The 576,716-nt window shown below is 41.4% G+C and overlaps 1 protein-coding gene across 2 annotated transcripts; it reads left to right on the top strand.

Annotated features, from left to right (window-relative positions):
- The first annotated feature begins 139,297 nt into the window (after positions 1-139,297).
- Positions 139,298-411,730, top strand: LOC124615574 (ATP-binding cassette sub-family C member 5-like). Of its 2 annotated transcripts, XM_047143562.1 has the most exons (26): positions 139,298-139,738; positions 157,527-157,598; positions 165,202-165,328; positions 188,439-188,615; positions 217,401-217,548; positions 242,850-243,005; positions 243,094-243,197; positions 243,284-243,431; positions 245,006-245,123; positions 277,231-277,369; positions 281,919-282,045; positions 282,216-282,427; positions 289,027-289,250; positions 289,523-289,700; positions 302,720-302,906; positions 313,755-313,963; positions 314,800-314,974; positions 315,068-315,184; positions 321,367-321,489; positions 322,399-322,558; positions 354,711-354,897; positions 363,585-363,674; positions 375,801-375,990; positions 393,048-393,286; positions 399,729-400,007; positions 409,485-411,730. In XM_047143562.1, exons 1-26 carry the CDS (start codon positions 139,653-139,655, stop codon positions 409,590-409,592), a joined length of 4,080 nt encoding a protein of 1,359 aa, XP_046999518.1. In that variant the 5' UTR covers positions 139,298-139,652; the 3' UTR covers positions 409,593-411,730. The 2 variants fall into 2 exon arrangements, with proteins under 2 accessions (XP_046999518.1, XP_046999525.1); XM_047143569.1 differs by lacking the exons at positions 139,298-139,738; positions 157,527-157,598 and adding an exon at positions 176,006-176,071 and having other exon boundaries at positions 165,268-165,328.
- The last annotated feature ends 164,986 nt before the right edge of the window (positions 411,731-576,716 follow it).

The raw sequence follows: 576,716 nt of genomic DNA, 5'->3' as shown, positions 1-576,716 counted from the left end.
TAGGTTTTGATGACTGCGTTTTGCCTGTATCAAAAGATGTGACGTAAATTGTGGTATCTTTTGACTGCATTGACTTAAGAGCTCGAGTGTTTTACACCACCGAGGGATCGTAGACCTTAAAATGTGACCCAAATGTCAAACTGATACATCAACACCTTCCTGAGGAAAAGATTTCTTAACAGCTGGACAGACAGACAGACAGACGGAAGCAAAGTGATCCCGTCGTTCTGCCCTGTAGACAGATACAAGCTCCTCATCTTGAGTTAAATCCTGCTATAAATAAACGCAATGCTCTGCCATTGGGCAGCGGCTGCGCTGATCACGCTTCTGGTTTCTTAAGCACTGGAAATGGTTGTTCATGATGCATTTCGTTGTTAGTCTAGTGCAAATAAAACTCAGACACGTTCTAAAGCATCGAAAGTCTTACTTTCTTTTCTAGTCGCTGTGCTGAAAGTTTAACCTACCGAAGAGTGAGTTTGACTGTGTTTCATTTGTGTTAAACTCCCTTGCAAAATTATAAAATTTATTACATCTGAATTCGCGTAGAACAAAACTACAGGGTGGTAGTTTTACGGGGGACACTTCGGTACGGATCTGCTGGAAGAAGAGCCATCCGCTGCATGTTTCCTATATATAACTGCTCTCAGCTCGTTCGCTATAGTTGAGTGTTTCATTAGTAGAGCTTTCGCAGTGAAGCTCCCCTTGTACTTCAATAACACAGGGCCTTATGAAGGAGAGTGGTGTTACGCGAGCCGTCACGGAGCCGAGGTCACCAGCACGCCATTGTCCGTGGGTTCTCATGCATGCTGGCTTACTGGCACGCCAAGTGGGAGGGGCGCACCGCGCCGCTCTGAGCGTCTATTTCTGACGGCCGGCGCGCCGTACCAAGGCAGCCGCCGCCGCTGCCGCTGCCGCCACGTCGAGCGTGCGCGGGGCCTTTGTGGAACGCCGTCGCTCACAACAAGTGTCGCAGCCTGTCTTTCTGCCGCAGTCACTTACAGTGTATTACAAGCTGCGGCATAGTCTTCTTCTCCTTCCTCTTGGTCGGAATTTTTGGTGTTTCCACCTTTCTTCAATCTTCCTGAAGCTCTTCTGCCCACTGGCTAGTAATTCATCATTAATTTTCATACTATGTCGTCATCTATTATTGTGGCATGATCCTTCTAGATATTTCCGTTTTCCTTAATCTGCTAAAAAAATGGCTCTAAGCACTATGGGACTTAACATCTGACGTCATCAGTCCCCTAGACTTAGTTAAACCTAACTAACCTAAGAACATCACTCACATCCATGCCCGAGGCAGGATTCGAACCTGCAACCGTCGCAGCAACGCGCTTCCAGACTAAAGCGCCTAGAACCGGTCGGCCACAGCGGTTAATCTGCTCATTTGAGCTTTTCATTCCCGTTTCTTCCCTGATGAAAGTACCGTTCTTCCTGCCGGATAGTGTGTGCTCTACTATTCTTCTTACAAGGGAACCTCCCCATCGCATCCACCTCAGATTTAGTTATAAGTTGGCACAGGGATAGGCCTTGAAAAACTGAACACAGATCAATCGAGAAAACAGGAAGAAGTTGTGTGGAACTATGAAAAAAATAAGCAAAGTATACAAACTGAGTAGTCCATGCGCAAGGTAGGCAACAACAAGATGAATGTGAGACTACGAGCGCCGTGGTCCCGTGGTTAGAGTGAGCAGCTGCGGAACGAGAGGTCCTTGGTTCAAGTCTTCCCTCGAGTGAAAAGTTTAATTTTTTATTTTCAGAGAATTATCAAAGTTCAGGCACTCACAGATAATCAACTTCATTCTCCAAAATTCCAGGACGTGTTCAGATATGCTTCGACTTATGCAGGATTTGACAGTCTACACAAGGAAACATTTGAAAACGTAAAAAAACATATGTTTTGACAGAGCACAGGGAAAACCGTGCGACTGTGAAACTGTTGCATTCATTTGTTGCAGTTTATGTGACAAACTCTTATGTTTTCATCACTTTTTTGGGAGTGATTATCACATCCACAAGAAAACCTAAATCGTGCAAGGTAGAAGAATCTTTTTACCCATTCGCCAGGTGTGCAAGTTAGGTGGGTCGACAACATATCCTGTCATGTGACGCACATGCCGTCACCAGTGTCGTATAGAATATATCAGACATGTTTTCCTGTGGAGGAATCGGTTGACATATGACTTTGCGACCAAATGTTTTCGGTTCCTATTGGAGAGGCACGTCCTTTCGTCTACTAATCGCACGGTTTTGCGGTGCGGTCGCAAGACACAGACACTAAACTTATTACAATGAACAGAGACGTCAATGAATGAACGGACAGATAGTAAGTTTGCGAAAATAAAGAAAGTAAAATTTTCACTCAAGGGAAGACTCGAACCGAGGACCTCTCGTTCTGCAGCTGCTCACTTTAACCACATGACCACGGCGCTCCTCAGCTTATTTTATCCTTGATGTTGTCTATCTTGCACATGACCTACTCAGTTTGCATATTTTGCCTATTTTTTCATAGTTCCACACAACTTCTTCCTGTTTTCTCGATTTATCTGTGTTCAGTTTTTCAAGGCCTATCCACTGTGTCAATTTATAACTAAATCTGAGGGGGTGCGTTGGGGAGGTTCCCTTGTTAGTAGTCGCATCTCCGATGCTTGTTTTCTTTGTTCGTTTCTTATTATTGCAGAACACGACTCACATCCATGGTTGGTAGTTAACATCGTATTGTAGAACTCATGCAGAGTTTCCTTTCTTGCTTTAGCTCTGATGGCTCCATAAAGTGTTCCGTTAATGTAATTAAATCTTTCTACTTGTTTTGTATTTCTGTGTCTGTCACGAGTGAGATAGTACCTCCTACGGAGTTGAACTAGTTTACTGTTTCTGTTTTCTGATCACTTATTATTGTTTTTCTAGGAATTGGCTCCTGGCCGCTGCAAACGATTGCTGTTTTTTTAAAGGTACTAATAACTTATAGAGGGTGATAACGTGATGATACAAACTTGGGGGATGATGGAGAATGGTAACTGTATCAGCTTGAAGTAAGGAGTTAAGCGCCGGCCGGTCTGGCCGAGCGGTTCTAGGCGCTTCAGTCTGGAACCGCGCGACCTCTATGGTCGCAGGTTCGAATCCTGCCTCGGAAATGGATGTGTTTGATGTCCTAATAAATTATAGAGGGTGATAACGTGATGATACAAACTCGGGGGATGATGGAGAATGGTAACTGTGTCAGCTTGAAGTAAGGAATCCTGAGTCGAAAGTTAAGCGCCGGCCGGTCTGGCAGAGCGGTTCTAGGCGCTTCAGTCTGGAACCGCGCGACCTCTATAGTCGCAGGTTCGAATCCTGCCTCGGGCATGGATGTGTTTGATGTCCTTAGGTTAGTTAGGTTTAAGTAGTTCTAAGTTCTAGGGGACTGATGACCTCAGATGGTAAGTCCCATAGTGCCCAGAGCCATTTGAACCATTTTTCGAAAGTTAAGCGAAAATCGTTCTGATATCTCTGACAGTGGAATACATGTACCGGTACCATTGTTCTCAAGATTGTAGGGTAGAAAAATTTTTGTAGTAGTAGAAGAATCGCGTTTTACACCACCGAAGACGAACATATGCTCATAGCTCTTAAGTCTGAATTTTAGAGTCCTTGTTTGCAAGACATTTTTTCCTTGTTTTGGTCCATACTTTCATCTGTGAATGTTGCCTATGCTACACTCTTACCAATAACAGTAACGGTACATGTATTCCACTGTGAGACGTATCCGAAAGATTTTCGCCAATAACTTTCGGAAATTCATCAATACAAATACCAAGGAGAATCGGTGAGAAACTACCTCCTTATCTTTCAAAATTGACCAGGTCTTAGATTTCCATTTCCTATAATGGTTATTTCTGAAGGTTGATACATGCTTTCTACTATCTTTATTGTGCCCAGAAGTATTCCTCTTTTGTTCATTATTTCTATTAGCTTCTCTCCATTTACTTTATCGATACCTTTCACATAGTCTATAAATACCAAAAGTATCTCTCTACTAAACTCTCCGTGTTTCTCAATGATTTGTCTGTGCACAGCGACGACATAATCAGGAATAAAAACAGTGATCAGGGAAGTTTAGAATTCGTTTCTTTAACTTCGGTCTATGATCACAAAAAACTGTTGGCAGACTACTGACTTCGTTCCATAATGACCATTTTCAGAGCTGTCAGAAGTGGCGACACCGACATTGGACTGCTGATGACTGGAAACAAGTTGCCTGTTCGGACGCACTCCGTCTTCAGCCACGAGTGGCCTACCAGGACATCCGACCGCCGTGTCTTCCTCATGGAGGATGCGTATAGGAGGGGCGTGGGAACAGCACACCGCTCTCCCGGTCGTTATGATGGTATTCTTGACCGAAGCCGCTACTCTTCGGTCGAGTAGCTCCTCAACTGGCATCACGAGGCTGAGTGCACCACGAGAAATGGCAACAGTGCATGGCGGCTGGATGGTCACCCATCCTAGCGCCGACCACGCCCGACAGCGCTTAACTTCGGTGATCTAACGGGAACCGGTGTATCCACTGCGGCAAGGCCGTTGCCCTGGCCGGACGAGTCTCCTTTCAAATTGTATCAGGCGGATAGACGTGTACGGGTATGGAGACAACCTCATGACTCCATGGACCCTGCCTGTCAGCAGAGGACTGTTCAAGGTGGTGGAGGCTCTGTAATGGTGTAAGACGTGTGGAGTTGGAGTGATATGCGACCCCTGATACGTCTGATACGACTCCGACGGGTGACACGTACGTAAACAACCGTCTGATCACATGAATCCATTCATGTCTATTTGCGTACCGACGGACTTGGGCAATTCCTGCAGTACAATGCGACACCTCACATGTCCAGAATTGCCACAGAGTGGCTCCAGGAACGCTCCTCAGAGTTTAAACACCTCCACTGATCACCAAACCCCCGAGATATGAACATTATTGAGCATATCTGAGATGCCTTGCAACGTGCTGTTCAGAAGAGATCTTCACCCTCTCGTGCTCCTACCGATTTATGGACAGCTCTGCAGGTTCAGGGTGTCAGTTCCCTGCAGTACTACTTCAGACATTAGTCGAATGTCCGCCCCCGGTAGCTGAATGGTCAGCGTAACGAATTGTCAATCCTCTGGGCCCGGGTTCGATTTCTCTGCCTCGTGATGGCTGGGTGTTGTGTGCTGTCCTTAGGTTAGTTAGGTTTAAGTAGTTCTAAGTTCTAGGGGACTGATGACCATCGATGTTAAGTCCCATAGTGCTCGTAGAACTAATAACAGAGTGCGAAATAACCCACACTGCCGACAAAGCCCTAATTTGAACGGCGCTTCTGTTCACAGCAAACTGCCGTGTTGTTGTGACGCAAAAGGCATGTTTGTGAAGTAAATTCGTCAGGTGCCGCTTACTGTAAATACATTTGTCAAATATGCAATTAAATAAAATCTCACAATTACGTAAAAATACTATTCTGGAATTACAATGTAATAAGTTACACTTATAGTGTCGCTGATCGGCTTTTCACGTTTCCCTTTTTGTTACGCTTGGAAGTTCAATAGATCAATTTAAATTGAGTGCCCTCACTCTTATGATCATTGTAGGTCATTCTATGAAATCAATCACAGATATAATCTCTTATCACCTTACGACTATTGTAACATAATAAAAAAAACAAATACATAGTCTTCATGCTTGACTCTTTTTGCTTTTAGAGATTCGTATATGAAGTGACTTTCGCAAATATTTATAATAAAATATTGGCGGCGCGGTGGCCGAGCGGTTCTCGGCACTCACTCCGGAATCGCGCGACTGCTACGGCCGCAGGTTCGAATCCTGCCTCGGGCATGGATGTGTGTGATGTCCTTAGGTTTGTTAGGTTTAAGTAATTCTAAGTCTAGGAGACTGATGACCACAGATGTTAAGTCCCATAGTGCTCAGAGCCATTTGAACCATATTTAATAAAATATTCGTATTGTGTACGTTAAAGTAACTTGTGCTGACTTACAGTTTATAATACAGATGTTGTTTAGATGAGCACAGGTGGATGCATCACTGGAGCGTTGGACGGACGTGAGGCAACGAATGAGCCAGTTGAACATGTAGGGCATAACTTTTAGGCAATGGACATGAACAGTAAAGTGGATATTCGAGAATAGCATCATAATTACTGACCTGCGGAGTCGTAGAATTTTTTCCGAGTTAGAGGCAAACACGACACGTGGTCAGCTCCATTAATGCAGAGGTAATGGTAATACGTATGCTTTACAGAACAAAATACCGCACTAACTTTCTGTACTACGATAAAGACTAATCATACTGACTGTCTTATTGCAAAATCCCTTCAGCACAAATCTGTCCTAATTCCGTAACGTAGCGTTCCATTTTTGTTAACGAAATTAATGGCCTCATAATTGTATGATAGACATTTCTAATCATAGAGAATATTACGTACGATATGAAACAAATGCCACGTGTCTCCGTCATCTAAAGAAAAGTGCCGTTCTTGGAGCTAGACGAGTATGAATAAAATTTTCTCATTATTTCGCAACGCAGAAATCCTCATTCGAGAGTGAATCTTTCAAAAGCTTACCAGGAAAAAAAGAAAAGAGACGGAATGAAACAGAATAATGTCACAAACGGTGCACTACTCGGCTCTATCACCAAAACGGTTGAAGTACTGCACAAAGTGAATGGTTAGGTCTCTATTGCACTATTTCCAGAAAATGTTTTGATAACATCACTGGCCGGCCGGGTGGGCCGAGTGGTTCTAGACGCTTCAGTCTGGAACCGCGCGACCGCTACGGTCGCAGGTTCGAATCCTGCCTCGAGCATGGATGTGTGTGTGATGTCCTTAGGTTAGTTAGGTTTAAGTAGTTCTAAGTTCTAGGGGACTGATGACCTCAGCTGCTAAGTCCCATAGTGCTCAGAGCCATCTGAACCATTTTTGATAACGTCACTGGTATAACTAAATTTGTGCGTGTGGGAACACTACTTAGTTCTTAGCGGCGTACACCATTCGTGAGTCATTCTAAGACTTTAGCGCTCTGATTTCTTCAGTGTGTCTTAACTTTCAAGGACGGTCACAATTTTTAAAGAACGTAAGAATGTATTAGCATAGGGCAGTAAAATGAAAACGAGACACATGGCAAAAAAACTAAGTAACATGGTTATTATTTCAAAAGTGATCACCATAATAGTTAATACGTTTATTCCATTGTGAGACGAGACGATGAATGCCTTCATGGTAAAATGTTTGCAGTTGCCTACGGAAAATTACAAATTCGCATTAATATCACATACGTCTTTCATTCCTAAAAATAAAAACACATTATTAGTGGTACACCCCCTGGTACATTTTCATCAGCCTTGACTCTTGGGCCTGCATGTCATACTTGTCCACAAACATAATCTTTTTTACATCATTTCTCTTTGTCCTTTTGACAGGCAACACATTATTCAGTGCTTTAATAGGCGTCCATTTATTTTAGGCTTTAGCCTGCAACTGAAACGACAAGTCTAAGTTCAACCGAAGTTACAAATTACACTCATCTCTCTGAAACTAATTACTATTTACAACACGAAATATAGACAAATATTAACATAATACGAGCACTGTTGGTAATACTTTAGTGTGGCATCACTACTGCTGATTTTAAATGGAAAAGGCAAAAGTATTTCTTATATTAATTATTCATGATTACTTACAATCAGCATAAACGTTCACTTTTTCTGCTCTGATACATTTACAGATCTTCAACGTCTCGCACACCTTTCTACTTGCTTGAGGGTATGGGAATGGTTCGTTCATGTGAAAGAGTACAAGTTGTACTGTGGTTCGCGGTCTACGCTAAACTGCGGGCCTCCTATAACTGACAGGGTAAGACAGTTCAAGAGTTAGAGGGAGTTAAGTGCATACGCTTCCAGTACGACCAACTGTAGTGCTCAAATCCCCTCTCGGGTTGAGGAAGCTATTCCTTTATATTCGTATGATGAAACGTTCTTTACTTTACAAATGTCCGAAGAAAGTAGTCTAAAGAGAACTGTACAAAACTTAAGGTGATAATGCCGTAAAAACATAAATAAATTCAGTGGAAAACAATTTAAACTACTTTGCCTAAAAAGAGTTAGTACACCCTTTTAGCAGTTTCTAATTGAATCAAGATTTACTGTTGCAACAGTGCGTATGGAGTACATGAAATAATTACATTTACAAATCAATAGAACTAGCGGTTCTGAGATACCAGGTACCGACCGTTGCTGAAACACCCATATTAGTACGCGGCCTCAATGGGCTGTAATGCGACTTTTCGCGGATGATGCTGTAGTATACAGAGAAGTTGCAGCATTAGAAAATTGTAGCGAAATGCAGGAAGATCTGCAGCGGATAGGCACTTGGTGCAGGGAGTGGCAACTGTCCCTTAACATAGACAAATGTAATGTATTGCGAATACATAGAAAGAAGGATCCTTTATTGTATGATTATATGATAGCGGAACAAACACTGGTAGCAGTTACTTCTGTAAAATATCTGGGGGTATGCGTGCGGAACGATTTGAAGTGGAATGATCATATAAAATTAATTGTTGGTAAGGCGGGTACCAGGTTGAGATTCATTGGGAGAGTGCTTAGAAAATGCAGTCCATCAACAAAGGAGGTGGCTTACAAAACTCTCGTTCGACCTATATTTCAGTATTGCTCATCAGTGTGGGATCCGTACCAGATCGGTTTGACGGAGGAGATAGAGAAGATCCAAAGAAGAGCGGCGCGTTTCGTCACAGGGTTATTTGATAACCGTGATAGCGTTACGGAGATGTTTAATAAACTCTACAAGAGAGGTGCTCTGCATCGCGGTGTAGATTGCTCGCCAGGTTTCGAGAGGGTGCGTTTCTGGATGAGGTATCGAATATATTGCTTCCCCCTACTTATACCTCCCGAGGAGATCACGAATGTAAAATTAGAGAGATTAGAGCGCGCACGTAGGCTTTCAGACAGTCGTTCTTCCCGCGAACCATACGCGACTGGAACAGGAAAGGGAGGTAATGACAGTGGCACGTAAAATGCCCTCCGTCACACACCTTTGGGTGGCTTGCGGAGTATAAATGTAGATGTAGATGTAGGCGCTGACTCCGGCATCCATTCAGCAGTACAGATGGCGAGTATTTTCCTGGGATACGTTACGCTAAGCCTGCTCGACCTGTTCACGTAGTTTCGTAAGAGCTGCTGGCTGACATGTCGAAAGAGTGACTTCTCGTCGCACCATATCCCACATGTGCTCGACGGGGGGCGAGTCCGGGGATCGTGCTGGCCAAGGATGTTGCTGCACATCTTACAAAGCACTTTGAGTTTCACGGGCAGTGTATGGGCGAGCATTATCAACAACACATCTCCTTTCTGTGACAAGAACGACAAAAGAACGGGTAAAACAACATTCTGTGCTTACCGAGTGCTGGTTAGCGTTCCTTCAGAAACACCGAAGGCGAAATAGAGTTGTATCTTATCGCACCATAGACTATAAGGCTGGGGAGGGGCTAGTGTGTCTTGGACGAATGCAATTTGCGAGACAGCGCTCATCAGGTCTACGCCATACGTCCAAACGACAATCACTTGCGTGCAGGCAAAATCTGCTTTCATCTGTTTAAACCAGAGGCTGAGACGACTCTGCGAAGGTATCGGATGCGAATTTCTCGACCTCCGCTATCGGGTGGAGGATTGTAGGTTTCCCCTCAATAGGTCAGGCGTGCACTACACACAGGAAGCGGCTACTAGGGTAGCGGAGTAAGTGTGGCGTGCACATGGGGCTTTTTTAGGTTAGAGAACCTCTGCCTTGGGATCAAAGAGGATTTGCATGTTAAATCAGCCACAGTGACTTCGCAGATCAGAGATTAATATGATTTTAGTAAACTGCAGGAGCATCCAAGTAAAGGTCCCAGAATTAGTGTCGCTTACTGAAGGTTATAATGCAGAGATAGTATTGCCAACATAAAGCTGGTTGAATCAAACCTCAGTGACAACAAAATGCTAAGTTCAGATTGGAATGTTTATCGAAGGATAGATTTGTTGCTAATGGAGGCGGCGTGTTTCTTGCAGTAAAAAAATTCGATAAACTCTAGCGAGGTTATTACGGATTCCGAACGTGAATTAATCTGGGTGAAATTGAGTATCAAAAAACAGTCAAAAATGGTGTGAAATCAGTGTAATGAGAGCAATGAGAGAAGCGTTCAATGATTTTGAAAGTAAGACGTTGTCAACTGATCTGAGTAAAAGCCCCAAGAGATTTTGGTCGTATTTAACAATCAGTAAGGGGGTCAAAATCATACATTCATTCTCTCAGTGACCACACCGGCTAACAGAGAGAGAGAAGGCCGAAATAATGAATTCGGTTTTCCGAAGTTGTTTCACCGCGGACGATCGTAACACTGTCCCTCCTTTCAATCTTCGTACGAATGTTGAAATGGCAGATATTGAGATAACCGATCGCGGAATTGAAAAGCAGCTACAATCGCTTAGTATTTGAAATGCATCAGAAGCAGATGATATACCTATAAGATTGTATAAAAATAATGCGAACGGCTTGCTTCTCTTCTAGCAACAATTTGTCGTAGATCGCTTGAGCGTGGTACCTAACGACTGGAAAAAAGCGCAGGTCATTCCCGTTTTTATGAAAGGCGGTAAAACAGATCCACACAATTATAGATCTATATCGATGAAGTCAAGCTGTTGTAGATTTATGGAACATGTTTTATGCTAAATAATTATGACGTTTTTGGAAAATTAACTTGTCCTCTATAAAAATCAACATGGATTCCGGAAACAGAGATCCTGCGAGACTCAGCTCGCTCTGTTCCTCCATGAGATCCTCGGCGCAGTGGACAACGACGCTCAGGCTGATGCCGTGTTCCTTGATTGCAGTAAGGCATTTGACACCGTCCTGCATTGCCGTTTAATGAAACAAAATACGAGCTTACTGAGTATCGGAGCAGACTTGCAGTTGGATTCAAGACTTTCTTGTAGACAGACCTCAAAACGTTGCTCTTAACGGAACTAAATCGACAGATGTAAAGATAATATCCGGATTACCACAGGGAAGTGTGATAGGACCGTTGCTGTTTACAATATATGTAAATGATCTAGTAGAAAGCGTCAGATTATCTGTAAGGGTATTCGCAGACGATGCAGTTCTGTATACCAAAGTAGCAACGCCAGAAGATAGTAAGAATTTGCAGAACGACCTGCAGAGAATTGATGAATGGCGCAGGCTCTGGCAGTTGACCCTGAATGTAAATAAATGTAACATATTGGGCATACATAGGGAAAGAAATCCACTACTGTACAACTACACTATTGATGACAAACAGCTGGAGACAGCGTCTGCCGTCTAATATCTAGGCGTAACTATCCAGAGCGACCTTAACTGGAATGACCACATAAAACAGATAGTGAGTAAAGTAGACACCAGACTCAGATTGATCGAAATAATCTTAAGGAAATGTAATTCATCCACGAAAGAAGTGGCTTATAAGGCTCTTGTTCGCCCGATTCTTGAGTATTGTTCATCTATCTGGGACCCCAACCAGGTAGGACTGATAGAGGAGATCCAACGAAGAGCGGCATGTTTCGTGACGTGATCGTTTAGCTGGCGAGAGAGCGTTACGCAGATGCTAAACAAACTCCACTGGCAGACGTTACAAGAGAGGCGATGTGAATCACAGAGGGATTTACTATTGAAATTTCGGGACAGCACACTTCAAGAAGACTTAATAATTTTTGTGTGGGATCTAACATTTAAAAACCTCTCACACACCGGCCTGATTTAGCTTCACTGATCAGGATAGTAAAAACATGCGTATGTTAAGGGAATTTTCATTCACAAAGCAGGCTTATCACATTCACACAGTTCAATACTGTTCTATCCTGATTAAATTGAGCTTAACTTAAATTCCATAAGGCAGTGAAGCAATTTCGAAGTCTCCGTGCGACGAAAATTGTCAGTCGATCTCCTGGAAACATTTGTAATAATTATTAACTTTCGGTGATCACATGGGGAAGACCGGAGATCTGCTGGGAAGACCGTGTTAGCCTATTTATTTGAAGTAACTGGATATCTTGAGCACACAAAACGGCAGGTTCGTCCAGTGTAAATCAGACGTTCCCCACTGATCCCGTGCAACACAGCGTAGTAAGCAGACACTGTCAATAATAATCAGTTAAATAATACGCGAACGCACTTACTTTAGTTAAGTTCATATATTAAATTCCTTCTCATACAGAATCTCATCAAGATGGCGACTAGCTCAACAATACATACATATACATCCTCCTTCTTTCACGACTAATCGGCAAGAAGTCCCTCATTCTTTTCATAAGAGAAAACATAGATAGCAGAGAAGCTATTCCATGGAGTAAATGGACGCTCCAAGGAATAATTGGGCTTGAAACTACTTTGCATTGATAATCGGTAAGATAAGAAGCGATCTTTCGAGATATGTACTGAGTTATATAATTTATAAAATTTCTGAAAATATCGCGGAGAGACCGCTGCAAGAGACATTACAAAGAGTCGGTCAACTTTCCTCCACATACATCTCGCGTATTGACCAGGAGGAGAAAATTCGAGAAATTAGAGCCAATACAATCATTCTTCCCATGCGCTATTCGCGAGTGGAACAGGGTTGGAGGGATCAGTTAGTGGTACCGAAAGTACTCTCTGCCGCACAGCATTAGATGGCTTGCGAAGTATGATGTAGATGTAGATCGCTGAAGAGCATGGCGCGCCATTACATCTTCCGAGTGATCCTCTGGTGCCTCCAGTCAAACCACGCATGTCAACGCTGTGGCTTGAGTGAAAGACGGACTATAGGGGTGGATACCCTTAGTCCCACTACTAATATCTTGTTGGCGAACGACGTTGAAATCTTTATCACTACATTTACTATCCCCCAGGTGGCATATGCCGTCATAGAACTAAAATTGACCTCATCATTCCAGGTGTACAATTTTTTTTTTCTTTTTTTGCAGTTTATGTAACTCGATAGTATCTCCAACTACGTATAAAGCGTCTGCATCTTAAACCGGCAGGAGTGTTACATTTTTGCCACGCCGTTGTGACTACGGATGTTTCGAAGCGTAGAACATTGAGTCCAGAGGAAATAAATGATGAAATAAGAAAATATTATATGTGTATGAGTAACAAGCTATTGCAAATACTGTGCCCTTGTGAGAGTATTTATACACGCTGTCTCTATGCATTGCACATTACTTCAAAGGGACGTTAAACTCTCTGACATTAACGTAGCGCTACAACAGCACTACACATTTCGCTTTGCGGCTGCGATAATACTCGTACTACTGCATATTATGCCACAGCACACTGAGTGTGGAGCCCATTTCCCGTGTCAGCGGAAGGAGACAATGGCTCTCGTAAATTGCTTTAGTATTACACTACTGTCTCTCCGTTTAATTCCACGAACCCAGTTGTTGTAAACTCTAAACAATGCCAAATTTTGCTCGGTAATGAGTTTCGGCTTCTCCGTTGAGTGTTATAGTCACGTCCGGAGCTGCTGGATGTTGAAATCTCGAATAAAAGGCAATCTTACAGCTTCAGAAGCTGCCACATGTATGACATGCACTGACGATGATTTGTGTTAAAGCGTTGGAAGAAAAAATAATTGCAAGAAAATGTAAATGAATATCAACAAAAGCAAAGAAGGGTATTGGAATATAATCGAATTAAATCAGGTGCTGCTGACAGAGTTAGATGAGGGAATAAGACACTAAAATTAGTCTATGAGTATTTTTATTTTGGCAACAAAATAACTGATGATGGTCTAAGTAAATGGGAAATAAAATGCAGATTGGCAATAGCAAGAAAAGGGTTTCTGAAAAAAAAGAAAGTTGTAAACACCCTACAAAAATTTCATCGTTAAGGATTATTTTCTGAAGTTATTTGTATGGAATGTAGCCTTGTACAGAATTGAAATGCAGACTACAAGCATTTCAGAGAAATAGTGAATAGTACCTTTGAAATGTGGTACTGCAGAAGCATGCTGAAGATTAGATGGGTAGCTTGAATACGATGAATCGAAATGGAAATTTGCGGCACAGCTTTACTGAAAGAAGGAATCGATTGATAGCACATATTCTGAGGCATCAAGGAATCGTCATTTTGGTAATGGAAGGTAGTGTGTGGGATGGGAAATGTAGGGATGAGACCAAGGCTAGAATACAGTAAATAGGTTCAAATACATGCAAAGTGGAGTAGTTATTTAGAGATGAAGAGCTTTGTACAGGATAGACTAGCGTGGGAAGCTGCATCACACCAGTCTTCGAACTGAAGACCACAACAATAAGACCAAAATGTATTCTTAAACTTTGTCGTGTAGTACGATAGGTAATTAAAGTAGCTCCAGTCAAACAGATCTGCCACGCAAAGCATCGCTTCGATACACTTCGACTGTCTTGGTTTTATAATTACAGGAAATATCTGAATAACGTCAAGGAATCGCTCATTTCCCGCTGAAAGCTGACTTTTCTTTCGGCAGTTTTTTAATATTTGCTTTTATTTTTTATGTCCTTTATACAGACAGAGTTACGAAACACTCCATGCGTAACAGATATTCTTAAAACTGGTCGTAACTCAGATCTGCCACCAAATGGTCATATTGACGCCTATGGTGAAACTGCGAATAAACTCTTGAACGAGTTGTGCGCAGAGTTTATGTAATATCGCCAGCTTTGCTATGTTTACGGAGGTGACCAGAGGTCCGACTGCATTAACCGACGAACATGTTGACGAGCTGGACGTCCTTGCAGCTTTTCCTTGGCAGTTTTCCACGTGCATTTATAAGAATGTTTCATTTGCACCTCCAATAAAGCCCACACCAATGAACATGGAAAAAGCAAAACACGCATAAAGTGAACATCTATGACAGAGAGCGCATTATCTTCATATCTTTTCGAACATACATCTCATTGCAGCCAAAATATTTCTTATGATTAAAGTTCTCCTCTTTTTGAAGACTTGGGAGTGTCATGTGGAGAAACATGCAACAACACAGTTATTACAATGTCTTTTCATTGGTGGCTGAAGGTTGCTGTACGCAGCACCTGCAACTAGTATGAACTAACGACGTCGTGTGCTTGAGTGGACTCGGTTATCAATACAAATTATGCACCATTGTAAGTCAATAAAAGATATTTTCAAGTTTTCCCTACTTAGTTATTTTCTACATTACACTGAAGTGTTGTCTAGTTTATAGTAGCAGAGCGTGGAAATGATTATACAAATATCAAATTTTATCCACCACCAAGTATACCAAATACAAAACAAATTGATTGGCATGTAACCTAATTCAAAAAATTTTAAAATAAAATATGAAATCTCATTACCATGAACTATAAATATAGTTAGATCCGATTGATATGTCGGAAGACTATGCAAATTTATTGCTTGTCTACGGTTCTTATATGTGTAGGGGAGTCTTTAGTTTGTGTGTGAAGTTTGTGTCACAGCACATTAGCACTCAATATGTCAGCCATTGCGGATGCAGCGTGAACCGTGCGTGGCTCGTGCTCCCACCATCATATATTTTACACCCTGTTTTTAAAGTACTTCCACCTCACTACGTTAATTTAAATTACTACTGTCACAGAGTTGCTGCTTTGCCTGACCGTGACTGGCCCTAGCAGCGCGTATCGATGTATTCCCTTTTGTAGTATCTTTGCTTGACTGCTATTACTTCCCATTCGTTGTCTGTCGTAAGCCAGTTCGGGTTGCGAGTTCGGGTCTGCCAGTCAGTTGGAACGTGTCTGGAGTGCAGTCCAGACCTGCCATTTGGGGAGTTGGTATGCGGCACTAGTGCAATCGGGTTGGAGCAGCAGTGAGGTCTGCGTCGACATGGCTCGCCCACCATTGCCGCCACGCATCACTTGAGCTGGACCACACTCTTGATAGATCGTCGGTCGGTCGTCCTACCGGAGGACGCGTTTTGGCTCGCCGATCGTCCATGAGTCGGCTGTGTGTGTGCATCGACTCCCAGTTTGTCCTAATGTGTGTTTAGTTAGTGTTGGGTATTGTTCAGGTCTTCATGCAAGTGTTTGTCAGGTTGTGTGTGTAGTTGGCGTTATTTCCACTGATGACTTTTAGATGTTGTCGGCATTCTGCGGGCAGTCGGTCGGTTGCTGCAGACCAGGGAAGATATCTCCGCGCGGTGCAGTCTGCTGGGTCCGCTGGCGGTCCCTGCACAGTGTCGGAGCGTGTGTGGAGCTGTCCGATCGCTACGAGCTTCGTGGCTCATCGACCCAGGACGTCAAAGTTGAGTGGTGTTTTAAGTACCCAAGCCACATCCCTTTATGTTGTGTGGTTCGTTTCGGTGGTTCGCTGTTGGGGAGGTTTTCCTGTGAGCAACACAGAGTGTTTGTATTGCTGAAATCTAGCCGCCATGCGGTGAAATTATCTATATTGGTTGACTACAATTCAAGTGCATCAGCGGAATTTTCTGGCTTGTGGCCGTTAGTGTTCCGGTTACCTGTTCTGGCCACTATGGTAATATCAGGCAGCGTCCTTTCCTCACCTGTTGTCGCTGTCCAACATGGTGTATAGTTTTGACAGCTTAATACATATTTCGTTGTGGATAATCACGTTCGTAACATTTAGTGTTTGAATTCTCATGTACCGATTGGTGGCAAGCAAGTCGATTTGTCGGTCGGTCAGTGGCTGTCCCTTGGTTGGGTTACCGACGTATCAAGTGTAGTTGGGCTCATTACCTATCTCACCTAAGTGAAAGAGTGCAGACTTAATTGTCTGTTTATAATTTATCATAGCCAATGATTTAAAATATTCTTGGTTTTGCTTTATTTTATGTAAATTAAAGGCCTTCAGCCACGCAAGAGTAAGTTCGAATTCCAGCAAGTAGATATTTCCTGAAAGGTTATTGTCGTTGTGTTGTCTTCTCTTTTAGTGCGTTTCAGCCACCTAAAACTTAACTTACGGTTATAGTTTTTTTTAACTTGGAAAAATTAATTGTGGGCCTTCAGTCGCTTGGAACCTTATTCTTAAAATTACCTTTCAAGCTTAAATAGTGCGGCCTTCTGCTCTAAAAGGTTTATGTTATTTTTGAATTTTGGAAAATTGTGGGCCTTCAGCCGTTTGTATTGCATCTGGTTTATGTTTGTCTATCTACCCTTGCCTTGAGGCTGTGAGATATATATATTAATTGTAATTGTAACTGCGTGTTTTCAGTCACTTGAAATTTACTTTGTTGATTTTTAAGATTTCTTCCTTGGTGGCCTTGTAAGGTGTCAGGCAAATCCAACACCTTCCATGAAAACCCTGACATGATAAGCAAATCCAGTAGTATGTCACATGGCTCCGAATAAATCGTGACATTAAATTAACCAAAGTAATTCGAGTAACGAGTAAGCAAATGGAATACCACAGACTAACACAAGAATGCCTAAATGCATGTCATACTTTCCCACCGTGAGACAGACGCAGTTCCGAGGGGAGAAACGAGAACAGAAGCCGAGAGCAGAACCGTGTTAAGCGAGAAGGCCCTACGATAAGGGACGGACACCCACGTCGCCACCAGCTAACCGCTACGACGACACCACCCGCAAGTTTTTAGCGTGAGACTTTTTCGCCTCTCTGTTAAGTTAGGACCACCCCCCAGCCAATGTTAAAAGCTAGAGCCATCCAGAACAGTATAGATCTTACGATAACACAAAAAGGGATACACCACCCGCAAGTTTTTAGCGTGAGACTTTTTCGCGTCTCTCTTACGTTAGGACCACCCCCAGCCAATGTTAAAAGCTAGAGACCCCCAGAAGAACAGTATAGATCTTGCGATAACACAAAAAGGGCTACACCACCTGCAAGTTTTAGCGTGAGACTTTTTCACGTCTCTGTTACGTCAAGACCACTCCACAGCCCTTGTTAAAAGCTAGAGCCCTCCAGAAGAACAGTGTAGATCTTACGATAACGCTAAAAGGACCACACCAGCGGCAAGTTTTAGCGTGAGACTTTTTCGCGTCTCTGTTACGTTGCAAACTTTAAAAAATTGCCCCACCACGAAAAGTATAACGTTTCTCATTGGATAGACAGAATTTTTGTAGGCGGAGCTTAAGATTAACATTGAGACCCTGATTGGTCAGATGAAAACACAGCCAGATAGTTTTTTTTTTAACCAACTTCGAAAAATTGTAGTAAGGAGAAGTTAGGGGAGAGTTGCTTCCGAGAGGGCGAGCTGGACGGAGTTCTGCTGCCCGCCGCACCCTGACGAACACCGACAAGGTAATGAACGCACGCGATGCCGCATAACAGCGCATAAAGCTTCACTCAGAACTGCAGAAGTCTCATCTGTTACATCCCCTTTACGTAATACTAGTGTCGATCGTCAATTAAAGCTCATGGTGTTCACATTTGCCACGTGAAGTAAAAATCTGAAACTCGATGATTTTTCTGTTATATAGTTATTGAGAAGCCACATCAGCCACTATAATTTACGACAAGTTAGATAAGTAATTAAAGATAATTGAGGGTCACTGTAGACCATTTTGATAGTTTTCTTTCTTGTGAAACTTAATTTAAACCTAGATTATAGATGTGATATGGCATAGGTCATCCTTCGATCCATTGTAGAACTTGGAAACCCATTCAGGGAATATTCGTTCACATTTTTGTTGAACGCAGTTGGTTTTTACCATCCTGTATTAAAACATTTCCTTTTATCAATAGTGCACTTTATAAACAATTTTTTGTGAGTAGAATAAAATTTCCAATGGTAAACTTAACTGCTTTTTCGACGTTATTTTACCAGCTAACTAAAAATAGAAAAGCCTTTAACCCCTTCCACTAAATTTAGTTAGTATTAAGATTCTTTTACAGGGAGTGCAGTGGAGCTGACGCTGAAATCATTAAGTATTTGGTTATATCATCGCTAGTCTCACTGAACTCTTCTGAATTCTACATGTCATGTGTGGTCTGGCGTCTCCTTACCAGCAGCAGGTCCCAGGTTCAAACTAGTCAATTCCCTAAAAAACACGCTCAGAGCGTCGTCGCGCGAAAGTGGTAGGGAGACACGATATAGAACAGACAGACACCTCGCAGAATGTTTAGAGCCTTCATCCGTGAAAGATTTGGAGTTTGAAACTCATAGTTGTAAATGTTCGGCTATGTGCCGCTTTGGTTGTAAATGTGTTATTAAATTACAATAAAATTTTAAGGTGAAACCGAAGCCAACCTTATTTGGCCCTTTCCACAATCCTAATCACCTGTTCTGCCCAGCTGGTTTAGCGGGCGTATCACGGCGCATGTTGCTCCAAGCGACGCGCTCCATTTTTGAGGTGATTTGTTGAGGCCGCTGTAATATGTCTCTGTAGGTCGGCCAGACTCTGTGGTCTTTGTGCATAGCGGTCGATTTGACGCAGCCCCACACAAAAAAATCTGTAGGAGTTACGTCGGTGCTATTAGGAGGCTGCAGGACAGGTCCAACGCGGCCGCGCCAGCGCTCGTTGAATATCCGCTTTAATTGTTCCCACACTATAAGAGCCCAGTGAGGTGAAGCACCGTCCTGTTGTTGGATAATGGAGCCCAGTAATCCTTCTTGCTGTAATTCATGGACCACATACTGCTCGAGTATTTCAATCGGTACAATGGGTTTCTCACATCTGTTGTTTGTGCTGTGAACTAAGCGCTGTTGGCTTGCCTCCTGGAGCACTGTCAGTCATTGTTAACTTCCACCAGTTTCGCAGAAAATTGTTCAGAGATATGTACATTAAAATATAAATATAACTTTATGCTTTTCTGACATGTCAAACGGATCATCGTGCTATACTCCTACAAACAAGGGGCAGTCTTGGAATCACTCGAGTCTCATACTCCTAAGGCTACACTACAAACTATGCTTAAACTACTACATCAGACCCGCATTATCAAATATTACTTTGTAGTGCTCAAGTGTAGCAGACTCAATTAAGTCTGGTACTATTCTGCATACAATATACCAGTACTGAAATACCATTTTCTATTACTAGGCTCCACAAAAAATACAATTAAGTGTGATAAATGAGATTTTTGCATAGAGAGAATTACTGATTGCAGGTTCATAGTAGTTACATATATTATCTTCTATAATTTCAGGGCCCTCAGATGAGTGTTCTTCGCTGCATTCGTCGTTCACGTGTAGTGTAGGATCTGCATCTTATAAATGCCTGCAGCTGTGGATCAAGGCCTCCTCCCGAGTGATACCCAAAGAAATCGGCGGCTGCCATCGACAAGTTCTCAGTCATGCACACGCCGACGCTGTAACGAAATCCACGTTTGTGTGTCTGCCTCTCGTGCTGATAGTGCGATGAGTGAAACTATGGGCATTTGTCCTTCAATCTGCTGCCCAATCCGTTGGATGATGCCCCGAAAACGTCACCTTGTACTTTAAAAATGTCTTACCTCGTGTCATGCAGTCCGATTTTCATGATACCTTCTCAACTTCATCATTGAAATTCAGTTTCTTAACCTATCAACCTTATGCCGCCTTCTTCATTGTGAACTATACTGTTCAAATTGTTGTTGATCCCTGCCCTGCCAAAATCGTAAGTGAGGCTTTGCACGACTACTAGTACCAGGTTACATTGTACACCAAAGTCACATACGTTTGTGTTGTGTCTCTCAATCCTCTGGAGGTACATTAGGTACACGCCGTGTCCCGTTAGAAATTAAATCGTTCCACGACTGATGTTGAAGTAATCTATCGTCATTCTTTCCCTGGTAGTCGGGAAAATTTCACACACCCTAAGACCCGTATCTGGTGCGTCCCAGGCACGTTGCCATTCGTCTAATCTCCACTCCTGCAATTAGACGCTATTATATGCTTGGTTTCCAACCAGCAAACAGTAGCTTGCTGCCGTCTATCTAGCCATGATATCCACAGGAAAGGTGACTAATATAACAGAGCCACGGAGGGAGGTGTAGCGAAGGCTCCGATCAACCACAGGAGCACACCCCTGTGCGCCCGCCATAGTATGGTTCTATACCGCTGGTAACACAACCGGTGCGCCTTCGCGCTTTCCTCAAAGACAAATATAGAGGAGAAAATGGCATTGTGGTGTAGTCTCACGGCCTGCAGGATAAATTTTCACAGAGTCCAGTCACACTGATGTGACCACAGCGTATGTTCGACATCATTGAGCAATAACCACTCACAGAGGGTAGGTGGCAGCATTAGCAGCGTAATGTATATAAAGTGTGTCGGGGAGACGTAGAAAACAGTGCAGGTGTTGTCGTAACGCAGAAATGTCAAGTGTGGGTTTGTCTGACGTTACAGGAACCAGGCATGGACTGTGTGACGGGGACAAGGAGAGCAGTGAGATACTTTGTCAGCAGCTCTGTCAAGTCTGAACTTGTGTGACAGTGCAGAAATTATTTTAGGTGCCATTAAAGCAGAACAGCCAGTCATAATGTAGCCCCATCTTGGCTGTACTCAAAAATATCTGAATGACTTGAATATTTATCAAAAACTTACATTTGTGGTATTTCCACATCTAAAATAAGTCGTCAAAACAAGCACAAAAAACGCGCAATTGTGTAGGTAAGAAACAAGGGTTGCTATACTTTGGAAGACTTCTGTTAATAAAACTAAATCGTCACCAGTGGAAGCTATATGACATTTCGATGAAGTAGCATACTGAGTAGTTGGTAGTGCTGCCGTTACCACCAAACAGTGGCTACCAGTATTAAAAATGGTTCAAATGGCTCTGAGCACTATGGGACTTAACATCTGAGGTCATCAGTCCCCTAGAACTTAGAACTACTTAATCCTAACTAACCTAAGGACATCACACACATCCATATCCGAGACAGGATTCGAACCTACGACCCCCCTGCGGGTTCGGGGGTAAGAATAGGCCCGCGGTATTCCTGCCTGTCGTAAGAGGCGACTAAAAGGAGTCTCAAATGTTTTGGCCTTAATGTGATGGTCCCCCTTGGGGTTTGACCTCCATTTTTCAAAATTCTACAGAAGTACGAGCCTTTTGGGGAAGGACACCTTACATGGTGTACCACTGGTCCTAAGTGCACTAAGACCTTGGCACTCAGCATTGCACCGGCGTTGTCACCATACCCATTATTCCTCAAATTGGGCCTAAACACCTGATGGGTTGTCCAAGTTACGCCCATAGTGCATCTCCATCTGCACCAGCGATCATGATGGACTTTCCATGGCACCAGAAATCCAGCACGGTAGCCAGCCCGTTGTGGTGGGGTCGTCATGTACCCTCTAGGTTGTAGCCCCCTGACAACACAGGGATCGTACTGCCGATACCTGAGCTGCACCCTCCCCACGTTGGCCAAGGAGTAGATGCCCGTCTCCTTGGGGCATCAGGACTCCCGGCAATGGTCATCCTGCCAGGTGGCCCTTGCTGCGGCTGGGTGGCGCCCGTGGGGAGAGCCCCTGGTCGGAGTGGGTGGTATCGGGGCGGACGTTTCGCACATGAAACGTCAACACATATCAGGTCGCTCTGCGGCCGAGTCTTCCAAAAGAAAAGGTACCGTTTCTAGTTCTGGTTCTCCTGCCCTTTCCCCCTTGGCCACTCCATGGGAGGAGGGACAGGCCCGCCGGCTTGGGGCGAAGTACTTCCCCCGCTATTTGGTCTGTTCTCGAACAGATGGGGGGACGTTCGCCACCTCCAAGCCCATGTTCTTTGTTCAGCACATTGAGGACGTCTTCGGGGAAATCGAGGCTCTCAGCAAGATGCGATCAGGGTCCGTTCTTATCAAGACCACCTCTGCCACACAATCGGCGGCACTCCAGGCGTGCGACCGCCTAGGGGACATCCCAGTCTCCATTGTCCCACATCTGGCACTAAATAGGATGCAGGGGGTTATTTTTCATCGTGACCTCCTGCTACAATCTGATGAGGAGCTCAGGGCCAACCTGGAGCGCCGCGGCGTGCATTTCGTCCGGCGAGTCCAGCGCGGCCCCAAAGACCGTCGCATCGACACCGGGGCCTTTATCCTCGCCTTCGAGGGGGACGTTCTCCCGGAGAAGGTAAAGGTGATGTGCTACCGGTGCGACGTGCGACCTTACGACCCGCCTCCTATGCGCTGTTTTAGGTGTTTGCGCTTTGGGCACATGTCGTCCCGGTGTGAGGCTGAGCCCCTTTGTGGCGACTGTGGACGTCCTCTTCGTGAGGAACATACTTGCACCCCACCACCTCTGTGCCCTAATTGTCCTGGCGTCCACTCGCCTAGGTCCCCAGACTCCCCCACCTATCAGAAGGAGAAAAAGATACAAGAAATCAAAACTTTGGATCGGCTCTCTTATTCTGAGGCCAGGAAGAAGTATGACCGCCTTCATCCCGTGTCACTGGCCACTTCGTTTGCCTCAGTTGTGTCCACTCCTTCCGCTGTATCCTCACCTCTATCCTGTCCCCCCTCCGCCTCCTCTGCCCATCAGGGGGCTCTGCCTCCGCCTCCCAAATCCCTCCCTTCCAACTCCTCCTCCCCTGCGGCCCCCACCCCCCCTGCCGCAGGGGCCACCCTTCCTCCTCCTCCTCCCCCCACGCCACCTGAGAAGCGATCCTCTTCTCAGGCGTCCATCGGGGAAACGTTCCGGACCCCAGCTTCCGAGGTCCGGCGTTCCAAAACGGACCCCGCGCGTGAGGACCTTCTTTGGGTCCAGCCCACCATCCCTGTGCCTCCTCGGCCTTCCAAGAAGGCCTCCAAGAAGAAGTCTCTATCCCCCTCTCCACCCCGGCGCGTTTCATCTGACGCTTCATCCGTGAGTCGCTGCTCCCGGCCGTCCTCAGTTTCGCCGGGACGCTCTGCTGCCAGGCGTTCCGCCGGCCTTTTGTCGGCAAATGATGCGGCCCCTCCTACACAATCAGGGACAGCGGCCGCAGCTGGCGACGAGTCGATGGAACCGGATCCGCCTGCCGTCAGTTGTAGCGTTGTTGCCTCGCAACCTGGCCCTCCGCGGCCATCGAGGTGACCAGCTCTTCCCCGTCTCGTTCCCCCAACTTTTTGACTAGCAATGGCGTTGTTTCATTGGAACATAAGAGGTATTCGATCTAATTGGGAGGAATTACAACTGCTCCTCCGCCTGCACTGTCCGCTCGTCCTTGGTCTCCAGGAAACCAAGTTGCGCCCGACTGACCGTATTGCCTTTTCCCACTATACCTCGGAGCGGTATGACCTCACCCCTGTGGACGGTATCCCAGCTCATGGTGGGGTCATGTTGCTCGTTCGGGACGATGTCTATTACCATCCCATCCCATTGACCACCCCACTCCAAGCAATGGCTATCCGCATTACTCTTTCTGCTTTTACTTTTTCAGTTTGTACCGTCTACACTCCACCGTCATCTGCTGTTAGTCGGGCTGACATGATGCACCTGATCGATCAGCTTCCCCCGCTGTTCTTATTGTTTGGCGACTTCAATGCCCATCATCCCCTTTGGGGCTCTCCTGCATCCTGTCAAAGAGGCTCACTCTTGGCGGATGTCTTCAACCATGTCAATCTTGTCTGCCTCAATACCGGCGCCCCGACTTTCCTCTCGGACTCTACTCATACCTACTCCCACTTGGACCTCTCGATCTGTTCTACCACTCTTGCCCGTCGGTTCGAGTGGTATGTCCTTTCTGACACCTATTCGAGCGACCACTTCCCCTGTGTCGTTCGTCTCCTGCACCACACCCCATCCCCACGTCCTTCGCGCTGGAACATACTGAAAGCTGACTGGGGACTTTACTCCTCCCTGGCGACCTTTCCGGACCGCGATTTTTCCAGTTGTGACAGTCAGGTCGAATACCTCACGGCTGTTATTATCCATGCTGCCGAACGTTCCATACCTCGTACTACTACTTCTTCTTCACGTCGCGTTTCCGTCCCCTGGTGGAACGAGGCTTGTAGGGACGCTATCCGTGCTCGACGACGTGCTTTACGCACCTTTCGCCGCCATCCTACGTTGGCGAATTGTATTGAATACAAACGACTCCGAGCGCAATGCCGTAGAGTCATCAAAGACAGCAAAAAAGCTTGCTGGGCCTCTTTCACGAGCTCCTTTACCAGTTTTACTCCCTCTTCCGTTGTTTGGGGTAGCCTGCGCCGGCTGTCGGGCATTAAGGCCCACTCCTCAGTACCTGGCCTGACCTCAGGTAATGAGGTCCTTGTTGATCCTGTGGCTGTCTCCAACGCCTTTGGCCGCTTTTTCGCGGAGGTTTCAAGCTCCGCCCATTACCATCCTGCCTTCCTTCCCAGGAAAGAGGCAGACGAGGCTCGGCGACCTTCCTTCCACTCGCTGAATCTGGAAACTTACAATGCCCCCTTTACTATGCGGGAACTCGAACGTGCGCTTGCACTGTCCCGGTCCTCTGCTCCGGGGCCAGATGCCATTCACGTTCAGATGCTGGCACACCTTTCTCCGGCGGGCAAAAGCTTCCTTCTTCGTACCTACAATCGCGTCTGGACCGAAGGTCAGGTCCCCATGCGTTGGCGTGACGCCGTTGTTGTTCCTATACCCAAACCCGGGAAGGATAGACACCTTCCTTCTAGTTACCGCCCCATTTCTCTTACAAGCTGTGTCTGTAAGGTGATGGAGCGCATGGTTAATGCTCGGTTAGTTTGGATTCTTGAATCTCGACGACTACTTACTAATGTCCAATGCGGCTTTCGTCGCCGCCGCTCCGCTGTTGACCACCTTGTGACCTTGTCGACATTCATCATGAACAACTTTTTGCGAAGGCGCCAAACGGTAGCCGTGTTCTTCGACTTGGAGAAGGCTTATGATACCTGTTGGAGAGGAGGTATCCTCCGCACTATGCACAAGTGGGGCCTACGCGGTCGTCTGCCCCTTTTTATTGATTCCTTTTTAACGGATCGAAAGTTTAGGGTACGTGTGGGTTCCGTATTGTCCGACGTCTTCCTCCAGGAGACCGGAGTGCCTCAGGGCTCCGTCTTGAGCGTAGCCCTTTTTGCCATCGCGATCAATCCAATTATGGATTGCATTCCACCTAATGTCTCAGGCTCTCTCTTTGTCGATGACTTCGCGATCTACTGCAGTGCCCAGAGAACATGCCTCCTGGAGCGCTGCCTCCAGCGTTGTCTAGACAGCCTCTACTCATGGAGCGTGGCAAATGGCTTCCGGTTCTCTGAAGAGAAGACGGTTTGTATCAACTTTTGGCGATATAAAGCGTTCCTTCCGCCATCCTTACATCTCGGTCCCGTTGTTCTCCCATTCGTGGACACAACTAAGTTTCTAGGGCTCACGTTGGACCGGAAACTGTGTTGGTCTCCACATGTCTCTTATTTGGCGGCCCGTTGTACACGTTCCCTTAATGTCCTCAGAGTTCTTAGCGGTTCATCTTGGGGAGCGGATCGCACTGTCCTGCTTCGCTTGTATCGGTCCATAGTCCGATCGAAGCTGGATTATGGGAGCTTCGTCTACTCGTCCGCTCGGCCATCCCTCTTACGCCGGCTCAACTCCATCCACCATCGGGGGATACGTCTTGCGACCGGAGCCTTCTACACTAGTCCTGTCGAGAGTCTTTACGCTGAAGCTGCCGAGTTACCATTGACCTACCGGCGCGACATACTGCTGTGTCGGTACGCCTGCCGGCTGTTGTCTATGCCCGAACACCCCTCTTACAAGTCCTTCTTCGCCGATTCTCTCGACCGTCAGTACGGGTTGTATGTGTCTGCCCTGCTGCCCCCCGGAGTCCGCTTTCGTCGCCTGCTTCGACAATTGGATTTTGCCCTCCCTACCACCTTCAGAGAGGGTGAGAGCCCGACACCACCTTGGCTCCAGGCTCCGGTTCGTATTTATCTCGACCTCAGCTCACTCCCGAAGGAGGGTACTCCGGCTGCAGTGTATTGCTCACGGTTTGTCGAACTTCGTGCTCGACTTGCTGGTCACACCTTTATTTACACCGATGGCTCCAAAACTGACGATGGTGTCGGCTGTGCCTTTGTCGTCGGGACCGCCACCTTTAAATACCGGCTCCTTGACCAATGTTCCAGCTTTACGGCCGAGCTTTTTGCTCTCCATCAGGCCATTCAGTATGCCCGCCGCCACCGCCATTCATCGTATGTACTCTGCACTGACTCACTCAGTGCTCTTCAGAGCCTTGGGGCTCCCTATCCGGTCCATCCCTTGATTCAACGAATACAGCAGTCCCTCCATTCTTTCGCTGATAATGGCGGTTCTGTCAGCTTTCTGTGGGTCCCCGGACATGTAGGAGTGCCTGGGAATGAGGCTGCGGATGCTGCAGCCAAGGCTGCAGTCCTCCAGCCTCGGCCAGCCTCCCATTGTGTCCCGTCATCTGACGTTTGTGGGGATGTATGTAAGAGGCTTGTGTCCTTGTGGTGGGATGCTTGGTCATCCCTCCAAGGAAACAAGCTCCAGGCAGTAAAACCGCTCCCAACTGCTTGGACAACTTCCTCCCGACCATCTTGGCGCGAGGAGGTCCTTCTGACCAGGTTGCGGATTGGGCATTGCCGGTTTAGCCACCGCTACCTGCTCTCTGGTGACCCAGCCCCGCAGTGCCCTTGTGGTCAGGCATTAACGGTGCGCCATGTTTTATTGTCGTGTCCCCGTTTTAGTCAATTTCGTGTTGTCCTGTCCCTGCCATCTACCTTACCGGATGTTTTAGCTGATGACGCTCGAGCAGCTGCTCGTCTTCTGCGTTTTATAACTTTAACTGGCTTGACCAAAGACATTTAACCTTTTTACTTATTTCATCTGCATCTTTGTCAGGTCCTTTTGATGTCCCCCCCTCCCCTTGAGTTTTAGCAGGTTCCTTGTGCTCTAACACCAGTGACTGGGCGCTAATGACCTCAGCAGTTGAGCGCCCTTAAACCCTACCAAAAAAAAAAAAAAAAAAAAAAAAAACGAACCTACGACAGTAGCAATCGCACGGTTCCGGACTGAAGCGCCTAGAACCGCTCGGCCAAATCGACCGGCCCGACTACCAGTATCCCGAATGGTAATTACCACATCATCAGCTGTAACTACCATTAACGTAAACGGTGGTTCCTCTAAAAGTTACAGTTAGATTTTGCAATATATTGTTGTAGATCTTTACTTTCGTGGCTGTTTTCCGAAGACGATGCTGGAATATAAGTAACCTATCCAAGGTGACGCCCAGATTGCTGCTTCATTGTGCAACGTCGTTAGTAGTACTATACACTGATCAGCCAGAATATTATGACCACAGACCCATTATCGATATAAGCCCGTCCAGGCGATAGCAGCGTTACCTGGCGAGGAATGACTCCTAATCAGACATACCCACGGTGCATGTAGAATCAGTGAGCGTGCTGTCCGTGTGTAGACTGGGAAAAGCGCGCAAGCTGTCCCAGTTTCACCGAGGGCAGATTGTAATGGCCCGGAGGCTCGTCACGAGTATTTCGGAAATTGCACAACTTACCAGATGTTCGAGGACTGCTGTGGTGAGTGTCTTAAACACGTGCTAAGCCGAGGTGAAACCACGTCCAGACTTCGTTGGGTTGGGCGGCCACTCCTCCTTACAGATGTAGAAGTCTTAGGCTCGGTAGGCTGGTAAAACTGAGCAGGCGTGGAACAGTGGCGGAACTGACATTAGACTTTAATGCTGGACAGAGTACAAGTGTGTCTGAAGACACAGAGCACGGGACTCAGCAGTCGACCACCCATGCATGTGCCAATGCTAACACCACAGAAACGGCAACTGCGACTGAAATGGTCACGTGAACATCAGCACTGGACGTTTTCGCAGTGGCAGTGCGTTTCATGATCTGATAAATCCCGGTACCTTTTTCATCGTGCCGATGGGAGGGCGCGAATCCTTCGTCAGGGGAACAGCTCTACATCTACATCCATACTCCGCAAGCCACCTGGCGGTGTGTGGCGGAGGGTACTTTGAGTACCTCTACCGGTTCTCCCTTCCATTCCAGTCTCGTTCTGTTCGTGGAAAGAAAGATTGTCGGTATGCCTCTGTGTGGGCTCTAATCTCTCTGATTTTATCCTCATGGTCTCTTCGCGAGATATACGTAGGAAGGAGCAATATACTGCTTGACTCCTCGGTGAAGGTATGTTCTCGAAACTTCAACAAAAGTCCGTACCGAGCTACTGAGCGTCTCTCCTGCAAAGTCTTCCACTGGAGTTTATCTATCATCTCCGTAACGCTTTCGCGATTACCAAATGATCCTGTAACGAAGCACGCTGCTCTCCGTTGGATCTTCTCTATCTCCTCTATCAACCCTATCTGGTACGGATCTCACACTGGTGAGCTATATTCAAGCAGGGGACGAACAAGTGTACTGTAACCTACTTCCTTTGTTTTCGGATTGCATTTCCTTAGGACTCTTCCAATTAATCTCAGTCTGGCATCTGCTTTACAGACGATAAACTTTATATGATCATTCCATTTTAAATCACTCCTAATGCCTACTCCCAGATAATTTATGGAATTAACTGCTTCCAGTTGCTGACCTGCTATATTGTAACTAAATGATAAAGGATCTTTCTTTCTTTGTATTCGCAGCACATTACACTTATCTACATCGAGATTCAATTGCCATTCCCTGCACCATGCGTGAATTCGTTGCAGATCCTACTGTATTTCAGTACAATTATCCTTTGTTGACGCCTGTACTGCGGGACGGAGGCAAGCTGGTGGCGGCTCCATTATGCTCTGGTAAATATTCACGTGGGCATCCACAGGTTCATTGGAGCTCGTGCAAGGCATTATGACGGCCCTTGCAGACCACATACTTCATGACGATCATGTTTCCCGACAGAAGTGGCATTTTTCACCAACGTAATACTCCAAGTCACGATGCCAGGAGTGTGGTTCGAGAAACACAGTGGCAAGTTCCAGTTGATGTGCTGGCGCCAGGTCTGAACCCGATAGAACACATCTCGGATGTGACTGAAGATGGCGTCACAGCTCTTAGCTCCCCTCCCAGGAATTTACGGGAATAAGGAGACTTACGTGTGCAGATTTCGTGCCATTTCTCTCCAGCAACATACCAAGGCCTCATTGCTTCCATGTCACGATACGTCGTCGCTGTTATTAGTGTCAAATATGGACTTACCGGCTAATATGTAGGTCTCATAATTTTCTGGCTGATCAATTTATATCCGACATGCCTCTATTTTGGAGAGATGATGATCTGTTCTAAGAATAAGAAAACATTGAAACACCAGTTAGGATGGTTCAGCATCAATAATTCGCCACGAGTGGCTGCTCCCAGTTTTGTAACTCCCTTCCAACTCAGTCAGCCAACCAGTTCCAAGCCTTACTGCTGAATCAACAAGTACAAACCAGTTCAAGCTGTTTCAAAATTGCCGATGTCAGGAAGGCAAGACTTGTGAGAACAAGAAAAATATTCATATAGGTACGAAATGAGGGTTACTATACTTTCACATAGATACGAAATGAGGATTTATGTACATTCAGCAACCTTGTTTCGACTACTTTTCAAGGTCATCCAACTCCTGACGACACAAACATGTGCTGAGTAGGAACTTCTAGGTTGATAAACGACCTGAACAATTCTACAGTCAAAACCATTGCTGTACCTGCACTCAATACCATATATCAGTTCTACATGCCGGCCGCGGTGGTCTAGCGGTTCTAGGCGCTCAGTCCGGAACCGCGGGACTGCTACGGTCGCAGGTTCGAATCCTGCCTCGGGCATGGATTTGTGTGATGTCCTTAGGTTAGTTAGGTTTAAGTAGTTCTAAGTTCTAGGGGACTGATGACCACAGATGTTAAGTCCCATAGTGCTCAGAACCAGTTCTACATGGATCAGCTTCAGAACATTTAAGTTTTCATTATGTAGGATCTATCCATATGGTCATTACAAGAGCGGTTTAAACAGCGCGGATAAGTTCAGTTAACACAGTTTTAGCGCTATGAAAATCCTGATTAACAGTTCTGAAATTTGGTATCATCCTTTAAACACGCGAATAACAGTTCTAGAAAAGGGATAATTTAAAGAACTGCATATTTTCTCAACATACACTTTGGATGCTTCACTTTAAAACGAAATCATAAATCATCCTACTATTTCGTATTCTCGTTTCGATAGTATTTGATGATAAGCTCTATGTGTAATTTAATGAAACATTTTGTGAGTAGGCATCTCAACAGACGATTGAAATTCGATGAATTGTACCTGTCGTTTAGCACCACCGCTAAAATAGTTGTAAACGTTGCATTTCATATCTTCACAAAGTCTTAGGAGATATTTGGACGCCTCGCTAACACAATGATGAAATGAATGGCACGTCCATTTAACCAACACTACGACTCACATTTTATCAAAATGAGCAACCAAAGATCTGTACAACCCACTCTCTAGACCTTCTTCAGCTTCGTGGTGTGGTCCTAGATCCAAAATTTTCCTCAGATCATAAAATCTGCTCGTTGTTCTATTAAAGTAATAATCTAACTACCTATCCACGTCGCAAGATATTTTATGCCTCCTGCATTCCTGAATGCATCAATTAAGATAACAAATTTTAATGAACGCGCACTTGTTTAAATAATATTGTTCATAATGGCGACACTTTTACTCCATTCTGTTTGTTTTCCTTGTGATAACAAAATCAAGAAATATATGCCACTTCGGCTAGCAGCTTTCATGTTTTTATTTGCTTTTGGATTTTCTCGTTCATTTTCACAATGCTTGGTTCAAATGAGACATCAGGGAGTTGACGTTCAGCATTAGACGTACCATAACGTAAATAATCTCTGCAGTCTGCAATACATCCTACGATCACCTCGCCAATCTACATCGCAGTTTCCTCCTGGTAATTTTGGTGTATCTTTCCGTATTTGAAGATCCTACTCCGATATTAGAAGTACTATGAAAGTCCATTATTATGTCAAACTAACAAAAGGGTCACGGAAACTGAACTAGCAGCTTATAAGTAGCATCCACAATTATTCAGTTTCATCTGGAACTGGTCACTTTGAACCATATGTACGCACCGTATTTTAGGCGTTACTTCCATGTTCAAAAGTTGCCTTTGTTGCTGATGTAAGGCAACAAACAACCAAAGGAAATTACCAGAACAGCAATCTTGTTAAATAAACCTTAGAAGAATATAAGTACATTCACGAAAATAGAGTACTTTACCTAATAATCTAAAGTATCTTGAAGTTATTAAAAATTACCATGAGAACCATATTCAGATTGTACAATGTTAACTTTGAACTACACAGAGCGCAAGCTGGAAACGGAACCGTTGGCAACAAAATTCCAGCTCTCGCTCAACACAAAATTTTAATTACTTGGATTTAGCCACGTAAAATATTTTTCTTAGGCTCCATTTGGGAGCTCATGCATACAGTAGGCCTACTCGCGAAAGTGCAAAACTGTGTCTCAAGATGGCATCAGGGATTTCCGAGGGCAACTACCAAGCTTACAACTATCAGAGAGACAAAACTTCATTAAATAAAATAAAATACAACGAGAAACCGAACTCCGTCGACAAAATTCAGAAGGTTGTTCAGGAATATTTACTGAGTATTTTAGTGTAAGTAACCCGTGGTCTCCGGTGGCTGGTTACAGAGAAATGTGATTTCGTTTGATTTCTTCCTACGTTTACTGTTTAGAAAATCACTTCTTCCAGCCACCCACGGTACTTGCAGCTGACAACAGCAATCCTTACTTTTCTATTCGTTCTCAGCTCCTATTCACTACTGCTTCGTTCTGTCTCGGGTTGTTCGCTGTACGTTAACAGCAATACACGCCGGTGTGGATAGGTTTGTCAGGTTTGTCACATAATGCAACTGAAGAGGGGCGAAATACTACGATGCTGAGATGCACTCTTAGCGACGGCAACCACACCACAGTGCTTTTGAATCTGTAAATAGGAGCCAAAAAATATAGGACTCTTCCACCTTATACGTTTTGCTGACTCTCTATTACAGGATTTTTCAGTCTTACGAATGAATGTTGAGAGAAGCAGTGGTAACTAGGGTAACAAATCGAATAAATCATGCTTACATTATTACTCTTGAAAGGAGTCTACTGGGACACACTTGTGTGTGGACCCGAATATGATAGTAATATTAATGTAAACTAAAATGAAACTATGATATTACAAACGATGTGTCTCTGACAGGCTTTATAATGTGGATCGCTGACTGTGCTCTACCGCAGAGCCAAAGCTACTGCTTCTGGTCTGAGACGTTGTGTTAAAGTGAGAGAGCGCTTGGCGCACACTTGCCGGTAGTTGTCTGTGAGTGAAAAGGGATGGTGTAGGCAGTTTTTGTGGTGTGCTCTGTGAAGCCACCAACTGTTAGATTAATACAGGAATCACGAGAACATGGAAGCAGAAGTCTTCTGAAAAGCAAGGTAAAGATGCTAAATAATTATGATTTTAGTTTTGCCAGTGCGTTAGTATAGATGAGTTGGCTGATAATTTGTAGTTGTTGAGTAACCCCAGAATGTGCGTAAACTGATTTGATGAAAAGGATAGTTAGATATTTCACTTTTGTAATGTTTCTAAGATTTGTTAACAGACCCATACGTAATCTGATGATTTGCATTTATGCTGGTTTGGGGAGGTTGGATAATACTGGCTGTAAAAAATCTCATTGTTTGTGGATCAATTAGTAAATATATCATTCTAACCAATGTAACTTCAGTTGTCAAATGTTTTGAAAAGAAAAACTTGACTTGTAGTATAATTTTGCTAAGAAAACTCAGTATTCGTAATTCACCATAATCAGTACCGCCTCCCTGTCCAGGTCATACGTTTTTCAGAGAAGTTAGCCAAAAGAATTTCATGAGCATTTCAAATTATTATAGCCAGCATTGCACAGTGCTGAGTCTGTAGCTATCATATTTTATTTTTATTATGAGACACCAGAATATATGGTATTCCACCGTTGCTGCTTTAGAGGTAAGACAATTTAACTTAGCCCGCATCTCGTGGTCGTGCGGTAGCGTTCTCGCTTCCCACGCCCGGGTTCCCGGGTTCGATTCCCGGCGGGGTCAGGAATTTTCTCTGCCTCGTGATGGCTGGGTGTTGTGTGCTGTCCTTAGGTTAGTTAGGTTTAAGTAGTTCTAAGTTCTAGGGGACTGATGACCATAGATGTTTAGTCCCATAGTACTCAGAGCCATTTGAACAATTTAACTTATTTGTTATGTGCACAGGGCCCATCGTTATCAGATTTCAACAGGGCCAGAGGATTCAACGCCTAAGGGGCTGAATGTATTTTGCAGTGACTCTATTTCTTTATTGGTATTGGGAATTGCATTTCCCAACTCGTGCGTATAAAGTTTTGCTAACAATAACACAGAGTAAGCACACCACTTGCAGTCACAACACTCCACACGATAATTCAAGTTTAGTATCCATTCCATAGTTCAGCTTTTTTTATTTTGAAAAAAGAACGTTACACTCTTTAACGAGCCACAGGAGTTCATGGGATTCCCTTACACAAAAAATACTCAGATAATATTCCCGAACAACTTCGGAAATTTTATCGGTAGAGTTCATTAGTGCCCAAATTGACTTTTTGTTAATTTTTTTACATTTATTATTTTTACCTTTTTCGTGTATTGAAAAAGAAGTATTTAAAGTGAAAAAACAGCTTTATCTTCATATATTTAATATAAAATACCGTACCGTGTACGTTACGCTAAGCAGTGCTGAGAGCTTTCCAGAAATTTATATGAAAAAGTTATAAACTTTTGCAGTGAATGAAATGAATTAAACATGAGTACAAATTACAAATCAAAAATAAAAATATCTAGTTAAACGGTATGATAAACAGTAAAACATTCAACGCACAGTCCCACATAACATTTCTTCACCGGACACGTGTTGGTGTCATACAGTTTATTCCAACAAATCGTGTGTTCTTTTGAGTCGGTGTCTTTTAGTAATCAGGCGGTTCACACATCAATATGGAGTTCATCTGCTACAGTACTAGAGTGTGAAGTCCGTCCAGGTCCTTTCGGCGGTGTCGAATACATTTTCATGTACACCTGCACAATTTCCTTTTGAAAATTTACAAAAGAGTTTGTATTTCCATTTTTGTTCAAAATGGCTCAAATGGCTCTGAGCACTATGGGACTTAACTTCTGAGGTCATCAGTCCCCTATAACTTAGAACTACTTAAACCTAACTAACCTAAGGACATCAGATACATCCATGCCCGAGGCAGGATTCGAACCTGCGACCGTAGCGGTCGCGCGGGTTTAGACTGAAGCGCCTAGAATCGCTCGGCCACACCGACCGGCTTCGTGTTTGTGCTAGACTATCCAGGCATTATTTACAGTGACGTCCAATAAACAACTGAAAAGTTCCCAGCATGAGTTATGACATTTATCTCTGCTGATTCAAAGTTTGATCCATTCGGTCAGTCGCACCCACGTGCGTATACTCTGTCAGGATAGAGGGTCGAGGAACTTAATAGATGTCTTTCCTTGACCGCCGACAATAACATTTAACATTAAATACTGCAGAAACGGTGGAACTGTCAACCATTTTCACAGCAGCAAACCATTATTCTTTTGTATATACAGAATGAGTAGTACGTCTTTCATCTGTCTCTACATCAGCTTCTTTGGAAGGGGGTAGTTTTGGGGGATGTGATTTCTCTCACAATCCCAGTGCCCCAAAACCTTATTTTCTACAAAAAAAACTATCAAATTAAAACCTGTTAATGAGTTACCAAAACGAAAGTAAAAATTAACAAAGTGCTCTCGTTGGCGCTGAAAATGTAGCACAAATCCTGCGATGTAAAAATTTATAAAATTCAGTCAATGACATGTGACTGTTGACTTAGTAAGGAATTACCTACAGATTTTGAACCTGTATAATTAAATATTTTAATTGTGTGGTGAGACTCATGTAATAAAAAAAGAAAAAAAACAAAGTTTAAATTCGATTGCCACTTGTTCCCATTAGTGGACCGCTTCTCACTACTACTAAAACAAAAACTGAAAGAACAGATGTTCAACAAACCCTAAATAAGCGTAACAAGAAAATAGTAATTCATTACTCCCCAAGAATATCACTCCTGTTGTGTCATGTGCACCGTTAATGAATGTTGGCCAGTAAGTGATTAGGACGCAATATGTGGCATTTCCGCCGCCGGAGTGGCCGAGCGGTTCTAGGCGCTTCAGTCTGGAACCGCGCGACCGCTACGGTCGCAGGTTCGAATCCTGCCTTGGGGATGGATGTGTGTGATGTCCTTAGGTTAGCTAGGTTTAATTAGTTCTAAGTTCTAGGCGACTGATGACCTCAGAAGTTAAGTCGCATAGTGCTCAGAGCCATTTTTTTTTTTAGTCCCGGAAGGTAACGCAAATAAATTTGCAAATTATTTTGATTGAATGTTTCTAAATTTAAAAAATGGTTGTGGGGCATACTAGTGCAAAATCAGTCACCCAGTCGAATTCAGCCATTTTTTCTTTGTTTCTCTCACATTAGGAGTGTTCACCAACATACTGCTGCTTGTGGCTATATTTCACACGGTTCCTGCTGTAGGAAAAGGCTGTTTCCGTACTTACGAAAATTTTCGGCAAACAGAATGGTTTCCACTCATTATGTGACGCCAGCTGTGTTCAGGCTGTAGCATGTGTGACGTCATCCGTGACAGGCACACGCACGAGCGCGTGACTGCCGATAGCCTCATGCGTTGTTTAGCGTCGTAATAAAACTATTCGTGAGCCTCTCTGAGGACAGCGTAAGCTTCAAAACATCCTTCCTTTCCGAAACGAAACGCCTAACATTACACACAGTCCTAATTACTACGCGCTGGCCTATAATTATGACTGAGTTGTAGCCATGTCCTCGTGCGGGCAGCCTTGACCGCCACGCATCTAGCGAGCAGCAGCAGCCTTGGTAGGCCGTGTTCCGTCTTCTGCAGACGCGTGGTCCGCGCAGCCGAACATGTCTCCATACTAGCGCTCGTTTTACTCAAATAACATAACGGAACTGAGCTCCAGTTAATAATCATTCAACAGAGATTATTATCTGGTCGTTTGAATCGCCGAAGCATTACGACATACCTACGCTGACGTCGACATTCCAGCATTGGTCCTATTCAATAATAAAGATTGCTCCTGCTTAGTTGGCAGTCAGTCTGGTATATCACGCGTGCAAACTGCTGGCATGAATAAAACGCAGAAGAATATAAAGCAAAATTCAAGTGATGCTTCACGAAGATCATTCTGATTTCAGAAAAGAAAAAGTTTACACTTTAGCGACTCTGTCTCTACACTTTGCGATGGAAAGAATAACGAGAACTTGCTATTAGAATCTGTGGACCTAAGACAGGAACGTCTAAAGCATATATTGGAATAAGATGTCCGCAGTCCCGGAAGGAATGAACCTAATGGAAATGAGCGTTCAGCATTGTGGGCCGGGTGTCCCCCATTCGGAGAAGTTCTGCCAACTAGGACAAGTATTTATTGCATTCAACGCCACATTTGACGACTTGCGCGTCGGAAATGAGGATGAAATGATGATGACATCCAATCCCTGAGCGTAGAAAATCTCCTGCCCCAGCCGGGAATCGAACCCGGGCCCCTTGGCGTGGCATTCCGCCGCGCTGACCACTTTTTTTTTCTTTAAATCTCATTTGTTCGTTTTCGTTCGTTGTATCTGCTCTGGGCGGACGTCGAAAGACACCCGTTTCAGTTCGTTGTTGATCCAGACCGAACACACTGAGCTACCGTGCTGGCTACCCCCTCAGCTAACGGGAGCGGACTGAATGAGCCTAAAGTAGAGGGACAGACGATTACGTACGAGTCTCGTTCAGAACGTAAAGAACGTAATGGCATAACTAAATAAACATGAAAGATAGTAACACGAAACGTTATTTACAAAGTTACAGTACCTTATTCCAGTTTTCAATATAGACGCCTTAGATGTCAAGGCACTTATTGTAACGTGAGACCAATTTTTCTATTTGCCAAAGATTTGAGCCAAGATATCACAGCTTGTTTGAGGTCTTCATCGTTTGCAAACTGTTTTCCACCGAAAGATTTCTTCAGGTTCGACAATAAGTGAAAATCACTCCGTGTCAAATCAGGGATTTAAGGAGGATGTCGCAAAATTTCCCACTTAAGACGCGGAAGTTCTTCCTGTGTTCTGCTCATAAGGCCGCGCATTGTCGTGAATCTAAAATGCATTTGCCGACAACATTTCACGTATCCTACTCGTAAGAGATATAGAGTGATGTCAGCAAATGTATTTTCGATTCATCACAATGCACTAACACAGCAAGACTTTCCGCGTCTTAAGTGGGACATTTATGGACGTTTTCCTTACAGCCCTGACTTGACACCAAGCGGTTTTCACTTACTCCAGAACTTTCACTTGGAAGCAATTCGCAAACGATGAAGACCTCGAACAACCAGTGGTCCAATCTTTGGCGGCAGAGGAGTACAAAATGGGAATGAAAAAATTGGTCTCACGCTATATTAAATGCCGTGACAGCTACGGCGACTACATTGAAAAATAGAGTAAAGTACTGTAACTTTGTAAACAAAGTTTCTTATTGATATCTTTCGTCTTTGTTTAGTTATGCCAAAAACTTCTTTACTTTCTGGACGACCCTCCTACGACTTCTGTAAATACTACGTGACATTAATAAAAATTAAACAAGTTCACTGGGATAAATAGGAAAAGTGTAAAGAAAAATTATGGATATAAAATTTTAGTTTCCAGAGAAGATTACAAAGAAATGTGACAGAAATATCACATGTTCACCGTTTCCCCACTAAAGGCCATCAAGCTTTTGACGCTAGGGATGTTTAGTGACGTTGTTCAAACTAACGTGTGATGAATATTGTTTTAGAAATGTTACTGAAAAGTCACCAGTTTTCATTGACGCACAATTGGCATCTGCGTGCTAATGACTAACACACTCCAGAAGAGCTGATTGCCCGTTTAGTTGAAGCTGTAGCCATTATTGATGAAACACCTGGCTGTTTTGAGCGTCTTCCGCATACACTACCCAAACAGGCAACCAACTTTACTGCAGTGTGTTATACTATCATTAGCATTCAGAAGCCAGTTGTGCACTAAAGTAAACGGACTACATTTTCAATAATAACTCTAAAACAACATTCACCACACGGCAGTTTGAACACCGTCTCTGATCATCGTTAACGTCGAACCCTTAATGGTGCACCTGTGATATTTGTGTCCTCTAAACCCAAGTTTTGTACATCTTGTATAAACCAGGATTGTACTTTATCACTGTTATTTAACTTGTGCGCTACAGAAGCAGTGAACAAAATGACAGAAAATTTTGTAAAAGGAGCGAATGGGCAAGGGGAAGTGACGCCGATCGCACACAGCCCTCGTGGTCGAAAAACTTGTACTATAGTTTTCAGGATCTGAATATCAATAACAAGTTTGCTACCTTTAATTTTTTATAGGCTCAAGCTTCAAATCTAAATTTTCACATAGTAAAATATGGCTTTGTTTAATTTAAGTTACACTCTAGTCAGAAACATCCCCCATCAATCCAAAAAATTTCGAGATTGGATCAATAAAGAAATAGAGAAATGTTAACATGGTGGTTTTAATGTTTCAGGTGCTCTACATAGTCTCCCTACTTGAGTACCATGCGCAGAACGTTCCTACAGCCATTTGAAACTGTCAGGAATGTCCTTCTGTGGGATTTTGTTGGGGTGTTGTTCGACTCATGTGTCACATTGACTTGATTATCTGCTACGCAGTCTAGGCGTTGTCCCTTTATGTGAGTTTACACAATAGGGCTTTTTCTGGTAGGTTCGTATTGGTAACAAGTCTCGTCATCAGTGACAATTTTTTCCAGAAAAGAATTGTGATATACTTGAAAACGATGAACTTATATGCTTGAAAACGATGGAGGAAAAATCTTATGCTGTTACTAAAACGTTAGAAACGCTTTTCTTGGATTATTTGGTAAGTTTACACTATTCATATTTTCCACTATTTCGCACATATTTTCCGCGTCTGACTTAACGAAATTCGTAACCTAACATCAAACATTTTCGTGACAGGAATATGCATTTCATCTCATCCAAGAGAACAAATAAAGCATGTATTAAGACGAATTACACCTGAAGATGGACCCACAGGGTCCGATATGCGTCGTGTACTGAATAAAACACGAAAAATTGTGACTGAAGGCGTTTTTTTTAATTCATACATCGAGAAAAGAAATGTCTGCGTTTGCATTTTAATTCAGTCATCGCAGTTGCCCTTGCTTCTTTGGTTTTTTTATTTTTTTTTCTGGAGTCAAGGTGTTCACGACAAACTTTGCTCACACTTTCCTCTTCTTCAAAACATTTTGGAGAATGTTTTGGACACTTGTTTTAGAGCTGTTACTCCACTGTGATTTGTAACATAACAATTTTGACACACTATGGCTGCATGTTCACTACTTAACACCGTCTGCTGACAACTGCCTGGGCGAATGCACAACTGTTGTTTACAGTTATTAGTATAGCTGCCACCTTACCTACTGCGTTACTGCGCAGATTTTGACTTCGCTTATTACGCCAAGGGTAAAATCAGTCTCGGAACTTTTCGCACTGATGGTGTAAATAAACTGACCAATAGTGAAAAATAGTAAATAATCTTATTATTTGGTCATGTAAGGAAACATCAAAACTGAGGGGAACATGAGGACCTAAAGCACTTAACGACAGTACGATGCTAAATAGCAAAACATAAGTGTTCTGTTCATGAAAGTCGTGTTCATGATCTACTTCTTTTCGTTCATGGGATCCCGTACAACTGTTAAAGGAATTGCCACATGACCGTTGAACTTAGGCAGTACTTAGATGCATATCTGGAAGAACAGACGCCGTTGACGAACGGCAGCTGTACGAAATAGTTCGAAATTAATTCGCTGAATGTGAATTTCTTCACATCTGCTGTATAGGGTACAGATCTACTATCTGAGTGACATATTGATATTTGTGCCAGACTGGGACTCCAACCCGGATTTCCCGCTTATCGCGAGCGGTCCCCTTAATCACTTCGGCTATCCGGACACACTCGCCAGGCCGACCCAAATTTCAGTGGATTACGATATAGGGATGTAGACAGTGCGACATCACCAAGTTCGGAACGGTCCAGGGAGCGGGCACGGATAGTTGAAGTGGTAAGGCGACCGCTCACCGTAAGCAGGAAATCTGCGTTCGAGTCGTGGTCCAGCACGTATTTTCTTGTATCACCTGAACGATAGTTGAGAAGGCGCTGTTCGTTGGTTCACAATGGCGCTCAGTTGCTGAAGAGTTGCACGACTATTCGCCTGACCTACCCCGCAGCTATGTTCACACTAATCGTCTATTGCTGTCTCGGCACTGGTTTTGGATAGCGCCATTTTTCTATGGACGGCATACATTAATCACGAGGACATGCGTACAGTTTTCAAACTTAGCCATTTCGAAAGAGTTTGTACTCTTGGCCCCAAAACCATGCCCTTTTGAACGTCAGATAAATTGCTCCGTTTCAGCATTGATGACCTTAGCAGTTAAGTCCCATAAGATTTCACACACTTTTTTTTCTTGCCACCTGCCGTCTGTGAGTGGTTATTGCACGTTGATATCGAACTGAGGTGGACCATGTGGAAATAAACTAAAATTTTTAGAGGCGATTTCATGGTTATTTACTTCTAATTTTGGTTCTGTCAGGGTAATCGCCCCTATACCCAACTAACAGGAGTACCGCATTAAAATATGTTCCCCGATTTACTTCCCATTTATTCGCACCGTTTTCAGGTCATAGAGTCCATTCAAACACCAGAAGTCGCTTGAGGACCAGCTTCGATAAAAGGAAAATCTAGTAATTCAGGCGTTTTCAGTAATGACTCTATGGAAACATCTTGTCGTTTATGTGCCATCACTGAAACGCCTTGAGGCAGCTCCACTGTTTCAGGAAGTGGGTAGTAACAAGCAGGATTGTTTCTGAGGCTTCATTGTAAATCTGAAACACCTGTGCATACAAGCTCTTCAGCGTATATTTAAAAGCGATCGCCGAAATACGCGTCTTCGTCTTTGAGAAATTGTTTCTTCCAAGTGCATCTAGTCAGAATAGTCAACCGATTCCTAACAGCTTTTTTGATAAATACGCTGTTCCTCTTTGCGTATAGTGTGACACCGAAACTTCCGTTCGTAATCGTTGAACCTAAGGTTGAAGATGCTCTTAAAATGCTCATTTCCTACTTGGATATTACTAGTGACCGTCCCAGGTTTCGCACTAACAGGGGAGTATTCCGAAGTGTAAATAAACCATCTTGAGGAATGTTTCATAGAATTTCTGGCGTGCAGCCGCATAAATTTCACTTCTTCTTCGAATATTTGCACTTTATACCGTCCAGCCATCTTCAGAGAGACTTGCTCGGTCCTTTTAAACCTGCGGACAGCACCACTGCGCTTGCGGCCATAGAGACACAAGGCGCCGCAGACGTTTATTGGCGGCAAAGAGATATGACATATGCATGGAATTAGACCTATGGCTGCGCGGTCGATCCACTCGGTGACATTGATTTATCACTGCGAGCTGCACCACCGCGACGTCTTTGTGAGTTTATTACAGATTCCATGATTTATCCAAGCTGAAGCCGCTATCTCCATTAATTAAATTGCGCCGCAAAAATATGAAGATTCAGTATGTAGAGGGGTCAAAATAATGCGATACATATTTTTTCGTTTTTGGCCATTTTCAGTTTTAAGGGGTAAAACGTATTGCGACAGGTAATCTGGAATATTAGGTTTAGAGGGAATATCTTCGTAACCATGATACACTAAAATGTGCTACATACAAAAGTTGAAATATAAGTGACGTTTTTGAAAATTAATAATATTAATAATTTGAAGTTTTGCAAAATATCCCACCATTATTAATTAATTTTGAAAAACGAAAACTTATGTTACAACTAAATTAAAGAAACTTCCACGCCACATACAATCATGTGTAATAAAGCTGATTTCTGAAATACCGTATTTGGAAAATTATGTATAGGCCTACACAATGTGCTATCTCGGAGTATTTTCACTATTACTCTAATTATTTATTTCACTTCTTTTTGTTTGAGTTTCAACTTTCTGTTTTACATTTTACTTTTGTGTTTTTTTGCTTTGTTTTATAGTTCATCGTTCCAGATACGTGAATTTTGTTAACTGAAAATAATATATAACTCATTATTATGAGAAAAAAAACATAACAATAATGCCGATACGTAAAGAAACCGCATTCTGGAGGACGACGGTTCAATCCCGCGTCCGGCCATTCTGATTTAGGTTTTCCGTGATTTCCCTAAATCACTCCAGGCAAATGCCGGGATGGTTCCTCTGAAAGGGCACGGCCGAATTCCTTCCCCATCCTTCCCAAATCCGATGAGACCGATGACCTCACTGTCTGGTCTCCTTCCCCGAAACCAACCAACGTAAAGAAACGTTTAAAACATAACTTTTTTGAAACCAAGCACATAAAATGAACAAAATTTCTTCACATACTACTCAGCACGGACAACTCAGTTTAAAATAAAATTCAGCAGGTTTCTCAAATTGTAGCGGGCGATCCTGTGAATATCGTGATTTGTGCCACGCATCTTTCAGTACACTGGAAAACCTTGGCGAAGGAAACAGATTTTTTACTAGTGACTGCAGCTTAATTATACTGTTTCTCAAGTGATGATTGACATCATAATCATTCAACAGTACTGGAGTTCGAAATCTTTTCACAAAGTTCTTCCAACATCGCACGCCGTTTACATTCAATGGATGTACCTGTCCCGTTGAGCCTCTTGGGATCCCACATGAACAAGTTTCTTCTTTTCGGGTATGATCTTCGGCAAGGTTTTCCAATGTATTGAAATATGCCTGATAACAAATCAGAATATTTGGGGGATCACCCGCCACAATTTGAAATCCTGCTGAATTTTGTTTTACATTGTGTTCCCCAATGTTTGTAGAATGTGAAGAAACCTCGTTCATTTTATGTTCTAAGCATTTCCTTATTTATTAGCAGCACTGCAATGATTTTTTATCTTAATTATGAGTTACACATTACTTACAGTTAATAAAATACAGGTATCTTAAATGGTAAACTAAATAACAAAAATAAATAAATGTAAATAACGACTTAAATCACAAACGAAAAATAAGGAAAACACGTAATTACAACAGTAATGAACGTTTATCTGTTTTACCTAGGTATGCTGAAAGTACTCCAACAGCACGCTGTGTAGGCCTACAGACTATTTTCTAAAAATGGTATATCAGAACCAGCTTCATTGCACGTGGATGTATGTGGTGTAAAGTTTCCTCAATTTCTGTTGTAACAAAAATTTTGACTTTTCAAAATTGATGAATAGTGATGGAGTAGTTTGCAGAATTTCAAATTATTACAAAATCTACTTATACAGCTATCAGTAATTTTAGTTAAATTTCAACTGTTATATGAAACACATTTGTTATATGTCATGGTTTCGAAAATATGCCCTCTAAACTTAATACTCTAAATTATCTTTCGGGATGTGTTTTACCCCTTAAAAGTGAAATTGGAGAGAAACGAAAAATAATTATTGCATTATTTTGAACTCTCTGCATACCCACCAAGTTTATCAAGATCGTTTGTTTACATCTGGGAATATTCCCTTGTAAGTATCTAGGGCCGGACGACTTATCCGCTGGAGCGGTTATAAATTATACACACAAAAATTCCTCATTGATCAGTGTACATCTAGTGAAAACCGTATCAAAATCTCTACAGTAGCTCCTGAGATTAGTCTTCACATACATACAGAAAAACGCCTTGAAGAACATTCATTTACATAATATGTATAGATGCATAAGGCAGCGAAACTTTAATTTTTGAATTATTACAGATTATAATCACAATTAAGCAATGTGTAGCCTCTTTACATTTCATAGCTGCTCCCATGAAAAAAGCACAGGTCTTTTTCTCTAAGGAACTAGCTGTCTCCGAGAAGTTAAATCCCAAGAAGGCGTAGAAAGAATTTGGAATTCAAGCTCACTATCTGCTGATATGTATGCACGTTTCAGTGTGTTCTTCATGTAACAACGATATCCGGCCCGGGAAATAATGGATCCTTTCTGACATCTATCACTACACGTCATACGAGTACAGCAAATGGGACAGGTTCACACGCATGGTTCCCCACTTAACGATAATCACTTAGATGCAGAAAAGTGTTTCGCTATCTGTCAATACTGAAATGTGATCCACCGAAATATGTCCCATGAAGGAGAATCAGTTAGCCGGTAGGCATAGAAGTGCGTGTACCCTTAACGCTGCTGCGAAGATGCGTTCGAAGATGGTAGGCGCAGTGCCAAAGGTCAGCAGCAGTCGATATCGTCGGCGACAACCCGGCACCAACTTCCCAGCAAGTCTTGTACGGAAAGGTCTGGAGACAATGTAAAGGGCCATGAATGCACTGGTTCCCTAAGAACAGACGGAATGGAGGACTTTCTACACACACAGTAGTAGATTGCATCAATCCCACACCAGTAAAAGCTTTAACATTCGGCAACAGCCATTTGCTGCTATGCTCATAAGGACTACAGTGCTTTCTATTGTACAGTGTCGCTAGTCATCAGTTTTCGGCACACTCGGTACGCATTTTCTTTAATTACGATGGCTACTGCGGCATTAGGATACATATACGAAAACAAACTAAAGACATAGGATGTAGCTAGAATCCTGGCTAGTCAAGAGGTACAAGAGGTACCTCTTAGTTTTAAATTTACTGAAATGCGAGGAGACCAAACTACAGGATACATTTTTGTTTTCATGTCTACTGTACAGTTATAGCAGCCATACTTTGTATCTTATTTGGAGTTTCCATTGTTTTTGCAAATAATTCCACGCATATGATAAGATGATTATTAACAGTGGAACATGGTCGAAAACTTCACTTTTCTTCTTTCATTATTGAGCTTTCTAAATTATGTTCATTATCAATATTGTTATTGTTTTTATTATTACTTCTAACTTTAACATACCATAGTTCAACGTTTTATGATTCTGATTTTATCCATTTAATAAACTATGAGTATGCATTGAGGTATTTTACGTTCACATTTTATTGACACAGAGGTTTATCAGAATAAAAATAAATCAAGGCACAGTTAATTATAAGTAGGGGAGAAATCAGTTGATGAATTTTGGTATTCAGAGCAACTGAAGAAAGTAACAGCATGGACACCAATGTCAGTAAAAAGGGATTAAAAATACCTTAAGTGAGCTAAACAGAGATTTCAAAACCACGTTTACCATCGGTATGATGCGGAAAATCTACAGTAAGTATGCTACCTGTGTAGGTTTACGATAGAAAGACATGGACATTCACACGGAGAATAATTAAGAGAATGTTCTTTTCTCAGCTATAAAAAGAGAGAAACGTTATGTAAATTACTACGAGAGAAAGTCGTCGACATTAGAGAATATGTAGGACCAATATATAATATATATATATATATATATATATATATAATGTCCATATGAATATTATAATGCGTAAGAAAGTCTGGAGGAGTCCTTTGTCCCAGCAGCCGACGTTGTGTCACTCCAAAAAAGAAAAAATATTCTTGAGCATGTCACGGGTTTATGAGCCGCACTTTCTTACGTACATATTGAAGAATGATACAATGTGAGTACTTGCTTTATTGTATTGTACATTTTTTAGTAACTGTATGTCAATGTGAGGGAGGATTGGCGTCGCCTTCGTTGTCGTGCGGAATTCCTGCGACGTGCTGAAAAGAGTACGGTATATTCAGCACTCGAGTCCACAGAGAGGCGGTTCTGGTCTCGGAATAAGGAGGAAGTGGTTTTATTGTTATTGTCATTTGTACAATATCGTTACAGAACAATGGAAGCGCTATTTATTTTGCAAGCAATGGGGCGTTAACTAGTTGATGTTGAGACCTAGTATGGTGAAGTAACCGCTTTCATCGGAGAAGTTTGTACTGCCATTAAGCAGGTAAGGATCGGAGGACTTATACCAGATATTTTTACAGTTTCAGTGGGCTTCGGGACTGTGAGAAGGTCGTATTGACGTAATTTGATTCAGAATTTTGAAATGGTGTAATGATCTTCATTCATAGACAAGCTATTAACGATCTATTGGTTCCATAGCTCAAAACAGAACGTGATTATTGGTTGATGGAAAACAGTTCACAACTTATAACTGAGGGAAAGGGTGCTTTCACCAACCTTATTTACTGACTTGCGTATAATGTAAATTGGGAAACTGTGTAACGAGAAAGCTAACGCCTGAGGCAGTGTAGTATTTTTTAGTAACATAATATGGCGGCAGCATTTATCTACACTCCTGGAAATTGAAATAAGAACACCGTGAATTCATTGTCCCAGGAAGGGGAAACTTTATTGACACATTCCTGGGGTCAGATACATCACATGATCACACTGACAGAACCACAGGCACATAGACTCAGGCAACAGAGCATGCACAATCTCGGCACTAGTACAGTGTATATCCACCTTTCGCAGCAATGCAGGCTGCTATTCTCCCATGGAGACGATCGTAGAGATGCTGGATGTAGTCCTGTGGAACGGCTTGCCATGCCATTTCCACCTGGCGCCTCAGTTGGACCAGCGTTCGTGCTGGACGTGCAGACCGCGTGAGACGACGCTTCATCCAGTCTCAAACATGCTCAATGGGGGACAGATCCGGAGATCTTGCTGGCCAAGGTAGTTGACTTACACCTTCTAGAGCACGTTGGGTGGCACGGGATACATGCGGACGTGCATTGTCCTGTTGGAACAGCATGTTCCCTTGCCGGTCTAGGAATGGTAGAACGATGGGTTCGATGACGGTTTGGATGTACCGTGCACTATTCAGTGTCCCCTCGACGATCACCAGTGGTGTACGGCCAGTGTAGGAGATCGCTCCCCACACCATGATGCCGGGTGTTGGCCCTGTGTGCCTAGGTCGTATGCAGTCCTGATTGTGGCGCTCACCTGCACGGCGCCAAACACGCATACGACCATCATTGGCACCAAGGCAGAAGCGACTCTTATCGCTGAAGACGACAAGTCTCCATTCGTCCCTCCATTCACGCCTGTCGCGACACCACTGGAGGCGGGCTGCACGATGTTGGGGCGTGAGCGGAAGACGGCCTAACGGTGTGCGGGACCGTAGCCCAGCTTCATGGAGACGGTTGCGAATGGTCCTCGCCGATACCCCAGGAGCAACAGTGTCCCTAATTTGCTGGGAAGTGGCGGTGCGGTCCCCTACGGCACTGCGTAGGATCCTACGGTCTTGGCGTGCATCCGTGCGTCGCTGCGGTCCGGTCCCAGGTCGACGGGCACGTGCACCTTCCGCCGACCACTGGCAACAACATCGATGTACTGTGGAGACCTCACGCCCCACGTCTTGAGCAATTCGGCGGTACGTCCACCCGGCCTCCCGCATGCCCACTATACGCCCTCGCTCAAAGTCCGTCAACTGCACATACGGTTCACGTCCACGCTGTCGCGGCATGCTACCAGTGTTAAAGACTGCGATGGAGCTCCGTATACCACGGCAAACTGGCTGACACTGACGGCGGCGGTGCACAAATGCTGCGCAGCTAGCGCCATTCGACGGCCAACACCGCGGTTCCTGGTGTGTCCGCTGTGCCGTGCGTGTGATCATTGCTTGTACAGCCCTCTCGCAGTGTCCGGAGCAAGTATGGTGGGTCTGACACACCGGTGTCAATGTGTTCTTTTTTCCATTTCCAGGAGTGTAATTTGTTTCGTGTATTCATGAGCAAGCCGCTATTACAGGAAAGGGTATTATAATCCATGGTTTACATGCGCAGGTGCTGTATATAATATAAAAAATAATTTTCTTGTTACAGTATAAAAAATAGAACACACACCGATTTAATTTACTTAGTACCCCATACCGAGTATAAAACATATTATTTAATTTAAAAATAAATAAAGTAATCAAATATATATATAAAAGGCACTACAGTAAAAAATGGATGAGAAAGAAAAAGCTAGTCTGGACACCAAAATTACGAAATGATAGGTGGAGTAGGACCTATGGAGTATGGTCTCAGTTGTGCGACTGGATTCGTTACTTCTCGTCAGACGAGTTCGTAGTAACTGACGAGAAGTTATCTGGGATTCCCCAAGAAAGTATTACAACCCCTCTGCTTTTCCTAATCTGTATAAACGATTTAGGAGACAACCGGTAACTCCCCAAAGCTTGACTCTTTAAAGATTTTAACTGCCATGTATAGAACAGCTTCAATAGCTCTGCTTTAAGAAAAGCCAGTCTTTCTCGCCTATCAGTGTAATGACGTCATATCTTCTGAATTGTGTATCGTACAATGATACAATTTTTCAGGTAAATTCAGTGGCACTTGTGGATTTTATGTGCAAAATTTGTTGCAAATTGAATTAGTAGTAAAGAAGTAATAAATTAAAATGTCATATCTGTTGCAGGAGTTTTACTGCATCAACAGAGAAAATATATTAAGCTATAAACCGTTTTCCTTTTTTTAATTTTGTGTGTGTGTGTGGGTGGGGGGGAGGGGGGAGGTGCGGGTGGAGAGGAGGTTAGCTATAAAAACTTTCGAAATGTTTTGAAATTATGTGTAAAGCTTGTTGTAAGGCGCTAAGTGCTCTCATTCTCAAACATTGGATGAATACAGGTGTGGCTGATTTGCACGTCATGAGTTACGCTGCCTCAAGACATACAAACAATTTCTAACTATAATACTTGGGTTAATGCGTTAAACCTTTCACGGAAGATTATACCTCTTATTGAATAGATCATGACAACGCTTTAAATCGCTAAATTTGGTATGTAAATACACTACTGGCCATTAAAATTGCTACACCAAGAAGAAATTCAGATGATAAACGCATATTCATTGGACAAATATATTATACTAGAACTCACAAGTGATTACATTTCCACGCAATTTGGGTGCATAGATCCTGAGAAATCAGTACCCAGAATAACCACCTCTGGACGTAATAACGGCCTTGATACGCCTGGGCATTGAGTCAAACACAGCTTGGATGGCGTGTACAGGTACAGCTGCCCATGCAGCTTCAACACGATACCACAGTTCATCAAGAGTAGTGACAAGCGTATTGTGACGAGCCAGTTGCTCGGCCGCCATTGACCAGACGTTTTCAATTGGTAAGAGATCTGGAGAATGTGCTAGCCAGGGCAGCAGTCGAACATTTCCTGTATCCAGAAAGGCGCGTACAGGACCTGCAACATGCGGTCATGCATTATCCTGCTGAAATGCAGGGTTTCGCAGGGTTCGAATGAAGGGAAGAGTCACGGGTCGTAACACATCTGAAATGTAACGTCCACTATTCAAATTGCCGTCAATGCGAACAAGAGGTGACCGAAACGTGTAACCAATGGCACCCCATACCATCACGCCGGGTGATACGCCAGTATGGCGATGATGAATACATGCTTTCAATGTGCGTTCACCGTGATGACGCCAAACACGGATGCGACCATCATGATGCTGTAAACAGAACCTGGATTCATCCGAAAAAATGACGTTCTGCATTCGTGCACCCAGGTTCGTCGTTGAGTACACCATCGCAGGCGCTCCTGTCTGTGATGCGGCGTCAAGGGTACCGCAGCCATGGTCTCCGAGCTGATAGTCCATGCTGCTGCAAACGTCGTTGTCTTGCATACGTCCCCATCTGTTGACTCAGGGATCGAGACGTGGCTGCACGATCCGTTACAGCCATGCGGATAAGATGCCTGTCATCTCGTCTGCTAGTGATACGAGGCCGTTGGGATCCAGAACGGCGTTCCGTATTATTCTCCTGAAGCGACCGATTCCATATTCTGCTAACAGTCACTGGACCTCGACCAACGCGAGCAGCAATGTCGCGATACGATAAACCGCAATCGCGATAGGCTACAATCCGACGTTTATCAAAGTCGGAAACGTGATGGTACGCATTTACCCTCCTTACACGAGGCATCACAACAACGTTTCACCAGGCAACGCCGATCTACTGCTGTTTGTGTGTAGAAAATGGTTCAAATGTCTCTGAGCACTATGGGACTTTTCTCAGGTCATCAGTCCCCTAGAACTTAGAACTACTTAAACCTAACTACAACACACACATCCATGTCCGAAGCAGGATTCGAACCTGCGACCGTAGAGGTCGCGCGGTTCCAGACTGTTGCGCCTAGAACCGTTCGGCCACTCTGTATGAGAAATCAAATGGAAACTATCCTCATGTCAGCACGTTGTAGGAGTCGCCACCGGCGCCAACCTTGTTTGAATGCTCTGAAAAGCTAATCATTTGCATATCGCAGCATCTTCTTCCTGTCGGTTAAATTTCGCGTCTGTAGCACGTCATCTTCGTGGTGTAGGAATTTTAATGGCCAGTAGTGTACTTGGGTTACAGTGTTGAACCTTTCACTAAAGATTATACCTCTCATTGAATAGATCATGACCACACTTTAAATTGCTTAATTTGGTATGTAAATATGAGAAAGTCCGGAAAAAGATTTTCGAGCGAAAAGTCTTAAGGAAGATCTATCACCCGGTATCAGATTAGGTTGCTGGAGAATTGTGGATCCGACATAATTGTGAGATGGATGAAATCTGAAACAGAGTAAACTTTGTAGGCCTGATGAGAAGCAAGCGGCTTGTGTGGCCAAGATATGGCTCTCGGATGGATAAACACCGATGGCCTTTGAAATCCAGACCGGCTTAGAAGGTGATCGGTGAGAAAAGGCAGAAGACTGAATCTAATATAAGAGGAACCTTTTACCTGTGCGCGGTCCTCTGGATCTGATCGTGTAAAGTAAGTAAAGTAAATACATGAGAGATTGAAAATAGCATTTTTGTTGCCCTAGAAGCCGTTTGATAGGCAACATGCAACTGGACCGTGCAGCATGTACTGTATTAGCTATTTAGTACTGTAGATCAGAGCAGCCCTCTTAGACGGCTTACAGATGATGCTATGGTTCACTGTCTAGAAAAGTCGTCCGAAGATCAAAACGAATTGCGCAATGATCTAAAAAAGATATCTGTATCGTGCAAAAGGGACGTTGACCTGCAAATAAAAAGTGTCAGTTCTTCCACGTGATTACTAAAAAAATTCCGTTAAATTTCCGTTACACGATAAATCATACAAATTTAAAGATTTTCGATTTAACTAAATCTTAGGGACTACAATCACAAACAACTTAACCTGAAATCATCACATAGCAAACGTAGGGGGTAAAGCGAAGCAAAGCCTGCATTTTATTGGCAGAACACTTAGGAGATGCAACAAACTAGACAGATTCCCTGCGCTGCGCTTGACCGTCCTCTTCTGGAGTATTGCAACGCGGTATGGGATCCTTGTCAGACAGGACTGATGGAGTGTGTCGAGAAAGTTCGAAGGAGAAACGAGGATAGCTCGTTTTATATTATCACGTTATCACAGAACAGAGGAGCAACTGTCATGTATACGATAATCAAGCTACTTGGGCGGAGCGGGGGGTCGCAGTGACCAACTTTCTTCTCCGAGTGCAAAAATATTTTGTTGACCCTCACCTACTTAGGGAGAAATGTCCATCTTGATAAAATAAGATAAACTGGGGTTCCCAAGGAAAGATTTAGGTGTTCATTTTTCCCATGTGCTGTTCGAGAGTGAGACGATCGAAAATAGTCTGAAAGTGGTACTGTGAACCCGCAGCCAAGCACTTAAATGTGAATTGCAGAGTTCTGATATAGACGGAAATCGTCAACAGCAACGGTCCTATAATGCTTACTTGGGGAACGTCCGTTGCTACGTTCACATCTGGCAGTTTCTTCTCTCTGACAACAACTTGCTGTGTTCTGTGAGCGTGAAAGTCTTCATCCGAATCACAATGCTGGGTAGGTGTATGTAGTGTGGATTCAGTATGAAACTGTATCGAATATCTTCCGAAAGTCAAAGAGAACAACGTAACTTTGGGTTCTGCGTTCTGTTGGTATCTACTTAAATTGATGCAGAAATTCATAAGATCGCTACTCGAGGAATCCATATTGGTTACTAAAGAATGGGTATTTGATCTTCTAGAACATCATAATTTGCGTCTGCAAACTGTGCTACATTCTTTTACAATAATTTGACATCATCGGTATAGGCTTCTAGAGATGCTCATCAGTGCGACCATATTTCTTGAAAACTGTAATTACCTCTACCGATCTTCCTTTGGTTTGGGATGGTTAGTTTCCCCAGCGATATGACAACCTGTTGCCAAGAGGTAAGTACGTTATTTGATAGGTACAGTTCTCTCGTTAAGTCCAGTGCCCTGATGATCAATCCTGGTTAAATTTCTATTTGCGGTTAGTTATCTAAACATCTGTCGTTCAGAGAGTCATGCAGCTATTGAAGGAATGGTATACGAGCTTCCTCACTCAAGAAATTTCAGTATTCGTCTATCTCTGTATTATTCTCCTTTTCTATGCTAGCAAGAACACTGAGCGACCGGAAAGATAAACTGTGGTATATTTACTGACCAATATTTCTTAGCATTTTTCTTCAGATCGGTAGATAGAATATCGCTTTCGAATTCACTGAACTCTTCTCGAATAGCTTTCCCTTCGCTCACAAAGGTTTCGTTCTGGTTCTCTTGACAGAGTTTCAGGTTCTTTTAAAATTGTGAGGAAGAGCTAGTTGCTCTTTTAGCAACTTTATAAAATGGCTATTGAACCACGGCAGGTCTTTCCTATTCTTTACAACTCTGCTCATCACATATTTGAATGAAGCGTATTGTACAGTATTACCGAATTTTATCCATTGACATTTTACACTTTCAGCTCAAGGGTTTGTATTTGAAGATAGTTCTAGTACAAGGCGTTTATTAACGCATCTCGTGAATCCTTTTCATAGATCAAGACAAACATGTGGATGCAGTATTTCTTGACTTCCCAAAAGCTTCTGACTCACTGTCACACCAACGCTTATAACAAAAGCATAATTATATATCAAACGAAATTTTTGCGTGGATTGATCACTTATAGTAAGGAGGACACACTACGTTATTTTGGATGGAGAGTCAGAGATGTATGTGTGTGGGTCCTTACTGTTCATACTGCAAATAAACTGAATAACATCTCCAGCTTCAGAAGAAACTTAATGACCCATCTACTAAAGCAACAATAAGGATTACCATTGTCCCTGTACGCACTCGTTGCCCTTGTACAGCCTTCTTTCCACACAGATCTTCTTTTCCCTGTATTCTTATTGGTGCAGTCTCCTTAAATTTCCTTTTCCCAGGCCGGCCAGTGTGGCCGAGCGGTTCTACGCGCTTCAGTCTGGAACCGCGCGACCGCTGCGGTCGCAGGTTCGAATCCTAAGTTCTAGGGGACTGATGACCCCAGATGTTAAGTTCCATTGTGCTCAGATCCATTTGAACCATTTGAACCTTTTCCCAGAACTTGCTGTATCAGAAAACATCTATCTTGTGCACCTGTAATTCGTTTTATATCTTCACTATCATTGTTATTATTATTATTATTGCTATTATCACCATCAGTGGCAGCAGCTGCAGCAGTAGAAGTACTGCTAATGTTAACTTTATTAGTTCATTGTCAGTATTATTAATACACATTGTCACTTCAGACATTCAAATCATCTTAATACTGTTTGTCAAATTAAAACTGTTATTTCTGATGAAAGTAAGAGGTTAAAAAAGTAGAGCGTCTAATGGTCCAAATCTTATCATGTTAAATAAATAAAATGTAGAAAAATTAATGAGTGACCTGGCAGACAATAGTAACTGTAGAAATGTGAATATGGTGCAGGTATTTGTAATGGAGTAGATCTGCAAAAATATCCAATCAGGTCTTGATAAGCTTTCAAAGTGGGCTACAGATTCGCAACTTGTTTTAAGCGTCCATACATTAATTGTGCACTTCACAAAATGCATCCAGTGACTCACAACTCTAGTCAGTCAACTCGTGCAAGTAACAATACTGCACCCCCGTATGTACTGCTTGTAGGAACCGCGTTTACATTAATTAAGATTAAACTAAAAATTGTGTGCTCGTTAAGTGAATGTACTGGGAAGTCTTGTCAAAATGTCGTCTAACTCGGAGCTAACAGTACGGCCTTGGGGCCGGCCGGTGTGGCCGTGCGGTTCTAGGCGCTTCAGTCTGGAACCGCATGACCGCTACGGTTGCAGGTTCGAATCCTGCCTCGGGCACGGATGTGTGTGATGTCCTTAGGTTAGTTAGGTTTAAGTTGTTCTAAGTTCTAGGGGACTGATGACCTCAGATGTTGAGTCCCATAGTGCTCAGAGCCATTTGAAGTACAGCCTTGGAGAAGATTTCTTTTTTTAGTAGAGGGCACTTTTTGTGCTATAATTACTGAAAGTAACCTACAGTTTGCTTCAGTGCAATAAGGAAATTTCTCTAATAGGAACGGGACTAAGACTAGAAAATCCCTCTACTCTGACCTACATCCAATTCTTAAATCTAGAAGCTTGCCCGCACAATCAAAACACAACTGACGAAAGCAATGGTGGCTGCATCTCTAGAAGATGAAGCCCATTACGCTTTTGGCAAATTGGTATGCAACTTTACCTTAATGTTGATAAGCTTTCAAAGTGGGCTATAGATTGGCAACTTGTTTTAAGCGTCCATAAATTAATTGTGCACTTCACAAAATGCATCCAGTGACTCACAACTCAAGGTTGTCAAAATCTTTCCATACTTTAACTGCATCGTCTGTGACCACCAGCAGTGGCTCCGTATCGGGGACCACTTGTATACTCAACAACCCATGTTTGCTAACGTATGTGGATTCCGGCCCAGCCTATTGAGAAGCAGGTTGAGCGATATTTTTAGTCACGGCTGGAGGCAGGTGGCTGACCTGCAGCCGCGACCAGCTACGGCCCTAACAGCCAGGCAGTCCGCATCATTACAGCAATCGATTCCAGTGGAACATGCCGACCATGACTGGAACTGAACACTCGTGAATTCATCAGGGTTTTCTGCACCTCTGCTGCCTCCACCATCAGCAGTTCCTGTAGCCGAGATGGACTTTACAAGCACAGAGGCATTCCCGCAGCACGTCACAGAACCGGATACAGTCCTCAGCATCTAGCGCGCAGCAGAACTTGGTGGTAAAGGTGTCTCGACGGAAATAATATATTCCTCGATTCCTCGACTGATATTTTGCGAACATTTTCGTGAGTCTCAACTTGTTAAGCGTCCACTGGCGGATTTTACTAAAGATATCTTCGACACCAACGCTTTAACTCAATAAAAAAGAAACCATACTCCTTGTTTCGCGCTGCTTTCACAACAGACATTGCGGAATGAGAAAGAGTTGAAATAGAGGATGGAACAATGCACAGTATCGAACGGGACAAATTATTATAGTGTAGATTTCACAAAATAGCCGAGAAAGTATCGAAGAGAGAGTTGGAGATTCGCCTTAAGGGAAAAGGGAGGAGACTATCGGAGTCACCAGAAATAACTAACCGTCCGGGGCGGTATGTCGTGGGGTGATACGCGTTCGGGAGTTCCGGGAGTTACAACTTCTGTGAACGCCAGGGCTGTATTCCGCGACATGCTGCAGTACAGCAGAGCGACAAAGGACACAAGAAGAAGACTGGACGCTCGTCGTTGTGTTTTTGGAGTCATAGAGGTAACCTCCTTGCCGAAGGAAATACGAAGCTAATGACGGTGCTGTTAGAACGTAAAACAAGTGTAAAACCTTTGATGATTAGTGGGTATTTTTAAGGAAATGTTGAAATCGCGGCGTTTGGTCTGTTTAGCCTGGTCAAGGTTCAAATGGCTCTGAGCACTATGGGACTCAAGTCCTGAGGTCATTAGTCCCCTAGAACTTAGAACTAGTTAAACCTAACTAACCTAAGGACATCACAAACATCCATGCCCGAGGCAGGATTCGAACCTGCGACCGTAGAGGTCTTGCGGTTCCAGACTGCAGCGCCTTTAACCGCACGGCCACTTCGGCCGGCCCTGGTCAAGGACTCCCGGATTGCGGAAACGCTATGCTCATGCCGGGGACCCAAATCTGGGGGAATATGTTTTGAATTCAAAAATTTCAAACTGGTTCTGAAGGTGATAATTATTATTATTATTACTGTTAGCACATGCTGTAGTCTGAAACCTAGGATGTAAGTAGAACAAAAAGATCGATGTTTAGTAATTACTTGAGGTAGTATGTCGTTAAATTTTGTAAATAGTGTTATAATAGTCATTAAAAAATTAGCTGACAAATGTAATTTCCCTGAAAACCACCATTAAATAAAATTACGGGTTAATGTTTATGATAAACAATGAAAATATGCAGCCTGCTTTAGTTTCTAAGTAGCAGAGCTGTATGTGTAACAATGTAACAACATTTCGCATATGAAATGCGAAATAATATACGGTATTGTCGTCCATTTACTTGCATTACATTTCCTTATTTTGTGAGACAACTGCAAAGCTTTTTTAAATCTGCTAGCTTTTTTGCACGTTTTTCTGCCAACGACACGTCTCTGTACAAAAGAATATCGTTAGCGAATATTCTGATTCATATCATCCATTGTGTCATTGAGGTATCGTGACTAGCAGCGCTCCTATCACACTTCATTGCGCTACCTCTAGCTACAACCTGCAGTCGTATTTAACGCTTTCCAATCTTGCAGATCCGACAGAGTTCCCTAGTCCTCAAAAATGTAATAAAAAAATAGAACAGACGACCAGTAATTTGCTAACGAATGAAAGTCAATGAAACAGGTTTTTAGTTTTCTACGTGTGACCTGCGATATTTCTTAAAAACTGGAACTACCAGTAACTTTTTCCAGTCGCATTGACCTTCGGTAAACAGCTACTAGAAGAGAAACCAGTTTTATTGCGTAATCAGAATAGATTTCAATGGGTACAACACAAGGGCCCGTAACTTGGTGCTATCGAGTGGCTAATTTCTCTGGAGCTTCACAATCACTAATCTCTGCGTCGCCATTTTCTTTTAGGTCCTATGAACAGCGAAACCAGATACCGTGGTACAGTCTTCTTCTCCCTTTTTCTGTGCAGGTTACATTCGCGAGGTGTTCCATAACCTTCATCCCTTTTTAGCCATCAGTCTTCTGACCTGTTTGATACGGCCCGTCATGAATTCCTGTCCTCTGTCAACCTTTTCATCTCAGAGTAGCACTTGTAACCTACGCCCTCAAATGTTTTCTACATTTATTCCGATCTCTGTCTTCATCTATCGCCTTTATCCTCTACAGCTCCTTATCGTACATGGAAGTTATTCCCTGATTTCTTACCAGATGTCCTATCATCCGATCCCTTCTTCTTGTCAGTGTTTTCCATATATTCCTTTCCTCGCCATTTCTGCTGAGAACCTCCTCATTCCTTATCTTACCAGTCCCCCTAATTTTCAACATTCGTCTGTAACATGCTTCGATATTCTTCTGTTCCGGTTTACCCACAGTCCATGTTTCACTACCATACAATGGTGTGCTCCAAACGTATATTCTTAGAAATTTCTTTTTCAAATTAAGGCCTCTCTAGGCACTAACAGACTTCTTTTGACCAGGCATGCCCTTTTTGCCACTACTAATCTGCTTTTTATATCCACCTTGCTCCGTCCATCATTGGTTATTTTGCTCCCTCGATAGCAGAATTCTTTAACTTCGTCTACTTCGTGATCCCCAAATCTGATATTAAGTTTCTCGCTGTTCTCATTTCTGCTACTTCTCATTACTACCGTCTTTCATCGATATATTCTCAATCGATATATTGTACTCATTAGACTATTCATTCCACTCAACAGATCCTGTAATTCTTCTTCACTGAGGATAGCAATGTCATTAGTGAATCGTATCATTGACATCTTTTCACCTTGAATTTTAATTCCGCTCTTGAACGTTTCTTTTATTTCTGTCATGGCTTCTTCGATGTGTAGACTGAACAGTAGGACGGGAAGATTGCATCTCTCTCTGACACCCTCCTTAACCCGAGCATTTCGTTCCTGGCCTTCCAGTCATGCTGTTCCCTGTTGATTCTTGTACATGTTTGCATATCACCCGTCTTTCTGTTCAGCTTACTCTCATTTATCTCAGAATTTCGAATATCTTGTTGCTCCATTTGACACTGTCGAACACTTTTTGCAGGTCGAAAGTGTCTTGCTTCCATTATCAACAGCAACGTCAGAACTGCCTCTCGAGTGCCTTTACTTTTCCGAAAGCCAAAACGATCGTCATCTAACTATATAACTTATAGTAACTAATGGCTTAAATAATAGCCTATTTTGGTCTGATGACAGCAACACTTATTGTGAGATGGTGTCCAGAAGACAAATAAACGTCTGAGATCCACCAAAGTCCATGACCCAACAATACCTCGCTTAATTCGAGCAGAATTGTCGTTGAAGGTTATAAGGCACACGTATACCTAATGGCAGCATCTCATATCTTACTCATGAGAACTAAACTTCCGTGATTTTGAACGCTAGGCAAATATCTGTGGAGTATTCATTGAAACATGCTAAGACAATATGCATTACCACAATTACTTTACAAATCAGTTAATCTATTAAATATTTAACTTTAAGCATGTAAGCAAGGAAGAGTTTAGAAAAAGTATGAAATAATGTATAAAGTTTGTTCCAAGTGATGATGAACTGGAAGAATGTAATCTTGGTATGCTGCGACAATACATATATACAGTTTCTTACTGTAATAATCGTCTTACTATGTTATACCTTTAACACAAGATCATACTTTTTAATGAGTAGATTATGACAGCATTATAATTTTTTTTTTAAATTCGGCCAGCAGTTATATGAAATATGAAAACAAAATGTTTGTTGCCTCTAGAAGGCGTTAGATAGGCAACCTGCGACTGCACTCGTGCACCGTGAACCATCTGGTAATAGAGGTACAGTCGCGTAATCTAAAATTAGCAGTCACATCCAACGGAGACGAATTAGATATGAACAGGATGCAGTCAACATTACGCTAGTGGCAACTACAGCAATGTAAACCAGCTATTACTTGACCGTTTCATACATTATACATCACTTCACAGACTGCGGCCTGCCTCCCCTAAATTAAAAACACACTAGTAAATATTAGCAGCTACGAGTGAAGAAAATCATCCGAGTACTTTGCAAGGAAAAGGACTGTGAATTTGTTACCGTATAAGTTCTTAGAGATCTGATGAAAAAGTGAGCCTATAATACGTGACAGAGTGGGAGAGTAATGTTTTGCAGGCTTTGGCTGACTAACATGGTTTTCAATAAAGAAGTAACGGTGTTTCGTTACAACATCAAAATTGTGGACTTGTGGAACAAGTGTTGATAAAGAAATGGACCTTCAAATTAGATAACGAAACTAGGTGATATTCGCCGACTGACAGAGCTAACAACGTGACAATGAGACACGTTGGGAAACAAATGGAAAAAGAAGTTTCATCTTTAGAAATAAACTAAAGTAAAATTGACAGTCTTGGAGGCATTATTATTGAAACGATAACCCTCCAAAGCTTTCGCTGTAGAACTTAGGACAAAGCCGAGACCGTTGAGTTCAGCTTTTAAAAGGCGCAATTTTTGACGTGTGAGGAGGGATTAATTCAGCGCAGAAATATATTGTTGTTCAAAAAGATTAAGCACACTCAGCAGAATGTGAGGAGAGGGGCGGGGTCACAGAATCAGCTAAAGCTTAATCACCTGCTAACATGTAACTGTCCCCAAAACGTATGCTACAAAATATGTGAAACCAAAGGTAGATGTTCTACCAAATAAGTGCACCAGAAAATATCTCCTTCACTGTAATAGAACTGTTAACAGCGTATGTGGTTACCGCAGCTGCTTCATACGAATGGCTGCTCTCTATGAGGCGATTATACACTTTATCAACAGTAAATCCTCTCCCTTAGAAAAATCTTTGCAGAGATCTGGAAGAGTCCTAGACGATAAGAGTCTGAAATTTGCCCCCTCCTCTACAGAATTTTGATCGTGAGACTCGTTGGGCAGTTTATGAGGTGGATACCTTAATGCATAAGAAATTAATCTAGCAGAGCAGCTCACTCCAGGGAGCCGTATCACCCAAGAAGAGATCGCCCTGGACGAGTCGCACACTTGAAAATTCCCACATGTGGGCAGAGTAATTCATCTTCTTGACTATTATTTTTTACAGAATTTTTCCCACCACCAACAAAGACGTGAGGCTCTGTACATCCATCCAACACGCCTCCCCACCTACAGGCCCCACTCTCACCTACCTTGTTCCTTTCCACTGTAATTTTATTCGCTAGTGTTTCCCTCCAGAGAATGCGCAAAGAAACTCATCCTAAAAACACGAATAAAATTTACCCTGTGACTACATTCAGCCATTAATTCAAGGCTCACTTACCGTATAGCTGATTACACAATCAATCAGCCGGTATATGCGGTAACCTGACATATCGAAAGCAGATGTACTGCTTGGAACATCAGACGCACAGTTTGTCTTGAAACTGCAGCATTGCAGGAATCTGACGAGCGTTTAAGCTCAGACAGGCCCTCTTCTGAAGTTGCTACCCTTGTTTGACTTTGTACAGGGAGGGAGGTGGGGGGGTGCAAATGGCGTATTTGTGTCATTGCTCTGTAAACGTCACTAAAATCTCACATTTTGTTCACACTTAAATTATACCCATGACTGAGGCATGGTGGATTTAATGCAATACTCATAGATACCTATAAATTACGTGACTATAACGGAAAAACAGCCAAAGTTGCAAATTTCACATTTATCTACTTGATAATTAGTTTTGGGTCGGGACCCATTTTCAGACCATACAGAGAGTCAAAATAGTATTTCCCAAAATATATGTCAAGATAACAAACATATAACAGAGTGCAAATGAACAGTTACAGAGTATGTCTATATGCTCTGTAACTGTTCATTTACAGTTTGTTATAAGTATATGATTATTACCTTGACATATATTTTGGGAAATACCATTTTGACTTTGTAGATGATTTGAAAATGGGTCGCGACGCAAGAAAACAAAAATGAAATTTTAAACTTTGGCTGTTTTTCCATTGTGTTGATTAACACAAGTTACTGCCCTGCAATTACTCCACAATGCTCGAATTTCGTTTTAAATCACCTGCTCATTCTGAACAGGGACTCCAGCTTTCCCATACAAAGTGCATATTCCAGTTTGCTGGTAAAGCTCCCAATGACTGCCCAACTTTTCACGTTCCGTTTTCCTGTTTCTGGACTAAGCTTAAATCTTAGTCACTAGAAAAGGATAAACATTCTGCAGAAGACGAAAGGCGAGTGACAAATCGTACCAATGATAATACGTTCGGGGAAGGTTTTCCAGAGTTAAGAAATCTGCTCTCGTGTACCGTAGGTCAAATCAGCCACTGCCAAGTCCCTGTATAACGCGCACAAAATTGGGTAACATCAACTGATAAGTGCGACTGCCACGTGCCAGGGCGATAGAATCCCCGAGCAAAGAGCTTGCCAGAAGTCAGAGGCTATGTGATGTGCTTAGAGTTGCTTCGAAGACTTCTTCTAGATCTACTAGTGTCATTTTTAGTACTAGTCAAAGTACGTTTTCCAGATTATAATTGACGTGCTGAGTTTTCTATATTTATTTTAAGTAGCTACTTTTATCGTAACAGTAATTTATTTTAAGCACGTACGATGAAAATCTGACAGCCTATGTTTCCCACCACAACTTCATATTCGAAGTTAAATATCTGCCAAACGTGCTGCATATTATTAAGAATTGTGAGCTTACGATTTGGTCTAAGATATTGCGTGTAGCTGAAGACGGGAGAAGCTACGCCTGCACTGTTTTACGTAGCTCAAATGCAGAAAGCAGTATATCGTTCTCTATGATACACTTCAGCTTGATCTTTCTACGAAATTTTTAGGTTTATAAGTGTCGAACTTTTACAGCCAGTAACTTTCTTTGTTTCTTTTCACCCTACAAGTGCATGCAACAACAGAAACAATCATTTGTTGTTGAGATAATTTACCACCAGACAGAAGAAATTACTAACAGATTTGAAACTCTACACCTGAAACTGAAAAAGAGTTTTCTACGCTATGGTGTGGATAGACTTTTTGTTTTGTGTATGTAACACGTGAAGAAGGCAAAGTGCAGCTTCTGTCTTTGCATCAATGAACTCAATGACACTCGTACTACGGCACAAACAATGGAATGATGAGCGACCATGCCGCAGGGAAAGGCGAGTTCACGGCCTGCTGACGAAGCAGTAGCACGTGTCAGGGCCGGGGGTCCTTCAGTCGTGTGTAAGCGAGTGAAGGGCAGTCGTCTTATTCCTTCTTTTTTCCTTTATCTCCTTAATGTGGTGCCACGACATTTCTCCAGCTATTCCCGTGACTGGCAGCTCCGCCCATCATACTGAACGTCTTAAAGCAAACAAAACTCGATCGCCATGAAGGAGGGTATGTAACATATTTAGAATCTAAGTGGCGACATCTTTTTCACAATAGTCAAGAGTCTGAATCTAACACGCACCAAGGAAAACAAATGACGGAAATTGAGAGACTGGAATGTTGCGAAGATGCTGAATGTGAATCGCGCGTGATTACTTTAAGGTACCTTTTTCCTTAGGGCAATAGAAAGGCAATCGAATATGGGTACATGTATGGCACCTTACATACGCAACAATAACGACACAAATTTTCTTTCAGAACTCTACCAGCACTGAATATACTAGTGACCGTTGTTTAACTATCATAATAAATAAGTGTGCGAGGCATTATTTAAACATATGTTGCTGTACGACATGTAGCAGTTCCATCAAAAGAGAAGTGTTGCACACAAATAAAATGTTACTTTAGTACTTCAGATGGACCACTATCATTATTGGCGCTTTGGGATACCATAAAAAATTTTGTGAATCATACAAAAGATATGATTAAATTATGTCATAAAATAAATTATAGTAAGCAGTCATAACATCAACTACTTGTACACAGTATATCGTACTTGTTTATACAGTGAATGGCTATCTTAGAGGTTAAAATATCCGCGAGAAAAATTAGATAAGCGAGAAACTGAAACGATACTCTCTGAAAGATGTGATGCATAATTTCAGGTTCTTAAATAAAGTTAATGAAATCAGCAAAGCGCAAATAATTGAGTCACGATCGGGTTTAGACAGAGTAATATACTTGAAAGATGGATCATAATTTTCGTTGCTGAGCCCTTGGCAATTAATTTCTGAAAGATACGGAAAAATAGTAACCTTGAAAGGAAAGGAAGACAAATAAAGAGAATATTTTCAAATACCGCTCACTCCAGTGGCGTAGTTTTATTCAGCCAACAGAATAAACAAGGTGATTATAATTAAAATTAAACTCTCAAAACGCTGTAGAAATAACACCACTGGTCAGAATGACGCCAAATTGCAACGGAAAATTATCGGAGAAGGGGAAAAACGTATGGCAGAAGAAGAAAATAGTGTGAAAACTGATCAATAGATGGCGCTGTATGTGTCAGAATACGTAAATGAGAATACCTGTCATGCGCGCCACCCATTGAAGTTGATATAAACGGGCCGCGTACACGGCTTTTCCTCTCGGCCCTATTGGCAGTGACCATCTCCCTGTCCTCCTCACCGTATCAGACGGTCGTTGACCCCGTCCTGACCCTCGCATCGACCCTCTCCCGAAAAATGTCCATGACTATTCCCGTGCCAACTGGAATGCTTACTGGGATACCCTCACAACCCAGATCGATAGCCACCCCCTCGCCTACTACCGCCCCGATGACGTTACCCATGCCACCTGCTTTCTCCAGCAGACCTTGTCTGAGGCCGTGGAGGCCCACATCCCTACCGTCGCCATCCACCAGCATCGTTCCACTTTACCCCCACAGGCCGTCCTCCTCCGTGAATTCCGCCGTCTATACAGTGTCTTCCTTCACACACGTGACTGGGACATACTACGATGCCCCCGGCAACTCCAACGACACGTCCGAAACTTACTCGCGGCTAAGAAACGCCGTGACTGGCGACAGACATGCACCCGTCTTAGTGCTACCCTACCTATCAACTCGTCTAAGTACTGGTCAGCCTTCCGCCGCCTTACCGGATCTAAGCCCCCCCCCCCCTACTACCCTCTCCTTCATGATGACCACCCCTTTCCTGATAACCTTAGTAAGGCCAACCAATTTGCTTCTTAACTCTCCAATATCTTTACCCTCCCTGACGATCTCCAGTTCGCAATCGAACTGACACCTCTGCCCCTCCACTCGCTCCTGGCTTCCATTTCCTGGACTACATTACACACACCAAACTCAATGCCCTGATCACTACTCAACATACCATATCTACACTCCGCAAGAAACACAACACCGCTCCCGGTCATGACCGTGTTACCTATTGTCAGCTCCGTGAAGCTCCCGCCACCTTCCTCTCCACTCTGGCCAGACTTTATAATGTGGTCTTGTCCAACGGCTTCTACCCTAACCTGTGGAAAACCTCCCAGATCCTGATGTTCCTCAAACCCGACAAACCGCCATCTGCTGTCTCCTCCTACCGTCCATCAGCCTTACATCAGTCCTCAGCAAGGTCCTGGAATCCGTCCTCACCCAACGCATCCACTAGCATCTCCACCAGCACCGCCTCCTTCCCACTACCCAATGCGGCTTTCGGTCGTCCTCTTCTGCCGATGACCTTCTCCTTCACTTCACCCATTTCCTCTCCAAACAACTCAACTCCCGTTGCTCCGCCATCTTCCTCTCCCTCGACCTTGAACGTGCCTACGACCATGTATGGCATTCCAGTCTCCTCTTCAAGCTTCAAACCTTTGCCCTTCCCATTAACTACGTCCGTCAGGTCGCCTCCTTTCTTTCCCACCGTCCTTCCTATGTCACCATCCATAACACGGATTCCTACACCTTCTACCCCTCTGCTGGTGAGCCCCAAGGTTCCACCATCTCCCCTCTTCTCTACCTTCTTTACACAGTGGACATGCCGCCGCCTTCATTCCCCTTATACCTTGTCCAGTACGCCAATGACACCGCCTTCCTTGCCCTCGGTCCCACCCTGCAACGCTCCCAGCACCTTCTCCAATCCCATCTTGACCGGTTCACAACTTGGTGTAACCAGTGGCTGCTCAAAGTCAATCCTTCCAAGACCCAGGCGATCATTGTAGGCAAAACGTCCCCTTCCTTCCGTCTCCTCGATTTCTATCTCACTATCTATGGCCGTCCTATCAACCACACCCCCACCCTCAAGTACCTTGGCGCCACCCTTGACTATCGCCTCTCCTGGACCCCCATTTCTGGACGATCCAAGCTAAGGCACGCTCCCGACTCCACCACCACAAGCTCCTATCTGGCTGCAAATGTGGTCTGGACCTCTCCACCGTCGTCTACACCTATAAGTCCTTCACCTGCCCTATCCTCTGTTATGCCCATCCCACCTGGATCGCTGCCCCTCCTACCTTCTACAAATCCCTTCAAATCCTGAAACGCCATGCACTCGGCCTTGCCTATCGCATCCGCCTCCCCTCCCCCATGCTGATCCTCTACGACTTAATTCCGTTCCCACACCTCCTCCTTTTCCTCAAACGGATACACCTCCCACAAACTTGATCCCCCTCACCCCCTTGTCTCTCCCATCCTTCCCCCCCCCCCCCTCCCATCTGCTGCAGCGCCTGTACTCCCACATCCCACCCGCTCTCCAACTCTCCAAACTCCATACCCTTGCCCAAGGTGGCTTCCACCAACTCTCCCTTCCTGATGATGCCCTCATCCCCTCCATCTATCCCTCATACCAACTTTGGTCCTCCGCTTCCTCCCCCTGTGGTTTTCCTCCAGGGCACCCTCTTTCCCTTCCCTTCCTCCCTTCTTCTCTCCCACTGGCATCAACCTCCTCCCCCTCTCTCTCCTACACTCACCTGTTCCCTCTGGCAGGCCCCCGGCTTTTTTGTGTGAACTGTGCGTCTTCGTGCGCCAGAGATCGTCGCCGCAGTGCTCGTGTTTGTCGTCCTGTCGGTACATCAGTGTCTCTCCGTCCGATATGTCAGTGAACGACTTCGCTTGTTTTTGCTATGTTTGTATCCCGTTTTTGTCCTCCATGTATGTTTGTTTTTCTGTATTCCTGCTGTACTGTATGTCTTTCCTATGGCCAAGGAGCGGCTTAAATAGGTCGCTGCCGGCCTACCTTGTTTGTAAGGTATCAAAATGTCAATAAAGAAAAAAAAGGCTTTCCCTCATTTCGCGTCTGCGACATTCACCATGACTGTCTCAATGCAGCATAGCGCTCTGCTTGTAAAGCTGTATTACAAGAATCATGACCGTGACCCGTCGCTCTGCAGAAGTTCTGGACACTGAAGGGTTTGAAAAAAGGGGTTGATCCGATGACAGCCGTGGTTCTGACGAAAATGATTCGGAAATTCGAGAAGATGGGTGCTTTTGGTGTGCAACCTGGTAGAGGGAGGAAACGAATTGATTCGTCGTCAGTGGAAGTAGTGGCCACAGCAATGCAGGAGGAGACGAGTGGTGGTGTGCAAACGTGTAGTGCATGGAGAATTGCCTGGACATTGGACATACCCGTGAGCACAGTGCGTAAAATCCTACGAAACATCCTTCTATGCTATCCATTCAGAATTACTCATGTGCACGAGTTGCTTCCTGTTGACCTGCCAGCAAGAGAGACCTTTGCTTTAAAATTTCTTACTCGCATGGAAGCGGACAATGATTGGCCGTGGAAGATTTTGTGGACAGGCGAAGCCCATTTCCATCTGACAGGATATGTCAATACACAGAATTGTCGAATATGGGCGACAGAAAATCCACACGCAAATCAAGCAGTACCACTTCATCCCTGAAAGGGTCACTGTGTGGTGCGGATTTACGACATCATTTAACACAGGGTCATATTTTTTCGAAGAGACAGGTGCTTCCGGTCCCGCAACCTCAATAAGTGGACCACACCCGAACCACGAAAAATCCACCTTACCGTAACATTACTTCATCCGTATTTCGCTGTTGCCGCCGCACTTCTCGGTAATTAACGTTTTCCAGATTTAGAAGCCTTCAAATGTTACATCAATGACTAGTCCACCCCCGTGTTAAAATGGACCGCTTACCAATTGCGGAAAAGGTCGATATCGTGTTGCTGTATGACTATTGTGATCAAAATGCCCAACAGGCGTGTGTTATGTATACTGCTCGGTATCCTGGACGACATCATCCAAGTGTCCGGAGCGTTCGCTGAATAGTTGCGTTATTTAAGGAAACAGGAAGTGTTCAGCCACATGTGAAACGTCAACCACGACCTGCAACAAATGATGATGCCCAATTAGGTGTTTTAGCTGCTGTCGCGGCTAATCCGCACATCAGTAGCAGACAAATTGCGCAAGAATCGGGAATCTCAAAAACGTCGGTGTTGAGAATGTTACATCAACATCGATTGTAACCGTACCATATTTCTATGCACCAGAAATTGCATGGCGACGACTTTGAACGTCGTGTACAGTTCTGCCACTGGGCACGAGAGAAATTACGGGACGATGACAGATTTTTTGCACGCGTTCTATTTAGCGAAGAAGCGTCATTCACCAACTGCGGTAACGTAAACCGGCATAATATGCACTATTGGGCAACGGAAAATCCACGATGGCTGCGACAAGCGGAACATCAGCGACCTTGGCAGGTTAATGTATGGTGTGGCATTATGGGAGGAAGGATAATTGGCCCCAATTTTATCGATGGCAACCTAAATGGTGCAATGTATCCTGATTTCCTACGTAATGTCCTACCGATGTTACTACAAGATGTTTCACTAGATGACAGAATGGCGATATACTTCCAACATGATGGACGTGCGGCACATAGCTCGCGTGCGGTTGAAGTGGTATTAAATAGCATACTTCATGAGAGGTGGATTGGTCGTCGAAGCACCATACCATGGCCCGCACGTTCACCGGATCAGGCGTCACCGGATTTCTTTCTGTGGGGAAAGTTGAAGGATATTTGCTATCGTGAATCACCGACAACGCCTGACAACATGCATCAGTGCATTGTCAATGCATGTGCGAACATTACGGAAGGCGAACTACTCGCTGTTGAGAGGAATGTCGTTACACGTATTTCCAAATGCATTGAGGTTGACGGACATCATTTTGAGCATTTATTTCATTAATGTGGTATTTACAGGTGATCACGCTATAACAGCATGCGTTCTCAGATATGATAAGTTCACAAAGGTACATGTATCACCTTGGAACAACCGAAATAAAATGTTCAAACGTACGTACGAACTGTATTTTAGTTTAAAAAACCTACCTGATACCAAGTTTTCGTCTAAAATTGTGAGCCATATGTGACTATTACAGCGCTATCTATCACAAAGCGAAAAACGTGGTCCAACTAAAACATTCATATTTCTTTACGTACTACACGAATATGTAATAAACAATGGGGGTTCCTATATAAAAAAAAACACGGTTGATATCCGTTTGACCTGTGGCAGCACCATCTAACGGGCCAACCACAGCGCCATCTGGTTTCCCTCTTCAAGCTAGACAGGTTTCGTTCTTTGTAGTTTTTTCGTTTGACGCTTATTTCGTGAGATATTTGGCCGGGTCACGATCAATGGACCACCCTGTATAGGGCGCCAGTATCATTTTCCACATTTTCTACGCAAAAAAAGAGTAACTGTTGGTAAGCCACAATAGATTGCGGAATATACACTGTCTGATCACTATCATTTTACAAATTTTCTGTGCGCAAGAAGAATGACTGTTGGTAAGCCTCAATGACGCCAGAGATGTTTTTTTGTGACACGTGTAAGTGGAAATGATATGTTAATTGAAACATACATTGTCCGATTTTTAACTGTGTACTTCTCCGTGAAACACAGCTATACATCTCCAGTCACTACGCTGAAGTTGATCTGAAACATCTTCATGGTCCCACAGGGTTACGAAAGAACCCATCACGAAACGAGCTCCACTTTTTTTCCTATATTAGTTCTGTTACGCCCCAGGATAGTTTGCGTGGCGGACACAAAAAATTCGTCCAAGTTCTACCTAGGCAGTCCCCGTAAGAAGAACCACCTGTGTCAATGACCAGTAAACTGCCAGCTAAGGAAACTACTGCAGCATAGAGGAACGACCGAACAACAAGTCTTCAAACGAAGCATTGTGACAATTGAAGATGAGATATACTGTTATACTACTGACAAAGCAAAGTTTCGTAAGGGTGGCTAATACAATGCAACAATAAGTTTTCAGGTGCCAAGCCAGCAGAAAAGTCTCTGAAAGGTGAAGCTGCGGAAGTCTGAAGTCACTAGGAGAGGTGACAGCAAAGGAAAACCAAGACACATGATGTCATAGCCATCCCCACAGCCGCAGAAGGCATGGAACACGCCAACATAAATACTCCCCCCCCCCCTTCCCTTCTTAACAAACGTCTGATTGCTGAGTGCTGATTGCCAACTGCCCAGTGCCCAGTCTCAGCCCTTGTGTGAGTAGCAACCATGCTGTGAGAAGAGAAGCTATGGAGGTCGACCCTCGGCACGGCTAGCTGTCTGCGATCATCTATGGAACCACGAGTCTGCCTGGAAAGACGCTGTTGCTACCAGGCCTGCTGCAGGCTGGACGCTCTTGGCATTGTCTCACGGAGTGAGGGCATATGGCACTTTTGGTGGTGAGCGATCCGTCTGTCGGACGGTGACGTTAAGCTCAGCAGCACCCTTGGTGTTGATCGAGAGGAGTCCTCTCATCATACAACGCAAACATGACACTACACTATACTACACAGCCATTATAGTCGTATACATGTATGAGATACCCTTAATGCGAAACATTCTCGCGAATGAAGATGCGAGTGTGGGCAAAGGCTAGAAAAAACTTTCTACGAGGGCATGTTGATAAGTAATGCCTGCGAATTTTTTACGTCAAAACTCTTCAAGCTTTTTAAATAAAACAAATGTTATTAACATTCTATATCTTTATCCATTATGTTTACATATTTATTTCTCAACATAGCCACCCTGGCGACAAACACGTTTCTGCCAACGGGAGGGAGAATGTTTGACTTTGTTGACGGAATCACAACCTTAGTTCTGCTTGCATCGCATCATGAAGTCGTAGAAGCAGTTCTTTAAGTTTTGGAAACAGATGAAAATCGGATGAGGTCAAATCGTGATTGTATGGAGGTTGATCGATGACAGTCAGCCCAAAGAGTCGGACTGTTGCAGATGTCGTTCCTGTGTGGCCGGCATTGTCATGCTCAAGGAGAAGGTACACCATGTGTGGACGAACCCTTCGGATTGGAAACGCGATTACAGCAAACTGTGTCTCACGCACCGGCATAATTACGTTACCCATCGGCGTGTTACGCACTACAGTTTGGAGTCCTCTACTGTCGTAGAGACTTGAAGAATAAAGATGTAGAACGTTAGAAAGTTTGTTTTATTTAAAAAGCTTTGAGAGCTTTCATATAAAAAATTCGGAGGCATTACTTTTCAGCGCGCCGTCGTAACTGGGCGGCTGAACCTGCCCCTCGGAGTCTCCCAACTAATCACAGCATATGACGTTACTTTTTACGCGCGTGTTTTAGATTTCCTGACTGTTCTTTTATTGAGCCTCAATTTGGATTTTTTTTCTGTGACTAGTTTACCGTGGTCATTCCATTTTAGATCACCCTGGCAACATACTTTTAGATTTTTAATGATTGTGGTTGTTTCCAGTGATTGATCGAAAATCGTCTAGTCGAACAGTAAATGACTTTTCCGTCTATTTATGCCCAATACGTTACATTTCTTTGATCAACTACCAGCCCCTGAGGAAAGAATCGATTAAGTTTGATGATAACTGGGTCCACAGTCTTTATGGAATTTTTAAAATAAATCATTTCCGCTTTTGCCTGTTGGAACAATACTTATTGCGATTGCAACTTTGCCATGTTGTCATTTTCAAGCATTCTGTAAACAGTCAGTCGTCAAATATGCGACACGTAATAATGAAACTGACAAACACTGGAAGAGAAAATTTTAGGGAAACTTACGTGAGATGCTTTAAACCACTCAATATTACAAAGCTGTTCCATGCTGTGGTAAGGCCATATGCGTGAGGTGTTGTTGATTTATTAGTTGTTTTGTATACCATATACGTTCCTTAATTTCGTGTATTACATTTGACGGCTGATTGTTTTCAGAATGCTTGAAAATGACAACATGTCCAAATAGCAATCACAGTAAATAATGTTTCAACAGCCAAAAGCGGAAATGGTTTCATTTAAAAGCAATCAATTGTCCGCAGGTCTTCCTCCATCTTGCTGCAATATTATGGTACGACGACTTTGCTATGTGGTTTGGGGACACAGAGGTAATGGACTATGTTTCGATTACCGACGTATTCTAGGATATTTATCGCTTCTTTCACTTCTGTCAATGTTTGTTGACGTGAAAAATGCTCAGATGAATCTTGTTGTGCAGTCAAGTTAAACTCTAGGCCCACCTGTAACAATCTGGGTAACTCAGTTCAAAGATCGGAAGAAGGCAACAGCATACTGACTCCAACGAGACCACTCCTAATCCAACACTGTGGTCTTCACATCAGTCTTCGGAATGATGACACCTTTACTTGTTAATATACAACCGAACAGCATAATCCAGTTCGAATCCTGGTTGTGGAAAAAAATTTTCCACTGCCAGGGGAGGAGAGGTGGTGGCGTAAAGTTCCTGATTACCAGACTTTGTGCCAACCCCTCTGCAGTGTCTCACGAGATGAGGGCGTGTGACACCTCTGATTGTGATTCGTCTGTCGCACGGCGCGCTAAGCTTGGCGTGCACCTTGGTGCTATTCGCGAGGAGTACGCTATGTGCTGGTATCATGTTTCATCCTCTCCCTTCTCTCATAATCATTATCATCATCGTCATCATCATCATCATCATCATCATCATACTACACAAACATTACAGCCCGCATCTCGTGGTCGTGTGGTAGCGTTTTCGCTTCCCACGCCCGGGTTCCCGGGTTCGATTCCCGGCGGGGTCAGGGATTTTCTCTGCCTCGTGATGGCTGGGTGTTGTGTGCTGTCCTTAGGTTAGTTAGGTTTAAGTAGTTCTAAGTTCTAGGGGACTTATGACCACAGCAGTTGAGTCCCATAGTGCTCAGAGCCATTTGAACCATTCTGAACAAACATTACATTATACTCCCCACAAAAACACACTCACACACACACACACACACACTACATACATTTAGCATTACAAATATTGTTATGGAGCATATTGTAAACAAATAAACAGAAAAATAAAAAACAGAAAAGCGTCACAAACAAACAAGAACATGTAGTTGCCAACTGAAGGAGCGTATTTATTGAGATTTTAGCCTTTCCTAAAACGTTTCAGAAAAGGTGGTCATTAAATATGAAGTCCTTTGGATACAATCAAAGTGTATTTCCAAATAAATAATTTCTGTGATTCAATACAGTGGAACAGATATGGGCGTTCTGGGTCATAGGAGGAGGGCAAGCTTATTCTGTGTCACGAGAGGAATTCAGTGGGCAGTCACTAGGCATGATTGTTCAACAGATCAAGAAGTGGAAGTGCTCGTTCAATTTCTTCCTACTTCAAAGAACGGAAGGAGTCTTATCCTCGGTTAAGGAGCAATACCATAAGATAACTTGAAATCTTACAAGTCAGAGGAGAAATGTAGTCTCTCAATTAACTCAGAGCTGTTGAATAGAATGGCAATGGGCATTTTGGGTCATGGTAAGAATGCAGTGGCTATTCTGAATCAGATAAGACCTTTGACCATCGGGTTGCCTACATACAGCTGCAAACAAAAGACGTCATCATGACCCCCCTCCCCCCTGGTCCTCCTCCCATATCCCTCTAGCTATGGCTAGTATTAGGTAACAGTGAATAAATTGTCCACCAGGTATGTCCTTTGCTTGTCTGCACACAGTCATATCCCTACACATGCACTCTCTGAAAATTATCACATGATACAATGTAAGCAATTGTAGAAACACAATTCTGTCTGTAACGTAGATTCAAACGGACATGATATGTGTAGATCACAAGAAAAATCACTGAGATACGTAGCTCATAATATATTATGAAAATGTTTCATTACATTATTCGGGTTCCCGGGTTCGATTCCCGGCGGGGTCAGGGATTTTCTCTACCTCGTGATGGCTGGGTGTTGTGTGCTGTCCTTAGGTTAGTTAGGTTTAAGTAGTTCTAAGTTCTAGGGGACTTATGACCACAGCAGTTGAGTCCCATAGTGCTCAGAGCCATTTGAACCATTACATTATCATAATACACACATTATTACAATACACCAGTTACATCCTTTCTACATCTACAACTTCTGTATCATAATTACATTTTCATAATACATCTACAACCAGTGCATTAAAATCATAATAGGCAGACCACGGCCTCACCATACCTCTTCGGTCGAAGGACTACCGCGTAAACACTGCTTTATCAACAACACAGGCACAACACAGCCCCACTGCACTTTGACAAATCAATCCTTGTCGACACTAACGCAAGCACACATGCAGTAATCTGCACACATAGCGGCACAAGTCACTCTTATGCCCCACTTTAGAATCTTCATAACAGAAACTCTCTCCTGCAGTTCTTCCCTGGTTCCCAGCTGCCCATCTCTTGGACATACGGAAAAAACGCCGTCTGCTGCCCACAGCCAAAAAATGGTCGTGTGACAGGTGGCTTCGTACCGTTTCAGTTTTTCCTACTCTCCTGCCTCCCACCATGTCTCTGACTCTACAGCACTGTCTACTTCTCCAAGGTTCGTCTCGTTTCACCGGCATAAACTCTAAATCCTCTTCCACTGCAGCGCTCTCAGCTGACCACTACATTCCACTCCTTAGCCAGTCGTACTCTACATCTACATCTACGTGATTGCTCTGCTATTCACAATAAAGTGCCTGGAAGAGGGTTCAATCAACCACCTTCATGCTGACTCTCTACCGTTCCACTCTCGAACGGCACGCGGAAAAAACGAGCACTTAATTTTTTTCTGTGCGAGCCCTAATTTCTCTTATTTTATCATGATGATCATTTCTACCTATGTAGGTGGGTGCCAACAGAATGTTTTCGCAATCGGAGGAGAAAACTGGTGATTGAAATTTCATGAGAAGATCCCGTCGCAACGAAAAACGCCTTTGTTTTAATTGTTGTCACCCCAATACACGTATCATGTCTGTGAGACTATCTCCCCTATTTCGCGATAATACAAAACGAGCTGCCCTTCTTTGTATTTTTTCGATGTCATCCGTCAGTCCCACCTGATGCGGATCCCACATCGCACAGCAATACTCCAGAACAGGGCTAAGACAAGCACAGCCGACGACCCATGACAAGCCGGCACTGAATCAAGAATTATCCACTGCTACCCATCGGTGCTGGCTTAAGTAGATACGACCACTTCTGCCTCGTACTACCAACACCAGGTCCAGCTGATATCGCCTTCCCACAACCAACCTTCAGCCGTCAGACCAGGCTTCGAAACTTTATGACTAACTCTTATTAGAGGCAGAGGCTCAGGGAGGTAAATAGGACTCCGCAGCACAGCCTGCGTGACCCAGCACTGCACACAAGATTCTGTCCGCTGCTGCTGCCCACGGAACCCACAGCTGGCTTCAGGATGTTGCTGCTTTCACGTCGTACCGCCAGGCTGTCAACCGCTGTGTCGTGGCAACACAGTCAGGCTCAGCGTGACGCTGCCTCCGCCAAGACGCCAACACCAGAACCCGTTGGCGATACTTGAGCGCCGACCCCTTGCTGAAACGATCACCCGAGGACGTGGAATACAACGTGTCGTGAAATTTCAATTTCAGAGCACAGCATCATCAAAAATTTTTGATCATTTGCTCAAAAACATGCAGTTCGGACAGACAGTAACGCAAGTTTTAAATCTAGCCTAAAATCATTTCTTCTAGGCAACGCTTCTATCACGCAGACAAATTTTAATTTAAGAACTGGTAACTTGAAAGAAATTAGTTATTAAGTGTAGTTGCATGAGTTGGATTGAAATGTAGTACGTTCATTAATGTTAAATTTAGGCCAGTGTGCCACTTAGGAGCTTGTAAATGCAAAGCATGTAGCCTACCACTGGAATGAATCATGTATAACTAACATGTGAACTGAGTAATTCCGCATCACGTCGATAAAAAAAATCAAGTGAACTAAGGGACATGCAGCTAACTAACTAGTTAAAGATATTCAACATCTTAGCTTTCTAGAATGTGACATTACTAATGAATAGGATAGAGCAACAGGAAAGAAACTAGCAGAATTCCAAATATTTATGGAAAAATCAATAGGTGTCTGAAAAATAAAACATAAAGAGAGAAATAATTCAATTTCTTCAAGTCCGTGGCTCCTCCTACTGTTCCATATGAGAATTAAAGGTCATACACGTATAAACAACAAGAATGTAGAATTCAGGCAGGGGAAATGAGATATTTCAGAGCAGTAAACGTTTGTAGTAGTTAAGACAGAATTAAGAATGATGACATTAGCAATGGATTGAAGATATGTAAAATAAAACTCCATGAAAACATAACAAAATGGAACGAACACTTTAACAGGATGAGTGTCTGTCAAAATCATCGGATACAAACATAAAGGAGAAGAAGCCAAGGAAGAACACGGGAAAGATGGTTACAGAAACATCCAAATGCCTAATGCTGGAAGTGGAGAAGAAGAAGACGGGGAGGAAGAAGGAATATAGGTGAAATGACAAGAGGAATAGAAGCGCGACATTGCATTACAAAATGAGTTCTGTCAGAAAGAGACAGAGGGATCAAGGGGAATATTACTTTGAATGGAGAACCCCTCAAAGTGGTAAATACTTCCACTTATTTATGGAGTGAAACATCTAGTGATGGAAGAATAACCAACGAAATTAATAGGAGGTTTCAGAAGGGAGGCCATTTTTATCAAACAATAAAACACCTGATTTGGAATAACGAAGTTTCAGAGAAAGTAGAACTCCTTATGTATAAGAGTTATTACTTCCCTGCTGTCACCTATGGAGGAGAAACATGGACAATGACAGAAAGGGACTGGAGCAGACTGCAAGCAGGGGAAATTAAATTTCTCAGCGCAGTTAAGGGAAAAACAAGAATGGACAGAGTAAGGCATGTAGATATTAGAAAGGACCTTAAACAAGAAAGCATGTGAGAAGAAACCGAAAAAAGAGATTATGATGGTACGGGCATGTCAAGAGGACGCGTGGGCAGAGACTCCCCAAAATTATGGAAGAAGTAAGATGGTTCAAATGGCTCTGAGCACTGTGGGACTTAACATCTGTGGTCATCAGTTCCCTAGAACTTAGAACTACTTAAACCTGACTAACCTAAGAACATCACACGCATCCATGCCCGAGGCAGGATTCGAACCTGCGACCGTAGCGGTCACGCGGTTCCAGACTAAAGCGCCTAGAACCGCACGGCCAACCGAAGAACTAAAGATGTGTGGAAAAAGACCTAGAGTGCGCCCAAGAACACGGTGGGAAACGGGAGTGAGAATATCTATGGAAAGCAGAGGTGTGACCTGGCAGCAGGTGGAGGAAGAAAACTGGTGGGAGGACCGAGCCAAATGGAGAGAACACGCCAGCACCCTGACCCGGCAGTAGCTGGAGCGGGATCCGGATATAGATAGATCAGAAAGGGGCTTCTTAATTTTCTAATACTGATTAATAAGAAAGCATCTAGAGACAACTCATCAATAAATCGAATGTCAGGAGGACCCATTAAAATAACAAGAAGTGCTGACACGGATGCAGAAGATTCCAAAACCAATGCAAACCGGAACAGTGACTCGTCGACGATATATTCTGCTATTTTTGTTCCTAAATAACGTGGTATTATAGGTTTGGCATTTACGCTTGGTTACTTACGAAATTATGGACAAGAGCTGACAAGTATCTTGCTATTCTATTGGGAATTTCGAATACATCAACCTGGCAATAAGATATAAGCCAGGGAATACTTGTGTGCCTGCTCCAATTTGCTGAGAACCCTTGACTCATGAAATAGCTTCTCAATCTTCATTTGTTTCTGATGTAATTGTTTCTACTTCTTTCTCCGGTAATCCGGTAAACGCGTCGTGCTCTCATGTAATTAGTCCTTGCAGCGAGCAGTCTTGTAGATGAGTTTAACAAGGCAAGCCCCACTGTTTATTAGTGCTGGAACGCGACACGGCCTACAGGTCAATCGGGGCAAGCACCGTCAATTGATCGTGGCACACAGCTGCGGAATCATCTCATTCTTCCGCGCCTTCTCATCGTCTAGATGCACTTACTATCACTTCTCAAGATTAAAGTCTGATAACGTTCATACGATAATTTCATCTGTACCGGCATCTACATTTAAATTTGTAAATGACTAATAAATGTACAGCAGGATGTAATTCAAAGTTATTGTTTAGACAGAGTGTGCAGGGAGAAATCCAACTATTCTGGGAGATGACACCGCAGATCATTCTGAACAATAAATTTATCAACGTGCAGTCTATTCCTTCCTGTCAAGATTTAATTACTTGAACGCAAACGGTTTCCTGTTCATGTTCAAATAATAGACATTTAAAAGCGCACAAAAGGGCGCTTGTTGTGAATTGTATTACAGCGGTACTGTGACCTACTACGCTGATCGTGTTTAATAATGTCGTGGATAAGACGATATACAGCCACACTGGTCGAGAGTATGTAGATGTGGTAATAGAGCTTGGCTTTCATGATTGCTGTTCCACAGCTGTTGTTTTTTTTTATATATATATATATAGCAACAACGATTGCCCACAAGTGGAATTTCTGATTCAGGGGTGTCATCTAGAACCTGTCGTTCATTGGAAGGCGCTACTTTGCTTCCAGTAGTGCAGTAGTTACGTTAATGAGAATGTTAATCCTGTTAGGAGGAAGAAGAGAAAACTGCTTGAATGGAAACATCAGCAATAATGAAGTTCTAGTTGAAACCCAGTCATTTCACTTTATGTATCCTAGTAGCCATGGCGAGTGCTTCCTTCACAACCTAATAATTCCCTGCAGTTTCGATATTTCTGGTCCGTTCTCCTTTGCATCTTCATTGATTTCACCCCCACCATCAATTAATTTCAGTTAGCTAAATCGAATTCAGCTGAGCTGACATTCAGCTTGGTAGACAGGCGTGGAACCATCCCTCCTAAAACAAAACCAGATGGTTCAACGGATTTTAAAGTCAATTAGTATGAGATGGGAAGGGAGGAAACATCTGAGACTATTTCACCAACATGGCGGTTATTTTGCAAGCCGCCATCTTGGAGGCACCTTATGGAAAGGGAGTCATGTGACATATCAGATAGAGAATTACACGCCAAAAACAATGGCGCCTTTCAGTCGAATGTTCCCTCGTCGGAGGTTCGAGTCCTCCCTCGGGCACGGGTGTGTGTGTTGTCCGTAGCGTAAGTTAATTTAAGTTAGGTTAAGTAGTGTGTAGGCTTAGGGACCGATGACCTCAGCAGTGTGGTCCCATATGATCTTACCACAAATTTCCAATTTCAGTAGAATGACACATTTTGTACAGAACAAAGCAAATACTCGTGATAACATACACAGCCTACAAGATGTGTTCGACATATGGTCCAGAATGTTGTAACATTCTTTTTAATCGCTTCACCTATTCCTCATGGACTTTAACCGACACATGTACCGGAATCAGGGCACAAATCTCACCAGTCAGCTCCCCGTGGTATTTAAAGTTTCTGATTTTCATCAGATGCACAGTTGCCTCCACATGTCGCTTCAGTTAAGAGTCTAATGGACTTAAATCCAGGAAAAGTGGTGGCCACTCAAACGGATCTCTATGACCTATCCGTCTCCAGGGAAACTGAATGTCCACATATCCCCGGACAGCAAATGTGCGTGTGTGCTCCTAGTCGTTTGGTCTTATGCCTTCTGAAATTAGTTTTAGCTCGCTTGCGAGTATCTCCGCAATGACATATGGTTGTGATTAGGGACATTTATCTTTTCTTTTCTTATGCAAACCTCGAGAAGGATTACTTATTAAGTTGTCGGCCTGATGTTTTGCAACAGTGAACGCGTGTTTCCCTGGTCGATTTAGGCACCATGGTTAGGCAATGGGTTCTGTTCGCTTGGCGAGAGTTTCCACAGTGGCGTTAGTTTCCTAGTTTGGAACATTTACGTTTCCCTTGTGTGCGAGATTCTGAAACCAATAATTTGTTTGTCAGATGCTTTGTGTCTGTTGAGATAACTGAGTTGTGACATTGATTGAATTCTTGTACTTATTTCCTATGTCAGTCACTGCATCATCTGCGTAGTGAGTTTAGTGATGTAGAATGAATTGTGTACGTCATTCGGAAGGGAACGATGAGTCAGTCTGGCTTATTGAACTGTTTGCAATAGTGCTCGTCAAACGTTTTACGCTTTTGCTAAAGAGCCAATACTGACATTTTGTGGCAGCATCTCGCGCCCATATATCCCGCTCTTATTATTAGTTGGTAACCTACATAAATAAGTAGGCTGGAAACCTCAAATAGACTGGCTAAAGACCGTCAAAGTCGGAACACTTCATGTTAACTGTTCTGTTTCGCATTCTGTCAGCCTTGACGACACTGTGAGTTGAACATTGTGATTGACTGACGAAGTATTGTTATGTTGTCTACGTGAGCGGATGATTAAATGATTAATAACAGTAACTACACTTATATTTAAATTAATTATACAGCATGAGACATTATCAAAGATTCTTACTAAATGTTTTGAATGCCGTTCTTCTTCTACTCACTGCGTTGTATTACAACAGCCTTAGTTTAATGCAATAATCCTTGTCACAAGTATATACCACATTTTAAAACCACCGTCTCTGTAATGTAAATTCAGGAATCAGTGTTACTTCCATTTGAAATTTACAACGTAGCAGCTGACCGATACGGGTCGCGCACGCCCGTGGGTTCTCAGTACTGAAAGAGAAAAAATAAAAACATTACCCCTCTCACGTCCCTTAAAACCGCTGTGACTGCGCTACTTACACTTCTGCCCGTGAGGAAAGCGCAAGGCGGTTTAAGGCCTAAGCGACACAAGCCTCTGCTAGGACCAAGGTGATCTGATGGGGACGTCAACTACTCATGCAGTACTCAAGAATGGGTCGCACTGGTCTTCTGCGCTCCGTCTGCTTTATTCACTACTGGCCATTAAAATTGCTACACCACGAAGATGACGTGCTACAGACGCGAAATTTAACCGACACGAAGAAGATGCTGTGATATGCAAATGATTAGCTTTTAAGAGCATTCACACAAGGTTGGGGCCGGTGGCGACACCTACAACGTGCTGACATGAGGAAAGTTTCCAACCGATTTCTCATACACAAACAGCAGTTGACCGGCGTTGCCTGGTGAAATGCTGTTGTGATGCCTCGTGTAAGAATCAGAAATGCGTACCATGACGTTTCCGACTTTGATAAAAGTTGGATTGTAGCCTATCGCAATTGCGGTTTATCGTATGGCGACATTGCTGCTCGTGTTGGTCGAGATCAAATGACTGTTAGCAGAATATGGGATCGGTGGGTTCAGGAGGGTAATACGGCACGCCGTGCTGGATCCCAGCGGCCTTATAGCACTAGCAGTTGAGATGAAGGGCATCTTATGTCGATCCCTGATGGGGACGCTTGCAAGACAACAACCATCTGCACGAACAGTTCGACGACGTTTGAAGCAGCATGGACTATAAGCTCGGAGACTATGGCTGCGGTTACCCTCGACGCTGCATCACAGACAGGAGCGCCTGCGATGGTGTACTCAACGACGAACCTGGGTGCACGAATGGCAAAACGTCATTTTTTCGGGTGAATCCAGGTTCTGTATACAGTATCATGATGGTCGCATCCGTGCTTGGCGACATCGCGGTGAACGCACATTGGAAGCGTGTATTCATCATCGCCATACTGGCGTATCACCCGGCGTGATGGTATGGTGTGCCATTGGTTACACGTCTCGGTCACCTCTTGTTCGCATTGACGGCACTTTGAACAGTGGACGTTACATTTCAGATGTGTTACGACCCGTGGCTCTACCCTGCATTCGATCCCTGCAAAACCCTAAATTTCAGCAGGATAATGCACGACCGCATGTTGCAGATCCTGTACGGGCCTTTCTGGCTACAGAAAATGTTCGACTGCTGCCCTGGCGAGCACATTCTCCAGATCTCTCACCAATTGAAAACGTCTGGTCAAAGGTGGCCGAGCAACTGGCTCGTCACAATATCCCAGTCACTACTCTTGATGAACTGTGGCATCGTGTTGAAGCTGCATTGGCAGCTGTACCTGTACACGCCATCCACGCTCTGTTTGACTCAATGCCCAGGCGTATCAAGGCCGTTTTTACGGCCAGAGGTGGTTGTTCTGGGTATTGATTTCTCAGGATCTATGCACTAAAATTGCGTGAAAATGTAATCACATGTCAGTTCTAGTATAATATATGTGTCCAATGAATATCCGTTTATCATCTGCATTTATTGTTGGTGTAGCAATTTTAATGGCCAGTAGTGTAGATGAGCTACGGTTCCTAAAATTCTCGCAATAAACCTAAGTCTACCATTCATCGTCCCTACTATCATCTTTAAGTGCTTGTTCAATTTAAAATCGCCTTGCAACGTTACACCCAGATATTTAATCGCCTTGACCGTGTCACGCAGCACACTAATAACACTGTATTCAAACATAAGTGATTGTCTTTCTTTCTCACCTGCATTTAGTTAAGGTTTTCCACATTTAGAGCAAACTGTCATTCATCACACCAACTAGAAATGTTATCTAAGTTATCTAGCATCCTCCTACAGTCACTCAATGACGACACCTTCTCGTATACTATACCACGATCAGCAAACAGCCTCGACTGCTGCTCAGCCTGTCTGTCAGATCATTTTTGTACATAGAGAATAAGAGTGGTCCTACCACACGTCCGTGGTGCACTCCTGACTGTACCGTTGTCTCTGATGAACACTTGCCGCTCAGGACAGCTTACTGGGTTCTATTAGCTGAGAAGTCTTCGAGCCACTCACATAACTGGGACCTAATTACGTATTGCCGTACATTTGTGTGTATGGCAATTAGTGCGAAAACTAACACCATTGAAAGTGTACAAGTGAAAGGGAAGGAGGAGGGAGCGCCAAACGATAAGTCGGTTATGTGGAAAAATATTCTCCCACTGGTCCTGAGTAAGCGGCCAACTTTAGTTAGCTCACTGCCGAATTGGCCAATGTCAATTAAAATTAAGCACGGTTAAATTATTACTGATTCTGTAAGTATTTTTGTTGTAACTGACGAGCAAGCAAAACTACGCTTTTAAGTAGCTCTTATCGTTAGCTGAGATTTTTGTGTTCCGGCTAGAACTGTAAAATGTGGCTAAATACTGCAGGTAGCATGAGTGCTTGATTCGGGCCGCATTTTTGACGATCACTAGTTTAGAATCTAAGGCGACGGTGATAGACTCTAACTAAGACTGGTTGGATCGATGTGGTTTAAATTGTCACTCGGTCGGATGTGTCCTTGTTGGAGTTGTCCGAGGACTTGTGGTTTGCGAGAGCGAGCGACCGAGTATTGCGTTTTGGCGGGCAGTGTTTTCTCAACTTTATTGTTTTGCATGTATTTCGTTTAAATTACTTCCTAGCGCCGGTAAGAAGCACGTATCGTGCGTTTTCGTGGTTCAGCCAATTGCTCAGCGAGTATCTTGTTAACTGAAAATCAGCGTTGGTGCACTGATTGCCAGCTTCTACACTCTATGGGAGAAAAACCGATGCACCACGAAGGATTTATCCGAAGGGTACGGGTGTGTTGTACACGTGCGGACGAACAAATTATTACATTTTCAGAAAAATTGGATGATTTATTCAAGAAAAAGAGCTTCACGAATTTACCAAGTCAATAATGCGTCTGTCCATCTCTGTCCTTAATGCAAGCAGTTATTCGTCTTGGCAGTCATTGATAGAGTAATTGGATATCCTCTTGAGGGTTATCGCGCCAAATTAAGTCCAATTGACGCGTTAGATCGTGAATATTCCGAGCTGGTTGCAGGACCCAGCCAATAATGCCACAAAAATTCTCAATTGGGGAGAGATCTGGCGATCTTGTAGCCCAAGACGGGGTTAGACAAGCACGAAGACAAGTAGTAGGAGCTCTCACCATGTGTAGGTGGGGATTATAGTGCTGAAATGAGAGCCGAGAATGGCTTGCCAGGAAGGGCAACAAAACGGAGCGTAGAATATGGTCGTACTGCTGTGCTGTAAGGCTGCCGCGACTGATAACCATAGGGGTCTTGCATTTTTATTTCACGTGTCTCGTTCCGCAGTACCAAATGGTGGAGTAAATCTCGATGGTCAGTGAACGTATCAGTACACGAAATTACAACTGGAAACTAATAATAGATAAAATGAAATGTTTATGAATCCTAAAATGACGACAACCTATAAGTTTGTATAAACGCAGTCAACAATGTAACACAGGAGTAAGCTTAATGTTTCAAGGAACTGCTCGACGAAATAGAAGGCGTGACCCATGAGGGAACTCTTCAGTTTAGATTAGAAAGCGCATGTATTACTGCTAAGATTTTTGAATCCTAGTGGTGACTTGCTGAATATGGATGCAGGGGAATACTGCACGCCTTTCTGTACAAGAGTCAAGGAGGTGCGATTCAAAAGCAGATTGTATTTCTGCCTAGTATTAACGCCGGCCGGTGTGGCCGAGCGGTTCTAGGCGCTTCAGTCTGGAACCCGGCGACCGCAACGGTCGCAGGTTCGAATCCTGCCTCGGGCATGGATGTGTGTGATGTCCTTAGGTTAGTTAGGTTTAAGTAGTTCTAAGTTCTAGGGGACTGATGACCTCAGCAGTTAAGTCCCATAGTGCTCAGAGTCATTTAAACCATTTAAACCTAGTATTAACTCAATGAAAGCAGTTAATTATTGGGAGTAAGCTGATTCTGTTAATGAGAAAACGACATTAAAGAATACATGTATTGAGAGGCCAATGTCAGAATATCCAACCTAAAGAACAGGTTAACAATAGGTTCGTGAACTTATACTGCTTATTGTCCAAATCGCCCGTTTCTGAGCTAGAAATACCCTTTTAGAATGGGAAGAGTTACCCCGAAATATAATACCATCTGTCATAAGTCAATGAAATAGGTCTATATTGTTTACGTTATCCCTTTTTCTCTTTTTATAAAGCGGCTTTACTACTGAATACTATGTTCAGGAAACTGACCGTTCCTGAAGGAAAAATTATAAAATATTGCTAAGTACAGGGCTAACATGTGCAGCACAGTACTTAAGTATTCTGCTAGATGCTCCATCATATCAATGAGAATCCTTAGTCTTCAGTGATTTAACTATAGACTCAATCTCCCCCTGTCAGTATCAAGAACGGTGTATTTCAGATATCAGTCTCGGAGAGCCATTTTCCAAGACAGTTATATGATTCCTTGTAGAAAGTAAGTTGTTATTTAATTCACTAGCTATGTTCAGAAAATGATTGTTGACTTACCAGTAACAGAACATTTTTGCTATGTACTGACTTTACATCCTCGACCTTATGCTTCTGACCAGACACTTCCTTGACGACTGGCCATATGGTTTTAATTCTATCGTGCGAATCAGCTATTCTATTTGGGTACCACATACTCTTTGCCTTCCTAATAACATTTTTAGGCATCTAATGGGTTACTGTAGTTCGATTGTGACTAATTCTAACATTTTGATATAATTCCCACTTTGTTCTACATGATATCCTTATCCCACTACTCAGCCATCCAGGCTGCCTTTTACTGCTAGTGCCCTGTTTCGTACGTACTAATGGAAAGCAACTTCAAAAGGGCAAGAGAAATGTGTAAAGAAAGCATTTTATTTGTCATCTATGTTATCAGCACTACGAACATCTTGCCACTCTTTTTCCTTACTAAGGTTTAAAAATACTGTGTAATACAGATGGGTTAGCTTTTCTAGATAGTTTGTAATTATATACAACATTTGCTTGAGTATAAAACCTTTTAATGTTAAAATTTGTGTTGCATGGTCTGTAAGGCCATTCACTCTTTTACTAACAGAATGTCCATTTAATAATGAGGGGGTTGAATAAAAATATTGCCTATGGTTGAGCTACTGTTCCGTGTACCATGATTGCAAAAAATACAGTCTGCATAATGAACGTAGGAGATCTTCTAACATCCTTTTTCTTGCACAATCACACAGAAAATTAATATTCAAGTTACCTTATATAACTAATTTTTGGTACTTTCTATAAAGTGAACCAGAAACCCTCCCTAGATTGAACAAAAATGCTCTGAAATCAGAGTTAGGAGACCTATAAATAACTAAAATTAAAAGTATTGGCGTATCACTCGACATTTGAATAGGAGCGATGTCGGCAGGAATGGGTGTACCGCGGCGGAACACAGTGTGAACAAGGAAGCGGTCGACCTAGAGAGACAACAAAACATGAGGACCGTGCAATCTTCAGAGAGGCACTCAGAGCCCATGATTCATTACCATCTATACGACGCGCAAATGGTGTGACATTGACCACATGGTCCATTAATAAGCTCTCACAGAAAGGGGGCTGAGTTCACGCCGTCTGTTGCGCCAACTACCATTGACACCAACAGGCCCGTTTGCAGTGGTGTCGGGCACATTCGGCCTGGAATCTCATCGGCTAGAATAAACATGTCCTCAGTGATGACTGATCAGTGAAAATGTGTCTGGAGACGCCCCGTACTGTGGCGGGATACCAACCTGAATGCCACCCGCCGTATGGCCCGGCAACCAAGAATGATGGCCTGCGGCACCATTTCATTTCACAGCAGTTCTGGCTGTATCGTTTCTAAGGCTATTCACTGACAAAGTTATTCGTGCACTGTATACGGCTATTAAATATAGCAGTTTCCAAATAGCAGTATTCTTACATTTCGCGGCGTGCAGTTGCGGCTGTAGCGGTTCTAAAGTTAAGTGCCGACAAAGTTGTTTGCGCACTGTATTCAGTTATTAAATCTGATAGTTTTCAACGGTGTCTCGTTCTGTTTCTGGTGAAATAATCGTTGAACCAATTTTCGGAAACTTCATCGCATTGTGTTTAATTAAGTTGTTTCTCCATTGTAGTCATTTTTTAAATATAGTACGGTAGTTCTCAGCCGATGTTTCTTGCTGTTTCTAATTAAATATTCCAGTTAAAACTTTCGCTCACTCTGTTTAGTTTCGTCGAGTGTTCCAGTGCAAGCTTGAATTTTTTGTTTTAAATAAGAAATTGTGTGATGTTTTTGTGGAATTGATTCTAGTTAACGTCGGAAATGCAGAATTTGTAGCAGAAATAAGTTAACGGCAGAGCAGGAGGGTAAGATTTGTGTTCTTCAGATGCAGTTACCAAACGCAAAGGAGGAACTGGATAGAATGAGCAGGGAGAAGGGAGCTGGGAATGGAAATTGTCGGTTGGTAAGAAGGCTGCTAGAAGGAGAAGATATTCAGACAGTTGTACTTTGCCTATTTGACTAAATGTCAGAGTTTAGTGGAGGAGAACCTCTTGTAGCTGTAGGTGTAGAAAAATGCAGCAGACCTCAGTAGTTAAGGACCCTAAGGCAGTTGCAGTTTCGAACAGGAAGAAGAAGGTATTGCTATTAGGTAGCCCACATGGCAGAGCTCTAGGCCAGCAGTTGCAGGAAGTGTTGGTGAGTGAGTACCAGGTCACCTGCATTGTAAAGCCTAGTGCAGGGTTGGCTGGGAATAGTTTTGATAGGTAAAATAGTTCAAATGGCTCTGAGCACTATGAGACTTAACATCTGAGGTCGTCAGTCCCCTAGACTTAGAACTACTTAAACCTAACTAACCTAAGGACATCACGTCCTTGCCCGAGGCAGGATTCGAACCTGCGACCGTAGCGGTCGCGCGGTTGCAGACTGAAGCACCTGGAACCGCTCGGTCACAGCGGCCGGATTTTGATAGGGACAGGGAGTAGGAAAAGATAGTTACTTAAACTGATAGCACAAGTATACACTTCGTGCAACAGTTTCTGCGTCATGATCGCCCGTATCTTAATGCTGCCGTCTGACGTGTTAACATGGGGCTAGAGAAAGCACTAATGGCGGGGGCCATGATTACATTGCAATGGCCCCAGCTGAGACTCTCAGTATACCAGGTTTCACTAGGAATAGCCTTCACCTCATTAGGCATGGGAAGGGGAGGTTAGCAAAGCTTAGTGTAGTGGGCGGTGATGGGATCACACGTTGGAAAATTCCTGTAGTAGGTAGCGTTAGAGCTTCACCGTTTTTAGACGGAAGTCAGCTGATACGTATCCCTGCCCAAAGGAAGTCCCTCTAACAAAGGAACCACCTAAAAAAGGTCATGCATGCAAGTTGCTCCGTACTGAACTGTCAAAAGTTGCAACTTATTTTAAACACACTACAGTGCATAGCAACCATGACTACTAACCGAGTACACGTTAATATGAGTTATGTAGGTAATTAACTCTACAATGGATGTGCTTAGATAATGGTAACCGGTGGCGACCATTTAGTCTGTGTGCTAAACAGTACCGTATGTGATTGTGTCTATGTAAAGCCGCATACACAGATTATCAGCACATTAGTTATTGAAAGCTGTTGAGTGCTTTGTTATCTTGACATATAACATTTACCTTACTGAAGAGTTTAATCGTGACCAGCGATTGCATTTCTGAATTGGTATCCAAATTACTTCACAACTGTATGTTGTTTGGTGTCTTGTAAATATGAAAGTGGCTAGCCAGTCTTGATATTACCACGAGGGAGAAGGAATTTAGAACGTTTACGTTGGAAGGTCGAAATTCTGGACACATTCCGAAGACTGAAAATTGTGTACCCTAAATCTTGAAAGTTTAAATAAAACAGACTTTTAGAACAACCTAATGTCACAAAAACCCAGTAATCCACTACCCATGCACATTGCTCTGGTACACTTCTTAAAGCGTTGTAAATATTGAATAAGTCTCGATTTTTCAGTATACTGACAATAATTAAAAATCGTAATAATTGTCTCGTAAGTATAAAGACTCCGTAAATTGGCACGCACTTTTAGAACTAATATAACCAGTGATGTCCAACGTAATGGATAATGGAGAATTTATTTAATGTGAAGTGAACAGTAATTGCATAGGACCACTAATAAAGAATGTGTAATACTTTGTCTGCAGTGGTTCTCATTCGTTCCAGTTTGCGACGTACCACGGGGTAACTTCCTACGGCTACCTATTCACCAGCGGCCGAGTGTACAACCCAAGAAAACCGTTAAATCGTTCGTCCATAAAGGTGTTCGCTTGTACACTGTTGCATTATGCCCGTATGCAAGTGTGTAAAGATAATCAGAGGGCTTATGGAAACAGTCACTGAATGATATACAGTATGTATATAACATGAATAAATATAAATAATAGGGAATTAAGGCAATAATCCGTCAGGATAACAATTTTGCTGTTGATTTATTCACAGGAGAGAAATTGATTTTCAGTGATAGCCCTACACAGCATAATACTATTAATAATAGTACAGATGAAATTAGAAATAGTTGTTCTAGCAGAGCAGTTGCGGGCAGTGTCTGTCATGAACCAAAAGCGTTGTGCAGTCCACCCAAATTCAATCAGACTGCACAAATTCCTAGTGTTTTATAGATTCATTCAGATCATCTTGTAATACATAGATCACCATTTCAAAGTTCAATCGCATTTCTAGTGTTCATAATTTAAAAGTCTCAAAATCACCAGCCGATATACTGAAAATGGTTAATTTCCGAATAAGCAGACACAGCATTATTCCTAACTGACAACATGTTAACACTTGCGGCATCAAGACCGCTCCGTCGACGCTACCCCAGCAGCTCCCGCTAGCGAAAGACCATGATACCAGCTCTGCATGCTCTGTCCTCAGTTATGTCATGTGATATATAATGCCTACATCAAATTATTATCTACATTCCTGATCAACATTCGTTTATACAATCATTTTATAAGCTCTAAATATTCCAGATATGTACATTACATAATTTTTTACATACACATTTAAATATCGTTTCATTTCATTTACATATTGCCATATAACCAATTTTCTTATTACATTTTCAACGTTGCACAAACAGGAACAGCAGTCTCTAGCCCAGTGCTTCCAAACCTGCTGGTAATTACCCCTTGACGGGTAAAATGAAATTTTCTGAGGGATAAAAACTAAACGATTCAATTCTGTTTCAGTCACAACACTAAATTATTTTCAAAAGATCGCTACTATTATCACAATTTTGTAAGACACTAATACTGATTGTATAGGTTATCAATAATCACTTTTTCACAAGTAGTAGCGTTAATGCGTATAGGTTCCTCATATAGTCCACCCACATATGTTGTGCTTTTTTCCGTACATCGCTGATGATAAAAGTGAGACGTAGTCGCAACAAATACTAAATATCTCAAGACACTATCTTCTCCAAGTTGTAGATAGTACCTGCAGTAGTCCAGAAATTGATTCATTACTCGCTTCAGAGCAGATAAATGAATTAATTGACAAAACGACACATCAGTAACTACATAAGGGCTACTACAGTGCTGTTCACAGTTTTATTATTATTGTTATTATTATGGACAATAAGTACAGTGCACACATCTGAACGTGTTCAATTTTAAATGGGATTGCAGAGTGCAGCTCAAGTAGGAGCCTCAATGGAGACGAGTAATGCAGGGGAAGTATGTTTTGTAACAAGTGTCTACCCTCACTGGTATAGTTAGCTTTCTTATCTGAGAAAGATTGCGGATAGTATTTGCGATGCACCACGAATTCCTTCGTCATTCATTTTAAAACACACACACACACACACACACACACAAACACACACACAAGCAAATCATTTTAAAAATAAAAGTGTTCCAAGAAAAGTCCTTCATTCTACTGTTTAGTTAGGTGCTTAAGTTGGTGATAACGTGGGGGATGGAGGGTGCAACAGATGACAGGGGAAGGGCAGAGCGGGAGTATTAGCTAATGTCTGACTGCACTCAGAGATAATGATTAAGATAGGTTGGGAACCATTCTAGTCAAAAGTGCTCCTTTATTCTTTCTCGCCGATTCTACAATATATTACTCAAACGTCTTCTTTGCAAATATTAATACGCAATTTTCTCATTAAATAAACACGTAGAATTAGATATTAGTATAAACTATCGATGCAAAGGTTAACTGTTTCGTGTACTTCTGGAGGACTCTGTTTTGGGTAAACAGCAGTAGTAATGAATAATTTTGTTTATAATAAACATGTTGTTTAATTTATCGTTAAGTCGGATAGATTCATTTATTAGTGGATTTAATACGCTAACAGTTGCTATATTGTGTATGCTGGCAGCTTTTTGGTATCTATTGTTATAGTTGTTAAATAATTTTTGCAGATAGTTATTAATAACTTATTTAGTAAAAGTGATACAAACGTGACGATATTTTTATAGGAATTACCTTTTCTGTCGTGATTTCAACACTGTTTTCAGATTTATTGTAGCTATTGTGGACTCGATTTTAGTACTTTTGGTCAGTTGATATTTTCGTTTCAAATACAGCCAAAATGTCGCCGTTTTATTAGAGTGCTGTGGCCAAGCGGTTCCTTAGTTCCCTCCCTCTCCCCTCGCCCTCTCCCGGCAACATCCGTTCGGTCTGCCTTCACCTCTACGTCCCGACAATCACCTCGCATTTTCCCATCTATATTTGTTGCTCAAGCGAAGGCGACACAGTGCCGTAGCTGTCAAACAGTCACTTTAAGCGACACTAGCTTCTGTTGTCTTACAAAGTGTTGTATGTGAAAATTAACTCTGTTATCGATCTTCTATGTAAAGTTCTTATTTCTTCAGTCTTAATAAATTCCAGCGCTACAACTAGGGGCATGACTAGGCTGTGGTAATTACCGGCACAATTGCCTTGGGCTTCCATACATAAGTCTCCCGGCGACCAAAAGAAGTATAGGAAAAGAGGGACAACGAGACATGAGTGCTCCTATTCTCAGTGGCTCTTAGAAACTGACAGAATAATTTAAATTTTATGCAGATGTATTTTGTTACTAAGAAAATTTCTCGTTATTGAATTTTATTTCTGTCCCTTACTGTAACGTACCATTCACAAGAATGAAAAGAAAATACCAAAGTAGTGCAAAAAAAATAAGGCGAGAAGAGAAAAAAAGAGGCATTGAAAGGTCTTTCTCGTCGTCAACATGAAATAATCAATTTTAAAAAAGGAATCCGTCAAAAGAAACGGTAACGTTACTTCGTTTAGAAGTAGGGATTATTTTTAGCTTTATGCTGCTACAAACGAGCAGCCTATTAAGGTTGAACAGAGCAGAAACCGACAATAGCCTTTTGTTGCATTAAACAGAGATAGTTGATTTCAGCTATATGCCACATACTTCTACGGGTTACATTAATCTGAGCTACAAATGGAAGTATCCTTACGATCCTCTCGTAGTACTCCTTTTTAGACTGTATTATGACATGACCTGTTTTGTAGTTTGCACATTACGCATTTCATAGAATACGTGTGCCTTGAAGGTCAAGTGTTCTGAGTACTATACTAAACATGCCGTCGTCGTTGGCTCGGTTCTCATATTAGGAGTTCCATTTCCTGTGATTACATCCCGCCCAGAACATATTAGAAAGACGCAAGCATTAAAGAATTTAAAAATAGAAATCGAAATGGTGTGGTCCATCTTTGCAACCACGAACCCTTGCAGCGCGGTACAGATGGGCCCAACAACATGCCCGAATGGATCTTCGGGATTGGTATCACGTCCTCTTCGCCGATGAGTGTCGCGTAAGCCAACAACCAATCGTCGGAGAAGTGTTTGGAAGCAACCCGGTCAGGCTGAACGCCTTAGAAACGCTGTCCAGCGAGTGCAGCAAGGTGGAGGTTCCCAGTTGTTTTGGGGTGACATTATGTGGGGCCGACGTACACCGCTGGTGGTCATGAAAGGCGCCGTAGCGGCTGTACGATACGTTAATGTCATCCTCCTATCGATAATGCAACTATATCGCCATCATGTTAGCGAGGCATTCGTCTTCATCGACGACAATTCGCGCCCCCATCGTGCACATCTTATGGATGACTTCCTTCAGGATAACGACATCGCTCGACTAGAGTGGCCAGCATGTTCCCCAGACATGAACCCTATCGAAAATGCATGGGATAGATTGAAAAGAGCTGTTTATAGACGACGTGACCCACTAACCACTCTGAGGGATCTGGTGCCGAATCGTCGTTGAGGAGTGGGACAATCTGGACCAACAGAGCCTTGATGAACTTGTGGATAGTATGCCACGACGAATACAGGCACGTCTCAATGCAAGAGGACGTGCTACTGTGTATTGGAGGTACCAGTGTGTACAGCAATGTGGACCACCACCTCTGAAGGTCTAGCTGTATGGTGTGTACAGCATGCAATGTGTGGTTTTCATGAGCGATAAAAATGGCGGAAACGATGTTTATGTTGATCTCTACTCCAACGTTCTGTACAAGTTCCGGAACTCTCGGAACCGAGGTTATGCAAAATTTTTTTTATGTGTGTAAGAATAACTTCCCTCCTACTTTTATACTGGCTGGACCACCTCACGTGAAATCTAGTGGACAATTCCGCATTACATATCGATGTCTGGTATTCTCACACTACATATACATTTAACCAAAACGTTATCAACAAAATAACATAGTCAGTACCACGACAATATTATCTGTAGTAACACCAAGACAAATTTTTGAGCTCTTCGCTAAATACTGCAATCTAAGGTATTTTAATATATTATTGTCATTAATAGTTCGCAGCTAAACAGAAATATTATTGTTGTGGTTGTGGTGGTGACTGTTGTGGTTTGGTGCAGTTGTCCACGCTACTCCATCCTGTGCAAGCTCCATCGTGTCTCGATTATATTCTTCTTTCCACTACCAAATCGGCGATTCGTTGATGCTTTATGTTGTGTTCCGTCAACTGATCCCTTCTTGTAGTGAAGTTCCTTCACAAATTGCTTTTTTCCCAACTTGATTCAGTACCGTCTCATTAGGTATTCAGTCTATTTATCTAATCTGTAGCGCCACGTTTCAAATGCTTCTGTTGTCTTTTTGTCTAAACTGCTTCGCTTCCATACAAGGCTGTGTTCCACACAAACACCTACACGAAAGACATCATAACACTGAAAATTAAATTCGACTTAAAGACATTTCGTTTTTTGAGTAACATATTTCTTGCCATTACCGGCCTACATTTTATATCAAATGGTTCAAATGGCTCTGAGCACTATGGGACTTAACATCTGAGGTCATCAGTCCCCTAGAACTTAGAACTATTTAAACCTAACTAAGGACATCACACACATCCGTGCCCGAGTCAGGATTCGAACCTGCGACCGTAGCGGTCGCGCGGTTCTAGACTGTAGCTCCTAGAACCGCTCGGCCGCTCAGGCCTGCCATTTTATATCCCCTCCAAATTTATCATCGTCAGTTATTCTGCTGTTCAAGCAGCAAAACTCATCGACTACTTTTAGTGTTTTATTTAGTAATCTAATTCACTCTTCATCGTCTGATTTTATTCAGCTACATCCCATTACCCTTATTTTAATTTTGTTGAAACTCATCGCACAAACTCGTTTCAAAACACTATCCATTCCGTTCAATTGACCTTCCAAGTTCTTTGCCGTATCGAGAGAATTACAATTTCATCAGAAACCGCAAGGTATGTACACTCCCAGAAATGGAAAAAAGAACACATTGACACCGGTGTGTCAGACCCACCATACTTGCTCCGGACACTGCGAGAGGGCTGTACAAGCAATGATCACACGCGCGGCACAGCGGACACACCAGGAACCGCGGTGTTGGCCGTCGAATGGCGCTAGCTGCGCAGCATTTGTGCACCGCCGCCGTCAGTGTCAGCCAGTTTGCCGTGGCATACGGAGCTCCATCGCAGTCTTTAACACTGGTAGCATGCCGCGACAGCGTGGACGTGAACCGTATGTGGAGTTGACTGACTTTGAGCGAGGGCGTATAGTGGGCATGCGGGAGGCCGGGTGGACGTACCGCCGAATTGCTCAACACGTGGGGCGTGAGGTCTCCACAGTACATCGATGTTGTTGCCAGTGGTCGGCGGAAGGTGCACGTGCCCGTCGACCTGGGACCGGACCGCAGCGACGCACGGATGCACGCCAAGACCGTAGGATCCTACGCAGTGCCGTAGGGGACCGCACCGCCACTTCCCAGCAAATTAGGGACACTGTTGCTCCTGGGGTATCGGCGAGGACCATTCGCAACCGTCTCCATGAAGCTGGGCTACGGTCCCGCACACCGTTAGGCCGTCTTCCGCTCACGCCCCAACATCGTGCAGCCCGCCTCCAGTGGTGTCGCGACAGCCGTGAATGGAGGGACGAATGGAGACGTGTCGTCTTCAGCGATGAGAGTCGCTTCTGCCTTGGTGCCAATGATGGTCGTATGCGTGTTTGGCGCCGTGCAGGTGAGCGCCACAATCAGGACTGCATACGACCGAGGCACACAGGGCCAACACCCGGCATCATGGTGTGGGGAGCGATCTCCTACACCGGCCGTACACCACTGGTGATCGTCGAGGGGACACTGAATAGTGCACGGTACATCCAAACCGTCATCGAACCCATCGTTCTACCATTCCTAGACCGGCAAGGGAACTTGCTGTTCCAACAGGACAATGCACGTCCGCATGTATCCCGTGCCACCCAACGTGCTCTAGAAGGTGTAAGTCAACTACCCTGGCCAGCAAGATCTCCGGATCTGTCCCCCATTTAGCATGTTTGGGACTGGATGAAGCGTCGTCTCACGCGGTCTGCACGTCCAGCACGAACGCTGGTCCAACTGAGGCGCCAGGTGGAAATGGCATGGCAAGCCGTTCCACAGGACTACATCCAGTATCTCTACGATCGTCTCCATGGGAGAATAGCAGCCTGCATTGCTGCGAAAGGTGGATATACACTGTACTAGTGCCGACATTGTGCATGCTCTGTTGCCTGTGTCTATGTACCTGTGGTTCTGTCAGTGTGATCATGTGATGTATCTGACCCCAGGAATGTGTCAATAAAGTTTCCCCTTCCTGGGTCAATGAATTCACGGTGTTCTTATTTCAATTTCCAGGAGTGTATTTATTCTCCCCGAACTTCAATTCCCTTTACAACTTTTTACCTGTTTTCTTATATTTCTCGCTCAATGTACAGACCGAATAACACCGTTGAGATGTTACAGCGCTACCTCAATCTCTTTTCCATTACCGGTACAACTTGCTTTTCGTGTCTCTCGACTCTTAAAACAGCACTTTGGTTCCTGTATAAGTTGTAGATAACTATTCCCTTCCAGTATTTTAACCCTGATATTGGAAGAATTCAAAGGGTGTATTCGAATCAACATTATCAGAAACTCTCTCTAAATACACAGATGCTATTCGTAGGATCAGTACGGCGCTGCATGTTCCTACATTTCTACGTAAAAATGAACTGATGTTTCCCGAGGTCCATTCTTCTGCGAATAATTTGTATCAGTATTTGGCACCATTACTCATTGAACTGATAGTTTTGTAATATTCACATCGGTCTGCGTAGCAAATAGTAAATATTACATTCTTCTTGAAGTCCTTCTGGTCTATCTTGCATAGATGGGAGACTAATTTTGTCGTAGCTGGCCCTCCCAAGCATCTCAATAATTCTTAGGGAATGTCGTATCCTCCAGGGGACTTACATCGACTTAAGTCTTTCAGAGCTTTATCAAATTATTCTCGCAATATTATATCTCACACCTCATCTTCATTTATTTCCTCTTCTCTTTCTGTAATTTGTCTTCAAGTTTGTTTCCTGTATACAGACCCACTACGTTTTCCTTCCACCTTTCAACGTTCCTTTCTTTGCTTAATACGTGCTTGCCATCATAGCTATTAAATATTTGTGCAAGTGCTACTTTTTCTCCAAACGTCTCTTCAATTTTCCTTACGGTGCGTCTACACTGATGTGACAAAAGTCATTCCTTCTAATATCGTGTCGGACCTCCTTTTGCCAGACACAAAGCAGCAACTCGACGTGGCATTGATTCAACAAATCGTTGGAAGTCCCTTGAAAATATATTGAGCTATACTGCATCTCCAGTCGTCCATAATTGCAAAAGTGTTGCCGATGCACGATTTCGTGCAAGAACTGACCTCTCGATTACGTCCCATTAATGTTCGATGGGAAAGAGTCATGTCACGCTATGGAAGGTCAAATCATTCGCCTGAATTGTCCAGTTCTTCAAACCATTTGTGAACAAATGCGGCCCGGTGATATGGCCCATTGTCATCCATAAAAATTCCGTCGATATTTGGGACCATGAAGTCGATGAAAATGGCTGCAAATGGTCTCCAAGTAGCCAAACATAACAATTTCCACTCAATGATCGGTTCAGTTTGATCAGTGGATCCAGTTCATTCCATGTAAACACAGCCCACACCGTTATGGAGCCACTACTAGCTTGCACAGTGCTTTGTTGACAATTTGGCTCCATGGCTTCGTGGGGTCTGCTCCACACTCGAACCTTATCATCAGCTCTTACCAACTGGAACTGAAACTCATATCACCAGGTAACGGTTTTCCAATCGTCTACGGTCCAACCGACAGGATCACGAGCACAGGAAAAGCACTGCAGGAGATGTTGTGCTGTTAGCAAAGGCATTTGCGTCAGTCGTCTGCGGCCATAGCCCATTAACCCCATATTTCATCGCACTGTCCTAACGGATACGTTAGTCGTACGTCCCACATAGATTTCCGCGGCCATTTTTCCCATAGTGGTGCATACCTCTACAGCCTTGTATTTTCGTCTAACCATTCCTGTTATACCAGTTCGCACTTCCTGTCAACCTCATTTTTTTAAAATATCCATATTCTGGTTTGCCTAATTCAGTTGCTGTATTTTTACTTCTCCTTTCATCAATTAGATTCAATATGTTTCTACTGGGCCTTGACTTTTTCTCTGTTTGATTCTCCGCTGCTTTCGCTATTTCATCTCTCAAGGGTGTCTATTTGTCCTCCATGGTATTCTTTAATCTTTTTAGTCAATCGTTGCCTTTGACATTCTCAACAATCTCTGGTCCTTTCAACTCAGTCAGTTTCCTTCTCCTTGATTTCATACCTTTCTGTAATACCAGTCACAGACAACGGAATTTGTCGTGTCTTCAGCGCAGTATTTAAAGAATACAGTGCTGACATCTAGTATTGTTCTGTTGCCTTGTAACAGGATTAATCACTCTATTGGATCTTGCAACGGCACTGGAGTGGCATCACCTTACCCCTGGTAACAGTTACAGGCGCCTTATGTGAACATCTAATAAGGGAGGAGCACCCCAACAGTCAGTATAAGCTTTTATTTCATTACCTTTGTGGTATCGTACAAAGAGCGAGGTCCCATGTCGAAGTTGGTCCTCACGACGGAACCACAAGTAAGGACAGTCACTGGCTGCCGCAGCAACAAAAGAGTGACGTCGGCGTAGACTCTTCCTCAAGAGGTTCCATACGCCACCGCTGCTGCAGGAGTACTTACGTCAGAACGCAGCGCCGCTTTGCCGACTCCGCAGTTGAGACGCCCTGCTAAACCTGCAGGACAGGACAGGCAGCTTGAATTGTGGAAAGGGGCCCAAATAAGCGGCTGTCAGTTACACTCGAACATATAACTTTATTTATTTGACCAAACATTACAAGAGCCAAGAAAATTTTTAAAACACATAGTATTAATTTTTGGAACATAATTACCGGCTGAATGCGCCATACAATCTCATGCCTTAAGGGTAAGACCACTTTAATTTAAAATCGGCTGAAAGCCAATAACGTAAGACTCAAACCAAAATCAGAAATTTAAAAGACAGAAGGCCTTATCTTAAACCAGTTCTTTCAATTAGGCTGAAGGCCCAAACAATCTCGCGCCTTAAGAGCAAAACAACTTTAATTTAAAAATCGACTGACGGCCCAACGCTTAAGACTCAAACCAAAATAAATTTTTAAAAGGCCAAAGGCCTTATCTTAAAACAGCTCTTTAAATTAGGCTGATGGCCCAAACAATCTTACGCCTTAAGGACAAAAAAAACACCTTAATTTAAAAATCGGCTAGAAGCCATACAAATACCAACAACAAGAACAAATAAGGAAAGCTAGTACACCAAAATGCGCTCAGAAGATTCCGAGGGTCGTCCTGGAATTCAAACGCTAACGCTCGTCCTGGAATTCAAACGCTAACGCTCGCTTAAGTGAGACAGGCAGTCGGTCAACCCAACCGACAGACAGTCAACGAACCCATTGACAAGGTAACTTCCGCTCCATCCGACCAGCACACAACAGGGAGTTCAATGGAATAACGTAGAAAGAATTGGCGCACACAACCAATTATTCATTGAGCTGCCAAACTACACACCGTGTTCGACAGCGACAACACGATGAGGAAAATACACTGCCTGAATTTACGTCAACGGCCAGGGCAGGTAACCGAAACGTTAACGACTACAAGGTAGAAGATTCCGTTGGTGCACTTGAATTCAAAATAACCAAGTACAGTTAAACTCCACCGGAGGGTGGCTAAAATTTGCCAACTTGAAAGCACACGTTGTTGCTCGCGGGAATGTCACAACAGCCGACGACGAAATCCAAACGACACAATGTGAACAGTCGTGACTTGCTGGTAGATTAAGTTAAAACTCAACTTTCGTGTCCAGTATCGGTGAACCACGGACCTCTTATTAATGGGAACAGCACCACACACTACGACCTCGCGTTTACGCCGCCAGCGCCCTCGGCAAAAATACGCGCCGCAGAGGTTTCCTCGCTGCTCCACGCCAACCGACCAACTGCTCTCACACAGCACAGCCGGAAACTATAAGCGCCAGGCCAAAGATACTACATGATGCGAATATCGATAAACACTGCTGCTGCCACTCGCAGAGAGAGAGGATAACAGCGTAATCGCGATAACCGCGGGAGGCTAAACACAGAATAGCAATCAAGGTTTAATCCAACTCATAACATGAGCCAGACATGGCTCAGCAGTCATCGCTTACGATAGTATTGTCTTACTTCAGATCCAGCAGAGCGACCTGTACTAGAAGTCATAATGGATCGAAGTTCATCGTCAGTTGTACATTGAGTGAAGAGAGTATCATTCTGTATTATATCAAGTGATAAGTTACAGAGTGCAGCGACAGTAACAAATACATTAATGATTCCCACGTCGAAGTATTCTACCTTGTTCAAGGTTTACAAACTGATCTTATATTTTGCGTGTGTCGTAGTATCTCCTCGACCGCCCCCAGAAGTTTATCTAGGCTTGGTAGGAGCCACTACAGTGCCGTCACGAATGTCTCAAGTGTGTGTGTGTGATTTTTTTTTTCTTCGGGCGCCACTGCCTTACTGTCTGATTAAATTAATAGAAAGACTGCAGCTACGCAATACTGTCGTAGCATAACGCGACGTCGCGTCGCGGAATTCGGGGCACAGTATTCTAATTACGATCCCAAAACCACGCGGCTACCACGTAGCCGACTTGCCGAGGCGCCACACGTCAACGGGTTAAAACATCCTTGTAACGACCCTTCGACGCAGAAATGTGCCAACCATCGTTGAATTCCTTCCCAAACTGGAAGCCAAATAAACAGTCACTGACAAGGGGCCCACAGACCTGTAAATCACGGATTATGATGAGTCTTAGTTGTGTTGTAGACTGACCTGTCTTGAGTACCTGGCTAGCTGCTTTTCATGCGATGGACACTAGTTTCTGAGAAAATACATGTTGAAATTTTATGCGTACATGCTATATCCGTCACGTTAATCGTGTATCGACAGAGCAAGCGTAGCGCAGATGCTAAGAATTACGACTAACACATTGGCGGTGCGGGTTCAATCCACGCAAAATTACTCAAAAATAATTTTCGTCGTACTAATTTCATTAACAATTTAATCAATTCAGAGCACTTTCTTTAAATGTGTATCCCGCTTGTAGATCGTAATTAAAATTCCAAAACTTTGGAGAGCTACAAAGAGTTACAACGATGGACGAAGTATTAGCTGCTGTGGCATGAGTCCGGATAGAGACGAAAATACTCATCCCTGACTTTGAAATAGATTATGTAATGAATAACAATCAAACAGGCTGCCAGTACCAATCGACGTACAATAGATACCTTGCGGAGCAAGGAGCAAAAACCCATTTGAACTAGATTAATCGTTGATTCACAGCACTAGATACCGTAACTGCTTCAGAAAAGCTATTCCCTTATATTTTCTTCGAAAATGAGTCAGCGGGTTGATTCTTAAATTTTAAATGGTTCAAATGGCTCTAAGCACCATGGGACTTACTGAGGTCATCAGTCCCCTAGACTTAGAACTACTTAAACCTAACTAACCTAAGGACATCACACACATCCATGCCCGAGGCAGGGCTCGAACCTACAACCGTTGCAGCAGCGCGGTTCCGTACTGAAGCCCCTAGAACCGCTCGGCCACAGCGGCTGGCTCTTAAATTTAAAACAAAAATTAATTGTGACCTGTATGAAATCAGGCAAGATCACGAAAGTACATCACGAAGGATTTTTAAAATCTGTCAATCTTCCCTACCTGGGACAAGAAATTTTTTTTTACACTATCGATTCGAGGGAATGGCAGTCTGTTCAGACACTTTACGGTAAAAGCTTCGTAGATGAAAGTAAACCATGTACCTGCACCGTAGTATTTATCCCACTCAAATGTACTGGACTTTGCTAAACCTTGACGTTTATTTTTACATACAGGTTAAAATTTTCATCAAAAAATTTTAAAATGCGTCCAACTTGCTAAAGAGTACTAAAGAAACCACTTCGAGGGAATATTCCATAAAAATGCGTTCTTTAATTCTACATCAGTTCACTGCATCCGCTTTCACAGGGATGATCAAATACGCATGGTTTGCATCGAAGTTCATCGAAGAAAGAAGAATCTTTTTGAATCCAAAGAAACTGTGTTTTCCGAGATCAATTTTGAAAAATATGTGTGTCTGCAATGCAGTAGCTTCCATTAAATGTGTGTGATGCTCTAGGAATTTGTGTTACGGGTCAACCGGAATTCTGTTCCAGCGCCGCGCGGGATTAACCGAGCGGTCTCGGGCGCTGCTGTTATGGGCTGTGCGGCTGGTCCTGGCGGAGGTTCGAGTCCTCCCTCGGGCATGGGTGTGTGTGTTTGTCCTTAGGATAATTTAGGTCAAGTAGTGTAAGCTTAGGGACTGATGACCTTAGCAGTTAAGTCCCATAAGATTTCACACACACACACACACACACACACACACACACACACACACTCTCTGTTCCAGCACAGAAGGCGATGCAAGCGAGAGAGATAAACTGTTATGTAACAAACTGAATACACATTCGAAGAAAATTTGCTTAATGATTGCTTTATTAACGAAATTACTGTGGCGAGAATAACTACCTTTGATAAATTTTGCGTGACATATACCAATTAAAGATACTATATACGATGAAACAGAAAAAAATAGTGCATGGACGGGGACTGAACCCTTCCGGCCTGCAGGCTAGTCATTAACCTTGGCCCCCGCGCTTCACTCGTTCCCTCCAAACTGCTTTATCGTGACAGATTTGGCATTTATACATAAAACTTCAACACAGGTTTTCTGGGAAAGTAGGGACCGTCGTACGAAAATCCACTAGCTAGGTACTCAGGATTACTCCCCCAACAACATACCTAAAACTCATGAAACTTCGCGATTAACAGGTCTGATGGTCCCCTTGTGAGACGTTATACGCAGCGTCCGAGGCACCAGTGGGAGGTTCGATCCGGTGACAGTAATCAGCGGCCGCAGTGCTGGTGGACCGCTCCAGCAACAACTAGACAGCCGTCGTCATCTGCCTGCCACTTGCAAGCCGAGATCCTGAGTCTGGAGCGTCGTACCACCATGCCTCTGGGCTACCGCCCAGTGCTGTGAGCCTTGCCGACCAGCACAAGGGGCCGTGACCGCCAGCTGCCGACGCAACACCTCCGCCGAGTCACCACGCTGCCGCCCAGCCACCGCGCCGGTACACAGAGCCGCTTCGCCGTGGGCAGCAAGATCGACCCCTGACCACGCCCGTGGAACAAGGTCGCCGACGTTCGACGCTGGGCTGCGTTGCCGGGCGATACCGCGCATCTGTAACTTCTGTAGCTGAATAATAGTTTACAAACACATCGTCTGTCTCGCTGCAGCCACCTCTACCTCTGACAAATGTCTCCCAGGTGGGAGAGTCATCGCCATCCTCACCACTAGAACAGCTCTTCTACTGCCCAACGTAAAGGTAAACACACTCCAGTCACACTAGAGTTTGGCGCCCAATGGGGCACATGTGACGCCCAGTGACATACACTGGTGCAAAAGTCATGAGGCACCTCCCGATATCATGTCGGACCTCCTTTTTCCTGTCATAGTGCAGTAACTCGACGTGGCGTGGAGTCAACAAATCATTGGAAGTCCCCTGCGGGAATACTGAGCCATACTGCCTCTATAGCCTTTGTAAGACGTGTATATTTCTATTGTCTATCGTCAAACCACAATTTATGAAGGATGTTTATATTTTATTAATAGGATTAAGTAGGAATAATTAATATTTGTCATGTTGGAAATAACTGTGGTAGCAGGGAATGTCTGCACCAAAGTATTGTTGGCAAGAGAGACCGCACATTGATATAATTTTAAAAAGGGAAGGAGAGACCACGTACGGATACATTTTAAGAAAAGAGAGGGAAAGATCGCGCACTGAAACATTTTGTAATGGTAGCAGGGATTGTCTGCACCAGTGCTTTGTTGGCAGGAGAGACCGCACTGTAGCATTCGTAGGAAGTCAGTAGTAAGCGAGATGTGAAGCGAGTTGGTACCTGGTCTGAAACGAGAGGTTGAGAGGAGTAGTGTGCCTGCCAGCCACCAGCTATGATTTACAAGAGATTATAAACGGATGTACAGAGACATCAACTAACTATTATCATAAGAGGAACTAATATTATTGAATTATTTTCTTTGCGAAACTCAAGACTACTGAAGGTATGTTTGCGCAATGCTAGCTGTAAGATCATTATAAAAGGTAAGTCCCATTTGAACGTTTGTAAAATCATTTCATTACCAACAGTAAATATTCGAAGCGTTTTCAGAATACAATTAATTTTGCCAGCAATGTTGCATTACTGATTATAATCCACCCCAAAAACCATCAACGTAAAACTTTGCAAAAATTTTATTGTTGTCAAGAAAAAGTGTAACTATGAATTACGTAACTTCAGTCAAATTAATTAAAGAATAACGCCAACTTTGCTATTAAAGAATAACGTCAACTTTGGTAATAAATAGAGCCACTTATTATGACAGCCCACCAGCAGTTAATAGAGTATAGTAAACCAGGGTAAGTATATTCATGTCGCAGTTCGATGTAGCAGTCAGATGGCGATCCAGTAACAGTAAAAAAGGTAAGGAACAGTTTTGGGTTATTGCAGATAACGACTGAGGGCCACGACGACGACACATTCTATGTTTCGTCGAAATAATCAGAAAATCACTTTTAATAAGCAGCAATTAAATTTGTATGCGAAGATTGAGAAAGAGACTAAATTTCAAAGGGAAGATTTCATTTGTTATTATTAAGCAAGAGATAGAAATACTAATTAAAGGTTTCATAGGTTATTGTAGAAGGGATGGTTGGCGTAACACAAAAGAGATGTAGAGGAGACGGGAAGGTTTCACCTTCAAAATTGCGAAAGTGTTGTCGCTGCAGGATGTCGTACACAAACGATTACGTCCCATAAATGTTGGATGGGGTTCATGTTGGACTATCTGGGTGGCAAAATCATTCACTCGAATTGTGCAGAATGTTCAAGAACTGTTGCCCAGTGACATGACATTGTTCTTTGGGAACATGAAGTCCATGAATGGCTGCAAATAATCACCAAGCAACCAAAGGTAACCATTGTCAGACTATGAGCGGTTCAGTTGGACCAGAGGAACCAGTCCATGCCATGTAAACACAGCCCGCGCCGTTACAGACCCACCATCAGTTTGTCCAGTGCCTTGTTGACAACTTGGGTCCACGGCTTCGTGGAGTCTGCGCCTCACTCGAACCCTGCCATTAGCTCTTACCAACTGAAATCTGGACTCATCTGTCCAGGCGACGGCTTTTCAGTCGTCTAGGATCCAACCAGTAAGGTCACAAGCTCAGGTGAGGCGCTGCAGGCCAAATGGTGCTATTAGCAAAGGTACTCGCGTCAGTCGTGTGTTGCCATAGCTCTTTAACGCCACATTTCGCCACACCGTCCCAATGTATACGTTCGTCACACGTCCCAAATTGATTTCTGCGGTTATTTCACCCGGCATTGCTTGTCTGTTACCACTGACAACTCTACACAAACGCCACTGCCCTCGGTCGTCGGCCACGGCGTTGTCCGTGGTGAGAGGTAATGCCCGAAATTTGGTATTCGCGGCACTCTTGACATTATGGCTCTCAGAATACTGAATTCCCTAACGATTTCCGAAATGAAACGTCCCATGCCTCTAGCTCCAACTGCCATACCGCGTTCAGAGTCTGTTGATTCCCGTCGTGCGGCCATAATCAGTCAAAAGCCTCCGTCAATGCACGGTCCTTCTATAACTCGTGTACATCTACATCTACATCTACACGGATACTCTGCAAATCACATTTAAGTGCCTGGCAGAGGGTTCATCGAACCACCTTCACAACTCACTATTATTCCAATCTCGTATAGCGCGCGGAAAGAATGAACACCTATATCTTTCCGTATGAGCTCTGCTTTCCCTTATTTTATCGTGGTGATCGTTCCGCCCTATGTAGATCGGTGTCAAAAAAATATTTTCGCGTTCGGAGTAGAAAGTTGGTGATTGGAATTTCGTGAGAAGATTCCGTCGCAACGAAAAACGCCTTTCTTCTAATGATTTCTAGCCCAAATCCCGTATCATTTCTGTGACACTCTCTCCCATATTTCGCGGTAATACAAAACGTGCTGCCTTTCTTTGAACTTTTTCTATGTACGCCGTCAGTCCTACCTGGTAAGGATCCCACACCGCGTAACAGTATTCTAAAACAGGACGGACAAGCGTAATGTAGGCAGTCTCCTTAGTAGGTCTGTTACATTTTCTAAGTGTCCTGCCAATAATACGCAGCCTTTGGTTAGCCTTGCCCACAACATTTTCTATGTGTTCTTTCCAGTTTAAGTTATTCGTAATTGTAATACCTAGGTATTTAACGGAATTTAGGCCTTTTAGATTACACTGATTTATCGTGCAACCGAAGTTTAAGGAGTTCCTTTTAGCACTCATGTGGATGACCTCCCACTTTTCGTTATTTAGGGTCAACTGCCACTTTTCGCACCATTCATATATTTTTTCTAAATAGTTTTGCAGTTTGTTTTGATCTTCTGATGACTTCATTAGTCGATAAACGACAGCGTCATCTGCAAACAACCGAAGACGGCTGCTCAGATTGTTTCCCAAATCGTTTATATGGATAAGGAGCAGCAAAGGGCCTATAACACTATCTTGGGGAACGTCTGAAATCACTTCTGTTTTACTCGATGACTTTCCGTCGGGCATTTGACTGTGTTGACCACAAAATATTACTGCAGAAGTTGGACCATTATGGAGTAAGGGGAGTAGCTTACAATTGGTTCGCCTCTTACTTTAAGAACAGAAAGCAGAAGGTAATTCTCCGCAATATTGAGAGTGGTAGTGAGAGGAAATCGCAAATCCGGTCACATAACTGAGACGATATTCCATAAGCACGCAATTTCACTACGAGCCGCTTGTGTGGTACAGTGTCAAAAGCCTTCCGGAAATCCAGGAATACGGAATCGATCTTAAATCCCTTGTCAATAGCACTCAGCACTTCATGTGAATAAAGGGCTAGTTGTGTTTCACAGGAACGATGTTCCGCGCTGACCAGTTGCAGCTGTAGCGGCGCATCGAAGGCTAAGTACTAATTATTTGTTTGTGTATAGTGGTTTATTTAGGAACTTTAGTAGTCTTCAACCGGTGTTCTTGGTGTTTTCTGGTGAAATAATTTCAGAATAACCTTTTGGGAACTGTTATCAGCTTCGTTACTGTGTCATCAGGCGTTTGATTCTCTTTCTGTATTAGTCTTTTGTGATATTCACATTTGTTGTTTATTAATACTGTTAATAATAGTAGTTACTTCCCTTGTAGAGTAAGTTTGTGATTATTGTAGTCAGGTTTTAACATATTCTTATTGTAGTAGCGGAACTTAGAAAAAGTAAAATTTTACCATGAGTGAGAAGTGTGGGCTTTGCCGTAGGTTCGTGAATAGTGGATTGCGGTGTGAGACTTGTTCGAAGTATTTTCACTGGGGGGAATGCAGTGGGGAAGCCAGTGGGCATTCTGGTGAGATCCTCTCCTGGAACTGCAGGTTATGTAGCAAGAGTAAGTTGATAGAGGAGCAGGAGCGTAAGATCTGTGCCCTTCAGGTACAGTTGAAAAGCGCACAGGAGGAGCTAGATAGGATGAGGAGGGAGAAGGGGGTTGGGGAATGGGAGCTGGCTGTTGGCAAGAGATCTTCTAGGAGAAGAAGATTTCCAGATAGTTTTACTATTGGTGTTTACAATAGATATGACCAACTGTCAGAGTCTAGTGGAGAGGAATCTCTAGTAACTGTAGATGTAGGAAGTATGCAGCAGACCTCAGTAGTTACGGTGGCTAGAACATAGCAAAGTCGAAGAGGAAGAAGAAGGTTCTGCTGTTAGGTAGCTCTCATAGCAGAGGTGTAGGCCAGCAGTTGCAGGAAGTGTTGGGAAGTGAGTACCAGGTCACCAGCATTGTGAAGCCTAATGCAGGATTGGCTCAGGTGACTGTTAACATAGGGGGGTTATGTAGGGATTTTGCTAAAGAAGATCAGGTAGTGACTGTGGGTGGGGCTGGTAATAGTATTGATAGGGATGGGGAGTATAACATAGATGGTGACCTGGAAAAGATAGCCACTCAGACTGGCAACACGAATGTGCATTTCGTGGAACTGTTTCAGCGCCACGATCGGCCTCGTCTTAATACAGCCGTTAGGCATAATAACATGAGACTTGGGGATGCGCTGGTGACAGAAAGCATGGGTCACATTTCAGTGGTGTCGGTGGAGTCCATCAGCAGGACGGGTTTTACTAGACATGGCCTGCACCTCAACAGGTATGGGAAGGGGTGGTTGGCAAAGCTTATAGGTGACAGCATGGGTGGGGTTGGTGGGATGACTCATGGGAAAATTCCTGCAGTAGTGGGTGTTAGAGATGCACCTTTTTTAGATTGAAGTCAGCTAGGTATTCCTGCTTAAGGGAAGTCTCTCTAACAAAGGAACCACTTTTGACAAAGCTTAGGTATCCGAGTAATGAGGGAATTAGTATATTTCATCAAAATATACAAGGTATTAGAGATAAAGTTAGTGAACAGCTTATAGATGTTGACTCTGAAATTATTGGTATATCTGAACACTTCTTAAATAAGGAGATAATTCAGAGGCTTCCTTTACCAGGATACAGGTTGGATGGGAGCTTTTCGAGGAGCTCTTTGCGGTGTGGGGGAGTAGCCATGTATGTGAAAAACGGCATCCCATTTGAGTCAATTGATGTTTCAAAGTACTGCACTGAAAAGGTGTTTGAATGTTGTGCAGGTGTGGTTAAATTTAACGGAGCTAAACTTCTAACTGTTGTTATTTATAGATCCCCAGACTCCGATTTCACAACATTTTTGCTAAAGCTAGAGGAGGTTCTTGGTTCACTTTCTAGGAAATACAAAAAGTTAGTTATATGTGGTGACTTCAATATTAATTGTATAAGTGATTGTGCAAGGAAGAGGATGCTGGTAGACCTCCTTAATTCATATAACCTTATGCAAACCGTATTCTTTCCAACGAGAGTGCAAGGGAACAGTAGAACAACCATAGACAACATTTTTGTTCATTCCTCATTACTAGAAGGGCATTCTGTTAGCAAAAAGGTGAATGGCCTTTCAGATGATGCTGCACAAATTTTAACTCTAAAAGATTTTTGTGCTGCATCACGTGTTAAATATAGTCGTCAGCTGTTTAGGAAAACTGATCCAGTTGCTGTAGAGACCTTTGTAAACCTCGTCAAGGAACAAGAATGGCAAGATGTTTATAGCGCTGATACAGTAGACGATAAATATAATGCTTTTCTCAAGACTTTTCTCACGCTCTTTGAAAGATGCTTTCCGTCAGAACGTTCAAAACAGGGTACTAGCTCAAACAGGCAGCCTGGGTGGCTGACTAGAGGGATAAGAATATCTTGTAGAACAAGGTGGCAATTATATCAAAACGTTACAAACAGTCAAAATGATATGAAACTTCCTGGCAGATTAAAACTGTGTGCCCGACCGAGACTCGAACTCGGGACCTTTGCCTCTCGCGCACACTCTGCTGCAGAGTGAAAATCTCATTCTGGAAAAATCCCCCAGGCTGTGGCTAAGCCATGTCTCCACAGTATCCTTTCTTTCAGGAGTGCTAGTTCTGCAAGGTTCGCAGGAGAGCTTCTGTAAAGTTTGGAAGGTAGGAGACGAGATACTGGCAGAAGTAGGGTTGTGAGTACCGGGCGTGAGTCGTGCTTCGGTAGCTCAGATGGTAGAGCACTTGCCCGCGAAAGGCAAAGGTCCCGAGTTCGACTCTCGGTCGGGCACACAGTTTTAATCCGCCAGGAAGTTTCATATCAGTGCACACTCCGCTGCAGAGTGAAAATCTCATTCTGGAGACATCCCCCAGGCATTGGCTAAGCCATGTCTCCACAGTATCCTTTCTTTGAGGAGTGCTAGTTCTGCAAGGTTCGCAGGAGAGCTTCTGTAAAGTTTGGAAGGTAGGAGACGAGATACTGACAGAAGCAGGGCTGTGAGTACCGGGCGTGAGTCGTGCTTCGGTAGCTCAGATGGTCAGTCGGCTCTCAGCCGTGGCAACGTGCGGACGGCCCCGCGCGCCGGCCAGTGCTCCGCTGCAGGCGTTGTTTACTTCCGCGTCGTAGCTTTAAGGCTTGTGTCCGTCCATGAACAACATGTCGAGCGCTTACCGCCGTGCGACCCTTAAAGTTTCCTTCCCAGCTGAACATGCACGACCTCGTGCACATGAAGTTGAAACGTTCATATGTGAAGAAGTTCGTTTAGATCCTAACCACGTTGTCGGAATCCATTTTTCGATCATGAGTAGTGTCGTTTATATTAAAATGTCAAACACCGAGGTGTGTGAAGATGTTATTCGCCGCCATGCCAATGGACTTAAGTTCAAATATTCTGATGGTCACGTCGGTGCTGTAACACTTGAACTCGCAGAGTACGGTCAACGCACGATTAGGGTGTTTGAACTACCTTTTGAAATGCCGAAGGACGAAGTTGTCTCTGCGTTACAACCATACGGTAACGTCATCGGTTACGTAGAGGAAAAATGGCAAACCTTCACGACCTACCACGTCCTTAATGGTGTGCGTCAGGTCAAAATTGAACTAAAAAAACATATACCATCATACCTGACAATTGGCGGGGTCCGAGCCATTGTCATGTACGACGGCCAACCCCGAACAAGTGCGGGTTGTGGACAAGAAGACCACGTCAGATCCGCCTGCATGCGACGCCGCCTGATCCAGACACCGGTCGGCGAGGAAGCGTCCCCAGCGGTGATCACTCAGATCCCTGTGACATATGCCAAGGTTGCCAAGGAAGGTAGCACCTCTACACAGGGTCTTCCGGCTCCGTTGACGTCGTCTGATCAGGTAGATGCAACCGCTACTGAGATTCCTTCTGAGTTGCCACAGACGCCAGATCCTGACTTGCCGAATCTTCGCAGCACTGTGACTGAATATGCTACTGAGATGGACGTTGATTCGGGAGTGGTACATACTTCTGCTTTCCTTCAGACTGGTCCGGACTCAGACGAAAGCCACCCGCAATCAGACTCTGAACGACATGTTCGAAAACAGGGGTCGGCACGAAAGAGAAAGAAACGTAGCCGCACACCCCCTGATGAATCCATTCTAAAGATGGATACCAGGGATGCAGACCCGAAGATGGACGACAAACCGCTCTTTGATGACCAAAAGTCTGATGCGAACGACCCGCCACAGGTGACCACGGGCAACGAACACCACTCCTTACTGGCGCCGTCGCCCCCGCAGGTCGACGTTGAAGAGAGCCTATCCACTGAGCCGAAAACTACGTCTCCTCTCCACATGGATGATGTGCACAGCCGATGCCCTACCGCAGTAACAATCTCCTGGGCAGACGACGTGGAGATCGAAGGGACTGGGGTGGACGGTGCTGATGATGGGGCGCCCCCATCGGTTGCGCCCGCGCCCGCAAACTCTCCACAATAGCAACCTCTTCAGCGGACCGGCAAGATCGACGACCTCTCGCTCCTGAAGAAGGAGCCCCACCTGTGCCTGTGGGACTACAACACCAGCATTATCGCGTCGCAACGATTAACCTCGCGACCATTCGTGCGCCCCACAAACTAGCGCTGCTCCGCGATATGATTTATGATGCGGACATGGATATTGCGCTTTTTCAGGAAGTGCATGTCGCCGATTTTTCACTTCCTGTTTCCTTAAATAACGTATCTATCCGGCGAACGGTCCGGACACTTGGATGATGTCGTCCAGGATACCGAGTAGCATACATAGCACACGCCCGTTGGGCATTTTGATTACAATAGCCATACATCAACACGATATCGACCTTTTCCGCATTTGGTAAGCGGTCCATTTTAACATGGGTAATGTATCACGAAGCAAATACTGTCCGCACTGGCGGGATGTTACGTGATACCACGTACTTATACGTTTGTGACTTTTACAGCGCCATCTATCACAAAGCGAAAAAAGTGGTCCAACTAAAACATTCATATTTCTTTACGTACTACACGAATATGTAATAAAAATGGGGGTTCCTATTTTTAAAAAAACGCAATTGATATCCATTTGACCTATGGCAGCGCCATCCAGCGATCCAACCATAGCGCCATCTGGTTTCCACCTTCAAGTTAGAAGAGATGCTTATTTCGTGAGATATTTGGCCAGGTCACTATCAATGGACCATCCTGTATATTTAGCAAAGTTCCAGTAATATGCCATAATAAGATACATTTTTGTTGTGAAGCAACGTATAATTATCATAAACCAGAACGAGGAAGAGGCGAAGTCGGACGTTGCTTCAAAGAAGAAAAATTATTCAGTAGGACTTTGTGCTTAAGCGAGGTTTGTTCGTCCAAAGTGTGCAGCAGATTATGGTTAATGCTGTGAAGAATTTCAGTTTCCTCTAGAATATTTAAAACAAGGCCCTTAGTCGTTAGTCTAGCCAGATCGCTGTTGGGATTTCATACATGATAGTCCTCATAAGTTTTCATTATTTTATGCATACAGGCGTACGTAAAAATTATTTTTTAGCACACGTCTGTTGTTTCTTTTCAGTAATTGCATTTGTTAGCCTCTTACCACTCGAGACATAAAAAGTAAATGCATTACAGCTGAAGCAGTGATTTTTCACGTCTATTAGAATGTTCAGTTGTGGGCGTTTCTCCGGCAGGATTTTTTCTGTGCAGGACATGTTGGGATTAAGTTGAGTGTATGTTGAGAAGGTACAGACAAGTGTAGGCAGTAGGGCTGTTGAAAAAATATCGATTTACCAATATTAAACCAATCGATATAAACAGCCGACATTTAATTCATCGTCATATCGATATATTGTTAACGAAACAGCAATATAGAGTGCCGAAATTTTTATTTTATATTGTACTTTTTCGTAATTTTCGGTAAATATTTGGTATCGTTCTTTTGAAATTGTAGTAGAATATAATTTTACTTTCACTCTGTAAAGGAGTCTTTACTGCTTTTTGAGCTTTTGTCACATCTTTCTCTTTGACTGTGTAAAGCAAGTGTAGGTGGCACAAAGAAGACGTCCGATTTCATTGGGGGAGGGAGGAGAGTGACAGTGGCATTTTGAATGTAATAACAAAATTTCCATTGTGAAGAAACAGCGTAACAGTTGCGCTGAACAACAGTTTTTAAGCTAACTAGTGTGCTATTTCTTCACATCTGCTTTCTTCAGAAACAGTTGCTGGAAATAATGAATAAAAATCTAAATGAAAAGATTGGTCATTACGGTGGGCGGAGACGTGTGAGGGCAAAAGCTGACGTTATCGGCGCTCGTTGCTACCAACAGAAACAGGAGTGTTTAATGTCACCACACAATTTGGCACTACAACTGATAATTCGCTGGCGTTTCAGAAATGAAAAAAAAAACATAGAAGCCTACATGAAGTATTGCAGACAAATCCGATACGTGACGAAACCGAACGACCGACCCGTCAAATACTTTTTATTGTGCAACATGCATGCAGTTACCATTGTTAGCAACGTAGTTATCGCCAAGAGTGAACGTACAAGGTTTTCCTTTCAATTCTTGCTCTAAGGTGGGTAAGCAGGCTGATAGCCTGTTGCTGTTCGGAACATATAATAATAAATCAATACTTAAATATACAGCTCTAAAATAAGGCACAGCCGATATTTTTGTAGGCCAGTAGGTCGATATTTTTCCCATCAATATTTCGATACATCTTTTCGGTGTAGCGAGGGCCTGTAATCATATCTTTTCAAACATCGATGTATGGGATTCCCGATATTTTTAAAAATATCAACAGTCCTAGTAGGTAGGAGACTATTGTGTAACCTGTAGGTGAGCGCAGACATCATTAACTGCCGAGAAGCTCTCGAAGGGTCTACACTAGTAGATATGTGGCTTGACGTCCACATAGAGCCTGAGTTCTGTACAGAGCTTTACTCTTCTTTCTTCGGTTCTGCGCATCACTCCAACTACTTAATACATTTTCGTGTCAGATATTTGTAAACCATGGGGCAGCAATGAATAGATAAAACATAGATCAGTGCCGCATCAGTATCTTAGGTATTTGGGATTTTTGTCTTTGCATTGTGCGGCATTGTCTCAAAGCAGCAGTACGCTGAGGGCACTACTGCACGGATGCGAGACGACTCATTGGCTCTGATTTCATCTATTAAACCACTCCAAGTTTGCCAAAAAAGCAGTGCACTTAATAGCAGGAAACCCACCATGCATGAATGTCAGAATCAATGTAAGGGAGAATGTGTCAGGTACTGGGAAGTTTTATGAAGTGTCACAGGCGTTTTATTTGCATAGGTCCATCTTGATCACATAAAATGTACAATTTACGATTACCAATTTTGACAGTTGCTCCCTTTCAGATATGTTAAAACAGAAAAATGTTGTCATGGCAATCTAAGCTGAATTAGCTGAAGCAATTTCTACAAATGGTCCAGTACACATAAGAAAAATAAAAAATACTAACATGATTAACAATCTTGCGTAGAGGCCATACATACCATAAAAATACTAGGGCTGTTCAGAAAGTAGGGAATTTTTGGCATTAAAAAAAACTAAGTACAAGAAATACATTTTATTACATACATATAAGAGAGCGACTGGCATACTACTTTTCCACATAATCACCAAACACATTGAGGCACTTATCATAGCGGTGGACAAGCTTTGAAAGACCTTCGTCGTAAAATTCTGCCACCTGAGACTTCAGCCAGTGAGTCACGCCCACCAGTAGTTCCGTGTCGTCTTCAAAGTGCCGCATTGCAAGCCAGTTCTTCATACTGGGAAACAGGTGGAAGTCGCTTGGTGCAAGATCAGGGCTGTAGGGCGGACAAGGGAAAATTTCCCATTTAAATGAATTAAGAAGTTCTTTAGTGTGGTTTGCCATGTGACGTCGGGCATTGTCTTGCAAAAACAAAATTCTCAATGTCACCTTCCCACAGCGTTTGTTTTGAACTGCTCTTCCAAGGCTGCGTAAAGTTTGTCAGTACCGGGAAGAATTTATGGTTGCTCCACGTTCGAGAAAATCAATAAGGAGTACACCTTGCCTACCCCAAAACACTGACACCATCAACTTTCTTGATGACAAGGTTTGCAAACATTTTCTTGGTTTTTGGGGGACCTTGTGTGCCCCCACTACATGGACCGTAATTTTGTCTCGCAGTTGACGTTTTTCACTAAGTCTCGTCACCAGTTACAATTCGATCCAGTAATGAATCACCATGATTTTAGTAGGCTTCCAGAAATGTCAATGTTGCTTCCCTTCGCTGTTCTTTATGGTGCTCTGTAAGCATTTTGGGCACCTATCGTGCATAAAATTTGTGGTAGCCTAGCTTTCGAGTGACAATTTCAAACAACAAAGTCCGTGAAACTCATAGAAAAGAAAGTGAAAGCTCTGTTATTGTGAAGCGACGGTTTTCACAAATCGTTTCATCAACTTTAGCGACAAGATCGTCAGTCACAATGCTCGGGCGTCCACTCGTCTCTTCATCAGGAACGTTGGTTCGGCCATTTTTAAACCGAATGCACCATTTCCGGACGGAACATTCACTCATTACGCTGTTTCCGTACACTTGGCACAGTTCACGATAAATTTCTATAGGTTTTAGTTTTTTTGCCAATAAAAACCGTATCACAGACGGCACCTCACAACTAGCGGGATTTTAGATTGCAGTGCACATTTCAAAGTCGAATATCGAAAACACCAGATGCGCAGAGACATTCGCGCTGTCACGGATGGATGCCGACTGAGCTGCCGAGCATGCACATACCAAATTATACGTGATCGGCGCGCGCCTAGTGGCGTCAGACGGAAACGTTCCCTGCTTTCTGAACAGCCCTTGTATTCTGACGTTAGTAGCAACGTCAGTCTATATATCTAGGTACATAATAAGTGCTGGTAATGGCATGAGTGCATCCTATGTTTATACAAATAACTGAGGCCAGTGGAGGACACTAATGCTAGAGTACATGAGTAACTAATATCGTAAATTCAATAATTAAACTGCAGTATGTGTAGTCATTAATTAAAATTATTTTATATGGCAAAACAGAGTATCTGACAATAAAACATGAACTGGCATACAATATGTGAAATTAAAACCCATACTTAAAATCCACATAAAACGTGTAAGAGTAATAATACGGAGCTCCTAGCATAGCAAAGTAAATACCACATATGTGTGTAAAAGTCAGAACAAGAAATATAAAAATAAGCATCACATACATAAATCGAAATCTTTCAACATGACAAAACAAATAAACTTAACCATAAATGTAAGATAATTAACAGGACAATTACTATTAATTAAAATTTCCATAGTCAGTGACACAATCGGACTGGAATCTTAGTGGTGCCGCCTGATGGCTTCTCAGAATGAAGGTTTTTTTTTTTTTTTTTCCTGTGATGGAGCAAGCAGAAGAAGGACCAGTCCCCTCATTGCTGGTGGCCAGTGCACACAACCGCCTACCAAGCTTCTGCAGTGTGCAATGCTGCTCAGTATAGTAGGTGCCGAATACACCAAAATAAGCATTCAACTAAAACATATTGTGTTCATTCAGCAGTAATCTTGGCTGCCATTTTCTATGTACATAAATCTCCATTTCTTCCAGTAGGTTCAACAACTGTCATTTTCGCGCCTTATGCAACATTTCCATATTATCCTCGGTATTTCCAGCCACATGTGTTCCTTTATCCAAATTTGTATTGAATGCTCTCTTATTTTGGCTGTATGTATTTTCTCTAAAATGAGTCTTGAATTTCCTTCCCGTCTGACCAATATAAAACTTATTACAGTCTCAGTAGTTGATACTGCACCCACTGGATTCTACATATTTCTTGCTGTTGTTGCCAACTTTGTGGCATAGTCTAGAACCAACTGTGTCGTTCGTTTGAAATCCAATTTCTAATTTCATTTTTCTCTAGGCTTCTGTAGTTTTATTGGACAATACACCATTGTATGACACAGCAACAAACCCCTTGCCTTCTGGATCTAGTGTCTTGTTGTTGTCATGCATTTTTGACTTTAGCTTGTTACAAAATTTCGTTACATTGCGAACCTTATGCCTGTTTGCCCTGACTACTTGTGTAATCACATTTAATTCTTCCACTTCGTTGTTATAGGTGAGTGGTAGTTTTTGTTGATCATGGCTCTAAATTATACCAGTTTATGCTTTTTAGGGCGGCAGGATTTCGATTTTATAATTGTGTCATGGCCATTGTCTTCGTAATTGTGCTAATCTCTTCTTCCATGTCTTTTTTTAGTTAATCTAAGGTCCAAAAAGCTTCCTTCTTCTTCCAGTTCACTGTCAATTAAATATATTTTCGTGCATCACATTCATTCTTTCCAGTACATCACACATTTCTTTTCGTCACCTTTGTGCAGTAGTATGTCATCTAAATAACATCTGCAACAGATAATTTTTTTGCACACATCAGCATTTTGTTCAAAAGCCTTATTTCCTAACTCATTTACAAAAATATCAGCTGAAGTACCTGACAAATTGCTGACAGTTGTGAGTCCATCCTTTTGATATAAAAATCTTGTGTTTAATTTAAAATAATTAAATAGCAAAACAAGTTCTAAATTTCCAAGGATTCTGTTATTTCCCCTTGAATAGTCTTGTTGTGTGCTAGCAAGTTCTTGCTTATAATCTCCAGTGTACTGCTTACTGGGATGTTAGTATATGGTTCAATAATATCCAAAGAAGCCATTGTAGCGCCAGCTGAGATTGGTACATCCTTAACAGCCATCACAAATTACTAACTATTTTTGACATTGGATGTCTTTTTATAACTATGTGCTGCCCTCAGTCTCTGGTTGCATTCTCAGTTACCTTTAAAGCTGGAACATAACATACTATTAATAACTGGACTAACAGGTTCTCCCCTCTTGTGTAGTTTAATTTTCAAACATTCCTCATTTTTAATTTATATTTCTCTTTTTCATCTGTAAACAAAAAGCCACTGTTTTCATTTTTCCCTTATTTGTGATTGGAATGTGTTGGCAGGATTTCTCTTGATCTCAACAATATTATTATCTGCAAGACTTTTTTCAGGTTTTTGGATATAGTTACAATTGTAAATTATGACAGCAGTATTCCCTTGCTCAGATCTCATAGTTATAGCCCTTTCTATCTCTGATTTATGATTTAAACTTTTAAGTGCTTCTGTATGTTCTCAGTTATTACATACTAGAGCTTCTAGAACTATGTCCTTTTGTTGGAATTTGTTGAATTGGGCTACAATATACACTCCTGGAAATTGAAATAAGAACACCGTGAATTCATTGTCCCAGGAAGGGGAAAATTTATTGACACATTCCTGGGCTCAGATACATCACATGATCACACTGACAGAACCACAGGCACATAGACACAGGCCACAGAGCATGCACAATGTCGGCACTAGTACAGGGTATATCCACCTTTCGCAGCAATGCAGGCTGCTATTCTCCCATGGAGACGATCGTAGAGATGCTGGATGTAGTCCTGTGGAACGGCTTGCCATGCCATTTCCACCTGGCGCCTCAGTTGGACAAGCGTTCGTGCTGGACGTGCAGACCGCGTGAGACGACGCTTCATCCAGTCCCAAACGTGCTCAATGGGGGACAGATCCGGAGATCTTGCTGGCCAGGGTAGTTGACTTACACCTTCTAGAGCACGTTGGGTGGCACGGGATACATGCGGACGTGCATTGTCCTGTTGGAACAGCAAGTTCCCTTGCCGGTCTAGGAATGGTAGAACGTTGGGTTCGATGACGGTTTGGATGTACCGTGCACTATTCAGTGTCCCCTCGACGATCACCAGTGGTGTACGGCCAGTGTAGGAGATCGCTCCCCACACCATGATGCCGGGTGTTGGCCCTGTGTGCCTCGGTCGTATGCAGTCCTGATTGTGGCGCTCACCTGCACGGCGCCAAACACGCATACGACCATCATTGGCACCAAGGCAGAAGCGACTCTCATCGCTGAAGACGACACGTCTCCATTCGTCCCTCCATTCACGCCTGTCGCGACACCACTGGAGGCGGGCTGCACGATGTTGGGGCGTGAGCGGAAGACGGCCTAACGGTGTGCGGGACCGTAGCCCAGCTTCATGGAGACGGTTGCGAATGGTCCTCGCCGATACCCCAGGAGCAACAGTGTCCCTAATTTGCTGGGAAGTGGCGGTGCGGTCCCCTACGGCACTGCGTAGGATCCTACGGTCTTGGCGTGCATCCGTGCGTCGCTGCGGTCCGGTCCCAGGTCGACGGGCACGTGCACCTTCCGCCGACCACTGGCGACAACATCGATGTACTGTGGAGACCTCACGCCCCACGTGTTGAGCAATTCGGCGGTACGTCCACCCGGCCTCCCGCATGCCCACTATACACCCTCGCTCAAAGTCCGTCAACTGCACATACGGTTCACGTCCACGCTGTCGCGGCATGCTACCGGTGTTAAAGACTGCGATGGAGCTCCGTATGCCACGGCAAACTGGCTGACACTGACGGCGGCGGTGCACAAATGCTGCGCAGCTAGCGCCATTCGACGGCCAACACCGCGGTTCCTGGTGTGTCCGCTGTGCCGTGCGTGTGATCATTGCTTGTACAGCCCTCTCGCAGTGTCCGGAGCAAGTATGGTGGGTCTGACACACTGGTGTCAATGTGTTCTTTTTTCCATTTCCAGGAGTGTATGTAACTTTTAGTTCTGCAACAGTATTTTTGGTTATGCATGGGTTCAGTTTTTGAGACATACTAAAACACAGATTCTTATCCACAATATCCGCTTCTTTATCTGTCTTTTTATGTTCATGAGACTGGCAACCCTGTCCAAAAATTCATATCTGACTACTTGCTTTCTGTCTATTATTCCATTATATTTTATCTGTAAATTGGTTTTCTTTGTGTATCTCAGTGCAATCTTCTTACTGTTCATTGCCTACCAAATTATTAACACCTTTGAAAACACATGAAAATTGTAATGGCGACAGTAATCTACCTAAAAGTAATTGAAGTCTGAAGGCTTTCTGATTACACTTTTCTCTGTTGTTGTATGCTTCTCTATTTCACACATACTGCTGCTGCAAAACAATTTGCAATCCTCACATTACTAATACAAATATAAATGTTTTATTCTACCATTGAGCATATTTACATGCAGTTGGTGTTGTCAGTGTTAACACAATAATAATAATAATAATAATAATAATAACCCTTTTTAGTGTGATTAGTTGGTTCAGGACAGAACTAAAGAAGCCTCGACAAGTGCCGTCAGGGTCGGGGACGACGCTTGAACCCTATGCCCGCCCACAATGGTAACGACACTGCTAGCCAACTGGAAAATGATTTAAATCCAAATAGAGGTGTTTTGCAGGATATGCTTCCTGCAACCACCCTAGAAGGAAAACAAAGACAGAGGATGAGATGGTCAGATGAAGTTAATCAACACCTCATGTTCTGTTATTACCAAACAACAAACCTAGGAACCAACACAACTGGATACAGATCACAAGTATACACAACATTTATTACCAGATACCCAGAATTAAAATTTTTAACAGAACAACGACTAGCTGATCAGATCCGTGTAATAATAAAAAATAACAGGATACCCAAGTCAGAATTAGAAAACATCAAACAACAAGTACAACAAATACTGGAACAAAATAAGGTGCAATCAGAAGAAGAAGAAAATACAGTAATGGACTCAAACATCCCAGAGCAAACAAACAAAGAACAACACGCACCAATTAAACAATCAGAGGAAAACGAAATCTTAAGACAGCCACCAGAACAAGCACAAATAGAACACGAAGTGACACAGATGTTAGATATAGAAGAAAAATTTCAGCTAACATATATAGAATACAAAGACACAAATACAGACATTAGACCATTCCTGCATAGAACACCAAATAACCCACAAGTCGAAACAACAATAAAAACTATCAACACAATCATACACAACAAAATAAACGAAAACACAACTATGGAAGAGTTACAACTACTGGTTTCTATAGGAGCACTCACTACACTAAATATACACACTAGGCAGAGGTCAGAACCAACCAACACACAGAAAAAACCCACAAAACCAGCATGGCAACACAGGCTACAGATCAAAATAGAAAAACTAAGAAAAGACATCGGACAGCTAACACAATTTATAAGAAATGAAATCTCGGAAAAAAAACGAAAAAGGTTAGGTAAAATCTCACAACAAGAAGTGACAGAGCAATTAGACGAAAAGAAGCAGAAATTACAAGCATTAGCCAAACGACTCAGAAGATACAAAAAAAAGTGAAGATAGAAGGAAACAAAACCAAACGTTCAACACAAACCAAAAGAAATTTTACCAGACAATAGATAACACACACATCAAAATAAACAATCCACCAAACATAACAGACATGGAACACTTCTGGAGCAACATATGGTCAAACTTGGTACAACATAACAGGCATGCACGGTGGATACAAGCAGAAACAGACACATACAAGATGATATCACAAATGCCTGAAGTGATAATTTTGCAACATGAAGTCACCCAAGCAATTAATTCTACTCACAATTGGAAAGCCCCTGGAAATGATAAAATAGCAAATTTCTGGTTACAGAAGTTCACCTCAACACATTCACATCTAACTAAATTATTTAACAGTTACATTGCAGACCCATACACATTCTCTGATACACTTACACACGGAATAACATATCTGAAACCTAAAGATCAAGCAGACACAGCGAACCCAGCTAAATATCGCCCCATAACATGCCTACCAACAATATACAAAATATTAACTTCAGTCATTACACAGAAATTAATGACACATACAACATAGAACAAAATTATAAATGAAGAACAAAAAGGCTGTTGCAAAGGAGCAGGAGGATGTAAAGAGCAACTGATAATAGATGCAGAGGTGACATATCAAGCTAAAACTAAACAAAGGTCGCTACACTACGCATACATTGATTACCAAAAAGCTTTCGATAGTGTACCCCACTCATGGTTACTACAAATATTGGAAATATACAAAGTAGATCCTAAATTGATACAGTTCCTAAACATAGTAATGAAAAATTGGAAAACCACACTTAATATCCAAACAAATTCAAATAATATCACATCACAGCCAATACAGATTAAGCGTGGAATATACCAAGGAGACTCATTAAGTCCTTTCTGGTTCTGCCTTGCTCTGAACCCACTATCCAACATGCTAAATAATACAAATTATGGATACAATATTACTGGAACATACCCACACAAAATCACACATTTGCTATACTTGGATGATCTAAAACTACTGGCAGCAACAAATCAACAACTCAACCAATTACTAAAGATAACAGAAGGATTCAGCAATGATATAAGTATGGCTTTTGGAACAGACAAATGTAAGAAAAATAGCATAGTCAAGGGAAAACACACTAAACAAGAAGATTACATATTGGATAACCACAGCGACTGCATAGAAGCGATGGAAAAAACGGATGCCTATAAATATCTAGGATACAGACAAAAAATAGGAATAGATAATACAAATATTAAAGAAGAACTAAAAGAAAAATATAGACAAAGACTAACAAAAATACTGAAAACAGAATTGACAGCAAGAAACAAGACAAAAGCTATAAATACTTATGCCATACCAATATTGACCTACTCATTTGGAGTAGTGAAATGGAGTAACACAGACCTAGAAGCACTCAATACACTTACACGATCACAATGCCACAAATATAGAATACATCACATACATTCAGCAACAGAAAGATTCAGATTAAGCAGAAAGGAAGGAGGAAGGGGATTTATCGACATAAAAAACCTACATTATGGACAGGTAGACAATTTAAGAAAATTCTTTCTAGAACGAGCAGAAACTAGCAAAATACACAAGGCAATCACTCATATAAATACATTGGCTACACCACTGCAATTTCATAACCACTTCTACAACCCTTTAGATCACATAACATCAAGAGATACGAAGAAAGTAAATTGGAAAAAGAAAACACTTCATGGCAAGCACCCGTATCATCTAACACAGCCACACATCGATCAAGACGCATCATAAACTTTTAAAACAACACGTTCCCACATACAAGTATACACCACAAAATGTACTGGAGAATGATGAATACAAATTATACTGGAACAGAACCATTATAACGGATAAAACAACGCCACATAACAAACTTGACATCATACTCACCAATAAAAAGAAGAAATTAACACAACTAATCGAAATATCCATACCCAATACAACAAATATACAAAAGAAAACAGGAGAAAAAATTGAAAAATACATCTAACTGGCTGAGGAAGTCAAAGACATGTGGCATCAGGATAAAGTTGACATCATACCAATTATACTATCAACTACAGGAGTCATACCACACAATATCCACCAGTACATCAATGCAATACAGCTACATCCAAACATATATATACAACCACAGAAATCCGTAATTATTGATACATGTTCAATTACCCGAAAGTTCCTAAATGCAATATAACACATACCGTACAGTTAAAAGGAAGTGACACTTGATCAAGGTCCGCGTCACTCCATTTTTAACCGGACTTAACGTCTGAGAAAGTGAAGGAGATAATAATAATAATAATATAAACATTGATATGACAAATTTATTAACTACAATATAATAATCCAAGATGGATACAATTACAAGATAAATGATCTACATAGTTCAGTGAATGACAAATAAATAATCAAACAGGTAATTAATAATAAGTACATAAAACAATAATAAAATAGTTGCACAGTGTGGCATATGTATAGTTTGCTCTTAATGTATAGTTGATTCTCATAAGGAAAGCGAGTCATTTGTCACATACTCAAGGAACTCTTGACCAGAGTAAATTACTTTACTTTTGATCCACCTTGAAAGACTAGTTTTAAATTTATTTACTGGCACTGTGTAGCCATTTCCAGGTAATTTGTTGAAGTAGACAGGACCAAGATATTTGTAGCTGTTATGGGTCTTTGCAAGCCTAGCACACAGCATATTAATTGTATGTCCACTTCTTATGTTATGGTCATGAACTATTCTCCTTAACTGAGATTTATGCAGATTCTCCTTAATGAAGACAAGACAGTTGTAAATTTAGAGGCCATGCACTGTCATTATATTTAGTTTCTTAAAATAATCTTGACATGGTTCATATGGGCTAAGTTATGCTATGCACCTTATAACTTTCTTTTGCCATTCAAACAGTAATTTTGGGCCTACAGAATTGCCCATAATAGTATTCCATAACTTAGGTGCGAATGGAAGAATGCAAAATATGCACTTAACAGACCTTCTTTACTGCCACTGTTCCTCAGCTTCTACAGCAGATATATGGCATGTGCCAATTTGCCACATATCTTCCCTGTGTGGGTATCGCATCTGAGCTTTTGATCTATATGAAATCCTAATAATTTTACTGTTTTATTATTATGATTTGGAGCATTCAGATTGAATACAATAGCTTCAGTTTTACTATCATTCTTCTGCAGTACATTTGCCTCAAACTAAGTAGTGCACCTCTCCATTGCCACTGCCATGCAGTGCTGCACATTTTCACGATTGGTATCACATGTGATGAGTGTTGTGTCATTAGCATATAGCACTGCATCACATACAACTGTAGGTAAATCATTTATATAAATAATTAAAAGGAAAAGCTCAAGAACAGATCCTTGAGATACACCCTTTACAACTGGGAGACACTCTGACATTTGATTATTTACCTTAACTAATTGTTTTATATTGTCCAAGTATGACTGCATTAGGCATACAGAATTCTCTCTCACTGCATAGTGAGTTTTGTATGAGAACATTGTGGGAGACCGTATCAAAAGCTTTCCTGAGGTCCAACAGTGTTGCACAGATAATATCTTTATTTTCAAAACAATTGTATATTTTTGTTACCATACTCTCAACTGCTTTGGCTGTAGAAAACTGGATCTGAAACCACACTGTGAGGAGATGAGATATGTCATTATGTTCAAAGTATTGACTCATCTGTTTATACAAGCAGTATTTTATTATTTTTGATGTTAGGGTATAAGTGATATTGGTTGATTGTTATCTGGTGATGTTATATCTCCATTCTTATGTACTGGTTTAACTATAGATATTTTTAAACATTCTTGATAATTACCTTTATTTAAAATTTTGTTGATAATTTTAGTGAGTCCTGTTACAATTTGTTTTCTGATATATTTAACAACATAATTTGAGAGACCATAGTAATCCTCTGCTCTAGAATTACTGAGCTTAGCTATTGACTAATTTTTGTATTTGAGTAGCAAGAATATCAGTTTCTGCAGAAGCTCCACAAACAGGTCTTCATTGTGTTCATTGTGTTTTGGGGTATACTGAAGCTATTATAATTTTCAGGTTTTGCAAGGTTATGGCTGCAGCTTCAAATTTTGCTTCTGTTTACAGTCCACTTACATTTATAACTTCATAGATTAGGTTTACACTAATTTTGCATATATAGATACATCACCATGTTTAATACTCGTTCTATAGTAGCTGGTTGCCAATTCATACCAAAATGGTACACTTAATTTCAGTTCCTCGTTGCTAAGCCAGAGTTCATTTACTGAAATCACATTGCAGTTTAAGTATCGAGCCAACACTGAAGTTAAGTTTGTTCTTAAGAGACTGCACATTAATATGTTAGAACATTACACTTCGATTTATCTTACTGTGGTTTTCCCATAGCCCTCATTTAGAAATAATCTCGTCATCTATAGAGAATTTGTAGGACCTGATATTCACTATGTCTTTCATAGCACTTTTATTTTAAGAAATAGCTTTACCTCATTCTTGGCCTTACTAGGCAAAGATTTATCAGTTGAGGACAGAATGTCTGTAAATGAGTCCACAATCATGTTATGGCACTTAACTTGCAAAAATCCATCTTGATCAGAAAAAAATGTACAATTCGCAATTGTCATGTTCATATCAGTTATAAAGAGAAAAACTATGGTGTAACTTGCTAAGTTGAATTTGCTGAAGCAATTTCTACAACAGGATTGTGTCATCTACTATCGAGAGTTTAGTTAATACTCAAAGTCCTCTTAATAATCTTACATTTACGATTATGTTTAATTGTTTTGTTATGCTGAAAGATTTCCTTTTATAGATGTGATGTTTACTTTTAAACTTTTTATTCTGACTTTTATGTAATTAAGTGATATTTAGTTTGCTCTTAATTTATAGTTGATTCCATTATCTTAAACTCTCTTTGAAATTGAACTTAACAAGTTTGAATTCGTGTAAAGAGCTTTTTGCTGAATATGTAGCCTGGAGGGCCACTCCAAAGGTTGGCACGGTTTAATTATTCTCATAGCTGATTATCCATTTTGATATTTGAAAAACTTAATTTGACAGATTTTGAATTATGTAAAGAACTTTCTCTTGTTGAAAGTTTAAACTGAAAGCCTGTTTTATCTATTCCTTGGCTATATATATTAACTGGGCTTACTGTGGGTTTTGTATGTTGTAAAATCTTAAGACTGTTTGAATAAATCATACATGCCTAGAGGAATTGGTGGTGGTTGAATATGCAGCAAATAAAGTTGATTTTGGGGCATAGTCTTTCCATCTTGATCTTCCTTAAATTTGTGTAAGGGGCTGGTGAGCTTTCCAGTAAGTGTATTAATACACACTGTCTGTATCTGTAAAGGCACATGTGGTTAAATAAGTCAGTGATGTCAAGGAGATGATATCACGATACACTCAACTATCACTCAGGTAAATGTGAGTTGAGAAATTGAGGTTTATTATAAAGTATTGAGGATGTATAGTGAAGATGATATATTGAGATGTAAAGATGAAGAAGGATTATGGAGTATACTTGAGTGACACAGGTTATAGGTGGGCAAGCAGCTGTAGCTTAATCGTCAGTGGGATCAGGGGGCTCAAGGAGCATGATACACTGGGTAGCTCTCTAGGGGTCAGAGGTACAGTTTATGGTTTAAATGATAGTTCTCCAATTCTTATCGGCATTAAATTGCACCTGTACTGACTCGACCAGAGATTATTTGCTTTTTGTGAATAGTTTAAGTTAAACTCTTCTTCTGAATGTATGTTATGGGTGTATCTACGCTATAATGCGTTTCGGAATGCTGAGACTTAAATCACAGATGTTGCATTCACGCAAGAGGCTTATGTACTGGCTTCAGTCCGCAGCTCACGGTCATGCGGTAGCATTCTCGCTTCCCGCGCCCGGGTCCCCGGGTTCGATTCCCAGTGGGGTCAGGGATTTTCTCTGCCTCATGATGACTGAGTGTTGTGTGATGTCCTTAGGTTAGTTAGGTTTAAGTAGTTCTAAGTTCTAGCGGACTGATGACCATAGATGTTAAGTCCCATAGTGCTCAGAGCCATTTGGACCATTTTTGAACTGGCTTCAGTACATCGCTCCTCAAAATACAATGCAGGTTTGTTTGTGGAGCTTCTGGAGAAACTGATACTCTTCCTGCTCAAATACAAGGATCATAGGAAATTTATGTTTGGTGCTATCAGTATAACCATTAAGTTTGAGAACAGATATGTTAATTATTTGCTAAATACATTAAGGTCTCTTAACCTCTGTTGCATTAATGAGAAACCCACAATTCAAGACGCATGAGTAGATAATACAATATGTCATTTTAATCTAAATTAAAAAGAATTTGACACAATCAAACTAAGCACTTTTCATCATGGGTGACTAGGACTCAGACAAACTCTTAAAGTAATTGAAACTTCCACTGAACACAGTTAACGACTCAAAGTTAAACCAGTTGTTAAGAAAAGTGAATTTAATAAAATGGGATAAAATGATAACCACTACAGATGCTAAAGAATCTGTCGTTGTTGTGGTCTTCAGTCCTGAGACTGGTTTGATGCAGCTCTCCATGATACTCTATCGTGTGCAAGCTTTTTCATCTCCCAGTACCTACTGCAACCTACATCCTTCTGAATCTGCTTAGAGTATTCATCTCTTGGTCTCCCTCTACGATTTTTACTCTCCACGCTGCCCTCCAATACTAAATTGGTGATCCCTTGAGGCCTCAGAACATGTCCTACCAACCGATCACTTCTTCTGGTCAAGTTGTGCCACAAACTTCTCTTCTCCCCAATCCTATTCAATACTTCCTCATTAGTTATGTGAGAATCTAACAACACATTTATACTGTTAACTGAACATTTTGAAGCATGTTGTCTTAAAAACTACAAGGAAACATCGAAGCAGAGCCACTGCAATAAACCACAAAATCTAAGAAATTGGTACACCCTACATCTAAGCAGAATAAGAATTGTAGTGCTACTCTCTTATGATAGGTCAATCCATAATAATGCTGACAAGGAAATGTATGTGAAAGTGAAGAAGATTTACTGGTCTAAAAGCAATGCAGCAAAGAGCAAAGTAGATGACACTTACTCAAAAATACTCAGCTCAATGAATAAATACAAAGAAATCATCAAAATGGAAATAAACTGTGATGATAAAGTACACCAGAGACCAATCTGATCTAATTTTGTAAACGCACATTTTGACAATCCTCACTCAGATGACATTGTCATGTAGAATATGAATAAGGCAGAGGCAGTACTGTCAGAAGTGAACAGTACACTTATAGACACCTTTTGGTGAACTTATGTAATGGAGAAAATGGTCAGTAAATTAATAGCTCAGTAACTCTAGAGTGGAGGGTCGCTATAGCTTCTCAAATTACGTTATTAAATATGTCAGAAATCTAATTGCAATGTCATTGACTGATATTATTAATAAATCCTTAAATTAATGACATCTTTAGTTAAACCAGTGTATAAGAAGGAAGATATAGCATCTCTTGTGAACTGTCGACCTATATCACTTATACCTATAATATAAAAAATAATAAAATACTACATGTATAAGTAGGTGTGTCAGTATTTCATATCTAATGATATACTTAGCTCCTCATAGTACAGTTTCAGATCCAGTCTTTCTGTAGTCAAATCAGTTTGAGCCTTTTTGCAAAAATATACAATTGTTTTGAAAATAAAGATATTATTGGTGTAACACTACTAGACCTCAAGAAAGCTTTCCATATGGTATCCCACAATAACATCGTAAAAAAATTCTATCACTTCAGAGAGAGAGAGGGAGAGAGAGAGAGAGAGAGGGAGGGAGAGAGAGAGAGAGGGATGAGAGGGAGAGAGAGAGAGCGTTAAGCTTAATGCGGCTAACGAGCGTACAGAGTCAGTCGTATGCAAGTAGTCGCTCACGTCGGCACCAATGATGGCTGTCGCTTGGGTTCTGAGGTGATCCTCAGTTCGTACAGGCAGCTCGCGGATTTGGTGAAGACCGCTGGCCTCGCACGCGGGATGCAATGAGAGCTCTCTATTTGCAGCATCTTTCCCAGAGTGGATCAGGGTCCTTTGGTTTGGAGCCGAGTGGAGGGTCTCAACCAGAGGCTTCGTCGACTCTGTGACGGTCTTGGCTGCAGATTTCTATACTTGTGCTATTGGGTGGAGAATTCTAGGACGCCCCTAGATAAGTCACGGGTGCACTACACAAAGGAAGCGGCTACTCGGGTAGCAGAGTACTTGTGGCGTGCACATGGGTTTTTTTTAGGCTAGGCAGTAGTGCAAGGTGTCCTGATGAACACTCACCAGTCGACGTGCAGGCAGGGAAATCAGGACGCGCTCAGTGTAAAGACACTTCAGCTATCAAGATATTAGCAGTAAATTTTCAGAGTGTTCGGAATAAAGTTCCTGAATTTACTGCCCTCCAGGAAGCGTGTGGCGCGCAAATTATTCTCGGGACTGAGACCTGGCTGAACCCTGAGATAGGAAGTTCTGAAATATTTAGTGAGGGTTGGAACGTGTATCGGAAAGACCGATTAGACACCGTAGGAGGTGGTGTCTTCATTGCAGTTGACAAAAATATTGTGTCTACTGAGGTCGAAGTAGGGTGTGGTTGTGAAGTTATTTGGACACGTTTAAGAGGGCTAGGGGAAATATAGTTAATTGTGGGGTGTTATTACCGGCCACCAGGTTCCACCCTGACAGTTCTAGAATCATTTAAAGGGAGTCTACATTCTGTATCGCAGAAGTACCCGGATCATGCTATATTAGTCAGAGGCGACTTCAACCTACCTAGTACAGACTGGGATGTCTATGGATTCATTACAGGTGGTACAGACAAGCCGTCGTGTGAATTACTTTTGAACACAGTATCCGAAAACTGTCTTGAGGAGCTAAATCGACAGCCAACGCGTAATGGAAATATTTTAGATCTGGTAGCCACGAACAGACCAGACCTCATCGACGGTGTCAGTGTTGAGACAGGGTTAGTGATCATGATGTTGTCATTACGACTATGGTTACCAAAGTTAAAAAGTCGGTCAAGAAGGCTAGGAGAGTATTCTTACCAGAAAGAGCAGATAAGCAATTGTTAGCATCCCACTTAGTAAATGAATCGACTTCATTTACTTCCGGTACGATGGACGTGGAAGAATTATGGGCAAATTTTAAACACATTGTAAATCACGCATTGGACAAGTATGTGCCGAGAAGGTGGGTTACGGACGGAAAAGACCCACCGTGGTTTAACAGCGCAATTCGGAGAATGGTCAGGAAGCAAAGGCAGTTGCACTCGCGGTACAAGAAAGATTGGGAGAATGAGGACAGGCAAAAGTTAGTAGAGATTCGTGCTGCTGTAAAAAGGGCGATGCGCGAAGCATTCAACCACTACCACCGTCATACCTTAGCAATAGATCTTGCTGAAAACCCAAGGAAATTTTGGTCTTACGTAAAATCGGTAAGCTGGTTGAAGGCTTACATCCAGTCACTCACTGATCAGTGTGGCCTGGCAACGAAAGACAGCAAAACGAAAGCTGAAATTTTAAATTTAGCATTTGAGAAATCTTTCACGCAGGAGGATCGTACAAACATACCGCTGTTTGAGTCTCGTACAGATTCCCGTATGGAGGACATAGTGATAGACATCCCTGGGGTTGTGAAGCAGCTGAATGGGTTGAAAATAAACAAATCGCCAGGTCCTGATGAGATTCCAATTCGGTTTTACAGAGAGTACTCTACTGCATTGGCTCCTTACTTAGCTTGCATTTATCGCTAATCTCTTGCCCAACGTAAAGTCCCGAGCGACTGGAAAAAAGCGCAGGTGATGTATGTATATAAGAAGGGTAGAAGGACGGATCCTCAAAATTACAGACCATTATCCTTAACATCGGTTTGTTGCAGGATTCTAGAACATATTCTCAGTTCGAATATAATGAATTTCCTTGAGACAGAGAAGTTGCTGTCCATGCATCAGCACGGCTTTAGAAAGCATCGCTCCTGCGAAACGCAACTCACCCTTTTTTCACATGATGTCTTGCGAACCATGGATGAAGGGTATCAGACAGGTGCCATATTCCTTGACTTCCGGAAAGCTTTTGACTCAGTGCCCCACTGCAGACTCCTAACTAACGTACGAGGATGTGGGATTGGTTCCCAAGTATGTGAGTGGCTCGAAGACTTCTTAAGTAATAGAACCCAGTACGTTGTCCTCGATGGTGAGTGTTCATCGGAGGTGAGGGTATTATCTGGAGTGCCCCAGGGAAGTGTGGTAGGTCCGCTGTTGTTTTATATCTACATAAATGATCTTCTGGATAGGGTGGATAGCAATGTGCGCCTGTTTGCTGATGATGCTGTGGTGTACGGGAAGGTGTCGTCGTTGAGTGACTGTAGGAGGATGCAAGATGACTTGGACGGGATTTGTGATTGGTGTAAAGAATGGAAGCTAACTCTAAATATAGATAAATGTAAATTAATGCAGATGAATAGGAAAAACAACCCTGTAATGTTTGAATACTCCATTAGTAGTGTAGTGCTTGACACAGTCACGTCGATTAAATATTTGGGCGTAACATTGCAGAGCGATATGAAGTGGGGCAAGCAATTAATGACAGTTGTGGGGAAGGCGGATAGTCGTCTTTGGTTCATTGGTAGAATTTTGGGAAGATGTGGTTCATCTGTAAAGGAGACCGCTTATAAAACACTAATACGACCTATTCTTGAGTACTGCTCGAGTGTTTGGGATCCCTATCAGGTCGGATTGAGGGAGGACATGGAAGCAATTCAAATGCAGGCTGCTAGATTTGTTACTGGTAGGTTTGATCATCATGCGAGTGTTACGGAAATGCTTCAGGAACTCGGGTGGGAGGAAATTTAGAGAACCAGCATTTGAGGCTGACTGCAGTACAATTTTACTGCCGCCAACTTACATTTCGCGGAAAGACCTAAAAGATAAGATACGAGAGATTAGGTCTCGTACAGAGGCGTATAGGCAGTCATTTTTCCCTCGTTCTGTTTGGGAGTGGAACAGGGAGAGAAGATGCTAGTTGTGGTACGAGGTACCCTCCGCCATGCACCGTATGGTGGATTGCGGAGGATGTATGTAGATGTAGATGTAGATGTACTTGGACAACAGAAAACAGTCGGTAAAGATAAATAATCAAAAGTCAGACTGTCTTCCTAGTTGTAAATGGCGTATCTCAACAATCTGTTCTTGAACCTTTCCTTTTCATAATTATGTAAACGATTTAGCCACAGTTGTACATTATGATGCCATGCTATATGCAGATGACACATCACCCATCACATCATCACATGTGATACCAACCTTGAAAATAACAACACAGCATGTAAGTAGCTCTGGAGAGATGTACTACTCAGTTTGAGGCAAATATGCTGCAGAATAATGATAGTAAAATTGAAGACATTATATTCAATCTGAATACTTCCAATCATGGCAATAAAACGATCTGATTAATAGTATTTCACATAGGCCTAAAGCTCTGCTGAGGTATCAACACAGGGAAATTATGTGGCAGACTGGCATGTGTCATCTATCTGCCGTACAAGCTGAGGAGAAGCGTGAGTGAAGATCTTCTGTTATGTACATGTTTTGCATACTTCTGCTCCCATCTGAGTCATGGGATACTGTTAAGTCTGTAGGCTCAAAATTAGTGTTTAAATGGCAATAAAAAGCTCTAAGTTGCATTACAGGACAGAGTCAACGTAATCGAGATTGTTTTAGGCAACTAAATGTAATGACAGTGTCTAGCCTGTATATCTACATCTGCCCTGTCTTTGTTAAAGACCTAAGGAGGCCATTTCATGACCATATCACAGGCAGTGGACTTATAATCAAGATATATGGTAGACTGGCAAAGACCCATAAGAGTTACAAATTTCTTGGTCTTGTCTACATCAACAAATTACCTGAAAATGCCTACACATTGCATGAAAATAAATTTGAAACTAGTGTTTTGAGATGGATGAAAAGTAAAGGAATTTACTCCGTTCAAGTGTTCCTGAGGTGTATGACAAATGACCTACATTTCTTATCAGAATGAACAGTAAATTAACAGCAAACAATATGAATGCCACACTGTCTGAGTATTTTATTACTTTTTCATGTACTTATTGTCATTTAACTGTTCGGTTATTTATTATCTATGTCATTCAATTAACTATATACTTCATTTATCATGTAATAAACGTTTACAAACTTTATTAACAAACTTTTTGTTATTATTGTCACTTACTTAAATAATCAGTGCATCTATTTTGCATAATTTGTGGTACTTTATGACATTTGCCCAAATTTCTGATATTGTTATTGTTATTAATATTGTATTAACTTTGATGACAGCAATTTCATGTAAAGATGAGATAATAAATCTCTATTTGTATTGGACTTTTAATCTTTATAATATTTATGAAAATGCTGTTACTGGTTGATTTGTGTTATGTGATATGCTTCAACATAATGAAAATATTGGTTGTATAGCCTTCAGTTCGTTTAATCCATACTGTTACTCTATTTTTTGCATAATGTACATACTGTATAGCATATAGTTACTTTAATAGCGTGACACATACTTGTGTTCCCCTGCCCGTGCCCCTCTGTACCCACTGCTCATCAGCAACACTGCACTTGCTCATGCATTGTGTCTGGACAGCTTGTGAGGGGAGAGAGCGGAACATTAATAATAAAATATGCTTACCTGAACAGGAAGACATGTAGGGCAGTTGATGTTATTGCACATATTATTGCATATGCTGTAGTTTACTCACTCATCATAACAAAACTTTTGATACGTGAATGCAGCCACAGGTAACAGTTAATCATTAATATATGTCTTGGTACCTTTTTTTAAAAAGGGGTCTGACAATACAATATTTCACTCTCTGAAAATATACTCTGTGATAGAGATGTACTGAATTTGTGATTGAATATATTCGATGTACATGAATAGCAGCATTTCAGTAATTTACGTGATATATTATCAACATGATGAAAACTTTTGGTTTTTAGGAATTGAATTACATCCTTAATTTCTTTGGGAGAGCATTGAGTAAATGTGACTTGTTTGTATGTATGTGTTTTTGGTATTATTTTGTGTGTGTATTCTAATCCTTTATTTTTTTAACTCTCCCTGTGGAGGCCCGGGAAAAGAATAGGCCTCCGTTATGTTCTGCCAGTCATAAAAGGTGACGAAAAGAACAAACCACTAATATGATATGGCTAACCCCGCTTTTAGTGTTGGGGGTTGGGTTGTTTGGGGGAAGAGACCAAACAGCAAGGTCATCGGTCTCATCGGATTGGGGAAGGAAGTCGGCCATGCCCTTTCAAAGGAACAATCCCGGTATTTGCCTGGAATGATTTAGGGCAATCATGGAAAACCTAAATCAGGATGTCCGGACGCGGGATTGAACCATCGTCCTCCCGAATGCGAGTCCGGTGTGCAAACCACTGCGCCACCTCACTCATGCTTTTAGTGTGATTAGTTGGTTAAGGACAGAACTAATGAAGCCTCGGACAAGCGCTGTCATGGTCGGGGGTGACACTTGAACCCTATGCCCATCCACAATGGTAATGACACTGCTAGCCACACGGAAAATGATTTAAATCCAAATAGAGGTGTTTTGCAGGATATGCTTCCTGCAACCACTCTAGAAGGAAAACAAAGACAGAGGATGAGATGGTCAGATGAAGTTAACCGACACCTCATGTTCTGTTATTACCAAGCAACAAACTTAGGAACCAACACAACCGGATACAGATCACAAGTATACACAACATTTATTACCAGATACCCAGAATTAAAATTTTTAACAGAACAACGACTAGCTGATCAGATCTGTTTAATAATAAAAAATAACAGGATACCTCAGTCAGAATTAGAAAACATCAAACAACAAGTACAACAAATACTAGAACAAAATAATGTGCAGTCAGAAGAAGAAGAAAATACAGTAATGGACTCAAACATCCCAGAGCAAACAAACAAAGAACAACGCGCATCAATTAAACAATCAGAGGAAAACGAAATCTTAAGACAGCCACCAGAACAAGCACAAATAGAAAACGACGTGACACACATTTTAGATATAGAAGAAAAATTTCAGCTGACATATATAGAATATAAAGACACAAATACAGACATTAGACCATTCTTGCATAGACATTGGACAGCTAACACAATTTATAAGAAATGAAATATCTGACAAAAAACGAAAAAGGTTAGGTAAAATCTCACAGAAATAAGCGATAGAGCAATTAGATGAAAAGAAGCAGAAATAACAAGCATAGGCCAAACGACTTAGAAGATACAAAAAAAGTGAAAATAGAAGGAAACAAAACGAAACATTCTACACAAACCAAAAGAAATTTTAGCAGACAATAAATAACACACACATTAAAATAGACAATCCACCAAACATAACAGACATGGAACACTTCTGGAGCAACATATGGTCAAACTTGGTACAACATAACAGACATGCACGGTGGATACAAGCAGAAATAGACACATACAAGATGATACCACAAATGCCTGAAGTTATAATTTTGCAACATGAAGTCACCCAAGCAATTAATTCTATGCACAATTGAAAATCCCCTGGAAAAGATAAAATAGCAAATTTCTGGCTAAAAAAGTTCACCTCAACACATTCACATCTAACTAAATTATTTAACAGTTACATTGTAGACCCATACACAGTCCCTGATACACTTACACAAGGAATAACTTATCTGAAACCTAAAGATCAAGCAGACACAGCAAACCCAGCTAAATATCGCCCCATAACATGCCTACCAACAATATACAAAATATTAACTTCAGTCATTACACAGAAATTAATGACACTTACAACACAGAACAAAATTATAAATGAAGAACAAAAAGACTGTTGCAAAGGAGCACGAGGATGTAAAGAGCAACTGATAATAGATGCAGAGGTGACATATCAAGCTAAAACTGAACAAAGGTCGCTACACTATGCATACATTGATTACCAAAAAGCTTTTATAGTATACCCCACTCATGGTTACTACAAATATTGGAAATATACAAAGTAGATCCTAAATTGATACAGTTCCTAAACATAGTAATGAAAAATTGGAAAACCACACTTAATATCCAAACAAATTCAAATAATATCACATCACAGCCAATACAGATTAAGCATGGAATATACCAAGGAGACTCATTAAGTCCTTTCTGGTTCTGCCTTGCTCTGAACCCACTATCCAACATAATAAATAATACAAATTATAGATATAATATTACTGGAACATACCAACACAAAATCACACATTTGCTATACATGGATGATCTAAAACTACTGGCAGCGAGAAATCAACTACTCTACCAATTACTAAAGATAACAGACATATTCAGCAGTGATATAAATATGGCTTTTGGAACAGACAAATGTAAGAAAAATAGCATAGTCAAGGGAAAACACACTAAACAAGAAGATTACATATCGGATAACCACAACGACTGCATAGAAGCGATGGAAATAACAGATGCCTATAAATATCTAGGATACAGACAAAAATAAGAATAGATAATACAAATATTAAAGAAGAACTAACAGAAAAGTATAGACAAAGACTACCAAAAATACTGAAAACGGAATTGACAGCAAGAAACAAGACAACAGCTATAAATACATATGCTATACCAATATTGACGTATTCATTTGGATTAGCAGACCTAGAAGCACTCAATACACTTACATGATCACAATGACACAAATATAGAATACATCACATACATTCAGCAACAGAAAGATTCACATTAAGCAGAAAGGAAGGAGAAAGGGGATTTATTGACATAAAAAACCTACATTATGGACAGGTAGACAATTTAAGAAAATTCTTTATAGAATGAGCAGAAACTAGCAAAATACTCAAAGCAATCACTTATATAAATACATGGGCTACACCATTGAAATTACATAACCGCTTCTATAACCCTTTAGATCACATAACATCAACAGACCCAAAAAAAGTAAATTGGAAAAAGAAAACACTACATGGCAAGCACCTGTATCATCTAACACAGCCACACATCGATCAAGACACATCCCACATATGGCTAAGTAAAGGCAATATATACAGTGAGACTGAAGGATTCATGATTGCAATACAGGATCAAATAATAAACACCAGATATTACAGCAAGCATATTATTAAAGAACCCAATACCACAACAGATAAATGCAGACTTTGCAAACAACAAATAGAAACAGTAGATCACATCACAAGCGGATGTACAATACTAGCAAATACAGAATACCCCAGAAGACATGACAATGTAGCAAAAAATAATATATCAGCAACTTGCCATACAACATAAACTAATAAAACAACACGTTCCCACATACAAGTATGCACCACAAAATGTACTGGAGAATGATGAATACAAGCTATATTGGAACAGAACCATTATAACAGATAAAACAACACCACATAACAAACCTGACATCATACTCACCGATAAAAAGAAGAAATTAACACAACTAATCGAAATATCTATACCCAATACAACAAATATACAGAAGAAAATAGGAGAAAAAATTGAAAAATACATCCAACTGGCTGAGGACGTCAAGGACATGTGGCATCAGGATAAAGTTACATTATACCAATTATACTGTCAACTAAAGGAGTCATACCACACAATATCCACCAGTACATCAACGCAATACAGCTACATCCAAATGTATATATACAACTACAGAAATCTGTAATTATTGATACTTGTTCAATTACCCTAAAGTTCCTAAATGCAATATCACATATACTGTACAGTTAAAAGGAAGTCACGCTTGATCAAGGTCCACGTCAATTTCTATTTTTAACCAGACATAATGTCTGAGAAAGGAAAGAAATAATAATAATAATAATAATAATAAATAGTAACTGACACTAATAACTAACAATTGACCATAATAACCTACAAATCTCTTTTATATTAACGTACACCTTACTGTTCAGTTCTGGTGGAAACTCAAGAAGAGGACTCAGTTTGTAAATTCTAAATAACATTTCTGATTCGTGTCTTTCTCCATACTTTCCACACAAAAATAGGATGCTGTATGATAGTCCTCTTTGTTCAAAACATGGATTCCTGTATTTACAAAATATAGAATAAAATACCATGAGTGGCCAGAATAAGCTAGATGGAGCTGCATCACATAAAGAAGGTTTCTTTGCAGTTCTGCACTGGATGATCAACTGATGTACAAAGCTTGCTGCAGACTCCAAGTGGGGCTCACATTGATGTTGTGCTAGTTGCTTCCATTATGAGTGGGTACTCAGAAGATGCAGCCTACATCTTAACAAGAAGGGAAAACACAGATTAGCTGAACTGATAACTAAAAGTATGAAGGGTGAGGGAGAGGGTACTCTCACCAATGGTAAAAGTCCTGTGTGTGTGTGTGTGTGTGTGTGTCTGTGTGTGACTCTCTCCAAAATTTGCAGTTATTTAAGGTGCAATTGTTGCTGAACTAAGTTGTCTTAGGAACTGAAGAATGTGTTTTTCCAGTTTAAATGCTCAAAAAGATAAGGATCTAAAATTTTTGTGATTTCTACCTTAGTTGTTATTTCCTTACCATGTGTTACTTTATCATTGGGTAGCACCTGTAGATGGGCAGAACTGAATATGTTGCATCTTTTTGATATTGAGATTGAGAAAATTTACAGAAAACCATTCAACGACACTGTTAAGAAAATTACTTACCATTTTTTCTGTTACTGTATCTACGTTTTTATGGGTTGAGAGAGAGAGAGAGAGAGAGAGAGGGAGTAGTGTTCATTTAGGGGAAAGAGATAGAAATATTATCCAAATTGCGAGATGAAAAGCTCAGTTCCTTAGATAATTCATTTGAATGGTACGCGACCATGAGAATCTTTTGAATCCCTTACAAGCATTTCTTCTCATTCTGTTATTTCAAAGTTCTAGGATGAAGTTACAGTGCTATGAAGTTGTCTGCACTGATGTTGGCAGCAATAATATCTTAGCCGTCAAGCAAAGTAAGGCCACCACGCAATATCTTTGTGTTGTTACTTTAAACGATGTAGCGGTAGCGGGTTGAGTGGGGAAGTGATCTCAGGAGTTTATTTCCTTTTTGTTGGAAGTGAACTGTTTTCTGCCACGTTTGGAAGTGTGACTGTAAATACAGAACTTACGTCGTACCTTCGTAATTGTGTCATTAGTTTAACTGATCTCATCTGTTTTTACTTAGTTTGAAAGCTTGTAGTTGAACATTACGGGTATATGTCAATGTTTACGAAGAAAGTGTAAAGTGATAGAGACCTTGTAGGGCAATTTTGTATTTTTGTTTTGTGATATAACCTCTTTTTTTTTTTCGTTCTCCGTTTTATCTCGTTCTGTTGTGAAAGCCGTTCACGATGTCAATACACAAGTGGCTTTCTACTGGATCAATTTACCTAAATGTGGAAGATATAGATGAAAAACATAATGGCGATATTACGAGGTAAGAGATCTCATCCCCTGTAGAATAGAGATAAACGTCGTCTGAAGAAATATTGAAATAGCATTAGTTTGAGAAACTTTTAATTGGGGTAGGTTTTGATACATCACCAACTATTGCTTTTGTTGGTACTAAGCGAAACACGCGCCCTCATTTGTATGTTAGCTACTGTGTACATTTTAAGTATGAAGTTCGTATTAACAGTAAATACCAAGCCTAAAATAAGAACTATATTAACAATGTATTGCGTCCAATTGTTATACCTGAGCCGCGGTTCCTTGTCAAGCATCGATCCACAGTTGAATTGTCTGTCAGTTCTAATTGAACACGCAGAGAAGCGCATGCTTGGAACCAGCAGAAGAAAAGCATTCTTTCCTAAGCTGCGGATGTGAATTAATTGTGCCTTATACCCGTTTCGAGTGCTGTAGCAATAGTATCATGACAGTTTATAATTCATTGATGCTCTCAGAGGTGGCATTATTTTTCAACCTACATCTGAAGGGAATTCGTTTTATTTGTATCTTGCTGAGACAGGTGTTGATAAATTTGCTGAAGTTACTACAAAAAAGGGAATTAATCTAAAAAAATTGCTTCTGAAACAGGTAGAGGAGGTGAGCTTTGGGCTTGGGTAGAATGTGTTAATAATGTTATAGGAATCATTTGTCCCCCTTGTGACACTGGAAGGGGCCTAATAGCGTCACAATGACATTGTTTAAGTTTGATAGTTGAGCATTTGCTTTGTACAAGGCAATACATTTTCAGAGATAAACTTAATGGAAAAAGCACAATATATTTGAGTTCAATGGCTGCTCAACAACAGTGCTATCTGTATCTTTCCCTCCAGAAAAGCTTTTCTGGATTATGTAGATGAGTCATCCTTGCAACACATCCTTTGCCCACTGTAATTTTCCTGGCGTAAATTTCCACTAACCCACTGTACACACCTTCTGCATAAGTTTCTTCTTTCTCTCTCCTCCCAATTCTTGCCTTTACATCATTATCATAAGGCTATTTACCTCATTGGCTCTGATACCTGTGTGTTGCATATCTAGCCCATATGCTTGCTGCTACCCCTTCCTCTCCCCCTCATTCCTATCTGCAGACGTGCTGCTTCCTTTCGAGCCACTAGCTACCTGTCCACAACCCCTCGCCCTACTTCCCACGGTTCAATCCCGCATCCGGCCAACCTGATTTAGGTTTCCCGTGATTTCCCTAAATCGCTCCAGGCAAATGCTAGGATGGTTCCGTTGAAAGGGTACGGCTGACTTCCTTCCCCATCCTTTCCTAATCCGATGAGACCGATGACCTCGCTGTTTGGTCTCTTCTCCCAAACAACCCAACCCTACTTCCCACATCTTCCTCCATTAACCCATCCCACCCAGCAGAACCTCCACCCCAGTACTTATGAGCACTTGGCATGCTGGGCGAACTTGAAATGACGGAATTTCATAGTTTGAACAGGATACTTTCTGAGTATTTCGGATAAGGGATCCACAGTATCTGGAGACTCGTTAGGTTTCTTTCTCAGATTAGCTTTGTATCTATATTGCATGAAAATAATGCACAATGGTGCAAATGTCGACATTATTGGTATGGATAGGTTTATTTGGTGATGAGTTGTCTGCTGTGCACTTTGTGTTTGGATTCACTAAATGTAGTGGAAGAGAGCACAACACCCCTAAGCCGAGTTATTCTGGCACTGACAACCACCACATAACAGTACTTGTGCTGTCTGTAGATTGTTGCATTACTCTGTATTCATATTGGTTGCTGTGTAGTATAGGTGTAAGGTATGTACTTGAATAAATATAACATTATTGCTCTGTAATGAGCTGCTGGTAACCTTGGGTACCTTAATCGAAATTCTCAGAAGGTATCGTAGAACAACATCTGAAAGTTTGTTGGTATATGTAGGTGAGTTGATAGTGACAAAAAATTATAATTCTGACACCTCTGTCTTTAAGTGTAGGGCTACCATTAATAAAATTGTATCAATCTCAGGGCTTGGTTCCAAGGGAATGTTGACTACAGTGTTGGAGATGAAGTGTAGCCACTCAGTTTGTAGTCCCCCTCCCCCCCCCCCCTCTCCCTTCTTCTCAAATTATTTCAATTTAATTTATAGTCAACAGAGTGAATGTTGCACTTCTACAGGGCACATCCTTAATATTTAATTTCATTTTGGCAAATCCTGACTGAGATTGAGATGTAAAGACACAGTCTGTATGTGGGACTCATGAAGGAACTTTCGTGATAGGTAAGAATCCTTTGGTAAGAGTACAGGATACGTACAGATACATGAAGAGGCATCCTCCCGCATCGTGGAAAACATTCTCTTCAATTGGTATCTGTGCTTGTGCTCAGTTTCTAATGTTCTATTTGTCAGCAGAATAGTAAACTTCTAATTTTGTTCACTGGTTGTTTGTTGCCCGGCATCTGCACATGCATTTAATTTTTCAGAAACATTATTTTTGGGTACGAATGAATTGAACCAGCAAGAGAGTATGACCAAGGAAGGAGGAGACTGCAAATTCTAAAATCAGTTGTTTGGTTTGCCAGTTTACACTCTGTCATCTTGGTATCTTAACAAGGCATCTTATTAAACTTTCTGGTGCATCCTCTTTTGCTGGTATAGTATATAGTCCCTACTGTGGTATCATGGTGTCTTATCCATCTCTTCTAATTGTTTGAAACTGTTGAAAATTGCAACAGTAAATTACAGCAGATCCTTCTATATTTTTATTTTTGGAAATACAACCATGGAACAGTATCCTGTAACTGTCAAATATGTAATAGTGAACTCGGTGTATTGTTTCTTGTCCCTGTTTAATATGTTGGTGTACAGCTGGATTTAATATGAACAAAGTTATACCCTGCTGATATAGACCTACCAATGTCGTAATCAACAACCAATGTATAATGTCACAATATAAAGACACTGTCAAAAAAAAAGCTGACAAACTAATCAGACCTTCACAGACTAGGAGTTTTTTGAAGGATATGTTCTTGTTATTAATGCCTTCTACATATTAAAACCTAAAAAATATTAACGACATAAGAAAACAATGAAAATACAGTGCAAAAAAAGAGAGAAAATAAGTTTGCTGGCTTCATCAATTTACCCAAGGTAGCAGAATTCCTCAACTTTATCTACTTCACGATCACCAATTTTGATAAGGTTTTTGCCATTATTATTTCTGCTACTTCTCATTTTTTTGTCATTTTCAGTTTACTCTTAAGTCCATATTCTCTACTGTTTGTTCCATTCAGCAGATCTTGTAATTCTTCTTCAATTTCACCGAGGATAGCAATATCGTCAACAAATCTTATCACTCTGAATTCTAATAGCACCCTGAACCAGGATTTTATTTCTGTCATTGCTTCTTTGTTTAGAGACGAACACAGAGGTGAAAGATTGCTTTTGTGTCTTACACCCTTTTTAGTCCTAGCACTTTGTTGTTGGTCTTCCAATCATACTGTTCCATTTTCGTTCTTGTGTATCAATACAATTCCCTGTAGCTAACACTTATTTTTTCAGAATTTTGGACATTTTGCACCATTTTCATTGTCAAATGCTTTTCCAGGTTGACAAATCCTGTGACCGTGTCTTAATTATTCCTCAGTCTTGCTTCCATCAGCAACTCCAAAGTTAGAACTACCTCTCTGGTGCCTTTACCTTTCCTAAAGCCAAACTGGTTGTTATCGGATCCTCAGTTTTCTTTTCCAGTATTCTGTATATTACTCTTGCGAGCAGCTTGGATGCATGAGCTATTAAGTTGACTGGCGATAGTTCTCTCACTTACCTGCCCTTGCTATCTTTGGAATTGTATGGATGATATTTTTCCGAAAGTCTGGTGGTGTGTCAGCAGCCTCATAGATTTTATGCACTCTCTTGAACAGTCGTTTGGTTGCCAATTTCCCATTGATTTCAGAAGTTCCGATGGAATGTTATCAATATCCCTTCTGTCTTATTTGATCTCAGGTCTTCCAGATCACTCTTAAAGTGTGTATGTAGTACTGGATGCCATATGTCTTCTGTATCGACTCCAATTTCTTCTTCTGTCATGCCATCAGACAAGTCTCCCCCTCATACAGGCCCTCAGTGTATTCTTTCCACATATGTTCTCTCACCTGCATTTAACAGTGGAATTTTGCGTTGCACTAGCTATTAATGTTTTCATCCTTGATTTTAATTTCAATGAAAATTGTTAAGACTTTCCTGAATGCCGAGTAAGTCCTTCCGACGATCATTTCTTTTTTGATTTCTTCGCATTTTTCCTACAAGCATCTCGCATTAGCTGTCCTGTGCTTCCTGTTCCCATATTTTTTTCCTTTCCTGTGTGATTTAAGGTTTCTTTGCAGTTACCTTACTTGTACCTATGTTTGTCTTTCCAGTGCCTGTCCTGATATTTCTTACTGCATTATTTGCATCCTTAGCAAGCTACATGTGTGTCTCATTATTCGTCAGTACTTTGTTATCTCGCTTCTTTCCACACTTATTCCTCCGGACACTTATCATAAACTTCAGTGTCTTACTAAATTGTTGTCTAAGTCTATATATCTGCTCTTGGGTATGTCTTACAATCCTTACATTCCAATATCTGAGTTTGGAATCTCTGTCTGAGCGTAATGTAATCCAGCTGCAATTTTCCAGTGTCTTGGGGTCTTTTCCAAGTATACCTCCTTCTTTTGATTGATTGTTGAAAAGAGTATTCACCATTACCGTCTGAAGTTCATTGCAGAATTCAGTTAGTCTTTCTCCTCCCGCCAGCCGGAGTGGCTGAGCGGTTCTAGGCGCTACAGTCTGGAACCGCGCGACCGCTACAGTCGCAGGTTCAAATCCTGCCTCGGGCATGGATGTGTGTGATGTCCTTAGGTTGGTTAGGTTTAAGTCGTTCTAAGTTCTAGGGGACTGATGACCTCAGAAGTTAAGTCCTATAGTGCTCAGAGCCATTCTTTCTCCTCCCTCATTCATACTGCCAAGCCCAGTGGATCAACAGCTTACATGGACCTATATAGGCCACAGGAAACAGTTTGTTTCCTGGGACAAGCTAGATCATGTTCTTGATGTTTCGGAGAGGTAGGTGTATAGTTGTGGTGACTGTGATTAGAGAAAGAGAGAAAGTGAGTTAGAATTGCTTGTCCTGTCAGTAAAAGACTAGTCCACAGCTTGTCATCTAAGTGGCACAATATGGTAAACCTTTCATCAGACAGACGAACAACCGCAGATCGGGTCTCCCGTACAGTAATACCATACAATCATTTCAGTAAGAAACTGCTTTTGCTTAACATGTGCTTGCTTCTGATATAATACCTTAGTCAGTGTGCTTGATCCTTTTTTTCCCAATTTTATCCCTGAATTATAGTTCAAGAATGTTTTCCAGCCACTAATTTCTTTGGATATGGGAAGACACAGGTGTCAAATTTGGTGATTGTGGTGGATGTTCCAATACTTCGTACTCTTAATCACTCATATTTTCTGACTGACTAATCACCTGTTCTGGTGGGCGTGGGACCATGATGAAAGAGGGCTCCCCCCCCCCCCCCCCTCCCTCCCTCCTTATGTAATCCAGAACTCCTCTTGCATATTTTTTCACCCTGTTGGTCCAAAAGACTTGTGTAGTTCTTCCCAGTTATTCTTTTACCAATTGAAAAATTCTCAGCGGAAGGAATTATATCTTCATGTGGCTCAACTGCATGCTACAAGTCTTCCAATGGGGCACCACTTTGGTGACTCGTGTCACAGTGAAACAAGTAGGTCTGGTGAACAAAACAAAACAGCAGTATAATCTTTGAAGTATGATGGGATCGACAGAAACGTCCGATCCCACGCGTCGGCTTTGACCCTTGACGTAAGGGTGTTGTCGTGAGTGACGTCATGACGGCGTGGAGTTTGGTTTGAGTGTGGCTGTCTCCAGTTCTGTTTTATCTTATTTTATTTACTTTTCTGATCTGTTCGTTCTATCCCGTGAGATTTTTTTTTTTTAAAGACAAAAAACACTAATCAGCTACTGAAGCATCTTTATGTTCTATGGGTTGCAGGGGTTACGACCCCTGGGGAGGTGGGTGGGTATTCATGCATGGCTGTCTTCACTTACACGTTGTAGCTACGCAAGGCATCTAAATTTGTTTATATTTAGTTTGCCCCCCACCCTCAAGACTAATTGGGTGGCTCGGGAAGAGATGGGCAGATTAGTTCAATGAAGATCTCAGGAGGAGAGAACTAACGTAGGATCTAATGGAGAGAGAAAGGCTATACCAGGACAGTAATCAGTGGAGGCATGTTGTTCACAACGTTCCTCACCAGCTCACCAGAAGGAAATTGTTGTGGTGGTGGTGGTGGTGGTGGTGGTGGTGGTGATGATGATGATTTCTACAATGATTGCCTGTACATGCTCTCATGATATGCCACACTTACCCAAGAGCTATGTCTGCATTATCTGACATGTTTCACTGATGAGTCCATCAACTCGATTCCTGTGAGTGTCATTGGCCTCTGTACACAGTCATCCCTCTGAGCTGTGTCACAAATGTTGAGGTTGGCACCGCCGAAACGGTGGTACCAACCTCAACATCTTCATTGGGAACACAAACAACTCAATGTTGTGCATTATTGATGTCAATACAATCGTCACTGTATACAACTTTCATTCTTGTATGGATTTCAGTTGGAGGCATGGTTTCTGTGGTTAGGGACTGGATTACAGCAGTCTGTGGAGGCTATGGAGTTATCATGGTACAACCGTACATTCCGAACCCAATGTGTTGCTACCGGAAGTCAAACAAAGGGAAATGGTCTTCTCCTTCGCCGACTCGCAGATTCTTTTGGACGGTGTCACCATATGGTACGCTCGCCTGGTCAACCACCATTTTGCTGGTGCGCACTACCAACCGTTTTTCTGGCCTGGGCTCCACAATCCAACAGAGACAATGCCGATGTCTCTGTAGACCTCATGGAGCAGGATCCTCCAGCCTCTGTGCCCTGTAGCAGCAAGTCTTCTAAGGCTGGCACTCGACAGCTGCCAAGGTGAACATCCCTTCATTTATTCCTCATCGTGAATCTCCTCCAGTGGAACATTCGTGGCCTTCAATCCAACAAAGAGGACTTACGGCTGCTGTTGGAGTAGCAGCGTCCGATTGTTCTTTGACTCCAGGAAACAGAATTACATCCTCGTGACCACTTTGAGCTCACGAATTTCTTCCTGGTCTGCTTCGACCTTCTAGCTACCACTCCAGTTCTCTCATCAGTTGTGTTTGGAAATGGATGGAATGTATGATTCATGCCCTGCTGGTATGGTGGCTCGAGTCTCATAATTTACTTACCACTGCACAGTGTGGATTTCAAGCACGCCGTTGTGCAGTAGACCATCTTGTCACTTTGTCCACCCAACCCATGAATGGTTTTCTGCAGAAATTCCAGACTGTGGCTGTGTTTTTCGATTTGGGGAAACCCCTGGACAACTACTGGAGACTGTTATACCACTGTGACTTTCGCCCCAGCAGATAAGCGTACCATTTGTCTGCCATGCTTGGCCACCCATCTTATGCCTCCTTCTTGTATGACTCCTTTGATCGCCAGTATGGGGCACGTCACTCTTCTCTGTTACCTCTTGGTGTTTGCTTTCGGCTCTTGCTCTGGCAGTTTAACTTCACACTACCTGTTGTATTCCCAATGGGTGTGAACTGTTCACCGTCTTGGCTTTGAGCAGCAGGCCGTGTTCACCTTGGCCTTCATTCATTTCCTATGTACACTCCTCCAGGCTCGCTCTATCGCCTTCAGTTTCACGACCTTCGCACAGAACTTCGTGATAGTTCCTTTGTGTACACTGATCGCTCTTGGACTGACCATGGTGTTGGATGTGCCTTCGTTATTGGCACCAACGATTTTAGGTATTTGCTACCAGAACACTGCTCAGCTTTTACAGCAGAGGACTTTGCTCTGTATCAGGCTACGCAGTACTTCCTTAGGCACAGGCTCTCCAATAACATAATCTGTTCTGACCCTCTCAGTGCCCTTCAGAGCCTCTGTGTGCTGTACACCACCCATCCTTTAGTATAACGGGTCCAGGAAAGCTGTCACTTGCTCACTCTTGATGGATCCACTGCGATGGTCATGTGGGTTCCTGGCCTTGTTTGTCCGATGGGAAATAAGGCTGCTGACACTGCTGCCAAGGCTGCAGTTCTCATACCTCAGCTCATTAGTTCTTCCATTTCCTCTGATGATCTCTGTATTGCTGTCTGTATGGAGGTGGTTTCACTTTGGCACCACCACTGGTCTTCCCTTCATGGGAGCAAGCTCTGGGTTATTAAGCCTCTCCTAGTGACTTGGACAATCTCCTCGCAGCCCTCTTGCCACGAGGAAATCGTGTGTTGTGTATTGGGCAGTCTTTTTAGCCATTGCCATTTGTTAAGTGGTGATCCCCCATCACTTTCTGCTCATTGCCCTTGATGGTTCTCCATTTTCTAATCGAATGCTTTTTTTTTTTAACCATTTATGTTTCCTGTCCTCTGAGATATTGGATGTTTTAGTGAATGATGTGTCGATGTCAACCGCCTTTTACTTTTTATCAGCTGTAGCAATATGGCAAATTCCATTTAATCTTTAGTTCAGGACCTCCATTGTCTCTCTGGCATATTTTATGAATTTTTCTCCATGTCCCTGTTTTTAGCTGTCTTTCCTTCTGTCGGTTGGGCTTAATGTGAAGTTGTTTTTAACTCATCCCCCCCCCCCCCCCCCCTTTCGAGTTCTACGGCTCTGACGTGGGCGCATATGATTTTTGTCGTTTTTGTACAAGAAAACAAAATGAAACAATACAATAAATGATCCCATAACTAAACAAGCTGCTGTTCATGAATCTTGTCTCTCTCATCTGTTAATCCAAATTGGTAGAGGTTCCAGGCTGATGGATGATACTCATGAATTGGTTGAATAAATGCTTTGTAAGCCTCTTCTAGCATGGATGTATTACATTTTATTAAGACTCGTCCTAAGGAACTCAGTCTGGCATCTGCTTTTCTCTGTGTTTGTTTTATGTGGTTATTCTGCTTAAGGTCACTCTGGATGGGTACTCCTAGATGTTTTATGACAATTACTTTTTCCATCAGTTTGTCATCAGTAGTGTAATTGTAGAGTAGTTGATTTCTGCACCTAAGTATGTGCAATATATTGCATTTATTTACACACTGGGTCAACTGCCTGTCCGTGCAACATCCACCAATCACTTTCAGTGCTTCCTGCAGTTTGCTAAAGTCTTCTGATATCACTACCTTCTTATAGATAACCACATCATATGCAAACTGACTTGTGAAACTTCTGGTGTTATCCACTTGATGATTTGTGTGTACTGTGAACAGCACTCCTGAAATCACCTTTATGTCTGCTAATTTTGTTCTGTTATGAGTGATGCATTGAGTTGCATCTGCAACGACGTTTTGAATTCAGATCCAAATACTGACACAATAATCAGTAATCCCGTATTTTTTTCACTAAATGACAGTGCTAGACTGTAACGAATGCCTTATGTTGTGTGGAACCTGATAATGGAGCAGTAGTCTTCAAAACCATTGTACTATTTAAATATCGTTTCTCAGTCTTATCATGTTATCCTCAGTTGTGGCTGGTCTTCAAATCACACTTGATGAACTGTTGCTCACTTATGCAATAACTATGTGACAATTTCGTAATCATACAACTTATCAAATTCTTTTTGCTTTGTAGGGGAATTGACCACTTGACAAATGCACCTCAGAGTCCTCTGCAGGGACCTCCACTGCTTAACTGCCTTAGAATATGCTCCCCATGTTGTCTTGCACCCTCCCCCCCCCTCCTGCTCCCACTTTGTTAGTACCCAGACCATGAATTAGGAGCACTCTGTTTCAAGGACCTGAAGTTTTAATCACCTCTATGATTTTTCGGTTTCTGTTCCTTCAAGTTCTTCATCAAGCATATCAGGGTACTGCTGCCGTTTTACACTGTTGGCTCTAAATCCATGAATGAATGAGATGGGTTATGCTTTTACATCTCCTGCTGGTCAGGAACAACATTTGTTGTTGGAAACATGTAATGTTTTTGCAGCAGAGCTTGTAGTCATCAACAGAGCCCCTTGTATTCAGACTTCCCTTGAATTCATTTTAATTTATAGTGACTCAATGAGGAGTCTCCAGGCTATTAATCAGTGTTACTTTTGTCACTCTGTGATATCTGCTATTCATTACCTTGGCTGTGACCTTAGTCATACTGCCTCCTGAGTGATCTTTTTCTGTGTTCCAAACCATGTGGGTATCCAAGGGAATGAAATGCCTGACCCTTTTACTAAAGAAGTTATTACTACCCCAACATTCATTTTGATCATCCTATGCACAAATTTGAGGTTGCTAATAAGACCTATCCTCAATCAGAGATGAAAGGAGTCTGCTATCCTAGCATCTTCACAATATTTATATAAGATAAATCCATAGATTAGTCTTACGTAGTAAGGCATCCCTACATTGTGGTTGTGGAGCCCTGCAGACAATAGCTGACATTGTGGTGGAATGCCTCCTCATTTTGTCTATCCATGCTAAGCATGTTCCTTTAGTTTCCTTGCCTCTAATATTGGTAGATGAGGTACAGGCAGTGGAATGGGGTCCTTGTTTTCTCAGGGAATGGAATTTTAATTCTCAGGTACATCATTTTAAACTTCTTTCAGGGTGAGGTTACACCCTCCCCCCAGGGGACACACAAGTCTTTTTGTCAGTACATGCTTCGCTGACATGAGTCTCAGCCGTTGCAGTACTACTTCCCTTTCTGTCCTTAAAGCCCATTCTTCTACTATTGTGTGTCCCTTCTGCCTTTTCATTGGATTGTCTGTCCGCAGCTCGTGGTCTAGTGGCTAGTGTTGCTGCCTCTTCATCACAGGGTCCCGGGTTTGATTCCTGGCTGGGTTGGGGATTTTCTCTGCTCGGGGACTGGGTGTTTGTGTTGTCCTCATCATTTCATCATCATTCATTGCAGTGGCCAGATTGGACTGTGTCAAAAAAGAAATTGGACTGTGTAAAAAAAAAAAAAAAAAAAGGACTAAATTGGACTGACAAAAAAAATTGGACTGTGTAAAAAATTGGGCTCCCCTAAAGGGTCAGTATATGCTTCATTTAAGTGGACTGATGACCACGCAGTTGAGCACTCCACACACCAAACAAACATCATTGGATGGTCTTCATGGTACTGACCATGCTTGGATTAGGTTTCTGATTTTGGACATTATATATTTTTCCTCTACTGGCACTTAACACACATTTTCATCCAAAACTATGTGGTCCCCAGTGTTGCGTTTGACCAACCATTCCTCTTCCAGATTTTACAGATGTGCATATCGTGCAGGGAAGATTGCCCAATGTAGTCTATGTTCCACATTTGTGTAGGTCTGTCTTTGCACCCTTTCTTTCTGGCAATGGTAACACACCCAAATCCCAACATGGTAGCCATCCCATTGTGGGTGGAGGGGGTCGTCAAGTATCTGCACTATACCAACTTCCTGGTGGTTGGGGCCTCTTTTCCTACTGCTTCCCCCGCACCCTCTTTGGGAGCTTCGACTTCCCACCTGTTGGGGATGTCAGTCCCCAACCGCCAGCCGGAGAAGTCACCCTCCTCCATCCCTTGGGGCACTCCTCTTCCAGGTTCCTGCTGAACCGCAGCTGTATACGAGCTTGTGGCTCAAGGAGCTGCAGGCTGCTGGTCATAGGATTTCGTTTCTCCTCTGCTCCTGAAACTAAGACAGAAAAGCCCTCGCAGAAATCGAAATTGGCTAAGAAAATGGACAAGCCGTAGTTCCCCAAGGAGGAGATACCAGTGGCCGCCATGCCATTGGACTCAGCATGTTCCACCTCTGATATAGAGGTGGAGTTCCTGGTGGCCTTTGTGGTGTCAGATCTCCCCCCCCCCCCCTCCCCCCTCCACACACACACACACACACACACACACACACACACACACACACACACACACACAAATCTGATTCAGAATCTATATGTATTGATACTGTACCGTGGCAACTGCTGGCAGCAGGTGACATGCTTCCTTGACCTGATTGCCAGTCTCACGTTCTAGCCATTTTCAACCATATCAGGAGTGAGGTCGAGTTTCAATCTCAGTGTCAAGAAAGAGTGATAGTCTGGGTACTGGCACTGGGTAAACACCTCCTGAGATAGATAGGTATCACCCATTTAACTATGTAGCCTGATGTTCTCTGCAAGTTGCTTGAACATTGGTGAGCCCCCATGAATCATGGGGCCTTTTGGCTCCATCCCATGGTAATTTCTGCCAAGACTGTTCAACAGCTGACAATTTGGTCTCTCTCGAGTCTGCTATCCGGAAGGCTTTTGCCTGCTGATAACACCTTACCACTGTCTTCATCTTTGACTTGCAAAGGATTTATGACACCATATGGTGTCATCACATTCTCGTTACCCTACATAAGTAGGGGCTCTGGAACATTTTATCATGTCATAATTTCCAGGTTCAAGTTGGTGCTTCAAGTTAGTGCCTCACACAGAACTGCCTGCCCTCCATATACAAGAGTTCGGGGTTCCAAAGAACTGTATTGTGGATGCCACATTTTCTATGGCTTTTTGTGGTCTACCTACAGCCATGGGATCTAAAGTGACGCTGTCCTTGTATGCTGATGATGTTTGCTTCTATTGTTGCTCTTCAACTATGGGTGTTGCCAAACGCCAACTGCAGGTTGCCATGTGAAAGGCGAAGTCCTAGCCTCTCACCCATGGCCCAATTTCCAGCTGCGAAGACATTTGTCATGCTCTTTCATTGCCATTGTACTGTCCATCCACAACAAAAATTCTACATCGTTGCTCAGTGTGGTGGACTCTTATTGCTTTTTGGGAATGGTCTTCAATGCCCAATTCGTGTGGCTTCCCCATCTTCGCCAAATTAACCAAAAATGCTGGTCACACCTTAATACTCTTTGCTGCCTCAGTAACACCAGCTGGGATGCATATCATTCTACATTTATGTGGCTTTAAAAAGCTCCCGTCTTGACTATGGGATTCTGGCATATGGATTGGCATTGTCCACTGTGTTGCAAATGCGTAACCTGATACATTACTGTGGGTTCCAACGTGCAACAAGTGCCTTTTTGGACTAGCTCTGTGACCAGCCTAGTCGTGGAGGCTGGGGTCCCTCCACCACGGGTCAGATGCCAACAGCTGCTGCTTAGTTATGTGATACGCATTCACTGCTCCCCGGATCATCTGAACTTCCATTGTTGCCTCTTGTGAGGGAGCAATCACATATGCCCCTGTGGCGTGTACCACACCCTAGGATGTTTCTAAACCTTTCCTTTGCACCAAAAGACTGTTGACGCCATGGTTTTTCACTGCCTGTTACTGGCTGTCCCTGATGCATTTCCAGGTTCAGAAGGGGTGGCTCGATGGAAGACGGATTAACTGGGTTTGCCTACGTACACACTAGGTGTAGGGAACTACACTACCCGCCATAAGTTTGGAAACACCTAGTAATTATAGACAATGGAAAGGAAATACAGTAGAAAAATCCATTTTGTTGTTTTCCAAATGTTTATTAAGCTCAAATAATAGACAGGAAGATGCAACAATTAAATTTTCAATTCCTCAAAATAGCCACCCTCTGCTTTCATCACTGCCTTGCACACTCTCGGCATACGCTGCATCAGTTTTGCCAAGGTTTCAGTTGGAATTAATCTCCATTCTTGCTGCAGGACCTCCCACAATTGTGACCCACCCATGATTTCCCATTTTCGGATCCTCCTGTCCAATTCATCCTGTAGCAGCTCGATTGGGTTAAAATCAGGGCAGTGGAGTGGCCGTTCCATGTTTTTCAATATTTTACGAACCTCTAGAGACTTCACATAGTTCCTACACAAGCGAAACATAGGTTTTGGGTCGTTGTCTTGCTGCAAGACAAACCCTTTCCCAATCAGACGCAAACTAGATGTCTTAGCATGTCGCTGGAGAATGGCATGATAATCCTTTTGGTTCATTTTTCCGTCTATTTTCACCAAATCTCTGACTTTATTCCCTCCAAAGGATCCCCATACCATCACAGAAGCCCCTCCGTGCTTTACAGTTGGAATTACACACGGAGGATTCAAGCGTTCATGGGGTAAGCAGTGTACAAATTGACGGCATTTACTTCCAAATATTTCGAACATGGATTCATCAGTGAATAAGACTCTTTCACATTCCCTCGCTGTCCATTGTTGGTGTGTCTTAGTCCACTGAAGCCTTTTCTTCTTGTTAACAGGGCGCAACAGTGGTTTCCTTGTTGCTACATAACCTCAGAAGTTGTTGTCTCACTGACTCACTCACCGGTGTATCCCTCATTGCATTTAGTTCAGCAGTCACTTCACGGACAGTTTTTAATCTGTTACATTTACTGGTCACTACCAAATACTGATATTTTCCTGGCATTCTGATATTTTCCTAGGTGCTCCCGAGCGAGGACGATTCCCATAGGAACCTATTTCTCGATGCCAGTGTATGGTTTTGACAACTCCGCTGATGGAAATCGTCAGTATCTTTGCTATTTGTTGGACACTATTGCCTTCTTGGTGCAAAGTGATTATCATTACCTGTGATTCATAAGGAATCTGGCACTTTGGGGCATTTTCAATTACTTTCGCGGCGTATTATACCATTATGCAAACGCAACTACAAGTGAACAGAAATGTAAACAATGTACCTCTACATAGCCACGCAGTCTACTCGTGCCACCTGGCGTGTTTAGTAGAACTGCTTGGACAGGTAATGTTGGTTTACATAAAATGGAGCAATACTAGTATGTTCCAGTATGTATGTATATGTACAATAATTAAGTGTACAATACTGTACACGTCATTATTAATTGTTATTTGAGCTTGCTATTCCGTATTCTAACCAGTAATTCATATAGATCACTTCCATCTTGCTTTGTTATAATACGCAGCATGGTGTTTCCAAACTTATGGAGGGCAGTGTATGCTCTCTGATAAATGGATGCATTGTATTCACTATTGAATTTGTTTCTGTCACTTGAGCCCACAATCAGGTTTGTTCTTTGTTCGTGGTCTGATAAGACATTCTTAATTGGCAGTGACTCCTTGAGTAGCCTTCACACTGTCGACCAGTGCTAACCTCAAACCCATTTTTTGTAACTATCCAGGATCTCCTTTCTGATCTTGATCACTGTGTCTTCTGGTCATGTTGGGGTCCCAGGGAATGAACATGCTGAATGATTGGCCAAGTTGGCTACCATGGTGCTGACTTTGGAGAAGAGAGATACTGGAACCGGACCATTGGTCAATTGTACGCCATCAATTGCAGGAAGGTTGTAACCCGGAATGGTGTGTCCTAGTTCTCTGAGCAAACTGCGGGCAATAAAGGGGACCATGGCAGTTTTACTGGATTGTCCTAATTTGGCTGCTTACGCCAAAATCACAAACTTCCTGCTTCCTGACACGCAGCCTCTGGTGCTGGTGGATGACACCCAAGCTGCTGATCTGGGTTTATATTTCAACCACGAAGGCAGTTTGTACTCCTTTATCTGATGTAGGGCACTTTGACTTCGTCAACTGCATGATGGGTCAGAGGGACACCCCTTCACCCTTCACCTGCTGTGTCCCAGGGGCCCCATGGCTGCCCTTGCTCATTGGTTTGACTTGGCTCCTACCCTTTCAACTTTTAATTCTTGTTAATTTTTTACATTTTTCATTGTTTTAATGTCTCATCATCATCATCATTGTTCTCTTTCCTGTGATTGTATCAGCTTGTCTACATTTCTAGTTTTCTTGTGTTAATGAACCTTGGTCATATGCAAAGGGCGTGTTTCCCACTGCATAACATGTACCAGGGGCCTCTAGCTGCTTTGCGGGCTGAGTAACTTGCAAACCTTACTCCTTCTCACCCCTCCCTCACTTTTAATTGCTGCAATCTCTTAGTTTTATTGATTCTCGGTTGCAGTCAGGTTCTTAAAATCTTTATTATGTGTCCTTACTCTCGGAGGACTATTTCTGTCGTGATGCATGTATGATGGAGGGACTGATGACCTTGTAGTTTGGTACCTTTAACCCCATCAATCCAATCTAGTTCAGTGAGGAAAAGAATAGTAATTGTGCTGGGCACCAGAGCATGTGGAAATCCATGGAAATGAGCAAGCTGACATACCAGTAAGGGATTCTTAAATGGAAATGGTGTTTTATGCTCTCTCCTTCAGCACTATTACCTCTTTGTTGAAGAGTTGTATAAGTGGTATAATGAGTGGGTGGAGGTACTAAACGAGCTATGACAGGTGAAAGTGATAGTTTTGAAGTGGTAAATTTCTCTCAATTCACAGGTAACTTTGCCTTGGTAGTTTAGTCAGGATTGTATTATTTATATTTTTATTAAATGTCATGCAAAAGTCATGTAAGTAATTCAAGGAGTAAAGATAACATTTCACAGATTAGTTGAGGCTCAGAGTCATTGATAGGCTCATCAGTTAGACTTGGGTGAGGGGTTGTGTACGTGGAGTCGGTGAAGGAGAGACAGGAAATGGAAGACAGGTTTGGGGAAGAGTGGCTTACAGCTGAAAGGGGGAGGCAGCAGCTACATGGGAGGAATGTGGTACCATTGAGCTCATTCTGGCTGTAGCCTGGGTAGTTGTGCGTGGCACACATTGACTTGGGGGAGTAGGTCAGGTGCTGGAGGTAGGAAAGTAGAAGAGGGAGACTGTAAAGTGCAGTATGAGTGAAGTCAGAGTTGTTATAATCATTGTCCTCCTTTACAAGCACATTAGGACTTGAAATCCCACTTTTCCAAATAATTGGTTTGATATTTGTCTCATGTGTCATAGGCATAATAATTCGTTATGATGTGGAATGTGTTACTTTACAGTCACTATTTGCTTCTGCGTCGACGCACTTGTTTTGGTTTTGTGGATTTGTTTTCCAGAACGTTCAGTGTTGTCATGCACATATAAAGCTTAACATAACTAAATATAATAGAGGGAAAAATTCCACGTGGGAAAAATACATCTAAAAACAAAGATGGTGTAGCTTACCAAACGAAAGTATTGGTATGTTGATAGAGCCACTAACAAACACAAACACACTCACAAAATTCAAGCTTTCGCAACCCATGGTTGCTTCATCAGGAAAGAGGGGAGGAGAGGGAAAGACGAAAGTATGTGGGTTTTAAGGGAGAGGGTAAGGAGTCATTCCAATCCCGGGAGCGGAAAGACTTACCTTAGGGGGAAAAAGGGACAGGTATACACTCGCACTCACACACACATCCATCCGCACATATACAGACACAAGCTAAAGATGCATCAGCCCTTTGTAATGTGCTCATAGCAGCATTCCTGCCAATTTTATTATTTTAAATTATTGAAGTTTTAAGTGCACAAATAGTAAACCAATACTGTAGTCTAATGTGCACCTTGACCTTTTTGCAGCTCTTAAAGTTCTCCGTCATGACATGTTCTGTGGAACACGGGTCCCTGTTTTGTAATACTTCGTTTAATTAATCCCTCTGTTACAGAATTGTATGTTATGTCGTGTGCTGTGAGTGAACATACATTTAAGATACAGGGAGACCAAGACACAGTGTCATTTGTGTGTAAACTGACATGGAACTGAATTGTTGTTCCCTTTCTGCTGTAGTATTGACTATACAATGTCATCACTAGCTTCAAATTTCTTGTAATTGTTCTTATTTCTTATAAGCAATCTAGTAATAAATTAAATATGCTTTCTTTTTTCTGCCTAAAAGATTGTGTGTTAAACTTAATTGTCCCTTTTTGCCGTTGCAGGAATGTCAAAAAGCAGAAAAACCGTTATGCTCCAGCTCTCAAACACTTTCTGCCATACCGCCCTGCTCCTGCGTAAGTATATTATAGTTAAATAATTTAAGCAGACAGCAGAATTGTACTATTATATAGACGAATTACTCATAGCACATTAGAATTTGGAATGAATTGTAACTGATGTACAGGACAACCATTTTGTGTGCTAGAACTCCTTGTTAAAAACCTCAGTCTGTCATTTGCTAAAATTTAGCTCTCTTCCTCCTACAAGCTTTGAAAAGCATTGCAATTTAGAGAGTGATATTCATCTGCTGTTAGCACTGAGTTACCACAAGACATCGAGAGTTAATATCTTTGTTCATGTAGACTACACTTGCCTTCAGGAAGAGCACCCCACATCAGATCTGAATTTATTTAAAGGTACCGTGGGTGTCTACATGTTTTAAAAATCTGTAAGATTCTGAATATGCTGATATTCTGCGAACAGAAATAAAATCTGAAATTTTTATTCAAGAACTGAAAAAGAGTTTTGTGTACAGATGCCAACCATTCAGTATTCAGAGGAAGCACAGCACAGTGTACAAGCACATCAAAAATGGGTAGTGATAGTAGCTCAGCTGTCAACTTGTATTCTGTTTTTTCAAATAATTTGGTATGTCAGCACAGCTGCGTCATCCACGCATATTTTTATTTACCGGTCTAACCTCATTGATATCCATCATTTTCAATCAAAACATTGTCACAATGTTATTTACAAATTAACTGGAAATGTTTGATATCTGTCATTGATTTATCTGCAATTAAGTTAGTTATTTGCATGTTCCATGGATCTTAATTGTAATATGCTGTTATTGTTTGGTATGTGGTTATTAGTTTACAAATGTGTTACTCAGCAAGGCAGATTGGTGACACAACTGTAGCTTATTCACTGAGAATAAGTGTAAAACCAAGTACAGCTAAGTACTCCGTAGCTGTATGCATAAGCTGAAAATGTGCATTACTGGTATGTGTTTGCAATGAATACAATGAGGCAGCGCATTCACAATGACCACGTCTAGCTGCCCATGGTAATGTTCCTGTTAACACCTCAGTCTGATGACAAGCCTGCAGTGGCTCAAAAATTAACGGTTAAGAAAATAAATCTTATCAAAAATCCAACAAAGAAACTGGTTGCCCATTTATACCTGAACTAACAACCATTCCCAGCTTCATCTGGATAGCACGAAGTATCTACATCTGGACGACTTGAGTGACATTAGCGGTAATTTTGTTTGTGGGGCACTGCATACCGTTATGATTAGAAAGTAAGAGAAAAACATTAGGTAACTGAATAGTATCAGTTTCACCATTGTGTTGCGGCACCTAAAGACATGAGCAGACTGCCCAACAGAAACCCATTAACAAAGCAAACCGTGCATCAAAGGTCCCTATAGCCACTCATTTGTAGGTGGGACAGTTACACCAGTCCACGGTGTGTATCAAAATCCCTACAGTAGCTCTTGAGATTAGGCCATACATACATACAGTGAGTGTGGAATTTCAGTTTATATACAGAAAAAAGAAAGGAGGGGGGGGGGGAGAAATCATCAATAAAGGTGTTAATCAATTCACACACCTGACCAGTCCACATGTCTGCTCAGGCACTCACTCTCTCACAGCACTCTGGCATGTGCCTAAACCCAGCCCATTGTTGTTACAAAGAAAGGGAGCAATGCCATTGCACATTCATGCAACAGAAACTTCACACTGGTTGATGCAAAAGTTTGGGCTCCAAATAGTAAGAAAGTGTGAAACTGCACAGCATTACATTTTTCAAATGTGTGCACCTAACCATTCACTACCATAAGGGCCTAATGCAACGTGATACATGCTTCCAGAATGAGATTTTCACTCTGCAGCAGTGTGTGAACTGATATGAAACTTCCTGGGAGATTAAAACTGTGTGCCAGACCAAGACTCAAACTCGGGACCTTTGCCTTTTGCGGGCAAGTACTCTACCAACTGAGCTACCCAAGCACGACTCACGCCCCGTCCTCATAGCCTTACCTCCGCCAGTACCTCGTTTCCTACTTTCCAAACTTCACAGAAGCTCTCCTGTGAACCTTGCAGTTTTAATCTGCCAGGAAGTTTCTCAACGCACATTCCACTGCAGAGTGAAAATCTCATTCTGGAAACATCCCCCAGGCTGTGGCTAAACCATGTCTCCGAAATATCCTTTCTTCCAGGAGTGCTAGTTCTGCAAGATTTGCAGGAGAGCTTCTGTGAAGTGTGGAAAGTAGGAGATGAGGTACTGGCGGAAGTAAAGCTGTGAGGATGGGGCGTGAGTTGTGCTTTGGTAGCTCAGTTGGTAGAGCACTTGCCTGCGAAAGTCAAAGGTCCCGAGTTCGAGTCTCGGTCCAGCATACAGTTTTAATCTTCCAGGAAGTTTCATATCAGCGCTCACTCCGCTGCAGAGTGAAAATCTCGTTCTGAGAACATCCCCCAGTCTGTGGCTAAGCCATGTCTCTTTCTTCCAGGAGTGCTAGTTCCCTAAGGTTCACAGGAGAGCTTCTCTGAAGTTTCGAAAGTAGGAGACGAGGTACTGGCGGAAGTAAAGCTGTGAGGATGGGGCGTGAATCATTCCTGGGTAGCTCAATTGGTAGAGCACTTGCCCGTGAAAGGCAAAGGTCCCGAGTTCAAGTCTCGGTCCAGCACACAGTTTTAATCTGCCAGGAAGTTTCATAATACATGCTTTCTCATCAACTACTGCCAAGATGGCTTTGATGCAAGGAAAAATACAAAATTATTTCAAGTGATTAGTGGATAAAAGTATGAGAATAAATAAAATGAATAAATAAGAATGAATAAAATGAGACGTTTGATGTCAATTGTATTCCTAACAGCATTTAAAAATAACATAACATCTGACCATGCTGCAGCATAGAAAACCCAGGAGCCTCAGAATAGAAAATCTACGTTATTAGGAAACAGCTCCTGTGTTGTTCACAAGTATGATGCAATGTTCCTTCAGACACACATGCATGTTTGAAGGATCAGACAGTTAAGTGACTACAGCCATTATGAAAGTACATTAAGTGTATTCACAGTTGCGTATATAAACAACCATCATCTGTATAATGGAATGACGACAGTGAAAATTTGTGCTGGACAATACTTGAACCTGGATTTCCCCTTTTATCGCGAGCAGTCGCCTTACCACTAGGCTATCCATGCATCTGTTGCCACCGGACCCAAACTTCCATTATCATCAAGGGATTATTCTGATACGTTTTAGTAAAAAGACATGTCAGTGACATAGAAAAGTTCCCTACTGAACTTTGGTGAAATCTGAGAAAAAGAATGTTTATTTCTGCCTCATGCAGCAGCAGAAATTAAATATTTATTTTGTAATTTTGATGATCACATACCCACTTAAATGCATACAACTTGTAAAAACAATTCTGTGGAGCACTTTTGTTGTTGTGGTCTGTTGTTGTGGTCTTCAGTCCTGAGACTGGTTTGATGCAGCTCTGCATGCTACTCTATCCTGTGCAAGCTTCCTACTGCAACCTACATCCTTCTGAATCTGCTTAGTGCATTCATCTCTTGGTCTCCCTCTACGATTTTTACCCTCCATGCTGCTCTCCAATGCTAAATTTGTGATCCCTTGATGCCTCAAAACATGTCCTACCAACCGATCCCTTCTTCTAGTCAAGTTGTGCCACAAACTTCTCCTCTCCCCAATCCTATTCAGTACCTCCTCATTAGTTATATGATCTACCCACCTTATCTTCAGCATTCTTCTGTAGCACCACATTTCGAAAGCTTCTATTCTCTTCTCGTCCAAACTGGTTATCGTCCATGTTTCACTTCCATACATGGCTACACTCCATACAAATACTTTCAAAAACGACTTCCTGACACTTAAATCTATACTCGATGTTAACAAATTTCTCTTCTTCAGAAAAGCTTTCCTTGCCATTGCTAGTCTACATTTTATATCCTCTCTACTTCAACAATCATCAGTTATTTTACTCCCTAAATAGCAAAACTCCTTTACTACTTTAAGTATCTCATTTCCTAATCTAATTCCCTCAGCATCACCCGATTTAATTTGACTACATTCCATTATCCTCGTTTTGCTTTTGTTGATGTTCATCTTATATCCTCCTTTCAAGACACTGTCCATTCCGTTCAACTGCTCTTCCAAGTCCTTTGCTGTCTCTGACAGAATTACAATGTCATCGGCGAACCTCAAAGTTTTTACTTCTTCTCCATGAATTTTAATACCTACTCCGAATTTTTCTTTTGTTTCCTTTACTGCTTGCTCAATATACAGATTGACTAACATCGGGGAGAGGCTACAACCCTGTCTCACTCCTTTCCCAACCACTGCTTCCCTTTCATGCCCCTCGACTCTTATAACTGCCATCTGCTTTCTGTACAAATTGTAAATAGCCTTTCGCTCCCCGTATTTTACCCCTGCCACCTTTAGAATGTGAAAGAGAGTATTCCAGTCAACATTGTCAAAAGCTTTCTCTAAGTCTACAAATGCTAGAAACGTAGGTTTGCCTTTTCTTAATCTTTCTTCTAAGATAAGTCGTAAGGTTAGTATTGCCTCACATGTTCCAACATTTCTATGGAATCCAAACTGATCTTCCCCGAGGTCCGCTTCTACCAGTTTTTCCATTCGTCTGTAAAGAATTCGCGTTAGTATTTTGCAGCTGTGACTTATTAAACTGGTAGTTCGGTAATTTTCACATCTGTCAACACCTGCTTTCTTTGGGATTGGAATTATTATATTCTTCTTGAAGTCTGAGGGTATTTCACCTGTCTCATACATCTTGCTCACCAGATTGTAGAGTTTTGGCAGGACTGGCTCTCCCAAGACCGTCAGTAGTTATAATGGAATGTTGTCTACTCCCGGGGCCTTGTTTCGACTCAGGTCCTTCAGTGCTCTGTCAAACTCTTCACGCAGTATCATATCTCCCATTTCATCTTCATCTACATCCTCTTCCATTTCCATAATATTGTCCTCAAGTACATCGCCCTTGTATAAACCCTCTATATACTCCTTCCACCTTTCTGCCTTCCCTTCTTTGCTTAGAACTGGGTTGCCATCTGAGCTCTTCATATTCATACAAGTGGTTCTCTTCTCTCCAAAGGTCTCTTTAATTTTCCTGTAGGCAGTATCTATCTTACCCCTAGTGAGACAAGCCTCTACATCCTTACATTTGTCCTCTAGCCATCCCTGCTTAGCCATTTTGCACTTCCTGTCGATCTCGTTTTTGAGACGTTTGTATTCCTTTTTGCCTGCTTCATTTACTGCATTTTTATATTTTCTCCTTTCATCAATTAAATTCAATATTTCTTCTGTTACCCAAGGATTTCTATTAGCCCTCGTCTTTTTACCTACTTGATCGTCTGCTGCTTTCACTACTTCATCCCTCAGAGCTACCCATTCTTCTTCTACTGTATTTCTTTCCCCCATTCCTGTCAATTGTTCCCTTATGCTCTCCCTGAAACTCTCTACAACCTCTCGTTCTTTCAGTTTATCCAGGTCCCATCTCCTTAAAGTCCCACCTTTTTGCAGTTTCTTCAGTTTTAGTCTACAGTTCATAACCAATAGATTGTGGTCAGAGTTCACATCTGCCCCTGGAAATGTCTTACAATTTAAAACGTGGTTCCTAAATCTGTCTTACCATTATATAATCTATCTGATACCTTTTAGTATCTCCAGGATTCTTCCAGGTATACAACCTTCTTTTATGATTCTTGAACCAAGTGTTGGCTATGATTAAGTTATGCTCTGTGCAAAATTCTACAAAGCGGCTTCCTCTTTCATTTCTTCCCCCCAATCCATATTCACCTACTATGTTTCCTTCTCTCCCATATCCTACTGACGAATTCCAGTCACCCATGACTATTAAATTTTCGTCTCCCTTCACTACCTGAATAATTTCTTTTATCTCTTCATACATTTCATCAATTTCTTCATCATCTGCAGAGCTTGTTGGCATATAAACTTGTACTACTGTAGTAGGCATGGGCTTTGTGTCTATCTTGGCCACAATAATGCCTTCACTATGCTGTTTGTAGTAGCTAACCCGTACTCCTATTGTTTTATTCATTATTAAACCTACTCCTGCATTACCTCTATTTGATTTTGTATTTATAACCCTGTAATCACCTGACCAAAAGTCTTGTTCCTCCTGCCACTGAACTTCACTAATTCCCACTATATCTAACTTTAACCTATCCATTTCCCTTTTTAAATTTTCTGACCTACCTGCCCGATTAAGGGATCTGACATTCCACGCTCCGATCCGTAGAACGCCAGTTTTCTTTCTCCTGATAATGACGTCCTCTTGAGTAGTCCCCGCCCGGAAATCCGAATGGGGGACTATTTTACCTCCGGAATATTTTACCCAAGAGGACGCCATCATCATTTAATCATACAGTAAAGCTGCATGTCCTCGGGAAAAATTACGGCTGTAGTTTCCCCTTGCTTTCAGCCGTTCGCAGTACCAGCACAGCAAGGCCGTTTTGGTTAGTGTTACAAGGCCAGATCAGTCAATCATCCAGACTGTTGCCCCTGCAACTACTGAAAAGGCTGCTGCCCCTCTTCAGGAACCACATGTTTGTCTGGCCTCTCAACAGATACCCCTCCATTGTGGTTGCACCTACGGTACGGCCATCTGTATCGCTGAGGCACGCAAGCCTCCCCTCCAACGGCAAGGCCCATGGTTCATGGGGGGGTGGAGCACTTTATTGATCATAATTACGTGCATTGTGTGCAGCATATCATACACACTGGACTTACATGCGCATAAATCATATTCGTAGCACAGAATATGCCAGTGACATCACTGCAACTGCACACACTGACCCATGTGGTGAGGTTTGGAGCGAAGAGAAATTGTGAAAAGATCCTGTTAAATATTCTTCTCTTGGCTGGGACTGCACAAGTTGACTTTATATTGCAAATAGTGCCATTTGAAGTGATGGTGCCTTTTCAACTATGTATCATGAAAAAAGAAGTGCCCAAAGTTAATGATGCATTAAATGCTTTAATTTAAGACATGTCAGATTTGGGGCTCCATAATATAATCCTTTCTGGCGTTACATTCATGTGTTACTCAGTGCATGACAGTGTGGGCCTGCAACTGCTGTCCTGTTCCTGGGACGTTAAAGCTGATAGTCTCTCTCTGCCTAGGGATGTGTACCACTCAAAATAGCATTGCAGGTGGGTGTAATAAAACAGAATGTGTTAATTGTTTTACATATTACAAGATTTGGGTAGGAATTAGAATTGATTACATTGCAAAACATTTTATCCTGTGAACTTAAATCCTTCCAAGCAAGAACATGCAAAATATTACTTGGTGGTTGAGGAGGAAGGGGGGGGGGGGGGAGCAGATGGGCAGATGAGAATGATAATTTCAGATTTCACCATCTGAAAAATAGATGTTATATTTTTGTAACAGTATCAGAAACTATATGTTATGAAAAAATTCTAGCTAAATTCCTCTGGACTGCTTGTGGAGAAACACGCTGCCAGTTTTTAAAAATTTTTTTTCATTGTGGATTTTTATTCTCGTCAACCAATATACAAAATTATATCTGAATCACCCTGACACATTTAAATTGTATATGTCACAAGCTTTACCATTCTTGTTGACTGCTTTTTTTTTTGTCACAGTGATAGTCGTGCAATGCCAAGTAATTCAGCTGGGATGTTCTCTTTTGTTGCTATTACATGGATGTCGCGACTTATGTGGAAAGCTTACAGGAAGGGTCTGACTGAAGATGATCTGTTCGATTTACAGGTGTGTATATGATTTTTATCAGTAATTTTTCCCTGTGGTTCCTTTTATATAGTTAGATAAAATGTTACAGACTATGTTTTTCTGTTGAAAATGAATCACCTAAAAAATAACATATTATTTTTCTTTCTATCTGGGAACAATTTTGTGGGATGCAGTGCATTCTGTTTCATCACGAAAATTTCTATTTTTATTATTGATGTCACAACAAAATTATTTTGGGGTTATCTTGGTCGTGGATGTGAAGATAAAGATTCGTAAAGTTTCTAAAGTGTAACACAGTACGTTTGTATTTTTAAATTTCCTGCTCTTTTTTCCTACATTATTGTAATATCATGTAAGTTTCACCTACATGTACATGTGTAGTTTCTGGATACAGTTTCTGATGAGGGAGCCTTTGATGGAGTGTTCTGTTGTTAACTATAGTAAGCCATATTTTAGTATGACAAAATAAAGTGATTCCTTAAAATATGGGGATTTTTAGTAGACCTATGCCAGCAAAAATCTTATTTGTGTTCTTTCAAATGATCTTTTATCATATAAATATGTCTGTTTACCTGTGCACTGCTTCACGTACGTTGTTGACTTAGATATGCACGCAGTATATTCCTGTCCGACTGTACGGTGAAGGAAATATGCACAGGTTTCATCAGCATCCCAGTAGTCTGCAAAAAACGGCGTAGTTTACCCTGGAGATAGAGAACAGTAGTTTAAATCCATTATTAAAAATCTCATTAATGACTACACAATATATTTGGTTTAGCAAGGAATGTTTACATCAGAACATAACTCCAAAATACCGGTATGTCAACATTAAATTGAGATGGACATCTCCAGTATCAACGAAGAGTGTCAAGATTGTTGAGAGAGAGTGTGGATGAAAGAAGAAATTCGAAACCAGCACAGAATCTGTGATAACCTAAGTTCATATTTAAAAGTTAGTCACATGTGTATTATGACCATTGCACATCTATGCAAGTTCAATAGTTTTGATCACAATATGTGTGACAGTGTCAAAATGAAACGTTCATGACTGCTGAGCTCAAAGTGCTAAACAGGGGCATTAAATATGCTCAGTTTGAACAATCTCTAAAGAAAACAAATTTTAACTCTGAGTTTGGCGTCAGTTGATAATTTTAAGATCATACAGGTTTCACACAGTTCTAAGCCAGTACCATTTGACATCACTACTTATTTACAAATGTGTCCAGTGATAAGTGTATGAGCATGTTAACAGGTCTTTGGCACAAACCTCAAGTAAATACTGTAGAATTATATTACACAGTCGTTGCCACTCAAACATGTGGTAAACAGAATTATTTGTATTTTGAGAGCACTTATTATAAAAAGTCTGATAGCCTAGCTATGGGTTTTCACTTACTATCTGAAATTTTCATAGATAATTTTGAACAAGTTTTCTTACTGAAAGAGCCACTGAGCTGCAAAATTAAATACTGAATCATATGTTTGGATGATGTGTTGTGTTTGTGAACTGGTATCACCAGGCAATAAGATACATCCTTAACAACATTTGAACTTCCAACATAATAAAATTCAGCTTCTGGCAGATTAAAACTGTGTATTGGACTGGGACTCGAACCTCACTTTTTTTTTTTTTTTTGGGAGGGGGGGGGGGGGGGCACATGGCCAACTGACTGAGCTATCCGAGCATGAATCATGTCTTAACCCTGTACAGCTTTACTTCTGACCATATATGCTCTCCCAAGTTTGAGTCCTGATGGACCGACACACAGTCTTAATCTGTTGGGAAGCTTCAAACCAGTGCACACACTGCTGCAGAGTCAAAAGTCGTACTGATAATAAAATTTTGTTAACAATAGAACTATGATGATCTAGTGTAAATTTTTCGGACCTTAATATAACCATTCAAGATGCCCAGCAGTTCTCAAGATTCTCTGTTTTCCAGATCAATTTTTGACTTGTACCATGGTCCAAAGGAACTTTGCATCATAATCAGAATAATATAGGCACTGCATTATCATAAGAAATAAACATATCAAAATATGAAGTCAAAATAATGTGAACAAACAGTTACAGGGAAAGTAAAACATAGATAACACAAAATTTTCATTAGGAACAACCAGACGTTGAGAGCGCACAATAAAGAGCATTATGTACTTCAGTAAAAAACTGCTTACTAGGAGATCAGAGAATAAAGTTCAAGTAAAATTTGAACAAAACTATATGGAAGAAACAGTAACAGACTAGATTGAAACTGCTGCCAACAATTAGGAAATCAATTACAATATTCTGTCAACTTATGGAAAATAAACTACTAGTGAATAAATAGGAGACAATGACAGCGCATTTTCAGCTTAGCCATTTAAATAAATATAAATGTTGAACTCCATTTACATCTCCATCCACCGCCACTATATATATATATATATATATATATATATATATATATATATATATATATATATATATATATATATATATACACCCTCTCCCTTAAAACCCACATCCTTTCGTCTTTCCCTCTCCTTCCCTCTTTCCTGATGAGGCAACAGTTTGTTGCGAAAGCTTGAATTTTGTGTGTATGTTTGTGTGTGTTTGTGTGTCTGTCGACCTGCCAGCACTTTCATTTGGTAAGTCACATCATCTTTGTGTATATATATATATATATATAGTGGCGGTTCAAACCATGTATGTTTGTGTTTCTATCGACCTGCCAGCGCTTTATATATGGCTCTGCCTTTGATCGTGTACACCTTCCGGGTTACAGGACTGGAGTAGGTGGTGGTGGGAGGGTGCATGGGACAGGTTTTACACCGGGGGCGGTTACAAGGGTAGGAGCCAGATGGTAGGGAAGATGGTTTGGGGATTTCATAAGGATGAACTAAGAAGTTACGAAGGTTAGGTGGACGGCGGAAAGACACTCTTTGTGGAGTGGGGAGGATTTAATGAAGGATGGATCTGTGGATGAGGAAGTGGCTCTGGTAATTTGCTTCTGTACCAGGTCGGGAGGGTAGTTACGGGATGCAAAAGCTGTTTTCAGGTTGTTGGTGTAATGGTTCAAGGATTCCGGACTGGAGCAGATTCGTTTGCCACGAAGACCAAGGCTGTAGGGAAGGGACCGTTTGATGTGGAATGGGTGGCAGCTGTCATAATGGAGGTACTGTTGCTTGTTGGTGGGTTTAATGTGGACGGACTGTCCAATGGCCAGCTTCACACGTCCGTCCACATTAAACCCACCAACAAGCAACAGTACCTCCATTATGACAGCTGCCACCCATTCCACATCAAACGGTCCCTTCCCTACAGCCTTGGTCTTCGTGGCAAACGAATCTGCTCCAGTCCGGAATCCTTGAACCATTACACCAACAACCTGAAAACAGCTTTTGCATCCCGTAACTACCCTCCCGACCTGGTACAGAAGCAAATTACCAGAGCCACATCCTCATCTCCTCAAACCCGGAACCTTCCACAGAAGAACCCCAAAAGTGCCCCGCTTGTGACGGGATACTTTCCGGGACTGGATCAGATTCTGAATGTGGCTCTCCAGCAGGGATACGACTTCCTCAAATCCTGCCCTGAAATGAGATCCATCCTTCATGAAATCCTCCCCACTCCACCAAGAGTGTCTTTCCGCCGTCCACCTAACCTTCGCAACCTCTTAGTTCATCCCTATGAAATCCCCAAACCACCTTCCCTACCCTCTGGCTCCTACCCCTGTAACCGCCCCCGGTGTAAAACCTGTCCCATGCACCCTCCCGCCACCACCTATTCCAGTCCTGTAACCCGGAAGGTGTACACGATCAAAGGCAGAGCCACGTGTGAAAGCACCCACGTGATTTACCAACTGACCTGCCTACACTGTGAAGCGTTCTATGTGGGAATGACCAGCAACAAACTGTCCATTCGCATGAATGGACACAGGCAGACAGTGTTTGTTGGTAATGAGGATCACCCTGTGGCTAAACATGCCTTGGTGCACGGCCAGCACATCTTGGCACAGTGTTACACCGTCCGGGTTATCTGGATACTTCCCACTAACACCAACCTGTCAGAACTCCGGAGATGGGAACTTGCCCTTCAGCATATCCTTTCTTCTCGCTATCCGCCAGGCCTCAATCTCCGCTAATTTCAATTTCAATTTGCCGCTGCTCATACCTCACCTGTCTTTCAACTTCATCTTTGCCTCTGTACTCTGCCCCGACTGACATCTCTGCCCAAACTCTTTGCCTTTACAAATGTCTGCTTGTGTCTGTGTATGTGTGGATGGATATGTGTGTGTGTGCGCGAGTGTATACCTGTCCTTTTTTCCCCCTAAGGTAAGTCTTTCCGCTCCCGGGATTGGAATGACTCCTTACCCTCTCCCTTAAAACCCATATCCTTTTGTCTTTCCTTCTCCTTCCCTCTTTCCTGACGAGGCAACCATTGGTTGCGAAAGCTAGAATTTTGTGTGTATGTTTGTGTTTGTTTGTGTGTCTATCGACCTGCCAGCGCTTTTGTTTGGTAAGTTTCATCATCTTTCTTTTTAGATATATATATATAAAAACAAAGATGTAGTGACTTACCAAATGAAAGTGCTGGCAGGTCGACAGGCACGCAAACATACACACAAAATTCAAGCTTTCGCAACAAACTGTTGCCTCATCAGGAAAGAGGGAAGGAGAGGGAAAGACGAAAGGATGTGGGTTTTAAGGGAGAGGGTAAGGAGTCATTCCAATCCCGGGAGCGGAAAGACTTACCTTAGGGGGAAAAAAGGACGGGTATACACTCGCACACGCACACGCACACACACACACACACACACACACACACACACACACACACATATACAGACACAAGCAGACATATTTAAATATATATATGGGGGGAGATAAAGGTGAACTAGGAAGCAACTGGAGATCTGGTGTGAAAAAAGGCGAAAAAGTGTTGATTAAAGCTGGGCTGTGTTGATCCTGTGGTGAACTTGGGTTGGTAGACAATGATGTGGATAAAGGTTAGGTGGTTGTGTTGCCGCCAAAACACGTTAAAGGGTGGAGAAATTCGGGAAAATTTCGAAAAAACTACGTGTAAATGTATTAAAAGGAGTGGTTTTGTGGTGGCAGATTATGAGAATGAGGCTAACAATTGTCCGACGAAGAAATAATGACGTTAAAACCTGTGGGAAGCAGCTAAAAATGATCAATGATGTGGGAAAAACAGAAATGGAAATAAAGCGAAAGTTATTAGAACTAGCCGAAATGGTTGTTTAATAGGTGAAAGGAACTGTTTGTGAACTGGAAACGGTGGATTTTATAGAAGTGGTAGTGTTGAAAGCCGAAAAAAAAAATTTTTTTTTGAGTTATGGTTTGGAAGTGGGTTACGTATTATTGAGTATATATAGGCGGGATAAAATTGTATAGTAGATTACTGTAAAAAGGAGAAGGTGAATACAAAGTGAACCTACTGGCAAAAACAGAAAGAGAAAATAAGACAACAGAAAAGATTTCAAAATGCAACAGTGACAATAACAAACGTGATTGTTGGGTTCAAATTAATGATATGAATATAATAGAGGTGAAACATTCCACGCGGGAAAAATGTATTAAAAAACAAAGATGATGTGACTTACCATACGAAAGCGCTGGCAGGTCGATAGAAACACAAACAAACACATACATACACACAAAATTCTAGCTTTCGCAACCAGTGGTTGCTTCGTCAGGAAAGAGGGTAGGAGAGGGAAAGACGAAAGGATGTGGTTTTTGGGAGAGGGTAAGGAGTCATTCCAATCCCGGGAGCGGAAAGACTTACCTTAGGGGGGGAAAAAGGACAGGTATACATGCACGCGCGCGCCCACACACACACACACACACACACACACACACACATCCATCTGCACATACACAGACACAAACAGACATTTGTAAAGGCAAAGAGTTTGCGCAGAGATGTCAGTCGAGGCGGAAGTACAGAGGCAAAGATGTTGTTGAAAGACAGGTGAGGTATGAGCGGCAGCAACTTGAAATTAGCGGAGGTTGAGGCCTGGCAGATAACAAGAAGAGAGGATATACTGAAGGGCAAGTTCCTATCTCTGTAGTTCTGACAGGTTGGTGTTAGTGGGAAGTATCCAGATAACCCGGACGGTGTAACACTGTGCCAAGATGTGCTGGCCGTGCGCCGAGGCATGTTTAGCCACAGGGTGATCCACATTACCAACAAACACTGTCTGCCTGTGCCCATTCATGCGAATGGACAGTTTGTTGCTCAAAGACTCGTGCCCCACTTAAAATCTGTCACTCATTTCATTTTTAAAAAAAGCCTGTGTTGTTGTGGATGAACAACTGTTATGGAAAGAGAATGCAGATCATATTTGTAAGAAACTTGCTAGCTTTCAGATTTTATTCTTTGATGAGCTGGAGTAAAAAAACTTATGCGCACACGTGGACACACACACACATGCCTCTACATAGCTGGCACCATATAGGGGCATAGGAATGTGTCTGAATGTGTATGAATATATGTGTGTTTGCAAATTTTTTTCCTTCCTTTTGGGTGTCTTTATCAACTACTCAACATTGCTGATTTTCAGCGAGTATTCTCGTTTAATCCTAAAGTATGTACATTCCACAAGAACTTTCCTACAACATTTATATTTGTAAGAAAGTCAATGCAAATATGTGTTAATTGAAATGGGTCTCAGCCCTCCTGGACCATGATATCTTAAGACAAATATGTTTTGGGTTGATATGTCCATTTCCTCGGTATGGTATTGAGATCAGCAATCTATACAGACTGGCTTTTTAAGCTGCAAAAGAAGCAATAAAAGTAGTAGCTAAGGTAAACAAGAGAGATCCTTGCAAAAAAGTTTTGGGAAGTATAAAATACTTACCATCTATTATATGTGTCTCCTGCAGGCAATCAGGCTTGTGAAACTCAGTCCAGAACATAATGCAATGAACAGTAATGAGTACATAGCTACAATAAATGTGGAAGGGAAAACTTGCACAGAATTAAAAGCAATTAGAAGGCTGCATTCCACTGCCTACATAAAATGGAACAGTTTGTTGCAACAGACTGCCATCCAATCTTAATACAGCTAATTTAAATGCCTTATGAAATAAACTGAAGCATTTATTAATAGATAAATGCTCTTATTCAGTGGAAGATTTCAGATTGTAATATCACCTTTTAAAACTGTTAGTGTAGATCACCATAAGTTACAGTTATTACAACCTCGTTTCTCAATGTATATGTGAACTAAAGCTATCAAAATGTCTGAAAACTGGTTACCATATGGACCTCAAATAAATAACTAAAAGGAGGACATTTACATGAACATTAAATGAAATAAAAAACAGGTATTTTGTAATAACAGAACTACTTCTTCAATCTGAAAAATCTCTCTCTCTCTCTCTCTCTCTCTCTCTCTTTCTCTCTCTTTCTCTCTTTCTCTCTCTTTCTCTCTTTCTCTCAGCACTTTCTAAGAGTTTTGCTTTCTTCCTTTGCAGCTCTCTTAGCTTTCCTTTTTCTCTTTCTCTCATTTTATTTTGAGGACTTCTCAGCTGCTCTTCGTTCTGCTATTGCTTAACTGTATGTGTGCATTTCGAAAGCTGTGTATTAACTGATTTGTGACGGGTACAGATCCAACACCCCCAGAGATCTTGAATGCATCGTGAATGTTACAAAGGGCTGTGAGAGATATTTCAGTCAAGTTTCGACCAGAATGACGGAGTTGTGAGAGAAACTTAAAGGCAGGCAATGCCATGGAAGAGAATGCAAACAAGCATGACAAATCTCTTCAAATTTTCGTATCCCCTCTTATTCCCAGTGACCGTCATCCAGAATAGGTCAATGCAGTTATGATTTCCATCAAGTTCCTTGAGGATTACATTTACTGACCTGACCTCTAAAAGATTTTGGAACTCACAGTCGATGGAATCAGCGTCATGACCACTAAAGCATTTAAGATGGTGAGATGTGTCAGTTCTTTGCTTAAGTCTCTTCACAAGGTTTGCATCAATTGCCACTTCTGGGTCTAAACACACATTGCCCTTTGTAAGGGAATACACCAGGATTCAATTATACAGAATTTGGGATACCATACTCTTCATAAATGTACGACACTCATTTCAGAATTCCAAGATACCTTTCTTTGATACACTACATTGATGAGAGATTTTTGGTTCCGTACCCCATGTCCACTTTCTGAGGTCTCAAAAGGTTTGTGTTGTCACTCAAATGTGTTTTGAAGGCAGTCTGTTCCTCCAAAAATTTTGGTTTGAGAAATTTTCTCATTAATTCTCTGGCCATATACTGGAGGGGCTATAGAGGAAAGGAGCTAAAGGGGCATCTGTGTGAAATTTGCTCAGAACTGCCAAACATGAGCAACCATAGCCTCAAAAAAAGGCGAGATAAGTTCTCAGCCTCTTGTGACTCAAAGACTCATGCACCACTTAAAATCTGTGGCTCTTAGGAATTCCAATAGTGACATTAGGTTTCTGTTCTATCTGCTCCTATTTCTTCTTTATGCCCTCTAATTCCTTCAAATACTTTCCAGCAGCTGGTAATATTTGCTGGTCTCTGACTGCCAACATTTCGTTTTCCAACGACAGAATGGCACAAGACTTCTGTAGGGAATAGAAATGCCTTTAATATCGGTGAAATTCTCGGGTGAGAGGGTAGATTGTATAAAGCTCTCAGAAACTTAACAAAGTTCTAGCCACTGCTAGTACAACCTGTCTTAAAGCACCATGTACTTTGTGTTACCCGCATATCCCAAACCCCGAGAGGTTAGGTTTCACTGGTGTACCCTCAACATTAAGCTTGCTATTTCTAAGGAAATGCATTATTAACATTAATGCTGTCCGTGGACACTTGGACTACTTGCCTTTTCAGGTTTACCTTAGACTGGGATGCACCTGTCGCGAATCCTTCAACTAAATTTTTTGCAGTAATTTTTCCCAAAAACACTTAATTGGTCGAATGCACTATGCACTATTCCAGAAACATACAGAGCCATCTGCTGCTTTGGCGTAAACACAAATGTGACCATTTCATAGGCAGCAACAGTATCCCATACTTCAAAAATGGCTACAGGCCGAAAATAATGGTATAATTTACTTTTGACTTCTGAAGCTGCACTTTGGATGCAATGTTAGTGTTGGGGGAACACATGTAGTAAGAGATTAACAGGGCTGCCGATGTTCATATAAGACTGGTGTCTCACAGCAGTGAACAGTCCCAAATGGGTCTCTGCCTTTGTCTGCCATCATCCAGATGTTCATGCAGTAGGTGCCTGCTGCCATTGCTCCGTGGCAGGACCTGATTGCTGGAACATGAAAAGATTGCACAACAGGCTCACTGCCTACACCACAGCAAAGTAAAACTACTTGTAGACTAGTTAGAAATACCACTTCTCATAATTGAAATTGATAGTAGGTTTATTTTCCAGTGCACTTACCGAGTCGAGGGCACCGTCGGGATTGTTGGGGTTGATGGTGAGATGTGTGTGTCCAGCAGTGGTAGGCGATCCTGCGGGTCTACATCTGATGCAGTAGCATTGTGACCATGGCTTTTTTGGCAATTAGCATGGTTACAGGCTCTGTCCCCTTCCTAATTAACCACAAGCCCAGCCTTCATCTTACTCCTTGCATGTCTGGACCAGGCCTACTTGCCCACATTACCAAGGGAGAATTTCATATTACTGAGTGTGCGCTGAACACTAAATTTTTCAGACATTTGCTCTGTGACGTACCAGAACTCTGTATCCTCAGTCCAGTGAGTGTTAGACAAACACTTCCAGTTCTTTGAGTGAGTCGTTTGTTAACATATGAATTAGAGGGAATTATACCTAAACAGTATGGCAAGACATGTCAAAGATTTCATGAAGGAAAGACACTACTTCATGCATACCACTAAAGCACCATAATCAATCTTATTCATAAACAGCAGCTATCAAGTATCTGTATGTGGGTATGCTGCAACAGTAATTTTCCAGTGTACACCCAAAATGATGTACTATAATCTGCCATTCCATGTCAAGTGGTCTTAATTTTGAAAAACGTTCCCACAGAACCACTATGGTTTTTGATGAAATTTCGCACTTGTTCCCAGTCAACATTTTACTTTCACTAGTTTAAAAGCTCCAGGGCCCAGTGGAACCTCTATCCAATTCTGTTCTAATTTGCGGCTGAATATTATCTATCATAGATACCTTGAACAAAAAACTGTGTCTATTGATTGAAAGAAAGCAGGAGATCACACCCGTCTACAAGAAGGGTAGCAGAAGTAATCCACAATATTACTGTCCAATATCCTTGACATCCATTGGCTCAGAACCTTAGAACATATTCTGTGCTGTTAAACGTAATAAGGAATTTGTAACAGAACGACCTTCTCCATGCCAACAAGAGTGGATTCCAAACACATGTATCAAGTGAAACTCAAACTGCACTCCTCGCACACAATCCCAAAAACATGCGATAAAGGCAGTCAGGTAGATGTAGTGTTTCTCTGGTTCCAAAAATTATTTGACTTGGTACCACACCTGTTTTTATTAACAAACATATGGTCATTTGGTGTATCACTGAAATTTGTAACTGGAGTGAAGATGTTTTTGATAGGGAGGATGCTTCAAGCTATCTTGGATGGGGAAGTAACTTCAGGTTGTATATTAATCACTTTGCATACCATATTAATAGTAACATCAGACTTTCTTTGCAGATGATGCAGTGATCTGTAATGAATTACTGCCTGAAAGAAACAGCACAAATATTCAACCAGATCTTGGTAAGATTTCAGAGCAGTGCAGAGATTCGCAACTTGATTTGAACATTCAGAAATATAAGTTTGTACACGTCACAAAAGTATCCTATGAATATGAGTCTGCCCTGATAGCTGAGTGGTCAGTGCGGCTGTCTGTCACGCCAAGGGGCCTGGGTTCAATTCCCTGCTGGGTCGGAGCTGCTCAGGGACTGGTTGTTGTGTTGTCCTCATTATCATTTCATCACCATCAGTGGACGGCAACGGGAAACCACCACTGGAATCACTTCCCTAGACGCTCATGCGGTGGACCTCTCTGACGAGGCTTCCCCCATGACAAGACTGCCATAAGGCAGAACACAAAGTTTTTTTTTATGAATATGATGTCAGTGAATCAAAGTTTTAATTGGTCAACTCATACAAATACCTGGGTGTAACACTTTGTAGAGGTATGAAATGGAATGATCACATAGGCTAAGATGTAGATAAAGCAGATGGCAGGTGTCGGAACATGCAATCAGCCTACAAAGGAGATCACATACAAATAACACTTGATCCAGCCTAGAATATTGCACAAGTGTATGGGACCCATACTAAGTAAGACGAATGGGTTATGTTGAATGTATACAGAGAAGAGCAGCACAAATGGTCACAGGTTTGTTTGACCTTTTCGAGAGTGTCACAGAGATGCTGAAGAAACTGTACTGGTAGGCACATGAAGAGAGATGCAAACTATGCCAAGAAAGCCTACTTACAAAATTTCAAGAACCTACTTTATATGATGACTAGGAATAGATTACAACCCCATGTGTATTGTTCCTGTAGGAATCATGAGGACAAGATTAGATTAGTTACGGGATGCACAGAGGTATTTAAACAGTCGTTCTTCCTGTGCCTCATACATGGATGGAACTTTGGAAAGCACTAATGACTGGTACAATGGGACATACAATCTGCCATGCACTTCACAGTTGTTTTTAGAGTATAGATGTAGATGTGGGTATTATCATAATGGATTTTGCCAAAACTATAGTATAGTTTTCCTTGTGATATTCAATAGCAAATTAATGAAACCTCTAAAAAATTCAGTTATCTTGAAGTAAATATGAGTGTAGGGTTTTAGAAGCCAGCTTTGGTCTGGGACACAAAGAAATATGTCATCATGCTTGTAACCCTGTGGAAACAAGTCCTTATCAGGCTTGGTATCCTGTGGTAAAGAAATCCACGCATGACTACTGTTGCACAGCTATCAGGCGTAGCCCCTGTGTCAATGGGGAAGCTGATTTTCTCACTTTAAAAGTAGCTACTATTGGTTACACCACCTTGGACTGTGGTAACATATTTATACAATTTTTCACATGTACACTTAAGTGCTACATAAGCTGTGAACTGTGCAAAAAGAAAAAAAAAAAGTGGACAACCATGATTATAGCAGAAAAAGTGCCTAAAATGTGTAATGATCGTCATGACGAAAGATTTTTAAATCTCGATACTTAATCATTCGTTGGGACTCGTGATGTTGCTCTTCCCAGAGAATACTAAACAGTTGTTAAACATAATAAAATATGTCAGATTTAATTTGCATAGCAGTGCAATATGGGCATACTTTCTCTATGCCCCCAGTTTCCTGCTGCTTTTTCGAACCTTATCAGTTTGCATTGGGAAACCAGACAAACTTTTTAGGTGGTTTGGAACATGGTCTTTACAATGAAAACAGTTTAGGAACGCGTGCAGAAAATGCTTTGTGTAAAAGTGGGCAAAAAATACGCATCTTTTTGTTTTTATAAAAATCATCAACTTTGTCCTTGATTTGTAAACTATTGGAAAGCAGTAGGAGAATGAAAATTTCTATTATAAGGCCTTGTACTAGTAAGTTATGTAAGTTCTTACATGCTAGGTTCAGGTGAATCACATACTTAACTTCTGGAGTTATAGATAGCTAAGCTCCACATTTTTTTCAAGTGGCTAGTTTTTTGGCCAACTTTATTGCAAGTTATCCACATGAAAATTGCTCATTTTTTTATTATTTCAGTTAACCTTCCATTAGTGGCATGCATTTCTTTTGTATTTGGCACCATGGACAGGCACTGTGGTTTGTCGAGCCTTTGCTCTAGAAGTTAGTACTCCTGTGAAATATTGACCTATTCTAAGTCAATTATTTGTTTGCATATTTTAAAATACAGTGAAGTTTATTATTAACATAAAGTTTGTTGTTTTTAACGTTATTCATGGCTTTTTAAAGTGCCCAGATGCTGCTTTTTTGTACTGGTGCAGATTGACGAAGCACCTCAAGCCCCCCTTTACACCAAAGCTATCAAAAGCAAACACTAGTGAATGCTCACTCCTGTGAACAGTGCTCAAGGATTCACTAGTGTACACCTTCAATTTTTAAAACTGCAAAAAGGCATTTACTTTGGAGTGAAGAGGAGAGAGAGAACCAAGCAGCTATGATGTGTTTGGTGGTTTTTGTATTTATACATTTGTGTTACAAAGATATCCAGTTTTAAAAATTTAGAGTTTTAGGTGATTCATGGGAAAACCATTCTAGAAAAGTAGGTGTGTTTACAATGAATAAAAACTCTGTACTTCAGATTCCAGGGGTTAAAACCATATTCACTATTGTATCAGATGTTGGCCCATCAACATATAAAAGTTATGGTAATCTTTTATTTATTTATTTCACTCAGCCTCAGTTCTCTCAGCAAGTGAATCATCTCTGAAGCTCTTTGATCCAATTTTTCATCAGCCATTTTCTCCTGCTTACAGCAAGCAGTTACAGCAGTAGCAGTGTCTCCATAATACAATATTCTGAACCATAATATTATTGCGCAATACTATTGAGTAATCTGGTGACAACTTAAGTAACATTGCACAATATTTAATGTTGTTGACTGTATAGGGAGTATTTAATATTGTTGGCTGTCTAGGGAGTGCTTTAAGGGTACACTGCTGACAGTTGTGGTATGGAGTCAAACAAATCTGTGCTAATATTGAATTAGTGATAATAAAACTTTAACAGTGTTTATGTCGAAAATGTATGCATGTTCACCCAAAATTTCATCAAAAACCCTGATGGTCAACCATCAAAAACACTCTTGACAAATTGGCATTGAATGACGTGTATGCGTACCTGTTATGTCCTAATATCCCTGAATCAAAATAAATGGATTTGAATAGATCACGAATTACGCTAAAAGGACAATCTTTTGTTATCACAATGTGTTATCAAACGACACAGCAATTTCATTTGAACAGCTTTAAATGTAAACTTCACCAGTTAGTCTTCACAGTTCTTTGATGGTCAAATTACATCAAAATCAGACGCCATTGCACATCAGCAGGAGAAGCATGATGAAGCTGCAGTAACATGCATGAAGTTATCCTATTTCAACAATAATAAACGACCACATAGCTCAACTTGGCAGGGCCTGGCTAGTTGGACATGGCTTGGCCCAGCATGGCCAACCGTGGCCAGGCTGACTGGCCATAGGGGGATGATGAAACAATGGTGGTGGGTGGTCACACAATGCTGAGCTGAAGGGGAATGGTAGTCATGGCACTGCATCGAGCCAAGAGAAAGGCAAGCAAATGCCTCTTTCCGAAAGCAAATCAGATACCATGCTTTTCCCAGGTTTTTTAAAAAAAAAAAAAAACAGTAATTCCCCTAGTTTCCTAGAGCAAAAGGATTCCCTGAGTTTTCCCTGTTTTCCAGGACATTGGATGCCCTGCATTAACAGAAAGAAACATTTGTGTAACATTTAGAGAAAAACAAAAGCTTTATTTATTCAAATCAGAAACAAACACACATGTATGTTAATTACAATTAAAAGCAAATGAAGGATAGAATTGTGAAGCTACACTACTGTTGACTAGAATCTTGCAACTTCATTGTGGTCAGAGTTGCAAGCAGATCTTGTCAGCAAGATAATACTCGTAATTGGCAATCCAGTTTGTGCTTCGTGTTCTGGATGTTCCAACTCCAGAGTGAAGATGATTCAGTGACCTCCAGATAATCCAATTCTGTTCATGCTCGGTGGAAGGGTTTCTGGAGGGAGAGGCCAGATAAAATTTGTTCAAGTTGAGAAGTCCACAATTGGTTTCATTGGTGTGGCTGCTGCTATTTGCAGTAGTGAAGTGGGTCTTGAGCAAACTTCTTCTGGAGCTCAGCCTTGGAGCCGATGGAATGTGCCCATGTAAATAGGTGGTTCTCCGGATGAGCTAGATTTGTTATATCTGTGTTGGCAGGTACTTTATGATCAATTCTAACATTTTCGGATGACAGGAGAGAGTGTGGTATTGGGTTGCAAGGCACACACATCTCAATTCAGTTAACTTGCACTCTTCTCTGGGTAATCAGCAACGTCGATCTCTCACGAGCTTCTTCTCCGAAGACTATAGCTGGTTAAGGGAATTTATTAAAATGCTTCTCTATCCTTGAAATAATTTTGGTACTCGTATAATATTTTTAGTTCCATCACTTTATTTTTTCAAGTTTTACTTCTGCAAGCTAACTTATTCCTTACACGTTAGACTCATTTACGCATATTCAAATAGCATACATGTGTCTTGTTTTGTTCATAGCCAAGACATGAAAAAATTTAAAAGTCTCTAGTCCCAAGCAAGTCCAGTACATGAATGTGCATAGTACCTCTATATTCAACTGTTCAATAGTCTTTTTTACAGTCACCACAGACACTTAACACATCAAAGAATATGACATAATTATTCATTGAATTCTCCTTGTGTCTTCAGTGGCGCTGGTGGCAAACACTTGTTGTCGTCAGTGACTCGCCCCTCTTACAGTCTTCTGATAACAAACTTCCGACCTGCACATAGAAACAGGTGGATCGGTAGAAACATTCTAACTCTCCTGCAGTTGTACCTAAAATATCGGGTGTTCGAGACTGTTGAAGGCCAAGTGTTTCTAGAATTTACTCCAAAATTCTTGAGGCACTATATATCCTTCCCCTTAGCTCAAACACGTGATATTTTACACATATTCATTATGTACAGTTATTACACAAGATGATAATTCTTTATCTTTTAAGAGTACCTCTCTTTTTTACTAATAACCGTGCATATTTTACCACAATTACAATATGTGAACCTTTCAATCTATGTTGTGAGTTAGCTCTTTTCAATCTCCAAAAATCTTTGTTTTTTATTCATCTTCCAGTCATAAATTCCAGGAGCACATAACTCATGAATACTCTACTACTTTGTTATTACTTTCCGTACTATTTTTTCTATGTATGTACTTATTCATTACGTATTGTAATCTGGAGGAACTCTGGGTAGAATAAGTGTTCCCTTCTTCTGACAGTTGTAAATCTAAAATGTAATAATGCTAGTGCTGCATAAATTCAAACTTACTGGACTATTTCCTTTTAAACATGTGACTTCTGTCACGATACTGCCCTTTTTCCCTTTAGGAACAGTACCTATATCTTGCATGGGTTGAGCCTAGAGTACCCTTTCTCCTTCCGTTTTGGTAGGTACACCCCTTTCTCATTCCTCTTCTCCTATGGTACAGGTCAATCCCCTTCTTGGTGCCCCTTTCCATGCAGTATAGGTCAGCCTTTCATAGGTCTGCCTGTCCGCCCTGTTTCTTATCCAATAAATGTCGAGAGTGCGCCCTCCATATCCTTCTTGAGTGGCATCCTGGTTCATTGCCCTAGCATACATATTTATGAGTACTATTCTTAAATATTCTCTGGTAAGAGTGCTAATCTACTTTACACTTCTATTCCACTTTCTAATACTTCATCTAATACCTTAGAGTCCTCACTTTTTCCATATAAACAAATATCATGCCCACACATAGTAGATGCTATGTCTACCTGTATTTATCAACTCCCAGTAGATACTATGCCTTTTCTCAAAGTACTAGCATGGCACATGTAAATATATTTTTGAGAGCGACAAAAAATAACGATGCAGAATGGTCACATATCAACATTGTAATATGTGCATTGACTCAGATGTACATATATCTTTATTCCCCAAATCCCTTGGCGGTTCTGACATCATTTCAGGTTTATAATTCGTAATGCTCCTGTTTGTGTGTAAGTGTATCTTTGTGTGTATGTAGATGTGTGTTTGTGTATCCTGATTCTTCGGCCTACTTATACGAAATAAGTTGAAGGTTATTGGAAACCACGGAAAATAAGAAGGACTTAAGTGGTAGAAGTATATGAATATGGAAAGAGGGAAAGATAGATCGGTACTCAAATGAGAAATAAGGAAGGAAAAAGTAGAACTGGTTACTAAGCCCCAAAGACAGGAAAACCCTTCCGAACCCCGTTCCCCAGGATGCCTACTTCGCCGGTACTTGAGTGAGAAGCCGGAGGAGGTATCATGTTAAACGTCTCCTACATAACGGACATTCTCACCTTCACCTTTGAAGCCCCGAAGAAAATCTTAGCAACACCTGTGGAATGGCAAATGGTGGAAAAATCAGTTATACTTGTCTGTGAGGGTTGTCTGAAAGGTGGGGAGTGTGATTAGTTTCAAGTCATGCTTGTACTTACACTTCCCACCCCTACCAAAAGTGATACAAATCCTCCCATTTACATTACATCTCACAAAAGGTATAAAATATTCTATAAAAATAGAAAATTGTACACTATGATAACATAGCTGTTTAGTCATTCACTTTACACTATATTTCATACACACATAAAGTACTCCGTTCAGTTTATCGCGTTTAGATATCACTTTGTTTGAATAGTACCATGATATTATACTTTTCACTCAAATAATATTTTATTCATTTCATTTCATGCCTAGAGATCACTGTTCATCTGTGATTCTCTTAAATTGGTCGTAAACTTGTCATATCCGGTTTCCTATGTACAAAAATTATAGGATAGTTCAAGAATAGACTACAGACAAGTTGAAGAATTGAAGGGAATTCGGTGCAGGAAAACTAAGTTTGAAGAAACGCCGAAAACTACTAGGGATCCAACGGTCGTCACTCTGCCAGTTAACACACAACGTTAATGTCCCTGAGGGACAGATGTGACTCTGTCCGGGTCCCATGGATCTGATATTCACCTCACTTGAGCAAATGTAAACTGGTACTTTTTGTTAAATTTTGTGTGAAAGTCTATCCACAACAAAACAATCACCACTTTACTAGATAACACAACATTAGGTAAAATTATTCTGTGTTCTAATCTGTCCTGAACAATTTGTTCAAACAAATTTCGGGCTTGCAGCCGGTCGTCGTTCAATACCTCGCACGATATTTCAACTGGGCACCTGCCAGTCATCTTCAGGTGAGTCGTTGCAGACTGGCAAAAATGTCCTTCGTTCCGTAATATGTATCGCGCTGTAACTATTCTGTGCATGCATCGAAAACTTGATAGGTGGACCACAGTGCCCGCTGGCAGCGCCCTCCCTGATGGAGTAGCGGAACTCAGTCGCCCTCTGCGCTGCTCTTTGCCACGGCCATTGGCACACTCTGTCGTCTTTGATTTGAGAAAATCATGGAGATGTGGGATTCCATGCACTGTCCAGCTGGTAGCTGCTGTCACGGTTCAACAGATTTTCTGCCAGATGTAGTTCTACAGATTCTTTAATAATGGAGTTGCAGAAAGATGTTGCTGTGGACAAAATCATTGTTTCCTCATACTCCATTGAGTGTCCAGTAGAAATACAATGTTCAGCAATAGCGAACTTGCTTGGGTGCAAAAGGCTGGTGTAACGTTGATGTTCAGTGCAGCGTTCTTTCACAGTGCGTATGGTTTGACCTATATAACCCTACCACATTGGCACGGTATCTTGTAAATTCCGGCCTTTTGTAGTAACAGATTGTCCTTTACTGACCCCACAAGGTCCGCAATCTTCGATGGTGGGCGGAAAACGACTTTTATCTGAAATTTTCGGAGGATTCTTGCTATTTTAAACGAAGTGTTGCCAACGAAAGGAAGAAAAGCTAAAGATTGTTCCGGCATGTTCTCCTCTTTATTCACTTCCTGCTTATTAGTTTCAGCTGTTAGTGCCCTGTTAATCTGCTGGATTGAATACCCATTTTTGCTGAATACTGTCTTTAGATGGGCGAGTTCTTGAGGTAAGCTATCTAGATCTGGGACAGTATGAGCTCTATGAGCAAGTGTTTAAGCACACTCATGGTTTGTGACGGGTGATGGCAACCCGATGCTGGCAGGTATAAATCAGTATGAGTGGGCTTCTGATAAACTGAATGCCCTAGGGAACAATCATTCTTCCTTCGAACCAGGACATCCAAGAAAGGCAAACAACCATCTTTCTCTATTTCTATGGTAAACCGGATGTTGTTATGAATGGAGTTGAGGTGATGTAGAAACTCCATTAGTTTGTCTTTGCCACACCATGAAAGTATCATCCACATACCTCCAAAAAAACGGTTGGTTTCAGGGCAGCTGATTCAAGCGCTCCCTCCTCAAAATCCTCCATAAAAAGGTTGGCCACCAAGGGAGACAGGGGCTATCCGTGGCGACGCAGTCAGTCTGTTCAAAATATTCTTGATTACACTTAAAATAAGTTGAGGAAAGAGTGTGCCTGAACAAAGCAGTGATATCAACAGGAAACAGTTACCAATCAGTGTCAAATAATCTGCAAGAGGAACTTTTGTAAAAAGTGAGGCCACATCAAAACTTACTAGAAGGTCTGCACTGCTAAGATGAAGAGCCCACAGTCTATTGATAAAATCAGCTGAGTTTCGTATGTGATGTGTGCACTTGCCCACGAAAGGTCTCAGCAAGGAAGCGAGATGTTTTGCTAAATCACATTTAGGAGTGCCAATGTTATCACTATTGGATGCAGAGGAAGACCCTCTTTATGAACCTTTGGAAGGCCATACAGTCTTGGACAAGTTTGAATTCTTTCCATGAGTCATCTATAACCTTGTTGGTATCATTAGGTTTGGAAAAAGCAACAGTCATAATGTTTCTGGAGATTATACTCTCGGTAATTTCTCAATCTATAATTAGCTCAAAAGGTTCTGCCAGATTACTTACATTTATCATGTCAAAGTTGGCTAATTTTTCCCTGATATTCTGTCCTACATTATTTACTCATGAACTGACAGCTCATGTAGTAACAGCTGGAATTTTCGATTGAATAATTGATATTAATGCCTTAGGCTGGTCCATGCTCTCTTCCAAAGTATTTGTTCCTGTCTTACATAATTAAATTTAATATTACGTACATTTTCACAATATTTTAATTTTTCACTAAATTCAGATTCTACATTATTATTATTACATTTGACATCACATTTAGTCTCCAAAGTAACTATGCCTTCGCATCGATTACTAGAGTCTGTTTTGACAGGCAACAAACCTATATTTGTCATTTGAGTATTTAAAGTTTCATTCTGTCTGTGATTAAAGTCAGTGAACATTTGATTAATGTGAGTATTCAAAGAACTAGTGAGTTCACTCTTTAAATCTAACTTCAGATTTTCTACATTATCAGTTAAAGAGCCAAATTGAGTCTTTAATAAAACTATATTTGCTGCCTGACTGTTCAACGTTTCACTCTGAGCATTTAAACTAGAACGTACTAAACCTATTTCTCTCCTTAGAGCTTCATTCTGAGCATTTAATTTTTCACTTAAAGTTACACTTTGTGCTTCTAGTTTTTCACTTAGAGTGGCTGAATCAGCGTTCTGGTCATCCAACTTGGCACTTTGGTCATCTAATCTAGCATTTAGTTCTTGTCTCAAGGTAGCATTTTGAGCATTTAACTCTGTTCTCTGGTTATCTAATTTAAGACTTAGTGCTTTAATTAAATTTGTTACCTCAGTCCAATCTGGCATTTCCTTTGTTACAGTCATCGACATGGCTGGCTCTGAAGTTTGTTGCTGTTCTTGATCCATAATTTTATTGGTCTTAGACCTAGTAGTCAACTAAAAGAAAATTCACCACTGAGTACAACAACTACAATGACAGTTTATCCTTCATTCATCCCTCAACTTTTATCAAATAGTTATTGGTTTTCGCTCACCCGACATAGAGTTCTCTGGTGGTGAATGGTTGGTGGTTGTCCGACCACATTTAAATTCATTAGTGAAAAAGTAAATGTCTTCAATGATGGCACAGAGTCCATGCGAACTTCTTCCAGTTATGTTTTGATTTGTGTGGCAGTCCAACTCTTCGAATGAAAATGTTTAATAACAGCACAAAACTTGGTTTTGTCCATTTTCAGTTGCTGTCAGCAATGAACTGTTCACTGTACGCTGTTTAAATTCTTTACATGATCCTGGGAATGATCAAGCTTGCCGGCAATAAAAATGTTCCATTCTGTCATGGAACCATGGTCGTAATCCCAGGGAGCGAATAAGTTTACCAATAGATGGCGTGATGGTATTCCCAGTTGCACAACTGATGTTAATGGCTTTATAATAATTGCCACATTTCTGGAAACTTGTTTCCACAGTTCGTTGCATGATACGCTTCTGTAGATAAGCACAATGAGCGGTTATAAAGTTTCTTCGCGCAGAAGAGGGCCATGCTTCAGAAATTTATCGCGGAATGAAAGAGACATACGGAGAGCAGTTTGCTATAAGAGTGATGAGGCGGGACGTATAAACATCAAAGACGCACCACGCCGCGAGCAGGCGCACTTCACCTCTAGTGGCACGATTTCGGCTGTGGAGGAGTTCATGCAGACGAATGGTTGGATCACCAAACGTTGGTTTCAGTGTCATCATTGGCGAGCGGACGTGGAGTCAGCACCAGTGAGCAGCAGCTGGTGCAGTCAGTGTTGGTGGCTGGCTACTGCGTTTGCGTTGGCGTTGGCATCGGCGCGATGTACATGTGTGAAGACTGCTTACTCTCCGCACCCGATCTTAGTCGAAAAGTTGAGGTCTTCTCTCCGGTTTTCTTCGCTGTTACTTTCTCGCGTCTTTTACAGCATTGCACTCACAACTTTCTTCCAATTGTTTATTGGACTCAATACGATATCTGGAAACAGTTCTTGTATCTTGTTAGGCGTGGTTGCTGTGGCAATGCCTAATATCTTCTTTCCGTTTCTGTTTTTAAATCCCCGTTTTCTTCAGGTCCTGTCACTTAGGTCGCCACGTTCTAATGTTTTCTCAGACAACAGAAAATAATATCTTCTTATTTCTGTAATCTATTGATCACGTATATGAACTTTAGTGTCAACGTACTTATTGATTAATGATGTACTAGAACTGCTATGCAGAACAAAATTCTCTTCTCAGAAATATAAATATCCTCGTCGTCTCACTCGTATCTCGAGCTTTAGAAATGATTAAGTACATTTAGACATAAGAGTTGGTGTCAAAACCATATGAAAATATGAACATGCGGCTTGACTTCACTGAGTCAAAGACATGAATGTGCACAGCACTCTATATTCAACTGTTCAATGGTCTTTTTTACAATCACCACAGACACTAACGCATCAAAGAATACAACATAATTATTCGTTGATTTCTCCTCATGTCTTCTGTGGCGCTGGCGGCAAACACTTGTTGTCGTCAGTGACTTGCCCCTCTTACAGTCTTCTAACAACAAGCTTCCGACCTGCACGTAGAAACAGGTGGATTGGTAGAAACGTTCTTACTCTCCCGCACTCATACCTAAAATATCGGGTGTTCGAGACAGTTGAAGGCCGAGTGTTTCTAGAATTTACACCAAAATTCTTGAGGCACTACAGAGAGAGTGGTGTTGCTGTGCCTGTGACCTGATAGTTGTAAGAGTGACGTACATTTCAGGCAACCTATAATCAGCTTACTTCTTTTGTTTAGCACTTTAATTATTTTTGTATGGGTAGATTTGTACCATAGTGGACTAGCATACTCTGCGGAACAGTAAGATGTTGCTGTTAGTGCTGTCGTTCTCAGCGTTTTTGGTAGAGAGCCCCACCTGCTGCCAGCAATCTTGCAAAGGATTTTACTTTTGGCTTCCACCTTCATTCCCATATCTTTGCAGTGCTGCTTGTGCATCATAATACAATCCAGAGTGACTCCCAGACATTTTGGTTGGGGTGTATTTACTAATTGTATCCCCTGCCATGGAACGTTAAGTTTGCGACTGCCTGGTTGTAGTTAAGATGAAACACACACACTTTATTTTTAGTTAGGTTTGGATGAAGTTGATTGTTAGAGTAATGGAAACTCAACTCTCGCAACACATCTGATGGGTGGGCTTCAGCATCTTCAAAAGATTTTCCATGACTTGCTGAAGCCAGACGTCTGGCATAAAGGAAATTCCTTGTGTTCGCCTGAAGTGGTTTTATTGGTATAGATGGTAAATAACATGGTTAAGGAACATTTCCTTGTAGTAAGCCATTTCTTTGACATTGCCACTGACTAAACTTACACTGGAAAACAATAATTTACACAATCTAATCTAAAGATATTTCTGATGATTTGTTCTAGATGGTTGATCGTGCAGAACCAAATGCTCAACGTCTCGAGAAGTTGTGGCATGCACATGTTGTGAAGCGTGGGGAGATGTCCTCCTTGTCCTCTGTAATGTGGAGGTTTTGTCGAACAAGATGCATTGTTGCTATGACATTTATGGTTTTGGCAGTGATATTCCAGTTCCTAGGACCGGTAAGAAATAATAATAAAATCATTTGCATAAATATATTTTCTATTGTGTTATTGTTAAAGTTATTCCCATCAATATAATATTTATTTATACTGTGCCTGTAAGTTGTAGCAAATTTTCATATGATGTGTATTATGTTACAATTTGTTTAAAGAAAAGGACAGTGTATCCACTATAGGAGAACGTATTGTATTGTAATGGCACTTCTTTTGCTAGAAAGAAGTGAATTGTTTTGTCAGATATATACTGCTTGTAGCACCAGTACCTATCCAACAACTATGAAATTATTACATATCAGCTATACTTGTGTAATAAAGGCATGGAATGAAGTCTATTTGACTTTGGGGTCTGTGCAGTATTTTGGCAAGGCTGCACTACAGCACAAGCTAGCTTTGGTGATTTGGTGTAAAATGGGAGAGTTCATCCTATTTTTTTTCCTTTTGCTAGCAGTGAAGTAATTGTAGCTCAGGTACAGAAGCATCAAGAGAAACATTCACAGCTGAAAATAGTCAGGACATTTCTGAAGATTATGGCATTACTGCACAATATTTAGATATACAGATTTAGGAGTATTTTATATCTTTCAGGTAAGATTTAGTATATTTTCATTGATAAGCAGTGTTGTTATGCAAAGTGCCAACAATTATATGCACTTTAAACTTTGTCTTGGTAACCTAAGGGACATAATCAGTTTTAATCATTAATTGTGTGTATATGATGCTTCGGTTATTTAGGCTTTGATAAATGTATAAAGAACTCTGATTTATTGAGTAACTATCCAGGATATTAGTTGGGCCTATGTAATTTTAATAACATTTTTGTATTTAGCAGTAACGGAATAAAAGGTAGCCTCTGTACATTCTGTTGACTGGTGGTGGCTTCTTACCTTTTAAGCTGATGAGTAACTGTGTAACTGACACAGCAGTTGTGGTTCCCCTTTTGTTGTTGCTGTCGTTGTCATCCTCTTCCAACAGAGAGTGGGTGGAGGAAGGGGTTGGAAGTTACATATAGTTTTCAGAAAATATTGATCAGCTGCTGTATTTCTCCAAAGACTTCACATCATTAAAATTCTATAGATGACACACTGAGTTGAAGACAGGTACAAGGAAAAGCCTTTTACACATTGAGGTTTTGGCCAAAGCCTCCTTCAGGAAAGAAAACATACACGCATTCACACAAGTAGGCACATCTCATGCACACATAACTACTATCTCCTAGACCAGAGATGTGAGTGTGTGGTGCGTTTACTTGTGTGAATGCTCGTGTGTTTCCTTTTCTGAAGAAGGCTTTGGCTGAAAACTCAATGTGTAACAGTCTTTTTATTGTGCCTGTGTGCAACTCAGTGCATCATCTTTAAGATGAGTAACCTATCCTTTTGATAATATTGTTGATATTCCAACCTGCACTTTTTGTTGTTCAAAATTCGTTAGCAGTTTGTTCAGTTAACCCACAGTATAAGTTGAGAAATAACTACTTTAAATGAATGTGACTTGGTAAGAATTGATGATTTTTGTTGTATATTTTCAGCTTGCTGATATGTCTGATGCAGCTTGCCACAATTTACTTTCTTCTGCCAATCTCTTCATCTCAGAGTAGCAGTTCCATACAGTGTTCTCAGTTATTTGTTGTATAGATTGTAATCTCTCTGTTCTCCAACAATTTTTCTCCTCCATGTCTCCCTCTGATCTAAGGAGTTCTTCCCTTTGCTTAACACTGGGCCTGTCATCATGTCCCTTCTGCTAGTTCACTCTTTCCACATATTTCTTTCATCGCTGACTCTCCAGAGGATATCTCATTTGTTAACAGACCACTTAATTTTCATCATCTATCTGTAACACTGCATCTCAAATGCTTCTTCACTTCTCTTCTTCTACAATTTTCCCACAGTCTATGATTTGCTTTGTAACAGTCCATTTACATGCCTTTTTTATTCTGGATTAAAATATTAATTTCAAATACAAAAGCAGGATAATGTACATCAGACTGTTGCTGAGTGATGGGAGAAGGGCGGCAAGTAGGGAAAATCAATAACTTTGAAAAAAAAAATTGTTTGTGTTCACTGGTGGGTAATGCCGTGCACGGAAAACTGATGTGAATGCAGTGGAGGTGCAGAACAATGGTCTGAGACACACTTCAGCCTCTACCCACTTTTGAAATGAGAATAAAAGGGAGACAATTTCTAAATTGTAATAGCAAATCATTGTATCGCATTCATTCTGGACAGACTTATAAAACTGCGCCCAGGGCTATTGCAGTTGTCATTAATTTTTTCAAAGTAGCAGACATATGCAGCTTAGGCTGCTGACTTGTAAGACTTGACACACAAGTGTGATTTTTTCCTGTCAACATTGACAGACATCATATGTGAACACATTGCTGTGCAAGGCTTTTTTAAATCTTTCTGTTGATATAGAAGTTAATGCAAAGGCTTAGCGTCATCTGATCTTATCCTGAATGATTGGTTGAAACTTGCCAAAACTTATGAAGTAACCATGTCAGCACAAGCTATGATTAATGATTCGTCTGACGTTGGTATTGTTTTATTCGCCATTGTGCTCTGCAATCAACTGAGGACTCCCATTCAATCATCATCCAGTTTAAATAGCATCCTTTTTTGGGTTATCTGTCAACGCAGTATTCAGTAGTTAGTGCAGTACTTAGTGATCCACTGCCCTCATCACTAGTAGAGCTGCAGAAACAGAGGTGCTTTGTTCGCCATGGGCATGTTCCAAAGTGAGTAGAGGCTCATGCAGTGGTGTCTTTCCCCTTGTTCTCTAAAGGGTCCCAGAAAAGTTTGTGCCTCATATCGTGTCCAGCTGGTGGCATACAGCATCAAGGGCTTCACTGCACTTTGTTTGATGTTACATGTTTTGTGTGCCACAAACCAGGGCGTCTAACGGGTGTCTGTCTCACCTAGTGCGCGTCAACATCAGCTGTCAGTACACTGTGAGCCATCTTGCCTGTACCCATAGCTGCAGCAGATGTGAGACAGAGACTCATGTTACAACTGGACATTAATGGAGCAATGGCAGATATCCAGTTGGACACAGGTGTGGACATGTCTCTGATTAATGAAGACACACACAAGCACATTGTCTCCCCACAGCAGAGTGGTGACGTATGATGGCCAGTGGTTCACATTGTGGAGTTAGTTGTAGTCCAAGCTGTGCATAAAAATGTAGCTTGGCAGCTAACACTGCTAGTAGTCAACTCTTGCGTGACAACTAACATTTTCGGCTTAGACGCTTTTGTGCTTTTTGGTTTTCAAATTCAGGACTAGGTAAATCTAGTTTCATCTGTGATACCATTCACAGAACATCATAAGTTATGGAGCAGAACTGAAGTTGGTATCTATATTAGGTTGTGTAACAAGGTTCCAGGCCCACTTATCCTTAAAGCAATCGTAGATGCCTAAGTTTTTTTTAGAGCTCATCCAGTGCCTTTTGCCATGTGCAGATGACTTTAAGAGCAGAACTAGATAGGTTGCAAAGTGTGGGAAGTATATCCCCAGTTTTGTCTAGCCAGTGGGCTATGGCCACGGTCATAGGTATGAAGTCAAATGTATCTGGACACCTGGCTCATAATGACTTAAGGTCATGTCGCCTTCCATCGGTAATGCTGGGATTCAGTATGGTGTTGGCCCACCCTTAGCCTAGATGACAGCTTCCACTCTTGCAGGCATATGTTCAGTCAGGTGCTGGAAGGTTACTTTGGGAATGGCAGCCCATTCTTCATGGAATGATGCACTGAGGAGAGGTATCGATGTCGGTTGGTGAGGCCTGGTGTGAAGTCGGTGTTCCAAACCATCCCAAAGTGTTCTGTAGGATTCAGATCAGGACTCTGTGTAGGCCAGTCCATTGTAGGGATGTTATTGTTGTGTAACTACCCTGCCAAGGGCTTTGTGTTACGAACAGGTGCTTGATCATGTTGAAAGATGAAATTGCCATCCCCGAATTGCTCTTCAGCATTGGGAAGCAAGAAGGTGCTTAAATCATCAGTGTAGGCCTGTGCTGTGATAGTGCCCCCTCCATGAAAAACACGACCACACCATAACACTCATCTTCGGATTTTACTGTTGGCACTACACACGCTGGCAGATGATGTTCACCAGGCATCCACCATACCCACACCCTGCCATCGGATTGCCACATTGTGTACCATGATTCGTTACTCCACACAGCATTTTTCCAATGTTCCATTGTCCAGTGTTCACGCTTCTTACACCAAGCGAGGGGTCTTCTAGCATTTACTGGCATGATGTGTGGCTTATGAATAGCTGCTTGACCATGAAATCCAAGTTTTCTTGCATTCACCTAACCATCATAGTACTTGCAGTGGATCCTGATGCAGTTTGGAATTCCTGTGTGATGGTCTGGATAGAAGTCTGCCTATTACACACTATGACCCTTTTCAACTGTCAGTGGTCTGTGTCAGTCAACAGACAAGGTCGGCCTTTACACTTTTGTGCTGTACGTGTCCCATCACGTTTCCTCTTCACTATCATATCTGAAACAGTGGACCTAGGGATGTTTAGGAGTGTGGAAATCTCATGTGCAGACCTATGACACAAGGGACACCCTATCACCTGACCACATTTGAAGTCCGTGAGTTCCGCGGAGCACCCCATTCTGCTCTCTCATGATGTCTAAGGACTACTGAGATTGCTGATAAGGAGTACCTGGCAGTAGATGGCAGCACAATGTATCTAATATGAAAAACATACGTTTTGGGGGGTTTCTGGATACTTTTGATCACATAGTGTATGAAGCCAAATGTATCAATTTGATGCTCAAGGCAAATTTTAATCTCAGCCTATTCATAGGCTGGAGGAATAGTTCCTCAAAAAGAGCGTCCACTGTTGCAACTGCTGCACCATCTTACCGGGAAGTTTTGTATCTGGGTTGAATAGCAGAATAAAGTGTTTGTGATCAGATCAAACTTAGTACTGTAGAGATATGTATACATGGAACTTGCTGGTGCCCTATATGATAGCCAGTGCTGCTTTATCAATTTTTGAATGACTTCTGTGCTCCATTTAATTTTTTCAATGCAAAAAGTGATGAGCTGTTGCATGCTGTCTGTGTATATGTGCGACAGCACAGTGGCATTGGCACAATCTGATGCACATTTGCCAGCTGGGGCCCATTATTTTTCAAAAGATAAATCATGCTGACATCAACTTTTAGTTTGCTTGTAGATGATCAGAAGAAATAGTTTTTAGTGATTAACATGTCAGTTGGCATGAATAGTTATATCAGGTTCCCATTTGATGGGTAAGTGCTCCTGTGATATTTATTTTAGATACCATGAGCAACTTACCCAAGGCATTCACAACTACACACCTGCACAGCCAACAGTGTTGTTTGAGTGGTTCAAAGCTCATGGTCTGCATTGTTGCCTCGACAAATTTATTTGGAGCTTGTCTTAAGTAAGAAGGGGTCATGCCCACACAGGAACATGAGGATGCAGTTGCTAAGTATCCAGCTCGTAGGACCCTCAAAGGACTGGGCAGAGTCGATTATTAGGCAAAATTTGTTCCCATTGTGGCCCAGATTTTCAGCCTACGTAACCATTTGTGGAAAGTGGGTGTTAAATTTGTGTGTTCAGAGACATGCCAGAAAGCTTTTGTGCAACTTAAAAAGTGCTGTAGGTCAGACCTTGGTTTAACAACATTCCATTCCGGCAAACATGCATCAGATTGTGTCATTGGTGTCACGCTGTCGCACAAATACAGCACGAACAGCCCATTTCATTTGCACCTAAAACATTACATGCAGCACATAAGAACCATTCCAAAATTGCGAAAGAGGCATTGACCATCAGATAGGGCATCAGGAAGTTTCGCTTATATCTCTGTGGTACTAAGTTTCGCCTCATCACCAATCACAAGCCTCGTTTTGCTGTTGGGGAATGTGTAGAATGTAGGCAAGAGTTCAGAGTCATGTGCACTTTTTTGGTCTGATGCTACCATAGAACACACCATCTGCAAATTCCTGGCCTGTGCCCACTCTGTCAATCCCACCACAGTGTTGAGGGATGTAGAGATTGGAATACATCCACCAAATAATTGAGGATATAGGTTGCAAGTGGTACTTTGAGATGAAGAGGTTGCCTTATGAGAGGAATTCATGCTGGGATGCATCAAACTAGTCAGAAGTGAGATGAACCCCCACAAAAAATTGATGTAAAATGTAAACAACTTAATCACGTTGTTTGAAGACTTAGTACACTTAGTCAGTTGGATTAAATTGAATGAATCTATAACATGTCTGCAAAGGAAAGGGGGGGGGGAGACAAGATGGAGCATTTGTGTCTGCCCCCCTCTCCTCCTCCAGTAAATTTCGAAAGATCCCCACAATTGAACTAGAAATAGTTAAACAAAACACTAATACAGAAAAGCAGTATCTTAAATAGATTCATTTAAGAGCTTGATGTATGTCTTCAAGGTATCCAAGAAAAGCAGGATTGCTCCTGAAGTTTGGAGGGCTCTTTATAATGCTCTGAAAAATATACATTCTTTATTTTGAATTTCCTTTATTACCAGTACAATTTAGAAGGCAAAATTATTTGCAGATTTCTGCAAACACTCTCAGTACTGTTGGGGAAGTACATGATTGGAGCTATGAGGTTCATTCAAATGAAACTTGGTCAGTGCGTTTACCTTTGCCTTACACGTAAGGTGGCACCACATAACTGTGGGTATGGTGGTGCCATCTATTGGTAGAGAGACTGACGCATACCCACTGTTTGATGTTGCATAGCACCTATGTGGTTTCATGCCGAAGAGATGGTCACACAAGTTATTGTCCACTACCAAACATGCAGGTGAGTAAGCAGGAGCAATGAGGAGTGATTCGATTTTTTACAGTGGAGGGAGTTAAAGGCTGTGAAATGTATCGACAGATGAATGCTGTGTTCGGTGATTACAGTTTAAGTTGCCGTCCGTCTCACCTTATCTGTATGCAGATGACTTCTGCATTTCATACTGCTCCACCAGTACTAGTGTTGCTGAGCGGTGCCTACAGGGAGCCATCCACAAGTCCCAGTCATGGGCTGTAGCCCAAGGTTTCCAGTTTTCGGCCTAAAAGTCATATGTTATGCACTTCTGTTAGCGTCATACCATTCATCCAGAACCAGAACTTTACCTTAACGATGATCCACTCATTGTAGTGGAGACATATCAATTCTTAGGACTGGTTCTCGATGCCCGATTTACTTGGCTTCCTCAACTTTGTCAGCTTAAGCAAAAGTGCTGGCAGCACCTCAATGCCCTCCGCTGCCTGAGCAACACAAACTGGGAAGCAGATCGCTCTACACTGCTGCAGCTCTACAGAGCCCTTGTTCAATCCCGCCTTGACTATGGGAGTCTGGTTTATGGGTCGGCAGCGCCCTCAGCATTGCGTTTACTCGACCCAGTGCGCCACTGTGGCATTCACCGAGCGACAGGAGCTTTTAGGACGAGTCTGGTGACCAGCATCCTGGTGGATGCTGGAGTCCCTCTATTGCAGGTTAGGTGTGCACAACTGCTGGCCAGTTATGTTGCACGTGTTCGTAGTTCCCCTGCGCATCTGAATTACCGTCTCCTTTTCTCGCCCACGGCGGTTCATCTCCCACATCGGCGGCCCAAGTCAGGGCTTCCAATTGAAGTTTGTGTCCGATCCCTTCTTTCCGAACTGGAGTCCTTGCCTTTACCACCTATACTTGAGGTCCATTCATGTACACCTCCATGGTGTACACCTAGGCCGCGGATTTGCCTGGATGTTTCACATGGCTCCAAGGACTCAGTTAAGCCCATGGCTCTCCACTGCCACTTCCTCTTGAAATACTGAGGCTATTAAGTGGTTTACACCGATGGCTCGATGGCTGATGATCACGACGGCTCCGCGTATGTCCATGGAGGACATTGAACAGCATTCCTTGCTCGGTGGCTGCAGTGTTTTCACTGCCGAGCTGTTGGCTATATCTCCTGCTCTTGAGCACATCTGTTCATGCCCTGAGGAGTCGTTTCTTCTGTGTACTGACTTCTTGAGCAGCCTACAAGCTGTCGACCAGTGCTACTCTTGTCATCCTTGGCAGCAACCATCCAGGAGTCCATCTGTGCCCTGAAACGGTCCATTCATTCAGTGGTGTTTGTCTGGACCCCAGGTCACATCGGAATAACAGGCAACGAACTTGCCAACAGGCTGACTGAACAGGCTACGTGAAAACTGCTTATGCAGATCGGCGTCTCTGCAACTGACCTGCGTTCAGTACTATGCCGCAAGGTTTTGCAGCTTTGGGAGACGGAATGGTATCACCTCAGTATGCACAGTAAACTGCGTGCCATTAAGGAGACTACGAACGTGTGGAAGACCTCCATGCGGGCCTCTCGCAGGGACTTTGTGGTTCTCTGTCGGCTCCGCATCGGCCACACTTGGGTGACAAACGACTACCTCCTGCACCGTGATGACCCACCTCAGTGTTGGTGAGCTGCCAAGCTGATAGTGGCCCATATCTTGGTGAGCTGCCCTTCTTTGGCTGCCCTGCGATGGACTCTTCAGTTACCAGACTTGTTGCCATTAATTTTAGCTAACAATGTGTCATCGTCTAATTTAGTTTAACGTTTTATATGTGACGTTGGGCTTTATCAGTCTATATAAGTTTGAGAGAGGTCCTTTGTCCCTTTGTGTTCTCTACTCTAATGCTTTTAGGCCGGATGTTTTAATGTGTCGCAGAGTGGCTGGCTTTTCCTTTTTATTCTCGAGGTCGGCCAGCCACGGTCATATGCTCTCTTGTTTTTATCCCTTCTACCTGCTTCTTGCTTCTCTCTGTCTTTTTCTTTTCCTGTTTTGTCCATAGTAGTGTTGGTTGTCCTTCTGTCGTTATTCTGGTTCTTCCTTTCTCCTGTTATTGTGCTGTCCGTCTCCTTTCTTTTCTTCTTTTCCTTGTGTAATTATTTTATCGGTAACCCTTACTCTCCCCCCTTAAACTAACCAACCAGTCTGAGTTGTCAGGGTGTATACGACCTGGGAGATCTGGGAAAAACCTGGGAATTTTTTCATCCAGGAGAAAACCAGGAAAAACCTGGGAATTTTTCATTGTTTTTGTTTTCATTTATATTTTTGTAATTTTTACTGATAAGAACCGATACTCTAACAAAGGGTATTACTGTATCCCGCTGCTGCAGATAATACTGCAGCAATAAAACATGAACGAGAGAAAAAACAAAAATAAAACTTAAATTGCAAAGGAAATGCGCCATATACAGCAACAAAACACAGTGCTCATACAAGCGTCTACCAACAGCAAAGTGTGTCAAAGGCTTTAGGGAGACTATGCAATGCTTCGTAACAACAAATTGCCTCCGATGATCGTGATGTCACAACTGTTTACATTAGATTAGTTTTAGCAGTTACGAGCGTGATCAAGCGCATGCGCAGTTGAGTAGTACCTTCTCCCGCTTCTGGCTACAGAAATGTGGCTGTTGGCTGTGCAAGCAGTCGCAGCAAGCAGCTAGACGCTACCGGGAAAAGTTGTACTGGAGCGCCCAAGTTGCCAGATTCATGCGTGCGCAGCAGGTCCAGATGTAGGACAAGGGGGAGGGGGGGCAATTCATATTCTTGAGGGGAAAAAACCTTGTTTCACAAAGCGACTGGCATCCAGTGCATGTAAGTCTATCGATTATTCATATGACTTTGAAACGCATCCCTGTCGGTTTTAGAACATTTTTGAAGACATTCGAAGTTGATTTCTCAATGAATCGTGAGTTGATTTGTGAATGCGTGCATAGTGTACATGATGTCTCTGTCAGGGGAATCCTCATTGCGTTCAGAAACAAACTTTCCTACAGACAAAAGTGGCTATACGAGCTAACCAGAGTAAAGCCGAACGGCTGAATGCCAACCACTGTCAGATTGTGTGGTTGATTGGGTTTGCGAATAATGAGTGTTGTTATAATTATTAACGAAATCCATTGATTCAGACTACAGGAGTGAAAATAAACATATAACAGGTAAGAAAGATTACATATTACCTTCTCGGTGTATCGAAGAAAATGAAATTTTGACGGAAAATTTTTGGCCAGGTCTCTGCACTAGTAAGGGCCAGTTGTACAGTCCCCATCTAACAGCCGCTTTAAGTTCGATTCTGGAAGAAGCGCAGAAAACGCGTTGTACGAACATGTGACAACACCTAACTGGAGAACAATCGCAGGTAACTAAACCGGTTATTCTGGCAGAATTAGTAAAGTTAACCTGTGAATAAGCTTTGACATTGGCAGGAATAGTTACAGTTAGTGATGATAAGACTGTTTGTTAGAACGAGGAAGGAGAAGAAACGGGGACATCACACAGATTATGGAACAATATGACGATTCCAAGTTTGCATAAAAATTTAGTACTAATACTTTTCAATCTCATGCTTGAGAAACTGGAGTGTATGAATGAAGTGTGAAACTTTCCCCTAACGTAAAGCTTTCTGCTTGTAGCAGGCCTAATAGGCATTTGATATTGGTACTTTTTTATATTCTGCCGTTACAAAAAAATACCGTATGTGCCAAAACAGTCTCCTTTATTTAGTGTGTGTTACAATTGTTGCAGTATTAGAAAGGCTTAGTTTGTTTTATCTAGCAGACAGTGATAAAATAGACGTAATCAGATCGGGAAACCACACCAGTCTTGGGTTCTGTTTGTATTAACAGCTTTTGCAGTATTAGACAGCGACATTTAGATTTTTCATGTAGCAAAACGTTGACAAACTTTCGCAGAAAGGAAAGCACGTCATGTAAAGCTGTAGCAAGATTAGAGAGAAAAAAATTCGAGCTAAGGATTGAATAAATGTGTATTGTCTTGCTTGTCTCATGTCTTTACTGGGTCTATGTATCCTATATTTAATTGTAGATTAGATTAATACTTGTTCCATAGATCATGAATACGACATTTCGTAATGATGTGGAACGTGTCAGGTTAATAAAAGATGTCTGTACAAGATAATAAATTACACAAAATATTGCGTGACACTAATGTTTAAGTCTTTTTTTTTTTTTTTTTTTTTTTTTTTTTTTTTTTTTTTTTTTTTTTTTTTACCTCCATTAATTTATATCTAAAAATTCAGCCAATGAGTAGAAGGAGTTGTCATCTAGAAATTCTTTTCATTTATTTTTAAATGTTAGTTGGCTATCTGTCAGGCTTTTGATGCTGTTTGGTAGGTGATCAAAGACTTTTGTGGCAGCATAATTTACCCTTTTCTGTGCCAAAGTCAGATTTAACCCTGCATAGTGAAGATCGTCCTTTCTCCTGGTGTTATAGCTGTGCACACTGCTATTACTTTTGAACTGGGTTGGATTATTAACAACAAATTTCATAAGTGAATATATATACTGTGAGGATCCCTAGATCCTTAAATAGATGTCTGCAGGATGACAATGGGTAGGCTCCAGCAATTATTCTGATTACACGTTTTTGAGCAATGAATACTTTTCTACTCAACGATGAATTACCCCAGAATATGAAGCCATATGAAAGCAGTGAATGAAAGTAGGCGTAGTAAGCTAATTTACTGAGATTCTTATCACCAAAATTTGCAGTAACCCTAATAGCATACGTAGCTGAACTCAGATGTTTCAGCAGACCATCAATGTGTTGCTTCCAGGTTAACCTCTCATCAATGGACACACCTAAAAATTTTGAAAATTCTACCTTAGCTACAGACTTCTGTTCAAAGTCTATATTTATTACTGGAGTTGTGCCATTTACTGTACAGAACTGTATATACTGTGTTTCATCAAAATTTAAAGAGAGGCCATTTACTGAGAACCATTTAATAATTTTGTGAAAAACATCATTTAGTTCTTGGTTTTTGGATGTTATTACTATACTTGTATCATCAGCAAAAAGAACTAACTTTGCATCTTCATCAATGTGGGATGGTAAGTCATTAATGTATATCAAGAATGGTAAAGGACGTAAGACCGAACCGTGTGGGACCCCGTACTTGATAGCCCCCCAGTTATGTCACACAAAGCAGCAATCTGTTAGCTGATAGGTAAGAGAGAGTGCATATTTTCTGAAGAGTTCTCTTTTTTTAAAAAAAAAATAAAAAAGAGGGACAGGATGTCAAACCGGCTGAATCTAAGCAGGAGAGGCACCACATGACACTTTAATTTCCATTGTCCTGAATATGGTTTCATGGCATCCGTTACAAAATATACACGCTTCAATTCCACAGAGCGAAGTACAGGGACGTGCGATAGAAGAATGTTGTGTAGGGAGGCGAGGCACTGCACTTTGGCGCACTTACGATCAAATAACATGTTTTACATTTCCTCGAATACACACGTTTTATGCATCAGACTCTTCAGAAAGCTGTGTGCTACAAAATGAATATATTTTTGAAAATTCGTTTTTTTTTTTATATATATATATTTTTGACATCCTATCTCAAACGCTCGAGGGAGTGGCGGGGTATTGCCCCAGTTTGGAAATATTGTAGATCCGGGGTTGATGGACAGAGCAGTCTGAGTTATAGTGGGGAAGTGGGTAGTCTCCACGTGACTCGTGTTTACATTTAGTGATTTTGCTGTTTCCTCTTCGTTTACTGCTCTCACGCCAAATGAAAACAAAACAGATTTCTGTACCCGGGAGCTATCAAGTGAATTAAAATACATTCACATAATTATGGAAGGCTAAAATGTGTTATTAGTTGCAGATTTTTTTTATTTCCACCTTCCTGACAGTCAAGCATTAATTGCCTTGCAGAACAATGAAGTTATTTTTGTCGGTTTGTTAAAGAAATTTCCTTTTATTAATCTTTCCCGCAGAGGCAGACAATATATTTGAAACAAAGTGTTTAATTCTACACACTGTTCTCTGCATTTCAAGTGCGTGTTTTCAACTTCTAGCATGTATGGCATTATGCCATAATAAACAAGCAAACATGAGATAACACATATTGGTACTCCAAGAAAATTCACATCCCGAAAACCACATTGATAAGCTTAATATCAGGTCGTGGCCTACTTCACTGGGAATCTGGACATACTAATGTGCACTTTAAATGTGCACATTTTAGTATGGGTCACGAAATTCCGATGCTCTTGGAGTATCCTCTGATGTCTTGTTTCTTTTATGACATAATGTAAGATCTTTTAATGTTTTACATGTACGAACATATGGGCTCCCTACGGCATCGTAGCTGCTCAAGCGCGGTGACCCCTGTCATCTGGCGCTCTCTGGCAAGTGCAGAAACGAACCTATTTCTAACAGGTCGCAGAAAACTATTCCGAATGGTGGTTTGAAAAGCGTTACCATCAAAGCAAATTTGCTTTTACGCAAGTTGAACTATGTGCGAGAATGTACGATGAATTTCTTAAATTACAGAGCGTTTGACTCTCATTTGAAAATCAACTCTTTGATGACGAGCCATTTAAATGAATTTCGAGCCCAGAAGATCAGACATTTATGTCGTTATTAAAAATTTTACTGGCACATTTGTGTGATGCATCGTAAATTGTAATATGCGCATAAAAGACCAATATCGTATGTGAAAGCTTAGCTTCTCTTGCTGCGTATTAATCTTATAGACCAATATTATATGTGAAAGCTTTTCGTTTCGTGTAACAACACTATGTATATTAATTTAAACGATTAACTTTTTCTGTTTGTGTGTTCGCGCTACTTAACAGTGATGTTGCTATTGGCTGACTACATCACGTGTCCTAAGCTCTGAATACCCGCTGTCATCGGCTGGCGAGATCACGTGACATGAGCTATGACTGGCTTACAAAAGCTCGTCGCAATCTCAATTTCAATGCTTCGCAAAGTAACGTGCGGTGTTTGGTGGAATTCGAATTTATACTTTCGTAATACAAAAATATGCAGGGTACATGTTGCTGCACATCAAAGATCTTTCCAAAACGTTGTTTTTTCCCAATGTTTAGTTTTCTAAAGCGCCGGAAAATTCTATGCCCGTGTATAAAACCATAATCATTCAAAGGACTGATAAGTTATACAGTTCCGAGAGAAAATAGACTGTCAGTTAACAGGGAAAAAGTATGTTTTCACCCGGGATATTGTTTTTTTAACCGGGAAATCCGGGAGAAATCTGGGAATTTTTTTTCCTTGTCCACGTATACACCCTGATTGTTCAAGTGTTGTGGAATGGTGCAAACGATTCCTTCAGGAGTGCGAGTCAGTGGATGACGAAGCTCGTCCTGGACCCGCTCATTGTCTCAGCACACCAGAAGTTGTTGTGGAAGTAAATGCTTTAGTCTTGGACAACCGCAGAATTACCGTGGACGAGATCCGTCGGTTACTGGGCAGTAGCGTGTGCACCGCCCACACCATAAAGCTTCAGCACTTGAAGTTTTGAAAAGTTTGTGCGCAGTGAGTTCCTCACCAATTGACCGCAGAACAGCGCAATATTCATATGGTGCTGTATCTGCAACATTATCGTGAGGAGGCATACAGCTTTATGTTGCGTATTGTCACAGGTGACGAAACATGGTGTCACCATTTTTTACCGGGAAGTAAGCATCAGAGCAAGCAGCGGAAACATGCGACTTGACCACCTCCAAAGAAATCAAAGGCTGTGCACACCAGTTCTGGTAAAGTCATGATGTCTTCCTTTTTTGACCACAAGGGCCCACTGGTTGTCGAGTTCCTGAAACGGAGAACCACAATCAATGCCCAGCCTTATCAGGCCACTTTCAAGAACCTTAGACGAGCCCTCAAGTCGAAACGTGAAGGCATGTTGTCCAATGGCGTTATCCTCCTGCATGATAATGCCCACCCACACAAGGTCAATGCAGTGAAGACGACATTGCAGCAGATTCAATGGGAAACGTTGGAACATCCACCATATAGTCCCGACCTTTTACTGTGTGATTTTCATGTGTTTGGACCTCCAAAACAAGCTATTCATGGACATAAATTTGCAATGTATGACGAAGTGTGTGACAGCAGCGTACTAACTTCTTCAAGGATGGAATCGACCAGCTAGTGTCACAATGGGATAAATGTGCCCACAGTTTTGGCGACTGTTTTGGAGTGTGTTGTGCTTGCAGTAGGTCTGATAGGCATACGATACTGGTACTTCGGGAATTATATTCTGTCGTGTTATAAAAATGATCATTTGTGCCAAAACAGTCTCATTTATTTGATGTTTGTTACAATTTCTGCAATATTAGAAAGTCCTATTTTATTTTATGTAGCAGGCAGTGACAAAATAGATGTAATAAGATCGAGAAGCCACACCAGTCTTGGGTACTATTTGTATTAACAGCTTTTTCGGTATTAGGCAGCAACATTTCGATTTTTCCTGTAGCAAAAGTTTGACGAACTTTGATGAGTTAATAGATTCTTTTGCTTGGAAGGAAGGCACACCATGCAAAGCTGTAGCAAGATTAGAGAGAGAAAAAGTGCTACGACCTAAGGATTGAAGAAATGTGTACTGTCTTACTTGTCTCTTGCCTTTTCAGGTTTTATGTATCCTATATTTAATTTTATGTCACACAAAACAGTAGGTTATTAGCTAATAGGCAATAAAGAGTACATATTTTCTGAAGAGTTATTGTTCTTCCAGTTACAAATAATCCCATCCAATAATAACTGCAAGGTTTTTTTAAAAAAAACAAATAACGTGTCTTACATCCTCAAATATATACGTTTTAAGTATCGGACATCTTCAGAAAGATGTGCAGTTACAAAATGAACATATTTTTGAAAAGTTGATTCTTTTACATTTTTGACATGCTATCTCAAAAGTCTCAAGGGATGGGGTGGGGGAGGAGGAGAGGGGCCGTGCCACAATCTAGTATTGCCCTGGTACGAAAAAATTGTAGATCTGGGGCTGATGTGCAAAGCATTCTGAGTTATAGTGGGGAGGTGGGTAGTCTCCGCCTGACCTGTGTTTACATTAAGTGATATTTACTATTTCCTCTTCGTTTACTGCTCTCATCAAATGAAACAAAACAGGTTAATGTGGCCAGGAGCTATCAAGTGAAATAAAATACATTCACATAATTACAGAAGGCTAAAATATGTTACTAGTTTCAGATTTTATTTTATTTCCACCTTTCTGACAGTCCAGCATTAATCACCTTGCAGAGCAATAAAGTTTCTTTTATTGGTTTCCTGAAGAAATTTTGCTTTTATTAATCTTTCCCGCTGAGGCAGTCAATTTATTTGAAACAAAGTTTTTAACTTCACGCTATTGGCTAGTTTCAACTGTTCGCTGCGTTTCAAGTGCACATTTTCATCTTCTAGCATGTATGGCATTATGCCATAATAAAAAACCAAACATGAGATAATACAATACTGGTACTAAAAGAAAATTTGCATCCCAGAAACCACACTGAAAATTTTAATATCAGGTCGAGGCCTACTTCATTGGGAATCTGGACGTACGAATGAGTACTATAAGTCAAATTATGCATTTTAGTATGGTTCACAAAATTCCAGTGCTCTTGGAGTATCCCCTGATGTCTTGTTTCTTTTATGACATAATGCAAGAATGTAAGATCTTTTAATGTTTTACAAGTATGAACATATGGGCTTCCTAAGTCATCGTAACTATGCGAGCGCGGTGACGCCTGTTATAAGGCACTCTCTGGTAACTGCTGAAATGAACAATTTCTAACAGGTAGCGGGAAAATATTGCGAATGTTGGTTTGATAAGTGTAATTTTCAAAGTAAATTTCCTTTTACGCAAGATGAACTACGTGCGAGAATGTATGATGAATTTCTTAAATCACAGAGTATTTGACTCTCATTTATAAATCAACTGTTTGATGATGAGCCATTTAGAAGAATTTTGAGCCCATAAGATCAGACATGTATGTCGTTATTAAAAATTTTAATGGCACATTTGTGTGGTATATCTTCAAGTGTAAAACGTGCAAAAAATATTAACATTATATGTGAAAGCATAGCTTCTGCTGCAGCTTATTAATCTTAGAGACAAATATTATATGTGAAAGCTTTGCTTTTCTTGTAGCAACTCTATGTATATTAATTTAAACCACTAACTTCTCCAGTTTGTGTGTTCGCACTACTTGACAGTGATACTGCTATTGGCTGACTACATCACCTGTCCTATGCTTTGAATATCCGCTGCTATCAGCTGGCAAGATCACGTGACATGAGCTATGACTGACTTACAAAAGCGCATCACAATCTCGATTTCAATGCTTCGGAAAGTAACATGCGTTGTTTGGTGTAATTCAAATTTATACTTTTGTAGTATAAAAATATGCAGTGTACACATTGTTGCACATCAAAGATCTTTCCAAAACTCATCTTTTTCCCCTGAGTTTCATTTTCTAAAGTCCCAGGAAGGTCTACGCTGGTGAATAAAACCATTACCATTCAAATGGTTGATATGTTTTACAGTTCCAAGGGAAAGTATACTGTCACTTAACATGAAAAAAGTGTATTTTCACCTGGAGGAAAAATATATTTTTATCCGGGAAATCCAGGAAAACTCCAAGAATTGTTTTCCTTGTCTGCATATACATCCTGGAATTTCATCAGTTTGTGAAAAATCACAGATGTGTAACAGAAAGTAAAAACTCGTCAAAAAATTGAAATTGGTGTCTGGGTACAAGGTAATCGAGCTATTTTCTAACATGCTACAGCCGTAAATTGTACATCAGAAAACATGCATTTTTGAGAGGTCTTTCCTTTTTTGGTCAGCCAGAAAAATAGCAAAACATGGTGAATTAAACAAAAAATTGTGAAGTATGGTGAAAGGTGCCGCAGTCTAACGTACGTGTGTGTGTGTGTGTGTGTGTGTGTGTGTGTGTGTGTGTGTGTGTTTGTTTTCCTCCAGTAGCAAATTACAATGCAGCATACTCTGGTGATGCGAGTGCAGTGGCCTGTAATGTCTTGCTTGTAAACTTTTCCCTGTTCATTGTGCTGAGTAATCGAAATGGAACTTTTTGCCAACACATGCTAAGTGCACTTCGATCTGCTGTGGTGTAAACACAGCAGGTTTTGTGAAAGCACGTATATACGCATGAGTTTTTCTTTACAAGTGGTACCAAAGAATATGAAATAAAGTTAAGCCTGCTGTGATTTCACTGTTTCTCTGTCCCAGCAGTGTGTTACATTTGCAAAAAGTCTATCTGCCATCATGATGCATTAAACACTGTTGAGGACTGCAACAAAGATGAAAAGGCACTGCACAACTGTTCACTGAACATATCCTATTAACTATAGTGTTGCACATAGTAAGTGAAGTAGTGTACATTGGCTGCAGTCGGCAGAGGCACAATACAATCTGGATTCTGTTAAGACTCCGAGCGAAACTACTTTAAGTAAAATTAACACATGATAGTGAAGGGCTTACGAGATATAACTATATAAATTGAACCTAAACGGAAGCTGCGACCATTGCATTTGCTATACACCAATCACATCAGCTGTGCTTTGGAACAAGCCCCCAAGTAAGCGTGTTGTTTATCACTTTATGTGCTAAGAGCCACTGCATTACTGTGATGTCACGTCCTACAAAGGTATTGGCTGCGGGTGGAAAACAAACATCCAAGATTTTACAAACATCTGAGATATTGTAATCTAGCAGTTTTCACTGTATTTCACAGTTTTCAGTTTGTCACCATGTCGGCTATAAATTTTTGCTATTTTCGAGGTGAACATAAAATGAAAGAACCCTCAAAACTGCAGGTGTTAAGTTATAATTTGTGGCAGTATTGTGTTGGTAATTACCATGTACATCATTAACAAAAGTGATAGTCTTTTCAGTTACATACCCTACAGTATTACTAGTGGCAAAATCCACTTTTTCTCCTAATACTTCTATTATATGATGTAAAATTTTGAAACTTCTTTCTTGCTTTCTTGTTTGTTTATGGATTTGTGATTTGGTGTCATTTGATGTTATGAGTGTTAGTAAAATTGCTACCTAGGAGGAGAAGAATTAAATTCTCACACTGACCTTGATTTTTAGCTTCTGACTGTTTATACCTTATAATCCAGTTCTGCAGGAATTTTGAATGTTCCATAGGCAAAGGTCTGTAAACTTAATATGTGTGTTAGTGTGGTGTGGTGGTTGCACTGGTTGTTGGGTGACGTAACAACTCACCTGCAGATAAGAGCTCACTAGCTGGAAAGGGCCATTCCCTTGATTCTGACTGAGCATATTCTTTGGAACTCGGTGTTTGAATTTAAAAGGTTGATGATCAATCTTGTTGTTGAATACAGTACATCGGAAATACATGCAAAAAGACAAGACTGAGTTATAAGTGGCATAAGAAAAGGTGACGGCAGGGTGCCTTCATCACATATTGGCTATGTACGCCACTGTGTGAACTATCTGTTTTTGTCCCACTTATAACCCATTCAGTCACATAAAATGTCAATGGGAAGAAATTATGATGAAGTCAAGCAAGAATGTAGAATCAAGGTAAACGTTACTAGAAAGAAATGTAAAATCAGGGGTTATGAATTTATAGTGTAGAATTTGCGAAAAACTTAAAATCAGAGAACGTAAAATTGAAGTTCGATTGTATATGCCATACAAGTAATATTTCTATCACTCTGGGTCTCTCCCATATGGTTGGAGTGGCAAGCTGTTAGACAGTAAATACCAACATTTTGCCTGTCCAATGTCTGGTGCTTGTGATATCTGTTACTGTACCTGATTTTGGGACCTGTTGCAATATGCATACATTAAATTACTGATAACATGCTTATGTTATTGGGAAATGATTTATTCAGGTTATTAAATTTATTTTATTAACCATTAATATTTTTGAATGTCTTATAGGGTCATTCCATGCCAAGTGGTCTAAACCTTCCCACCATCATGTCTCCAATTTTCTTCAAATTTTATCTGTAGCACTAGTCAAGTGCTAAATTAAGTTTCTCAAGATTTCAAGCCTCTAGCTGCAATACTTGCTGATCTACACCCCCTTGTCTGAAGGGTAGTAAGTTCGCATGCGCGCGACATCAGACAAAATGCCATTTTTGGGGTCTCATAAAATTGAAACCAATTCATAAGAATGGTTAGTAAGATGAGACCCTGTACAGTTTTTTGTGCTGATTCAAACGAAATTAATTATAAGATTACTGATGCAAAATCCGGTCAAACAAGTCGACTCAAAGTGTACCCCTAATTCTGTCGTGACTTAATGCGACAAATTTTGACCAATATTCAGACTGCAATAATTTCCTTGCAGATAAAGATATGGACTTGAACTTTTTACCAAGTCTTATCTTTGTGCTGGACATAATACAGCTGGATTTCCAACTACCCAGGCTTTATAGTCGCCTTGCAAAATCTCTTCAAATTTGGCAGTGTCAGCGCAAATGGCTTTATTTACCAAAGTTCAAAGCCCATTACTACAAAATAGTCAGCCTGGATTTAATTGTGAATAGTATCATCTGAAAGAGAAACTCTTGCTCTACGAGATGGATATATTTTTCTTTTGCAACGCTTCCATTAAGTGCTTATTTACTCAGGTCAAAGTATCTTATATTTTGTGTGCGCAGTGCCCTGCGTTGGTCCATGATGGCTGAGCCATTACTGGTTATCACAATAAAACCAGCATCCCCATCGCCATAGGGGCCACGCCCGATAGCCATGCAGTAACAGCCACGGGTGGGTATCTTTACTGCAGGTTCCCAAGCCTGATTACAGGGTGTCTTTACCACAGGATCCCAAGCCTGATTGTGGGTTTCTTTATGCAGGTTCCCAAGCCTGTCTTCCTCAGTTACTTCATCATTCTGGAAGCATCGTTGATTTGCAAGAGAATGCTTTCAGGAAAACTGTATTGCCGACCAGATGATGTCACTGATGGAGCTGGAAGAACACCAATGATAAGTTGTTCTGGAATCCAGCAAGTATCACGTCTTAAGGGCCAATAAAATGAACTTGCAGGACCATGAGGATGCATAAAGCTTATGAAAGCATCTTTCTGTTCGACTGAGATTTCAACGATGTTTCCAATCCACCATTTCTTTTCATAAATGCAAGCAACATACTGCCCAGGCTGAAGATCCATGACTTGAACTACTACTTCAGCAGCACTAATTTTGGCCAAAAAAGATGTCGCATCATTAGAAACTCTACTGACCTTAATTGTCGTCATATCAATGGGCAAAAAATGGTGGTTTTCTCTTGTGCCAGCTAGAGTGTGCCCTTGCAGGAATCTTTCTTCTTGAGAAGCTTTTTCTTCTTCAACTTCCTCTTTGCTGATGAAAAAGAATTTGATTCCATTGATATTATCATTGCAGAAGTTGAAAAGATCTTTGGGTGTTAGAATCTGGTTTTCATATGGACGTTGCAAACTTGCTCTTGCTGCCAACCGTTTTGTTGTGCCTCCAATGCCATCACAAGGCGACTTTCCATGGCTTGTTCCAAAGAAATTCCATTCTGCTGTTATTTCAAAATCTTCTTTGTGATAGCATAAGTTGAGAAAATTCTTGAAATTCTTATATTGTGCAGCTGAACCATCACTGAAGTAGTGGATGTGGCTTATTTTGGAAAATTGCATCTTCAGGTAATTGATTACTTTTCCAATGTAAACATGGACAGTAATCGTATCGTGTCGAAGGCAGTCACTAATAACACAAAGATTCACACATTGCACCTCTTCGTTTTCACAGTAGTAGACTACAAATGGATGAACTGTTGCTTGACTGTTTTCCCAGTGAAAGCCTTGCACTGCATCTTGAACAATAAATGAATAGTTTTCAGCAAAATCCATTAGTATTATGAATTCGCCTTCTTTCAAATCAGTTTTGAGAGCTTTCAGGTGCTGGCTTTGATGCTTGGCAATGTAGTGATGACAAGACAGGTTCCAAATTTTTGCTGCAATATCTTCAACATACTCTTCTGTTGAAAGCTGCTTTGTTTCTAAAGTATCCCTGTCGGTATGAATCCATTGTTTGTACTCAATCAGTTCTTCAGGGTCATTATCTTCAAAATATGTTGCAATAACTGCTTCTACACCTTCTGGACCAGGGCAGTTTTCACAACGATGAAGCATACAATCCTTGTTTTCCAAGCTGCAAACAGCTTTGCTAAGAATTTCCTTGTAGTCTTCATTGATTGATGCACCAGTGAGCATAAGCTTGACATTTTGGTGTATTGTACAGACACAAACTGAGTGCATTCCAGCAGAGCCAACTGTAACACACCATTTTGGTCTAAGCTCGCAAAACTTTGAGAAGCCAATTTCTGGTCCATTTTGCTTCTGATAAGACACGTACATTTCCTTCAAATTGCAAAGCAACAACCGCTTTTGCTTGTACACCTTTGTTCCTGAAATTCTCACAGGCACACAGTCTTTCTTCCCTGGACAAAGTCTGCTGAATTCGTCATCTTGAAAAAAGTCATGTACTTTCTGAACAACTTCATCTGAAAGCTTCCTTCCTTGCCGATTTGCTGGAAAAGCTAGAACACCTTGCTCATTCTTCAGTTTTCTCGCTTGCTTTACCATTCTTTCTGATACATTAAATGCTGTTGTCGTATCTTTAATTGTCCAGCTTCTTGGAACCAAGGTCAATATTTGAACTTTTGTCCTACGATTTGACACTTTACATTTTTCTTTCAACTCTTCTATAAGATTATCAAGATCTGCACAATTATTGCATGGGCGACTTTTACTTGAACTTGGCTGTTCATCGTAATTGATTCCTACAGCAGCAGCAATTTGATTCCCAATTAAACTTTGTGCATCCAAGATCTTTCTTTTTGCATAGCTTTGCTTATCTCTTTTACTTAGTTGTCTTCTTTTCAATGGTGAAGCACCAATAAATGATAAACTTTTGTTGATGGCTGGTTCAGTTTCATCCGTTGTGAAATCTTGTTCAGATTGGGTTGATAGTGATGATGAATCTTCTAGCTTTTGGTTCAGTGCCGACATGCAGCGAGGGCAAAGCTTCTGACCAGGTTTTATATCAATCACTTCTTTTTTCTTTAACAGGCAAAGTTTGGCAGCTGTTTCATTATCAAGCAGTCTAAGTCCAGCTTTTACATTGTGATTCCTCTTCTTGAATGGATTGCAACATTTCTTTTGCATCGCTTGATATTCATGTAGGAAGAGGGCTTCATGGTGGAAGCAAATGATGGAATTTTCGTCAAGTTTGGCTTCTGAACGCGAAACAAGCAATTTCTGGTCACATTCTGTGAAATCACTAAACGCTTTGAATCCAGTCTTCTTAGCATAGAAGATAACATGGCACTTCGATGCAGCAGCATCTTTTCCAATTGAACAGGGGGCCAACGATTCTTCTTCTTCATTAACTTCTGACATCTCTCACTGGCCAATCACTGAATAAAACACGAATGAAATATCCAATTATATCAGTAATTCTAAGCGACTATTAAGATTCAAATTCCTAGAAATGAAGAAAAATTAGTGCATCGCGCATACAAAATATAACAACTTTGATGTGAGTTAATGAGTACTTAATGGTCGCGTTGCAAAAAAAACAAATGTCAGTCTTGTAGAGCAAGAGTTTCTCTTTTAGGTGATACTATTCACAAGCAGATTCAGGCCAACTATTTTTTAGTAATTGGCTTGAAACTTTGGTAAATTTTACCGTTTGTGCTGACACTGCCTAATTTGAAGAGATACTGCAGGGCGACCATATGGCCTGGATCATTGCAAATCCGGCTGCATTATGTCTAGCACAAGCATGAAGCTTGGCCAAAAGTTCAAGTCCATATCTTCAACTGCAAGGAAATCATTGCAGTCTTAATATTGGTCAAAATTTGTCGCGTTGTGTCACGACAAATTTTGAAGTATACTTTGAGTCGAGTTATTTGACCGGGGTTTGCATGAGTAATGTTATACATAATTTCGTTGGAATCAGCAAAAAAAACTGTACAGGGTCGCATCTTACTAACCATTCTTATGAATTAGTTTCGATTTTATTAGACTCCAAATATGACATTTTTTTTATGTTGCATGCACACGGACTAAGTACACTTCAGACAAGGGGGTCTAGATCAGCAGCTATTGCAGCTAGAGGCCTGAAATCTTGGGAAACTTACTTCAACACTTGACTAAAGCTACAGTTAAAATTTGACGAAAATTGGAGACCATGATGGTGGGAACTTTTTTCAGTTTTAGACCACTTGGTGTGGAATGACCCTATATCCATTTACTGATGGAGCATATTTAGTGGTGTTAATAATATTGTCTTCCAATAATTATGTCTTCTTATTTCTTTTCATAAACATTACTACTGATACCTTAATACAGTGCAATGCAAACACAGGTCAGAGTATCATAAACATGATTTTGAAGCACAGTAACCTGTAATATCTAACAGCAACTGGAAGTTACAGTTGATTCTTTCATTATCAACTTTTGCAAAATTTATTGATATATAACATTATTCTTTTTTGTTCAATAGTCTTTCCGTGATGTTCAGTAATATTACAAATTTGGTGATACTGTTTGTACTCCTTTCATAGATAGGTGTGAAACTTCCCAAAACAGCCAGGGACAATAAAACAAATTGATATCTTGTGTAGTGACAGAGTGACAGGTTGCTGCAAATCCTTCCGCAATAATATAAATCAGTCACAGTGTTCTTTAATCTTTTGGAAGCATGTAATTCATATCATTGAAGAAAAATACTATTTATGAAGGTGCCTGGACTAGTTGAGTGCAGAAAATGTGTGTATTGAACTGAAAATGAGTGGAAACAAATACCCATTAGCTGTGCCTGTGTTCATGTCATTGTAAACACCTGTAATGCAGAGAGTAGTTGTTTTCAGATCCAACATTGTCACACAGACTGTTTTAAAAATAATGTGGTTTCTTCTACATGCTGGATACCACAGCTTTAAATTTGTTAAACAAATGTGGTTTTTTCCACTAAGGCTGTATTTATTAAAACTACTACTTCAGTTAAAAAAGTCCGGGCTTTTTAAGCCGTAATCCAGCGCGTAGCTATACAAAAAATGGCTCCCTGTGTTACCATAATGAAACAGGAATGTAATGGTGTGAAGCTAAGTGAATGGAAGAATTATTACCGTAAAGAGCAGTTAAATTTGCAAATCAAAATGAATAGAAGCATGTAATGTGAATACACTGCTATATTTATGTGTATGACATCTTTTTCTAGGTAACTGTATTTCCATTAATTTGTGCTCACATCATTGTGTTTCTGTTTAATTGTGGTAATGTAGTGTGCTTTTCAATTCACTCACATGGTGGATAATGCTTGGAAAAGGTGAAACTAGTTGTGGGATGAAGACGAAGTGTAAATAAATACAACCTCATGTAGAAAATGCCACATTCATTAACATGACTTCACTGGTTCTGAATATTCTTATAAAATTCCTTCTTCAGTATCTTTATTGACTGAAAATGACAACAATTTAATGGCTTGTTAATGAACACCATTTTCATTTCACACTTCGTTGTCCAAATGACTCGTGCATCTACTGTTACATGTCGCTGTATTACATTAATAAACAGTATAGTGAGTGTCACGAATTACTTTTATTATTTGCATGAATGCAGAATGATTCAAAGACTTTCACAGAACTATTGTTCGTCTTTCTTTCTTTGTGTGGGTCATCTAAGGACCACACACCAATTTAAATGCTTCCTTCTTTGTTCTTTCTAATCTTTCCTCTATGTATCCTTTTTCTCTCCTCGGACCATTTTGACACTGTCTTTTTCTCCCTCTTGCCTAGGAATTCTTCCATTTTTAACACTTTCCTCTTGAAAATCTCTCTTTCTGTTGCATCTTCTTCACTTATGTCGTTTCTTTCCAAATCTTTCCTAACTTCGTGAATCTAGGCTGTTATTCACTTCTTGTCCCAAAGATATTTAAAAATTATTTGGTTAACCTGTTGCTGTTCATTCTGTATAAGTGTCCAAAAAATAGCAGTCCCCTCTTTTGTAGTGTTTCATTTATGTTTTCTATGTTGCGATGAACTTCTTCTTTGCTTCTTAATTTCCATACCTGTGTATTTTTTGATGGCCCAAGTATTTTTTGGATGATTTTTCTTTGTAGGACTTCAAGTTTGTGTTATTTGTAGTTCAGTACTAAACATTCACTTGCATAAAGACAGTCTGGTTTTACTACTGTGTTGTAGTGATGTATCTTCAAATTTTTAGGCAGAAACCTTTTCATGTAGACATTCCTAGTTATTCCATAAGCTCTCTCCATTTAATGTACTCTTTCTTCTACAGAAAATTTTTCTAAGCCATTTTCTTGTATAATTTCTCCCAAATATTTAAATCTATTTACCGTCTTTATCTGGCCGATATCTGTTGCTAGGGGTTCCAGAGCATTTTTTTATATTTGTCATAAATTTTGCTTTTTCTACAGATATTCTTAAACCCGCTTTGTTGACTATTTCTTCTAAGAGATTAATATGTATTCCAGCATTTGTTAGGGTTTTAGAAAGAATGGCAAAATCATCCGCAAATGCAAAACCTTGAATTTCAGTACCTTTGTCTTTGGTTCCCAGTCTGATTGGTGATAGTGTATTTTCTTTTAGTTTTTGTTTCCACAGTTTTCTCTAGTACGCAGTTAAAGAGGACTGGAGACAGGCCATCACCTTGCCTTACACCTGTTTTTATGTTGAAAGCATTCGATAATTCACCCCGAAACTTGACTTTTGATTTGGTGTCTGTGAGCATTTCTCGAATAAGGTTTGGTAACTTAGATTTGATGCCAAATTCTCTGATCACTTTATCTAGTGCTTCACTATCAACCAAGTCAAATGCCTTTTTAAAAACTATAAATGTTGCAACTATATTTTTGTAAGTCTGTGACGAATTATGGGCTTAAGATTGAAAATCTGTTCTGAGCAAGATCTGCCCTTTCTAAATCCACTCTGATATTCTCCCATTTGGCTATCAAGTGTTGCTTCTACTTCGTTTAGTAGTATTGTTGAAAATATTTTATAACTCACTGGCAACAAAGATATACCTCTTTAGTTATTTACATTTTGCGTATCACCTTTTCTTGTGCGAGGGATGGATGAGAGCCATTTTCCAGTATTCTGGTATCTTTTTCAGTTTCCTATATTTCTTCCAACATTAGCTGAAGGTTAGTTATAATTTTTGGTTGAGATTATTTAATAAGTTCAGCTGTAATAGAGACTTCTCCACTGGCTTAGTTGTTTTTCTAGCTTACAGTTCAACAATTTTTCAAAGTACTGTCTTAGTATTTCACAATTCTGGCTGGTGCTTAGGCATACTTTACAGATTTTCATCTGTGAAGCAAATACTTGGAGCTTGGTAGCCCTTTAGATGACTTTTAAACGTGTGATAGAAAATCCGGGAGTTATTTTTTCCAAAATTGTTTTGAACGTCAAGAAGTTGTGATTTCTGAAAAGATCTTTTAGCACTCTTCATTATTCTTGCTGTTTCTTTCCTTCGCATTCTAAATTCGTCAAGGTGTTCAGACTCTGCTTCTTCATAGATTTGATTCCACCAGACTTTCTTCTTCATTTTTGTTGTTCCAAATACATTTTTCGCTGCCCTGTTGGTTTCTTTCGATATTTCATACTTTTTCCCTGATTTAGTTACTTTAATTTCTTCCTGAAAATTTTTAGTTACCTCTTTGGTGATGTTGAGCCTGTCTGTATTATATTCAATTAATTTTTGCTGTCTCTCTTGGTTTTTATTGGAGAGAAGTTTCAGTTTAATTTTAGGCAGGTAATGATCAGAATCAAATTCCCTTTTTCTGGCTACTTTTACATTCATGATTTCTTTAAAATTGCATTGATCTAATTGGAACCCCCCCTCCCAGCATTGGATTCTGAGATTTCCATGTTTTTTCCTTTCTTGGTAATTTATTATTATTATTATTATTATTATTATTACTACAGGGCGGTTATAATTAAACCTTCACTACTTGAGCCAGTGTAGACAGAAAAATATTTATCCTATTTCTACCAAACAAGATAGGAATGATGTTCAGACTGTGCAGCAGGATTGGATTGTTAGTAGTACTAGGGTCATGACTTGCCATTGGGCACCAGTAATGGCATGGCGATGTGGGGTTTCAGTGTGCATTACAATTGCAGACAGTCAACTTCAATCTGGACAAGGGGCGCAGGACTTTACTCGTAAAGCTGTTTCATCAAAACAACAGCTAGAGTGATGCTGCTCTTCACAAGTATCAAAGCACTGAAGAAATGCAGAGAGGTTCTCTATCTGCACTAGGTTGAAGAATGTGATTCGGAAGTTTGAATTAACTGGCGATTTGGGAATTGCTTGTGGCAGAGGGCGACGGCCAATAGCGCCACTAATTGTTGAAGTAACTTTCCCCATGTCTGAGAATGCTGAACAAAATGTGCGATCTTAAAGCAATCAAAGACCTGTGTCATGACAGTTACACATTCCATGGTCCACCGTAGTTTCATGTAGCAATCTCTAGTGTGGATCCAGCCTGTCGTGGATGCAGATTGTCATCACACTGAGCAACGTTTGTAACCTGCAACGTAAACATGGGACACAGTTAATAAATGTTACCCTCTCATGTAGAAGTTAAATTGTCTCTCTTTTGATGGTTTATTCCTTATTTATCTTCTGCATGTCCTTACAGATGTTTCCAAAAAAAAAAATTTCTTTGTCGTATGATCACTCATTTTTCATGGGGCCGTATCAAGCAATGAAAGTTCAACTATGATCACCCTGCAGTATTATTATTGTTATTATTATTACTATTATTATTATTATTATTATTGTAGTAGTAGTAGTAGTAGTAGTAGTAGCAGTAGCAGCAGCAGCAGCAGCAGCAGCAGTTAAATAAATTCTATAAGTTCTGAATTCAAGCTATTAACTCCAAGCTCATTGTTTCTTTCAGGCTGTAGTTCAGCAGTTCATATTAGCGTATGTGGAGGATAAAAAGCAGCCCCTTTGGTGGGGCATATCCTTAGTTGCAATGTTGTTTGCATGCCAATTACTTCGTAATTATTGCTTTGGAGCTGGATATGTAATGGGCCTCCATACAGGTAAACATAACTAGATTTAGTATCTACTTCTAATTAAGTTGACTATGTGTTCAGTAGTAACCAAATACCATTCTTCTTGCCAAACTGTTCTCAGGGTGGCAAGAACATCATCTGGTCTTTGATCTTAAGCTAGCATTACCTGGAGGTTAAACATAAACATCAGTGATGCATTTTAGTAGAATTATGCTGTCACAGTTTCATGTGGAAAAACATGGGTGTATATCCATTCACCTCAAGGTTTCCCACCCACATCATTGTTGAAAGTAGACTGGAACTCATCAGTAGACAGAATGGTCTCCTTTTTAATGAGATTTGACAAAAAAAGAAGTGAGACTGAGCACATTAGGGGAATTATTTGTTGTGACGAACTGTGTCCCTATCCTATACCAAATTGCATCAAAACACATCACCTCAATGGCAGGGCACAAACAGTTTATTGCAGATGTTTTTCTACGCTGTATCAGAAACTATTGTGCTCAGTATCTGCCACAGAAGAAATGATATGGCAAATTTATATACTTATCAATAATGTCCAATTTAGTGGTAGCTGCCTGTAAAATTGGCCCATTTGATTGCTTACATGCCTATATTCGTGTTTTGTGCAACTTGAAACGTTTCTTCAAGGCCTTTTTTGTGAGACTGCAGAGGAGCTAGACCCTTTTTGCCTTCTGATTAAGTGCAAGAAAATGAGAAAATGTACATAGTAAAATTTCATTCCAGTCCACTTAGTTGACTGATTTTGATGAAAGTTTCTAAGGATATGGTTCAAGCTCAAAAGAGCAACTGCTCCCTAATACATTATTACAAACAATTCCTTTCTTGTCTGATGATATATGTGCTCGTCACCTTGATAAAACTTTTTTCTGTACAGTGTTGGACGATATCATCCTTCTATTAGCTACCTTAAAAGTAATCCATATATGTGTAATTGAGTTAGTCTTATTTAGTAGGGAAGGTAACAGTAAAGAGCTGTAAGTGGCATGTATCATAGCATTTGCCAGCTGAACTTCCTGGGTACTGTACTTGGGATCAGAAATTGTTGCCACAGTTTATGTTTTACAAATTTCCAACAGCATGCAGCTAAGGTGGCCCACTCTGCTGTTTGGTATCTTTCTCACTGTACCATCTACAGTTTTCGTGTCACACATGCAGTTGTTTTGCTATGTACAAGTGAGTTGGGGTTTGCAACACTGCAGTTACGTATGTAATAGTGTTTGTACAGTACTATTGCGGTACTTCGATTTTACATTCTCTGATTTTGCGTGTTCCACAGTTGTACAACATAAATTTGTAGCCCCTGTGAAAAACCCACAAGATCAATGCTAAAAATGCCCTGTTTCTATGTTTCTTCCTAGTAAAATTTACTCAGTTCTGTGTTCTTACTTGACTTCATTTTGTTTTCTTCCTATTTACATTTGATGTGACTGAATGAGCTGTAAGTGGCACAAAAGATACATGGTTTGTACTGTGGGTGAGGGTGGAGTCAAGGGAATATTTTATGCCATTGTGGAGAGGGGAGATGTGAGAGAGGAAATGCTGAATTAATCTGTGATTGGCATTGCCAACACAACTTGAAACATTTAGCTTCACCGTCCAGTGATGATGGATCGAGTACATTTCACACTGCTTTTTGCAGGAACTGACGTAATCGTGACTGTGAAGGCGACCAGGATCGAGGCAATCGATTTGTCGACTGCTATAGCGTAAAGTTGATTTTTAAGGATGGTTTAGTGACAGGAGAATCTCAGTTGTACCAAGAAATCTTTAGAGGAATATGTTTGTGGTTGTCCAACACGTAAAATATTTATGACAAGGCAGAATATGGATGTTATTGCTCATCATTTCACTTGCAGCAATTTAAGCTGTCCTCTTAGGTTCCTGCCTAACAACACACTCGAAAATCACCACATATTCAGAGATAAACAGCGAAGTATTTGTGAAAGGAACAACATGAATTTTATTGCTGCTCATTTCATTCGCATGAATGTAAGCCATTTTCTTAGGTTTCTGCCTAACCACACACTCAGCAATCGCCATACATTTGGAAATAAACAGGCTACTATTTATTTCATCTTTTGTTCTCTAAGCAGGCAGAAAAACTTAACAACATTGAATATTACAGAACATATTGTATTACAATCATAACGAATATGATAACAATGCTAAGTTGAAAAAAATGTTGGCATGCAGTGAGTTACGAATCTGTACCCTCTAACTCAACTAACCATGACGTTATCCATTACGCTACACCGTATTCATCTGAAGTTTGTATTGTGCGTTAGTTATCATAAAATCTCTTGAAGCTTTACACCGTTGATGCTTTGATGTTTAAAGGTAAGTGTGATGTATTTGTGATACGGTACTTTCTCTGAACTGTTACTTTGAAACAACGTACTGCGCACATACTGTTTGGCCACGATAACTTGATGATTGGGCTTGTGCTGCCAGAAGCAGAGAAAATCGGCACCATTTGAAAGGTATTCATTTGTCTCAGAGTGCTGCCAGCATCAAGCTGCCCATATATGTGAAGTATTATGAAAGGCTTGTGTTTACTGGCACATAACTTCTGTAAGCACTTGTTGAGGTGTTTACGTTAGAACAAAATCTTACTCAAGTTTACTGCTTCGGAGGCCTGTCAGAAAATCAGGCCATGGCGCGTACATCACTAGGGTAGTTCTGCGTTCGCTCAAATCAGGAGGCAAAATGTGCTTCTACATGTGTTATCTCGTAGGTAGGCGTGTCCGTACAAATGAAAACTGAATCTTCTACTGGAATCCACTATTATGGAATCTTACTGTTATTAGTCCTATAATGATGGGAAGTCCACGGACCTGCTTATAATTTTTATGGCTGTACTGGCGTACAATAAAATAAAATTATGCTAAAATGATAATCAGTTGCATAAGGCACTACTTCCAGCATGTAATGAGTACTGTTAAGCAGAAGAGACTAAATGCTATAAACAAGAAACCCAAGTTCGAGCCATATGCAACAGATTGCAATCCATCAGAGACAGAAGAAGAAGAGGACGTTACGATGACAGAAATTGTGTGCCACCACATGAGACATCCTTCCAGGTTCTCCGGTGACGACGGCCAAGATCCAAACAAGTGACTGCAGCTATAAGAGCATATTGCCAAATTTAACAAATGGGATGACACAGTGTGTTTAGCTAGTGTATTTTTGTACTTGGAGGGCACTGCCAAGCAATGGTATGAGAACAACGATATGAAGTTCTTAAACTGGGAAGCATTCCAGGCGGAACTGCGCAACTATTTTGGCGACACGCAATGATAGAAGTGCAAGGCTGAAGATAAAGTGCAGGGCACAGTGTCCAGGAGAAACTACAGCATCCTACATTCAGAACGTGTTGGAGCTGTGAAAAATAGTGGATCCTAGAACGAAGGAGGAAGATAAGGTTGCACATCTCATGAAGGGTGTTGTTGAGGAAATGTGTCAAGCCCTACTCCTGAAGGAGGTTTCAACAGTAGATGACTTCATAAAACGGTGCCAGTATATCGAGACAATGCAAAAAAAATAATTACACGCAAGAAGTTTGAACAGCTTCCAAACATCTTATCGATGTCCGTGATGGAGGAAGCAACTGATTTCACTAGTGTTCTTCATCAGCTAGTGAGAAAGGAAGTTCAGAAGTCACTTGGATTTCACGGTGAGCAAAAAACCGAGATGCTTCAAAAGATCATAATGGAGGAAGTGGAACAGACATTGAACCCAATCTGTCGTCCTTCATTTCCCTTTAAAACAGTGAAAAAGTCAAGACCCAGGCGGAATTACGTTCCTACAGTGCCGCTTGAGGAACCTGTTTGGGCACCAAGGAAGACCAATGTCTGGAGGACCCATGATGAACAACCAGTATGTTTCCACTGTGGACGACTGGGACATGTGCACTTGACCAGGACTTGTGGTGCGCTGTTGTCGAGAAAGGTGGTGGATATTTGATGATGCCCATGCCGGAAGACAGCAGACCGATCTTAGCTGACGCCAACTCTGGGACGACGAAGATGAACAAGAAGATGTGGTTGCAGGACGATGTAGGTCAACATCGCCGCAAGCTAGCTGCTGGAGAGGATGCTCCCCAACTCACCGATCAAGGTCTCCATCACCGTTTATAAGCTCCAGCCGATCACCTAGCCACCGCAACCTGGAGAACTAAAGGGTGCGAGCTTCCTTGGAGGTGAGGCTGCTGAGGAGAAAAATCCTCCGCCATCGATCACTACAAAAAGTATAGGAAACTACGTCGATATTCTCATGGATGGCTGACCAGCCCAAGCTCTTGTGGACTCTGGAGCATCATATTCAGTCATTTTGGAGAAGTACCATTGCCGGTTGCAGAAAGCCGTATTTGTCGACAGCAAAACATTTCTGCTGAAGGTGGCTGATGGGAAATATGTAAAACCTACAGGAAGATGTGCCATTCGTGTGGGTGTAAGTGGCCATACACAGCCCTTAGAATTCACTATCTTACAAGAGTGTAGTCATGACGTCATTCTCAGATGGGACTTTTTGAAAGCTTCTCAGGAAATTATAGATAGTGGTCGCTCGAAAATTACGCTAGACGAGATGAGATACTGTGGACAGGAAGATGCGCATTTGAGTGTGTGAAGACTATGTGTGCTGGATGAAGTGATCATTCCTGCAGTCAGCGCTGGAAAGGTAAATGTCATGTGTCGTGCCATGCATCAACCCAATCATCTTGTAGTGGAATGTAAGAGAAGCAAACCACTGAAGAACAACTTGGTCATCCCTGCCTCTGTCGTCTCGTTTGAGAACAGATTCGGTGAATTGTGGATAGATAACTGTCACCGAGAACCGCAGATCCTTCCTAGACACATGTGCGTGGTAAACACTAAGCCGTTAATTGAAGAACATCTGAGTGTCATAGAAACCTCCCATGCCGAGTCTGTGGGCGAAATCAGCACTACCACTACGAGGCAAGATCTAGCTCGACTATCACCAGATCTCACTAAGGAACAACAGAAGAAGCTATTTGCCATTCTTCAAGAGTTCTCTGAATGCTTCAATACACAGGTGAAGAGCAAATTATACAAATCGACGGTGAAGCACCAGATTAGCACTGGAGACCAATAAGCCAGAGAGCATACCATGTGTCAGCAACGGAACGTCAAATAATTCGCGACGAGGTAGAGAAAAAGATAAAGAATGACATCATTCAACCTTTGCTGAGCCCATGGTCGTCACCAGTGGTCCTCGCCAGGAAGAAGGATGGTAGTTGGCACTTTTGTATTACTTACAGAAAGCTAAATAAGATACCTAAGAGGGATGTTTACCCTCTTCCACGAATTGACGATACATTAGATTGTCTGAAGGGGGCTAAGTTTTTCTCAACCATGGACATGTACTCGGGATAATGGCAAATCGAAGTAGATAGGGTTGATCTTGAGAAAATTGCGTTCATCACCCCTGAGGGCCTGTATGAATTAAGTTAATGGCGTTTGGTTTGTGTAATGCACCGGCAACTTTTGAATGGATGATGGATATCTTCTAAGGCACCCGAAGTGGACAATGTGTGTCTGTTATTTAGATGACATTATAGTGTTCTCAGAGATATTTGATGAACATTTAAAAAGACTGAGGGCCATTCTTAAGTGTCCCCAACAAGGCGGACTGAAACTTAATCCAAGAAAGTCTCTTTGGAGCAAAAGAAATCAAAATACTTGGTCACCTTGTGTCTCATGAAGGTGTGCAGCCAGACCCAGAAAAGGGTGAGATCGTAAAAGTATTAGAGATGTGAGATGCTTCCTCGGATTATGTTCTTATTACCGTCGTTTTATCAAAGACTTTTGTATCAAAGCCAGGCCACTCCAAGACTTCTTAAAAGCTGATGCTAAATGTATCTGGGGTGGTGCTCAACAAGATTCTTTTGATGTGCTGTGAAAGGCTCTGTTGACTGACCCTGTACTTGGTCTGTATGATGAGAGAGCACCTACAGAACTACACACAGATGGCAGTGGGTATGGGATCGGTGCTGTTCTGGTGCACATTTCAGATGGAAAAGAGAAAGTTATAGCCTATGCTTCTAGGACACTTACAAAATCAAGAGAAACTACTCAACTACAGAAAGAGAATGTCTTGCTGTGATCTGGGCCATGTGTAGATTTCGACAGTATCTCTACGGAAGGCCATTCACAGTTGTTACAGACCATCATTCACTTTGTTGGTTGGCAGATCTTAAGGATCCAACAGGACGACTCGCCAGGTGGGTATTACGTCTTCGAGAGTATGGCATTACCATAGTGTACAAAAGTGGAAGAAAACACCAAGATGCCGACTGTCTCTCAAGAAACCCTGTGCAATACGATCAAGACTTTGATGAAGATAGTGACTGTCTCACTGTACTCCAGGATCTCTCTGCTGAGGAGGAGGACGACGCCAAGATATCTCAAATTATCTTGCCTTAAATCGCTCAGAGGATGTGAAAGGACAATTTAAGGAAGTTAATGGATTACTTTGCTAGCAAAACTTTGATCTGATTGTAAGTAGGCGGCTACCAGTGATTCCTGAACACATGGGTTTAGATGTTCTACAGAAATTCCATGACACACCTGAGGTCGGACATCTAGTATTTATTAAGACATACAATAGAGATTTTTCTGACCAGATTTATTTAGAAGTGTCCGTCACTATGTGTTGCACTGTTGAGAGTGCCAGAGGAGAAAGGCAGCTCCTCAGAAACCACCTGGCCAACTCACACCATTTCCACCAGCCAAAATGCCCTTCCAGTGTGTTGGGATTGACCTCCTCGGACGTTTTCCAACGTCTGCTAGTGGCAATAGGTGGATTATTGTTTGCACTCATTATCTGACGCACTATGCCATTACAAAAGCCGTGAAAACAACAGAAGCATCCGAGGTAGCCAAATTCATCGTGGAAGACATGGTATTAAAGCATGGTGCCCCGAGGTCATTAATTCCGGCTCTAGGGAAAGTTTTTCAATTGTGCCTTGTGACAGAGATAAACCATCGGTGCAACATTACTCATCACATGACTGCTGCTTACCATCCGCAAACTAACGGGCTTACTGAACGCCGTAATAAGACCGTGGCTGACATGCTATCAAAGTTTGTTAGTGTCAAGCTGAGCAACTGGGATGAGGTGCTACCTTGCGTGACGTTTGCCTACAACACCACCAAACAAGACACCACAGGATTTACGCCATTTTTCCTGGTGCGTGGGCGTGAGGTGACTATGATGATGGAAACAGTGCTCCCGTTACATCCTCATGATGTGGACGGCGACTACATTAGCCAGGTGTTAACCAGAGCTGAGGAAGTTTGGCAGTTAGCTCGACTTCATATGCTACAGGCTCAAGAAAACTATCGCCGAAGGTATGACACTTGTCACCTACCAGCCTGGTGACCTCGTCTGGATCTTCACTCCTGTTCAAAATGTTGGTCTCTTTGAGAAGCTCATCAGGCACTACTTTGGACCTTATAAGGCTGTAAGACACTTGTCTGATGTTACGTGCATGAAGTTGAAAATTTCGACTCTGACACAAGACGACGAAAGATCAGAGATATGGTCCACGTCTTTCGAACGAAGCCCTATAAGGATCCTGCAACCCAGGGTAAATTCGAAGCTCCAGTGATAAGCAACAAGCGGAAAGGTGACGAAGAGCGTAGCGGCAAAAGAAGTTCTAAGGAGATCTCCACTAGGGTGAAAATCAGTCGTCAGGAGTCGGAGTATGCGGGACCGATGACTCGTTCCCGGACTAGGAAGACGTAACACCGAGATGCTGTTCTCTTAAGGAGGTAGCAATGTCACAGAAGAAGCTGAGTAGCTCTGTGGTGTAGTGATTATGATACTAAACTGTTGCCTGGAGGGTCGTGAGTTCAAAACTCACCTGGACTGTACAATTTTAATTTCTATATTCAGTTTGAGTACATTTTAGAAGTGTCCACAAATGTCAAGAATCATTGTACTGGAATGTTCTGTAGCTGTATATATACTCTGTGTTCTGTCCGGAGGCAGTTCGCCCCGCACTCTTGTATGTGCAAGTGCTGAATAAATCTTTGTTTAGCGAAGTTAGTGTTCGTCATTCATCTAATTACACCTTCTTCTACTTGACAATATTGTATAATCAAACAATGGAAAATGCAGGATGGAATGTAACAATATTACAGAAGGAAAGTTGCTACTCGCCATGTAACAGAAATGCTGAGTCATGATAGCCACAACAAAAATTGTGTTAAATCTTTTTGCTGTGCCTATTGCGACTCAGCATCTCCGCTATATGGTGAATAGCAACTTTCCTCCTCTAATGTTGTATAACCAAATATTCGATAACAGGAAACATAAATTTGGTGTGGTATCTCACTGAGAGACTGCCTTTTAATTACTCTTAGATATTTGCAAGCAGTATTTACTACTATTATCAAAAATGTAAAGCATTAATGTTTAATGACTTCTGTACTGCCATTTTCCTTTCCCTTCTGGTAAAAGTGAGAGAGAGAGAGAGAGAGAGAGAGAGAGAGAGAGAGAGAAGGTTAGTAAAGTCGTTTCGCAATTCCCTGAGTGGAGGTGCCAACTACATGTATTGGGAAGTTCCAGTGGTACATTTCTGTCGGCCCATCTTTCTTCGTGCCATTTTCGTTTTTGACACTGACCTTTTTGCATTGGTACTGAACACACACAGCTTCTGTAAGTTTAAGAAAAACTTCCACAAAATGACAAATCTGGCAAGTATGTGCAGCAAGATACAAAAAGCTAGAATGAATTATCACCCTACATCAGAGCATATGCCATTTTCAAACTTCGTGATAAATTAAAAATGTGTGCCAGACAGTGAATTGAACCTGGGAACCCGGTCTGGCACACAGTTTTAGTTTGTCAGGAAGTTTCATGCAAGAACTGTTTTCACTAACTTGTGAATTTCTTGAAGTTGACAAAACTACTGGACGTCGATGGAGGGGGAGGGGGTGTTAGCAGTTATGTTGGTTCCCATATTCCACCCAATTTTGTGATTGTATGGATAACGCGCCATATCACAGCAGGAAGTTCGACAGAATGCCTGATAAATATGATTTCAGGACTACATTGTTAGAGTGGTTGCGAGACAAGCAAATAAACTGGAACAACTCAATGAGGAAGGCTTAACTATTCCTAAAATAGAAGAAAACAGACCAGACATGAAAGTGTGTGTTTGTTCATAAAATCGCTGAGAGCAGAGGCCACAAAATAGTCCGGTTACCGCCCTATAGTGATCAATCTAAATCCGATCAATCTAAATCCGATACAACTGGCATGGGTCAAAATAAAACACTATTTCAGGGAGAACAATTTCACTGGTGACATGTTCTAATGGTTTCGGCGACAAGAGAAGCGCTGCAAAATTGGATTGCGAAATTCACACATCTCTTACAGTTGACTTACTTGAAACGTTTAGCCAACCCTCTTCTATGGATATGCAGCTGCGTCAATCTCCACAACTCCTTCTCCAAAGAAATAATGCTGGCTAGCATTCAGTTCAGGTATATTTTCACTTCCACAAGTTTCATATAAGCATACAAACTCTTGGAAGTCAACTATGTCAATAACCATCGGATACTATTAACTATAATTACAATGTGATGGGTTTAATAACCACCAGAAATCCAAAAACAGGTCTTGCTTCTAGCAAGCCTAACACCAAGAATTAAAGAGTCTCTGGACAAATCATGTTTCAATTGTCTAGAACAGTTACAATTATTCGACCACCAAGGAGTAATACGTAGTTACTTCTTGCACCCTCCAAACAGGTTCTATGGCGCAGGTGGCATTGCTTGTCTGGCCCAACTTCTGTCCTCCCATGACCAGTGTCCATCCTGCACACACGTACATGTATTGCGCAGTAAATAGGCTCTCTCTCTCACACTTATTGTTAAAACGTCATGTGTTTGAGGGGGCAGAAGGTCGACTGATTCCAGGAATTAAGTGGGAATTCCTGAATCACCTCATAGTGACATGTCAAAGGAAAGATCTTATTAATGCTGCGTTTCTTTCAGTTACTGCACAGGACTGGCAAGGTTACTGCAGGAATGTGCAGCAGCTGGAGCAAGAGTATTGGACACGAGCTGGAACAGTGGAAATGGTCATAGATTACATTATCATCAGTATGACACACTCAAGCTATGATGATGACGATGATGACGATGATGATGATGATGATGATCTTGAACACAAATGGCAGTGATCTTTAGTCTTTAGTGAACGTCATTCTGAGCCAACATCACTGCTGTGCTGTATTTAATAAATGCAAAGAGCAATCAGATTTCAAAAATTGTTTTTTGACGTTAGATTCATAGTGTTGTAAGTTGTGCATTCTTTACTTTCATTTTTCATTATTTGCGATAAATAAATACTACGTAAGTTGTAGGTAAAACTCTCCAGCATGAGTACATCAACAAATTAGGTGATTTCCCATCCCATGGAAGTGTCACGTAGGTGGACAGTACTTCCACGAGTGACGCATCCGATTTCATGATCAGCACAAAATGTGGGCAGTGGTGCCAGCACTGCTGCAAGCAGCCGATGTTGTCTTCCCCTCGTCCCTCCTCTCCCCTCGGAGCCTTAATGCAGGGGCACAGCTGTTCCCAACAGCAGCTGCCTCAATTGTCAACTTACCGTGGATGAACCGTATGTCACCCGCTACGAAAGAAATGAATCAGTGAAATGCAAACAGTTTACACAGGGGTCATTTACAAGAACTCGCGAAAGTCAATAGTCTAAAGCCCACTATCATCGCTGCAAAAAGTAGTGTTAAGCCGTATACACATTGCCATTGGAAACATGTTCCTATTGGAAACATTATTTTCTACAGTGTTTTGCATCTGTTTCCGAGTTTGTTTCTGGTCCCTGCTTCTGTTTGCACAGGCAGCTAACATTTCTCAGTAAATTCACATTACCTGCACTGCTATTTGTTGTACTGTATTCATATTGTCAGCCATGTCATGTCTAGAGATGAGGAAACTGTAGTATGCGCTGCTGCATTATTAACACTTTGCTGCCCACATGTCTTGTACAAATTCATTCGCTTGACACCAGCAGCACTAATTCAGATTACTTGGCTTGTCGCCGGCCATTCTTGACATTATCGGGAGATTATAAATTGATAAGTTTTACTAATCTCATCATTAGTTCTCATAAGTTCTCAACTACGTTCCCCTACTTTCTTGAAATTTTGAAGATATACATAAGTAAATAATTACAGAATTTGTTTGTTTCATATATTTGTTTAATTGCATTGTCTTTTGGATCATGAGGAGTCATATGCAATGTAGTGGAAACCTCCAAGTTTTGCTCCGCACATTCATTGTAAATAATCGTATCACCTCTTTCGTCTGCCGTGATGAAAGGGCACAAGTACTTACAAAAACAAAAAATTTGTTGAAGTGTGTAACTTACTGTTACCTAAACAAAACACCAACAGAATGCGAAAGATACCGAAGTGCTGTCGCCAGCTGCTGCGCGATACTGTGCTGTCGACACCACTGTGGTGTCCCCGGCCACTGAGCAATACCATGTACACGACACTACTGTGGTGTCGCTGGCCGTTGACCACTATTTCGCTCATGACACTTTGTGGCGTCGCCGGACGGTAGAGTGTTAATACAGGAAGGTTTGTGCAAACAAAATGAAAGACAGTGCCGTCGTTCATCCTTTTTTTTTTTAATTTAGTGTGTCTTTTGACCCGAAGGCCTAAAGCATCTGTCAGTGTTTCGTAGTTTTACAGAATAAGGTTGCGTTTATCAAAGAATTAAGTAATTGGTTTTAAACCTACTACAGTGGAACCTCATTTAATGAGCATCTCCCTTAATACACAGTTCACATAATAAACAATAGAAACTTCATCAGCAACTTCAAGTTGCTTGCGGGTTCTGAGGATCATCTGCCGCAAGAGATGCTGAAGTGTACCTTTATAACAGCAGAGGAAATGCATTGTTCGGTCAAAAGCCATTGAAGGGCTGCCTCGCACTGCTGTTCTGTGCCAATGCAAGCAGCAGTTTGAAAATTAAACTGCTGCTTGTTTACCATTCAAAAACTCTATGAACCTTCAAGAAGTGTAAAATACTGAAGAACAGCTTAAATGTGGTGTGGAGGTCCAACAACGAGGCTTGGGTGATGCATGATCTTCTTGTGATTGCATCAGTGAAGTGTTTGGTCCTTTGGTGAAAAACTATTTGCTTCAAAATGAATCTGCCCTTCAATGCCTTGCTTGTTATGGACAATGCTCCTGCCTGTTTTCCAGGTCTACAAGACCACCTCCTTGAAGAATTTCAGTTCATCAAGATTCTGCCTCCTAACACCACTCAATTACTCCAGCCTATGGACCAGCAGATTATTTCACATTTTGAAGCAAGCTACGACAAATGACCTTACTTTCTTTTCTACAGTCTTTCTCAGTATTCTACCAAATATAGCAGCAGTTTTCTGCAGAGCATTTTGTTTTATTGCTGTTCTTGTACTGCTTACTTCATATATTCCACAAGCAGCTGTCAGCGTGGTACAACGATAACAGCTTGACGATCTGCTGCCTCGCATACTGCAATAATTTTTTGAAAAACTTAATACAGCAAGAGAAAACAAAACATGTAACAACTCAATATGACAGATAACACAATACAGCATACAAACATATGATTGCACCATTTAGTAGTGACATGTGGTAGCTGGCTGAAACATTGTTTCGTTTGATCTGTACGGACACTGAGTTTCCATGTTTTGAAAGATGTTTCCAAATGATGTCCACACAAAATAGCCATAAACATGTTTCGAAAACATGTCTCAAGCTTAGTGTGTTCATAGCTTGAAGTCTACTTGATCTAATTAAACTGCCATTGGCTACAGAAGAAAAACACACAACCCCACATATTAGATTCCAACACCATTCGCCATACTTCAGTTCATGGTTTAATTCGCCATGTTCATCAATTTTTGATTTTTTCCGGGTGAACATAAAGGAAAGATGTCTCAAAAATGCGTGTTTTGATATACAATACGTGGTCGTGGCATATCGGAAAATAGCTCGATTACCTTGTACACAGATAACAATTTCAATTTTTTGAGGAGTTTTTACTTGCTGTTACACAGTTGTGACTTATTAACAACTGATGAAATTCATTACCACTAATTATTATATAAACATTGTATTGTACATTTATGATGTTCATTCAAATGAAACCTGGTCAGTGTCTACCTTTGCCGTACACGTAAGGTGGCACCACGTAAGTGTGGGTATGGTGACAACATCTATTGGTAGAGAGACTGGCACATGCACACCTTTTGGTGTTGTATAGAGCCAGTGTGGTTTCACACTGAAGAGAAGGGTGGTCACACAAGTTTTCGTCCACTACCGAACATGCAGGCAAGTAAGCAGGAATAGCGAGGAATGATTCGATTTTTGGTGGCGGAGGGAGTTGGATGCCGGAAATGTATCGACTGAGTACAGTCTGAGTTGTTCAAGTGTTGTGGAATGGCACAAACAATTCCTTCAGAAGCACGAGTCACTGGAAGATGATGCTCATCGTAAACAGGCTCATCATGTCATCACAGCAGAAGTGGTTGTGGAAGTGAATGCTTTAGTCTTGGACAACTGCAGAATCACCGTTGACGAGATCCATCGGTTACTGGGTATTAGCGTCAGCACCGCCCACACCATAATGCATAAACACTTGAAGATTTTGAAAAATCTGTGTGCAGTGAGTTCCCCACCAACTGACCACCGAACAGCGCAATATTCAAATGGCACAGACTTTGAGTCATCTGCAATGTTGTCATGAGGAGGCATACAGCTTTCTGTTGCGTATTGCCACAGGTGACAAAACACAGTGTCACCATTTTGTACCGGAAAGCAAGTGTCGGAGCAAGCAGCGGAAACATGCAACTTGACCATCTCCAAAGAAATTAAAGGCCATGCGCACCAGTTCTGGTAAGGTCTTGATGTCCTTTTTTGACCACAAGGGCTCACTGCTTGTCGAGCTCTTGTAACAGAGAAACACCATCAATGTCAGCATTATCAAGCAACTTTACAGAACCTTAGATGAGCCATAAGTTGAAACGCCGAGGCATGTTGTCCAGTGGCATCATCCGCCTGCATGATAATGCCTGCCCACACAAGGTCAACGCAGTGAAGACGACATTGCAGCAGTTTCAGTGGGCAGTGCTGGAACATTCACAGTACAGTCTGCACCTTTCACTGTGTGACTTCCACATGTTTGGGCCTCTAAAACAAGCTATTCGCAGACATCAATTCGCAACAGATGATGAAGTGTGTGACTGGATCCTGGCCTGAAACCGACAGCAGCCTACTAGCTTCTTCAAGGATGGAATCGACTGGCTAGTGTCACAATGAGATAAATGTGCCAACAGTTTTGGCGACTATTTTTGAGTATGTATACTATTTATAACTACATAAAATCATTACCCTTACTTTATACTAGTGACTGGGTTTCATTTGAATGCCGCTTATAATTTCCTTCACTTATTCGGATGTTATACAACGTACTGGTGGGGATTACAATTTTTAATCATATATGTCAATTAAATATATTTTGCTTGTATTGTGGGGGTTTTAACGTTTTCCTTGATTCTGCATTTTCCTCAACTTTGTGGTTTTTAAGTGTGGAATCCACCAAAAACATAAAAAAGGGGTTTCACTGTGCTATGTAACAAATATTCAACTTGCTTAATTTTCACTGGGCTATTGCTATTTTGACTACTTGCCTGTAAATTATAGAATCAAATGTAAAAGAGTAATTGAATTGTTGTGTGAGACAGCACTAGAAACATCCCGAGGACCATTTTTCATAACTTTGTAGTTTCAGACATATAATGTTGTAGTGTACACCATTTATTACTTACTGAATATGATACCTTTGAAACAGTCCATTTATTTGCTTAGAGAATGTTGGTTGAAGATTAGGTATGTTGTATTCTGTAGTATGAGAAAAAGTCCTAAAATGTCTGGTAGATTGAAGCTTTCTTGACTATAGGAATCTTGCAAGATCTTATTTATTTATTTATTTATTCATTTATACACTTCTTTATTTATGTAAAAAATGAAAGAATGAAATGTGATGAGCTTGTATGTCAGGAGTGTATATTAGTTGTAGGTGCTTGCACAAATGCCTTTTGTACAGATGACTGACTGCATATGCTCAAACAGTGTTAAGAAGCATGTAAATGACATGAATATACAGTGAACACACATTAATGAGAAGTACATTATCAGGAGGAACAAAACTGGCATTCTACAGATCGGAGCGTCAAATGCCCGACTCCTTAATCGGGTAGGTAGGTTAGAAAATTTAAAAAAGGGAAATGCCAGTACTTACCTCAGCTCAGTACAGCCGATAGATAACACGAAACAGAACAGAACAGAAAATTTACATTCCTAGCTTTCGGAACTTTGTTCCTTCATCAGGGAGGAGAGAGGGGGAAAAGGAAAGAAGGGAAAGTGGATGTAAATTTTCTGTTCTGTTTTGTGTTATCTATCTGCTGTACTGAGCTAAGTACTGGCCAGCTCCTCTATCTCCTTGTTAGTATTTGTTTCACATGTTTATATGAGATTTTCCATTAATCATTTAAAAAAGGGAAATGCATAGATTAAAGATTAAAGCTAGATGTAGTGGGAGTTAGTGAAGTTCGTTGACAGGAGGAACAGGACAGTGGGCCAGGTGAATACAGGGTTATAAATACAAAATCAGATAAGGATAATGCAGGAATAGGTTTGATACTGGATAAAATAATATACTATGAACAGCATAGTGAATGCATCGTTGTAGCCAAGATAGACACAAAACACACAACCACCACTGTAGTAAAAGTCTATATGTTAACTAGCTCTGCATATGATGAAGAGATTCCAAAAATGTCTGATGAGATAAAAGAAATTATCCAGATAATTAAGGGACATGAAAATTTGATGGTCATGGGTGACTGGAATTCGATAGTAGGAAAAGGCAGAGAAGGAGAAGGAAAAATAGTAGTTGAATATGGACTGAGAGAAAGGAATGAAAGAGGGAGCCACCTCGTGGAATGTTGCACAGACTATAATTTAATCATAGCTAATACTTTGTTTAAAAATCATGAAAGAGAGTTGTATATGTGGAAGAGACCTGGAGACAACGGAAGATTTCGTACTGATTATATAATGGTAAGTCAGAGATTTAGGAACCAGTTTTTAAATTGTAAGACATTTCCAGGGGCAGATGTGGACGCTGACCACAATTTATTGGACATAAATTGTAGATTAAAACTGAAGAAACTGCAAAAATGCCGGAATTCAAGGAGATGGAACCTGAATAAATTGAAAGAACAAGAGGTTGAAGAGGGTTTTGGATTGAGCATTGGGGTCAGTTGACAAGAACAGGGGAAAGGAATACAGAAGAAGAAGAATTGGGGAGCTTTGAAAGATGAAATAGTGAAGGCAGCAGAGGCTCAAGTTCGTAAAAAGATGAGGGCTAGTAGAAATCCCTGGGTAACACAAGAGCTATTGAATTTAATTGATGAAAGGAGAAAATACAAAATTGCAGTAAATAAAGCAAGAGAAAGAAAATATGAACATTCAAAAAATGAGATTGACAGGAAATGCAAAATGGCTAAGCACGAATGGCTACAGGACAAATATAAGGATTTAGAGGCATATATCACTAGGGGGAAGATGGATGCCGCCTACAGGAAAATTAGAGAGACCTTTAGAGGAAAGAGAACTGCCTGTATGAATATCAAGAGCTCAGATGGAAAACCAGTCTTAAGCTAAGAAGGGAAATCAGAAATAGGGAAGGAGTATTTTAGAGGGTGTATACACGGGAGATGTACTTGAGGGCAATATTATGGAAATGGAAGAGGACATAGACGAAGATGAGATGGGAGATATGATACTGCATGAAGAATTTGGCAGAGCACTGAAAGACGTTACGCAAAACAAGACCTAGGAGGAGACAGCGTTCTGTTAGAACTACTGATAGCGTTGGGGGAACCAGCCGTGACAAAACTCTTTCACTGGTGAGCAAATGTATGAGACAGGCAAAATACCATCTGACTTTGAGAACAATATAATAATTCCAATTCCAAAGAAAGTCTATCAGTTCATTAAGTACAGTAAAAAAAATACACAAATTTTTACAGAAGAATCGGAAAACTGGTAGAAGCCAAACAGTGGACCCATCAGACACCTTCAGTTGTGCCACTTACATGCAGTTACCATTGGTAGCAAAATGGTTATCACCAGACCTCAATTTGCATCATTTTCCTTTCAATGCTTGCTCTAAGGATGATAGGCAGGCTGCTAGCTTGTTGATTTACAGACTGTCTAATAATAAATCAATACTTAAATGATGTTGTTGTTGTTGTGGTCTTCAGTCCTGAGACTGGTTTGATGCAGCTCTCCATGCTACTCTATCCTGTGCAAGCTTCTTCATCTCCCAGTACCTACCGCAACCTACATCCTTCTGAATCTGCTTAGTGTATTCATCTCTTGGTCTCCCTCTACGATTTTTACTCTCCACGCTGCCCTCCAATACTAAATTGATGATCCCTTGATGCCTCAGAACATGTCCTACCAACCGATCCCTTCTTCTAGTCAAGTTGTGCCACAAACTTCTCCTCTCCCCAATCCTATTCAGTACTTCCTCATTAGTTATGTGATCTACCCATCTAATCTTCAGCATTCTTCTGTAGCACCACATTTCAAAAGCTTCTATTCTCTTCTTGTCCAAACTATTTATCGTCCATGTTTCACTTCCATACATGGCTACACTCCATACAAACACTTTCAGAAATGACTTCCTGACACTTAAATCTATACTCAATGTTAACAAATTTCTCTTCTTCAGAAACACTTTCCTTGCCATTGTCAGTCTACATTTTATATCCTCTCTACTTCGACCATCATCAGTTATTTTGCTCCCCAAAGAGCAAAACTCCTTTACTACTTTAAGTGTCTCATTTCCTAATCTAATTCCCTCAGCATCACCCGACTTAATTTGACTGCATTCCATTATCCTCGTTTTGCTTTTGTTGATGTTCATCTTATATCCTCCTTTCATGACACTGTCCATTCCGTTCAACTGCTCTTCCAAGTCCTTTGCTGTCTCTGACAGAATTACAATGTCATTGGCGAACCTCAAAGTTTTTATTTCTTCTCCATGGATTTTAATACCTACTCTGAATTTTTCTTTTGTTTCCTTCTCTGCTTGCTCAATATACAGATTGAACAACATCGGGGAGAGGCTACAACCCTGTCTCACTCCCTTCCCAACCACTGCTTCCCTTTCATGCCCCTCGACTCTTATAACTGCCATCTGCTTTCTGTACAAATTGTAAATAGCCTTTCGCTCCCTGTATTTTACCCCTGCCACCTTTAGAATTTGAAAGAGAGTATTCCAGTCAACATTGTGAAAAGCTTTCTCTAAGTCTACAAATGCTAGAAACGTAGGTTTGCCCTTCCTTATTCTAGCTTCTAAGATAAGTCGTAGGGTCAGTATTGCCTCACATGTTCCAACATTTCTACGGAATCCAAACTGATCTTCCCCGAGGTCGTCTACTAGTAGTTTTTCCATTGGTATGTAAAGAATTCGCGTTAGTATTTTGCAGCTGTGACTTATTAAACTTATAGTTCGGTAATTTTCACATCTGTCAACACCTGCTTTCTTTGGGATTGGAATTATTATATTCTTCTTGAAGTCTGAGGGTATTTCGCCTGTTTCGTACATCTTTCTCACCAGATTGTAGAGTTTTGTCAGGACTGGCTCTCCCAAGGCTGTCAGTAATTCTAATGGAATGTTGTCTACTCCGGGGGCCTTGTTTCGACTCAGGTCTTTCAGTGCTCTGTCAAACTCTTCACGCAGTATTGTATCTCCCATTTCATCTTCATCTACATCCTCTTCCATTTCCATAATATTGTCCTCAAGTACATCACCCTTGCATAGACCCTCTATATACTCCTTCCACCTTTCTGCTTTCCCTTCTTTGCTTAGAACTGGGTTTCCATCTGAGCTCTTGATATTCATGCAAGTGGTTCTCTTTTCTCCAAAGGTCTCTTTAATTTTCCTGTAGGCAGTATCTATCTTACCCCCTAGTGAGATAAGCCCCACATCCCTACATTTGTCCTCTAGCCATCCCTGCTTAGCCATTTTGCACTTCCAGTCGATCTCATTTTTGAGACGTTTGTATTCCTTTTTGCCTGATTCATTTACTGCATTTTTACATTTTCTCCTTTCATAAATTAAATTCAATATTTCTTCTGTTACCCAAGGATTTCTACTAGCCCTCATCTTTTTACCTACTTGATCCTCTGCTGCCTTCACTACTTCATCCCTCAGAGCTACCCATTCTTCTTCTACTGTATTTCTTTCCCCCATTCCTGTCAATTGTTCCCTTATGCTCTCCCTGAAACTCTGTGCAACCTCTGGTTTAGTCAGTTTATCCAGGTCCCATCTCCTTAAATTCCCACCTTTTTGCAGTTTCTTCAGTTTAAATCTACAGATCATAACCAATAGATTGTGGTCAGAGTCCACATCTGCCCCTGGAAATGTCTTACAATTTAAAATCTGCTTCCTAAATCTCTGTCTTACCATTATATAATCCATCTGAAACCTGTCAGTATCTCCAGGCTTCTTCCATGTATACAGCCTTCTTTTATGATTCTTGAACCAAGTGTTAGCTATGATTAAGTTGTGCTCTGTGCAAAATTCTACCAGGCGGCTTCCTCTTTCATTTCTTAGCCCCAATCCATAATCACATACTATGTTTCCTTCTCTCCCTTTTCCTACACTCGAATTCCAGTCACCCATGACTATTAAATTTTCATCTCCCTTCACAATCTGAATAATTTCTTTTATTTCATCATACATTTCTTCAATTTCTTCGTCATCTGCAGAGCTAGTTGGCATATAAACTTGTACTACTGTAGTAGGTGTGGGCTTCGTATCTATCTTTGCCACAATAATGCGTTCGCTATGCTGTTTGTAGTAGCTTACCCACATTCCTATTTTCCTATTCATTATTAAACCTACTCCTGCATTACCCCTATTTGATTTTGTGTTTATAACCCTGTAGTCACCTGACCAGAAGTCTTGTTCCTCCTGCCACTGAACTTCACTAATTCCCACTATATCTAACTTTAACCTATCCATTTCCCTTTTTAAATTTTCTAACCTACCTGCCCGATTAAGGGATCTGACGTTCCATGCTCCGATCCCTAGAACGTCAGTTTTCTTTCTCCTGATAACGACATCCTCTTGAGTGGTCCCTGCCCGGAGATCCGAATGGGGGACTATTTTACCGCCGGAATATTTTACCCAAGAGGACGCCATCATCACTTAACCATACAGTAAAGCTACATGCCCTCGGGAAAAATTACGGCGTAGTTTCCCCTTGCTTTCAGCCGTTCGCAGTACCAGCACAGCAAGGCCGTTTTGGTTAGTGTTACAAGGCAAGATCAGTCAACCATCCAGACTGTTGCCCTTGCAATTACTGAAAAGGCTGCTGCCCCTCTTCAGGAACCATACTTCTGTCTGGCCTCTCAACAGATACCCCTCCATTGTGGTTGCACCTACGGTACGGCTATGTGTATCGCTGAGGCACGCAAGCCTCCCCACCAACGGCGAGGTCTATGGTTCATACAGCTCTAAAATAGACAGCGTATTTACTATGTGCAGTCAATATTTTTATAGGCAGATATGTCAATATTGTTTCCTCCGATATATTGATACTTCCCCCCCCCCCCCCCTCCCTGATATATCGAGAGTAACAGTCATATTTGGAGCTCCACACATCTGCATCTGTCAAGAAAAAGTTAGCATATTATACTTGATTTCACCGTCAGTGGTTAAGGGAGCAGTGTGCATCAAATTTCTTTTCCAAAACCAGCCACAAATTTTGATATTGTCAGGTAGGCTACTGGATTCATTAAAAAGCATATATCTGTTTTCTAAGAGCACCTGAAAAGAACTAACTGTGTGAATTGAATGCATTGTTGATTTAAAAGAGAGTACCCTTTTTAGACAAGATATCTATACCCAGAAGGCAGGTGGTCATTTAAAGAATAAAAACAAAGCTCTGTATTCTGGCCCAGACAGGGCAGTTGGGCCTAACCATCTACTGCCGTACTCTGCCAGTGGCATAATTCGGATGCTGTACGGAGGGTCATGGGATCAGCACACCATTCTCCTGATTGTTGTTGACTTTCTTGACCTTGGAGGTGCCATTTCTCAACCAAGTAACTCCTCGATCTGCCCCTTAAAAAAGAGGGTTAGTGCATCCCATTCCAGTCCTTTCACCAAGCAAAACTCTGCTGGTAGTACCAGGAATCAAACCTGGGTCCTCTGTGTAGTAGCCAGACATGCTGTCCACTGAGCTAAGGAGGCGGACTACATGGTTATCTAACACGTCCTACTCTGCAGTTCGTTCCCAGAAATTAAAAATAAGAGCAACAGAATGCAATGCAGCTGCACACTATACCTATCAAGAGCCACCTTCATGTTGAATATTCAGAAATAGATACAGTACAACGTGTTGGTTTGTTGTTCTGACTGCCACACTGACAGTTGACCTCTTGCAAGCTAGATGATAACTTTCTAAATTGGTATATTGGTGGTTAAGTTTGTGAGAGAAGTTTTGTTAATGCAGTAAATAAGTAAACATCTCATTAGCTGTATGATAAACAGGTAAAGTGTTTTCTGCAATCTTCTTTAATGGAAACATTTAGTTTCAATATTTTTCTGCTTTGCTAAGTACTCACATCATCTCAGAGAGATGCTCCTTAGTGCTCAGTGTGTGAGGATCCTATATTGTCACATACAGAGATTCTTGCTATTACTTATAACATTTGAGAGTCAACTAATTAAATTGCTTTTTGCAGTGACTGTGTTGCAGTTCTCTTTGTTTCACCGATGCAGAATTTCAAAATAATTGCTGCCTGCTGACAATGTTTTGAATAAAGTCTGATTGTTGTTGTTTATGTTGTTGTTTAGTGCAGGCACTGTGTAACAGTTGGGAGACACAGCTGGGTTGAGAATTTGAGTGGGCTGACACCATTCTCTTAAAGTTGCTAATATGTTTGTTAGATGATTATTCATGCCACATTATTCATTAGAGACTTCCAGTTTGAAAATATCAATGTCGCATAGTGGCACGCAGAATCTTTATTAATTGTGCACATTTTGAAGTGTTTGCAATGAGTTATGCTTTAGAAAATAAGTCGTGCTGTTTGTGACGACGACGATGACAACAACAACAACAACAACAATAATAATAATAATACTGTTCTTCATATTACCCAAAATTATCCACGTCCTTCAATTTTCAACCATTGGATCATATCTGTCTCTTCATTAATGGAGTTAAGAGAGGCAGCAGGATTTTTGTAGTATCATGCACATCAGTCATGGTATTATGAATGCTACATGGCAGTCAATTTCTACAGCATGATGGATCTGTCATTCCCCTTACTTTGCCCCTATATCTTCTCTTCTTTTGTTATTTCTCCCCTGTTTCAGTCAAAGTAACCTTTGCTTCAGAAGATTCATGGTTTAATGCTTGTTAAAGAAGTCCATGATTTCATAATTTTGCATCTACATGTGTTTTGTGTGAACCTGTTTGTCAGAGTAACCTTTGGTTCATAAAATTCATGGTGTAATCCATAAACTTTGTATGCAGTGTATGGTAATGATCCAGATGATAAGAGTAGTGTTGGGCAATGGGTAAAAAGAAAAAAGCTGAAGCATCTGGAAGTGCAGGGACTGAGTTCCTTGATCATTTCAGGATGTTCTGTGACAGCCACAGTTCGTGAAATTGTGAATTGTGCAGATGTCATTACTGAGCAGAATGGCACATCACAACTTGAAAGTTGGCTCTACAGCTACGAGCGAGCATTGGAAGTGCATGTGCAATGATAGACACTCTTTGATATAGCAGAAGTGTGCTCAGGATGGATTCCACAAATGCTCGCAGCATACCACACGATTCAAAGAAGTGTCATTTCACCTGAACCGTTAAAGTAGTTTGAGGTCAGCTGAGAATTTTTTCCTGTCACAGATTGTGACAGGTGACAGAAGATGAAGCCTTGGTGCATCACTTTGTGCCACTAACTGAAAGGTGGTCACTGGAGCGGCACCATCCACAATCACAAAAAAGAAGAAATTCAAGGGAGCTCCCACTGATGAGTGCATAATTCATGCTGTGAAAACATGGCTACGAGTTCAGGACAAGTGTTACTACCAATAGGGAATACATGCTCTTACACAATGCTGGCGTTAAGTCCATAGAATGTTATGGAGACAGGCTAGTAAAATGGTACATGTAAAAGAAGTAATGATTGAAATTGTCACCAAATTCTGACTCTTGAGGATAAAGGGGTTCAGAGAAAAAAATTGTAGTGTATTATTTATTGAATGAGCTTTGGAATATGTTCCATACCTCTCCATTGAGCATATCACCACTGTTGTTGAGTTTGTCACAAGAGCTTTATGATGACCTCCATGACTCTAGTATATTTGCTATACGAACTCTTGCTGCAATGCTGTGCTCTTTGTCCTTTTTATTTCCCCTATTAATAGAATCAGGTAAGGGTACCAACTGATATTGAGTACTCAAGAATCACTTGTTTACAGGTTTTATAAGCTACTTCCTTTGTAGGTAAATTAAATTTATGTAGGATTTTCTGAAAGAATTTCTCGGACACCTGCCTACATACATTTTCAATCCCAGTGGATGTGGACTCATAGATACGTAACAGCAGTGACTGTTTCTAATTATTGACAACCAAACGTGTAATCAAACAATGAGTCCTTTCACCTGTATATGCACAATATGTTACATTTGTTTAGGCTGAAGGTCAGGTGCTATTTCTTGCACCAAATCTCAATCAACTGCAGGTTTTCTTGCATTTGGTTACCATTTACTGCTGTTGCTATTTCCCTATATACAACAGCATCATCTATGAAGAGACTCATAAAACTTCTACCAGATGCTTTATGTATACTGTCAGCAGTAACTGCTTTATAACATTCTGAGTATGCTCATAACTACTATCACATGTAATAATTTTTTCCCATGAAGAACAAGCTGTCGAGTTCTACCTATTAGGAGGTCCTCAGTGACCTACAAAGTTGGCCCATTATCCTGTGTCCACATGTTTTGTTCAATAAGTTGCAGTACAGAATTGTAACAAGTGCCTCTGGAAGTCAAGGAAAACAACATAAAGTTTGGTACCACTGTCTGCTGCCTTGTGGATGTCAAGGAGAAGCAGAGTGAGATGTGTTTCTCATGATCACTCTTCATAGAATTCATGTTGATTCCTACAGAAAAGTTTTTGATCTCCATAAAAGCCGTAAATTTTGAGCATGAAGCGTGTTGCAAAATTCTGCATCAGTGATACAGGCCTGTATTCATGTGTGTTTGTCAAATGACTCATCTTGAAAAGACCTGCACTTCTTACAGTTGCTTGTAGTGCTTTGTTGCTACAGCAACCTTTAAAAAACTATCGTTAAAAGGGAAACAAGTTCTTTCATATCATATCTTCAGAATCTGCAAGATATGGCTGCCCTCCCGTTGTTGCACAATTTTAGATAATTTTCCATTCTCTTGCCACTTATCTCAATATTTGCCATTTTGGGATTTGCGTGACAGTTTGGAGGAGGAACCGTACAATTATTCTCCTTAGTGGTAAAATTTTGGAAGGTAGAATTCAGTATTTTGACCTTCTGTGTGTCCTTTTTGGCTGCATTGTGAAAACTGAGCAACTGTATGGATGACTGAATCATGTACTGATTTTAAATAATGCCAAAACTTTGCATGATTATTCTTCAGATAGGCTAACAGATTTATACTTTTGCTGTCCTTGAATGCTTCTTGTGTCTCTCTCTCTGTACACACTAATTGGTATCTTTCAGCCTTTGTTTACAAAGAAGGTTTTGGTTTCGTTTATTTCTGTGAGAAAGTGCTCCTTGTTTTCATAGCAACATTCTAATATGGCTATTGAACCACAGGTTATCTTTCCTACCCCTCACAAACTTGCTTCACACATACAAATCTTAAACGTGGTATAAAGATCCTCCTGCGTTATGTTTGATTGTCCTAGATTATTATTCCATATTAATATCAGATACAACTGTATTAAATTATCTACTTTCTATTATATTTATAAATATTTATAGTCATGAACTTCAAAAATGAAAAATTGAAAATCAGTGTTACATTTCTGGTGACCATTTTCTAGTGCACAGTGAGAAAAATAATGATGCTCTATAATTCACTGTACCTAATATCAAAAATCTTTCCAGCAACAAGAGTGCAAGGAGCTATGCAACACCTTATATACAAGAAAATGTTGTTACTACGGACTGGAGGAGACAGAGTGCTGGGTCAAATACTCACCTTTGTAACAAATGAGCAGGAACGAATCTTTGAAGCTTGCCATATGGGTGTCCTCTTACTAGGTTAGTAAATTTAATAACTATAAATACTGAATTTGAAATAAAATTTTCTGCAACAAGAATTTAACTGGACAATAATTTTCACCCTCAGGTACCCCAGTGATGTTTGTGATGTGTGTTGCATATTCTCTTCTTGTTCTTGGACCATGGGCATTGGTTGGAAATGTTGTTATCCTTCTGTTCTATCCAGTTATGGTAATCAGTGATGTTTTGTAATTTGTGTTGACTATTTGTGTTTCTCATTTTGAATGTAATAATCTGTCATAAGGATTCATTTTCAGGCAGGGATTGCTAGCTTAACAAGTATGGTCCGTATTAGTACAGTAAAGGTTACAGATCAGAGAGTTGGACTGATGAGTGAAATATTAAACAGTATACGTCTTATCAAGATGTACGCTTGGGAAGACAGTTTTGCCGACAAAATTGCAAGTGAGTATGAGATTATACTTTTGTACTCATGCTCAAGGTGTGGTGTGATCATCAGTTAAAAGGGGAAACGTTGTTTAGTCTCACTTTTACGATTTCGAGATCAGTTTTAAGGATTCTTTCTGTTTATACCACTGTACTTAATAGTGCCACAATCTTTGTTGGGTGGAGTAATCTAATGAACGGTTAAACCGATATGCAACTTCAATGTTTATGAATACTTTCTGTTTCAAAGAAAATAATGGAATGTTGAGATGGTGTTTCTTCAGGATGAGATCATACCCATAAAATGGTTTCCTTTTTAGCAGTACCCCAACTAATAATAATAATTATAATCATGATGATAATAACTGCAGATAATTCTCTCTTGCTTACAAAAACAATTTATTGGCACATACAGAATTATCGTTTCTGTTCTTTTATACAATACACATGACTTCAAACCTTTTGTGGACTGTTTCTTGTGTTTAACTATAAATGTTTATGTTGCATGGGATTCTCCAATTTTGAGTGATCAACCTGTTACTTTCAAGTGAAATGCTTTCTCTTCAGACCATTAACATTATTTAAGCTTAACAAGTGCTGCAGTCCATTGCAAATTTATCATTTTCATAATTGAGGCATAGGAGAGTTGTTCTTTAAGAATGAGTGATACCCTCTCAGTAATATCACTTGTGATCACTTTCTGGAAAGTGTAGTACTGTCCTTCTGTGTATCCATTTCATAGTTAGGAAACTGAATTTCAAGTATCACTTAATATAATTTAATTAGTGTGAATATTAAATAACTTTTAAAAAATCTTATAGGATGTGTGAATCAGATAGTGTGTGTATCAAAAGGAAAAGTCACTCAAGACACATTTAAAAAATTGTATGAAACATAATTGCTGGTAAGTATTTACCCCTAGGAGGGAAAATGTATACTGTTGCCAACACACACTGTCCTATTCGTCCTTGAGAAGGAGATGCAGACGGGCTTTTAACTTTCTCCAACACATCCCTTTCTCCTTCCTGAGGGTATTTCCAAAAGCGAGGATAGTGTCTGTCCTTTCTTATGTGTCTGTTGGTGGTACTATACATTTTGTCTCCTGGACGTAAGTACTGACCAGAAAATCTGTTACAGAATAGTTTTTCACAGTGTATTTATTATTTGAAGCTGTAAAGAATATTGGTCTGATATTTTTTTTATGCTTCTCATATCTTCAGATTGTATAAACCAAAGAAGTGTGTGTGTGTGTGTGTGTGTGTGTGTGTGTGTGTGTGTGTGTGTGTGTGTACAGGACAGGTTTCTGCTCACATTACTCTATTTTTTTATCATCGTGGTGAACAGGTAACAGTGCCTTGTCTGCCAAAGGGCAACTCTTTTGTAGTAGACATCAGTATCTTTCTTTCACTGTTGGTTTTAATGTTCCATACATATTTTTATCATAATTAGTTTTGTGGCATGATGTTTGTCTTTTTTTGTTGTGTTTCATTATCTTTTTGGACTCATGTTAATTCTCATATTGTAGTACATAAACACATGTGTAAAAATAAATCCATGTTATTACATCAAAATATTACCTTCTTTTGTTTTAGCTGTTAGGAATTTTGAAAGAAAGCAGCTACAGAAGGCAGCATTTTTGCAGTCTTTTAGCAATACAATAACACCAGCTATCACACTTCTAGCATCTATATCTACCTTTTTGGGATACAGGTACATTTATCACTGTATGAAAACTTTTGGTAAAAAGATGAATGCATGCATTTCAGTTCTCAGTTGCATGTTACTTTGAAGGAAGATAAACTCTGATTTGTTACATATCTGTTACAGAGCAATAGTGTTTATGTAATTACAGTAGAGCCCTGGTAATTCGAGCTAATTGGCGCTAAGGCTACGTCAAATTATAAAAAACTCGGATAATATGAAAATAATACTAAATCAATGGATAAATCATGAATAAATATTTAATGAGCACAGTAATGATTACAAAATAAATAAAAAACAGTATAGTACATACCTGTGTTATATGTACATATATGGGCACGTATTTCCAAATTACAAAAATATAAGTTGCATTTTAAAGAAATTTTCCCTAGTCCTTTGTTTTAAAATAGAACCTCATTTGTTAGCAGCAATGTCATGCCATCTTCTAAGAAGCATGGTGTCAGTTGGAGTAGCTTCTGCTTGCTACTTGATATAATGCAATGCCACAGCTAGTGCTGCTAAATCCTTGATGTGTGTGATCATTGGTATAGTTACTTCAGGCAATTCCTTGTCATCACTGTCTTCATTGGGTTCACTGACCATTTAAACAATTACAAGATTGGTCGTTTCAAATTGTTCACCACTGTTCACCCATTCTGAAGCCTCACTCGTATTCTGCCAATGGTAGGTTGTCTTCGTCTGTACTGTAGGTATCCATTTCATTCTGTAAAAATCTGGTTCTAAGACTCTTTTAGTGTCTTCACCTTTGCTTCAGACCGTGAATCAGCTATCCAGTGAACTATGTCTTTTATCATAGCTTTTTTCTGAAATTCTTTGATGTTGCCTTCACCTTCTGTTGTTTGTAGAAGCTTCTGAAGCAAACGGTGGTAATACCTCTCCCCCCCCCCCCCCCCTCCCGGCTCCCTCAAGCTTTGTAAAACGCTTTGGTCCATAGGCTTATTAAACTTGGCATGTTAGAGGTTAACAACAATGCATAAGTTCAGTCACATTGTAATTCTTCCTCATCAGGGTCTGAACCAGCACTGTCAAGTGTTAAGATTTCTTTGGAAGGCAAGCACTTTTTCTTTAGGTATCTTTTGATCTCTGGAACAAAATATTGGAAAAAGTACTTTTTAAAAATATTTTTGTATATCCAAGCAGGTTTTTGGTGGTAGCTTCGGTTTATGGCTTCCACTGGCATTTGATGCACCAAGAACTGGTAACCTCTCTATGCTTTTTGTAGCCCGGGGCAGCCTTTTCTTCTTTTGAGGCTAGAATTCTAGATGGAAGCATTTTATAATGTAGCCCTGTTTCTTCACAGTTATACAGCAGTAAGATTTTCTTCTTGTATAATAATTCCTAATTTCTCACAAAATTGTGTAATATTTCGAGAATCTGCAGGAAGTTTTTCACTGCAAATTTCAAGCTGTCTTATGCCATATAGCTTTTTCCATCTATCCAACCATCTTGAACCTGCTGTAAAATCGTCCTCACCTTCCATTAACTCATTTCCAAGAAATACACCTTTTTCTTGCAGAATAGACCCAGAATTGTATTTCCTCTTGGTCTCTGTTTAGTAAACAAAACAAACAAAGCTTCACACTTTTTTTCATACTCAGGTCTTCTTCATTGACATCCATTCAGGTGGTGAAATAGAACTCTTGTTTGATGAAAACCTCTCATTTTGTTTCTGGTTTTACATCAATCTCCAACTGTAACTTCCCCAATTCCATACTCAGCAGAAAGGCTTTTTTTTTTTTTTAATGTTTCTCCTTTGTCTAGTCTTTTCAAAGCCTCCAGTTTCACATTCAGTGGCACAAATTTTCTCTTACTTCTACCATTCATTGTAATGTACGAATTAAAACATTAAAAAACACACAGTTAAATATGTACAGTACACTGTGCATACATACAACACTTCAAAATTAATGGGAGGGCTCACTACAGTACAGATGTTACAGCACAACCATCTACAGTACATACATCAGTGGACAGCCAATGTTGTAAAATGTGTACTGTATTTTAATGTACACTGTTGCTGAGTAGGCACAGCAAATATGGTTAGTAATAAGGATGGTATACAACTGTACAACTGATTGTCAGGCAGTTCCATTTAGTGAAAGTTCGACAAAGAGCAAGCACACTCCTCAAAACCTAATGGTACCTGTCCATTTGTAATAGAAATGCATTAGCAGTCTGAGGCCAAGATTATTTCTGTGTATTAGGAATGAAAACCCATAGTGGAACAGTTTTACTTGTATTGTATGTGGAAAATTGAAAGTAAGTTCAGAATGTAACATATTCGAAAGTGCGTAAATCGTACATGTGGACAATATATGACATGTAGGAAATGTATGAAAATTGGTTTTAATCTAGTTTTACGTAAAACTTAATTTTTTAAAGATTAGCTCAAACTACACGGATCCTCGAAATACTGGGCTCGAATTACCAGTGCTCAACTGTATTTAGTTGAATTTGCAATTTATGTTTCTTATATTTCTTACGTTCTGTCATTTGGTTTAGCTTCTGCAAAAAAAAAAAAAAAAAAACTTCGTATTCTCTCAGTTTTGTGTTTGATTGCCTTCTTTTAATTTATATTGGCTCCTTGTAGCTCTAATTTTGTGAACGATGTATGGTCCCCTCTTTCTCCTTTTGTTTTGTGTGAACCAAAGGGAAAAACATGGAGAAACACGGCTCTATAGCAGTTGCTCTTGAGTAGGTGTCAGTGGTTTGAGGCAATTGTAGTTCTGCATTACTTGTTGCATTGTATGTGTTTACATGAATAAACCTCCTCACAAGAATGAAAACTTACTTTGCTCCCTTGTTTCTTGCTTGTGACTTCATTGTGGAACAATATTTTTCTTTGACTCGGGCATGTGAGAACTAGTTTCACACAGAAATGTCATTCAGGTATGTGCTCCACGCTGTGTAAAAGGGGGGGGGGGGCAGGGAGCAGGGAGCAGGGAGCAGGGGTCACACCCATCTACAAGAAAGGTAGTAGAAGTGATCCACAAAACTACCATTAGAAGAGGGGTAACTCAGCCGCAAATTCAGTATAGTATCTGATAGGGATACAGTCGGACCCTGGAGCTTCATTCAGTTTTAATGATTGCGGCTGTTTCTCGATACCACTTGTTATAACGTCAAGTTGAACACATATATTTCAAAATGACACAACACATATGTCACTGAGCAAGTTGACAAAGCAAGACATGTGAACACGGTAACATTCGAATGAGCACTGAGTCCAAGTCCAGCGGCCGCTGGCTGGCTGGCTGGCCGCTTAGGTGGCGCGGCTGCTGCATGGCTGGCAGACAGCGCCGCATGTAGAGTAGAGGACTCGCGTAATTGCATGGTGGCACTTTGAATGATCGGTGAGTCACAACACTTTTCCCACCTTTGAAATTTTTGCACTGGTCTTGATGGAGGTGGCCTGTAGATTGCTAACGTCCATAGGCGTTGTTTGACTGGCCGTAAAGTCTCGAGGTGGCGGCTTCCCATACGGACAGAAGTGTCCCCGATGATAACGGGTTGAGATGACAGTAGACGTAGGGGTCGAATCTGCTGGGGCCCCGTGCACCAATCTGCCCGTTGCAGCAAGTCCAGTTTATATAACAGGAGACATGGGCGATGTGTCGGCGCCCTTAGGAGAAGGAGGCGAGTAGATTGGCTCCGACAGATGATGGTCATCCGGTTCCTGCATGGACACATCTCTTGGTGGCATCCGTTCTTGTACTGGCACCGAGATGACGGTGAGAGGGCTGCGTTGTTAGTAATGAGAGATGCCAAGATCCTGAGTGTCAGGTAGAGCCGAAGGTGGTGTAGTGGCATTCGGAACAGGCGTTGCTGGCACACGAGGCCAAAGCTGGTCCAAATGACGCACTGCAACACCCTTGTCCATCTGGATTTCATACAGGCGTTGGCCACAGTGTCGTAAGATGCGGCCTGGACTCCATTTTGGCCGCCTGCCATATCCCCGTACCCAGACAAGGTCGTCGGCGGTGAACTGGCCAAGCGAAGGCACCCGCGGCCGTGAGGTGGAAGGCCGCAGAAGATGAAGTAGCATGCAGGGCTGTCGGCCATGTAAGAGCTCAGCCGGGCTGTGGTCGCCCATGGGGGTGAAACGGTAAGAAGACAGAAACCGGAGAAGCGCATCATCAGCAGCAGAAGAAGTCAGGAGTTTCCTCATCTGAGCCTTAAATGTGCGGACTAGTCATTCAGCCTCACCGTTTGACTGTGGATGGAACGGAGGTGCGGTGACATGCATGACGCTGTGACGAGCACAAAAATCCACAAATTTGGAAGAGGCAAATAGCAAACCATTATCAGTAACAAGAGTAGAGGGAAGGCCTTCCAAAGGAAAAAATGCGGGCTAGAGCACTTGTGGTTGCCGCGGTGGTAGGCGACGTGCAACGGACAATTACGAGGAGCCAATAAGTACCTAAAAAAGGTCCCGCGAAGTCAGCATGACTGCGCTCCCAGGGCGTCTCAGGCGAAGGCCACGGTGACAAAGGTGACTTCAGGGCGGCAGCCTGTGACACACAAGGGCCGCAGGCAGTGACCATGTGTGCTATTTCAGAGTCGATGCCAGGCCAGTACACATGATGGCGCGCCAGAGATTTTGTGCGAGAGACACCCCAGTGCCCTTGGTGAAGGACGCACAACACCGAAACACGCAAAGACGCAGGTACCACAACACGCGGCGAAGCATTGTCAGTGGAAAGGAGGATAACACTATCCCTAGCCATGAGGCGGTAGTGCAAAGCGTAGTAGTTCTGCAAGGGGTCAGAAGTCTTAGCGGATGGACGATCTGGCCAACCCTTCTGAATACAGCGTAAAACCCGGGAGAGGGTAGGATCAGAACCCGTAGCAGCCACCAGCCGGTCCCTGGTGATGGGGAATCCATCCACAACCCGCTGCTCGGCAACATCCAGGTGGAATCACAAAAGTTCATCCTGATCGAATGCCAGTTCAGGACCCAGGGGAAGGCAAGACAGTGCATCAGCATTCACATGTTGAGCCGTCAGCCGGAAATGAATCTCATAATTGAAACAAGACAAGTAAAGAGCCCAACACTGGAGGCGGTGTGCAGCCTTGTTGGGAAGTGACGATGATGGATGAAACAAGGAAACGAGTGATTTGTGATCCGAAACAAGATGAAATTTGGATCCATAGAGGAAAACACCAAACTTATGAAGAGCATAAATGATGGCCAAAGCTTCTTTTTCAATTTGAGAATACTTTTGTTGGGCATCCGTGAGCGTTTTGGAGGCATAAGCAATGGGTTGTTCAGAGCCGTCAGAAAAACGGTGCGCAAGGGCTGCACTGACCCCGTATTGAGAGGCGTCCGTGGCAAGAACAAGATGTTGGCCAGGTCGATAAGTATCCAGGCACGGCGCCTGTTTTAGCATAGTCTTCAATTTTTGGAAAGCCGCATCGCATGATGCGGACCAGTGAAAAGGCACGTTTTTATGCAACAGGCGATGCAACGGCTGAGCCACCGACGCAGCAGACAGTAAAAACTTGTGATAGTATGCTATTTTCCCCAAGAAGGCCTGCAGTTCCTTAACAGATGTAGAGCGAGGAAGGGCATCGATCGCAGCGACAGTTTGCTGAAGCGGACGAATACCATCCCGAGAGAGTTGAGACCCCATGTACGTGATAGATGCCTGAAAAAATTGTGATTTCTGAAGATTACACTTAAGACCGGCAGTCTGTAAGACATGAAAAAGTATGCGGAGGTTCCAAAGATGTTCTTCAGTGGTGGAGCCAGTGATGACAATGTCATCCATGTAATTTATACACCCAGGGACAGGGAGCAATAATTGTTCAAAGAATCGCTGAAAGAGAGCGGGGGTGCTGGCAACCCTGAATGGCAATCGTTGGTATTGATAGAGGCCGAAAGGCATGTTAAGGACCAGAAACTGCCGGGAAGCAATGTCGAGAGGAAATTGATGACAAGCCTCTGACAGGTCAATTTTAGAAAAATACTGGCCTCCCGCAAGTTTAGCGAACAATTCTTCAGGTTGGGGCATAGGGTAAGTGTTGATGAGGCATTGCGCATTTACAGTGGCTTTAAAATCGCCACAGAGATGAGTATCACCATTGGGCGTAGCAACGACAACGACAGGAGAGGACCACTCACTGGAAGAGACAGGAAGCAAGACCCCTGAAGTAGTGAGACGATCCAGCTACCGTTTCATTTTACACGATCATGAAGGGCCACAGGAATGGGCCGAGCCCGAAAAAACTTAGGCCGAGCAGTGGGTTTGTGCGTCATATGAGCTTCAAAGTCGTTTGCATGGCCTAACCCAGGAGAAAAAAGGGACGAAAGTGTCGTCGACAAGGAATCCAATTGAGCATAAGGAATAGCATCAGAGATGACATTGACAGAGTCATCTATGGAGAACCCAAAAACGCGAAAGGCATCAAAACCAAAAAGATTCTCTGCGTTACTCTGGTCGACCACAAATATGGGAACAGTGCGAACGACGGATTTGTAAGATACCTCGCATTAAATTGTCCCAAGAGAGAAATATTCTGTTTATTGTACGTCCGTAATTGCCGAGTGACAGGTGATAGGAGTGGAGAACCCAACTGAAGATACGCCTGAGAATTAATTATAGCGGCAGCAGAACCGGTACCCACCTGCATGCGAACATCCCGACCAACAATTTGGACAGTGAGGAATAACTTCCCTGAATGGGAAGAAGTGCAATTGACAGACAACACAGAAGCAGGATCAGTGTCATGGTCATGACCATCATGTATGCGGTCCAATTTGCAAACGGCAGACACATGACCCTTCTTTTTGCAATTGTGACACACGGCCCAATGTTGGGGACAGTCCTCGCATGAACGTTTCATAACACACCGCGGACATGAAGGAAGTTGCCGGGGGTTTTGCTGCAGTTTCTTAGAGGGTTGTTTACGGTTAGGCCAAGGCTGCGCGTGGGAGCATACTGCGGCCATGTCGGCTGGCAGGGTCGCACCGCATGTGTCAACAGCGCACAGAGGTTGTATTCCCCGACATCACCCCACGCCTCCATTTGTGCCCCAGTGGCGCGAGAAATTTCAAAAGACTGCGCGATGGATAGTACTTCATGTAGAGTTGAATTTGCCAACTGAAGGGCATGTTGCCGAACTTCTTTGTCAGGTGCCGACCGGATAATAGCATCCCGTACCATGGAATCGGCATAGGATTCTTTGTGAACATCAGTAACAAATTGACACTTTCTGCTGAGGCCGTGAAGTTCAGCGGCCCAAGCGTGATAGGATTGATGCGGTTGTTTTTGACAACGATAAAAGGCAACACGAGAGGCTACCACATGCGTTTGCTTTTGAAAATAGACAGACAGAAGTGAGCACATTTCAGCGAAGGACAAAGACGCAGGATCTTTCAGAGGAGCCAATTGTGACAACAACCAATACATTTGAGGTGAAACCCATGAAAGGAACAGAGACTTACATGTTTGTTCGTCCGTGACATGAAATGCCTTGAAGTGCTGTGGAAGACGTTTTTCGTAATCAGACCAGTCTCCCGCCATCTCGTCGTAAGGAGGAAAAGGAGGTATAGACAACGACGAGAAATGCCCCACATTTGATGCCGTGGTGAAATCGCAAATCACTGATGTTAGAAGCGTTTGCTGTTCAGTGAGACCTTGAAATAGTTGCGCGACAGTAGCCATGGAAAACTGTGGGTCAACGATGAAAAGGAAAAATCCACTACCTCGTCGCCAATTGTTATAACGTCAAGTTGAACACACATATTTCAAAACGACACAACACATATAATTCACTGAGCAAGTTGACAAAGCAAGACGTGTGAACACGGTAACATTCGAATGAGCTCTGAGTCCAAGTCTAGCGGCCGCTGGCTGACTGGCTGCTTAGGTGGCGCGGCTGCTGCATGGCTGGCAGACAGCGCCGCATGTAGAGGAAGCGCGTAATTGCGCGGCGGCACTTTGAAAGATCGGCGAGTCACAACACCACTGACGCTAATACTGATTCCACTCATCTTTTCAGTTGTACTAAGATCAAATTTGGCTAATTTGCTTGTGTTATCCATTGCAAAGGAGCGTTTGAAAACAGAGTTAAGAATTTCAGCTTTTGCTTTGCTACCCCCAGTTTCAGTTCCTATCTCATTTGCTAGGGACCAGAATTTCGTTGGTTTTGTGAAATATAATTTGACAATATTCTGTTATGGAAATCACTGATGGCTCTTCACACATTGCCCTCATGATTGACAAATGTGTTTCATACAGCATCTCTCTATCTACAGTCCTATGTTTTGTTTTACACCTGTTATGCAGTAGACTCTGTTTCTTTACAGCTACTGGATACCATGGAGAGTTCCCTCCCTACTGTTCTACTGGATACATTCCTGTCCAGAGCATGGTCAACTATTCTTCTAAACTTTTGAGCCATAGTTCCTCTGTATGCTCCTGCCCTATGCTGAAAGTTCAAAGTTCCTCATTGAGATATGACGGATGTTTTACCTAGTTTGTTGAACGTATATATATTTCTGCTTGTTGTAGTTGTCCTTTGTACCAAGATAATTATTGTTGCCACAACCACATCATGATCACTGATACCAGTTTTGATGTTGACATCCTCAGATATGTCAGGTCTATTTATTGGCATTAGATCCAATATAAGAGGGTCGTTCTGAAAGTAATGCCTCCTATTTTTATTCGTGGAAGCTACAGGAGATACACAAATAACAACAGCACAGCTACATAGAGCAATATTTCAGCTGCAGACTGTCATTTTTTCACAGAATCACCACCATTTGTTATGTACCTTTGCCAACGATGAACCAGAGCCTGCATGCCGCACTTGTAAAAGTCAGAACCAGCTGAGGCTAACCAGTTACTTACGGCTTTGACAACAGCATCTGAGTCTTGAAAATGTTCGCCACATAGTCCGCCTTTCAGAGGCCCAAAGAAATGGAAGTCTGAAAACACTGAATCGGGACTGTGTGGTGGATGTGGTAAGACAGTCCAGGGAAATTTTGCGATGAGTTACGTGGTCGCAAGACTAGTGTGGGGCCTGGCGTTATCATGTTACTGGTGAAAGCTGGTCTTCTTGTCTGGCCTTGCCTTGGAAATTTGGCCTTTTAGCTTTGTCAGCGTCACCTTGTAGCTTGCTGAATTCACAGTTTTTCCTGGCCCCAGGACAACCAAAGGAACCATACCCTGGCAAACCCAGAAGACTGTGCACATCACTTTGCCTGCAGATGACTGTGTCTTGAATTTCTGCTTTGACGGAGAATCCGCATGTTGCCATTCCATGAACAGTCTTTTGGAGTCAAGTTCATAGTGGTGATACCATGTCTCATCTCTGGTGGTGATGCTATTCAAAAATTGTCACCATAAACTTCATATTGGTCCAGCAGGTCATGACAAATTTCCATTTGATGACTTTTTTTGTCTTCTGTAAGCATCCATGGGACCCATCTCACACAGACTTAGCACTAACCAAGATATTCAAACCTGGCTTCCAAGGCATTACAGCCAATATTCAGCTTTGCACACTATTCTCCGGTCATTATCCACTGATCAGCACAGATGAGTTGATCAAGACGCTCTTCATTCCGAGTGAGGACAGCTGTGCGTGGTTGACCGGGTTGTGGTTTGTCATGCATGCACTTTACACCACATTCAAAATGCTGTACCCATCAGCTCACATTGCTGTTGTCTATTGTATCATCTCCATACACCTTTAGCAAGCATCACTGGAATTCAATTGGCACAATTTCTTCAGCAGTGAGGAATTCAATCACAGGTCACTTTTTATAACGTGTCCATATGAGACTTTGTTTTGGAACACTCCTCTGCTGGTGCCAGCTATGCAGAACAACGGAACCACCTGCAAATGAAAGGGGAAGGTCCAAGCATGAGTACTACACAAGTGACTTCTGGTGCAGACGTCCAAAGTCATCACAAAAAGTAGGTGGTGTTACTTTTGCAACAACCCTCGTATTTCCATCATGAGTGGGGTTCCAAATTATTTGTTCTAGGTAGTTTTCAGAGAAAGCATTTAGTAATGTTTCACAGGGTGTCTTATCATGCCCACCACTAACGAAAGTGTAATTTTCCCAATATATTTTTGGGTCATTAAAGTCTCCATCGGTGTGATAACAGTATGATTGGGGAACTTAATGTACAAGTGAACTGAGGTCTTCTCTACAGTTTCCGCTTACATCGGGAAATGAATCTGGTGGGTGGTAATAGGATCCAATTACCATTTTAAGCCTACCCTTGATACTGAGTCTTGCCCATACAATCTCATTTGCAGCCTCAACTTCTATCTCGGTGGATCTGAGTTTCTTGCCTACTGCAACAAATACACCACCGCTATTTGCCTCCAGCCTATTCTTTTTACACACACTTAAATTTTCCCCAAAAATCTCACTGCTATCAATTTCAGGTTTCAAGTAGCTATTTGTACCTAGTATTATGTGAGCTTTAGTGCTTTTCTGGAGCACTTTGAACACAGGCACTTCGTTACTAATGCCTCAGCAGTTAACCAATAGGATTTTAATACTGTCACCTGTGGGGGCATTCCATTCGATCCTACACAGATACATCTGTTTTTTCTACAGCTGTCACTGTCTAGGTGGGATGGAGAGTCATCCAATCTAGAAAAACCCTTGTGTGCAGCCCACACACAGTCAGCTACCTGTGCAGTAGCCTCTGATATGTAGTGCACATCTGACCTATTTAGAGGCTCCTTACAGTTCTCAAACCTATGGCGAAAGTCCAGGAAGTCACAGCCTAGCTTGTTACAGAACTTTTGAAGTGTGTGGCTCGGTCCTTCCACTTGATTCAGAACCAATAGGCCACAGTCAGTTCTGGGTATAGTACTGAAAATTGTGGGCTTCATTGAAACTCCGCATGAAAGTCACTGGAATGATTGAAACATGACATCGGAGCCCAGATGACAGGCATCATTTGTTCCAATCTGCAGCTGCTTGCACCCTGCTCTCTCAATGGCTGCCGGAATAGCCTCTTCAACATGTTGAATGAGGCCTCCAGGCATACACACTGAGTTCACCTGGTGTCCTTTCCTTTTCCTTGCTGACATTTCCCTAATGGTTACCATAATTCACTATAGGACTTGTGATGATTAACAAGCCCCAACCCTTTTGTGTTTGTGTTTTCTTGATATTGGACAAAACTGGTGAAGTAGGTCCCACTGGCTCAGTTTCAGGAAAGGCAGCACCTTGAACCTGTTGGTTAGGGGGATCAGTACAACACCCTGAATCTTCCCTGGTCCCTGTTCACACTATACAGGACACCTAAGTGTACCATTGAAATGTCACTCACACCCAATTGGACAAGTAACGACAGATCTTGTACTGTTCGCAGAGGATATAGGAGCCACAGAAAAGAATGTACTAGAGTTACCTTTGGTACTACTACCACAGGTGCAAGACTCTTCACAGCAGCTGCCAATCATTTGACAGTAGTCAGGGCGATTTCCAGCTGCTTGTGAATGTTAGGCAACTCATTCCATGTTAAAAACAGCATTCAGAGTGGGGCTGCATTTTGGCTGGTGCAATGTATTACAGGGCAGTGAACAAATAATTTTGAACTAAGCCTGCTGATTATCTTTTATATCTGTTGAGTTAAAAAAATTACACATTTCGTACAAGAATTGAAGCAAATACACTAAAAGAGTTTTATGTTAAGGCAACAGAAAATCCATTCGTAAACATTACTGATTTCCTAAAACATTTTGAGGTTCATTATAGTTATTAACAAACTCGAAAATAGATTTAATTTATGACAAAATTAGATAAGAAACACTCCTCTTGTAGGGGAATCTAGATGTAACACTATATGTTAGTTGGAATGTGTGCTACAGTTACTAAATGACAAACGCTAATTTACTACAAATTAGATTATGCGCAGAACAATGATAACTTCCAAAAATTCTCAAAAACATGTTTATTTGTGTTGATATATGGCCAAATTCTGTGTGATATATTCTTTGGCAGTAACAGTGAAAGACAAACTCTGATTTACCAGGAAATTAGTGAATCCAAAAATACCCTTACTGCTAACTCTCAACCGTTAGGGGTAAAACCCAATGGGACTCGGGGCAAGTAAGGCTAGCAACCTGCTTCCCTGGTACTATAAATATGATGCTGGCAACAATCAGAGCAAAATGCCTCAGACCTTTGGAGGTGATGGAGTCCCACCTCTAAGTGACAAACCAGGGACTCCTAAGATACGACTTGGCAAACAAATGGTAATGAGATGGGGAGCTATTAATATCAATGGGGGCTACTCTGGGAAGAAGGTAGAGCTGGCAGAGGCTGCAAGTAAGATGGGGCTGGACGTTTTAGCTGTTAGTGACATTCGGGTAAGGGGTGAGAAAGAAGAGGAAGTGGGAGAATACAAGGTCTACCTGTCAGGAGTCAAAGCAGGAATAGCACAATGGGGTGTAGGGCTTTACATCAGTTGCAATAAGGTATGTAAACGAACGACTGATGTGGATAGATTTGACAGTGTCTAGCAAGAAAATTGGGATTGTGTCAGTATATTCGCATTGTGAAGGGACAGATCAAGATAAGATGGATAGTTTTTATGATGCACTCAGTGATGTAGTTGTTAGAGTAAAGGACAAGGACAGTGTTCTGTTCATGGGTGATTTTTAACGCCAGGATTGGAAATCGAACAGAAGGGTATGAAAAGGTTATGGGTAAAATTGGAGAGGATATGGAGGCCAACAGGAACGGGAAACAACTCTTGGATTTCTGTGCCAGTATGGGCTTAGTAATCACAAACTCCTTTTTTAAACATAAGAACATTCACCGGTATACTTGGGAAGGCAGGGGAACCAGATCTGTCATTGACTACATAATAACAGATCAGGAAGGCTGTGAGGGACACACGTGTATTCAGGGGATTCTTTGATGACACTGATCATTATTTAATGTGCAGTGAAATTGGGATTGTGAGGCCGAAAGTGCAGGAGGTCAGGTCCATATGTAGGAGGATAAGAGTGGAGAAACTTCAGGATAAGGAAATCAGGCACAAGTACATATAAGCGATCTCAGAAAGGTACCAGTTAGTTGAATGTAGTCAATTACAGTCATTGGAAAAGGAATGGACAAGGTACAGGGACACAGTACTAGAAGTGGCTAAAGAATGTCTTGGAACAGTAGTGTGTAAAAGTAGGATGAAGCAAACAGCTTGGTGGAATGACACAGTTAAGGCAGCCTGTAAAAGGAAAAAGAAGGCGTATCAAAAATGGCTACACACTAGAACTCAGGTAGACAGAGTTATGTTGAAGAAAGAACCAAAGCCAAACAGATAATTGCAGCATCCAAGAAGAAATCTTGGGAAGACTTTGGAAACAGGTTGGAGACTATGGGTCAAGCTGCTGGAAAACCATTCTGGAGTGTAGTTACCAGTCTTCGAAAGGGAGGTAAGAAGGAAATGACAAGTATTTTGGACAGGTCAGGAAAACTGCTGGTGAATCCTGTGGATGCCTTGGGCAGATGGAGGGAATATTTTGAAAAGTTGCTCAATGTAGATGAAAATACGATCAGTAATGTTTCAGATTTCGAGGTAGAACGGGATAGGAATGATGATGGAAATAGCATCACATTTGAGGAAGTGGAGAAAATGGTCAATAGATTGCAGTGCAATAAAGCAGCTGGGGTGGATGAAATTAAGTCCTCATCAAATACAGTGGAATGTCAGGTCTTAAATGGCTACACAGGATAATTGAAATGGCCTGGGAGTCGGGACAGGTTCCATCAGACTGGACAAAAGCAGTAATCACACCAATCTTTAAACATGGAAACAGAAAAGATTGTAACAACTACAGAGGTATCTCTTTAATCAGCGTTGTGGGTAAAATCTTCTCAGGTATTGTTGAAAGGAAAGTGGGAGTGTTAGTTGAGGACCAATTGGATGAAAATCAGTGTGGGTTTAGGCCTCTTAGAGGTTGTCAGGACCAGATCTTTAGCTTACGGCAAATAATGGAGAAGTGTTATGAGTGGAACAGGGAATTGTATCTATGCTTTATAGATCTAGAAAAGGCATATGACCGGATTCCTAGGAGGAAGTTATTGTCTATTCTACGAGATTATGGAAAAGGAGGCAAACTTTTGCAAGCAATTAAAGGTCTTTATATGGATAGTCAGGCAGCAGTTAGAGTTGACGGTAAATTGAGTTCATGGTTCAGAGTAGTTTCAGGGGTAAGACAAGGCTGCAATCTGTCTCCACTGTTGTTCATATTATTTATGAATCATATGTTGAAAACAATAGACTGGCTGGGTGAGATTAAGATATGTGAACACAAAATAAGCAGTCTTGCATATGCGGATGACTTAGTTGTGATGGCAGATTCGATTGAAAGTTTGCGGAGTAATATTTCAGAGCTAGATCAGAAATGTAAGGACTATGGTATTAGCATCTCCAAAGCGAAAGTAATGTCAGTGGGAAAGAAATATAAACGGATTGAGTGCCAAATAGGAGGAACAAAGTTAGAACAGGTGGACGGTTTCAAGTACTTAGGATGCATATTCTCAGAGGATGGCAACATAGTGAAAGAACTGGAAGCGAGGTGTAGCAAAGCTAATGCAGTGAGCGCTCAGCTACGATCTACTCTCTTCTGCAAGAAGGAAGTCGGTACCAAGACTAAGTTATCTGTGCACCGTTCAATCTTTCGACCAACTTTGCTGTATGGGAGTGAAAGCTGGGTGTATTCAGGTTACCGTATCAACAAGGTTGAGGTTATGGATACGAAAGTAGCTAGGATGATTGCAGGTACTAGTAGATGGGAACAATGGCAGGAGGGTGTCCACAATGAGGAAATCAAAGAAAAACTGGGAATGAACTCTATAGATGTAGCAGTCAGGGCGAACAGGCTTAGATGGTGGGGTCATGTTACACGCATGGGAGAAGCAAGGTTACCCAAGAGACTCACGGGTTCAGCAGTAGAGGGTAGGAGGAGTCGGGGCAGACCAAGGAGAAGGTACCTGGATTCGATTAAGAATGATTTTGAAGTAATAGGTTTAGCATCAGAAGAGGCACCAATGTTAGCATTGAATAGGGGATCATGGAGGAATTTTATAAAGGGGCTATGCTCCAGACTGAACGCTGAAAGGCATAATCAGTCTTAAATGATGATGATGATGATAATGATAATGATGATGATGATGATGCTAACTTAGGAAAATATAGTTTTGTTAAGTCTCCGAAAATTCTCCAGAATAACCTATTTCTCATGTAATTATACAGTGAAATTAGAAAATGATTGTTTTGAATGAGGATAGGTCCACTGTTTCCAAACATTGTAAAAGAGCACAAATAAGTTAAGGCCCACAATTGACAGTAACTGTAAGAGTTTATCGCAGCACTCACAAATGTTTGAAATTTAACTGTATATCACAGTTCAAACAGGTATTGATACTATCAATGAAAGATTATGTGACGCAAAGAGTAAAATATGTGAATCTAGAATTTCAAATTGGCACATGAAACTTGCACACAGGAAAATTCTGAAGTTGGGTTTTACATACACACACATAAAAAAGTTTTGCATCAACCCGGTTCCCAGAACTCCTGAAGATAGACGTTGACTGTGGATACTGTATCACAGACACAGTCCCTTTAACTGTTCAGACATGTCACTAAACCTGCCCAAAGATGTAAACAACCATGCATGAGCAGTGCTTATTAGGCGGAGGGCCCCCGACAGTCGATCAGTTCCAGTCATTCCACCACGAAGGAGGTACACGGCTTGTGTTGTCTGTAGTTTTACCATGCCTAGATGGTCAATACCGTGATTCGATCATATCCGCATCATTACTTTCTGCCAGGAAGAGCTTTCAACAAGGGAAGTGTCCAGGCGTGTCTGAACCAAAGCGATGGTGTTCGGACGTGGTGGAGATACAGAGAGGTGGGAACTGTCAATGATATGCCTCACTCAGGCCGCTTAAGGGCTACTACTGCAGTGGATGACCACTACCTATGGATTATGGCTCAGAGGAACCCTGACAGCAATGCCACCATGTTGAATAATGCTTTTCCTGCAGCCACAGGACGTTGTGCTATGACTCAAACTGTGTGCAATGGACTGCATGACACGCAGCTTCACTTCCAACATCCATGGCAAGGTCCATCTTTGGAACCACGACACCATGCAGCACGGTACAGATGGGCCCAACAACATGCTGAATGAACCGCTCAGGATTGGCATCACGTTCATCTTCACCGATGAGTGTCACATATGCCTTCAACCAGACAATCATTGGAGATGTGTTTGGAGGCAACGGGGTCAGGCTGAACACCTTAGACACACTGTCCAGCAAGTGCAGCAAGGTGGAGGTTCCCTGCTGTTTTGGGGTGGCATTATGTGGGGCCGATGTGTGCTGCTGGTGGTCATGGAAGGCGCCGTAATGGCTGTACGATATATGAATGCCATCCTGCGAACGATAGTGCAACCATATCGGCAGCATATTGGCAAGGCATTCGCACCCCCATCGTGCACATCTTGTGAATGACTTCCTTCAGGATAGTGACATTGCTCGACTAGGGTGGCCAGCATGTTCTCCAGACATGAACCCTATCGAACGTGCTTGGGATAGATTGAAGAGGGCTATTTATGGACAATGTGACCTACCAACCACTCCGAGGGATCTATGCCGAATCACTGTTGAGGAGTGGGACAATCTGGATCAACGGGGCCTTGATGAACTTGTGAATAGTATGCCATGACAAATACAGGTATGCATCAATGCAAGAGAACGTGCTGCTGGGTATTAGTGGTACCGCTGTGTACAGCAATCTGGACCACCACCTCTGAAGGTCTTCCTGTATTGTGGTGTAACATTCAATTTGTGGTTTTCATGAGCAATAAAAAGGGCAGAAATGATGTTTATGTTGATCTCTATTCCAGTTTTCTGTACATGTTGTGGAACCTTGGAACCGAGGTGATGCAAAACTTTATTTGATGTGTGTATAAATAACTGTACAAATCAACTGATTTTTTACTTAGCTGTTTCTGCGCTAACATCTGCACTGGCTTGCCAAAGAAGAACACTGCAGAGTGAGAGCTTAGATCTTGTTAAAATATAGAAAAATATGTAGCACCAACAAGCCACCTCTTTTTGCATTTTGCAGCTTACGGTGTGTGCAAATTGGAGGCTGCTTGGAGCTGTTGTCTTTCACTGCCACTTGTACATTTACATCTACATCTATACTTTGCAAACCACCATGAGTTGCATGGTGGAGGGTACATTCCATTATACCAGTTATTTGTGTTTCTTCCCATTCCATTCACATATGGAGTGTGGGGAGAATGATTGTGTGAATGCCTGTGACGTGCAGTGTTTTTTCTAGTCTTGCCCTCATGATTCGTATATGAGCAATACATTGGGGGTTGTAGTATATTCCTAGAGTCATCATTTATAGCTGGTTGTTGAAACTTTGTTAATAGACTTTCTCTTTCTGCGTGTTTTAGTTGTCCTTTGCGCTTTGGTAACCATTAGTACATTTGTGTCATGATCACTGATACCAGTTTCTATGTGGACAACCTCAAAGAGGTCGGGTGTATTTGTTGACATTTAAATCCAATTTATTTTCATCATGAGTGGGGTTCCTAATTGTCTATTGCAGGTAGTTTTCAAGGGAGGCATTTAGTAATGTTTCACATTATGTCTTGTCATGTGCATCTCTAACAAACTTGTAATTTTCCCAATTAATTGTTGTGTAATTAAAATCTTCACCGATGATTACAGTATAATCGGGGAGCTTACTTGAGGTGCTCCATAACATTGTTCCCTTTAAATAATTTCCAAGGCATACTGCCAGGATATACTAAGAACAAACACTCTGCCTAGGTCATTGAAGTTCATGGACATCAGTATTTCTGTTGCCTCTTCAGTTACTTTCTTCCAAAATCTCCCAGTAGCTCACCTAACAGTTATATTACCAAAACTGAGAACATGATTCACAATTAATCCATGTGGCTGTGTGAGCAGATCCTTGTTTTTGTTCAGATCTGTTGTTGCACATGTATTCTCCAGACAACGTTAGTGAACTTAGTGCAGTGTTCGGCCTGTGTAGGATGTTGTATATTCTCCACACCAAGTATAGTATAACCCCACTTTCAAGTTCTCAGAATTAACATTATCTTGTTCTTTACATGTTTTATCGCTTCCGTAAAATTTCAAATGTTAACAGTGTTGTCGAAACCTTTTTTTGTGTTAACATGTTTATAATTTCCCCACAGTGCACACTTTATGCAACAAAAAATGAGAAGCTGGTATAATTGACATAAAATGATGTTTCCTTTCAAGTAGTGTCTACACATGTTATGCGGTTAATTTTTTTGAATGTTGTGGGCCCTACTCGGTAGATATGAATCAGTCGAAGTGTAACACGCTCAGGGGTACAGATAGGTGGGGTACTTTAAACTTGTTGTCGTTTTGATCAATATCTGTGACACATATTCCCCTCCTCTAGTTTTCCGGTGTTCCTTCACTATGCTATGATTTGAGCTTCGCACCTAGTCATGTGATACATTGTGCCCTGGGTTCCAATATCCGTAGCCACCACGATGTCGTCTGTGACCACCATGGCCACGGAAACTACCACCATGTCTCCTACCATTATTATTCCAATATCGTCCATTTGTCTATTGTTGTGGTTTAAATGGGTATCCGTATTGGATTCGTTGTTCCCTGATACTCTACTATCACCTTCTCCTCCTCCTGTTCCTCGTGAATCATGCAACGTGTCTAATTGTCCTAAGGCTGACTTCATTGCCTCTACATCATTTCTAGGGATTGCTAGCAACTTATTTTGAACTCCTGTCAGTAGTTTACTTATAATCAGGGACACTATTGCTTCTGTCATGATCGGTTCATCTAAATAATCTTGGAAAAACTTCTTTAAGTTCTGGTCACGGCCTCTCTCAAACCTTCTACCTTGGTACAGACTGTTACGTACTCCATTTTGCTTCCGTCTCGACCAATATTGTTGCAAAAATTCCTTTTCAAATTCAGCAAAGATTGTACACTTATGTCCTATTCTCATGCCCCAGGTACCAGCTTCACCTTCCAATCTTGCTGCAACAAAGCGTACCTTTCTCTGCTCGTCCCATAATTCAGGTAACACGCCCTTATATTGATCTAGGAAATCTCTGGGATGCCATATTCCATTTAGTTCGAAGTTCTTAAAATTCCTTATGCCAAGGAAGATCTCATCATTTTGTATACCAATTAAGCTCCCTCCAGCAATGCTTCCATCACGTAATAGTGATTTCACTTCACTCTTCACCTGCCGACCGACCTGTCCCTTACAAGGGAACCTCCCCATCGCACCCCCCTCACATTTAGTTATAAGTTGGCACAGTGGATAGGCCTTGATAAACTGAACACAGATCAATTGAGAAAACTGGAAGAAGTTGTGTGGAACAGTGAAAAAATAAGCAAAATATACAAACTGAATAGTCCATGGGCCACATAAGCAACATAATGGATAATGGAAGTTTAGGAGCGCCGTGGTCCCGTGGTAGCATGAGCAGCTGCAGAACGAGAGGTCCTTGGTTCAAGTCTTCCCTCGAGTGAAACTTTTACTTTCTTTATTGTTGCATAGTTATTATCTGTCCGTTCGTTCATTGACATCTCTGTCCGTTCGTTCATTGACATCTCTGTTCACTGTAATAAGTTTAGTGTCTGTGTTTTGCAACCGTATCGCAAAACCATGCGATTAGTAGACGAAAGTACGTGCCTCTCCAATGGGAACAGAAAACATTTGATCACAAGGTCATAGGTCAACCGATTCCTCCACAGGAAAACACATCTGATATATTCTATATGACACTGGTGACGGCATGTGCGTCACATGACAGGAATATGTTGTCGACCTACCTAACTTGTACACTTGGCGAATGGGTAAAAAGATTCTTCTACCTTGCCCGATTTAGGTTTTCTTGTGGATGTGATAATCACTCCCAAAAAAGTGATGAAAACATAAGAGTTCGTCACATAAACTGAAAATAAAAAATTAAACTTTTCACTCGATGGAAGATTTAAACCAAGGACCTTCCGTTCCGCAGCTGCTCACGTTAGACCACGGCGCTCCTGCCTTCCCATCCTCCTTAATGTTGCCTATCTTCCGTTGAACTACTCAGTTTGTATATTTTGCTTATTTTTTCATAGTTCCACACAACTTCTTCCTGTTTTCGCAATTGATCTGTGTCCAATTTTTCAAGGCCTATCCACTGTGCCAACTTATAACTAAATCTGAGGGGGGTGCGATGGGGAGGTTCCCTTGTTAGTCTTGCCTACCTCACTTTACACCTCTTCTACTCGCCATGCATACGCGTCCTGGTTTAGCGCAACAGCTGATATCCTGTGTTTACAGTGTTTCACTTCCTCATCCAGTTGTTCAAAATGCTCGTCGTAAACCTCAACCCTTTTTGTAAGTTCTTCCTTCACTTCTTTGACGAGTCTACCTTTTCAAAACGTTTAGTATTGCCTGTAACATTCTCCTCAAACCAAACAGTAAGCTCATCTATCCTTTGATGACTTGACTCAGCCAGCTTCCTCAGAGCCTAATTAGTCTCGTCGATCTATTTACTGAGTCGTTCATTTATCTGCTCGATCGATCGCTTAATATCTTCCTTCTGGCACATAATACCTTCCCTCTGGCGCTTAATGTCTTCTTTTATTTGTTTATTATCATGTAATAATGTTTTGTTACCATTCAGTAATGTTTTGAGCATGTCAACGATGGATAGGTCAGGCCTAAGTTTACACTTATCCCGTCTAGGCATCTCCATGATTGGTGATGACATTGCATTAGGACTTCCCATCTCTGTTGATAGACTACTGTTCCCTATACCAGAATCCGACACTTCACTACTCCTTGCTTCTATTTTTCGTCTCCACCTAATTACTTTCATCTAAAGAGTCTACTTTCACCTCTCTACTACAATTGCACCAGCCTCATTATTTGCCATATTGAACCACAGATAAGTCACTCAAGTGAGCAATAAACAAATCACAACACTCATAACACAGAATGGATGGCAATAGCCACAACCAAACTACAACGCCGTATGCACTCAATGCAGTAATTCGTGCTCAGAAGCACACGTAACACACAAGATCACACAAAAAAAAAAAGCAAAAAAAAAAAAAAAAAAAAAAATAAGCTACCATAAATATAGTTCTGCAATTGTATTAACTGTTGTAAAAAATTAGACTACTAAATAAGCAGGGTGTGACAGTGACATTAACTTTACTGTACGATCGGCAGAGTAATTATGGCTCAAAATTTTGTGAACAAAAGTATTTCAACTGTTACTGTTTCTAATTACATAATTATAGAACACAGTCTGCACTGCCAGTTAATTACTCTGGTTGCTATAGTTGCGTGAGGTAACGTTGTGATGCGTGACTTACTTTGCGTTGTCTTCTGGCTCCGTAGTCGCAGCTGTTGCGTAACGCCGACTCAGTTGACGCCATCCGGCTGTCAGAACTGCACCCTCTCTGCAAAGCGTGGTAATATTTGCTGCGTCGCTCCTAGGCAACGCTCACGCTGTATACGGTGATGGCTGCCAAAAAGTTTTCACTTTTGCCCATAGGTGCCACTAGTATCGTTTTCCATAATGGCCGCAAATAACTGTTCCCTTTTGCACATAGGTGCTGCTAGCGTCGTCAAAAGCCCACCACCGGTGAGTACGTTTACTTCCTAGCACTAGTTCTTTGCAGTGTCACAGATAGGACGAGTATATTCACTGTGCCACAAGTTCTTTGACGTACACATCCCACAGCTCGCGTGATGTCACTCAATAATATAAACTAACAATCACTGTTTATACACAATTAGTTCACACCCCAAGTTAATTATACAGCACTTCTTATGTGAAATTGCAGGTCCTGAATACATGTCGCTATGTAACGTGCCTGGGGGTACAGAGGGGGGTGGGGGACCCTTAAGCTGGTTGTCATTTCGGACTGTGCGCTCTGTCCACACCACGTACTTGGTAATCCCGTGGCCTGTACCTTCGCAGGACCCTCATCAATTATTCTTTTGTCTCACGGTTGTGATGCTCTAATAACTAGAGTTTCTGTTTGACAACAGGTTCAATATCTGTGACACACATCAATTGGACGAACGTACGCATAACTGAACGCTGTGCAGACGATTTTTGATGATGTGAAAGCCGAGTAATCGAACTAAAGTTCTTATGCTCGCCACGCATACACAGATTTTTGGTACCAGTCCTCCTTTACATTAGTAATAAATTGTAGCACTGTTCTCAAAGGTAAATTTACAGTTCACAGTTCTCAGTTGAACGAGCGTGCACGTAACCTGCGCGGCTGATTGTTGATGATGTGGAAACACGATGACCGAACGCATGTTCTCATTCTCGCTACAAGATACTGGCACTTGGTTGCACTCTTTTATGGTAACTAATTTTTGCCGATCACTATCAGTTCATTCTGGGGGACCGAACACGGCGCGGATGATTGATACAGTATGGTACGACACACAATCAGAGGATACACAAATACATTATCAGCAACACTGCTCATTTTTAAATTACTTCTTGACACACTTTCCTCTGAATTATTTACTTATTTTATCACTTTACTGTAATAGCACTTGTAGCAACACTTCAACTTCCATGCTAACAGTGCCTCTCACATGCAGAGCTACACACTACACAACGTAACAGTTCTGTGTCCCGCGCTCCACAACTAAGCCAGTGACATGACAATATGCTTAGAGAAGTTTTAAAAATTGTTCACGTTCATGCTTCATCTCCTGCCACTGCATCACAAGTGGAATGTGTTAGATAAAGTGAGCAACAGTGGGACAGAAGAGGATGAGTAGGGGGGAGGGTAAGAGACCAGCAGAAAGTGCATAGAGTGGCCTTTGCAGAATTGTACTACACTAAATAGAGAAGGAAATACTTTGTTGAGGGGGTGAAGGCCAGGAATGTGCGCTAAAGAATATTGCAGCAAAATTGACATGAGAATATGTGAGCACAATGCTCTCCTAGACACGTATGAAAATTCTTTAGCAGTAGGACATCTTAATAGAAACCTTTTTTCCCCAGTATCCTAAGTTCTGAATTATCATTAAATCTTTTTATCCAAAGAAAATTATGCATGATTGTCACAGTGCGTTGCTTGAATGGTATTTTGATAACTTAAGTGGTAAATATTGCTATAAAACATGTTGTTTTCCATTTGCATCATTTTGGAGAATGTCTGTGAATATTTTAAAAGAATCTCACTATCCTGTGGAGAAGTACCAGAGCTACCAGATCCATCTCAATGATATATATGCGCTGGCAACTGTTTTTTATATTTTGGAAGTGGGCAGTCTTGTAGTCTATTTAGATGTGTGTAAATTGGAGGCTTCTTGTTGCTGCTACCTCCCACTGCCATTTTAAGGTGCTGCATCATTTTGGAGAATGTCTGTGAATATTTTAAAAGAATCTCACTATCCTGTGGAGAAGTACCAGAGCTACCAGATCCATCTCAATGATATATATGCGCTGGCAACTGTTTTTTATATTTTGGAAGTGGGCAGTCTTGTAGTCTATTTAGATGTGTGTAAATTGGAGGCTTCTTGTTGCTGCTACCTCCCACTGCCATTTTAAGGTGCTATATAACAATGTACCTTTTAAATAACTTCCAAAGCATATTGCCCGAATGCACTGAGAACAAACTCGCTGTTCAAATCAGTGAAGTTCAACGACATCAGTGCTTTTGTATCACCTTCAATTATTTTATTCCAAATACTCCACATAGATCACCTAACATGTGTGTTCACAAAACTGAAAACACATTTCACAATTAATCCCTATACTGGGTGTGCAGCTCTTTCTTTTTGTCCAAATTTGATTTCTGCATATATTCATCATGCAACACTAGTGTACTTGGTGTGGTTATTGGTGTTAGTACTTTTTTTCCTGCCGTTGCCAAATTCTACACAGCTTTGTGGCTGAGGGGAGTAATGGTTTCGATAGAAGTTAGAAGAAGGTGGAATGATCACTCAGGCTCGGATGATGATAAAACAGGTGGCAGTCCTGATTTATTGATAGAGTACTAAGGAAATGCAACCAGGTTACAGAGGCAATTGTTTACTTGCATGACCTATCCTAGAGTATTGCTCAAGTGTGTGGGACCTGTACCAAATAGGACTAATACAGGGTGTACATAAAGTCCGGGAACACTTTCAATTATTTATTGCACAAGAACCAAACATTGTGCAGGTATCATACATATGTCAATTTGAAGAGAAACCCTGAAAGTTTTTTTTTTTCATGTATACCACCATAGCATAGTTTGGTAATTTGCCGATAGTCAGCGCCAGCCTCAAACATGGCGAGTTCAGGTGCGGAGCGAGCTTTGTGTATGTTGGAGTTCGACAAAAACAACTGTGATACAGCTGTTCAACGGATGTTTAGAACCAAGTACGGTAAGAAGCCACCAACAAGGAAGGTCATTTACCACTGGCACAACAAATTCATTACGATGATTTGCTTGTGCCCGGCAAAGGGAAGCGGACTTCCCTGTGTGAGTGAAGTGAATGTGGAGCGCGTACGACAGACATTCATAAGGAGTCCAAAGAAATCAGTGCGTCCTATGAACTCGAAATGGCTCCAATGACAGTGTGTAAAGTCCTGTGACAGAAGCTGTCTATGAAACCATTCAAATTGGAGCTAGTGCAAAAGCTCAATGACGACGACAAAGACAAGTGTTTCGTGTTTTGTTCACAGTTGCAACAATTGAATGAGTATGGGGATGGCATTGTTGATCGCTTAATTTTTAGCGACGAAGCCACTTTTCACACAAATGGGAAAGTGAACAGGCATAATTGTCGAATCTGAGGTACAAAGTATCCACACGAATGCATTGAGTTTGAGTGTGATTCCCCACAGGTAAATGTTTTTTGTGCCTTGTCACGTTGAAAACTGTACGGTCCATTCTTCTTCGTTGAGAGCACTGTCACTGGATATTCCTACTTGGACATGTTGCAGCAATGGCTAATGCCTCAAATGCAATCAGACTCTCCGTTCGTCTTTCAACAGGATGGGGCTCCACCCCATTTTCATCGTGAAGTTCGTGGGTACCTGAACAAGAAGCTGCCACATCGATGGATCAGCCGTGCTACAGAAGGGGACAGCTGTTTCATGAAGTGGCCTACCCGCTCACCAAATCTCATTCCGTGTGACTTTTTCTGTGGGGACACATTAAAGATTTGGTGTATGTTCCGCTTCTACCACGTGATGTAGCAGATCTCTGGGAGAGAATACGGGAAGCCACAGTCAACAATGCCATGCTGAGACTGGTATGGCAGGAATTCAATTACCATATTCACGTCTGCCGGGTCACACATGGTTCGCATATCAAATGTTTGTAAAAAAACTTTCAGAGTTTCTCTTCAAAATGCAATATGTATGACATCTGTACAATGTTTAGTGCTTGTGCAATAAATAATTGATAGTGTTCCCAGATTTTATGTACATCTGTAGAGAGGACTGAACGACTACGGAGTAGGCAGCAAAGATGGTCACATGTATGTTTGATCCACGGGAAAGGTCAGGAAAATGCTGGAAGAACTGAAATGACAGACTCTTGAAGATAGGCATAAAAATCCTTAGGAAGCTTACTTACAACATTTCAGCAACTGGATTTAAATGATGATTGAAGGAATATACTGCAACCCCCTACTAACAGCTTTTGTAGAGATTGTGAGGACAGATTAATCACAGTGGGCACAGAAGCATCCAAACAGTCATTCTTCTCACACTTGAAACATGAGTGGAATGGATTGTGTTTACAGTATTGTAGCCATTTTGTTTTTGTGTTAACCTCTCACTGTGATGATGGTCATATTCAAAAGACATCAACTTCCCAGTGTTTGTAACTACACTGGAGCACCAAAGAAACTGGTATAGGTATATGTATTCTTATACGAAGATATATAAACAGGCAGAATATGGCACTGCTGTCAGCAACACCTATGTAAGACAACAAGTGTCTGGCACATGTGTGAGATCAGTTACTGCTGCTACAATGGCAGGTTATAAAGATTTAAGTGAGTTTGAACGATGAGACACATCTCCGAGGTAGTGATGAAGTGGGGATTTTCCCATATGACCATTTCATGAGTGTACCGTGAATATCAGGAACCGGTAAAACATCAAGTCTCCAACATCGCTGTAGCCTGAAAAAGATCCAGCAAGAATGGGACCAATGACGACTGAAGAGAATCGTTCAATGTGACAGAAATGCAACACTTCTGGAAATTGCTGCAGATTTCAGTGCTGGGCCATCAGCAAGTGTCAGTGTGCAAACGATTCAAAAAAACATCACCAATATAATCTTTTGGAGCAGAAGGTCCACTCATGTGACTTTGATGATTGCATGACGCAAAGCCTTATGCCTCACCTGTGCCCATCAACATCGACATTAGACTGTTGATGACTGGAAACATGTTGAATGGTCGGACGAGTCTTGTTTCAAATTCTGTCGAGCGGATGAGCATACACAGATATGGAGACAACCTCATGAATCCATGGACACTGCATATCAGCAGGGAACTCTTCAAGCTGTTGGAGGCTGTGTAAGGGTGTGGGGCCTGTGCAGTTGGAATGATATGGGACCCCTGATAGGTGTAGATATGACTCTTGACAGATGACACACAAGTAAGCATGCTGTCTAATCACCTGCATCCGTTCATATCCATTGTGCATTCTGACGGACTTGGGCAATTCCGATGGGACAATGCGACACCTCACATGTCCAGAATTGCTACAGAGTGGCTCCAGGACCACTCTTTTTGAGTTTAGACACTTCCGCTGGCCGCCAAACTCCCCAGATATGAACATTATTGAGCATATCTGGGATGCCTTGCAAGATGCTGTTCAGAAGAGATCTCCACCCCCTCATACTCTTACGGATCTGTGGACAGCCCTTCAGGGTTCATGTTGTTCATTCCCTCCGGCACTACTTAAGACGTTGGTCGAGTCCATGTCACGTGATCAGAGTGTACTGTTGCTAGCTATTTCTTTCAAGTAGAAGTCAAGTGTTTTCAGTTGCACTTTTAAGAAGGAAAATGTTACAAAAAGAGGCAGGAAAAATCCTTTGGATAGAAGAGAAAGTAAAAATTCTCGAAAGAGGTGAAGATCTTTGCAGAACATGCATTGCTGAAGCACACACGTTAGGGATACCTGTGTTTCTTGTGCAAAATGAAGCTTGTATTTTGAAAAGCCCAAGTAAAAAACAAAATAAAATGAAATAAAATGTGACAGTTACTCAGTTACCCTAAACATGTAGTGCCAGGAGAAATTGCGAAATCTGATTTCAGGCAGCACATGCTTCCAACATCCTCATGAATGGTATGATGATCTGCGAAAAAGTTCTGAAGGTGGTCAGTATGCTTGGAATCATTCTCCACTTCTAATGGGTGAAATGATAGGTACAAGAAGCGGTATAATATGATGTACAAAACTGTTTGCGATAAAGGGAGCAATGTAGACATAAAAACTGTTATGAATGGCAGTGTGTTAGATTACAAGAACATACAAAGAAATATAAACTTAAGGGCATCTTCAACATAAGTGGAACACATCTCTTTTTCAATATCTTTTCAAACAAACCACTTGCCTTGAAAGACAAAAATTGCAATGGAGGGAAACAGAGTAAAGTTCACCGTACAGTAATGCTAGGCACAAATGGTGATGGATCAGAAAAAAATGTATCATTTGTGATTGACAAATCAGAAAAACCATATTGTTTTAAAAATGTAAAAATATTGCCCAAGAACTACAGTGCCAGTAACAAAAGTGTGGATGACATTGGAACTAATTGAAAAACAACTCATAACAATGATGTAAGAATGGGAACCTGTAACAGGAAAATTCTTCTGTTTGTAGATGTTTGTCCTGCAAAACACTGAGTAACAACCATTCCTTTTCATAATATTGTTGGTATTCCAACCTGGAATTTAGTTTTCATTGCTTGAGTGTCATATTAAGTACTATTAGATTCTGGGAAAATTTGTGTATATATTGGTATTACATGTTACTGACTATGCACGTTTTTCTGAAATTCCTTCACCAAAGGAGATGCAGTAAACATTCTAGACTTCAAATTAAGAACAGCTGTCAACACGAATAACTTAGAAGTAGATACCCTCGGTGAAGTGTAGCAGCTTAAGTCACTCATCATAAACCACTGCTCATCAATGAGAAATCCATACCTAAAGACTGGAAAGTTTCACAGACGATACCAATACACAGGAAAGAAAAAAGAAGTATTCTGCTGAATTATAGACCCGTATCACAGACATCAGTTTTCAGTAAGATTTTGGAACATGTACTGTGCTTGACCATTACGAATTATCCCAAGAAAAGTGATCTATTGACTCGTAGCACAGATTTAGAAAATATCATTTTTGTGAAAAACAACTGGCCCTTTTTCACATGAAGTAATGACTCCTGTTGGCAGGACTTCTCAAGTTGAAATCATATTTCTAGATTTCCAGAAGGCTTTTGACACTTTTCCCCACAAGCATCTTCTATCAGAATGGAGTGCGCATGCAGTATCATATGTTGTGCAACGGTATTTGCAAATCCTTGTCAAAAAGGACACAGTTCATAGCAAGTGATGGGAAGTCATTGAATGAAACAAAAGTGATACCTGGCATGCCCCGATGAAATGTTGTAGTCCCTCCGTTGTTTCTAATCTCTACAAACTATTTGAGACACAATGTGAACAGCCCTCCTATATTTGTTTACAGGTGCTGCTGTTATTTACTGTCTAGTTAAGTCATCAGAAGGTCAATAAGAATTACAAAAGGATTTAGACAGGTTAGCTGTATGCTGCAAAAATGACAGTTGACCCTGAATGATAAAGCGTGAGGTCCTCCACAACAATACTAAAAAGAATTGAATTACATTACTGTTACGTGATAAATGGTACGAATCTAAAGTTGTCAATTCAGTGGAATTGCCACATAAACAATGTAGTGGGGAAGGCAAAACAAAGATTGCATTTTATCAGCCAAACACACAGAAGGTACAACAGATGCACCAGAGAGACCTTCTACACTATATGTATATATAAACCATTTTTCATTGCCACAAGAATTTTAATCACTATCTTTCTCATGTAAATGTGGTAATATTTTGTTGACTCCCACTTATACAGGGAGAAATGTCCATCGCAATAAAATAAGAGAAATCGGAGTTCACAAGGAAAGATTTAATTGTTCATTTGAGAATGGAATGGTCGAGAAATCATCTGAAAGTTTTTCTTTGAACCCTCCTCTGAGCACTTGGATGTGAATTGCAGAGTACTCACGTAGATGCAAACTGTGGGGGAGTTGGAGCATGCTACTTCATAACTATGATTGTCTGCTCCAGGACAATTCATATGTAGCAGACCTATCTCCCAATACCAAGCACTTCCCTTCTATGTATACAGTCATATCTTAAGATATCATAATTTCCTATACATTGGCACAAAGCCACTGTAATACCTATACCTAAACCTGGCAAGAACAGACATTTTCCTTCCAGGTGCTGTCTTGTTTCCCTCAGCAGTAGTGTCTGCAAGGTGATGATCAATGGCCAGGTGATTTGGTGACTAGAGTCTCAGAAGTTGGTAACAAAATCCAATGTGGCTTTTGTAGGCATGCTCTGCAGTCAACCATCTTGTCCTGTTGACCTGCATCATGATCAACATCCTGCAGAAGAGCCAGACTTAGCCTGTAACATTTAATTTTGTTTGGAAAAGTCCTATGGCACATGTTGGAGAGAGGGAATCCTCTGCACAGTTCCCAGATGGGCTTTTGAGGCCACCTGCCCCACTGTGTTAGGGAGTTTTTAAAAACAAGACAACATTTTTAATGCTCTTCTGGTTCTAGCTCTCCTTGTTAATATAGTCAAATTGCAGCTCTTGGGAGATTTGTTCACTCAAGTGGCAACTTCAATTCTGTCTCGAGTACCTGGACTTGTGCAGTATAGAAAATAGCTTCCACAGTCTGTGTGAATTTCTGGTGGCGAAAGGAGTGCCTTTGCACGTCATTACTTCCTGATCTTGCCGCTCTTCCATTCATCAAAACTATAATATTTCTGAAGTTAAGGCTCGGTTTAAAATTGTGTTGATACTTCCACATATCCAGCTTGGAAGGGTGTTACGTCCATTCTCTTAATTTCTTTCGCGTTCTTCATGGCACCTCATTAGGAGTGAACTGGACAGTCCTGTGTTTGTATTGGTCCTCAGTCCAAACAAAGCTGGGCAAAGGATGTCTAGTATTTTCATTTGTGTGTGTGTGTGTGTGTGTGTGTGTGTGTGTGTGTGTGTGTGTGTGTGTCCGTCCGTCCGTCTTATGTTGCCGTAACACAATTTGTTATCACAGGTTTCCACTTGGCTACTGGTGCATTTCCTACCAGTCCAGTTAAGAGTGTCTGTGGAACTGTCTATGAGGCTTCTTTGTAGCCGCTCAGTGTTTGAGTTTGTATTCTGGTTTAAAAACTTCATCTTAGGGGGTTATCAGCTACATTCTTAAGGGCCAAGCATTTACTCCCCCTCCCCGGATTTGTGCAGAGGTCTGCAACCCTCTTGGATTTACTTCGCTTCCAAAAAAACACTACTGCAGGTTCTTCAATCATTCACTTGACATTTCTGGAGTTTTGCATGCAGCTTGGTGATGGCACTATCATGTATATCAATGGCTCTGAGGATGAGTATAGTGTGGGGTGTGTCTTTTTTTCTTTTTTAAGATTGTTTTAGGTGTTGCCAATTAGACCTCTTGAGTTTTACTACAGAGTTTACTGCCCTTCATCATGACACCCAGTGCATCTGGTAGCACTGATTCTCTGGGTATGTAGTATACTTTGAATCCCTCAGTGCTCTCCAGAACCTCCGTGCAATGCACATGTACCACACTTTAGTACGGTGGATCCAGAACTACCTTCACTCACTCACTGATGCTGCCAACAGTTGTGTCATTTGTGTGGGTTGCTGGAGATATCAGTGTGTCGAGAGATTTGGCCATGAAGCATTGAAGGCTACTGTTCTACTACCAAGGCCGTGTAGGTATTCTGCCCTGATTGATGATTTCCTCATGGCTGTACATAGGAACATTCTATTACTCTAGTGTGAACTCTGATTTTCTGTCTGTGGGAACAAAATTTTAGGGATATTAAAACCCTCCCCATGGCTCGTCAACCTCCTCTGGTCCTTCTCATCTCGAGCAGATAATTTTAATTGTATATCTGTTGGACACTGTCTTTTTGATTGTCGTCATCTGTTAAGTGGCACCCCACACCACTTACACACACTGGTGGTGCACTACTTTCTAACAAAATGCCATTTTTGTATCCACTTTCATTGTAATGTATGTGTTACATCTGATCTATCTGAGCATTCAACAGATACCTCACAGGTAGTGGAACACTATGTTTGTGGCCTTTCAGCTAGTGTTTGGGGTCCACTTTCTTTAGTCCTTAAAGTTTTACTTATGTACTAATAACGTTTTCACTCCCCTGTCTTACCTAATTTCAAGAACTACGGAATGCTTTACTCAGCAACCAGCCCTTTTAAAAATATGATTCTAGCACTTATGACCTCAGCTGCCCCCACTCCTCCTCCCCCCACCACAAATACAAACAAAATTAATAAATAAGTGAATACTAGGAACTGTAATTTTTCGGAGAAAGCCCTTGCCCTCCTACCGCTATGATCATACCATTCTTAATGTGAAGTTAACTTACTGAAAGTAGTATATAAAATTATATTAATGACTCATTTGTATACAAGAACAGTTTATATCTGAGCCATTGGACAGACGAATTTCTATTGGAAGTATGAAGGTCTTCCTAAAAGCAGGTAGCTTCTGCAGCAGTAGTCACAGTAATGTATTTGTTATTGGATGTAACTGTTTGGTTTACTTATTGCTAACAAAGTTGCATTACACATTTTTAACAGCTTTCAGGTTTCAGAATCATAGTGATCTGAGACGCAGTTATCAGTGCATTAATTTGGAGAGAGAATTTTCTATGCTGGTCATAGAGGTTCCAGTTTTAATAGGGTTTTATTCCTTTTCAGCATTACTGGAAACAACCTGATTGCAGCTGAAGTATTTACAATATTTGCAGTGTTTACTGCTATGCAATTTACTGTAGGAACACTTCCTTACGGCATTAAATGTTTAGCAGAGGCAAATGTCAGCTGTAAAAAACTGCAGGTAAAATAAATGCATGTTAAGATTATCAGATATTTTATTTGTGTGTGTGTGTGTGTGTGTGTGTGTGTGTGTGTGTGTGTGTGTGGGTGGGTGTGTGGGTGTGTGGGTGTGTGGGTGTGTGTGTTTTAAGAAATGCATGCAACAGCAACATCAATATGTATGTAGGATTTCTTCTTCTTCTTCTTCTTCTTCTCTCTCTCTCTCTCTCTCTCTCTCTCTCTCTCTCTCTCTCTCTCTCTCTCCCCCCCCTCTCCCCCCTCTCCCTCCCCCTCTCCCTCCCCCCCCCCCTCTCTCTCTCTCTCTCTCTCTCTCTCTCTCTCTCTCTCTCTCACACACACACACACACACACACACACACACACACACACACACTCACACCATGTTGCTTTAAAATAAGGTTCAAAATTGTTTCCAAGCACATGTTGCGTGTTTCTTTTTAGAAGAACAAACGCTTACTGGTATTTAACTCTCAGTGTTGTCAGCATAAACACATGAAATTGGTAGTTCAGACATAGAGAGAATTGTTCCAATCGTTCATAAAATGTGAAAGCAACAGTATAAAGTGAACATGGAACTAGATTATGTTGTACCTCAGAGAGAGAGAGAAACATTCCACGTGGGAAAAATATATCTAAAAACAAAGGTGATGTGACTTACCAAAAGAAAGCGCTGGCAGGTCGATAAACACACAAACATACACACAAAATTCTAGCTTTTGCAATCAACGGCTGCTTCGTCAGGAAAGAGGGAAGGAGAGGGAAAGACGAAAGGATGTGGGTTTTAAGGGAGAGGGTAAGGAGTCATTCCAATCCCGAGAGCAGAAAGACTTACCTTAGGGGGAAAAAAGGACAGGTATACACTCGCGCGCACACACACACATATCCATCCACACATATACAGACACAAGCAGACATATTCAAAGGCAAAGAGTTTGGGCAGAGATGTCAGTCGAGGCGGAAGTGCAGAGGCGAAGATGTTGTTGAATGCAGGTGAGGTATGAGTGGCGGCAACTTGAAATTAGCGGAGATTGAGGCCTGGTGGATAACGGGAAGAGAGGATATATTGAAGGGCAAGTTCCCATCTCCGGAGTTCGGATAGGTTGGTGTTAGTGGGAAGTATCCAGATAACCGGGACGGCGTAACACTGTGCCAAGATGTGCTGGCCGTGCACCAAGGCATGTTTAGCCACAGGGTGATCCTCATTACCAACAAACACTGTCTGCCTGTGTCCATTCATGCGAATGGACAGTTTGTTGCTGGTCATTCCCACATAGAATGCGTCACAGTGTAGGCAGGTCAGTTGGTAAATCACGTGGGTGCTTTCACACGTGGCTCTGCCTTTGATCGTGTTCACCTTCCGGGTTACAGGACTGGAGTAGGTTGTGGTGGGAGGGTGCATGGGACAGGTTTTACACTGGGGGCGGTTACAAGGGTAGGAGCCAGAGGGTAGGGAAGGTGGTTTGGGGATTTCATAGGGATGAACTAAGAGGTTACAAAGGTTAGGTGGATGACGGAAAGACACTCTTGGTGGAGTGGGGAGGATTTCATGAAGGATGGATCTCCACTCCCCACTCCACCAAGAGTGTCTTTCCGCCGCCCACCTAACCTTCGTACCCTCTTAGTTCATCCCAATGAAATCCCCAAACCACATTCCCTACCCTCTGGCTCCTACCCTTGTAACCGCCCCCAGTGTAAAACCTGTCCCATGCACCCTCCCACCACCACCTACTCCAGTCCTGTAATCCGGAGGGTGTACACGATCAAAGGCAGAGCCACGTGTCAAAGCACCCACGTGATTTACCAACTGACCTGCCTACACTGTGAAGCTTTCTACGTGGGAATGACCAGCAACAAACTGTCCATTCCCATGAATGGACACAGGCAGACAGTGTTTGTTGGTGATGAGGATCACCCTGTGGCTAAACATGCCTTGGTGCACGGCCAGCACATCTTGGCACAGTGTTACGCCGTCCGGGTTATCTGGATACTTCCCACTAACACCAACCTATCCGAACTCCAGAGATGGGAACTTGCCCTTCAATACATCCTCTCTTCCCGTTATCCACCAGGCCTCAATCTCCGCTAATTTCAAGTTGCCTCCACTCATACCTCACCTGTCATTCGACAACATCTTTGCCTCTGCACTTCTGCCTCGACTGACATCTCTGCCCAAACTCTTTGCCTTTGAATATGTCTTCTTGTGTCTGTATATGTCTGGATGGATATGTGTGTGTGTGTGTGTGTGTGTGTGTGTGTGTGTGTGTGTGTGTGTGTGTGTGTGTGTGTGTGTGTGCGCGAGTGTATACCTGTCCTTTTTTCCCTCTAAGGTAAGTCTTTCCGCTCCCGGGATTGGAATGACTCCTTACCCTCTCCCTTAAAACCCACATCCTTTCCTCTTTCCCTCTCCTTCCCTCTTTCCTGACGAAGCAACTGTTGGTTGCGAAAGCTAGAATTTTGTGTGTATTATCGACGTGCCAGCACTTTCGTTTGATAAGTCACATCATCTTTGTTTATATATATATATATATATATATATATATATATAAAATCACATGGCTGCTTTGTCTGATGTAATAAAGTACCTGAAAGCTCCAATCTGATAAGGCTATGTAAATAAATATTCACAAATAAAAACTGAAAAATTCAGTGATTCTCTTAACACACATTTTACAAAAGGATGGGCAAAAGGTGACAAAAGTTGTAGTTTTCTGTGCTATAACTGAAAGATCACTCAGTACCCTGGATACACAGAAGATAGAGACTGCATGACGGGAGCAGCATATGTGAGTGTATATTTGAAACCATACTCCTTTTTTTTCCTATTTGTTTTCATCAAACTGAATGGTCATGCCACCTCATTTCTTTTACCTTTTCTGCAACAAAGCTGCATAATGTAAAAGAAACAAGAGATGAATTAAAAACATGTCAGAATAGTTACTGATTGCTGATGTAGTGTCAGGCTAACAACTGCACAAGCAGGTAGCACAGTTTAATAAATGTCAAATTTGAAACAGATATTAGAAAAAGGGGCTCCCCTCTGCCCCTATCGGTTCACAATGTGACTCGCAGTTCTCTCCCTTCCCTTCCCTCCCCTCCATTCCCCATTGCTCCTTCTTCACCTGTGTCTACCTAACTCTCCTCTCTTCTCCCAGTCTTTGCGTATCTGCCTTTCAACGTCTCTCCAACTCAACCATTATCCATCTCAAATTCCCCTCTCTTTGTCCCCTTTCCCTACCCATCATTCGCATTCGGGAGGACGACGGTTCAATCCCGCGTCCGGCCATCCTGATTCAGGTTTTCCGTGATTTCCCTAAATCGCTCCAGGCAAATGCCGGGATGGTTTCTTTGAAAGGGCACGGCCGACTTCCTTCCCAGTCCTTCCCTAATCCGATGAGACCAATGACCTCGCTGTCTGGTCTCCTTCCCAAACAACCCAACCCCCCCCCCCCCCCCTACCCATCATTCACTGCCTTACCCATCATTATGTACTCTACACGCCTCTCTAATGCCTAGCCTACCCCACTGTCACCTAGCACTCTCCACTCTCTCTTCTGTCACTCTCTCACTAAATCAAACTACATCTAACGTTGGCCTGCAAGAGTCTATTTACTTGTACCAAGATGTAGCCTCTGCAGACCAGGAGCTGTTCTTAATGTTGTGATTTGACTGATAAGCTGTCTTTGGTTGAGATACTTTGGGTTCTTTCCATGTACGTATTCAGGAAATGACTGTAATGACCTGCATTTGCCAGTTGAAAGTATGCTGATGTAACTTCATGTGAATATGGGAGCGATAAAACTACTGTCCAGGTGAACTTTCCACTTTCGTCTGCACTAAATTTTTAAAGCTGGTCAGTAACCTTTCCATCATTGTCAACCATTGATTCTAGTGTCTACTTGTCATTTTTGCATTGATGGAAGCAAGTAACCGGTGTGTATCTATTAATCTGTTTTCTCCCACAGTTTCTGGGAAATGGAGTTTCTGATAAATGAAACTGGAAGCTTGATGATGATATTTTCATGTGTTTTGTGTTACTGTACATTTTCCCCCAAATTCAGTATATTTATTGTCTTCCTTCACTTTATTAGTATGGCTCAAGCTATTCATTTTTTTCTTCTTTTTAGTGCAGATAATATGCTCCTCCAGTCTCTTGATATTTTTATTCCTTAGTGTGGTTGTTTCATATGATTTTGATGTGAAAATAATCTTCAGTCTCTTCACATGTTAGAGGATCAAAACTGTAAAATTTTTAATTGTTTGTGTGAGCATTAGTCCCTTAAAAATAATTAAGCAAACTTAAGGTGTTTTGTAAATGATGTGTATTTATTGTTAAAGGATGTTGCTCATTGGCATTTCAAATAACTACTTGCTGTAAACAAATAGCAAGTAGCTGTGTTTTTTTCTATAAACAATAAATACAGTAATAGACAAAGCATCTGTCAGAAGTTTCTCAGATTCGTGTTATTTCTTTACATTTATAGCATCTTTGTACAGTTGGAAGTGAGTACCTACTAACTTCAATCTTCATCATTCTATTGCTTTTTATTTAGAAATTTCTCCATCGACCAAACTATGAGTCTCCATTCATACGATCAGTGGGAGAGAAACTGGTTGAATTCAGAAATGGAACTTTCGCATGGGAAGTTGCAGTTGTCGACACTAAATCCAAGAAGAAAGGTAAACAGGGAACTTAAACACTCTCCATGTCATTTACAGTTGACCACACAGCATTATAAAATGCTGAAATGACGCCATCTGATATTGAGTTATGTGCTAGTTAGTAAGTTAGTGGATCTTTATCGTGTGGGCAATTGTTTTATGTGTCGTGTATTTGTTTTATTATACAGGCAATAGAAAGAGAGTGAGTGTTGTGAAACGTGAACAAGCAGAAAATGGTGATTCTATGGAGGAAGAAGGAAAATTTATCAGTGTAGATGAGAACCTACCTGTGGAAACACTGCATGATATTACTTTAGATGTACACCGTGGAAAGTTAATTGGTGTATGTGGTAGTGTTGGATCTGGCAAAAGCTCTCTTCTTTCTGCCATTACTGGAGATGTAAGTTATTATTCTGTTGTCTTGGTGTGCATTTGATTCATTGTTGTTAAAACACCGTTTTAAAAAGTAACATTGTATCCTTTTCAACCTGGAGTTTCCATTGCTTGACATTGTAATAATCCTTGACCAGTTTGTCAATGGAATGAGTGACTGATTATTTTGTAAATTTTTTTGTTATAGACGCAATCACATTCTTATGACACAGTTTCGGCCATACAGTGACCATCTTCAGATTCTAAAGGCGGCATATACTAAACACAGGTTCATGCGTCGTCCGCAGCAATCCCGCAAGCACCTATGAATATCTTCGACACATCAGTTTTCTACCAAAAGAAACTGAATGACATTGCTCTGCTTGGAATGCTCCTCCATTACAAATGCCATTTTGAAGGCTATGTACAGTGCTGCAACCTATCAGAACTTCATGAGATTGTAGGGGCTGAAGCAGGAATATTCCATAATGTCCCACAACAAATTCTAAATTTTTCCAACTGAAATTGGATGGGGGGAAAAAACCTGTGCTCTTCACCTTAGAGATTAATATTTCCTAATGTTTGAATTATTGCACAATCAGCTTAACAGTTCATGCCAAGAATAATATACAGAAGAATGGAGTAGAAAATTCAGGCTGTGTTAGATGATGATCAGTTTGTGATTGGAATTTCGTGAGGAGATTCTGCCACAGTGAAAAATACCTTTGTTTTAGTGATGGCCATCCCAAATCCTGTATTATTTTAGACACACCTCTCCCCTACTTCGCATTAATACAAAACATGCTGCCCTTCTTCGAAATTTTTCGATGTACTCTGTCAGTCCTATCTGATATGGATCCCACACCATGCAGCAGTATTGCAAAAGAGGACGGACAAGCGTAGTGTAAGCAGTCTCCTTAGTAGACCTGTCACATTTTCTAAGTGTCCTGCCAATAAAACGCAATCTTTGGTTAGCCTTCACAACAACATTTTCTATGTCTTCCTTCCAATTTAAGTTGTTCGTAATTTTAATTCCTAGGTATTTAGTTGAATTTACAGCCTTTAGATTTGACTGATTTATCATGTACCTGAAGTTTAATGGACTTCTTTTACCACTCATGTGGATGACCTCACACTTATCATTATTTAGGGTCAGTTGCCAATTTTTGCACCATACAGATATTTTTTGTAAATCAGTTTTCTTATATTGTTACTTCTGACTATGGTATTAATTAAAATAACAATACGTTAATATCTTTCACTCTGGGAGGTGGGGATTGTGGTGAAAGGGGTAGGTCACATCTACATCTATATCTGTACTCTGAAAACCACAGTGAAGGGGTTTCTTCTCATTCCATTCATGTATGGAGTGTGTGAAGAATGATTGTTTCAATGCCTTTGTGCATGGAGTCATTAATCTAACCTTATATTCATGATCCCTACATGAACGATGCATAGGGGGTTCTAATATTTTCCTAGAGTAATCAATTAAAGCCAGTTCTTGAAACTTCGTTAACATGCTTTCTCGAGATAGTTTACATCTATCTTCAAGAGTCTTCCAGTCATTTCCTTCAGTATCTCTGTGACACTTTTCCACAGATCAAACAAATCTGTGACAATTCGTGCCGCCCTTCTCTGTATACCATATTTACTCGAATCTAAGTCGCACTCGAATCTAAGCCGCACCTGAAAAATGAGACTCGAAATCAAGGGAAACAAAATTTTCCCGAATCTAAGCTGCACCTGAAATTTGAGACTCGAAATTCAAGGGGAGAGAAAAGTTTTAGGCCGCGCCTCCAAATCGAAACAAAGTTGGTCCATTGTAATATGAGACACAATTTAGGTCGATTGAATGACGATACAGCTACAGTAGTTTGGTTCAAGTCATAAGCTTATCAGTTAAGCTTTACCAGATAGCCATTGTTACGTGTCCTTTTTCACATGCTTCATCTGGTTTGAATCGATTGCTTATTTTTCTTTGATCTAAGTACCGTTCTCTTTGTTATTGGTGTTTACGTCACTCTAAGCTGAAAATGCATTAGTGTACTGTGTCATGCATTGTTTGTCGCACTCTGATAGTGAGTGTTTACGACCTGTCGCCAATCGCGACATGGCTTGCTTTTGGGCGCGCTACCGCCACTTACAATTTAAAAAAAAAAAAACAGAGAGAGAGAGAGAGAGAGAGAGAGAGAGAGAGAGAGAGAGAGAGAGAGAGAGGAATCGTCTCATTAGCGAAACAATGGCAAGAGACTGCTATATGTTGTTACTTACACTGCTGCTTTCTTTGATAATGATCAACAAGAACCAAATAATAGACTGCGTATGACAGAAGACATTCTGAACGAGAGTTTAGCGAAAATTTTTCTCCTTTAGCAGACGCCTCTTTAGTACATTATATTCTGCATAGAAATTAGTCATCTTAGATTTAAAAATCTAATCAATTGACCTTGCTTCGTTTCTGACTGTATCACTATTAGGCATAAGAATAATACGAATACAAACATGACATGATATGTATATTCTTCCGCGTTTGCTGTTGTCTCACTCTAGTTTCATAGTTTATTAGGCAGACAAGATTTAAATGAGATAGCAGCAAACACGAAAGAATACATGGCAAAATGTTTATATTCATATTATTCTTATGGTGAAGAGAATAATGCATGTGATGCACAATTCATAAAAGTTCCTCTTAGCAACCATCTCATCTCACAGGTAGGAAAAAATTCAGAACGTAGAGTTGGCCACCTTGACAAACATCCCCAACAGTCTTGTCAGTCGGATTTTTGTAGTACACTGAAATGCTGTTGCATTCGAAGATGAACAATACGGAATTTGTATTTACTTTGTTGGATAATGTACAAAAATGCAGTGGTCGAAACTCGGGGCGGAGAAAAAAGCTCGCCTTTCACCTTTTTTTAATTTATTTACTGACACAGGGGTTTTCGCGCCGGTATTTCTCTTTCTGCCTGCAAAGCATGCCTGTGTAGCGCTACATATATTCGACGGCAGAAGTTACTTGTGGCGTCACCTACCAACATTTTTCAGAACTTCCGCATACTTTGCACTCGATTCTAAGCCGCAGTCGGGTTTTTGGATTACATAAACCGGAAAAAATGTGCGGCTTAGATTCGAGTAAATACGGTATGTTCAATATCCGCTGTTGGTCTTGTTTGGTAGGAATCCCACACAATTGTGCAATATTCTAGAACCAGTTGCACGAGTGATTTGTAAGCACTTATTCAATATTCTACCAATAAACTGAAGTCTATCACCTGGTAAACCCACAACTGAGCCTACATGATCATTCCATGGCATATCCTGGCAAAGTGTTCCACTCAGGTTATTTGTAAGAGTTGGCCAGTTCCAGCAGTGACTCATTGAGATTATAGTCATAGGATACTACTGCTTTTGTTTTGTGAAGTGCACGTTTTTACATTCCTGAACATTTAAAGCAATCTTTGCAACACTTTGAAATCTTATCAAGATCTGACTGAATATTTATGCAGCTTCTGCCAGACAGTAGTTCATAGGCAGAAAGTCTGAGGTTGCTATCAGTATTGTCTGCAAGGTCATTAACTTACAAAATGAACAGCAAGGGTTCCAACACACTTCCCTGTGGCACACCTGCAGTTACATCTACAATTGACAATGACTCACCACCTAAGATTACATGCTGCATCCTCCCTACCAAAAAGTCCATAATTAAGTCACAAATTTCACTTGATACCTCATATTCTCAGTTTTTGACAATAAGTGTAGGTGTGGTATTGAGTCTAGTGCTTTTTGAAAATCAAGAAATACAGTGTCTACGTGACTGCATTTATCCATAGCTTTCAGTTTGTTAAAAAGTACGGGTTGGGTTTCACATGATCGGTGTTTTTGGAATCCGTGCGAGTTGGCATTGAGGAGATCATTCTGTTCAAATACCTCCTTATGTTTGAGCTCAGAATATATTCTAAGATTCTACAACAAGTTGATGTCAAGGATGCTAGACAGTCATTTTGTGGATCACTTCTACTACCTTTCTTGTAGACAGGTGTGAACTCTGCTTTTTTCCATGAAGTGATCATGGTTGTGTGTTCAAGGGGTCTACAATAGATTCTAGTTGGAAGAGGTGCTAACTCATCTGAAAATTCAGTAAGGAATCTAACAGAGATTCCGTTGGACCCTGGAGCTTTACTTACTTTCAACGATTTCAGCTGTTTGTCAGTTCCACTGTCACTATTACTCACTTATACATCTATTCAGTGGTACGAGGATTAAATTGGGGCAATTCTCATGGGTTTTCCTTTGTAAAGGAACATTTAAAAATGGAGTTAAGCATTTCAGCTTTTGCTTTGATACCTTCAGCTTCAGTCTGTCTCATTCGCTAGGGTCTGGACACTAACTTTGCTGCCACTAATAGCTTTTACTTACGACTAGAATTTCTTTGGGTTTTGTGAAACACCACTTGACAATATTCTGCTATGGTAGTCATTTGAGGCATCACACACTGCTCTCTTGACAGCCAAACACATTTCATTCAGCGTCTCTCTATCTGTAGCCCTACGCTTCATTTAAGACCTATTATGCAGTAATCTCTGTTCCTTTAGAAGTTTCTTTACAGTGACTGTATACCATGGAAATTCCTTCCCATTGTGAACTGTTTTATTGGGTACCTATCTATCCAGTGCATGGTCAACTATTCTTTTAAACTTGAACCAGAGACCCGTAATTCCTCAGCGTGCTCCTGCCTTTTGCTAAAAGTTTCAACTTCCTCATTGAGGTATGACACTGCTGATTTCTTTATCTAGTTTACTGAACATATATTTCTTTTTGCTTGTTTTAGTTGTTGTTTGTACTTTGAAAGTCATTGTTGCCACAACTGCAAACTGGAAAATATTGTGAAGTAGATGCCTGTGCATAATAATGGTTACATTGATGGTATGTAGATGGAGTTGCTAAAGGTTCTGGAAATCAGAGAATATCAGTGAATTTCAAACACTTTAGAGAAGTCAGGGAAATTTGGGGAAAAAAAGAAACACTGGAAAAATCTCATTTTTGTCTCAGTAATGAAATAGTTTGTGTACTGAGATGCCGTACATTGTTGCTGGATGAGAGCAGCTGAGTACTTGCGCCGCTTCCCTACTCTCTCATTCCTACTGCTTCTCCCCTTCCCGCCACTCCCCTGCCACCACTTATTGCCATTAGCCTAGCAGCTGCCGACGAGAGGTGGGGAGGCTGTGATTCTCAGAGACTGTAGACGATGCGGCCAGAGATGACAGTTGTGCGAGCTTGAGTTGCATCTGAGTGATGGTGTGAATGTGTGTGTGCGCACTTCTGTTTTCTGATAAAAGCTGTGGCTGAAAATTTACTTGTGAGAGAGTGATTGTCTTTTCTACATGCCTGTCTGCAGCTCAGCAAACATCTTTTCATGGAGTTGCTACCTATCCTCATTATTTTTGATACTCAGAGTATTTGAACACGTTATCTGTTGCATAGATTGATCACTGTGATCTCGTTTCATCAACAAGATTTCTGTGGCTCGTGAATAGCTGGCCACATGAGTGGATTTCCTTGACGGGTGAAACCAGAGGCTGTTTCTGTGGGTATCTGTAATGGATAGAGCCTGCTTGTATGAAGCCATTCAGTTCCCACTAATGTGCAGGCTCTGCCCGTCGGATTTAGTCTCACCGATCTGCCTGCAGGCCGGGTCTGTTTGTGTGTGGTGTAATGCAGTGGATTTTCATGGTTTATCCTTGGACCCAGGACTGTAATGCTCCGCAACGTGGGCGAGGGATTTCAGGAATTGTGACTGTCTCACAACAAGTATGTTGTGCAGAGTGGCATTCTATAGCATTTTATTTGTTCTAGTACATTTTGACGCTTCTAAGGTAGTTTATATGTAAAAAAGTATGGATGATAAGAAGAAGAAAATGATGTCAGTCACTGGCGGTTTGTACACTATGTACTCATATTTCTCAAAAGAAAAATCACGCAATAGCTGTAAAATAATAAATATAACACAGTGGGTAATAACTGACAAAACCAACATAGTAGAACCAACATTTTATTGGCGGTTACCTGTAGTGTTGGTTTACATAATTATTCCCTGCCTTATACGCTTCTTTCAAGAGGCCTACTTTTTTCTGAGTTTATTTTTTGAATCAGTGAATGTATTTCAAATCACTAGTGATTTTAATGAAACACATATAGCATTTGGCTTGCTTTCCCATCTAAAAACAGTTCATTACAAAAGATATTGATGTTAGTACTTAAGATCTTTGCTCACATCAGCAAATGCTATCTACTTGCAAGTTTTTTTTAGATGTTTCCTCATTTGCACTATTGTTTCCTGTACCATAGCTGCAAAGACAGTGTCAACTTATGTCTTAATTTGAGATCTCAAAACTTGTTAGGGAAAAATTCTAAAACTTGTCTGGAAATCAGGGAAATATCAGGGAATTTCACTTGGAGAAACTCGTGGCAACCCTGGTGGAGCAGGTAAATTAATTGTTTTGATAGTGTCATTGTTGATAATTTTGAACTGAAATAAATTGTGTTTTTAAGTGTTACAGTAACATTTGTGTACATTGTTTTTCGGCAAAATATGAAATAAAATTATTAGTATTCAGATTAATGTTTCAGATGAGGCCAGTGAATGGTCACATAAAAGTGATGGGCAGTGTGGCCCTTGTGTCTCAGCAGGCATGGATCTTCAATGATACTGTGAGAGAAAATATCCTGTTTGGATTGCCTTATCATGAAGAGAGGTACAGAGATGTCATTACATGCTGTAGTCTGCAGCGTGACTTGGAGCTCCTTGCTAATGGAGACAAAACAGAAATTGGAGAAAGAGGATCTAACTTAAGGTAAGTCTATGAAAGGCAAAGGAAGGAAAGAAAAGTAGTAAAATGTGAACAAAGAATTGGCTTACATGTTCATAGTCATGTTGACAAGAGAATGAACTATACTCTGAGTTGATTGATTGCTTATTTATGTGACGGCTTAAATGGAGAGCCTAATTTTTCATGGTATGATCTGTATATGAACTAGGAATTTATCTCACAATTTTTGCTACTCAATTTATTCAGTTTTTACTGTTGATAGTGGTTACACAAATTCTTAAATTTTTTTTTTTCAGTGGAGGACAAAAACAGAGAATAAACTTGGCACGAGCAGTGTATGCTAATAAAGACATCTATTTGCTAGATGATCCATTGAGTGCTGTTGATGCAAAGGTGGCAAGAAATATTTTTAATCATTGCATTAAATCAAAGCTTTCTGGGAAAACTATTCTCTTGGTTACACATGGAATGCAGGTAAGGGGGGAAAAAATCTTTGTCTCATTACATGACTCCCACATTCAAAGTTTGTGACATAAATGACTTGTCAGTTGTAGCGCTGTATGTAGACTAACAAAATTAATTTGAAGTTATATTCTATATTAAGGATCAGCAGACATAGTCACCTAAGTTAGTGTATACATACAGGTGCATGGTTATCACTTAAGAAATCACTATGCCGGGATATGATTTGTGCTGTATACGGAATAATTCAGTAATGGCTTGAGCAAGTCAAAAGTGGTTTAGTCTGTTTGGAGCTGGGAATTTCATCCAAACAGACAAATCTGAATGGCTAATGGTTACAGACATGGAATGACTTAATGACTTAATAGCCAACAATCCACGAATGACAATGCGGGTGTTGGCGCTGGAGCTCAGTGTCACTTGTGCTACTGTAGCCAGAAACTTGAAGGAGCTGGGTTACATAAATATTCGCGATGTATGGGTTCCTCATGAACTGAATAAAGTGAATCTGATTCAGCACTTGTCCATCTGTGAGTCTTTATTGAGATACAGTCAGAATGCTCCTTTTCTAGAACGGGTGGTAACTGAAGATGAGATGTGGATCATGTACAATAATGCTCGGAAGAGTAAATCGTGGCACAAGACAGGGCAGCCACCACTATTGGTTCCTAAACCAGAGTTGCACCCAAAAATGAATCTGCTGTGCATCTGATGGGATTGCAGAGTCGTACTATATTATGAACTACTTTTGAGTGCTACTATCACTACCAAGACATACTGCTCACAGTTGGGTTGTCTCAAGGCAGCCATTGATGAGAAACAACCGGATTTGGTACTCGATTATCTCTTTCACCATGACAACACCAGACCACATAGCCATATGGTGACCTATCAAAAGCTGCATTCTTTTGAGTGAGGTGTGTTATCTCAACTGCCGTATTTCCAGACATTGTCCCTTCTGACTTTCATCTGTTCCATTCCCTGCAGAATTTCCTGAATGGCAAACACCTTACCTCCTTGGAGGGCTGCGGACTGATCCTCGGAGAGTTCATCAACATGAAAACCCCCACATTTTGGAAAAATGACATTTATAAGCTTCCAGAGAAATAGAAATACATTGTCAACTATAAAGGTGTATACTGCAGGAAATAAATAGTTCATCTACAAAACGGATCCACCTTACTTAGTTATATTGTGCATGACCTTGTGTGTGAAGTGTGAAGTGTGTAAGGAGACATGTCGGCAACCACTCTGTCATAGCTGTGCATTGGGAACGTGTGTTCCCAGGAATTCTTTGTTGTTGAACTGTAATGAAAAGTGAATGAACTTATTTGACAATCCACATCTTTCAAATATTTTCAAGACAGTTGGTAACAATAGGACACTTTTCCCATTTCATTTTGTTTATATTTTTTATGAATTTGTCAAATTTCAACACATTTTAGTTGATCTGGGGAAACAGCCCTTGTTGAAAGACTGATTATAAGGGAGAGTGGATACGCATTACTATGAGAGACTATTTTTTTATTATTCTGGTGGGAACCTTATCCAACCTCACAGTTTAAATGTTTGGGTACATTAAAATACTTGCATCATAGCTTGAAAGCTTGAAACATTAGAAAATTGAAAACCTCTGAAATTTTTCTCTATCGATGTGGGATTTGTAGTTGGTTGTGAACAGTTACCCTTTTCATTATAGTTTATGAAGAAGTCTTTGAAGGATCTGGAATCTGCAACAGCTGTACCATCTATCACCAGTTTAGAGGGACATTTTTTCTATATTTTACTGACAATTTCACTTGTTATAACAGAATAAACAGCTTTTGATATAATCACAAAGTCTTCTGCGATAGATCTGTTGTGTTAAATGCTCTTGGAACACGTGATAATTCTCAATAAAAATGTGTGTCAGTATCCATCATTGTAGTCATCAGGAAAACCATTGACTGTCAAAGAAGTTAAGGAATTGCAAAAATGTAATTTATGAAGAAGGGCCCCTTGTAATCACAGATTATTTTGGCACCCTGGAGGTATAATAAGGGAAGTTGTTATGACATCACAAACTTGACACCCGCTTGTCCCAAACATTAACTTCTGACGATAGTGTTCTGATCAAAAATGCCAGCTTCTGTCACTTACAAATGTACTAATTCGTCTTACATAATCTAGAGCATACAGGAGTCACATTTCATTCGTAAGTGCACTTGTTTATTTAAGATTTTCTTTTATATAATTAATTTTGGTTGCACTGTTTACTTTTACTGTAATGGTTTTATTTCTGTAATTTGACTTTTAGACTTTTTGTCGGTCCAAGTCAAAAAGCCCTCAGGGTGAATGCTGTGAGAAAGGAATATTGGAAATAGACCAAACATAGCAAAATATCAAATGCACTCGCAGTGTCTTTATTTCTATCATAATCTATCCAATTGTGCATTGTTTCAATGTGAAGTGCCTGTCCCAACACAATGCTGAGTCTGAATCCCAATCTCTGTTAAAAATTTTTACTCATGTTCTAATTTCCACTGCCTCCTTGGTAATTAAGTCACAGTTGTTCCTAAGTGTGGCCTAGAATCTGTATCTGCTAATAAAAAGATTTTATACTTTGTTAGGCTGTGTTTGACAGCAGAAGATTTTTCTAGGTATCTGTGTTCTATGTGCCATTGATGTTTGGTACAGTGCTGGGAAATGCTTAGAATAGACTTACACGGTACTGTTGCCACATGGAGAATTGTAAACACCTGGTACTCCGAGGCCACTACCATTCTTCACAGGGCACAAAATCTTTTTGATTTTCTTAGGCAGTCAAAACCAGTTTTAATCTCACATCTGTTTAAGATTAATTTGATTTTGCTCGATGTTGATCCACATAATGGAAGAGACATCATGTTCTGATCTTGTAGTGTTGCATTGCTATACAATATTTGGATTTGTGTTTTCCTGAGAAAACTGGCTTCATTTCATGTGTCTGAAGCCATTTTGTTTGAGCACAGAGGTTAGATGGTTTATTATGGCATTGAGATTGTTCCTGTCTAATAAGCTTTTAACTCTGTATATCAAAGTATTCAACATAACTCTAGTTCGGGCAGGATGATGGAAATTGTGCCTTTTGAGATAGTGGTTTGTGTGGATTGGGTTAAGATACACTGAGTGGCCAAGTAGACTAGCTAACTTCCATTCAACCAGTTTCCTTATCCTAAGTCTAGGCACTGTAATTTCTTTTGTTACCTGTGAGCTATTTTTATGAGACGCACGCCATAATGTTGCAAAGTGTTAATTGAATACACTTGTTAATTCAGTTGAGAAGTTACTGTAGTTGTCAGAAATTCCCACCACCTTTGTGTATACATGATGTAAGTTGCTTCTTGCTAGATTGATGTAGATGTAGCCCATGCTTTGTGAAACTAGTAAGTATTAATGTCAAGAAGTCTTGCTTTTTTAACGCCAGAACAGTGTGAGCATTCAAAAGGCCACTTTCAACCTTTATTTTCAGTATAACAAATTGACCTCTTAGAATTCTCCCATCAAAACATTGTGACTTCTCCTCATTTCTTGTACTTTTAAAAATAGTGTACTGCAATGTGCTTCACTTTCTCGCTTTCATGGAAATTTCATAAAAATATACTGTATTTTCTTGAATCTAAGCCGCACTTTTTTCCAGTTTTTGTAATCCAAAAAACCGCCTGCGGCTTAGAATCGAGTGCAAAGTAACCGGAAGTTCTGTAAAATGTTGGTAGGTGCCGCCACAATTAACTTCTGCTGCCGAATATATGTAGAGCTACAGAGGCATGCTTTGCAGGCACAAAGATAAATAGTGGCGCCAAAACCTCTGCGTCGGTAAATAAATTAAGGTGGAAGACGATATTTTTTCTCCACCCCCCAAGTTTCGACCACTGCATTTTCATACATTATCCAACGAAGTAAATACAAATTTTGTATTGTTCATCCTCGAATGTAGCAGCCTTTCAATGTACTACGAAAATCCGACTGGCAAGACTGTTTGGGATGTTTGTCAATATGGCCAACGCTACGTTCTGAATTTTTTCCTACTTATGACGAGAGATGGTTGCTAAGAGGAACTTTTCTGAATTGTGAATCACATGCAGTATTCTCTTCACCGTCAGAATAATACGAATATAAACATTTTGCCATGTATTCTTTCATGTTTGCTGCTATCTCATTTAAATCCTGTCTGCCTAATAAACTATGAAACTAGAGTGAGACAACAGCAAACGCAGAAGAATATACACATCATGCCATGTTTATATTCGTATTATTCTTACGCCGAATAGTGATACAGTCAGAAATGAAGCACGACAACTGACTAGATTTTGAAACCTAATATGACTCTAATTTCCGTGCAGAATGTGGTGTACTAAAGAGGCGTTGGCAAAGATTTTCAAACGAAGAAAAATTTTCGCTAAACTCTCCTTCACAACATCTTTTATCACACACAGTCTATTATTTGGTTCTTGTTGATTATTATCAAAGAAAGCAGCAGTGTAAGTAGCAACAAATAGCAGTCTCTTGCCATTGTTTCGCTAATGAGACGATTTCTCAATTGGAAGCTGCGGTAGCGCGCACGAAAGCAAGACATGCCGCGAGCAGCGACAGGTCGCAAACACTCGCATTTTCAACTTAGAGTGACGTAAACACGTATAACAAAGAGAACGGCACTTATCAGATCAAAGAAAAGTAAGCAATCAATTCAAACCAGACGAAGCACGTGAAAAAGGAAGGGTACCCGTATAAATACGGACGGAGTGCCTGACGCATAGCAATGACAGTGTTGGTAGCGAACTGAAGAGCGCCAGCTATCAGTCGATGTCTTTCGATCTCAGTTCTCTTCATAACAGTCTCTGGAATCAACTCAACATCTGCATCTACTTATGACTCAACTTCGAAGAGGGTACAGAATGGAAGGTCGCTGAAGTGTCATCACCTGGAAGGTGGTCTGCCTTGAATGTCCTGAAGGGAGGAGGAGGAGGACTCACTGCCCATGCCTGCTGTTCGAGTGGATGACTCCATCATCAGTGCATTCCAACTGCTTTTTGATGATGAATTGATTATGCATACCTTAAAAAGAAACGATCAAATCGTTGGAAGAATCGGAGGCAGTGATTAGTATTGAGTATACCAGAGGTGCTTCTTGTGCTAAAGGTGTTTTATTGGATGACCTTCAATTGCTCTCTTGGGGGCCTAATTTCATGAGGGATAAAACCAGAAGGAGACAGATTCTGAGAACTTATCAGATTCCTCCACTCCAGTGAGAAGTCATCCGCAGCTCAGTGCTTTCCTACTTTCTCTTATTTCTTACATATGAGAAAAGTTAATGCAAAACTGCCTCCACTGTTACTGCCCTTATGAAAGTATTACAAATAGTGAGCAGTTACTTCCAAGCAAAGTATCATGTATGTTGCAAACCAGACAAATATGGAGACAAATTTTGGACAGTCTTACATGAGGCATTAAAATAAATTTGCAGTGCTTTCCCGTGCATTGGTATGGAGGAAGGCTGACTAACACTAGCCATTAGGAGCCGTTTTTAACCCAAGGAAGTAATGTGACAGCAGACAACTTCACATCCCTTCATTTTGGCATTAACAGTGAACCAGATTTGCCGAGATATCTCTAATTGCATGAAGAAGGGCAGATCTGATTTACATTCCATTGTTGTCTTGAAGATTTATACTCCATTGTCATCTTGAATAAGGTTGGTAGGCCAGGGTACACTCTTGATAGTGTACCAATGGATTAAAAATAACAGTGTCACTGAAACTTCCTGGCAGATTAAAACTGTGTGCCGGACAGAGACTCGAACTCTGTGAGGACGGGACGCGAGTCGTGCTTTGGTAGCTCAGATGGTAGAGCACTTGCCCGTGAAAGGCAAAGGTCCCGAATTCGAGTCTTGGTCTGGCACACAGTTTTAATCTTGCAGGAAGTTTCATATAAGCGCACACTCTATTGCAGAGTGAAAATCTCATTGTGGAAACTGTGTCACAGTTCACAGCACACTACATCCTATAGTAGTACTGAGCAAAGAAGGAAAGAAAAAACCAGAAACTGTTCCCTTCTCTAACACCACAAAGTACAGTGTTGACATCATTGCTCAAACAGTCGGAAAATATTCGGATAAGGTCACCATGCAGGATATGGCCAATGTGTGTCTTTTAATTATCTTAGACATGGCAGCTATAAATGTGTAGATCATCTACAGTCAAGTAACTGGAAGAGCAACATGTTTGTTCTGCAGCTGGTAGATGAATTCACTAACAGGAAACAACAACTGATCAAAGAAATGGCTGTAGGATCAGACAAATCAGAAGAGTGAAAGAAATGTCAATTTAGGATGTGTAAACCGAGCGAGGTGGCGCAGTGGTTAGCATACTGGACTCGCATTCGGGAGGACGACGGTTCAATCCTGCGCCCGGGCATCCTGATTTAGGTTTTCCGTGATTTCCCTAAATCGCACCAGGAAAATGTCGGGATGGTTCGTTTGAAAGGGCACGGCCGACTTCCTTCCCTAATCAGATGAGACCGATGACCTTGCTGTCTGGTCTCCTCCTCCAAACAACCCAGCCCAACCAACCCAACCCTAGGATGTGCAGAGGAAACAAGACAGTGACATCTGTTATAAATGTAAAAAAAAAAAAAAAAAAAAAAAAGCTATCTGCGGAAAATGTGTATGAAAAGTGGGAATTCAGTGTTGAGAAGCAAACAAGTGAAATGAATGAAAGAATGTCAGGAACTTTAGAAATCGGTCACATTTCTTGTTAGATGTGTAACATTTTGTATCCAAAATTGTAATCTAAAAATATTATATAACTTTTGAGGTAAAGGTTTGCTTGAAGTGTGTGTGTATCACATGCAGATGAATGGGAAAAAGTATGTCTTACCTTAGCTATGTTGTGGATTTTTAATACAAATCACTTTATGGGTCAAAGAATCCTTCACACTGTTCTAGGGGTGTCACATTTTCTACTCTTCTAGTTGTAAACTTTGAACAGAAATGTTTAATGTAGTTTGTCGAATTTCATTATTCACACAAGACCAGTCTGCCACATCATATCTCATTGACAGATTTGTAGTCAGCAGAAATGCTAAGATGATAACAAATTTTTCAATAAATGCACTGGAATCTTTGCTGTAAACATTTACCCCGCTGTGAGAACAAAGCAGTCCCTTTTGTAGAATCTGGACATTGTTTCTCTATATTGCTGATCAGGTTTCTGAACTTTGTCTCATGCTTAACAATAGTTGACATAATTGTGTTCTCTTTGGTATAGTTTGATACAAATTTTGAAGTCTTGCGTGCATGGCTGACTCCAAATAATTTCCTGTTGATTTCATGGTTTATTTGTTTTTGAATGCTTACAGAGCTTTTGTTTGTAAATACCCCTACTTCTACATGTGATTTGTAATCCAGAAGTGTTTCCATCTACATTTTCAGATGCAAACTTTTTATTGTTTATGTTTTTGCTACATGTAGGTCATTGTTTTTCATCTGCTATTATACTTTTTTCCCTGAAAAGTCCTCTTCTATTTTTGCAGATGCAGAATCATTCTTCATTAAATTCATTACAATTGTTACAAACCACTGACCTTTACCCACTTTTGAAATATTGCTGTTTCACAGAATTTTACATTTGTGTTCTAGAGCAGTGCTTTTCATTTGTAATGTTTCAGTATCACAAATTTTTGAAACTTTGCCTCTGATGGTATTTAAATAATTTTTTTTGGACATTATTGTTACACAAGACATAAGAGTAGTTAACATTTACCAGCTTTATGTTTATTTCACAGCAGTTTTGAAGAAACCACCACATTTGCACTAGATGCATTTCCTCACTTTGTGTTAACAATGTAGGAAACTGTTACCATGTCGTATCTCTTATCAGAGTTATTTATATCTTTTAGTTTGTTCAGAACCATCTTTTCACTTTCACTGTGTTGTTCAGTATGTGTTGAAGTAAAAGCTTTTACATGATGCTGTGAAAGAATAATGAGAAAAGTTAGCAAATCATTTAGCTGTAGCCCAGCAACACTACTGCAACATCATCTCCTTGTTCACCGAGGGTGACCTGAAACTAAACAGTCTGTGCAGCTAACATTTTCATAAATTAGCTATATGTATGGCAAATTTTGCAGCTAAGATTGATTGATATTTTGTATTCATTACTATTGCCTTGTGTATCGGCTTGAAATGTTTTTACCAGATCTGTGGCAGTTACTATCATCTCAGAATTGATAGTTACTATTTTCTTTTTTTATGATTGAACTTTCTATGCAGATAATTTCCAGAAATAAAGGCCGTAGATGTTTCACTTCTTTTATTATTGAAATATCTCAACATGCTGCAATAAACAGTTTTGATGTATGTACTAGATATGTGACAATGTGATTTTACTCATTTCTTAGATTATGATTTCTGTGTTTTAGGTTCTCTTTACAGGCTAGAACAGACCGTGCTCGTCATAATAGTTTCAGCTAATCTAAAATGGCAAGACATTTCAAGATCGTGAAATGTGTACCAGAACATGATATTTTACAGAGAATTTCAATGCTGGCTGTGTTTGAGTGTCCTGCTTTTTATTGTTTACCATTCATAAAAGTGGCAAAATATTGAACATTTGATATAAAACCAATAAACAAAGATTTATCTAAACATTGTAGTGAAATATAACAATAAAAAAGACCAGTTAGGTACATACCACAAAAGAAAAGTTTGTATCACAGAACCATAAACAGTGACAATGCTCATAATTTTAGAGAGAAATTCTTGGAAGAATGCGTGGGAAAAGTTCGTAAATCATAAACTGTAGATGTGAAATTTATCTTGTATCAGATCCTACAGCACTATGAGTCTTGTTTTTCCACAAAATAAACAAAGATAAAATAGAACATAAAAGGGATAAAGAATAGATAATTCCTGGAGTTAAAGTATCTTGTGCTAAGAAGAAAGAGCTCTGCCTAATTCGGTAGACAAGCTGTACTAAAGAGTTGAAAATCCACTATCATCAATCAGTCTTATAAAATCACTGTCTGTTATTAAAAAAGTAAAACACATGAACTATGTTTAAAAATAAAACACCCCAAGATTAAGGCAAAAACAAGTTGGAACATTATTAAATAAGAAACAAACATACAAAGCAAACTAAATGATATTAAACATTTGTAAATAGTGACACTTTCAAATGATTGGTGACCAAATTCAGTGATTCACTTCCACACAGTGGCAGTAAGAACTGCAACCACTGAAAACAATCAAATACGGATACTTTAAATTTTCAAGTAAAGACACTGTGTTCTTCATCAACTGACATTAGCACCTAAAGAGATTACAAAATATGTCTGGTCACTAAAAGATAGTAATTGCGGTAGGTTAGTGTGTGTTTCAAGCAGAATATTAAAAGTTTGTGCTGATATGTTAGGGTTAAACTTAAGCTAACTTGTTAATCAATCAGTGAATGAAGGCAAGTTACTTGATAGAATAGAATTAAATTTGCTGTAGTTACATCTACCTATAAAACTGGTGGTGGGCAGACTACCTCAAATTACACATTGATTCACTCTTTCGATTCCCCTCAAAACTATTTAAGAAAATAACCTATAACAGGATACTTTTATATTTAGTGGAGCAGAACTTGTTAATTGTCTCTGTATTTGGGTTTATTAAAGCCATCGCAAATGAAGTCCTGGTGGAATTAAATAAGAAAAATTATGTTGTTGATATGATTTCTGAGGTGGCTAAAGCCTTTGTTCATGTGGATCACAAAAATCTGCTTGAAAAACTAAAGTATTTGGTGTCACTGACATTCCTCTTATAGCAATAGACGTACCTTCGTAAGAGAAAGCAGAATACTCATAGTATGCAGTTCCAGACAGCCAGTAATGACTTGTTTGCATCAAATGTAGACATTGATGACCATACACTAATTGAAATATACTGTGTAGAATTTCTTGTACACCAGTTAGATAACAAAGTTAAAATGGAACCAGCACATAGATAAACTCGGGTTAATCATATTTTGCACTTTGAAGAATCTCAGACTGTGTTAATCTAAAAACAAGTATGTTGTCTTATTCTGCATATTTTTGCTTCTTGCCTTATAGTACTATCTTCTGGGTCAGTACAGGTGAAGTAATAAAAGTGTTCAGTCAGCAGGAGTGAGCTGTTAGATATTGCTTAAAGTGGATTACCTTACATTTTGTAGGTTTTTTTAAGATCTTTAGATTTGTACACCCACTTCACAAATCATTTACTACATACTGATGTTTGTTGCTGACACTAGAGATCAATTTTAAAGGAACTGTGATGTACACAATCACAATAAAGATATATAAAAAATTTTTTCGTGTAGACTCTGCCTCCTTTTCTTGGGTTGAGGTCTGAGTTACCTGCTCTGGTACGAAGATAGTTAACAAGCTTCTGTCTAACATAAAACCTAAAAAATTGGAATCTCAGCTAGTTACAAAGAAAACTGGGCACAAAACTTATTAGTCACTCTTTCTACGAATTATCTGATTATCTATAGTTAAGGATAGGTGCATGGCAAGTAGAAGTTTTCATGACAGACCTGTGTGACAAGTTGTCATGTATTGTAAACAGGTCTTGGTGTTTTCGGATTTTGGTAATTATTGTCTTTGAAAGATAGTAAGCGAGTAAATATTAAGCTGCCGAATGGGGAAACGGCAGCTGTCTGATCATGACCAGGAGGCAGCTGATTGTTTCAAGAAACAGCATTCTTCTTGATTAAAGTTAGCTGACATAAGCATGAATAAAATTGAGTGGTATAATGTTGGTGTATTGTTAATGTAGTATACAGATTGAAGTTTCCAAGAATAGCTTGTATTTTGTGGATGTATACTTTGACTTGTTTGCAAACCTGAAGGTTCTCTTTGTTGAGTTCTACAGAATATGTTGGATGAATGGATGAGTAAAACAGATGAATGAATGATTGGTCTCTCAGACCACAGCTTGAGAGCAACATGTGTTGCAAAGATGAGGGGAGACAAAGATCTGGTTGTTATCACAACTGGGAGATCCCTCTCAACCTAAGATCTGAGTGATGCATTACTCCTTTTTAACTGTCCTTGTGCTATTGTTCTTTCTTCCTTGAGAAAGGAACAGCTCTGAAAACTAGAACAGTTGTTTCTATTTTTGTGTGTGCATTTTAACACAATGGTATTTCACATTCTGAAGATAATTACTGGCCAGCCATTCTATGAGGGAAGATCAGAAAGTAGCACATCATAATTTTAGAATTAAAAAAATGTAATAGGTAACAAAACAAAAATAATCACAAATGAATTTACATATTTTACCTGTTTTTCCACATAGCACCAACATTCTCAACATATGTCTCCCATCATGATACCAGTTTAAGTACGTCCCATTCGTAGAAGTCCATTCGATTGGAGTATAGCCATTTGTGGACTGCTGATTTCACTTCCACATCTATCGTAAAACGTTGGGCAGCAAGGAATTTCTTCATGGGACCAAACAGATGAAAGTCTGATGGCCCAAGGTCCAGACCGTATGGTGGATGCTGGAGCAGTTTCCACCCAAATTTGGCGATTTTTCTCTCAAGTTGGAGCAGCAACATGGGATGCAAGTATTGTCATCAAGAAGTTTGACACCATTAGCATTAATGTTATGACATTTGTCACAAAGGGCACACTGCAACTAAATGTTTTAATGTAGACTGCAGTATTCACAATGGTCCAATGTTCAGCAGTGCCCACCAATAACACTCCATGCGTATCCCAGAACACTGTCACAAGCACTTTCCTAGCAGATTGAGACACATTGAATTTTTTTTTGTGTTGGGGAACCAGCATGTTTGTACTCAATAGAGGCCTCCTTTGTTTTGGGCATGCATTGGTACACCAATGACTCATCACCAGTGATGAGTCCTTTCAAAAAGTCATGACCATCTGTGGCGTAACATGTTAGGTGATCCAAGCTTGCCATCATTCACTGGCCCTTGCAGTTGTCTGTCAGGTTCTTAGTCACCCAGCGAGCACTAACTTTATGAAATTTCATTGTGTGATGAAAAATACTGTGCACTGCACCATAGGAAATATTGAACTGTTTTGATAAGGTTTGCAATTGCACATGCTGGTTGTTCAAAATTGCTGCATCATTGGTTCTGACATTCTGTGGGGTTGCAGCAGCTGGCTAACCACTAAGATTTACACAGTCCTCTTGGAAAAATGCACACCACATGGAGACATTGGTACAGTCCAGAAAGTCATCCTCACACAGTCCATCCATATCCCTGTTAATTTCATTCAGTTTATAGCCTTCGTCCCACAAATATTGAACTACACTTTGTTACTCTTCACAAGTTGATGACAGTAACATTTGTGCTGTGTTTGTTTTGGAGTTCAGGCTTCTCTTGCTAGAGCTGCACGTGAAAACAAAATACCATCTATAGCACAAACTTCAAACTACATTGTCATGAAATTCCAATATTCCAACTGCAATACTAGGGCAGGAAAAAATTATTATGTGTTACTTTCCAATCCTCCTTTGTATCTCCTTGTAATTTTATAGTCCTCTCATGTGAATTTTTCTTTTGATACAATTAAGGTAGTTAGTGTTAAGAAATTTACTGCTTACTGTATTAAATACAGAACATATTGCCACTCAGTAAAGCTAGAGTGGGATACTGTATACCAATTACTGTCCATTATTTGAAGGCAAAACTTTTATGTACCTTTTGCTTAAAATTACATGTAAACACGTTTAAGATTTGAAGTTTACACTGAATATGTGAATCAGGATTGTCTTCCCCAAAACATTATGGACAATGAGAGAGAGAGAGAATATTTTAGCAATCAATGTTGTTTTATCATTATTAGCATATGGTTATACACCGAAGTATTGTGCATATTGGACATGCAGATCTAATCATTAGCGTGTAATATTGGAAGGAGCATTCATTGTTTTGCCATGGACACTCAACCACTCGTTATTAGAGCACCACGTAGTAACTGTCAGTCATATAACTTCTAAATTTTAATTTCAGTTCCTGGAACAGTGCGATGAAGTGTTATACATGAAGGATGGTTATATATTGGAAAGAGGGACACATAAGGAGCTGTTAAATTTAAAGGGAGACTATTATCAAATGTTGCAGTTTGATCATGTGAGAGACAACAAAGAAACAAAAGAAGGTGATTCTGTGAATGAAGAGGGACTCTATTCTGAAGAAGGTATGTTTCCACTCTAGATTTCCCATTGTTTGTTTGACTAAAGCTAGATAAACTCAGACCTTTCAGTCAGTTGCGGAAGGGAAAGGGAAAATTAATGAGACTGGGATTTATCACACTATTTATCAGCAAAATTCTCACTGCCATCTGTGAAATATCAAGTAGTTGATCATTGAAGAGTTAAAAAAGTAGAAAAAAAGAGAGATTCCCTCATTATACTTGGAACTGTACATGAATATAAAATTTAATAAAATAGATGTGGAAAAAAAGAGAGATTCTCTCATTATACTTGGAACTATACACTAATATAAAATTTAAAAAATTTCTTTCTTTGGCATTATTAAAATAGCTTTCCTCATATTTTGTTACCACTGGGAATGACAAGCCTTATCTTTCCACAGTACTCTAATATGTCTCTCAGATATTGTTATGTGTAATACTTTCTGCAACTTTTTGTACTTTAATGGCAAGCAAATATCTTGTAATCCGAAAGTAGTTCCTCCATCTCATATTACAGTAGTGTCATTTGATGCAATGACATCCAAAAACTGTCATTAGTTTTAGAAGAGGCAGTGTGTATACGACCCGGGACAACTGGGAAATCCGGGAAAAACCCCCAAATTTTTTCATCCGGGAGAAAACTGGGAAAAACCCGGGAATTTTTTAGAATTGCGGGAATTTTTCATTGCTTTAGTTTTCAGTTAGATTTACTGTATCCCAGAACTACAGAATAATACTGCAGCAATAAGACATGAATTGGCGGGGGGGACTTAATTTGCAAAGGAAATGCGTCATATACAACAACAAAACACAGTGCTTATATAAGCATCTGGCAACAGCAAAATGTGTCAAAGGCTTCAGAAAGACTATGCAATGCTTCAGAATAACAAATTGCCTCTGATGAGAGTGACATCACAACTGTTTACATTAGGTTCATTTGAGCAGTTGCGAGCAGGTTCATGTGCATGCACGGTTGAGTCGCGTATGAGTAGTAACTTCTCCCGCTTGTGGCTACAGAATTGTGGCTGCTATCTGTATAAGCAGTAGCATTAAGCAGCGAGATGTAACCCAGAAAAATTTTACTGGCGCGCCGAAGCTGCCAGATTAACTCATGCGCAACAGGCCCAGATCTATGGGGAGGAAGGGGGAGGCGCAAACCTGGGTGTCTGGCCCAGGTGGCAATTTCATGTGGGGGGCAAATTCATATTCATGAGGAAAAAAAAATCTTGTTTCACGAAGCGCCATGTTGGTCTGTCAGTTATTCATATGATTTTGAAACGCTTCCCTGTTAGTTTTTGAACACATTCTAAGTTGATTTCTGAATGGATCATAAGTTGATTTTTGAATGTGTGCATAGTGGGAATCCCCGTTGCATCTAGAAATATACTTCGCTGCAGACAAAAGGGGACAGGGCTATACGAGCTGAGCGGAATAAAGCTGAACAGGTGAATGCCAATATTTGTTTATAAGGTTGATTGGGTTTGCGAGTGATCAGCGTTGTTATAATTACTAGTGAAAGCCATAGATTCAGACTACCAGAGTGGAAATAAACGACTAACAGGAATAACAGGTAAGAAAGATTACATGTTATCTTCTCAGTGTATCCAAGAAAATGAAATTTTGATAGAGAGTTTTTGGCCAGACCACTACACTAGTAAGTGCCAGTTGTACAGTCCCTGGCTAGGAGGCCTTAAGTTATATTCTGGGAGTAGCGCAGAAAATGCATTGTGGGAACACACAATAATGCCTAACAGGAGACTAAGCCCGGGATAACTAAACTGGTGATTGCGGCAGTGTCAGTGAAGTCACCCGGAGAATAAATTTTGACACTGGCAGGAATAGTTACAAAATTACTGATGACGAGTGTGTTTGTTAGAACACGGAAGGAGAGGATGAGAAGCTGGAGCAAATGAATGAAATGTGAAACTATTCCTAACATAAAGCGTTTTGCTTGTAGTAGGCCCAATAGGCATTTGATATTGGTACTTCGTGAATTATATTCTGTCGTGTCGTAAAAATGACCATTTGTTCCAAATCAGTCTCGTTCATTGGGTGTGCATTACAATTGCTGCAATATTTGACACACTTGTTTCGTTTTACCTAGCAGACAGTGACAAAATACACATGATCAGCTCGAGAAACCACACCAGCCTTGGATACTTGTTCTGTTAAGAGCTTGTTCAGTATTAGACAATGACATATTGTTTCTTTATTCGATGAGGTAATAGATTCTTTTGCAGAAAGGAAAACACACCCTGTAAAGCCGTAGCAAGATTAGAGAGAGAATACCGCTAGGACGTAAGGATTGAAAAAATGTGTATTGTCTTGCTTGTCTCTTGTCTTTACTGGTTTTATGTATCCTATATTTAATTTTATGTCACACAAAACAAGAAGTTATTAGCTAATAGGCAACTAGAGTGCAGATTTTCTGAAGAGTTACAAACAATCCATCCTCTTTACAAACAATCCATCCAGTATTAGTTGCTAAACCCCCGCCCCCCCTCCACACACACACACACACACACACACACACACACACACACACACCCACACACACAAAAGGGGAGGGGGGGGGGGGGGGGCAGGATGTCATACTGGCTCGACAGAGCGAAATTCAGTGACGTGCGATAGAAGAATGCTGTGTGAAGAGGTGCGACACTGCATTTCGGCACACTTAAGACCAAATAACATGTCTTACATTTATGTATCAGACTCTTCAGAAAGGTGTGTGCTACAAAATGAACATTTTTTGAAAAGCCGATTTAATTTTTTGCATCATACCTCAAAAGCTGGAGGAAGGGGACAGGAAGGAGAGCGTCACTGTCTAGTATTGTCCCGGTTCGGAAATAACATAGATCTAGGACAGAGCAGTCTGAGTTGTAGTTGGGAGGTGGGTAGTCTCCACGTGACTCTTGTTTACATATGTGATTTTGCTGTTTCCTCTTTTTTAATTGCTGTCCATTATTAGTTTCAGATTTTATTTTATTTCCACCTTTCTGTTAGTCAAGCATTAATCGCCTTGCAGAACAATGAAGTTATTTTTGTCAGTTTGCTAAAGGAATTTGGCTTTTATTACTCTTTTCTGCTGAGGCAATCCATTTATTTCAAAGGAAGTGTTTAATTCCACACTACTGGCTACTTTCAACTGTTTGCTGCATTTCAAGTGCATGTTTTCATCTGCTAGCACGTGTGGGATTATGCCATAATAAAGAACCAAACAGGAGATAATACAGTACTGGTACTCCAAGAAAATTTACATCTAAATCTGGACATACAAATGTGCATTTTAAGCCGAATTGTGATTTTAGTATGGTCCACGAAATTCCGATGCTCTTGGAGTATCCTCTGATGTCTTGGTTCTTTTATCACATAATGTAAGATCTTTTAATGTTTTAGACCTACCTGCGTCATCGTAGCTGCACATGTGCAGTGACACCTGTTATCTGGCACTCAGTGGCAATTACTGAAACAAACCTATTTCTAACAGGTCGCGGGAAAATATTGTGAATGATGGTTCAAAATGCGTTACTTTCAAAGTAAATTTCTTTTACACAAGATGAACTCATTTAAAAATCAACTGTTTGAGGATGACCATTAAAAGAATTTTGAGCCCAGATGATCAGACATTTACGTCATTATTAAAAATTTTACTGGCACATTTGTGTGATGTATCTTAAAGTTTAACACGTGCAAAAAACGATCAACATTATGTGCAAAAGCTTAGATTCTCTTGCAGCTGATTAATCTTAGAGACCAATATTATAAGTGAAAACTTTGCTTTTCTTGTAGCAACACAATGTATATTAATTTAAACCATTAACTTTTCCTATTTCATCACATGTCCTTTGCTCTGAATATTCACCATCATCGGCTGGTGAGATCATGTGACATGAGCTATGACTGGCTTGCAAAAGTACATTGCACTCTTGATTTCAATGCTTTGGTTGCGGTGTTTGGTGGAATTCAAATTTATACTTTCGTAATACGAAAATATGCAGCATCCATGTTGCTGCACATCACAGTCCTTTCCAAATTTGTGTGCTTTGCGACCTAAGTTTCATTTTGTGAAGTGCAGGGAAATTCTATGCCGATCTACAAGACCATAACAATTCAGTGGATTGATAAGTTTTACAGTTCCGAGGAAATGTATACCGTCACTTAACACAGAAAAGGTGTATTTTCACCCGGGAGACAGTATACTTTTAACTGTGAATTCCCAAAAAATCCGAGAATTTTTTTTTTCTTGCCCGCGTATACACCCTGAGAGGGTACAAGTGTGCCTGATCTCAACTTGCCCTCAGTTTGATCAAAGGATAGTGTGTTTCCAATTGGTCAGGCAAGTCAACAATTCCATTTCTAGCACATTTCAAAGACTCATCTAGTGTCTTTTTTCCCCCAAGTGTTACTAAAATTGAATTGTTAGTTCAACTGGAAGACCTTAAACATACTGTCTCTCTCATGAGCTGATCACTAGAATAGTAGTAGCTGAAAGCATTAACCTTTGTCAGTATTTTGAGTCACAGTAGGCATTCCTTCCTTTTTATCTTTTCACTTATTTACATATGCTGTGGTTTCCTTGTTGGATCTGTAAAACATGAAACTGTCTGTTATTTGAAAGTTTTTGACTGTAATATCACTTTGCCTATGATTGTAGTGGCAAAATCACTAGTTGCTGTCATCTGATGTACACACATCAAGTGTTAAGAGTTCATGTGCCATACACTAGAGGCTTTGTGTTCTTAGAGCCCTATTCTTTCTAGTTTTTTGAGACAGTTCTCATACTGCTGTTAACTTCTCAGTTGCTAGAAATGCTAATTTCCATGCTAGATTAATTGTGTTCTTCATTGTGCATGAAATAAATTCTTCCCTTCCTGTGATGTCAGAATTTACATTACGGCTAAATATCAAGAATGTGCTGAAGTATTTGTTGAAGTATTTTTGAACTTCTTCTAGAAGTTCTGAGATTGGTGAACCTGACATGATTTAGCCACATTATACATCGAAAGAAAATATTTAACATGACCCAGTCACCAATGGAAACTGTACCGGCACTGTCTCAGCTTGCCATGCATTTACAGCTCTTCTGATCGCACAGTCCAGTGCTGTGGTTCACGCAGGCGGAGGCCAACTTTCGCTATGCAGGAATTACTTTGGACTCTTGTAAGTTCACAATTGTGGCAAGCCAGCTAGACCACAAATTTGCCACAGAAATTGAAGGTGTAATCACAGACCCTCTTGCGACAAGACGCTCATGAAAAATTTGATACAGAACTGATTCATATGCTACCTGCCTCACAAGAGGAACATATTTGGCAAGTTTTAATGCTAGAGGACAGTGACGACAGGAGTCCATCACAAAACTTGAGGCACCCAGGGAGTAAAGTTGATACTGGTACCGTGCCTGATAGCCTGCTATGTACCTTGTGGAACAGCCATCTTCCGCTTCAAGTGAAAGCTATTATTGCATTGCAAACTGATGTGGCCTTGGACGCAGTGGCTGAATTAGCGGACAAAAAAATTTAACGCCGGACGGAGTGGCCGAGCGGTTCTAGGCGCTACAGCCTGGAACCGCGCGACCGCTACGGTCACAGGTTCGAATCCTGCTTCGAGCATGGATGTGTGTGATGTCCTTCGGTTAGTAAGGTTTAAGTAGTTCTAAGTTCTAGGGGACTGATGACCACAGAAGTTAAGTCCCGTAGTGCTCAGAGTCATTTGAGTCATTTTGAAAAAATTTAACGTGATAATGCCTGCACCAGTAAGTGCAGTGACAGTGTCATATAACAGGTTGTCATCACCAGTGGTTTTGCACGCGGATTATGATGATGTAACTGCCAAGGTCGATTTGTTGACGAAGCAGATTGACAAATCCGTGACCCATTAGGACCATAGCAAGAACAGAAACTGCCACTGGAAGTGCTCGAGGAGCCGCTCTTCTGCTACTTCCTCAACCTCTGGGACTGGCTGGCCTACCATCTGCTGATGTCACAGAAGATTTGGGGAAGAGGCTCGTAGATGTACAATGCCATGTGCTCACCCAAACTCCATTGCCAATTGGACATAGGAATATAGACCGATTGCCAGTCTGTGTTGCAGAATTTATTTATCAGTGATTGTAAGTCAGGGTAAAAATACCTAGTGGACACTGAATCAAACCAGTGAGCAAGCGACCTGCAACCACTTTCAGACTGACTATGTATAATATGTATGGCGCACTGCATATCACGTTTGACCTCGTACTATGCCGTGACCTAGCATGCGATTGTAAGATCTTCAGTGTGTCAGAACCCATAATAGGAGCAGATTTGTTGGCATATTACCGTCTGTTGCCAGACATGGCAAAAGCACAACTCGTGGTTGGCATCATCAGCTTATCAATGTCTGGTTTTAGATGGAATGCAGCCACATACATTGCCAAGCTTGTACAAGACACAAGTGGCGAATAAGCAGACTTACTGCAGAAGTTCCCAGCCTTGACGCTATCACCAGGAGTGCCGAAAAAGGTATGACATGACACGGTGCATTACATTACAAGTACTGGCAATCCACCCATATCGTGCTGACCTAGATTTTTGGTTTCAGTCTGCCTGCCATAGCAAAAGCAGAATTCAAAATTATGCTGTGTGAAGGTGTTGCACGACCGTCAAGCATTCCGTGATCATCCCCACTTCATTTGGTACCTAAGAAGTGTGATGCATGAAGGCTATGTGGAGATTATCGAGCTCTCAATGCCAGAACTGTGCAAGATTGTTACACTTTACCATTGCAATAAGATTATAACTATGTCTGGAGTGGTGCAACCTGTTTCATCACCGTAGGCTATGCGAAAATGTACACTCAGCTTCCTGTAGCCAAGAAAGAAGTGCCGAAGATGGCCGTAATCAGTTCGTACGACCTATTTGAGAATCGTTTCATGATGCGTGGCCTTCATAATGCAGCACTAAGTGGCAAAGGTTTATAAAATCTATGTTACAAGGACTGTCATATTGTTTTGTATACCTTTACGATATTCTGGTTTTCTCAGCCTCTCCAGAACATCAGCAGTATCTGGCTGACGTGTTTCAGTGGTTACAGCAGTACTGCGTAGTCTTGAACACCACTAAGCGCGTTTTTGTTCAGACAGAGATAAACTTTTTGGGCCATAAAATCACGTTGTCAGGTTCACTACTGCAGCTTGAGAAAGTTGAGGTTATCTTACAGCTTCCAAGACCAAGCGACAGGTGCAGTGGTGAGTCCCATCCTTTTCCACTTTACACATTTCAAAGACATGTATTTTACAGCTTACACGATCTTCGCTACCTTACAGACCGACCGACAACTTGCTTAGTCTCCAACCATTATGTGTGACCGGGCATCCATAAAGACTACTGGGAGTGGACATGAACATGCATCAACTGTCAACACAGCAAAAGTCGTCTCCATGTGCATGCACCAATAGATGACTTTCCATACGTGATCGCTCATTTTGCACATTTCGTGTTGATGTGATTTGGTTCCATCCAACGGCTATTTTGCCTCTGATAGACATTTCACCAGATAGCTGGAAATAGTGCCATTCATTAACATTTTATCAAAGACTTTAGCTTCAACCTTCACATCCACATCCACATGGATAGCACATTTCTGCTGCCTCCTGCACATCCAAATGGGCCACAGACGTTAATTTGAATCTGACCTGTCTGTACAGCTTACCAAATCTGTGGCACTATACACCATAAAACTGCAAGCTGCCACTTGGAAAGTAATAGAATGATAGAATGCTGGCACCATTCTCTGAAGACCATGCTGATATGACATAATTCAGACTGGGCTACAGCATTACCATTGGTCTTACTCGGTCTGCAAAGCACATACAAACTGGACCTGAGCTCTTTGCCAGCTGAGCTAGTTTATTTAGAAGCACTGTTGACTACTAGGCAAATTGATTGATCCACAGGAAATCCACATAGATGACATTAACCATGCAGATTTTGTTTCTCACCTCAGGGAACGGATCATTCAAATCTTACCTTATCTAGCATCAGGTCATGTCACTTCACCCACCTATGTTCACTGCGTGCTACAGTTATGCACACACGTGGTGATAAATGGAGATGACCTGAAACCACCACTGAGACCTCTATACACAGGTGTAATGGTAGAGGTGAAAGAACCATTGATGTCCTTCTCAACAAGAAGCTGTGTGCTGTCTCGCTGGACTGATTGGAGCCTGCATAGGTATTCCAAGAAGAACCTACTGCTGCACCATGGCACCTTGTACTGGAACACGTGCACCAGCTCAAGCAGCCGATGAGTCCATTTTCCTGCGCGCTACTTGGATGGCGCTCTGCTTTCTCGAAGGGAGCTGCTGTAGTGACAAAATCACTAGTTGCTGTCAACTGATGTACACATGCCAAGTGTCAAAGAGTTCAAGTGCTGTCCTCCAGAGGTGCTGTGTTTTCTTTCGTTTAGTGCTTCTTGATTAATATGATTTTATCATGATTGTTGACGCTTTCTAGTGTTTTTTTTTTTGGGACAGTTTGCATACTGCTGCTATCTTCTCAGCTGCTAATAAAGATTAATTTCAATACAAGATTAATTGTGTTATTCCTTTGCATTAAATTAAGTTCTTTCATTCCTGTGATGTTGAAATTTATGTCTTGTATAATGGCTAAATTTGAAGAACACGTTTGAACATTTTTTGGATGGTCAACCTTTTACAAGTTCTGAAATGATGTTCAGTTGTATATGCCCCAGGACAACCTGGAAATCCGGGAAAACCTGGGAATTTTTTCATCAGGAGAAATCTAGGAATCTTTTAGAATTCTGGGAATTTTTCATTGTTTTAGTTTTCAGTTAAATTTTTGTAATTTTGATTGCTAAGAACTGATACTCTAATAAAGAATTTTACTTTAGTCCACTGCTGCAGAATAATACTGCTGCAGTAAAACATAAACAAGAGAATAACACCAAAAAAACTTTAGTTGCAAAGAAAATGTGCCGTTTACAACAAAACACAGTATACACCCAACATCTGCTGACAGCAAAATGTGTCAAAAGACTATGCAGTACTTCATGACAATCTGTTTTTCTAGTGGGCCTAATTTCAGTGAGAAGCCCACAAGAAGACAGGCCGTAGTGGGCATGTCACAGCAGCCATCTCTGGCATGGAGCGAGTAACTATTTCAGATGAGTCTAATAATTATTGAAGGCACATTTAAGTGCATGTAAGCTCTCGACAACACACGAAAAAGTTAAGATCTTCAGTGGGTACCTTTTCAATTGCAGATTGATATCCATGCGGGTCCTGCAAGGGTGTTCATGGAGTGTGTCGGGCAAGCCGACAAGTTTGACATCACAAGCTTGTTGTGAGGCCCATATTTCTCATGGGCCTATTTTTATGAGCATGTTGTCTCAACGGTATACATTTCTAACAAGTCGCGGGAAAATATTGTGAATGATGATTGGAGATCATTACTTTCAAAGTAAATTTCCTTTTACACAAGATGAATTATGTTATGTGTTGGAATGTGTGATGAATTTCTTACATAACAGAGTGTTAGACTCTCATTCAAAACTTAACACTGAGGGCCAGCCACTTAGAAAAATTTCAAGCCTGCGAGACCGTCCATTTGTGTCATTATTTAAAACTTTACTGGTGCATGTGAGTTTGATATCTTCAAAGGATAACATCTGCTAGTAAAAAACAAGTTTCAAGGTTAGTTTTTATATTTATTGTAGTTCTTTGAGAGATTACAAATTATGCAATACAATTAATGACTAAAAGAATAATTACGCTGTTTCCAGGGCTCTCGGGTGTCCACCCAAGAGTCCTGGAAACAACACATACACTGGGAAAGCCTCCGATCACATAATAATTATGCTTTAGAAAAAAAAGTGTGAATTTAATTCTTGAGCAATTTCATATGTAATTGGCTTTTCGATGGAAAATTCAAGCTGCTTGATGGAACATGTATTCAGGCAGGTAAGCCACGAAACGTTCGTTGCACATCAACGAAATTTATCGTTGTGCTTGTCAGTTAGCTGCTGTGGTGAGCTCGTATGTTTGGGTGTCTATGTGGTCATGTGTGAATGTGTGTACTTTTATGAGAAAAAGAGCAATAGCTTGAAAGCCAGTGTTAACTGTTTTCTGTTGTGTGTCTCTGTGGGCCAAGCACCAGTCTTTTATAGGTAAGTGATAAACATGATCTGCAGATGTATCATTAATGTGTTTACAAGATATCAGTGTCTCTCTTGTGCTCTCACAAAACATGGTTTGCTGAACACAACAGTAATTATTATACCCCTGCTAGTATGAAATACAGATTCAGAAAGGACAAAAAGCACCTCTAAATTAAATTGCCAGTTCAGTCTTATTATTTATGACTAAACCGTATTTCCCTGGCAACCCTTTTGTTAAACTTGGTTCACAGTGCTTACATCAGGCAGCAGTGAGGGCACAGTGGCAGGACTACCATTGAGTGCAGATTCAATGAGACACCAAGATGTCTGGGTTTTGAGGCACTCCGCCAGAATGCAGAACAGTTAGCGAGGCACCTACGTACTTAAATAACTGGATGCTGACATCCAACAAACACTAATTGAAACCTCTTCAGGTTTAAGTGTAACTCAAAGGAAAGCGTTATCCCACTTATAGCAGTAATAAAGTGGAATTGATTAATATTTGTAACATCCCACGAAGCTTCCTAACTTCTGATTTGATTTTTCCTCCAGATTTTAAGAACAAGAAGAAATAGTGTGTAAGATCGCACCAAAGATCATGTTCCTTGACTTCCAGGAGGCATTACTATTAGTCAATCATTTTTATGAACTACTCAGGTTAAAAATTTTTGCTTATATGTTTTGTATTTTCAGAGTATGATGATCTGGCTGGCAAACTCACAAGTGATGAAGAACATACCACTACACAAGCAGGATACAAGGCATATCTCAAGTATGCCAAGTACTGTGGGGGATACTGTATCATGCTTGTATTACTTCTGCTCGTGCTTCTGTTCACTTTGTCGAGACTGGGTGCAGGTGTATGGTTACAAATATGGCTGGATGAAGGTGATGGCAAAGAGGTAATTCTCTCTCTCTCCCTCCCCCCCCCTCCCTCCCCCCCTTTCTTTCATCGACTCTTTTCCATCAAGTTGTTGTTCATAATATGACTGAATGCTGAATGACACATTAATGCCAAACTTTTCCTCTGCTGGAACACTTCGAGAATGCTGGTGCATTTATGGAACACCTTGATTATTTTGAAAGTTAATGAAGTTGATAATTTTTTTAAAAATAAGGAAACTGGTTTTATTCTGTGATTACTTCAATTCTAAATCATAACTAGTAACATATAAATTTTAAAAAATTCAAAAAGAGAAAATGTCGAAAAAGAAACATCACATCATTAGTATTTTTTGGAAAGAGCACCTACTTCCTGCAGAATACAGTTTGGGAAACCCTGTGTTACGGACATATGTCCTTATCAACAGATTTTGCACCAAGGTACTGCTAAAATTGTATCAAGCCTTTTGACATTAAGAAATAAGAAGTGGTATATAATGTAGAGGGAGCCAAGCCTGATGTGGAATTGATTAAGGCTGCTTAGAATAAGAAAAGTGACCTTAAGTCATCTGGAACAAAGTAAGGCAGATATAAGATACAAGTTGCTTCCATGCTTTGGTGTTCTTTTACTCTGAAATTAAATACACTAATGAATATGGACAGGAGGCATGGAATATTTAAGTGAAGTTCAGAAAATTATCAATTTTTATAAAATGATAACTAAGGATGTAGAATAAAATTCCTTTGACAGTTTGTTACTTCTGTTTTGTGTATTGTCAATTTGTATAAAACTGCTAGTTTCTGTCAAATGCATTTCTTTTTTATGATAATTTGGTTGTATTTTTCTCTTTTTCAGGGTGAACGAATATATAATGTGACACATTACAATCAAACATTTGACAATATGAAAGGGTTTGTGAATGACAATCCTTTTCTATGGTTTTACCAGTTGATTTATGGCATGACATTTGTTGTAATGATGGTTTTTGGGATGATAAAAGGAATAGGTATAGCAAGACAACTACTGTATGGTTAGTGTCTTTATCTTCAAGTTTCTCAAAATGAAAAGTATGCAATTGGAGATCGGCTACTACTGAATTTTTTTATTTGTGAACATCTTCCAGGTTCTTCTAGATTACATGATACAATGTTCAGAAAAGTGATGAGATGCCCAGTGTCTTTCTTTGATGTAACACCTGCAGGAAGAATATTGCAAAGATTTTCAAAAGATATGGATGAACGTAAGAGCATAGATTTAATTCATTCATCTCTTGTTATTGTTGATTCCTGATGTTAAGGAAACATTCACTGAAATTATTGTACTGAAAAATAGGACAACAAAATCATTTATCTCAATAGATTTATTTTATCCCTACAAGGAGTCAATACACTGATAACCAAACAAACAAAGGAAAGTAAGCATCAAATATAAAAATTCTGCAGTGCATGAAAAGAAGGGTTAGATTTAGAACATAGATGTAAGTAAACCATCCAGTGTAACATGCAGTTTGCTGTAGAGTACAGAAAATGTTAAGGAGAGCATAATACTAATAACCCATAAAAGTTAAAATCATAAAGTAAGTTTACATGAGCCATAAAAATTGTTTATATTTGAACTCAACATTGTTGTTGGGCTACATTCAAGGCACATGAACTACAACCACATGTACAACAACATTACTGTCCACTATAGCCCAGCTATGTTTGTTGCAGTACATTTGTGGGTCAGAAGTGTTCACATGGGGCCACATTATTGCCCCACAATGTATGAACGCATGCTGTTGGAAGTGGGTGCGGCTCTCCTTCCTTTTTCATTACAAGAGGAATAAAGTTAGAAAGAGCAAGAGAAATCAGGCTTTGTGGATGCATTCATTATGTTTTTTTTTAAGTTCGCGGAATGCCAACCAGCTGTCAATGAAGATGAATCGCCGCCGCCAAACTGTTTCCAAGAACGAAGTTGACCACCTGGGGACGCAACATGCAGTTCAACACAACGTGCTCAGTTTCCGTAGCTGTTTCATTACGGTGGCTTTGGTTGGAGGAACAGGTGGCAAAAAAGTGCTTCCATTGCAGGAATCGGGAGAAGGAGAGTGGGTCTTTGGCAAGTCCAGCATGGTTAAATTTGGCTATAGGACTAAAGGTGAGGCCTTTTGATAGGATTGAAACTACTGTGAAGCAGAGGGTTTTGGTGGAAAGGTTAACAACCGTGTTACAGGAATATTTTGGCTCTGGATTTGGTAGAGAATTGGTAGGGAGTTTTGGGGGACATAGCAAGTTGAAAAGGTGAGCTAGGCAGGTTTCAACTGTTATGAGGGATGGACAAAGAGGAACAAGGCCTTCACAAACAGGCACTATCCTCCAGACATAGTCTGCAAACAGATCTCCTGTTCCATTTCCCCTCACAACTCCAATCCTCCCACCACACGCCGGGAACCAGCCACAAAGGAGTACCCCTTTTTGTTACCCAATACCTCTCTGGGATGGAACAGCTGAACCACATCCTTTGCCAGGACTTTGTTTACCCATCATCATGCCCTGAAACAAGGGACATCATATCTGATATACTTCCCACCACTCTTAAAGTGATGTTCCATTGCCCACTCAACCTCGACAACATCCTCTGTGCCACTCCCAATGCCAACCCCTTGCCACAAGGATCATATCCCTGTGGAAGACGGAGGTGCAAGACCTACCCAGTCCACCCACCCAACACTTTCTATTCCAGACCTGTTACAGGTTTACCGTATCCTGTACTGGGCCTCTGTTAAAGCACCCATGTCATTTACCAGTTCCTCTGCAATTGTTGCACAGTTTTTTTATATTGGTATGACTACCAACCAGCTGTCCGCCAGGGTGAATGGCCACTGCCAAACTGTGGCCAAGAGGAAAGTGACCAGCCTGTGGCACAACATGCAGCTGAAAATAACATACTTTATTTCAGTGGCTGCTTCACTACCCATGCCATCTGGATCCTTCCTTCACCAGCAGCTTTTGTGAACTGTGCAGATGGGCATTATACTTAAAACACATTCTTCACTCCCGTAATTATCCCAGCCTCATCCTACAGTAACATTGTGTCCTCACACCCTCCACCCAACAGTTTCCGCCGCCGTGTGTGTGTGTGCAAGTGTATACCTGTCCATTTTTCCCTCTAAGATAAGTCTTTCCGCTCCCGGGATTGGAATGACTCCTTACCCTCTCCCTTAAAACCCACATCCTTTCGTCTTTCCCTCTCCTTTCCTCTTTCCTGATGAAGCAACCTTTGGTTGCGAAAGCTTGAATTTTGTGTGTGTGTTTGTGTGTCTATCAACATACCAACGCTTTCGTTTGGTAAGTTACATCATCTTTGTTTTTAGATATATTTACATGTACTGTTTTTTTTTTTTTCTCCAAGAGGACAGTTTGTAATTTATGATTCCTTTCAAATTGCTCATGTCCTGACAAAGATCTTCACAGTGATCACCTCAGATATTGCTCCACTCAGCTGACATAGTAGTGTATAGCAGTATAGTGTGTCATGCAAAACTACAACTGCAAATGGCAAGCACATGACTGTGTTAGTCATGCGAGGATATATGCAGGTTCCTAACTTGAAGGGTTAAGAGCTTATGCCAGCTTGAAATTGTAAAGTGGCATACAGATTTCACATTCTGCACAATATCTTTATTGTTTCAGTAAAATTACTGGGATACTTTCTGACTAATGCTTACCTATAGGAGGCAAAATTCTAGTACTGCCGATACAAACATATAAAAATTAAAAAAGCAACTATCTTAGCTTCCAGAACTATAGTTTTTTCCCCTCTTGATGGAAAGAGGGATAGATTGGGAAAGATTACAGATGAGGGGCAACTCACTCAGGTCCCAGAATAAAAGAAACTCTCAGTGCCTAAAGCTAAGTTTGTTTTTGTACTTCTTCTATGAGCTCATCAGCTATGCTGGAATGTTACCTCCTGATGATCAATACTGGCCAGCTGTTGTGTCTCCTTGTACTTTTATAGTCTTCTCTGGATAATTTTCCATTTGATACAAAGATAGTCAGACACATTTTAAGTTTCCTTGTCACTCTTGTTTTGGAAGAATGTGTTGATACCAAACATATTGTTGTTCTTGGTAAATTCTGCTGATGTAACGTTTTTGTAATTAGTAGAATGTCTTAATCTTTCTTCCATGTTTTCATCCACCACTCACTGATCAAAGTGGCATAGTCCTTACAGCACTGAACTAATTTCTGGCAGAAACAAGGTACAGATTCCTCTCTAGCTGCCCTGATTTAGCCTTTCCATGGGTTCCTTAATTAACTAAGGCTGGCTTCACCAGGTAGGCCACACCTGATTTCATTCCACATTTTTATCCAATCAGACTCTTTAACACACTCAAATTCACTGTAATGCATGATCATTCATAGGACATTATCCCTTAACCACCATTCCTTCTCACAGGTTCTGCTGCTGAGTGAGCTACTGCAGCACTCCAGAGATTACATTTGAATACTTAGTTTTAGAGGAAATTATTTTTCAATAACGTCTTTTGTTTGCATTCCAAAATGTTTCACTTCAATGATAACTATGGTTAGAATGTGTAGGTGCAAATTTCAGGAAAAAAAGGAAGGGAAAAGGTGCTAAAATAAGGTGAAAACGGGGCAAAGGAGGATGATTTACTCAACTAAATCGACAAATGCTCTTCCTCTTATTCTAGTGTATTGTGTGACAAACAAGTACATCAAATCATCATTCATCAGGGGAGAAAAAAATGAAGCTGTTGTCCTTCAAGATACTAAGCACCTCTACATTTTTAAAAATAAGTCTGTTTCTGTTAGGAGATAGAATGTCTTCATTGATGCTAAAGCTTCCTTTGACATCCACAGAAAACAGTGGGCCAAGCTTTGTATTCATTTGGGAATGACAACTCTACAGATGTGGCAAATTTCTTAATATCAGATTCTTCTGAAGACTGAACTCATTTGCCTTTGGGAAAGACATCTAACTGCTTTCTCTTCGGAGATAAAAAAATATCTAATTGTTTTTCATTTTCAAGACAGTGTTTTTCTAATTGTCTTATACCTATCCACACAAAATAGTTCTGTCTACAAATTACATATCTTCGCTGGTAACAGAAGTTCCTGTGCCCTGGAAATTGCACCTGTGTTAGCTGGATTCAAAGAAAGCACAAATTCTTTAATCTTGTCAGGATTCTCATACAGTGTAGCAGCACACTTAGTACAACGACCACGATGAGTAATGACCAGAAAATTTGGAAGGGACAGGCCAGTTATTTTCTTGTGGCAACAACAAAACTCTGAGCTTATTGTACAATCTTCTTCAGCGCAGAGATGAACTGATGAGTGATATCATACTCATTCCTTATGGATTCACAAACCCTGTGAAGGGTATGAACCAAGCATGTCACATTCTTCAACTTTGGGAACAAAGGTTCCATTTGGTTAACAGCTGAAGCCACCTATAGAGCGTGGGCCGTAACCACCAGAACAACTTTGTCTAACTTGATACCACTAGGCCACAGTTTTTAACAAAACTGATTGCGTTTTAGTGTGCTGGCATTTTGCTAAGGAAAAAACTAAAATGTTCAAAACATATCATTTCAGCTGCAAGAAAAGGAGAGGTGGTGGTGTAAAGTTTATGATCACCAGACTTTGCGCCAATGTCCTGGTTTAAATACCAAACCTTTCTGCGGTGTCTCATGAAGTGAGGGCATGTGACACTGTTGATGGTGATCCGTCCATCCGATGTGACACACACACACACACACACACACACACACACACACAGATACATGTAGTATTACAAATGTTATAATGGAGTATGTCGTAAGTAAACAAACATATAATTCCATTGAATCTATTGATTCATCCAGAATGAGTCCCACATTTCAATTAGACACCTTCTCCTTGATTCTTTGTATTGTTTCTTGGTTAACAGACTCCATGTAGTTTTTTCTTAAAGTATTTTTCAAGAAATTTATTGAAGGCTGGATAGGTCACCTTAGTGAGTAGAATTACTACTTTTGTTAAGAGCTGCACACAAATCACTATTGAATTCCTTCATGTTATTCAAATAGATTTATTAATAGAGGTTGCCATGATGTGTTTGTTTGAAAAGCTTTAGAGCTGGAAATGTGTTGTTTGATGCGATCTCACTGGTGTTTAATCTCTAAGAAAGTCACAAATAATACATCCCATAATAGTTCCATCACTTTCTGTGGAATCTTGTTTAAATTTCTGAGCCAGGACAAAAAAATCAGGCACTGGACACCTTCGGCATGGTAAAATCTAGTAATACCGGCGTGCTTTCGGTCCACAGTTCACTGAACTTCTGTTCACTGCAAGCCGAGGAGACCTTAACTGATTATGTGACTAGTTCAAAGAAGGGATAAAGGTCCCCAAAAGTGAGAAAGGCGCATAAAAATTTGTCTTTGGGCAAAATTTTGCAGTGATACCTTTCTGAAGAGCTTTAATTTACACTAAGAAAAAAGATGGGCTTCTAAAAATTGTAACCCTGCTGATAATTTTGCTAGTATCAGAGAAGCAAGTTTATTGAAAATTAGGAATGGCATTTCACAGTGCAGTACAATCATATTAAAAGCTTTTCGTTGATGAAAAGTTATTATTCTTTAAATTACAGTTGCTTCTCTTTTTCCAAATGTAGTTGAGAATCCATATGCTACCAGAGATTTTGTCAATGTGTGTGGTGGAAGAACAATTAGAGTGATCATAATTTTGTTACATGGTGGATAATTCAGCTTATTTCTCTGTAGCCTATCATCATCAAGTGCCAGTTTCCATGCAACACTAAGGGTAGTAAAGCCACTGGAGCCTAGTTGAAGTTGTTACTGCACAAGATTATGTCTGAGGAGAGGAAAATCTTATCCCATGTTTCTACCTACTGCGATTCTGACAAAAGGAGCCATTGAGATCAGAACTAAATGACATGAAGGGGATCTGAAACCTTCCCTGTCTGAATGAGAGTCCTAGACCAACAGATAAAGATATGGAGCACACTATCTGGGAGGAATCCAAGGGAAGTGTCAGGTGTGAGATGCTCATCCAATAGAGTTATCTCCATTGACAGTGTCTTGTAGCCTGATTCCACTAGTCCTTGCTAAAAGCTTTCCAAATAAACCCCGGACATCGATACACAATTTGGTGATCAGATATTTTGCGTACTGACTCCGCCTCCATTGCTGTCAAACTTCTGACAGCAAAAATTGCAGTAGAATGTTTATTGATTATTTCAGAATCATTTTTCAGGTCGTCACCTACATTGATTTAGCTTGATTAGAGGAGGATTATTATTGTGTGGACCAGTTGCATGACTTGTAGCTGTGCCTAAAAACATCTCATAATCTTGGATACATATAAATAGATATATATTTGTTTTGTTTTTTAATTTTCTTTTGTTTTGCAGTTGATGTTCGAGTACCCTTCTTCTTCGAATTTGTATGGCAAGGATTGATGTTTGTGATCACCCAGATGTTCCTTGTTTGTTTCATCTTTCCTATTTTCTCCATTGCAATGGCTGTGGCAACAGGTAGGTTTTGTGGAAATATTCTATTAAATTCATATTTGTGTTTTTCTTTAAGTAAGATTGTATATTGTTGTCAAAGGTCAAATTTCAGGGGATATATGTGGATTTTGGTTGAACTGAGGTACAGCAGGCTGCTATATAATACAGCAAGATTTTTGTGTGCATGTGTGTGTGTGTGTGTGCATGTGTGTGTGTGCAAAAAAGTACCAACAAAACTTCCATCAGAATTAACAAATCTCATTTTAAAGTACAACAAAACAGGCATAAACTTTATGGCAGATTAAAACTGCTTCCCTCACCAGGAACTCAACTCAGAACCTTGATTTTTGCATGCACTGCTCTTGGCAACTGAATATGGAATTTCAAAACAGTGTACTTGTTGTTGCTGAGTGAAATATTCATTCTGAAAACAGGTATGGGAGCAAGAGCTACACACTTGGTAACAGTGATCTTTAGACCAGGTCCTGTGTAATCCATTTTTGAAGTTTGATTTTCTACAGATCTCTATCTGCCATAATAGTGGAGGATGTCGTTCAGTGTACAATTTGTCACTGATGGAAATACTTCTGAACAGTTTAAGAAGTTCGGTGTCAATAACAGCTATGAAATTTATCAAACTAGTGGTATATGTATTTAATTAGATCCGTAATTATTACATGAAAGTATTAAAATTTATGATATTAAATATTTGTAAGATATGGGAACAGTTACACATACACTCCTACTAGAAAAAGAGCAAGAGCACAGAAGCTAGTGTTAACTTTCTTCTATTACATATTTCTGTGTGCCACACGCAAATCCTTTATAGATATATGGTTGCCTTTCCATTATTTTACATACTTTTCCATCCAGGAAGTTCCATTATTGTTATACATTAAATGTGTGTCAACAATTAAGCTCTGTTTATTGCAGGCCTCTTCATTTTTCTGGATATGTGGCTTAATGTTGGTTTGAGAGAGACTAAGAGACTCGACAATTTGTTGAAATCACCAGTTCTGAACCATATATCTTCATCAATGGCAGGGCTGTCAATTATTCGCACTTATGGAAGACAGAAGATATTTTTGGAAAGGTAATGAATATTAGAAATATTTTTAATCGATTCATTGTATCACTCATAGTGTAACAACACTCTTGATATTTTTAATCTTTTAATTGTTTTTTAGAGGAAATAAATTCTTCCTATACATACATTTCTGGAAAATCAAACAATTTTTGTGAAAATAATATATAACTGCATCTATGCAAAACAGATTTGAAAAGTTATAGCAGACTAGCTTTTGTGTTTATGGAGTTACGATGTTCACAGAGAAGACATAATTTGCATTGGTAAAGGAACAAGTGGCTGTGCTGCCTATCTATGATGTTTATGATGAACCTCTCTGAATACTGAAACACGTAATTATGTGGATTTTTTTATCTGTGGTGGATATTCACATTTTAACAATGATTAGCAGTAGCAAATTCGTGCAAGGAGAAATTGTAAATGTTGTGATGAAAGGAGAAATATCTGACAAAAGAAAAAAATATTAGATGAAACATGTTATAATATGGAACATGAGTTGAAACTCCCACCAACAGCTTTACTTTGATGCGAGACATTATAACAAGTTTGTTTGGCCTGTTTTGGAATGTTGTGTAGAGTGAAACATGTTGATAACATATCCAGAAATGGAGATTACGTTAAATAAAAAAAAAGTAAGTGAAAGTATAACTACTGCACCAATTGAAGCCATTAAATATGTTCATAAAATAGGTTTTGAAACGCTTTCAGTTGACAGAAAAAATCAGAAACACTTAAGAGAATTTTCAGGCTTCACTTTTCAATCAGTAACTGGAAAATTTGAAACTAAGATATCATTTGTTGAAAAGTAGTTTTCAGAAACAGAATCGGGAGCAAGTTACAGTATAGATAGTGGGATGGAAAATGAAATAACTACCAAAATTTGTTATTGTGCATCCAGTATAGAAAAACTTCAGTTGAAAATTAACAGTGACATAGAATGTGGTGGTGGTGGTGGTGGTGGTGGTGGTGGTGGTGGTGGTCTTCATCGTGGTCGTGGATGGTGATGACGACGATGACTACTACTTTTTGGAGAAAATTACGGTTGTGATGGGTTGGAACCAACTGTAAATGTTTGTTTTCTCACAAAAAATCGCCACGTCAAATTCTGGGTATGCCTTTTATTTAATGTGTGACTGGTCTTGTCATGGGCTGTGTTGAGGAAAGTTTCGGAAGAAAATTTGATTTGAAGACAAGCGCTGCAGAGATCTAGATATCTTCATGAAAGAAGAAACAGCAAGAATCTCTTTAAGAATATATTGCTGTAATGAAAGCAATTACCAAATGTGCTGATTGGTAACAAATCACTATTCCAGCATGCGATAAATGAGATGGAAGGTGATTTAGGCACAAAACTTCTACTTTTGGTACTGGAGATGTGAAAGAGTTCAAGCAGAAATGAGGCAGTATGAAAGAACTCTGAAGTCTTTGCTGAAAAGAAATAAGAAAAGTTTAACAGTGAAGATCCAAGAAACTCCAGCGACTTTGTTTGCCAAAGACTTGAGCAACAGAAACACTAAAAGCACAGCTTGTGGTCCAAACAGAAAGTGTTTCACCTGTGGTGCCAAAGGCCTCTCTTAGAGTGATTGCAATCATAAGAGCAAGGAAAGAGATGCTTCAGTAGCAATGAGTTTGGCCATGTCTTCTCTGAATGGACACAGATGAGAATAATCAAAAGGTAACAATGGATGTAGACACTGTCAGGAAGAGCATTAACAACTGCAAATTAAAAAATGTAACCAGGAGATAAAGGTGCTGACTGACTGTGGCAGTCATCTTAATTTAATACGATAATATGTTTATGAGACAGTGGCTGCATCAAAATTGCAGGATCCTGATATAGTCTTGACAGGATTTGGAAACAACTTTCTTTTTTCTCAATTGTATTTTACAGGTATTGATGAGATTGACCATGTGAAAATTGAAACAGAGACAGAGCATTAACTCGCTGACAGGGAATTGTAACAGTCAGGACAGCTGCTTCATTTACTTAGTTTGCATCTCTTCAAAAAATCATGAGTACTATGTAAATTTTAGTGATGAAATTCTCTTCAAGTTCAGAGATGGAAGAGAGACTTCAGTTATTCCACACACTGTGCAGTGTGAAATCGTCAAGCTTGTGCGTGAGAAAGGACGCTATTCTGTTAAAGGAACTGAAGAGAAAGCAAAACAGTATAGTTATATACCAGATTTGACCTACAAGATAAAAAGAGTGCTCTACAATTATGTAAATTTAATTATGAATAAGAAATCAGAAAAGGAAGGTAGGTTTTCTTCACCCCTTATTCAAAGAGAGTGAGCCATTGTACACTCAGGGTATATACGACCCGAGACAGCCTGGAGATCCGGGAAAAACTCAGAAATTTTTTCATCTGGGAGAAAACCAGGGAATTTTTTAGAATTCCGGGAATTTTTCGTTGTTTATGTTTTCAGTTAAATTTTTGTAATTTTGACTTGTAAGAAGCGATATTTTAACAAAGGATATTATTGTATCCCGCTACTGCAGAATAATACTGCAGCAATAAAACATGAATGAGAGAAAAACGAAAATAAAACATAAATTGCAAAGGAAATGCGCCATATACAACAAAAAGGCACAGTGCGCGTACAAGCGCCTGCCAACAGCAAAATGTGTCAAAGGCTTTAGAAAGACTATGCAAGATGCTTTGTAACAACAAACTGCATCCAATGAGCGTGGCGTCACAACTGTTTACATTTGATTTGTTTTAGCAGTTACGAGCAGGATCATGTGCATGCGCAGTTGAGTAGTATCTTCTCCTGCTTCTGGCTACAGAAATGTGGCATGGGTTTGTGTGTCGTCCTTAGCATAAGTTAGATTGAGTAGTGTGTAAGCATAGGGACCGACGACCTTAGTAGTTTGATCCCATAAGACCTTACCACAAACTTCCAGTTTACAGAAATGTGGCTGTTGGCCGTGTAAGCAGTTGCAGACAGCAGCTAGATGCTACCACGAAAAAATTTCCTGGCGTGCCAGATTCATCGCAGCAGGCCCAGATCTGGAAGGGGGGGAGGGGCAAATTCATTTTCTTGAGGAAAAAAACCTTGTTTCGCAAAGTGCCTAGCATCCAGCACACATTGGTCTATTGATTATTCATATGACTTTGAAACGCATCCTTGTCAATTTTTTAACACATTCTAAGTTGATTTCTGAATTAATCATAAGTTGATTTCTGATTGCGTGCATAATGTACGTGATGTGTCTGTCAAGGGAATCCTCGTTGCATCTAGAAACAAACTTCCCTGCAGACAAAAGGGGCTATATGAGATGAGAGGAGTAAAGCCAAATGGATGAATGCCAACCACTGTCTCATTATGTGATTGATCGGATTTTGCGAATGATAAGCGTTGTTATAATTGCTAGCAAAATCCATAGATACAGTCTACCAGAGTGGAAATAAACGACTAACGGGAATAACAGGTAGGAACGATTACGGATTATGTTCTCGGTGTACCCAAGTAAATGAAATTTTTGAACAGTTCGCTATACTAGTAAGGGCCAGTTGTACGGTCCCCGGCTAGCAGTTGCTTTAAGTTCTATATTGGAAGTAGCGCGGAAAACGTGTTGTACGAACATGTAACAACGCCTAGCCAGAGAATAATAGCGGGATAACTGAACCAGTTATTCTGGCAGAATTAGTGAAGTTAACCGGCAAATAAGTTCCGACATTTGCAGGAATAGTTACAGAATTAGTGATGACAAGACTGCTTGCTAGAACAAGGAAGGAGAAGAAACGGGGACATCACACAAATTATGGAAGAATATGACTATTCCAAGTTTGTACAGAAATTTCGTACTACTACTTTTCAATCTCATGCTTCAGAAACTAGAGCGTATGAATGAAGTGTGAAACTATTTCCTAACGTAAAGCTTTTTGCTTGTAGTGGGCCTAATAGGCATTTGATGTTGGTACTTCGTGTATTAGATAGTGTCGTCTTATAAAAATTACCATTTTTGCCAAATCAATCTTGTTTATTTGGTGATTTTTACAATTGCTGCAGTATTAGAAAGACCAATTTAGTCTTATCTAGCAGACAGTGACAAAATAGACGTAATCAGATCGAGAAACCACACCAGTCTTGGGTTCTGTTTGTATTAACAGCTTTTTCAGTATTAGACAACGACGTTTTAATTTTTCATGCAGCAAAACATTCGATGAACTTTGATGAAGTAATAGATTCCTTCGCAGAAAGGAAGGCACGCTATGTAAAGCTGTAGCAAGATTAGAGAAAAAAAAATCTGTTAGCTAAGGATTGAAGAAATGTGTACTGTCTTGCTTGTCCCTTGTCTTTACTGGTTTTATGTGTCCTATATTTAATTTTATGTCACACAAAGCACCAAGTTGTTGGCTAATGGGGAATAAAGAGTGCAGATTTTCAGAAGAGTTCTTAAAAAAGAGGGGACGGATGTCAAACTGGCCAATTGGAAGCAGGAGAGGCACTGCAGGACATTTTTATTTCCACTGTCCTGAATATATACAGCGACGTGTGATAGAAGAATGCTGTGTGAAGAGGTGTGGCACTGCAATTTGGCACACTTCAGACCAAATAATGTGTCTTACATTTCCTCGAATACATATGTTTAATGCATCAGACTCTTAAGAATAAGAATATTTATTAGCCATTCAGTATTTTCTTATACAATGGACTTTGTCAATAAGTTCAATTACAGTATAAAGATGGTTATATTCTCATAACAGTGTATATATAAATCATATGAATGTTAGTGTAGTACAATAGCACACATTTGGAATTTTATATAGTGTTAATTACACAATAAAAAAGAAAACATTATACAAATTTATATTAAGCGGGGTGTATTCATGTTGATGACATTGTCATTATCATATACATTTTGATAACACTGTCATTATCCTAAGATATTGATACAAATATAGAGCACTAAAAATAGGTCTATGCCTATATGTTAGATATTGTTTTTGCAAATTTAGGTCCTACTGCAGGCAGAGGTACCTTTCTCTAAGTTGAAACAGCAAATCTGCCATATTACGATCTTTATATTCATCAACTGAGTAAAATGCTTTACCTTTGCGCCATTGACCCAATATTGTCTGAAATTTACTTCAGAAAGAGGTGTGCTACAAAATGAATTTTTGACATCCTTTCTCAAACGCTTAAGGGAAAAGGGGGGAGGGGGAGGGGGGGGCGTACCACTATCTAGTATTGCCCCGGTTTGGAAATATCGCAGATCCGGGGCTGATGCACAGAGCAGTATGAGTTATAGTGGGGATGTGGGTAGTCTCCATGGTGATCCATGTTAACATTTAGTGATTTTGCTGTTTCCCCTTCGTATACTGCTCTTATGTCAAATGAAAACAAAACAGATTTCTGTGGCTGGGAGCTATCAAGTGAATTAAAATACATTCACATAATTATGGAAGGTTAAGATATGTTATTAGTTTTAGATTTTATTTTATTTCCATCTTTCTAATAGTCAAGCATTAATTGCCTTGCAGAACAATGAAGTCATTTTTGTCAGTTTGCAAGAGAAATTTTCTTTTATTAATCTTTTCTGCTGAGGCAGTCAATATATTTGAAACGAAGTGTTTAATTCCACATTATTGGCTAGCTTAAACTGTTTGCTACATTTCAAGTGCACGTTTTCTTCTTCTAGCATGTATGGCATTATGCCATAATAAAGAACCAAACATGAGATAACACAGTACTGGTACTCCAAGAAAATTTACACCATGAAAACCACAAGCTTAATATCAGGTCAAGGCCTTCTTCACTGGGAATATGGACATCTGACTGTGCATTTTAAATGTGCACATTTTAGTATGGGTCATGAAATTCAGATGCTCTTGGAGTATCCTCTGGTGTCTTGTTTCTTTTATGACATAATGTAAGATCTTTTAATGTTTTACACGAACGAACTTACAGGCCTCCTACGTCATCATAGCTGCGCAAGCGTGGTGGCGCTTGTTATCTGGCGCTCTGTGGCAACTGCTGAAACCAACCTATTTCTAACAGGTAGCGGGAAAATATTGCGAATAATGGTTTGAAAAGTGTTACTTTCAAAGTAAATTTTCTTTTCGCAAGTTGAACCAAGTGGGAGAATGTATAATGAATTTCTTAAATCACAGAGCATTTGACTCTCATTTAAAAATCAAATCGTTGATGACGAGCCATTTAGAAGAATTTCAATCCCAGAAGATCAGACATTTATGTCGCTATTAAAAATTTTACTGGCACATTTATGTGATTTATCTTTAAGTGTAATATGGGCATAAAAGACCAGCATTATATGTAAAAGCTTAGGTTCTCTTGCAGCCTATTAACCTGAGAGACCATTATTATATGTGAAAGCTTTGTTTTTTTTCGTAGAAACTCCATGTATATTAAACAAACAATTAACTTTTCCTGTTTGTGGCTTCACACTACTTGACAGTGATGTTGCTATTGGCTGACTACATCACATGTCCTAAGCTCTGAATACCAACTGTCATCGGCCGGTGAGATCACATGACATGAGCTATGACTGCTTACAAAAGCACAAGTAATATGTAGTGTTTGGTGGAATTCGAATTTATACTTTCGTAATACGAAAATATGCAGCATACATGTTGCTGTAAATTAAAGATGTTTCAAAAACGTGTTTTTTCCCTGAGTTTCGTTTCCTAAAACACTGGGAAATTCAATGCCCGAGTATAAAACGATAACCATTCATAGTACTGATAAGTTAAACAGTTCCAAGAGAAAATATACTGTCAGTTAACAGGGAAAGTGTGTGTTTTCACCTGGGAGAAAGTGTGTTCTTAATAGCGAAATCTGGAAGAAATTCAGGAATTTTTTTCCTTATCTGCGTATACACACTGTATACTGTAACTGACTTGCAGGGGATACAAACACATGCATTTACCAAACTTACCTGGCTGTATGCTATAAGGACTGCAGAGTCAGCAGAAGCAATTAGTAAGATGGAATTACAGAAAACTAATTTTGGTAACCCAATCCAAGCAAATACTGACAGAGACTTGGTCTTTTTCTCTAGAATTCGAGAAGTACTGCTGGGCATAAGGAATTGAACACATTTTACGGGGTCCCCATGCACCTTGAAAAGGCCCAAGGCCATAATTTTCAAAATCTTTTGTAGGGACCTCAAAAAAGGCCATATTTTAAAGTTTAAGGCCCTAAAAATGGTATACAAGCCTTAAAAAAAACTTTCATTACTTTTTTTTTTTCAGTATGCTAGTGGAAACAATCGTTCGTGTATGTGACAACAGCCAGGAAAGAAAGCAAAAGGTCACCACCCATATACAATTTGGCTACAGAGAGAAGCACGTGGATACCATGCGGGGAAAGGGATGTACGGACAGTTGCGGTGAATTGGCCAGTGCTAGCGACTTACGGATGCATGCACCTGGTACCATACAGGAGCTATGATATGTTGTACTCACAGTTGCAACAAGGGTTCACACTCACAGTAAATAGACAGTGACCGTCAGATGCAGTATTGGACTTTTTTTACGACAGAACATGTGAAGTTAAATTGAGGCTGTTGTAATTCAACAATCCCAAACATCCACTACTGTTAGATCGCTGAGTTTGGCAAATGGCAACAACTGGGAACAGAGGACAGGTGACTCAAAAGTCAACAAACCGACATTACACGAAGAACAATCGTGCACTGCCATTTCATTCAGTCCTTTTTCCAGCATCCTGTGGGCTAGTGCTTTTTTAGTTCTTTTACACGAATTTTTTTGTGTGCTGACCTACTCCGAGACTAGGCGGAGGTATGAGAGGCTCCATCTTGTGCCAATGACGTCGACCTACGCCGCTGCTGCAACGACGGTTCTATCTCCTGTGTCGTCCCATCCGGTTCGTTCTATGATTGGTCAGAATCCAACAGCCCCCTTGATTGTGGGGGGCACTTCACACCCTGTTGCTCCTGCTCCATCTTCTTCAGGAGCAACACCCTCCCAACCATCGGGGACATCAGCTCCCCCTTCCCAGCCGGAGAAGCGTAAGCCAGGAAGGGGTCCCTTGGGGACCTCCCTTCGCAAGTTCCATCCAGTGGAAAAGCGGACACCCGCAAGTGGCTGAAACAACCACCAGCCCCTGGTCGTAGGGCCTCACAGTCGTCGTCCGTCCCTGAGACTGACCCAGTGAAGCCCATGAAGCCTGAACCACCGAAGGCACAGCGCGACAAGCAGAAAAAGAAGAAATTCCCCAAGACCAACGACGTTGTGGTGACACCCGTCCCACCGCTTCCTACAAGCTCTGCGTCTAAGGACGAGGTGGAGATTCTGGTGTCTGCTGAGGACCTCGATCTCGCCGGTCCCTCAGATGCCATGGATAGCGCTAGCACCGGTGCTGAATTGGAGGCACCAGGTGATCCAGCGGCGTAATCTGCCTTCCAAGTCCCATCACGCCTTTCTCTGACATGGACAATACCATCCTTCAGTGGAACTGCAGCGGTTTCTTCCACCATCTAGCTGAGCACCGACAACTTATCAGCCTTCACCCTTTCTTCTGCATTGCTATTCAGGAAACTTGGTTTCCAGCAATGCGAACCCCCACCCTCCGTGGGTATCAGGGTTATTATAAGAACCGGGCAGCTTATGAAAGGGTGTCTGGTGGCGTCTGCATATATGTCCTTAACTCTCTTCACAGCGAGTCTGTACCTCTACAAACAGCTTTAGAGGCTGTCGCTTTTCGGGTGTGGACGCCACAGGCTGTTACCGTCTGCAGTCTTTACCTTCCACCAGATGGTGCTGTCGCGCAGCATGTCCTGGCTCCTCTGATAGCCCAATTGCCACCACCTTTCTTGTTACTGGGCGATTTCAACGCCCATAACCCTCTGTGGTGTGGGTCAGTGGCGACAAGTCGAGGCTCCACCATTGAGCATTTATTGGCACAGCTCGATCTTTCGCTTTTAAGTGATGGTTCCTTCCCACACTTCAGCGTGACGCATGGCACGTACTCCGCCATCGACCTTTAGATCTGCAGCCCTAACCTCTTACCGTCTGTCCAATGAAGAGTGCATGACAACCTGTGTGGTAGTGACCACTTTCCGATCTTTCTGTCACTGCCACAGTGTCAGTCTTCTCTGCACCCTTGCAGGTGGGCTATGAATAAGGCTGACTGGGACTTGTTCTCCTCCACTGCCACTATTGAGCCTCTCTCTACTGATTACATTGATGCGGTGGTTCAATCGGTCACCACCGGCATCGTTACTGCCGCAGAATCTGCCATTCCCCGTTCTTCTGGGTCCCCTCGGCGACAGACTGTGCCTTGGTGTTCGCCTGAGATCGCTGAAGCGATTAAAGATTGTCGGCGGGCGCTCCAGCGTCACAAGCGTCATCCCTGCATTGAACACCTCATCACCTTCAAACGGCTGCATGCGCGGGCCCGCCGCCTTATCCGCCAAAGCAAGCAGGAGTGCTGGGAGCGGTATGTGTCCACCATTGGCCTCCATGTCTCTCCATCGCAGGTCTGGGCCAAGATCTGATGCCTCTATGGCTATCGGACCCCTGTCAGCGTCCCTGCGCTCTCACTGAATGTAGCAGTTTGTACGGACTTCGACGAAATTGCCGACAACCTGGCAGAGCATTTTGCTATGAGTTCCGCTTCTGCGAATTACCCCCTGGCCTTCTGCTCCATTAAAGAGCGGATGGAACGTCGGAGCCTTTCTTTTCGCACCCACCATTCTTAATCCTACAATGCTCCATTCAGTGAGTGGGAATTTCACAGTGCCCTTGCCACTTGCCCTGATACTGCTCCTGGGCCAGATCGCATCCACGTCAGATGCTGAAACACCTTTCAGTGGACTGCAAGCGACGCCTCCTCGACCTTTACAACCGTCTCTGGATCGAGGGTGAGTTTCTGTCCCAATGGCGGGAAAGCATTGTCATCCCCGTTTTGAAACTGGGCAAGAGCCCTTTGGAGGTGGACAGCTACCGCCCCATTAGCGCTTGAATTGGGTACTGGAGTCTCGGGGCCTTCTGGCTCCGTCTCAGGGTGGGTTCCGTAAAGGCCGCTCCGCCACTGACAGTCTGGTGAGTCTGGAGTAGGCCATCCGTAATGCCTTTGCCCGCCGTCAGCACCTGGTCGTTGTCTTTTTTGACATGCGGAAGGCGTGCAATACGACATGGCGTCATCACATACTTTCTACGCTTCATGGATGGGGTCTTCGGGGCCCTCTGCCGATCTTTATCCGAAATTTTCTGTCGTATCTTACCTTCCGCATGCAAGTCGCGGCCTCTCATAGTTCCTCCCGAGTCCAGGAGAACGGGGTACCACAGGGATCTGTCCTCAGTGTCTGCCTGTTTTTAATCGCAATAAATGGGCTCGCTGCAGCGGTGGTAAATTCTGTCTCCGCTTCCCTGTATGCTGAAGACTTCTGCCTTTACTACAGCTCTACTGGCATTGCAGCTGTTGAACGTCAGCTACAGGGCGCTATCTGCAAGGCGCAGTCTTGGGCTGTAGCGCATGGTTTTCAGTTTTCGGCTGCCAAGACCCGCGTTATGCATTTCTGCTGGTGCCGAACAGTCCATCCTGAGCCGTGGCTTTATCTTGACGACGAACTTCTTGCTGTGGTGGAGACCCACAGGTTTTTGGGGGTAGTTTTTGATGCTCGGTTGACTTGGCTGCCTCATATTCGGCAGTTTAAACCGGCGTGTTGGAGGCATCTAAATGCTCTGCGATGCTTGAGCCGCACCAGCTGGGGCACCGACTGATCTACTCTGATACAGCTCTACCAGTTGTTAATCCAGTCCCATCTGGATTATGGGAGCCTGGCTTACGGCTCAGCATCCCCATCTGCGTTGCGGGTGCTGGACCCAATACTGCACAGTGGGATACGAATGGCCACTGGTGCCTTCCGGACCAGCCCTGTGGACAGCGTATTTGTGGAGGCTGGTGTCCCTCCACTGCGATTGAGGCGCCAACATTTACTGGCCGCTTATGCTGCCCATTCCGAACAACGTTCCTTGCCGGATGGCTGCAGCATTTACACTGCTGAGCTGGTGGCAGTCTTTTGTGCCCTAGAGTATATCCGCTCCTGCTCAGGTGAGTCCTTCGTTATCTGTAGCGATTCCCTGAGCGGTTTACGAGCTCTTGGTGATGGCTATCCATGAGTCCCTGCATACTCTTGCCCGTTGGGGCAGATCTGTGGTCTTTGTTTGGACCCCAGGCCATGTTGGGATACCCGGCAATGAAACTGTTGACCGCCTGGCGAAAGAGGCCACCAGTAAACCATCTCTGGAGCTTGGCCTCCCGGAGACTGATTTGCGGGCAGTCTTACGCCGCGAAGTTCCATCGCTTTGGGACACTGAATGGCACAGTCTGTCCACGCCAAACAAACTTCATCCAATCAAGGCGACGACGACTGTGTGGTGGTCGTCCATGCGGGTCGCCCACCAGGAGTCTGTTGTCCTCTGCCGGCTGCGCATTTGGCACACTCGGCTGATGCTCAGCCACTTATTGCGCCGTGAGGACCCACCTCTGTGTCGCTGCGGCTCCGTTTTATCTGTGGTCCACGTTTTATTGGAGTGTCCGCTTTTAGCTGTGCTCAGGCAGACGTTCGCACTGCCTCACACACTCCCTGCCCTTTTAACAGATGAGCCTGCTATGGCTGGCTTAGTTTTGCGTTTTATTCGGGCAGGGGTTTTTTATCATTTAATCTGAGCGTTTCTGTTTCTTTTAGTGTTGATTCTGGCTTTTGGCCTCCGATTTTAAACTGAGTATTTAATGTGTTCTCGGTGGTTGGCTTTTGCTTTTTTTTCCTCTCTCTATGGTCGGCCAACCACCGTCACACTGTGTGATTTTAATTTGTTTTGTCTGATCTCTGTCGGAGTATTTCTTGTCCTGTTTCGTCTGCCGTCTTTCCTGCTGTTCGTTTTTATTCTCTTCGGGTGGTTTTAATTTTTTTTGGAAAAAGAGACCGATGACCGTAGCAGTCTGGTCCCTTTAATCCCACAAACCAACCAACAGGTGCTGCAGATTATACACAACTACCATGGTTGCAAGAAAAGACGGGAGTTGTCATTACGTCATAAACTTGAAGCTGACATCCACTGTCTTTAGCCAAAAGCATAAGGTTCACCACAGTGATATTTCCCTGTGACGTCACTCTGACATGCACAGGCCCAGTTTTGATCATGATGGGTGCTTTGAATGTCTGGAGACACAGTTGTTTCATCAAAAATGCCCTCATTCATTGTTCACATATCCTCTCCGTTTAAAAAAGATTCTTGCTAGAACAGCTGGAGACAGCGGTCATGTGTGTGTGTGTTCTTGGTGTGTATGATTGTGTATGTGTGCTGCTTCCTTTCTGAAGAAGACTTTGGTTGAAAACTTATGTGAAGACACTCTTTGTCGTGCCTGCCTGCTGCTCAGCATGTGAGTAGCAGTCTTTGTGTTTCACAGTATAGTTATTCCCTCATGAAAACTGTCATAAATAATCCACTGCATTTCAACAGGAACAATGATAGACATAATTACAATATCAGAAGAAGGGAAAAAAGACAATCATTATGCCACATTAAGCTTGCCTGTAGTACCTATAGTTTGAATCTAAACTAAAAATGTTTCCTTTTGACAACTCCTTTTATTCAGGAGAAGGTTGTCTGTTACTATAATGTGTAAATGAAGATGGGTAGGAATTACTAACATCTGTCTATCTTTAATCAAAAAATGATAATACTAATAAATGGTCAGCGTGAAGGCATGTTTACAAAGAAAATTGATGTCAGTATATAATGAGTCATTCCACATCATTACAATTTATTGTGTAAATGATACATGGAACATAAATCTAACTAACTAACTAACTAATAACTAACCAAGTAACTATCGGTATATCAAAAAGCGTGGTTTAGGCTTATATACACTCCTGGAAATTGAAATAAGAACACCGTGAATTCATTGTCCCAGGAAGGGGAAACTTTATTGACACATTCCTGGGGTCAGATACATCACATGATCACACTGACAGAACCACAGGCACATAGACACAGGCAACAGAGCATGCACAATGTCGGCACTAGTACAGTGTATATCCACCTTTCGCAGCAATGCAGGCTGCTATTCTCCCATGGAGACGATCGTAGAGATGCTGGATGTAGTCCTGTGGAATGGCTAGCCATGCCATTTCCACCTGGCGCCTCAGTTGGACCAGCATTCGTGCTGGACGTGCAGACCGCGTGAGACGACGCTTCATCCAGTCCCAAACATGCTCAATGGGGGACAGATCCGGAGATCTTGCTGGCCAGGGTAGTTGACTTACACCTTCTAGAGCACGTTGGATGGCACGGGATACATGCGGACGTGGATTGTCCTGTTGGAACAGCAAGTTCCCTTGCCGGTCTAGGAATGGTAGAACGATGGGTTCGATGACGGTTTGGATGTACCGTGCACTATTCAGTGTCCCCTCGACGATCACCAGTGGTGTACGGCCAGTGTAGGAGATCGCTCCCCACACCATGATGCCGGGTGTTGGCCCTGTGTGCCTCGGTCGTATGCAGTCCTGATTGTGGCGCTCACCTGCACGGCGCCAAACACGCATACGACCATCATTGGCACCAAGGCAGAAGCGACTCTCATCGCTGAAGACGACACGTCTCCATTCGTCCCTCCATTCACGCCTGTCGCGACACCACTGGAGGCGGGCTGCACGATTTTGGGGCGTGAGCGGAAGACGGCCTAACGGTGTGCGGGACCGTAGCCCAGCTTCATGGAGACGGTTGCGAATGGTCCTCGCCGATACCCCAGGAGCAACAGTGTCCCTAATTTGCTGGGAAGTGGCGGTGCGGTCCCCTACGGCACTGCGTAGGATCCTACGGTCTTGGCGTGCATCCGTGCGTCGCTGCGGTCCGGTCCCAGGTCGACGGGCACGTGCACCTCCCGCCGACCACTGGCGACAACATCGATGTACTGTGGAGACCTCACGCCCCACGTGTAGAGCAATTCGGCAGTACGTCCACCCGGCCTCCCGCATGCCCACTATACGCCCTCGCTCAAAGTCCGTCAACTGCACATACGGTTCACGTCCACGCTGTCGCAGCATGCTACCAGTGTTAAAGACTGCGATGGAGCTCCGTATGCCACGGCAAACTGGCTGACACTGATGGCGGCGGTGCACAAATGCTGCGCAGCTAGCGCCATTCGACGGCCAACACCGCGGTTCCTGGTGTGTCCGCTGTGCCGTGCGTGTGATCATTGCTTGTACAGCCCTCTCGCAGTGTCCGGAGCAAGTATGGTGGGTCTGACACACCGATGTCAATGTGTTCTTTTTTCCATTTCCAGGAGTGTACTTTGAAAACCTCAAAATTTAATTCAAAGCAAAGTCAATAGGATGATCAAAATAGATGGTTGGTTGTTCCGGGGAAGGAGACCAGACAGCGAGGTCATCGGTCTCATCGGATTAGGGAAGGAGGGGGAAGGAAGTCGGCCGTGCCCTTTGAAAGGAACCATCCCGGCATTTGCCTGGAGCGATTTAGGGAAATCACGGAAAACCTAAATCAGGATGGCCGGACGCGGGATTGAACCGTCGTCCTCCCGAATGCGAGTCCAGTGTCTAACAAATAGATGTAGATTCCAATTGTGCTATGTCTGATTATTCCCGTAAAACTGACAGAGCTACTGGAAATAACTACTCTGGGAAAAGAAGTGAATATGCTACTGTTGGAAAGGTAGGCCTGCATCTTACACGGGTTAGGCTATCATTACTAAAAAATTACTTATATGGATATTAAAGCAAAATATCCATTTTGCAGGGTCTTAAGCGTTTGAGACCAATCCCTTAATCACATTTATAGCATTCCACAATGCTGGAAGGTGTTTAAAAAATGATATCCTTTTTTTCCCCCTGTAAATTCCTGTTACTGCCCACTCACTGAATGACTCCTTAGAGGTAAGGTTTCAAAATGTTGTGCATAGGCCAATGAGTTCGAAGCTGAAAATGTAATGAACAAAAGCGGACAGGAGTTCCAGCTTCATTTGCTATCAACACAAGTAGAGTAAAAGTGGAATTAAATGCATTACGAAAGCATGTTTCTGGCACTACTTCCTTCCCTTTATTTCTTTTGCAGTATATTAACAAAAAACCAGCTACATTAATGAGGCCAAATACGTCGTATTACTAGAGGAAAAAAAGCATTCAAGAAAATAAAAATGTTTTAAAATGCCTTCCTGACACTATGTTATTCATGTAAGCACTGTAATTTTTAGTATTTAAAACAGTTGTTTCATGTGCACGACAGAAATAATGAGCAAGAAGCAGTCCTAAACAGTAGCCTGCTAATGGTTTGGGCTACTTCGTAAATCTACAGTGTCATTTTCCTTCAGTTTTTACCTCCATGGCAACTACAGCCGGGAAAGAATAGACTTTAAACGCCCATGGCGCCTTCAATCTCCATCTATCCATGCGATGTCAGGGCACAATCTTGCATTCCCCGCATTCTTCTACTTACCGTCTTCAGTTGACAAAAGGTGAATTCAAGAATTAGATTACGCCCCCAGTTGAGTCGTTTGCTCAATGTTACCACCCTGAAGTACCCATAATGGGTAAATGTGTTTTAATCATCTTTGGTTAAAAAAAGTAATTCAAGAATTGGGTTACACCATTTGATGATAAATTCAAAGCAAATTGAGCTGTGTCCAACAAAGATTTTGCACTTGGAAAGATGTCAGAATCATCCTTAAAACTACATATAAGCAGTAAGTACATTTTCCATCATTTTTTCATACAGGGTGTTTCAAAAATGACCGGTATATTTGAAATGGCAATAAAAACTAAACGAGCAGCGATAGAAATACACCGTTTGTTGCAATATGCTTGGGACAACAGTACATTTTCAGGCGGACAAACTTTCGAAATTACACTAGTTACAATTTTCAACAACAGATGGCGCTGCAAGTGATGTGAAAGATATAGAAGACAACGCAGTCTGTGGGTGCGCCATTCTGTACGTCGTCTTTCTGCTGTAAGCGTGTGCTGTTCACAACGTGCAAGTGTGCTGTAGACAACATGGTTTATTCCTTAGAACAGAGGATTTTTCTGGTGTTGGAATTCCACCGCCTAGAACACAGTGTTGTTGCAACAAGACGAAGTTTTCAACGGAGGTTTAATGTAACCAAAGGACCGAAAAGCGATACAATAAAGGATCTGTTTGAAAAATTTCAACGGACTGGGAACGTGACGCATGAACGTGCTGGAAAGGTAGGGCGACCGCGTACAGCAACCACAGAGGGCAACGCGCAGCTAGTGTAGCAGGTGATCCAACAGCGGCCTCGGGTTTCCGTTCGCCGTGTTGCAGCTGCGGTCCAAATGACACCATCGTCCACGTATCGTCTCATGCGCCAGAGTTTACACCTCTATCCATACAAAATTCAAACGCGGCAACCCCTCAGCGCCGCTACCATTGCTGCACGAGAGACATTCGCTAACGATATAGTGCACAGGATTGATGACGGCGATATGCATGTGGGCAGCATTTGGTTTACTGACGAAGCTTATTTTTACCTGGACGGCTTCGTCAATAAACAGAACTGGCGCATATGGGGAACCGAAAAGCCCCATGTTGCAGTCCCATCGTCCCTGCATCCTCAAAAAGTACTGGTCTGGGCCGCCATTTCTTCCAAAGGAATCATTGGCCCATTTTTCAGATCCGAAACGATTACTGCATCACGCTATCTGGACATTCTTTGTGAATTTGTGGCGGTACAAACTGCCTTAGACGACACTGCGAACACCTCGTGGTTTATGCAAGATGATGCCCGGCCACATCGCACGGCCGACGTCTTTAATTTCCTGAATGAATATTTCGATGATCGTGTGATTGCTTTGGGCTATCCGAAACATACAGGAGGCGGCGTGGATTGGCCTCCCTATTCGCCAGACATGAACCCCTGTGACTTCTTTCTGTGGGTACACTTGAAAGACCAGGTGTACCGCCAGAATCCAGAAACAATTGAACAGCTGAAGCAGTACATCTCATCTACATGTGAAGCCATTCCACCAGACACGTTGTCAAAGGTTTCGTGTAATTTCATTCAGAGACTACGCCGTATTATTGCTACGCATGGTGGATATGTGGAAAATATCGTACTATAGAGTTTCCCAGACCGCAGCGCCATCTGTTGTTGAAAATTGTAAGTACTGTAATTTCGAAAGTTTGTCTGCCTGAAAATGTACTGTTGTCCCAAGCATATTGCAACTAACGGTGTATTTCTATCGCTGCTCGTTTAGTTTTTATTGCCGTTTCAAATATACCGGTCATTTTTGAAACACCCTGTACATATTTATTTTATTATGGTGTATGTCTTACAGCAGAATTAAGTTTGTGATAAAATAATTAATATAGGAAAACCTCTCAAATCTGGAATTACTCAGTGATGATCTACTATGGACTTCAGATAATTCCGAGTTAGAAAGAGATACTCAGAAATATCACTTCAGTCTGTGACTATAAACATCATAGGTACTTCCACAGACAGTGGGTAATGGTATCCCACTCACGGCATCACATATTGATTGGTTGGTGCTAGCTTGTTTACATTTGCTTGTAAGTGACAATATTCCTGCAGTATATGTAGAGAAACAAAACAAATGTAAAGTAATTGAAATCATTCTCGTTTTCATTTAAAACACCAATCTGTATAGTTTGTGGGTCGTGTAGGTTATTCTTATTCCAGCACTCATTCCTCACACCAGTCACCCCTTTATAAAAGAATTTGAGCATTCAAAGAGATCATTTGTATTCTTTCTGGAAGATGCTAGTTCCTTTTCCACAGTTTTCTGACAGAAATAGTAGATAGAAATATATTTTTCTTTGTTTGTCATTGTTCTCATTGATGAAAGAATATAAATACAAGAATGTAAATGAACTAGCAATTAATCAACATGCGCCACTGCTAGTGAAATATCTTGAACATTCACATTAAGCCATACCATAAAAACAATTTTAATTTTGGTATACGAGCAACTTTTATCCTCAAATCCTATGAACCACCATGACTTTGTGGTGAGATGTAAGGTTTATTTGCTCTAAACCTTTATAATGCTTGGAGCCACGCCGCATCTATCATTACAAAGCGTCACACAATCATAGGATACAATCAAATGTTAACAGCCATTATTGCCTATTATAACGAATTTTGGACTGTGTACCAGCTTTTGCCCTGTTGATGATAACTTACTGGCTTAGCATGCTAAATATTCTGCTGTGTGAACGGATTAGCGTTGCTCATTTCGAGTGTTGTTCTCAGACGATTACATTTTCTGACTAAATGAAAAGGAGTTATTGTACTTCATTCATATATGTATGAAATAATTGTTAGCACACTTGTAGAAGAAAAGATACTTGAAAAAAGTCTGGAAATTGTATTGTGGCCATCTTCGATAATTGCAGGATAAAATTATGAAGCTGCTAATGTGACCAGTGTATTAGCGAGCTTTTTAGCAAGCAAAATATATGATGCTCCGGCACGCATTGCTTCGTCACAATAGACGTAGGTGCAGCCCCAGCATTAGAATTACTTTGTCTTATGGATATGCATTAAGGATTCTGATGCTACACTTAATACTTTTCTACCCCTAAAATTATTATTCACAACAAGCAGTTTCGTGAATACTTTCGATTCATCGGGTGCATTTCAACAGCAAAATTTGATACCAAGTTATAGGTAGAAGAGCTGTGAAATAGGGCACAACTCATTTGATCCTAAAGTGGCACCCACAATGTGGCCGATCAGCAGCAACCAAGAGCCAAGAAGAACACAGTTGGTTCACATGATGCGAGAATGGCATCCCAAGCAGATGAAACTGGAAACTACAATGTAAAAATTTAAGTTCTGTGGGGGGCCGTAAATCATGTTGCAGTCATTGAAGGACATTATAAAATCTAATTTATTAATTCAGCAGCATTGTACAGAGGACTTTATAATAATTGCAGTATATGATCGTCAGCTTGATTGAGGATCTGAGAAGTTGTACTGTACTATAGAAATTTGATGAAATGATCAAACTATGATCTTTCAAAAAGGCTCTTAATAGTAAACGTGTATCCAGATTTAACTCTCTTTCCATGAAATTGCATATATGTATGGCAGCTAGTGAAAATTACATTTTTCTTTTCTCTTGTAGGTAAGAGACATATGATGACATTAATGAGAGCCAATGAAACAGCTGCTGTGAACTTACAATCATTTTTAACCATAAAAATAAAGAAGGAACTTAAACACCCTATTCTGTAGCTTCCAAACAAAAAGAGAAAAAACATTAATGAAGTGGTAGAACAAGAGGCTACTCCATCACAACATGTTTTTAAAAATTAAGTGTTAGATGCCAAAATAATATGGGCAATAAAATGTGTGACTAATAATTTTTCTTACGAGTCTTGTAAGCACATCAGTAATGTTTTTTAGCAAATATTTCCAGATAGTGACATTGCAAACCAGTTTTCATGTGGACCAACTATGTTTTTCAGCAAATGTTTCCAGACACTTGGTCAGCTTTGGAGTAGCACCATATTTCATTTACATCTACATTTATACTCCGCAAGCCACCCAACAGTGTGCGGCGGGGGGCACTTTATGTGCCACTGTCATTACCTCCCTTTCCTGTTCCAGTCGCGTACGGTTCGCGGGAAGAACGACTGCCGGAAAGCCTCCATGCGTGCTCGAATCTCTCTAATTTTACATTCGTGATCTCCTCAGGAGGCATAAGTAGGGGGAAGCAATATATTCGATACCTCATCCAGAAATGCACCCTCTCAAAACCTGGACAGAACGCTACGTCGCGATGCAGAGCGCCTCTCTTGCAGAGTCTGCCACTTGAGTTTGCTAAACATCTCCGTAACACTATCACGCTTACCAAATAACCCTGTGACAAAACGCACCGCTCTTCTTCGGATCTTCTCTATCTCCTCTGTCAGCCCGACCTGGTTCGGATCCCACACTGATGAGCAATACTCAAGTATAGGTCGAACGAGTGTTTTGTAAGCCACCTCATTTGTTGATGGACTCTCCCAATGAATCTCAACCTGGCACCCGCCGTACCAACAATTAATTTTATATGATCATTCCACTTCAAATCGTTCCGTACGCATACTCCCAGATATTTTACAGAAGTAACTGCTACCAGTGTTTGTTCCCCTATCACATAATCATTTAATAAAGGATCCTTCTTTCTATGTATTCGCAATACATTACATTTGTCTATGTTAAGGGTCAGTTGCCACTCCCTCCACCAAGTACCTATCTGCTGCAAATCTTCCTGCATTTTGCTGCAAATTTCTAATGCTGCAACTTCTCTGTATACTACAGCATCATCAGCGAAAAGCCGCATGGAACTTGCAACACTATCTACTAGGTCATTTATATATATTGTGAAAAGCAATGGTCCCATAACACTCTCCTTTGGCATGCCAGAGGATACTTTAAGGTCTGTAGATGTCTCTCCATTGACAACAACATATTGTGTTCTGTTTGCTAAAAACTCTTCAATCCAGCCACACAGCTGGTCTGATATTCCGTAGGCTCACACTTTGTTTATCAGGCAACAGTGCGGGACTGTATTGAATGCCTTCCAGAATTCAAGGAAAATGGCATCTACCTGGGGGCCTGTATCTAATAGTTCTGGGTCTCATGAACAAATAAACGAGTTTGGTCTCACACGATTGCTGTTCCCGGAATCCATGTCGATTCCTACAGAGTAGATTCTGGGTTTCCAGAAATGACATGATAAGTGAGCAAAAAAACATGTTCTAAAATTCTAAAACAGATTGATGTCAGAGATATAGGCCTATAGTTTTATGTGTCTGCTCGACGACCCTTCTTGAAAACTGGAACTACCTGTGCTCTTTTTATTTGTGCGAGGATTTAGAGATAGAACTGCAGTGCGGTCTTCCTCTGTGAAACAGCTTTGGAAAAAGGTGTTTAGTATTTCAACTTTACGTATGTCATCCTCTGTTTCAATGTCATTATCATCCCAGAGTGTCTAGATATGCTGTTTCGATCCACTTACTAATTTAATGTAAGACCAGAACTTCCTAGGATTTTCTGTCAAGTCGGTACATAGAATTTTACTTTCGAATTCACTGAACGCTTCACGCATAGCCCTCCTTATGCTAACTTTGACATCATTTAGCTTCTGTTTGTCTGAGAGGTTTTGGCTGCATTTAAATTTGCAGTGAAGCTCTCTTTGCTTTCGCAGTAGTTTCCTAACTTTGTTGTTGAACCACGGTGGGTTTTTCCCGTCCGTCACAGTTTTATTCGGAACATACCTGTCTAAAGCGCATTTTATGATTGCCTTGAACTTTTTCCATAAACACTCAGCATTGTCAGTGTCCGAACAGAAAGTTCCGTTTTGACCTGTTACGTAGTCGGAAATCTGCCTCCTATTACTCTTGCTAAATAGATAAACCTTCCTCCCTTTTTTTATATTCCTATTTACTTCCATATTCAGGGATGCTGCAATGGCCTTATGATCACTGATTCCCTGTTCTGCGCTTACAGAGTCGAAAAGTTCGGGTCTGTTTGTTATCAGTAGGTCCAAGATGTTATCTCCAAGAGTCGGTTCTCTGTTTAATTGCTCGAGGTAATTTTCGGTTAGTGCACTCAGTATAATGTCACTTGATGCTCTGTCCCTACCACCCGTCCTAAACATCTGAGTGTCCCAGTCTATATCTGGTAAATTGAAATCTCCACCTAAGACTATAACATGCTGAGGAAATTTATGTGAAATGTATTCCAGATTTTCTCTCAATTGTTCTGCCTCTCATGCTGCTGAGTCAGGAGGTCGGCTAAAGGAGCCAATTATTAACCTAGCTCGGTAGTGGAGTATAGCCTCCACCCATAATAATTCACAGGAACTATCCACTTCGACTTCACTACAGGATAAACTACTACTAACAGCGACAAACACGCCACCACCGGTTGCATGCAATCTATCCTTTCTAGACACCGTCTGTGCCTTTGCAAAAATTTCGACAGGATTTATCTCTGGCTTCAGCCAGCTTTCCATACCTATAACAATTTCAGCTTTGGTGCTTTCTATCAGTGCTTGAAGTTCCGGTACTTTACCAATGCAGCTTCAACAACTTACATTTACAATACCGATTGTTGTTTGGTCCCTGCATGTTGTGACTTTGCCCCACACCCTTTGAGGCCAGGCTGTTGCCCTATCTATACTTGCCCGAAGCCATCTAACCAAAAAAATAACCCAGTCCACGCCACATAACCCCTGCTACCTGTGTAGCTGCCTCCTATGTGTAGTGGACTCCCGACCTATCCAGCGGAACCCAAAACCCCACCACCCTATGGTGTAAGTCGAGGAATCTGCAACCCACACAGTCGCAGAACCGTCTCAGCCTCTGGTTCAGACCCTCCACTCGGCTCTGTACCAAAGGTCCGCAGTCAGTCCTGTCGACGATGCTGCAGATGGTGAGCTCTGCTTTCATCCCGCTAGCGAGACTGGCAGTCTTCACCAAATCAGATAGCCGCCGGAAGCCAGAGAGGATTTCCTTCGATCCATAGCGACACACATCATTGGTGCCGACATGAGCAACCATGAGTGACCACCTGCAGGTGGGTGCATCCTGTACCATTCATGGCATCCGGAAGGACCCTTTCCACATCTGAAATGACTCCCCCCGGTATGCGCATGGAGTGCACATTGGTTTTCTCCCCCTCCCTTGCAGCCATATCCCTAAGGGGCCCCCTTACGTGCCTGACGTTGGAGCTCCCAGCTACCAGTAAGCCCACCGTGTGCGACCACCCGGATCTTTGCAGACTGATGGGCAACCTCTGGAACAGGACAAGCAGCCATGTCCGGCTGAAGAATAGTATCAGCTGGAGACAGAGCCTGAAACCGGTTCATCAGACACACTGGAGAACATACTACATGGTAAAATTTTGATAATGTGGATAGTTTCATACTATGCTTTGATGAAGCATTAAATAAATCTTTACGGGCCAAACAAATGGGTTTACACCGCTGTTACTGAGTTGATGTAAAGAATAAATTGGAAATACAATATCTATCTTCTTCTTTCCTAGCTCACAGTACTGCCGAGGATGCTACAAAAGCATTTTAAGCTCTAACAAATAAAATAGACTTACGAAAGTTAATACAGATTTCAACGGATGGTCCAGCTATTAATTGGAAACTATTCTGTGTGATTCAAGGAAATTGAAATGAAGAGCTCAATAAATGGCGCTAAATTTAGGTAGCTGTGCCCTGCAGGGGATTAATAATTTTTATAAGAAAAGAAATAGAGTGGCAGGGTGGAATATACTGGCTGTTCAAGTCTTCTCCCTCGTGTGGGAAGGATTTCTTAAAAATTTCAACGAGTAAGATAATGCCATGTAAATTTTGTGGCCATAGGTGGCTTGAAAATATTCCGGCAGCAGAAAAGAAGTTAGAGATATAGAAGGATGTGAAACATTTTGCTTCTTGTGTGTGTGGGTGGGTGGGTGGGTGTGGGGGGGGGGGGGGGGGGAGGGAGGGGGGGAAGCAATTCAACAAACCTGGTTCACAATCTTATGAGACGCTAGAAAACGCTACCAAATATATAATTTGATAACTGTTAAACTTAATTTTTTCTTATCTGTTGCTGGAATGTTAACCCCATTCTTAGAAATGTATCAAAGCAGTAATCCAATGCAACCTTTTTTGCTGAGATCTAAGAAGGTTTGTTTTTGACCTTTTTATGAATTTTAAACTAATAAAAAGAGAACGCATAGACAAACTCACCTCAGTGAACAAACTATCAAAATTTGATTTGGAAGATAAATTTATGCATACAGAACTTCATAAAATTAGTTTCGGCTTTTTAGGAAACTTAATAGCAAAAAATTTGCTTTCCGAGGAAAAAGTGTTGGAGAAAGATATCTTTAATTTAAAATCTGATGCTCATAATTTTTTGTTTCTTCAGTTAAAAACTTGCTAGAAAAATGTCCAATTAACTTATTAATGGTCCAATGCTTATCTTCTTTAGATCCAAGGCAAATGGCATTAAATCGCTTTGATTGTTACGCTAAAATGAAATTGGTGTTAAGAAAACCTGTGAAGGCTAAAATTGTTAGAGAAGCTGAGTATGAAGTGCTACTGCTGGAGTATAATAAATTTAAGTCAGTTCTTCACTCCGGTTTTTTCAAACGTGTACATTGTCATCAAGAAGTTATTGATATTATCTCATGGTCAAGCAGATGTAGAAAAAGGTTTCTCATCAAACAACTCAATAGAAGTGGAGAATATGGAAAGGAGACATTTATTGCCCAAAGAGTAATGGCTGATCACCTAAAACTTAATGGGGCCCAGCTAATTTTGAAGTGAGTAAGGAACTTCGTTTATCTGCTGCTAAAGCCAGGCAAAAATATACACTACATCTTGAAGAAAAGAAAAAATTGAGACGAACTGAAATGCAAGGTCCTAAAAGAAAAGCGTTGGTAGATGAAATATAAGGATTTAAAACCAAAAAGAGGAGATTAGAAGATGTTATTAATGAACTGGAGGAAGCGCAAGATATGAAACGAAATTAGAATATTTAATTATAATTTAATGTGCATGTAGATAGTGGTATAGTGTGCATATATTGTAAAATCTACTTAAAAAATACGTATTTTAAAGTGGCTCGTAATGCCTTTTAATTGGTTGCAGCTTTTAATTTAATTTTATTTTTTAAATTTTTTATGGATATGTCACAGGCCCTAGAAAGGCCCCAATTTTCCAGTCAGTAAAGGAATGGTAACCTTGTTTTTATGATGATAGGACTTCCTAGTGGCAGTGGGCAGATGGAGAGGATCAATTCTACTTTGGCTACAGTCATCGCTAAGCATAATATGGAGGACTCTACAAAATGTTATCATTGGTTAAATTTGCCATGAATTCAATATATGACAGGTGTATGGGGTAAACATAATTTCAAATTTTGATAGAAGTTAAGATACATATGCAGGTGATCTTCACAGTCACTCAGTACCACCCAAGATTGAAGCAACTGAATCGTATTCTCCACCATAGTTTTGGCTACCTTTTGTTGTGCCCTGAAATGAGGAATATTCTACTCGCTATCCTTCCCCCTCCTCCCACAGTGGTATTCCGCCGCCCACCAAACCTACACTATATCCTTGTCCATCCCTGCTCCACTCTTGCCCCCAACCCCTTGCCTTACGGTTCATATCCCTGCAATAGTCCTAGATGCAAGACCTGTTTCATTCCACCACCACCACCACCACCTACTCCATTCTCATCACAAGCGTCTCCTATCCCATCAAATGCAGGGCTACCTGTTGCACATATGTAACCTTGGGTGGTACTGAGTGATGAGGAAAGCACTTCTTCATGGTCTAACGATCATTATGTGGGATGTGGTAGTGAGTGGAGAAGCAAAGCATAGTAATTGTTTCTGTACAGTATTGGGTACGTAACTTCAGTGTGTGAAGGCCTCAGTGAGATCTTTCGTATATTGGAGAGAAATCCATCCCTGCCCCAACCCCTTACCTTGCAGCTCGTGTCTCTACAATAGAGCTAGATGCAAGACCTATCCCATACATCCTCCCACCACGACCACCACCACCACCACCACCACCACCACCATCTACTCCAGTCTGGTCCCAGGCCCATCAAAGGCACAAAGGCAGAGCTACCTATGAAAGCAGTCGTGATCTATAAATTGAGCTGCAATTACTATGCTGCATTCTATGTGAGCATGATGACATTCAAGCTGTCTTTCTGCATGAATGGTCACCACAAAATGTGGCCAAGAGACAGTTGGATCGTCCAGCTGCTGAATATTCTGCCCAACACAATATGTTTCTCTTCAGACTGATTCACAACCTACACCATGTGGATCTTTCCTACAAACATCAGATTTTCTGAACTGAACAGATGAGAACTCTCCCAGCAATATATCCTATAGTCCATTTAAAATTACTTGATAGTTAATGTCTGTCACTTGGCACTACACTGTTGCCACATCGGCAACCACTCTGTTAAAGGCGACATACAAACACAGTGGGTGTTACTTCGTGATTGCTGAAATGCCATTCGCGCAATGCGGAGCAATGTTGGAAGCTGCTTCCATCAGGTATGGCAGGATCCCAAGATGCCCTGTCCACATCTGATTTTAAATTACCATTGACTGAACCGCAGCAGACATTGTGTTTTGTAGCCCTGAATTTACACTTGTATCCTAACCTAACCACCTGCGCTTGATGTGCAATATGAACGTTGGTTAGAAACCTGTGGCAGAACTAATAATCATGCTCGCTTTGCTTATGGCTTATAAAGCTGACCTGTTCAAGGAAACTCAACACTGAAAAAAAGATTCAGGTTCAGCACTAAAAGGGAACTGTAACTACTTGCTTTTGCTATGTGAGCTGATGTGATACTGACCAGTGAGCAGTCCTTGTTGGAACTCATTTACAGGTTATAGGCGATACAAGCAGATTTCAAAAGAAAGGAGAACGATTGGAAGAATAATGAGAGCAAATAAAAAAGTCAATATGATGAAAGTGGTGCAACAAAATATTCAAAAAAAAAAAACGCAAGTAAATAAATTGAAACTAGTTAATTGAAAATAATAATTATCAGTCATTTCAGTAAAGATTTAGAAATGAAAAAAATTAAAAAAACAATTGTTATTACCTGGCGATATTCAAACCTGCATACTTTCACACTGTAGATTGTGATGTTGCCACTGTGCTATGGAAGGGCTTGAAATTTTGTTGTTGTTTAGAACCAGTTGCAACGATCATTTTTTGCCATCAAAAAGTTCAGTTTTACACTGTGTCATATGAAGTTTAGCTAGTGGAGACCAATCTCTGTATTCGGGAGGACGACGGTTCAATCCCGCGTCCGGCCATTCTGATTTAGGTTTTCCATGATTTCCCTAAATCACTCTAGGCAAATGCCGGGATGGTTCCTTTGAAAGGGCACGGCCGACTTCCTTCCCCTTCTGTCCCTAATCCGATGAGACCGATGACCTCGCTGTCTGGTCTCCTCTCCCCAAAAACAACCAACAACCAACAATCTCTGTGATAACTGAATATGTGAAGCCAAATCGCGTCTTGTGCAAAAAAATTCAACAGTCTTTGGCTAATGGTTTGTACAAAATGTGCATATTTAATTGTCATTGGTGTGTGTGTGTGTGTGTGTGTGTGTGTGTGTATGTGTGTGTGTGTGTGTTTTGTTTCCATTCTGGAAGAAGGCCTTTTGGTTGAAAGCGAAAATGAATAGCAGTCTTTTCAGTGTGCCTCTCTGTAATCCGTTGTCTCCCCTATGAGGTGAGAAGCAATCTGTCGTTTTCATAATATTGTTGTTATTGTATCCTGAATCTCCATTGTTTGTAGTTATTTATTACATTATTAGGAGCAATTGTTTGCTGCTTTTTCTTTTACTGACATTCGGGAGTACTCTATTAAACTTCAACTCTAAAGCAATATCAGAATTACAGTACATTTTCTGCTGTCACTTGATCATCTCTACAAGTATTTCCTTAATCATGCACAGCTTTATTTACCATTGAATTCTGATCATCAGTGCTATAGCTAGCAGTCGTACCTAATAGTCTGTCTTCCTTTTTTTATTAATAGCTCTACAGACTTACTTGAAACTCTGTTTTCTTGTAACCATCCTCTTTTATCAGTTTGATATGGTGGTGTACTAATTTAATGTAACTGCACATTATGTAGTAATATGTCTAACTTACTATGAAATGCAGACCAATGAAGTGTGTCCTTGTTTCGCAAGAAGTCTAGATAGGGCAACAGTTACCAGGAATGGACTGAACAAGAATTTTGTGAGAAGAGTTCTTTATAGGCCGATTATACTTTTTTAGATTTCTTCCCAGGTTTATAGAAGAAGAACAAAATGTAAATGAAGGAATGTAACATGGTAGAAAGAGCTATGTGTGGAAGAAGAGTTGGCTGCAAAAAAGGTAGTTAACAGTAGTAATTAGTTGAACTGCGATTAAAAATGATGGGATCTTCCAAGTTACCTTTCACTGTACAGCAGCTGCAAAAGTTTTAAGGCATTTGGCTGAGGTCACTGCCATTGTGTTACAGGCCATACTCTATAGCAAAGTACTCTGTGTGTAAATAACTTTGTATTAGTACGGAGTAGGTATACTTCAGCTATGAATCCAAAAGCTGTGAAAACTTTCAGAGAGATAGGGCATTGTGCACATGTTATAGTTTTTTTGTGAGCTTAACATAGTGTGAAACTAGTATTTGCTGACACATGTCTTAATATTTGTGATTGGGATTGGAAACTCTGAAAAGCACCAGCTGAATCTTATGTAAGATAATAAATTCATATATTTCAAGAAATTAATCATTTACCATAATCATATATCCAGATATTACCGGTATCATCAGGATTTCAAAGTCAAAGAAAAAGCTGGTGGTGCCTGAACATAGATCCAGAGGAAATACTGGGAAAAGAGAGGGAGTGGGGTAGGGGGGAGAGGGGTGGGTCATACTGGTTCACTCCCGAGCACGGGGTCCCGGGTTCGATTCCCGGCGGGGTCAGGGATTTTCACCTGCCTCGAGATGACTGGGTGTTTGTGTTGTCCTCATCATTTCATCATCATCCAGGAAAGTGGCGAAATTGGACTGAGTAAAGATTGGATAATTGTACGGGCGCTGATAACCACGCAGTTGAGCGCCCCACAAACCAAACATCATCTTCATACTGGTTCATGTTGTATCCCTGTATGTTTGCTCCCTAAATGTTGTGGTAATGTTCAGCAATGAATAGATCATGTATAGTAGAAGCCCGATATATGGAAATTTAGGAAGAACACGTAATGCAGTATTGTACAAACTGTGTTTAAATTTAAAGAACATTGCAAGTAAAACATTTCAGATACATAACCAAATAGCGGTCAGCAATTGGACAAACTTCTCTTAGATGTCAACCAAAAAGTAACACGAGTTTCAGTATGGTATATAAAGCACACTATCAACTACAGTATGATAATTTATGACACTGCCTGGCAGTTACAGGCATTAATATTCTACTGCTTTAAAGAAGTCTAGTCACTTTATTTATATTATTGTATACTTCACATGTACGGGAACATCGTCTGTACTTTTTTTTCCAGTTTCATCATCCCAGTCCTCTACTGCTTTGGTACTCTCATTGCGAACAGCATCACTAATGCCCTTGTCACCTATGATCCTCAAAACTGGTTCTTCGTTGATGACAACTACTGTGTGGTTCAAGTCTTCAAGATGAATATTACAATGTAGAACATCACATGCAGACAGAATGTCACTGCTGCTCTAATCTATGTAACTACAGCATTCATTTGTTGCATTTTCTTCAATGGAACACTTTTCCAGCAATTCCTAATAGTGACTGGACTGATGCTTAACCATGCCAGGCTTACTGAAAATGCAACACTCTTAAGATTCACAAATTTCAATAACATTTCTGTCTCCTCATCTGAATTTACTATTGAAGTGAGCAGTTCATGGTGACAATGGGCCTTAAATGCTCATAGGATGCTCCGACCTACGAGCTGAATTAGTGCCATCTTGTTTTTTTGGCAAAAAACAGAGTTTTCATTTTTCTATCTTCTGATTGCAGCACATCAGCAGTTGGATGAACTAGGCAACGATCAAGGAGTTGTAGACCTTCTTCTCTCAGCTTAAATGATCATAGGTTCTTTCTTACTGATGGAACAAACTCTTCTTGAAACCAGTTCGTGAAAATGTAACATGTCATCCAAGCATTCTACAAATGCATGTAAGTGAACAGTAATGCTGATGGCTGGTGGTGGTGGGTAAATGCCTGAAGATCGTTTGAGGAAAGGGCTGAAACTGTTTGCTAATAATAAAAATATGAAAACATGATCAAGGCTGTTTTTATTTGATTTTTAGCATTTTATACCAATTGCTGCTGACTCCAAATAACAGAATGCTTTCTAAAAGAGGTTTCAACTTATGACTACCCAATTTATTCATTATAAAGAGGAGAGTTAGTGTGTCTTCATTTATTTTCAGACCCATCTTATTTCCTGTTATTATTATTATTATTATTATTATTATTATTATTGAGAGTTCTGGTTGGAAACAATTGATAATAAAGTGCCATTTCATTACAATTACACGCTAGATAATAATTTCAATTTTTATCTGCCATTACTTAGTGTAGAATTTTGAAACAGTGAAGCGATTTGCTGTCACAAGACCTTACTATTCTTTCAGTGGTCATTTGGCAAATTCCATGGCAACATTTCCATCTTGAAAATCGTCCGTTGGAAGCTATGCAATGTAAATTTGAGTTAAAATTTTCAGCTTGAGTTTTAATAATTGGCCCAGAAAATGGCCCACCTTCATTGCTCTTTATAACCACATATAAAGGCATTCATCAAGCGGGGTCAGGGATTTTCTCTGCCTCGTGATGACTGGGTGTTGTGTGATGTCCTTAGGTTAGTTAGGTTTAAGTAGTTCTAAGTTCTAGGGGACTGATGACCATAGATGTTTAGTCCCATAGTGCTCAGAGCCATTTGAACCATTCATCAAGTTAACTGTCTTTTCCTAGTTTAATCCCTTTCCTGTCCATTCCCACACCACTTTCAATTGTGTTCATAAAGCATCTAAGTTTATTCTCTTCTTTCACCCACCCCCAGATTGTTCCTTCAGTTACACCACACTCACTTGATGTACTAGGTTTAGTTTTGCCATTCTTCATGTGATTAATAATTTTTAGTTTATCAGTCACAGAATATACTTTCTGTTTCTTTGGCGTAATAAGAACACAGAAATCTAGACAGTGATAATTTATGATCCACATGATGGTTTGACCATTTTGATTGGTGCCAAGCATGTTGCATAGTCACTTTGTTGATTGCAGCAACAATCCTGCTATGTTGACGAGACAAACCAAAGATAGAATTTAGTTATTCATCTATTTTGGTTATTGTTTAGAAAGCTTGAAGGTTGCAGCAGTAAATAAACAGCAGAAAAGCTACATGCAGACTGTAATAAGATTTTTTCCGGTTTCTAAAATATACTGAGTGTGCAAAACGCATCCATAAAAGATATTTATTTTGGGTGACATACTTTATACTGTGTTATATGAATCTGCATTATGTGGGGTGGCAGTATATTGGGCTTCTACTATATTTGGAAAATACTTGTGCTGCAATTGGAACTTATCTGCTGACTAGTGGGATCATGATTTACACAGATCTGTTGTTTCTCCAGTACGTAGTTAGTGTATTTATTAGAGTAAAGTGATTTGAGAAATAGGTTAGATATGTTGATGCTGTAGATACATGTTCATTGAATGCCTCAGCACTAACAATGAGAAGTACCCATATTGGTTTCATTTGCTTATTTTCCAGAGAAATAAGAAAATGGCAGCATTTGGCATACCTTAGTTGCTATGGGGTCTCTCTACCTTGAAAATAAGACATGAAAAATAGATGATAACTCTTTAAGGGTACAACTATGGAGAGGCATCTGAACAAGTGGTGTCCTTGTTATGGCCAAATTAATATGAAAAATGGCACATGAAATACTTCTGTTGGGGGCAAACTTGGAAAGATCAAGAGATTCTTGTATCTTACTGACTTTACCCATAGATAGGCATTTTCATGGCTGGTGCCTTTCAGGTTTTGTGGGTAAAAAATGTATTCCATAAGTTTTGGAAGAGTGTGTATGATGATGGAAAACTATATACAATGCGAGAAGAAACAGAAAATAATATGAAAATGTAAGAGACATAATAAATTAGTTTTGCAGTTTACAAAACACAGTATTTATGGGGGAAAACTGGTAGATAGCACAAAAGGGATTGAAGGAGAAAATTGGAGTTCTAGTTAGGGATAGACTGACAGATGATGCTAAAAAATCCAAATTGTCATATTTGTCATCTTCTGCCAAAGTCATAAATTGTGACGTAGACGGGATAAAACAAATGAAGTGAGTGTTGTAGACCAGGCAAAGATTGTACCTGCTATAGTAGAGAAGGGCGATGGTAGTGCAGAAGTGTCGGCTACAGTTCCCACAATTAAAGAGAATTTTTTTGACTGGTCAGAGACCACTCCAACTTTGCTAGTGACTGTCCTTACCTCATTAGATAAATCTAAAATTTATTAAGTAGTTTATTATTTAATTGTTTTCAGCAGTAATATTTCCATGTTTGTTGTCTATGTTTCAGATTCTGCCTGAAGTTAAATCGTACATTAGCTTCTGATCTTATATTTCGGTCCTCTGTTCGCTGGTTCACATTTCGTATGGACATGATAGCTGTGGTTATAGTCACACTTACGGGATTGTCTGTTATTCTTCTGCGTGACACTGTGACTTCAGCTCAGAGTGGATTAGCATTGTCATGTGTGTTTGCAGTAAGTTCTTTATTGTAAATTGTTGGTGACTGTATGATGATGTTAAAATATACTTTAGAATGGGACAATGAATATTCATTATTGATGGGAAGACTAGTCATTAAAGAAATAAGGTGAATCAAATGGCTATTATACTCTGTAAGTAAAATATTTTAAGTTTCTTAACATACAGAAGACAATATAGTGACACAAAACTGCCTTATTTTACCCACAGTATTAAAATGGTGACTTACAACGTACTTTACATATATGGTTGCCATGAAGTAGCTTATTTGGGTTTTACACCAGTATGTTGGAATGCAGAATATTTTATAGAATTCTGTTGTTGGAAGTGAGTGATACTGATAGGCCCTACTGCTGCCAGGTTTTTGGTAGGTTATTTAACCTGTGTTCTTTTCACACTGTTGGTTACAACTACTCATGTAAGGGATCTGCAATATAAAACTAGAAATAACTTACTAGTTGTTGGACATAGAATGGCAAGTTTGAGCCAAGGGGCCATGTTAAGGTTAGGAATTTCAGACACTCTTTAACACCAGTAAAGTAGTGATAGTTGCTTCACTCGTCTTTGAAATGGTATCACAACTGAATCATATTAGTGTTCCATGATTATCTCTTGTGAATTAACAGTTCAAAATATGTTTCATTAGTTCAGCTTTCATTTTGCTATTTTCATGTTTCATTCCTGTAACATGAAAAAGTGTATAGACACTAATTGAAGGACTCGGCAGTAAAAAATGGGAAGGGACAAATCAGTAGTTCTGAGAAAACGCACCACAAATATTTTAATAAAGTCTCATAAATCAGATATCTGGAGTACATACAAGTTGTTGTTGTTGTTGTTGTTGTTGTTGTTGTTGTTTCTTCCCCCCCCCCCCCCCCCCCTCCCCCTGCTCCAGGTACAGCATTTCTGTATTGCACAGTGGGCAGCAGTTTAGTATGTAATATCAACACGGGGGGGTGGGGGGGGGGGGTTATTCTAAATTTCAGGAAGATGTATTTAACATTATGTACTCAAAACATTGTAGTCTCAACACACTTACTTAACATTTTTTATGTGAAAACATTTTATTCTCAATGCATTTACTTAACATTATTATTTTACTTAAACCATTGTTTTTTAAGTACATGATTGTCTGTCCTTCTTATTTGTCTTCTTGTTGCTGGAGCACAGTACCTCTTTCTGTCTGGAATGAATTGTGCCAATCATGGTACACAGGAGGTATCCATTTTAAGCTAGAGAGAATGTGTCTTAGCTTCTCTCCTTTAATAAGAAGAGGCCCAGAGTATTTCGGTTTAAGCTCTGCCAGGAAAGAACTGCTTGCAAGTCTTCCACATTTTGATAAGGCAACAGATTCTAGGCAACAATTGTATGTATCACTAAACATTTATGTTGGCATGGGACTTTGTAGCTCAGCAGAAAATACAAGTTGAGTACAATTTCTAATACTGAATTTGCTTTGAGCAGTTTTGTGGTTGGTGGAACAACTGTTTCAGTGCAGAGAAGCTATAGAAACACTTGAGTCATACGAGTTACCTTGAATGGCTTTTTTCACTGGGATGTTCTTAGAAATTCTTCCCAGTGATCAGGTTCGTAAACACTATGATAACGTGAGATGACATTTTTCTCTGCCTGAGCTAAGTCTCTGTCAATAGGTAGCATACTGTGTTCAGCCTTGGGAAAGGTGTGCATGATGTATCTGAAACAACCAGACTTTAAAAGGTATAGCCAAAACACCACTAAGGTCCAGTTCTTGTTTTGTCTGGCAAAATTGTCAGAAAATGCAATCAACTTATCACATTTGATGTCATTCTTTTCAAAATACGTCTTTGTGTCCTTTTAGCTGTTGCTTCGTCCCAGAGAAAAAGATGTCCTTGGATATCTGCACAAGAATGGACGCTAAAATTGTTGTTGTTGTGGTCTTCAGTCCTGAGACTGGTTTGATGCAGCTCTCCATGCTACTCTATCCTGTGCAAGCTTTTTCATCTCCCAGTACCTACTGCAACCTACATCCTTCTGAATCTGCTTAGTGTATTCATCTCTTGGTCTCCCTCTACGATTTTTACCCTCCACGCTGCCCTCCAATACTAAATTGGTGATCCCTTGATGCCTCAGAACATGTCCTACCAACCGATCCCTTCTTCTGGTCAAGTTGTGCCACAAACTTCTCTTCTCCCCAATCCTATTCAATACTTCCTCATTAGTTATGTGATCTACCCATCTAATCTTCAGCATTCTTCTGTAGCACCACATTTCGAAAGCTTCTATTCTCTTCTTGTCCAAACTATTTATCGTCCATGTTTCACTTCCATACATGGCTACACTCCATACGAATACTTTCAGAAATGACTTCCTGACACTTAAATCTATACTGGATGTTAACAAATTTCTCTTCTTCAGAAACGCTTTCCTTGCCATTGCCAGCCTACATTTTATATCCTCTCTACTTCGACCATCATCAGTTATTTTGCTCCCCAAATAGCAAAACTCCTTTACTACTTTAAGTGCCTCATTTCCTAATCTAATTCCCTCAGCATCACCCGACTTAATTAGACTACATTCCATTATCCTTGTTTTGCTTTTGTTGATGTTCATCTTATATCCTCCTTTCAGGACACTGTCCATTCCATTCAACTGCTCTTCCAAGTCCTTTGCTGTCTCTGACAGAATTACAATGTCATCGGCGAACCTCAAAGTTTTTATTTCTTCTCCATGAATTTTAATACCTACTCCGAATTTTTCTTTTGTTTCCTTTACTGCTTGCTCAATATACAGATTGAACAACATCGGGGAGAGGCTACAACCCTGTCTTACTCCCTTCCCAACCACTGCTTCCCTTTCATGTCCCTCGACTCTTATAACTGCCATCTGGTTTCTGTACAAATTGTAAATAGCCTTTCGCTCCCTGTATTTTACCCCTGCCACCTTTAAAATTTGAAAGAGAGTATTCCAGTCAACATTGTCAAAAGCTTTCTCTAAGTCTACAAATGCTAGAAATGTAGGTTTGCCTTTCCTTAATCTTTCTTCTAAGATAAGTCGTAAGGTCAATATTGCCTCACGTGTTCCAGTGTTTCTACGGAATCCAAACTGATCTTCCCCGAGGTTGGCTTCTACTAGTTTTTCCATTCGTCTGTAAAGAATTCGTGTTAGTATTTTGCAGCTGTGACTTATTAAGCTGATAGTTCGGTAATTTTCACATCTGTCAACACCTGCTTTCTTTGGGATTGGAATTATTATATTCTTCTTGAAGTCTGAGGGTATTTCGCCTGTTTCATACATCTTGCTCACCAGATGGTAGAGTTTTGTCAAGACTGGCTCTCCCACGGCCGTCAGTAGTTCCAATGGAATATTGTCTACTCCGGGGGCCTTGTTTCGACTCAGGTCTTTCAGTGCTCTGTCAAACTCTTCACGCAGTATCATATCTCCCATTTCATCTTCATCTACATCCTCTTCCATTTCCATAATATTGTCCTCAAGTACATCGCCCTTGTATAGACCCTCTATATACTCCTTCCACCTTTCTGCTTTCCCTTCTTTGCTTAGAACTGGGTTTCCATCTGAGGCCTTGATATTCATATTTAAATGCTAAATGTGCTAAAATTATAGCACCATATTTTATGCTTATAAAACATTGGCCCAGTAGTCAGTTTAGGCGTGGGTAGTGTCTGTTGCAAATCGAACATGATTACATGAACATTTTGGTCTCGGTTTGCTACTTTCATTGCTTCATGTATTGCAGATTCCCCAGCTTCTGCTTTTTGATGGTGACTCTCCTGCTTTATTCACAAGGAATGTATTTCAGTTTCATTTTTATAGTTCTCAGCATGCTTGATTGCTACTTAAATTGAATCACACTGTTGAAAGGTGTCCCATTTTAGAGGTCTTGAAACTTATATTGAATTCCTCAGTAAATATTCATCAAAATTTGTCTATAGAAACAGAATTTTTGCTCGCCGACTGACATTCCTTGATGTACTTGTCATAACAGAGCTGCATGGAATATTCCATACGTAAGTACGCTTGCGATGGATCTTTTCAAGTGTAGTGACTCCTATACTTGGAAGTTTGTGAATAAATGCTTTCACATCATTGATGACATCCTTTGAATATTTTCTAGGATGACTGGTCTGCTTACCTCTGCCATCAGAAGTGGGTGGAACGGAACCATTTTTCAATCGTTTCACGATATTCTCCACACACCCTCTATTTTTCTGAAATCCATGAATGTTAAAAAATGCAATTTTGCAAACAATGACATCCTTTCCGGCAGTTTTCGTCGTATATAGAATTGCTTGACTGTGTCTAGATATCCCCTGTTTAATCTTTTTCGGATAACAGTTTTTGATCGCACTCAACCTTGTAGGTAAGAATTTTGAGTATCATAGCAATTCATTTCCCAGAAATTTCAGAATATTCTTTGTTTATCTAGTTCTTTGATAAGCTGGAAACATTTTTTAGGGCATTCGCATGGTGGGCATATCCTTTTTCCTGCAACAGCTGTACTCTTACCTCTGTACTTCGTATATTGCTTTTCTTCATTCCTGTTTTTCTTTATCTGCTCTTACACACTGCCACATTTTAGGCTCTTTCGTCCTTTCCGTATGCTCTGTTGATTGTTAACATGTTTAGCGTCTGCTTCATAATTGTCACTACTGCATGTATCTTCGGTGGAACATACACCTCCAGGAAGCATCTGAACTTACAAAAAAATCAGAGTCATAAGATTAACAATCTGCACAGTTCTAAGAATAATGAAATGCCTAAAACTCTACATCCACTGTAGTTTTCATTATGTAACATATAAATTGACATTCTCCCACACATCATCTCTAGAAAAAAAAAATCTTGAAAAAGGTAAGCATGTGGAATAGAGAAACTCCATAATAACAGATCCGTAACTTAATACTGATTGCTATTAGAAGGCTAGGTATTAACACATAGCTACATTTACAGATACTGTAATACTTCATAGAAAACTAATACAGACTTCTTATTGTGGCAATAAGTAATGTTAGGGGTAGCTCTTAACATTATTGGTATCAAATTGTCAAGTAAATTCATGTAAATAATGTTAAGGGATGCAACTTAACACTGTTTACTTACAGAAATAAATATTCATATCTACCTGATTATCAACAACTCTGGAGGTGCTTTCATCTTCAGGAACATAATCCGGGTCTTTATCAGAGTCATAAGTATCCAGGTCATCTACACACTCATTCAAAAACTCACTGTAAAGCTTGTTTTTCACAAGAACATTGGACACTTCACTCTCACTTGCCACCATGTTTTTGGCACTTACCATTGTTTACTTGCACACAAATCGAAAAAGCTGCCAACAGCGAAAATCTGAAAGTTGACAAAGTAGTGTCATCTATCGATTTTTCGTGGAATGTTTTACTGCTGCGAATGAAACATGCCATCTCTGTCATTTTACAATTAATATCTCTGTTTCTCGCACTGTTCCTTGCCATTGTTTACTGCCGAGCCTCTCAATTTTCAAGTTGTTAACAGCCTAACTTACGATAGTCACATGCCAAACCTCTTCAGTTCATGAATGAACCACTTCTGTTGGAACACCCAATAAACTGATTATTGCTCACAAGGGAATCTACCCACCTCACCCCCCTCAGATTTAGTTATAAGTTGGCTCAGTGGATAGGCCTTGAAAAACTGAACACAGGTCAATCAAGAAAACAGGAAGAAGTTGTGTGGAACTATGAAAAAAATAATAAAAATATACAAACTGAGTAGTCCATGCGCAAGATAAGCAACATCAAGGATACCGTGAGCTCAGGAGCGTCGTGGTCCTGTGGTAAGCGTGAGAAGCTGCGGAACGATTGATCTGTGTTCAGTTTTTCAAGGCCTATCCACTGTGCCAACTTATAACTAAATTTGAGGGGGGTGTGATGGGGAGGTTCCGTTGTTAGTTGCCAGCTTGTGCGACTGAATGCAAGTTTCATCTCTTGTTACGACATCATATACAGCTTTTGCATTTCCTCAATTGAATTTTTTTTTTGGCTAACTTATATGTGACTGTTTTTGAGCTTTGGTCACATTGTGCAAAATCCACCAGGAACAGATTCTTTTGACAGCTAAATTGAATGTACTATAGATTTTGATATGCTTAAAAATGCCCCATATCATAGTAAGTCATTTGCCAATCTGCTTAAATTAAGTGTGAGAACTATTTATTATCAGTGAAAAATGGATATAATTTTGGAAAATGTCTTGCAGTTTGAGCAGTCATTTAACAAATTATTTGTGTTGAGTGAAAAATACTAATAATTAGAGTTGTGTTACAACAACTTGAAAAAGAGCTTGCTACTCACCATATAGAGAAGATGTTGACACACAGACAGGCTCAGTGTAAAAGAACGCTAGAAATACCGTATTTACTCGAATCTAAGCCGCACCGGAAAAATGAGACTCGAAATCAAGGAAAAAATATTTTCCCGAATCTAAGCTGCACCTGAAATTTGAGACTCGAAATTCAAGGGGAAAGAAAAGTTTTAGGCCGCACCCCCAAATCGAAACAAAGTTGGTCCATTGTAATATGAGAGACAATTTAGGTCGAATGAATGACGATACAGCTACAGTAGTTTGGTTCGAGTCATAAGCTCAGCAGTTAAGCTTTACCAGGTCGCCATTGCTATGCATCAGGCGCTCCGTCCGTATTTATGAGGGTACCCTTCCTTTTCCACGTGCTTCATCTGGTTTGAATTGATTGCTTATTTTTCATTGATCTGATAAATGCCGTTCTCTTTGTTATAGGTGTTATGTCACTCACCTGAAAATGCATTACTGTACTGTGCATTGTTTGTCGCATTCTGATAATGAGTGTTTACGGCCTGTCGCCGCTCGCGGCACGGCTTGCTTTTGTGCGCGCTTCCGCCGCTTACAATAAAAAAAGACAGGAATTGTCTCATTAGCGAAACCATGGCAAGAGACTGCTATTTGTTGTTACTTACACTGCTGTTTTCTTTGATAATGATCAACAAAAACCAAATAATAGACTGCGTATGATAGATGATGTTCTGAACGAGAGTTTAGCGAAAATTTTTCTCCGTTTGAAAATCTTTGCAGGCGCCTCTTTAATACATTAGATTCTGCACAGAAATTAGTCATCTTAGATTTAAAAATCTAGTCAATTGCCGTGCTTCATTTCTGACTGTAACACTATTAGACATAAGAATAATACGAATATAAACATGACATGATATGTATATTCTTCCGCGTTTGCTGTTGTCTCACTCTAGTTTGGTAGTTTATTAGGCAGACAATTTAAATGAGATAGCAGTAAACATGAAAGAATACATGGCAAAATGTCTATATTCGTATTATTCTTATGGTGAAGACAATACCGCATGTGATTCACAATTCATAAAAGTTCCTCTTAGCAACCATCTCTTCTCACAGGTAGGAAAAATTCAGAACGTAGAGTTGGCCATATTGACAAACATCCCAGTCTTGCCAGTCGGATTTTCGTAGTAAATTGAAATGCTGCTACATTCGAAGATGAACAATACGGAATTTTTATTTACTTCGTTGGATAATGTATGAAAATGCAGTGGTCGAAACTGGGGGCGGAGAAAAAAAGCTCGTCTTCCACCCTTTTTTTTTTTACTGACGCAGGGGTTTTGGCGCCAGTATTTATCATTGTGCCTGTGTAGCGCTACATACAGGGTGGTCAGAAAATATGTGAAATAATTGTAGGGATGTTACAGGGCAGGTTGTACTGGGACATAAATGTTAAGAAAGAAATTCGATACGTTGCGCCGTTTCCGAGTTATTTAGCATTGAAGTTAGTCAATCAGATCGTCGCGCGCATAAATTCAAGTTTCAACTAACGAGACAAAGCACTCGTTGGGCAACACCGCCCTGGCAGGCCGCTTGAATGCGAGCGCGCGACGCCCCGATTGGCGAAATTCTATGCTAAATAACTCGGAAACGGAGCAACGTATCGAATTTGTTTCTTAACATTTATGTCTCAGTACAACCTGCCCTGTAACATCCCTACAAGCATTTCACACCGTCTGACCACCTTGTATATTTGATGGCAGAAGTTAATTGTGGCGGCACCTGCCAACATTTTTCGGAACTTCCGCCTACTTTGCACTCGATTCTAAGCCGCAGGCGGTTTTTTGGATTACAAAAACCGGAAAAAAGTGCGGCTTAGATTCGAGTAAATACGGTATTTAGGCAATTGCAGACAGGCCTTTGTGATGGTAGTCGTGTGTGTGTGTGTGTGTGTGTGTGTGTGTGTGTGTGTGTGTGTGTGTGTGTCCTACTTTGGAAGGAGGACTTCATCTGAAAGCTTAAATATTTCTAACATTCATTGTCATTATGCTTGTCTGCAACTCAGCGCCGCCTTGTGTGGTGAGTAGCAATCAATTTTTTACGTACTGTTATTCCAACTTAGACTTTCCATTGTTTAAAGCGATGGTACCAAGATACGCTAAACAGGAAATGTGAGATTATTTTATTAATAAGTGTATTTAAAGGGCATTTTAATATTGTCATCTTGATCACTATCTGAGATGTAGGTGAATTATAGGCACTTTAACTCCTAGCCTCTTTGTATAATTAAGGTTGATGAGTTAACAGTACAAAAATATGAATGGATTCATGCTGTATGTTTGTTACGAATTATGTTTGTATCCCCTTTATCCCCCTCATTTTTCAGGTAAGCACATTTGTACCATATGTGATGCAGTTGAAATCTGAAATGCAAGCACGATTTACATCTGTTGAAAGAGTTCTAGAGTATACTGAGGTAAGTACTTGTGAGATAATTAACATAAAAATTTTCATCGCATTTTTCATATGTTTTTGTTGAAGATTCTTTTTGTGTGTTACACTTTTTTTATCTTCCTTTGTTCTGGTGCCACATGTTCTTATTGAATTACCCATTCTTAAAAATAATTTAACAGCTTTATGTAACTTCAGTTTTCAGGGTCAGCAAAGTGAATTGTATAATTTTTTTAAATCTAAAAGTCAGAATCAGCTTACAGGCTGAGGAAGGCTCATCCACTGAGTTTTTTCAACCACAAAAAGACACACTGTAATGTTCCCTGCATTTATGGTTATTATTTGAAGTTCAAATTATCATCCAGTATTGACTATTGAAAATGTTGTTCTGTTATTTTTTAATGTCTTGATAGACAGGGGATACTAAAAGCTTTCTGAAGATTCCAAAGTAGAAGCTGGAAATCAAGATGTAGGGGCCTGCCAGATGTGGCCTTTTACTTGGATGTTGGGTCATCGAGTGGAGGCGTGGTCCTGTGGTGTGACAAGGCACCATAGCACTTGCATAACAGTCAATTATTTCCAAGATTTTTACAATCACTCTGCCTTCTTTCCAGTCTGGCCTAGCAGTGGCCGTGCAGTGCCTGATTTGCGTGGAGATAAGTTAGCACATCAGTGCCCAGTGAGGAGTCTGCTGGCTCCGCCCCTGGCATAGTCTGAGGTCATGCCATGGCAGCATCAGGGCCAGAGTCTCTCTGTAGCCTGGCATGGCTATGGACATGTATCGGAGTCTCAGTGCCCTCATGGGTATAGCTACACTTACACTTCACCCCAAAAATATGCACGCTCCTATTATCGGTTGTCATGAGGGCATGTAGGCAAAAGACCCAACAGCAGTAAGGCAGTACTTGCATTCCACTGGAGTGGTGGTACAGCTTACAGATAGGCATATCGGTTCTTCATTCATGGAAGATTGGCCTGGCCCTCATCTTTGATTATTCACAGATGTGACCAGGAGGAATTCAGCGCTCAGAGTTGTCATAGCAGTAGAGGCAGCAGCTGGTAGCACTTCGTCATCCTGCAAATAGTTGGGCTGGCCTTCCAGTGGTATCAGTGATGCAGACATAGTGGCCTGACTCGTAGAATGAGTGATAGGAAGAAAAGGGTTTTATAGCAGACGATCACATGATACCCCTGTTCCAGGAGGTGGATGTGCTCCCATTTTCCGTGGCTGTCAGCATTCTTGGTTGCATAATGTTTAGTTTCAGAACTTCAGTGCATTCTTTTTTGTAAAGTTTGCAGCCTGAAAGATAGTGTTAAGTCTACTCTGCACTGTTGTTAAGGTGCTGGATCAGGTGTTTCTGACACTCTCTCACACACAGTCTGAGGCAATGAGCTCCCTACTTGTTTGTGCAGAGCTTCTTCTGAGTGTTGAAAACAATATCGAAGAACAACTTAGTAGTTTTCTGCCCCACTGGTTGATTCTATTAGTATTGCACATGCACGCTCGTCATATGTACAATAGGCGTCTTGTGAAAGATATATCAATTTCTTAAATGAACCAGTGTCATAAATATTCTATTTTAGAAATAATTTACGTAAGGGGTAAGAGTCTCAGTCTTACTGTTAGTAGTTACAAGTAAATATGTTTTGTTGTACTTCATGCTACAGCTTTTTGTATCCTTTTTCAGAGTTTAGACATTGGATCCTTAGTTTCCTGTTTTGTACACAATAATTTTATTTGACGAAGTTTAAAAACTTATTAAGAAAAATAGAATTAAGGTTATAAAGACATTTAATCTTTGCAGTCAACATTGTTAAAGAAGAAAATTAACATTTTACACATTTTTCTTTTTCAAGGAAATGATTTTGTCTAGGTTTGGTACAGTATTCCAGGACCTGCTAACCTCAAAGAATTTGTCAAATTTTTATCATTAAGAAGTGAACAGTTCTTAGTTTTAGAAAGTTTTAAAAGGGGGAAAAAGTGCTCACAGATATACGTGTAACCAAACATTGAGAGAACTTTGGCCACCTGCTTGTGCAAAAGAAGACACTTCTTTCATGGAAAACAGCTGTAAAATTCATCCAAAGCTTTATGCATAAGAAAGCGGTCCTTCAGGCAGATATCACACTGTAGGTCAATCAGCTCTAGTTGTAACGCTTCTGAGACATCCTCTGCCCAAAGGGAAAAGTGAACAAATATAGCTAAGGCCAGTTGAAGCTCACAAACCTCCAGAACTCTGTTTCAAACTCTTCTTGTAATTCGCAAATGATTTGAACATAATCTGAAAAATCTTCATCTTCTTTGTTGTTGTTCTGGTCTTCAGTCCTGAGACTGGTTTGGCGCAGCTCTCCATGCTACTCTATCCTGTGCAAGCTTCTACATCTCCCAGTACCTACTGCAACCTACATCCTTCTGTATCTGTTTAGTGTATTCATCTCTTGGTCTCCCTCTATGATTTTTACCCTCCACGCCGCCCTCCAATACTAAATTGGTGATCCCTTGATGCCTCAGAACATGTCCTACCAACCGATCCCTTCTTCTAGTCAAGTTGTGTAACAAACTTCTCTTCTCCCCAATCCTATTCAGTACCTCCTCATTAGTTATGTGATCTACCCATCTAATCTTCAGGTTGTCCAAACTATTTATCTTCCATGTTTCACTTCCATACATGGCTACACTCCATACAAATACTTTCAGAAATGACTTCCTGACACTTAAATCTATACTCGATGTTAACAAATTCCTCTTCTTCAAAAACGCATTCCTTGCCATTGCCAGTCTACATTATATATCCTTATCCTCTCCACTTCGACCATCATCAGTTATTTTGCTCCCCAAATAGCAAAACTCCTTTACTACTTTAAGCGTCTCATTTCCTAATCTAATTCCCTCAGCATCACCCGACTTAATTCGACTACACTCCATTATTCTCGTTTTTCTTTTGTTGATGTTCATCTTATATCCTCCTTTCAAGACACTATCCATTCCGTTCATCTTCTTTAACACTGTCTAATGCAGAGAGGTGCCCACAATTCTCCTTGCGCTACTTTTTTCCCCACAAAATAATCGTCTGCACTAAATCAATGATTTTCACCTTGGAGTGAAATGTTCCAAGTATTTAAATGACAAGGTAGGTCACGCAAAAAAGCCAAATTTGCCATTTAGGATCACAAAGTAATTCTTCTGGACATCCTTTCATTACAAAAAAGGTATTTATTTCGCCCCTCAAGGGGGGGGGGGGGAACAGATGAAGCGCTTTCCCCCTGCTTAGCCATCTTACTTCGGCATGGTAGGGGATGTCTGGGTATTCTGCTTCGATATCAGCCAGAAATTCTTTAAATTGATGATGTGAGAGTCCATGTGACCAAAGATAATTAAACATTCGAACAACTGTGTCCATAACATTTTTTATGTTGACAATCTTCGCACAAAATGCCTCGTGGTGTATCAGACAATGGACTGCCATGAGTAAGGAACAGACGACTTCAGTCATTTTTACTTGACATAACCCAGGAATCCAGCACGTGTCCCTCATAGCACAGAGGCGCTCCATTCATTCTATCACGCTGGTCAGGCATTGCCATTTAATACCCATTTACTTTAACACATTTTCAATGGCTAGAAAAATATCCAAACCAGTGGTTGTATCTTTTAATGGTATAAGGTTGAGGAATTCTTTTGTGACATGCAGATTGTCATCAACACCTCGAATGAATATGACAAGCTGAGAGATGTCTGCAATGTCCGTGGACTCGTCAAGAATGATAGAAAATGAAACGAAATTTGCTGCTCACTCCATTAGTTGCTGCTCTATATCTGTGGCCATATCTTTGACTCAGCGAGCAACAGTTTGAGACAAAAGAGCTATTTTTTCAAATTTTTCTGTCAGGTCTGTTGGACAAATACAAACCGCTGAGTCGATCACGCAATCATCTGAGAGGTTCCCAGCTGCAAAGTGTTTACCTGCAAATGCATTTGTAACTAGTGTGCAAACTTTGCCCAGCTGTTTCCTGCTGCTAAAAAAAAAAAAAAAAAAAAAAAAAAAAAAAAAAAAAATCAAACTACAACATATGTTTTCCAGTCCATCAAACCACGAATACACAAAAACAAAGAGTGACTCTTAATGACACTATGCTATCTGAGAGAGCGTCCATGACGGCTTTTCAGAGAGAGGCAAAAAATAATGTACCTGAAGCTTTTTCTTATGTCTGTGAGATGCGATTTAATGCAACCCAAATACAAAAATTAACTGAAAAGAAATGTTCCTTGTTGCTGGCAAATTGATATTTGATAACTGGCACATTGCTAAGTGACCTGTAAGATTGTAAAATATAGTTTTATTTATGATCTTTATCAATAATAAACAGTCATACAATAGGAAACACTTCTCTGCAATGCTGCTTGAAATTTTCTTTCAGTTCTTCAAGCGTTGATTGGTGTTCCTTTTGCGACAAATTTTTGATCTGATCTTCGTGACAGGTATTAAAGTACCATTCAGTCGAGTACATTTTTAAATACGTGAGGTTCTGATGACATAATAAACATTTGACATGATTTTTGACAGCAGTACAAAAGAAATTAATTTCCCATGCGGGTTTAAATAGTGTAGGTGCGTCACTGCAACAACTTACGAATTCGCACGGGGTGCTGGCCTCAGACGATCGCAGGCGCTAGCACCCCAGGGGCACAGTTTGGATAAGCCTGGGTTATGTCATCACTGGATACTCAACGGCATACTCTACTTAGTGACGTCACAGTTGGTTTCAACAAAATTTTTATTTATCTGCAACAAAGAATTTAGCACAATATGTAATTGCATAAATAAAGATGACTCTTCTCCATTCCGTATATTCTTGAAATATGATAATTTAACTCTTTGTGTAAACAGTTTCTTCTACGGGAACAGTACAATAGCTTTGTCACTCAGGATATCAAGGTAAACGTCAGCTTGACATTTGGAAATGTAACTATAGAATAAACACAGGGTATTCCAAATTTAAGCAACAAATGGAAATTTTCCGAGGTTGCTTTTACTTTGTCAGAAAATGATGTAAACAGGTGATAGTAAAGTAGAGAGAGTGCAAAGAGTTCAGAATGTAAACAACTGCAACATGCATAATGGTAGACAAACATTTCTTCATTTTGTCCAAATTAATGGATTTGTGCACATATTCCAACAATTGGCTAATGTGCTCAGTATGGTGTGTGACCCCCTGTGGCAACAATACAGGCCTGACAACAATGGGAAATGATGTTATCAGTCTCATGTTGAGGCAGTAATCCCCATTCTTCCTGCAGAGGTGCTCGCAGCCTATGAGAGTGGTTGCTGGATGCTGAGGTGATGCAAGCCGTCCCTCTAGTGTTTCCCAGACATGCTCTATGGAATTCAAATCGAGAGAGCAAGAAGGGCACACCATGTGTGCAATACCTTCCATTTCCAAGAAACCATCAACTACTCGTGCCCTATAAAGTCGAGCATTTATCATCCATCATTACTAACTCTGGTCCCAAAGCAGCTCACAACAAATGCAAATGAGGTCCCAAGATCTTGTAACAATACGTGTCAGTAGTTAAACTTTACCATTTCACCCATACTATTTCATGAATAGGGGTTCGAGTGGTAAACATAATCCCCGCCCTCACCATTAGGGATCTTCCTCAATATCGGTCTCTTTCCACATTGTTTGGGTTTCGAAATTGTGGCCCATGTTCTCTCCAGATATGAATCCATCGAGAATCAATCTCCAGACTAAATTGGAATTCATCTGTGAAAACAACTTTGGCCCACTGTTCGACTGCCCCCGTGGCGTATTGATTACTCCACTCTAGACGTTCCTTTCTGTGAAGACGTGTCAGAGGTAGACATGCAGAACGTCTCTGACAATAAAGACCACTTTTCCAAAGCCTTCGGCCCACCATTTGCCTCGGTACAACACATCAAGTGGATGCTGAGAGCTCACACGCCAGTTGCCATGCAGTACTAAGGCGGTACTGTCGTGCCCTTACAGCCAAATGACAGTCCTCTCTTCTCAATTCACATGTGGTTGGCTCTGCCTTGGTCTTCGAGATACAGTTTCGATCTCTAGAAACTGTTCCCACATCCAATAAACAACAGAATGATTTACTCCAAGCTTTTTGGTCACGTCAGTTTGTGACTGTTCTGCTTCCATTCTTTCTATGTCCCTCCACCACAGAGAGTCTTGTAGGCAACTTCTCTGTGCCATACTGCACCTTCTGTGATGGTGTGCATAGCGATTGTGGGTGTGGGACTACCTAGCAAACACTACCTCGTTTCATAGGTGCCCTGACATCATTGTTAGCATGGTTGTCCGTTCACCAGAATGCCATCCTCTCTGCAGAAAAAGATTATACGGACATCTGGTTGACAGTTTGTATGATTATATCGTGAATTAGACACAAGGTGGGGAAATAATGATTTGTTGGTTTAATTTTGGACACTATTGTACATTTTGAAATCTTCATTGGTTGGCTGTGGCTCTTGCACCATTGCCAGTGCATTATGGAAATCTGGTCTGACAATACATGGTGTGTACACAAACACCTCCGCAGATTCTTCCTCTCACTTAGTTACTGCAATCACTGTCTCACTTTGAAAACTTTCTTCTGTTGTCTAGGGGACTTAACCAGAAGATACTTGTGATCTATTTATTAACTCATTATATCATTTTATTTTTTCACGGATATTGTTCATCAAAAAGATGAGATATCTTCACTTGCTTGGTCGCAAGGTTGTATTTGACAAGCAACTCCTGATGTTTTGCCCATTGTCCTTTCTTCTTTGCTAGGTTGAACAGCCTTCTTACTTGCTTCCTTTGCACTTCCAGATTTCTGTTTCACCAAGGTCTTAATGGCAGATGTCACTGCGTGTGCCGTTTCCTCAAAATCTGCTGAGTTCTTTATCAAATTCTGACTTCAGATAAGAGTGAGTTTAGGTATTTTCCTAGGATTTCTGTAAGCCATGGTCTGCTTAACACCCATTTCAACCTCAAACTTATTACATGTGTGGTCAAATAAGGATAGCTTCATCACCCCATGTCTTTGTTTCTCATAACTATCCATTAGAGTGGACCTGAAAATTTTGTCAGTTACTTCTTCTAGTTCTTCTGTTCCTGAAGGTAGGTTCCCTACCCCTATCCAAGGTTTTCAGAGTATTTTCTAGCAGAAATTTGAAGCAGTCGTCACCTCTGCTGTTGATGTTGCTGCTTCCCCACACCAGATTGTGGGCTTTGGCATCACAACTGTCAGGCAGTTGTTCATTTGCCAGTCTCCTCACCACCTGGGGAGGAGTAGTACTGTATGCGTAAGGAAGGTAAGCTGAAGCCAAAACAATTTCCCTCGTGCTTCCTTTGTCATGTTGTTTCATCCTGATGGCCACAAAGTCCTAGGAATGGAATTCTGCTGTCAGCACGAATGGAATTCCATTCTTAACATAAATGCATGTTCTGTAGTTCTTCAGATTTCTATCACAAATCAACTTACCTCCAGTTCCTCTGAGTCCTGAAATACCTTCTTTACATCAATAGAATTCCTGTGTCGGGGTCATGTCCACCTTCTGTCATGTCAGAAAACAGCTGAGGATGGCAGTGGCCACTTCACTGTGTTGCGTTTCATCTGCAACACTTGCACCATCCAACTTGCCGCCATGGTCACTTATGATGTGACTGCAGACGTCCACACACACGGACATTCCTTGTGGCCCTCCTCCTATTTGTGTCAGCTGCGGAGAGCACCATTCTCCCTGTTCGCTGGACTGTGCGGTATTTCAGAAAGAGTGGAAAATAATGGAATTATAAGACTCTGGACAGGCTGACCTATACAGAGGCAAAACGGAAATATGACTGCCTAAACCCTGTGTGCGTGATCTCCTCCTATGCTGTAGCTACGACGGTGGTGCTGCCTACTCTGGAAACAGTAACCACACCAGCTATACCTCAGACAGTAGGCCCTCAGGGCTGCCAGACTACACCTGCCCCCTTATTGCTTGGTGGCACGTCTCCTTCCATTAGTCCCATAACAACTACTTTGGGAGCAACCCCCTCTCCCCTCCCCAGCCATCGTGGACATTGGTCCCCACATCTTCACATCTTGGCCAGAGAAGCAACAGCCTCCTCAGATTCTATCTCAAGGAAGGGGGTTTTGAGACTTTGCCTTGTAAGGCTTTTGCTGCAGTGAAACTGGACACCAGCTAATGGCTGAAGGAGCCACACAGTGTTATCGTAGGGCTTTCTGATCATCATTGGTTCCTGGCACACACTCAGAGAAACCCTCCCAGCCAGAAAAACCAAAAGAAAAGTGAGAGATCAGAAAGAAGCAGCCTGACAAGAAGAGATTCCGGTGAATCCCACACCACAGGGAACCTTTTCAAAGTGAGACAGTGATTGCAGTCATATGTCATCCGCCAGTGGAATTGCGGTGGTTTTACCCCCACCTGACTGAGTTAGGACAACAACTCTTACGTGTTACACCAGCTTTTTGCATCGCCCTTCAGGAAACCTGTTTTCCAGCAATGTGGACCCCCCCCCCCCTTTCTTGGCTATTGGTGGTATTACAAAAATTGCACAGACTGTAACAGGATTTCAGATGGAGTCTGTATCTATATCCTTACCTCTATGTATAATGCACCTATGGCCCTTCAAACACCTTTAGAAGCTGTTGCTGTCAGGGTGAGGACAACACAGGAAGTTACCATCTGCAACATCTACCTTCCTCCAGATGGTGAAGTGGCACAACATGTACTGGCTGCACTAATTTCACAACTCCCTCCACCTTTTGGGGTGGAAACAAGATTACTGGCCGTGGTAGAGATGTTGAGCATCTCCTAACTCAACTTGACCTGTTTCTCATAAATACTAATGCCCCTACTCATTTCAGTGTGGCATGTGGCACATAATCAGGCATTGATCTCTCCATTTGCAGTCCTGGCCCTCCCACTGTGTATGCACTGGAGAGATCAAGATGACTTGTGTGGTAGTGACCACTTTCCGCTCTTTTTGCCCCTCCACCAGCATCACTGATCAGGGTTCTTGCCCAGGTGGGCTCTTTACCAAGGCTGCTGTCACCGTTGGATCTCTGTTGCATGGCAACATCGATCTGATGATCAAGAACATTACTGCTACAGCTGAATCGGCAGTCCGTCTTTCCTCAGGTTGCCCCTGGTGGAAGACAGTGCCTTGGTGGTTGCCAGAAATAGCTGATAATCGTAATAAGCGGCACTCATCTCTTGAGCACCTAATTGCCTTCAAATGGCTCTGTCCCCAGGTCTGTCAACTCATCAAATGACAGAAGCAGTAGTGTTGGAATGATACGTCTCCACCATTGGAACATTACCTCACCTTCCAGGTGTGGATTAAGCTTAGACGCCGTTACGGATATCAGACATCTGCAGGTTTACCTGGGATTTCCACACATGCAGCTGCCTACACTAACCCAGGCACAATTGCAGAGTGTCTTGCCGAACATTATGCTCACCCCTCTGCATCTGAGCATTATCGCCCCACCTTTCATCTCCTAAAACGGCAGGTGGAATGACAACATCAATCATTTTCTCTGTACCACCCTGAGCCATATAATGCTCCTTTCAATGAGTGGGAATTTCTCAGTGCCCTGCTGATTGCCCTGACACATCTTGGTTCCCTCATCTTCGTCAGATTAAAGAAAAATGCTGGTGGCATCTAAACTTTCTTCAATACCTGAGCCACACCAACTGGGCTGCAGATCGCCCTACATTGCTACAGTTGTACAAAGCCCTAGTGCAGTCCCATCTTGACTATGGGAGCCTGGCATATGGTTTAGTATCACCCTCAGCTCTGCAGCTGCTGGACCCTATACACTACTGTTGAGGTTGATTTGTGATGGGAGCTTTCTGAAGAAGCCCAGTGACGAGCCTCCTAGTGGAAGCTGGGGTTCCTCCATTACAGATAAGGCGACAACAGCTGCTTGCACATTATACCACCTTCATTCATAGTTCACCTCAACATTCAAATAATCTTCTCCATATCCCTAACACGGTGACCCATCTCCCACAGCAGCAGCCTAGGTCAGGGATTCCATTTGCAATCTGTGTCTGGTCCCTTCTCACTGAACTTGAGACTTACCCTCTGCCACCTTTCCTGTGGGTCCACTCAGTGCTCCTTGCTGGATGGCTGCAGTGTTCTCACTGCGAAGTTGGTGGCCATCCGTCATGCTCTTGAGCATAGGCCATACTTGGCTGTCTCACAATCACATCCTACATTATGAGGACCCACCTCAGTGTTGCTATGGTCCATGTCTTGTTGGACAGCCCAGTTTAAGCCACACTGAGGAGGAGCCTTCCTGCCACACTGTCTTTGGTGTCAGGAGAAAGTGCCTCAACAGCTGATCTAGTTTTTAATTTTTTTTTCAAGAGGGCGGTTCTTAACACTCAATCTAAGGGTGGGCATCTGGCTTTCTCTTTCACCCCCCCCCCCCCCCCCCCCCTCTTTTTAAGCTCTTCATTGCTCTTTCTTTGCAGTTTGTTTGCCTTGGTGTTAGTCTTTTCCATATTTGTGTTCCTCTAGCCTTGTGTTTTTTGGCTGGAGAGTTTAGTGTGTTGCAGAGTGGCTGGCTCATTCTTTTTTATTCTTGTGATCAGCCAGCCCAGGCCATCTGCTATATTGTTTTAATACCTTCCACCACTTTTTTTCCTTTTAAGTGCACATTTTCCCCTTTGGCTTGCTTCTTTTGTTTTGTCTTTCTGTGTGGTTCCCATTTAATTTTATGCATTTTTACTTTCCCTGTCTCCTTTTGGAAATGGTTTTAACCCAAGACCTGTTTGCATGAGGAAACGAGACCTGTTTGCATGGGGAAACAAGACCTGTTTCCATGAGGAAAAAGAAATCAATGACCCTGTAGTTTGGTCCCTTTACTCTTCAAACCAGCCAACCAACCTGTGTGGAACACAAACAACAAAACAACACACTCAATAAAGATTTGAATTGGAGATGTTGAGTGGACACACACACACACACACACACACACACACACACACACACACACACACACACACTCCTCCTCCTCCTCCTTTCATACCTATGCCCCTATTCCTTTCATACCCATGCCCCTACAAGGTCATATGGTTCTGGTTCAACGATTAGACTGTTTGTAAAGCTGCCACCAGGGGCATAGGCATGTGATTTTGTGTGTGTGTGTGTGTGTGTGTGTGTGTGTGTGTGTGTGTGTTATGCTAGCCAGGACTACTCTGAAAGCTAACAAGTTGTCTTCTTTTTTATGTGGACCTATTGACAACTCAACACTTCTACTTTTCAGTGAGTAGTCTACTTCAATCCAAAAGTATTTACATTCTATCAGAACTTTCGTACAGCTTTAAAACTCTCGTTCTAATAGTCAAAATTGCTACACTTTTGTTACAAGGAGATGTATTAATTTCTCAGAATAATTTCACAAATTCTGTAAGCTTAGCAGGCTCTTAGAAATCTTTCTACAAATTACAGAAACTTCTTTCTGAAATAATTGGTCAAAAACCATGCTTTCATATGAGAATTTTTTGAAGTCTAGATACAACACATGCTGCAAATTCAAGTTTAACAACAGTAAATGAAAAATTTTTATCTTCAAATTGTGTATTGTACATAGCATACACTAAATAAAAAGTAAAAGCCAGTTTCAGTCTCTTACCTTAGACACCATTGAAACAAGCAGAGTGAGTTTGTCTTTGTCATGCATAAAAAACACCACTCTGCTGTGGTCGGCAGACCCTGGAATGGTTGAATGAACAGAAACAGTTTCCTGTGTTGCAGTATAAGTGAGGTGATTCTTCTGGACTCCATTCCAGTCAGTCAGCATTCACATTATTTCACTTTTTGGATCTACGTGAACAAGACCTGTGCAATTTCATTAGCTGAGCTACCATGTTCCAGTTCTTGTTTTATGTGCCTATCCACTACTTGGTGGTGTTGCAGTGAGTCAGATGGTTATCTCCACAAGTTCCATTGGAAGTACGTGGGGCTGCTGACATGATAAACTCTTGAAAGCTTTCAGTGTGTGACACACTGTGTTTCATTTATTTGGTTTCAAGAACTGATTTAAATGCACTGTTTTAGATTTATGTTAGCTTGTTTAAGCCACTTTAAATGGTGATATGCTACTTTTCAGGACCTGCCAGAAGAAGCAGCAGTGAAAATTCCAGATAACTCTCCACCTGAAAATTGGCCATGGGCAGGGGAAGTAGTAATGAAGGATGTTACACTTCGCTACAGACCTGAACTTCCGTTAGTGTTGCAGGGTGTATCTGCCGAAATCAAGGCTGGTGAAAAAGTAGGCATTGTTGGCCGCACTGGAGCAGGTATTAAATTAGTTAACATACACTGTATATTAAAAAAAATCATTTAAGGATATTTATAATATTTTAATTATGTGAAGGTATTTACTCACTGTGCCAACAAAAGTGGCAGTAATGAAGGATTTTTCATTGCTTGTTGTTGTTGATTTTTTTCCTCTCGTTATTACTTTAACTCTTCCATAAGTGTCTGTCATCTGATAGAACTCAGTGATACATTGAATAAAATTATTCATTTTAATTTCATTCCTGTCCCTTTTCCAATTCCCTGATGGAATATGTGCAGTATTGAGTTGAAAAATTTAGTGTTCTTCTTGAATAACATACAGCACTGTGGAAAAGGAATACTTTGATTCAGAGAAAACAGCTATTAATAGAAAGCATCTGCTCTATTAGCACACACTGTTTTTCTTTGTTTGTAACTCAGATCAGAATACCCTTCCATATGACCAGTTGATCATGGAACCAACCTAAGCATAGTCCTACGCAGGATGCTCACCGACGTGATGTGACAAGTGACATGGCACATGGTGTGGCAGAGACACACATCAACAAAAGTTTTGCATCAGTCCTTTATTTTTAAGTTCATAGCATAGAAAACAGAAAATAGCTCTGAAGCATGCATATATATTTATATTTATATTTATTTGGAATGTGTCCATATCATCATAAAAAGCACATTTCTGCAATGACAGAGTTGTCTATTTCACATGGGGATTTTTCACAGAACTTCTGAGCAGGGTCAGTACTTGGTGGAATGTTACCTTGTTCAAATGCAGACTTGAATCCATCATGGCATACTGTCAGTGAGATCATCAATACAGACCTGGTTCAAATTATACCACTTCTAATTGTGATTCTGTATAAGTCGTGCAGAGTACGTAGTAGTTGGATACGTCCAAAAACAGCTCTTTTAATCAATCCCACCCTTATTCGATTGGTTTCACATTCGGAGAATAGGCAGGCCATTCCATTCCGGTGATCCTAGCATGCTGAAAGAATGTGTTCATGAAAGCAGTATGATGAGCATGCCAGTTCTTATCCATCAATATGAAATTGTTACCAAAATGTTGGTGATACGGTCCCACTATTTGTTGCACAATATCTTCCCTCTACCATAGATCAGTGAAATTGACATCAACGATCACGAGATGTGTGCTGTGGCCCCTTCTAATGTCACCTCAGAGCATCACTCCATCATCATCTTGCTGCCCATATAGGGAACAGAGTTGGAGGCATTTGTTATTACTGGCTTGTCTCTAAATGTGTTGTCTGTGATCAGCGTTCAAACAGATCCAAGTTTGGTCCATAAACAACACCTGATGCCAGTCCCGGGGAGTCCGTTCAGCATAATTTCTTGTCCACCTGTAACAGAGTCCATCGTGTAGCGTACAATGTGATCATCACCATGGCCATTGGAAATGGGGATTCGCATTATGCAATCATTTCCTAACATTTTGGTGTGACACAAAATGTCTTTTAGCCTTTTTGAACATCAACTTCAGTTCTGGAACATAACTCCCATGGTTCCTTTCACTCAAAAGTCATAGATATTGATCATCCTGTGCACCTTTTGGCTGTGGAGGGGCTGTGTGATAAGTTCTCAACACTACTCGTCGATTGGAACAGAGTTCATGTCCACATCATATCACTGTGGCTTCATTGCACACATTTAGCAGCTTCACTGGTTGACAAGCCTTCAGAGCATTACTTGATGATGTGGACCTCCTTGTTGGTCATGGTTGTCCTTCGTAGCAAGATGACTGTTCACTCTGCTGTTCCACAGTCTCTCTGATGCAGCCATATATGTGCCTTACCTTCAACTGAAATGCTGCAATCCTGTAGTGTGTGGCATTCTACCCATAGGTTGCACTCATGGTAACTGTGGGTACATCTACAAGAAAATTTCATTGGTGACCTTCTGACGGGTATAGGAACAGTGACAATAGCAACACATCTACACAACATATCAAAGTGATGCAAAACTTTTGTTGATGTGTGTAGATGACAGTGGCATCGTGTGCTTGTAAACCATCAACAGCGATGCCAAGCTAGATACACCAGTTCCCGGCTCATCACCATCATTAAGCACCGTCGGGAATTGCCAGTTCTTGGATGGGTGAACATCTGGGTACACCACATGTTGACAATTTTCACTCTTGTCTTTACAGCAGAGTGGAAAGGAAGGGTGGTGGCGTAAAGCCCCCAATCACCAGTCCTGTACTAAATTCCAAACCTCTCTGCAATGTCTTCGTTCGTTGGATGGGTTCATTAAGCTCGGCGGTCCCCCTGGGGAAACATTCCACGTGGGAAAAATATATCTAAAAACAAAGATGATGTGACTTACCAAACGAAAGTGCTGGCAGGTTGATAGATACACAAACAAACACAATCATACACACAAAATTCAAGCTTTCGCACCAACGGTTGCTTCATCGGGAAAGAGGGAAGGAGAGGAAAAGACAAAAGGATGTGGGTTTTAAAGGAGAGGGTAAGGAATCATTCCAATCCCGGGAGCGGAAAGACTTACCTTAGGGGGAAAAAAGGACAGGTATACACTCGCGCGCGCACGCACACACACACACGCACACACACACACACACACACACACACACACACACATCCATCTGCACATACACAGACACAAGCAGACATTCCATTTGGGATGAGATCCATCCTTCATGAAATCCTCCCCACTCCACCAAGAATGTCTTTCCGCCGTCCACCTAACCTTCGTAACCTCTTGGTTCATCCCAATGAAATCCCCAAACCACCTTCCCTACCCTCTGGCTCCTACCCTTGTAACCACCCCCGGTATAAAACCTGTCCCATGCACCCTCCTACCACCACCTACTCCAGTCCTGTAACCCGGAGGGTGTACACGATCAAAGGCAGAGCCACGTGTCAAAGCACCCACGTGATTTACCAACTGACCTGCCTACACTGTGAAGCTTTCTATGTGGGAATGACCAGCAACAAACTGTCCATTCGCATGAATGGACACAGGCAGAGAGTGTTTGTTGGTAATGAGGATCACCCTGTGGCTAAACATGCGTTGGTGCACGGCCAGCACATCTCGGCACAGTGTTACACCGTCCGGGTCATCTGGATACTTCCCACTAGCACCAACCTATCAGAACTCCGGAGATGGGAACTTGCCCTTCAATATATCCTCTCTTCCCGTTACCCACCAGGCCTCAACCTCCGCTAATTTCAAGTTGCCGCCGCTCATACCTCACCTGTCATTCGACGACATCTTTGCCTCTGTACTTCCGTCTCGACTGACATCTCTGCCCAAACTCTTTGCCTTTACATATGTCTGCATATGTGCGGATGGATATGTGTGTGTGTGTGTGTGTGTGTGTGTGTGTGTGTGTGTGTGTGTGTGTGTGTGTGTGTGTGTATACCTCTCCTTTTTTCCCCCCTAAGGTAAGTCTCTCTGCTCCCGGGTTTGGGAAGACTCCTTACCCTCTCCCTTAAAACCCACATCCTTTCGTCTTTCCATCTCCTTCACTCTTTCCTGATGAAGCAACCGTTGGTTGCGAAAGCTTGAATTTTGTGTGTATGTTTGTGTATCTATCAACCTGCCAGCACTTTCGTTTGGTAAGTCACATCATCTTTGTTTTTAGATATATATATATATTGGTAATTCACATCATCAAAGGGCAGGATTTGAGGAAGTCGTATCCCTGCTGGAAAGCCACATTCAGAGTCTGATTCAGTCCCGGAAAGTATCCTGTCACAAATGGGGCACTTTTGGGGTTCTTCTGTGGGAGGTTCTGGGTTTGTGGGGATGAGGAAGTGGCTCTGGTTATTTGCTTCATTACCAGGTCGGGAGGGTAGTTGTGGGATGCGAAAGCTGTGTTCAGGTTGTTGGTGTAATGATTCAGGGATTCAGGACTGGAGCAGATTCGTTTGTCATGAAGACCTAGGCTGTAGGGAAGGGACCGTTTGATATGGAATCGGTGGCAGCTGTCATAATGGAGGTACTGTTGCTTGTTGGTGGGTTTGATGTGGACGGATGGGAGAAGCTGGCCATTGGATAGATGGAGGTCAACGTCAGGGAAAGTGGCATGGGATTTGGAGTAGGACTAGGTGAAACTGATGGAACCGAAGGATTTGAGGTTGGAAAGGAAATTCTGGAGTTCTTCTTCACTGTGAGTCCAGATCATGAAGATGCCATCAATAAATCTGTACCAAACTTTGGGTTGGCAGGCTTGGGTAACCAAGAAGGCATCCTCTAAGTGGCCCATAAATATGTTGGCGTACGAGGGGGCCATCCTGGTACCCATGGCTGTTTCCTTTAATTGTTGGTACGTCTGGCCTTCGAAAGTGAAGAAGTTGTGAGTTAGGATGAAGCTGGCTGAGGTAATGAGGAAAGAGGTTTTAGGTAGGGTGGCAGGTGATCGGAGTGAAAGGAAGTGCTCCATCGCAGCAAGGCCCTGGACATGCGGAATATTTGTGTATAAGGAAGTGGCATCAATGGTTACAAGGATGGTTTGCGGGGGTAACAGATTGGGTAAGGATTCCAGGCGTTCGAGAAAGTGGTTGGTGTCTTTGATGAAGGATGGGAGACTGCATGTAATGGGTTGAAGATGTTGATCTACAGAGGCAGAGATACGTTCTGTGTGGCCTTGGTAACCAGCTACGATGGGGCGCCCGGGATGATTGGGTTTGGGAATTTTAGGAAGTGCGCAGAAGGTCCTAATGTGTACAGAACTGGTACTTTTAAGGTGTTTAAAGGATTGCATAGCATCCACCTTTTCGTACATTTTTCCGAGGGACACACTACTGTTAAAATAATAATGGCTGAAACGCTTAAAGGCAATATGGGAACATCTGGATCCTGAATGTTTACCAATACCGGACTCAGTAAATCTGGAAGAAAATAGCAGATTGTTACTGGGATTTCTGGTGTCATGGTTAAAGTTTCTGCTGAATCTGGATCAACATTTTGCAGTTAAAATCCTTGATCTTCGTAGCTGTTTCAGACGCAGATGGATTATTTTTATCTGTTGCCGTTGAGGAATATGGCAGCAATGATGATGGAAGAGTATTTAAAGAAATTTCTAATGGTTAAGCATTGTTTGGAGGTGCATTCCTGCTTCTGGAACATGCATGTTTCTACGAAGAAGACTGCGGATTTGCTTATTATTTTGCTGCAGACGAATGTCTCTTGCAAAACAATCAGTGAGATCATATCCTAGCACACAATTATCAAATGAAATGTGCATATTTAATTATGGATTATCTGTGGGGGAGGAGATCTGAAAAACGTTATTTGTGTTGAACATCCAGATGTTGGATACTTGAACTGATTGTGACATGAATAAAATCAATTTGATAATTCAATCTTTTTGTTTCTTTCATAACTTTTATTCACAATCACGTTAGTGTATATTCTAAGTAATCTGTGCATCACAATGTAGACACATCAAAATTTGGAAAACTAACAATGACCTACAAATAATGCTGTGGGTTGAAAAATCAGCTCTGTAGTTTCTTAACCCAAGTGGTGTATTGTCTTTCCAGAACAATGGGGTACGTAGCTATGTACCAAAAAGATCTGGTATTGCATAGATCCAATGAATCAGTAAAAGAATTTGCAGGCATGTCTTATCTGAAACCGCCATGTGTATTTCTATTTAGTTCTGTATCTGCTTTCTCTTTCACAAATAAATTAAATTAATTTCAGTCACTGTACCTGTTTATGATGTTTGACTTGCAATCTTTTTCACATTTATCATGGGCATTCATGTTCCTACATTCAACAGCGCTGCGATTGTAAATAGCGGATATATCTTCAAAAGACCAACAAAATTAATATTGCATTCCGGCTTGTGTCTCATCTTCCTGGGTACACTAAGCAGGGTGGCGCAATGGTTAGCACAATTGGCTAGATTGACTCGCATTCAGGAGGACAATGGTTCAAACGTGCGTCAGGTGTCCTGATTTAGGTTTCTATGATTTCCCTACATTGTTTCAGAAAAATGCCGGAATGGTTCCTTTGAAAGGGCACAACCAATTTCCTTCCCCATCCATCCCTAATCTGAGCTTGTGCTCAATCTCTAATGATCTCGTTGACAGGACATTAAACACTAATCTCCTCCTCCTCCTCCTCCTCGGTACAAAGACAACCCCACAACAAATGCAGGAATGTTCGTAAACTGTCACTAGCACATGGAGCATGCTGCATTCATTTATTCATCTGGCAGGGACATGTCATATGGTTCAGTTATATCTCATCAGTATGGTAAGTGCTGCTCCATTAGGCTGTGTTTGTATCATCCTATGTTTCAAGTTCGATCCGTGCTTTGTGCCACACTATGTGCCATATCACTTGCCACATCACTTCAGTGGGTCCTGTCCCTTAGGTTTTTCTCATAGTAATTTCACTGGTTCTCCAGCACCATCTTATAATTTACAGTCTTGTTACTTTCCTTATTTTTACTACTGCTTTCTTGTTCCTGCTAGGCTTCAACTTTCAAAACAGGTACAACACATATGTTTCTCCAGTTGTATAATAAAGCAAATCAAGTTAATTCAGTTGCTTTTACAGCAAGGAAACGTTGAGGAGATGATGGGATGATATTGTTTCTCTTTAGGAGTGATCCATTCTCTGCCTAGAAGAATCTGTCTCATAGCATATGTGATGGCGTGCAATTGACATTTCGTTAGGAATGTATGTATGTGGTACTATTACCTACCATCTGATGGAACTTTTCCTCACTTGATAGAGAAATTCTCCCCTCTGTGAGGCAGGCAACCATTCAGAATTGGCACACATTGAATTGTGGGAGGTCTTGGTCACAGACTAATTTATTGATGTGTTTCAGTATATCAACATGAGACATAACTGTAATAAAAACAAAGAAATACAATATAAAATGATGCCTCATGAAAAATATTTGTGTTTTGGACAGCAGTTTCCATTAATATTAGGCATGTTCAGAGAGTAAGTGTACTAGGTTGTGTATATAGAAAAAGTGTATAAAAAAAGAACTACAGGATGCAGGATATTGTTGATTCACATGTTGATCTTTTCCACATAACCACCATCTCGTTCAGTGCATATGGCAAAGAACTCGCCCTTCAGCTCCTTCCCTCACTTCAGAACTTCTTTCTGCACCTGCTTGTTGGTTGAAAATTTAATTCCACCCAATGTGTGCCTTTAGGTAGGTGATAAGGGGACAATCTAAGTTACGGGAGGGGGGGTGCAAAACACCTCAACCAAATTGCTCGAAGAGTGACTTGGTGTCTAAGGCTGTGTGAGGTCTAGCGTTGTTGTGCAACAAGCATACTCCTCTTTGTAGTATTCCCCTCCTTTCATTTTGAATGCTCTTTTTTTTTTTTATGTTCTCACAATATCGTTGTTCATTGATGGTCTCCTCTGAGGCAGAAATTCGACCAAAATTATGCATTTCCTGTCCCAAAATACTGATGTAATGACTTTTTTCTGAAAATTGTGGTTTTGAATTTTTTTAACAGATGGGGAATTAGTGTGGTGCCAATGCAATGATTATCATTTTGTCTCAGCATGTAAGGAACCACCCACATTTCATTTCCAGTCACGATAGAACTCAGAATATCCTCACGTTCCACTTCAAATCGCACAAGAAACTTGCATGCACTATTGACCTGGTTTTTCTTGTGCTGCTCTGTCAGCTGTTTCAGGATCCAACTTGCACACAGTTTGTGGTATCCCAGCATTTCTATGAGTGAGTGTCTTGTATAAGAGAGTTCTGGAAGGTTGTGGAAACATTGCAGCAATTTCATCCACTGTCAATCAACAATCTTCACCAACAGTTTCTTCAATTTTTTGCACCAACTCAGTCAAAATGGAAGGTCTAACACTCCTTTGTTCATCATGAATTTTTGTTCTGCCTCCACTGAACAACAACAACTACTTTTGGTAGGTGTTATTCCTTGCGTGAATGGGAAGTGGGTCACAGTGTGTGGCTTGCTCTTGATGGGATTTCTTACTGACATCTTTCATCAACTAGACAGTAAAACATGAGTTTATGTACTACCATGTTCCTGTGATGCTCGTTCTGATCAGGGGATCCATGCTCTACCACTCAGTGTTTCCAACCCTCAAAAAATGAAAAACCACACACCTTTATGGTCACAGTACACTTACTCTCCAAATATGTCCCTTACTTACGATGAAGTACAAAAACAAACCACTCAAGAGTGAGAGGGACATGAAGTACGGATAATATATCTTAGATATGTGTGGAGCCAGGTGCTAACTGACCATATGTTGATAAATGCAGTGGTTAGGAAAAAAATTTCCATCAACAGATGATGCTAGCAAATATACAGATAATAGTTGGCAGATAAAGAATGTACCCACTAGCATAGCATACAAAGAATGTAGCGATTATGTGCTATATGAACCTGAAAGACATGGAGGAACCATGCAAGCATTACACGTGAATTGTGTAATCTACAGATTTAAAATAAATAAATATAACAAAATACACCAACTTTGTGGAGATGTTAGCTGTTAAAATTATAAAACATAGAGGAATTATTAAGTGAAACTTAAATGAAAACAAAGTGCAATGCAGGAATGTTACAATATAGTTTGATGCAATATAGTTTGATGAATGATAATGATATAAGGATGGAATATGACATAGTTATATGTAAGCAGCTACATCATAAGCATTGTTAACACAAAATGGATTTTTTTACCCAACAATGTACAACAGTAAAAAGAAAATACATACATAAACATTGTAAAAGCATGAGATGTATCAATCATTAAAACATAAAGTGCCAGTCAATAAATTGATTAACATATTAAAAACTTAGAAACATGCTGTGATAAAAAAGCTAAATATGAAGCTATGCTGAACCCAATATACATAATAGGAAATGTTGTGTATCAGTGCCAAGTGTAGTCAGTAAAGTCATCCTACTATTAAATGACATGCATATTGTGTCATCTGTAAAATCAGAAAAAAACAAAATAACATTAACACAATAGTAAAGATTGAGTAATCATGAGATAGTGTCAAAATGGAAACTAGAAATTATATGACTCCTAAAAAAAAAGAAACCAAAATGTCATAGGAACTAAGTGTCCATGACAACACTCTTACAACAGTAAACAACAGAAAGCCGGTCCTAATACGCTGGCCTAATGTCAGTCCACAGAGGATCATAAGTAGGTGCCATGTCAAACTGTGAGAAGAAAATTGCCATAACATACAACCCTCTGCAGTGAAAAAATGAAACAATGGTTAATGTCATTTCAAATTGATGACCTATTTGTAAATAAGTTCTTTTTTTGGGGGGAGGGGTGGGGGAGATGAGAAGAACGGAGAGTAAGATAAGACTATTTCTCTGGTGCCTCGGATTACTCTCCCTTCTTTTGTTTGCACTGTGTGAAACATGTCACATACTCCATTGACTTTTATTATTACTATTCCTCTTGCATCTTATCTTAACCTCTATTCTCACCCACACCTCCACCCGCTGCTGCCGCTACCACCACCACCACCCACTTTATTGACAAATATTATCAGTTTGAATTGACCTTGACCACTGCTTTATTCTGTCTTTGCAGAAGGTTGTATGTTATGGTAAATGGTAATTTTCTTGTCATGGTTTGAAATGGCACCCACTTACAATACTTTGTGGATCAACGTGAGGCCAGCATATTAGGAATAACCCACAGTTAATTTGTGCTGTATGGGTGCTGCTGTGGACACTTAGTTCCTGTGGTATTTCGGTTTTTGCTTTTGCAAGGTTAATATAATTTTTAGTTTCTATTTTGACACTATCTGATGATTACTCAATCATTACTGCCGTGTTAAGGTTATTTTAGTTTTTTCTCTATTTTAAAGATGAACACGATATGCATGTCACTTTGTGGCAGGATGATTTTACTGACTTTACTTGGCCTTGATTAACAATATTTCTTTTTCTGTACATCGGGTTCAGCATAGCTTTGTATTTTCCTCTTGTATTGTACTTGATTGTAAGTTTTTAGTATGTTGTCAATTTATGGTGTGTCATTTTGTGTGTTTGATGCATCACATGCTTTTATGATGTGTATGTTTTTGTTTCCTTTTTATGTTGTATGTCCTTGGTTTAAAAAAGTAAATTTTATGTTATCAATGCCTATGTTGTGATTGCTTACGTAACTGTCATATTTCATCCCTGTATTGTAGTCGTTCACGAAACTGTCATGATTGTGCACAAAGCCTATGGTTTTTGTTATATTTATTTATTTTTCAGTCTGCTCATTACACAATCACGTTTTTTATAGTTTTATGCTTGCATGGTTCCTCCATGTCCTTCCAGTTCATATAGTACATAATCGCTATATTCTGTAATTGCCAACTACTGTCTGTATAGTTGCCAACATCATCTGTTGATGGCAATTTCTTTTCCTAACCACTACATTTCTCGATGTACACTCCGTTTGGCACCTTGCTCCACATATATGTAAGATATATTTTCAGTGCCTTATGTGCCCACATTTTTGTGGTTTGTTTTTGTACATCATTGCAAGCGTGATGGAAACTGCTGTCCATCCTATAGTGCATGTATTTTTCCAGAGGCATATTTTTATATTATATTTCTTTGTTTTTACCACAGCTGTGTCTGATGATGATGATGATGTAACAAAATGCATCAATAAATTAGTTTGTGACCAAGACCTTCCACAATTCACTGGATGCCATAGATACAGAAATGACACACTATGGAGGCATATTTATTAATGTAATATAAACTGTTAAATATTAAGACAATATAACAATAATACAATAAATGATAGAACATAACCATCATGATTAGTATTTTCTTCTTCTTTTCTGAGAGTCTTTGTCTTTGATTCTGAGTTATCATGCGAAAGGTTTCTCAGCGGCAGAGAACACCAGTAAACTTTGAGAGGATTTAGGTTTAATGATATTCCATTCCATATATATCTTCAGAATTTGTTTAATGGGCCACTTAGGAATGAAGCAATATATGCTGCTTATTCACGAATACATAGACATCCAAGGCAACATGAGCTTTAATGTTACTTCATCAGCATACAATATAATGAGCATTTTAGGGAGTAGGATATAACAGTACACTCTAGCACTTTATTGAAATTATAGTTGAAATTGCAGGAAACTAAAAGTTGTATCAACTGAGGTTATCATATACAATAATACTAACATCTATGTCTTAATCCAGAATTATATAATTCTAACCTGCAGCCATCAGCATAACTTAAAAAGTAAAGTAAGGCTGACACATGTATATGAAATTTTGACAGTCCACTCACCATTCCCAGTATTGACAACACATATGGGAAGAAGTACCTCCTGATTTACAATCAGTGCACGATTCTCACTCTGAATGGAAACCACATATGAGGTTACGACACCATTACATGTTGCTAATGCGGGGTGTGTACGCCTTGGGACAATGGAGAATCCGGGAAAAACTCGGGAAGTTGTTCATCTGGGAGAAAACTCGGGAAATTTTAGAATTGTGGAAATGTTTCATTGTTTTAGTTTTCAGTTAAATTTTTGTTATTTTGACTGATAAGAACTGATACTCTGACAAAGAGTTTTCCTTTATTCTGCTACTGCAGAATAATACTTCAGCAATAAAACAAGAGAAAAACATGAACATAAAACTTAAGTTACAAAGGAAATGCGTCATTTACAATAACAAAACACAATGCACAAACAAGCGTCTCCCAACAGCAAAATGTGCCAGAGACTTTAGGACAAAGGCTATGCTGTACTTCATAACAAGAAACTGCTTTTGATGAGTGTAGCATTACAACTGTTTACATTAGGTTCATTTGAACAGTTGCCAGTGGGCTCATGTGCATGTGCAATTGAGCCACGTATGAGCAGTACCTTCTCTTCCTTCTGGCTACTTGTAATGCTACCCAGAAAAATGTTTCTGGCATGCCCAAGCTGTCAGATTCGCAGATCCGCAGTTCATCCTGAGTTGTAATGGGGAGGGTGGTTAGTCTGTGACACTTTAAGTTTTGTGATTTTGCTCTCATGTTAATTGAAAACGGAACATTTCTGTGGTTGGGAGCTGTCAAGTGAACTAAAATACGTTCCCATAATTACAGAAGACTAAAACATGTTATTAGTTTCAGTTTCCTGATTTCAGGAATCGAGCATTAATTGCCTTGAGAACAGTGAAGTTGTTTTTGTAAGTTTGCTAAAGAAATTTGGCTTAATCTTTTCCACAGAGGAGTGAATTTATTTGAAATGAAATATTTCATTCCAAAGTATTGGCTAGCTTCAACTGTTTGCTGAATTTCAAACGCATGTTTTCATCTTCTGGCACGCATGGAATTATGCCGTAATAAAGAACCAAACGTGAGATAATACAGTACTGGCACGCCAAGAAAATTGACATCCTGAAAACCACACTGAAAAGCTTAATACCAGTTTCGGGCCTAGTTCATTGTGAATCTGGGCATAGGAATGTGGACTTTAAGCCAAATTATGCACTTTAGTATGGTTTTCAAAATTCCAATTCTCTTGGAATCTCCTCTGATGTTCTGTTTCTCTTATGACATAATTTAAAGTCTCTTAATGTTATATCAGGATGTAGACGACCCAAGACAATTGGGAAATCTGGGGAAAAACCAGGTATTTTTTATCCGAGCGAAAACCAGAAAAAAACCAGGAGTTTTTCATTGTTTTAGTTTTCAGTTAAATTTTTGTAATTTTGACTGGTAAGAACCGATACTCTAACATAGGATATTATTGTTTCCCACTACTGCAGAATAATACTTCAAGAATAAAACAAACGAGAAAAAATGAAAATAAGTTAAATTGCAAAGGAAATATGCCCTACACAATGACAACACACAGTGTTCATGCAAGCGTCTGCTAACAGCAAAATGTGTCTCAGGCATTAGGAAGACTATGCAATGCTTCATGACAACAAATTGCCTCTGGTGAGAGTGAAATCACAGCTGTTTACATTAGATTGATTTTAGCAGTTACGAGCGGGCTCGTGCGCATGCACAGTTCAGTTGCATTTGAGTAGTAGATTCTCCCGTTTCTGGCCACAGGAATGTGGCTGTTGGCTGTGCAAGCAGTCACAGCAAGCAGCTAGATGCTGCCACGAAAGGGGGGCGCCAAATTCATATTCTTGAGGGGAAAAAAAACTTGTTCCACAAAGCGCCTAGCATCCAGGGCACGTTGGTCTATCGATTATTCATATTATTTTTAAACGCATCCTTGTTGGTTTTTGAACACATTCTAAGTTGATTCCTGAATGAATTATAAGTTGATTTTTGAATGTGTGCATAGTGTACGTGATGTGTTTGCCAGGGGAATCCTCGTCACATCTAGAAATAAACTTTCCTGCAGACAAAATGGGACGGAATAAAGCCGAACTGGTGAATGCCAACTGCTGCTTGTTATTTGTTTGATTCGGTTTGCGAATGTTCAGCATTGTTATAATTATTAGCAAAATCCATAGATTCAGACTACCGGGGTGGAAATAAATGACTAACAGGAATAGCAGCTAAGAAAGATTACGTATTATCTCCTCGATGTATCCAGGAAAGTGAAATTTTTACAGAAAATTTTTGGCCAGATCGCTACACTAGACAGGGCCAATTGTAGTCCCTGGCTAGCAGCCTCTTAGGTTACATTCTGGGAGTAGCGCAGAAAACACATTGTCCAAACACGTAATAACGCCTAACCGGAGAATGAGTTTTGACAGTTGTAGGAATAGTTACGGAATTAGTGATAACGAGACTGTTTTTTAGAACGAGGAAGGAGAAGAAACGGTGACATCACACAAATTATGGAAAATTATGACGATTCCAAATTTATATAAAAATTTCGTTCTACTTCTTTTCAGTCTCCTGCATGAGAAACTTGAGCGTATGAATGAAACGTGAAACTATTTCCTAACGTAAAGCTTTTTGCTTGTAGTAGGCCAAATAGGTATTTTGTATTGGTACCTTGTGAATTATATTCTGTCGTATTATAAAAATGATCATTATTGCCAAAACAGTCTCGCTTATTTGGTGTGTGTTACAATTGCTGCAATATTAGAAAGGCCTATTTTGTTTTATCCAGCAGACAATGACAAAATAGACGTAATCAGATTGAGATATCACACCAGTCTTTGGTACTATTTGTATTAACAACTTTTTCAGTATTAAACAATGACATTTCTATTTTTTGTGTAGCAAAATATTTGACGAACTGTGAGAATGTAATAGTTCTTTCGCAGGAAGGAAAGCACGCCATGTAAAGCTGTAGCAAGATTAGAGAGAAAAATCGATAGGACCTAAGTATTTAAGAAATATGTACTGTCTTGCCTGTCTGTTGTCTTTACTGGTTTTATGTATCCTATATTTAATTTTATGTCACACAGAAGAGCAAGTTATTAGCTAATAGGCAATAGAGAGTCCATATTTTCTGAAGAGTTCTTGTTCTCCTGGTTACAAATAATCCTATCCAGTATTAATTGTGAGGTGTTTTTTTTTTTTTTTTTTTTTTTTTTTAAAAAAAAAAAAAAAAAAAAAAAAAAAGAAGAATAGGAAGAGGAGGAGGAGGAGGGGCAGGGGCAGGATGTCAAACCAGCTGACTGGGAGCGGGAGAGGTGCTACAGGACATTTTAATTTCCACAGTCCTGAAGTAGTTTGATGGCATCCATTACAAAATATACACACATTTGAGTTCCACAAAGCGAAATACAGTGACGCGTGGTATAACAATGTCGTTTAAAGATGTGTGGTACAACACTGCACACTTAAGACCAAATAGCGTGTCTTACATTTCCTCGAAGATATGTTTTATGTATCAGCCTCTTCAGAAAGATGTCCGCTACAAAATGAACTTATTTTTGAAAAGTCTTTTTAAATTTTCTGTTGCGTGCAAAGCAATCTGAGTCATAGTGGGAGGAGGGCATAGTCTCCAAATGACCTGTTTTTACATTTAGTCATTTTTCTGTTTCCTCTTCGTTTACTGCACTCATGTCAAATGAAAACAAGACAGATTTCTGTGGCTGGGAGCTATCAAGTGAATTAAAATACATTCTCATAATTACGGAAGGCTAAAATACGTTATATAGTTTCTGATTTTATTTTATTTCCACCTTTCTGATAGTCAAGCATTAATCGCCTTGCAGAACAATAAAGTTATTTTTATTGGTTTGCCAAATAAATTTTGACTTCTATTAAGCTTTCCTGCTGAGACAGGAAACGTATTCCACACTATTGGCTAGTTTCAACTGTTCGCTGCATTTCAGGTGCACATTTTCATCTCCTAGCATGTATGGCATTATGCCATATTATAGAACCAAACATGAGATAATACAGTACTGGTACTCCAAGAAAATTTACATCCCAAAAACCACACTGAAAAGCTTCATATCAGGTTGAGGCTTGAGAAAATTAATTAAAAATTGTATATATTCAATGGAAAAAAAGCAGTTGTGGAAATTTGTTCTTTTACGGCTAGAAGAATGCTGTTTCAAACGATGGTTAACACGAGTATGGATCAGACCATATTTTTGAGATGCTATGGTTTAAAAGTTGTTTATTTTTTGGGGTAATTTTTCTTTTAGCAGCTTCAACCCCATACATCTGAAGTAGTATAAACTCAAAAGTGATTAAAACATGCAGATTTTATAAAACAGGCTACTTGCCAACAATGCCATGGAAGAAGAGCTTAAACTATTTTGAAGGGAGGAATTTAGGATCATCATACCAATTACACACCAATTACCACAATATCCACTGAAATACGAGCACTTTAAAGTTGACAAGAATTTTTGAGTTGTTGTCATGACATTTAGTCACTCTTCACTTACGTGTGTTTTATAAAGTATTGAAATTTGTCTAAAAACATGGGTAAATAATTTTGGTGACATGTTTATGAACAAAATACATGATATTCGAGTGGCAAACATCTCTGAAACTACGCCGCTAGACATAGAATCACTAACAGATTTTAAAATATGTAAAATAATGGAAAGACAGCCACTCACGTACACTGGATGGTGTGTGTGGCATAGAAACACACAAGTTAACAGTAAACAGTATTTGCACTAGCTTTTGGGCTTTTGCTCTTCTTCTAGTTGAAGGGCGCGCTCGCGCACCACACACACACACGCGCGCACACACACACACACACACACACACACACACACACACACACACACACACACACCTGCGCGCGCACAAGCCTGCTTGTTTATTTTTGTTGCCAGTCTTCATTGGTCCATAATTTTTTGGACATTTTACTTCAATTTTTGGGTGGTTTTCAGCATGTCCTAAACCTATCTACAGAGATCTGTGATTGTCATTTTGTTCAGGGAGTAGCTACCCATTTTAGACAGACTTAAAGTACTGGTGGTTGAAAGTATTGTTTGCTTACGTCCTTGGTTTTTATGTGATTTTTGTGACCACTGTTGTAAATCATTTTCTATAGGTTATGTCTGAATTTAGTTTGTGTTCCTGTAAGAAATTTTCTTAAACAAGGTAGAGGGCAGTTACATTTTGCTGTATAGTTTGCACATTTCAATCTGCTGCCAGGCTGTTTTGTGCTACCAGTTGGATCCAGCTACATCATTACCACAAAGAGCATTGGTATAGGTGAACACATTCTCACATTTGTACTCAAAATAAGACCATTTAGTGTGAAGACTGACTGTGCTGCTCTTTTATAGCTTAATGTAAACAGTCAATAAATCTTATGGATATCAGTAAAACTTGTGCTGTAACCTCTTATAGTAAAGTTCAGTTTGCAGTTGTAGGGTGGAATTATGTGAACTCTGGATGCATTACTCTTTTACCAAAATCAGTTAACTTATTTGTCAGATATAAAAATAATGTGCTGGAATACACTGAAATACATGTTTAAGAATAGAGTGATAAAGAGCAGCTAGTAAGTAGTACTTTCCGATAAAATGGCTTGTTGCTTCATAATGGTTGAACTCTGTACAATTATGTTCAGAATTTTATGTAATACTAATCTTGTTTATACTCATAGATTTTGCTTTAAACACTCATTTTATTCTCTTTCTTACTATGTGAACATCAATTATTCCAGGCAAATCATCTCTTGTTACTACACTGTTACGACTCACAGAACTTTCTGGAGGGAGTATTCTCATTGATGGTATTGACATATCAAAAATTGGGCTTCATGATTTACGATCTGCCATAGCCATCATTCCTCAGGACCCTGTACTCTTTCAAGGAACTGTGAGATACAACTTAGATCCATTTAATGAGCACACTGATGAAAAAATATGGGAAGCACTAGAGAAGGCACATCTCAAAGAAAAGGTATATCTTTTTTATGTCTTTGTTTAGAAACTTTAAATTTAATAACAACTGTAAAATCTGAACTAAGACTCAAATTAATAAGAGTATAAAACATATACTTACTTGAAAATGCAGCAATCATGGGGACCATAAAGCATTGTGTTGGAACCACAGTTTGAGAGAAAGAACAAGGTATATACGTCCTGGGAAATCTGGGAAATGCCAGAGAATTTTTTCATGTGAAAAAAATGTGGGAGAAACTCGAGAATTTTTAGAATTCTGGAAATTTTTCACTGTTTTAGGTTTTAGTTGAATTTTTGTAATTCTGACTGGTAAGAACTGAAGAATCATAAAAGAAGGTTGTATACCTGGAAGAATCATGGAGATACTATAAGGTATCAGATAGATTATATAATGGTAAGACAGAGATTTAGGAACCAGGTTTTAAATTGTAAGACATTTCCAGGGGCAGATGTGGATTCTGACCACAATCTATTGGTTATGAACTGCAGATTGAAACTGAAGAAACTGCAAAAAAGTGGGAATCTAAGGAGATGGGACCTGGATAAACTGAAAGAACCAGAGGTTGTAGAGAGTTTTAGGGAGAGCATAAGGGAACAATTGACAGGAATGGGGGAAAGAAATACAGTAGAAGAAGAATGGGTAGCTCTGAGAGATGAAGTAGTGAAGGCAGCAGACGATCAAATAGGTAAAAAGGCGAGGGCTAATAGAAATCCTTGGGTAACAGAAGAAATATTGAATTTAATTGATGAAAGGAGAAAATATAAAAATGCAGTAAATGAAGCAGGCAAAAAGGAATACAAACGTCTCAAAAATGAGATCGACAGGAAGTGCAAAATGGCTAAGCAGGGATGACTAGAGGACAAATGTAAGGATGTAGAGGCTTGTCTCACTAGGGGTAAGATAGATACTGCCTACAGGAAAATTAAAGAGACCTTTGGAGAGAAGAGAACCACTTGTATGAATACCAAGAGCTCAGATGGCAACCCAGTTCTAAGCAAAGAAGGGAAGTCAGAAAGGTGGAAGGAGTATATAGAGGGTTTATACAAGGGCGATGTACTTGAGGACAATATTATGGAAATGGAAGAGGATGTAGATGAAGACGAAATGGGAGATAAGATACTGCGTGAAGAGTTTGACAGAGCACTGAAAGACCTGAGTCGAAACAAGGCCCCGGGAGTAGACAACATTCCATTAGAATTACTGATGGCCTTGGGAGAGCCAGTCATGACAAAAATCTACGATCTGGTGAGCAAGATGTATGAGACAGGCGAAATACCCTCAGACTTCAAGAAGAATATAATAATTCCAATCCCAAAGAAAGAAGGTGTTGACAGATGTGAAAATTACCGAACTATCAGTTTAATAAGTCACAGCTGCACAATACTAACGCGAATTCTTTACAGACGAATGGAAAAACTGGTAGAAGCGGACCTCGGGGAAGATCAGTTTGGATTCCGTAGAAATGTTGGAACACGTGAGGCAATACTAACCTTACGACTTATCTTAGAAGAAAGATTAAGAAAAGGCAAACCTACGTTTCTAGCATTTGTAGACTTAGAGAAAGCTTTTGACAATGTTAACTGGAATACTCTCTTTCAAATTCTGAAGGTGGCAGGTATAAAATACAGGGAGCGAAAGGCTATTTACAATTTGTACAGAAATCAGATGGCAGTTATAAGAGTCGAGGGGCATGAAAGGGAAGCAGTGGTTGTGAAAGGAGAGAGACAGGGTTGTAGCCTCTCCCCGATGTTATTCAATCTGTATATTTAGCAAGCAGTAAAGGAAACAAAAGAAAAATTCGGAGTAGGTATTAAAATTCATGGAGAAGAAGTAAAAACTTTGAGGTTCGCCGATGACATTGTAATTGTGTCAGAGACAGCAAAGGACTTGGAAGAGCAGTTGAACGGAATGGACAGTGTCTTGAAAGGAGGATATAAGATGAACATCAACAAAAGCAAAACGAGGATAATGGAATGTAGTCAAATTAAATCGGGTGATGCTGAGGGAATTAGATTAGGAAATGAGACACTTAAAGTAGTAAAGTAGTTTTGCTATTTAGGGAGTAAAATAACTGATGATGGTCGAAGTAGAGAGGATATAAAATATAGACTGGCAATGGCAAGGAAATCGTTTCTGAAGAAGAGAAATTTGTTAACATCGAGTATAGATTTAAGTATCAGGAAGTCGTTTCTGAAAGTATTTGTATGGAGTGTAGCCATGTATGGAAGTGAAACATGGACGATAACTAGTTTGGACGAGAAGAGAATAGAAGCTTTCGAAATGTGGTGCTACAGAAGAATGCTGAAGATAAGGTGGGTAGATCACGTAACTAATGAGGAGGTATTGAACAGGATTGGGAAGAAGAGAAGTTTGTGGCACAACTTGACTAGAAGAAGGGATCGGTTGGTAGGGCATGTTTTGAGGCATCGAGGGATCACAAATTTAGCATTGGAGGGCAGCATGGAGGGTAAAAATCGTAGAGGGAGACGAGGGAGACCAAGAGATGAATACACTAAGCAGATTCAGAAGGATGTAGGTTGCAGTAGGTACTGGGAGATGAAGCAGCTTGCACGGGATAGAGTAGCATGGAGAGCACAACAACAACAAGAACTGTTACTCTAACAAAGAATTTTACTTTATTCTGCTACTCCAGCAGTAAAACATAAATAAAAGAAAAACACCAAAATAAAACTTTCTTTGCAAAGAAATTGCACTATTTACACCAATAAAACTCAGTGCACACACAAGCGTCTGCCGACGGCAAAATGTGTCAAAAACTATGCAATACTTGTAACGACAAACTGCTTTGATCCAGGGCCGATTAGGATAATGGCAGTTTCACAATAATTCCTGAAAATGTGATGTCACATGCAATATTGACGACTGCAGGGGTGTCTATCGACTTTGTGACAGGGAAGAATATTAATATTATTGCTCCTCGATTTACTCACTGTAATTTAAGCTGACCTCTTAGGTTCCTGCCTAACCAACACTGGAAAACATTTTTGATGACCAATATTGTATGTGAAAGCATTAGTTGTCTTGTAGGTATTCAGTATGTATATTAATTTAAACCATTAAGTTTTCCTATTTGTGTGTTCCTGCTACTTAACAATAATCTTGCTCTTGGCTGACTACATCATGTGTCCTCTGCTATGAATATCTGCTGTATTTGGATGGCTAGATCACGTGACATGAGCTATGGTTGGCTGACAAAAGTACATTACAATCTGGATTTCAGTTCTTTGGAAACCACAATGCTTCATTTAATGGAATTTGTTTTTATATTTTCATAATAAGAAAATATACAATGTAAATGTAGTCACGTATCGAAGATCTTTCCAAAATGAATGTGCGGCCTTTAGCGATATACGTTGAATATGTGACTGTGTTGGCTACACAACTCCAGTGATGCTAATTATGGTAAATGTTTACTGTGTGGCTAGGGGAACATACACACATCAGAAAAGGTTTTGCTTCACCCTGATTCCCAGAACTCCTGAAGATAGACATTGACTGTGGATATTGTATGTCAGACACAGTCCCTTTGACTGTTCAGAGATGTCACTAAAGACGCCCAAAGATGTAAACAACCATGCATGAGCAGCATGTATTAGATGGTGGGGGTCTGACAGCTGATCAGTTCCAGTCATTCCACCAGGAAGGAGGTAAACGGCTAGTGTTGTCTGTAGTTCAACCATGCCTAGATGGTCAATACTAGGCGGCTCGATCGTGTCTGCATTGTTACTTTGTTCCAGGAAGGGCTCTCAACAAAGGAAGCGTCCAGGGGCCTCGGAGTGATCCAAAGCGGTGTTGTTCGAACATGGAGGAGAGACAGGAATTATCGATGACATGCCTTGCTTAGGCTGCCCAAGGGCTACTACTGCAGCGGATGATCACTACGTACGGATTATGGCTCAGAGGAACCCTGACAGCAACGCCACCATGTTGAATAATGCTTTTTGTGCAGCCACAGGACGTCATGTTATGACTCAAACTGTGCACAACAGGCTGTATGACATGCAACTTCAATTCCAACATCCATGGCGACGTCCATCTTTGCAACCACGACACCATGCAGCGCAGTACAGATGGGCCCAACATCATGCTGAATAGACCGCTCAGGATTGGCATCACATTCTCTTCTCCGATGAGATTTGCATGTGCCTTCAACCAGACAATCGTCCGAGATGTGTTTGGAGGCGACCCAGTCAGGTTGAAAGCCTTAAACACGCTGTCCAGCAAGTGCAGCAAGGTGGAGTTTCCCTGCTGTTTTGGGATGGCATTATGTGGGGCTGATGTACGCTGCTGGTGGTCATGGAAGGCGCCATAATGGCTGTACGATACATGAATGCCATCCTCCGACCGATAGTGCAACCATATCGGCAGCATATTGGTGAGGCATTTGTCTTCATGGACGACAATTCGCGCCCACATCATGCACATCTTGTGAACGACTTCCTTCAGGGTAACGCATTGCTCAACTAGTGGTCAGCATGTTCTCCACACATGAACCGTATCGAACGTGCCTGGATAGATTGAAAAGGGCTGTTTATGGACAACTTGATCCACCAACCACTCTGTGGGACCTTCGCTAAATCACATTTGAGGAGTGGGGCAATCTGGACCAACAGTGCCTTGATGAACTTGTGGATAGTATGCCACAACGAATACAGGCATGCATCAATTCAAGAGGACATGCTACTGGGTATTAGAGGTACCGGTGTGTACAGCAATCTGGACCACCACCACTGAAGGTCTTGCTGTATGGTGGTACAATATGCAATGTGTGGTTCTCAATAGCAATGAAAAGGCGGAAATGATGTTTTTGTTGATCTCTCTTCCAATTTCCTGTACAGGTTCCGCAACTCTTGAAACCGTGGTGAGGCAAAACTTATTTTGATGTGTGTTATTTGTCATTTTCGGTTGTAAACAGCAGTGAGTCAATGCTTCGCAGTTTCGAGTGTCAATTGTCTCACATGGTGAAGTTTAATTCCTCAGTAATGCAGTGTGGGAAGTTGTTTGAAGTTTTGTTGTCACTTCTGATTGCTTCCAAATGATGATAGCAGGAACTGTGTAGAATTTCATGGACTCAATGCCATTAAACATTGCAAGAAAGGTGCGAATGCTGATTTTCTTTTGCAATTCTAATGCGCTCAGTAACAGTTCCAAGTTATCCACCGAGAAGAGCATCATTTTAGTTTCTTGTTGGATAAGAGACTATACACGACAAGCGACAGCACTTGAAACACAGTTTTCCATGAATACCGTGTACAGCTACTATGGTTTCTGCCGAGAAGTCTGTTAAGTCATAGGAAACAAGGATGTTGAAAGAGACGAATACATATATCTACTAATAAATACCAGAGTGTAGGACCATTGAAGAAAAGAAATTGTACATATTTGGATATTTGGCAGCAGTGAAAGAGAATCGTGCAAATGCTTTATAGTTTGAGTTTATTCAAAGGGGTGGAAAAACTTTCAGTCTCTGTGGTAAAGCACTTTATATTGACAGGAAACGAAAGTGATGACAGATGATTTTGTCATACTGCACCTTCAACATGAATTTGTGAATCATTCTGTTGAATTTCTGTCATTGGACGACCCATCCGTCCACTCACAGAATATCAAACGCTTGTGGAAATCGCATAAATCGCCAGAAAAGAGAGAGGATGAAAACTGACCTTGCTGATACACTCTCGATATTTCTGACCGACATAGCAAGCTAGTTGCCGGGTTATAGAAAAAGAGAATTGCTGCCAGTGGCTTATACAACATGGGGAATAGTACCTGAAGAAGACATGGCCAGCGATTTAAGTAAGTAAAGTTACAGCTTTCATTTGTAATTAATTGTAACATAGTGAATGTTCATCTTTTGTCGTTCTAGTGAACACAGTAAACAGTATCCATAACTCATTGACATCAAGCCGCACTGTCCATGTATATCATTAAGGACCTGCGCTTTAGATAGGCAGTCATTCTGTTTATTATTGGTTTTTGTTTCCTAAAGATCCGAGAAGTTCTATGTCGGTGTTTAAAACACACACACACGCACACACACACACACACACACACACACACACACACACACAAAGAGTCTTTGTTATTAATACCGGCAAGTTCTTGAATGTTGTATTAAAGTTGCTATGAGAAAGAGGTCTGGGAAATTATTACATGGGATGAACTTGTCATTACTTGCCCACCTGTATGCCCTTACATCGTATTAAGCACACATTCATAATGCTTCCAGATAACTGCTACTTATTATTTATTCAAAGCTAACCATCACATCGTGTATGATTTTGCTTCCCATAGTTGGACTTCGCAGCTTTCAGTTGTGTGTGTGTGTGTGTGTGTGTGTGTGTGTGTGTGTTTTGCACACTTTTTGTCTTGTTTTTACTATTAGTTTGTCTTTCTTTTATTGCTTCCATTTGTGCAGGTAAGCCGTGAAGAGAAGCAACTCCTCACTGCTGTGGAAGCCGATGGTGAAAATTTGTCTGTGGGAGAAAAACAATTAGTGTGCTTGGCACGAGCTTTACTACGCAAAAATCGTATTCTTCTACTTGATGAAGCTACTGCTTCAGTTGATATTGAGACAGACTTCTTGATTCAACAAACTGTTCGTGATGCATTTGCTCATTGCACAGTACTTACTATTGCGCATCGCCTTAACACAGTGGCTACTTACAACCGAGTAATGGTCATGGATGCTGGAAAGGTAGGTTGCGTTACTTATATTTATTACTATCAGAACAAAATTAATTTTTTTAAAGGAAAGGTACAATATTATGAACATACATATTTTGAATATCTGAGTTAGAGATTTTGTGTAGCTGTTGTCTTGATATTGAAATTATTCTATGCATATTCATTGTAAGTTAAGGAAAAAATGAGCTTATTGTTGACAACATTAACGTTTTTCATTGTAAATGTTAAAAATGGTCCTATACAGAAACTGAAACTGGGAGACTGAAAAATACTCATATACACTCCTGAAAATGGAGAAAAGAACACATTGACACCGGTGTGTCAGACCCACCATACTTGCTCCGGACACTGCGAGAGGGCTGTACAAGCAATGATCACACGCACGGCACAGCGGACACACCAGGAACCGCGGTGTTGGCCGTCGAATGGCGCTAGCTGCGCAGCATTTGTGCACCGCCGCCGTCAGTGTCAGCCAGTTTGCCGTGGCATACGGAGCTCCATCGCAGTCTTTAACACTGGTAGCATGCCGCGACAGCGTGGACGTGAACCGTATGTGCAGTTGACGGACTTTGAGCGAGGGCGTATAGTGGACATGCGGGAGGCCGGGTGGACGTACCGACGAATTGTTCAACACGTGGGGCGCGAGGTCTCCACAGTACATCGATGTTGTCGCCAGTGGTCGGCGGAAGGTGCACGTGCCCGTCGACCTGGGACCGGACCACAGCGACGCACGGATGCACGCCAAGACCGTAGGATCCTACGCAGTGCCGTAGGGGACCGCACCGCCACTTCCCAAAAATTAGGGACACTGTTGCTCCTGGGGTATCGGCGAGGACCATTCGCAACTGTCTCCATGAAGCTGGGCTACGGTCCCGCACACCGTTAGGCCGTTTTCCGCTCACGCCCCAACATCGTGCAGCCCGCCTCCAGTGGTGTCGCGACAGGCGTGAATGGAGGGACGAATGGAGATGTGTCGTCTTCAGCGATGAGAGTCGCTTCTGCCTTGGTGCCAATGATGGTCGTATGCGTGTTTGGCGCTGTGCAGGTGAGCGCCACAATCAGGACTGCATACGACCGAGGCACACAGGGCCAACACCCGGCATCATGGTGTGGGGAGCGATCTCCTACACTGGCCGTACACCACTGGTGATCGTCGAGGGAACACTGAATAGTGCACGGTACATCCAAACCGTCATCGAACCCATCGTTCTACCATTCCTAGACCGGCAAGGGAACTTGCTGTTCCAACAGGACAATGCACATCCGCATGTATCCCGTGCCACCCAACGTGCTCTAGAAGGTGTAAGTCAACTACCCTGGCCAGCAAGATCTCCGGATCTGTCCCCCATTGAGCATGTTTGGGACTGGATGAAGCGTCGTCTCACGCGGTCTGCACGTCCAGCACGAACGCTGGTCCAACTGAGGCGCCAGGTGGAAATGGCATGGCAAGCCGTTCCACAGGACTACATCCAGCATCTCTACGATCGTCTCCATGGGAGAATAGCAGCCTGCATTGCTGCGAAAGGTGGATATACACTGTACTAGTGCCGACATTGTGCATGCTCTGTTGCCTGTGTCTATGTGCCTGTGGTTCTGTCAGTGTGATCATGTGATGTATCTGACCCCAGGAATGTGTCAATAAAGTTTCCCCTTCCTGGGACAATGAATGCACGGTGTTCTTATTTCAGTTTCCAGGAGTGTAGAAAAGTATTCCAACATTTCATGTAAAATGTTGCTGAACATCAAACACACATGTCCATGCAAATATTTGGAGGCTGTTTTGTCTTATTAGACTTTTCTCAGAATAAAAATGATGGTAACAGATATATTTGCTTTCCAGAAAATATTTTACGGATTTGGGAGTATATGCCCCACAAAGAACTGCTCTTCTACAACTAGATGGGATTAAGGAGTGCATGAAAGTTGTTTAATGCTGAAGAAAACCTTGATGATAACTCTTCCTAGTTAAAACAATAGTTTCATAGCAGATTGAAAGAGACTTGAAAAATTAGACAGATGCTTTGATTCGTCTAAGGTAATTTACAGTAAGCATTGTAGGGCTTTATTGACATCAGTACCACAGAATCATGGAAAATTAATAAGTCAAGAGTGAAATACAAGAGAAACATTCTCATGTTGAAACCACAGTGAAGTCCAAATCAGAAGGTAGAAACCTTAGTGAAGTAAAACACTTACATGCTTAAGCACTTTAATTTCTGACACCAGCATACAGCCAGAACAGAAGTGACCTTCTTGACAGGGGGTGTAGTTATTTATACAGACACCGTAGTCCAGAATTCTGATATTTATACAAAGTGGTGCGGATATGGATGCTTGCGGTGACCACTCCCCAGTGAAGTGCCATTGAGAGGACCAGCAACAAGGACGCATGTCGCATCTTGATCGCTGGTTTCACTATGTAGTGGAGCTGTGCCGATGGGGAAGGTGATGGCTGCTCGTAACAATGTGACATTTGTGACTGAGGCAAAGAAGTTTTACCGCCCAAGCCCCGTAGGATTGGTGGGGCTGTTTCTGACAACAGTAGAACTCTACACGTACTGCTGTGACATGCACGCATTTATGATGATAATTTGACAACAATGTATACATTTCATCAGACAAAAATTGCTTCCTGGAATTGAGCTGACTGACACAACTGGTAGACCAAAGGAGAAATCCACAAAAGGAAGCCTTTCACATGTTTGCATCAGGGATACCATGTGTTGCTTAAGCCACTTTACATAAGCTTCCCAGTATTTAGCAGCATTATCTTAAGGGGCAAAAGGCAGTGGGTATGCCAGTGGCATTGAAGCGTGCGTAGTCAGTGTGGGGGACAAGTTTGTGATAGCAACCATAAGAGCCTGCTGCTGCTGCTCGAGGAGAGATTGGGGGCACTGCCTCCATGGATAGAAGAATCAAAGGATCAAGTAAACAGACTGAGTGCATGGAAGTGACCACCACACTTGTCACCAATTGTCTTATACTGAAAGACACAATCGACAGTGAACCAAAGTTTATTCTTCTTCCACATGAAAGCAAACAACAGTTGAGAACTTAAGATGCAAACAGAGCCAATTCAGTACTGATACAAGCAGTTACTCACAATAAGTATGAGCACACTATGAGAGTGATTGCCTGCTGGAGTGCACTTATAAATAGGAGGGCTCCAGTAGATAGTGCAGAGGATGCTATGCCATGTGCATAGATTAGATTAGATTAATACTTGTTCCATAGATCATGAGTACGACACTTCGTAATGATGTGGAACGTGTCAGGTTAATAAAAGATGTCTGTACAAGATATTGCATTACACAAAATATTGCATGACACTAATGTTTAAGCTTTTTTTTTTTTTTTTACCCCCCCCCCCCCCCCCCCTTAATTTACATCTAAAAATCCAGCCAATGAGTAGAAGGAGTTGTCGTCTAGAAATTCTTTTAATTTATTTTTAAATGTTAGTTGGCTATCTGTCAGGCTTTTGATGCTGTTTGGTAGGTGACCAAAGACTTTTGTGGCAGCATAATTTACCCCTTTCTGTGCCAAAGTCAGATTTAACCCTGCATAGTGAAGATCATCCTTTCTCCTGGTGTTATAGCTATGCACACTGCTATTATTTTTGAACTGGGTTGGATTATTAACAACAAATTTCATAAGTGAATATATATACTGTGAGGATCCCTAGATCCTTAAATAGATGTCTGCAGGATGACCGTGGGTGGGCTCCAGCAATTATTCTGATTACAACTTTTTGAGCAATGAATACTATTCTATTCAATGATGAATTACCCCAGAATATGATGCCATACGAAAGCAGTGAATGAAAGTAGCTCTAGTAAGCTAATTTACTGAGATTCTTATCACCAAAATTTGCAATAACCCTAATAGCATACGTAGCTGAGCTCAGATGTTTCAGCAGACCATCAATGTGTTGCTTCCAGGTTAACCTCTCATCAATGGACACACCTAAAAATTTTGAAAATTCTACCTTAGCTACAGACTTCTGTTCAAAGTCTATTTTTATTACTGGAGTTGTGCCATTTACTGTACAGAACTGTATATACTGTGTTTTATCACAATTTAAAGAGAACCACTTAATAATTTTGTGATAAACTCATTTACAATTACATCACTTAGTTCTTGGTTTTTGGATGTTATTACTATACTTGTATCATCAGCAAAAAGAACTAACTTTGCATCTTCATCAATGTGGAATGGTAAGTCATTAATGTACATCAAGAACAGTAAAGGACCTAAGACCGAACCGTGTGGGACCCCGTACTTGATAGCCCCCCAGTTTGAGGAATCAGCTGTTGTTTTAACATTACATGTTAAGTACCTTGCTGGAAATGCCATCAATTCCGTAAGAGCTTTTACTTTTCAGTGAGTTTATTATTTTACTGATTTCAGAGGGAGAGGTTGGTGGAATTACAGTTGTTTCAAACTGCACAGGTATGGCCTCTTCTATTAGCAGCCTTGCCTCTTCTAGTGAAGATCTAGATCCTATTTTCTCCACAACATTTAAAAAATGATTAATGAAAATATTTTCAATTTCTGATTGTTAGTACACTTGTCATTCAGTTTTGTGGCACTAAAGTCTTCCTGTGCTCTTGGTTGCCCTGTTTCCCTTTCAATAATATTCCAAATTGCTTTAATTTTATTATCAGAGTTACTGATCTCAGACATGATACACATGCTTCTGGACTTTTTAATAACTTTTCTTAGTACCGCACAATAGTTTTTATAATATTGAACAATTTCGGGGTCAGCACTCCCTCTTGCTGTTAGATATAGTTCTCTTTTAGGGTTGCAAGATATTCTTATTCCTTTAGTTAGCCAAGGTTTTTTATATGTTTTCTTGGAATTATGTTTAACTATTTTCTTAGGAAAACAATTTTCAAATACCCTTAAAAATGTATCGTGAAATAAGTTATATTTCAAGTTTGCATCGGGTTCCTTATACACTTAATCCCAGTCTAGCTGCTGTAGGCTTTCCCTGAAGTTTGCAGTATTTATATTGTTAATTGAACGCATTGCTTTGAAAGTCTGATTTGATATAATGCATGGAGCTATGTCATGTACTGTAACTAGCTGTGCACCATGATCTGAAAGACCATTCCCAACAGGATAAGCATTTATGTCCTTAAACTTATCTTGGTCTATAAAAAAGTTATCTATCAATGTACTGCTGTTCTTTGTTATCCGAGTAGGAAAATCAGTGACGGAGCTCAAATTGAAAGAACTGAGTAATACTACAAGGTCATTCTTCCTATTACACTCTTTCAGGGACTCAATATTGAAATCCCCACAAATGATAATTTGCTTCCCCCTGTCTGACAGATAGCACAACAAAGCATCCAAGTTTTCTAGAAATAGCTGGAAATTCCCTGAGGGGGACCTATACACTGTTACAATTATGAAAGCGCCATCATTTAGTTTAAGTTCAGTGGCACATGCTTCCATATGTTGCTCTACACAAAATTTTTTAGTTTCTAAATTTTTTAAACTGTGGAAGCTTTTGACATATATGGCAACTCCTCCTCTCATCATATTATCTCTACTGTGCAGCTAATTTGTACCCACTGATGCTAACCTTTTGCATATCAGTGACAATGTGATGCTCAGACAGGCATAGTACATCTATTACATTCTCAGTTTCTATATCTTCTAAACAAAGCAGAAGCTCATCAGTTTTATTCTTCAACCCCCCAATATTTTGATGAAATATACTAACATTATTTTTCACTTTACTGTTGTGAGTATCTTGAACTTTTTTAACATCTTTATTACTTGCCTGGCTGAGTTTCCCACTGGACACTGATCTTACAATAAAAAAGGGTTTCCACCATGAGATGTAGTTCCTCCCCCCTTTAAATTTCCTGCTATCAGCCCAGCCAGTTTACCCTTCCCTTTTTTGTTGACGTGTAGGCCATGTCTAGTATAGTCCCACCTACAGAGTGAATCAACAGAAACCACACCAGTGTGTGACCCTGCACCAGATCCAATTAGCCGTTCCAACTCCAAATTAACTCCCCTGACAAAAGAGCTCAAAGCGCTCCAGAACCGACACAAACCCAACACTGGTATGACTCGATGTTGATGCAATCTTTGCCAGGTCACACTCTATGCTGTACCCCGGATCTCTGTCAGTACTGTTGCCCGGCCCACCCACAATAACCACGGTATCTTCCTCCACATAGTGAACCTAAATCCTCTGTAACCTGCCCCAGTCCAGCACTAGGTTTGAAAAAACTTGTGACCTGGTATTCTGACCCTAATTCATCCTGCAGAAGTTGGCCCACACCCCTATCATGCGAACTACCTAGCAACAAGACTTTCTTTCTTTTTGCAGACTTCCCTACATTCTTATTCAATTTGCTGCTGAAAGCTTGTTGAGCCCTGTCTGCATCTACTTCTGTGAGAGGCTCATCAGTTTCTGACTGAGGCAACAGGTCAAACCTATTTTGTATGTTAATAACAAAGCTGTCAGAAGAATTCCTTGGCCTGTTCCTTATGCCTGTTGCCACTTCCCACCCCTGTTTACCCTTCTCCCCCCTTTAACTTGCCCAGTTCTCGTTTAGCCTCATCTAACTCAGCCTGAAGGGCAGCAATTTTCCCCTCCTGTTCCACAATCTTTCTATCTCTACTGCATAGCCTACAGAACCACTGATGAGTCTCGCTCATTTTCCCAATTCCCACGCCACTGCAATCGCCCCAATGAAAAAAGTTACTACATCCATCACATCAGACCCCGGAGCTAACGATTCTATGGCATGTCAGGCACTTTACACTCATGGTACAAATCGATTTTAGTGACAGAAAGACAATTAAGTTACCGGAAAACAATGAAAGTACGTGTACGAAAAATTAGGCCTACTTGCGACTATGTAAACAGTGGTTCAGAAGTTTTTTACTAGAAATTACTTAAGAGATGACGATACTCTGCAGATATAAAGGGGTAGCAAACGTATTTAGCACACTAAACTATCAGTAAATGCACTTAAAATTGCGGTATGAAGTTTAATCTGAAAGCTCAAAAGTTCGGCCTGTTAAGTGGCCACAGTTGGCTTTTGTTGGCCAGCGCACGCAGGTACTGTTGGCACAATATTCAAAGTGTAGTGTGCCAGCAGCCTTGTGCCGCGGTGCATATCCAAGTATTACATGCTATGTCCATAGAAATGCAGAACAGAAAAAATTATTTATACTGATTTTTGAGCTCTTGCTCTTTCTCTGGTCAAAGCACACACACACACGTTCATGCACTCCCAAATGGATAAGTCAGTGGCCATGGTGAGACTCTTGCTGTAGCCACTGGTATGCGTGTTTCAGTGTCTGTAACATTGGATGCATGAATGTGTGTGTACTTTGATAAGAGAGAGGGGGGGGGGGGGTCGAAAGCTAATACAAATACTGTTTTCTGTTGGCTCTTTCTATGCGCCGCACTCTTAACGAAACTGAGCAAGGTGGGACAGTTGTAGGGTGCTGGACGTGCCCCAGGTGCCATTTCAAATTCATGTCTGGCCATCCAGATTTAGGTTTTCTGTGGTTTCTGTAATTTTTTAAAGAGGCAAATGCTAGTATGATTCCATTGAAAAGGACATGGCTAATTTCCCTTCCCATACCTCCCCAGTCACAGCTTCGGCTCTTTCTATAAAAGATCCTGTTATTCCTGCTTAGCAGATTTCCAGGTAAAGCAGTTGGACGTCAGGAATATGAGCAGTGAAAGACACATGTTTATGCTACCATGAGTTTACATTTCAGTAGTGATTATGAATGTAATGGAGGTTATTTTATCGAAAGTGGAGTAGTGCGTTGCACAATCGTTTTGTTGCAGTTGTAGGTGGACGGGATAGTTATGTAATTATCATTTATAAATAACACCACCATAATACAAAATTATCAGTTTATTTGTATTACAAAAATCAGTTTTGTCACAAGTTTTGTAAGTTACTTACTATGTTTAACAATTAAGAAGTGTAATGGAAATACATGTTTTGCGTAATTTGCAATACGTGCGCAGTGAATTCACACCATTCCTATCCCTGTCCCAGCTTATCCCAATAAAAATTAAAAGTACTGTCTTTTGATGTGAATTGATCAAAGAGTTTCTAAAACTTACTTACATTCAGTAGTTAGTAACTTTGCAGCTGTAAGTCACTTTAATCTGTTTTCAAGGTGTTGTATATTAACCCTGCTATACACTAAAAACTTGCTCACTTGCTGCTGAACCTGTCCTGTCTGATTCCTGTTGTGTACTTAAAACCTACAACTTAATTATTGCCTGCTACATACTCCTTCACCACACCTGAAGCTGCTTGGTCAGCTATTGTTCTGTATTCTCAGTAGTTTAGCCTGTGCTGTTTGTGAATGATTATCTGTGCAGTTTGTTGTTTATATGTTGCTAACAAATTTTGAATTTATTCACACACAGCTGTAATTGACTTGTGGTACAATTTAAGTGGAGGATTTCTACTAATGATATTGCTCCAATCATATGTACTCCACATTCATCAATAAAGCAATGGACTACTCGCTGCTATTTGAGTTTTGAAATTTGAAATTCAAGCCTAGCAAGCCATCACCTTTGGTAAAACCTTACCTTTCAAATGGGGCAATTTCAGTTGGAATCAGAGGCAAAGCTACTTTATATCTGTAATACTGACACAGATGATGTAGTGATAAGGAAAAAAAACTATTCTATTAAATGTAATTAAATGCCACTATTGTGTTCTAGTAATTCTCAAAAATAATTTCTTCACATTACTGAATGTCATGCTGAGCTTTGGTATCCTTAAATCTGTATCATAAGCTGTAAAATGGAAGTCTCAGTTAATAGTATAGCAGCCTGGTCTACCTGCTCTACCATCTCTGTGAGGAAGTAAATTGAAAGCATTCTTGTGAATATTGGTCGAGTAACTCTGAAATATCGGTACTACTTCATGTGGGAAATTCAACATTCATTGTTGGTGACACAAGTTCTACAATATAAGTTTCATTAACCGTAGTTTATTATCTTCAGAAGTGAAACGATCCTTGTAAACTTAGATAAACTGAACAACTAATGAAGCAAATTAACTTCAGTTAATAATCTAAAATTCAAATTAATCATACGGCCATCACATTTGTTTGCTATTACAAACTGCAGACTGTAAAGCACTGTGTCTGCTGTGTAGTAAGTTGTTATTTGTGCCTAATGTTTCCTGTCTTACAAAATATTTGTGTGTGTTGAGCATTAGTCTTTTATCTTGGAATGATTTGCATTGGTATCCACCATAGGGCATGTACTATGGTTTTGTGTATGTTTTATGTGCAGATGAACATTTTCCTATTCCACTCTATTGACAACTAATGTGAATCAGTAATTGATATTAATAATCTTTTGTTGCACTAATGTTTCATAATATTAACTAGTAGAATAGAATAGTATTAATAGTAGAAATGCAGAGCAATCATTTTCAGTTAATTTACAAATTACTACTACTAATTTCAGGTTGTGGAGTTTGACACACCAGTCAGTTTAATGAATAGAGAAGACTCTCTCTTCAGACAAATGATGCTTGCCATGGGAATCTCGATGTTACAGGATCTCAGTATATGATATTTTTGTCATTTAGGGAACAAATGTAAATTAATGGTTCTCGAAAACGTTGCTATTTAACAGCTGAATTATATTTATAGGAAGCTACATTATTGCAGCTGAATTTATGAGAACTTATAATTTTTGGAAGTAAAATGGATAATGAGAAATCAGCCAAGGTCGTTGTAGTCTTATCATTGTTCGAAAAGTACAATATTGTCTTGTAGTGATACAGCAAATTTTTGCAGACAGAGGAAGCTTGGATATTTTCGTAATGGAATTATTTACACTAACACGTTAAATCTGTTATTTGGCAATTTAAGAGCATGGTGGCAGTGGCCTTACTTAAATGTCGGTATGTTTTTATACAATTTATATTTAATTTTTGAAAAATATTTATCATGCTATTTAGCATCAACTTTAATGTAAAAAACATCTTATTTTTGAGACTTTTGTAAATGTATGTATGTTCATGCAGTTTTTGTCTTTGCATACAGAGATAAGTGTTTATTCGGTGGAGCATGTCTTGACAACTATTTTTTGATTCAATATGCTATAAGTTGATAATGATCCCATAGTGAAAGAAACCTTTTGCTTTGCCCTCACAAACTATGTAGAGCACTCTAAAAAATATACAACCCACCCATTACAGTTACATGTTTCACCTGTGAGTGACCAAACACAGTGAAACTACTGTTGTATAGTCATAAATGAGTGAGAATCTCGTGCTGTTGATATGCAGGAATTGCTTTCTTTTTTCAGAGTTGAAATTTCCTAGACTTATTAATGCTGTTTGTTAAGAATCATATTTTGCAACTAATTTGCTGTTATAAAGCAATTTTTCTGGTTGTAATTAACTACCTTTAAACTGTACTTAAATCATCAGTTTTGCATTTGTGAAATGATAAACATGGGTTTGTGTAGCATTGGAAGGGCGAATTCACGTATAATGGTGATAACTCTGTTTCGTTATCAACAGTTTTTCTGTAAGTTAGATCTGAACAGTAAGTTTGTATGTATATGGTTTTGATGATCTAGTCTTCCACTTGCCCTGTTATTTGTTGGAATTGACTTGGTAGAGTTTTTTTTCATTTCATTACAACTCGATGCTGGCTTTTGTCTCTGTTTGTACAGAGTGTAAAAGTGACACATTTTAGAAAACCCTGTTACTGTATAGCTTAAGAAATTAGTATCCTTTAAATATACTCCAGGAAGCAGAAAATGGAAAATGACTTAACAGTAAAAGAAAGGTTATTGTCAACTTGGGAACATTTGTCTTTTGGCTACCACAGTTCATTATTTCGCCCATTTACAGAAAGGCCTTTATTGCATATGCACAAAAAGGAAAAATTCCTTAGAAACTTCTTACAAATGTGTCAGCATGCATATTATTGGAAAGTGAACACACTGTGAAGACACTATAAGATGACTAATAAAAAGCAAATGTTACCAGTCCATAATTAAAATCCAGATTTCTCTATTTGAGAACAGTTTAGTTATCTGTCCCCATAACAGAAGTGAGGTTTCTTCTTAAGTGGAGTGTAATGTTCCTCATTGCTGCACACATTAATGGGAACTGAAACTTGTGCAGCCATTTGAGATCTGAAATTGTTTATTCAATTTACATTTTATATGTAACAGCAGACTTTTCCAGGCAAATATCAACTCCAAATAATTTAAGTGGGCAAAGTAATTGAGCTTGGCAAATGCAATTGATTGTTTTAATTGACTGTCATAATACTCACTTGTTATAATACTCAAATGTATATTCTGTTTTACTGGAATGTACTGAAATTGCTCGGCTTCTCTATAAAAAAAAAAAACTATTTTGTATTTATTGTGCCAGTGGCCGTCAATATCTGTTTTAGTAGTCTTTGGAGAAGAAAGTTAAACTTTTCTTCACAATATTCAGCTGTGATTTATTCCAAACTATAGAATTTAATAATATTTATTTATTTGAAAGTTAAATGTATGTAGCCATATTGTTGCAAAAGAGTACAAAAGTATTTCTCAGTAAATTTTAATGTTCTTTTACATGTGATAAAATATTCTTACTGTTATTACATGATTAAATGTTTTACATGGTTACTTAATTTGAATTCTGAACTATGTTTCAAGATGATGTACTTAAAATTATGAAAGCTAAGTGCCTAAATAAATGTATACTCAGAGTTATAATAAATATGCAGTTGTGCTGCTAATTTGCTGTACAATTTTTTATTTTTATTTTTTGAACACCATTTGTGTTACACATCTACTGTGTGGGGTTGTCCAGGTGGGGGAGGACTAAGTCCAAGTAAGGGTTGAACATCATTTGTAACCAAAATATATATTGTGAACAGTGTATGCTTAAAAGACCAGTCAAAGCAGTTAAGAAGAATTTACTTGTAAGCTTTCAACAATTAATTAAAAAACACATTAAGAACTATAACAAGTCTCAGAGGTGATCAAATTTCATAAATGTGCACATCCCCGAACATGTGCTGCAGTACTTACTTTGTTTTCAAGTAAGAATTCAATGTACTGTCACACTGACCCACATTGTACTGTTAAAACATAGGAAACCCAAGAGGGTGTATATGGTTATGAAAATATCTATGTTCAAAGACAACAGACAAATGCTGCACTTAATTATCACTCTTAGGAAAGAAAATACTTTCAACAAGCTACATCACAAAGGCAAAGAAATTTGTTGCAGTTCCTCGAGAATTAATCACTTCTCACTAAGTTTCAACTCCTATAATGAGATACCAAATAATTATTAGGACACAGAAAATATTTGTAATACAAGCTCATGTGTCAGAAGAACAATGCATTTCTGGCTCAAAATGACAGCTACAACAAGAAGAAATTGTGTCACAATTTGGCAGTTCATTTTGTAACAGACTGCTTACTAATTTACAATTTTGTTGTATCACAAAATGTTCCACAACACTACTGACCAAAAGAATGAAACAAACAAACACACACACACACACACACACACACACACACACACACACACACACACTCTTAAAAAACAAGAAAGTACAATGTTGTTGATCAAGAGAGAGTGCAACCTGCAACCTCATAATCCAATCGGCTGCACTCGAGTAGCTACTCAGGGTAAATCGGATATAGACACCTCCTGGGTAATCAAGACAATTCTGTGCATCGTGCCAGTGACTGCTAGAATTGCCTGGCAAGTAAAGGATTTTTCAGTTCAACAAATAATCAAATCATAAATGATCCTTAATCCCTCAATCATGGGGAACTGAACACAATATGGCTATGAGCATAATTCCACACCCACATATCAATAAAGGGACCAGGATTCAGTTTCAAAGCAATACCCAATGCCGTGACGGTAACAAGGGACTACCAAGTGGGATGGAAAATGAACAAGATTTGAATGGATGCACACAGTTGGCAAACGAACTTCAATTACACTAGCAGACATTACAAACCAAAAACTTGGCATGATCCCTTTTCTCCCAGAATTAACAAGTTACTTAGCAAGCATCAAAACCACTCACAGCACTAAATGAGGTAACTTAATCCAAAGTCTTTAAAGCTATCATATATAAGAAGGTAAAAACACTATGTCTTAATTACAGAAAATCACACATTTACGCTGTTATAATAAGCAATTGGTTCAAGCACGTGCAAGCCTCTTGAGCCAGTATTTTTAAGAGTTCTAATAGCCATGAAGGTGAGTTACATTTTGCGAACCTCACGCTGTCCCCAAATTTACTCAACAGAAGCAAGGTACTTCACCGGAGTACAAATTGCTTCAGCCACCTCATGTCCTCTGGAGCCATGAGGATGAAAACTTATTTTCTGACATGCGACCCCAAGCAGAATACTGAAGTCCAGTCATACGAAAGAGAAATCGCACAGCACAAATCACAACACAATGTGCCAGAACAGCCCTCCCTGCTCCGCCATCCGACACACTTTTCACGCTGCCACTTGCTTTCATCAATAACAGCACACTGTCCACTAGAGGCAAAGGTGGCATGCAGAAGATTTATCGCGACCTATCGACAAGGTACAGCTCAATCATGTTAAGGACAATGTTATCATAACATTACACTCACACTCCAGTAACATTCTCCGTGTGGTTGTTGGCTGTAGTAGCTGTATCAGTTCAAGCAGAGTGGTCTGTGTTCATACTAATACTATTTCTTGGCACAGCAAAGCCAGTCAGCCTTATGTATCAGATTCCACTATGTTCAGAGCATTTGTTGACTTGTAACTGAAAGCAAACATAACATGCAGAGATAAGTGATTACATAAATGTCATTAAATTTGAAATTGTAATTTATGTAATTGTTCAGTGAAGATACTCATTGCTACAAAATATATTGCAAGTATATAAATCATATCTAATTTAGTTACAGAGATGTAAGACTAAAGTAATACTGTGTAAAAAACAAGTGACTGTGATACTTTTACTGAAAATTTCTAACCATATTGTGCTTGAAAAGTAGAACACAACAAAACATTACGTGCCAGAATTGATTCATCTAAGCCATAAGTTTCACTCGTGTGTTCACTAATGCCATTCTCAGTCCTAGATAGCTTTGATTCATTGCCACTCAAGGGAGGCGAGCTTGCATAAATAATATCATTGACGACAACTTCCATAATTTCAGTGTTTGCCCAATAGTATGTTTCTAAACATTCCACCTTATGGCAATATTCAATCCGGTTCTCTGCGCTAACATAAGGGATGTTCTCTGAAATTCCTTTTCATTTTCGCCCAAATCAGTTCATTTGCATTGGGATCACAATTGTATGGCAAGTAGGCTACTCTACTGCCCTACTTTAAAGCCATTATATGCTATGCTTTTTCTGTGGGTTTATTCAATCAAATTATGGAGCACAGATCTATTTTTTTTTCGCCTGCTGTCATCACAGTTGATTTATTTCTTTTTCTGTCACTCCACTATTGTCACTTTCATGCCTATTGTTGTGTGATTGCATTATCCAAGAAAATCACGAACTTGGAGGAAGGTTTCATTAAACAAGAGACGTTCTAGGGGAGTCCACCTGAGCCCAGAACTCGAGATGAGTATGCCCAGTGAGAGTGTTCTGAGTGACAAATTTGTAAAATAGTCTTGGTACATATTTAGTTTCAATGTCTTAGTCATTAACTATTCTTTTATACTTGTTAAATAAGTTTCCACTGTATTGTATAACCATGAACATTTATTGCATGATCATGAGCAGTTATGCTTTCAGATTAATACTGAAACAAACTAACATTTTTTTTATATCATTCTTGAGTAAATTCTTCATTGGTGATTCTCGATGTTGCCTACTCTGAGAGCTGCCTTAAACAGTCGATGGGGGGCCTGGAAGCTTCGTGTCATATCCTATGGTATAAAGGTGTCTGCTTGCGAACTCCCAACAGCCCACATCACCCATGATGTACCTCAAGTAATAACAAAATGAAAAACAAATAACTCAGCTACCACTTGATATCACATGCATAGAAACGAGACAAAAGTGTGTATTATTTAAAATGCATTTACTTTAACACGATTACTCATTTATAGACAATAAGGGTTCAGCAAACTTCACACTTCTGACTCTTGAGGGGAAGATCCTGAATGAAATTCTGCAAAAATTCTGTAGCCTCATACATGCTGCACTATATAACTTAGAACGTGTGTTACTATTTCTTGTTGTTATGGTCTTCAGTCCGAAGACTGGTTTGTGCAGCTCTCCATGCTACTCTATCCTGTGTGACCCTTTTCATGTCCAAATAGCTACTGCAACCTACATTATTTCGAATCTGCTTACTGCATTCATCTCTCGGTCGCCATCTAGTGTTTTTACCTCCCAAACTTCCGTCCAATACTAAACTTGTGACCCTTTGATGCCTCAGAATGTGTCCTATCAACTGACCCTTTCTTCTGGTCAAGTTGTGCCACAAATTTCATGTCTCCCCAATTCTATTCAGTACCTCCACATTAGTTATGTGATCAACCCATCTAATCTTCATCATTCGTCTGTAGCATCACATTTCAAAAGCTTCTATTCTCTCTTTGTCTAAACTGTTTGTTGTCCATGTTTCACTTCTATACATGGCAACACTCCACACAAATATCTTGAGAAAAGACTTCCCAACACTTAAATCTATATATTCGATGTTATAAATTTTTCTTCTTCATAAATACTTTCCTTCCCATTGCCAGTTTACATTTTATATTCTATCTACTTTGGCCATCATCAGTTATTTTGCTGCTCAAATAGCAAAACTCATCTACTACTTTAAGTATCTCATTTCATAATCTAATTCCCTTAACATCAAAAAATGGTTCAAATGGGTCGGAGCACTATGGGACGTAACTTCTCAGGTCATCAGTCCCCTAGAACTTAGAACTACTTAAACCTAACTGACCTAAGGACATCACACACATCCACGCCCGAGGCAGGATTCGAACCTGCGACCATAGCGGTCGCGCAGTTCCAGACTGTAGCACCTAGAACCGCTCGGCCACCCCTGCCGGCTCCCTTATCATCCCCTGATTTAATTTGGCTACATTCCATTCTCCTTGTTTTGCTTATGTCTTATATTTTCCTTTCAAACCACTGACCATTCTGTTCAACTGCCCATCCAAGTCTTTTGCTGTCTGTGACAGAATTACAAAGTCGTCGGCAAACATTAAAAGTTTTTATTTCGTTTCCCTGAACTTTTAATTCCTACTCTATATTTTTCTTTGGTTTCCTTTACTGCTTGTTCAGTGTACAGACTGAATAACATTGGGGATAGGATACAACCCTGTCTCACTCTCTTCTCAAGCACTGCTTCACTTCATATCCCTTGACTCTTATAACTGTCGTTTCATTTCTGTACAAATTGTAAATAGCCTTTTGCTCCCTGTATTCTCCCCATGCTGCATACAGAATTTCAAAGAGAATATGCCAATCAACATTGTCAAAAGCTTTCTCTAAGTCTACAAATGCTAAAAATGTAGGTTTGTCTTATCTTCTATGAGAAGTATTGCCTCGTGTGTTCCTATATTTCTCTGGAATCCAAACTGATCTTCCCCGAGGTTGCCTTCTACCAGTTTTTACATTCGTCTGTAAAGAATTCATGTTAGTATTTTGCAGCTGTGACTTATTGAACTGATACATTGGTAATTTTCACACTGTCACTAACTACTTTCTTTGGAATTAGAGTTAACTACATTCTTCTTGAAGTCTGAGGGTATTTCACTTGTCTCATACATTTTACACACAATTTCTTAAGTAATCCAATTCAAACATTAAATGTTATAATGGGACTATATCTTTTTTTCCTTTCACGTCATATACATTGGACACAATCCATATTTGTCTTTTGACTTAGTTAATTACCCTTTTACTTAAAACATATGTGTCATTTCATTTTGCTGCTTAAATGTTATTAGTTCAGGGTTGATTATGTAAGTGTATACATTGTTACATTATCATTCATTATTATAATTTTTTTTATTTTCTTGTCAAATAACCTTATAGCCTTCAGTCTTAGCTTCTGCTAACTGAATCAGTTCTGGTAATTTTTATGTACATTCATTTATCAGCATTCTACCTTCATCACTTAAGCTTAAAGGAAACCAATGTAACTACAGTAGATGCTGCTTTGGGATACCTGTTGCATTTAACCTTCCACAACCTTTTACTTATTATAACAACATAAGCTGTTGGCCATTCACCATAGTAACTTTGGCTGTAGTAAAGTTGGCATCATCCCTCATACTTAAATCATTCCACTAATTATTCATTTTGTAATAAATTTAAAAATAGGTTAAGTTCCTTTTTGGTGTGTAGACATTAAGATATCTTGTCCAGAAGCTACTTGGGCTTTCTGCCCAATGTATGGACTAACCACAAAGAGGACTGCTTAACCAGCGGCACCTCTAGCTTTACCATTTATGTAAGATAGTTAGGGATGAGCTTGACTATTTATGCTAAATTATGCTAATGTCCACCCCTCCCCAAATATTCAGTAAATTCAAACCAGTACAGAATCTCTTTGTACAAACTGTTGCCAATTACTACTATCAACCAGTAGAAACTGTGTAAACACTCTCCAGATTTTGTCTTATAGTAAATTAAACTTACAGAATCCATTATAAACTACAATTAATTATGCTTCGCAAAATATTCAACCTTTCTTAATCTAAAACGTGTTACAGGATTGAAATCATCATTAAATTACAGCTTCTCTCACATCTTGGAAAAATTTTAAGAGGATGTTCTGTTTCCTCCAGCATTTAAACTACTGGTATTTTCATTTCTGATGGACTGTCCTATCTGTGCCAGTTCTAACCAGATAACTGATATTTCTATGTAGTGGGAAAAATATTGTTTCACTGCACAGGATACAAAGATCATGGTAATTATCAATAAATTGGTACTTCCCCCTAGCAAGGAAAGAAAGGATTATTCCTTGCACAGAGAGACACCACAGGTGCTCACCTCATTGAGGATAAAAGAAAACTGGTTCTTTGACCAACATGTTAATTAATGCTACAACTCTACACGAGTCTTCACATTGTAAAACTACATACATCATAACAGATGCCAGCCACTAGCTAGGGTACAAAAGGTCCTCAGAGCACTACATTTTTACATCCATACTTATGAAGAATCAATATAAATAAAAATCAGTTTCTGAGTGTATGAAGGTCATCACCTCAGAACAATTTGGTTGATATTTTTTGTGATGTTCGTTATTGTATGACATCGTTTGCAGGAAAGAAATTTGTTGGAAAATCCAACGGAAAAATCAGAAAGTGACATCAGTTACATATCAACAATTAAGAATGGCTTGAAGATTTGACTGCTTGTTCTCTTTGTTGTGCTTATAATTGTGGATGGTAATAGTACTTTGGCATGAAAAAGAAAATAAAAAAATAGTTGTATTCAGTTTGACAATTCATAACAAAATATCAGTTTGACAGTTGTATATATAAAATATAAATATGTATGTATGTTACAAAGGGGAAACATTGTTACTGAAAATCTCAAGAAAAGTTCTTGACCAGTTTACTACAAATTTTAATATAAAGGGGAAGCATTGTCAGCACAAATCTCAAAAAGTTCTTGACTGATTTACTTCCAAATTTTTACATGATACTCTAATAAACATTTGGACAGACTTAGGCTATACACTTTTGTAATATATTTCATATATAAATATATATGTAATATATGAAGGGGAAGCATTGTTACCAAAATTCTCAAAATGGTCTTGATGGATTTACTTCAAAGTTTTGCACAGTACTCTACTGAACATTCAGATGGAAATGGACATAGAGAGAGGTGAGGAGGAAATGAACAGAGAGAGGAGGGAGGAGGTTATGTATAGAGGGATGGACAGAAGAAGAGATGTATCGAGAGACACAAGGGATGAGAAAATGGCTGGAGAGTGAGGGGGCAAAGCATTTAGGATGTACATGCAATTCCATATATACTTAGAAAGTGTGGAGCACTACCGGGTTCACAAGTTTATACATAAAACAACTTCCACTTCATTTACTGCAAGTTACCACTGACGTGCTTCTCACCAGAATTACCCAATCAATCTTACTTGGTCTGTAACACTCCCTACCAGTTAAAATATAAAATATTTTCTTAAATCATTGCCAAATGGTTATCCCCCCCCCCAAGGCTGAATCATAAACTGAAGATCATTGAGATACTTTGGTGACTTATATTTTAAAATAGTTGCACATTGTTCACTTTGTAAGCTTTTCTTAATAACTGTCACATTCCATAATATGTATTACTAGTAATTCTATTTAATATTTCTTAATATCTGCTCTCAGTATTGGTTCACCACATACTGTAACAATCTTGTGGCTTTATGTCTGTACACCATACGAATATGTGCCAATGGGGATGGATGTCATTCTCCCTGGCCACAAGGTAGTGGACCAATGTGGTTCACAGCCACAAAATCCCAAACGGCTTCTGGTACTAGTAAACATAAAATATGATGTACAACTGTAGTAACTAGTTTTGCTCCATGACATATACTGTAACTTGCCACTGTCTTCCTCGTAATATGAAATATAATCTTAAGGTAGTGGTTTCTTCTTTTGTAATACACACTTCTTTGGAGCAAAATATAAATCATCTAATTGCACAATAAATTCACATGTAATATATCCAAATTAGTCAAACAATGGAAAAACCAGGATGGAATGTAACAATATTAGTGAAGGAAAGTTGCTACTCACCATGTAGCGGAGTGTGGTTTCAGTTGCCTGAGACTGCAGCTGTGTGTGTGAGTTGCATTTGTGGAGAGAGAGAGAGAGAGAGAGAGAGAGAGAGAGAGAGAGAGTGGGCATGCTTGTGTGTGTCTGTTGTTGACAAAGGCCTTAATGGCCAGAAGCTATAATTGTGAGAATCTTTTTGTTGTGCCTATCGCAACTCGGCATCTCCGCTGTATGGTGAGAAGCAACTTTTGTTCTCTAATATTGTTACACATCCATAGTAGTAGTAGTTACTAATATGTTTCTCATTTATATTTTATCTGTTGTCCCTAAAGCTAAATAATGAGGTTCCAACCTCATAGCATTAATACCAGTGAGTTGTAAATTGTCAGTAGTACCGGTAACCTCTTAGTATTAAAAAAATGATAGTAATCTTAAGTAGACAATAAGTTATTAGTAATAACTAACAATTATATATTGTCAGTAATAACCAGACATAGTATAGTTGTTAGGGAGGGACATAATGTGAATTGTTCAGCACTTACATAGTTATGCCAATGCACATTTAGCCGCACCATAAGTTGTAAGTCCAGAAACGCAAGCAGGTGTGAATGTGTGCGGGTTAAGAAACATTGTGACAGTTCTGGAACATTGATTGAAGATTAATTCCTTTGAGTTCTGGTGTATGGCTTGATATTTACCTTGTCTCCCCAGTGATGTACAACAATGCTGGGGCAGCTACAATGGCTATTCTCTCTTCATGTTGACTTCTTCTCCAACAAGATCCATACAAAAATGGAAGTTCTCATTGCATCAGGATGTGAAGATTAGGATGTAGCTCTGTAGGAGAATGAAAACTTACGACTTCTGCATATTATAACTTTTAATTATCGCACTATTGGGAGAGTGCAAGTACATATGTGTTTATCGAACGAGCTAAAAAAACTGACAGGCAGCGAGAAATTGGTGAAAAATACAATTGAGGTACATCAGAAATTGATAGTATAGCTTTCAAATTTCTTACGGCTTACTCGGATATAATCATACCTGCCTATGGTATCTTTGCCACACAGAGACAGCATGAATAAGAATCATTACAAATGTTTATTTATATGTGCAGGCCACTTAAAGAATCTACACAATAGGCATTTCTTAGCAGTAGCAAATGGTGGTAAAATCCCAATAATTACAGGTGCTGATAAATTATTGGTAATAACAGAAGGTAGCAACTTGTCAATAATAAAAGGTAACACTAAGTCCTCACTAGCGGCCTTGTCCCAGTGGTAACACCAGTTCCTGTCAGATCACTGAAGTTAAGCGCTGTTGGGCTCGACTAGCACTTGGATGGTTGACCATCTGGTCTTCCAAAGCGCTGTTGGCAAGTGGAGTGCACTCAGCCCCTATGAGGCACATTGAGGAGCTACTTGATCGAGAAATAGTGACTCCGGTCATGGAAACTGACAATTGCTGGGAGAGCCGTGTGCTGACCACACGTCCCTCCGTCTCCGCATCCAGTAATGCCTGTTGGCAGAGGATGACATGGCGGCTGGTCACTACCGTTGGGCCTTCCAAGGCTTGTTCAGATGGAGTTTACTTTTAACAGCAAGTCCTCAGGCGAAACGAAAGGTAATAATTTATCATAACAGAAGAAAGTGGTTTATTGTCTATAATACGCCTTATTATGATCAGCTTCGTCACTACCAGTCAGTCAGTACTCCACTGACTTCTGCAATTGAGTTTCCATTTCATTTGTACAATCTGTAACAGTTTACTTATTATTAGGTATAAACTGCTCTAAATTATCTGTTGTTTCCAATATTTCTGTTTCCAAAATTTGCTTTTCATTTACTGGAACAACCTCTGCTGAAATAATATTATCAGCCTATTCAACATTCTTTCAGTCTTTCCTTGCACTAAACCTAAATGATCTTCTAAATATAGTATCTTGTTTTTTCTCAATATATTGGTTTTCTAGTTTGTCCACTCTTCCATTGAGGTGAAAACCAAAATCCAACAGTATATCATTAAAGCCAGAAAATCTGATATCCATTTGATCAAACCCGTCCGGTAATTTGTGCAATCTTTGGTTCCATTTTGATTTTATTCCTACTGTCACATTTGAAATTATCTTTTTCATTTCTGTAGTCTGATTTAAAATTGGCTGTATAATTGTTTCTGAAGTAATATTTCCCTCTAAGAGAGCCATTGTGCAAATCTCCTAACAAATATTCATGTGAAAAGTCACAAAAATTGTGTAAAGTAACAAGATTACAGTAATTATAACATATCTTTCTTTATTTGTATATTTGAATAATGAAGTACATTTCCTGAAGAAGTTTTCTTTCAAAATTGAATATTGTCTGACATATTGACTTTGCAATTGTATATTCATCTAATCACTTTATTTATTAGCTAATAAAATGAATTGAAGTTAAGGAATCACTTCACAGTGTATTATATTGGTGTGATGTCATACATGGCAGGCTGTTATTCTGATTGCTCTCCAGTTTTTAAATACACTGGTGCCCAAAATTAAAGCACAAAACTGCTATTTCCCCATCCTGTGTCTAATTCATGATATAATCATATAGTTATAATAGAGGGAAACATTCCACGTAGGAAAAATGATGTGACTTACCAAATGAAAGTGCTGGCAGGTCGACAGACACACAAACAAACACAAACATACACACAAAATTCAAGCTTTCGCAACAAACTGTTGCCTCATCAGGAAAGAAGGAAGGAGAGGGAAAGATGAAAGGATGTGGGTTTTAAGGGAGAGGGTAAGGAGTCATTCCAATCCCGGGAGCAGAAAGACTTACCTTAGGGGGAAAAAAGGACGGGTATACACTCGCACACACACACATATCCATCCACACATATACAGACACAAGCAGACATCATACGAACTGTTAACAGATGTGTGTATGATCGTATTCTACACGGTAGATGACAATTTAGTCAATGTACAAGTAGTGTTTGCCGTCTAGTCCAACACCCACAATTGCTGTGTACACAGTCAGAAATGGTGCAGTATAGTATGGAGAAAATGCCTGCTATACACTCTGTGGTGGAGGGGTATAGGAAGAATAGAGCCAGGACAGTCACAAACTGATGTGGCCTGAGGACTTAATGCGAATTGTTCTAGTGTTTCCTGGGTGTGGCAACACTTTATAGAGACCAAAGCTGTATCCTGAAGACCAGGGTAAGGATAACCACTATTTGTGTAAGGGTATGATGGTACCACCTTAGTACTGCATGGCAACTGCCATCTGACTTTGCAGCATCCACTGTACATGTCATATTGCAGCAAACGGTGTACAGAAGACTTCGGCAGTGTTGCCTTTATTGTCAGAAACCAGCTGTATGTTTACCTCTAACACATCTTCACAGAAGGGAACACCTAGAGAGGAGTCATTAATATGCCACCTGTTGAACAGTGAGCCAATGTTCTTTTCACAGATGAGTCCCAGTTTGGTCTGGAGAGTGATTCTTGATGGATTCGCTCTGGAGGGAACATGGAACATGATTTCAGGACCTAAAAATTGTGGAAAGAGGCCATTATTGAGGAGGATTCCCTGTGGAGTGGGTAGGGATTATGTTGACCGCATGAACACTTCTTCATAAAATTGTATGGGTGAATCGGCGAGACTTAACTTCTGTCAGGTATTGTGAAGAAATCTTCAGACATCATGTGCAGTTGTTGTGGGGTGCTGTGGGCCCAGATTTCATACTGAAGGATGATAATGCTCTACCGCATAGAGCATAGGTTGTTGTGTTGTTGTTGTGGTCTTCAGTCCTGAGACTGGTTTGATGCAGCTCTCCATGCTACTCTATCCTGTGCAAGCTTCTTCATCTCCCAGTACCTACTGCAGCCTACATCCTTCTGAATCTGCTTAGTGTATTCATCTCTTGGTCTCGCTGTACGATTTTTACCCTCCACACTGCCCTCCAGTACTAAACTGGTGATCCCTCGATGTCTCAGAACATGTCCTACCAACTGATCCCTTCTTCTAGTCAAATTGTGCCACAAGCTCCTCTTCTCCCCAATTTTATTCAATACCTCCTCATCAGTTATGTGATCTACCCATCTAATCTTCAGCATTCTTCTGTACCTCCACATTTAGAAAGCTTCTATTCTCTTCTTGTCTAAACTATTTATGGTCCACGTTTCACTTCCATACATGGCTACTCTCCATACAAATACTTTCAGAAACGGCTTCCTGGCATTTAAATCTATACTCGATGTTAACAAATTTTTCTTCTTCAGAAATGCTTTCCTTGCCATTGCCAGTCTACATTTTATATCCTCTCTACTTCAACCATCGTCAGTTATTTTGCTCCCCAAATAGCAAAACTCCTTTACTACTTTAAGTGTCTCATTTCCCAATCTAATTCCCTCAGCATCACCCAACTTAATTCGACTACATTCCATTATTCTCGTTTTGCTTTTGTTGATGTTCATCTTATACCATCCTTTCAAGACACTGTCCACCGTTCAGCTGCTCTTCCAAGTCCTTTGCTGTCTCTGACAGAATTACAATGTCATCGGCGAACCTCAAAGTTTTTATTTCTTCTCCATGGATTTTAATACCTACTCCGAATTTTTCTTTTGTTTCCTTCACTGCTTGCTCAATATACAGATTGAATAACATTGGGGATAGGCTACAGCCCTGTCTCACTCCCTTCCCAACCACTGCTTCCCTTTCATACCCCTCGACTCTTATAACTGCCATCTGCTTTCTGTACAAATTGTAAATAGCCTTTCGCTCTCTGTATTTTACCCCTGCCAATTCAGAATTTGAAAGAGAGTATTCCAATCAACATTGTCAAAAGCTTTCTATAAGTCTACAAACGCTAGAAATGTAGGTTTGCCTTTCCTTAATCTTTCTTCTAAGATAAGTCGGAGGGTCAGTATTGCCTCACGTGTTCCAATATTTCTACGGAATCCAAACTAATCTTCCCATAGGCTGGCTTCTATCAGTTTTTCCATTCATCTGTAAAGAATTTGCGTTAGTATTTTGCAGCTGTGACTTATTAAACTGATAGTTTGGTAATTTTCACATCTGTCAACACCTGCTTCCTTTGGGATTGCAATTATTATGTTCTTCTTGAAGTCTGAGGGTATTTCGCCTGTCTCATACATCTTGCTCACCAGATGGTAGAGTTTTGTCAGGACTGGCTCTCCCAAGGCTGTCAGTAGTTCTAATGGAATGTTGTCTACTCCGGGGGCCTTATTTCAACTTGGGTCTTTCAGTGCTCTGTCAAACTCTTCACACAGTATCGTATCTCCCATTTCATCTTCATCTATATCCTCTTCCATTTCCATAATATTGTCCTCAAGTACGTTGCCCTTGTATAGACCCTCTATATACTCCTTCCACTTTTCTGCTTTCCCTTCTTTGCTTAGAACTGGGTTTCAATCAAAGTTCTTGATATTCATGCAAGTGGTTCTCCTTTCTCCATGGGTAGCTATGTTTTTTTTTTTTTTGGAAATGTAAGATATTGCAGGTGTGGCTTGGCCTCCTCAATCTCTCAATTTGAATACCATAGAGCATGCCTGGGATGCACTATGGAGATGGGCTGCATCACATCAGCATCCACAAACCACTCTACAAGACTTGCAAGCAGCTCTGCATGAAGAAAGGGTGTTATTTCCTCAACTTGAGATTGATGACATCATTCACAGCATGCCCCATCATTGTCGGGCCTACACTGCTGCCAGAGGTGGTCACACCCCATTCTGAGTACATTAACCAGTTATCGGAATGTGTTCACATATCCATTTATTTCGAAAAAATGAAGAATATTTTTGTCTACTGTAATGCATGTTGCAGTTGTTTATGTTCTGTATTTTTTGCATTGTTTCAGTTTTACTCTCACGTGTTTATACTGTTCTGCGACAAAAGAAACGCTGTTTGTTGCCTTAATTTTGGTTTCAAATACTTTTTAACAATTGCTTGTGGTAATACTTGCTCTTAAAGTAAATTATCAGTGGAATTACATTCCTCTCTGACTATCTTGTGCTTTTATTGGTTCAAATGGATTGTTTCCTGTGAGTGTGTATTTACGTTGTGCATCAAGGACTCTGTGCTGTATGTTCAAATTTTGTAGTAGCATAGCTTGGGTAATGTAGACATGTAGTTTTTTTCCAATAGTTGCAAAATTTCTACATGAGTGAAAATTATGGGCTGTGTTGTAGATTTGTGAGAAGTGTTTTCATTGTGGAAATACAGTGGGGAAGCAAGTGGGCAATCTGGTGAGATTACAGGATATGTAACACAAATAAGCTAATAGAGGAGCAAGCGCATAAGATCTGTGCCCTTCAAGTGCAGCTTGAAAATGCAAGGGAAGAACTATGTAGTATGAAGAGGGAGAAGGGGTGGGGAATGGGAACTGGCAATAGGTAGGAGAGGAAATGTTCAGATAGTTGCACTTTGTGTGCCACCAACAGATTTGACCAACTGTCAACAGTTTAGTGTAGAGGACTCCAAAACAGGCAGCAGACTTTGACAATTAAAAAGCCTAAGTCAGTTGTGAATTTAGGTAGTTCCAATGGCAGAGGTGTACACCAACTGTTCCAGAATGTGAGGAATGAGCACCAGGTCACCAGAATTGTGAAGCCTAGTGCAGGATTGGCTCAAGGTCTGATAACATGGAGAGTAATGTAGAAAATTTACAAAATAGGATCAGATAGTGATTTTGGATGGAGTGTTGATAGGGGCAAAGAGTGTGACATACCATAGGTGGTGATCTGGAAAAGTTAGCGACTCAAACTGGTGGCACAAATAAGCATCCTGTGTGCCTGTTTCAGCATCATGATTGGCCTCATATTAATACAGCTATAATGTGTAAACACAGGGCTAGAGAAGACAATGATGATGCAGGGCATGGCTAACACTGGTGTAGTATCAGTTTAGCCTACTAATAATTCTGGTTTCACTAGGCTTGGCCTCCACCTCATTAGGAATGGGAAGGGGTGGCTGACAAAGTTTGTGGGTGACAGTGTAGTGGGGAGGTGGTGATCACTCATGGAAAAATTCCTGCAGGTATTGGTGTTACAGTTGCATCTTTTTTAGACTGAAGTTAGCTGATAGGTATCCTTAAGAGAAGTCTCTTTAGCAAAGGAACTATCTTCAAAAAATTTTCAGGTACTTAAGTAATGAGGAAAGTAATGTATTTCATCAAAATACAGGGTGATTCAAAAAGAATACCACAACTTTAGGAATTTAAAACTCTGCAACGACAAAAGGCAGAGCTAAGCACTATCTGTCGGCGAATTAAGGGAGCTATAAAGTTTCATTTAGTTGTACATTTGTTCGCCATTTCAGCCAATAAAGTTTTTGGTCCCTTTTTCTTCGAAGGTGCTACTGTAACTGGACTACAGTATCTGGAGATGTTAGAGAATTGGCTGTTCCCTCAGCTCGAACAAGAAGCACAACAATTCATATTTCAGCAGGATGGAGCGCCACCACATTGGCACTTATCTGTCCGTAACTACTTGAACGTCAACTACCCGAGGCGATGGATCGGCCGCCAGGCAGCCCGTGACAGAGCACTTCATCACTGGCCTCCAAGAAGCCCTGATCTTACCCCCTGCGATTTTTTCTTATGGGGGTATGTTAAGGATATGGTGTTTCGGCCACCTCTCCCAGCCACCATTGATGATTTGAAATGAGAAATAACAGCAGCTATCCAAACTGTTACGCCTGATATGCTACAGAGAGTGTGGAACGAGTTGGAGTATCGGGTTGATATTGCTCGTGTGTCTGGAGGGGGCCATATTGAACATCTCTGAACTTGTTTTTGAGTGAAAAAAAACCTTTTTAAATACTCTTTGTAATGATGTATAACAGAAGGTTATATTATGTTTCTTTCATTAAATACGCATTTTTAAAGTTGTGGTATTCTTTTTGAATCACCCTGTATAAGAGATATTAGAGGTAAATTTATTGAACTTCTTATAGATGTTAACTCTGACATTATTGGTTAAACAGTGTGACAATTCAGACACTTCCTAAGCTGGGATACACATTAACTGGCAATTTTTCAAGGAGATCATTGTGGAGTGGGGGTGGAGTGGTCATGTACACAAAAACCAGTATTCCATTTGAATCTACTAACACGTCAAAGAACTGCACTGAACAGGCCACTGAATGTCGTGCAGGAGCTGTTGAATTTAGTGAAACTAAACTTGATTGCACTGATCTATAGATCCCCTAACTCTGATTTCAGGTCTGCTTGTTAAACCTAAAGGCAATTTTTGGTTCACTTTATAGAAAATAGCAAAAATTAGTTATGGTTGGTGACTTCAGTATCAGTACTGTAGTTACAATCTAGCTCCAGCAGGGTATTACAAACAGTACTGTAATGTGCTTAAAATTGTTATTAAAAAGGCAAAATGAATGTGGTATGCAAATAGAATAGCTGATTCTCAGGCTAAAATTAAAATCATGTGGTCAGTCATGAAGAGAGTTGTACCTACCCAATTTGTCCTCGGTAGATACGCTTCCTCCGAAAACTAGCTGAAAAGTTGGTGGTTTGTGTAGGTTACTGTCAATAATGTAGTCCACACCAAAACTTAGAAAGTTCAAACACTTTAATAACATTTTATATTGTCTGAAGTCTTGTCTATGCCTTGTTTGGGTCTCACATACTTTAATTCTGTACACATAAAACATACTAACTCGATTAATGTTCTACAATACAGTGTGTGGGCAGTACAGTAGCTTTACATCGACATGGTTAGTCACAAATGTCTTCCGACTGCTGCAGTCCCCCAGAAGCCGTAAACATTTTACATGGCTTCTGTTCGTAAGATGAAAGAGAGAAGCACATTATCATCTGTTTCAGAAATACTGTCATCAATTTCAAAACCACTATCGGCAATTTCAGAACCAAATTCTTCAATCAAAGTGTCTCCCATTATACAATAAATTTTTGTGAATGAGGCAACTATGAAAGCACACTGCAACAACAAATGTGTGGGAACTGATCACACCTGTAATACATTTTTTTAAGTCACGCAGCACTTTATGGGAGCAGGAACGTTTACAACAATGAATGTGTGAGAACTGATCATGCCTGTAATATTTTTGCCAGTCACGTAGCACTTTGTGGAAGCCCCTCACTGCTAGGGAATAATGCATCTTGAAGTGCTCTGAAATTCTTGAAGTGCTGACTTTTAGGGAAATCACAGCACTTCCCTAATTTTTACAGGCAGCAACTGGAATGTGTAAACAACTCAATAAACTGTCCTTTTGAGTTAGTGAATGTATCACAGCAAATAAAATGTGCAAAGTAATTATCAGTTCTTGTAAGCAACACTACTCATTGCCTAACTCTGTTTCACCATTGATTATTGAAGCTTGACACAGTCAATGAGAGTAACTAGGAGTTCACAGCTAAATTAATTAGTGAGTATTCACTAAATTATAATGTAAAATGTGGCGGGACACAAAAGACAATGTGAATGTGGTTCACCTGTTTTGGCATTGCGGTTTCATGATAGGTTTTGGCGTTCTAAAGAGCAGTGTAGGAACACACTGTTAATTTGAGAACTACACGATGCTTTAAAATTTGACTAGTTTGGAATTTGCTGTTTTTGATGGACTACAGGAACAAATAGAATTATGGATTATAGAAAATCCTTTCCTCCCTATCTCTGTCCTCCTCCTGCCCACTCCAGCATCTCCTACTCCCCAGTCTCTGAGGCTACTAAACCCACCCCTCAATCTGCCTATGTACTAATCTTGCGTGTCTCTGTCCATCTCTTCTTACTCTCACTCTATCTGGCCTGCTCCTCCACTCATGTACACATCCTCTTCCCCTTTTTCTCTGTTCATCCCCTCCTACCCTCTCTCTGTTCATTCCTCCTGCTTCCTGTGTCCTTATCCATCCACTTCTGCCCCAACCCCTCTCTGTCCATATACTCTGAACTCTACCTTCTGCCATGCCCATCCGCATATCGGCCACTGCAAAACCGGTTGATAAAGCAGGCCAATACAACTTCCTCAACACCCTTGACATGCTGGGCAGCCTACAGGTCTGGAAAAAAACATTTTCGCTCATATCTCCTCTCCTATGGGAACTAGAAGCACCTAATCCTCACAGTACTGGTTCTCATGGAGCAAGCAGCATGTGTATAAAATTTGGTTGAAATCAATCCACTGGTTTAGGAGGAGATCCTCGACACACACACACACACACACACACACACACACACACACACACACACACATATATATATATATATATATATATATATATATATATATATATATATATCGACTAAAATTGTGAGCCATATGTTTGTGACTATTACAGCACCATTTATTACAAAGCGAAAAAAGTGGTCCAACTAAAACATTCATATTTCCTTGTGTACACATGAATATTTAATAAAAGATGGGGGTTCCTATTTAAAAAAAAATAACGCAGTTGAGATCCGTTTGACCTATGGCAGTACCATCTAAAGGGTCAACCATAATGCCATTTGATTTCCCCCTTCAAGCTAGATGAGTTACGTTCTTTGTAGTTTTTTCGTTTGATGCTTATTTCGTGAGATATTTGGACCGGTCACTATCAATGGACCACCATATATATATATATATATATATATATATATATATATATATATATATATATATATATATATATATATATATATTTTTCCCTGTGGCTTCCTTGTTTGTGTGTTGGATATTTATTGTGGACACATCTACTCTCCTCTATACTTCACAATCTCTGTCCATCTCCTATGGCACCCCCTCTCTGTTCATCTTAATCTCCCCCACTTTCTCTGTGTTGTTCACATTCTTTCACTCTCTCCCTGCCCATCCCTTCACCCTCTCTGCCCAATTCCTCCTCCCCTCTTTCTGTTTAGTTACCCCTCATCACCCTTTTCTGTCTGCTCCTTGTGCCACCTCTGTGTCCATCTCCTGTGCTCCCTCTCATGCATCTTCCCCTCCTTCTTTCTCTGAGCATCTCCTCTTTCTCCATCTCTGAACATCTTCTCCTCCCCCCCTCTTTCTCTATTCATCTTCTCCTGCCCCTCACCTCTCTATCAATCTTCTCCCTCCCACCTCTCTCTGTTTATCTCTTACTACCTCTATACACCTGCTCCTATCCCATCTCCCTATCCCATCTCCCTATCCATCTCCTCTTCTCCCTTTCCCCTATCCATTCCCTCCTGCTCCATGTATTTGATACTACCCTCTCCATATCCATCACCTCCTGCATCCTTTCACTGTCCAGCCCCACCTGCGTCCTTTCTCTGTCCATTCCCTCCTGCTGCCCTCTCTCAGTATCCATCCCCTCCCACCCCTCCATCCATCACCCGTAACCCCTATCTCCCCATCCATCCCATCATTCATCTCTCTCCCCCTGTTCATTCTCTCATGCACCTTTCTTGCCCTAAACATCCTCTCCCACCCCCTGTCACCTTATCCATCCCCCCTGTTGCCCTCGCTCCCTTCACATCCCCTACTGCCCCACTCACTCTGACCATCCCCTCCTGCCACCTCTGTGACCTCTACTGTGCCTCCATCTTCCGTTCCCACCTGCTCACTACACTGTCCATCTGCCTCCTACATCTCCCCTTCCTCCCTCTCTCTCTCTGTCCATTTCTTCTTTCCTGTGTTCTGTTTGTCTCCTCCTTCCCCTGCCTCTCACTATCTCCTCCTCTTCCTCTCTCTGTCTTTCCCCTCTCTTTGCCCATCTCCTCTGCCCCTAACTCTCTGTCCATCACCTGCTCCCCAATCTCTCTGTGCTTCTAATCCACTCCCTCTGTCCTTCCCCTCCACCCTCTCTCTGTTCATCCCCTCCTCCCCCTCTCAGTGTCCATCTCCCTGTCTTTCTGTCCATTTCCTCCCCCATTCTGTGCCCACCTCATCCTCCCCCTTTCTCACATCCGTCTCCTCCCCCATTCTGCTCAGCTTTCTCATCTGCACATGCGGCCCCTGCAGGGCTTGCTGATACTCCCCTCTCAACAAACCTTCATGCAGAGCAGCCTACATGTCAAGTGTAGAAAAACCTTTTTTGCCTGCATCTCCAGTGCTATGGAAGCTATGAGGTTCTAACCCCCACAGTGCTGATTATCATGGGGCAAGCAAAATGTGTACCAAAGTTGGCTGTAATCAATCCCGTGTTTAGTAGGAGATGATGAATATACACTACTGGCCATTAAAATTGCTACAGCAAGCAGAAATGCAGATGATGAACGGGTATTCATTGGACAAATATATTATACTAGAACTGACATGTGATTACATTTTGACGCAATTTGGGTGCATAGATACTGAGAAATTAATACCCAGAACAATCACCTATGGCCGTAATAACGGCCTTGATATGCCTGGGCATTGAGTCAAACAGAGCATGGACGGCGTGTACAGGTACAGCTGCCCATGAAGCTTCAACACGATACCACAGTTCATCAAGACTAGTGACTGGCGTATTGTGACAAGCCTGTTGCTTGGCCACCATTGACCAGACGTTTTCAATTGGTGAGAGATCTGGAGAATGTGCTGGCCAGGGCAGCAGTCGAACATTTTCTGTATCCAGAAACGCCCGTACAGGACCTGCAACATGTGGTCGTGCATTATTCTGCTGAAATGTAGGGTTTCGCAGGGATCGAATGAAGGGTAGAGCCACGGGTCATAACACATCTGAAATCTAACGTCCACTGTTCAAAGTGCTGTCAATGCGAAGAAGAGGTGACTGAGACGTGTAACCAATGACACCCCATACCATCACGCTGGGTGATATGCCAGTATGGCGATGACGCATAGACGCTTCCAATGTGCGTTCACCGCGATGTCGCCAAACACGGATGCGACCATCACGATGCTGTAAACAGAACCTGGATTCATCCGAAAAAATGTCCTTTTGTCATTCGTGCACCCAGGTTTGTCGTTGAGTACACCATTGCAGGCGCTCCTGTATGTGATGCAGCGTCAAAGGTAAGTCGCAGCCATGATCTCCGAGCTGATAGTTCATGCTGCTGCAAACGTCGTCGAACTCTTCGTGCAGATGGTTGTTGTCTTGCAAACATCTCCATCTGTTGACTCAGGGATCGAGACGTGACTGCACGATCTGTTAACAGCCATGCGGATAAGACGCCTGTCATCTCGACTGCTAGTGATACGAGGCCGTTGGGATTCAGCATGGTGTTCCGTATTACCCTCCGGAACCCATCGATTCCATATTCTAACAGTCATTGGATGTCGACCAACGCGAGCAGCAATGTCGCGATACGATAAACCGCAATCGTGATTGGCTACAATCCGACCTTTATCAAAGTCGGAAACGTGATGGTATGCATTTCTCCTCCTTACACGAGGCATCACAACAACGTTTCACCAGGCAACGGCGGTCAACTGCTGTTTGTGTATGACAAATCGGTTGGAAACTTTCCTCATCTCAGCACGTTGTAGGTGGCGCCATCAGCGCCAACCTTGTGTGAATGCTCTGAAAAGCTAATCATTTGCACATCACAGCATCTGCTTCCTGTCGATTAAATTTCGCGTCTGTAGCACGACATCTTCGTGTTGTAGCAGTTTTAATTGCCAGTAGTGTAAATACATATATCTTGTTTTGTGATCAGATGCCTTCCAACAGGGCAGGTGATTTTAAAATCTTTCTGTTTGCTGACGACACTAACTTGGTAGTGAATGATGTTGAGTACAACACAGGCAATGTAGCAAATAGTGCAGTTCAAGATGTAAGTTCATGGCTTGTAGAAAATAAAATGATGCTAAATCAGAGTAAGACTCTGTTTTTACAGTTTCTAACACACAGTTCTACTAAAACTGACATTTTGATGACATTGTATTGGCATTGATTAGTGAGTGTGAGCAGTCCCAGATCCTGGATGTTCAGATTGATGCTAAGTTGTGCTGGAAGGCCCATATTCAGGATCTTGTTTAAAACTGAATGCTGCTATATTTACATTAGAACAGTATATCCAATAAATGATAGTCCAACACGAAAATTAGCCTATTTTGCTAATAACATACGGCATTATATTCTGGGCTAACTCTTCCCATTCACAAAGGGTATTTTTGGCTCAGACGCAGACAGTTTGAGAAACATGTGGTGTAAGTTCATGAACTTCTCGATGACACCTGTTCAGAAGACTGGGAATCCTAACTGTGGCCTCTCAATATATATTTTCTTCAATGTCGTTTGTTGTTAACAATATGAACTTATGCCTAAGAATCAGCAGCTCTCACTCAGTTAGTGCTGGACAGAAATCCCATCTGCATTTGAAATGCACCTCCTTGACTCCTGTTCAGAAAAGCATGCAGAATACTGCTGCATCAATTTTCAACAGTCTACCACAAGAACTTAAAAGTCTTGGCAGTAATTGCACATCTTCAAGATTAAGCTGAATACCTGCCTCATGGCTCACTCCTATCCTCTTTGGGATTTCCTGGAAAAAATTGAGCATATTCCTTTGTTACATTGTGGATTATGATAGTATGCACTTGGCAGATTGTAATTGGCATAGAATTCATGTAAATTTTTATTTTATCTATTTTTAGCTTTTATCATATTAACTTCATGAATTGGCCATTCCATGAGCATGCAGATACGCTCCTTAATTCGGTCCTATGGAACTAGACATGTAAAATAAAATACAAACAAAATCGATTGGGTTTTAATACAGAGGACTTGCTGGGATGCGTTAGTCAAAGCGCTGACTGCTTCTGCCAGTGTGTGCGTTTGTCACTCATCTCTGGCAGCCATCACTGTCTGTCAACTACTTGCCAACTCTTACCTCAGAGCCTAGTCGCTGTGGTGACTGATGACTGCACCACCTGTTGCGTCATGCAGAAGTTGCTGACAGTGAAACTGCCGTTTATGTGGTAGAACATATCTACTGTTTACTTGGTCACTGCGTTCTTGAACTATTCTTTTCGAGGAGTCAACTTACATGAGATAAACTTGAAGTACATGCGAATCTTCTGTGTGTGCTTCTTCATCTCCCAGTACTTACTGCAACTTACATGCTTCTGAATCTGCTTAGTGTATTCATCTATTGGTCTCCCTCTACGATTTTTACCCTCCACGCTGCCCTCCAATGCTAAATTTGTGATTCCTTGATGCCTCAAAACATGTCCTACCAACCGACCCTTCTTCTAGTCAGGTTGTGCCACAAACTTCTCTTCTCCCCAATCCTATTCAATACCTCCTCATTAGTTACGTGATCTACCCACCTTATCTTCAGCATTCTTCTGTAGCACCACATTTCGAAAGCTTCTATTCTCTTCTTGTCCATACTAGTTATCGTCCATGTTTCACTTCCATACATGGCTACACTCCATACAAATACTTTCAGAAACGACTTCCTGACACTTAAATCTATACTCGATGTTAACAAATTTCTATTCTTCAGAAATGCTTTCCTCGCCATTGCCAGTCTACATTTTATATCCTCTCTACTTCGACCATCATCAGTTATTTTACTCCCTAAATAGCAAAACTCCTTTACTACTTTAAGTGTCTCATTTCCTAATCTAATTCCCTCAGCATCACCCGATTTAATTTGACTACATTCCATTATCCTCGTTTTGCTTTTGTTGATGTTCATCTTATATCCTCCTTTCAAGACACTGTCCATTCCGTTCAGCTGCTCTTCCAAGTCCTTTGCTGTCTCTGACAGAATTACAATGTCATCAGCGAACTTCAAAGTTTTTACTTCTTCTCCATGAATTTTAATACCTACTCCAAATTTTTCTTTTGTTTCCTTTACTGCTTGCTCAATATACAGATTGAATAACATCGGGGAGAGGCTACAACCCTGTCTCACTCCTTTCACAACCACTGCTTCCCTTTCATGCCCCTCGACTCTTATAACTGCCATCTGGTTTCTGTACAAATTGTAAATAGCCTTTCGCTCCCTGTATTTTATACCTGCCACCTTCAGAAATTGAAAGAGAGTATTCCAGTTAACATTTTCAAAAGCTTTCTCTAAGTCTACAAATGCTAGAAACGTAGGTTTGCCTTTTCTTAATCTTTCTTCTAAGATAAGTCGTAAGGTTAGTATTGCCTCACGTGTTCCAACATTTCTACGGAATCCAAACTGATCTTCCCCGAGGTCCGCTTCTACCAGTTTTTCCATTCGTCTGTAAAGAATTCGCGTTAGTATTTTGCAGCTGTGACTTATTAAACTGATAGTTCGGTAATTTTCACATCTGTCAACACCTGCTTCCTTTGGGATTGGAATTATTATATTCTTCTTGAAGTCTGAGGGTATTTCGCCTGTCTCATACATCTTGCTCACCAGATGGTAGAGTTTTGTCATGACTGGCTCTCCCAAGGCCATCAGTAGTTCTAATGGAATGTTGTCTACTCCCGGGGCCTTGTTTCGACTCAGGTCTTTCAGTGCTCTGTCAAACTCTTCACGCAGTATCTTATCTCCCATTTCGTCTTCATCTACATCCTCTTCCATTTCCATAATATTGTCCTCAAGTACATCGCCCTTGTATAAACCCTCTATATACTCCTTCCACCTTTCTGCCTTCCCTTCTTTGCTTAGAACTGGGTTGCCATCTGAGCTCTTCATATTCATACAAGTGGTTCTCTTCTCTCCAAAGGTCTCTTTAATTTTCCTGTAGGCAGTATCTATCTTACCCCTAGTGAGACAATCCTCTACATCCTTACATTTGTCCTTTAGCCATCCCTGCTTAGCCATTTTGCACTTCCTGTCGACATCATTTTTGAGACGTTTGTATTCCTTTTTGCCTGCTTCATTTACTGCATTTTTATATTTTCTCCTTTCATCAATTAAATTCAATATTTCTTCTGTTACCCAAGGATTTCTATTAGCCCTCGTCTTTTTACCTACTTGATCGTCTGCTGCCTTGACTACTTCATCCCTCAGAGCTACCCATTCTTCTTCTACTGTATTTCTTTCCCCCATTCCTGTCAATTGTTCCCTTATGCTCTCCCTGAAACTCTACAACCTCTGGTTCTTTCAGTTTATCCAGGTCCCATCTCCTTAAATTCCCACCTTTTTGCAGTTTCTACAGTTTCAATCTGCAGTTCATAACCAATAGATTGTGGTCAGAATCCACATCTGCCCCTGGAAATGTCTTACAATTTAAAACCTGGTTCTTAAATCTCTGTCTTACCATTATATAATCTATCTGATACCTTTTAGTATCTCCAGGTTTCTTCCAGGTATATAACCTTCTTTTATGATTCTTGAACCAAGTGTTAGTTATGATGAAGTTATGCTCTGTGCAAAATTCTACAAGGCGGCTTCCTCTTCCCCCCAATCCATATTCACCTACTATGTTTCCTTCTCTCCCTTTTCCTACTGACGAATTCCAGTCACCCATGACTATTAAATTTTGTCTCCCTTCACTACCTGAATAATTTCTTTTATCTCGTCATACATTTCATCTATTTATTCATCATCTGCAGAGCTAGTTGGCATATAAACTTGAACTACTGTAGTAGGCATGGGCTTTGTGTCTATCTTGGCCACAATAATGAGTTCACTATGCTGTTTGTAGTAGCTAACCCGCACTTCTATTTTTTGTTCATTATTAAACCTACTCCTGCATTACCCCTATTTGATTTTGTATTTATAACCCTGTAATCACCAGACCAAAAGTCTTGTTCCTCCTGCCACCGAACTTCACTAATTCCCACTATATCTAACTTTAACCTATCCATTTCCCTTTTTAAATTTTCTAACCTACCTGCCCGATTAAGGGATCTGACATTCCACGCTCCGATCCGTAGAACGCCAGTTTTCTTTCTCCTGGTAACGACGTCCTCTTGAGTAGTCCCCACCCGGAGATCCGAATGGGGGACTATTTTACCTCCGGAATATTTTACCCAAGCGGACGCCATCATCATTTAATCATACAGTAAAGCTGCATGTCCTCGGGAAAAAATACGGCTGTAGTTTCCCCTTGCTTTCAGCCGTTCGCAGTACCAGCACAGCAAGGCCGTTTTGGTTAATGTTACAAGGCCAGATCAGTCAATCATCCAGACTGTTGCCCCTGCAACTACTGAAAAGGCTGCTGCCCCTCTTCAGGAACCACATGTTTGTCTGGCCTCTCAACAGATACCCCTCCGTTGTGGTTGCACCTACGGTACGGCCATCTGTATCGTTGAGGCACACAAGCCTCCCCACCAACGGCAAGGTCCATGGTTCATGGGGGGCCTTCATAGATGATGATAAATATTTGAAATTTGTTTTTAGTACAAGTATATCAGGTGAATCTGCCTAATGTTGAAACTTTCAGGGATGACGAAGAAGGGAGAGCGTATCAATCTGATGTGAGTGACCCTGGTCAGGAAACGACTGAGAGGAAAATTTTAAGCGAAAAATACCGGCACTGTTGTTGTTAAGACTGTAGGTTAGGCAACTTTTAGAGGTAGCAGTATAGACCGAAACAAGAGAAAAACGCCTAGTAAACATGGGCACTAAAATATATACCTTAAAAGCTACTGGTACTTATTCAGTAGAAGAGATGACTTGCGAGAAGAGATGATTTGCAGTGGTAAAGACAAACAAAACAAGTGCGCGTAGCTCCTAAGGTAGGCGTTTTAGAGCCCATGTTTACTAGACATTTCTAGATGTTTCTTGGTACGTACCACCACCTCTGAAGTTGCTCACTCTACAGTCTTGGCAACAACACTACTGGTGTTGTATTCCACTGTCAGAGGCAACAGAACGATTTTCACTTACAATGTTCGACTCAGTCATTTCCAGACCGAGGTCCCTTAACTCAAATTAATACATTTATCCTTTTCCATCATTCCTGAACATTAATAGCATCATCACAGAATCACACTGTATAGCACCCAATAACATCTTGGTGTAATAATAAACTTGAAACGTCCCCTTAGAAAAATTATACATGACTGTGCTTAAACTGACACACAATATTTTTTTAGCGCAACGCAGTCTGACTTTCAGTAATCCCTACAAGAGAATGGCCCTGACTAAATTAACCTATACGTTTCACAAATCACTTACCTCACAAAAATCTTCGTTACTCGAACTACTGCAATACAGCGAGTACTACTACTGCCAGCTAAATAAAAGATTCAAACTACGGAAGGCACTAACTACTGATAGACATAGTTAGCAAATGAAAGATTTTAATAGAGAACAAACAATGTATTTACCTTAATAGTCATAATATATATAGCTGTTCATGACATCCATTCTTACAAATGTACTGTTTCTGATGGACACACCTCCAGATTATCCATTCTCAAAAATCGGCCATCTCACTTCCCCACATCCACCACTGCTGGCGGCTCGCCTCCAACTGCGCAACGCTACGCGCTGTTAACATCCAGCTGCCCAACACTACAATGGCAGACAACAATGCAAACTAGCCACAGACTGCACACAGCACAGCCAGTGATTTTCATACAGAGCGCTACGTGGCGTTACCAATAAGAAAACCTAAACAGCCTATTTACAAACTTTTATATCACTTGCAATTATCGTCGGTTCTTCTGTGGTTTAAATTTCATATATACGTAAACCACACACAAAATCAGAGTTTTTAAATGTTAATGACAATTAATCTTTTAATTCACTTCAAATGAGACGTAAAGTCCAATGTTTGATTGTATTTTTCACTTGAGGTATTTCGTACAGTTGCCTATCTCTGCTCACTGCACGAAAGCAGCTTCATATATAACGCTGATATTTGCACACATTACTTCTCCCCCAAACAGTTTGCTTGAACGTAGTGAAATAATCTTCAGGCTTGAGTAACAAAGTCATACTGAAATTATTCTTCAAAAATTTCCTCAGGGGAGATTGACTCATGACCTGAGGTTCTGGGTGAATTTTCCGAATTCTCCACATTTTCTAAACCTCGACCGCTCTTTTTCTTTACCCTTCTTCCTTCCCCTTCAACCCTTATTCCATAAGAGAAACCCATTGGCTCTGAAATACCTTTATATGCATGTACTACTGTCGCCACTTAGGGAATACATTTTTTATCTACTCAGTTATGTTAAACCTACAATACTGATATCTTGATGACAAAATACATCACTGGTAATGTAGTAGTCAATAGCATTCAAACTATGGCATCTTCCTACAAGTTTCCTATAGACATTAACAGGCTCCTCTTATTTCTCATTGAAACCATAGTCTTGCAGTTGAAGCAATGTGACATATTCAGGGATAATTAGTTTCGGAATATCTAGGACGTTTGGACTAAACACAATTCTTGAATATACCAGTCACCATTCGCATTTAAGAGAGAGTTTATTCAAAATACTAACATATGCTTCAGTGGTCAGAACTTGTAGTACATATACACTCCTGGAAATGGAAAAAAGAACGCATTGACACCGGTGTGTCAGACCCACCATACTTGCTCCGGACACTGCGAGAGGGCTGTACAAGCAATGATCACACGCACGGCACAGTGGACACACCAGGAACCGCGGTGTTGGCCGTCGAATGGCGCTAGCTGCGCAGCATTTGTGCACCGCCGCCGTCAGTGTCAGCCAGTTTGCCGTGGCATACGGAGCTCCATCGCAGTCTTTAACACTGGTAGCATGCCGCAACAGCGTGGACGTGAAGCGTATGTGCAGTTGACGGACTTTGAGCGAGGGCGTGTAGTGGGCATGCGGGAGGCCGGGTGGACGTACCGCCGAATTGCTCAACACGTGGGGCGTGAGGTCTCCACAGTACATCGATGTTGTCGCCAGTGGTCGGCGGAAGGTGCACGTGCCCGTCGACCTGGGACCGGACCGCAGCGACGCACGGATGCACGCCAAGACCGTAGGATCCTACGCAGTGCCGTAGGGGACCGCACCGCCACTTCCCAGCAAATTAGGGACACTGTTGCTCCTGGGGTATCGGCGAGGACCATTCGCAACCGTCTCCATGAAGCTGGGCTACGGTCCCGCACACCGTTAGGCCGTCTTCCGCTCACGCCCCAACATCGTGCAGCCCGCCTCCAGTGGTGTCGCGACAGGCGTGAATGGAGGGACGAATGGAGACGTGTCGTCTTCAGCGATGAGAGTCGCTTCTGCCTTGGTGCCAATGATGGTCGTATGCGTGTTTGGCGCTGTGCAGGTGAGCGCCACAATCAGGACTGCATACGACCGAGGCACACAGGGCCAACACCCGGCATCATGGTGTGGGGAGCGATCTCCTACACTGGCCGTACACCACTGGTGATCGTCGAGGGAACACTGAATAGTGCACGGTACATCCAAACCGTCATCGAACCCATCGTTCTACCATTCCTAGACCGGCAAGGGAACTTGCTGTTCCAACAGGACAATGCACGTCCGCATGTATCCCGTGCCACCCAACGTGCTCTAGAAGGTGTAAGTCAACTACCCTGGCCAGCAAGATCTCCGGATCTGTCCCCCATTGAGCATGTTTGGGACTGGATGAAGCGTCGTCTCACGCGGTCTGCACGTCCACCACGAACGCTGGTCCAACTGAGGCGCCAGGTGGAAATGGCATGGCAAGCCGTTCTACAGGACTACATCCAGCATCTCTACGATCTTCTCCATGGGAGAATAGCAGCCTGCATGGCTGCGAAAGGTGGATATACACTGTACTAGTGCCGACATTGTGCATGCTCTGTTGCCTGTGTCTATGTGCCTGTGGTTCTGTCAGTGTGATCATGTGATGTATCTGACCCGAGGAATGTGTCAATAAAGTTTCCCCTTCCTGGGACAATGAATTCACGGTGTTCTTATTTCAATTTCCAGGAGTGTATGTTCACTGCCCTCACACAAGATAACAATCACCATTGCTTTGTATTTATTGGATTTAGCATCAAGGATCATAAACCTGTTCATAATGCATGAGCAATAGTGATGAACTAGCTGTATAGCCCAGTGAATTTGTCTTTTATGCCTGAAAAAAGCAAAGATGATATAAATTATTTTTTGTATTTGAATGTTGCATACACTGCTTTTAACATTACATGTATTTAGAGCAGTCAATAAATCATTTAACCTGCCGTGTGAGGACTCTGAAAGGGCAAACTTACTTGTCAAAATACGTGGCAGTGACGGTACGTCACATAAATATTGACATTTTTATCGGTTGTAAACAGTGAACAATATTGTGAAGTGTTAAGGGTGAACTGAAAATATTTTATGAACATAAGTAGTATAAAAGATACAGTTAATGTTCTTGAAACAACTGATATGCAGCGATAATTTAAAAGTAGCATCTTCATTTAAAACATGTCTATGAAAATAAAAAAGGATCGTAGAGAGACGCGATTGTACGGCCGAGAAGGAAGGACATACTTAATGGCACTCACACTGTTTTGTTTCGCGATATGGAAGGCAGCCACTGAGCGGCTACACGTATTTTATGTACGTTATTCGGTATTCTGCTGAAATAAACTAATTATTGTTATCACAAAATGAATTTCTTTGTAATAGTTGTTACCTCAAATGGTCGCAGCGGCTAATTATTTTTAATAAGCATTTTTCAGTAATTTTCACTGCGGGAAGCTCATCTTCCGATGCACCCTCTAGTCGGCCATTACGCGCCCAAGTATTAATTTATTTTGCAAAGTGTTAACAGTAACTGTAAATGCGAGAGATTTCGTTGTAAGAACCTTTTTAAATTGCAACAGATAATTAATTTACGTTAAAGTTCATTTTTTTTAATCATACAGATTCCATAAGTTAAGTAAGTTTTAACGCTCTACAGCAACAATCGAAATTCTCTCGAGTCTTGCTTTGCAGTCAATAAATAGAAATTAACAAAATTACATTCAATTCAGTAAACGGCAACTATATTTCCGTCATCACGTTCAAAATCTAAAGTAGCTACATGAATAACGGCGGCCCTTCATGTGAAATTAATGCCATATATGTAATCTATTTCCATGTACCACAAAATACAAAACTTGTGCGAATTCAACCAGCGAGAATATATGGACGTGAAGCTGAAGTAAAATTTTTCACAGTGTAACTGAAATATTACGAGTGCGAAAGTGTAACTGTCAGTTTCAGTACTAATAGTAGCTTCTTTGCTTTACTTAATTTCAGTGTTTTGTGTGTGCTTTGTGTACAGTGTGTGAACTTTTAGATGGCAGACTTCTCCCTAGTCCTGAATCGGTAGAAGTCGGTAAACGTCGGGAGGCTTCGGTAGGCACGCAGTTTCGACTGCTGCCAACATTACGTAGCCATTGTCGTCTGCTTCTTTATTGTTTTGCGCTGTACTGTTCTGCGTGTTTTTATTGTGCAGTTGTGCTAAACATTATCAAAATGAGTGAAGCGGCAGTTGCTGGCCCATATCAGGAGTCGCTAACAACCTCTACCGGTAGGCCTACGGTTAGAAGGAAACCAGTATTACGTAGCGATGCTCGCAAAATTATATTGCGTGTGATTGAATGCTGCGAAAGGGAAAGGGAGCAGAAAAAAAATGCTTCACCCCATTTACAAATCTTCAGTGAGAGCTGCTACATACACAGGACTAAGCATGCGTAGCATTGGAAGATTCAAAAAGTTTTCCAAGAATCATCCTGGCGTACCATCACAAACACCTGGCCAGAAAAGGCGAGTTTCCGTTTCAGATATTTTGTTCGCGATCACTTTGAAGGATCCTCCTATTTCTTCCGAATTACCTTATATTTCATTTTTCCTTGCTACCGTATTGCTTTGTATGGAAACACCACTGGTTACTGTATTATTTAGAAACACATTCATATTACAGTACATTTCCAAATTCAAAAAAAATATATGCAGTGCAGAAGGCATTTTCTTACAAATCTTTCTCTCTCTTTTAACTTAGGAAAAGAAGTGGAGAAATCGAAGTAATGATCGATGATTTCAACCAGCGTGTCATTCGCGACATGATAGCGGAATTTTATTCAGTGCGGAAGATTGTGCCGAGCCTGCGAACACTGCTTCCAGTTTTGCATGACAAAATAGGCTGGAAGTGGAGTATTGTCTCGCTGAGAAAAGTACTTTTGTCTATGGAATTCATATGGCGTAAGGTGGAAAACAAGAGGAATGTATTGTTAGAACGTCCAGACATTGTGCACTGGCGATCTCATTTCATTGTCGAATGTCGACATGAAGAACTTCAGGGAAGCAGGCAGAGACATATTTTATCTCGATGAATCGTGGATCGATAATAACTTAACGTTTAATAAATGTTGGCAGAGGAAGGGTGACTTACGTGAAGAGAGTGTCGTTGGTGTCACTGCATGGGGGAGCTCATCGAAAAGACTGATAGTTGCAAGTGTCGGATAGAAGAATGGGTTCGTCAAGGAAGGGCAACTTATGTTCTGGGCAAAGTCGACAAAGGGCGATTATCACGGTCCGATGAATTCGGCAAACTTTGAGAAGTGGTTCGGAGAGAAGGTACTGCAAAATCTCCCGCCTAATTCAGTAATAGTTATAGATAACGCTCCTTACCATAACAGGCAAACGGAGAGAACTCGAAGTTTGACACGAAAGTGCGAATGCTGGAGTGACTGCAACGCAGAAATATCCCCTGTGATGAGAGTATGAGGAAGGACGAGCTGTATGCAAAAGTGCGAGCGAATAAGCCAACTGAGAAGTCTTTTGCTGCAAACCTGTTGGCTGAAAGCAAAGGCAACCAGGTCGTTCGCTCGCCACCTTACAACTGCGACTTAAACGCAATAGAATTAGCATCGGCGAAGATAAAAAGACATGTTAGCGGACTTGGCTGCCACAAACATGATGAATCTTGTGGATGCAACTTTCCAGTCGGTTACTGCCAATGATGGGAAGGGATACTGCAAGAAAGTTAAAGAAACAGAAGAATATTGGGCACGTGATGGTGTCGTCGAAATTGCTGTGGACGAAATTATCATTAACGCAGCCACATCAGATGTAAGTGAGGAAGACTCAGACACACAAACGGAAGATAGTGACAGTGAAAGCGATTGATCACATGGCGTGAAATGTTTTTACAAAAGATCACAGCTTGAATAAATAACAAAAACAATCTCCTGTTAGTTTGTTGTAAATTGTATTTCTGTTCTATTTTAATCAAACACAGAACGGAACATAGTGACAGTCAAAGTGGTGGAGCACATGGCTTTAAATGTTTTTACAAAAGTATGACATCTCGAATAAATTCGAAAAACAATCAGCCATTCATTGTGTCGTAAATTTTTATTTCTATTACAGACTGTTTCCTTTCCTTGCGATAAGCGTACTTCATTGCTGCAGTTAAGATACACTCCTGGAAATTGAAATAAGAACACCGTGAATTCATTGTCCCAGGAAGGGGAAACTTTATTGACACATTCCTGGGGTCAGATACATCACATGATCACACTGACAGAACCACAGGCACATAGACACAGGCGACAGAGCATGCACAATGTCGGCACTAGTACAGTGTATATCCACCTTTCGCAGCAATGCAGGCTGCTATTCTCCCATGGAGACCATCGTAGAGATGCTGGATGTAGTCCTGTGGAACGGCTTGCCATGCCATTTCCACCTGGCGCCTCAGTTGGACCAGCGTTCGTGCTGGACGTGCAGACCGCGTGAGACGACGCTTCATCCAGTCCCAAACATGCTCAATGGGGGACAGATCCGGAGATCTTGCTGGCCAGGGTAGTTGACTTACACCTTCTAGAGCACGTTGGGTGGCACGGGATACATGCGGACGTGCATTGTCCTGTTGGAACAGCAAGTTCCCTTGCCGGTCTAGGAATGGTAGAACGATGGGTTCGATGACGGTTTGGATGTACCGTGCACTATTCAGTGTCCCCTCGACGATCACCAGTGGTGTACGGCCAGTGTAGGAGATCGCTCCCCACACCATGATGCTGGGTGTTGGCCCTGTGTGCCTCGGTCGTATGCAGTCCTGATTGTGGCGCTCACCTGCACGGCGCCAAACACGCATACGACCATCATCGGCACCAAGGCAGAAGCGACTCTCATCGCTGAAGACGACACGTCTCCATTCGTCCCTCCATTCACGCCTGTCGCGACACCACTGGAGGCGGGCTGCACGATGTTGGGGCGTGAGCGGAAGACGGCCTAACGGTGTGCGGGACCGTAGCCCAGCTTCATGGAGACGGTTGCCAATGGTCCTCGCCGATACCCCAGGAGCAACAGTGTCCCTAATTTGCTGGGAAGTGGCGGTGCGGTCCCCTACGGCACTGCGTAGGATCCTACGGTCTTGGCGTGCACCCGTGCGTCGCTGCGGTCCGGTCCCAGGTCAATGGGCACGTGCACCTTCCGCCGACCACTGGCGACAACATCGATGTACTGTGGAGACCTCACGCCCCACGTGTTGAACAGTTCGTCGGTACGTCCACCCGGCCTCCCGCATGTCCACTATACGCCCTCGCTCAAAGTCAGTCAATTGCACGTACGGTTCACGTCCACGCTGTCGCGGCATGCTACCAGTGTTGAAGACTGCGATGGAGCTCCGTATGCCACGGCAAACTGGCTGACACTGACGGCGGCGGTGCACAAATGCTGCGCAGCTAGCGCCATTCGACGGCCAACACCGCGGTTTCTGGTGTGTCCGCTGTGCCGTGCGTGTGATCATTGCTTGTACAGCCCTCTCGCAGTGTCCGGAGCAAGTATGGTGGGTCTGACACACCGGTGTCAGTGTGTTCTTTTTTCCATTTCCAGGAGTGTATTTATTAAACACTAGCTGTACGCCCGTGCTTCGCAACGGAGGAAATCTCGGAAACTTGTTGACCGATTGATTTAAAATTTTGGCACAACGTTTTTTAGGAATACGCCCGTGGTTTTATATACATTTTTAACACGTTTGCGAATAGTGTTAGTAGTGAAGAAATAATAGAACAAAACGTCATGCCTGACGCGGCACTTTTTCACGCATCTCGATGTTTACCACGTCATATCTCTGGAATTATATGTCGCAAAGAGACATAAATTTGCCGGTGCATTTACTGATATATGTGGATACTGTATGCGAAATATGTTGCGATTAGAGTTAATAGTAACGAACTAATACATTAAAACGTCATGCCTACTGCGGCAGATTTACGGTATGTACTTAGAAAATGTAGTAAGCGACAACCTTTTTTCCTTTCATTATCTTGTGGGGTGTGTTAGCGAGAAAAATTTTCGTAAGGTTTTGAAATTGTATGTAATGTTTGTTGCTAGGCGCTAAGTGCTCTCATTCTCAAATAGTGGATGCATAAATCTGGGTTTTTTCCCGCGGTGGCATCTCATTGTTTATGACGTCATATCTCCTCAAGAATGTGTCTTATTTCCCTTTTTTTTCCGCAATCGGATGAATGGTTTGGGAACGCACAGAGGGCAGACATACATACATTCATTTTTATATATAGATATTGACAAAAATGTTATACTAATGACCTGTTTAAGTATATTTAAATTTTATAATTAATAGTTTAACATTGCGGGGAATGAAATAAAATGAAAAAAAATTGCGAGCAGTGGGAATCGAACTCGAGTCGACTAATTGACAAGCCTTCACGAATTTTTTTTTTTTTTTTCTTCCATATATCTGCTCGGTGCGGACGTCGCAAGACATCCGTTTAAGTTCGTTGTTAATCGATTAACTCAGTTTTTTTTATTACAGAGGGCAGCTAACCCTCTGACCGAACACGTTTTTTTTTTTTTAATCTCATTTTGTTCGCTTATGTTCGTTGCATATGCTCGGGGCGGACGTCGTAAGACATCCGTTTTTTAAATTCTTTGTTGATCGATTAGCTCAGTTTTTTTATTACAGAGGGCTGCTAACCCTCTGACCGAACACGCTGAGCTACTGTGCCGGCAACACGTTGAGCTACCGTGCCGGCAACTAATCAATTGCGCTACGCATGCTACAGTGACCTGACTGTTGAAACATTGTTCATTACTCTTTTCGGGCGTTCGGAGAACAACTCACCAAAGTTTCATTGCAATCGGTTGAATGGTTTGTGAGCGTATAGTAGACAAACATACAACTTTCATTTATATATATAGATTTTAATGTACATGACGATTTCAGGTTCGTTTACGAACAACATTTAAAGCGAGTTTTACTTCCAAGCCTTTCGTCTGCTTTCGTGTAAGCATGACGCACAATTTGTAGTGCCAGCACTGCAACTGGTAGGCGTGCCTTGCCCCCCCCCCCCCCCCCCCCCCCCCAAACGGCTCCCTCACAACTCTGCCGTCTTACAGTTTGTGTATGTGTCATTTTTGGGGGAAAATAGATTTTGTGTGTACTCGTGTCTTGCCAGCCAGGATTAATACTAGTCGAAATGGTGAAGACACGCAAGGACAAACGGCTAGAGGGGGAAGATCTGTCAGGCTATGACACAGACGAAAATATACAAGTTTCCAGTGAGGAACCCACCCACAATGACAGGTTCTCAACTTCCAAAACCGGAAGCTGAGCAACCTGAAACGGACTAAATATTAGGCACTGATCAGGAACAAGCTCAATTGAGCAAAGAAATCCACTCGATTACTGGGACAGGGAAGGAGGATGCTACTGCATCGACAGTAAACGTTGTACAAGTACCTGTACCAACGACCGATTTTCTAACGGTGCTGATGGCACAATTAGACATGAGAGACAAGCAACGGGAGCAGGCATTAATTACCCAAGTTAAGGACATTTTAGCGCAAGAACGTCTCGAACGAGAGGAGAAGCAAAGACAAGAACGCCGCGAACGCAAGGAACAGGAGCGTGATGCTCGGTTCCTGGCAAAAATGAATGAAATGTTTGAACAGTGTGACAAGGCGCTAGTGTAATATTTGTCACAGTTGATTGATGTAGTAAAACAGCAGGTGGCTATGTTGGTAGATCAGAACAAAGGCATTCCGCAACGCGTAACAGAATGAGACAAACGCGTAGATCAGTTTAACAGGCACATAGCGTCTTAGAAAGCCAAGTGAGAGATGTTGTTAAAACTATGGACGAAATTTCAAACAATTTAGAACAAAAGATTAATAACTGTGTCACGCAGACTGTGGCGCGATTGGTATGCCATCATCGACGTGCGCGACACCTAGTAGCAAAACACAGCACGGAAATGTGCCGATAAATGTATGCCGAGTAGAAAAAGCTGACTGCGAGAAAGTGTAACCGTTCTCGCCAGTCAATTGTGCAGGCGTTGTCGCCGTGAACGGAGAGGTAGTGCTACCAACTGTAGCGCAAGTAAAGCACGAGGAATCACTATTAAAACACAGGCAGTTCCAGACGTTTAGTGATGAGAAAAAGAATGTCCATCTGGTAATATTTATAAAATGTTTCCGGAATATACTCCGGGCATCATGGACTGAGCACCAAAAGGTTCAGGCGACGCGGCACTGTAAATCGCGGAGCGGTGTCCGTCGTTGTCTGAATTCGAAAGTAAATTTCTTGCCAGATACTGGTCCAGGTCTGTTCAGGAGCGTCTCCGCAAACAGGGGTATAACCCGGAACCATTCAACCCCCATTCAGGTAACTTGAGAAAATATTTTGAAATATACCTGAACAAAACGAGATACTGGGACGAACCATGCCTGCCAGGGACGTTCTAAGAGTTTTGAAGGGTAAACTACCTATAACGATAAGAGAGAAGCTCGTACACGTCCTTGTCACGGACTTGGAGTTTTTTGTGGCAACCATAGACTCCATCGATTTAATACACGAGGACGCCAGGCAGGGAGATCAGGGGAGAACGAACAACGGACAAGCGAACGGTAAAGGAAAAAACCAATCCAATAATAGCCCTCGTAAGAATGAGTATTCAAAGAGTGACGAATATTCGCAATGGGAAAACTAAAAAAGGGAACGCTATGAATAGTGTGTCCACTGTGGATGGTCACTGGCACAGCACTGGACACAGTACGTACCAGCATGGCCAGTCAAACCCGTCTTCACCAAAAAGAGGTGGAGAAAAATACAATCGAAAGAGACGAAGCGAAGGGCGAGGGAGCTCCAACTTCGGCAAACAAATACACTCCTGGAAATGGAAAAAAGAACACATTGACACCGGTGTGTCAGACCCACCATACGTGCTCCGGACACTGCGAGAGGGCTGTACAAGCAATGATCACACGCACGGCACAGCGGACACACCAGGAACCGCGGTGTTGGCCGTCGAATGGCGCTAGCTGCGCAGCATTTGTGCACTGCCGCCGTCAGTGTCAGCCAGTTTGCCGTGGCATACGGAGCTCCATCGCAGTCTTTAACACTGGTAGCATGCCGCGACAGCGTGGACGTGAACCGTATGTGCAGTTGACGGACTTTGAGCGAGGGCGTATAGTGGGCATGCGGGAGGCCGGGTGGACGTACCGCCGAATTGCTCAACACGTGGGGCGTGAGGTCTCCACAGTACATCGATGTTGTCGCCAGTGGTCGGCGGAAGGTGCACGTGCCCGTCGACCTGGGACCGGACCGCAGCGACGCACGGATGCACGCCAAGACCGTAGGATCCCACGCAGTGCCGTAGGGGACCGCACCGCCACTTCCCAGCAAATTAGGGACACTGTTGCTCCTGGGGTATCGGCGAGGACCATTCGCAACCGTCTCCATAAAGCTGGGCTACGGTCCCGCACACCGTTAGGCCGTCTTCCGCTCACGCCCCAACATCGTGCAGCCCGCCTCCAGTGGTGTCGCGACAGGCGTGAATGGAGGGACGAATGGAGACGTGTCGTCTTCAGCGATGAGAGTCGCTTCTGCCTTGGTGCCGATGATGGTCGTATGCGTGTTTGGCGCCGTGCAGGTGAGCGCCACAATCAGGACTGCATACGACCGAGGCACACAGGGCCAACACCCAGCATCATGGTGTGGGGAGCGATCTCCTACACTGGCCGTACACCACTGGTGATCGTCGAGGGGACACTGAATAGTGCACGGTACATCCAAACCGTCATCGAACCCATCGTTCTACCATTCCTAGACCGGCAAGGGAACTTGCTGTTCCAACAGGTCAATGCACGTCCGCATGTATCCCGTGCCACCCAACGTGCTCTAGAAGGTGTAAGTCAACTACCCTGGCCAGCAAGATCTCCGGATCTGTCCCCCATTGAGCATGTTTGGGACTGGATGAAGCGTCGTCTCACGCGGTCTGCACGTCCAGCACGAACACTGGTCCAACTGAGGCGCCAGGTGGAAATGGCATGGCAAGCCGTTCCACAGGACTACATCCAGCATCTCTACGATCGTCTCCATGGGAGAATAGCAGCCTGCATTGCTGCGAAAGGTGGATATACACTGTACTAGTGCCGACATTGTGCATGCTCTGTTGCCTGTGTCTATGCGCCTGTGGTTCTGTCAGTGTGATCATGTGATGTATCTGACCCCAGGAATGTGTCAATAAAGTTTCCCCTTCCTGGGACAATGAATTCACGGTGTTCTTATTTCAATTTCCAGGAGTGTATGAGAACTAACAATGAGCAGTGGCAACGGGCAGGACCAGCAACCTGGCAGGCATATCAAAACATGCCGTCAGGTCATGTGCCTGTTAATCACATCAGTGTCATCCCGATGCCACCACCTCCATCTCAGCCTTCGAACAATCAGTCACACGTGTATGCTCCGCAGTGCACGTAACCAACCGTGACTGATAACGTTCGAATAACCGATGTGTCTGATCACGTGTCGGCAAGGTGCGACAGGCCGTCAAACTCTGGCCGAACTCTGTAGGCCCTTCCCAGACGGTCGGCAAGATGAAAGAGGGGGGCAGGCAGAATGTGGGGGTGAATTTGCCCCGCTACAATGACGGATGCGAGATGAAAGATAAACTGACAGTTGATCCGCGATCTGCAGACCAACAAGAAATAGAACATGTGCAGGCTGCCTTTGTGGCAAAGATAAATGGGGTCGAAGTAATAATGATATTGGATACAGGGGCTAGTGCTTCTTATATTGATGAGGAGTTATTCAAGTGCGTGAATCGTGTGAAAAAGTTACGGAGCATGCCAGTAGAAAATTGTAGGCTAGTAGGTGCAGCTAATAAAGAATCAGGTGCAGGCAGAGATTGCCCTGGAAAACGAAGCCATACTGAGCTCGTTCCTGGTGGTCAAAAATCTCACAGTACCTTGCATCCTGGGCCTTGACGCGCTTAGGGAACTGAAGGCAAAAATTGACCTCTCCCGAGCCAGATGCACCTTAACTTATCGAAACCGACAAATTGATCTGGCATTAATGAGAACTCCGCACGCGTATGTGAACTACTGCCGGAACGTCCGGGTAACTTTACAGGATCCTGACGCGTTGAATCGCAACAACTGTGTTGTAAATCAAGACAGCAGCGAACCGGAATCCGGTTGGGAATGGGAAAATGCTATTATTAAGCAACGTATTGCATCAAGAGTAGCCGGATCTTCGTACCTGAGCCTGTCACAGCAATCTGACTTGGACCAAGTGCTGAACCAATTTGTACAAGTGTTTTCAGAAAAACCGGGGATAATAAAAGAGTATGAATTCGACATGCAAGTAAAACCTCACCAAACTTTCTGCCGTGCCTCCTATTCAATACCGCGGTCGCAAAGACAAACCGTGGGGAGAGAAATTCAGCGAATGCTGCGGTGGCAAATAATAGAACAGTCAACATCACCATATAGTAGCCCGCTGTTAGCGGTTACAAAAACAAACGGCAGCGTTCGGCTGGTGTTGGACACGCGGGATATTAATAATATAATAATACCTGTTCGGACCCGGCAGGAAAATATAGAGGAAAAAATTCAGAAATTTCAAGGTGTTAAGTACTTAACAAGCCTGGATTTAAAAAGTTTGTACTGGCAGGTCCCGTTAACGCCAAATTGAAGAAAATGTACCGCGTTTATATTTTCCGGTAGAAGCTATCAATTTCGAGTTCTACTGTTTGAGGTGAATAAAAGTGCGGGCGTCTTCATTGCAGCTCTGGACACCGTGTTAGGACCTGACCTTCTCGAAAAGGTAATGGTGTATGTCGATGACATTCTCATCGCCACAGAAACCTGGTCTGAACACATGGAGATTTTGTACCGTGTGCTGGCAAGATTTGCAGCCGTTGGGGTTACTGCCAACCTCGAAAAGTCAAAATTTGGCCAGCAAGAAATAAAGTTCTTAGGACATATTATTTATCCGGTGGGAATTCTACCTAACCCAAAGAAGCTGAAAGCGATAGAGGTGATGCCGTACCCAAAGATGAAAAAGCAATTGAAAGCATTCCTTGGAATGGCCTCCTTTTTTAGGCGGTTTTTACCGGCGCAGTTGCTAAACAGTGAGGGCTTACTAGGTCTGCTTAGAAAGAGTCGGCCGTGGAATTTTACGGAAGAATGCAAGAGAGCCTACGGCCAAATTAAAGCCGCATTAGTGAATGCAGAAATCCTGCACTACTAGCTACAGACGCATCTTTTTGCGGGCTGGGATGTTATTTATTCCAAGTAGACTACAATGGCCGGCAAACAGAAGTAAAGATAATAGGATTTGCCAGCCGAGTGTTAAATTCATGTGAACGGTACTGTTCTGCAACTGAATTGGAGGCGCTTGCAGTAATTTGGGCCTTGAAGAAATTTCGCTGCTATGTATATGGCAAAAGAGTCATAATCTTTTGCGACCACCAGGCGCTCAGCTATGTGCCTACGTGCCGTTTGTTGCACAAGCGACACACGAGGTGGATTTTAGCTCTACAGGACTATGATTTTCAAATCAGACATGTGAAAGGATCAGAAATTATTGTGGCACACGCGTTGTCTAGATTACCCTGAGCATTACCAGAATTTGTAGGGCTTGTAGAACAATGTACAGTATTCAAAATCTTCGTACTGGGAGATTCCATCCGGTGGAATAAATATGTGCGTATGTGTCGAGAGATCGCACACATGAAGCATGATGATCCATTCTGGTGTAGAATAATGGATTCTTTAAGCAATGATCCGTATGTTGAACTTGCCAAATTATATATGACACAAAATGATATTTTGTACCACCGAAGGTTGAAACATCTGAAAACTGGTGTTTGTGTGTGCACCAACACAGTCAGTAGAGAATTTAATATGGTACACACACGATTCTTGTGGACACTTTGGCGGGAAAAAAATGCGCAGACTTATTTTCTAGGTACTGCTACTTCCCATACTTACATCATAAGGTAAAGGCTCTGGTGAGAACTTGCCTTATCTGTCAAACCACAAAACCTCCACCAGCTTGAACAGACCCTTGCTGACATGCAGGGTCCATGGAGATTGTCTCCATACCCACACACTTCCATCCCCTCGACACAATCTGAAACGAGACTCGTTCGACCAGGTAACATGTTTCCAGTCATCAACAGTCCAATGTCGGTGTTGACGGGCCCAGGAGAGGCATAAAGCTCTGTGTCGTGCAGCCATCAAGGATATACAAGTGGGCCTTCGGCTCTGGAACCCCATATCGATGATGTTTCGTTGAGTGGTTCACAAGCTGACACTTGTTGATGGCCCAGCACTGAAATCTGCAGCAATTTACGGAAGGGTTGCATTTCCGTCGCGTTGGACGATTCTCTTCAGTCATCGTTGGTCCTGTTCTTGCAGGATCGTTTTCCGGTCCCAGCGATGCCGGAGATTCGATGTTTTACCGGATTCCTGATATTCACGGTACACTCGTGGAATGGTCGTATGGGAAAATCCCCACTTTATCGCTACCTCGGAGATGCTGTGTCCCATCGCTCGTGCTCCAACTATAACACCACCTTCAAACTCACTTAAATCTTGATAACCTGTCACTGTAGCAGCAGTAACTGATCTAACAACTGCGCCAGACGCTTGTTGTCTTATATAAGTGATGCCGACCGCAGTGCCGTATTCCGCCTGTTTACATTTCCCTGTATTTGCATATACATGTCTATAACAGTTTCTTTAGTGCTTCAATGTAATAGGCAGTACTGGCCATCAGGCGTTATGTGAAGATTATGTAATTCCTTTGTTGGTTTTCTTGTGTCAAACGTAAGAGTATATTATAAAAGTTTAATCAAGTTTGTTACCCATTGTAGACTATTAGCAATAACAGCCTTCATTGTCCGCATCATAGTCCGATCCTAACTGAAACCATTTCATAACGACAACAGAACAAAGACGAGAAAGTCTAGACATATTTTTGGATAAATGTATGTGAGAGTAGGAATAGAAGAAAGAAGATTAGTGTGATATGATCATTTCGGTGGGAGTGTGTCTCACAACATTGTCGACTTCTTTACAGTAGTCGAACTTTGACCGCTCTACAATTTTATCCTGCCTACACTGCACTCCATTACCACAGTAAGTGTTCATTGATGTTTCAGTATGTATTCTATCATCAAATCATTTGTTTTGTTGTGACTCTTCTTCCTGATTTGGGTAAGTAATCTTTGCTAGTTATGCAGTGATTTCTTATCCAGCACCACATTTCCAAAACTTTTTTTCTCTTGTCTGTAATGTTTATTGTCCATGTTTCATTTCCACGTTAGAACGTAGGATCGCATCTCCACAAGTACTTTCAGAAAATGCTTCCTCACTCTTAAATTTATATTCAATGTTAACATACTTCGCTATATTCGAAACACATATTGTGCTATTGTCTGACTACATTTTATATCGTCTTTTTACTTCACCCATCGACAGTTATTTTACTGCCAAAATTATATAGCGCATCTACTACGATTAGTGTCTCATTTCTTGATCTAATTTCCTGAGCATCGCCTGATATAATCCGAATGCACTTCATTAGCTATATTTTACGTCTGTTGATGTTCATCTTATAATGTTTTTGCAAAACAAATCCATCCCATTCAAGTGATCTTCCAAATCGTTTACATCTCGCTGAACTTTATTTTTGAAAGTTTCTTATAATGCTTGCTTCATGTACAGATTGAATAACGTGAAGGATGTGCTACGATCCCATCTCATTCCCTTCTGATCTGCTGCCTCCCTTTCATGTGTTCCGACTCTTATAACTGCAGTCTGGCTTTGGGCAAGTTGTAGATAGCCCTAGGCTCCCAGTATTTCATCTCTGATAACTTCATTATTTCAGAGGGTGTATTTCGGTCACATCGTCAACTGTAGGTTTATATTTTTTCACTCCATCTTCTGAGATAAATTGTAGGTTCAGTATTGCCTCGCGAATTCTTAAATTTCTCTGAAATCAAAATTGATCTTTTCCCAAGAGAGCTTCTACATTTCGTTCAACTTTTCTGCAGGTAATTCGTGTAAGTATTTTGCAAGCATAATTTATTAAATGATGGTTCGGTAGTTTTTCCACCTTACAGCATCTGCCCTCTTTGGAATTGAGATTTATTACAGTTTTCTTGAAGTCTGAGGGTATTTAGCGTACGATGTGTTTCAAAAGGGAACGGAACTTTTTTTGATTTAGGGAGTCTATACATCCGATTTAAATTTTTTTTATCTTGTTGGTACACATGTTCCTGATGAATAATAATTTATACTTTCGTAGGTTCGCGTGTTGTGTGGCACACTTATTACTAATTCAAAGCAGAACACTTTCTTAACCGTGAAAAATCTCGTTACTTGAACAAAAGACAGCCGTCAAGCGGCAACCACAAGAATCTGTTTTGATATCGATACTATTCTCTGCAAAATTACTGACATTAACTTGACTTTATTCTGTTTATTCAAGAAATTAATTGTAACCCACCTCCTTTTGCTTTACGCCACGTAATACTGGAGTAATTTTTAAAAAATCTGTCATCTTGTATAGCCCTACCGTTACGATTGTAATTTAGTACGCTCTTGCCTAAGTAACAGGACACCGTGTCTCTATGTTGCCATATATAACCCTGTTACTAAATTTAGTTTATTTTCCAAGTAATGTGCACTTTGGGAGGATAGTCCTGTTACCGCGCGGGATTAGCCGAGCGGTCTTAGGCGGTGCAGTCATGGACTGTGCGGCTGGTCCCGGCGGAGGTTCGAGTCCTCCCTCGGGCATGGGTGTGTGTGTTTGTCCTTAGGATAATTTAGGTTAAGTCGTGTGTAAGCTTAGGGACTGATAACCTTAGTAGTTAAGTCCCATAAGATTTCACACACATTTGAACATTTCATTTGATAGTCCTGTTAATAGGAAAAACTGATCAATAGAATTACCCTTTTTACAGGATTTGACCGTGTGTAGTGTATAATAGATAAGTAAATCAGATTATTCACTTCTTTTCCTAAGATCATACCCAGCGGTTAGAAAGAAACGCACTATGAAAAGCATTATACTGAAGCTATGACAACTCAGTTGCAAGTTCAATTAGTGGTTGAAAATAAGTCACCAGCCTATCCAGGCAATGAAACAGTGAAGTACTGGACAAACAGAAGTATGAATTTTGCCTACTTTCTCGCTACTGTTTAAGTTGCTTCTTCAAATAAATATTACTCCACTTGAACAATATTGGTGCAGACATTGGTATTTCTTTTTGACTCTATGAAGGCCAGTCCATTACAGGGTATTACTGTCGTGTAACCACGCCGCTACAGGCCGTGCATTATGAACAGGTGCTCGAGCATGTTGAAAGATGCAGTCGCCATCCTCAAATTGCTCTTACACAGTGGGAAGCCAGAAGGTGCTTAAAACGTCAATGTAGGCCTGTGCTGTGATAGTGCCACGAAAACAACAAGGAATGCAAGGCCCCTCCATGAAAAACACGACCACACCGTAACATCACCGCCTCTGAATTTTTCTGTTGGCACTACACACGCTGGCAGATGACGTTCACCGGGAGGAATCCGCCATACCCATACCCTGCCATCGGATAGCCACTCTGTGTACAGTGATTCATCACTCCAAATACGTTATTCCACTGTTCAATCGTCCAATGTTTACGCTCCTTACACCAAGCGAAGCGTCGTTTGGCGTTTACCGGCGTGATGTGTGGCTTATGAGCAGTCGCTCGACCATGAAATCCAAGTTTTCTCTCCACCCGCCTTACTGTCATAGTACTTGCAGTGGATCGTGATGTAATTTGGAATTCCTGTGTGATGGTCTGGATATGTGTCTGCCTATTACATGTTACGACGCTCTTGAACTGTCGACGGTCCCTGTCAGTCAACAGACGAGGTCAGCCTGTACGCTTTTGTGCCGTACGTGTCCATTCACGTTTCCATTTCACTATAAAATCGGAAACGGTGGACCTAGGAATGTTTAGGAGTGTGAAAATTTCGCGTACAGACGTATGGCACAAGTGACACCCAATGTGCTGACCACGTTCGAAGTCTTTTGAGTTCCGCGGAGCGCCCCATTCTGCTCTCTCACGATATCCAATGACTACTGAGGTCGCTGATCTGGAGTACCTGTCAGTAGGTGGCAGCACAATGCACTTAATATGAAATACATATGTTTTTGGGGATACTTCTGATCACATAGCATAGATGTATGATCAGGATGAAATAACAGGGTGAACCATTTTCTTTAAAGTTCAAGAATGATTATTAAAACATAGTTTAAATTAATGATTCACTCTTATCTGGTGGCTGTAGGCTTAGGTGTGGCGAACAATTATGACGGCTACTCTATCCACAGTAGAATCTGCAAATATTGTGCTGCATGGGCTCAATTTCTCTTCTTGATGTCGTTAATCATACACACAGTAGCCCTACAACTCGCAGCTATGCCGTAAGACGTTTGCAGTCTTCATCTGAGGCATTTTTGTGCAAATTTGCAGGCAACGCTTCTCCTGTTCCACAAGGGTATTGCCTGAACCACTGCTGCCTACAGACTGTGTAACTAACTTCCCGCGCTTACTCTAGATAGCGCGCCAATTCGACCGTGCCACCTTTACCGCTCCCCAGAGCCACTTTCGTTTCAAACAAAAGCACACTAGATTTACATAACACCTATTTCTTACATTGTTCCTAAGCGTGACCATTTATGTGTCAAATTTACATCAACGTGAATAGTTTATACACAAAATATTTTTAAATACAAATGTCATCAGAAAATTATTTAACGTAATAACGATTTACGTAGTATTTTACATACATTACTCACATACAATGCAAAGAACTTCAATCTCCAATATAGTACACTTTACTTTACATTTACAGAAAATATAGTACCCACATGCCAAAATTTTAAGGCAAAAAATTATAAAAAATATAGGTAAACCATAAACAAAGTGTTGTACTTACAAATGGCGGCCAACAATACTAATTATAACTCGCGCTGTACTGCACGGTATTAATCTCTGAAAAAAATGTACAATAAATTTTTCATACATCTAGGGATGCTAATGCTACATATCAATAACAACATATATTTACCAGAAATACGTTACAAGATACATACGTCTCCCTCCACATCTCTCTCATAGGGAGATCCTAACCAGAGTAAAAAGACTATGAAAAATCTATCTCTGTTGTTCTCATTGTTCTCAACATCTTTATTACAAAACATAGATTATCATGAAATACTGATACAGCTTTTCATGTGCATCACAATGAGATAATTAATATTTTTACATACTCTTTTGAACACAGAATAACAGTTCGTTTTATTACGTAAACATTTCATGCCAACCATAAATAAATGTTTCTCGTTTCCAGAGGGCCAGTACATCGAGAAGATGTTACAGATGACGACCACCTTGGACGTCCTAGCACATCTATTAATGACGACAATGTGGAAGGGCTAAAGAAAATGATTCTGGAAAATCGCCAAATCACCATTAGAGAGATTATTGATGATGTCTGCATATCCTTTGGCTTATGCCAAGCAATTTTTTCGAATATCTTGGGCATGAACGTGTAGCAGCAAAGTTTGTTTAAAAATTGTTGAATTTCGACCAAAAACGGTGACGCGGTGACATCGCACAGGAATTACTGAATGATGTTGTCAATGACTCAGAACTTCTAAAGAAGGTTGTAACAGGTGACGAAACATGGCTATACGGGAATGAAGTCAAAACAAAGGCTCAATCGTCCCAACGGAAACTGCCTGAAGAGCCAAGACCGAAAAAACTCGACAAGTTGGATCACATATGAATGTTATCACTATTTTCACTGTTATTAAAATGGGTTGGTGCATCACGAGTTCATGTTTTATGATCGTTCGGACAATAAGGGACACTAACTGGACGTTATGCGCCGTTTCTGTGAAGCAATCCGAGCAAAAGGACCCACAATTGTGGCAAAACTACTCGTGGAAGTTGCATTACGATAATGGTCTCACTCATACCTCAGTGTTTGTTCGATATTTTTTGGCAAAGAAACAAAACCGTTGTTGCCTCAGCCACCGCATTTATCGGACGTGGCCCCCTGCGACTTTTTTCTGTTTCTGAGGCTGAAGATAACCGTGAAAGGACGTCTTTTCCCACTGTTGATGAGATAAAAACAGAAACACTGATGAAGCTGAACGCCATAACAAAAAGAGAGTTCCAGAAGTGCTTTCAAGATTGGAAAATGCGCTGACAGAAGTGTGTTATGTTTGAAGAGGGTTAATTTGAAAGGAACAAATTTGATGTTGGTGAATAAATAGTCTTTAAGGAAAAAGAAAATTCCCATTGCTTTTTGATCACGCCTTGCATATGCCATATACCATGTGCAACAGTTTTATAATCGTTGATTCGTCCAAGGATGTTAGCAACTCGGAGGGGTATGTCGTCTGCACCAGGTGCCTTGTTTCGACTTAGACTATTCAGTGCTTCGTCAAATTCTTCTCGCCATGTCGCATACTCAGTTTCTTCATCCATTTCCTTTTACCTTTCCACCGAGCAAAGTGGCGCGGGTGTTAGCACACTGAGGACGGAGGTTCAAATCCCCGTCCGGCCATACATATTTAGATTTATCGTGCCGCGATGGTTCATTTGAAAGAGCACTGCCAGTTCCTTCCCCATCTTTCTCTAATCCGAGCTTGAGCTGCGTCTCCAGAGATCTCGTTGTCGACGGAACCTAAAACTCTAATCTTCCTTCCTCCTTTCTTTCTTCGTCTCTCCTTTCCATAATATTGTCCTAATGAAATGAACTGTCGTGTGGCTAGGGCCTCCCATCGGGTAGACCGTTCGTTTGGTGCAAGTCTTTTGAGTTGACGGCACTTCGGCTACTTGCGTGTCGATAAGGATGAGATGATGATTAGGATAACACAACACCCAGTCCTTGAGCGAAGAAAATCTCCGACCCAGCCGTGAATCGAACCCGGGCCTCTTGGCATGACATTCCGTCGCGCTGACCACTCAGCTACCAGGGAGGACATCATTCTTTCCTTCACAGAGTTGTTCTCTATGTTCCTTCCACCCTTGACCTTTCAGCCTTCTTTACTTAATACAGGCATACATTCTAAATTCTCGATATTCATACAGACGGGATGCTTCCGTACGTGTCACCTGTCAGAGGCGTATCTAGACGTATGAGGGGTCCAATGTCACTCCAATTGCACACGCCCCACAACATTACAGAGCCTCCACCAGCTTGAATAATCCCTTGCTGACCTGCAGGGTCCATGGATTCATGAGGTTGTCTCCATACCCTTACACGTCAATCCGCTCGAAACAATTTGAAACGAGACACGACCGACCAGGCGACATGTTTCCAGTCATCAACATCCACTGTCGGTGTTGACGGGCCCAGGCTAGGCGTAAAGCTTTGTGCCGTGCAGTCATTAAGGGTACACGAGTCAGCCTTCGGCTCCGAAAGCCCATATCGATGACATTTCGTTGAATGGTTCGCACGCTGACACTTCTTGATGACCCAGCACTGAAATCTGCAGCAATTGGCGGAAGGGTTGCACTTATGTCACGTTGAATGATTCTCTGCAGTCGTCGTTGGTCCCGTTCGTGGAGGATTTGTTCCGCCCCAGCGATATCGGAGGTTTGATGTTTTACCGGATTCCTGATATTCACGGTACATTCGTGAAATGATCGTACGGCAAATTCCCCAAGTTATCACTCCTTCGGATGTGCTGTGTCCCATCGCTCTTGCGCCGACTATAACATCACCTTGATAAACTGCAATTTTAGCAGCAGTAACCCACCTATGAATTGCGACAGACTCTAGTTGTCTTATATAGCCGTTGGCGACCGCAGTGCCGTATTCTATCTGTTTACATATCTCTGTATTTGAATATGCACGCCTACACCAGTTTCCTTGGCGCTTCAGTGTATAAATGAGTAGAATTGCTATCCTCCGTGACAGTTATGTAGAAATTCTTGCGGTGTCAGCACAGACCCATATATTTTGTAATGCAAGAACGCGTACCTGGCACCTTTCTGCCCTGTTTCCCCTCACCCTCAATTTTTCGTTAACACAGCCACGCCAAGTGAAGAACCTGTTCGCAACAGGTAGAACGACCACCAGAGTGCGTTATCGTTGTCGATTTTTAGTGTTGTTACCAGGGAAGGTGGACTATGTAAGGGGCGCTAACAGTGTCTGTGATGACTGTGAATGACACAGAAATGCCGCGTACTCGTGTGAGACAGCGTTATCGGCACCTGAGAGAGTTTGAAAGGGGCCTCACTGTGGGTCTCTATTTACCCAGCTGGTCGAATCATACATTATCCAGGTCTATGGGGCATTCGAGTGTGACAATGGCCCGATGTAGGACTGCATTGGAAACTGAGGTCAGGCACACCTGACAAGTTTCGAGCCGACCAACTGACCACCACAATGGGGTGACCAATGATATTGTGAAACGAGCACAGTGTAACCTCTTCACATCTGCTGCTGCCATCCGAGAGCGGGTAATGGACTCCCTACAACCTTCTGTCTCATCCTGCTCTGTTGGTCGGAGACTAGCAGCAGCCAGACTAAGGAATTACCGACCCACGCGTAGGCTGCTGTTAGCATCGCAGCCGGCCGCTGTGGCCGAGCGGTTCTAGGCGCTTCAGTCCGGCACCGCACTTCTGCTACGATCGCAGGTTCGAATAATGCCTCGGACATGGATGTGTGTGATGTCGTCAGGTTAGTTAGATTTAAGTAGTTTGAGTCTAGGGGACTGATGACCTCAGATGTTACGTCCATTAGTGCTTAGAGCCATTTGAACCATTTTTAGCACCTCAACACAAGCGGCTGTGTTTGGAGTGGTGCCGCGACTGCCAAGCTTGGAATGCTGATGAATGGCGTAGCATTGGCTTGAACGACGGATCACGGATTTGCACTACCCTGGATGACCATCGTCGGCGGGTGTGTCCACTGCTTGGGAGACGTCCAATTCTTTGGCACAGTGGTGTTACTCCTAGGGTCATGGTGCGTATCGTGCAACTTTTTGAAAAGTAAATGAAATAAAATATTCTGTTAAATTTGGAATGAAATGTTTTGTTAAAAAAATCTCTCTTATGTTCGTTAAAAGTCACGGCTAATTTTTCTCAGGGTGCTATCGCCAGAAATATCATACGTATTCCAACGTGAAGACATCCGCCTTACTCACGATGGAGACTAAAAAAAAAAAATCTTTCTTTAATGTTAGGCGATAAGCAAATTAAACACAATACTCAATTAATTATTTATTTTTCTCTGTGAGGCTTGATGCTCCAGTATAACTGCCTATGTGCAATGGCAGCGTATACAATTGAAATAATTGTTTTTAATAAAACTCTACCTCTGGCTTAAAATGAAATGGAAAATAAGACGCCGTTTTCTATTTATTGAGGTTAAATCCTTTCAATACTTTCAGAATTAAATGACTATTAAGAAAGTTTTTACCATTTTAACACCAATGGCGTCACTTCAACAATGCACTTACACAAAATGGCCAGGACAACATTTCATTGTTACGTAATTAAATAAGGGGCAGGGAAGGTACTTTCTTGCTACTAACAAAAACACATGCTACATTGGATACTGACATATACACATAGCAAAAATTATAATTACACTACATATAGTTAAATTGATTACAAACCATGATCTATAAGCGACCTTCAGCAATGACGTCAGAACCAAGAAGGCGAAAGAGAAGCAGAGCACAAAGAAACAAAAGTTGTTTTCTTATATACTACGAGACAAAGATCATGCTTACTACAATCCTAGGAACGCATTAGCGCTTTCATTGTCACTGAATATCGATTACTAGGTTTTATGTTCCTTTTTTGAAGAAGCGATGCTATACGCGGTGAGCCATAGGGTATGATTTAAGGTCACGGGTGGTGGTGACTGAGGATATAGTGGTATGTCACAGACATCTGAAGTCTTCATGTGGTACCTCATGTTGCTATTTCTCAACAGGCCAATGCTCGTCCACACGTGACACGTGTCTCTATGAACTGTGTGAGTGATGTAGAGGTACTCCAGTGGCTAGCAAGATCCCCAGATCCGTTCTCGATAGAACATGTGTGGAGCCAGCTCCATCCCAGAGCCAGTATCCAGGATATCAAGCACCAGTTACAACTGTCGGCCAGCTTGTCTCAGTACAACGGCTTTATGACACCCTACCCAGCTGAATCAGCACATGCATTCTCATAAGAGAGGGTGCAACGTCATACTAATAATTGGGCTCATAGTGCCAAGTCATTTGTAATCATTGACATAGCGCCTTGTACCCTCTCAACTCATGAAGTGTCATTTAGTTTCTTCCTCTCCTGGGTATTCACTTGTTTTGTCAGACGGTGTAATAAATCTTGATCATTGCGTAACGTACTCCTGGAAATGTTTTAGAGTTTACAGACTGGTTTCTAAATCTCCGTCTTATGATACAATTTACCTGAAACCTTCCATTGTCTCTAAATCCTGCGACTGAACAGCCTTCTTTCATTCCTTATAGACAGCTCCTATTCTCCAATTACTTTTTATATTGTTGCTTTTCTACTATGTAATTTCAGTTCCCCATCACATTTAAATTTTCGTCTCGCAAAATGTACAGAAGAATTTATATTATCTAATTATACATTTTTTTCTCTCAATCTCTGCGTCATTTGCAGACTTATACTACTGTGGTGTGTCATGGCCAGTATGTATCTTGCATAACGCAATCCGTTCATTACCCTATTTATAGCAGTTCACTCGCATTATATTTTATCGTTCATTCTTGCTCTATCCCCATTTGATTTTGTGTTGGAAACCCTGTATTCACCCGACTAGACATCCTGCTCTTCCTGCATCGGCACTTCACTAATTCCCAGTATAACTAAATTCAACCTATCCATTCCTCTTTTTGAATTCTCTAAGTTATTCACGCTGTTAAGGTATCTAACACTCCATGCTCCAACACGCAGAAAGCTAGTTTTGTTTCTGCTAATGACAACATCCTCCTGAGTAGTCCCCACTTGGAGACCCGGATGGGAAAAATTTTTACCTCCTGAATATTTACCTAGAAGAAAATCATCGTCATTAAGGAAAATATAAAGGCTGCAGTTTCGACATGCTTACAGTCGTTCAGTACCAACACAGAAAGCCATGTTGGCTAATGCTACAAGCACAGATCGATGAGTCATCCAGGCTGGGGACTTTGCAACTACTGACAAGCTGCAGCCCCTATTCAAGATCCATACGTTGGTCTCCCCTCTCTACAGACACCCCTCCGATGTGTAATAAAATGGAACACCTACAGCTGTCCTTACGATGTTATTTATTAAAAGGCTACCAATTGGGTGCTTCAGTGCACCACCTTCAGGCCTTAACTGACAGTGAGCGGGTTAACTCCAATCGTACACAAGATTCAACGGCGGCCAACATCTATGAACTGGTTTTCGCAGACTGCATGTAACAACGATATTTTGTCTTCAACCATCAACTACCGACACCCCTGAAATGTGGTTGCACCTACGGTACGGCTATCTATACCGCGAGCCATTGCACCGCACCAAAGTATGTGATTCATGAAGAGCCTGCAACGTTGTGTGCGCTTTTCCGTGGAGCACACAGACATGGATTCTATCAGATGTATAACAAAGCCCAGCACCTTTAGAAAGCCATCCTATTCTCCGTACTTAAAGCTGTTTCAATTTGCAAGGCAAACTTCAGTCTTCCGCACTGTAGCTGTAACAGTGCTACCAGGAACCACTACTAGTCTCCTTAGGGTGCATGTCAAGTAGTGCTAGCGCCACTACCTGTCATACTGGACACCTCGGGTCACAAAATAGGACCCCTAGTCAACCCTATGATGCTATGGAAGCCCACTGCACCTTGTACTGACATTCTGGATGCCACCGACACAGCGAGTCCGCGCAAAGAAAATGCCCCTTCCGATTGTAGCCTATTTCCTGGTACTGCTGGTCTCCATATCGCTCTGTTACTTTTAAAAATATTGCCTTGTTGCCTTTTAGTGAACGCATTAACTAAGTGCCACATGTTGTTGCGTGGACTAGAATTTCCATTACATATGTTTATTAGTATCATAAAGACTGATGTAAGCAGAGGTCAAAAACAATGACTACTTCATGATACATGTCAGCCAGTTAATAACAGATATAAATAATAGAAAGACATCTATGGAATGTCAGCAGTAAAAGGCCGTTACAATATCTCATTAGCCACTATTTTCACAATTTATCAAAATATCCGGAATCAGGGACGTAAATTTTGTATAACTCAAAAGTTTATATTAAATTTAGCTTGACGTTGGAAGTATACAGACGGCTGGTACTGGTCTATGTAAAGTAAATGCTTCGTCTGAAGTATCAGACAAAATGAGCAGCTGAATGTTTTACATAAGGAACAGCAGCTTTTTCTAAAAGTAACTGTTTCTCTATTAACACATATATACAAGTGTAAAGTAATTTAGAAGCAACCTCCTTGGTCATCACTGTGAGTATACTTTGTTGTTAGTGTACTTTACAAAAGTAGCCAACAGTGATTACTTTTGCCTGTTAAGGTGTGACTTGGCTGCTCCACATCCCTAATAGCTTTTATTCATGATATTACCTACGGGAGGTATCGAAATAAGGGAGTACACAACAGAAAAACCGAACGATTTACGCTGCATAGGAAGGACGGTCGCATAAGAAAGCCGAAGAAAAGCAGCTACAAATAACACACTGACACAGACGAAGAAATCTGTTTTCAATTAATGATGTCTACTTCCATAAAATACTGGCAAAGGATTATAGACGAATGTACTGCAGCTGTACATCTGGAACTCAGAAATTACGCAGGCGGATCGTTGGTTTGCACTGTAAAACACTTTCGTTTGGTCACAAAAAGAATTTTCAGTCTGTATCATATGTTTTGATTCAGAACATAGTGAAACGAACACAGAGTTTGCAAAGTACGTGAGTGTTTTACAATGCGAAGCAATGTATGCGACTGTGAAGAAACGAACATCCTTGAAAATAAGAAAACTGCAAAAACAAATGCACCAGATAGACATCTCATCGCAACTTACAGGAAACCAATGTGTCATTTGTTTTGATGAAAGCATGAAAAACCGTCTGATGATGAATTCTGGAAAATACCAAACCGATAACGGTACTTTTTGAATAAAGCAACTAAAACCAATTTGTGGCTGGTTGCTGTATACCACCAACACTTTATTTCATATAACGGCCACGGTCTCCAACCATGTCTTTATTTGACAGAATTGCATCATATAGTTATAATTATGATGATAAAGAAAATGTCTCTATTGCAACCTCTTAGTGTAGCTCTCCCAGACGGCTTACTTTTTGTATTATTCTCATGTTGCCTGGTAAACTGTTAACTACAGCCGGCCGCGGTGGACGAGCGGTTCTAGGCGCTTCAGTCCGGAACCACGCGACTGCTACTGTCGCAGGTTCGAATCCTGCCTCGGGCAGGGGACTGATGACCGCAGATTTTAAGTCCCATGGTGCTCAGAGCCATTTGAACCATTTTTTGTTAACTACATAGTTCTCGAAGGTATCTGCCAACTTTCGCTGAAGAATGGGAAATAAGAGATGAGGAAAAGAGAAAAGTAATGGATGTTGTTAACTAGACTATTAACAACTTTTGTACGAAAGCATTACACCTTGTAAGTAGGCTGTTTAGGTTTTTATGTTGGTAACGTCATGTAGCGCTCTGTAAGAAAATCACTGACTGTGCTGTGTGCAGTCTGTGGCTGGTTTGCATTGTTGGAATTTGCTATTGTAGTGTTGGGCAGTTGGCTGTTAACAGCGCGTAGCGTTGCGCAGTTGGAGGTGAGCCGCCAGCAGTGGTGGATGTGGGGAGAGAGATGGCGGAGTTTTGAGAGCGGATGATCTGGACGAGTGTCCATCAGAGAGAGTAAATTTGTAAGACTGGATGTCATGAACTGATATATAATGACTTTTGAACACTATTAAGGTAAATACATTGTTTGTTCTCTATAAAAATCTCTCATTTGCTCGCTGTATTGCAGTAGTTCGAGTAATGAAGATTTTTGTGAGGTAAGTGATTCATGAAAGGTGTAGGTTATTGTTAGTCAGGGCCATTCTTTTGTAGGGATTATTGAAAGTCAGATTGCGTTGCGCTAAGAATATTGTGTGTCAGTTTAGTGTTGATCAAAGTAAGTAAAGAGAGAAATGTCTGAGTACATTCAGTTTTGCTCAGTTGTTTGAAAATCAAATAACGTAAGGGGTTTACCAGCACAGTAATTCACTAATTTTTCCAAGGGGACGTTTCAACCTATACCTAGAAACGTTGTTCGGATATTGGAGTAACCTGGTAGATCACCTAGACCGCACTGCTACAAACGTGGACCCGAAGCAGTTAATTTGCTTCGAGATTAGGGAAATTAATGTTTACCTCGTAGACTCCCAAGTTACTGGAAATTAAGTTCTGAATCATTTGGAGAAAGATGGAGAAAGAAAGTCGCCATGACACATTTAAATTTCTGCAATTTCGTTTCTGATCTAGAGAAACCATGGAAACTATCAAAAAACTTTAGTTAGAAAACAGTCGACCGCATTACATAATTTACTTTTTATATCAAAAGGTGATCGGTGTCCATCTGTGGGAGATCATCTCCTTGATGACTGTTGGAGGCGTTGTCAGGGAGCAGGAAGGCGTGCACGCCTTCTCAGAGCTTTCCCTGCTTCGTGCCGCCTCCTCCAGCGGTCACCATGGAGATGATCTCCCGCATATCGAAACCGTAGACCTTTTAAAATTAAAATAAATCATGCCAGGTGGTCAAGACAGTTTTTCATTTAAAGCTTTTTAACATTACTGTATTTTTCAAGAGCAGCTATTTCCATGAGCAATGTTTCAAAAACTTATAAACCATGGAAACAATAAATTAGGATAGCCAGATGGGGATTTGACTGTTCCTGATCTCAAAGAAGAATGCGTTGTATTAATTCTTAAAAAAAAAAAAAAAGTTCAAATGTGTGTGAAATCTTATGGGACTTAACTGCTAAGGTCATCAGTCCCTAAGCTTACACACTACTTAACGTAAATTATCCTAAGGACAAACACACACACCCATGCCCGAGGGAGGACTTGAACCTCCTCCGGGACTAGCCACACTATTAATTCTAGTACCATCTCATTCGATGTGACGAGAACATGATGATACTGCAAGGAACAAGGAGTACGATGTGAAACAAGGTTTAGAAGGCGAGATAGTGAAGTAAATGCCTGCAGAAATATTAAACCTTTCACCAGGGAGGAAGAAGCCGTTAAACAGATATAACCCATCGCGAAAGAATGTAACAGACATTTAGGAGATGGGTGGAAACGTTTGCGTTGTCAGTTGCTATCATTCATCCGAAACGAGCAGTAAAAGATGGAACTGGTTTTATAGTGACATCCAAAGACCGATTTGATTTACTTCAGTACGCTTTCCGCAATTACGGAATAGTTTCTGGGGTTAACGCCCTGGAGTCGCCAGACGCCCTGATGGCGGCTCGCAGGGTCCTGGTGGCACACTCCGCCGCGGAAGCAGCGTAGAAAAAGCGGAAGCTAGAGCGGAGAGTGAGTATAATTCACGACAGGTTTTACTACTAGCAGCGACCGTTAGAAATGTGTGTGACGGTTCAGTTCCAACAATTATCGCAAGTGCTGTAGAAGTCAGTGGCCAAGTTTGGCAGCGAAGTTTGATGCTGTGAGCTGTGTAATAGCTCCGGGAGGGGCAGGCGGGTGCGCTCGTGTTTGTCTTCCGCGTGGGGTCAATGACTGCCGACGCTCGTTTCTTGCGGGCCGGCGCGGCGCGGAAATCATACGCAGCGGGCGGCAGACACTGGTTCACCGACCACTGGGTGGAATAGCCGCCAGTCTCTGCCACCGTGTCCACGGAGCCTACTTATTTCTATTACTTTCATTGTTAAACGTCACACATTCCGACGATGCAGTGTGGTATAACGTACTAAAGGGGTGACGTTTGAGAAAAGCAACATTTACTGTTTGAGAGATAAGTGGAAAAAAATTGCGCATGTTGTTATTATGTTGTAGCCTATAATCTGGAATTTTTTAAAATTATCTTATAAAATAATTCGATCAGGACGTTGCTGGATGCTTTTAGAACACAAAATATCACATGAGCAACATTTTCTCAAAGGTTACTTCACATATCACTTCCAAAATGTGGCAGGTTATTCCTGACAATCAGATGAACAATCTGTGTACCAGTTTTTTTTAACATCAGTTTTAGAACACTCGCGACATTTTTTTTTAAAATTGATGAATATGATACACAGCATATTTTATTTCACAAAAATTTAAACAACTTGGACACACGTTGAAAAATTTTGTTCAAAATGGTTCAAATGGCTCTGGGCACTATGGTTCAAATGGCTCTGAGCGCTATGGGACTTAACTTCTGAGGTCATCAGTCCCCTAGAACGCAGAACTACTCAAACCTAGCTAACCTAAGGACATCACACACATCCTTGCCCGAGGCAGGATTCGAACCTGCTACCGCAGCGGTCGCGCGGTTCCAGACTGTAGCGCCTAGAACAGCTCGGCCACCCTGGCCGGCGAGCACTATGGGGCTCAACTGCTGAGGTCATAAGTCCCCTAGAATTTAGAACTACCTAAACCTAACTAACCTAAGGACATCACACACATCCATGCCCGAGGCAGTATTCGAACCTGCGACCGTAGCGGTCGCGCGGTTCCAGACTGTAGCGCCTAGAACCGCTCGGCCACTCCGGCCGGCGAAAAATTTTGTACCACAGGAAGTTGTGTTATAGTAAGTACAAAGTCTTTAGCAAATTTCATCTTGTTATCTGCAGTGGTTCAGCAGAGAACGTTCCTTATACACTGAAAAATGAAAGCTGTGGGAAATGCAGAAAAATGGTTTAATTAGCATTTGGGATGGAGGCAAGTACCTTAATGTTGCTCATAACGAAATATTTGATCTTTTCGGTCTCTATGTAGATCTTTTCCTCTAGTCTGATCCTTCTGGCTTGCTCTTTTGGCAATATCCTTCAACGACATTTCAGAACTAGCAACACGCGCGTTATCAGTCGTCTTCAACAGGTTTTTGGTGAAGCAACCTGCGTCAAATCCTAGTCTCATAAGGGTCTTCTATGCTCTACATACGTCTCTTCCGATGATAGGAAACAACAAAATATCGCAAGCAAGGACAGACTCGTCTAGAAAATGTGGAGAGGACAGCACTGTGAATTTGTTGAAACAAGATTCCTTTTACGTCATTTTTAGCATGAGTTAGACTCTGGAAATTGGAGACAATGTTTCCAATCCACTACAGAACTATCTGGTGGCAAAACATTCGGCATTTTGACCAATTTTACATACGTTCCCTTCAACTTTAGAATTGCTTTGTTGCTTCAGTGACTGTACTGTAAAGCGGTTTTTTCGAGCTAAGCGCACCTTGAGTAGAGACTCAGAGCCCTTAGAAGTGACTGGAAAATGTGATTGTATTCACGCCAAGTATTTTAAGGATAAGAGAGTAAAGCTGTCATCAACGCGAAGTTCGGTTCTAACAGCGCAGTTCTTTATTAGGCAAAGTCCTGTTGGGGGGGGGGGGGAGGGGGGGGGGGCGCTCATGCTTTCCTTCGACATTTGAGTCACCCAGGCAGTTAGAGGGCAGTTTAATGTGGTCTTCTGACTAATGCGATGCATTTCAGCATTATTCTCGTTAACAAACACTACCAGAAGACAAAGAAGTTGTAAGTGACAGATAATAAAAATTCCCTGTGGCTAAACTGCCTGATGCAAGTCTTTCAAATCGGGCACGATTTCGGCGACTAGAATATCCCTAGCCTACCAAGGTAATCTTATTGGGCAAAAGGGATCTGAAGTTTAACGTGGAATCCGAACCATGTGCCGTCCATGGGGATTCTTCGCGTATTTGGGAGATGAAAGCTACTTAAGGCAGACTGAAAATGATGTTGTCCGAACAGGATTCAATACCGCGACCTTTCGGGTTGCAGGTTCCACCAATGCTTTACCACTAGCTCACGAGCCCCGACGAGCGGCAGATCAAAATACTAGGGCTGACCAGTCGTCGAAACCGTGATCTTTGGATCCGGAGACTGCCAATTTACCATTTTTAAGGCTCTGTCTCCTCTCCTTATAGGCTGACCTTATTCTCATCCTTCCGTTCTCGGCCCGGCATTTCCGCAAGTGCAGTGTAACGAAAAGTAATTTGCTCGAGCGTCAAGTAGCTGAGCTACCTGCAAAGAAATAAAATGTTGTAAGAATTACAATCTTGAAACAGTAATTCCTCTTCGTAAAGAGTTCTGTTATAATAACTGAAACTGGGCATTAAAATTTTTCGTCTGATCGTAAAACTGTTGCACCTTGAATTTAAAAAATCTTGTAAAGATCTTCAAAGTTAATTTGCTATGTAAAAAAAGTTCTTGTTTTCGGTTGCTTAAAATGGAATAAATTAGAATAATAGTGCTATTGTCAACAGACCCCCGTCTTGAGGTAAAGCAATACGTAGAAAAATTGGAACAATCTCTGATACGACAGTTCTTTTTTTAATCCTTTGCTGTGCGTCCGCAAGGTACATAAGAAAATCTTGTACATGTAGAACACGTTGCTTCGTGATATAGTATACAGGTACGTAACGCCAGAAAATCCATTTGAAATCATAGTCTTTTGTTATAGGCTAATATTACAATCAGGCCTCATTACATCTTTCATGTTTATCATCGCCTTGGACGTTCTGCTCATTAACGGCAGTTTTTTCCTCGTTCGGTTTCATATTTTAATTTGATCTTTGTAGATCATGGCACTTTCTAACGAATCTAGAAGTTTACAAATTTCTTAGGATGTGGTCGGCCTGAGCTTATTTCGCTACAGTCTTTCTCCTGTGTGTATTAGTTCACTAACGACATCAAAGCAGGGGAGGTGACTGATGAAAGCGTAATGTTGTTACTATTTCGCCGTAATATATGTTTCCATTTTTTTGTTGGATGTTTCGAGTCTACTGGACTCTGTAGATATCGTTTTGTAAGTTTCAAATATAACTCTTTGGTCACGAGTTTTCACAGGTCATCTTGTAGATAACTAATCTCTACGTAGTACCGGCGAACGTACCTCTGTTCAGCACTGAACTGGTGCACGTAAATCGGTAGTGTCATATCCAATAAGTCTAAAGACAGAAATAATATTTCAGTAAGCCTACCAATGAGTCAACGTTCCATACATTTTTACTACCTCTTGAAATAAAAAATTATTTTTGTCCACGATTTGTAACTTGAAAATTTTAGTACCGGTAGTACATTACATATAAGCTACTTATCACATAGGACATAATTGTGTAACGAGAATTTGTGATAGGAAAATTTATGCTTCAGTTGACAATAACTTATAGCAATCATGATGTATGCAAAGCTGTGGTATCGATAATAAGGATGGTTTTTGTGTGCATGTTGACATGATAGGTATTGTTGCCTCAACTTAGAAATTTTCTGGACTCCATAATGGATCCAGGATTAAGAAGAACACTACAGCTTTGCAGAGAGACGAGGTACTATTGAGAAAGCGAGAGGTATAACTTGAGCAAATACTTATCCACTAGAATGGGCAGCGGCGCTGTCTGCTACCTACACGAGAATGTTCCATCCACATTTTGGTGGTCTTCTTATCAAGCACAAGCCTTCCCTGAAGAAAACAATCAGTGTTGGTCGTATAGAGAAGCTGTACCTGAAAATGGCCGCACTAAAGCTATCTACACATCTGCACGGTGCAAAATGTTTTCAGGCATCAAGTCTGGCTAACTACTAGCGAGACAATGTCATCGAATGGAAGTTCTGATGTACTGTCATTTCTTGTATACACCTGCAACTCTTCAGTCCGTACTATTTTTGTAGTTTGTAGTAGAACATCCAAACGTAAACACGATCACTCTTAATAATCTGCTTATGTTCCACACCGTAACATGTTACCGAAAAATTACGTACGGCTTGTCTGTGGATTAAATACTTACTTAGTGTTTCACAAACTGTCCACTTTTAACTATCTGCTCTAGATTTCGATCTGTACAGTATGCTACGCGGATTTAGTTTATTCAGCAAAGATCACAGCTCACATAGAAAATCCAGAAGTTGAATCTTCGTCTTTATAGTTTATCCGTTAATGCTTTCTGACACTCCACGATATTTTTATTACCACGATTGCTCAGAATTAAGACGTCTTCTCAGAGCTCAGTGGTAACCTATCCGACTATCGTGATGTCCGAGGCCCGAATTTTAATAGGTTTCCGAATGCAGTCCTCTCACCACACAAAAAACGTTATATTGTCTAGGACCTGTTATAGCCAACCACCTAGCCATTCTAACTGCGTCAAATCCGCGTCCGGCCGTCCTGATTTAGACTTTCAGTGATTTCGCCAAATCGCTTCAGGCAAATGCCGGGATGGTTCCTTTGAAAGGGCACGGCCGACTTCCTTCTCCATCCTTCCCTAATCCGAAGGGACCGTCTATTACACGTCACCAGTCACATTATTAACACTTCCTGACGTCGATTTATTAAGGAATTAGTTTCGGAAAACTGAATACTAGCATATTAACCCCTTCGTTACATAACTGAATAATCGAAGTAGTTTCTCGTTTCCACTTAAACTGGTGTATTACAAATCACAAATTTCCTCGTTGTATACGACTCACAATTACAATACAGATCTCATATACGGGTAAAAGTTTCGCTGAGAAGCCCTTGCACATATTCCATACAGCCCCAATCTCTCCATGCGACTTCCAAATTATAGAGGTCTGAAGAAAGACATTCGTGCCCGTCGATTTGCTTCCGACGAAGGGGTGCATCGCTTGATACAATCATGGTTCCACAGGCAACCGCAAACATTTTTCCATCAATGCATGGATCGCCTTGTGTTACGTCGGGAAAATGTGCTAACATTTATGGCAGTTAGTTTTTAAATAATTAAGTTTACTTGCTTTTTTCCATTTGTGTCGTTTTCATTTGACTGTCTCTTTATAAATCGTCAAACGCCTTACGAATGGTTAGCGAACACTTGTGTACTTGGAGGAAAGTTACTGATTTATGTAAGCTTTAAATTCTGCCGTTTTAGCTTCAGTGAAACTCCAAACGTATGACAAATTGGCCCTGGTATTAGCTCTAACATATGAAAATATAAAGTTTTCTTTCATTCGGTGTATGTAGGTCCGTATCGAAGGTGTGATGAGATACGTTTTCAACAAGGACGCAGGCACAAAGGTGGTGCCAAAATTGACGAGGAAAATACGAGAAAGACAGGCGGTTTGAGAACCAAACGGGAGAGGTACCTGAGTTTTCTCCTATCTTCTACCTACAGGAAACTATTCCCCGCTACTTTAAAGGCAAGCTATTGTCAAAATATCGTTTCGTCCACGTTTCATCACCAAAAAAAAAAAAAAAAAACTACTACCGAGCAAAAGTCTCTCGTTATGTCGCCTCGGTCGTCTTGGTTCTCACAGCTGCCGTCCAACAGTTTGATCACGTTCAGCATGTTCCTCAAGCATGGCTCTTGGTTTACATACTGGGGAAGCCTGGGACATCTGTCGATCGGATATAATGCAGACCTCGGGATGTGCTGTTGCTGCAACCAAGATTTAAGGGAGAGGGGGGAAGCAATGTCGTACTCTAGCCCCGAATTTATAAAATTCAAATGGCTCTGAGTACTATGGGACTTAACATCTGAGGTCATTACTTTCCTAAAACTTAAAACTATTTAAACCTAACTAATCTAGGGACACCACAAAAATCCATGCCCGAGGCAGGGTTCGAACCTGCGACCGTAGCGGTCGCGCGGTTCCAGACTGAAGCGCCTAGAACCAAAATTTACATATTGTATCCTTTTTTCGTGTCATACTCTACGTGCTTTGAAGAGATATTTACTGCTGTGTATGTTAGCCACGCTGCATGCTTAATGTTTTTCATGCTTTCAATTTTAAACCTGAAACGTTTAATATTTTATGTTGGTTCTACCCGCGGCGTTTATGAGTTCGCGCCACGAAACAGTGATCCTTCCGTGATGTCATGGGCATTCTGCATTGATTGTGATTTTTGGACAAACAAATAAATACTGAATTGGATAGCATCAATCATTGAGGCAGAAACAAACAGTCTTTGTTGGCCCATAGTTCCTAACATGTTCGCACACTGGAACAAACTCTTTCCTGAGGAAGAGAGTTCTTATAAAAAACATTTAATATTACAGAACATCTACATCTACGTGATTACTCTGCAATTCACAGTTAAGTGCCTGGCAGAAGGTTTATCGAACCACCTTCAAGCTGTTTCCCTACAGTTCCTCTCTCGAACAGCGCGCGGGAAAAACGAACTCTGCGATTTCTGGTTTCTCTTATTTTCATACGATGGTCATTCCTCCCTATTTAAGTGAAATATTTTTACACGCTGAGGAGAAAATTGGTGATTGAAATTTCAAGAGAAGATCCTGCCGCAAGAAAAACGCCTTTGTTGTAACGATTGTCAACCCAATTCACTTATCATATACGTGGGCGACCTCTTCTCTATTTCGCGATAGTACACAATGAGGTGCCCTTCTTTGAATTTTTCGATGTTCTCCGTCGAACCTATCTTATGCAGATCCCACACTGCACAGCAATATGCCAGAAGAGGACGTACAACCATCGTGTAGGCAGTCTCTTTAGAAAACTTGTTGCCTTTTCTCAGTGTTCTGCCAATAAACCATAGTCTTTGATCTGCTTTGTCAACAACATTATCTATGTGATCGTCGCAATTTAAGTTATTCGTTATTGTAACCCCTAAGTATTTAGTTGAATACTTCTATTAAATTAATTAGGAAGTCCCAGTATCTTTTAGAAACTCGAAAGTGAATAAAAAGAATTGGAGACTGTAAGAGGTGATCCCACGAACTCTTACATAGTGACTATTTCTTATAATGTATTATCCCCTAATCATTATATTTCATTAAATGACTTTTCATTAGCCCACAACAAATCATACCTATGAAAACGGGTTTTCGAGAGAGACTCAACGTGATAATCCTTTCAAACAGTATTTATTCATAAATCCACCAAATATGATCTTCAACTAAAGCCAGCATGGCGTCTCCGAAGTTCTGCTTGCGGCGTAGCCGTAACACAGGACGGCTAGGCTGAAGCGACTAAGCCTTCGGGAGTCCCATAAGAGCTGTACTCTGTAGAAGCCACACTCTCAAATCTCTGCTCCATAGAGCTTAAGCAGCCGTAACTACAACCTGTCCGAAAAACATAGCTGATATCAACGGTTCCAAAAACATTATGTAAGTTCGTGTCGGAAAGATTCTAAATACGTCCTGATAATTTAAATTCTGACATCCATTACTGAGAAATGTATTTTAAGACATATCTTGGGGCGGATCCGTCTAATAGCCTTTAACTACGAGCTGCGCCTGGACTTCTTGCTGCAACTTCACTACGGTATTGTAGAGCTGGTGATCAATGTCTTCCGATTTCAGCCGGTGGTTGTCGAATGAGGATTGGAGCAAGACTGTTGGGGCTAGCGTGCTTCAAAGAACTTGTCAGGGTAATAAATGAAAACTGATCTCATGTCTGACGCTCCATTTTGTTTGAATTTGATTTCCTCCAAACAAACTTCCCTTGAAAAACGTGCAGCTGATTTAGGTGCCAAATTAGGTAGAGATGTTGATACAACGGAGGTAGTTAACGAAACAGCTGCTTTCAAGTTCCAGGCGATAGTATGAACGTCTTTTCAAAGTATGAGCATGAATTAATAGTTATCCACAACTCGAATATATGACTATCTTATGCTGACTGCAACGTTTTGTGAAAGCAGTTTCAACAAATGAAAGATGTTGAAAAACTACTAATGTTTGTGTATGGCCGTAAGTGGATCCCCAAAATTTGCTATCTTGTCGCAAGAATGCAACACAGTTGCTAAACTGAACTGTAAGGACGTAATCAATGAGTCTGCTTCGTTCAAAGCAAAGTACTACAAAGTAAAATTGCAATCACAATAATGTTTCCTGAGAAGGATTTTTCAAAACTCATAATTATAGCCATTTCAAAATTTCTAATAAGTAGTTTATGCGCTATTAATAATTTATGTGTAACTATTAAAATCTGTTACGTATAGGTTTTGTTGTACTTTCAGTTTTTTTTAGAAAGTTATACAACCTCCACTTTGTTCACTATAATGATGGTGTACACAATATTTTATAGGAGTCTAGTTGATTATGGAAATGGAACAGGATGTAGATGAAGATGAAATGGGAGATATGATACTGCGTGAAGAGTTTGACAGAGCACTGAAAGACCTGAGTCGCAACAAAGCTCCGGGAGTAGACAACATTCCATTAGAACTACTGACAGCCTTGGGAGAGCCAGTCCTGACAAAATTCTACCATCTGGTGAGCAAAATATATGAGACAGGCGAAATACCCTCAGACTTCAAGAAGAATATAATAATTCCAAACCCAAAGAAAGCAGGTGTTGACAGATGTGAAAATTACCGAACTATCAGTTTAATAAGTCACGGCTGCAAAATAGTAACACGAATTCTTTACAGACGAATGGAAAAGCTAGTAGAAGGCGACCTTGGGGAAGAACAGTTTGGATTCCGTAGAAATATTGGAACACGTGAGGCAATACTGACCCTACGACTTATCTTAGAAGCTAGATTAAGCAAAGGTAAACCTACGTTCCTAGCATTTGTAGACTTAGAGAAAGCTTTTGACAATGTTGACTGGAATACTCGCTTTCAAATTCTGAAGGTGGCAGGGATAAAATACAGGGAGTGAAAAGCTATTTACAATTTGTACAGAAACCAGATGGCAGTTATAAGAGTCGAGGGACATCAAAGGGAAGCAGTGGTTGGGAAGGGAGTGAGCAGGGTTGTAGCCTCTCCCCGATGTTGTTCAATCTGTATATTGAGCAAGCAGTAAAGGAAACAAAAGAAAAATTCGGAGTCGTATTAAAATCCAGGGAGAAGAAATAAAAACTTTGAGGTTCGCCGATGACATTGTAATTGTGTCAGAGACAGCAAAGGACTTGGAAGAGCAGTTGAACGGAATGGATAGTGTCTTGAAAGGAGGATATAAGATGAATATCAACAAAAGCCAAACAAGGATAATGGAATGTAGTCGAATTAAGTCGGGTGATGCTGAGGGAATTAGATTAGGAAATGTGACACTTAAAGTAGTAGTGGAGTTCTGCTATTTGGGGAGCAAAATAACTGATGATGGTCGAAGTAGAGAGGACATAAAATGTAGACTGGCAATGGCAAGGAAAGCATTTCTGAAGAAGAGAAATTTGTTAACATCGAGTATAGGTTTAAGTGTCAGAAAGTCGTTTCTGAAAGTATTTGTATGGTGTGTAGCCATGTATGGAAGTAAAACATGGACAATGAATAGTTTGGACAAGAAGAGAATAGAAGCTTTCGAAATGTGGTGCTACAGAAGAATGCTGAAGATTAGATGGGTAGATCACATAACTAATGAGGAAGTACTGAATAGGATTGGGGAGAAGAGAAGTTTGTGGCACAACTTGACTAGAAGAAGGGATCGGTTGGTAGGGCATGTTCTGAGGCATCAAGGGATCACCAGTTTAGTATTGGAGGGCAGCGTGGAGGGTAAAATCCGTAGAGGGAGACCAAGAGATGAATACACTAAGCAGATTCAGAAGGATGTAGGTTGCAGTAGGTACTGGGAGATGAAGAAGCTTGCACAGGATAGAGTAGCATGGAGAGCTGCATCAAACCAGTCTCAGGACTGAAGACAACAACAACAACAGTTGATTTAAGTATTATTTTTTCAATAAGGCTTTATTTTTATTAAACCTAAGTACAAAGTTATAAAATTTGTTAAGCCGACGTTGAAAAAAATTGGAGAAAAGTTGCTCTGCCAGGGGAGACAGAGCTCAGCTTTGGCAGTTCTGCCAGGGGCGCAGGATCACGACGCGTGCTCCAGCCCCTGCATTGGACTGTCTCCCTCTCCCAACTGGGAAAAGCATGAATGGAGCGCGGCGGAAGATCTCCTTGTCTATCCAAGACGGCACCTATCTTCACTCCCACAATTCCTAACCTTTCACTACTCCCGAAAAATCTAAACCACACCTCTCTCACACCCCATCCTGTGACTCCGAACGAACTAACGGTGCTGAGTGGCGTCGTCTCGGGTGAAGACAGGATGACAGTCGGTGTCATACTAGTGGTCACTTCAGAAGGCTGGTTACACAATGCCCTTTCCCTGGCGATCCATCATCTCAACCAGATGGAGAACATCTCGAAGTATAGGATCTAGGGAGCGTGCAATACTACTCTGCCAGGTTTTCCAATTCTAACAGCTATCATGAATGTGGTAGCCGTTTTCTTGATTTTTCGAATCGTCTTCAGCCAGTCCAACAAGAGGGGCCACACAGCACCGCACTAGTAAGGGACAGCAGCAACGATACTCACCATCTAGCCTTCACATCAACAGGCTCAAGAATGCCTGTCATGGAAGACGGAAGGACGGACGGTATGGCTCTGAGTGTGTGGCAAATATTACATTTAATTTTACAGTAGCGCAATCGCATTCTGAGTATTTCGCCGTATGTGCGGTAGTGATACCCCTTGATGAAAGCCGGCCGCGGTGGCCGTGCGGTTCTAGGCGCTCCAGTCCGGAGCCTCGCTGTTGCTACGGTCGCAGGTTCGAATCCTGCCTCGGGCATGGGTGTATGTGATGTCCTTAGGTTAGTTAGGTTTAAGTAGTTCTAAGTTCTAGGGGACTGATGACCACAGCAGTTGAGTCCCATAGTGCTCAGAGCCATTTGAACCATTTGAACCTTGAAGCTACTCGCTGGCGCACACCGGACCTGTTGCGGTTAGACAGTTCACATTGCCAATATGAAGCTGCTAAAGTAAGATTATTATAGGGGTGATGTATGGCGCTACAACATATCTAGAGTCGATTTTTTTAAAGGCTGGCTCTTCAGAATTCAACCATCAAACGTTTAGCAGCGCCTTTTGGAGTGAGTATCAATTTCTGACTTACCGGTGAGACTAGTAATTTTTCCGTGATTATAAATTTTTATCACGCCACGAGATCATGTATATAGTGACAATAATTGTTACAACACTGCTAAGATTGGTGTTATTGTAGAGACCAATTATAGTTATTTTAAAATTTACGAACACACATAATTTTTAGACCATGTATTTGAATATTTAACGATGTCCTCAATATTTTATCAGTTAGTTCCAGACCATTGACGTTCGTAAGAATTGACACTGCACGTACCTGCGTAATAATAATAAGAATAACAATAATAATTATTATTATTATGAACTTTACTCTCATTAGTGAGTGTGTATAGATATGAGGGAGTTACCTTAACAGTTTTCTTGTTGTATATTTGTCACTGTGTTAGACAACAGTTATTTTTGCAAGGTTTACATTGTGTAGTATACTGATAGTCTAGCAATAATTTAGTTATTAAAATTCACTTTTATGTCCGTCTCAAAATTTCTTTTATGAACAATTCCTGTTACTTATTTACTTTTTATACAAAAAAATGTTCAAATGTGTGTGAAACCTTGTGGGACTTGACTGCTAAGCCTACACACTACTTAACCTAAATTATCCTAAGGACAAACACACACACCCATGCCCGAGGGAGTACTCGAACCTCCGCCGGGACCAGCCGCACAGTCCATGACTGCAGCTCCGCAGACCGCTCGGCTAATCCCGCGCGGCTTACTTTTTATTCGTGGTAGTGAGCGTAGCATACCCGCTATGTCTTGTAGTAATATGTAATCTCTGATGCATAGTCCTGTAGCCACAAGGTGATTTATTTTGGTACGGAATTAGCCAAGTTAAAGTCATTTACGTTGTTACCACTCATATGAGGTCACTTAAGCTATTTATTTTCAACTAACTGATTAACGTACGATAACCAAACGTACCAAGTGAAACTGTCTTCATTGATTATGTGAAAGCCCATCGCAATACAATCAGGCAAAATTATTCCATGTCTTATTGGGAAAAGGTTGAGTAAATCTCATAACAAATACGTTTCGCTAAACTTTTGGGCACTGGAGCAGTTGTGTAACATGGTTAGGTTTACCGAATACCGTATTGCCAACTGTTATTTTATGGGACGTCGGTATTCCAAACCTGATTGTAGAATATTTGTAGTAGTGGTAGTAGTGGACTGAGGGATCTCAGGCAATGGCTTCAGGCCATGAGACACTTCCTCAAAAGACGAAGTCTGATAATTATCAGAATATTTTATAACAGCATAATCAGACGTTTGGCGAAAAATAGACCAAATAGAATTAAAATCAAAACATGTGTTTTTTAAGAATATACAGAGAGAGGAGAAAATTTGGTTATGGCTTTATGTAAATAAGAAATTTAAAATAATTATGTATGACTTCCTTTAAAAGTAAACAGTAGAAATTCCACTGAAAACACGCAATCTGTGTGCCATCGTACTCACGTTCTGATTGGCAGATTAATTACAAAGGGTTACAGATACTTACACATGACGGTAAATCACGCTACAAGAAGATAATGTGGGTTTCAAACGATAAAATGGAAGATGAAAAAGAGAACGATGATGCAGCTGGAAACTGCATGATATCACAAATTAAGAGATAATACGTTAGTAACATTTGCTAAGGAAGATGACACGTTTATTTTTAGCACATTCATCCAGAATAAAAGCAGAAATGGACACGGTAAGGATCAGCTGGAAATAAAAGTAAACTGACTACATGTTTTGAAACAAGAAAAAAGAATACATGATATGACAGTCGTAACTGGCTAAGAATTTCAAGGTGCAAAATGTTAATAAGTAGAAACCAAGAAGAACAACCTAAATGATACGGGAAATAGAGGACTGTGAAGCAGTGTACGGCTGGTCCCGGCAGAGGTTTCGAGTCCTCCCTCGGGCATGGGTGTGTTTGTTTGTCCTTAGGATAGTTTAGGTTAAGTAGTGTGTAAGCTTAGCAGTTAAGTCCCATAAGATTTCATACATATTTGAATATTTGAACAGGCCATGTACCAAAACCACTGGTGAATTACAATGAAAAGAATGCTGGCTAAGAACAATTGTCGAAAAAAAAACCACACTCAGAAAGGAAAAAGGTAGTATGTGGCTGATGGCACAACTGGAAATGATAAGGAGGAATTGTTTCTGGCATAAACATGCTGCGCACTTTACTAAACAGAGATAGTGTCGCACTTTTAGTGAGACCTAATCCTTCAAGTCAGAGACGATGTAATGCCGGAAATGCATATCCTCCTATTTCCTTCTATTGTGCTATAAATTTTTTTTTCCTTATTTTATTGCTTGAAGATATGACATTTCTGTGTCTTTATATATTGTAATTATACTAGAATAATTACAATATATATATTTATGTCGACATATAATTGGTTTGTTTTGTAAATATTATTTGTATTTTTAAGCTGAGTCTGGCCTAGGGAAAACTATGCTATCGAACGATTACATCGATAGGTCGTGTGGAGAACCAAAGTGTTTAGGATCTTTGGTAGTGCTAACTCTGCCGCATGGAGCACGGGCAGAGGGAGTCTGGCTGGAGTAGGGCAGTGGAGCAGGTGTGTTGTGTGACGCTCCCGCGAGTTGCCGCGCTTTCGGGGTTTGGCAGCATGTAATTGCGCTCGACTTGCTATGATAGTTTCTGACACGGTGTCGCGGACGGGAAGCATTAGCTGGCGCACATCAAGAGCCCATTTCGTCTGGTGACCGTGTCGAGAAGAAGGTGTGCCAACATCCAGCTTCTGCAACAGTGGCGGCAAACAATGAGTGACTGTCGCCACCTCACCGATCGACGACTGCAAACCTTCAATCAACCAACAAGGAAGACTAAAAGCACGTAAAGCTTTAGAACTGTATGGCAGACCTCAGCTTTTCAAACTGTTGCATCACAAAAATACAGCAACTTAGCATGAACCTTTGTTGCTCATTGTCCCAATTGCATTACCAAGCAGGGTCCCTTCCTTTTCTGGAATGAACCCGAGTGTCGTTGAAATCCATACGCCAGCATTAAAGTAATATCATTCCATTTCACTGCTTTAATTTCAAAGTTCAGTTAAAGTATTCATAGCTGGCTGCAATATTTAGATTACACAAGCAGAAATTAAGAGTGCGAGTTTTGTTACCATATTTTAGCTTACCTGTGATTGCAGCGCAGCTTAGTACGTACTAAATTTTACTATTGTTAATTGTTCAGAATCATTTAATTCAAGTTCAAAGTTAAATCTCTTGTTTCTAAATTGCATAGATTCAAGTAGCTTTTGAAATGATTGTTGAGGTAGCCCAAGACTAACCTTATTTAATTGAATTTCGTAGTGCTTCAGAAACAAAGTTCACTATTAATTTCAGTCACTAAAGTAACTTTCAATTTTCCGGTTTTATTAATTCTTTTGCTAAATTAAGTCAGAGTGTAGCGAAATTTATTACTTCTGACAAACGTTCAGTTTTCACACAACACGTGTCAACCTTCAGTTGCCACGCTTTTAGTGCTAATTATGTGTGCATTAATCTTTCATTTTCAGTTATTATATTAGTTGTCCATAGGACTGGCGACCGTATTTTTCCCCAAATCTCAAGTTTCTAATTAACGCCAATTAAGTGTTAACATAACGACTGGACATTTACTTTCTTTATTAATTTTACCCTTTTCTCAAAATTAATTTCCACCAATTTCATTTGCATTTTTCCTTTCATTTAGATGTAACCCTTTCCTCCCTCTTTACCGACAAATTAACTTCGGTGACGATTGCTTTTCCCAAATTTCCATTAGGTGCACGCGGTTTAATTTTTCACTGTCATTAAGATCGGTAAGTGAGGGGGATGTTGCAACGAGCTACGTCTCTTTTCACTAGCTGTAAGAAATTAACTGACTGATGACATTAGAACGAGGACAGCGAAAAATATAGTCCGAAATTTGGACACAGCGGTTTATGTTGTTATTTGTAAGAGAAAGTGGCTGATTTGTCTGTTGGAGCTTGCAAAATGTTAATAGGCTGTTCAAATACACTGATCAGCCAGAACGTTATACCTACTACCTAATAGCCGGTATGTCCACCTTTGGCGCCGATAACAACGGCGACGCGTCGTCACATAGAAGCAACGAGGCCTTGGTAGGTCGCTGGAGGGAGTTGGCATCACAGCTGCACACACGAGTCACCTGACCCCGTAAATTCCGGCGAGGGGGGCGATGAGCTCTGACGCCACGTTCAATCACATCACACATGTGTTCAAGTCTGGCGAGGTGGGAGACCAGCACATGAATTGGGATTGGCTACTGTGTTCCTCGAAGCACTCCATCACACTTCTAGCCTGGTGACATGGTGTATTATCACGTTGAAAAATGCCTCTCCCGTCGGGAAACAAGATCGTCATGAAGGAGTGTACGTGGTCTGCAACCCGTGTACGATACTCCTTGCCCGTCATGGTGCCTTGCTTGAGCTCCACTGGACCCATGGATGCCCATGCGAATGTTCCCCAGAGCATAATGGAGCCGCCGGCAGCTTGTCTGTGTCCCGCAGTACAGATGTCAAGGAGCTTTTCCCCTGGAAGACGACGACGGTTTCGCTCCTTCCCATCGGCATGACGAAAAAGGTATCGGGGTTCATCAGACCATGCAACGCTCTGCCACTGCGCCAACGTCCAGTGCCGATGGCCAAGTACAGTTTCAGTAGTAGATATCAATGTCGTGGTGTTAACATTGGCACATGCATGGGTCGTAGGCTGCGGAGGCCCATCGTTAGGAGTGTTCGGTGCACTATGTGTTTAGACACACTTGTACTCTATCCATCATTAAAGTTTGATATCAGTTCCACCACAGTTCGCCACTTGTCACGTTGTACCAGTCTACCCGCCTACGACGCCTGACATCTAATGAAGAATGGCCGCCCGACCCCACGACGTCTGGATTTGTTTTCGCCTTGGTTTCTCCATGTGTTGAAGACACTCATCGCAGCACTCCCCGAACCCCGGCAAGTCGTGCAGTTTCCGAAACGCACGTGCCGAGCCCCCGGGCTACCACAGCTTGCCTTCGGTCAAACGCAGATAGACCGCGCGCCTTCCCCATTATACACACGGACAGAATGGTCACTAAACTACATGCACGTTGCGTGTGTCTGACTAGGAGTCACTCCTCGCCAGCTGACGGTGCTATCGCCTGGACGGATTTGTATCGATACTAGATCGGTCATAAATTTCAGACTGATAAGTGTATAGCGGTGCACAACTAGTTAAATATGTATCAAAGGAATATGAAATATTTTAGATAGTAGTAATACAGACTAATTCGAATAAAAGATTCCTTGTAACAGATTTTGTTGGCTGCAGATATATCGCTGTATTTCTGTAACCCAAACAAACACTCACAGAAGGCAAATAGTTCAAAGCTGATTTTCCTAAATTCCACCTCTCTCCCTGAATGTACTTTGAACTCTATTGACAACTCCACGTGTCGTTTTGACATTTTGTTTTGAGCACAGCACATTCGCAACTCGTAGATCTATTCGTCTCTTGTGTTTACTTTTTCTCTGTGGACATGGCCTTTAAATCATCATTATAGGCAAAACTCTAAGGAGGTAAGTTCCGGGGACCTTGGTAGCCAAGAAACGTGACCGTGTCAGATGATCCATATTCCGAGTAGTGTCAAGTAAATGTGATGTGCCACCCGACGACTAGTATGCGCAGGGCCGCTGTCACGCTGGAAGAATACACCCAATCTTGTAGCCATAGGACTCATTTCCAATAATTCTGGAAGTTAGTTTTCAAGAAAGTCTTATAACGGGGCGTTGTAAGACGCTACTGTAACACAATAGACTCAATCAACTGGTTATCTGTTATACCACACCACACATTTCTGTACAAGCGTTCTTGAAAATGTCTCGAAATTCGCATATGGGTTTCTTTGTGGACCACTGACGTTGTTGGTATCGACTGTTGTTGATACCGTGACAATGTAACGTCAAACCATATATTAATCAAAACATTCTTCTTTGTCCAGAGACTCATGTGCTAAGATAAGGAACAGTTAGTACATTTCTACACAATCCCTGGCGTAATTATCCGCCTCAGTTATTTTATTTGATATTAACTTATTCGGTGTCTTCTCCTACGGTTTTCAGATGTTGGAATCTGGGCGAACAGGACGGAATCCACCGTTGTTCTATATCTTTATTATACTTCCTTTTTACTGAAACTTAACTGCTATATTGATCAGCCAGGAGCACAAGCGCAGAAGTACAAATATTTTATGGAAAGCAGTTAAGAAACGATAATGTGAAGTATAAAGTAAATAGGTAGTTCTATTACTGGTTATCATTTACACCCCAAGAATGCACTCATAACTTTATAAGATTTGAGTCTGTTTAAGAAAATATGAATACATTTTGTGGCTGTCCACATATATTTCTGGAGTTGTAAATTTCAACGAAGGTGTACTGTTATATAAAGTAACACGCACCTCTGTCGCTACATTTTTATTTGTTAATGAATCGAGAAACCCAGCTAACAGTATTCGGTGATGTAATCATAAACTTCTAGCTGCATGAGTCGTATTAACATTTGGAGGAAATATTTATTAGTAAAGGAAGATCTCTCATAGTTCTTACCTACAAGAACATATTTTTATTATCTTCATGTAACCCCGTGTAAGTTTTTAAAATATTTTTCTTTAATAAGCGGACGCTATAACAAGCAAATATTATAGCTCGGCCTTTTACATTCACCCTACCTTCATCTCCTCCTCGATGGTGTTTAATCCACTCCAGTTGACACGGGCAGAGGCTGTGTATACGTAAAGTCCTTCATATCCTTGTCTGTGGAACACCGATAAGCTTCCAGTGTTCTTTTCGGGCGTTCTATTCTACTATAAGTTGGAATCCATTCCATCATCTTCTTAGAGCCTTATTATTTACAATACAGCATAAACTCACAAAGAGTGAAATAACGTTATATTTGCAAGACAGAAAAGCAGCAAAAAGACAATTTCAAAGAGGTGCAGAAGTATAAAATGTCCACGTAAAAATATAAGCTGCTAATAACATGAATGTGCTTAGTGACCTAAATTCTTGTCTTACGTAAACTGGCTTTCTTCGCTCTTGTGTGTGAAGAACGCTATATTATTTTAGAAAAATCAATATTTCGTGGTCTTTCCTTTTCTACAGATATCTGTTCACGTTCATATATACTCTGCTAACCACTAGAAGATGCTTGGTGAGAGGATATGTACTATTGAACTACACACTGTTACGTAATCCCCAACGCACATCCTTTTTACTTTATATGCAGTTTATATGGCATAATATTTTAATTAATTTTATATTGCTTATTGTTGCGAGCACGAAAGATAAAATACGATTCTTACTATTAGTTTCTGCAGTTGAAAATATTTTAACTTTATGCACTTTGACCTATTATGTGGGGATACGCACAACACTGAAAGATTTCCTGCTGTGGACGTACGATCTTCAATTTTATATAACACTGATCTGGCTTGTTATATATGGAACATGATATCATTACTGTAACTAATTATGGAGTAAAAAAAATTCCGTGCCCTGAGGAAGGCCGTTGCGATTCGGCCGAAACGTCGGTTTCAGTTTATTATTGTTGTTAGTTTTTAGCAATAACGTGGCATAATACCCAGAAGAATTTTAATCACTATGACACAGGCCGCGGAAGCCTAGGTTCTTATAAAAAAAAGGCCCTTCGCTACTTACATCTCTTGAATGCACTGAAAATTACTCTTATTACCTGTACGGAAGTTACAGTATGTTATATTCGCCAAACGTAAAAGCTGCAATGGTTTTTATTTAATATATGAACACTATTAACTGCCACGACTAATATGAGAGCATGAAACAAAAAAAATGAAATTTGATTTTTATGTTATTAGCCAGAACAGGTTTTGCACAGCAGTCTTTGATCACACACAAGTAAAATTTTATCACGCATGAATTATTTACGTAACTGATAACATAACAGCAGCTGTCCATGTCCACCTGAAAATGACATAATAAAACCCACTTTTTCCCTCTTAAGTTTCCAGGCAGCAGAAAGAGATAATTTTAATGTACCGTTACCTGCCAGCTATATTACGGGAAAACTGCTTTCATTCAATTTAATTTCAATTTGCCGGGGCAGCGGTTCCCGCGATCGCTGCACGTCTCTGCGTCATGAAAAATACCTAATATGCTGAAAACGGCTAAGAATGTGGAATGAAATCTTGGGCAAGCTACCAATAAATTATTACAGGATATAATTTTAACAATTTCTATATTCAAAAAATCAACATAAATTGAAAGTACACACCTTTTACAAATATCAGCCCCCAATGGCGTCTTTCTCGATCAAAGGACAAACGAAGACTACCTAAGCATTCAAGCGAGCGTCACAGGCACTTACAAGTTTAACGGCTGCAAGAAGACAGTAATGTTTTAACATCCACTATTTATAGGCAGTTTAATATGCATCTTTGTAATTATTTTTAATTATCATTGTCTGATTCGATACATACATTCACCGACCACAGACGTTATTTGTGAAATATAGATGCATGAATATTGCACAAATATAGAAATGAAAAATTATTATTTTCTTTTATACATAACCTACAACCATTCATACAGTAATGAAATAATAATAATAATTCAGATAGATGTTTATTTTTATATATTATAACGATTTTGTAAATTTTTCCAAAGAAAATTCCGCACAGGCTGTATGAATGGTTTTTATTAAATCTGCGACCGGTTTCGCACCACTTATCGTAAATGTCTTGCCAGGAGACGTCACAACATCCATACCCGATGGATGAATGGATGAATAACATTTACAGCTTCTGCGTTGAAACACTATCTTCAAAATTTTCCAAACACATTGTTGCAAGATGTACAGCGTCGTGCTTTGAGTTCTGCTAAATAACATTTTTCCAAAATATCTATTTGGCTCTCTCGCTAGACAAAAAATTCCTGAGACCATAGGCAGCGCTCTTCTCTTGGGGTAGTATTTCCAGGCCAGATAACTAGATAACCATCCTAATTTAACGTAGAACGTAACTATTTTTAAATTGCTACACCACGAAGATGACGTGCTACAGACGCGAAATTTAACCGACAGGAAGAAGATGCTGTGATATGCAAATGATTAACTTTTCAGAGCATTCACACAAGGTTGGCGCCGGTGGTGACACCTACAACGTGCTGACATGAGGAAAGTTTCCAACCGATTTCTCATACACAAACAGCAGTTGACCGGCGTTGCCTGGTGAAACGTTGTTGTGATGCCTCGTGTAAGGAGGAGAAATGCGTAATATCACGTTTCCGACTTTGATAAAGGTCTGATTGTAGACTATCGCGATTGCGGTTTATCGTATAGCGACATTGCTGCTCGCATTAGTCGAGATCCAATGACTGTTAGCAGAATATTGAATCGGTGGGTCCAGGAGGGTAATACGGAACGCCGTGCTGGATCCCAACGGCCTCGTATCACTAGCAGTCGAGATGACAGGCATCTTAAACGTATGGCTGTAACGTATCGTGCAGCCACGTGTCGATCCCTGAGTCAACAGATGGGGACGTTTGCAAGGCAACAACCATCTGCACGAACAGTTCGACGACGTTTGCAGCAGCATGGACTAACAGCTCGGAGACCATGGCTGCGGTTACCATTGACGCTGCATCACAGACAGGAGCGCCTGCGATGGTGTACTCAACGACGAACCTGGGTGCATGAATGGCAAAACGTCATTTTTTAGGATGAATCCAGGTTCTGTTTACAGCATCATGTTGGTCGCATCCGTGTTTCGCGACATCGCGGTGAATGCACATTGGAAGCGTGTATTCGTCATCGCCATACTGGCGTATCATCCTTCGTGATGGTATAGAGTGCCATTGGTTACACGTCTCAGTCAACTCTTGTTCGCATTGACAGCACTTTGAACAGTGGACGTTACATTTCAGATGTGTTATGACCCGTGGCTCTACCCTTCATTCGATCCCTGCAAAACCCCACATTTCATCAATGGTGGCCGAGCAACTTGCTAGTTACAAAATGCCGGTCACTACTCTTGATGAACTGTGGTAACGTGTTGAAGCCGCATGGGCAGCTGTACCTGTACACACCATCCAAGCTCTGTTTGACTCAATGCCCAGGCGTATCAAGGCCATTATTACGGCCAGAGGTAGTTGCTCTGGGTACTGATTTCTCAGGATCTATGCACCCAAAATGCGTGAAAATGTAATCACATGTAAGTTCTAGTATAATATATTTGTCCAATGAATACCAGTTTATCATATGTATTCCTTCTTGGTGTAGCAATTTTAATGGCCAGTAGTGTACTTTTAACTGCGAAGAAGAATGATGAGCTTTTGCTACAGCCAATGGTTCTGTTGTTTACATCAGCACAGCTGTGGTTAAGTTCACAAGCAGCTGCAACGTCTATACTCACAGATTTCAGAGCCTTGGGTACTACGAGGTGCATTCAAGTTCTAAGGCCTCCGATTTTTTTCCTCCGGACTGGAAAGAGATAGAAACATGCGCATTGTTTTAAAATGAGGCCATGTTCATTGTCAATATGTCCCAGAGATGGCAGCACCATACGGCAGATGGAATTTTACCGCCAGCGGCGAGAATGAGAACTGTTTTAAATACTTAAAATGGCGACGTTTTCCTTACTTGAACAGCGTGCAATCATTCGTTTTCTGAATTTGCGTGGTGTGAATCCAATTGAAATTCATCAACAGTTGAAGAAGACATGTGGTGATGGAGTTATGGATGTGTCGAAAGTGCGTTCGTGGGTGCTACAGTTTAATGAAGGCAGAACATCGTGTGACAACAAACCGAAACAACCTCGGGCTCACACAAGCCGGTCTGACGACATGGTCGAGAAAGTGGAGAGAATTGTTTTGGGGGATCGCCGAATGACTGTTGAACAAATCGCTTCCAGAGTTGGCATTTCTGTGGGTTCTGTGCACACAATCCTGCAATGATGACCTGAAAATGCGAAAAGTGTCATCCAGGTGGGTGCCACGAATGCTGATGGACGACCACTTAGCTGCCCATGTGGCATGTTGCCAAGCAATGTTGACGCGCAACGACAGCATGAATGGGACTTTCTCTTCGTCAGTTGTGACAATGGATGAGACGTGGATGCCATTTTTCAATCCAGAAACAAAGCGCCAGTCAGCTCAATGGAAGCACACAGATTCACCGCCACCAAAAAAATTTTGGGTAACCGCCAGTGCTGAAAAAATGATGGTGTCCATGTTCTGGGACAGCGAGGGCGTAATACTTACCTATTGCGTTCCAAAGGGCACTATGGTAACAGGTGCATCCTACGAAAATGTTTTGAAGAACAAATTCCTTCCTGCACTGCAACAAAAACGTCCAGGTGACTTTTGGCTTTTTCCAACAATGAAAGACACTCTCCGTGGCCGCACATTCACCAGCTGTGCTGCTATTGCCTCAGTGATTTTCCAATGGTCAAAACAGACTCCTAAAGAAGCCTTCGCCGCTGCCATGGAATCATGGCGTCAGCATTGTGAAAAATGTGTACGTCTGCAGGGCGATTACGTCGAGAAGTAACGCCAGTTTCATCGATTTCGGGTGAGTAGTTAATTAGAAAAAAAATCGGAGGCCTTAGAACTTGAATGCACCTCGTATAATGATTCTTTCTGATACTTTACTTTGAACAACAAAGCATTAGGATTTAATTATTCTTTTAGGATCTATTGCCACACTTCGTTCGTTGCATCTCTTACTCTTAAAAGACGTTTCTCATGATCTTACGAACGTCAGTGTATCTCCCTTCAAGTACAAGAGTAGAGTTTACTAGCTTCACCATTAGCTTGGGAGTACTCACGGAACAAACTTTTAAATCCTACGACTGTAGCTGGCAGAGGCAAAAACATTATAGATGTTATCAACTGTCTCTAAATATGGAGTTTCTGCTTGATTAACCTCTACAGTGCCTTTAACAACCAAATTTAAATCGTGACTTGATTCTTGTTTGCACTCCATGTATATGCAATGGCGAATGCTAAGTCATAATCTTGGCCGTAACAACTGCTCACATCTATAGCCCTTCGTTCTATAGGTTTAGTTATCTGATGTCCGAGTTGTAATGCCGATAGATCTTTGACATGAATTTAGGAGATAAATACACTATGTGATCAACAGTATCCGGACACCCCCAACAACATATTTCATATTTTGTGCATTGTGCTGCCACCTACTGCCAGGTACTCCATTTCAGCGACCTCAGCAGTCATTATACATGGTGAGATAGCAGAATGGGGCGCTCTGCGGAAATCACGGACTTAGAACGTGGTCAGGTGATCGGGTGTCACTTGTGTCATACGTCTGTACCCGAGATTTCCACACTCCTAAACATCCCTAGGTCCACTGTTTCCGATGTGATAGTGAAGTGGAAACGTGAAGGGACACGTACAGCACAAAAGCGCACGGGCCGACCTCGTCTGTTGACTGAGTGGTCCGCCGACACTTGAATAGGTTCGTAATGTGTAATAGGCAGATATTTATACAGACCATCACACAAGAATTCCAAACTACATCAGGATCTGCTGCAAGTACTATGTCTATGACTGTTAGGCGGGAGGCGAGAAGACTTGGATTTCATGGTCGAGCGGCTGCTCATAAGCCACACATCACGCCGGTTGATGCCAAACGACGCCTCGCTTAGTGTAAGGAGCGTAAACATTGGACAATTGAAAGGTGGAAAGACGTTGTGTGGAGTGACGAATCACGGTACACAATGTGGCGATCCTATGGCAGGGTGTGGGTATGGAGAATGCCGGGTGAACGTCATCTGCCTGCATGTGTAATGGCAGCGGTAAAATCTGGAGGTGGTGGTGTTATGGTGCGGTTGTGTTTTTCATGGAGGGGGCTTGCACCCCCTGTTGTTTTGCGTGGCAATATCACTGCACATTCATACATTGATGTTTAAAGCACCTTCTTGCTTCCCGCTGCTGAAGAGCCATTCGGGGATGGCAATTGCATCTTTCAACACGATCGAGCACCTGTTCCTAATGCACGGCCTGTGGCGGAGTGGTTACATAATAATAACATTCCTGTAATGGATTGGCCTGCACAGAGTCCTGACTTGAATCCTATAGAACACCTTTGGGATGTTTTGGAACGCCGACTACGTGCCAGGCCTCACTGACTTACATCGATACTTCTCCTCAGTGCAGCACTCCGTTAAGAATGGGCTGCCATTCCACAAGAAACCTTACAGCACCTGATTGAACGTATGCCTGCGAGAGTGGAAGGTGTCATCAAGGCTAAGGGTGGGCCAACACTATATTGAACTCCAGCATTACCGAGGGAGGGCGCCATGAACTTGTAAGTCATTTCCAGCCAGGTGTCCGGATATTTCTGATCACATAGTGTATTTTTGCATATGGTTACCACAGTAAGATTTCGAGAACCATTTTGTTTCAATATAATCGACTAGTTTACTTGACTGATGGATTTTACTGAGAGTAGTTTTCCTGTTTCTCCTTTCCACTTTAGTTTTTCCTTTTTTCCCTATCCTCCCTCATCTACTTTATCCTCGGGGGTCCTGGGGCATTGACACAGGTGCTCCATCCAAGTTACGTCTTACTGCTAACACTGCATAATTTTCTTTATTACATAGTGAGTATTTTCCGCGTGCCCTGTAATAGTAAAAAAGAAATCGCAGCGTGACACATTTCTCACCAACACAGAGAGGTAACTGCAGCGACCCACGCAGCTGCTTAGCATCGTTTTGAACCGAGGCAATTGGCCGTCAAGCAACTGAACTTCAACATGAATGTGTCCTTCTCCAGTCGGAATTTGAAGAAAGCTGAGAACCGCAAGAAGAGCGCGGAGGGACGGCAGCAGTCAGAAGGTAAGCGGCCAGCAAACATTTGAGTTCTGCCAATCCGTGGCACTCAAAACCCTTCAATCCGTGGCACTCAAAACCCTTCGGTTATGTATGTGCAATGGATAAGCAGATCTTCGACACGGCAGTTTGTTCAAGATAATACTGCTTTTCAAACTAGCTTTCCAGACTGTTTACTGAATGTACTAAATCTTGAAAATACAGGAAACAGAAATTGTACTTTCTTTTACGAAGTTTCATTATAAGAATTTGTGACCGGTAACAGATGATTTTATGCATTAAGCTGTTTTTTTTTTTCAGAAAATTAATTTGCTGTCTAAGTACTAGGAGTATTTAAAAAAATCCGACGAAGTGTGAGTAGCACACGCGCATCGAGGATTCCGTACGAACTTAATTATGTATAAGTATGTAGGTAGTTCATCCATCGCGGGAATATAGAATCTGGACGGTTTTTGCCTGTTTTAGATATCGATATCTATACTGACATGATAGCGGTAACAGGAGTTACAAGAGTTTCGAGAATACTTTAATTTTATATATTAAGTTTAATTTTTTTTATAATTTCACATTTGCTACTGAAATTTTTTATTTATTTTATCAACTTTTGGCAATTTCAGATGCGTTGGTTTCGCCTGCTCTTGTCCCTGTTACTATTCCTGGTAAGCTTTGGTGAAGTCTACAGAGAAGAAAACGCTACAGCCGGCCGTAGCCTATTGTTACCAAGCAATAGTCGAATTGTCCTGTGGAACGCTTCAATGGACATTTTGTGGGATGCCGGAATGTCATCCCAAACAATGGAATCACAATAAGTTACTTGTATTACTTTGCTTTGCAATATTACAGATACAATGCGTCTCGTAGGCGTAGGCTGTCAGCGGGGTAGCTGTGCGGCCTCATACGCCTATCCACCGCTAGATGGCAAAGACAACTATTTTCACAGCAACTGCGGATTTCATTTCATTGTTCCGCAGCCAATTAGCTCGAATCGTCCTCGTGCGTCACTGTACCTGTTACTGAAAACCAGATCAAAATTACTAGAGTTGTTCCTGATATTTTTAGCACATTGTGAATGCAATGTAAGTTTGTAACGACGAAACTTTTTTATGTGACGTAATTGGTTTAACAATTTTCGGATTTTTTCATTTGCTTGTACTGTGAAACTTTGCTTCTTGCCAGATTTCATGATTCTAGGCCAACGGGATGTACCCTATGGGTGTTGATGAGTGGGTTTGTATCAAAATATGTGACGTAAATTGCCGTATCTTTTGACTGCTTTGACTTAGAAGCTTAAATTTTTTTACACTGCCGGGGACTGCATCTTTTGATTGTACTGATTCAGAAGCTTAATTTTTTACCCTGCCAACTGCCGTAGACCTTTGTATGGGATATAAATTTCAAGTTTATACGTCTGCCCGCTCCTCAGAGAATGGGGAATTAACAGTTGGAAACGTAGACAAACAGACGGACAACAAAGTTTTCCTATTAGGGTTCCGTTTTTACCGACTGAGCTACGGGACCTTAAAAGTGTGGATATCATTGGAATTAAATGTGAGTTGAAATTGTTCTTCCTGATGACGTATAATAAGGTGGATCAGTTGTATTCGTGCCAGCGCGGCTCGTATCGTCAATCCAACTACAATGTATGTGCCCATATTTACTTGGCTTCTCGGCTTCCGAGTACTGAAACGGTTTAGATTGCTATAATTCGAGAAGCTGGTATTTTAATTTCTCCCGCTGTCAGCTTTGACCATCTAACGATACTGTGCACAATAGAGCTGTCTGCACAGTCGTCACGGCTTAATGCTGTGTTTCGGTGTAAACAATTTATTGTAATAAGTATATTTGTACATGACCCCTTACTTCCTTGGGTACCACCAGCACATCTGAAACATCAAGTAGTCACGCCGACGACGAGTTAATGAAGGGGTCCAGACACGAGCGATATGTCGCTGACATCTGGCCAGCAATAACACTCTCATCGACCCAGTGAAAAATGAACTGTTTACCGAACAATTTAAACCACTAACTCGAACGCTACTGTATAGGGATATTCTATTACGGAAAATGAACTGCTAAATTTATCAACAGTAGCAGTTGATTTGCTTATGTCGAACCCTGAAACTGCAATTATTCACTAAGGACTGTGCAGAGCTAAATTATCTTACACACAAAAATGTCTTACAGAAAGTATTGAAAGTTCACAAACGTCAGTATGGAATTTCTTTCTCATGATGCTAAATCAGCAATACTTCACAAAGATGTAATCTGTACTAACAAGGGAACCTCCCCATCGCACCCCCCTCAGATTTAGTTATAACTTGGCACAGTGGATAGGCCTTGATAAACCGAACACAGATCAATTGAGAAAACAGGAAGAAGTTGTGTGGAACTGTGAAAAAATAAGCAAAATATACAAACTGAGTAGTCCATGGGTCACATAGGGAACATCACGGAGTCCGTGGGATCAGGAGCGCCGTGGTCTCGTGGTAGCGTGAGCAGCTGCCGATGGAGAGGTCCTTGGTTCAAGTCTTCCCATAAGTGAAAATTTTACTTTCTTTATTTTTGCATAGTTATTATCTGTCCGTTCGTTCATTGACGTCTCTGTTCACTGTAATAAGTTTAGTGTCTGTGTTTTGCGACCGCATCGCAAAACCGTGCGATTAGTAGACGAAAGGACGTGCCTCTCCAATGGGAACGGAAAACATTTGATCGCAAGGTCATAGGTCAACCGATTCCTCCACAGGAAAACACATCTGATATATTCTATACGACACTGGTGACGGCATGTGCGTCACATGACAGGAATATGTTGTCGACCGACTTAACTTGTACACTTGGCGAATGGGTAAAAAGACTCTTCTACCTTGCCCGATTTAGGTTTTCTTGTGGATGTGATAATTACTCCCAAAAAAGTGATGAAAACATAAGAGTTTGTCACATAAACTGGAAATAAAAAATTAAAGTTTTCACACGATCGAAGATTTGAACCAAGGACCTTTCGTTCCACAGCAGCTCACGTTACCACGGGACCACGGCGCTCTTGAACTTACATTGTCCTTGATGTTGCCTATGTTGCGCTTGGACTACTTAGTTTGTATATTTTGCTTATTTTTTCTCAGTTCCACACAACTTCTTCCTGTTTTCTCAATTGATCTGTGTTCAGTTTTTCAAGGCCTATCCACTGTGCCAACTTATAACTAAATCTGAGGGGGGTGCGATGGGGAGGTTCCCTTGTAAGCTACTGAACTCTGAAAGCATAACTGTCTTCGATCACACTCAGCACTATGCTTGCAAAAAGCTCTTTGAGTGACGAAGTAACACGAGTCAATCAGAGTCGAATGCAGTACATGGTTGGTAGAGAAAGTTTGAGTTTAAATGGACAAAGGAGTCTAACCGGCGGCCGGAGGTCGAGAGATACGGGTGTGGTAAGACGCTACTGTAGTTCAGTAAGATTTATGTAGAGCTGAAGTCATAAGTTGTCGTGTATTCGCAACCATTGTGTTACAGACGTGGGGTTATTTTCTGATTCGTATCGCAACATTTGGTATGGCGATATTTCCAGTATTTACACAACTTCGAAGAGCCCTGTGTTGAGACAATCTGTTCATAGCTTTGTGAGTTGTGCAACCTACCAGGAATGATACAGAATCGTATTTATACTTAGCCATCAGAGTATTAGGGAATTTAAATTTGTCTCATCCCCGCTTAGGAAACACTTTTCAATACCTACGGCTCAATATCGAATTCCTTGTGCTTAAATATTGCATTTGTTGTGATTGTTTGTTCCACTTATTTGAAACAATCCTGCTATGTGCTCAACGATGACTTTATTCAAGCTTTTAATAGCTTTAAATATTTTCTTATTAAAAGATTATCAACTTCATTTGCGTTCTCAGTAACTTGAAATTCTGATATTTTTTATGGCCGAGCTGTACTTTCCAACTAAAACTAGGCTGTTTCAATGTAATCTTCACTACCTTCAGCTGAGATAGCAACATTATTGCTCTATTTTTGCGACAAATGTCTTTATATTTCAAATAACTGCGGTGAGCAACATGCTCCATTCACTCTGTTTGCATGATTCTGCAGGAGAGAAGGTAACTCATCCGTCGGCATACCAGAAGAGATTGGCAGCTCACTACGTTATGTATAATATAATCGCGTGTTTCTCTAAATATTCAGATTTGCATATAGGAAGGCTGGGCTAACAGACTGAGTTGTACCTCCCAGTAGCACTTGACTTGACTATAAGCGGAAGTACGTACACATTATTAATATTAGGCCATGTGCTTATCCGTACTTAATACGTTCATGGAATTCAGTAAGGTTTCTATATGATGCCCATTATTAATACGTTGCGTAAAGAAAGTCTCTCCTGTTGTTGTTGAGTCGTGAGTGCATTATAATCGATTTCTGTCGCTCATTAAACCTCTCTTTTCATCGCGTCTTAGAGACCGGTTCGCCAGCGTCTAGCGAGAGGGAACGTAAACACACGTTGCCCTGTTTTAACTGCACATGCTTGCGCGCTTTTGTTCTTATTGTCTGCTTATTGTTTTTCTTGGTAACTGGTGTTGCTCACTAAGGACAGAGGGGCGGTTCGTCGTATTATGGATAACTATGGAAAGTATATCTTCCATATTTGAGGTGTTACTGCTTTCTCTGCCTTCGTGGTTTGGGGTTTGCATCTGCAGGGACGGTACTGTTCCTGTTCCTACTGCTTTGGCTTGTGGATGTTGATCTGCCAGTAGTTACTATAAGGTCAAGAACTGGAGTATAAAGAAAAATGTTGAGCGCTTTTTGTTGTGGGTGGTAAGTGTTGCTTATCATTTGCAAAAACTAGTTCTCTGAGCAAAACTTTACCATAAGGATCGAATTTGTGTTCTCGTCTGTAACGCTGTCTAGGTTTGAGTAATGACTGTCATTTGGTCTTAGTCGGTCAGTGTGGCTCAGAATTCTGGGCTACAACTACAAGCTCGAGTTATTTAAAGCTACTTGTAAAAGCTAAAAAGTTTAGATTTCAGTGTTAACTGCCATACGAAACTCATGTTTCCGTATTTGTTTACTAAGAGAAATTAATTTTTGAAGTGTGCACTTCTCTTAGAGGCCCATGTGTTAAAACTTTAAAGAGATTAGCCTTTGAAACAGTGTTTTCTTTTGTGTGAATTTACCACTATTATTACTGAATCACATTTAAAACCTAAAAAGGCCTTATATTTATTTCTATGTTGCCATGTGGCTAAATCTCATCCAGTGCATGTTTTAGATAGCTAAATGAGCGGAATAAAGGGACCGAGTGAAGTCTGGGCCAAGCTTAAGCTGGTAACCTTATGTCAGCGCCTAATCAACAATCAAATATATTGTTTTTCTGTCCTTAAATTGTGATTAAATTCGTTAGTATTTTTACCGTTTAAAATCCAATAGAAAGTGATTATCTAATTGTTTATCATGCTTTAGAACTGTGTGCCTGAATTTTAAAAAATGTGTTTAATTGTTAAATTACTGGGACTATCTTTTTCATTGTGGCATCTGTTAAATTTTTTATGGTTCTTTTTATAGTTTTTTTTGTCATTGTTACACACATTTCAGGCAAATAAATATGGCTACACGTATTTTTTTAATTTGTGGCTCAGCATCTTACCATTCCCAGCTCAATGCTCCCTATCATTTCACTTGTATTACATGTATCTTATTGGGCATAGTCAGATAGTATCAACATAGGATTCCATGGGTCTAAACTTTGAACATAAGAGAGCATCTTTTCATACAGGGCATATTTCCTGATACACAGTTGTATGTAATCCGTATTTGAAAGGAAACAGGAGGCTTACTGTGTGATCAGCTCATTATTAGTTTTTAAAGAATTTTCCTAATTTTTCTGATTTCCTTTTCCTGACTCATTCTATACCATGTTACAAATATTTATCTTGTTGCTGTAGAACATTATACTTCTTGAAAATATACTCTAAGATAAAAGAAAGACGCAAGACGAAGTAATTATCCTAATGCAGGTGAAATAAGTACACTACTAGCCATTAAAATTGCTACACCAAGAAGAAATGCAGATGATAAACGGGTATTCATTGGACAAATATATTATACTAGAACTGACCTATTTTCACGCAATTTGGGTGCATAGATCCTGAGAAATAAGTACCCAGAACAACTACCTCTGGCCGTAATAACGACCTTGATACGCCTGGGCACTGAGTCAAACAGAGCTTGGATGGCATGTGCAGGTACAGCTACCCATGCCACACTTCAGCAAGAGTAGTGACTGGAGTATTGTGACGACCCAGTTGCTCGGCCACCATTGACCAGACGTTTTCAATTGGTGAGATATCTAGAGAATGTGCTGGCTAGGGCAGCAGTCCAACATTTTCTGTATCCAGAAAGGCCCGTACACGACCTGCAGCATGACCTCGTGCATTATCCTGCTGAAATGTAGGGTTTCGCAGGGATCGAATGAAGGACAGAGCCACGGGTCGTAACACATCTGAAATGTAACGTCCACTGTTCAAAGTGCCGTCAATGCGAACAAGAGGTGACCGAGACGTGTAACCAATGGCACCCCATACCTTCACGCCGCGTGATACGCCAGTGTGGCGATGACGAATACACGCTTCCAATGTGTGTTCACCGCGATGTCGCCAAACACTGATGCGACCATCATGATGCTGTAAACAGAACCTGGCTTCATCCAAAAAAATGACGTTTTGCCATTCGTGCACCCAGGTTCGTCGTTGAGTACACCATCGCAAGCGCTGCTGTCTGTGATGCAACGTCAAAGGTAACCGCAGCCATGGTCTCCGAGCTGATAGTCCATGCTGCTGCAATCCTCGTCGAACTGTTCGTGCAGATGGTTGTTGTCTTGCAAACGTCCCCATCTGTTGACTCCGGGTTCGAGACGTGGGTGCACGATCTGTTACAGCCATGCGGATATGATGCCTGTCATCTCGACTGCTAGTGATACGAGGCCGTTGGGATCCAGTACGGAGTTCCGTATTACCCTCGTGAACCCACCGATTCCATATTCTGCTAACAGTCGTTGGATCTCGACCAACGCGGGCAGCAATGTCGCGATACGATGAACCGCAATCTCGATAGGCTACAATCCGACCTTTATCAAAGTCGGAAACGTGATGGTACGCATTTCTCCTCCTTACACGAGGCATCCCACAACTACGTTTCACCAGGCAACGCCGGTCAACTGCTGTTTGTGTATGAGAAATCGGTTGGAAACTTTCCTCGTGTCAGCACGTTGTAGGTGTCGCCACCGGCGTCAATCTTGTGTGAATGCTCTGAAAAGCTAATAATTTGCATATCACAACATCTTCTTCCTGTCGGTTAAATTTCGCGTCTGTAGCACGTCATATTCGTGGTGTAGCAATTTTAATGGCCAGTAGTGTAGATGTAAGGTACATATAGAAAGAAATGTTTACAATTTTAGAAAAATTGGAAGAATTATTCAACTGACAGAGCTTCACAAACTGAGCAAGTCAATATCGCATTGGTTCGCCTCTTGCCTTTATGAAAGCAGTTATTCGGCTTGGCATTGGTTGATAGAGTTGTTGAATGTCCTCATGAAGGCCTGGAATTGTCTTCAGTGACGAATCCCTCTTCGTGCTGAGCCCCGATGATCAGCAAAGACTCGTGTGGGGGTGCTCCAGACAGAGTTGGGAAACCAACCTGAATGTCGCACACCATACGGCCCGGCGACCAGGAGTGATGGTCCGGTGAATTATTTCTTTTCATAGCAGGACCCCTTTGGTTGTCATCCGCGGCACCCTTCAAGTACAGCGGTACGTCGACGGTATTCTACGCCCAGTTTTGTTCCACTTCTTGGTGAGCCACTCTGGGCTTACATTTCAGCACACATACGGCGAAAGTTTCCATTGCTTATCTTCGTGGTTGTCAAACCCTACTTTGGCCAGCAAGGTCGCTGGATCTCTCCCCAACTCAGAACATTTGGAGCATTATGGGCAGGGCCTCCAACCAGTTCATGATTTTGACGATCTAACTCGCCAGTTGGGCAAAATTTGGCAGGATATCCCTCAGGAGGGCATCCAACAACTCTATCAATTAATTACAAGCTGAATAACTGCTTGCATAAGGGCCAAAGGTGGCCGAGCGGTCTAAGGCGCTGCAGTCATGGACTGTGCGGCTGGTCCCGGCGGAGGTTCGAGTCCTCCCTCGGGCATGGGTGTGTGTGTTTGTCCTTAGGATACTTTAGGTTAAGTAGTGTGTAAGCTTAGGGACTGATGACCTTAGCAGTTAAGTCCCATAAGATTTCACACACATTTGAACATTTTTTGGACCAACGAGTTACTGACTTCCTCAGTTTATGCACCTCCTTCTCTTTAGTCAGTCATCCAATGTTTCTGAAATTGTAATCATTTGTTTGTCTGTACATGTACGTGACTTCTACCGATTTCCGTCCTATTTGGACAATTCATGAGTGGTTGGCTATTTTTTTTTCCCTTAGAGTATACGTGTGGTGGTATTATTCTGGATTCACAAGACGGTGGTTCAAGTTTCCCTTTTGCCACCCAGGTTTAGATTTTTCACGATAACCCATTAATCGCTTAAGATGAAGGCCGGGATGGTTCCTTTGAAAGGGCAAGACTGATTTCTTTCCGCACCCTTCTCCAATACGATTTTGTGATGAATCCCTACAAAACTCTTCGTACACAAGGAAATTAAGCACTAATCTCCCTTCCTTTCTTTGATGTTATATACAGTCTTATTCTCTGATGAATTTGCTTAGAATTTTACGTTTAAGTTTATAATATGTTTTAAACCTCTAATCATCGATGTATCTCGATGCTTATTCTGCATGGCATTCCGATTCTACTTGTATCTTAGGGTTTAGGAGCATTTAAGCCGTTTACAATAAAATTACGATGAAATGAATACTCTTAGCTGCATACAGATGGCATCTTCATATATATACGTTTACCGTAGTTAATTTCTTTAATGCAACAGTTTTCAAAGTAGGTAGCTATGTCTATGTTAGAGAATATGTTATGTTTACCATTAACGTAAATTGTGTTGTATGCGTCTATTCAGTTTTGTAATTCGTAAATACATCCCGAAGTTCTGCACTCCTTTTTCATTTATTAGTCGTGTGGATTAACTGCAAGTATTCGAGCAACGGCTTTGCAATCTCTCTGTGTCTATGAGATACTATCAGCGGAAGTGCTGCTGCGTTACGCGAGGGAGGAACTGATTGATTATATGTATTGGCAAGGGACTTAAGTACAGCACTAGAATAGTCACGCCCCAAAAAATTTAAGTGTAATCTTCGCGTAACTCGCTATCTCATTCTGTATACGCGTTAATAAGTTTAAACATGTATCAAGCTGCTCCAAAAATAACTCAAAATCACTAACTGGAACGCAGTGTAGAGGGATTGTTGCAATTTACTTCTGATCAATTTCATACGTCTACAGCATAAGCTTCAAAATGCTGATCATTGCAAAATCTAAGAGTATCAATGTTTTATATGAATGTTTCTTCTTGAAATAAGTAGCAGCTCCTCCTTAGATTTCACTTTTAGGAGTGGCTTGTGCTCTGTGATTAACTATAAATTCTAAAGTTAATTCCACAACGCCACAGCGAACAAGGATTGTACTGCACTGTAAGCATCTATATCATGCATCATTCCTTAAAACCAGGTATTTAGGTGCGAGTAAATTTTCCCAGTCGGTGGGTAAATAATGTGTCTTTCTAAGTCTAGTTCGGGCCGTATCATCCTCTCGTCCTCGAAAAGGTCGTCGAAGTGCATCATTATTGTTTTTGTTCGTTTCTTCTGAAAATTTACAAAAAAATTTCCATCTGTCACAGATGCTGAAAGTGTTTCTCGAATAATCCTTTGACTCCAACTATTTTTGGTTGCCCTTTTCTAAGACGTCATATGCTGCTGCAATACCCATTACTCTCACATTTGAAAACATTTGGTACTAGATCGATTCTATCTAGAACTTTACCACGAACGACGAAACTGTAATATTCAGCTATGTTCTAAGATCTATTAATTCATTTCATTCGTTACACCTGTTACTCGTAAGAATAATACGAGGGTTGGACTTTAATAGTGGCAACTATTTATTTACAGCTCGTAGAAAATAGGTGCGTTTTTCAAAGTTTTACTGACCTTCAAAGTAGTCACCAGCATTGTGTATAACCCGTTGCTAGCGATGTGGGACTCATAGGATACTCTTAGCAGTGCCAGTTGTGTTGACAGTTCGAGCGGCGCGGTGTAATTCCCGACAAATTTGTAGCAGCTCTGAAGCGAATGCCGTGAAGTATTTCCTTCAATTTGGAAATCGAGTTGAACTCACGATGGCTTAAGTCAGGGGAGCACAGTAGGTGGTGTAGCGCCTAGCAGCCCCATCCGTCAAACAAATCAGTAACAGCTTGCACTGTGCGTGCTTGACCATTGCCGTGCAAAATGATGGCCAAGTCCTGCAGAAAGTGTCATCATTTCTGTCTCTATGTTATTCATTTTTGGAACACAACCTACGACTAGCTTATAGACAGAAGTGATGACACTTTCTGCAGGACCTGACCATCATTTTGCAGGACAATGCTCAAGCACGTACAGTGCAAGCTGTTACTGATTTGTTTGGCTGATGGGACTGCTATGTGCTATACTACCTACTGCACTCCCCTGACTTAAGTAAGCACTCCTGAATTCAACTCGATTTCTAACCTGAAGGAGGCACTTCACGGCATTCGCTTCAGAACTGTTGCAAATTCGTCGAGCAATAGACCGCGCCGCTCGAACTGTCAACACAACTCGCAATGCTAAGAGTATCCTATGAGTTCCACATCGCTGGCAATGGGTTATACATAATGCTCGTGACAACTTTGAAGGTCAGTAAAACTTTGAAAAACGACTATATTTTGCACGAACTGTAAATAAAGATTAAGTTCCAATCTCCGTACTTGTCAAAGCCTTAAGAACCATCATGAATTTCTCTTCAAATGCAGAGTTGCCGTCGTATCAGCCAGCAAGAAGCGTTGGGTTTAGTGTCAATAGCGTTATTTTTGAAGTACTGGTAGCAAGCTGACTGATCGATGTTACTGGTTTTTCCCATTGTTCATTTCCATTTACATTTTTCCTAATTTTGTACCGCCAGGTGGACCTTTGTAGCAAGGGGCTCGGGGTTTCAATATGGTTGCCCCATTGTAGTAACAACCCAACCTAACATCCATTCCTACATGAAAATAATGGAAATACTTCAACGATTACCACCTTTAGTCCAGTGGCGTATTTGCCCTTAGGATTTCTTCCAGATTTTGTTATGTTTGTGATACGGTGCATTACCTTTTTCTGTCATCAGCGAGGGAAAACTGCGCCTCATTAACAATTTTATCAGCAGTTGGTGTAAGCAGGCATTCGAGAAAACACACGTGGATAAAATTATGTAAGTGGTACTTCATAATTTTCGGAAACAAATTCTTTTTTCGGGAATAACAAGCGTACAGCATCTGAATTCACCTGTACAGAGTATTGGCTCCTCGAGAAGCATCGAGCGAGATGGCACAATTTTTAGTATACAGGATCGCATACGGAAGGAGCAGGATTCAGATCTTGTCCAACCACAATTTTTAACATACAGGATCGCATATGGAAGGAGCAGGGTTCAAATCTTGTCCAACTCCCCTGATTTGGTTTTTCCGTAGTTTACGTAAATCGATTAATGCCATTGTCGAGATGATTCCTTTGAAGGGGACAGGGCCAATTTTCTTTCCCAACTTTACCGTACCCCAGCTCGAAAACGGCGAGGTTTTAGCCTCCTAAAATTCACTCTTTTAGTTGTATCCTAAAACCTAACGTTCAGTGCTATATTATGGATGGCAGTGAATTTAAATAGGGGGGGGGGGGGGGGGCGGCAGTTTGGCAGAAATGCTGCAGCTTCCTATCGTAGAGCGGGATAATGTTGGAGGAGGCATCTTATCGGAGTTGAATCCTTGAATGACCTCAGTGACGAGCATTGGAATGTAAAGAGTCTAGGGAACATTAGCAGGATTTTGGTGTGCTCTTGGCATGAAGTCGAGGAAGTTTAGTCTGCTGGTCGGGCCTGGTTGTAAGATGTTAATCGCGAAACAGACGGGATTTCAGGGACGTGTCGTCGGGGAGGGACAATCTGTCATTTTGTCTATACTGACCATATGAGGCCATAATGGAGTAATGAGGCGGTTTGCCGATTCTCCGTATAACAGCACCAGCTTTACAATTGCTCATAATTGTAATTCAACGAACATGCGCTGTATGCATTAGTTCCTCTCCCAAGCATTTTAAAAAGATAATTCATATTAGCATTGAGTGGGGGAGGATGGCGTGCTGTAGTGCCTAATCTGTTATGCAGTACCCAACAGGACGGCCGGGGTGGCCCTGCGGTTCTAGGCGCTACAGTCTTGAACCGCGTGACCGCTACGGTCGCGGGTTCGAATCCTGCCTCGGGAATGGATGTGTGTGATGTCCTTAGGTTAGTTAGGTTTAAGTAGTTCTAAGTCCTAGGGCAATGATGACCTCAGAAGTTAAGTCCTATAGCGCTCAGAGCCATTTGAACCAGTACCCATCATTGTCGCAACAGCTACACAATGCTCGTGAGAGCAAGAGATACGGAAGCATCAAGCTCCTGGTCACCAGATTGTGCTGTAATGTAATGGACTGAATCCCAAGTTTGTCCACAGTGTTTGACGAGGGCAAATGTCACTGTGAATAGTGAGCCTCCGTCAGATCAGTCATGAATATCATGTGTAAGTATGGGGCATAATGTGTGTTGTTTGGTCTGTTTACAGACCAATATCCTTAACATCGGTTTGTTGCAGGATTCTCGAACATATTCTCAATTCGAATATAAGTTGCTGTCCATGCATCAGCACGACTTTAGAAAGCATCGCTCCTGCGAAACGCAACTTGCCCATTTTTCACATGATATCTTGCGAACCATGGATGAAGGGTATCAGACGGATGCCATATTCCTTGACTTCCGGAAAGCGTTTGACTCGGTGCCCCACTGCAGACTCCTAACTAAGGTACGAGCATATGGGATTGGTTCCCAAGTATGTGAGTGGCTCGAAGACTTCTTAAGTAATAGAACCCAGTACGTTGTCCTCGATGGTGAGTGTTCATCGGAGGTGAGGGTATCATCTGGAGTGCCTCAGGGAAGTGTGGTAGGTTCGCTGTTGTTTTCTATCTACATAAATGATCTTTTGGATAGGGTGGATAGCAATGTGCGGCTGTTCGCTGATGATACTGTGGTGTACGGGAAGGTGTAGTCGTTGAGTGACTGTAGGAGGATACAAGATGACTTGGATAGGATTTGTGATTGGTGTAAAGAATGGCAACTAACTTTAAATATAGATAAATGTAAATTAATGCAAACGAATAGGAAAAAGAATCCTGTAACGTTTGAATACTCCATTAGTAGTGTAGCGCTTGACACAGTCACGTCGATTAAATATTTGGGCATAACATTGCAGAAGTGGGTTGGTTCAAATGGCTCTGAGCACTATGGGACTTAACATCTGAGGTCATCAATCCACTAGAATTTAGAACTACTTAAACCTAACTAACCTAAGGACATCACACACATCCATGCCCGAGCCAGGATTCGAACCTGCGACCGTAGCGGTCGCGCGGTTCCAGACTGTAGCGTCTAGAACCGCTCGGCCAACGTGGCTGGCTATGAAGTGGGACAAGCATGTAATGGCAGTTGTGGGGAAGGCGGATAGTCGTCTTGGTAGAATTTTGGGAAGATGTGGTTCATCTGTAAATGAGACCGCTTATAAAACACTAATACGACCTATTCTTGAGTACTGCTCGAGCGTTTGGCATCCCTATCAGGTCGGATTGAAGGAGGACATACAAGCAATTCAGAGGCGGGCTGCTAGATTTGTTACTGGTAGGTTTGCTTCAGGAACTCGGGTGGAAGTCTCTAGAGGAAAGGAGGCGTTCTTTTCGTGAATCGCTACTGAGGAAATTTAGAGAACCAGCATTTGAGGCTGACTGCAGTACAGTTTTACTGCTGCCAACTTACATTTCGCGGAAAGACCCCAAAGATAAGATAAGAGAGATTAGGGCTCGTACAGAGGCATATAGGGAGTCATTTTTCCCTCATTCTGTTTGGGAGTGGAACAGGGAGAGAAGATGCCAGTTGTGGTACGAGGTACCCTCGGCCACGCACCGTATGGTGGATTGCGGAGTATGTAAGTAGATGTAGATGTAGAAAACATCATTCGAAAACATGAACTATTTTCGCTTTTTTAATTCCCTAGGTACATTTTAATTACAAAGTGTGTCAACATATGGATATCTTTTGTTATAAAGCGTCTTCATGAATTTGTGATAGTTGCTAAAATTTACGAAGCAGCACGAAAAAACAAGTTTTCATCAGGGTAAATTTACCTGTTAGTTTTAGTATTTTCCTCTCCTCCTGCTTTTTTGTTCCTGGTATTACAAACATGTAATCCATATCAGCATTATGAAACTGCTTTGCAGAGTCTTGAGAGAGAGAGAGATGGAGGGAACGAGGAGGTGAGAGAAGGGAAGGGAAGAAGTAAAAGAGAGAGTGGGACTTTGGCTGGGCACCTCGCTGCTTCAATTTCTCTGGTGAATTACGAAGCCTGCAGGTGCAGGTGAGAACTTTTGTTTTAATTAAATTTTCGTCTATCTCTTACTTCATTTTCCTACTCGTCAGTTAACTGAGTTTTTGTTTAACAGCTACCGTTAAAACAGTACCCGTGTTGTGCGCGCAACTTATAATTAAAAAATAATCCCATTTCAACGTTCATATGTTTGGACAGTATTAGGTACTGCTAAAAAGGCAACTTTTTTAACTTTATTTGTACACTTGTTCCAAATATCGAGAGAAACGGAATTGCACCAGGACATTTGTGCAAAGTTATGATTACGTGTCGGAGCAGCCTCGAACTCTTACATTTGCTTGTCGCTCTTACAACTGAGCCAACCTTTTACGCCACATGGACAGACTACCAGTTGCATTTCGGCGCTACTTTCTTTTCATACCTGCTGAACAACTTCGAGTCATTTTCTGAAGTATTGAGTCGGTCCAAAAAGCGTGCACGGATACTTCTACTGGAAGGACGTATTTAGAGTTTCGATCCAATCCACTGTTGAAATGATTAACACAGCGTAATTTCCGGCGAAGAAGAAAAACATTTCACTTTATCTATAACAAAGATTATATAACTCATCAAACAATCGGCGAATACGAGGTGTGGCTAGAAAAAAACCGGACTAGTACTGGAGAAACAATAAAACGAATGCAATAAGGCTGAAAGTCGCGTGGCCTGTCACGTGAGTCTCGCTCCACCTACTGCTCGAGTTTCATCTGCCTCCTGCACTCAAGTCTGCCCGTGGCGTTTTATCACTTGCATGGTATCTTTTCGTATGTATGGTGCCTTCCAACTGTCTGATAGTGGTTTTCACTAGAATGATAGGTCGTAATAGTTTACTGAGAGGACAAAAGTACGAATTATGTATATGAATACGTCAGATCGTCAGTCTGTGATAAATCTGCCGCTCAAGCAAAGCTCATCAAAGATTGTATAACTCATCAAACAATCGGCGAATATAATTCCTTCCGAGACAGATAATTTCAAAGAAAAAAAAAACACCTTCGTTTTATCACTTGCATGGTATCTTTTCGTATGTATGGCACCTTCCAACTATCTGATAGTGATTTTCACTAGAATGATAGGTCGTAATAGTTTACTGAGAGGACAAAAGTACGAATTATGTATACGAATACGTCAGATCGTCAGTCTGATAAATCTGCCGCTCAAGCAAACGTATGCCGATCACATGCAAGTGGATGTTTTCGCAGACTATCAGTCCGCTGCGTCCGCGAGCACACTGCAGACTGACGCGACAACAAATTCAAGAGGATTTTACAGCAACTGTATCCTGACGCGTATTTAATCTTACTTTGCAAAACGCACTAACTCATTCTTAACTGCAGATATTTTAACTCAACGAAGATGACTTTATGCCTAGAGAGGCTGCCTAGTCTTGGATGCTATAGTGCTATGCGTTTTCCTCTAGAAGAGTGTCACATACACTTCTTTCCTCCGCTATTATTTTTTAGAACTTTTGCAGTTCGTGCTTTATTTGTGCACTTAATTTAACATTCTTAGATAACCACGTTTCAGATGCTTCAGATTTATGATGGTCGTTTGTCGTGAGAGAAAGCTTGACTTTGTTGCTGAACAGTTCAGGTAATGGTTTCGGCCGTATTCAAGGTGGCATAAAATAAGTTTCACGTTTATGGTGAGACTCTTATGGAGTTTTGAGTTTACAACTCCTGCTTTTTACAGAATAGTTCGCGAGTTCTGTGATTATATCACTACAGAATATGACTACTTACTTCATACGAGGGCTACCCACAAAATACATTACGTTTCGTTTGTGTCCGTTAGGGGCGGGGCTAGCACGGCCATCTTGGTGTCATGGCATTCCGCCGCTCAGTCGGCATCCTGCCGTACTAGTGAGAGGTTCGTGCTGTACTCCGTTGAGTTACTGTGACAGTTTGAAATGTCAGCGTTAATTGAAAATGCCGCGAAGTGTGAAGTGCGTGCTGTAATAAGGTTTCTGACTGCAAAAAACTGTACACCGATAGAAATCTATCGGCAGCTTTGTGAAGTGTATGGGGACAACATAATCACTGAAGGTGGAGTGCGTCAGTGGGTCATAAAATTTAAAAATGCCCGAACTAACGTTCACGACGAAGAACGAAGTGGAAGACCCAGCATAGTGACTGCCGAACTTGTCGAAAAAGTCGATGCCGCGGTCCGTGAAAACCGTAATTTCGCAATAACGGAACTCTCTATGAGTTTTCCACAAATTTCACGAAGTTTGTTGCACGAAATCATTACCGGAAAGCTTGGTTACCACAAGTTTTGTGCAAGATGGATGCCAAAAATCTTGACAAAGATTCACAAAAATCAGCGAATGGCTGCAGTGGTAACGTTTTTGGACGCTTACGAGAAAGATGGCGACTCATTACTCGATTTCATCGTTACTGGTGACGAAACATGGGTTAAGCATGTGAACTGCGAGACAAAATTGCAGTCAATGCAGTAGGGGCGCACAAATTCCCCCAAAAACCCAAGAAATACATGCAGACAATGTCGGCAAGGAAGGTGATGGCGACTGTCTTTTGGGACAGAAAAGGTGTGATTTTTTGTGGATTTCCTGGAAAGAGGCACTACAATAAACTCTCAAAGGTATTGTCAAACTCTGCACAACCTCAGAGGAGCAATACAAAACAAGCGCAGGGGAAAGTTGGGCTCAAAGATCTTGCTGATTCACGACAACGCCCGGGCCTACACGGCAAATGCCACTCGTGAAGTTCTCGAATCTTTTAAGTGGGAGTTGTTTCCTCATCCGCCGTACAGTCCCAACCTGGCACCGAGCGACTTCCACTTATTCCCAGCAATGAAGAAGTGGTTGGCTATGCAGCGTTTTGATGACGACGCACAGCTACAAGAAGAGGTAACCACGTGGTTGAAGGTGCAGGCGGCCGAATTTTAGGACGAAGAAATTTCCTAGCTCGTCCATCGCTACGATAAGTGCCTTAATTTAAATGGTAACTATGTAGAAAAGTAGTATTTAAGTGTGGCTTTCACATGTATATTATAAAAAAAATTTCCAATACTTTATTTATTTTTAATTCCAAAACGTAATGTACTTTGTGGATAGCCCTCGTATTATTGGTACTAAACGAGTTATCTGTGTGGAGTTCTCACTTCCCCTGTGGTCGCGTCACACTTCCCTACTTCGCAAAACCCGGAAGTAACGGCACAGTTCGAGTTGTAGACTGTTAAGTAGCTGTATTATCTCTCTCTCGTTTATTACGGGAGAGAGATAACACTTGATGTGCAAATCTGAAGGACTAAAGTAATTTTCACATGATATGTCACTGCCAGGAAACGTGGACCATATTCAGAATGAGCTATATTATAGTACAGAGGTTAATTGAAATAAATATGCAATAAGAGGAACAGGAGTGACACTTTCATTCAAAGGCAGTAATTACACTAAGGTCATCGTGGTTCCTGATGGTCCCCCAGACGTTAAAAAAGACGGGACATGGTTCTTAGTAGGGTGTGTGTCCACGTTGGACAGCAGTGCAAGCTCTGCAACATGATCCTTGCTGGCCACAAGGGTCGTAAGGATTTCTTGTGGCTGGGCTTCTCATTCCTCCGACAGCTTAGTTGACAAATGGACGGTCGCTAGTGCATGTGAATGTGCAGCAAGACGTCTTTCCACAGCCTCTCTTACCTGCTCGTCGAGATTTAATTGAAGATCAGCAGCAAACAGTGCTTGTGCCCCATCATGTACGCACCACATTCCCCTACGGAGCTCGAGATAACACAGTCCATGCCTGAAATTTAAGCCCAGTTAAATAGGTACTTAATCGAAAAGTTCTCACTGAATCATCCCCTTTGAAAAATTAATGAATTACTGTGCTGACAAACCTCTTACGTTATATGATTTTCAAACATCTGAACAGAACTGAACGTACTCAGACATTTCTCTCCTTACTTATTCTGATCGACACTAAACTGACACAATATTTTTAGCGCAACGCAATCTGACTTTCAGTAATCCCTACAAAAGAATGGCCCTGACTAACAATAACCGTCACCTTTCATGAATCACTTACCTCACAAAAATCTTCGTTACACAAACTACTGCAATACAGCGTGCGCAAATACTGCCAGCTGAACAAAGGATTCTAACTACTGAAGGTACTAACTACTGACAGGCAAATTATCAAATGAAAGATTTTGAAAGAGAACAAACAATGTATTTACCTTAATAATGTTCAAAAATCATCATATATATATCGGTTCATGATATCCAATATTTCAAATTTACTCTTTCTGATGGACACACGTCCAGGTCGTCTGTTCTCAAAATTCTGCCCACCCTCCCTCCCCACATCCACCACTGCTGGCGGCTCACCTCCAACTGCGGAACGCTATGCGCTGTTCACATCCAACTGCCCAACACTACAATAGCAAATATTCAGCTGCACCAGCCACAGACTTCACACAGCACAGTCAGTGATTTTCATATAGAGCGCTACTGGCGTTACCAACATAAAATCCTAAACAGCCTACTTAACACCACTTCATATATATTTGTACATACTGGGACAAAATTTCGTATTGAAATCAGTGGCAGCCAGTAATCACACATGCGCAGTTACCTTGCAAACAGCTGATTTGTGACCCCTGTTTACTGGAACGTTTTTGTATACTTGTACTTTCGCACGGGTCAGCTTTAGCCAAGAATCGTGATCCGTCCCATAGATACAGGGTGGTCAGAAAAATCTGAAAACCTGTAAGGGTACCACGTGGCAAGTTGTGCTGAGAAATAAAATTCGATACGTTGCACCGATTCCGAGTTAATTAGCATTGAAGTTAGACAATCAGGCCGTTGCGCGCACAAATTCGTGCGGACTGCCAGATACAATTAGTGTCAGCTGTCCTACGGCGTAGATGATAGCATGCGGGGCTGCTCAGCACTTGGCTCCGATTCTACCCTTACTACCGTACAGTGTCCAATTTTTGTTTCGCTCTCTTATTCGCCTTTAGCCAATCAAACGAAGAACGCATTTGACGACACCGGCTCTGGTGGGCCACTTGAATTTGCCCACGCAACGGCCTGATTGGCTAACTTCAACGCTAACTAACTAGGAAACAGCGCAACGTATCGAATTTTTTCTTAAAAATTATTTCTCAACACAACCTATCCTGCAAAACCCTTACAAACTTTTCAGACTGTTTGTGATCATCCTGTATAATAACAAAAATTTTTTGTAATTCGTATCATGATCATCATTTAATGCACGTAAATAGGCTATTTATGCCCATGGCAGAAGACAAAAATATACAAATACATAAACATAAAACATAACGAATGCTCAACACATCCAGTCCACGGAGCATGAATAATGCAATGCTGTCATTGCAACATCACAAAAACTGACTGCATATGTTTATCCATTTGCTTCTGTCTCGGACATCCTCGATGCTGGCCGTTGCGTGTGCTTCTTCCAGGGTCACTAAAGTTCTGTCTTTCCGCCTTGTTCGCGGACGCCTTCTCAGATGTCTACCAGTTGGCTCATGTACAAATACATTGTCATGGAGAGTACCCTCTTCTCGGAGAACAAGTCCTGCCCACTGTAGTCATCTACCTACAGTCACTCTCCCAGTATCTGCTGTCTTAAATCACAGATACAGATCCTCATCTTCCTTCTTTTCCACCTTCCAATTTCTGTATTGCGTACCGGATCATAAATTTTCCTTAAAATTTTCCTCTCAAATGCACGAACATGCTCTTTCATTGTCTTTGTACTTGGTCTTGTATCAAAACCATACAGTATAATCTGTCGCTCTAGTGTCATGTACAACTGTATCTTGTGCATGGGGGCTTAATTAAATATAAGATTGAAAATATTTTTTTTTTGTTTTTAGTAGCTGAAAGTCCGATTACGCTGTTTCGTAAACGGCTGGCCCTGACTAGTATTGTTACGCTATCTGACTGCAAAGAACAACAACAAGAATGAAATGAAATTTTTCATTGACACAATTAATTAATTAAGTCCCCAGCAACTATAAAATCTACGAAACCAACAAGCACAAGTGTAGCTGTTCTGTATGTGGTAGTATGACTCAACGCACATCTGGCACGGTTCTTCTTCAACAAGACAAGAATTTTAATACCAATTATACTGACGTGATAAAAGAAAATTAGAAAAACTATAATTACGCAAGAAAACCAGAATTCACTCTAATACAAGAACACAAGCCAGATGCTTTGTTGACTGAACCTGTAATGACGCATTATTTCAGACACACAAATAATAAAAAAACATTGTGGTTTTTACCTTCATATATATTGACGAAATGCACTCTGATCATTACAATAACATCTGCTATCTCTCCCATCAAATAACTGGATAAAACATGGAACAAACACTCCTTACTACAACATCTCGACAAGCCTTGCCCACTAGCACATCTCAACACGAACTGTCTTCTACGAGCTCTGCCCACACACTCACTACCAGCTCTCGACAAGCACTGACTTCTACGAGTTCTTAACAGGCACTAACTCTACGAGCTCTCAACAAGCACTGTGGAGGCGGCTTAATAGTACTCTTTGGCGCAATCTCTGGCGCAGTGGCTCAGTGTAGCCACCTTTCATATGCCCCTCCTCCACAGGCCAGAATTTGATGGTATTTTTGCCTACATTGGTGGTGAAAATACCACCAAATTCGTCCACAAAAATACAGACAAAAATAAAAGATAATATTAATACCTAAATATCACATAATTAGTTAAAATTTTGGCTTTGCACTGACCTTTCAATAACCTAATATATGAAATACAGTAAGCAATACAAATTTTTTCATACATGTGGCTTTACATAATAGTTTACACAATACACAAAAAATCAGTTTATACAAATGTTCACATAAAATGCTTTCAATGATTAGTTTATACAAAAAAAAGACACCAACATGTGACATCATTTCAGTAGAAGCAGTCCATCAGTGGCACCCAGTAAAGTTTAGCAGGTACAGACACCAACAAGTGACCATTTCAGTAGAAACAGTCCATCAGTTGCACCCAGCAATGTTGAGAGCAGGTGCAGACACTGACAAGTGACATCATTTCAGTAGAAGCAGTCCATCAGTTGCACCCAGCAATGTTGAGAGCAGGTGCAGACACCAACAAGTGACCATCATTTCAGTAGAAGCAGTCCATCAGTTGCACCCAGCAATGTTGAGCAGGTGCAGACACCAACAAGTGACATCATTTCAGCAGAAACAGTCCATCAGTTGCACGCAGCAAAGTTGAGCAGGTGCAGACACCAACAAGTGACTTCATTTCAGTAGAAGCAGTCCATCAGTTGCACCCAGCAATGTTGAGTAGGTGCAGACACCGACAAGTGACATCATTTCAGTAGACGCAGTCCATCAGTTGCACCCAGCAATGTTGAGTAGGTGCAGACACCGACAAGTGACATCATTTCAGTAGAAGCAGTCCATCAGTTGCACCCAGCAATGTTGAGAGCAGGTGCAGACACCGACAAGTGACATCATTTCAGTAGAAGCAGTCCATCAGTTGCACCCAGCAATGTTGAGAGCAGGTGCAGACACCAACAAGTGACATCATTTCAGTAGAAGTAGTCCATCAGTTGCACCCAGCAATGTTGAGAGCAGGTGCAGACACCAACAAGTGACATCATTTCAGCAGAAGTAGTCCATCAGTTGCACCCAGCAATGTTGAGAGCAGGTGCAGACACCAACAAGTGACATCATTTCAGCAGAAACAGTCCATCAGTTGCACCCAGCAATGTTGAGAGCAGGTGCAGACACCAACAAGTGACATCATTTCAGTAGAAGTAGTTTCATTAGTGGCACCCAGCAATACTGAGCAGGTGCAGACACCAACAAGTGACATCATTTCAGCAGAAGCAGTCCATCAGTTGCACCCAGCAATGTTGAGAGCAGGTGCAGACACCAACAAGTGACATCATTTCAGTAGAAGCAGTCCATCAGTTGCACCCAGCAATGTTGAGCAGGTGCAGACACCAACAAGTGACATCATTTCAGTAGAAGCAGTTCCATTAGTGGCACCCAGCAATGTTGAGTAGGTGCAGACAGCAAGAAGTGACTTCATTTCCATACAAGTAGTCCATCAGTTGCACCTAGCAATGATGAGCAGGTCCAGAGAGCGGTCCATGATATTCACTATCACTGATCACACAGTTCAAGCATGAACAATAGTTTGAATACACATACTAATCACACTGTTCATCAGCAGAAATTACGCATGTCCTAGTGGCACCAATCATGTAGAGAAAGTACAAGTAACAGTCCATAATATTCACTATCACTGATCACACAGTTCATCAGCAGAAATTAATCATTCCTAAGTGTCACACATTACGTTGAAAAAGTGCAGGTAACAGTTCATAATATTCACCATCACTAATCAGACAGTTCAGGCATGAACAATAGTTTGAATACACATACAAATGCTTTTACAATGCTCTTACACTAAGCATACAAATTCTAATAAACTCACAAATGATATCAGATAATTGTCGTAGTAACTATTACAAATACACAAATATCAGTAAACCTATAATGTTTATGGGTGTCAGTGCAAGCCACTACAAACAAATAAAATAATATTCAGGAGATAGGTGGGTAGGATTAGGAAAGGAAAACACACAAAACACACTCATTCATCTTTCGTCCACATTAAGTACTACTGTGTAATTGAATAGTGTTAACTGTGTAAATGTAATTCTGTCAAAATCTGATGTTCATCATGTGTATCAAGTAGTAGTGGCAGCAATGTATAACAGTCAATAATAGTTAGGTCAACGTCATAGTCATCATGTCAAGACCAATGTTTGCCAAGCCAGATCAAATGTACTGTTGTTGAACAACTGTCAGTGAGCCAAGATATGCAAATACTTCCTCTCTTCAAAAAAAAGTATATACTGCTTAGTGATTTAACAAAGTGTGTGTATAGACTATCTTCCTTCTACTTTAGTGTTCTAGTCTGCTATCTTCATCCTCCTTGTTCCATAAGACCAACAAAAAAAAAATATGCATCTCACTTACTTTACATCTTATTCACCAAAACTCCAATAATCATCAACTTCACACAATCTCAATAATACCTCTTCAATACGTCGATACATATAAACCTTATTGCCAATATATGCTCCTCACTTACTTTACCTCTTATCCACCAAAACTCCAATAATCATCAACTTCACACAATCTCAATAATACCTCAATAATACCTCTTCAATGCGTCGATACATATAAACCTTATTACCAATATCATTTCACTTCCATAACAACTCTTTCCTCTAGTCAGTCTCCTCGAACAAGTACAGATAAAATCCTAATGCAAACCTCATCATCCCATACAATCCGAAGACACATTGTCAACACACAACCTCTGTGTAATCCATCTGAGCCAAATCTTCTACTCATTATGAATTATAAACAAAAGAAATGCATACGTGACCTCTAACAGACTTAGTTCGAATAACTCTCAGTAATTAAGTACGATTACGGAGTGTGAATGATCATAATATTTCACAGTGTGTATACCACTTCAAGAATTATGGCAAACAGAAGCAAACATGTGGAGTATTTCTTGTGTCAAGTGTCACTTCCTATTTCAATTGCTCACGAAGAATGCAGTGTAATAATTGTTAATGGTCTAAACCTAGTAATGGTATGTCATGTCGTTAGCCTCCTTCCTATTAGCATAAAGTTATACAGCTTCCATAAAACCTCAGCTCATGTGACTTCTATGAAGTTCTTTGTACCAATGTCGTTCGTCGAATTATAGCAGTTCATTTCCTTATCTCAAAAATATAAGGCACTGAGCGTAAGCAAAACAAGCACTAGCGAGTAAATATACCAGTAGAGAACAGAATGTCAACAAGTGGATGCAGCACAATTCCTACAACAAGGCTCTGCCAAGCGAACAATCTATAATTAATCCAATAGTGTGACCTAAACTCTGTTTGTACACAGTATATCAGCATTTCTATACACCAAATTAAAGAGTAGTTATGACAACAACAGATATGTATAAATATGCAATCCATACGCAAGGCAGTAAAGATGTCATTAGCATCATATCAGCATAAGCAAATAAATGTTCATATGTAATCTTAATAAGTAAACATGAAAGCGCAAGCAGATAAATCACAAAGTATAACTTACATACCTAAACACAGTCAGCACAATTAATCAGGTTACAATTATAATTTAAATAAATAAGCACAGCAGGCACATAATTAAAAAATATGACATCAGCGAAAAAGCAGTGCAGCCAAGCGATGCATAATATACACAAGTTACAACCAAGTTCATTAATAATCATTGTCAAAATCAGTTAACGTGCGCAAGCACGTCGCTTCACAAGTAATTTCATAGAACATGAAATTTAGCACAAAGTATGAATCACGTAATCGCGAGCAGCAAATTACGTCTAAAGTACGTACCTAAATGGAAGTATGTTACCTGAAAAATGAACTCAATTAATAGTTACCCTTTTTAATTTATTAGTTTCTTCTTCGAAATTACATTCTTCCTGAAAATTTCTCGATAGCAAGTCCTCTTAACGTCGGAGACACACAGAATTTACCTGAAGTTCTTAAATATTTTATAGAATCGTATCCTGAAAAATACTGAATGTTAATAACATAATTCATCAAGTCACTATAGCTTTATATTGAATTTAATCGGAGAAATTAAACTGTGTATTTGTTTACGGCTGTCAGTGCATTCGCACTGAGCGCTCGATCAGCTGTAGGCGCGTGACGTAGGAAGCAATTGTTCGCGGTCAACGACTGCCTTGTGCGGCGCGCAGACTTGACTGTTGCTTTGAGTATGTGCCGCCGCCAAAACACAGCGCGGTATCCTTGTACTCTCCGCATGTTTACATCTAGCTGTTAGTTTTTCACAAGTACGTCATTCCACAAAATTTTTTCAAAAGTACATAATTCCACAAAAATTTTGGAAACTACGAACCTCTCGTTTTGTGGTAAGAACAGCGTAATTACGAATAGCGTCAAGTTTCTCTGGATCAGGAAGAATACCTTCCGTAGAAATAATGTGACCGAGAAATTTCACCTGCGAACGACCAAATTCAGATTTTTCCAAGTTCACTGTAATGCTAACTCTTGCAAAAATACGTAATGATGAATCCAAAATTTTGTTGTGCTCACTCCAAGAATGTTTAGCAATAAGAATATCGTCAACACATGAAGTAATATTGTCACAAAGATAAACAGGTAAAATTTCGTTTAACTACGAATGAATGCTGCTGAAGGTACAGTAAGTCCAAACGGTAAATTCCAAAATCACATTTAGGTAAATAGTCATATCAGGTTAATGTTTACTTACTCACTAGATAGATTGATAGTCGAAGAGCTGGTTTGACAGATGCAAAGAATAGTAAAAGAGTAGGCAGCGGTACAGGAAACTAAAAGAGAAATAGCACCACTACAGCTCGGGGCCCTATGCTCGCTACGGCACATATTCACTTAGAGTAGTGAATCCCCTGAGGACTTTAATAGCCGCACATAATTTCCAGTTTGTGACTTAATGGCAACTTTGGCGGAAGTGCGTACATAAATTGATCTAACCATGCACATGGATGTATGTCATTCTTAGAGTTACGGAAGATCTTAAATTTCCGAACAGTCAAAAAGTGTTTATAGTCAAAGTTTTCGCCTCGTGGCGACAAAGACCTACCGCGTCTGTCCCAGTCCCAATGACGATTATTGTCAAGTTCGCGCGCCTGGCGCTCTCTTGTTGCTTCTCGTAAATGAAATAAATTACTTTCTTCATACCCCTCTGCTATCTGTGATTCTAAGTTTCTTCTACTGTCCTTTCCTACTATTTCGCCTTCAATTTGCTTGACTTGCTTTCGTAATGCCTCAACTTCCCTTTTAACACGTTCATTAAATTTTCCCTGATTTTCAACATGCTTATTTATGTTCTGGTATTCTTCGGTTTCTGCAAATGGCAATGGTGCTGTATCATCTGAATCTCTGTCCCCATTTAAACTAAGATTTGTCAATTTGTCTGAAATCTCCTCAACTCTTTCCGATAAATCACGTATTTGTTCTTTCTGTTTATTTACGTCTTCCGTAACTGTCGCGACTCGGGTTTCGGTATTGTCACATTTAGTAGTTAACTGTTCACACTGTTGCGTTAAGTTATTTATTCTGTCATTTGGTACGGATTCCTCGATTCTTTCAATTATTTCTTCCTTATCGTGTGCACGTTGTAAATTTAATTCTGAAAATTTTTGTACTATCACGCGATCTTTTTCTTCCTGTTCTCTGTCCTGTTCCTCTTGTCTGATTTCTGTTGAAATTAAACTATTATTGTGAGCATTCAAAATTGGTTGGCACGTCTTCTCTAATTTCTTTGTTTGATTCATCTTTCATGTTGAAACATGTCCCTGTTCGTGAGCCTAACTGTGTTTCCATTGTTTCCATTTCGGTTTTACTTGTTCCTATTTCTGAGAATACCCGTGTTATCATTGCTTCCATCCGTGATCCCAAATTTAATATTGCACTCATTAACTGCTCCATATCTTCCGTCGTTAATCTCGTATTCGGAAAATGTTTCGATTGTGAAAAATTTTGAACTGTTTCCGGACTATTTTCCCTGCTTATTAAATTGTTTTCAACACCATTATTCATGACACTGTTTTCCTCTGTTGGCGAGTTCGCCATGTTAACAATTTCGTTATTCTCACTATCCATAATTTTCGCCTTTTTCATTGATGACGTAATCATTTACAAAACATAAAAAATTCGTCACTGTTCGAAAATCACACACAATGACTCCTTATCTCCAACAATACTATTCACACGAGATGTTTCCCTCAAACACGATTAACGAACAATTGAAATAATTGCACAAAATTGTCAAACGCGTATACAAGGCAATAAAAATTAAATTTTGAAAAATACCATTAGAAGAATGCCAATTACCAAATCTACACATGCAAAATAGACTACAATTACTAAACTACAAATTACTACAACAATACTACCGTCTACTATTTTCACAATCAGAAGAATTCCAAGGGACGATCCGAAGCAGCGGTCGCCACGTGCATGGGGGCTTAATTAAATACGATTGAAAATATTTTTTAGATTTTTCGTAGCTGGATGTCCGATTACGCTGTGTCTCGTAAACGGCTGGCCCTGACTATTATTATTACGCAATCTGACTGCATAGAACCACAACAAAGAATGAAATGAAAATTTTCATAAACACAGTTAATTAATTAAGTCCCCAGCAACTATAAAATCTACGAAACCAACAAGCACAAGTGTAGCTGTTCTGTATGTGGTAGTATGACTCAACGCACATCTGGCACGGTTCTTCTTCAACAAGACAAGAATTTTAATACCAATTATACTGACGTGATAAAAGAAAATTAGAAAAACTATAATTACGCAAGAAAACCAGAATTCACTCTAATACAAGAACACAAGCCAGATGCTTTGTTGACTGAACCTGTAATGACGCATTATTTCAGACACACAAATAATAAAAAAACATTGTGGTTTTTACCTTCATATATATTGACGAAATGCACTCTGATCATTACAATAACATCTGCTATCTCTCCCATCAAATAACTGGATAAAACATGGAACAAACACTCCTTACTACAACATCTCGACAAGCCTTGCCCACTAGCACATCTCAACACGAACTGTCTTCTACGAGCTCTCCCCACACACTCACTACCAGCTCTCGACAAGCACTGACTTCTACGAGTTCTTAACAGGCACTAACTCTACGAGCTCTCAACAAGCACTGTGGAGGCGGCTGAATAGTACTCTTTGGCGCAATCTCTGGCGCAGTGGCTCAGTGTAGCCACCTTTCACTTGTTTTCCTGGGATATAATGTGTGACATATGTTGGTGCTTAAAACTGTAGCACAGCCCGTTCGCATTTATTGTTCTTTGTCGAATTTCCTTCCCTATCCCACTTTTATTCAACGATATTGACCTCAGGTGCTTGAATGTATCGAGTGTTTCAAAATTGTGTCCGACTATACTGATGGCGTCCATATCATTTGTTTTCTCCTCGTTGACCAGTGACCCTAGTTCGCTCGTTTATGGCATAAATCGAGATGTACCTGCTGTCACCTCATTCAAAGTTTCGCCCACACTCACCAAATCATTTGCTAATACAAGGACCGTCCTTATAATAAATCTGATGTGGCTCACTATGGTATAAACATCTGCATCTGATGCCAGTTCAACGACGGGCGGGTTAGTTAAATGGGTGCTGTCAACAGTATTTTAACCAGGGTCAACAGCGTGAACGCTACCATTCAGCGACACAGGGAGATTATTGTATGTATGAGACGAGTAAAATGACACGGCAATAATGTATAGAAGCTCAAGAAAAGATCAGTAATGTCTAACGGAGGGGCCGGGTGTGGGTGAGGGGGCGGGGGGAGGGGGGGTTGATATAGGGGAGGCGGCACCAAATGACACGTCGCTTCTGTATAAAAATGTTCTAGAACAGGCTCTGATGACGATGAAACTCTAAAACGCCGCGCTTCTTAAGTGCTTTTGGGAAATCGACGTTCAAAGTTTAACGAGGCTGTTGAATACAGCAAGACAGCACTACATGTCTAGCAGCGAAGTAGGCGCAGTCGGCAAAGACGGCAGGTTTCAAAAATGGTTCAAATGGCTCTGAGCACTATGGGACTTAACAGCTACGGTCATCAGTCCCCTAGAACTTAGAACTACTTAAACCTAACTAACCTAAGGACATCACACACATCCATGCCCAAGGCAGGATTCGAACCTGCGACCGTAGCAGTCGCACGGTTCCGGACTGCGCGCCTAGAACCGCGAGACCACCGCGGCCGGCACGGCAGGTTTCAAGTATGCCTATACTGTATTCCAGTTACGTGATTTTAATTTTTTTCACTGAACGCATACATTGGTGCGTGCATCACAGATACATTTTAATATATGGAAAGCAAGTATAGTGAGTGATATCGACAGGGGATCTTAAGTTGATGCCATATTTCCAGAATTTCAGAAGGTTTTTTACACCACTCCTCACAGGCAGCTTCCAATCACAATGTGTGCCTAAGGAATATCATCTCAGTTGTGCGATTGGATAAGTGATTTGCTGTCAGAAAGGCCACAATTAGTAGTAAATGACGGGAAGTCTTCGAGTGAAGCAGAAATGATATTGGCGGTCCCCCAAGAAGTGTTATAGGCTCTCTGCCGTTCCTAATCCACGTGGGTAAGTCAATAAACGAATTGAGTGGAGACAATCAGCGCTGTGTGTACCAGTCTGAAATTTATTTTACTGTTTAACATACTCCGGCTGTTAACATAATAACTAATTCCTTCCTTCCACACAGCGTTACAAGCCTGCAGTATAGGACTCTTGTGACGGCGTTCACACCTAACGAGTGATCTCACGGGATGTAGTCAGTTTATTTGGCTCCCTAAATTGCTGTCACCCACATGACCGGTGTGTCCTGGGGCTAGCAAAATATTTCTTGACTAGGAAGCCATTAATGGATAGACAAGGCGGCTAGGGCGCTACTTGTTTGTGACTTTTTCTTGTCCATTCGTGACTTCCTGTGTATGGTACACAAAGTTCCATGAATTACAGCTCTAAACATGTACGAGAAGAATTTCGCTATGAACTTCCTCTGCGGACAGTCCCATCGCTCACAAACATCGCGCTGTTCTAGTCGGGTACATACACTACTGGCCATTAAAACTTCTACACCACGAAGATGACGTGCTACAGACGCGAAATTTAACCGACAGGAAACAGATGCTCTGATTTGCAAATGACTAGCTTTTCAGAGCATTCACACAAGGTTGGCGCTGGTGGCGAAACCTACAACGTGCTGACATGAGGAAAGTTTCCAACCGGTTTCTCATACACAAACAGCAGTTGACCGGCGTTGCCTGGTGAAACGTTGTTGTGTGATGCCTCGTGTAAGGACGAGAAATACGTACCATCACGTTTCCGACTTTGATAGAAGTCGGATTGTAGCTTCTCGCGATTGCGGTTTATCGTATCGCGACATTGCTGCTCGCGTTGGTCGAGATCCAATGGCTGTTATAAGAATATGGAATCGGTGGGCTCAGGAGGGTAATAGGGAACGCCGTGCTGGATCCCAACGGCCTCGTATCACTAGCAGTCGAGATAACAGGCATCTTATCCGCATGGCTGTAACGGATCGTGCAGCCACGGCTCGATCCCTGAGTCAACAGATGGGGACGTTTGCAAGACAACAACCATCTGCACGAACAGTTCGACGACGTTTGCAGTAGCATGGACTATCAGCTCGGAGACCATGGCTGTGGTTACCCTTGACGCTGCATCACAGACAGGAGCGAGTGCGATGGTGAACTCGACGGCGAACCTAGGTGCACGAATGGCAAAAAGTCATTTTTTTGGGATGAATCGAGGTTCTGTTTACAGCATCATGATGGTCGCATCAGTGTTTGGCGACATCGCGGTGAACACACATTGGAAGCGTGTATTCGTCATCGCCACACTGGCGTATAACGCGGCGTGAAGGTATGGGGTGCCATTGGTTACACGTCTCGGTCACCTCTTGTTCGCATTGACGGCACTTTGAACAGTGGACGTTACATTTCGGATGTGTTACGACCCGTGGCTCTTCCCTTCATTCGATCCCTGCGAATCCTTACGCTTCAACAGGATAATGCACGACCGCATGTTGCAGGTCCTGTACGGGCCTTTGTGGATACAGAAAAGTTCGACTGCTGCCCTGGCCAGCACATTCTCCAGATTTCTCACCAATTGAAAACGTCTGGTCGATGGTGGCCGAGCAATTGGCTCGTGACAATATGCCAGTCACTACTCTTGATGAACTGTGGTATCGTGTTGAAGCTGCATGGGAAGCTGTACATGTACACGCCATCCAAGCCCTTCTAACATTCTGCGTGGTGTCTGTCTGTTGTTCTATGCCTTGTCTCCCTACCACTTTCGCGCAACGAAGCTCTGAGCGTTTTTTTTAGGGAATTGACTAGTTTGAACCTGGGACCTGTTGCTGGCAAGGAGACGCCAGACCACACATGACATGTAGAGTTCAGAAGAGTTCAGTGAGACTAGCGATGATATAACCAGATACTTAATGATTTCAGCGTCAGCTCCACTGCACTCCCTGTAAAAGAATCTTAATACTAACTAAATTTAGTGGAAGGGGTTCAAGGCTTTCCTATTTTTAGTTAGCTGGTAAAATATCGTCGAAAATGCAGTTAAGTTTACCATTGGTAATTTTATTCTACTCATAAAATATTGTTTATAAATTGCACTATTGATAAAAGGAAATGTTTTAATACAGGATGATAAAAACCAACTGCGTTCAACAAAAATGTGGACGAATATTCCCTGAATGGGTTTCCATGTTCTACAATGCACTGAAGGATGACCTATGCCATACCACATCTATAATCTAGGTTTAAATTAAGTTTCACTAAAGAGAAAACTATCAAAATGGTCTACAGTGACCCTCAATTATCTTTAATTACCTATCTAACTTGTCGTAAATTACAGTGGCTGATGTGGCTTCTCAATAATTATATAACAGAGAAATCGTCGCGTTTCAGATTTTAACTTACGTAGCAAATGTGAATACCATGAGATTTAATTGACGGTCGACACTAGTATTACGTAAAAAGGGGATGTAACAGACGAGACTTCTGCAGTTCTGAGTGAAGCCTTATGCGTTCAAAAATGCGGCATCGCGTGCATTCGTTACCTTGTCGGTGTTCGTCAGGGGGCGGCAGCCGGCGCAGCTCCATTCAACTCGCCATCTCGGAAGCAACTCTCTCCTAACTTCTCCTTACTACAATTTACCGAAGTTGGTTTTTAAAAAAAACTATCGGGCTGTGTTTTCATCTCACCAATCAGGGTCTCAATGTTAACCCTAAGCTCCACCTACAAAAATTCTGTCTATCCAATGAGAAACGTTATACTTATACAATGTTTTTAACGTTTGCAACGTAACAGAGACGCGAAAAAGTCTCACGCTAAAACTTGCAGCTGGTGTGGCCCTTTTAGTGTTATCGTAAGATCTATACTGTTCTTCTGGAGGGCTCTAGCTTTTAACATGGGCTGGGGGGGGGGGGGGTGGTCCTAGAGGTTGCTTTTCGTGGTGGGGCAATGTTTTTTAGGTTTGCAACGTAACAGAGACGCGAAAAAGTCTCACGCTAAAACTTGCGGCTGGTGTGGCCCTTTTAGTGTTATCGTAAGATCTATACTGTTCTTCTGGAGGGCTCTAGCTTTTAACATGGGTTGGGGGGTGGTCCTGGTGGTTAGCTGGTGACGTGGGTGTCCGTCCCTTATCGTAGGGCCTTCTAACTTAACACGGTTCTGCTCTCGGCTTCTGTTCTCGTTTCTCCCCTCGGAACTGCGTCTGTCTCACGGTGGGAAGGTATGACATGCATTTAGGCATTCTTGTGTTAGTCTGTGGTATTCCATTTGCTCACTCGTTACTCGTATTACTCTGGTTAATTTAATGTCGCGATTTATTCGGAGCTATGTGACATACTACTGGATTTGCTTATCATGTCAGAGTTTTCATGGAAGGTGTTGGATTTGCCTGACACCTTACACGTGTTGAAGCTGCATGGGCAGCTGTACCTGTACACGCCATCCAAGCCCTGTCTGAATCAATGCCCAGGCATATTAAGGCCGTTATTACGGACAGAGGTGGTTGTTCTGGGTACTGATTTCTCAGGATTTATACACCCAAATTGCGTGAAAATGTAATCACATTGTAATTTTTCCTCCTATCTATGTAATGATGTAGCTCTCAATTCGTTCGAGCAATCAGTCATTCATAATATGAAACACAGTCATAGCTCATTCACTCAAAATGATTCGGAGATTTTACTTGTTAGAATGAAATCAGGCGATGATTCTTCTTCTCTTGAGGCTCGTGCTTTGCGGCAGTCTGCTAATCTGTACAAATAAAATGCCTCGTATTTTGGGAGCGTTGTATAATCAGTCGGGAAACCTCAGGTCAAGCGGATATTTGGCTTTGACGACGTTTAACCTTCCGAAGAAGTGATGGAGCTCTTGGATTATTAAATGCAGGTTCGTATCCAGTCTTTCGGAAGTTCCCTTCTGATTAACAACTACGCAATATATCGATGAATATAATTAATTCTCAAATGTCAAATACACACCGTTTGTATGAAGGAGCAATATATATGTATATTTCCCTTTTAATCGTACAATTTCGTCTCAGTTATCTTTTGTCATAAATCTCAATGTTCAGATTACAATTCTTCAAACCAAGCTCAGGCTGATCGGCGCGAAGACAATCTCGGAAGCTACGGTCGCGGGTTCGAATTCTGCCTCGGGCGTGGATGTGTGTGATGTCCTTAGGTTAGTTAGGTTCTAGGGGACTGATGACTCCAGTAGTTAAGTCCCATAGTGCTCAGAGCCATTTGAACCATAATACTATTTATTTCAGAAGAAACATGGTTAATTGGAGCGAAATGAGTATTTTATGAAAGATTAGAAAAAGAGAATAAAATATCATAGGGAGTACAAGCAGGCTTGTGTTCTGCTGCCATAACCGTTTACACTTATTTCCCTGCTCGACGGCTGTCAGTTTCGCATGTTTATTGAAAGAGCTGGTAAAACTTTGAACCTCGATTTATCAAGACCGCCTGAGATGAACGTGGCACTAGAGTTTCATTTGTTACATACAAGTACCTACTACAACCGTGCGGAACGAGAGCAAAATCGGTGCCCCGCTGGGTATGTGCTTCGTTTGTCAGACGAAATCGGGACCTGTTTGTCTTGTGGATGGTGGAACGGGATGAGCAGGACGGAGACGAACGTGAGAGTGAACGCAGCACCGAGGGCAAAGAAAGTGGTTGGGTTTCATCCGCCGCAGCCAGCCCGGCCGCCGGCCCACCGTTTTAAGGGTGTCGCCGGCAGCGGCGCGTGGCGGCACGTGCGAGCAGTATAGCGGCGCAGCGGCGTCCACGTGGGGCCGGCGGGCGCGCCTAACGGCTGCGTCGCGTGACTCGTGCCGGCACTTCGGGCCCGCGCTCATTCCAGTGTCCTACTTCTGTAGCCGCGTCTCTGCGAGGGCCATCGCGAGCCAGTGACGAGGCTCCACTTCACGTATCTGTGATTATTCCCACTACACCAAGGTTCCTGAGAAATAACGGGACCTTAGCTTACAAGGCACATCTGTAACTTGCAGACAAGGCGCAACGTCAAAGAAACTCTGTGAGGTGCCCGGAATGTTACGTGTACTGCTGCCTAAGGAAGGTTTTGTTTCCAAAATATTAAAATTACATAATGTACACTGCTGGCCATTAAAATTGCTACACCACGAAGATTACGTGCTACAGACGCGAAATTTAACCCACTGGCAGAAGATGCTGTGATATGAAAATGATTATGTTTCAGAGCAGTAACACAAGGTTGGCACCGGTGGCGAAACCTAAAACGTGCTGACATGAGGAAAGTTTCCAAACGATTTCTCATACACAAACAACAGTTGACCAGCGTTGCCTGGTGAAACGTTATTGTGATGCCTCGTGTAAGGAGAAGAAATGCGTACCATCACGTTTCCGACTTTTATAAAGGTCGGATTGTAGCCTATCGCGACTGCGGTTTGTCGTATCGCGACATTGTTGCTCGCGTTGGTCGAAATCCAATGACTGTTGGCAGAATATGGAATCGGTGGGTTCATGAGGGTAATAAGAAACGCCATGCTGGATCCCAACGGCCTCGCATCACTAGCAGTCGAGATGACAGGCATCTTATCCGCATGGCTGTAACGGATCGTGCAGGCCACGTCTCGATCCCTGAGTCAACAGGTGGGGACGTTTGCAAGACAATAGCCATCTGTACGAACAGTTCGACGACGTTTGCAGCAGCATGGACTATCAGCTCGGAGACCACGGCTGCGTTTACCCTTGACGCTGCATCGCAGACAGGAGCGCCTGCGATGGTGTACTCAACGACGAACCTGGGTGCATGAATGGCAAAACGTCATTTTTTCGGATAAATCCAGGTTCTGTTTACAGCATCATGATGGTCGCATCCGCGTTTGGCGACATCGCGGTGAACGCACATTGGAAGCGTGTATTCGTCATCCCCATACTGGCGTATCACCTGGCGTGATGGTATGGGGTACAATTGGTTACACGCCTCGGTCAACTCTTGTTCGCATTGACGGCACTTTCAACTGTGGACGTTACGTTTCAGATGTGTTACGACCAGTGGCTCTACCATTCATTCGATCCCTGCGAAACCCTACATTTCAGCAGGATAATGCACGACCGCATGTTGCAGGCCCTGTACCGGCCTTTCTGGATACAGAAAAGTTCGACTGCTGCCCTGGTCAGCACATTCTCTAGATGTCCCACCAATTGAATACGTCTGGTCAATGGAGTCCGAGCAACTGACTCGTCACAATACGCCAGTCACTACTCTTGATGAACTGTGGTATCGTGTTGAAGCTGCATGGGCAGCTGTACTTGTACACGCTATCCAAGCTATGTTTGACTCAATGCCCAGGCGTATCAAGGCCGTTATTACGGCCAGAGGTGGTTGTTCTGGGTACTGATTTCTCAGGATCTATACACCCAAATTGCGTGAAAATGTAATCACATGTCAGTTCTAGTATAATATATTTGTCCAATGAATACCCGTTTATCATCTGTATTTCGTCTTCGTGTAGCAATTTTAATGGCCAGTAGTGTATTTAAAATGAAGATATCTTTATCTACATGTACATCTACATACAGTGTGGTTTTACGCAAACCATAAAACTTTCAAAAACCATATGCGAGACTTTGATATTCTCCTGCACGCTACGCTAACTATTAGTCCTACACAAAAAAATGAACAGGATGTTTTTGTAGGAAATTTAATGTGCTTAAATTTTCTCCTGGGATGCGTTTCCGCTGGAGGCGGTGGTTTTCGAGTTACTGACGAAAAACGCATTTGAAGATCACTTTTGTAGCTTTTTCTTGAATAATTCGAAAACTATAGCCTCTATCAAAACTGTATCTCAGTGCAAAATTCAACTACATTGGATTTTCTACAAAAAAAGGTCCATTTCTTCTGTTGGAATAATAATTTGCTCGTAGTGAGCGAGAGAATATGAATACCTTGCGCGTGGTATTTGAAGGCATTGCGGGTAGCATGAAACCCAGTAGTAGGGGCAGCTTAATCACCATGTGTATACGAGAGCCATTCGGAAATCATTTACAGTTGCCTTGCTATACAAATACCGTTCAAACGAAGTGCACATCCTCTCATAGGATGATAAATTGATTCTAGTACACCATGCAGACGCTAGATCGCTGCTGTGAATAGTATATAAAGCGAGAGGACAGCGCTTGTTTATTGTTAACTGGAGAAAGCAGTGGACGAGATGGAAGGCGACTATAATGGACAATGAGTGACTGCTTGCCTTTTGTGGAAAGAAGGGGTAAAAAAAAAAAGAACTCATTAACGTTTACTGCAGCATGTCGTCAAGTAGCTCCTGTTTGTGGGACTGATCATTGCCATTAGCAGTGGGATGATGAGCAAAGTTGACGTCACGGTGGTTCATTGTTGTGCCACATTTACCATTTTCACCAGATCTCTCTCCATATAATTATGTGTTATTTGGTAACACGAAGGAAGCGCTGCGGGGTAAAAGGTTTGACATCAACGTAGAAATGAAGGCAGGTGTCAGGTGTCCATGAGTGGGTGCGTAGTAGTCCCAAACAATGTTTCTGTGATGCAACAGTGAAGTTGCCAGGATGGTGGCAGCAACGTACTGATGTCAGTGGGGAATATATTGAGAGATCCCACGTACGGTGACTCATGTCCATTAATAAATAAGGTAAAAAATTACTATTGTAAATAATTTCCGAACTCGCCACGTACTTCTACATATGAAGAGTGGAAATGTTAAAGGCTCTACGTGGCATTTTTTTTCACAAAACGCGTTTTCAGTGATTTTGTTCTTTAGGTATTCTATAGCATGTCCATAGACTTGTTCCGGGTTCCCGGATTCGATTCCCGGCGGGGTCAGGGATTTTCTCTGCCTCGTGATGGCTGGGTGTTGTGTGCTGTCCTTAGGTTAGTTAGGTCTAAGTAGTTCTAAGTTCTAGGGGACTGATGACCATAGATGTTAAGTCCCATAGTGCTCAGAGCCATTTGAACCATAGACTTGTTCCAGATGCCAGATCATTGACAAAATGTTTCCAGGGTTCATTACCACATAGAGCATGGACTTTGTACCAAGTAGCCCTCTCCCGAGTTCAAAGTGCCATATGACATCGTCCTTTTCGTTTAGCCTAAAATGCTTATAAGAGTAAACATGGAGGTTTCTGGTGAGTAGGCACCGCTTTCTGATCTGTGACAGACTTTGCAATTACGTAGAAATGAGGAAAGATAAGAAATTCCTTTGTTTTTTGCAAGATTTGCAAAGACTGTTGAGTCAGCTACAGCTGTGAACTCATTACATGCAATTCCAATGCATCCATCTGACCTCTTCGATTTTAAAGCTGATGCTCAAGCACTGCAGGTCTGTATGATCTCTAAACGCAGCATGATAAAGTATCTCATACTCATTCACATCCAATAACCATTAAAAATACTTTCAAACAGAAGAATGAAAAATTGTCAGTGCATTGAGAAGAGAAATGGCCTGGCTGTTGTTTGCCATGATTTACTTCATCTGAAAGACCACCCATGTTTATCAATTGCAAAACCAAAAGAGCTGTTGATGGTTGTGTCACTTCTTTCTCAACAGCACATGGAGCTCTACAAAAAACTTTGCAGTTTCTTATCCCGAGAATGGAGCTATGTAAGGAACATAAGTCAATTTTAAGAGTTTTTCCTGAATTTAATTTTGGTATTGTCTTGCAAAAAAATTAAAAAGATTTGAGACATGATTTTTGTTGTCTATAAATTTGCTAGGTAAAATAACTCTGCTATGTTTCTGCACTCATGCGTGGGCGTGCTGAAAAGTAGTGCCTCTGAATTTATTATGTTAAAAATTATAGATTTTTAAATAAAATAAACGTTATTAACATTCTACATCTTTATTCTTCACGCCTGCGTATTTGCAGCCCTCTACCGCATGAGTGTATCATGGCGGTCTGGAACGTGACTATGTCGCTGCGTGAGAAATAACGTGTTGTAATAGAGTTCTGAATTCTCAGAGTTCGTCCACACATGGAGTAATCTCTCCTTCAGCATGACAATGCCGGACCACACACGAACGCTGCGACATCTGCAACAGTCCGTTTGCTTTGTTTCACTGTCGTGGATCATCCTCCATACAGTCCGGACTTGAACTCATCCGACTACTGTTTCTAAAGCCTAAAGAACACCTTCGAGGACTTCACTTTGATAGTGATGAAGCGCTGCAAGCAGACGTGTGTATGTGCCTCCTTCAACAAAGTCAGACATTCTACAGTGACTGTATCAACAGACTGGTGCGTCGTTGGGAGAAATATGTTCGTCGCCAGGGTGACAATTTGAGAAACAAAAATGTAGAGATGAAGAATAAAGATGTAGAATATTAATAAGCTTTTTTAAAGCGTTAACAGTTTTCACACAGAACGTACGGAGGCTTTACTTTTCAGCAGGCCCTTATTATCAGAAATAAAACGAATTGCCTCAGTATTAAGGCGCACTTGAAACAAAACTTTCTTGGTGGCGTTTAGAACCAGTCAGTTTCATGGTATCACATTTAGTCCTTCTTAATAATTTTTTTTTAATAATTTGTCTTACTATTTTTTGCAGTGATGAGGTGAGCAGCATAAATGTGTGGCATCAGAATACCTTCTCAGTTTTTTGGATACAAATAAGTTACGTACAAAAAGAGATACATTGTTTTTAGGGATCTGTACCGCAATTCGCAAAAAAGGAGCCCTTACAGGACCACTTCGTGTCTGCCTGTCTTTCTGAGCGAGTGTTCGCAAATTTTTTTCTCAGGAACGGGTGGATGTATTAAGTTGAAATTCGGGTAAATTTACGTCACTTATTAAGGTCTATGGTGACTAGATGATGTAAAAAAAGTTATGCTTCTAAGTCAGTGCAATCAAAAGTGCGAACTCAGACATCAAAACCTAAGCTGTACTTCCCATTTATATAGAATCATGAAATTTGCCAAGAAGCAAGGATTCACACGGAAACCAAAGGAAAAAATTTGTAATTATATCACACGAAAAAAACTGTCATTTGCTGTCAGACTGTCTGTCTGTGCGTCCATCTGTTAAGATCCCTTTTTTCTCATGAACAGGTAGACGTATCAGGCTGAAATTTATATCTCATACTGAAGTTCAAATGGCTCTGAGCACTATGGGACTTAACTTCCAAGGTCATCAGTTCCCTAGAACTTAGAACTGCTTAAATCTAACCAACCTAAGGACATCACACACATCCATGCCCGAGGCAGGGTTCGAAACTGCGACCGTAGCGGTCGCGCGGTTCCAGACTGTAGAGCCTAGAACCGCTCGGCCACCCCGGCCGGCCATGCTGAAGTCTATGGCTGTTTGGAGGTAGAGTAAAGTTAGCTTCTAAGCCAATGCAATCAAAATATACGGCCATTTATATAACATATTTTGATACTTGCAAATTAACTCAACAAAACCTGCAGGGCACTTACCATTGGAATAGCGTCATAAAATTTGGCAAGAACCAAGGATTCATTGCACAAGTAAAGGAAAAAAATGAAAAAATTATGACTCTGTTATTATATCACACGAAAAAGGTTTTTATCCTTTGTTATCTCACTGTCCATCCATCTGTTAAGACACCTTTTTCTCATGAACGGGTGCTGTAAAAATGTTGAACTTTTAAGTTAGTGCAATCAAAATATAGGCTATCTATGCCATATTTTGATACTCGCAAGCCGGCCGCGGTGGCCTCGCGGTTCTAGGCGCTCAGTCCGGAACCGCGCGACTGCTACGGTCGCAGGTTCGAATCCTGCCTCGGGCATGGATGTGTGTGGTGCCCTTAGGTTAGTTAGGTTTAAGTAGTTCTAAGTTCTAGGGGATTGATGACCATAGATGTTAAGTCCCATAGTGCTCAGAGCCCTTTGAACCATTTGATACTCGCAAACTCACTCATTAAAACTTACAGGGTACTTTCCATCGATGTAGAATCATTAAATTTGGCAAGAAGAAAGGTTTCAAAAACTGTCTAGATACATAATCGAGCTTGTACGGAACTCTCAGTGCACGGAACAATTTTTTGATCCTTCTGACAAATATGAAATTTGACACTTTGAACGTTTGTTATTTTCACTCTTCATATGTATCTACATATGCATAAGCTCGCTGAACAAAATACTGGTCACCATTTTAAAAAAGAACAATGGTCGCTTTGGAGCGCTGTTGATGGTACCATGCTGCTACGTGACACTCCACTGCTGTCGGCAGTCACGATAGCGTAGTGTGCTGCACACGACAGGCCGTTCTATGGAACCAGCGCAGTAAGATGCGTAGACGTGGAGACTCGAGGGAATGGCAGAGAAGCTACTGCGTTAGGACACGACCACACCGAGAGCGAAGTAGCCCGCTTTGTTGGTGCAACAATGCGGACTGGCGAAAGTTTTTATAAGTAGCGTAACAAGGCGCAAGAGCAGCGGTCGTAAAAAGATTCTAACCACCACGAACTGGAGAGGAATGTCACACCTTGTCAGTTACATTCGCTTTCAGTCCGAACAGAAATTGCTGCTATCAGTAAATGCGGATTCATCTCAATCAGTTTCCGAACGGCCATTGTGAAGGGAAATGCGCGTTTCTGGTGCCTGGAAGAAAGCGCAGGTAATCCCCGTTTCCAAAAATGTTCGTCGAACAGATGCTCCAAACGTAGGTCTACATCTCTGACGTCGGACTGCTTTATAATTTTGTAAGAAGGTTTATGCTCACGTAGTATGACATCTCTGGAGACAGAATCTTTCGTAGGTGATAGGTGTCATGTTCAGTTTTGGTATGTGCATTTTTGGTATATGAATCGATTGTGAGCGAGCAGCGATGTTGTACGCTGTGTCGTAGAATTTAAGCTAATATCTTTGAGCTGCGCGAGGGTGCAGGGGAGTAGTCAATGTTTAGATTTGGTAGCGAGTGGAGTCGAAGTTCAACTGTGTTAGAGCTCGACTGATAAGTTTAGCAGTGTTAGTGAGGAAGCTATGGCAATATCATGATTCAAATTAAATGTATCTTTTTGTTCAATCAACATAATTACGAAACTGATTTGTGAAGGAAGAAATGTAATGGAATGTCAGGTAAATACAATAATGATGTTATTATTTTTCACTATTGCTGCCCCATCGAACTAACTTCGTTATGGCACTGAAGGTTGCTAGATTTGAGAGATAGGAAAGTGTATTGTATGGGCGTTGAGAAGATCGTTAAATTTAAAATCTGCTTTGAGCACTTTTTCTCATTACACAAAATACATAGTGTTGTCATTTTTGCGCATATTTCATTTTCTTACCAATTTTTTCTTACAATTATTTTTATGGATAATCCTACCAAGTCTGATCGAAAAACAGTTCGATATGCAATTAACAGAGAACTCATTGCACCGCTCTAGTTTCTCTATGTAGATACAGTAATTTGCAGCTTCAGCACACAGGCGCGCAAGACACATTAGTACTGCAATGCGTTATCCAGATTTGCGCAGAATAGGGATAAGGAGAAAAGATGAAGAATTTTTTTATTTATTGAGTCAGGGCCAACTTATGTTACTCAGAGACAGTTTTTGTGATCAAATTTTGCAAAGCCAATGACTCTAGGTTTCATGTCCAAGTTAATTATTCAGGCAGTTTATACTATTCAAAATTCTTGCAGTCAGATTGTCAACCTTTTCAGTATGAAAGACTACCCGTTTCATTATGACAATTAATTATTATTACAATGCAGTTCTGCCTTCACTTTACGACAGTTGGTTTATTATCATTGCTCAGGCTTACATTCAGAAACTGAGTACTTCGGTCATAATATTTTTAATTATTTAGATAGCTTTCGTAGGAATCAACATGTGTTCCAAAAAGAACGATCTTGTGTAACCAGTCTCGCTCTGTTCGTCACGAGTCCCAGAAAGCAGTAGTCAGGGACGCCGAGGTAGATGCCGTGTCCCTTGACTTCGGAAGGCGTTCGATACAGTTTTGCGCTGCTCCCTAATGAATAAAATACAAGCGTATGGAGTATCAGATCTGCGTTGTGCTTAGACTGAAGGGTTTCTAGGAAACAGAAGACAGCATGACATTCTCAGTGGAGAGAAATCTTCAGACGTAATAGTAACCTCGGGCGTATCCCAAGGGACCTGTAATAGGATCATTACTTTTCACAATAAATACAGAGTGTTTCACAATTCATGTTACTTCTAGAGGTTGTAGAGGGGACTTAGTAGATCAAGTTTTTCATAGTAACCCACATCCAGAAATGTTATCCAATGAAGCTCCAGGGCATCAAAGTTACAGGCACTGGCGCCTGTGAATGTATGTAGATACAAGATGATTCTGTGAAGATCTTACAAACTATCAAGGATTATGGAGAAGGATGAATGTATAAATTTGAGATAAGGATCGTTGTACCGGACGCGAAACAGTCGAAAATAATAATCAAAAACCGTTTTAATACTTCTGACAATGAAATACATGTTCCGGTACTGTTGTCGCTAAGATTGTAGGTTAGGCACGCTTCAGAGGTGATCGTATGCACCAAAACAAGAAAAAAGTCCAGAAAACATTGGCTCTAAAATGCATACCTTAAGAGCTATGAGCACTTGTTCAATATAGCAGATGTTTCACAATAGCAAAGAAGAACAAGCGCTCATAGCCCTTAAGGTAGGTGTATGAGCGCCCACGTTTACTGGACAGTTTTTTCTGGTCTTGGTCCAAACGACCACCTCTGAAATTTGCCTAACCTACATTCGTAGCAACAACAGTACCGGTACATGTATTTCAGTGACAGAGGTATCAGAATGATTTTCGCTCCAAACTTTCCACCCGTTCGTTTCCGGTAGAGGGACCCTCACCTCAAGTTGATACATTTATCCTTCTCTATCATCCTAGAAAGTCTGCAACGTCATCACGGAATCACCCTATATATACATACAATTACAGGAACTGGTGAATATAACTTTGACGCTCTGTAGCGTCGTTGAATGATGTTTCCAGACACACGGTTCCTATGCAAAAATTGATCTACTAAATCCTCTCTACAACCTGTAGGAGTCTGTAACATAAATTGTGAGACATCCTGCATAAGTGACATAGTGGATAAAGGCGAAAGTTTCGCGCGGCTTTAGTGGATGTTGCTGCTGTATACAGAGAAGTCACAACGCGATAAAATTGTAACAAAATGCAGGAACACCTGCAAAGGATCGGCGCTTCGTTGAGGAACGGCAATTGACCCTCAACATAAGCAAATGTAACGCATTGCTTGTAAACAGGCACAACGACACGTTATTGTGCGATTACAAGGTTGCGCAACAATCACGGGTTGCAAAAACGTCCATAAAATGTGCACACTGATTGACTATTTTTGCCGGCCGCTATGGTCGGGCGGTTCTAGGAGCTTCAGTCCGAAACCACGCGGCTGCTACGCTCGCAAGTTCGAATCCTGCCTCGGTCATGGATGTGTGTGATGTCCTTAGGTTAGTTAAAGTAGTTCTAAGCCTAGGGGACTGATGACTTCAGGTGCTAAGTCCCATAGTGTTTAAAGCCATTTGAATCATTTTGACAATTTTTAAGGAACAACTGACAATTGCTAAGGCACAACTTTCAGTTGCTGCAAAACAACCAACCAAAGCTAGTAAAAGAAAATGTGGAGGGTGTGACATGTTAACTGCGGCGAATCTGGACACAAACAATCTGTATGCATTCGATAGTTCATGCAGTACGGTGTATGACGAAGGTTGTTGTGTAACCGATGTGTGCGACATTCCGTTTGGTATGCAACATATTTACAAGACATCATTTCAGTGCTTACGGTCGTGGACGAGCAGTTGGACAGCTCGAAGCCAGTCACTTCCGTGGCGTTAATAGTGGATGTGTCCTACAGTGTCATCTAGCAATCAATAAAGGCCGCTGAAGGTGGAAATGCTATGTGAAAGCGTGCCAGTGGCCCTAGCCAGACCACCACACCGTAAGAGGATCGATACATAGCGCTAGTGGCGAAAAGGAACAGACATCTCACTCCTAGGCAGATCGCTGCAGAATTTGCAGTCGCTACCGATACATACGTCTCTGCCAGAACCTTGATACGGCGATTAAATCAGGCTGATTTCTGTGCTCGGAAGCCCGTTAAATGTATACCACTTCAACCACGCATTCGTCAAGAGACCGAGCGGGCTGGCGCTTCGGGAGGACGACGGTTCAAACCAGCGTCCGGCAATTCTGATTTAGGTTTTCCGTGATTTCCTAAATCGCTTCAGGCAGATGCCGGAGAGGTTCCTTTGAAAGGGCATGGACGACTTCCTTCGCTAATCTGTTGGGACCAATGACCTCTCCCTCAAAATCAACCAACCAATTGTCGTAGAGAAAGATTTTGTTGGTGTAGAGAGCATGTTGGTTGCTGTCAGCAACAGTGGTCCGAATGATATTCTCCAAAGAGCTCCGCTTCAGTGTGGCAAGTGGTCGTGGCCACCGGATAGTGTGGAGGGAGAGGGTAACACGTTACACACCACAAAATGTTCATGAACGTCATCGGTATGGTCTAGGCGTTATGGCGTGGGCAGACATATACAATGGCCGAAGACCGCTGCATGTCTTTGCATCAGGTACCCTTACAGCATAATGGTTCTGCAGGGTGATTAATCTGGATCATGTCCACCTGTTTAGGGATGCGATGGACGACAACGTCCGCCCACAAAGAACCGCTGATGTGCCGGACACTGAACATATGGAATGGCGTGTGTACTACCCGGACGAAAAATCCTATAGAACATGCCTGAGATGATCTTGGTAGACCGGTTTCTCAACGGGCACCCTCTCCAAGAATTGTGCAAGAGCTCAAAACCTCCTTGAGAGAGGAGTGGGACAGTAGCCCCCCTGGACTCCTTAACAGTTTTGTAGCCAGCATGATAAACAGGTGCAAAATGCGCATACGTGCTCTAGGAGTGCATATTACTTACTGAGAGTCCGATATCGACCTTTATGATGGGAGTCTGAACTGTGTCAAACATGAACGTCAGTTATGTCTGTTATCCTTCTTTCCAATGTGGTCAAATCTGTACCATTTTCAGTATAAATACACTACTCCATCTCTATTACGTGCGTGGTGTGTTTAATGTTGTCTATCCTGTCCAACAGTGTCTCTGTTCCGTAGCAGTTATCAAGCATTTGTAATACTCGTACGTGATGATTGAAAATGGAACGATCACGTACAGACAATCGCGGGTGAAGTAAATGCCAGACTGAGATTCATTTGAAGAATCATCAGAAAGTGTAGTCCATCCCGAAAGGAGGTGACTCACAAAATTTAAATATTGCTCGTCAGTATCGTATTCAAACCAGACAGGAATGAAGGAGGAAATAGAGAAGATCCAAAGAAAAGCAGCGTGTTCCGTTACTGATTCATTTATTAATCGCGAAACCGTTACAGAAATTCTCAGCCAACATCAGTGGCAGATATTGCAAGAGAAGCGTTCTGCATAACAGTGTGGCCTACTATTGGAGTTTTTAGAGCGTACGTTCCTATACGGGAGAACACATTTCTTGCTTCTTCTTACACATGTCTCGTGAAAAGACCATGAAGATGAAATTAGAGAGGTTCAAGGCCACACGGAGCCTCACCAGCAATCGTTCTTTGCGTGAACCATTGGCATCTGGAAGAGGAAAGGGGGAAGTGGGAGTTGTACACAAAGTACCCTCCACCTCACAATGTTAGGTGGTTTGCGGAGTATAGATGAAGATGTAATTTTAGGCATGTAATGGATATTTGGAATCGCATATATCGCAAGAAGACCATTGCTCACAGTGGTGTACGAAGCTGGCTATCTTCAACGGGCCAAACAACAAAGAAACTGCCAGCAGCTGACTGGAGGCATGTAGTGTTGTCCGATGAATTATGATTTCGCCAGGTTTCAAATGATACAGTGCGTCGAGTCCACTGGCAGTCCAAAGAGATGTTCAATACTAAGTGTACAGTTCAGGGCGGAGGCGCTTCTGTGACATTTTGGGAGTTTTTTTGCACTCTCTCATTCTGGTTGCCTTGAACATAAACAATATTTTTGTTGTTCGAGTGGTGCCCTTTTTTCTATACGTTGTTGATGAGTAAACCGTGGACAATCCTTTACGCATTAATGTGTGTGGACAACTCGAGTTCTTAGTGGATAGCGAACTCACCGCAGCAACATTGCGAAGGAGCATTGTAATTTTTACTTGTTGACCACCTAACAACAACTGAATGAAACACAAATTTCGTGCCATACCCGTTTCGCCTTTATTCTCTGCAAGGCATCTTCAGTAGCAGGTTCCGTGGATGATTTTATACGTGTTGTGTTTGAGTTCTGTTTTTGGCGCTGTTCTCCTTCTCATAAGTGCCTTTTAGTTTTCGCTTTTCCACACTTCACAGCACTAGGAACTGAACACACAGTAATATTACACGCAACTGAGGAAGACAGGACTACAAAAGTTGAAGATCGCAAAGGAGATTTAACTTATGAACGTGGACACTAGTTGTTTTAGACACCTTTACCGAACTGCGCTTTAAAGAAGGAATGTTGTTGTAAATCTTCATTTTGCCTTTCCACTATGTTTACTGCTTTCTAACTAGCGTTACAAATTCACTGTCACTATTCATTATAGTTTTAAGCACGCACTGTTGCCGTTTAGACTTCTGTTTGTCAAGTGACTTCAAGAAGCACTTGGTCTGTTCTCTAGCAAAGGCCCATTTAAGCTCGTGATTTGCACTCATATAACCTCCACTATCTTGTACCAGCAAACAAACAAACATACAATCAGGTTCCGCTTTTAAAGGTCACAAATGACTTCGGTTGTCTGCACGCATACCTCCCGTTTTGACAACCCTCGCACACCCTCTTGCACGTAACTGAACCGCTGAATCAGCCGAACTTAATTTCACAGAAAATATTTCTGACATTGTGTAATTGCTTTGAAATACGGCAGTCAACATCCCCGGGAATTGGTAGCTGTACATGATCTAATCATCAGTGATTGGCTTCAGCTGGGTACGACATACTATCAGTTTAATAAGTCACGAAATGAGGACGTTATCAGGTCTAGAGTCGATGTTACAATGTATCATCGTGAAACCTCTGAAGGGTCACTAATTTTGTCTCTAATGATTTCGTATACTTTAAGTGCCTGGCAGACTAATTTCTACCCATCCACTCTCTGAAAGCGAGTGGAAAAAATGAGTACACAAATATTTCTCTACGAGCACCAGTTTGTCTTATTTTATTATTGTGATCAGTAATATGGCGCCAATAAAATATTTTTGCATTCAGATGAGAAAGTCAGTGATCGAAATTTCGTGAGAAGATCTCGGTGCAACCAAGAACGGCTTTATTTTAATGATTCGCCATACCAATTGCCATTCCAACTCGTTCATCGTATCCCGGACACTCCCTCCTCTTGTCAATCCTATCTAGTCAGGATCCAATACTGCACAGCCATAGTCTGTCAGAGGAGGGACACTCTCAGTCTAGGAAGTCTCTTTAACACATCTGTTGCATCTGATAAGTATTCTGCCAATAGAAGGCAGTCTTTGGTTCAGCTTCCCCACAAAATTATCTATTTGATGGTTCCAGATTGAGTTGTTCGTGATTGAAATGCCTAGGTATTTAGTTGAATTGACGGCCAGAGATTCTGTAATTTATAGTGTAACAGAAATTTAGCGAATTCCTTTTAGTACTCTTGTGAAAGACTTTACACTTTTCCTTATTTAAACTCAGTTATCAGTCTGGCATTTACTTCACCCGCGATTGTCTGTACGTGATCGTTCCATTTTCAATCATCACGTACGAGTATTACAAATGCTTGATAACTGCTAAGGAACAGAGACACTGTTGGACAGGATAGACAACATTAAACACACCACGCACCATATTGATATCATGTCTAAATCATTTTGCAATTGGTTCTGATCGTCTATTTTACAAGACGGTAAATGACAGTATCAGCTGAAAACAATCTAAGGGGGCCGCTCAGATGTCTCCTAAATCGTTTATGTAGACAGGAACAGCAGAGTGGTGCGTGAGATATTACTTGTGTTTTACTCGATGACTTTCCGTCAATTGCTATGAATTATGACTTTTCTGACAGCGCAGCTGCGACGATACTCCATGGGCACATGATTATTTTTAAAGCCTCGTGCGAGACTCACTGTCAAAATCTAGAAACATGAAATCAGTTTGAGATCCCAAGCCCATAGCACTCATTACTTCGTTCGAATAAAGAGCTAGTTGTGTTCCACAAGAACGACATTTTCTGCATACGTAACGACTATATGTCAATAGACAGCTTTCTTCGAAGTAATTCATAATCTTCGGAAACAGCATATGTTCCAAAATCCTATTTCAGATCGGCGGCAGTAATATGGAGTACATGAAAAGTATTCGCAGTTGTGAATACGGACAACCGTCAGCTGCATAACAGAGTGACAATGAAAAATTGTGCCGGACCGGATTTCCCGCTTGTAGCGAGCGGTTGCCTTACTATTTTCGAGCACAACTCACGGTCAGACCCAAACTTCGATATGTCGTCAACCATGTGCCTACAACCTGTACTCGTAGATCCATTATGTACGGGTTGTAGAGGGCAGACATTTTACTTGAAAGTCGCTCACCCGATATCGGCGGATAAATACGATATTTCAGTGCCTGTGTTACTCTAATTCGGCAGCACTACATAGAATTTGTCCGCCGACACCGGCCGAGCGACTTTCATGTAAAATGGATATACGTAAGGACTTACGAGTACAGTTTCTAGACATACGGTTGACGACATATGAAAGTATGGGTCTGGCTCGGATAGCCAAATGGTAATGCGACCGCTCGCGATAACCGAGAAATCCGGCTTAGACTCACAGCACGGCACAAGTTTTCATTGTCGTCATTCCATTATGCAACTGATGGTTATCCATATTCGCAACTGCGAATACATTTTATGTATTTCATAACGCCTGTAGTCGCCGCAGTACCTGTTCTGAAGAATCGTTTCATTGTAATCCGGAAAAACACAGGCCCTGCAATATCGTAGTCAGTGATATGGGTCTGTAATTCATCGGTTTACTGCAATTTCCTTTCTTGAGTATTAGTGGGACATGTGCAGCTTTCCAGTCTTTAGGTGCGCATCTTTCTATATGACAGCTAAGGGTGGAGCTATTGTGTCAGCATACTCTGAAAGAAACGTAATTCATATACAGTATGGACTGAATGACTTGCCTTTGTTAAGTTAATCATCTTTGTAGAAGTTCTTGATTCGAAATCCGGAATACCTGCTTCGTCTTCTTCGATGAAGGAATTTCGGAAAACTGTGTTCAGTAACTCCGCTTTAATGGAGCGGTCATCGGTATTATTAGCATTGGTATCGCGCAATGAAGACTACAGTGCTTGTTGCAGGATTGTTTGAACTAATATTAGCTATTTGTTCATTCCATTAACGTATTTAGCATACGTAAATGCAGTAGTAGCGCCGGCCAGAGTGGCCGTGCGGTTCTGGGCGCTACAGTCTGGAACCGAGCGACCGCTACTGTCGCAGGTTCGAATCCTGCTTCGGGTAGGGATGTGTGTGATGTCCTTAGGTTAGTTAGGTTTAATTAGTCCTACGACCCCAGAAGTTAAGTCGCATAGTGTTCAGAGCCATTTGAACCTTTTTTTTTTTGCAGTAGTAGCCTCTACGTCAAGGCCAGAAAACTAAACGAAAGAAGAAGCTTTAGAAGTAAGGAGACATACCCTCTGCACAATTTAGAAGCATATTTGCGATCGTTATGCCGCTGCGGAACATACCCACGACTAATAAGTTTCTTGCCAGATGGAACTGCATTGGCGATCAGTTTCATGTGATATCCTTCCTCCTTTAATGTTCCATTAAGTCTCACTAGACCACTGATCTTATCCCTTTGTAAAACATTCCCACACCATGACTGTCCCTCCGCCATGCTTCACCGTTGGCGCCCCACAATGAATCTTCATACGTTTCCAAGACGCTACTCCATCCGGGTGTAAAATGAACTGAACGCAAAAATGAAGATTTGGCCCTGTCTGACTACCCTCTGAAGAATGTCTTAGGATCTCTTAGTGGTAATATTATCTCCTCCTTCTTGCTCTTTAACAGGTTAGTTACAACATAAACATAAACCAATAATAAAGGGAACTAGTAACTAAAAATGACAAATACAAATGGATTTCCTAGCTAATATGATTGATAAATTGCACCGAATCTGCCAGTTTTGTATGGCTACGCGATCTAATATAAATAAAGCGAAATGATTAACATCCACTACGTACCAAACACTAGATGACACTACTTTCAAAGTGATCTACAGTGGTGTGCAACCTCAGTGGAAGTAAAATTTACGTGATCACAGCTGCTTAGCTTCATAGCCCTTATAAGCCAACGCAGTTAGCAATATCACCGTATGTAGTGCGTCCGGTGCGTCAGAGTGATGGTTCTCATACGTGTCTGCGACGATGGAAGAACTCCAGCCACCAAATAAAAACTCTTTCAAACACTAGGACGGCAGAGGGCGGTCCTCTGACTAATATGATCTAATACTGTCTTCTCCTCTCTGTGTTCTTCAGACAAGAATCGCGAGTTCCCAGCCACAAGGACGGAGTTCAGATAACGTCTCTACGTAAGAGTAGACAGAGGAGGTGCTCTCAATCAGTGAACGCTGCATACTCAATGACGACTCTCTACCCGGAGGCGAAGTCCACAATCGTCTAAGTTCGCAACAGTACAGTGCCTAACGGTTCTAACTATAAAATCTCCTGAGAGTAAAGACAGCAAGTCCGTCTGTACCAACAAAAGCTGATACTGAGAAACTGTCCAACATGGGTGCTCAAAACGGAAGACCTCCTTTCTCCATTGCTGGCTTCCCAGCAAAGCTCGGCTCCCCTCCCTTGTAACTCAGAAGGCAAATCATATTCTCGAAACCACGGAATATTCTCCCTCATTACATATTCATCCGAACGCCGACCAACTTTATTTTAGTCTTTTGTCGTCCAGCGCGGAAGGTTTGCGAGGAAGTACCTATACTCATACAACGGTACGCTTCTCAGAGCACAAATCTTCGGAAATAACCCAGCCTGCAATTTCCGAGTCAACGTCTCCCTGTTCCTCACTGCTGCGTCCAAGATTTTCAGAGTTTCTGGAGTATTATCCGGTTATCCTTCTGGCCCCACTACAAGAAAGGCCGGCCGCCACTGTATTGTGCTTCTGCGCTCAGGTGCCCAGACTGTCCGTGTTGGCACTTCCCGTGTGAAGCAGGACCAACACTCCTGTGCCGGCGATTCCACCCAGGGCTTGAGTTGCGCCTGCCGTTTCATTTCTACTAGCGTTTCAACCTCTACTAGTATAGGCAATAATTCATTACACCATTTTGATAATAAAGACATTCCGTCACACTTCATGCAATAAGCGTTAACAACTATTTACAAGGTGTACGTGACAATGTTAGTCTTCATTAAATACTCATATATACGATATACAGCCTATAAAATGATACCTGACTGCGGTTGTAAATCATGGCAAAGTATGTAGATGAGTGCTTGTAAGGTGCGAAATTATAGTCACCTTACACGTTCACCACGAACTCCACGAACGAACATGTTACGATGTTTTCAAAATACTTCAACTCTAGATTCGTCCGCAAATAACACCTTGGACAATAGCTGTACGCTCCAGTTATAATGTTTCTGTGCCAATTGCAGTCGTTTATTTCAGTAGTTAAGGTTTTTCGGTCTCTATGCACCGCTATAAAGCATGTGCATGGAGAAGATGTTGTACTCGTGAGACTGGGGTTGGAGTTGCTCGCATACTGTATGCTTCTTCGCGATTTTCAGGTGCAATACTCATCCTCTGATGTTTAGTCTGTACACACTTGAACTGATCTTCCCTGTACAACGTTACTCGGAGTCGCCCAGATTGCGACACACTTCGATTAGCACCACTTTGCTTGAACCGCTGCAACGTATACACCACTGAAGGACTTTTGTTGCTATTGTCTTACTAGAATGGTCTTCTTTATGTATACCTACAATTACAGCACGTTTCTCAGTTCAGTGTCCTGCTTCCGTCCGATTAGGAGGTAATATGATATGAATCTGGTCAGTTATACAGACACACTGCCAGATGCACACAATGTACTGTAAACTAATGTAAACTGATAGCCACATAGACAGCTGAAGGAATGAGAGTGATTCGTTTGGAACCGTCCTAGGTAAAGGCACATCAGAGTTGTTGAGGAGACTCATCAGCCTCTAGGCACAGTCAAATACACAACAGAGGCGCTTAATCTTTACGTGATTGTATATGTGTTATTATCGGAATGGGGATACGATAGAATATTCAAAACAAAATCCCTGTTTTAAACACATATCTGTAGTTGTGACAGGCGATCGGAGACTTTTGACGGTAGTGTAAATCCCATGCTATATCTTTGGGAAGAACTAGTGCATCTGCTGCGTTCCATACCTCTGGGTCATAGCACTTTACAACAACTATCCCTCACGAGGAACGCAAGCCAGTCGCTACAAGCCTACACCGAAGGTTAAGGCTAAATGCTATGGGAGGAACGGGTCACACATACTACTCTGAGTGTCTGGAGACTTGTGACCAGATGAGCTTGCTCCTCTTGTGAAGCAGCAAGTGGTAAAGAATAGGGTAGATTAGTATTGAACATTTCATAGAAGTATAGTCAACAGATGCTGAGAACACTTTAGTTTTGATCTGGGTAAATCACTGAAAACCTCCGTTCGAATGGCTCAACGGTGTTTTCCAACACCACTTGTCCCAAAAAGACTGTAGCTTGCTAATCCCTGCAACATCTCTGACAGTGCGAATCGTTTTTGGGAGAAGTGAGGATAAAAACCCATCCAAGGTCCTGATTTAGGTTCAAGATATTCTGAAATTTTCCGACATTATTCTAGGAGAGTGATACAGCAATACTTTCGTAATTTTTGGTTGTCTTCGCTCTTGCAAAAGTTGGTGGCAGCTCTTACGGTTTTACCATCGCTAACTTTTTCGGTAATATTGGGATATGATGTTTTAACAAAATAATTTTGTAGCACAGAGACTTATAAGAGATGTTTCGAGCATGTGGCGAAGTTTCAGTAGTTCTCCAGCGCCATGGTCCATTACAAAGAGAGAGAGAGAGAGAGAGAGAGAGAGAGAGAGAGAGTAAAGTAAACTTACAATTGCATTTCCTGTCACAGGTTAGGACTGCTTACGCATTTACGAGTTCTGTTATCGTATACATGGGACTGTACACCAATTAAGTTGAAAAAACGATGAATTTAATCTGCTTATTTATACATTAAAAGTAATTTTTCAAAGCCACCCCCTCAACCCAATGATGTCTTGCCTACGTAGTAGAGGGCTATCGGATGATTCAAGTGGCGCAGTTTTCATTATCACCAACCATTTAATTGGCAAAACATACAAGACAGCGTAAATCTACGGAAGTTCCAGTAATTGTAACTTTCAGATTCAAGCCATATAAAAGGCGGAGCGTAGGGACGCTGACCTCTTCCGTAGTCAAAGAACTGGCGTCACCCAGGAACAGCAACATACACTTTGGGTGAGCCGAACTGCCCCTCGGCAGAAAGGGCTACAGGCACCTTTTCCTGTTGTAGGAAGCACACAATTGTGCGGCGTCCGAGGTAACAAAACTACTGAGAGACGCCCCTTCAATGTAAGTTTTTTTTTTTCATGTCTTGCTAGACATCCCTTCGTAATTAACTGGTCCGCGGTAGTTGCCGCCATTTTCCCGATACATGCGTTGGTTTCCACCATCCTGGAAGCAGCCATGCACTGTTACGTTCAGCTTTTGTCAAGACATTCGCGGTAGTCCGCTCAGAGCAGATCCGGCCGTTGTTTAGACGTAAATATGATATTTGCATCGTAAGAATCCAGCATTACGGTTTCATCAATTTTAGAGCTGGCCCTGTTTGCCTGCTCGTCTATATTCATGACTCATTGTATTCGCTCGTGATTCTGAATTCCAGAGATTCCTGATCAGTAGTCTAGGGAATGGGCTAAGTGTAATTATTTCTTAAGTGTCTATATGTCTTCTCATATACTTATGACTTGGCATACAGCAAGCCTTCGGATCATGTCTTCACGGTCAGAGGAGCAGAAAACTATTAGGCGAGATCTTTTTAATCTGACAGTAGAGAAAATGACGACAGGCAGAATTTCTTGCTTTTCTCGGTCCAACAAATCCATTGCTCTATAACTTCTGCAGAGGAAAATTCAGACCTAGGGATAAAATTTTCATTAAATCTTTTATTACTCTAAAGCATCTTATCGTGAAAGAAAACAAATAGTATCTAAGTTCCTACATCTGTTCACGAGAAAAGAGGCACATCTTGTGAGGTCTCTATTCATGCACCACTATTTTTCCATGCCATTTACTTGAAATAACTGCTCACGAGCTTCCCTCTACAAATAAAAGATTTAGCTTCTCTTCGCTTACGGGAGTCTCTAACGATCTACTTGTCATTGGGGCGTCAAACCGTAATCGCTTTTTCTTCTTAGGCTTAGGACAAGAAACTTCGCCTGTATCCTCGTCACAGTAGTGAGATCCCGTCAGATATTAAAAATATTGTCTATGCAGCAGTGCTGATCAGGCGCTGCACAGATTGAAGTCTTATGAGCTGATTTTAATTTAACCCCGGATGCTCGTAGATATCCATTATCCACTTCTCGACAGAACCACAGTTCCCGGAACGAAATAAGACTTACTTAATCTAATTTTTCGACGCTATTACTGTGCGCACATTGTTGATTTACGTTAATTTAGGGAACAGATTACTACTAAGAAGAATTAAATCAAATTTATCAAATCAAATTGATCAGTAAATGGCGAGAAACGAACAAGATAAATAAGTCCACCAGATAAAGTATTAGTCACTCCCTTAAAAGGGCTCACTGATCGCTTTTGGTGGTATACAGAAATGATGCCAGACGTGGTGTGACTGTCCCTCGCTGACGGCAGCATAGTAGGGTGCAGGTGCGAGTCCGTTGTATCGGATCAGACCAGGACGACGGTTCGACATGGAGAAATGTCAGATTGACAGAAACGTGCTATCCTGTCCTAATATTGCGGAACCATAAACCATTTTACGATATTACATAAACATACAACATCAGTAAACGTGTTACCGAACACCCAGTCGACAAAACTTTCAATCAGGTACGTATCGCAATTCAGCTTGGACGTTTCAGATTTGTTTTCAAAAGAGGCGTGCCACAACGAATTTGAATTACTTCAGTGAAATAGTTAGATTACCTTTCTGCGAGCTCGGAAATATAGAGAGGCAAAATTTCGGTTTACTTACCACCAGTTCCATAAAAGTTCCGTGATTTCCCAAAATTTAAGAATTGGGGTATTATCTCTGCAGATGTGTTAAACTGTCGACCACCGATTCACTTCGAATTTCAATAACTCCAAAATTCTCAACAAGACTTGATTATAAAAGAAATCTCCTCGCGATGTAATCAAATTCAAATTCAAACTACAATTTCCACATATACACACACTTCAGAAAATTATGATGAATAAATAACTTCTCATTTCCACAGGCATATTTTATTATAGCGATAGTGTTTCATTAATATCGATTTTAATCATACGAGGTCAAGACAAGAACTAACTAATCATCATTACATTTTCCGTTTACAACATTCATCGTTCATTTTTGTATTGGTTAAAGATATTTAAACCCATTTAATGGAAAAGATAGAGACGATCTTTTTCTCATCGACTGCGTCGTCTGAAAGTAGCGTTTTCTACTAATGCCACCATTTCACATTATTTGTCTAAAGCTGCATAAACATAAGAACTTTCCACATTTTTACAAGCTGCCAAGCTATCTATCTGTGTAGCAATATCCCAGCACAGAGAATCATGTTAACTGTCATGTTAATATGTATTTTACATGTTCATTGGAGCTTAGGCTCTAAACATTTGTACTTGCATTGTTCCTAGTTCTTTCGTTTTATCTATTAACTGGTGCTGCCAGAACAATTAACACACCTTGTTAAGTGCATACGTTCATCTTTATCTATATTTGTGCCCCTATGACAATGTTAATCGTTAATGAAACTTCCTGGTAGATTAAAACTGTGTGCCGGACCGAGACTCGAACTCGGGACTTTTGCCTTTCGCGGGCAAGCGCTCTACCAACTGAGCTATCGAAGCACGACTTACGCCCCGTCGTCACAGCTTTACTTTTGCCAGTACCACGCCCCCTACCTTCCAAACTTTACAGAAGCTCTCCTGCGAACCCTGCAGAACTAGCACTCCTGAAAGAAAGCATATTGTGGAGACATGGCTTAACCACAGCTAAGTTGGTAGAGCACTTGCCCGCGAAAGGCAAAGGTCCCGAGTTCGAGTCTCGATCCGGCACACAGTTTTAATCTGCCAGGAAGTTTCATATCAGCGCACACTCCGCTGCAGAGTGAAGATCTCATCCTGGAAACATCCCCCAGGCAGTCGGCTTTCAGCCGTGATACCGTGGGGACGGGCTCGGCGCGCCGGGCAGTGCTCCGCAGGTGTTGTTGTTTACCCGCTAGTGCGCGGTTGCGTCGTTGTATTGCCTTATAGTACCTGTACCGACCCGCCATGGCGTTCTCATATCGAAAAGCTACAATCAAACTAACGTTCAACGCATCGTACACGAGACCGAAGGTCCGTGAAATTGAACGGTTTCCACGAGACATCATGCATATAGAACCACAAGAACTGATAGGCATTCATCTGTCTATTGAAACCAGCACAGTGTACCTCAAACTGATTGACAAAGCGGTCTGCGACAGATTACTCCAACGATCTGCAAACGGCTTTCGCTTCTGTCACGCAGACGGTAATGTGAGCGTGGTAGGAGTTGACCATGCTGGTCTGGGGGTGCGTACCGTGCGCATCTTTGAACTACCGTTCGAAGTTCCTGCCAACTTAGTCGTTGATGCGCTGCGGCCATACGGCACAGTTCTGAGCCACACAGAGGAGAAATGGAACACATTCAAAACGTACCCTGTCCTTAACGGGGTACGACAAATGCGCATAGAACTTAAGAAGCACGTTCCATCATATATTTTCGTTGGTGGCTGCCGCGCAATTGTTATATATGATGGACAACCGAGGACCTGCTCGGGCTGCGGCCAGGAGGGCCATGTTACAACTGAGTGTCTGCAGCGTCGCCTCGTTCAGGTGCCCCGTAATGAACTTCCCCAACAATCCACAATGACCTCTCCCCCGCTAAGATATGTGGAGGCGGCACGACATGATGTGATGGATGATCAAAACCTGCTACCTCCTCAAGCCGCTGCCAGCTCCGTTGGAGAGTCAGAGCCGTCGACGACGCCGCAGCCCAACGGTGCAGAGGTTCCTACAGCCTCTGCCCACCGCAGCGTTGTGGGCACCCAGCCACCGTCACTGTCTGGATCGGACACAGGGATTCCTAGCGACCGAGACTGTGTTGAACCCCGCGCTCCAGTGGATGCCTAATCTCGGACCCGAAAGCAAAAATCACCCAAGAGACACATGAAGAGGCGATTGTCAGCTGAAGAACAGGACAGGGATTTGAAGCCGGCGGAAGACATCGACTTCGTTGACTCGTCCACAATTGCAACGGACTCCAGTTGCAACATTCACCAGAAGGTGCCTGAAGACAAGAACACTCTCCTAAATTTGGTGGCCCAGAAAACGAGGCGCATTGCGTCGACTCCCAAAATGTGGGCTCCTGTGAAAGCGACCAGCCACTAATGACATCACAATCGTCTCTTGGTGATTTGGCAGACGATATGGAGGCAGATGATGCACAGCAAACATCGATATCTCCACCAGAGCCCATTGCTGACATTGAGCCCGGAGGGCTCTGCCAGTCAGGGACTCATACGGCACAGTAATGCACAGCATGCAGATGGATGGCTGTGTGGTGTGTGAGATCACTGTGGGCTTACACCGGCACACTGCCTCCGCCACTTGATATGTCTCAGTCGTACCGTGTGGGAACAGTCAACGTAAATGGCGTCCACTCCACTGTCAAGACCCGCCTGTTACTCGACATGATCAGAGCGGCAGACTTGGCCATTGCCCTTCTCCAGGAGGTCCGTCCCGAGCTGCGTTTAGACCTATATGGCTACACCACATACAGGCTACCCTTAGGTGAAGGCGCAGAAGGAACGGCCATCCTTCTCCGAGATGGCATAGACGCGACGGACGTGACGTACTTGCCGAACGGGCGAGGCATCGCACTCACACTTGGCGCAGTCCGCCTCATTAACGTCTACGCTCCCTCCGGTAATTCGCACCGTGGTGACAGGCATGTCTTCTATTCGGAGGAGGTAGCCCCACTTTTGCAAGGAAATATGGAACATTACATAGTGGGCGGCGATTTTAACAGTGTTCTGCGGCCCGAGGACCAGATACCGCGTTAAGTCCCATGCCCGGCTCTACAAGCATTGATACGTGACCTCGCGCTCCACGACACATGGCTCTTACATCATGGGACCCAGAGTGGATATACGCACTTTACCAGCCATTCTGCCAGTCGTCTGGACCGGATATACGTCTCGCGTGCCCTCCGCACAGCAACGTGATGCAGAACTCTGGCCGACGGCCTTCACGGACCATCTCGCGTACATCTGCACCGTCACCTTACCCCGACAACTCACAAGACGCAGCAGGGGCCCGTGGACGCTGAACGTCTCCCTCCTTGGCGAGGAAGCGTGTCGGCGAGCAGTCACTGACACGTGGCGTCGTTGCATCAGGCGCCTGCCCATGTACGCTTCCACGTTGCTGTGGTGGCTGGGATGTGTCAAACCTGCACTCCGAAAGACCTTGATGGCCTACGGGCGTGACAGAGCGAACTGGCAAAGGGCAACATCGGAATTTTACTATACAGTGTTACGTGAGCTGGCGACGCAACCGCCGTCTCCCGAACGTCAGATGTCCGTACAACGCACCAAAGCTCGTCTACTTCGCATCAGGACAGAGCAGCTAGAAGGTGTCCGCATCCTTGCGCGAGTGCAAGACTGCATCCCCAACGAAACGGCGTCAGTGCATCACATCGTGCGCGAGAGGCGCCACCGCAAACGTCAGCTCATTACGGCGGTAAACACGGAGGAGGGCGGCCGCGCAGTGACACAAACGGACATAGCGCACACGTTCGCCAGACACTATGGGACCTTGTACATGGAAGATCCGCGAAATGTACGTGATTATGACGAGCTGTTGCACGATTTTCCCGCCCCTCGGGACGTGGCACCCGATGATAGTCTGCTGTTGCCCATTACACCCGACGAGCTGACATCGGCCTTGGCACGTGGAGCACCGAACAAGTCTCCTGGACCGGACGGTTTACCCCTGGAATTCTACCGCACTTTTTACGACCTTATGGGCGACAAGTGGCTCCAAATGTTTCAAGACCTGATCCGCCCTGATTTCACTGTCCCCACAGAGTTCACAGAAGGCATCTTGATCCCAGTACCGAAACCGAATGGTGGTTGTAGGTGGCAGGACTTTCGCCCACTCACACTCCTCAACAACGACTGCAAGATCTTCGCCCGTATCCTCCGCGCGCGTCTCCACACCGCTATCGGGAAAGCCATCCACACCGATCAGACATGTTTAGGTGGTGTCAGCAACATTCATACGGCGTTAGGAGCATACCGCGACGTAATTGCTTTGACGGCGGCGTGCAAAATACGAGGCGCCCTTGTCGCCGTAGATTTTGACCACGCATTCGACCGCGTCGACCACGGCTTCTTACGCGCCGTTTTGCAACATATGGGCCTCTCTCCGGAGTCTGCATAGGTGGTCCTTCGACTGGTCCACGGAGCGCGCTCCCGCATGATGGTCAACGGTTATCAGTCTGGTCACATTGTTGTTGGACGGTCAGTGCGACAAGGGTGCCCCCTGTCGGGTATATTATTTGCTGCAGCGCTTGAACCAGCTTTACATGGTCTACGGCAGCGATTAACTGGTATCTCCTTACGGGACGTGACCTTTCGTTGTGGTGCATTCGCCGATGACATGGTGTTCCTGGCCAGATCAGAGGGTGAAATGCATATGGCGCTACAGTGGCTACGTCAGTACGGGGCGGTCGCTGAGCGCGTCATCAACGTGAAGAAGACAAAATACATGGATGTCGGAGGGGGGCTTTCCCACACAACGGCGGTGCCCTTTGACAAGGTGCCCGTACTCAAGTGTTTAGGAGTGCAATTCTATAGCAATGTCCGCCGCACGGCGGCGGCTACGTACCGCCGGCTCCTACATCAGACACGTGCTCTGCTGCAGGACAACAAACTGCGTCGCTTGGATATGCTCCTCAGAACACGTTAAGTCAACACCTATCTTGTCTCAAAACTGAACTATTTTGCGCATATCCTTCCCTTGACGGCTACGATGGCCGACAGATTTCAAGCAGCATATGGACATTTCGTAAGCACCGGTCTGGTTTTTAAAGTCCGATACGCCACCCTGACACTGCCGCAGCGGGCGGGCGGTATCGATTTAATTCATGTCTATAACCGTGCGCGATCGCTTTATCGCAACACTATGCGTCGCACGTGGACCTCTGCCCACGCCACTCTGACGGGCACTCTGATAGCGGAAGAGGCACCACACTCTCTGCATCCCCCAGTTTCTGTAGGACACATTTCACCGGCACTCACCCACATCAGAGAGTTCTTGACTCACTTCAGCTACGTACGGTCAGAACTTCCGACGACACGGAAGCCCAGCACAAAAGACTATTATCGCCTCTATCAACAGCAGCAACCTGTAAATACGGTCGCCCACAGACATCCTGAAGTTACCTGGAACACGGTTTGGCGAGCGGTACACACGCCTTTTCTACCTACGACGGTGCGTTCATTGTGGTATGTGGTTGTGAATGGGAAGTTCGCTACTCGTCAGAGGCTACATTCCATACATCTGACGGACGACCCCTTGTGTCCGACATGCTCAGTCGTTGACTCAGATGCACACCGTCTGACGTGTGCCGCGACCAGCGAGTGCTGGCTACTGACGCAGCGCATGCTGGCGTTACTCTTGCGGCGATTGCCGGAGTCTATCTCCCCTGATGATATATTGCGCCCCGACGGCGTATACTTTCCATCAACCAGAACGAACGCCGTTAACTGGCTAAAAGGCATGGCCGTTTACTACATATTTTGCGATGTTCCCAAAGGCACACTCGAGTTTTGGTCCCTATTGATGACGACACATGCAGCTTTCAGCCGCCACCCGAAGTACAGAACTCGTTTCACAAATTATTTAGGTTCATTATTTGCGGATCCTCCTGCTCACTGGGGCGTTCAGGGTATGAGACGCTGAAAATGAAGAAGAATTCTGGAGCATATTGATCCTTTACGGACAGAATAGGGGGGAACCCCTCCCAACAGACGAGAAGACGACTCGGACGCCGGCTACGGCAGTTGTAGGATCTTTCTTTGCAATGAAACAAAAATAAATCTATAAATACAATACAAAATGAAAAAAAATAAAAAAATTGAAAATGTTATAAAAATTAAAGAAATAAATAAAACAACATCGACAAACCCACTACATCCTATTCCTGATCCTTCGAATCTCGAACTCGAACACGTTGCTTGGGCGTGGCGGCGGGATGGCCAGGCTTCGGGTGTCGACCCCTGCCCTACCCGTCGTCCTGCTCCTGCAGCGGTTCATTAGAAAAAAAAAGGCCGGAAAAAAAGTTGGTAGAGCACTTGCCCGCGAAAGGCAAAGGTCCCGAGTTCGAGTCTCGGTCCGGCACACAGTTTTAATCTGCCAGGAAGTTACATATCAGCGCACACTCCGCAGCAGAGTGAAAATCTCATTCTGTTAATCGTTAATGTTGTTGTGTTGTTCTTCCGTGTTTTTCAAAATATATTGTAAAATATGATAGATGCATGTCAATCAAGAACAGCTTCTAAAGCCGTTTGTTGTACTTGTATCACTATTATGTTATCAATTTATTATTTGTACTGCATGTTTGTTATTTAACTATTAGCTGGCTAAATGGCCGTTAGCTGCCGGAAGCCAAATAAATAAATAAAACCATTTAATGCTACGTATGTCAAAGGGCGATAACACACGTGGACAGAATTTTATTCCGAGCGGTAGCCTCTGCTTGGTGAAGAAAATCAGTCAGCTATCTGCTTGGCGGCAGCACCGAACATGCGCCGACGTCGTTTTACGGAAGTCTCCCTCGACACGAAACAGATAAAAAAAGACCATTTAAATGCACAATTAAACTTTACGAGCATAGAAATCACATTGACAATAACCAATCTAAGTATTTAACGTCATATACTTATAATACATATAATATACTACTATTACTTGCGAAGTGAGCGATAGAAGACATGGGGTGACTGTCTTGATATTTCGTTACCCTAGAACGTACCCATGACCACAGCGTTAATGAAGTTATACCCAATCTATCAGTGTAAGAGCGCTGTCTGTGCAATATGTCTATAAGGGCTGTTGTGATACTTGTAGCTACGTAACGCGGCGTAAGAACTAGGCCTGTTGACATTTTTCAAAGTATCTGGAATCCGATATATCGATATTTAAAGAAGTATCACTGTCGGCTCTCGACTTGTCGAATTATTATTGATATACCGATATATCAACAGAAAAAAATATCGATGTACGGAAAAAAAGAAGAAGAAATAAAAACATATCACCTGCACCAGTTTTAGAGCTGTATATTAAAGTATTGATTTATGTTAGTTACATCAACAAGCTATTCCCCTCGGAGCAAGAATTCAAAAGAAAACGGTGCACATTCATGGTTGGCAATAACCTCTTTGCTGACACTGGTAACTGCATGTAAGTTGCACAATAAACGATGTTCGATGGGTCCGTCAGACGGTTTCGTTACACATCGGATTTGTCTGAACACTGCATGTCGACTTCCCTGTCTTTTCTTTTCGGCAAACACCAGCGAATTAGGAGTCGTGGTCTCAAAATTGCGTGGTGAAGTTCAACGTTGCAGTTTCTGTTGGTAGTGCCGAGCGCCGGTTACGTCAGCATTTCCCCTCACGCGTCTCCGCCCATCGGCAAAGATCACTCTTGTCATTTAGATTTTTGTTATTCATTTTCAGCAATTGTTTTTGAAGAATGTCGATGTGATGAAATAGCATACCAGTTTCGTTAACAAAATTTTTTTAAGGCAGCTGGTGCGCTATTTCTTCACATCGAAAATCTTGTTATTCCGTTCACACCTCTAGCCCCCCATCCCCCGTCCCCCACCCCAGTGCACTCTATACTAGCTGCACACAATCAAAGAGAGAGACTGGACGTGATGGAAGCCCAAAAAGTAGTAAGACTCATTCCCACAGTAAAAATAAATTTATGTTCTACTACAATTTCAAAAGAACAAATTCAAATATTTTCCGAAAATGGTGAAAAAATATAAATAAAATAAAAATATCCACACTCGCATTGCCATTTCGAGATCGGTATATCGATATGTCGGCGAAGGAGACGTCGCGGTACATATCGACATTCTTTGGGTCAAGTATCAATATATCGACCTCTCATCAACAGCCATAGTAAGAACACTGGTCTCAAATGTACCGACTGCCCAACAAGGTGTTTAAGCTAGGTGCATGGAGGATATGGTTCAGGTCGGAGGCTGTTCTCTGGTCCTTTAGTATTGTTTTCGTTACCATGAACTGTTCTCATTTTTTCAGATCACCATGAGCACAAACCAGGATATTTATTTCTACGAGGGGCGTTCAATAACTAATGCAACACACGTTTTTCTGAAAGCAGGTTGATTTTATTCGGGATTCCAAATCACTGTTTTTTTCACCACAGTAAGACAAGTGATTGTATCTAGACGTGCATCTCTTCATCCGAAGCAAATCGACGACCACGAACGTCTTTCTTCAGACCTGCAAAAATCCTGAAATTTCTTAGGGAGTGATCGGGGTAGGGTAGACGATGTGTAACAGCTTCCCAGCGAAACGTCTGCAGCGTATTCGAAATAACCTTGGCAACATGTGTACAAGTCCACGATCTCCATATTTTTGGAACCCTCAAGAAAGATGTTCGTGGCCGTCTTCGGAAGAAGAAGAGCACGACTGGGTACAATTATGATTCAATAGGCAACCGCTACCATTTTTTCGTGAAGGCACTGATCGACTTGTCTCACAGGGGGATAAATGTGGGGGGTGTGGCAAATAACAGGGCCATGACGAGTGGATACGATTGGACGTGAATTTGTGGCAGCCATTAACGAAGGAGGAAGAGACCTACAGTTACTTCCAACAAGATAGAGCAACTGCCCAAACCTTGGAGCACATTTACACAATCTTCACGCCTGACAGAGATGTTAGCAGAGGCCAGTCTGGCCGCGGCCCTACCTGGCCACTCAGGTCACCTGACCTGTCAGTGTGCGATTAGTTTGTGTGGCGAGCCCTCAAGTCTAAGAAGTATCGCAACAACCCTCATGGTCTTCAACAACTGCAGCAGAACACTTCGGATGAGACTGTACTAATTCCAGCAGTCCAGCTTCTATCCGCCTTCATTAACTTGCTGATCAGGGCCCAAAAATACCAAGAGATAAATGGCGGTCACTTTCAACATCAGCTATAGTCAGGTTAGTACTGTATTTTCTTTCCTTTGCTGTGTTTCTTTGTACTCTGGGACTCTGTTCTCCGGACCACTTTCATTTGCCTCAACCTGTGTTAACAGTTACGCCGATTTATTTTGAAATAATGGCGAGTTTACATAATTTTTTTCCATCTGTCTAGTTTTCATTTGACTGCCTCCTATAGAAGAACTGATAGCACTTAGTTCTCCGTGCATGTTAAACGGAAAAATATTTGTTCAGTCTCTACAGTTTTGTCTTGCTTGTTCGGAAATACTAAACAAGCAGTTTCCTCTCTGCAGATACGCTATTATTTCCGAGACTCAGATTAAAGCAAGGATGATAGGTAACTCTACTATTTTTTTTACTTCGCAGACTTTTATTCTTTAATTAGTGTTTTAATATTTTTATGTTTAATACTGAAACATATTATCTTAAACCATTCAATAAAAATTAAGAAAACCGTTAGTGGAAGTCAGCGGCTCCTTAAACCTTTCACGGAAATAACTATTCCAGCAGAAAAGACAGAGAGAGGTGTGGGGCTATGGATACGTGGAGCTACGGAGATGCAATTTGGCTGCTGAAATGGATGGATCAACTGCCTGGAGGCACGATGTAGGCGAATACTTGGCCTGTGATGTGAGCACAAGAAACAGAATTGAAGAAGCTACAGTGATCTTGTGCCATCGCAGTTTCTTCAGCTATTTGTGGTATATACGAGTATACTAATATCTGTCTTCACCAACAGTTTTCAGCCTCTATCCAGTGATCCTGTACCACCGCAGTTTCTTCAGCTTTTTGTCGTATATATACTAATGTCTGTCTTAGCTACGGTTTTGAACCTCTACAGCGCACTCTAGCACATGAAAATTACTGGAAGTTAGTCTCTGATGTTTTAACAATATCCAGTCACCGTATCCTTTCGTCGTTTCCTCGCCAGTTGTAGGAGAGCCTTTACATGTCTTGCCTTCTCACTCCCATCAATTTTTCTATCCTTCTGTAACATCAGATCTCAAGCACTTAGATTCTCCTCCTTTCCGGCTATCCATATAATTCTTGCTCCAGATATCGTTATCTGAAATTCCCTCTCATGTTTAATATTAGTTGACCTGCTTTGGTGAAAAATGCTCTCTTTTTATCTGCTAGTCTACTTCTTATACCTTCGTACGTTATCTTGAAGCATAAATAACAGCACTGATTAAAAAAATCTTGGTTGCAATTTTAGTTTTTTATTCTTCAACGACACGTTTCGCCTTATTTAGGCATCATCTGGTTATCAAGAAGAATAAAAAACTAAAATTGCAACCAAGACTGTTTTTAATCAATACTGTTAAGCACTGGTTTGCTGTATGACACATATGGACTGGAAGAATTTCCATAAATGACAGCGTTCCTTTACTTCGCCGAACGTAATTTTCAACGTAAGTTTAATAACGGATTATCTGAAAGGAAACTCCGCCCCAGACATCGATATCGGCACAGCACAATCGCTGACATTTACAGTGGCCCGGGTGGGAGGTACTCGCAACACGTCAGCTACGAAGCGTACACAGCGGCTGGCATCGGTCGTGCAAGAACATCTTGTATCATCGAGCAGTTGGAGCCATTAGCTGATCGGGGAAACCTGTCATTGTCTGCGGACTTTGACACGTACTGGATTATTACACAGGAATACTATGCTGTTTTGTACGTTTTGGTCCTAGTGAAGTTTCACTTTTCGCACAAAGGTTACCAATTCGTTTCCTTATTGTACTCTGAATGTTATTTCAATGTGTGAATAAATCAGAGTACTTGATAAGTTCAGTGTGAATCTGCATTATTATCCTGTTACACTCAGAAGTACATGGGAGTTCGTTAAAATAAGTCTGATAAACGAAAAAATATATGAAGGGTGTTTGTACCCCCTTGGGTCCAATTTATGATAGTTGATTTCAGTTACACATCAACGCCAACAATATTGACACATATGTGTCACTCTTTCCTGTCTAGAGAGGCAGTTGAGAATTAATGTAGAAGTGAAATACACTCCTGGAAATGGAAAAAAGAACACATTGACACCGGTGTGTCAGACCCACCATACTTGCTCCGGACACTGCGAGAGGGCTGTACAAGCAATGATCATACGCACGGCACAGCGGACACACCAGGAACCGCGGTGTTGGCCGTCGAATGGCGCTAGCTGCGCAGCATTTGTGCACCGCCGCCGTCAGTGTCAGCCAGTTTGCCGTGGCATACGGAGCTCCATCGCAGTCTTTAACACTGGTAGCATGCCGCGACAGCGTGGACGTGAACCGTATGTGCAGTTGACGGACTTTGAGCGAGGGCGTATAGTGGGCATGCGGGAGGCCGGGTGGACGTACCGCCGAATTGCTCAACACGTGGAGCGTGAGGTCTCCACAGTACATCGATGTTGTCGCCAGTGGTCGGCGGAAGGTGCACGTGCCCGTCGACCTGGGACCGGACCGCAGCGACGCACGGATGCACGCCAAGACCGTAGGATCCTACGCAGTGCCGTAGGGGACCGCACCGCCACTTCCCAGCAAATTAGGGACACTGTTGCTCCTGGGGTATCGGCGAGGACCATTCGCAACCGTCTCCATGAAGCTGGGCTACGGTCCCGCACACCGTTAGGCCGTCTTCCGCTCACGCGCCAACATCGTGCAGCCCGCCTCCAGTGGTGTCGCGACAGGCGTGAATGGAGGGACGAATGGAGACGTGTCGTCTTCAGCGATGAGAGTCGCTTCTGCCTTGGTGCCAATGATGGTCGTATGCGTGTTTGGTGCCGTGCAGGTGAGCGCCACAATCAGGACTGCATACGACCGAGGCACACAGGGCCAACACCCGGCATCATGGTGTGGGGAGCGATCTCCTACACTGGCCGTACACCACTGGTGATCGTCGAGGGGACACTGAATAGTGCACGGTACATCCAAACCGTCATCGAACCCATCGTTCTACCATTCCTAGACCGGCAAGGGAACTTGCTGTTCCAACAGGACAATGCACGTCCGCATGTATCCCGTGCCACCCAACGTGCTCTAGAAGGTGTAAGTCAACTACCCTGGCCAGCAAGATCTCCGGATCTGTCCCCCATTGAGCATGTTTGGGACTGGATGAAGCGTCGTCTCACGCGGTCTGCACGTCCAGCACGAACGCTGGTCCAACTGAGGCGCCAGGTGGAAATGGCATGGCAAGCCGTTCCACAGGACTACATCCAGCATCTCTACGATCGTCTCCATGGGAGAATAGCAGCCTGCATTGCTGCGAAAGGTGGATATACACTGTACTAGTGCCGACATTGTGCATGCTCTGTTGTCTGTGTCTATGTGCCTGTGGTTCTGTCAGTGTGATCATGTGATGTATCTGACCCCAGGAATGTGTCAATAAAGTTTCCCCTTCGTGGGACAATGAATTCACGGTGTTCTTATTTCAATTTCTAGGAGTGTATATCGAACGTACAGTTTACTGTTGTAAAACAGTGTAGCGCTAAATATCAGAGTTGTTGGAATTTCTATTGAACGCTTCCACGTGAAGTCATGAAGTCAAAATGCTCAGATGGTTTGCAATCAATCAGTCACCAAAGTGCAGATCTTCTAGGAAACCACGCAATTTGATGTAAATTGTTAGAAAATATGTCTTGAGAAAACTACTAGGAGACATCATAAAAGGCGCTCAAATGTACATTGTTTTCACTTCTTGCAAAAATATAGCTGCAGTCGATAATAATATTCAAACTTTCACACTTATAGTAACAGCACTGAGATGTCAGATAATGAGTACAAGGCTGATTTGGTCCATCTCTTAGGACAGTTGTACAATAAGCACACGAGATAAAAATTAGTCTCTTTCAGAAGACGTGGCCCTAACATCGTATAGTTAGCCTTGAATGCCTCATTTCCACGAAAGAACGAGTAAACAAGCTTACTCGAGTTTGTCACGTCGAGCTAAGAGCGCTCATTCATGGTCATATCCTGTAGAATTACCGAACTGCCGGCATGTTGATTGCTACATTTCACCCCTCTCTTCCAAATAGTCCCAGACATTTTCTACGGAGTGTGAGTGGTTTACCTGGTCAGTCGAGGTGTGAAAGTGTGCTTCGAAGTACATGAAACCAGGAACGTATAAGTGCAGCACTGTGAACAAACCTGTTGTTATCTTGGAAGACAGGAGTGACCACACAAACTCATCATGAAAATGCAGATCATAAAACCTGGGTGCCGAGAAAGTTGTAATAAACATCCTAATTCATGTTCAAGGTAGCTTGAGTGAGTGATTACAAGTTAGGTACGAAAAACATCTCCAAAACATCACAGAACAACCTCCGGCCTGAACTACACCTTCCACTCACTACGGTTCAGATACCTCAGTGGACTGTCAGTGTACTCTTCACCTTGCGTCACTTGAAAATAGAGAAAATCGCGGCTGGTCGGACTACACTGCTCGCCTCTAGTTAGTTACTGTCCCGTTTCAGTGTTATTTGGCTCAGCTTTATGACATGCAACTTTATGTCTCTCAGTGAAAACCAACGTTTTGCGAGGTTCCGTCTCCAAATACCCACTGTGTGCAGTTCTCTTCCTGTCCACTCGCGAACTGATTGCGATGGACCTGCACTCACTGACGGTAACAACTCCTGTTGAATGTGAAACCGATTGTCATTGAGAAGGCGTGATACTCGTCTCCTGTTCCTGGTGATTCGAATCTTTTTACGACGATCGTTTCTGTACTGCTGCGTGTGGTACACCATTCCTTGTAGACAAGTTGTACCGTCGATGTTGATACATCAGATTCGAGCAACTTGTATTGCAGCGTGGCGTTGGACAACTCCAAACAAGATAGCTCTTTTTTTCATATAGCTTGAGTGGAATGCCTTGCGTCAGCGGTGGGGAATACACGACCGTCTCGTACTAATTCTGTGCCATCTGCAGTACGCCAAAGCGACCAGTGAGCCCTTTTAAGGGGTAACTAATATTTTGTCTGGCAAACCTGTAATTTCATTGATTAGCGGGACTGATTCACCCCAGACAAGTGTTAAAGCTTTTCGATGCGCCCGTTAACACGTTGCTGTCATATATGTCTGGCATAATGCTGGTGAACAACTTATTCTACTTAGATTTCCCATTCCTTGACAGCATATCGTTCAGCTCTTTCGTTTGGCGCAAGGGATGGTTGTTCGCCTTCCGCAATCATCGGTCGAGTCCTCTCTTCAACTTCCGCAATTCATTCCTTGTTTCCTCAGGTGCCAAGAGTTGCTTTGTAAATGGATGCTGGGAACTTATTTTGAATATCAGCTGTTGCTGATGCGTGTATTCATCCATCGTGTGTATGTTGTCCAATTCCACTTCAACCCGTTCACTTTTGACAATCTTACCTCTGCGTTTAGAGTGCACCTTAGGTAACATTTGGTGTTTTTTTTTTTTATTTGAGTAGGTCTAAGGCAATTTTTAATCAGCCTACTTAATTTTTCGAGAGCAGTATCTTTATATTTGGCATGAGATGCCTCATAAGCATAATGAGAAAGCAAATTTAACGCCAACAAAATTCAGTGCCAGCGTCGAACCGCGGATTGTCTGAGGATATATGAGCCTAGCTGTGACACTGCCACTATGTAGAAAAGCAATGTTTCACGTAGAGATTTTCTCTTTATTTATTGATTCTTGAATGTGAGAGCTCTGTCAAATGGTAGTCCCACATATTTGGAGTGTTAGGTCACAGTGGCTGGTTTCCATACTGTTCTCTGTTTCATACATGAAATTTGCATAACGTCTTTGCTGGATCAGGTTAATAGTTCGGCAGCACTAGAAGCGCAGCCGAGAGATTCCCCTACTACATTCAAAGTTGGCTCCATGTGTTGCAAGGGATAGGCCATCTGCATACACCAAGCTTCTTTTTGAACATGTTAGTTAATGGTTTATATATATGCTCACGTGAACCGAAATTAAAACATCCTACACCGAGGTATGTTTTGCTTGTAGACTTCAGAGACTGTTGCTATCGTATAAGTCAACGGAAAACGCCGCGGATTTCAGTAACATTTCTGGTAAGGTTAATAGAAGGTCTTGATAATGGTGGGTAGTGCAACACAAAGTAATCGGTGACAGATGATTTAGTTTTCTGCTGTCAGAAAAGCTACAATCCATCTGAACATGGTGGAATCTATAATCTATTAAGAACGTGAGATTTAAGATCTTACTGTACGGTTTCTTACAGATAGCGGCTTAAAAGACTAGAAGTAACCCGAAGTTCTTCTTTAGCTTCTTTTCACAGTTAAAAAATAAAGTTTTAGGTATATCTTCAGTATTTGGCACCTGCTAATGCAGGTACTGAAGAACTGCAGTCACCTTTATCTTGTTAACGCTCAGCATTTCTTAATTTGTTGCCGTCGGAGGGTGTCTAGGCTATCCGTTTCACATGTCTCCTCTCCACGAAAGACTTGTTTAGTTTTAGAATTTGCTACTAATGTATATTCTTTTCTCTTGTTCTTCACAGTGTGCCTTGGTTATTTTGTGTCTGTCAGTTGGTGGGGGGTATGGTCTGTAGTTGGTTTGTTTGTTTGTTTTGTTTTAGGACGCAAAAACAACTCTGGTCATAATCGCCCAAATCAAAACTAGAGACCACGGAGACAGAGATGAGTTAAAAAAGACTATATGTCAGTCCCAACTGATGTAAGAGATGGATGCTAATAACAGGGACATCGGAAAGGGCTACAAAAGACACCATACGGAAACGGAGGTCCAAAACTAAAATTAAATGGCCTTGGCCATATTGCTTTGACGGATAAAAAGTAAAGCGACGGTCTGTAGTGATGATAGAATCTACAGTAGATCTGTATATCATCATTAGCCGTCTTAGTAATGTCCGTGCTTTGTGTTTTTGGTTTTATCAAGTTCTTCATTGAGGCGTCTCGATGAAGACAACAACCCGTTTGCGAGTATCAACTGATGAAGCAACCGGGAATTTCTTATATAACGACGAAGATATCTTTCAAACCGCAAACATCACCTGGATTATTTTCGGGGCTGCGGTTGACTGCCGTTTCAGCGAATTTCATAATGAGACCATTTCTCATACGAATCTGATCAGTCTTGAATTCAGCTTACACTTGTATCTTCTTCTTTTTCCAAGTATTGCACTAAGAAAATTAGCTTATTCTGCTGAATCTCCATTACTTTAATGTAATTCGACACGACAGCTACAGTGAAAAATCCAGGCGGTTGTAGTTAACTATCATTGTTCGTGTACATTAGTTTTACACCTGTAGGCTGTGCCAATATCTAATAATCCTAGATGAAATGGTTGCGATGAGGCAACTTACGCTCTGCGTACGACTTTAGTTTCTCAGTGTGCACTATCCTGATTTCTCACCATAATATGAAACATCTTTCATACCTGATGTGGGTTTATCGTTAAGGAGGAGTGGGAGGGCTAGGCCAAATTCCAGGGGATCGAGCAATACAAGTTCCGAAGAGATACCGAGTGGCGCGCCTCAGAATAGGCAACTCTCTCAACCAAAATACGCGCCCAAAGGACAGGGTACAGGATCACGGTTGAGTGCGGAACATCGGAAACCAATGTCGGCCCTGTAATGACCATAAATACAGACGTTTCTTGTCTTCCCAAACCATAATTCGGAAGATTGTATAAAAAAGGATATACCGAAATTATGGTCACTACACTATCACCAACAGACGGGGCACAGTTCTCAATAATGACAGGTTAAATCTCAGACATATTAAACAGTACGTATGTACATAAAACTAGAAAAGTGTAATCAATCAAGCAACAAGCCCAGATACTACTGCTGTTGGACGTAAGCTACCAGGTAAACCTGCTGCAGGTAAGACTATTAAATGCTCAGAATTATTTTACCTTTTAAATATTAACAAACAAAGGACTACAACAAGATAATCGCTGAAGCAACAAGTAGCAGATGTTACTGCGAACAGTAATACTTAGTCGCCAGACCTGCTGCGACCCAGCGTATACATAGATTAAAAATAGGTAAGTTTAAATAGCAATATATAGAACTATGTTATCTTGATGACAACGCTAATAATCAGTCGCCAGACCTGCTGCGACCTAACATACACATACATAAAAGGGGCTTAAACAGCAACACATTAATATCTATTTTAAAACACTAAAACTATATATTCAACCAAATCACAAGCCCAGAGCTAGTGGCTGTAAAACATTTGGTAATAACAGTATTTTCAACTGGACGCTGATGAAACACTCAACGGCGCTATGTCGAAAGGCTCTTCTTGTGGCTTGCCGTTAAACAAATTGTGATTCAACGGCGCACGTTTATAACAACAGGAAATATCAACGGTGCTCTGTCGAAAGGTGGTAATCTTGCCAAGTTATTAATAATCACAGAGCAACAACGTATTTGGTTATAACAGTAATTTCAACTGTACGCTCATTGAATACTCAACGGCATTCTGTCGAAAGGCTCCTCTTATTGCTTACCGTTAAACAAATTGTTCAACGGTGCACGTTAACAACAACAGGAAAATTCGGAGAACACTACAAGAAAGCCACGACATGAATCCGCAAGATGCAAACCTGCAAATCAACTTGACGATCTACCTTTTAACGGTGAACACACACATGCGACCAAAGGCAGATTCAAACTGTCAAACAGCGAGCGTCGCTCTACCACGAGGCAATCTCGCCGGTGCAACTTTGCGGGCAGCAAAATAAGTAGCAAACAACCGGCACATACTAGCAACGAAGAGTCTAGTCTGCGTGAGGCAGCTTCGAATACCAACGGCCACAGTTTCACAGACCAACGGCCACAGTTTAAACCACAGCGTCCTCTTCAAGGGGGGGGGGGGGGGGGTATAATGCATAAGGAAAGAGCAATCTTACCACAAGAAGCCAGGAACTCGATAATACAAACGGCAGAACATAATGCCTCCAGGCACATCGCCTCACCGCCCTTCTAGATGAGTCGCAACACAAACTGCGATGAAGTGTGGCTTCCCACCTCAAAACAGGTTTGCGTTTTGTTCGTTGTAATTGGTCTTAGCGGACGTCACATGACATCCAGTGAAGTTTCCAGAATGAAATTTTCACTCCGCAGCGGAGTGTGCGCTGATATGAAACTTCCTGGCAGATTAAAACTGTGTGCCGGACCGAGACTCGAACTCGGGACCTTTACCTTTCGCGGACAAGCGCTCTACCAACTGAGCTACCCAAGTACGACACACGCCCCCTCCTCACAGCTTTACTTCTGCCAGGAGGTAGGAGACGAGGTCCCGAGTTCGAGTCTCGGTCCGGCATACAGTTTTAATCTGCCAGAAAGTTCCACTGAATTTTTTTGTTGATCTTTTCACTCACTTTTTTTTTATTACAGAGATCCGCCAGGTCTCTGACCGAACACGCTGAGCCACCGTGCCGGCAACCACTCAGCTATGGAGGGGGACTTCTAGTGTCTCTATAGAATCGTGTCTGTATCTTTATTGCTCTCTGTCCAGAAAAAAAATTTGAGCCATTGCATGCAACTGTTGCTGTTTTATTCGTCTTTCTGTTATTAACAATTTTAAATATTTCAATCCACGCCAACCCAAAGATTAAGTTAGGCAACATGTATCATAATTAACGCAGAGATAAAAAGTTAAGAAGCCCTGGTGGTGTGTGAGAAGCATTTGTGGTCCAAACCTTGCCGATAATAAAGAAACACATAAATAAATGAAAATGTAACACACGCTATCACACATGTTTGAGGAGATGGTAAAAGCTTCTATGTTTCTGTCAGCTTTATAACCTTTTTAAGCCCAAATATCATCTCATCTACTGTGTAGCTTAATTTTCAATTTGTCACGTATTTTATCACATCGCATGTCCACCTGAAGAGGAGTAAAATACGTATTCCCTAACTGCACATCGTCATAATAAAGAGGTAAGTACAACAACCTATCCTGGAGTCGATGCTGGGACTTCAGAACAGAAAATAGGGTGTTGATTTTTCTGCGATGTAGAGCAAATTAACAAAAGCTAGCCCCTCTCCCCGTTCCACTCATTACATTACTATAAGGTGCATCGATAGATAATAACGGTAAACTCCATCTGCCGAAGTGAAGGTGGCTTCTAGAATAGATCTATAACAATAACAGTACGCTATTTGTGTAACAGCTGCTATATTACCTCTTCTACGTACGTAAAACTGAAAAAGAAACGGATCTGATTCATTTTCGTGCATCAGTGTTTTAGAGGAACTGTGATTTCTGTTGGCCAATTTTTCTGCTGTTAAACGAGGATGCATTCATTTGACGCATTCTACACCTATCAATAGCCAATGTAGCATCATATTCTATGTGCTTCGTAGTACCACTAGAGTGCAATGACAGATAATTACACTGTAACATGAGCCACTGCATAACGGAAGACAGTTTGTGGACCTCTCGGTTGTTACGAAATTGGAAGTCATTCAGTAATGAGAGAAGTCGACTTTTCGCAAATGGCCAACGGATGGAGCTACGGAGGTGTGCCATTGCAGTTGTTTCAAAACATGTCATTCGTAATTAATAAAAATAATAGCTCAAAAATTGTTTGGCGCTGTTTATTTACAATGTGGGCTCATACTTCTAAGTTCTTTGTAAATTTGACACGATTTTGTTATCATCGAAGTAATGTCACATACCCTCTTAACCCATGAAGTTTCATTTCGTTACGTCGTCAGTGTCTGGATGCTTCATTTTTTTACAGGCAGTGTAACTGAAGAAGATCGGCATGTGAGTTGCTGTAAGACAGAGACATCCTTAGGCATATAGAAGATTGTAGTAGATTCGATTTTACACGAACACTTACCTATAAAATAGAATCTTTTCCCGATGGAGTCCACACAATGTTACCGAAACTCTAGACAGGCTCAAAAAATTCGACCAAGGAAATTTGGACGTTTTCGTTTGAGCTGTAAACCAAGCAGCAGTCAACTGTCTGGGAGTTCTGAGATGTTCGAACTCAACAAAAAATGGTTGGTTTGCGAAGTCCCTCCAAAACAATAAGCTGTAGTATATTTGGTATGGTAGACGCAACGTGATCATTACTTTAGAGGATCGTATAAAATTAATGTTGGATAGTACATAATAGTTTTGCAGCCAGAAATTGCCGCAGGTATCATAAGAAGTACTGAAAACTTCGCATCACTCTTTATCACGACAATGCCAGATGTTACACCGTGTGCTGAACAGGTGATGATTTGACATAGAAAAACATAACATTCCATTGGCCATATTCACCCTCTCGTTGTTCACTTACGTCACACGAAAAATTGCGTGGACAGTGACACCTCAAGAAGTTGTTGAATCCTTCCAATACCATGTTTCCGACGTACCTGTATAAGTAGTGCTTCTATTTTGAAAATATGGAGATTAAGTAAATGAATCAGCTGTCGTAAATGTAACAACTTCCTACTAGCAGGTAAAAGAACATTTACCCGCAACTCTTCTGTCCGCTGTACTTGGAGACATCGGACTCCTTTTCGTATTATAGGTATTTCTGTTGCCGGGATAAATTATATTAATATGGGACGGGGAGAAGGCTACAAACAAGTGACAGACTAGCAGTTAAAGTAATCATTGTAGACTAGTCATCAAGAACAGAGTGTTACATTGTGGAACTACGTCAGACCAAAATTCTCTATAGCTCGTCACTAACATGTTGTTCCGTTGGAAAAGTTAATATCGTAAGAGACACAATAAAACAAAGAATAATAGATCGTCCAGTTCCTATAGAGGTATTTTCATTTAAACGACGTGAACTGGTTGGTTCAAATGCCTCTGAGCACTATGGGACTTAACATCTATGGTCATCAGTCCCCTAGACCTTAGAACTACTTAAGCCTAACTAACCTAAGGACAGCACACAACACCCAGTCATCACGAGGCAGAGAAAATCCCTGACCCCGCCGGGAATCGAACCTGGGAACCCGGGCGTGGGAAGCGAGAACGCTACCGCACGACCACGAGCTGCGGACCAACGTGAACCATGGGAGTAACTAAAAAGAGAGAATAAAGTTGATTATGAGAAGAACAGGATTTGAAAAACAAGGGCAGCAAATGCTACCGTTCTTATAACAGCATTGGCGAGGGCGTGGTACCGGCGGTTCCAGAGCTTACCTCCGGCTGGAACGGTGTCCCGACACCTCCCAGATAACTGTTTTTTAACTCACTAGAACAGTCGGGTCCAGAGATTTAAAATAGTAAGCGCGTATTAAATCAGAAGATAACTATAATTTGCCGCTGCGCCGGCACCAGTGAACGTGACAATGAGTGACCAGTGTGATATGATGGGTAGGGGTGTGAGGCGAGGTGTGTGTGTGTGTTTGTGTGTATGCATACATTTTTTCCGAAGTTGTAATCGGTACATACCGGTAACCTTCGCGTCGACTCGTTTTCGTTTACAACTACCAGCATCCTCAGAGATTACGGTATAAACAAGACAGGTTGATCGGTATACATCGCCTTTTGTTTACCACTGGAAGCAACTTTAGCGATCTAGTAGCAAGGCGACGTCGCCTGTTATGTGTGTCAATTAGAAGTAAATAACATAAGGAGTCTCTGAACCTGAGCGTCTGCATAATGCATCTTCCCATAATCTTGTTTCACCCCTGTCGCATTTTATGCCATAGCCACCTATCACCCGCGCGCACGGCGCACACATGACTGAAAGTTGACAGCGATTCGACCCGACAAGTAAACATCCTTTCCCTCACGTCCCTTTGCCCGTGGCGCGCTCTAGAACTTTTTCTTTTTCCTCGCTACTTGCCCTTGCTAGGCCAACGCTCAACTTCCAAAAATCGAAACTAGCTATTTTTATGGTTGGGGGGGGGGGGGGGGGAAGGGAGGGTGCAGGGTTGAATGGTTGAAGAGGTGCGTTCTGGCACCAGTATTGAGCAGACTGCGGCACAAGCTGCATTCTGTAGTAGCCGGAGTGGGGGGGGGGGGGGGGGAGGGGTTGTTCACAAGCACGCTATTGCGATGCGATAACACTTCAGCTGATCTGAATTTATCCAAAACTGATTGAAAGATGATGGAAGCTAGTTCACTTAAATAAAGATGGCGGTAACTACTGCATTACCGTCGCAAGATTACGGAGTGGCACGACAAAGAATTGGGACTCAGAGAGCGCGTCTCTGTCGTTTTACGGACGGGAAGACAATAGAGTGTTGTGTCTGCTCCTAGAGAATGTAGTTCCTACAGCCACCGTAATAGTGGAGAGGGGAGCGGGGAGGGGGCAGTGAATACGGCTTTTGGCCGATAGGGTGGCAAGACCTAAGGGTGGGTAAACTGTCGTGGGGCCAGGAGAACAGCCGTGCAAGACAAGCGTCTCCCTCCACGATGGCGTGTCTGCACCAAAATTGGAAATCAACGGTTGCGAATGTTATTAATTTACGCTCCTATTGTGGCTATCTTAATTTACCTGATCGGCTAATATTAAAAATGATCCGCCCGCAGGGGTCCTGTGCCTAGGAAACACATTGATTGGTTTAGATGACGACGTAAAATTTATGTTAATTATAAATTTGCGGATTAAGTTTGTTGACTTGTCAGTTAACTGCGTAATAGGCCCACCATTACTATCACTGGAGTCGCAATTAAATAAACTGTGTTAATCCGTCATTGGAAACATGATGGTTACGAAGTGAAACACTGTTCCTTTGTATGGGTCTGGACTCCATAGCTGTTGAGGCTTCTCCACGTGTGTGTGATACGTGGCGGAAAAGCCTCAAGTTTACGATATGTGGAAAGGAATTGATTCCGAAATTGGGTCGAAATCAACAAAAACTAATAAAAGTTGAATAGTGTGAGAAACAACAAACAGATTGTACCAAAACAGGTCCTCCTTTCGTTGTTTTTTTGTACAAAATTGAAAGGCTTCAAACGCATAAACAAAAGATGTGTGTCTTTTAGTGCTGTAAATCACATTTATCTCGCGTTAACATGTACGCAACTCCTTTCCGTAACAGACAGCAGCCACATTCCAAAACTCGTTTTTTACGCTAAAAGCCGACAAAAACTTAAGAGCAACTAGATGCAGGCTTCATCCATTTTCCCAGAGGCACATTCCTTCACGTTCTGTAGAGTAACAGGCAGTTCTGGTTAAAGAATTATGCTTCCCATTTATTATACGCTCTCTATAATTTTAACTGCTTACATTCCTTTACTCAGGTACTCTTTGCAGTTTAAATGTGGGCTGTGGATGATGGCTTTGTGCCAATCCTCACCAACCCGCTGAGTCGACGGGGAACGCCTGCTTTTTGTTTTCTCATGCATCGTGTCACAGTGTGGGAAGCCGCCTACATTTTGGCAAAGGAGACTCCATAACGCAGCGGTTTGTGGGATCCTTGGTGCGCGCCAACTTGGCACCGATCCCCTGCCGTTGTCCCCAGCCCAGCGGCTGACGGTCGAACAGCTGATTATCTTCTCTGGAAATAGAATTCCGATAAGCTTGCTAAGAAAATGGGGTGTCCGCTGCTCATCTGTGCAACTACTTAGTTGAATAGTTACACGTTCCACAGATCATTTGCATGCAACAGCGGAACGACTCAGTTTGCACTTATATATGCACGATTTGTTTGTGTAAGTGGCTGCATGCTGGCTATTTTGTGCGAAAAAATGAAAAAAAAGTGGTGACTTCGATCTACCGGCGTTGCTACAGTGGCGAGGAGCGCGAGAAGCGTGGCGGTGACGAGGGGGGGGGGGGGGTTAAGAGAGTCCAGCGGGATGCGTGTTGCTACATGCGCGTGCATACACACACGCACATACTCACACACAGGGGAGGCATAACTAATTATTTTCGACGAAATAGCATCGCATATTCTTCTATTGCAGTGAGAAAGATATCAATTCGCAAAAAAGAATATTTATTGAAATACGATTTGCAAGTAATGTCGGACTAAGCTGACCAGATTTCAGAGAGAAAAAGGTGGGACACTGGTGTTTCTACTTTAAACTCAACTTCATCACTACAATTACCGTTATTGTCAGTTATTTTGGTATTTTGAAATCGATAATAGGCCTATGATTATGAAGCAGCTGAAAAACCCATAGCTAGAATGTACCTTCATTTTGTGAATTGGAAAGAAAAATGTAGCTACATTAATCATAAATAAATTGTTTTCTTCAAAAATAAAAAAAGACTGATATATACTTCTTTAATTGCAGTAGCCTGGATATACTTTCTGCAATGTTTAGTCACTTACTAGGTAGTTAGGTACAATTGATTGATCCTAAAAGTTATGTGGTATTACTAATCAGTAATCAGACACAAATTATACGTTTCATATTAAAATTTAAGGTTTCAGACGGTCAAGGCAAGCATGCACACATGACAAAAAATATTCAACAAGCACTGGTAACACACGTCGGAATGCTCACATTCTTAACAAAATTAACTTCCATATGCTTGCAGTCCTGATAGGAGAAATAGTTTAAGTTCAGTGATACTCCTCTATACCTCCTTCAGTTTTGTTTTTACTTTCTTGAGGGCCATAAAGTGGAAGGTCAGCACGTTACAGGAGGGAGGAGGGGGGAGGGTGTAAGTAATACGTGCTTTTCTTTTCAACATACGAGTATCTCTTACTCTTTCCTCTCTTACCTGTTAAATCAAATGCGGTAGGTCTGTATACTCTGAAAATATGTATTTCTATGATGTTATAATCGTAGGAAATTCGTGTTTCACAAATATTTAATTAAATAAAAAATATTATTGCATGCATTTTGTTTCTCGATTAAAAATCAGGACAATTACGTGTCCCAAATGATTTTCTCGGTATACCAGGACATTTATGTGAGAACCGGGACAGAGGCGATAAAACCGGGACTCATGGTAAGCCTTTGTCGGATATATCTGCTTGATCACCGTGGGTGGTGCGATTGACATATGACAATTGCACAGTTTCGACGTTTTATTGCCACGACGTAGAGTAGATAAATGGTTACTATCTTTTATCTCGACAGACCGCTTTTCACCGTCCTGTGCTTTGTGAGACTCCTTTGCCTCTTCAAGTATCGCACAGTACTGATTCGCTTATATGTATCCTGAGTAGTAAAGTTCTTGAACATTAAGCACTTGCAATTTGTGTAGGAAGCGATGAACTACTGAAGCTCAAGTAATGATTAATTTTGAGACGTTGCATTAATTTTTAAAATTAGCGTCACTTGTTGCAAAATTCTTTCCGAAATCTGTCTGTAAATGTGTTGGATTCCGCTTGCTTTTTCTGCATATACTTTAAGACCACATGTCATTTCTGCACCAGCTTTAGTTTTCAGAGCAGCAACCCACGCGTATTTAGAGTAGGGGAGACTGTCGTAAATTGAAACACTTTTCAGACTTTCGCCTCTAGCCGGACCTGTAATAGAAATTTTGTATCTTTTTATATTCCATTTTTTAATTATGGCGTTCACTACTTGTGTGCTACAGCCTTTTTCAGAAATTACAAAAATTGCTCCAGAAACGTGAGGTTTTTCCAAATGTGAAAAAATGCTCAAAAGTACAATACGGTCA

This window comes from Schistocerca americana, chromosome 1 (genome assembly GCF_021461395.2).
Source record: "Schistocerca americana isolate TAMUIC-IGC-003095 chromosome 1, iqSchAmer2.1, whole genome shotgun sequence".
In the NCBI taxonomy this organism is placed as follows: Eukaryota; Metazoa; Arthropoda; class Insecta; order Orthoptera; family Acrididae; genus Schistocerca; species Schistocerca americana.
This window is presented reverse-complemented; position numbering and strand designations above follow the sequence as displayed.

Coding starts and splice junctions, on each gene's coding strand:
- LOC124615574 (XM_047143562.1), top strand. CDS start 139,653: ATGTCAATACACAAGTGGCTTTCTACTGGATCAATTTACCTAAATGTG. Junction 165,329..188,438: donor ATGATCTGTTCGATTTACAG/GTGTGTATATGA, acceptor GATTTGTTCTAG/ATGGTTGATCGTGCAGAACC. Junction 282,046..282,215: donor CACTAAATCCAAGAAGAAAG/GTAAACAGGGAA, acceptor TTTATTATACAG/GCAATAGAAAGAGAGTGAGT.